A 518,793-nucleotide genomic window follows, 5' to 3' on the forward strand; every position below is an offset into this window, starting at 1 on the left:
CTGTTCCAAGGACTGGGTGAGCTAGGTCAGTTCACAGGATAAACAATGCTTCCACACAAAACTGCTTTTCGTCTCAGGATAGAAGAATCCCAAAGACAAAATCCCAGAGGCAGGTCTTGAACCAAAGTCTTCCCCTACCAGCCTCTTGTGGATTCCTCAGCCCGTTACTACCTAGAGGATTATAAAAGGATTTGTTCAAAGACTTCCACCCGCTCTACCATTCCTCCATCTAGGACTCCGCTTCTCCTCAACCCGTTATGAGATATGTAAATACCCCCCACTTTTTGGTGCAGTGGGAGAGCATCTCAAGGTCAAGGTCAAGAGCTAAGCTAAAAGACAAGGCCCTGTAATTCAGATAGCTGGACTTGGGCTTCCAGCGTTAACTGTTTCTCCTCCACATAGTCCCTATTCTGCCCCCACCCAGAGCATCACACTCTTCTGGCAACTTCTCCTTCTTCTTCTCCAGGCCTACACTTAGCTCTCTCTGCTTTTGTGGTCGGAAGGAAGGAAGGCCCTTTCTGCCCAACCATAGTCCACTTCTAGACTTTACACTCCTGCATCTCCTGCTCAGCCTCTTGAGTGCAGGCTGGACAATGTGCTCTGAGCTCTGCCGCAGAAATTCCTCCAGGGAAACTGCCAAGGAAAAGAACAACTTTTGAGCTTCCCTGAACTGCCTCCTCCTCCCAACACATGCACACATCGCTCTTTCTACCCCCTGTCCCTCTAAAGATTCTCCTTTCCAAAGTTCAGACTTTCTCAGTTTATTCCCCCAGGTATAAACCTTCACCATCCCAACCAGAAGCACCCCAAACCAACCAGGAGTCTCTGTCTATAGTACCCAATAGATATATCTAATCTCTCCAACTCATCCACACAAAGACAGACATGTATAAATGAAACCTATATCCCGGTATGTTTTCATTCCCCAAATATCCATTGATAACTATTTGTGGACAAGCAAGTTGCAGGATTTCCCTCTGAACTGATGGCATACTAAAAAGCATTAGGCCTAAGGCCTGATGATGGGCACATCAGTCACTCAATTGGGCTTTCCATGAACATTGGGATTCTATTCATTTATTCCTCTGGTTGCTATAGAAGTGAAGCCACTTCTTACTTCCCAAGGCCAATTCCTCTACTTTTCTTTTTTTAAAAAAATGTTTTCTTAATGTTTATTTATTTTCGAGAGAGAGACAGAGTGAGCAGGGGAGGAGCAGAGAAAGAGGGAGACACAGAATCGGAAGCAGGCTCCAGGCTCTGAGCTGTCAGCGCGGAGCCTGACGTGGGGCTTGAACGCACGAACTGTGAGATCATGACCTGAGCCGAAGTCGGACGCTTAACCGACTGAGCCACCCAGGTGCCCCAGAATTCCTCTACTTTTCAAACACACCTAACATGTCTTTCTCATCTTGGGGTCTATGAGCTGCACACTTCTTTCAATATCTTTCAACATTCCCCTATAAGATATGGCTGCACTAATTGTATAGACACAGAAAATGAAGGCTTTATACCCCAGGCTCAGAGCCTACATTTACTCCAGACCAAAGCCACTCAAACCCCAGTGTTAATCCTCACCCCCATAATTCTGATAAAGTGCAGATTTACGGGTTGCTGGGGATCTTCTCGTGTAACAGACCTGAGTTTTATTAAGATTTTATTTTTTCAAGTAATCTCCACACCCAACATGGGGCTCAAACTTTCAACCCCATGATCAAGAGTCGCATACTCCACCAACTGAGCCAGCCACACGACGCAACCCGTGATTTTGAAAAGGGCTCTTTGAGAAACAGTGCTATATGTGTCTTAGGTATTTTAATATGCTGTAAATCCCTTGAGGCTAGGGGTCACTCTTTGCTTTGGATCTACCATAGGCTTTACTACACTTTCCCTCCTACAACAGGCCCATGATAGATTGAGGGACACTGGAAAATGTCATTACATTGACATTTACTACTTAATATCACAAGGAGCATGTTGCACGGACCCTCCAACATTGTTGTGCCTGTTCCAAGAATGAAACACGGGGCTGTCTTAAGAAACAACAAGACTGGCGTGTCTGGAGGGGCTGTGTGTGCAGCAATGATAAATTCATCCCCCCCCCCCCCCACGCCATTGTGTCTTCTTCTAAGTAAAACTGTGTGAGTAGCTTGCTCATTAGCTTCCCTGCAGGAGGGTAGTGAAATGTTAACTTTTAGCGAGCCATTAGCTCAGAGATAGCCGATGACTTATCCACTTTCCCACTCTTTAACCTCTGTTCACAAAGATGCACCCCTCACATTCCTTTAGAATGACCTGGCTCTTTAAAGCCCAACTACCCAGCCCTAAATCCAGCCATCCAGCTGAGGGTGTTACAAATGTAAGTACAACCTCAACACCCTACAACAGTAAAAGAGCCCTTGTGAATTCTCTCTCTCCCGGTTTTTCTGGCTACTCTCGGCCATGGCATGTGAGGTGCCTGCAGACCCTTTACCCAGGAAAACCACTGTCCATCCTGGGGTCCAGATGACAAGAAGAGAGCAGACAACCCAGCCCCAGAGACATCACTGAGGCCTGGAGAAACGTGAATGTTAATGTGTCTGTTTTTGATTTGATTTGGTTCTAACTCTTCAACTTCTAGAATTCTTATTCTCCAGCAGCAGGTACATATTTTCAGGGTATCAAAATGTTTCATTTTTACTTTAAATTTCGGAAAGCACTAGGATATTTCAACTTTTTAGTACCTATAGTTGAACATTTTGCAAAAGAACTCTAATGTTTCCGTTCAACGCTTTACACCAAATTCAGGATTAAAGTTATTGTTTCGCTTGAATTAATTGTGCCAGACACTATTGTAAGCATTCTGTGTATACTGACTTATTAAAATAAAACAGCAATAAGAAAGGTGCTGTAATTATTCCCATTTTACCCATAAGGAAAAGGAAGCTTAGAGAAAGTGGTAACGGGATATGTTTCTGCAGGGCCAGATTGCTACGTGGATTATGAAGTCATCTCCCACTATGTTCTAATGAAGGAAGGCTCACCAGACTTCAAGTCTTTCTCTTGAGAGCTCACTTCCATTCAAAATTTCTAGCCTGAAAATCACAACAAGACTTTGGGAAGGCATGTGTGTTTTAAATGAGTGCAGCTTTTTCAAGAGGTACACAGAGGTATGCTGTGTAGAATATTTCTTCATTGTTCAGGAGTATCGGAATATTCGAAGATGTTCAGAATCCTTAGTCCCAACAAGAGCAAAAGAATGCAGCCTCAATGAGCAACCTTTTGAACCCAGAGAAGCCAGAGAAAGGCAATACAAGTTTGATCCACCTTTTGCACGAGTCAGGGTAATGCCTGGCGTCCGTATGGCAGGGTATTGAGGAAACAGGAGTGGGAAACTCCAAAGGACTTGGCTTGGAACCTGTCTGATAAAGGTCTGCAATTTATCAGCACAAATGAATTAACCTCTCCAAAGTCTCAACTCCTTCCTCTGTAAAGTGAGTGGCAAAACCTCTGTGATAGAGTAAAATTAAATGAAAGAGCCAAGCTAACTACAACACAGTGCTGAGCCCAGAGAAGCTCTGAATAAATCGGAATTCCCTTGCCCTCTCTCTCCCTTTGACACAGAACTAGAGGTCAAAGATGTGGCTTCCAGTCTTTGCCCTGCCATGTGGCCTTGGGCATCTCTTTTCATATCTCCAGACCTTGGGTTCCTTACCAGTAAGAAGAAATGAAATCAAACTATCTCTAAGGGAACCTACAATCTAACAGTATGGTCTGAAGGTTGAAGGGCAAGTGGAGAGACCCATGAGCCAGGACAGGAAGGCAGAGATGAGGAAGGGCTGGAGAAGCCACATGAGTAGACCCACTCTAGGGCACCTGATCTCCAAAGATAAGACAGGCCCCAGGCTCCCCGAAAATTGGCCTAACCATGGTCATGTATCACTGTAACATGAGAACAGACACATTCATAGAAAGTCCACTTCCCTGCCCCTGGATCTACTCCCGGTGCACAATCTTCTAACCCTTCCCTCCCCGCTCCCCCAGGCCTCCGTTGCCCCATGGTTTTTCCACCATCAATGCCCTTCCAGTTCAGTGAACCACTTCAAGATGGGAATAAGTGATAACACCACCAGGTGTGACCCGCTCTTTCAGCAGCTACCCCTGAACCCCAGTGGCCTGTCACAGACTCTTTCTGTTTGCAGCTCTTGGGACCAGTCAGAAGAGTTTCAGTCCATGGGGACTCCAGGGGCAAAAAGCGAGCTAATGAATCCCCTCCCTCAGAAACACCCTCCACAATCATCCCTGCTCCACCAAGCAGAAGGGGGTGCCACACTATCACTCTGGGCTCAGTGGCTCTGCTCACTCTGAAACAGCTCCTTTATCCAGATCATTTTTTGCTTTGTTCATGCAGGGCAAGTCTCAAGCACTTGGGTGGAGACGGGTGACAGTGGGGTAGCCCACGGTCACTTCAGATCCCCAGTGGTGAATGAGGGCACGGCCCTGGGACCAACGAAGCTCCCATCCTAAATACAGGTCTTAATGCTGCTGAAACAGGCTGACGGCCTGCAAGTCTGACACTGAGAAGGTGGTCCTTGTCCTCCACACCCTCACCCCACAGGAAGTTCTCAAATCAGGAGTTATTTAATTATACAAGCATGTCCCAGGTTCCCAGGGTTTGAATCCCCCGGCTCCCCTGCTGAAAGGATGCCTAAGTTTCAATATGCGCACACCTCTCATTTGCAGGAGAAGGAACAAGTCCCAGGGAGGTAGGATGACTTGCCTAGCACTCCAGAATTCCAGCAGAGTGAAGACTGGAATCAGGCCAGGGTGCCAGCCCAGTGCTCCTACCTTCATTCCCTGCCTCAGTGGGCCAGGCTAACCTCATTGGCAGAACCATAGGCAACTAGCCGGCCCTTTGGCTCCTGAGATTGCACGGAAGACCCTGAAGAAAAGCAGGCTGTGAGCCTATAGAGAAATGTTGCACATTATACATTATTTCTCTGTCTTCTTTTGGTTATCTGGTTTTCAAGGGATTTCGCCCCCCCCCCCCCCACCGCCTTGGAAAATTATGAGCACACCTAAGGCTTGTGTTAAGAACATTTGCATTCTCAATGGTCTGTTGACAAGGGACAGACCTTGTCAAGATAAGGGGGCAGATAAATGAGGGGAGAGGAGGAGGAGGAGAAAGGCTAACGCAGTGTTTCCTATGTACTTTCTATGCACCACACACTTTCCAGCCACTGACTCCTGTAATGCTCACAGCTCCATGAAGTAGACACTACCAGGATCCCCATTTTACAGAAAAGGACCAGAGAAGTCCAGGGAGCTGGGCCAAGTCCCAGAGCTGGGTTGGTTTGATGACAAATGTGAAGGGCTGCTCAGCACATCAAAGGGCACTTATAATTACTTACTGAAATCCATTTCAGAGAGTTTCAATGTTCCTATGCCTTCAACAAAAGGAAACTTCTAGAATTAGTTTTAATCCAGAAGAGGAAAACATCCATGTCAATTTTGCAACCTGTTGGAGAGACTCAATTATAGAATCCCTAAAGCTAGCTACCAGATCAGACAGTATTTCTCACTTGCAGCTCTCATAAGGATAAACACATGACCTGCTCCCCACCAGGGAAAAACCTCACTCCTCAGCCATTATTTTAGCTGAGACAAGGTCTCTGCTTTGAGCCCCTGAATTCCTTCTTGGTGTTCTTCTGACTTGTTTCTTGAATGTTTATGGAGGATGCTAAATTTCAAGAAAGAGAGGGTAATACAGAAAGCGGCTGGAAAGAAATGTGTTTTGTTTGCGATTTCTAAAAAGTCTACCGTTTACAAAAGTGGGTGATGGGTGTTTAGTCTCTTTTAAGAGGTTGGCAGGTTTACACCTTAAAAAAGACGGCAGAGAGGAATCCACACCTTAACACATACACTAGACCTCAAATTGCACTATGAAGCGAAACAGTGTGTTAATAATTATGCCAATAAATATGCTAGTGTTTTTAAATGGTGTTTAGGGTGAAGCGCCCCGCCCCCCCAGCCTCAGGCTCCCTCTCCCTCACTGTCCCCATCAGTGCCGGTGCACAGCGACCCCTTTGTTCTCCCATCAGAGGGAAACTAGCACAATAAAAGCCTTGTTTCTGATAAGAGTATCTGTCACTGACATAGAAGAAGCAATGTGTTTTTTATTGAGTCGACCCCCTTAATGAGCAATACACAAAAGATCGTTAATTATAAGCCATCCTCTGTCCCAAGCCCATATGTACATTTGCATTTCCAAAAGCCCCACTCGGCCCTTTTGAAAAGGTTTGCCTTGGTTTTTGCCAGGCTGGTTAGGAAATGGCTGCACCGGAAGATGCTGCCAACATCAACACCAAGTGCACAAGACGTACATGCAAATGGCAGACGCAAATGGTTCAGTCTCCTAGGCAGGCACCTGCTGTGCAGGGAAGGATGTTCAGAGGTAACATCGGTGCCATCCTGGGCTCTCACCCCTGGAAAAACCAATGTCAACTGGGCAGAGAAGTGAATTTCCTCCTTTCTCTGCGTCTGCGTCACAGCACGCACACCAGCAAACAGAATTTAACTGAGTTCTGGGACCATGGACAAATGAAAAGGAAAAGGAATTGGCAAGCTTGGCAGAGCTCTGTTCTCCCTGGGAAATATGGGTTAACTTGCCGAACTAAACAACTTATTGAAGCTGCTTCTTCGGAAGTGCTTTTTGGGCTCAACACACTGGGTCAAGCCTTATGTTTATACTTTACATGACCCAAGGTCTTAGAAGACCATTTGTGTTAGAGGAACAATGTGGGCAGGCCTGTTAACCAGCATGCAGGGGGTGTCAGAATATTCTAAAAGGCTAGAGAACACACTGAACAGGAATCCTAACCACACTAATGATTTGGGAAAGGGTGGGGATTGAAGCAGGTGGAAATGGATCCCACTTGGTGAGCATCTTACCAGCCTAAAAAAGTGAATGGGTGAATCGTATGTCATCAGGGAAATACGAAGGAAAAATAACACTGAGCCACCACTGCACATCTATCAGGGTGGTCAGAATCCAGAACGCTGACACCACCAAATGTTGGCAAGGATGTAGAGCAACAAGAATTCTCATTCGTTGTTCATGGAAATGGGAAATGGTTCTGCCACTTTGGAAGACAGTTTGGCAGCTTCCCGCAAAATTAAACGTACTCTTACCACACGATCCAGCAATTGTGTTCCTTGGTATTTACCCAAAGGAGGTGAAAACTTGTGTCCACATAAAAACTTGCACGTGGATGTTTCTAACAGCTTTATTCGTAATTGCCACAACTTGGAAGCAACCAAGATGCCCTTCGGTAGGTGGATGGATCAACAGTGGGGCATCTAGACATGGGATACTATACAACCCTACAAAGAAATGAGCTATCGATCCATAAAAATGCATGGAGTAACCTTAAATGCAAATTACTGCGTGAAAGAAGTCAACCTGAAAAGGCCCCATACCATATGATTCCAACTAAATGGCATTGTGGAAAAGGCAATGGAGTCGGTGAAAAGATGAGTGGCAATCGGAGGCTTGGGTGGGAGCAGGGGGAGGGATGAATCATTGTAGTGCAGAGGATTTTTAGGGCAGTGAAAATGCTCCATGTGATACCATAATGATGGATACATGTCATTGCACATTTGTCCAAACCCACAGAACGCACAACACCAATGTAAACAATGGACTTTGGGTGATTATGATGTGTTGACGTAGGTTCATCAGTTGTAGCAAATGTATCATTCTGGTGGGGCTCTGCATGTGTGGGGCCAGGGTGGGGTACATGGGAAATCTCGGTACCTTCCTCTCAATTTGCTGTGAACCGGGGCGCCTGGCTGGCTCAGTCGGTGAAGCGTCCGACTTCAGCTCAGGTCACGATCTCGCGGTCCGCGGGTTCGAGCCCCGCGTCGGGCTCTGGGCTGATGGCTCAGAGCCTGGAGCCTGCTTCCGATTCTGTGTTTCCCTCTCTCTCTGCCCCTCCCCCGTTCATGCTGTGTCTCTCTCTGTCTGAAAAATAAATAAACGTTAAAAAAAAAAAATTTGCTGTGAACCTAAAAGTGCTTTAAAAAATTAAGACTTTTTTTTTCAAAGCTTATTTATTTTGAGAGAGAAAAGGAGAGAGATTGGGGGAGGGGCAGAGAGAGGGAGAGGGAGAATCCCAAACAGGCTATGCACTGTCAGAGCAGAGCTCGATGACAGGGCTCGATCTCACGAACGGTGAGATCATCACCTGAGCCAAAATCAAGAGTCAGATGCTTAACCGACTGAGACACCCAGGTGCCCCCCAAAATTAAGTCTTAACGAAAGTTTTTTTTAAAACTTCAGGAGCTGTGTCAGGAAAACCTCTTCCCTAGGTTTAGCAGGACCATGCCCAATAGACTAAGCAGAATGAGCACTCGAATAGAATCTATATGAACCATATACACATAGCGAGAATGGGGGCACTAGGAGGCAAAAAATTATTTAAATGAGCAATATTTCAGGTCTTATAATACGGGAACAGGTTTTCATTTCAAACAGCTTCATGCAAACCATTGTTTATAATTATGATCCCAAGATGTTGCACGTACCTCAAATTTGGCTACATTAAATTTTTCCTCCAATGATTTACAATCTCTTTCAGCTCTGACGTTAACGATTCAGGTATGTGCTTTCTAAGGCGCTTGATGTTTATTGTACATCGTTTTTAAGTCTAATTTCCCTCAACATTCTGTCTTTCCCTTTTATTCTTCTGCCAAATATTTAGTCAGTAAGTATTACAGGTCAGGCACAGTTCTTAGCATTGACTTCATGTTTATTTGCCATTCTGTCCTTTTATTTACAGTCAGTGAAGATTTAGGATGACCCTGTAATAGCACACACAAAAGACAGTAAAACCCACAGTGCTGACTGTTGAAATGGACAGGATACAAAGAGATGGAGCACTTGATAAGATGGCAGGATAATGGGACAGATGGAGAAACTGATGATCCTTCTCAGTGAGGACAGGTGTATCTGGGAATACTAACCCAGTTCATCCTTGTGTTTTCCTGCCCTCTTTTTTTCTCTCACTTGTACCCCAGGGATTTTTCTGTCCTCTAGCCTATACCACAGGAGGAAAAAACTAATTCTTCAAAGGAGCAATTTCCTTTCCAAAATGTCTAATGCATCATTCAATTACATCTGAGGTTCTCAGCTAATGAGCCAAAACATTTGCAGTTTTTCTACACAAGCAAGAAAACACAGAGTCAAAAAGAAGTGAAATTGATTTAGAAGACTAGCCCTTTCACCTAAAGGAAAAGTAATGCTTCCCAGAGCGATACGTAATTGAACCGACTGCAATAGCATGGGTTAGGCCATCTTCTCAAAATGACTACAAACTCTAAAGCAAATAGTGATGCTTTTTTTTTGTTTTTTTTTTTAAGTTTTTTTTAATGTTTATTTATTTTCTTTGAGAGAGGGAGAGAGACAGAATGTGAGCAGGGGAGGAGCAAAGAGAGAGGGAGACACAGAATCCAAAGCAGGCTCCAGGCCCTGAGCTGTCAGCACAGAGCCTGATGTGGGGCTCGAACCCACAAACTGTGAGATTATGACCTGAGCTGAAGTCAGGTGCTTAACCGACTAAGCCACCCAAGCGCCCCTAAATGGTGATGCTTTGTAGGAAATGAAAGTGATGAAGTCTTCTGTGTAACAGCTCCTTTTTTAAAAAAAAAGTTTATTTATGTATTTAAATCATCTCTACACCCACCGTGGGTTCGAACTCAGGACCCCGAGAAGAAAGAGTCGCATCCTGTTCTGACTGAGCCAGCCAAGTGCCCCTAACAACTCACTCTTAATGTCATCCTTTTGTCCCTTAACTTTTAAAAACTCTATAGTATGCACTGCAATTATCAATAAATATGACTCCCATTTATGAATGGCCCTCAGCATAAAGTGGATGTGCACCGACCTGTCCTGCACAGCCCATTATAACTGCTGATGGTGTCCCCAGCCAGAATGGTGAGTTAATGTCAGGGCTATGACTACGAGTCCAAGTGCAAATCCCTCTCCGATTCACTTTTCTCTGTCCCTTAATGAGAATAACACCCCAATACAGACATAAACCTCCCCCAAGTTCTGATCACTCGACTTGTATTATTTAGGAGGTAAACTCCAAGTCTCCTAAAACTTCAAAACTCCGGCACTTTTGACCAACACCTGCTTGAGAAGAGCACTTGTTTCCCCACTAAGATGCGAGCAAAGAGTAGACAGTTCTGCTGTGGCCCCAGCAAGGTGCATGGCATGCTGTAAGTGCTCAATTAACGACGGTTGACACGAAGGAGGAGATTGGCTGTCCTCCAAAGAAAACAATATTATGTTCTTTGCATCTGATGAGATCACTTAACTCTTGGCATTTCACCTCAGGAAAATATTTCCTGTATTCCCTACAGGTCTGCCAAGAATGTAGGAGGAAAATGACAGCTGGAAATTCAGAAAATAACCTGCCCCAAAAGAAGATGAGGCTCACAAAAACGCATGCACCTCTACGTGGTCTTAAGGACCCCTGGTAAACCAGGAGGCACCGTAGCATTCTGGATAACTGAGATGTGTCAAGAAATCTCAGATTCGAATATAACAGAACACACAAAAAAAAGTGAACGTAACTTGGATTATTTGCTTTGAGCAAATCGCTGAGGGCGAGTACCTAAACCTCACTAAATCTCAGGTTCCTTACCTATAAAATGAAAATAACACAGCTGCCTCCTGAGGTTGTTGGCACAATTATGTGAGATCCTGTGCTAACATATATTCAATAAATGTAAGCTATTAACCATAATGACTTGGTGAAGTGAGATAATCCAAGAAACAAGTGAGCTCACAAAGGAATTGATTCAGATTGGACGTGATGAAGGCACCAAACATCAGAGGCTTTCTTCCTCAGCTTGCCACCACGCCTTCCCCGCCCCACCGCCAAGGCAGAGATTTTTAACCTCGGATCTAAAGACCCTTCAAACTCTCTGAAATTGAATGCGGGATGTTGTGCGCATGTGCATTCTTCTACAACGAGTCCAAAGTATTCACAAAGATTCTCAAAGCCGTCTGGCACCTCCCCCAAATTCAGAGTCACTGCCATAGAATATAGCAAACTCTTACTTCGAGTCTTGTTTTCCAGTCTAAATGGACACAAAACTCTTCTTCCTTTTTTGGTTCAGCCAATACATGGTATACTTTTCAAAAGAATTTTACGACGAATCTAAGGAGAAATTAGAAACGGAAATAAAACCCATACAAAAAAACCAAAAATGTTTGGAAAGATGAGCATCAAAGCACATAGCACAGGTCCCAATTCTGAGACCCCAGGACAGCCACACATGGGCTGGGCCTGCACGCAGGTGGGTGGACCCACATGCCTTCCTTCGTGGCTCCTCTCTTTTGTCCCTTAGATTAACTGCTTTCTTTCATTTAAAAGTGGAATTCTTTTAGACAATTTGCCGTCTGCTTGGATTTCTTCGTATGGATACAGACCATCGCTTCTCTCCTAAAATAACATAAAGGAGAATTTACTGGGGCTCCTGGATGGCTCAGTCGATTAAACGTCCAACTCTTGATATCAGCTCAGGTCATGATATCACAGTTTTGTGAGTTCAAGCCCCTCATCGGGCTCAGGGCACGGGCTGCTTGGGATTCTCTCTCTCCTCTGTCTCTGCCCCTCCCCAACTTGCTCACGCGCTTTCTCTCTCAAAATAATAAATATTAAAAAAAAAAAAAAAAAAAAAGGAGGGGCCCCTGGGTGGCATCTGACTTCAGCTCAGGTCATAGTCTCGCAGTTCTTAGGTTTGAGCCCTGCGTCGAGCTCTCTGCTGTCAGCACAGAGACTCCTTAGGATCCTCTGTCTCCCTCTGTCTCTGCCCCTCCTATGCACGTGCTCTTTCTCTCTCTTTCAAAAATAAACATTAAAATATTTTTTAAAAAAAGGAGAGCTTACTAATAACCAAAATGGCTGAAAATTATTCAATCTCTTGATGCCTGGGTGACTAGGGAGAGAGGCAGAGGAGATTAGAGAGAAAGAGAATATGGGGTGAACCAGAAAAGAAAAAAAAATTGTTAGAGCCCTATACTATCAACAAAAGGATTTGCTTATTAGCATGTACCCACTATCAGTTATTAGGTCGTTAATGTCAGTGAGTTTCAGAGGCTTTCCTGAATAATAGATTCCTTTTCAGAACGAGGGATCAGAGGTAGGTAAGGAATACAATGATGTTAGATCTATTAGAATCCTCGAATATGCTCTCCTTCTCTCCCTCTATTATTAAGTCTGAATGGGTGAGGGCCTTCCAGAAAGGAAAGGGCAGGAAAGAAATCATGAAGAATAGAGGAGTTTCTGGAAATTATTCATATCTAATTCACAAACACTGGTTGAGTTTTTATTGAATGCCACTCTCTGGACGAGACTCTAAAGAGGAGGAAAATGAATAAAACCGAGTTCATGTTTTTAAGAAGCTCTTAATCTAAGGAAAGGTATAAATGATAAATATGATTTAAAATGATAAGCATGTTAATTCTGTGACAGGGAGCCGGAAGAGAAATGTTTCTTTAAAAAAAAATTTTTTTTAACATTTATTCACTTTTGAGAGACAGAGACACAGCACAAGCGGGGGAGGGGCAGAGAGAGGGGGAGACGCAGGATGAGAAGCAGGCTCCAGGCTCTGAGCTGTCAGCACAGAGCCCGATACGGGGCTTGAACTCATGAGCTGTGAGATCATGACCTCAGCTGAAGTCGGACACCTAACCGACTGAGCCACCCAGGCGCCCCAGAAGAGAAATAAGTTTCAAGAAAACAAATCCCACTCTGAAGATCAGATTGTCCTACTTTAAAATTATCTCTGGGATCTGCCCTTTCCTGTCTACAACCACCTCCTGTTCTTCCTAGACTCAAAAGTGGATAGGACCTCCTGAGCATTTTGGCTGTAGAGACAGTAATATCTTTCCACTTCCAAGGCAATGAAAAAGAAAAGGAGAGTTGTTCTTTTTTTTTTCCACAGACAGTCCTTGGAATTGTAATCTTTCCCCCTTGCTTCCAGAATGCCTTTTTCTGTAAAAGTCACCAATCTGCAACACAGAAACTATTTTGCCAGAGTGTAAAGAAATTTCAGGGTGTGAGCTCCATTGAGGTAGACAAAATATGGGCATGCAGTCTGGTTCCTTAGACCAACTTGACACCAACTGATCCATTAGTAACTGGATGACTCCTAAGTTCTACTTCCTAGCCCTACATTTGTTCCCCAGGAGGCCAAACCCTTTTTGTGTAGACCCATCCAGTCTTAAACCAAAACCATTCTCTTCCCCATCACAGGAACCTCTCACAGCAAGTCATTGGGAGATAGAAACCTTGAGTGCCAACAGGTGTGGACAAGGGAAAGAGAGAATAAGATAGACCAACCCTGGGGGGCGCCTGGGTGGCTCAGTCGGTTGAGCTTCCGGTGTCGGCTCAGGTCATGATCTCACAGTTCGTGAGTTCGAGCCCCGCATCGGGCTCTGTGCTGACATCTCAGAGCCTGGAGCCTGCTTCCAATTCTGTGTCCCCCTCTCTCTCTGCCCCACCCCTGCTTGTGCTCTGTCTCTCTCTGTCTTTCAAAAATGAATAAACATAAAAAAATTTTTTTTTAAAAAAAGGTAGCTCAACCCTGGGATCCACCAGCGGGGTAAAGAAGAGGAATCCTAGAAAAGTGTATTACATTGGCAGGAGGTCCAGCTTCTTCCACCTGAACTTCCAGGGACTCTTACCAACCCACACTCCACTACACCCACCTCTGTCTCCAATGGGCCCCATGCCCTGCTTTTAGACCTCCACCAGACCTGCCCAGCTGGAATTTCAAACGTGGACCAAGTTAGTCAACACTGTGGTTAGCAAATGGATGTTTGCTCCCTTCTGCTGCAGCAGGAGAGAATTTTCTCGTCCAAAGTGAGCACTTAAAACCGTAACTGAGCTCTCTAACTACCACACATATACCCCTCCTACTTCCTCCTATATTCTTATCTCTGGGATAGCTCCATTATAATGGTTAATTTTTATGTGTCAGCTTAAATAATTACAGGATGCCCACCCAGGTTAAATGTTATTTCTGGGAGTGTCTGTGAGGATATTTCCAGATAAGATTAGTATTTGAATGTACGGACTCAAGAAAGTCAACTCCCCTCCCAGTGTGAGTGGGTATTATGGTCTGAATGTTTGTGTCCCCCCACCAAAATTCCTATGTTGAGATCCTAATCCTCAAGCTGATGGTATTAGAAGGTGGACTCTTGGGAGGTGATTAGTACCCTTATAGAAGAGGACCCACAAAACTCCCTTGCCCCTTTGCTCCATATGAAGACAAAGCAAGAAGTCAATAGTATGAAACCAAGAAGAGAGAGCACTCACTGGAAGTAGACCATTGCTGGCACCCTGATTTCAGACTTCTGGCCTCCAGAACTGTGAGAGATAAATGTCCTCTGTTATAGGCCACCAGATCTGTGGTGCATCATTACAGTCCAAACAGACCAAACAGTGGGCACCATCCAATCTCTTGAGGGCCTAAATAGAACAAAAGGCAGAAGAAGGAAGAATTTGTGCCCTTTCCCTCCTGCCTTGATGATTGAGATGGGACATCTCATTTCATTTTCTCCAGCCCTAGAGCTTGGATTTATACTACTGGCTCCCCTGGTTCTCAGGGCTTCAGACTCAAACTAAATTACACCACCAGCTTTCTTGGATCTCCAGCTTGCAGATGGAGATCATGGGGCCTCTCAGCCTCTAAAATCTATGGTCAATTCCTCATAATAAATCTTCCATCGATTCTGTTTCCCTGGAAAACTCTGACTTGTACTCTCCTCAAGTCCCCACGTCGGACAGTAAGACACGCACCTCTCCCTCACCTCCCACATCTGAATCAGCCAAGTCCTTAGAGACACAAACCATCATCACATCACTTCTTACCTCAATTACTGAAATCTTCTGTAACTACCCTCTCCCTGCTTCCAGTCTGTTCCTTCACCCATCCTTTTCCCAATAGTGTACCACGGAGCTGCCACAAAAATGATATAAAGCTGCTCGTGCTTACAATCAAGCCTTCCTGATGCCTCAGGCATAAAGATGAAATGCCTCTGTGTGTCATATAAGACACTTTCTGATCTACTTCTCTCTCTCTCTCTTCCCCCAAAATGGAATAGTTTAACCAGTTAAAACAAAAGGAGATTTACTGAAAGGATATGGGGGCTGAGGCTTGGGAAGAGGCAGGAACCATGGATACTAAGGAGGAAATAGAAAGGACAGCAAGAGTGTTGCAATGGGAACAATCCACTAGGCATGCCAGTATTGCAGTGAATTGCCTCCAAGTCTTCATTCCAGCCTTGGGTCAAAAGTGAAGTTCAAGGAGAGAGAATCTGAATGGCATAGCTCAGCTTGCTGTCATTGTACTATTGAGATCACGTAAGGAAGGGTGTTTAATTCAAGTCTCTAGGAGAAAGGGACCTGTGTATTCCCTCCTGTCAATAGTACAACAGTGGGCAATGGGTAAGGAGAGAGATTAAGTCCCCAGAATAAATCAGTGTGGGGTGCAGCTGCTGGTCATCCGAAAAGTAACAATTGTGTATGTCACGAAGCTGTTTTTCTTGAAACATTTCATCCCACCCTACCCACCCACCACTACCACCCCCATCCTGCCTGATGCATTCTTGTTTCTTTTGGGAAGCTTAGCTCTGCATTACCTCATCTAGGATGTCTTCCTTGAACCCCACAGTCTATGTGAGGGGCCTCTCTTCTGCATATCTTCATTATAGCTCTCATCATACCAAACTGAAATTGTTTCTTTGTCCTCTTCCACGATTATGAGTTAAATGGCCCCTTGTGAACTGCCAAGGAATCCTTAACCACCAAGTGTAACACTGAAAAAAATGCAGATGCGTTTCAAACAACTGATTTAAATATAGTGACCTGCCAAAAATGATTTTTTGGACTGCCTTACGAAACCATTTTTAATGAAAGAAATGGAGGTTTCTCTGGGAAGCCCTAAGAAATCCCTGAATAATTCATGCATCTCTACACTGCTGCAGTGATTTGCATACAGCACACCTAAGGGGATTCTAGAACCAAATCCAGTCTCACCTTTGGTTCCTCACTGATGTAATTCAGCAGCATATCATGACTTTTCTCTCCAGGCTAAAGCAAATAAGCTCATTGAACGCTTGGTTGGGATGCCTAATCTGTGGGAATTTTCTGTTTGTTTTAATATCTGCAAAGAATCTTAGTTTAATGTGTGGAAAGAGGGAAACATATTAATATATTTCTATAACCATCTTGTGTGCTTTTGAGAATGATTCATTCATTTTTAAACCATGTTCCCTACGAAATGAGTCTGGCTGTCCTCCAGATCCATTTCGTTAGAGGATGTTACAAATTTATTACAAAAGGGCTTGCTAAGTGAATCACTGATGGGATTAATAAAGTCATTTAAAGGAAAACTCAACTGTACCAACTGGGCTTTGTCAGGCACTGAGCCATATTCGGAGAGGAATGCATGTTATATGGGAAACAAAGGACATCAATCTAGCAGTAGCAATAATGGTGGATGTCTCAAAAATGGTATCATGAGAACAGTTGCTCTTCTCATTCCCAGAACCGGAGTCTGGGGATCAAGATGGCTTTGTAAAGCCATGCTTTGAAGGCGCTCTAAGCTCATGCTTTGAAGGCACTCTATCCACTCTAAACACTTAGCAATTACAGATAACCTATTTTAAAACAGTAAATTTAGGGGCACCTGCGTGACTCAGTCAGTTAAGCATCCAACTTGGGTTCAGGTCATGATCTCACGGTTTGTGGGGTCAAGCCCTGCATCGGCGCCGTGCTGACCGCTCAGAACCTGGAGGCTGCTTCAGAATCTGGGTCTCCCTCTCTCTCTCTGCCTCTGCCCCACTCATCCGTGCGCTCTCTCTCTCTCTCTCTCTCAAAAATAAACATTAAAAAAATTTTTTTTAAGTAAATTTAAAAGATAGTTGGGGGGGGTGCACCGAGGTGGCTCAGTCATTTAAGCATCCAACTCTTGATTTCGACTCAAGTCATGATCTCCGTTTGTGAGATCGAGCCCCACATCGGGCTCTGTGCTGACAGCATGGAGCCTGCTTGGGATTCTCTCTGTCTTCCTGTCTCTCTTTGCCCCTTCCCTGTTCTCTCTCTCTCTCTCTCTCTCTTTCAAAATAAATAAATAAAAATTTAAAAAAAAAAGATAGTTGTGGGGGGAGTAAGCATGCGCACACACGTACATAAAGAAGAAATAAGTATTTGTGCACTAGTAATTGAACAGAAATCTAACAAACAAGTTCCTAAAGCTGTGAGCTTGGTAGACTCTCAAGGTAAGCCAAGATATGCTAGATCTCCTCCACAATATTACGGATAAAGTGGGCACCTGGGTGGCTCAGTCCTTTAGCATGTGACTTCTGCTCAGGTCATGATTTCACAGTTTGTGAGTTCAAGTCCCACATCCGGCGAGCCCTACTTTTGGTAAAACACAAACCGTGCATTGGGTGAGCGCTGCTTCTCTCTCTCTCTCTCTCTCTCTCTCTGCCCCTCACTCGCACCCTCTCTTCCTCTCTCTCAAGCAAACAAACAAAAAAAAATACTGGGGATAAAGTATTGTCTTGCATGGATGAAGCCTGATTCCAAGTTTATTGCTTGAATTTGAATGGGGTGGGAGTGCCTGCCAGAAAAAAATATGCAGTTGAGGTGAGGGCTTAGATGAATGTGAATCTAGAAAAGCAGGAATAAACAAGCAAGACCTTGTGGCCAGGACATGGGCCAAACTGCCAGTGACTGAATCCGAAATGTCCCAGTGTCATCATAAGAAAGGAGTCCATAGCCACCAACACAAAACCAGGTTGTGGACAGGGACCCTGAGTCCTACCTGGAAGCAACTGCAAAATTGTGAGACAGGAAAGAGTAAACAGGCAGAAGAGAAAGGGATAGAAAAAGAAAATAAGAGAAAGTCTGTGTGATACCCCTCCAGATGTATGTCACGGACATTCAAATGCTAACACACTTTAAAAAAAACTAGCACTAAGAAAGGCAGCCAACAAAATCAATATTGGGAGACTTTCATGCCACATTATGTGAGAATAATAGCAGAATCTGAAAATTCATTTACTTTTTATTTACTTAGAGTATGTGCAAATGAATGGGGGATGGGCAGAGAGAGAGAGAGAGAGAGAGAGAGAGAGAGAGAGAGAGAAAGAATCCCAAGGAGACTCCCACACTGTCAGGACAGAGCCTGATGCGGGGCTTGAACTCACAAGCTGTGAGATCATGACCTAAGCTGAAATCCAGAGCCAGATGCTTAACTGACTGAGCCACCCAGGTGCCCCTGAAAGTTCATTTGAAATAAGGGTTTTTAGAGTCTTCAAAGAGAAAAAGAAAGAATATCCATTGAAATGGTCAGTAAACTGTGGAACAAAACAGGTGTGTATGAAAAAGATCAGATTGGAAATCCTGGTAATGAAAAGCATAGTACTTTAATTAAAAGTGCCATTGACAGGATTAATTCCATCTTGGAAATAGTAATAGAGACAACTGGTGAACTGGAAAATGATATCGAGGAATTTGCCCAGAATGCAACATAAAGAATTAAACAGGGGGCTGAACTGCAGCTAAGAGACAGAGAACACATACTGAGAGGTTCTAATATATGTCTAACGGGGGATTTCAAGAATAGAATAGAGGAAAATATCTGTGAATCAGTAGCCCAAGAGACACCGGCTGAGAACTTTTCATAACAAAGGAAATGACATGTGTTCTCAGAAGAAAATAATATATGAAACCTTTTACGTCTGTAAAAGGGAGCACCAGATGTCAAACAGAATACATAATAGTGAATTTAACCAAGAAACATTTGATAGTGACGTTGGTAAACATTGAAGATAAGAGAAAATCTTAAAAGCTACTGGAGAGGGAACACCTGGCTGGCTCAGTCGGAGGAACATGCAGCTCTTGGTCTCGGGGTTGTGAGTTTGAGGCCCAAGTTGGGTGTTGAGGTTCCTCAAAAAAAAATCTTAAAAAAAAAAAATTCCTACCAGCAAGAAAAGACAGATGAGCTGCAAAGAAATGACAGGTAAACTAATTCTCATGCACAGCGGATGCCAGAAGACAGCAATCTTTTCACAGCCTTGACAAAAAACAACTATTAACCAAGAATTCTATATCTATATTATTTGCAACAGAGTCAAGTAAATCTTTTTCCGACAAAAAGATTAAGTGGGTTACCACTCACATGCTAAGCCCCCAAAAATGGATAAAATATTTGGAAAAATATAATTAGCCACTGACTTTAAATAACTAATTTGTGTTCTAAAAAAATAAATAAATAAATCTAGGGGTGCCTGGGTGACTCAGCGGGTTAAGTGTCCAGCTCTAGATTTTGGCTCAGGTCATGATCCCAGGGTCATGGGATCAAAACACCAAATCAGGCTCCTCTTAAGATTCTCTCTCTCTCTCTCTCTCTCTCTCTCTCTCTGTCTCCCCACCCCTGTGCCCCTCCTCCACTTGCGCTTGGGCTCTCTCTCACTCACTCCACAAAGTAAAATAAATAAAAGTCTAAAAATCTAGGCAGAGACACTCTGCAAGAGGGGGGTGATATTCGGTGGGTAGGAAATGCTAAATTCCTTGAATCTTTCAGGAAGAAGGTACAGATATTGGGTAACTCAAGATTCTGTTAGAAATTTTGCAGTAAACACATAAAATACATATAACAAATATATATTATAGATCATAAATATAAGTCATAGATTTGAATATAATCACAGAAAGTAAAATCTAAAATATAGGAGTCAGAGTCTTCTATTTTTTTTTTAATTTTTTTTTAACGTTTATTTATTTTTGAGACAGAGAGAGACAGAGCATGAACGGGGGAGGGGCAGAGAGAGAAGGAGACACAGAATGGGAAGCAGGCTCCAGGCTCTGAGCCATCAGCCCAGAGCCCGACGCGGGGCTCGAACTCACGGACCGCGAGATCGTGCCCTGAGCCGAAGTCGGACGCTTAACCGACAGCCACCCAGGTGCCGCCAAAGTCTTCTATTGAATGGACTCGAACACTCTGCGGGGCAGAACTTAAGGTGTGGAGAAGCGGTTCACCAACGACTGCCCGGGGCCTGAGGAAACAAATTTTTGCCACATTTCTTGTTTGCTACTGAAAAGGAATTTAAGCAGTGAAAGAATCACATGCTGTGCAATTGAAGTCAGATAAAAACTAAAATTTTTGCTTCTTCAGTAACTAAAGGATTTAAGAGAAAAACTTGGTCCTCAGTTCGAAGTTGCTATTAATTATGACTCCATTCACTTAAACACTTTTTTGTCTACATTAATCATTGATTGTAAGGTGCCACCTAATTTCAGAAACATGACGCATTTTATTTTTTTTTCAGCTGAGTTATATTTGACATACAACATGGTGTAAGCTCAAAGCGTACGACACATTGATTTGATACATTCACAGTGAAGTAGGATCACCATCGTAGCATGAGCTAAAACCTCTGTTGTGTCACACAAGTATCTTCTAGTGGTGGGAACAATGGAGACGTAGTGTCTTAGTAAGTTTAATGTTTAAACTACAGGATTATGGCCTAAAATCACTGTACTGTGAATTTTTTTTTAGATTCCCCATATTACAAGAGATATCCTATAGTATTTGGCTTTCTCTGACTTACCTCACTTAGCATAATGTCCTGAAACAGAATTTCCTTTTTCTCATTCATCTTTATCCATCCATTTCCTTTATCTATTCGTCCATTGACACTTAGCTTGTTTCCTTATCTTGGCTATTGTGAATACTCCTGCAATAAACACAGGGGTGTATATATCTATCCCTTCAATAAACCATTTTCATTTCCTTTGGATACCCGAAAGTGAGATTGCCAGATTCTATGGAAGTTTCATTTTTGATTTTTTGAAGAATCTTCATATCGTTCTCCATAACAGCTGAACAAGTTCACACTCCCATCAACATGCACAAGGGTTCCCTTTCCTCCACATCCCTGCCAACACTTATGTCTCGTCTTCGTGATGGGGAGCATTCTTACAGATGTGATGTGATTTCTCATCATGGTTTTGATTTCACTTCCCTGATGATTAATGATGTGGAGCACCTTTGCATGGACCTGTTGGCCATTTGAAGGTCTTCTTTGGAAAAAAATGTCGATTTAGTTCCTCAACCCATTTTTTTTTTTTTTTTTTTTAATTTTTTTTCGACGTTTTTTTTTATTTATTTTTGGGACAGAGAGAGACAGAGCATGAACGGGGGAGGGGCAGAGAGAGAGGGAGACACAGAATCGGAAACAGGCTCCAGGCTCTGAGCTGTCAGCCCAGAGCCCGACGCGGGGCTCGAACTCACGGACCGCGAGATCGTGACCTGGCTGAAGTCGGACGCTTAACCGACTGCGCCACCCAGGCGCCCCCTCAACCCATTTTTTAATCAGCTTCTTTGAGCTCTTTTGTCATTGTTTTTGAGTTATGTGAATTGTTTGTAATTGTTGGATATTAACCCCCTATCCAATACATAGTTTGCAAAAACATTCTCCCATCCTGTCGGTTCCCTTTTCATTTTGTTTCTTTTACTGTGCAGAAGCTGTTAAGTTTGATAGAGTCCCACTTGTTGACTTTTTATTTTAAATTAGCATTTTAAATCAATAAAGTTTATTAACTTGATTTGGAGCCAGGTAAAATGGTTCTCAAATGCATAAGAGTCTTCATAAGGAAGCTCATTAAGATCCAGATTGCAGATACAGTTCTCAGATTCTGATTCTGAAAGTTGGGTAAGTCTAGGGCTCTGCATTTTTAACAGGTAATTCTTACATGGGTGGTAGAAAGACTATAATTTCTGAAATGTTGGCTCAAAGTTTAAACTAGTCAGGCAGCCCTGAGGGAATCAACACCAAACATGAAAATGTGTCATGCATTCTGGGAGAAATCTAGGTTGGAACTCTGACAATTCTAACTAATGAGCTAAATCCTACTCTAGAAGTCAAAAGACCTGGTCCTATCCCAGTTCTGCTAGTAACTAGCTTTAAGACTTTGAGCAAGGGGTGGGAAAGGATTATTTTTCCCTCTCTGGGACTCAGTTTCCTCATCTATAAAATAAGATTGTATTAATCCCCGCCAGCTCTAATGATCTTTGGCACTGAGTTTCAAAAAAAAAAAATTTTTTTAGAATAAAATGTTTTATTAAAATAAAAAACTTTGTGTAAAAGCATTATAGATCAAAACCTCTATTTATGTTTATTGATTTAATGTCCATTTAGGCACCAAACTGGGCACAGCAACAAGATGCCCATACAAAGAAAACGGGCACACACTGAGATTCCTCCTGTGCGAAAGGGGGGCTCTATGAGTTTTATGTACCTGGAGTGTGGAGCTGTAATTAATTTCATCATTATGCATTCTTTGAAAGAAGAGTTAGCCCATTTCCCTGGGAGATAGCGGTGGGAATGTGTCATGTCAGTTAATGCCCAGGACGGCTTCTGTTTGGGGACAGTTTCACTAGCATTAGGACTGCAAAGAAGCAGGCTCCGGATGTCACCAAACTGCCCCTCAGACTCCTATCTCCATCCTCCCAGTCCCAGTTACCCCCGGTTAGCAGTTTACCAAACTAATACAGCAAACAGTGAGTGAAGAAAATGCGGGCAAGTTCCTCTAATTGGAAAGTACCTTGGCAATTGTGCAGAGCAGTTTAAAATAAAAACGGTGGCCGCTGAGAACAACAAGGACTCGATTCCCAAGCTAGAATCTCATAGATTCAGCCCAAAGCCAATTGGCACACACAAGCTCCAAGTCCCGGGAGGTGCAGGCCCCTGGAGGAACTGCATGTTCGGGGGCCCTAACCAAACAGCCTTTGGAGAACAAATAGACTGTTAACCAGTTCTAAGCAAAAGAGTTTTTTCCTTGAAAAGCTGTCTTTTGTGAGGCTCAGATTCCTCCAGCAATGAATGTAGTGCCAAGCTGTTAACCCAAAGACTGAAGCCCTCCTCACCTCCGCCAGAGTTTCCCGTAGGGTTCCTTATTTGTTCTGGAAGCTCTTTCATCAGCACTTGAGTCACTCCTACGGTGTGGACTCTAAACACGGCTGTTTAAGAAACTATCTGCAAATACTGCAGGGGGTAATCCCCAAAAACAAGGTGTTAATTGGTCTCTGGGTGATTCCAGCCCCCCACACAATAACCGGTAGTGGTTTCTTTTCAACTGAAGAGGTTCTGCCCTCAGTGTTAGTCCAGGGTGCTGAGCCTTCTTACCTGGGCTTGTTTTTTCTTTTTCTTCTTTTCAGCTTATGTTTCAGGGAAGGGTAAAGGCAAAAGAAAGTAGTACGAAATACAACAAACGGACCTTTCTCTCCTCATCTAATGCTAATTGTAGGCCATTGAAACCAAAGTCAATTAGACCATACAGTATCTTCGAGAAGAACCAAAAGAGGAGGGAAGTTTGTCATTCCTGAAGTCTTCATTCACCAAGAGCACAGGAATCCTCTAAGTGATAAACACCTCTTCGTGCCTCTGGCACAGATGTCCAGTTAACTGTGGCCCAGTTTCCCTGCTGTTGGCTGAGTGGTTTCCAGAGGCAGGGTGCCAATCTGCACATTGCTGACATTAATCCTTTTTACCATCTTTCATCTCATCTCCCACCTCTGACATCTCCCACCTCAACTCCACATTGTCAGCTCAGAATGGGCCCCTTCCCTTGCCAGTAAAAATGAATCTTTCTCATAGGACCGAAGTGAAGCACCCTTACTGGAGTGGTGATACAGCAGGAGGGACCTACCCCGGCACCCACCAGGCAGGGACAGACTGCCTGCCTCTGGGCCCCACCCCCAAACTCCTTTATCTTTGGAAACACCACCCACCACTGTTATTTCAGAGCGAGTTCTTGGCTTTGGCGCGAACGGGAAACTGACCTGGGATCTTTAGTGGTTTTCTCAGTGGATAGCCCTAGAACAACAGAGTTTCAAATTTCCGGCTGCAATACTCTTCCTTTGCTTGGGAGTGGGGCCTGAGCAGTGTCAGGGGAAAGGACTGCCTGGAGGGTGGTGATCCTTCCCCCAAAGTTTCCGTGGCAGACACAGCGTTGACCTGTGCTAATGAGGGCCTCGTGGGGCTGCGTGCACTTCCTCATGGGCCTTGCTGCCCAGTTGCCTCTGGTAGGACTGGCCTGGAGCCGGCAGAGCCCGGGTCAGGAGACAGGATGCAGGGTCTAGCCACTGTCTGAAGTGGGAGCGGGGACCGAGGCAGCCCAGCGCTGGGAACCGAGCGCTCAGACATTACTTCACATCTCAGCGGAATGATGCAACAACGTCCCCGCTGAGGGTTCTGTTAAACAGCTCAACGTTTGCTTCTCTGTCCTCAGTGATATTCTTGTCACCAGGCCAATGGCTTCATCACAGGAATGAAGCCAGGATCCTGTGATAGCCATTTTTTGTTGTCGGTAATGAGAGTAATCATACTGGGCTCCCACTTCCGGTCACGGTGCAAAAGCCAGAAAGAAGAAAAGTGGTACTGCCTTTCTAACTCCTCTTCCTGAAGACTAAATCTTTCTATATGATCCGTTCAACAAATATTCACTGAGTGGTTTTTGTGCCCATGGCAATATGCTGGGTGCTGGCTTTGCTAGAGGCTGCTGAGTCCAATAGCATCCTACCCTCAAGGAACTTGTGAGATGTGACAGAGGTTGGAAGTGCCCATAAAAACTAGGTGATCCAAAATAGCATTCCAGAGACCTGGAGCTAGATGGAAAGAAAGGCTATTTCTACCTGAGGAAGAACACTCAGGGACTGTGGGCTGTGTCGAGTTGTCCTCGTATGTATGTTAGACTCAAGGGTGAGTGATTTGCCTCTACCGTTGTAACTCAGCGAGCATGTGGGCATGGGTGAGCTTTTCCTCTCTCCATCCCTAAATGTGGTAGAATCTGTATTTTACATCAAATCTCTCCTGGTCTAACCTTTATACCACTTCTACAATAGATGAAAAAAGAGAGGGTGGGGGACCTCTCAGTAATTTAGAATGACACCTGATAATAAACCCCACTGCCCATTCAAGATCCACCAGCCCCACACTGATAGTCCCCCGGGACCCACAGGAAAATTGACAAGGATTCCATTTGGAGAATTGAGAATGGCCCGTGGATGTCTTCGCTTCTTCACCATAACTCCCATTCTTCCTTCTATCAGCAATGCACTCACAACACACCCCTTCCTCTCCCAGTGCCTAAAACATCACTTTCCAGGGACCTACCTGAAGACTCTACCCAAGAGAGGTTCTCCCTTCCACCCCCCCCCACCCCACCTGCCTGTTCAATTCATGAAATACATTAACATGTGTAACGTTTATTTTCTTAGCATCTACCTCTCTGACCGGACTGCAAACTCCTTAAGGGATCCTTTCTGTCTTGCTCATGATGGTATGCCCAGTGCTTAACACAGGGCCCAACACATAGTAGATGTGTAAAACTTAGATGCATGAAGAAATTACTAAACGAATAAATGCGGTAGCCAAGACCGTGGTTGCCACACCAATAAGATGAAAGAATTCGAGCCAAGGATCCAGGTTGAATAATCTATGATTATTGGAAAACTTGGCAAACTCAAAGCTAGCTGCTCACCGGAAAGGATTGAGTATGCCTGATTTACACAGAGTTTTCCAAGGGCCACCTGGGTGGCTCAGTCTGGTAAGCGTCCGACTCTTGATTTCAGCTCAGGTCACGATCTCACTGTTCTTGAGAATGACCCCTGCCATCTGCGCTGTCAGCACAGAACCTACTTGGGATTCTCTCTCTCCTGCTCACTCTCTCAAAATAAATAAATAAACTTTAAAAAACAAGTAGAGTTTTCCTACTAGAGAGATAAAATAGGCAATCAATGGGAGAATGTTGGGCATTCTGATGTCATTTTTTTTAAGTTTATTTATTTTGAGAGAGAGAGAGAGAGAGAGAGAGAGCAAGTGGGAGAGGGGCAGAGAGAGAGAGGGAGAGAGAGAATCCCAAGCAGGGTCCACAATGTCAGGGTGGCGCCCGGGGCGGGGCTCCATCTCAGGAACGATGCATTTATGACCTGAGCCGAAATCAAGAGCCGGATGCTTAACTGACTGAGCCACCCAGGTCCCCTGATTTCATTTTTTTTTTTTTTTTGAGGCCCAGGCTTGGCCCCATCCACTGGGGACATTAATATTAAAATGGCTTCAAAATACTTTCTGACCATTAAAATTGCCTCTGCTCAAACCCACGAGCTTGCATGAAGTACCTCAGTTTCAACTTAGTTCTAGCACTGCCTTAGCGATCCTAAAAGTGGGTGGTCTGAACCTCTGCTTCTAAGCCTACTTCAGACTCAAAGAAACCACACATTAGTTCAAAACACAGAGGCCAAAGGGATTGACTGGATCAGCAATGTTGGTAAACACAGTGGCTTTTTTTTCTGTAATCAGCAGGAAACACAAGCTCCTGTTCAGGACAAGAAGGGAAAAAAGCGCCGAAAGTAATTTCTATCTGAAGCTGTTTAGCAGCCCCTGTGAAATGCATCATGGGTGTCATTCTAATTCCCACCAGACCCAGCTCCAAAACAATTTCTAATCAGTCTTTTCTGTTTCCTGTTAGCAAAGACTTAGAGTTATGAAAAAAAAAAAAATCCACTGGGTATTCCCAAGTGTTGCAAGGCTTGGAATCCTGCACATCTTACAAACAGAAGTCAAAATTAAAAGTCTTAATGAAAAGTTCTGTTCTCATAATCGAATCTTGAACATGTGCCCTGTGGCTGCCAGTTCTGACATGGTAACTCATTTCAATCTTCCTCCAAAAGATAGGTCAACGGTATACGGGATGAACCATTAACAGAAGATTATTACTTATTATTATTTCTGGTTTTGAAGGGAATAGTTTTGAAGGCTCCCAAATCTGGAGCCTATGGTTAGGGCCCGAGGCCTGTAGTCAAACTGAAGTTTTCTTTGCTATACTTGAGCCCTTTCTTCACTTCTCCCATGCACACACGTATGCATGACATCACAAAATTTCATATTAGTGGGAAGGACAAACACATTTTAGAGACCTTAAGTATTGAAAAAATCAACTGTAAAAATGGTGGATTCATCCAAGAAAACTCCTTTTATTTGAAAATAAGAGTCTTGGGGCACCTGGATGGCTCAGTCAGTTAGGCGGCCGACTTCGGCTCAGGTCATGATCTCACGGTTCCTGGGTTGGAGCCCCATGTTGGGCTCTGTGCTGACAGCTTAGAACCTGGAGCCTGCTTCCGGTTCTGTCTCCCTCTCTCTCTGCCCCTCCACTGCTCACACTCTGTCTCTGTCTCTCAAAACCAAATAAATGTTAAAAAATAATAATTAAAAAAAAGAAAAGAAGAATCATTTCTGAGAGCGTTGGAGACCTCTTAGAAATGTCTGGAAGGGAAATGATGTGAACATCCTTTCTGCTACCAAGACTGTCAGTAGTTAAAGCCTACTATATTATGAAAAGCTCAGTTTTACTTATTAATTTTTTTAACGTTTATTTATTTTTGACAGACAGAGACAGAGCATGAGCGAGGGGAGGGCAGAGAGAGAGGGAGACAGAATCCGAAGCAGGCTCCAGGCTCCGAGCTGTCAGCACAGAGCCCGACAGGGGGCTCGAACCCACAGACCACGAGATCATGACCTGAGCTGAAGTCAGACGCTCAACCGACTGAGCCACCCAGGCGCCCCTCAGTTTTACTTATTAAACTGTTCATCCATGTTTGGAAAGCTTTGGGTGGAGCTGGAAGTAGGTGGGAAGCCAACCGCTGTGCCCATGTGACAGCAGCCGTTGAGGGCCTAGGAGGAATCTGAACTGGAAGTCCCAACCACTGTCCCTGGCCTCCAGAAGACCTTTTCTTCTTGTGACCACCTTGTTAACCAAGATAAGACCTTGCCTATGGCTTATTATATCTTGATTATTCAACTGGTGGGTTCCACATGTGCCTGATGTCTCCCCCAGTGTTGACATACTTTTTGACTATTTCTGGCTGGGGGACATCCAGGAGGTGCAATTCTAACAATTCAATTGTTCCACTCTTTACAACTACAAGATTTTTTGAAGAAGAAACCTTAAAGCTGTGGCATAATCAAGCTTCTTTGGACAATCTATCCATGTAAATCATGCCTGATGGATCTATCCCCTTTGTCCCTGCATGACCGAAATGGAACCAAATTAATCAAATGTTGTTATTCCATTTTGCCGTTTTGTATTTCTTAAAAATATAAATGTGGGGGTTTTTAAGATTTTATTTTTAAGCTATCTCTGCACCCAATGTGGGACTCTAACTCACCACCCCAAGATCGAGTTGCACGCTCCACCACATGAGCCAGGCAGGCACCCCAGAAGTCCCCATATTTTGAGTGCCTGTAGGAGCCCTTTTTACCAAAGAGCAGCACCCTCTTGTAGATATTCTCCCAATGATCCAATGGCGATCCAAGTCATATCCCCTAAGTTTTCTGTAAAGGACTCTCGGGTTCTATGAAAGCCTCGGTAGCTCTGCAGCCTACCATGCAACGATGTAACGGAAAGACCATCTCACTCCAAGAAAAGGCAGCAACACGCGGGGAGTGAAAAAGGAATTTCACCTGGTGACAAGAAACACCACTGGGCTCTAGCACTGCAGCTACCACTTTCTCCTCCCCCTCCTCCTCCTCCTCCTCCTCCTCCTCCTCCACCTTCCCACTCCCCCTCCTCTTCTCTCCCTCCACCTCTTCCCCATCTGTGTGAAGACAGAGGAGCCAGCTGATCAGACCCCTTCCAGCACAGAGTTGGAGTAAGCTTTCTCCCCTCAGTGCCTCTGAATTTTGCACCTCTTTTCCTCCTCAAATTCATCTCTGAGGCTCTGTGGGGCCTGCAGGCAGGCGCATTCCAATCTTGAATATTTCCTTGTCAGGGAATCCTCATTAGCTGGCTTCTGAAGTCACTCTTTTCTCCAGCTCTCTCTGGAAAGCAGGAGTCGTGTCTTTGTCCCACGCTAATTTGCCCTCTCCACCCCTCGCACCGCAAGCCCACTGTTTCTGAAACAATAGATGGAGGAGAAAATAGTTCCGGGATTCGTCTCATAAATCTTTCACTGACTTTCCTGGAAATTCTCTACCCTTGAGCGAGTTTGGTGTGGAAGAGCCTTAGAAGATCATTCCTGACTCATTAGCCCGTTTCTACAATGTGCCAGCTGGATCATCTGAAAATTATTCAGCTACCCAGGAGGGAAGGCTTTTTGCCAAACTATAGGCTACCTCGAAGAAGTTAGCACAATCCTGTCCGAGGCAAAGCCAAGAGAAGGCCCTTCAGAGAACCATTTCCTGGCCCTCAGAGCATCAGTGCCCCCCTGGAGTGGATTTTTTCAGAGATTCAATCCCTGCCTGCAAGGCTTCCTAAAGAAGGCTTCGGGAAGTTATCCACTGTGCTGCTGCCTTTCTGTGTATCTGGGAAGAAAGAAGTCCCATAGCTTACTATTCCTGATGGGGTGGGTCCTGGGAAATATTATTACCCTGCCCTTTCAGACCCCCATGAACTCAATCAGGCTGACAACACAAGCCTTTAAATTTCCTGGGGCGCCTGGGTGGCGCAGTCGGTTAAGCGTCTGACTTCAGCCAGGTCACGATCTCGCGGTCCGTGAGTTCGAGCCCCGCTTCAGGCTCTGGGCTGATGGCTCGGAGCCTGGAGCCTGCTTCCGATTCTGTGTCTCCCTCTCTCTCTGCCCCTCCCCCATTCATGCTCTGTCTCTCTCTGTCCCAAAAATAAATAAAAAACGTTGAAAAAAAAATTTTTAAAAAAATAAAAATAAATAAATAAATAAATAAATTTCCATGTATGCACTCACCATTTATTTTCTGAATAACTTTTATCTCTACTACTTTGGCCTCTTCCACGTCTAAGATTCTATCATCACTTTCTCATCGTATTTGTGTCTGTTTTTCTATCCCTTGTTAATGCTCTACTGGGCATGCCATTTTATCAATAATGACAGATTGATAGATCAATAAGAAATTCCACCATTTATTGAACCCTTACCTGTGTCGGGCACTGTGCTGGGGATTTACATACATTAGCTCACGTAGGTCTCCACAGCACTGCTAAGTAAGTGTGTAATAGCCTATTTACAATGGAGGAAACCGAGGTTTAGGAAAATGAGGACTGTCAGTCACATCACACAGTTAGAAAGTGGCCGTCAGCATTTGAACCTTGCTCTATTTGGCTCATGAGCACTCTGGCCATAGCCGTTGCCCTAAAACACAGAGAGCCCAGGAAACGTAGAGTTTCTCTAATTACCAGCCACATCCGAGCACCTGCCATAGAGCTGGAGCAAGGTCCACCGTCACCAACTCTCTGAAGTCTGGTGGTGTAGACCCGGGCGGCCACAACAATTTCTGCAAAAAGGCACAATATAAGAGGAATTTAAGAATTGTCAGAAACCTAGAGGCCAGAAACATGTCTAGCTCCTAATACAGAGCAGGGTGCTAAATAGGTGCCTGATGAAATGCTTTTGATGATGAAAGAGAATTCCTCAGGCAAGGGAGACAGGAGATCAGTGAAGAGTATTAAATGAAGGCCCCCAGGGAACAAAAACAGGGGTGCCATCAAAGACAAAGAGACAAGTCAGACAAACATAAAACCAGCACAAGTATGAATAGAAAAGGTGAGGCTTTAGAAGTCAGAGCCATGGGAGAAGGTCAGAGAATGTACCTGAAGTCCCTCTGCTGTCGAATCCCATTCTTCAAATCTCTACATTTCCCTCCACCTCACTGCTAACGCTTCAGCAACATGGGCCAGTAAAGTGCCGAAACCTAATGAGGTTTGAGTTTAGAAAAATCATTGGTGTGAATTAGGACAGACTTGGTTTTAACATATTAGTCTCTCTGTCCTTAGCTTTCTCATCACATATATCCATTCACCCTAACATATCGAAAGCCCAGGGCAGCACTTGCGCAGGGGACTCGAAGCTGAGGTGGCCGAGCTGTCAGGAGGGGCCTGAGTGGGCGCTTCGAGGACCCAAGATTGTCTAAAGCCACAGGGGAAATGGTGGAACATTCACCATCACCATTGCCAGAAAGAGCGATGTATGGCTTTGCTCTTTTCTTAAGCTCCCAATGTGGCTTCATACTATACCTTGTATGAGCTTTTATTTCTGAATCTTGGCTAAACTCCTTAGGCTTAACCTACTGGCCTCAAAAGTATTGGGCATTTTCGTTGTCTGTCTACCTCCTCATTACTATAGTAATCGGTTACGTACTCTTGTTGGGAATAAACATGATGAGTACCTCTCAGCTCAACTCCACTCATGCCATCACAGATAACTAGGCTAAAAATCAACAGCAGAAGAAATACGAAGAAGAGTCCATCCCAACATTAAGAGATATTCCTATTAGTGAAGTAAGCCAAAAATTCTTTCTTGCAGTCAAAGAACTTTGCACCAAAAATGAAATTCTATGTAGAGTAACAACAAGCGTTTATTATAAAAGTTTTTGATGTAATGATTTCGACCATAATGATTTTGAATATCTCTTATTAAAACCCGGTATCGAAATGTAAAAAAATAAGTTGAACCTCTCTTAGATTAAGTTCCATGATGATCGTTCGAGGCTCAGCTTGTCCCCTTCCGAGGAGCCAACCTGCCCTCTCGCCCATAGGGACTTCTCTCTCCTCTAAAACACTTACCTTCTGCCCACCTCACAGAGGGGAGCCCTGTCATCCTCACCTCAGTAAAAAGCAACTCTTACCGCGAACTGCTCAAGCTGAGACCCCAACATCCTTGGTTTGTCATTTCCCATCCACGGTTACATCAATCTGTCAGCAAGCCGTGCCAACCACACCTTCAAAACATATCCCAGTGTGCACCCTTCCCCCATCCCGTGCCTTTCCCACCACCAACACTCTCTGGGACTCCTGCAGTGGCCTCGCAGCCAGCCTCCCTGCCTCCACTTGGATGTTCCTCTGCTGTTTCTCCACACAGCAGCCAGAGTGAGATTTTCAAAATAAATCGGGCCGTATCATTCTTCTGCTTCACCACATCTAAACTTAAATCTAAAACTTCCTACCTGAGGCTACAAGGCTGTATCTGATCTGGGGCTCCCATACGCCCATGGCAACCTCTCTGACTTATCTGCCTCCTCCTATATATACCCTGCAGGTAAATGGACCTTCTTTGTGTTTCTCCAGTCACTAGGCTTGTTCCATTCTTGGGGCACTGAACTTGCTAGTCTCTTCACCTAGACACTTCTGGTCCCAGATCATCCCAGGGTTAACTCTTCTGTGATTCAGATCTCAGTTTCAGTGTTCCCTCCTCAGAAAATCAACACATTCTCCATCAACTATTTTCAACCCAAAATAGCTGATGAAACACTTTCAGATCCATCGCCATTAAATTTTTGTCATAGTACTTATTACTAGGTTGTTCTTGATTGCCGACTTGTTTACATAATTGCCAACCACATCTTCCATACCTGCATAATTAGAATGTAGGCTTCATTATACACCCTATGCCACACTATTTCCCCAGTGCCTAGGAAAGCGCTCTGTAAATATTTACTGGATACATTCATGTAGTATGATGTAAGTTTTCCTAACTAGGAAATGGTGCTACTGATACATAAAGGCTAGTGTGTTTCAGAGGAGAAAGAAAGCAGTGTGCAATGGCTGTGTCACGGGGGCCACATGGAGGTGAGACAAGCTGGGCCATGCAGCGGGAGTAGAAGCTGAGCGGTGAGAGGGAACAAGTCATGCATATCTGGCCAGGGATACGGCACAAGGACAATGTCCTCAATACACAGTAAGAAGCAGTAAGGTCTGGACACAAACCTAGGCAGCCCAACTCAAATACTCCAAGCTCCAACTCCTGGTAAGCTGAGGAATTCTGTATTCATTCAGACCTGAGATGATGACCTACACAAAAGTGAGGCTGGAATGGAAATTGAGTGGAAATGGAAAGGAGGGAAAATGAGAGGGATGTTATAGAGAAGAGAGGAAGAGGCAGCAAGTTATTTTACTATAATTAAACAGAGCAGAAATAAGTTAGAAGTAGCAGAAAGAATCAGAGATGAATTTGAAAATGAAAAATAAACTTTAAAAACTGGAGAAAATGGTAGTGCTATTGATTGTAAAGAGGGAGATCCAGATTATGTGGGAAGGTGGGTCAGATTTTAATAGAATTGAGGCTGAGAAGGTGGCAGGGGCTTCTAATAGAAGTATCTAGGAAGCCATGGGAAATGTGGACTGATGTCTGGTGACATGACAGCCAGAGAAATGTGTCCCTGAGTCATCTAGACAGGAATCACAGACGATGTTGTGTTATATTCCAAGAGAGGGGAAGACTGAAGAGACTGTCCCTATGTCCCTCTGTTCAGCTGCTGTCTTCCAGTTTCAGGAAGGGGAGACCTGCCCCAAGGTAGAGGTGGAGGTGGATCCCAAGCAGCCTCCCAGAAGCACAGAGCAGCATGTTGGAGCACTAGGGAATTGGAGAGTCTATGACATGGGAAAATAGGATCCAGGTGCTGGTGCCCAAAGCAGGCAGGGCACATGTATCAGGAAGTTGAAAAGGTAGAAACCATTGGAGACTCATTGAGGAGGGAATGAGAATTTGGTCCAGAAATGGGGACAGATAGAAGAAGGGAGGGAAGCCAAGGGGGATATACATTATTTATGGTAAAAGACCCCGGGGGGTAGAGTCCAGTGGCCAAAGGATAAAGTGGCCAAATGTGACCAGAGTGTCCTGTGTTTCAAGGAGGTCAAGAAGAATAAAGTCTAAGAAAAGGTAATCAGGCTTTCCAATCGGTGAATTTACATTGACTATTTGGGAACAATTTCAGTCGAGTGTCGGGACAGAAACCAGATCACTTGGGTTTATGGGTAGGAAATAGAAATCCCAGATGCACAGAATTGGCTCAAGAGGAAGAATTGCAATAACTTTTTTTTTTTTTTTTACTCTTCTTTAGTGGATGAAGTCATGAGCTCAAAGAGAAGAAATGGAGGTGGGGGGTCAGAGGAACAGAGAAACGTTGGCATAGGTGCTATGAAGACAGTGTAGACGATAAACTTTCAGGTGTGGTGGTTATTCAAAAAGTGAAAAATGCTGAATGCAGTCATTTGTTCACTCAGTAAATACTTTCTGGGCATTGTCTTAGGCAAAGAGATAAGGCCATGAATAAGACAGTAGCCCATGCCCTTAAGTAGCTTGCGGTGGTGGGTGGTCAGGGCAGCCATGATCATGCTCACAATCGCTCTTGTGTAAGACTTCATATTTGGAAAAGTACTTTCACATTCCCTTATTTCATTCAAACCAGACATGGTTCCTTTGAGGTCAATGTAGGGAAATTCACTTTGCAAAAATAGTCAAGCTAAGGCTGAGACATTAGAAGGCATGTTAAAGGCTCCAGAGCTAGTTACTAGGAATGTAAAAATGACAGCTCTTGTTTCTGGACTTAGAAACAACAAACAGAGGACTGGATGGACAGAAATACCTATTTTGGGCATTTCTTTTCTGCACTCTCTCCTCCCTCCCCTCTTTAAGTCAGATGAAGTCTTCTTATATCTAATTTCTCCAACTGGGCTTAGCTCCAGCCTTGAAATGCAATTCAAGTCTAATACTCAACATTGGATTTGCATGTGGCCAAAGATAGCAGCCATCGTTTTTATTTTTTTATTAAAGTCTACTTATTTCTTTTGAGAGAGAGAGAGAAAGAAATTGCAGGAGGGGCAGAAAGAGAGGGAGAGAGAGAATCTCGAACAGGATCCACACTGTCAGTGCAGAGCCTGAGGCAGGACTTGAACTCACAGACTGGGAGAACATGACCTGAGTCAAAATCAAGAGTCAGATGCTCAATGGACGGAGCCACTCAGGCACTCCAGTAGCCATCAGTTTTTAGATGAACAATGCGTAGTAGACAATTTTAGGTACATTAACTCAAATCCTCAAGAATCCAGCCATCCCCTAGGATTTCCTTGTTCCTTGACCTCTAGTGAACTTGGCTTGAACCTCAATTCTAAAAACCACGGAAGTTCCAAGCCCTTCCCTCAATTTCCATGAATTCCCAGAGCATTAGTCTAATCTTTTACCTAGCTTACATCCACATGTGCTATCTCCTCTTTGATCCCAAACTGAAATCCAGCCCCATTCACGTGTTTCTAGAACCAATCTGGTTAGTTTAATCAAATTTATAGATTTGCTAGGGGGGCAAGAAAAGGGCTTGAGGAAATGTCTAACTGAACAATATAGAGCCCTCCACCATCACCCTATCTCTGCTCTCTCCTCCTTTCCCTTTCCCTTTTTCCTTATAAGCTAAGTCAAATCCTCCTCTTATTGCCTGCAATTGAGTGTATTCATGGCAACGGGTGTCTTGAGCTTGCCCTTATGGGTCTTACCCTCGCCCCAGTATTTCTTCCAGACAAATATAGTGTTCTCTACAAGAGAAGTTAAGGCAAATAAAATGTCCACATCTGGTGACATCTGTAATAACCCTCTGAAACACACGTTATTATTACTTTCATTTTGTAGAAGAAGAACTTGATGTACAATAAATCCAAAGCCTCTGCCCACATTTTCGTAGTTGGTAAGTAGTAAGTCCAGATTGCAACTGAGATCTGTCTGACTTTGAAGTCCATGTGTTTTGCAAGACACCGTGATCTGGAGGTTATCTCAGGAGGGTCTAGATGAAGGACCAAATCTTGAAGAAAGGGAAATGGGGAAAGGCCATTTTCTTCCATATTCAGGAAGAAAGTGTCAAGCAGAAAATCATGCCTGCAGAAGAATTTCCCTGCGCATACTCCAGTGAGAATAATGCCTAGAACACCCAAATTATTATTTGAGTCTGCTACAGATCCGTCTGTAACTTTAAAATCTGACAGAGGAGTTTATCTTGATGTGATGGTTATCCCAAGCACCCGAAGTACTTAGACCTTAGCATTATCCACTTTAGAAAATTGCAGTGTGACAACATGGATGGACCTTGAGGACATTACGCTAAGCGAGATGTCAGATGGAGAATGACAAATATCGCATATCACTTATATGTGGAATCTTAAAAAAAAAAAACCAACTTGTAATAACAGAGTAAAATTATGGTTACCAGGGGAGGGAGGGTGGCGGGACGGGACAGATGCCGATCAAGGGTACAAATTTGCAATGCGCTAGAGATCTAATGTACAATATAGTGAATGCAGACAACAACAGTGTATTGTAATCATCAAACTTGCTTAAGAAGCTGTCTTAATTATTCGAACCGCTAACAAGAGATGATAATTATGTGACCAGAGAGTTGCGTATAATTGCTACAGTGGCAACCATGCTGTAATATACAAAGGTATCCGATCAGCATGTTGTGCGCTTTGAGTTTACACGATGTGCTACGTCAAATACATTTCAATTATAGAAAAAAGGAAAGAAGATTACCGCGGAGACTAACCCCAAGAAAAATGAAGTCATGACTGAGAAAGCATCATTTAAAAGATCCGGAGGCTGACCACAAGGATGGTATGGATGACTGGATTTAACATGGGGAATGAATCGCCTAGCCTCGGGACTCTCTTCCTACTGATGCCGTGAACCTAATTGTTTTTTTTTTGTTTGTTTGTTTGTTTGTTTTAATTTTTTTTTTTAACATTTATTTATTTTTGAGACCGAGAGAGACAGAGCATGAACAGGGGAGGGGCAGAGAGAGAGGGAGACACAGAATCTGAAACAGGCTCCAGGCTCTGAGCTGTCAGCACAGAGCCGGACGCGGGGCTCCAACTCACAGACCGCGAGATCGTGACCTGAGCCGAAGTCGGACGCTCAACCGACCAAGCCACCCAGGCGCCCCGAACCTAATTGTTTATGAGCATCGGCCTCACCTAACTGATGTGTTTGCAATACGTTGCTGGCAGAATAGAGCCCAGAAATTAGGTCTATACAAATAGGGTGAGCTATTGCATCTGACTTCTTGGTTTAACAAAAATTGTAGAAACACATCCTAAGGGGATTCCCCCTTCTCATCACCCCCGTACGCTTTACAAAAGATCTATCATCATCACCACTGTTTAACAGAGTCCATGCGTGGGCTGGGCACTATCCATCCACCTAAGGACGAGGAAAAGCAGGGCTGTTACCTTCACAGAACTTCTAATGTAGTGGGAAAGATCTTATTTTTAAAAATCACAGAAATGAATGTGTAATTGCACTAACAAATTCTAAATACTTGCATTGATTTATTTGCTTCTCATAACCCTAAAAAGTAGGAAGTATTACCTTCATTTTATGGAAGAGTAAATTGGGGTTCAGAGAGATTAAGTGATCAGTGTAAGGTTACATGGAATTGCTATTTGATCTACATCAGTCCAAGTTCAAAGCTATCCCTCTGCATTCTTGAAACACTAAAAAAAGAAGGACCTAACTTGAGCGTTTTGACATTGAATCATGACACATTAGGTCATGTTACTCTGGGGTTTTTTTAAGTTTTTATTTTAATTTCAGTTAGCTAACATACAGTGTTATATTAGTTTCATGTGTACAATATAGTGATTCAGCACCTCCATACATCACCCAGTGATCATCACAAGTGCCCTCCTTAGTCCCCATTGCCTGTTTAACCCAACCCCCCTCCCCGCTGGTAGCGATCAGTTCTGTATAATTAAGAGTCTATTTCTTGATTCCTCTCTCTCTCTCTCTCTCTCTCTCTCTCTCTCTCTCTCTCCCTCCCCCTCCCTCTCTCCCTCTCCCCCTCTCCCCCTCTCCCCCTCTCCCCCTCTCCCCCTCTCCCCCCCTCTCTCCCTCTCCCCCTCTCCCCCTCTCTCCCTCTCTCCCTCTCTTTCTCTCTCTGTTAAGTAATTTCTACACCCAACATGGGTCTTGAACTCATAACCCCAAGATCAAGAGTTGCATGTTCCAATGACTGATCCAGATAGCCACCCCTGTTTTGTTTCTTAAATTCCACATGTGAGCAGTATACTCTCTAGCTCCATAAAGAAAATGTGGTACAGGGACGCCTGGGTGGCTCAGTCGGTTAAGCATCTGACTTCGGCTCAGGTCATGATCTCACGGTCTGTGAGTTCGAGCCCAGCGTTAGGCTCTGTGCTGACAGCTCAGAACCTGAACCTGCTTCGAATTCTGTGTCTCCCTCTCTCTCTGCTCCTCCCCTGCTCATGCTTGCGTGCTCTCTCTCTCTCTCCTTCAAAAATAAGTAAGAACATTAAAAAAAATTTTTTTTTAAAGAAAATGTGGTACATATATACAGTAAAATATTACTCAGCCATGAAAAAGAATGAAATCTTGCCATTTGCAGGCCATGTTACTCTGTTAAAGTGATAATATGAGGCAGGGGGGATGATTACCTCTTGAGCTTTGTGGAACCTTCCTGGGGACGTCCTTACAGTTTCGGCTGTCACATTCCACGAGATTATGGATATGAACAAGTCCTTGGATTTTTCTTATCCTGAGCTCTCAGAGATGATTTTAGCACCTGACTGGCTCAGTCAGCAGAGCATGCAACTCTTGATCTTGGGGTTATGGGTTTGAGCCCCACATTGAGTGTAGAGATTACTTAAAAATAAAATCTTTTCTTAAAAAGGGGAGTGGGATGCTTTTAGAACCTACTTTTGATTATTCCTTTGTTTGTTCATCATGTGATTGTTATCCTAGTTTATTTGATTATTTAGTAATTGTCCTTGATTATTCTCAACCAGAAAATGACCAAAATTCTTAGCATGATAGGTCCCTATGACCTCACCCCTTTCATTCCCTCTCTAGCTCCCAAGCTGGAGCATTCCACTCTTTTTAAGATCCTATCTTCTCATTTAATTGCTTTAGAAACTTTTTTTTGTCCTGCATAATACCTGCATAAACATATTGCAGGTATTTCCTCCTTTGCAATCTCACCTTTGTTAAAGCTCTTAAGGTGTTTGTGCCTCGGCAGGTGAACCTTGAGTTTCTCTAGGTAAGAACCATGTCATATCCATCAAGACAATTCTAGCGGTTAAGAACAGGCATACAGTATGACCTTGATAAATGCTCGGTGGATGAAAGTATGGATGAGTAAATGTGTGACTGAACATCCCGTAACTTAGGGCTCTAACAGTCCAGGAGAGACATAATTTCAAATTCCTCACAAGCCGTTTCATTTAAGTAGCTCAATAATTAGCATCACAGACTATCAGCTCTGGAAGGTTCCTGAAGTAACCTCTTCCAACACTTGTATTTTATAGATGAGGAGCTGGGTTTTGCAGAGAAGGCTTGCCCAAGGTCGTGTCTTCATTACTCTCCACCTGCCCCACAATCACTCTTGGTTGCAGGGGCTTCATTCTTCTTGTGAGCTCAAACGCAATCCCAAGACTTTTTTTTTTTTTTAATTAAAATTAATGGCTGATCTACAAAGGAGGCTGTTAGTGTCACAATCACCCAGGGACCTTGAGAGACACTCTGGCGGGTGGAAGGGGGCAGAGGCAATGAGGTCATCCGGTGTCTGTATTTATCAATAGGGATCTTAGTTCCTTCCTTCCATGAGGACTCTCTGCATTTAATGGGGAATTTTAAAAGCTTGTGGTTTGCAATAAGATCCATCACTGTGGCTTCAGTCAGGTCTATTGTTCCTTGCTGCTCACTACACGTACAAAGTGGGACTCAAACAAATGTGGGTTGATATTGAATAAATATACATACGGCATCGGTAACATACAATTAGCTCAATCATAGATAGTGCAACTAATACTCAACCATGAGTTGTAGCCAAGAACCTGGCAGTCTCACCCCTAAAATTATGATCGCGTTGAATTCTTTACCAAGAGGTTTTACCTTTAAAGAAACATGCAAAAAATGTAATTCTCCTGCTTATCGCTCAAGAAGCACCCAGACCTCCCTGGCCTGCCCGTGGTTCTTTGTCTGTTGGTTCTTCCCTTTAGAAAGCAACACCACATTTTGTTCATCCATGCATGTCAGTAGACATTTGGGTTGTTTCCCCTTTTTGGCTGCGGTGAATAGCACTCCTTAGGAGCTCAGGTATGAAGTCCCAACCAACTCCCACTTATTTTTACTGGCCACCCTTAACTGCAAGGGAGATTGGTGAGCACATTTTGTCTGAAATTTCCTCCAAGATAGTTTATCTGGAGGCTAAAGGACTGTATCCCCAGAAAGCCCATTCTTCTACAGGAATGGGCTTCCTTCTTCCTGTAGAAGATGGACGTGTTCGGGCCTGAACTTACATTTTTCTGAGCATTTTCACGTATCTACCCTCTCATCTCCAGAGCTACATTTGCAATGACCTGTTTAACATCCCCACTCGGAAAGTCGCTGGCATTTTCACTCAACAGATCAGAAAAGGTAATTACCCTCTAACTCCTCCCCACCCACCAAAGAGCTCTTCCTTGTTTCAAGTCAAATAGGCTTTCTTTAAGTAACCTTAAAGTATCAGGTACAAATATGATCATTCGTATTGTGAAGCTCCAAAAACGAGATATGGATGAGAATACTTTTCAAAAGTATTTGTCCGTGGACCCCTTTTTTTCTTTTAGGGGACGCTTCTTGGGATAAGTGTGCTGAGCAATGTATTTCCCAGAATACATTTCTGGGAAATAGCCATCAAGTGTGGGAATTCATAAACGTCAAGGCTCTCTTACCTTTGGTGCTTTTCGAGTCACCTCGACTCTGTCTCCCAAAGTCTCTCATCTCTGCTTTCCTTCCCTTCTCTCCTGCTAAATTAGTTAATCAAGGTGGTCATTAGACTGAAGTGGTCCTAATAGCTTAGCAACCACCAACATCAACAAACCAAAACTGAAGCCTGTAAAGCCTCAAGGTTACTCAGTGGGAACCTAAGGACAACCAATCACAAATGGCTACCTAGGCTTTTCCAAGTAAGGCAATAAGTAAGCTAATCAATAACTTCGTTGCTTTGCATTCGCCTTTGGTCTATGAGAGTCTCTTTGTGCTCTGGTCAGAAGAGCGCCCTTAACCCCTTCTGTTTCCTGCTGCCCTCTTCAAATCAATCTTAAAAAATTTTTTTTTAATGTTTATTTCTTTTTGGCAGAGAGAGAGAGAGAGAGAGACCAAGCATGAGTGGGGGAGGGGCAGAGAGTGAGGGAGACACAGAATCTGAAGCAGGCTCCAGGCTCCGAGCCGTCAGCACAGAGCCCAATGCAGGGCTCGAACTCACGGACCGCGAGATCATGACCTGAACCGAAGTCGGACACTGAACCGCCTGAGCCGCCAAAGCACCCCCAGATCAATTTCTGTTCAAACAAGCTCTTAAAAGTTTTAATGTACCTCAGTTTATCTTTTAGCACTGCCTTTCATTTCTAAGGCTACCAGACCACCTTTCCCAATGTGACTTGTCTCCCTGACCTAGGACATTTGTCTTGTTCGTTCGTTCCACACCAGTGGTTGTGCTGGGCACTAGCAATGCAACAGTGAATAAAGGAGCCGTGGTCCCTGTCTTCTTCACGGATCATGTTGCTTATGGTCCAAAAGGCATGGAGAGACAGACCTACATCAAGTAATCACACAGCAAGAGGAAGATGATAACTGTGAGGGGCACTGCAGAGAAGAACATGATGCTATGTGGCTCTCTGGGAAAGTCCCTAAGGAGAGATGTTTGAGCCTAGAGCTCCTGGCTGCTTGGGAACTCATTAGGCAAATGGAAGGAAGAGTTTATCAAGGAGAGCTGGGGCAGGAGGAAGTCTCATGAGGACAGGACCTGCAGGTCACGGCAGTGAGGGAGATGAGCCAAAGGGGGCAAAGGAGATGGTTGGGGGGGGCAGGGGGGCCTTGAAGGCCTTGTTAAGAATTTGTACCTTTAGCCTTCAAGCCGAGGGGTGATTTATCGTTGTGTCTGTTTTGAAAAGTTGGTTTCATGTGCTGTGTGGATTGACATGGGACTGTAGAGAGGCAAAGGTGGATGCACAAAGACCAGATAGAAGTCCCTGCAAGCAGCCACGCAGATGATGGTGGTGGTGGTGGCAGTGGCTTGGGCCAGATGGCCATGGAGAAATGTTGACAGATTCGATGGTATTTCAGAGGGTGGGTCAACAGGACATTGGTTTGTATTGGATGAGGCTACCTGGGGGTAGATCTTTCTTCCCTGAGGACAAAAATCTGTATCTCCAGTATTTCTTGCTTCCCTGAGCCTAACTCCAGACCCTGCATTTAGTAGGAGAGGGCCAGTAGGTTTGCTGAACTGATTGGCTTTGGATATTTGCATAAAAGAGCAAAGGTTTGAGGAAAGCCAGTCTAACAGGTGCAGTTGTGATGCAAAAAGGAAGGGACAAATCCCACCCTCCTTTACCTTCCCAGAGTGAGTTAATAGGATTGCAGGGAGGAACACGCGGCGTGGGAACTCAAAAGGCAACTGTAACTCTCCCCTGTCTCTACCTGAGGGCACAGGCACAGAACCTTTCCGTGGCCGAAATGGAACTGTATAATCAACACTGTCCTCATGCACTGGAGAGCTGGACGGGCCTCTGTCGAGCCATGTGGCTCTACCAGGAAGAGAAAGGTTTGAAGGCCTATTCCAAATGAACATTTTGCAACGAAAAGCCCTTGCTGGGCCACTTCAATTAACTCGATGAATTGGTGCTCTTAGATGTGAGTGGCTGTGCCTGCAAATTGGAAAAAATTACCAAACCCAAAACACAGTGATCCAAAGAGCTTTTAGATTCATTGTAGTTCAAAACGCTCAACGTGAGACCGCCAGACAATATTCGTCGTGATCCACAACTCTTGAGAAGACTGGGAGTAAAGATCATCTCACCACAGTCATAAACAGAGTGACATTCTGTCAGAGATGCTGAAGAAAGTTCCAGACTCAGAGGTCAAGGATTGCCATTTTTGTCAATGCTAAAGCAATTATATGCCAGAAACAGAGGGCGCCTTGTCCTCAGTGGTCCCCTTCTTCGCTCTAAGGAGCCCTGGTGTTTTCCCCAAATCTTTGTCCCTGACCCCACACCATAATTACAGCTAACCTGACAGTTTTCCAAAGTTCAATGGCTCTCGCCTCAGTGACAGACTTAGAAATAGAAAAGTATTTTCTCGGAAACACAACAATGTTACCAACATCTATGATGCTCTGTAAGTGATTAGATAATACAAGAATGGGGGTGGTTTGGGGAAATTACAAAATGGTAACTGGTTGTGGGATAACAACCAGGAGGAAAAGAGAGCGCCTGAGGGGAATTGCTAAATCAGAGATTTTTTTTTTTTTTTTTTTTTTCCTTTAGCTGTTGCCCTGCATTTTCGTTAGTGGCTGCCTGGGGCTGAGAAGGCCACAGGCCTAATTATACCTGTGGACATCACACCACATAATAGAAGCATTAACATGGTGCCCAGTGACCTGCCTGAGAGCCCCTTCCCACCAGCCGGAAGGTTCTCAAACCAATCAAACGCAAAAGGTCATGAAATTTGGATGACATTAAAGAATTATTGTTAGGATTTTTTAGGTGTGATAATGATATTGCGGTTACGTTTAAGAAAGAGAGGAAGAGTCCATAGCTCTCAGAGATAAGGTTCGAAGTAGTTACCAGTGAAAAAATATGACGCCTGGGATCTTGGTCAAGAAAGTCCTGTTGGGGGCAGGGGAAAGGGTGGAGAATTAAGGAAGCACACTCAGGCTTGAATTGATAATTGCTGATGCCTCGTGATGGGAGGATGGGGCCAGTAGACAATGCTCTCTTTATGTGTGTATGTTTTTGGAACTTTCCATGATAAAAGTTTCAAAACACCACAAGCATTTTCTCTTTGTTGGTTTTGTTTTTTTTTTCAGAGACCCCTAAGAAAGCCAAGCTCTTGATAGCAAGAAACCCTTTTCTCGAAGCCAAGAAATCAATATAAACATGCGAGTGTTATCACATGTTCTTTGTGCTTCTAAAACATGAAACATTGAACTCTTTGCCTACAGAGGAAGGGAAAGCTAGGAATGAGGTTGAGACCCTCTCTTCACTCCACAAAACCATGAGTCACATCAACACATTTTCCTCACTTCTAGTCACATGTGCCCATGACCTGCCAGATGTTAGCCAACTGATTCGTTTCAGAAGAATTTTTAAAATTCTATTGTCATCATCAGACACAAGGCCCTGTGGGTAATATACTCCAAACAGGAACAAAACTGAGATCTGGTTATAAATTCTGTGTTCAGGGGTGCCTGGATGGCTCAGTCGGTTAAGCGGCCAACTTTGGCTCAGGTCATGATCTCATGGTTGAATAGGCTGCTATTCTGTCAGCACAGAGCCTGCTTTGGACTCTATGTCTCCCTCTCTCTCTGTCCCTCCCCTGCTCATGCTCTGCCTTTCTCTCAAAAGTAAGCAAACATTAAGAAATTTTTTTAATAAATTCTGTGTTCAAAAATAGCTTCTCCTCAGAGGCCATGTCCATAATTTCCCTTCAAAACTTCCCATTTGGGGCGTAAGGACTTCTCTGCCCAGGAATCTGGCTTTTGAGGTTCCCCTTTGATAGCTCATTTCTCAGCGGGTTTTGTCTCCCTCCACTCATGGCAAGAAGCTAAGATTGTTCTTTGGGAATTTTCCTCCCACCCTCTGGTTTCTTCTTCTTGTGCAGAGAACACAGGGTAACATCCTTTAGAGCCTCCTGCTATAGCTACTATTCAAGTAGGGCACTCGTCCCCTGTTGACTCTGGTGTTCTCAACCATCGAACCAACCAAGATCACAAAGTATCCATGTCATAACTTCTGTGAGCCCAGAACTATCTTAAGTCCTGAAATAGAAGAATGAGAGAGACAGAGACAAAGGGGGGAGGGAGAGAGGAAGGAAGGAAGGAGGGAGGGAGAAAGGAAGGAAGGAGAGAAGGGAGGGTAGAAGGGAAGGAGAGAGGAAGGAAGGAAGGAGAGAAGGGAGGGGAGGAGGGGAGGGAGGGAGAAGAAAGGGAGGGAAGGAAGGAGGGAGGGAAAGGGGAAAAGAGAGAACAAAGGGAAGGGGAGGAGGGAGAAAAGGAAAGAAAGAGTGAAAGAAAGAAAAGCAATGACTTCCTGATTAACTATCTTCCATGACTTTCAGACATGAGAATATGTTTCTCCAGAACATACTCTCCTTGGATTGACTAATGGAGAACTTCAAGAGAGAAAGAACTGAGGCTGAGTTTCAAAGTTTGTCTTTTCTTTTTCTCTTTTCATCTTCAATCGCCTTGGGTTCAGAAGGCTATAAGCTGCATCATCTGGACCTGGACCATCTGGTGGAGGCAGCATCCATGCTTGATGATTCAATTTGCTCAGTGGGTGACTAGATAGTCTTAAAAGCCCTCTGTGTCAGCACAGGTCGTTTGTCTATATCAGATGCAGAAGGAAGCCCTGCAGCCTCCCCGAATCACCCTAGAATGCTCTCCCAGATGGACTGGATGCTGTGATTTGTCATGAGAAATTGAACATTACCTGGTAAAGTTCTTCCTGAACAATGGGTCCAGATGTCAGCTTGAAAAATGTCCCTTGTGCTTGTTTCATTTTAAAGCATGTGGTTAAAAGACCTTGGCGTGATTTATTTGTTGGTTGGGGGCACAGCAGAGTAGAGAGAAGGGGCAAAAATTATAGGACAATTTAAAACATAACCGATTTTGTTTGGCACTCCTTGGTGGGAACTTGAAATCAAACACAGTAGCAGAGTCATCTGTCAAGGGCAACTTGCTCTGATGTCCAAGAGAACCTCCTTAAAAACCCATAAGTCATCAATGTAAGAAATACATGACATTTTTGTTCTTTCCGTTCTTCACGTCTTGGGGATAGAAGAGGCAAGGAATGGTACCTTGGATTGTAAATCGTGGCAAATGGCTGTTAAATCTGAGACAAGGGGCATAGGTCCCTCACGTGTTCAGCATTGTTCATTTCCAGCTCTCTCTCCTCCCAGCCCTCACCTCCCAGACTACTCACCCCATAGGCTTGTTTTCACCTTCATTTATCTTGGTAAAGATGAGTTAATGGAAAATTGTTACGGCTTAAAAGAATTGCAAAGAAATGGTCAACTGAAAGATCAAATGTGGCCCTGCCCCCCCCCCCTACCTTTTTGGTTTCGTGATAAAACTAAGTCATAAATGAGAGAGAAGGAAAGGAATTAAATCAGACCAGCACATTTTTGGTCTCATACGGAAAAAAAAAAAATACATAATTTCTGTGAACGTGACTTGACATAGGCATCTGTTAGGGAGATCTTTAATAACTCAATAGCTCAGCTAAGAAGATGAACTCCAGCCTATGTCTATTCCCTGAACCTAGAAGGAGTCAGGATTATAAAAGCTTAGCTAGGTTATAGAAGGGAAATTGCAAAGTTGCTTTATTTTGTAAGACACCAGCCTAAATGTGGGCTTGAGTCCTATTTCGAGAAGAGTGTGTGTGTGAGTTTGTGTGTGTGTGTGTGTGTGTGTGTGTGTGTGTGTTTGCATGTTAGGGGAATGTATGGAGTGTGGTATAAGGAGTTGGATCACCCAGGGCGCCTGGGGTGGCTCAGTGAGTGAAGTGTCCGACTTCAGCTCAAGTCATGATCTCATGGTCTGTGAGTTCAAGCCCTGCATCAGGCTCTGTGCTGACAGCTCAGAGCCTGGAGCCTGCTTTGGATTCTGTGTCTCCCTCTCTCTCTGCACCTCCCCCATTCGCGCGCACTCTCTCTCTCTCTCAAAAATAAAATAAACATTAAAAAATTTTTGAAAAAGAAGTTGGATCACTCTTGGGGCACCTCGGTGGCTCAGTTAGTTAAGCACCCAACTCTTGGTATCGACTCAGGTTGTGACCTCTCAGGCTCAGGCTCTACACAGAGCATGGAATCTGCTTGGGATTCTCTCTCCCTCTCTCTCTGCCCCTCTCACACTTGTTCTCTATCTCAAAAATAAATGAATAAAATAAAATAAAAAAGGAAGCTGGATCACCCTGGCCAGGCCCTGGCCTTTTCCACTATGTGTAGCTGGAGCCCTTCTACCTGGATGCAAAGTTTCCACGCACTTCTGGAAAGTGTGCTCCCAGAGGCTGTCAGCTCTGGCTACCTGGGTCCCTGCTGCACTCAGTCCTGGACCCGGTGAAGCCTGGAATCCAGGAGGAGCTGTGGCTGGGTGCAGGAGCACACTCTTTCTGCAGTGTCAGAGGGCACAGAGCTATTACACCTCCCCAGGGGCACAGTGAGGGTCAGGCTAACTCTATCTGAAAACCTGTTTTTGCAGAGGGGAAAAAAGTTATTTTAGTCAAGAAACTGACACATTGATTTACATCAGTTCTGGCAGGAAACTGGCAGGAGAGTAAGTTTTTACAAATGAACAGTGGATGCCGTGGCCCTTAAAATGGCCTATAGCCATCCGTCATTCACAGCCTCCGCGTCTAAATGTGGCGTCCCCATGGGCAGGAACCTTGCAGAGATTTTATTTTTACATGTGATTATTCAGGTTCTCTGAGAATGGCAAGAGGTCAAAGGGAGTCAAAATGGTGGGTGGAAAGGAATGGAAATAAATTCAAAAAACAGAAGAAACTAGAGCACGAGCTGGTGGATGAATGCAGGGTCGCCCTCCGAGTCCAGGGCGTAGAATCACAGTGGCCAGCAGCCCTCCCGGGAGCAGAGCAGCCAGCAGCCCCACTGATGGCCTAGTCTTCTCCTCAAGACCAGGAAGACTCCAGTCATGGAGTCTTCTATGCTTGAGGTCAAGGAGAAAAGCACAGTCGTCTAAAACGTATTCTTCCTCCCCTCCTTTGCTCTGGATGCTCTCCATGTCCTATTTAGCAAGATCCCAAGAGATTAGCCAGAAATCCAAAATTCTGGTCTCTTCATTTAGGGATAAATAGAACGGTCAAGATGACCAGACTTCACATGTCAACCTCTTAGAACCTTTTGTCCTCATCAGGGAAAACAAAATAATAGCAGATGCTTACTTGGTAAGCATAATCATAGCCAAGAGAGTTGGACTGGAGGAATATTTTATCAAGATATTATAGCGCATGAAGCAGGGGGTGGCTCAATTGGTTGAGCATCCGACTCTTAATTTCAGCTCAGGTCATGATCTCACAGTTGGTGAGTTCAAGCCCCATGTCAGGCTCTGTGCTGACCGTGTGGAGTCTGCTTGGGATCCTCTGTTTCTGCCCTTACCCCACTTACGTGCTCTCTCTGTCTCCGTCGTTCTCCCTCTCTCTCAAAATAAATAAACTTAAAAAAAAAAAGAGAGAGAGAGATATTATAGCTCAAAAAAATCACCTTTTTTCTCCAAAGGAATTCATCTGCTACTTGGACCAGAATTAGTCTCTCCTTCCCTTGAGTTTATAGCATGGAGACCTTCAGGTTTTCCTAGGGTTAATACACCCCAGATCATCATGCTAAAGAAAGAGTCGGGGATTTGGGGCAGATATTCTATGCGGGCAAAAAAAAATTCTCTCTCAGAAGACCAAGTGAGGCAAGAGTGTACAGGAGTATAATTATGATCAATGTTAAGAGTTCATGAGCGTTAAGGAGGGCACTTGCTGGGATGAGCACTGGCTGTTGCATGTAAGTGATGAATCACTGAATTCCACTCCTGAAACGAATACTACACTGTATGTTAACTAACTTGAATTTAAAACAAACAAACAAACAAAAACCAGTTCACACTCTGAGTGTAAATCCAGATTTCTCTCTGTTATGTAGTGATCCCTCTATTTAAAAAGATGGATGGGGCTGAGCCTGAGCGGCTCAGTCAGTTGAGAACCCAACTCTTGATTTCAGCTCAGGTCATGATCCCAGGGTTGTGGGATGGAGCCCTGCGTCAGGCTCTGTGCTGAGTCTGGAGCCTGTTAAGAATTCTCCCTCTTTCTCTGTCTCTGTCACTGTCTCTCTCTCTCTTCCTGTGCCCCTTTCTGCCACTTACCCACGCTCTCTTTCTCTCTAAAAACAAAAAAACAAAAATGCCCTGACCTACGATATTATCCAAAATGTTCTTATCAGAAGTACAAATAAGTTCAGGAGTCAATTGGAAAGGGGAGGAGGAGGAACATTCCTTAGCATAGGATTCCTTTCTTCCTAGAGAGGATGCCTGTGACCGTGTTGCCCACCGCTTGGCTGTTGCTCAGGAGACTTGGGTGTCATTCCCACTGGCACACAGGCCATTGAAAAGGTCCTCTCTCACTTACATGTGGAATCTTAAAAAACGAACAAACAAACAAACCATAAACTGCACTCATGGATGTAGAGAACGGATCGGTAGTCGCCCATCTGGGGATGGGGAGAGGACAAAAGGGGTGAAGAGGGTCAAAAGGTACAAGCTTCCAGTTATTAAAATAAACAAGCCTTAGGGATGTAATCACAGCATGGTGGCCCTAGTTAATAAATCTCTATTGCAATTTTGAAAGTTGCTACGACAGTAGATCTTAAAAGTTCCCGTCGAGAGAATAAAGGAAGTTTGTTAACTATGTGTGGTGTTGGATGTGGACTAAACTACACTTACCGTGATCATTTCACAGTATGTACAAATATCGAATCCTTATGGTGCACACCTGAAACTCATATAATGTTACATGTCGATTATAACTTAATTTAAAAAGAAAAAAACAAAGAACTGTGCTCTGAGTAGAGTCTCCATGCCTCCCAGGAGCCAGGAAGTACAGCCCTGCCTGCCATCACTTAGGCCTCATTGGCTCCTGGGAGGAATAACCCCTGACCTGGTCCCACCCCTGCCTTGGCCCCAGCCACCTCTGCCAACTCAGAACAGAGAGAGCAAAGCACTCTCCAAGCTGTTCCTTTGGTAGCTCTGTTGTTGGGTGTCTTTACTGTTAAGGGTGTCCAAGCTCCTATAACCCATATTCTCCTGGAATTGACTTTGAGTAGTGACCTATCCTTCAGGGGCAGATGAACACAAGTATAGCCCCAAAGGGGCTGCAGAAGGAGAGGATTATGAAAACAGAAACGAAAGCAGAATCTCTGGCATCAGAAACAAAATAAATAGACAGTCACCAGCCCAGCAAACATGTAACTTACTACTACCTTTCCCTTGGTCTCTTTATATCCTTCATATCCTTCTATCCAAAAATTCCACTTCTAAATTTGGCATGTATTAGAATATTCACTGTAGCATTGTGGGTTTTTTCCCAAGTTTTTATTTAAATGCGTGTTAGCTAGCGTACGACGTACTCTTAGTTTCAGGCATAGAACTTAGTGATTCAACACTTCCAATACCACACCAGGTCCTTCTCAAAAGTGCCCTCCTTAATCCCCATCGTCTCTGTAACCCATTCCCCTACCCACCTTCCCTCCACTAACCATCAGTTTGTTTTCTGCAGTTAAGAGTCTGTTTCTTGGTTTGCCTCCCTTTTTTTTTATCTTTCCCCTACGTTTATTTGTTTTGTTTCTTAAATTCCACATATGAGTGAAATCGTATGGTGTTTGTCTTCTCTGATTGTTTCGCTTAGCATAATACCTTCCAGCTTCATCCGTGTCCTCGCAAATGGCAAGATGTAGTATTGTTTCTAATGTTTGAAAAATCGCAAGTAGTCTAATTACAATAAACTGTTATACACCCATATTTTAGAATACTATCCAGTAGTTTAAAAGAACAATGTAGATTTTCATGTAGTGACTTGGGACGATGTCTAAAACATATTAAGGGGGTGGGGGGAGCAAGTTACTGAACAAATGTAACCCCATTTGTGTATGTACACACATATACCAAACAAAAACAAAATGATTTTCCTATGGGAACATGTAAATGTAACTGTGGAGAGAAAAAGGGGAAAAGCAGTCTGGCTCATTGGAGAGAGGGCAATGGCACAATCTGGCCGGAGGGTTTGATTTTCCTGTATCATTTGGGGGTTTTGCAACTAGAGTGTATTTACAACTAGAGTGTATTCGTGCATCATGGGTATATTTAAATATGAATTTATTTTAAGGGGTTATTAGGAAATTTAATGAAATATATAACCTCAATTGGAATATATATACATATATATGCATATATATGTATATATATGTATATATATATGCATATATATGTATATATATTCCAATTCCAATATATATGTATATATATTCCAATATGTATATATAATTCCAATTCCAATATATATTCCAATATCCCTGTTCCATATATATGCATATGTATATATATATGGCCGCAATGTCATTTACATCATTTACCAGCCCTTTCAACAACAAAGGGACTATTTTGTTTGGCATAGGAGGGAAGTCCGAGGCAAAGAGTTAAGGGAATCCAAGGATCCCGTTCTGTAATGAAATCAGGTTTAACCATCTGATCAAATTAAAGATAACCCATCACCTGTTGAGAGCCACAAATCATTGACTAAATTTGAACCTACCTACCACGCAGGCCAGGATTCATTTGCCAAGCCCAGCAGTGATTCAAGTCAAATCACCGCTCTGCCACTCACAGTGTCCTTGCTGAATAATTTTCCGGTGCTGTTATGTTTATAAAATGGAAGCGAGGAGCGTAAGTCACATCCCGCACAGCAGGACAGCCAGGATGCGGTAAGGAAGATGAACAATTCACCTCAGGTTTTCATAAAATCTCAACTGTTCATTCCATATCCTGTCGTGGAATACAATAAAGGGTGATCGAAGCTGTAAACACAGAGCTAACTGCTGTTAGATTATAACGTTTACACTGATGCGCTTATTTTTCGGTCATTCAGCTGCACACTCTCCTACATTTTCAAAGGTAACGGTTCTCGGTAAATAAAAGTTTAAAGAGACGTTCTGTATCGAGTGCATACTTAAGTTTGAAAGACACAAGCTTAAACCCTGCCACGTCTCCTCCAAAAAAAAGCAAGCAGGGGTGAAGAGGCACCCGTTCTATGGTGAGTGGCCTTCCTTTGAGACTCATTTCCCCAGGATGTCGACAAGAAAAATTTGAATAAATTCTAAGGCCATGACAGGCACAATTGCTTTTGTTATTTCCAAGGCATTTCACATCTATTGTTGGTACAACAACCCTATGGAATAGACACGCAGATGCCAGCAGGTGATAGTGTTCCCATTGCACAGGTTCAGAAATTGTGACAGAAATTTCAGAGTGCAAGATCAGACAGCTGATCTGATCTACCGACGGGGCCTGGGCTAGAATTCAGGAATGTTGACTCCCAATCAAGTTCTTGGAAATTGCTAACGTAGAATATCAACTTCTTGATTGCAAAAGGATACGAACTCTCTAGAAATGACATGACCGGTCATTTTAGTCAAGTCTGCTAGAAATGACCTCCCACTTACGATAGGCCTTCAGTGGCCCAGTCCCCCAGCTCTGGGCCATATTGTTGCTTTACAGGCCAGACCTGTGCTGAAGCTTCCAGTTGTTGCAAATATTTCATACAATCTCAACCAACCGTCGTAGCCCCTGAGGTTTCCATCCAAATACTTTCAAGGTCCAAACACATGGGCATCAGAAGCACATGTGAACATGGGTACCGCCTGCTTTATTTCAAGACCCATTTTACCCACAGGTTCTTCAGCAAGCGTCAGAGTAAGCAGCAACGCCCCATATCGATTAGTCTTTCAAACTTCTCCGCCATGAGAACAGTCCACATCCCTGTTCCTAATGCTTATCCGAGTCTCCCTGACCTTAGAAATGACAGCTTCCTGGCTTTGGGGAGGACTACAGCTGTCTAATGACATCATCCTCCCCCTGTCGAGCAGGCGCTGCCCTCCCCTCGAGGAAGGATTGGCACAAATGACTTGAGGCTGTTATTCCAGGATCAATGACCTGAGCAGACGGGGTAAACTCCCCTAGAGAATTGGATTCAAGAGACTTGAAGCTTCCCAGGAACCTGAAAGAAATGGCATTTAGGTTTTCATGGCCCACTAGCGCTGGTTAAAAGGTCAGAAATAAAAGGTTATTGACCTGGGAGATTTTCTTGCGAGAAGGAGGGCAGCGTGACTGCAGCCCCCGGGGTCCCTCCAACTCAGAGATCAGAAAGGCACTTGCCGGTCGCTGACTGTGGAAAAAATTAAAGTAGGGAAATGATGGGAAAATGTACTCTACGTTTTATTTGATTTGTACTGAAGTAAGTTAGGAGGTGATGCTCTGCTTTCAGAAAGGCTATGCTAACTCTGGAATAAGTTGTGTTGGTTTGTCTTGGGTTTTATGTTCAAATTCATATTCCTTTAATAATTTCCACATTGGGACCTCCTGAGGTCCACAGAGTTCGGTTCCTGATCTCCAAGTAAGGAAAGACTTGTATTTCTGGCCACTTCTCTATTATCTCCTAAGAAATTACCCCATTGACTTGCAACCAGGAAACAGCAAACATAAAATTCTCCTTAGCTTTGATCAAGACAAAATGCCAGTCATCTGAAACTGCTTTTGACAGCGTGGATGTACAATAGGAAGTGAACTAGTAAACTGGGTCGTGAAATTGGAGAAAAGGAAACAGAAAAAGTTCACTGATCAAAAAGCCATCACAGCAGCTAAGATTAAACGTCTCCAGACATGACACTGGACACCCTTCTGGAAAGGTTAGCCTTGCGGAAAGTGCAGTTGTATATTTCCTTAGCATGTTTGAAAAGTTCTCCAGCTCAGAATAACCAGGAGCCTATGAAAATGCCACTTTCCCTCAGAATCGACAACAACCTGGCAAGGCCCCAGTCATGGCAATTTATTACACTCAGCCTGAGCCATTAACATGCAGCTTCACACACTTGTTGGAGTTTGACACTGGCTGAGCTTGTTTTTCTGGTCCCCTGGGGCAAAAAACAAGCGATAGCCAACAGTAATTTCACCTTTCAAAATGTCCTTTCCTCTCCCAAACTTCTCCCCCGCCCCGACCCCAACACCCTGTAATACCTGAGCTCATATTCAGAAGAGGAATACAAAAGGAGATCTGACACAGCTCAACAGACAGCACTTCCCGGTCAAACAATGGGGCCGTTGGTCATGGACAGCTGGCCACCAATGACTAGATTGAGACCAACAAACAACCATGCACAGGCCTCGGAGCAATCATTAAGTGGGAATGACTTGAGGATGAGCTAGGCTTGAATCAAATGACTTGTTAAGGCATCTCAGTCTACCATCCGTCTCAAACCTTATACTTCCCCGGGTCTTTTGATGGTTTCTGATCAGTAGTACGAGATACCCAAACTGGAGCTCTCCCCTCGGGTATGAGACAAGTGCCAGGGGGCAGAAGGTAACTATATTGTTTGCATAGCACTATATCAAATATAATAGGCCCTTAGGTGTCATTCTGATAGCAGCACACCTAGGAAGCCTTATGAGACAAAGCCATTTATGTGTATGTTCACAGCATTTCCTCCTTCCCTCTAGGCTTAAGAGGAAGTGGTCTTTGCTCATCCAGCTCTGTGCATTTGTGATGCAGAAAGAGGGACATGAATAGAGGACGGGAGAGAAGTCATGGAAAAGCCAGGAAACAAACGGAGAAGAAAAGGGCTGGACCAGCTGGGTGGGCAAGAGTTTTTGCTTCCTGGTGATAAGGGCTTTGTTTTGTTTTGTTTTGTTTTGTTTTGTTTTGTTTCTTTTTGGTTAGGAGTAAGAGTGAGGAGAGACAGAGAGAGAGATGAAGGAACCGTCCCTGTCTGCAAAGCACCCAGGTGACTGAAATGAGAGCATTAGACTTTGAAGAGCATTTGGCCTACATACAGCGTGTGTTTTCTTCTGTCCTTTTGTAGTTTCTCCAGGCATCCGTTCAAAAGGAACGCGTTGTTAGGTTTCTCTGTCTGTGAAACAACTATTTCTTTAAACCACCCCAAGACTGGGCCACATGGGGCACCAGTTATAACCAAGTCACCCTTGAAACCACACAGTAGTGGCAAAACAAAATGGAAATAGGATGCTGTGGTCATGGCAGATGAGAGGCCCATTCAGTGCAGAGACTCATTTTTGCCAACAATGCCTAGCCATATCCACCAATGACCATGACACCTGCCTGACTGCTGCCCCGGATAGATTTGAAAGATGAAAGTGTCCCGTGCTGACGGTGACCATGTCATTACACTGATAAAAGTGTTCAATCAACCAGACGCCTGCCTTCAAGGAAACAAAAGATCTGGATGATTAACTGGAATTTTCTTTTCACCTGGACGTTTGCTACAAGGGAGATGCGGTCGTCTGATGTTTCAGGTGTCAAAACCCTGGTGGGTCTGATGCAAGGCGTGCTGGTATCTCAGCAGAGACACAAACTAGGAATAGAAAGACCAAGTAAGATAGAGGACAGGAGGGGTCCTCTGGGTGGAAAGGATGGCCTATAATTCAAATCATAGTGTCCAAGAAGCACAGTGAACTCAGACTCCATGCTCTAGGTAGAGTATGTGACACAGCGAGGAGATCATTTTTAACACCCTTGCTCCCCTCAACACCAAAAAATTATTTTTATTAATTTTTATTTTTTTAATGTTTATTTATTTTTGAGAGAGAGCCCGAGCAGGGGAGGGGCAGAGAGAGAAGGAGACCCTGAATCCAAAGCAAGTTCCATGTCGTCATGGCAGAGTTCGATGTGGGGCTCAAACTCATGAAACTCGAGATGATGACCCGAGCCAAAATCAAGAGTTGAACGCTTAACCAGCCCAGGCACCCCTAAAAAGCTATTTTTAGTAGTAATCACGAAATTAACCTAAAAATAACAATGGCCAGAAAAGGAATAAAGATAGTGAAAGTGTTCTTTTATTGAACTTCCTGTGTATAATTGTGCCTGTAAAAAGTCATCATAATAAAATACGCTAAAGTATATAAAAGGGAAACAAGAATATTAATACTTTCTAATTTACATTAGCATATTTTCTGGAAACAGAGTAACTCATAAGTACATATTGGTCTATTACAGTCTATTACAGTAATGAATCTCACAGTTTGCACTCGGCTTCGCTGTTTAAAATTATAAACACAGAGGGGGGCCTGGGTGGCTCAGTCGGTTAAGCGGCCGACTTCGACTCAGGTCATGATCTCGCGGTCTGTGAGTTCAAGCCCCGCATTGGGCTCTGTGCTGACAGCTCAGAGCCTGGAGCCTGTTTCAGATTCTGTGTCTCCCTCTCTCTCTGACCTTCCCCCATTCATGCTCTGTCTCTCTCTGTCTCAAAAATGAATAAACATTTAAAAAAAAAGTTTTTTTTAAACATTTTAAAATTATAAACACAGAAGCTCCACGTGATCTTGTTCTTTCACGTTTGCAATAATTATGCCATCATTTTTTATTTTGAATCTACTGTTTAAATGCAGCGACATCTGAAAAATAAATAAATAAATGCAGCAATAGCTGGTATCACAGGGGTTGGACCCTCTAACTTATGCCCTACACCCAGCTCAAATGATTTTGAATTGTTATGAATTTAGGAAACAAACATCTGTTTCCACCTGGGTTGAGGTCCAACTGTATAATGAGGGGTGTCCACAGAACTAAAGTCCATGTTTTTGTGAAATGTGTAATTAAAAGACAATAATATTAGGGGCGCCTGGGTGGCTCAGTCGGTTGAGCGTCTGACTTCAGCTCAGGTCATGATCTCATGGCTCGTGGGTTCAAGCCCCACATGGGGCTCTGTGCTGAGAGCTCAGAGCCTGGAGCCTGCTTCGGATTCTGTGTCTCCCTCTCTCTCTGCCCCTAGCCCTCTCTCTCAAAGATAAATAAACATTAAAAAAAAATTTTTTTCAAGACAGTAATATTAAAATGTGTATTACACAACTGTATCAAACCATGTGTATTAAAGGACAATAATAAACATATGCTCATCTGACATAAATTACTAAAAAATCAATTGTTTAGAACTTGGAAAAGGCACCCCTTATTTTTTGTACCCTTGGGGGAGTGGTCCCACTGACCTGCACTTAAAATGCAACTGTGCCGATCATTGTCTACTCTGATGAAAAAGGTACAGCTACAGGAATCTCCAGGTAGTGACAGGATGCAGGAAACTGGACACACACAGTGGGAGTTGGAAGCTTCCAGCTTATTAGGCACTCAAGACTGACTCCACTCCTTAACCTGCACATAGGAATCAGATGTTTGACTTTCTGTCAAGTTTGGTCCTGATGGCTTAGGACCAAGAGGGCGGAGCAGGTCTCTGGGGAATGTTCTCTGACCTGAAGTTGAGAGGAGCTAAAGTGAGCAGAGCCATCTGGAATGGTCAAAACGATGGTATGGCAAAGCATTGGTTTGACTGCTTTTCCTTGGATTTCTCATGTAGCCACTTTGGAAACACTTACCAGATTTCCCAAGTTCTGTGACCGTCGGGCTTCAAAAATCACCCACTCAGCAGGTTCCTGGGAAAACCTTGATTTTTTTCATTATCATAACCACCATGTATTGGGCGCTATGTCCCAGGTACTGCGTTAAGCTACATTTATAAAAGTGATAATAATTATTGGTCTTTTTGGTACAGATTTACAAAGAGATAGTTCCCCATTACAAATAAGAACAAGCAGACAGAAAATAGCTCAGAGGAATTAGTCATCATCCCAGCTGATAGATATAATCACACCAAGAATGTCAGAGTTAGGAAATACCACAAGGTTAAGAAGATTACAAAGGACAAAGATGACTATAATTACTGATGTTTAACTGAATAGTATAATTGAATCACCTAATTCACTTCCATTATTCAAGTTCCTGGCTTAAGAGTGCGATGTTACTATGAATCGAGAACTACTTCTACTCCAATTTTGCTAGCCAAAGATTACTGGGGAGTGGGTGGTGGGGGACGGGGGGGTGTGGTGGGGGACGGAGGGGCAGGCGGTGATTAGCATTCAATGTGGCAAATAAAGCTCTCCTGCTCAGCCATCACCCCCCCCAACCGAAAATTCTATGACAAAAGAAGCCTCTGACACTGTAAACTACAATAGGACAGGTCTTTGACTTCTCTGGGGTGTAAAGAATTTTAGGAAGCAGCTAGAAAAACACCACCTGTACGACAGTGCGCTTCATCAAGGCTCTATGTAGGGAAGATCAGGCTACTACAGCAATGGATCTGAATTTGAGGCTCCATTTACAGGTTTTGGACCCTAGTAAGGTCACAGCCTCTGAGATTTCTGTCTGTGAAATGGTGATCATAGTGAACGATAGCCTGTGGAATAGTGATGAGTCCTACCTACCTCACAGGTCACTTGTGAGGATTACATGAGACGATGCATGGGAACACACTCATTAGGTCATAGAGTCTACAAAAGGAAGAGATCATCATCCTTAAATGTGTTTCACCTTCTCTCCCAAGTGCATACTCATAACTGCAGTTTTTCCGAGCAACAGTCAATACTAAATTCAAAATACACTTTAAAGTAACAATTATTTCAAGCAATGCACTCTTCATTTTTTTTTTTTGAAATTGTCCTTTGTGAAAAATGGTTTCGTCATTTTGCTGTCACACAATCTGCTTCTAATCTTGCTATGGTATTCTACTGGGAGTGAAGGGAAGTGAGGAAGAGTTGGGGGCAGGGGGGACAGGAGGTGGGGGGAAGCGGGGGGTGGAGTTGGTTTCCGGCTCTGTGGAAATATCCCTGGCCAGGATCAAAAGTCTCAGAACTTCCCTCGGATTCCAGAAAAACATCAAGTCAGTGTCAGCCTGAGTCCCCCACCAATTCCGTCCTCAGCTCTACTGTGCTTTGACAAGAGTCCAGTTGGAAAGCCCACCCTTTGGGCCATAGGGCTTGGTGCATTCTGCTGCCACTCGCCACCTGGAGAGCCATATCAACGTCAGAAGAGCAGGCTTATTTAGGTTGTGGCAAGGTTGGCTTCGCCACAGGGTGGGCATTTGCTTAAGCCTCAAAGCTTATTAGGTAGATTAATGGGGGATTTGGGCTAGCTCCTTGTTTCAGTGTCCATGTGCTTTCATGTCTGTTGTGCTCCTTTGTTTGTGTGGAAAAGGGTGGGTTGTCAGCATGGGTACGGGAGGAGTCTTTCCATAAATCGTATCAAATAATGTTTCATCTCAGGTAATCTATTTTTAATAGAAAATGAAATTCCAATTCTACCAAATTTTGCTTGTCAGACTTTGACCACATTCACATTTTCTGATTTCCATTTTGCCTTCATACCATAAACATCATCTTGCCCTGGGAATATTCCTTATAGGACAAGGGAAAATAAATCAGATCACTAGACATTGATTCTCTGTCCTTACTCATCCAACACTAGGTGCCCAACACAGATGCCCTAGGATTTAAATAGAGGCATGCACACATTGGGAAGAAGACCCTGGTTTCTCTCCACTCTCCTCATTTGCTCATCAGGATACAAAAGAGAGCCCACTCATCTAACAGTGACAGAACTGACCAAGACCAAAATCGTCGTTACAACATTCTAGAGAGTCTTATTGGAAGGCTGAATACTTTGAAGAAAAACACAGCATGAGTAAGGCAACTGATTGCCTGTGTTTGAATCCTAGCTTTGCTCCTTACTAGCTGTTACCTCAGGCAAGATCTTAATTTCTTGGCTCCTCAGTTTCTCCATCTGTAAATCGGGGATAATCACGATATTTTTTTAAGTGGTGGTGAGGAGTCACTGATTTTATAAATGTAAAGCAATTAAAACAGTACCAAAGTTATAATAAATGTTCAATAACCATTTCTTAATCTTCTTATTATTAGAAAAATATGCTACTCAATAATTATACCAGAAAAAAAAAATTCCTCCCTCCTATCTCTGTAACCAAAAGGACTAAAACTCAAAGAGGTAGTAATAGAGAAAAATAAGATTTGAGCTCACCGAAACATTCAACACAATAGCCATGATCTCAAAACTCTGGGCTAACTCTGCATTAGCCCACATTAGCCACATTATGGCTAATTAGCCACATTAGCCCAATGTGAATTCTGATGTTGGTTTTCCTCATCCTGGAAGATCGACCAAATCAGACACAAGGTAATATTACCTCAGAGGTCTTTATTAACTCAGGACTTTAGGAGGACAACCAAATATTTTGCTGGGAACAAAAGAACCCACTCTCTATGAGAATTATGTATAGTTTGGGTACGGTAGATTTGGGTGTATTTGATATAAACGAAAAGGAGATGCAATGGCTCGGTTTTAGGATTTCTGTTTTAATTTCTCTTTAGTGCAAAACCAGTAGCAAACTCCTTCCTCGTGTTAACCAGGGTGGTTTCCCTAGTGTTAAACAGTGCTAAATAGGAACGGTCCAATGTGGAGCCCCTTCTGTATTTCCCAAGTTGACCGTGACAGTGACGCCTGGTGCACACCACCTGCTTAGGGGCTCTAGTTTCCACTCACATGCATTTCTTAGTTTTTGGTGCTTGTTAACCCCAGGAGTGGCTGCATAATGTTATAGTTCCTGCTCCCCAACTAAGCACTTTCTGTCTTAATGTGTTATGCAGCAAAGGGAAAAGGGGGCGGCAGCTCAATCCCTCTTCAGCAAGAAAGGATTTCTGGCTCAAAGTGGAAGTTAAAAGCAGATCTCTCATTGTGCAAAGATAGGGTGCTGTGAAATCTAGAGAACTCTGTTTAAGAGCCTTCCGGCCACAGGATTGGGATGTTACTATCTAATTTTTCTGGGCCTACTATTGTATGAGTTGCTTGCCTTTCAGGCAAGGTTTCTCCCAGCTTTTTCTTTTCCAGGCTTACTTCAAGGAGAAAAGCTTTCCTAGATCTTTGTTCCAAATTCACTGCTGGAACCAGACAGTGCCCAAGTTCTTGAAACCCCAGGGCTTCCAGTTTGAAAGACGCTTAACCTTAAGTCAGGCTTCCTACGCTGTTTACCTAATGTGGGGGTGGGAGACAAAATGATGAAGTAGATTCATCATCATTATTCATCTTGCATAGTGTTGCGACCTCAACTCCATGCAAGAACAAGTATGCCACTAAAAAGATCAAAAGTATAAACAATAAAATGGAGAAAAAATAGGAACAACTAGACATCTACATGCAAAAAATATGAATCAGATACAGACCTTATATCCTTCACAAAAATCAACTCAAAATGGATCATAGACATAGACGTTAAATGCAAAACTATAAAACTCCTAGAAAATAACATAGGAGAAAATAGAGACAACCTTGAGTTTGTTGGTGACATTTTAGGTATGTCACCAAAAGCATGATCTATGAGAGAGCTGCTAATCTGAACTTCATTAAAATTAACAATTTCTGCTCTGAGAAAGACATGATCAAGAGAACGAAAAGGCAAGCCACAGACTGGGAGAAATTGCTTCCAAAAGGTCCATCTGATAAAGATCTGCTAGGGGAGACTGGGTGGCTCGGTCAGTTAAGCGTCCAACTTCGGCTCAGGTCATGATCTCATGGTCTGTGAGTTCGAGCCCCGCGTCGTCGGGCTCTGTGCTGACAGCTCAGAGCCTGGAGCCTGTTTCAGATTCTGTGTCTCCCTCTCTCTCTGCCCCTCCCCTGTTCACGCTCTGTCTCTCTCTGTCTCAAAAATAAATAAACGTCAAAAAAAAAAAAAAGATCTGCTACACAACATATACAAGGAACACTTAGGATTCAACAATAAGAAAACAAACAACCTGATTTAAAAATGGGCCAAAGACCTTAACAGACACCTCACCAAAGAACATACACAGATGGCGAGTAAGCACATAAAAAGATGGTCTCCATCACATGTCATCAGAGAAATGCAAATAAAAATGACAATGAGCTGCCACTACACATGTATTAGAATGACCAAAATGCAGAACACTGACAACACCAAATGCTGGTGAGGGTGTGGAGCCACAGGAACTCTCGTTCATCGCCGGCGGGAATGCAAAATGGTACAGCCACCCTGGCACACCATTTGGCAGTTTCTTACAAAACTAAAAATTCTCTTATCCTATGATGCAGCAATCACGATCTTTGGTTTCTATACAAAGGAATCAAAAGCTTATGGCTGCGTGGAAAACTGGCATAGACATTTGTGGCAGTTTGGTTCATAATTGTCAAAACTTGGAAGCAACTAAGCTCTCCTTTGGTGGGTGAAGTGATAAATAAACAGCAGTATAAACGGACAATGGAATATTATTCAGTGATAAAAAGAAATGAGCTACCTGGCCATGGAAAGATATGTAAAGGAAACTTAAATGCCTATTACCAGGTGAAAGAGGGCAATCTGAAAATGCTGCAAACAGTATGACCCCAACCGGAATCATTCTGGAAAAGGAAAAACAAAACAAAACAAAAACTTGGAGACAGTAAAGAGATGAACAGTTGCCAGGAATTAATGGAAAGGGGGGTGAATAGGCAGAGCACAAAGGACATTTAGGGCAGTGAAAATACTCTGTATGGTACCAGAGTGGGGGACACATACATTTGTCCAAACCCATAGAATGTACAACTCTAAGGATGAACCCTAATGTACTATGGACTTTGGGTGATAATGATGTGTCACTGTAGGTTCATCATGTCTAACAAATGCACCACTCTGGTGAGGGGTGTTGATAATGGGAGAGGTTATGCATGTGTGCAGGAGCAGGAGAATCTCTGTACCTTCCTCTCACTTTTGCTGTGAACCTAAAACTGCTCTTTAAAAAAAATTAAGTCTTTTTGTTTTAAATCAAAGTTTGACCTCCCCTTTTGAGCCTCAGGCCCTAGGCCAAATGGCCTGCTTACCCCCACCCTCTCTTGTAAGATCTGTGCATGTTCCCATACAAATCATCCCCCAGAAAGCCTGTGTAGCAGAAATGTGGATAAAGTACTATTTCTCAGTAATTTCAAGAACATAAAGCAATGGGCTCATTCTCCAGGAAAATTACACATCACTCATTTGCATGACATTTTGGAAAGCTAGGCTTCCATTACTCCTGTGGCCATCCTTGGACCCAAGAGTTTACAGGACCTGAACCAAGAGGTAGGAATCAGTGTTGGGGACACGAAGTATTTGCTGCCCTGGGAGAATGGGAAGCTAGCCTCCACTAGTACTCCAAAGAAAGTCTGTCATCATCTTCTGTCCTTGGTTTATTCTTCATGGAAACCAACCACGAAAGACCTCAGTTCACTGTGGCAATGGATTTGGTGGTCCACAAGTTTTGGGAAAAGCTACACTGTGATCACCTAACTCTAGCACCCCAGTTATCTGTAAGAATTTCCTCAGGGACCTGTACTGAGGAGAGAGGGCCTTGAGCATTCCTTGCCCTCCCAGCACAGAAGGCTTAAGTTAAAATCCTTGGAAACTTTCACACAATCAATCAAGTTCTTTTGAAGCCCATACTGTGTCTCTAACATGGGCTAGGTACTAGGAGAGAAGGGGCATTTCCCAAAAATGTGTAAGACATGGTCCCTAACCTCAAATACATTGGGCGTTACAAACCAAATACATATCATTTTATGAAACAGGTGATGGGGGAAGAGAAAGGGAAGGAGAGAGAGGGGGAGGGAGGAGAGAGAGAGAAACCATTATGTCAGAGGTTCTTCACAGTCTAAGTGCAGAGTATTTTGTAAAGGCCTGTGTGCTACTTAAGCTGAAGGTTCGTAGAGTATAAAAACTCTTCCAGGAAAAAGTGGGGCTTAAGCCAGATTTATTTTTGTGTCCCTGTAGCCACCGTTCTCCTCAAAATATACTTTCTTCTACCCACCTCCACATTAATCCGGTAGAATCTACCTCTCAAATATTGTCTTAGCAACCCGCTTCCTGATTAACAAGCCAAACAGGCAGCATGTGAATACTGAGGCCGAGACTCAGACTCAGACCTTTGGCTCTGGGCTGTTTTTATACCACCACAGAGTTTCAAGGTCAAAAGGGGCTGTAGATCTCACCTAGTCCAAACTCTCTTCCGCTGCTCAGGAAAGAGACATCTGAAGACACGTTCTCCAAACTTCCTACAATGGTAAACCCAGTAGCTGTGGAAGTCCGGCCAATAAAATCAGCCTTGTGCCCATGAAGAAGCAGGAAATGTTAGGACACAATGCACACCTGAACAATCTCACTGACATGAGCAGAAGACAATCACCTCAAAGACTCAGGCCGCCATAGCTCCAAATTGTGTAACACGGGGCCACATAGTGAATTATCCCTTCAACCAACCTTCAAAGGTCACCAAACCAGCCATATTGCAGTCATCAAGGCTAAATTTCCAAGTCAGTTTGGAGTTTAGGTAGTTCATACCCAAACTAGCTCCAGCCCAACTAAGAAATCCTTGAGGCTAAGGATTGAGCCTCACTCATTTGTGCATCTCGAGGCCTGGTACGATGCCTCACGCTCAGTGGACAGCTCAGCGTGGTTTTGCTGAATCGAACTGAAATGCCCACATTCAATTATTATACTGAATAATACAGAATGAGTTATCATGAGTGAGAGCAATGTCTGGTACAGAAAATGTGACCATAGCTGGAAAGGAATGATGAGTAAACCAGCTGCCCACCTCAACTCCCCAGCCACCTTGGGAATCCCTCAGTCCCGAGACAAATAGCCATTCATAAATACAATGAGATAAAATACTGATTCCATCTGGAAATAATATTATCATAATATTAACATAGAATAATAGTAATATTAGAACAATTAAGTTACGATCACTAAGTATAGAAATGGGATTTGGTTTTTTTGGAGTAAGTAGAAATTGAGCTGGGTTTCAAAGAATGGGTAAGATTTTGTATCAATATTTAGAGAGGGTGAAAAAGGGAGGAAATGTGAGAAGATACTGTCCAAAGGGCAGGAAGAGAACAAGGACAGAGTGATGTCACAGCGGCCAAGAGGAGGTAGGGCTTCAGAGAGTGAATTGAAAGAGTTTTGATGGCAACAGATGCAGTAAAATTGATAAGGGCCAAACTTCCCATTGAATTTAGCCAACAGGAGGTCAGAGTTGACTTTAGCAGGAGTCGTATGAATAGCTAGGACAGCAGCCAGACTGCAGTGGCCAGAACAGGAATGATATGCAGAGGCCCCAAGAGAAGACCTGCTCTTAGGTCACTTAGTGAAAATAGCCCGAGTGCGTGCAGAGCAGAATTAAGGAGGGTTCTGTACAACAAGAGAACTTTGAACTTCTGCAGAGGGGACGTGGCAGGAGCAACGTCTTGCACTGGGGATGCAAGAGAAAGAGAAACAGTGTGGAGGGAGAGGGGTTTGCCTGAGGAAGAGGAAAGAACATACACACAAAACATCCTGCACACTGGCAACCATCGTCTTCCCGTAGCCTATGCACAGATTTTCAAGAAAAAAAATTAGTTTCATATTTTTTGCCTTTTAAAAAATGGCAAGACAACAGAACTCACAGCGAGGACATACTCTGTATCAGGCTTTGTACTAGATGATTTGACACTTACTCGATCATTATAAAAAAGGTCTCAGATGCTCAGCTGACTATGGAGGTGAGATGCCAGCCAGGTGATATCTGGTCACGGTTCTGAGACTGGAGTTCAGGGCATCAAATATGCCCATGTGGAAGGGCCCTGGCTGACCTGACGGGCCACTGCCATCTGCACACTGACCATTCCGGGATGGCAAAGAAGAGAACGACTAAGCCCCTGGTATTTCCCCAGTGACCTCCTTCTCCATTAGTGAGCTTCTAAGGGAGGCAACTCAGTCACAAAATATTATCTTCTTTCATCTTGTAGAGGAAAATAAAATACCCTCAGGTAGGCATTCATAACCGGCTTATTCACTGAACCTTTGTGAAGCACCTGTTATGTGCTAGGCTGTACCACTTTGCTTTTGCTGCATGACAGTTCACCCCAAAACAGAAAGCACGTATTACTTCTCATGATATTCACGCCCAGGGAAAAATCAGGGATTTTGATGAAAGAATGAGTACTGCTACAAAGGTAAGAGTGGCCATTTCTGCTTGGGGAGCTCCGGGAAGGCTCTGCAAAAAGAAGCATTTGATGGAGGTCTCAGACCTCAGATCTGGGGTATGAGCTCATCGGGCAAAGAAGGAAAGGGGGTGGCATGTTTGAAGAAACAGCAACAGCAGGCAAAGTGCAGAGCAATGGAAACCACAGGGGGAGTTTGGGTAACTGTCCAGGAACATGTGAGGAGGACGCAGGGTCATAGAGGACACAGGAGAAGTTGGAAAAGTCCCATCTTGAGGGATGGTAAGCAATGCCAGGGTCATCTTTGCTGAACTAAGGGACAGATGGTGGAGAAGAGGCAACATTTTTGAGAACTATTTTGAAGTTGATTGACATTTGGATGCAGAAAGTCAGTGGGTGGGATGCGGGGGGACAAATCCCAGGTTTCGTTCCGTGTTAGTAGACGGACAGTAGGGCTGTTCATCAGGAGAGAAATACAGGAAGAGGCGAACAGGAATAACAGTGAATTTGTGGTGTCTCTGGGACATCCTAGAATGGCTGCTCACTGGCTGGTTGTAGAGATTGGTTGGGAGTTCAGAAAAGAAAGTTCTGGGCTGAGACTTTGATTTGCAAGCTGTCAGCGTATGTAGTGCTTTAGGGCTATTCAAAAGAATGGAGATCTTAATCATGGATCATCCCAGCTGGCCAAAAAAAAAAAGAAGAAAAAGAGGAAGAGGAAGAAAGTAATTTCTTCTTTAAAAAACGAACAATCATTTTCAAATTCATTCTCTCCCAACAAAGGAATTAGCCAAGGGTCTGTTTCGAGACCAAACAAAAAGGGGGAAGGGATCATCTTTCTACATGAATGCAATGGGTAATTCATGAGGCTCTGAAAAATACAGCTGCAGTTTTGCCAATAATTTCCTGTGCCTGTGTAAACAGTGCCATGTTCTCTGAAGCTTTCTCCTTCTTCAAAAAGGTAAACTTTGCTTTGCCAATAATAGAGGCAGAACAATGTACTCAGTCTCCAAGCTCTTTTAGAAGAGTCTTCAGATATTAAACGCTGTCGTCCTTTGGTTACTTCTTCACTGGAGAGCTGGATTAGGAACACCTTAAGTTCAAGTGGCCAGATACGGTTAGCTGTCATTACTGTGTAGCCAGTTAAGAGTGAGAAGGGGGAGGAAAATGAATCCCCCGCAGCAGATTCTCCCCCATCCCGCCCCCAAGCATTTCCCTGCATTGTAGTAACTGTTTGCTACTGTTGAGGAATATTTCGCCACTGCACCAAAAAAGAAAAACAGAAGCAGTTAAGTTTGCCATCAAGTCCATTTGGGGGACACTGGACACTAAATCCTCTCTTAGAAAATCACAAGAGTGGAGAAACTTGTTGAGGTAAGTGGGTGCTTCCCCAGTTCTTTTTGGCCAAGGAAACTTCATTTCGCGGAGCTCTAATTAGGATCTTAGGGTCTTACCCAACACCTAAACGCATTTTGGGAAACACTGTCTCTGGGGCATTCAGCCCCTGGCTCTACAGAACCACCTGGGCTTCCCTCCTGGCATCTCTGTCAGGGCTAACTTGGGTTTGTAAAACCAGGCGGCACATTTTCCCATCTCCGCAGACCTGGGGACAGGATCTCAGCGCTGGGCAGTCTCTCCCAATTTAAATTCTGAATTTGAGTGGTCAAAACAGCTGCCTCCCCTCCCCCAAACCTGCCGGGCTCTGGGAGGGATTCCTATTGAAGAGGAAATCCACCATTTCCTGCCCTAGCAGCGCCTCTGCTCAAGTGGGCCTTTGACCTGCTGAATTGGGGGTCTGTCTCTGGGATTTTTCCAGGACACAGGGAAAAACTCCTCTTAGAAAAGTCTCTTTGTCCTTAAGCAGCGCACCTCTAGGGGAAAATAAAAAATGAACACAGTCAGATTTTTGTAGCCTTATTTTCCATTTTATTCCATATATCGAGTCAATGAGAAGCGCTCTTAAAAAAAAAAAAAAAAAAGGCAAAATCCAGCTCAGGAAAAGTAAAAATGTTTATGACAGCTTTTTTTTTTTTTAGATATTATATCCTCTTCCACATCAGGAAATGCAACATCTGCGTGTGCTCTTAAGCGTTCTCTTTTTATTTCCTCATCGCCACAGATTTTCATTTCTGGCTAAAATGTCAGACACTATAAACTTGCACGTACCTCTGAACTAACTTTGTGTAAGATGAGACCCGGGGAGCTGAGGGGAAGCGCTTTTCAAAAACGGAAAGGTGGGTGGAATTGAGAAGGGGATGTAGACTAGTATCAAAGTTTAGCCATGACAAATAAACACGGAGATAAATAAGCAAATATGGCAAGGCTCTGACTTCCTGAGAAGATTCCAGGTGCTGGGGAAGGTCGTGGGAAGAGAGAAATGCAGCGAATCAGTGAATGAGGGTGGGGGGGTTGGGGGGCACCTGCAAATGCTTGTATGGAGTTCTGACTTTTCATCTCACTTACATCGTGCAAAATCATTAGACGGCAACATTTGCTTTCATCATTTCCTCATGTGCAAAGTGGAAACTGGGGAATCATTTCTCGTCTTTCTTCTTGGGTCTTTGACTTCTTCCTTCAACCCACACTATATCATTGGCTCTGTGCTCAGGCCTGGATGCTACCTTCCAGGCTCACCTAGACATCCCAAGCCATTGGAGGCCCCAGTGGAGGAGGGAAGGTTGGCAGAGTCACTCAGCTTAGGAAGACCTTTCTCAAGGCACATGCAAGTATGTAGGATTTATATTGACGGCACTCAGCTTCAAGTCATCAACAAAGTGGATTAAATGCAAAGAAATCTAGAGGGAAGCGGCTGCTGGTTTTGGTTTTGTGTCTTGACAAAATCTGTTTGATGTCTGCAATGTTTATAGACTTCTTCTTATGGTCGTAAAATGATCGCCTCTACTGTAAACATCGCGTCTGCATTCAGTCTTTCTTTTTGGGTCTAAGAAAGAGGAGGCGGTAGGTCTGATCTATCTTTCCCTTTTACCAGGAAAGCAATATTTCCCAGAAGCCCCCAACAAGTTTTGACTTATAATTCATTGGCCAAATCCATGTGACATAGACATTCCTAGCTTCAAGGGCGCTGGAAAAGAGGGTGTTAAGATTTCCCAACCTCCAAAATGGGCCACAAGAAGACTGAGTAGGTCTATTGACTTAGCCAATTATCCATTAATTTTATTATTGCTGGATGTTCCTTCCGAAAATTCGATCAAGGGGCCCATCATGAAACTAGTAAGACCACATTCGGCACATCACTTCACATGACCACTGGTAGTTGAGCTGTGGTATGAGTGAGCTAATAACTTTATTCCCATTTAAAATAAAAGCTTTTAAAGTGGTTTAATTTTTTTCAGGACCACTCATGTCTTCCCAAAACCCTCAAGTGTCTTTGGTTTACATCAAAGTCCTATCTAATTTTCTCCCAAGAGGAAACCTACCACAATAGTAAAGTTGTATATTTCCACAGGGATTTTCCCTAAACTGTTAATGAGTTGTGACTTCCTTATATGTACATGCAGACGAGACTGGTGCACTCCAAGCAGGTAGACAGAATTTGAACCAGATGGTTCAAGGAAAGGAAACTGGATTAGCAGATCATTTCAAACACCTCCATGTGTTGACTGAAATCCATAAGGGGAATGACAAAACATGTACCTTATTTTCTCAACAAACTGTGCACCATATTGAATGTTAAACATTATATTGAGGGAGGTGTCGAGCAAGCTCTGGTTTTTCTTGCCTTGTCACTAGAACCATAAGCCTCGTTTTGCCTAATTAATGTATACAGAGGAAAAAAAGCAAGCAAGCAAGCAAGAAACACGGGGCTGCTTCATAAACTCATACCACTGAGGGACCCCATGGTAATCCTCTAGCGATGGCATTTGAATAAATTGGAGGTGGCAAGGGTGTGTCTAATTTCCATGAGTTCCTGTATGGAAAGCAAATCCCATTTTGCCTGATTTTCCAGTTTAAACAATAAACAGTAAGAGTCTCTCATCCCCACCCTTAAACCAACTTCATTGAAACTAGGGCTGATGCAAATTAAGGCACTTCCCAGTACTCAGGCCCCCAAGCCCCTACCCCCAGTTTAATTAAAGCCTAATTTGGTTGAGGAGTAAACTGGTATTTACAAATCAGGAGAAAATCTGGTTCCAGTAATTAAAGGGATTTTCTAAATCTTGTCCTCCGTGTTAGAACACCCGTTTTAATAGTTAATTAAAGACTCCTTAACCATCCTTTGAAGGAAATTTGAAAAAGAAAGATTAGGGACCTGCCACAAAGACATTTCTGACAATAGGGACTGAAATTCTTTGTTAGGCCCTTTAGGGAAAACTAAGGTCTTCATTTACCTAAAACACTTTGGGTATGCAAACTTTTTTTTTTTTCTTTTAAGAAAAGGAGATACTTATTTGCCTTTGCAAATAAGTATAATTTGTGGGTAGCCTTGCAAATTTTACAGCTGTTCCACAAATCTAAGCCCGCTTGCAATCACCAGCATACCGCCGCCATTACAGTTAAGGTGGATTGGGGGCACGGCCATCTTGTTCCTCTGGTCTCTCAGGCTACAGCTGGTATGTCAAAATATCCAACTCCTGAGGCCAGGGGGCTCCCCAGGTACAAGGAAGAGCAACATTCCTTCTTGGAGATTCCATGCCCTTCTCATATTCGAAATGGGGTTAAACCATTTAAATTGACCAATTGACCAACATTTAACCAGCCTTGTGCTAGGTGCTAGGAGGAATACAGTTGAATACAGTTGAATACAGTCATGGCTGCTCAGGGACTTGACTGTAATTCAGAAGACAAACACTTGTCCAGATATTGCTAATGGGAGACACAGAAGATATGTGGGAGGTACAAAGGACAACATGAGAATGGGAGAAGGGAGAGAGACTGAATGAGCAGCCCTTCTAAAGGTGGGAGTCAAGCGCTTTCTTAATAGGTAGGGAGAAGCAGATGTCTGGAAAATAACAGTGCCTAACAAAGAGAACAAGGACACGGAGGCAGGAAAGGGCAATGCACATTCCAGAAAGAGCCTGGAGATCCCTTAGGCTGGAGTTCAGGGTTCTTAGGGCCTGGGGCTGGGAGCAGGAAAAGAAAGTGTGAGGTCAGCAAAGACCATATTGTGGAGAAGCTTCCTGCCTGGTCAAGATATTTGTTCCATTCCATGGAGAAAAAGGTTTTGTGGGGATGGAAGTAACTGGTTAGGGGACAAAAAGAGACTTGTAAGAGACCAGTTCAGGTGTTACTGCCAAACGCTGTGGTAACAGCACCCAAAATTGTGCTCTAAGGCAAGAGGCCTACAAAGCAACACTTACACCCCTAGGGACCCACAGACTTTCCAGGGGGTATAGATGCTAAATAAACCATCTGAAGGGAATCAGTTTCTAGATCTTCATCTCCTCTATGTCCTCTATGCTTTTTTTTTTTTTCGGTGTCCTATATGTTCTATACGTCCTTTTCTGAAACTGCCTGATAGCCCAAATCACACTTGAAAAAGAAAGATATACCCTTCTCTTAAGCCAGATCTTTTATGGTGAGCTAATCATTCAAGTCACCTTAAACATAGGGGCTTCTTGTCATCTCAGTTCCTTCTGTTAAGAATGAAATGTGTGGGAATGCAAGCTGGTGCAGCCACTCCGGAAAACAGTATGGAGGTTCCTCAAGAAACTAAAAATAGAACTACCCTATGACGCAGTAATTGCACTACTAGGCATTTATCCAAGGGATACAGGTGTGCTGTTTTCAAGGGACACATGCACCCCCATGTTTATAGCATCACTACCCACAATAGCCAAAGTATGGAAAGAGCCCAAATGTCTATCGATGGATGAATGGATAAAGAAGATGTGGTATGTATATACAATGGAGTATTACTCGGCAATCAAAAAGAAGGAAATCTTGCCATTTGCAACTACATGGATGGAACTGGAGGGTATGATGCTAAGTGAAATTAGTCAGAGACAAAAATCATATGACTTCACTCATATGAGGACTTTAAGAGGCAAAACAGATGAACATAAGGGAAGGGAAAAATAATGTAAAAACAGGGAGGGGGACAAAGCAGAAGAGACTCATAAATATGGAGAACAAACTGAGGGTTACTGGAGGGGTTGTGGGAGGGGAGATGGGCTAAATGGGTAAGGGGCATTAAGGAATCTACTCCTGAAATCATTGTTGCACTATATGCTAACTAATTTGGATGTAAATTTTAAAAAATAAAAAATAAAATTAAAAAAAATAGAATGAAATTTGACCTGTGTGGGAGGTTCTGACTTCAGAATAATCAATGCAGTATAGATTAATGACATTGATCACGCAAATGTTCTTGGAACGTTTCCTAGAATTATCAACTTTTTAAAGATGAAACCCACAAGCAGGGATTCTTTTCAAATTCTTTCTGATTCAAGCAGCATTTCAGGAAGTCCCCTAAAATCTATTTTCTCAAACCACTCATAAAATATTCCTTTTAATTACAGTCAGTTCTCATCTTATTTCAAATCATAACATATTTAATGTTTTCTACCTCCTGGTTACAAAGAATGTACTTCTTTTTTTTTTTTTTTTTTACTTTTTTTTTTAACGTTTTTTTAATTTTTTTGAGACAAGGAGAGACAGAGCATGAACAGGGGAGGGTCAGAGAGAGGGAGACACAGAATCCGAAACAGGCTCCAGGCTCTGAGCTGTCAGCACAGAGCCCGACGCAGGGCTCGAACTCATGGACCGCGAGATCATGACCTGAGCTGAAGTCGGCCGCTTAACCGACTAAGCCACCCAGGCGCCCCTTTACTTTTTTTTTTAAGTTTATTTATTTATTTTGAGAGTGAGAGAGAATTCGGGGGAGGGGCAGAGAGGGAGAGAGAATCCCAAGCAGGCTCTGCAATGTCAGCATAGAGCCTGACACGAGGCTTGATCCCAAAAACCAGCTCGATCCCACAAACCATGAGATCCCAACATGAACCAAAACCAAGAGTTGGATGCTTAACCAACTGAGCCATCCAGGCTGCCCCAAGAATGTACTTCTGTAAATCCAGGATGAAAATTTTAGATGTTAACTCTACCAGAGAGTACGTAGTTTTGGAAAAATCATTTGGGAGTGCCCAAGCAAACAAATGAGTTTTTAGAAACCCCGTTTCTTTGGGATGTCGTCCTGAGTTGGGAAGGCAGACAAAGTCGAGGGAAGGTTGGTTTCTGTGGTCAAGTTAAGTTTCAGAAATGCTGAGTTGAGATGGAGCAGGCCTCAGCTACTTTTAATATGCAAATGGTGTTAAGATTCTCTGCGAGCTGTAGCACTCAGTTTCTCCCAAGTGTTGGCCAGAGGAGAGGTGCAGTGCCATGGGGTAACCTGAGAGCACTTCAAACCTCCCCCTCCATAATCTCCATCACTACAACCTCCCTTAGCCACCACCCCTAAAAATGTAAACTGAGTAAAAACAGTATCAGTGCTATAAACATGAGCTTCGGGTAATGTTCTGGAGCCTGTCCAGATGCGCCCCCGCTAGCGATTTGGGCATAAGTGGCAAACAAAATGTTCTCTGAGAATAAGCAAATGTGAAGCACATGTGAAGAAAATGACAGACCCCAAGCAGGCTCTGTGACGCGGGGTTCGATCCCATGAACCATGAGCCGAAATCAAGAGTCGGACGCTCAACCAACTGAGCCACCCAGGCACCCTCCCCCCACTCTGTATCTCCCTTATAATACCCAGATGTGCCAATTGGATATTTTTCCTATTGAATTATCCGGAAGTTTGCTTCAGTTCTTAACATCCTTTTGTAGGCATTCCTGCAACCTCTGTTCATAGAATATTTAGATCATTTTTGGTTTGGGCCTTATGGGTGACATATTCTTCATACCACAAAGTGTGTAGATAAAAGCCAGTTAGCTAGAGGCATGGACTAGAAGAGACAAACCCCATGATAACACATTCCTTCATGTATCGTCAGTTTATACTATAGATCAGATCCTATCACTTACATCTATTTCACGTGGTATGGCTTTCCAACATAATCCAGAATTCTTGCAAGTCCTGTCTTTGCCCCTCTTGAACAAGATTCTAAAAGTGTACTTTGTTGTCTGCTCAATGCCCCCTAACACCTCCAACTTAATTTAATGCTCTGAATATAAAGATGTCTTTCCAATTCCTAAATTAATAAAATTTCTTGTTTGATATCAATTTAACAAGATAACCTATTGATTGACCAAACGAATCTCTGCCTTTTCAACTGAGTATTCACCTTTGTGTCTGATAATGATATATGTCATTGTGCAAAACAGAAAAGCCATCTGGCAGGAGCTGCTCTGCTAGATAAGGAAGAATATCAGTATTCCTACAGCAGTGATGCTCAATACTGAACTATGATGAATGCTGTAAAAATGAATGGTTCCCCCAACGAAAACTCTCCTTCAGATGCGAGCTTCATATCTCCCTTTGCACATCTGTGCTGTCTCTGCACGATGACAAGTGATTCTGACATAGCCTTCCCTTGCCTCAGAGTCCCAAAGAGCACCGTAAAGGATTTGGATAATTCTCTGATGCAGAGTAAGCAACATATAATTTCCAAAATGAAATGGAAGCTCCTTTTCAAAAGACAGTGTGATTGCCTATGAACTTTCTTTTCTTATAACACATCATTACGTTATTTTGTAAATACATATTTTCCAAGCCATCTGTTTTGTCTGCTTCACCGCGAGCTGCTCAAGGACAAGGGCTGTGTGGGCCTTATTTAGCTTCATACCCTGAACAGCCAACACAGAGAATGACCCAAAGTGGACGCTCCATAAATATTTGTTAAATGAATGAATGGAAAAGGGAAGGAAGGAATTACGAAGGGAGGAAGGAACTCAAGATTTGAGGGTCTATCTTTTTATTTTAAGTTTATTTATTTATTTTGAGACAGAGGGAGAGCAAGGGAGGGGCAGAGAGAGAGAGAGAGAGAGAGCAAGGGAGAGAAACAGAATCCCAAGCAGGTTCCACACGGCCAGCATGAAGCCCAACACAAGGCTCAAACTCACAAACGGTGAGATCATGACCTGAGCCAAAATCAAGATTCAGCTCCTTAACTGACTGAGCCACACAGGCGCCTCTGAGTCTCTTTCTTCTTCTGGATGAAGCAGTCTGATAAATCTAAGAACCATGTATTATCGTGACCTGTCCGCACCACAGTGTGACAGGCAACAACTGACATTTCTGGGTCTTAGAAATTTGTTCTGCCCCATATTCTCTGAGCAGTCGGACTAAAATTTGTAGCCCATTCAATACCGAGCTCTCCTAAGCTTAGTTGAACTTTTTGTACTTTGATATTTAACCTCACATTTTCCCCAAACACTATTGTATCTCTGATGATGATGATCCTTCCTTAAATCTGCATTTCTCCCCAACTCATCTTCTCGGTCACTTTTAACACACACCGATGTTTTCTGTCTTTACTGCCTGTATGTACTATATGTTCTACTTTAGAACAAAATATGTCTTTTTTCTTTCCTTTTTTTTTTTTTTTTTTTTGTCTTTTCTGTAATTTGTTCCCAGGTCATCGGGTCTAAAAGCTGAGCCCTCAATTTTTACTGAATTCCCATACCACTTCCTCAACTGGTCTGCCTAGTGCTATCTCTAAAACATTCCTAGAATTGCTCCTTGCTGAGATCGAAGCCCATGTGCACACCTTAATCTCAATTTCTCTAGACAGTTCCAATTTTTCCTTTTATGGTCCACATACCTCCCTATTGTCTGAAGGTCTACAGATGAAAATCCTGTGTCTGTTCTCCATCCAAGAGGTGCATATATCACTTCCTTGGTTGTTCTTGTCGTCTCTGATATCTTGGGACTTTTCTAGGCTGGTTTCCATATTCAGACCTGATACCACTCTTCATGCTGGTTCGTTAGAGCCAGTGATCAGAGGTGGGGACATGTGTTTTGTTTTGTTTTGTTTTTCCCGGTTCTGCTACTGACACGATAAAAAGCTGGAGACGAGGTATTGAATTTGACTCTCTCAGTGAGTATAAAGCAGGGATCTAAAAACACTTGGCAATCATCCTACTTTGGAGTGTAGCTCTAAGGCTGAGTGAGTCTATAACCATCGTAAAGAATTTATTATTATGGATCTCTATTAGCGGTACTATAATTTGACTGCTGATTGTAATGGAGCTCATAATGATATAGAGAAATATATCAGCAGGCACAGAAGCTCAGAAAAGCTCTGTTATCATTGTCTCGAAGAATTATCTACCCACGGCGCACCCTGCCTTCTCTCAACCCTACTGGAATCTTTTTAACAAGCATAAAACTGCCCAGCAGTTAATTTTTATCTTACCGTATTCTGTGGGTTAGCTTTGTCCTAAAGAGATTATAAAACCTTTGGAAATGAGGCTTATGTTTGATCCTTGTCCTGAAACTCTGCAGTATGAGGTCTAGGACAGGTCATGTAAGTTCTCATTAGCACTTTTTGAATAGCAAAAATGATTCCCTTTATCATATAAGTGAATACATGCATAAAGGTGGCTTCTGACTTCATTAGATTGAAAAGTTGAAAAAATACCAAGTTCAATGCCTTTCATTTTTATGTCTCTGGAAAAGAAACTGCTCCAAACCCTCCCAAAGCCCTGAATTCAGTCCCAACGCTCCCTGTGTACTTAATAAATTCCCCCAAGATCTCTCTGCTCCCCACTCCTGCTCTCAGGGGTTGATGCTGAGCGCGATCTGCCTCTTTTCAACTCACCCACGTTTTCCTGGCCATGTTCCCCTCCAGCCTCCTCACTCTCATAGATCAACCTCTGAAAAATGCCACATGTATCACAGCCAGTAGACCCAACTGGCATGATGTCCTCCACACACGCATCTCCATGTGCTGCCATACTGGCTCTGTGGTCTCACTCCTCTTGTCTGTTGCTAAAGGGAGGGAGGTATTTGAATTTACTGGACATCTGCTCTAGGTCAGGGACTTTTCTACTGGTTGCCTTACAATGTCTGTGTGTGTGTGTGTGTGTGTGTGTGTGTGTGTGTGTGTGTGTATTTCTTCCCAAATCTTTCTCCCTCCCTCTCTTCCTTGCCCATCCCTCCTCTCTCCTAGAGGTAGGCTTGGGAAAGCGATATACTGGTAAATGTGTACCAGCCAGTCTGGTGGATGGAGCCCTGGTTTGCACATTGGCAATTGTCATGGTGTAATGAGTACCCCTATGGCTGACTGCAAGTTATGAATGTGGCATCACTGAATGTGGAGGTGGGAACACATGTACACAATCTGCTCCAGAGAGCAGGTTGGAGCAGGCTCTGGTTTGGGGTTTGGGGTAAGAAGAGGTAGCTCTGTAGCTCAAAACTCTCTTTCCCAAATTTGGTGTGAAACCAGCTCGTAAAGACTAAGCACAAGCTTTTTTTTTTTTTTTTTTTTTTTTTTTTTGGCATTCCTGTTCTAACATCTGACTCGGTTCCCTTGTTACACGCGAACGTCTAAGTATTCACCCCGGAGGGCAGCAGAATATGCCTCTACAAAATATGCCATCCTCCGCTCAAGTTTTGTTATCGAGCAAGGGCTACCTTCCCTTGCAAAAAGGATTTTTCTCCAGTTTCTTCAATACAGAGCATGCACGGCAGTTTTAATGCAAGGCACTTAATAAAAAATAAATAATACCTTAAGACCATTCATGCATATGACTTCCTGACATTGCTAGAGGTGCCAACTAGCCCATGAGCTAATGATCCTGTAAATTTCCTTTCCTCTCCCAGTGTGGAGGTGAGATCTAATTTGAAAGATTAAAATCTTTGCATGATTACAGTATATGGTAATTGTTAAGCTCTGTAGTTACATGCTCAATAGCTACTAAGTGCAAAGAATTACAGGTGATTTGCGCTTGTAAGATAAATTCCAAGAATTTTGCTTTTACAAAAAGGCAAGGAAGTAGAGGCTGCAAACAACAGATATGCTAAGTGGAGCGATTTATCTTGAACTCCAGGAAAGAGGGACTTAGGGGGTCTCTGGATTCACAACTCGCCTTGCCACACTGCATTTCTCCAGTTGTGCTAAACTTTATTTACATAAAAGTCGTGCTCAAGTGGGTAAAGGTATCTAAGGAGTAGATAGCCTAAATTTTGGAGGAGTACCAAATGCCTGCTCCTCTCACAGTGGAGGAACCAGACAAACTGTGTTCATCGCTTTCAGAGACAGAAGCCAAAGCCAATCTTCTTGAATTCAATACTAGAGCAATGATAGGATATTATTTATGTATATGTTTATACTTGTTTAAAAAAAATAGTAAGGCTTTTAGTATTTATGCCTCCAACTCCACCACTGTTTGGTTCTGTGCCAACCATTCTTTCTCTACCTTAGTAGACCACACCGGAAAATACATTCATTAAACTAATATTTATTCAGCACCCAGTGCATACCAGGCTCCTGTTCTTGGCATTGGGGACATGACGATAAACAGAATAGATAAGGTTCCTGCTCTCATGGACTCAGAGTCCAGCAGGAAAGAAGGATTAACTAATACTTACAAGTACTCCTTGTAAGTTCTAGGAAAGGGAGGGTGGTGCGCTATGAAGCCTACAGTGTCTCTCCCAGGTTTTGGCGCCAAGGAAGGCATCTATGAAGAAGCGATGCTAAATTTGAGACCTTAAAGACGAGGAGTATGATCAGCTCAGAAAAGGGGGAAAGAGCAAAGCCAGTCTTTTCTACAGCAAACAATGCAAAAGGAGTTTCCAGAGCTATTAATGCCTTTCTTTGAAGCGCCCCTCTCCCTCCAAGCCATCAAGATCCCCAGCCCCGTTTGCTTGTTGTAGCTAAGACATTTTTAGTTTTCTAGTTATAACTCCTGATGTTACTGGGGGCTGCAGGCATAATTCTAAAAGAACAAGAAATATCAGACCTGGTGACCCTGGGCCTTTCTGTAGACAGGCAATAGTGAGTCACTAGAAACTAAAACGCAGAATGGCTTAGGAGTGGCTTGTTCTAGCATTCATTCTGCGGAAGTATCCAGGAGTCTGGCTTCCCCAGTAAAGAGAAGGGGACGCGCGGACAGGCCAGAGAAGGGGGGCGGGGTGTGCGGACAGGACAGAGTCAGACTGAGCTCACACAGCACAGGTTCATAGAATGGTGGTTTCCCAGAACCGTTTCAGCTAGTCCCGTCCTTGGAAGTTCATGTATGCAGATAATAGCTAGATAATTGGCACTTTTATGTCTCACGTTTTAGAGTCATGACACAGCTTAAACCATGTCGCCATCCAGAATTTTTTGAAAACTCACCTGGTAAGATTTGCCATCTGACACCAGGATAGGAGCCTCCCTAACTACTTCTCTTAGCGTATAATTGTAACACGTTATTAAGTTTTTAAATTTATGATTTTTGAAATAGGGGTTTTTTTTAATGTTTATTTTTGAGACAGAGACAGAGACAGACCGAATGAGCATGAGCAGGGGAGAGGCAGAGACAGAGGGAGACACAGAATCCGAAGCAGGCTCCAGGCTCCGAGCTGTCAGCACAGAGCCTGACATGGGGCCTGAACTCACGAACCACGACATCATGACCCGAGCGGAAGTCAGACGCTTAACCAACTGAGCCACCCAGACGCCCCAGTTTTGTTCTTGTTGTTGTTATTTTCAAAAGACGCTTGGAAAAGTAGGAAAAAAGGAAACACATGATACATGGGCTACATCATCATCCAAATAAAACCAGAGTTTCTATTTGGATTTATTTATTTTCAGCCATTTGTCTTATCCGTCATCTTTGAGTTTCGCTTCTTCTTCTTAATGTAACTAACACTCCATGTATGACTCTGAGAACTGTTTTCTTTTTATTTCTTTACTGAAGTACTATTGACACACAATGTTACATTACTGTCAGGTGCACAACCCAGTGATTCGACGTCTCTGTACATCGTGCTCTGCTCTCCCCCAGTAGAGCTACTGTCTGTCGTCACCCATGATCACAGTCCTGCTGACTGTATCCCCTACGATATACCCTTCATCCCCGTGAGAGCTGTTTTATTTTTACTTAACATCCTACCATAAACATCTTCTTCTTTATGACGTATCTTTTGTAAACGTTCCATTTAATGGCTCTGCAGCATTCCATCAAGTTGATAGGCCCTTGTTCACTGTCCACCAGTCTGTCACTGGACAATCGGGGCTTGGGGAGCGTTCGTTGTAACCTGAATCTTTCTCACTAAGTCCTTCCACAGTAAGGACACTTGGATGTGGCATAACTGGGTCCAAGGTATCAGCCTTTTTTTCTTTTTTTTTTTTAACGTTTATTTATTTTTGAGACAGGGAGAGACAGAGCATGAACAGGGAAGGGTCAGAGAGAGGGAGACACAGAATCTGAAACAGGCTCCAGGCTCTGAGCTGTCAGCACAGAGCCCGACGCGGGGCTCGAACTCACGGACCACGAGATCATGACCTGAGCTGAAGTCGGCCGCTTAACCGACTGAGCCACCCAGGCGCCCCCTTTGTTTTTTTAAGTAGGCTTCACGCCCAGCACAGAGCCCAGTACAGCGCTTGAGGTCACAACACTGAGATCAAGACGTGAGCTGGGTGCAGAGTCGGACCCTTAACCGACTCAGCCACCCAAGCACCCCAAAGGCGTCAGCCTTTTAAGGATCCTGAAATAGATAGTCTAGATTGTGTCTTGAAATATTGTGTCTAATTATGCTGCCATTGACAATGTATGAAAGTACTTGTTCTATCATAGTTTTGTCAGTTCTCTCTCTTTCTCTCTGTCTTAACTTTTACTAATTTGTTAGGCAAAAAAAAAAATTAGGTTTATTTATTTATTTTGATTGTGAGAGAGAGAGAAGGAGAAAGCAAGGGAGGGGCAGAGAGAGAGGGAGAGAATCCCAATCAGGCTCTGTGCTGTCAGCGCAGAGCCCCGTATGGGGCTTGAACCCAGACTGTGAGATCATGACCTGAGCTGAAATTGAGAGTCAGATGCTTAACTGACTGAGCCACCCAGGCGCCCTCCCATGTTTTTTATTAGTTTTATTTTCTCTTTGATAGACTGTCTATTCATGTTCTTTGTCCATTTTCAATTATCTCTGTTTTATGCTTTTGAGGAAAAAAATCACTCAGTGTTTGCCTTAAAAATCTAAGCATAATAATCTTTTCTATTTTTTCTTTTTTTTTTTTTTGCTGTTAATTCTGAACCATAATACATAATATGATTTCATTTGAGACACTATTTAAACACAGCTCCTTTTTATTTCAGATTAACTCAACTACTCTGAGACAGACTATACAATGTACATTTTACTAGGCTTATGCCTTTTCTTATATTCTTACAGCTTGCCTTCTCACCTTTAAAAAATACATGTATGTGTATAAGTGAATATATATTTTTATACTCATGTACAATGTACAGGCAGAAAAATGGATAAAATTTAATTCACTCTTTTGTTTTAGTCACCAGTTCAGTAAAATATTTAAGTTACAGGTACCAATTATGCATGATATCCTTATCCTTAGAAACAGAGAAAATTGAGAATTGAATGTCAAATAAAAATACTAGGTAATGAGAAACTTTTATTTTTAAAAAAAAAAGCAAGCATGTAATTTTTAAAAAATAACAATTTGGAAGGTTGTGTATTGATTTCATGGAGAATATCTTTTTAGAAATCTTCACTTGTAATTGCCTTTGGAATTAGTTTCTGAGTCTCCTTCATTTTACCATCAATGAGATCACCCCGGTTGATTATAACTCTTATTGACCTATTTTGATTTAATCTACTTTGAGAGGGTTCCAATGGTAAAGTTTCACTCATCTCAAGGACTACAGGATTGCCATGATGCATCTGTCTGTTTCAGTCCATATTCCCAAGAATCTAAGAACTTGAGATCCAAATACTCAGAATTGCTTGTATTACTTAAAAAAAAAAAAAACTAAGATAAGTTGCATAAAACCAGAATAAAACTGAAATTAGTCTGCATCATATCAGAGTTAACAAGGATTTGCTACAGTTAACTGCATGCACACAATTTTCAGCACTACTTTTTCTAATGAAATGTGAACTATTCAAGTCCACGAAGGTGTAATACCACGATTTAGGAAATTATCACACTGTAGTCCTTTGAGTGTAGAACGGCACTTATGTCAATATGCATTTGTTCAGAAATTCCTAAGATACCCACATTTTGAGGTAGAATCAGCAGCATGATTGATTATTCATTTAAAAAACACTCCTGGACCTCTCGGCAGCAATGAACTAATGTCTCGGGAAGATCAATAATTTCTTCTCTCACGAGAAGAAACCCAGTGCATCAGAAAAGTCATCAGCAAAATTATCAAAAGATATGTGCCAGCTGTTTCCAACAGCCCACCAAAGAGGGGACAGAAGGAAATAATAAATGTTTGCCACATGTTGAGAGAGGAGTGGTAATGGAAAATATTCATAAACAAATGACTAACACTTGTCTGTATGTTATTCAGGTGCACGGATAAAACACGTCCATCTCCTTAGCATGGACTCCTATGGATGCAAATTACTCTAAGTCTTGGGCAGTCATTTCCAGACTCTTGTAATTCTTCATACAGACTGAACCATCACTAGCGTCAGCAGTTTTGCTGCTTTACAATTAAATCCTAACATCTGAATTAGCATAAAACATCCCTTGCAAGATAATTCATATCCAAGACTTTCCTTTTCGATTTCCCGGTTGGTGTGGCTGCCTCTTCTATTTCAAATCAGCTGGGAAATCTTTCTCCTTATCTCAAATTCCATTTCCTTGGTCCTCGTCCTACCATTCTTCTCAATTTCCCTTGGGCGGGCTACTCTTGTTGTGTTTGCTGGGGCCAACTATTTGATGTAGGAGGAAAGGAGTACAGAGTCTGCCCCACTAAGGGTGAAATCAAGCTTGTGAGAAAACAACCATTTCCCTGGCTTGTATGTAAGCAGGTATGATAGATTACATCCCGCTCACCCCACCCCCCCCCCCCGCCCATGAATCTGCGGTCTTCTCCTAAAATTCAGCTTTGCCAAAGCAAGAAGCCACTGAGGAAACTCAGTGGGCAGTGAAAGTCTGACTAAGTAAAGAAAACCCAGGATGCCCACAACCCTTCCCGGATGCTGATCAGTCAGTTCTAGATAAACTAGATTGTGGCTTTGACAATCAAACACTGGAGGGTGACCTCCCAGGATTTATGGGAGAGCCAGAGGACCAGCACTCAAGGCTGTGGGATCCCACGTGTGACTTCGTTCTTGACCATGTGTGCGCATAGCTGTGCAGTCTCTTTAATTTGGACTGCTTTGTTGAAATTGGGACCTAACAGAGCTTGCCAGAGCTCTTGCTTTAAGACATCTTTAAAACACCTAAACAGAAGGGAAGACCATTCTGTTTAGGCTAGAAGCAGAGGAGTAACTAACTGAGTTCTCAAAGGAAGGGATATTACTCCTTAGAGAAATAGGGAAATTTGTGAGATTATTTTTATTTTATTTTATTTTATTTTTGAGACAGGGAGAGACAGAGCATGAACAGGGGAGGGTCAGAGAGAGGGAGACACAGAATCGGAAGCAGGCTCCAGGCTCCGAGCTGTCAGCACAGAGCCCGACGCGGGGCTCGAACTCACGGACCGCGAGATCATGACCTGAGCTGAAGTCGGCCGCTTAACCGACTGAGCCACCCAGGCGCCCCTGTGAGACTATTTTTGATTGTCACATGAGTTGGGAGGCACCATTAGCATTTAGTGTGTGTGGCTAGAGGTGGTAAACACCACCAAGTGTGGGATCTGGTCCCCATGGCGAGGAATCTTCCCGTATCCATCCCAAACTTCAAATAATATCTGCTTATGTAAGTGGAAAACGTGATAAAATTAGCTGAGCCTCATATCTAACTCCATTTAACATCTATAACAAAATATTTTTTCACAGATTTAATATACATTGAATTTTCCAAGAATGCAACCTCTGTGTGCAGATACTTGCTCTGTGTGGAATTTTACCAAGAACTGATCATCTTTTCAGTAAACGTCTGACATTTACATCCAATGACAATGTATCAGTTTGCAGATGTAACTGTCACATTCGAGTATAGATGCACATACGCTTACCTAGCCCTTATTTCAAAATGCTCAATACAAAGTGTTGACAACATTCAGTTGAGTATTATTACCTTCTCTTAAGCCCCGACTACTTGGTTACAAATAGTTGTAAGTATCAAACCACTTCATAATATCTTTCAGTTTTGTCCTGCCGGAAATACACATGCTTTTATTATGAATTACTTTCCTATTATATTTCCTTTCTTTTTTTTTTTTAATTTTTTTTTTTTAATGTTTATTTATTTTTGAGACAGAGAGAGACAGAGAATGAACAGGGGAGGGTCAGAGACAGAGGGAGACACAGAATCCGAAACAGGCTCCGGGCTCCGAGCTGTCAGCACAGAGCCTGATGCGGGGCTTGAACCCACGGACCGCGAGATCATGACCTGGGCCGAAGTCGGACGCTCAACCGACTGAGCCACCCAGGTGCCCCCCTTTCTATTACAGTTTGTGCTGGGCCCTGGGGCCCCTTCCTAGGTCCCCGCATCAGGGCTCCCACAGCTGCTCCAGCTGTGACCTCTGGCAGCCCATAGCTGAGTGCCACCGCCCTTCCCAGCCACCGCTCTGGTCTCCGGTTTGCTGACTGCTCTCTGGGAGCCGCCCGCACCCATTGACTGTCACTGAAGGGAGGTGGGTGGTGGGAAGGCACTGGCTGGGAACAATTCTTCAGAATCACCCCAGCTCCAGAGATCCCTGTGAGATCTGCTGAGTCACTTGGGAGACTGCCTCAAAGCACAGCCCAACCTCTGCCTCAGCCCGGTCCTGCTTCCCTCCCTCTCCTTCTCGCATTGGTCCTGAGAGTACGTCTGATATACTTCTTGCCTCCTAATGCCGTCTCAGTTTCTGTTTCCCCCCGGGGGAACCTGACACAGAACACTGTAACGGTTATTGGCCCCTGGGCGGTAGGTCATCTGGCAATTTAAATTTAGGAGAGTAAAGAGGAAAATGATACAATATTTATAATTTTTTTAAAAAGGGTGGGGGGCACTGCCTGTGGTTGGACTCTCGCCTGGAGGGCAGAGACACTGCTTGCTCAAGGGCTCCCAGTACCGAAGACTCAGAATGACACCTCGTGTGACTGTTTCTCACACGTGTGAATAAAATTCTGGTCCTGTATACAGCATCCCTGCTCATCAGTCCTTTCTGCCACATTGTCCTCCCGCCACACCATGCCATACCAGGTGTCCCTCGGTAAATACTCGCGAAATGTGAGACACAGACAGAACCCCGCTGTCCTGATGCCTCACCTCCAAATGGCTATGTGCATCTTTAGCTCTGAGATGCACCAGCTGCCCAGAAAGACAACAATCTGGGTCCATAGCCCCGGGCATTTTCTCCTTTGAGATTTTTTTTTTTTAGAGGAAATATGGTTTTAATTCTTAATATCATGATATCGTAGTTCTCCTTAACTGTCAACTGAAAAAGATTCACACAGCCAGAATAGAGCTGGAGGGTGCAGGGGGCGGGTGGGGGTGGTGGTGGTGAGAGAGAGTGAGAGAGACATAGGGAGAGAGAGAGAGAGCGCGCACACGCGCTTTTGTTGCCCTGAAGGACTACAGAAGAGGACAATCCGAAGGCAAGACCAGTGAGCATTACTTTGTCCCTCAGATCTAACTGTCTGGCCAGGCTGCCCCGAACTAGTGATTCAAAATCCTCTGAAGGTACTTAGTCCTCCCATATGCCTGGAAAGTGGTGTTTTTTTACACTCAGTAAAGCCAGCATGAGGATTAGCTACCTGGTTCTTGACGCCATTCAAATCCATTGCTGATATACCACTTCAGCGTGCCTCAGGGTCATCACCTATCTCAGTCAATGGACACTGGTCATTACAGACCAGCGTAATGACCTGTGAGTTTGAACTCAGCGCCTCGGTGCCGGTATGCTTGCCGCCCCCAGGCCTTCAAGGCTGTCTGTCTAGCCATTCAGCAGCCCTTCCTTCACTCCTTCACCTGTAATACCGGGATGCTGGTCAGAGTTTCCACCTATGGTTCCTCCTAGGGGTGTGGTGATAATTAAAGCAATGATGTTTTCCAAGCATGGAGACATTCCAGATTAAAGACACCACATAATTGAACACATTCTGCAGCTAGTGACATGGGTTGGTGTCATTGCAAGCTAGGAAAATAAGATTAAGTCAGGTGTCCCTGCTATGGCATCCATGATACTTTTCCTACTCTCATGATTTAGGGACGCCCTGCTGCAATTAAAATTTAAAAACAAAACAAAACAAAACAAAAAGCTCTAGTCCCCAAGAAAGAAGACATCAGTTTAAGAAAGAAAGGGGTTTTGTTTTTGTTTTTGTTTTTGTTTTTGTTTTTGTTTTTGTTTTGATAAAGAAAGAGACGGCACATGAGCAGGGAGGGGCAGAGAGAGAAGAAGACACAGAATTTGAAGCAGGCTCCAGACTCTGAGCTGTCAGCCCAGAGCCTGATGCAGGGCTCGAACCCACAAGCCGCAAGATCATGACCTGAGCTGAGGTCAGACGCTTAACCGACTGAGCCACCCAGGCGCCCCAAGAAAGAAAGGTTTTTATTCATTCAACTTCCATTTCCTCAGTAAACAAAGGTGTACATTTTTATTGCAGTCACTTCATTCAAAGCTAAAAATAGAGTTAAAAAATCAATGGCACCTCTGTGTGTTCATCACGTCACTGTTTTTAATAAAAAAAATTCATGTTGCTGTTAAAGGCAGGAAGATAGGTAAGGTCTACCGGTTAACCTGGGCAAATGTTTTGCACGTCCATTTTCTTCTCTCCCACGTATCATCGCCATACTGTTCTGCTGTGCACCTGCTCCGCTGCTCAATGCATCAGTTCTTGACTGAACATCTTACAGCCGTGGCAGCGGCGATGGACAGAGGTCCTGGCACATCACTGTGAGAGGCTGAACAGCGCCAAGGCCACCAACCACAACGGCGGTATCACATGTATCGCAAAGGCATCAACTAAAGCGGTTTGGAGGTCTGAGCACTTTGCCAACAGACTGCGCTTCTGAAAAATAAACTTTATGACAGTTAGCGTTAGGAAGTTCTATCCATAGCCAAGCCACTGAGAATATGTTTGCTGATTGCATCCATTCAAATATGTTTGGAACTCAGATCCAAACTGGCAAAGGACCCAAAAAAGGCAGTTAGACGTCAAGTACAAGTGTTTACTGGGCAGCTTGGATTGAGGAGGCCAATGGAATGTGAAATAGGAAAAAACGAAGACTGTTTCCGGTTGGATATGTCTGCGGAGCGAGTAAGACAGGGTAGGCCAGAGGGCCTGCTTATTCCTAATGTCCAGATATCCAACCCCCTTCCAGAGGAAAAGAGAACAAGATTCAGAGAATATTTGCATAGGAAAAACTGAATGGTATACGAAGAGAAAAAATACAAGTTGCAGATTAATAAGGATAGTATGATTGCTCCTGCCTGCTCTGTCCCTACGCCAGATTCATCAGAAACCAGGCACGTGTGGTATTAGGGATCAACTATATCTGGGCCACCCCATTTTAGGGGCCAGAGTAAAACTGCACCCATCCAGGTTAACACCCTCTCCGTGGAAAGCCGGGTCTCAAATTTAAACAATTCTTGCTCATCAGCTTTTAAACATATGTCATTCTTACAGGCTTTCAAAAATTTGTTACATAATAATTGGCTTCACTGAGAATCTATCTTGACACTTACTTTCCAAAATCTGGGCGGTTACTTCTGACAAGCACCTACCTTTTCCTTTGGGCCTTTGGCGCATTTCTGGGGACTCTGCCATCACAGGTGCCACATAAAGCCCCAAACCTCACCTCAAAAAATATTTCTTCAAATTCCCCGGAAAATTATTCCCATCTGGAATTATGATTATCAAGTTAAATAACAACTGGCTGTTTATTGCTATTTAAATCGATCTGGTTTTATGCACTGCAGTATAAAGGGACTAGCCCGAGTTATTCAGATATTTTAATTCTGGTAAAAAAAAAAAAAAAAAGAAGTTTGAAATTATTTTTATCAAGCTGAAACATGAAAGCTCTCCAGTCAACTTCTTCCGCATTTAAAACACTTCTTCATCATCTGTCATTCCTCCTTCAGCTAAATTCTAAGGATGAATTTGCAGCAAGGCGTGTGACTGTCTGTGATTCTATTTTAGTTCTTCAGTAACACTTCAAGTGGGTGAAGGACAGCGTTCCGGGTAGGTTTAACTTGTCTCCTGCTGTTAACATTTCAACAGAAGGGGCTCTTAGTGGGATCAGTTAATAACTCTCCAATTACAAATAACTTTATGACATAAAAAAGGAGGCCCCAAATGTTTCTTTCTTTCTTTCTTTTTTTTTCCTGTGACTAATTTGGTTTCTTCTCCTTCCTTAAGACATTGAAGTGAATCACAGAGATGAGCTCAAGGCTGAAAACAATGTGTCAGCTTTTTAATGAGCTTTCATTGCCACTGCAGAGAATTAAGCACAGGCCCAGAGTCCAGATTCAAGGTCAGCTTCTAGCCCTGGACTGATGATCCGCTCTGAGCCCATGATATCCTGAGAGCTTCGTCTCTGGGGTAAAGCACAGGTGCAGAGGAAACGTGCATGGAGCACTAAAAAGGAACTTTCAAGTTTTTGGTTAGGCCCCAGCTCAGATGACTTTTGGTCATTTCCTTTTTTTTTTTTTTTTTTAATTAAAAAAAATTTGTAGTGTGTATTTATTTTTGAGAGAGAGAGACAGAGTGTGTGCAGGGGTGGGGCAGAGACACACACACACACATACACACACACACAGAATCCGAAGCAGGCTCCAAGCTGTAAGCTGTCAGTACAGACCCCGATGCAGGGCTCATACCCACAAACCCCGAGATCATGACCTGAGCCAAAGTCAGATGTTCAGCCCACTGAGCCACCCAGGCGCCCAACTCTCAATGATTTCCTGCCGTCTCCAGTTTGGCCAAAGGACCCAGAAGCAGGATGGGGACTGCAGCCTGCAATGGCGGCTGATAGGCTCTTTTCTGGCCGTGGTTGACGGCCCCAAGAGCCTGGCATCAATTGCAGTCTTCTCCAGGGCTCTGTACTCTGGTCATCCTCTAAAACCGCACACCAGCAACAGAAAGCCGACCTTGAAGAAAGACACTTGCCGTGTGGCCAGGTTATGTAATAAACTGAAGATGACCAATGTGGGCTTCCTGCTCCTTCCAAAGCAGCAAGGTCCTTGCAAACGCATTCAATCGATACACTTCTCTTGAGTGACATTATAGCCATCTGGGGTGGGGGGGGGCAGGGGGGAGGTGGGGGTGGTGGCAAATGGGAGAAGAAATAACTATGGAGCTCCGTGCACTTGGCATCTATTTAATAACAATACTCAAAGACCCCCCCCCTTTGGAAAATCTCAAATAGATGCAGTAGTCATACTTTAAAAAATGATCAGAAAGTATGAGGCTATAGTGTTAGTATAGCACCGCATTATTTTAAAATGAGCATTAGGGGCACCTGGGTGGCTCAGTTAGTTGAGCGTCCAGCTCTTGATTTTCAGCTCAGGTCATGATCCCGGGGTTGTGGGATTGGGCTCCGTGCTAGGCATGGAGACTGCTTGGGATCCCCCCTCCCTCATCCCCCCCGCCCTTTGCCCTTCTTCCCTGCTCGTGTTCTCTCTCTCTCACTCTAAAAAATAAAAATAAATAAAATAAAACAAAATGCCCATTAAATGGATCCCAAATCCATTTGCTCAAAATTCACAGATAAAAGGAGTAGTTTGTACTCAAAGAAACCAAGACTGCTCCCTCCTCAGAGAATAAGCTTTTAGAACTAGTAAGACATTAGCAAATAGCCCATCTGAGCTACAAAGAAAAATAATGGTTTTGTTTTGTTAACACAGAGAAGTGCCATTACCTTTAAGGCTTCGTTATACATGGCTCAGGGAAGATTGCTACTGCTATTAACCAGAATGTTCTAACTGGATATTAGCTCATTTACAGACCAGAGTGAGGAAGTTTTTGCCCAGGTGACTTGTAACAAAATGAAATGAGCAGATGTTATGTGTCCCGAAATTACTGTCAAGCTTTCGTGAGTTGTTAGATGCTGAGATGCTCTGAAAATTCTGCCTAAAATTGCAGCTTAGTTGTGAACAGAGCAATCATATCACTATGCTCAGGCAGATTATTGCCAAATGCTAAGAAATTTTCAAAAACATTTAGTCATCTCCCCAAATATAAAAAAGAAAGTGAAGAAACTGGCCCTTTTTAAGTAAGATGCTAAAAGCTGGGCCACTGGGGTGATGGCATCCCTTGTAAAAACAACTTCTGTCACCTTCCTACACATGCCCTGCCCACATGAAATCATAGGGCCAGAGGACAAGATGATGGGGGTTGGGGGGGGGGCGGATTCGATCTTAGTCTTCAATTAGAACCCTCTTGAGTTCATTTGGATCTTCAAGGGCAGATGTCAAGACAGGAATAGACCAGCAAGAGATGTCTAGAGAGAAAGAACTTGCAGAATAAGGAGAAAGGACCAGGGAGAGCATTCAGACCACAGTGCAGGGGGACCCCTGGGACCTGACGGAAGAAGGATGCAGAGCATTCTTGTAAACACTCATGTTTCCCCATGGGTGGGGGGGGCCTTCTGTGTCGGGCAGGAGCTGCTCCACCTGTCATCTCTCTTACCTTATTCTGGCAGGTTCTGTTCAGTGCCGCAGATTACAGAGTCTAGGGCTGTGCACGTCATAGACTCTCTCATGCCTTTCCACACCCACCCGCGAACAAGAGCTGTTGGTGCGTAAGCCAACCTGGAGAGAGGAGAGATGCCCAGATCTCTGTCTCAGATTCTCCCCTCTCTGCTCCCCACTAAGAGCCAATGCCTGGCGCCGGCTTCCAGGTGCAATTATGGCAACACCTTCCCACCTCATGGTTCTTTCCTCTCTGGTTCTGAGAGCTCCTACGCTCTCAGTGATGTGTAGGAAGGAGTCATGCCCATCCCTTGTTGTCAGAGGCTAGACAAGATCTACTAATGACACCTATCACCTTGAGTGACACACTCAACGTTGCATGTCAGAGCACAAGCAGAGCCAACCAAGAGACGTCAAGATATCATGGTTCTCTGCCTTTCTCATGATTCTTGAAGGTCAGAAGAAGCGGTGAGTGCCATTTAGAGACTGTATAGGCAGTCACTGCCCTACAAAATTCCTCCCCACAAACTTCTCCACCCTTAGGGATACCAAGGCTGACAGGTGCCTCTTCATAGAAAGCTCAAGGAGTTCTGCCCTAACACTGGCCATCAAGGCCAAGCTCCTGTCATCCAAGAGAAACACTCTGTTCCCCTCCCAGACATCTTTAATCAACTCTAGTAAAACTTTTTGAAACACCCATTGTTCTGCCCAAATAGTTTAGTCTATCTCTTTGAACATTTCTACACTTCCAGTAAATGGCATTAATTTTCTTTTCCCCAGCAAATAAAGCAACAAATGAAGAAATGAATTTCTAGCCACACATGGGCATTTGCACACCCACTCAGCCGTTTTACAAAATTAGTCTTCTGCTCCAGAGAAATACCTGAAAAGGAAAATGAAAATATATTATAGTAATTAAATTTTGACTGCCAAGTATTGCAGAGAGAAACCCTTGCAGAAATAAAATCCCTGAATCAGCATTTACACAGTGAGTGCAGATATTCATATACAGGTATTTGCCAAAATATAGGCTGTCGTTAAGTTATGGGTGAGTCGGTTCTGATAGTGTGAGTTGTAAGTTGCCAATTCAGAAGGTGGGACACATAGCCTATCGGCCATGAAATCATTTGGGGTTGGGTCATGATTAGCCATCGTGATGCCATTTCCTGGGCCTCTACTAGTGTCGGCCTGGTTCCGGGTCCTGGGAAAACAGACACAGGAATGGGAAGAAGAGTTTTTTTCTTGTTCCAGTACTTGGAATCCATTCACAATGACATTTTTAAAAATATATATTGTATGCTTGATGAAACAATGTACTGCACACCCCAGAAAGACTCCTTTGCTTCTAAGGTAATTTTTTTTTTTGGCATTTAATAAACATTTTTTAGAACAGGTTTAGGTTCACAGCAAAGTTGAGAGGAAAGGGTAGAGCGACCCCCTCAGGCACACACACAACCTCCCCCCTACCAACATCTGGCACCGCCCAAAACACCTCTACTTACACATCCTTACCACCCGACATCCATAGTTTGCGTTAGGATTCACTCCTGGCGATGCACATTCTATGGGTTTTGACAAATGTGTAATGGCAAGCAGTCACCTTTGTAGTCTCATACAGAGTAGTTCCATGGCCCTAAAAATCTTCTGGGTCCTACATAGTCATCCGCCCTTCCTCTCTAACCATAATATTTGGAAGTAAAATTTTGCCTTTCTCATTCTTCTCCCACCTGCTACTACTACACCTCCAGGCTTCCTACCTCCTGGTGTTCCCCCTGGGGGTGCCATAGTGTCTGAATCCCACTCAGGCAAGCGCCCTGCTAGGGTATCCGGAAGCCGCCTGTCAGCACTCCCAAGCTGTACCCACCCTTCCAACTGGCCTGATTTATATAAACGTGTGAATGACTAACAGCCCCCTCAGAAGGGGCCTGGGCACGTTGGTGGACCCCCATCCATCTCCTCAGCAAGTGCACTCTCAGGAAGTGCCGGAAAGGGATGTAAAGTGGGCCACGACCCACCAGACGCCTATCCCTCAGTGTCCTTCACCTTTTTCCTCTTTCTCCCTTCCTTTCCTCCCGAGAATATAAATGATGTCAAAATTCCAAGATTCATTCTCTCAGAATGGTTCTCCTGGCATCAGTGCTTGGCCAGAAGGTATGTGGGTAGCTGAGTGAGACCAGAGAGAGAGAGATTTTTCTAAAATAATCTCTATGCCTAACGTGGGCCTTGAACTCACAACCCCGGGATCAAGAGTTGGAGCTCCATGGATGGCCAGACAGGCACCCCAAGAGACATTCAGTTCTCACTTTGCGGGTGCCTAGTTGTGTCCCCCAAGAGGCTGATTTCATCTTCTTTGTGGGTACAGCTTTACATGGACACATTCTCTCAGGCTTTACAGGATATCCAATAAACACCTCCCAGTACTATCTACAAAGTGGGTGTAAAATAACTTTTTGTAACAAAACAAATCATTTGATAACACACCAGAAGGATTAGTGAGTGACTTTGCTGAAATTCCAACTGCCTTTCCTCCGCACAGACCTCCATCTTTCTTCAGATAAAGATTAGGTTGCCAAGGAAACAGGACCAGGGAGAGAAAGACAGAAACTTTGTCTCGTTTGGTTCCTCGGGAATCACAAAGCAAGCTGGGCTATAAACAGAGCTGGACAAGATTATGGTAGATTTATAATTCACTTTGGCAAATTACTTTTAATTCACAGTCATGCCTCAGCATACATTTTTTTTTCCTCTGAAATTTAGGTCTTAAACTTTGTGGCCCAATGTCTGACAAATAACAGAGCTTTAAAATTCATTGTCTACGATTAAACTCAAATGCGGGACAGATGGCTTGTCTGAGTATGTGTCAGACAGGCAAAGCACTTAAGATTTGTGACAGGCACGACCAGGAATTAACTGCTAAATTTTTGCATTTATTCATACATTCATGTGCACCACGAATATGGCCATAAAAACTTACTTAAGTGTTCTCACTTTTTTTCAAAATATTCCCAAACAAAGCAATTGCTCTCCTTTTGGCCAACCAGATGCCCTAATCTCAACCCCATTAACTCAAAATCCATTTTTCTCATATGTATGGTGCACATTTCATTTTATTCTGTCAGGACGAAAACAGGATCCTTCTGCAAACCCGGTTTGCCCAGAACTCACAGTGTTGATCCCCACTTCATTTTTGTGAACCTTTTTATTGAAATATTTAATTATTTTATTGAACAAACATTTGTCTGCGAGAGTAAACAAAGGCCCGCCAAATGAGAGCAGGCAAAGGTTATTTATTCAGAGCTTGCTACGGCAAGAGAGTCAGCCGCTGTCAGTTGCATTCTGGCAGAGTCTCAAAGGCTGGCTGAGAAGTGAGAAAGCTCTAGAGTGGAGGAGGAGAGGGAAGGCTTCGGATCTGCCCTGATCAGAGGCAGGTGGCCTGGGGAAGCTGTAGGTGGGCTGATTAAAAGTGGGTGATGATCAGGGGTGCCTGTTTGACTTTGGCTGGTCCTAAATCAGAAGCAAGGACACAAATTAGGGAATGTATCCATTATCAACCAGAATCCTCACCATTTTGAGGCAGTTGTTACACGGGGTGTTTGGCTTCCTGAACCAGTTGCTAGAGATAGTGGTCTGACTTTCCCACAAGTCTGGCTTCAACTGCAGGCTGGCTGCTAGAGATTACGGTTTCCTGAGCTGCTTGTTGCAGTTTGTGGGTCAGAGTTCTCTTCCTATTATGGTCTGGCTATTGTCCATTGTATATTCAACCTCTCAGTCAATAAAAGTTGTACAAATAGAAAAGTACACCCGGCATAAGCGTACAGCTCCATAAATTCTCAAATGTTAACAGCCACCCAGGGCGGGGGGGGGGGGGCATTTATTTTTAAATTCTCCACAATCTTGTCTTCAGAACATGTTGTCAAGGGGCATTTCGAACCACCACATAGAGTCCTCCCACGTGCTTCTTCAGTTCTCGTGTCTTAGGGCCGGACTCTCCAGCTGCAGCTCCCTTGGATATTCTTGTGAACTGAAGTCTTGCTGGAAGTGCGGGACACAAGGAGCCCTGAGTTTCCTACAGTCGGGCTCAGCCCTGTGAATCCCTTCTCCACATTCCTGGAGGGAGAGGAGCAGGTCGGAGAGCAGGCCTTGAAACCCAGGCTCCACCACTCCCTTGGGCAAGTTAGATAATCTCTCCAAGCCTGTTTCTTCATCTACAAAGTGAGGGTAATGATAGTGCCTGGCTATCAGGGTTGCTGTGAGGACAGAGTTAGGTGGTGGGTCCGCACCCCTTCACGCAATCTCTTGCATGAAATAGGCACTAGCATTTAGATTTAGCAGGTGTATTTCTCCTAGCAGTGTTTCAAAATGATGACGGAGGGGTGCCTGGCTGGCTCAGTCGGAGGAGCGTGTGACTTTTGATCCTCAGGGTTGTGAGTTTGAGCCCCACATTGGGAGTAGAGATTACTTAAAAAAATAAAATCTTGGGGCGCCTGGGTGGCTCAGTCGGTTAAGCGGCCGACTTCGGCTCAGGTCACGATCTCGCGGTCCGTGAGTTCAAGCCCCGCGTCGGGCTCTGTGCTGACTGCTCAGAGCCTGGAGCGTGTTTCGGATTCTGTGTGTGTCTCTCTCTCTGACCCTCCCCCATTTATGCTCTGTCTCTCTCTGTCTCAAAAATAAATAAACGTTAAAAATAAATAAATAAATAAAATCTTTGGGACAGCTGGGTGGCTCAGTCAGTTAAGCGTCCAACTCTTGACATTGGCTCAGGTCATGAGCTCACACTTTGCGAGTTCGAGCCCCACGTTGGGCCCTGTCCTGACAGCACAGAGGCTGCTCGGGATTCTCTCTCTCTCGCTCTCTCTCTGCTCCTTCTCTGCTCAGGCTCTCTTTTTCTCCAAAACAAACAAAACCAAAAACCAAAACAACTTTAAAAATAAAATAAAATCTTTAAAAATAAAAATTAAAACGATGGCTGAAAATCATCAAGAACCTACTATATGCCAGGCACTAAGTATAGTGCTTTGTCTTAAATTTGTGAAGTATTGGGGGCCTGGGTGGCTCAGTTGGTAAAGTGTCTGACTCCGGCTCAGGTCACGATCTCACAACTCATGAGTTCAAGCCCCGCATTGGGCTCTGTGCTGACAGCTCAGAGCCTGGAGCCTGTTCCAGATTCTGTGTCTCCCTCTCTCTCTGCCCCTCTCTCTCAAAACTAACATTAGATTTTTTTTAATTTAAATTTGTGAATTATTAACTCTTCCTATTAGAGAGTATTAATCCTTATTTTATAAATGAAGGAGCTGAGGTTCAGAGATGTTAAGAAAGTTCTGGATTTACCTACATTTTTGTGAGGATTAAGAGAGAACCTGAAGCACATCCTTCGTGTCGTCTGAGTACAACGTAATCAATCAACGAGGCTACAGTTTAAAGTGACTCTTTGGGTGGTTGCCAATCCATTCATTCTTCCTTTCATCCTCACTAACAAAATCACATTTTTGTGTGGGCTGACAATGTGTTCCAATGAAAGCACGCCTCTCTTCGGTCTCCCTTATTTCTCAGAAGTTCACGTGACCTGGTTCTGGCCAACAAGAGAGAACTGTAAGTTTCCTAGGTGGGTCCTTTGTTAAACCATTACTGTCCCCAGAAAAGAGAAGAACTTCATCTGGCCCATGCTTCTCTCCCTTAGCCTGTCCCCATCTTTGCTGACTGGAAAGCCCATGTGACGCCATGAGCTACAGCTGCTATCCTGAGGCCCACAGGTCCATGCCCAAGATGGCAAAGCAGAAGGAGCAGCCCCAGACCTCCGTGGGCTTGTGCACGGCACCGTTACAGCCCTGGGCTGCCAGCTGCCGAACAGTTTCACCACTGCGGTTAAGCCACCATCATCGCCAGATTCCTATTTTCCTATTACACGCAACCGAAGGCGATCCAAACCAGTACATCCACTGTTTTGGGCGACCTGAACGTCTGAATGAAATGAAATGTCCAAATTAACAAAAATTAAGTATTTGAAGTATCTCCTCTACTCCACTCTCCCTACATGTCCTCACTGAGATGATCAAGAAAAAGAACTGCTGGGTATGAAGGGTTGATTTCCAATCATCTCCCTAGGAGTCATTCTCAACCTTTCTGAGGATTAACATCAAGACTCTTGCTGAACATCCAAGTCCCACGTGTCGACTCCCAGCTGCTAAATTTTCCCTCTTCCCTGTCATATGGTGTTGTATATTGTGTCATCAACAGGGTTTCCATGGGTCATCAGCACCCTGCCCATGGGATCTGAGGCCTCCAAAACTTGGCACTAGACCAGCCTCACCCAGCACAGCACTGGATGATCCTTCTGTAAAGCCCAAGGCATCTGCTCTGGCATTTTGGTCAAAGTCCAAAGGCTATAATTGCATTCTGTCTACTCGTGAGCTCTCCTAGAGTTCTAATTAGGTAGCATTTATTGCCTATCCGAAAAAGATTATGCCCAACATTGCTCTGCACACTAAAACAGCAAGGAGCCCAGCCCAAGTGATAAAGGAGCATCTTGTGACAGGAAGTGATCGTGAGGTGGGGGTGAAAGTCTTCCTCAGTCTTTATACTGAGCCAGCTGGGACACTGGCTTTCAAACTTGGGGGAAGCTAAGTGTATCAGAGGGATTAAACTTGTGTTTTTCTGTGCCAATCCAGGGAAATAATAGGCATATATTCCCACTTTACTTTAAATGATTTCTAAGGCACATCAGATGGAAAGGGGATTGAACTCCAGCCCCTTCTCTCTGTTTTCCAACCAAAATATAACCCACATGAGCTGGATTTAAAAAATCACTTCTTCTATATATTACACACGCTGTCTTAACATTGCATGGTATGTGACTTTTTATATTCTAAGCTACCAATAACCCAGAATTGAGGTGTTGTGTGCTTCGCTTAAAGAAATATCCGAAAAGGCCAACATTTTTAATGATTCAATGCGCAAAACTGCTTTCCTGATTGTACGTGACTAGATGGCGCAAGAAAGGCCTTCAGAAAATACACGCAACGATCCTCATCTTGATTAAGCCAGAAAGGACACAAGATTTTCGCAGATTAAGTTCTGCTGTATTAAAATAAAGACTCCCACACACAATGAAGAGAAAAACTCTAATAATTTATTTGACCTTCAGTTTCACATTGTGAAAAACAAAAATAACAAGTTTTACGAAACCTCAAAAACGTAGTAGTGGCAACCAAGCACATACGAACACGAACACTTCGCTTCAACTTACATGGAGTTTTGTACGTGAACCACATATTCAACAGCCAAGAGAGGGATATTATTCAGCTCTAATCACTCTTATTCAGACAGGTGTCAAGCCCAGAGAAAAGGGGGCTACACAATTATACCAGAAGTGGAAGGCTGCCCTTTGTTATCTGTTTCCACAGCAACCAGTCCACAGAATAAGAAGAACCTTCTCTGTCTTCTGCCAAGGTTTTTGTGTGCACTGTGCTGTGAATTGTGTTTGCTTCAAAGTGGGGGACGTTTCACAGGGTGAGAATGGTCAAGTAGTGAGCCCAAATGCCTACATCAATTCAAAGAGCGGGAGTCCAGAAAGTTCCCTGCAGGCTGGGGGCCCACCCTGACCACGGCTCCCTCTGGCTCACACACAGTAATTAATAGAGGATTCAAGGACAGACCACAACTTTGAAACAGCTGCAGAAAATTCATCCCTCTTTCAGAAGTCACGCGGTGACACACACACATCTCGGCAGATTTGCATCATAAACCGGAGAGCTGTAAGAGCTACAGTATAAACGCCACCCCTCTGCTGCCAGGGTGCAATTAGACATTTGCATGGCTTGCAACACATCTAGGAGCGAGGGGCTGACTGCTGGAAAAGTACTGGGATGCTTTTATTCCAACGGCTCATTGCCTTTGGTCCAGCGATAGCCCACTTACTCGTGGCACGAACAGACAGGGACAGTTAGTCTAAAGCATCCAGGTAAAGAGAAATGCGAAGGGTTGATCTGTCACTAGACAATGCAAACACACTCACGATGTAAAAGGTTGTTATCGGTCCTAAGCTCTATTTTCTAAACTACGGTAACGTGAGCAACACGGATGAAAGCGGTGCTGGCTGGCAACCCCTGGCCTTCCCCCGACGCCCCTGAGGAAGCGCCTCGCCGGGTCCGGCACTAATACCTATCACGGCACACGGTTAGTAAACAAACACTCGAACTAGCAAAGAATGTATTCACAACAGATTCCCGCCTATCCCGGAAAAAACCTCTCAATGGGGGCCACTGCTCGTCATTCTTTGGTGTCTCCCTGCCAGATGTTCTCTTTTACACACCAAAGAGTTCTTTTAGAGACCTCGCGAAGGGTGAGCGCTGAAGTCTACCCCGTGCCATCGTGAACGCGGTCTTGAAGAACTTCTAACGCTTGCGACGTCGTAAGGCGAGAAGCGAGAACAATGCATCCAGGTCGAGCGAATCTGGCGAGCGAATTCACGGACGTCTGTTGACAATTCAGCCTTTTCCTGGTAACTGTGGTTATGGCAAAGCATTTTCACAGGGTAATAAATAGAGAAATAAATAAACTCGGGGGCAATGCCTTTACCTGTGCCCTATATACAAAACTATGCCATAGCATTTTCCAGGATTTCAGGATACGACACAAAGAAAAAAAAACCGCGAGGCGACTTGGTCCTTTCCAAATTTCAGTAGCTGAGATTGAAGTGGGTGAACCGGATGGGAAGGAGCAGGGCAGAAGGAAGCCTTCCCTCTCACCCCATGAGCCATCAGCATGAGTAGGGCCCACGAAACACCATTAAAAGTGAGTGAGTCTAAGAAAAGCGACCTCCATGCCTCCTCTACCTCTACGATGTGATTTGTTTTTGTTTTGTACTCCTTCCCTGTCTTGACATTTACAAACCCCCCCCCTTCCCAACCCACCCTCCAGTTATACTCCAAACAGTAACTCCCAAGTTTTCATTTTTGTGCAGCAAAGCGCTTCACCAACAGCCACAAAATTGTGCAAAACATACAACCATCCACACACATCCATACACGTGAAGACCATTTTAAGCACTGTTTCAGCATGCAGGCTCAAACAATAAATAGCTCAATCTATAACAAACTTCTTAACAGCCAAGGGAAAGTTTAAAGTCACTTATAAATAGAAAAGAACATCCACCAAATGCCTACCAACAATGGCCCCATTGTTCAGAACCTTCCTGGGGAGCACAACCCCTCAGAGATTAGTGGAGAGTCCAGGGGTCCTCACTCTGCGGCCAGCCAAGCCAGCTCCCCTCCTGGCCCCACAGTTGGGCTTTCAATCTCCAGCAGCAGCTGGTGTGGAGGCTTCAAGCTTGCTCCTCGGAGAGAGGTGACAACCATTTCAAATTTTACACATAAATGGTGGAGCCCATGGAAATCAAATGCTGAATATGGTACAGCAAGGGAAAAGGCCCGGCTTTTCTCTCCCTTTGAGGGGCTGATTAACGCTGACATTAATCCACAATTACAAGACAAGGACTAGATCACAGGTTCATCCATTCATATTTAAACCATGTGCTACTTGCACTGAAAATCCCACCCCCTCCCCCACCCCCTCCTTCATGTCCAGTTAGAGCATTTACAAGGTGCAGTGGATTGTAATCGAGTCTTGTAGCAACTTCTTTTCCTTTTTCTTTTCTTCCTCCTCATTAAGTTTGGCCTCTCCAAAGTCGAAATCTTGGTTTTGTCTCGCCAAGTGATGGAGTGAGCTAAAACAGAGGGAACGAAAGGATTCTTGTTAGTAGCCTCGAAATCTACAAAAAAGGTAAAATCAGGACAGAGCCGGTCAATATTGCTTCTAAAGGTCTTAAGTACTTGTTCAGTAGCAAGTGTGCAAAGATAAAGCGCTTGCCTTCGATGCACATGCATGGGGTGTGCACGGATACGGAAGACTAGCTGTGCCCAAAGACACAACGGTGCCCAAAGAAAAATCTTCATTTCTCTACTAAACCTTAAACCTGCGTATGTTCAAATACAAACTTATATATATCCAGGTGCTGTTATGAGTTGCCACCTTCCGCTTCGAACATTCATAATTCATCTCCATGGTTAAGCAGAGCCACTGTGAAGCGATCGGCCGAGGGTCAAAAAAGATTCTTGGGCAAACCCTCCTTGGCCCATTTCCCACAAAGGATCCCCAAATCAATTTATTCACCATATAGAAGGCAGACATATTAATCCTCTTATTTAAATGCATCTCTGCTATTCATTACGGCAGAAATCAGTCTCGCTTCCTTTCACACGACTAACACACCAGGCCTCCACAGCCCAAGGCTGGGAGTTTATTCTCCACGTTCATCAGTCCGCACTTGGGAGACGCCAGCTATGGTATGCACTTATGATCTACAGACTACCGACGTCGAGCGTGAATATAAATTCAGGGTGCCATAACCACAGAGGCCGCACATTGCACGGGAGCCGCTCTCTCCTCACACAAGCCACCATCCCCACCCGCTGTATCCAATTTTATAGATACGGGGAAAATTCTGCACAGGGTTTTTGTCTCTCAAACACTCGCCCTATCTGTTCAGAGAGCACATTTCCAGCACCAGTGGAGGAATCTCATTCCTGCTGCTAGAACTCAAAGTGGACACAAAGGGAACGCAGGAGGGGCTGCTCATTACTTGCCCTGAATTCTTCTCGCTTTTGTGTGCTCAGAAGTCTGATTCATTTCGTTAGTTGTTTCTTTTGGCAGTTTCATAACCGTGATTCAAGCTCTCAAGGCATTCCTTAGACTACAGAGTCATCCTTCTACCCCACCTCCCAGTAACCTATAGATCAACATTCGGCCAAAAGAATGTATCTTGTAATAACACGACACTTCACGATGCTGCATACTCAAATAGGGAAGGGGAAGGGGAAGGGGAAGGGAAAGGGAAGGGAAAGGAAATATCTCAACAAGGAAGAAATAAATCAAAATCCAAAAGCTGTCACGTGTCAGGCTGGAGCCACACAGCACCATGAAAACGGGAGAGTAATCAAAAGTAATTTCCTGGGGCGCCCGGGTGGCTCAGTCGGTTGAGCATCCGACTTCGGCTCAGGTCATGATCTCACAGCTCATGAGTTCGAGCCCCGCGTCGGGCTCTGTGCTGACAACTCAGAGCCTGGAGCCTGCTTCGGATTCTGTGTCTCCCTCTCTCTGTGCTCCTAACCCACTCGCATTCTGTCTCTGTCTCTCTCAAAAATAAATAAACATTAAAAGAAAAAAAAAATTTTTTTAAGTAATTTCCTTTTTGTCCTTCCCACCCACTGACAGCAGCAGGAGAGTAAAATCCCCTTGGTGAATGAGCTTTTAGACCTGGGGAAACTTCTTGTTAACACTGTATTAATTCGGTTAGCACCTACACTTGGAGATCAAAGAGATGTCCCGGAAGTTTTGGCAGTTTAGGGCTGATACCTACACAGCACCTCTTTTAAGTCACTCCATGGAGCTTAAGTGTTTTAACACTATCTTGTGTGTAGAAAACTCGAGAAATTTAAGCCAACATTCTCCCTATCGGAAACCGCAAGGGTGGCTTTGAGCAGGCTCACGCCGCCCTTTAAAAAGGCAAACCGGGCCCTGTCAGATTTCGTTGTTCTGGGTTGGACTCCGGCTGGGAGCACCAAAGGCGGGTAGGTGTTTCACATATGACCTAACACTTTATTTGCTCGTTTCCCAGGGACCGGAAGTATGTGCTTAGGTTCAAATACCCAGGATAGGGTGAATTCAAGTGTTTGCCAACATACTCTGGGCTGAGAAAGGAGGCACCAAAAATGAAGTACAAACATTCCAATCAGATAATGGTCAAACTCCACACACAAAGCTAATTCCATGACAAGTTAAGGTCTAAATTGAAGGAAGAAACAAAGCTAAGAGTATTGAACACCTAATATATGCCAGGCACTGGGCAAGGTATTTTTCCTCTCCCTTCCCCCACCCCTAATCAATTCACCCAAGTCTGGGGACAGAGCTAGGAGAAGCCTCATTCAAATCACTCATTTGACAAAGGAGGGATCCGAAGTACAGAAAGGTCTAGACACCACAGCTTAGAGCCAGAGCCAGAATGCACATGTGGCCTCTTCCTGCCTCAGTTTCCTTACCTTGCTCCAAGGATGCCAGCCAATCGACCAGTCATCATTTTGATGTGCCACCACCATCACTGGCAATTTTTATGGCTCTCCCATGCAAACTTAGTCGGTTCTGGACTAACACCGAACTTAGCATGCTGTTAATTGATGCTTTTGCCTAGAAGGTTCTTGAAACCTGCTTTAGACTTGAGTCATGCGCTCATATCGCAGAGGAAATAACCACATTCAGAGCATTTGTTTACTTAGGATTACTGAGATGCCAGCAAGGCTGCAAAAACCAGTTTGGTGTGGGACGCTGTCAACCCAGCTCCCCACAGGAGGTTTCTGACTGTTCCAGCTCCTTTGAACGAACTTCACTCCAAGGTTACACTATATTATAAGAATTCTACTAACTGTAATGGGCTGGAGAGATAACTGAAGAGATGAAAAAGAAAGAAAGAGTAATTGTAAAAGTGAGGCCAACTTTAGTGGTGTCTTAAAACAAGCTGTACGAAATGTGGAAAGAAAAGACAAATGAGTCAAAATCCCTCTTTGCTTTGCTCGCAAAGACTCCTTGATTTCCTTTTTTTCCCTTTGAAAGTCCCCTTCAAAAATGTGAAACATACTAGGGAAAACAGAGCCAAAAGTTTTCAAGGAATGAGTCAGTTTTCACTGTACTTCCTCCAAAGCAAAGTTTTGATTTTATTCTCTTACTATTAGGAACAAGCCCATGAATTAGCAAAACAAATCAACAAAGTCCACGTACTCTGTGCTACACTTAGACATGCCTAAGTGGTTCCTGGGGCCAACACTAAGGATGCTTAACGGCAGCAAAGCGGCCATTAGCTTCACGAACGCTGAACTGTGTAGACCTATTAATTATTTGAGCCAAGGGTATTATATACTCTTAAGTACACAAGACGACCATTATGGACTCAGATATATGACACGGAAAGACAACTTTTGTTAGCCCTGACAATAGGCTCAGCCTGTCTGATTAACTCTGAAAGGCTGCAGTATAAGGCGGTCTAGATGCTTCAGTGTATCCACCCCGCAGACAAATTTATACAATGCGGGTGCAACTTTTTTACAAGGATAGACCTTGACTTCCCTCTAAAGCTAATAAATGCCTAAAGGGGGCTATTTTTTTTTTTTTTTTTTTTGAGGAAAAGACGTTTTAAATAAGCAAACAAATAATATTGGAGAGAATGAACTACGAATAAATTTAAGCATTCAGTTTTTTACACCCTACTTCATTCCAGAAAAGGGTTTGAGGAATCTAAGTTTGGACGTCACCAAATATCTCCTGGAGTGATACCAATGTGAAGCTCAAGTTTATTAAGCAGTTGAGCATGATGCTCACATGCTTCCACCCTGGAGCCAGAGTGCCTGGGTTGTTTTCTTGACCAACTCCTCCACAGACTAAGCTCTATGACCTTGGGCAACTTACTTATTTAACCTCTGTGTGCATCAGTTGTTTTCATCTATAAAACACTCTAGTAATAGTATCTCGCGAGGTTGTTGTCAGGATCAAATGAAATGATCCATGTGAAACACACAGCCCGGCTCCAGGCATACAGGGAGGGCTCACTGAGCATGGGTTGGCATCATTAACGTAGGTCAGGGGTTCTCAACCTGGCTGTGTATTAGAATCACTAGAAAACGTTCTAAAGGTGCTGAGGCCTGGGACCTACCCAGACCAAATGAAATCCAGTCTCTGGGACGGGAAGCTCTTGAAAAGCTCTCTGGGAGGTTCCTAGGCTCAGTCAAGGCTGAGAACCACTGACTTAACGTCTTACCTCACGCTCGCTTCCTTCACGATGTCCCGCGCCTAAGAAGGCAGATGTTTCCAGGTGCTGACAAACGCAGTAGGAATCAGCGAGTACGGGACCGTGGTGATGCTGTTCCACACATCTAACGTTGGATCATAGCAGTCCAAAGTCTTGCATCGCTGAATGCCAAAGTAGCCTCCAACCACGTAGAGTTTGTTTCCGGAGGCCACGGCGTGGCAGCTCATGCGCTTTGCCGTCACGTCTCCCACCTTGGTCCACTGGTAAGTCTCGCTGTTGAATTTGTAAGCAGAGCAGGCGGAGAACTCTGTGTCTCCCCCCATAATGAAAATCTGGTTACCCAGCACAGCGGCCGCTGTGTAACGCCAGGGCTGGGGACAGGTGGCGGGTACCGTCCACCTGTTTTCACACTGATCGTAACACTGAACCTTAGGGAGCTTGTCATGACTGACGCTGGTACCTCCGAAAGCAAACAACTTGAGTTTGGCACTCACTACCGCGGCGTTGCTAACGCCTTCTCGGAGTGGGGCCACCATGGTCCATTTGTTGGTTGTGGGGTCATAGTGTTCTACCTGCTTTAGGGAGACTGAGGGCGAGGCCGGGAGACAGCCAGTCGCAGCCGTGTGCCCCCCAACCACATACAGGCAGTGCTTCAGTTCAGCAGAGCCGTGGCCAAACCTGGCCACCAGCATGGGGGCAGCTTTGGACCACTCTTCATGCAGGGTATCATAAACCCAGACATCTTTCGAGACCCCGTTTTCAGACCCCCGCCCCCCAGTAATGTACACTTTGCAGCCAATTGCACATGCACTGAACTCTTTTCTTGGGCTGGGGATATCAGCCTTGGGAATTATTTCTTTGGCCTTCTGGTCTACCAGGTACAGCTTGTCACACATGAAGGTCTGGCCCCCCAAGAGGAAGAGGGCATGGCCAGTTTTCCGAGGCCGGGCACAGAGACTGGTTACCACGCCGTCGTTCTGCAGGATTTTCAGTTTGCACCTGATGGCCTCTTCCACAATCTCCTTGCTCTTTCTCTGCTTGGTGATGAGTTCCTCCATGGCCACATTCTCCATGAGATAAATGGCTGGCAGGAGAGCCAGCCTCACTGTCTGCAACAGCTCTGGGAGGTAGCAATAGCGTTTCTTCAGGTCATAGCTGATCCAGTTAATTGCAGACTCGTACACAAGCCTTTCATCTTCTGTCTCCAGCTCTTCGCTGGACAAGAGCTGCACCACCATGTCCTGGGGCAGCTGGAGGAAGTCTTCGTTCTTCCTGATGGTTTGGAAATTGCTGAGACACATTCTCCAGGAGAGTTCGTACAGCTTAGTGCACTGGTGCGCATCGGAGAGCAGCAGCATGCCCAGGCAGTTGGTGGGGTGCAGATTCTTTTCTAGGAACTCTGCGCATGCATCCCGGATGTCCTGAAACTCCAGCATGTCACCGGCTTCCAGGAGCGATTCCGCATTTTCTTCATTGATGATGACCCGGGAGGAGTACGCGTAGTCAAGCAGCAGCTCCAAAACCTCAGGGTGGATGGAGTTGTCGAAGTTGACCTCACTGTCCTGGCTCTCTTTCAGGCCGCCACTGAACATGGCTTCAAAGTAGCGGCTGCACGCGGCCAGCACGGCCCGGTGACAAGGGAAGGTCCTATTTCCAGCATGGAGAAGGACATCCGTGAAGAGGCGCTGCTGGCGTAAAAGGTTCAAGTGTGTGAGGACACTGTCCGCGTAGGAAGACTTGTGAAACAGATAGATGTTGATGGAGCCGCTGCTGGCCCTAGACTTGCGGTTCTCATGCACGCTGACTGACATTTTGTTTCCACTCCTAAAAACAAAACAAAACAAAACAAAACAGACCATTGAACAGCGATGCTCCTGAGGCTCAGAACAGCAGAACAAAGCAAAACAAGGAGTCATGAACAGAGAAAACAGGACACTTCGCCACTGGTCTTACTGCCCACTGTTCTGAATATGGACAGTCACTCCTGTCCAGCGTCAGAGACGGCCACCTAGAAGGAAAGGCATTCACTGGAACACTGTTGAGCTACTGGAACACTGTTTAAAAAAAAAAAAAAAAAAGAGCCACTGCTTGAAAGCAGGTTCGTCTTGGAAAACCTGACTGCCCACTTTCAGGATACTGAAGTCCTCGAGAATGTAAGTCAGCAAAACCCAGGCCTCACTCTCACACCTTCCTGTCCCTTGTCCAGCTGATTCACGCAGGCCACGTAAAATGCTGGGCCTCCAGCTCTCGTAACGCCAGGATGGGCACCAGCTTTTATGCCCTATGCAACATAAAGCCATGTGTAAAACAAAATACCTATTAATTAATCCCATTAAGAACTCCTTTAGTAAGATCCAGTCTCTCTCTGAATCACAGTCAATGGGAAACGTGACATTAAAATCATAGGCCTAGGCCAACTTCTACTATGATTGGATCTTTCTTTAAGTGTCACAAGTAATTTCCAACCAGACAATTCTACCACTGCAGGGTCCTCAAAGAACACCAATATAAACATGACCAAGTACCGATGAGCAGGCTTTTGTGAAAACACAGAACAGATCCTGGCCACAATCACCACCCATCTTTCTTGCTCTGGACAGCTTCCAAAATGAGGATTTGCACACATAAAAGGAAGAATATTTTGAGTAGCATACCCATGACTGCTGTTTTTCTATTCTTCCTGCTTTATATCAATTCTTAGAAAACAAGATGCAAGAACAAAGGATCTATCCATCCCTCTCTTTTCAATTAGACAGTGCATCACCAGAATCATCCTTATGTACCTGCAAACACGGGCACGTGCATAGGAGTTCAAAATGCAAACACTGCCTTATCTAAATCAAAAGCCCTTGTGCACGTGTGTGTGTGTGTGTGTGTGTGCGTTGCCAGCCGTTGTTAATTGAGGGCCACCCTAGAATTTATTTGCTGACATGCTTTCCTCCATATTAGTGAAATTACTGCAAAATCTAATGCTCTCTTTGGCTTTTTTTCAGGAGGTAAACTGTAGGTTAAAGACATAGTAAATACCTATCACCTACCTTCAAAAGCAGAACCACATGCTTTTTTTTTTTTTTCAAACTGTATCCTTCTGTTATTTCAAAGCAATAAAGCCTTCAAGAACCTGCCTGTCCAAGGATTCTTAAGGAAGTTGTTTATCCCAAGAGCGTTAACTGTGTGAGTTACAGTATCTGTTACAAACCCAGAACAGCTAGTTCTCACAGCATAGAGCTGAAACCTACCGCCTCCTTGTTTCCTTCAACCGCTGGATATCTACTGTTTTGGTTTATATTGCAGTAATTATTAATACATGCAAATGCATGATGTATCACAGATGCACGGGCTAGATACCAAGCTGGATTTCCTGAGCAGCTGTGGCCACAGCACAGCAAACAGCAAAGGCACCACCAGATTTGCCCTTGACACACGGGTGGCCGTTAGGTGAGGCAACTTGTTTTCCTTCATTTTGGGATTGTAACTTTTCATCAAGAGTAAACAGCTTAGCGGAAGAAAGTTAGTAACAAAGTCCTAGGGTTCTGTTGTTCGGAAGACAACACTAGTGTCCATGGTGACTTAGGCTAGGACTCAGGAGCCACACATCACTCTTACCTCAAGGAAAGCCTCTACAGTCTGGTCCCTTTTAACCAACGCCCAGTGCTCCGGAGAGCCTAACATCTCTGATGCTCTACCATTACAGTTGTGAATTCGTACATCCAGTCCCAAGTACTTGGAGCACGATTTTAAGCTTAAACCTCAAAAGATAATATGAGGGAAAAAAAAAAAACAACATAGTATGAATATTCCTATGCCTTACATAGAAACTTACAAACATGCCAAATCAAATCAGTAGTTCTTTTTTTAAGCTAATGCTTCGAAAGCACCCTCAAAAGCTGCCTTCTCTCAAGCTAAGAGCGAATACAGCCGTAACTGGAGAATGAGACTGCCTGCACAAGGTATGTAAGCACCACAGTGCCATCACACCGAGTGGAGATCACACCCGGACCCAGAACGTGTTTCCCTGAGCATTAGATTTCAGAGAGTGTAAAACAACATTCAGGAGGCTTACACTTAAGAAAACAGTTTGTTTAGAAGGCCTTAGGATATAGGATCTGCATCCCTATGCATTCTATGTTTATGCTCCTGCATTTTCCAAGTTGGCCCACAAAACCAGAAGGAAGAGGCTAGCCTGTCATACCATCCAGATGGAGAAGCATGTCACAGTCAAAATCCAACACTCTTACAGCAATATTTGCTTAAAATAAAAGGTAAACTTAAAGACCCAAGGGAAACGACCTGCTTTCTGGTTGAAAATTATGCAAACATCAAAATATCAGCAGAAGCCATTTATGCAGTCACTAAACATACCTTCAACAGAAAATGAATCATCCTTCTGGCATTTTTAAGCCCCCAGAGAAATAATATTTGCATGCCAAGTAAGTAGCCAAAAAAAAAACAACAACAAAAAAACAAAAAACTGCACACATATACTTAACCTGCATCTACAAAGGAGAGAGAGAAAAGGGCTGCTATTACCGTGAACATCAAAAGGACTCCTAGTTACAGTAAGTTCAGTTCACTTAATGCTCTTTACCCAAGCCCTCTGCTTCCAACACTTTGCATCCCGTCACATCTCCTAAGATTTTGAACCTGTTCCCAACGCACTCAAAGGAGAAACTAGGCAGATTTTCTCGGGCATTTACCTTACTGATACAATGGAACTTTAGAAAGACACTGTCAACGAGAAAAACAATCGACCATACAGCCGCCTAGAACACTTGCAACGCTCTTTAACGCGCTGGCCACACCTGAGAGGGCAACACGAAATTGCATCCTGAACAAGTTTCATGGTTCGTCCCCACCACGCCCACCAATTCCTATCCTTCGAAACTCAGAATATTACACTGAAGGCCAAATACCTGCATGAGAGGAAATTAATTGTTCAGGAAGTTTTCATTCATTCCCTACAGACATTCCGCCGCAGTGAACATGCCCTGACGAAGGGTGCGTGCGTGTGGCCCCAGCGCTCCCCTGTGCCGGGTAGGGTGCAACTTGCTCGGCCCTAGGGGCTGCGCGGTGCCAGGCAGAGCGACACCCACCCCGAGGGAAGCGCCGCTTCGGGCGGAGGAAGGAGACAGATACTACCCTGGCCGAGCTCTCGGATCCCCAGCAGCTCGTCCCGGGGGGCCGCGGACGAGAGGAGGCCCCTCCGGCGATGGCCAGCGTCTGCACGCTATGGAAGGGCAGCAGCGGCTCCCGAGGTCTCCTCCCCAAGAACAGTTCCCCCACCTCCTCCCAAGTCGGAGTTCCGGGCTCCGGGGCGAACGCACCCCCGCAGGCCGAGCAGCCCCGCAAAGCCGCGGCGCCCGCAACAGGTCCGGGGCAGCGGAGGAAACTTACAGCAGAGGCGACCGGCGTCGGCGCACAACCAGATGGGTTCTCGCCTAAGTCACCAGGCAGGAGGCGACGAGGCGGACGTCTCAGCCCCGGGGAGCGGCGGCGACAGCCCGGGCGAAAGGAGCGCGCATGGGGCGCCAGCCGGGAAGAGGGCAGCGCCTCGCGACTCCCACGCCGCGGCCTCTGCCCGCGACCCGCGGAGCGTCTCCGGGAGCGCGTCTCGGGAAGGGGGAGCGAGCCTGCGGCTGCCGGCGCCGCGCGAGGAGGCGGGCAGTGCACTCCGGGGAGGGAGCGAGGGAGCGAGGGAGCGAGGAAGCGCTGTGCGCGCCGGCGGCCGCCTGGCGTCTGGACCCGGTCTCCGCAGCGCCACCGCCGCGCCGCCTCCACTCTGGCTGCCCAAGCAGTCTGCGCCCAGCAGCCGCGCGCCGGGCTATAAGCGGCGCGGCGCGGCGGGGCGGGGAGGAGAAGGGAGGGGAGGGAGGAGAGGGCGCGGGTGCGGAGTGACACCAGGGGAAGGAGGGAGGAAGCGCGTGAAGGCCGCCCGCCGTGGAGGAGGAGGAGGAGGAGGAAGGGGAGGAGGAGGCGACGGCGAGGAGCTGGAGAAGAGCGTGTCGGGGGAGTTAATCGAGAGAGGAAGCGGGGGAGGGGGGGCCTGCGGAGAGTAGAGAGAAACAAAGCGGACACGGTGCCTGAGCCACTAGCAGCTGCAACCCTCAGGGACCGAGAGTAGCAGAAGTTTGGCCGGGTCGGAGTGCCTGCGCCTCTCTGGCCCAGCCCGGTGAATGGATAGCCCCGGAGCTGAGGGACCCTGGGCAGGGGAGGCACCCGGCTGTGCGCTCCGCGAAGCCGGAGCCCGCGAGATGCTCAGGAAAGGTGGCGAGGGGCAGGCAAGGTGCCCGGCGCACGCGCGCTGCGTGGGACACCTGGAGCGAGGGCAGTGGCGAGGGCAGGGGCACAAGTTTGGCCAGTCCGGGGACACTGCAGGTCGGCCAAAGGCGGCCCGTGGGGTTTCTCGCTGGCAAGGGGCAGCCAGACTCGAGCCCCTGGCGTTTCCCCTGTGCCCCACCGCCCCACCCCGGCGGGTGCGGCACCCGCGGCCGGACTCTGCCCCACGCTGCGGGGAGCAGCAGCCGCAGTCGGGCGCTGTCCCGCGGGGCGCGCACCACGTGCTCCGCAGCCAATCGCCGCCGCCGCTTGATTCAAAGCGAGCTGCTCAAAGGAGCGGCCACGCCGCCCCCTCTCCCTGGCGATAGAGCCGAAATCGCCCTTTCGGGCTGGGCCCTTCCTGTCTTTTATCGCTCCGTTGTGTTTAGCTTGGAGCTCAGCAAAGAAATGGCCCAGCGCGCCTGTTTGAAGCGCCGCGTGCCAGGAGGAAGGAAGGCGGTTCGAAAACTCATCTCGCGTGGCGATCGCCCTTTGCGAAATCCACTTCTGATGGTTTTCCAGCGGGGGCTAAAGCGCGTGTTTGGATTTTATTAGGTATTTGGAATACAATCTATGAATGAACTGTAGCGATTACCTGTCCAGCCACCTCGTTTTGCACGTTGGGAAAGTGGGGCCCAGGGTGATGTGAATTGTCCAGCTCGAGGTCCCACGGCCACTTAGCAGTGGCCTCGCTCTGCAGCTCGAGTAAGGATCCACCGAACAAGGGTTTTCTCCCCTCTCTGCCACACACCCCCCGCCACCCCCCCACCCCCCCCCCACCCCCCGCCGCCTCCTAGCTTTCCTATAAACACTAGACGCAGAAATGGTTTACACAGGCTGAGGAGGCCCCACCTAGAGCTCCCGGTGTCCAGAGACAGCCTGAACCAAGACTCTGTGGGTTCTTTATTCTAATCCCACTTTTCTGTACCCCGGTCCCTGCCGGTCTGCGCTGAGAAATTTTGCTCCTTGCATGCAAGGAAAGACAGTGCCCTCTGAAGTCCTTTGTTAGCATTAACTCGCCAGCCTCACCAGGAGCCTTAACGAGTCTGTTTCATAGTTTAATTCTTTATGCGGGGCCTCAGCTCCAGACTGCTTCACAAAGCCAGGGACAGCTGGATCAGCTCATGGTAAGAGCCACGTGCAGCGACTCTGGGGTTGGCCAGGTGAAGAGCTGACCCTGTTCCTGAAGGAGAGGTGGATAAAATCAGGCCGGACAGAGAGAGTGTAGACACACCAGACGCAGGTGCTGAAAAGAGGTGAAGTGGCTATGTGCAGCTCCAGCACCCCCCCACCCCACCCCCACCCCCACCCCCGCTTTTAAAAACACGTTTCTGTAGCCTGTGGAGAGGTGTGGAGGAAGTCCATCAGGGCAGCTGCAAAGGCACCTTCTAGAAGCGCTTTGTCTGTCTGGGTCGTGGGCTCAAAGTAGGCACGCTGGTTTGAAGAGCCGGATGCAACGTCTTCCTTTGGGGGAATCGTTCTGTTTAAACTGGGAGGTTAATACTTTTTCTCATTAAGGAGAAGATCTGTTTCTTACTTCAGTTACTTACCCAATCTATGCCTAGCTGATCTTGCCTAGAAATGTAAAACATGTGCATAGCTCAGTTGGTTGGCTGGGGATTTTGTCCCAGGAAGCCACTGAGTTGGGAACAGCCAATCTGTTTCTGTTGTATCTTCACCACCTGGAAACTGCAGTGTCCTTACCCGACGGGACAGCAGCATTTATCTCTCTTTGCACAAAACTCTGCTAAGCAGGCAGGGATGCTGTGGACATCGTGTCATCGTCCACCGATGCCATTTTCCTGGTCTCTTCAACCTAATGTTGCCGTCCTTCTAGGCTGCAAGAAAAGAGAAGGAAAAAAATGTTGAAGCTTCAGGAAATCTTGAAATGTGTTCAGTGACCATCGACATTTGCTTCATCTGCCTCAGGGAGATAAGCAACATGAGGCAGGGGAAAGAAATGAGCTTACGGAGGGCATAAAAGTGAAAGACATGTTCCTGCTGAGAGATAGAGGAACTAAACTTGCATCTGGGGGAAAATGTGTGTGCCTTCAGTGACCTCCTACAAACTGCACTGGTTTGCTTGCACCACTGTATCAAAAGTTTTCAGGCCTGTGTGCGGTTTCTAGTGTTTATTTCACAGCTGAAAGCGATTTGCAAGTTAGCACATTTCTGATCATAGCAGCTCAAATTGTCATTACTCCAGCCGGTCCTAGAGGTAATCCTTATCACTTCCCTCACAGGACAAGAAGGTGAGCAAATCTTGTATCTGTACCGGAAGAACTCTCTAGACAGGCCTGTGATCAAACTGGACAACCACAAGCATGGTAGGTATCTGAGGCATAAACAACTCAGGAAATGCTATGGATCCGTGTCGTAAAATGGCCACCACCTGACTCAAGATGTTAGGCCAGTCCCAAAGGCCCCCGGGAGCTGGTCTTTGCCTCTGCCTTGTGACACCAGACCAAGGCCTCATTTTTAATGCTATTAAGAAGCTGTGCCCAAGGCTTTGGCCTTGTTATCTCCCTTAACAACGTTATTCTGTTAGGCTGCAAAATAAGCAGCATGGGGTTAAATGTATTAGCTGCCTTCAAACCCAATTTATCTTCATTCCTTCCTAATTTACACTCGGGCTGAATTAATGAGAATGATTTAATTAACACAGTGAGACCACGGTACCAGGGACAGGACAGCTCAGGGGATTAGACCAAACAGTGGGCGATGCAGCTGCCATCCTGCCTCCTGTGGTCCCCCAAAGCCCCGCCCGAATTTCAGACGTGTCCCCTGCCAGGCTTCCCAAAGTGTCTTCTTTGTTCTTCGGTTCACTTCCTGAATCTGTGTGTGGAAAATGGCACTGCTTTCCTTCCTCGTGTAATTTCCAAGACGGGCTCCAGGGCTGTGGCCCGTAGAATCAGTGTGGCAGAGGGGCCAGCTGCTCACCAAAGCCTTGTGTTCTTCCTCCCTAGCCCACCCCCCCCCCCCCACCGTGTTGGGTTTGTGCTGGGACATGGACCCAGAGCCAGGGACAGCATCCCCCGTCTGCGCTTGCCTTGGGATCAATACCTGTGGAAGGAAAGGGAGGGAAGTGGGACGGGCAGGCAGAGTTCGGCTGGGATAAATGCGGTCTCAGCAGAGGCCTTGGGTGGCCCTGTGGGCAGGTCTGGAGTGGACATGACCCTGCAGAGCTGCCCCCATAAAAGCCAGAAGGCCAGGGCTTAAAGGGCCGCATCCACCGGTTGCTGAGCGCGGGCTACCCAGGAAAGGGCCCAAGGCCTTGGCCAAGGTGGCACTCGTCCACAGAGTCCCCAGTTCTGTAGAGGGCAGGTGGCTGAGGACCTTCTGCCAGCGCCCCAAGAGCAGGGGGAGGGAGTCCTCTCTCGTTTGAGGATTTGAGGGACTCAGCTCTGTGCCCATTTCAACGCTTCCCCTTAACACAGATACTCAAACCTAGAAAAGTGAGACCTCGGTTCCTCCCAGCACTCCTCTTACTTTCAAAAAGATGGGGATTTTTTTTTTTAGTCTGGTTATTTATTAAAAATTACGAGGAAAATTATAAAGTAAGTTGGTCAATATGAGAAGTTATCAGCATTGTAGAAGTCAGTTATTTTCCTCTGGGAACAAACAAGAACTCTGAACTGATAGTTTTCTAAATTTTGGTTTCCCACCTTCTGCATGTATGTCTTTTCAACTGTATTTGTGCCAAATATTTGTTAGGATAGACCTTGAGAATATTCTTAAAATTGTATCCAAATGGACACGGTCGTATTCTAAAATTTCAGTTGCTTCCTGCATCCATTATGTGTGCTACCACCTTCCGTGTATTTTGTGAATTAAATTGGGCTATAGTATCACTTTTTAATTTCAAATTCCAGTTGTTCATGGCTGATCTATACGAATACAATGGACTTTTGTATTAGGACTTTTTTTAAAAGTTTATTTATTTACCTTGAGAAAATAGAGACAGGGAGAGCAGGGGAGGGGCAGAGAGAGGGAGAGAGAGAATCCCAAGCGGGCTCGCAACTGTCAGTGCAGAGCCCAACGCGGGGCTCGAACTCACGAACTATGCGCCCATGACCCGAACCAAAACCAAGAGTCGGATGCTTAACTGCGCCACCCAGGCGCCACTGTTTTATGACTTTTCATAGAAAGTTTTGTGTGAAAGTGTATTTGTGTCCTTTTGGTGCCGAGCCCACCATTCAGAGTTATTGTAGCTGGGAAATTCACTCTTACTTTGAGGCTGATCATCACATCCTACAGCCCCAGGTAACATTGCAAGGGGTAGACTGTTTACTGGCTGCTTACAGGACTGCAGAGGGGGATACATCTGAGCCACTTGTCCTTGGTGTCAGTCTATAAAGTCTGGTCTTTAGTAAATCAAGCAATCTAGGCTGCCTGTGTTCTTTCTTCTCCAAAGCCCTTCAATGCAATGATCTTCACAGTCTGCTGTAGGTTATGGATTTTAGGGTCAGGATTTTAAAGCCGCATTTATTATTTTTGCTCTGATTATAAAAGCAACACATGGTAGACATTTGGGGGGAAAAACAAAAAAGTAAAAGAAAAAAACCGTGAAACCGCCATTTGGAGTTAATGACATTTAGCACTTCAGTTCCATCTTTCTATTTCCATAAAGTGTCTTATTTTTAGCAGTTAAGCGGTTAAGGACAGAGCCTAGAATCAACCTGGACTTCCTGTACTAGTTGGGTGTTTGAGGGGCAAGCTTCCTAGTATCCTGGTGCCTTAGTTTCCTGGTTCTTTGCAATGGGAGGTCATATGAGCACCTGGCTCCGAGCATTGTTTTGCTGATTAAATAAACTAGCATATGGAAAGCACAGAGGGCAGTGCCTGGCTTGCGGTGAGCCCTGGATAATGCCTGCTTTATGCCTGGATAATGCCTTAGTAAGCTGTTTAAGAAGAATGGTATTCCTACAGCTATTTCCTCCCAAACCTTCCCAAGTAAAAGTAACTTGAATCATTATCAAAGTTCCTATTTCCACAATTGCCCAGTAGCATTGGGTTAAAGGACACTTCCTGTCTTGAGTGAAATTAGAGGTTCTCTTGGAGTCTGTATGTAAGGGTCTGCTTTTCTCCCACACCCAGGAACCCGACAGCGTGTGCAATAAAAGCTCAAATTCACGGGGTTTGCCTTTGCCCCCTCCTATCACCTATCTATACTGTCTTCATGTTTTACACTGGGGCCACCCGTCTTCAGCTGAAGACAGAGAAACAACATTTTTACTCTCCACTTCCTTTAGCAAACTGAGCTGCTGGAAAGGGAAACGTATTTAAGAAGTCACACAGTTAAAAAAGCAGCCGCTAGCTATTTTTAGAAGGTGGCCTGGCAAAGACAGAGCACGCATGGACCGTAAGCTCCTACTTTTTCCTGCCCTGCAGATCTTCAGGGTGTGCTCAGTAAAAGCTCACACCTATCTATCAGAATCACACCCGGCCTCTGAGGGGTGTGGCTTTTTACAGCCCAGGGGCATCTGAAACCATTCCCCACCCCACTATTTTCCATAATCTTTGAGTGCCCCAAGGCTCCCGGATCTAAACTCTTAATTTGTTCTAAGTAATTACATTAAAGAATTGATCATTGTTCCAAGCAGTGAAAATGAGCGTTTTGTTGGGCCTATATGCCTTGCGTCCAGGGCAAGATGCCAAGTCCCTGAGCATGTCTGGGCATGAAAAAGGGACCAGGAGAAGGGACCTTTGTGGTCCAAGAGCTTGTACCTTCAAATGAATATTAAAAGGATTTTATGGCCCTCTATGAGCACAGACTTTACTCACTGCACGGAGTTCAGCTCAGACAGGAGTCTGGGAAAAAACCAACCAACCAACCAAACAAGCTGCAAGTTACCATTACCAGAATGAAAAAAGAATAAAAAAGGAGAAATGTGAAACGTTGACAAACGCGATGTCTTCAAGTTCCCACCCTTGTCTCTCCTCGTGATTTTGAAATAATAGCGTGAGTGAGGACATAAATGCACGTAGACACGCATTCACCAATTTCCGTTGGCCTCATGGGAAATCTTTGGAAAGCATTTGGTATAAAATCCCAAATAATTAATGGTAATATTTTTTAAACGTCACGTCTATTCAAATAGTTACGAATCAGTTTTCACACCCACAATTATCTTGAGAAGTGCACTCACTTGGTTTCCTTCACTCACCCAATCAATCAGTCGTTCATCCAGCAAATATTTATTTACAGGCATCGTATATGAGTACTTGGTGCTGGGGATATTCTCCAGTACCGCGAGGTTTTTCAGCCCTACACTGTGATGTTACACTGTGTAGGCTCGGCTTGCCATCAGCATATTTGTATTTTGCATTTTGAATATCTCAGTCCAACTCTGAAGCCATGGACAGAAATCACAAATAGGGAAACTTGAGAGGGAATGGCGGGGCCAAAAAGGAGCTCAGCTTCTGCCACCCTTATTAGACCGCTGGTTTGGAAGAGAACCACGAGAATGCAGACCTCCTGGATTGTGAAACGGTACTCTTCAAGTGCTATTTTTCACCCAAAGATTATAAATAAAGCCATTATTGCCTCATTAAAAAAGGGCCTGTTAAAAATGGCAACGTGGCTTGTCACGGCTGGTAATGGCATCGGCCAAGAAAGAAACAGGCGAACCACGGAGGCAGAAGTAGGGGGTGAGTGGCAACATTGCACCCTCCTTGCTCTTAACAAAGGCTTCTGTTTTCTGGAGGTTATGAGTGTTGCCACAGGAGAAGGAAACATCCCAGAGTTCCCTAAAACTGCGTATCAGCCTCTTCTACGTCTTTTCCCTGTCACTTTGATGCCAAAAATGAGAAGGAACACCAGCTTTAGACTCTAATTTTTCAGACAGTGGTTTCAGAAAGATCCTTGATCAGTTTCAAAGAATTGCCTCTGTTGCACGTGTGTGTTTTTAAAAACTTCTACACACAATTTTATGGTCTAAAATTTTTGTTTTCATTTGTCAAGTCTCAAGTTTTTGTGTTTGTCCTGCTACAGACAAAAGGTTGTTTTGTCTTGTTTTGTTTTGTTTTGTTTTGTTTTGTTTTGTTTTGTTTCGTTTCCCTGTTGGGTACCTAAGAAATGTAACTGCCACACCCAACAAAGCCAGAAAATGAGACACTGTAACTCAAGACGCACAGCTGGTAGACCACCGTGCAGAATTTGGATGAGGCAACAGTGCCCTCTCCTGGCTCCAACGAAGAACTAATTACAGAAGAAACAAAATTCGAGACCAATCCTAGAGGTGCGGTTCGCATTGCGGCCACAGTTAACAACACTGTATTGTGTTGTGACGAGAGGGTAGGTCTTACGTTAAATGCTATTATCACAATAATAAGAAAGAAAGAAGGTGGGAGAAAACTTTTGGAGGTGACAGATGCGTTTATGGCCTAGATGTGGTGATGGTTTCATGGGTGTATAATTATCCCCAAACTCATCAAGTCATATGCATTGAACACATACAGCTTTTTGTAGGTCGATCATACTTCAATATAGTGGGTGGGTTTGTTTGGTTTTTTGTTTAGTTTATTTTTATTTATTTTGAGAGAGAACAAAGGGGGAGGGGCAGAGAGAGAGAGGGAGAGAGAGAATCCCAAATAGGCTCTGTGCTAACAGATGCAGGGCTCAAACTCAGGAATGGTGAGACCATGACCTGAGCCGAAGTCAAGAGTCAGACACTTAACCGACGGAGGCACCCAGCTCCCACAGTGGGTGTTTTTTTGTTTTTTTTTTTTTTAAGGCCCATATTGAAAAAGAAAAGGTGAACATAGTGTTGAAACTCCTTGTGGAAACTCTTGAGCAGCTTCATAGCGATAAAGGCCACACTTCAAATTTGCAATGCCAAGTGTAATCCAAGGTCTGGCCAGTCTGCAACAATGCCCTGCTACTCCTGTGCTCTATAAACCGGCAAGCAGAGGGCACCACCGAGTCATGTCTCTCCTCAGCACAGGCTGGGCAGTTCCCAACTGGTCAGCCTAGTGCCATTGCCCCCTCCTGCGTACAATACTAATATAAGTTGTCCTCAAGGCTGCTGGACAGGGACCCATATGTCCACTGGGATGGTCTTGGAAGTAATAAGAATGACTAGCAACACTAACATTTATGTACATACGCTAAGCACTATGTACCCATCTCATATCATAATCCCCACAACAATCCTAAAAGATTAAAGATCTCACCGACTGAAGCCAGAACCCAAAGTGGTTTGTATCCTGTTAGAGGTGAGTTTCTAACCACTGACATACACTGCCTCCTCCATTTTCCTGATCAACTAGGGCTTCTGCTTTTCTGTCCCAGGGAATGTCAGCTTTAGCCACCCAGCACATATGCAGCAAATTTACCAGAGAAGAAGAAATGAATTGCTTGGTTTGCTTTGCTTTGTGTTGACAGGTCTGATGAAGGTATGACAAAGGAGAAGCTGCCATCAACTGGTTAAAATTATGTGTGTGTGTGTTTTAACGTTGATATATTTTTGAAAGAGAGAGACAGAGCATGAGCGGGAAAGGGGCAGAGAGAGAGGGAGACACAGAATCGGAAACAGGCTCCAGGCTCTGAGCCTGATGCGGGGCTTGAACTCACAAACCGTGAGATCATGACCTGAGCTGAAGTCGGATGCTTGACCGACTGAGCCACCCAGGGGCCCTCCTCTACTGAACTTTTAGAAGAAAGATACCAAACACAAGAAACGATGTCCCTGTTGGAGATTTCTTATAAAAGTAAATGATATCTACCTAAACGACAAATCAATAAGTAGCATCTCAAATTGTTTAAAAAAGCAATAGAGGGGTGATTTGACAGATGGAGGGTGTAGCTGAAGAGCAGAAAACAGCCACTGCTCCCCCTGGCGGCCCTCTGCAGGGAGGGCAGGTTGGGAGAGGTTACTGAACAGGGCAGGGCTGCTCTGTCCTCTCATCCTTCTGTACCATTTGCATATCCATCTGCATTTAAAAGATATTTTTAAAAGTCAATGACAAAAAGAAAAAAGAAAATCTTAAAGCAATACCTATGTCGTACCTCGGTGGGTCAGAAGTCCTAGCAGAGAGCCCTCAACTGGGTCCCCTGTTCAGGGCTTCCCAAGGCCGAAGTCTGGGTTCCACCAGCCTGGTGTCTTCCCTAGAGGTTCGGAGGGAGTTTCCACTTCCAAACTCATTTCAGTTATTGACAGAATTCAGTTGCTTGAGGTTGTAGCACTGGGATCCCCATTTTCCCATCACATAACCCCCTTCATCTTCAAGCCAACAGTGGTACAACCCCTCACAGGCTTGGCATCTCCAACTTTCCCTTTTGCTATGTCTATCTGATTTCCTCTTCGGGCTTCCTTTTTGGTTTTTAAGAGCTCCTGTGATTAATCTAGGCCTACCTGGATAATACAGGATAATCTCCCTCTCTTAAGGCCAGCTGTTTAGTGACCTTGATTATATCTGCCACGTCCCTTCTCCTCCTAATATAACCATGGGCATGACATGGGAGGGCAGAGACAGTGGAGGCCAGAATTATGCCTGCCACACAGGTTTAAGTAGAAAGATAAGGGGCGCCTGGGTGGCTCAGTCGGTTAAGCCGCCGACTTCGGCTCAGGTCATGATCTCTCGGTCCGTGAGTTCAAGGCCCACGTCGGGCTCTGTGCTGACAGCTCAGAGCCTGGAGCCTGTTTCAGATTCTGTGTCTCCCTCTCTCTGACCCTCCCCCGTTCATGCTCTGTCTCTTTCTGTCTCAAAAATAAATAAACGTTAAAAAAAAAAAAAAAAAGAAAGATAAAACCGGGGGTGGGGTAAATGGGTGATGGGCATTAAGGACGGCACTTGTTTTGGGATGATTACTGGGTGTTATAGTGTTAGTGTTATTACTGGGTGTTATAGTGTTAGTGATGAATCACGGGTTTCTACTCCTGAAGCCAATACTACGCTGTATATTAACTAGAGAAGAAAGAAAGAAGAAAGAAAGAAAGAAAGAAAGAAAGAAAGAAAGAAAGAAAGAAAAGAGAAAGATAAAATCAACGGTTCTTGGAAATGGATTGAACGGACAATAATTCTATTCTTCCTCAAAAACAGATTCAAGTGGAGAGAAGTTACAGCCCAGTATCGGGGTACAGGCTACTGTTATTTGTGAGTTAGTATCATCCTACGTTTTGTGGGTCTGTTACTCAGTCTGAGTAATGAACCCGGTCGGAGGAACAGGACTGAGCTCTAGCCCCAGCTCTGTGCGATGTTAAAAACAAGACACCGGGTCCCGAATGAAGTTGCTTGTGCTGAACCCCATGTCACCAAACCAAGACTGAACTTGATTAGGGTTTCAACTCTTCCAGAAATGGAATGTTCAACCAGTCAGTCAGGAATCTGATCAGCACCAGTTAGGTAATCTGCCTGACAGACCCCTGCCCTCCCCTAAAGGAAAGTAACCTTGCAATAACCAGCTGGCTCTTAATATAATTTCCTCGTTCCTCCTCCCTTCTGTCTAGAAAAGTCGTTCACTTTTTGCACAGCATCTTACAGCTGGCTTTTTCCTCTCAGCTAGATCTGACACTGTCCAATTTGAGCCAACTTTTGCCCAAATAAACTCTTAAAATTTTGAATGTGCCTCAGTTTATCTGTTAACAGAATCCTTGGGCTGGTCAGTCCACCTCTTGGGGCCTGGGTTTTCTAATTAGTCAAAAAGGAATTGAACCAGATAGTTTCTTCCCCCCTGCCCCCAAATGTTACTTTTTTATACAATACGGAGTCTACATAGACATCCCTTAAAATGATATAATGGTTTGGGCCTTTTAGAACGATTTTCACAATGCAAGGCAAGGTTCGCAGTCATCAAATAATATGCCCATTCATAGACAACTGCAGTTTGTAGAGTGTTTTTTGCTTTATAATCCTCAAACGCCCTTGGCAAGGTGAATATTAGAGTTATTGGGCCCCATTTCCCTGATAAGAAACTGGGTCAGAGAGAATAAAGAACTTGCCTGGGATCACATGGTTGCTAAGTGGCGATGGTTGTGGTCTGAACACAGGTTCTGCAGAGGATCAGACCACCTTTGTCTTTTTACCACCCTGTGGCCAGCCCCTCTCCCAGAACTCAGCAGTAATACAATAGATATTTGTGGAATGAATACATGAATGGTGTCACAAATGAACGAACACCTCTTCCAACTACCTCACAAAGAAATATCCAAAATGCATTCATTACTCTGTACTTGCTAAGGCAAGAAGGTCTAGCAAAGCATTCAGAATACATTTTCAACTTGGGCTCAGCCTAGATGATCCCCTTACCTTATCGGGGAAAACCCCATTTCCACAGTATTTTGCTTAATCAGGGTTCCACTGGATGCCTCAAGAAATAGGACCACATTCAGAGCCATGAATGAGAAGAAATTTTCCCCCAACCCCCAAACAAGAACCATGATCAGCAGATGATGAATGCCTCTTCGCAATAACTTGGGCCTTTGTGGAAGCGTGGACCCCTCCCACTGTGGACCAACCGGCATCACTGTGCTTTTCCTCTCGAGATAAGAAGTGCCGAGTCACCCAAAGAGCAGGTCACCCAAAGGTGAAGTAATTTATTTCTGTTCCCTGGTGATCAATTGGTCTGTATTCTTTGGTGCTAGAAAGGATAAGACTCAGGTAATGGAAAACCAGAACGCATCTCCCTGTTGGGAAAGCTTCACACTGAGTAGCCGGTTGTTAATTCTAACATGCCAGCACGAATCTTGTGGTTTGGTAAGTAGTCTGTTCACCGGCTCTGTGTAAAGCTCCCCTCATGCCCGACAGACTAGGAATTCCCTAAAAAGTCTAACCCTAAATTATTTTCACTTGATTTAATACCTAACTCTGGAGGAATGAGTCTAACACAGAAATTAAATTAATGCTCACTTTTATGTCTGTAGGCAATACGTATACATGCAGCATCTATAAACAACAATTCGTGTCCATTTATAATCACACTATGGCTCACGGAGTGGGCTGGATTGTCTCAATCATCCTGGGAGGTAGGTATTCTCATTATCCCCATTTTGTTAATGAGGAAACAGGAGAAACAATGCAATTTAACTTACCCATAGCCCACAGTTAGTAAATAGCAAACTCTGGGCCCAAACTTTCTTATTCAGAACCTTTGCTCTTGGGGCACTTGGGTGGCTCAGTCGGTTAAGCCTCCAACTCTTTTTTTTTTTAATGAAAAGCTAGTTCAAAATTATTTTAATACAGCATTTTAATCATTATTCATATATTTAGCCAATCTCTATCAAGTTAAATAAAGTCAATCATCAACATAGGAGCATGAAATCTGAGTTGCAAGGTGCATAAGGAGCTTATAATCATGTATAATAAGTAAAAAAAATTACTCCCAAACAGCCAGAGCCCTATTTAGAAAAAGAAGGGGAGTGTCCTAGAAAACCTTTTTATAACACCATTCATTTAACAAATTTGATAGTTAAAGTTGTCCATGTTTTCTTGTCGCCATTACTAAAGGCGCCCTTCCGAATACTGGGTCAGTACTTAAAAATTATTGACAATTCCAAAACTTTTCATTTATGTAGACTATGTCAATCAATATTTACCTTATTTCAAAATAGAATAGTAATGAAAGGAGTACATGTTAACATAAACAATATATGCCTCCAACTCTAGATTTAAGTTCCCATCACGATCTCCCTGTTTGTGAGTTCGAGCCCCACATCAGGCTCTGTGCTGACAGCGCGGAGCCAGCTTGGGATTTTCTGTCTGCTTCTCCTTCTCTGCTGCTCATTCTCTCTCTCTCAAAAATAAGTAAGTAAACATTAAATGGGGCGGGGGTGTTCTTCCTAGCTTGTGAGCCTACTGATCTGCAAATCTAATTGTGCAAGAAGCAAGCGCCTCCTGAATACAGGGCAGCGTTTTGCCTTCATGTCTTTTCTCAATCAACAGATGTTAAATCACAGCAGCTCTCATGCTTGGAACATTCTGCAATTTTTTTTTACACTGAAAAGAGCTTGGGTAGTAATTACGAATCTTAAGGCACAAACTTAAAAGTATATGAAATGTCATGTTTTTTTCCTAGAACGGAACTTAATTTTTATTGTTCACTGCTCCTTTGGCAGAAAATTGTTCTCAGTCACTGAAGGGATTCCCTCCCTCAGCCCCCTTCCCTTTCTCCCCGGGGTTTTGTCCACGTTCCAAAGTGCTTTTGAGGAGCCACAAGGTCAAGGATGGAGGCACACCTGCCCCACCCCCACCCCCAGGACGACCACCACCCCTTCTGATCTTCATCTGGTGGTTACCCATGAACTTGCCAGCCCCTCTCAGTTGCCCTCCATCATTTTGCTGCCCTGTTCCTTTTTGGAAACTCTGTGAGGTTGTATAGCACCCTTTCTGCCTGAACTCACCACACAGCCTTCTCCCTCCATGGAAAAGTGTAATAAAATCATACGTGCTTAAATATGTAAATACCCTAACATGACCACAGTAACAGACATTAGAAAGGAGTTAGGTAGTCTCCTACGAATGCAGGATCACTGTGAACACACATCTCCAAATATAGAATGACCTTGGCCACTCAAGGACCAGGACTCACATTACATCAGCAACATGGCTTAGCAAAATGATTATCTTGCCAAAATCCCAAACCAGACAGAGAAGAGTTGTCCCTCACTTCTCATAGTGGTCCTAACCCTGGATAATTCAGTTGGTATTAAGACACCACAAAATACATGAATAGGCGCACCTGGGTGGCTCAGTCAGTTGAATGTCTGACTCTTGATTTCGGCTCAGGTCATGATCCCAGGGTTGTGGGATCGAGCCCCACATCAGTCTACACACTCAGCATGAGATTCTCTCTCTCTTTCCTTCTGCCCATCGCCCACACTTGCACACGTTCTCTCACTCTCTCTCTCTCTTTCAAAAAAAAAAAAAAGTAGGTAAATGAAGTGGGCAATTTCCACTTCTGGCCAAAATGGAGTAATGGAGACCAGATTTACCTTCCATCTGAAACAACGAAAACTAGACAAAGTGTATGAAACAAGGACCCTTAAAACACTGGGTCGTCAGGCAACCAAAGCCAACCTCACAGGCCACAGTCCAAACTTACAGGCAGACCTATTCCCCCAGCACCTCTGCTTTAGAACATTAAATCCATCCCCTCTCTTTGCTTGAAGGCACAAATAGATTTGCACTTAACTAAGTGAGGTTTAGCTCTTGAGATGTTGAGTTTGATGCTGTTGTAGATAATTGTGGCCAAAAAGGATAACATTAAGCCCTGATGAAGCTCCCGGACTTCTGTGGTGACTGAATGATTTCTGTTAGAACTGGGGGGATTGTACACAGAACGCTGACCTGAGAGGTGTGAGCAGGCACAATGCACATCACTATAAGCCCAAATCCAACCATAAACATTTGCTGAGCACCCACCACAGGTCAGCTTTGCAGAGGCCAATAGGACACGTTCGGGGAACTCAGAGCCCGGTAGGGGGCGCTCTAGTCTCTAAATTCTTAATCAGCGATTAGGCCACCTCCTATATGCCAATTTCCTATGCAACAAAAGATAAAGATATCCCGTGGGCACCAGCTTGGGTGATGCAGGGAGAGATGGGGAGCCCTCCCAGCTCCCCCTAGTGAAGCTGTCTTTGCTCCCTTTGTCCTACCCAGGCGTCACATTAATGCCCAGGACTGAGTAATGGGGAGCCAACCCGTCCCGAATCTAGCCCAGCTCTAAAATTGCTTGCCAGGAATCAGCAGGTATTTTACATTTTCTACTTAAACTCTTGACATTAACATCCCCTATGCCAGTGCTTCTCAAACTTTAATGTGCATACAAATTACGTGGGGATCTTGTTCAGTCGCAGAGTCTTATGCAGAAGGTGTGGAGTAGGAACAGAGATTCTGTGATTCTAACAAGCTCTCGGGTGCCTGCCCATGCTACTGGGCTGCAGGCCACACCTGAGAGGCAATATCTTGCAAGATACAGTATTAAGGAAGCCATCTGTAACCACAGAATCTCCTGGAGACATTCCCGTGAGTGATATGAACCGCTCTTCAGCCTCGTGATACGATGGCTCCTTAGAGGCGAGGTTAGCTTTCATTGCTTAGTTAAGGGGATCTGACATGTAAATAAATATAGTGCATAGAACGTAAGAGAAAGACGGACTCCCTGTGGAGGTCGGGGAAGGCTTCCGGAAGGAGGTGATTTCTGAGCTAGGTGTGTAAAAATAGGAGTTCAGTGGATGGAGAGGAAGAACAGGCACAGAGGGTTAAGTCCCTACAAGGGACTCAAAGGTTAAACCGGGGAACATGTGGTTTTTTTTTTTAACTTTAAATTTTTTAATGTTTATTTATTTTAGAGAGACAGACAGAGCATAAGCGGGGGAGGGGTGAGAGAGAGGGAGACACAGAATCCAAAGCAGGCTCCAAGCTCTGAGCTGTCAGCACAGAGCCCTACGCGAGGCTTAATTAAACTCAGGAACTGAATGAAATCATGACCTGAGCCAAGTCAGATGCTTAACCAACTGAGCCACCCAGGTGCCCCTGGAGAATATGTATTTTAATGTATTTTATTGTGTTATAATTGAACATGTATTCTAGAGCATCCTGACTGCTGGGTATGCAGTCAGGTAGGGAAAGTCAGGCCAGACCCAGGAAGATAGCTCTAATGTAACAGATAGTGAGGGTCTAGACCACACTGAAGACAGCAGGGAAGCAGGATCCCCACAACCTGCAGATGTGGTTCAGATGTGGTTCCTGGTGCCTTTGTCACGGAAGTGGCAGTTGGGGGAGTGGGAAGACAGTGGGTGTGGCTGTGCAGATACTGAAGTTGGGTGGGGCTCAAAGTTCAGGAGATGGATACCAGCAATCTGAAGCTGGTGTCTGACCTCGAGGATGGACCCTGATTCCCACATGCATATGAAAAGGGGGTTGGGAATTAGGGGGATGCGTCTTCCCAGGGAGGGTAGAGGTGATGTGAGGCCCTGGCAAAGCCACCACCAGCACTAACAGCATCTGGTTGTTGTTTTTTTTATTTTTATTTTTTTAAGTTTATTTATTTTTGAGACAGAGAGAGACAGAGCATGAATGGGGGAGGGTCAGAGAGAGAGGGAGACACAGAATCTGAAACAGGCTCCAGGCTCTGAGCGGTCAGCACAGAGCCCAACGCGGGGCTCGAACTCACGGACCGCGAGATAGTGACCTGAGCTGAAGTCAGACGCTTAACCGACTGAGCCACCCAGGCGCCCCAACAGCATCTGTTAAGATAAGGGTAAAAACGATATAGTTGTTTATGTCAGGTGCTAAGAAGGGCTGTGATAAGAACATCAAGCTTTTAAGAATGTTGTAGCCAACATTCAGATAAGCATGGAGATTGTAACTGTTAAAGTGTTGAACTTTTTTTTTAACTTGGAAAAGAGTCTCAGACTATTGACCATTGATCTCTCAGAGTCTATTAAAACCTGTGTTCATTATGGTGTGGCAAAGCCAGTTAGAACTGGTCAGCAATCAGTCTTTATGCTAATTCACACGATTAGGTACTCCACTATTATTAAATGCAGATGACTTGAAGCAATGAAAAAAAAATCAGTTTACTGTTTTTTTATTATTTTACTAATTAAAAAATTTTTTTTAATGTTTATTTAATTTTGAGAGACAGAGCACGAGCTGGGGAGGGCAGAGAGAGATGGAGACACAGAATCCAAAGCTGGCTCCAGGCTCCAAGCTGTCAGCACAGAGCCCGATGCAGGGCTCGAACTCACAGACTGTGAGATCATGACCTGAGCCGAAGTCGGATGCTTAACCGACTGAGCCACCCACCACCCCAGAGTTTACTTTTTTTAAAGGAGCCAAATCTCCTTTTCACAGCAAAGCCAGTCTTGTACAAATGATTATTCTTGCTGTTTTCTGTGTTATTTTCCAGAAATTCTACATACTAGGTTGTTCTCATATATGTGTGTGTGTGTGTATATATATATATACATATATACTTATATATATAGCTGGTGTTTATTTCTGAGTTATAATTTCAGTAATCATCATGTGACTTCTGACACAAGTTAGAGTTTGGGAGAATTTATTTTTATTATTAATAAGGGAAATTTATTCTCAAGATTGCGTACTCTGAAATATAAAAGAGAAGCAACATTTCATATGTCTTTCTTGAGTCATGTAGGCTAAGAAAGAGATGCCAACAATTCGATATAATTGACTGCACTCTGAGGCATACATTTTGTCTCTTCTGGTCAAATGAATCTACATTTGTGATATTTATGCACAACTAAGTTGACATCGTATACGTTTCTTTTAATTGTTAAATTTATTGCACATATATTTCATGAGCACGTGTTAGCATCCAAATGGTAATTTAAAAACAACAATCAGTTAAAACACTGTCGTTTGCATTCTTTCTTACGTGCAGAGTATCATTTCATTCTTGAGATTCTGTGTAGAAATTTTTTAAGGATTATCTCCAGTTACAGATAAGACTCCTGGAGTTTAAAAAGGTCAGGTGACCGACCTGAGTGAGATAACATGGCTGGTGACAGTAAATCTGAGACTCCAAATGAGGTTACCTGTTGCATAATGGCAATTGCATAAATATCCTAAAGTGAAACAGAGGGGTTTTTTTTTTAATTGTTCAAAGAAAAAGAAAATATTTAGAGCTGGCTAGAAAAGGCTATAAAACAGCTAGTTCATCGATCACTTCCTGGGCACTATGGATAGAAATGAAACCTGGGCCACCTTGGAGCTGGTCTCAGCAGCGTGTTGCATTCAAAAGAAACACAAACCCAACTCCAAAAAAGCCTTGCAGCTTAATGTGCGAAATCTCTTCGAGAGGCAGCAAACAGGGAACCATACTGGAGGACACACAGAATATTCTAAAATTTTTCATTTCCTTTATCTCAGTAGCTGCTCCCCTTAAAATTGTTCTTCCCCAAAAGACTGCTCTCAGTACCTTCTCCCTGCCCCCTTGCTGCCCCTTCACTGGCCACCGCACCCGTAGTGACTTCCAGAGTTCATTCCTTCCCGTGGTCACTCCAGCTCCTTTCCAGTATGAAATCAGTTTAGCCTCTCAGCTGTGTCCAAGACTCTTCCACAGTTACCCCCCTGGTCAAGATCATGATGGAAGCAGGAAGCTGTCAGATCCTCCCAGACTAAGAACGGTGAGGTGGGTGTGTGTGTGCATACACAATCTTCTGTTGTCCCCGTCACATAAACTTAGAGCTGACATCCTCCAGTGGCTTCCACCCCCTTTCTACAACCACAGGGTGCTGTTTATCTTCACTCCAGCCACACTGGCTGCCTCATTCATCCCCATTCCACACCAAGCGTTCCCCAACCTCAGGACCTTTGCACTTATGGACCTGCCTAGAAAACTTTTCCGTAGATATCACATGACCAGGTCCCTCCCTTCATTCACATCCCTGCTCAGATGTCTCCTGATAAGTGAGGCTGTCTCTGAGCTCCTGGCCTGAGACAACAAGGTCCTTTCCCTCTCCATCCCTTCCTCCTGCTTAATTTTCCTTCAGCTTACTTCTCACTGCCTCCTACTGTGAGGAGAGGGAGTTTGTCAGTTGTGCTCTCTGCTAAAACCTTCGCACCTAGAATGTTGCATGACACCTGGTAAATCCTCAATAAATAGTTGTTAAATAGATAGCATTTGTTCTTCAAAATTTTATTAGAAGGCTAATAAATCCTTCACTGAGTGAAGAATGTATTTTCCTTGAGAAACTTGACACTGATTATTGGCAGTCTCATGTTTTCAAATGAACCTCCGCATCCTGTCTGCTCCTTGGCTGATTGGCTATTGGGTCTGCATGTCACATGTTGTGTCTTACCTCTCTTACCTCAGCTTACCTCTCTTATTGTTAGCATGTAAGGGCCAGGTTTTCCTGCCCAGTCTCCAGCTCCAGCTGAATCCACTAACAGAGCTGAATCACAGACTCTGACCCAGGCTGATGGCAGGTCAGTAACTTTCAAAAGCGTCAGCTGTCTGTGAGCCCCCAGGGCATCAGCATCTTGAAACAGGGAAGATTCCAGGGGCCCTGCCTCTCCGGCATCTCTGAGGCCTGAGCTGTGGGGAGTGGCAGCCTGAGACCTTTGGTACCTGTGTCTCCCAGCATCAAGAGGGCATTTCTGGTGAGAAAGAAAACGGGCCCCAAAGGGGTGGGGATTGAACACCAGCACCCGCTAACAAATTGCTGCCTCCAAATGGTGCCAGATGCCTCTCTCACTTTGCACTTACCTGGAGGCACACGCGAGGTCCATAGTGAATCAGAAGCAAAGCATCCTGCACAGAGAAGGCTTTGCCCAGAAAGAGTCCTGGCCCTTGAGCTTGGCTCCTGGGATGTAATCTGTGTCATTCCTGATAGAAAGGAAGGGCTCCTGGGTGGCTCAGTTGGTTAAGCGTCCGACTCTTGATTTCGGCTCAGGTCACGATCTCACGGTTCATGAGTTTGAGCCCCAACATCAGGCTCCTCGCGCTGACCATACAGAACCTGCTTGGAATTCTCTCTCTCCCTCTCTCTCTGCCCCTCCTGTACACGCTATCTCTTTCTCAAAACAAATAAATAAACTAAAAAACAAAAAAAGACATTTTAGAAGTGTCTGTTTAGGGCAGGGTCTGGATACACCAGATCTTAGGGTGGGGTTAGCCACACCTGACAGTTTCAGGGTGAGAGCTGGCCATGCCAGAAAGACCAACCATGTGATTTAGGTGGCGGCCTTTGGCTGGAGGCTGAGATCAATCCCTGGAAAGTCAATCATGCCAAGGTAAAAAGAGCCCCAACATCTTCTGAACACCACAGCTCAGGTGAGCGTCCCTGATGGGTGATGTCCCATGTATCTGTCACACGGTGATGCCAAGGTGGTCGGAAGCTTTGCCCTGGCACCCTCCCCCACCTGCTCTATATTCTCTTCCTTTGGTTGATTTCAACCTGTATCCTTGTCCTGTGATGTAGTATAACTGTGGGCACAATAGCTTCCAGCGGCTTCTATAAGTCTTCCTTCTAGTGAATTATCAAAATAGGGTTTTATAAACTGCCTTCCCACAACCTTGGACTTGGTGTCAGAAGTGAGGGCGGCTTGGGGACCGTGCCTTCAAACCTCACAGTCTGGCGACACTGGTGACGTCCCCAAAGCACGAGGAGACGGGGGCCACGGATCTGAGGTGTTTCAGTCCAATACCGTATGTATGCTCCTTCCTCCATGTCACTTTATCTTTTATTTTCACATTTCTTTACATTTAAAAGCTTTCATAGAGGAAACAGACTTTCCAAACAGGGGAATAACATGTCATTGGTACTTATGTAATATTTGTGTCACTAAGTCCCAAGAGACTTTAAAAATATTGAATTTGAAAATAATGTCCCAGCACAGCATGAATTTTGCAGCATAATGAAGTCACCTGCCTGAGGCCTCACAATGCTCAGAGCCAAACTGAGAAAAGAACATGCAGGGCCTGACCCCTCGCTGCCTCACAGCCCATGGTCAGGGCTGAGACACATTAACCTTAGAACACATTAGGAAGCCCATGATAATCAGGAAGCAGCAGGTGAAGGCGCTGAGCCAGGAGGAAACAGGGGAGTTTATCTGCCTCAGGAAAAGTGCAGAAATGATGAAGGGGGGACCACAGGCAATCCTGACCTTGAAGGGATCACAAGGTGAAAGATGAGTCCCAACCAACAGGGAGGGGTAAAGGAGGTGTAAGGAAAGACGCAGAGGCACTTAGTAGTTGTGAACAAAGTGGGATGTCCTAGAGAAGGTGTGGAAGCATGGAGAGCTAGGGAACAAGCCCAGCTCATTCCTCTGGGGGGCAGGGGGTGGTGGATGGGGAACCAAGAGCTGTGCTAAATCCCTTCTCTCTTAACTTTTCAGTTAGCTACACTTGACTCCAGGTCCTTGAGCAGAAACTAGCGTTGCTTTGCTATCAGCTGAGCACGCGTGTTCTTCCTCAACCCGGGAAGTTGCACTTTGATGACGACAAATAGAATTCCAACCTTGAAAATGTGATAAATACCTGGGAGTTCATATCAGAGCTCTGAAGTCAAAGGGGCTCTTAACTTCGATGTAATGACCTTTCCCACCCCGATGGTGAAGGACTGGGGACTGACGGGCGATACTCTGTCCATAACTGGACAGAGTGGATGGAGTGGAGGAGGCGGGGAGGAGCCCAAAGGCAGGAGGAAGTCACCATGGTAACAGAGCAAGAAGCCAAGGGCGAGGAGACAAGGGAACAAAGGGGAAGGAGGCCAGAGGGAAGGGCACGTGTGCTGCATGGCCCACGCCGCATGCCCAACAGCCACCTCAAACCTTGATCTGACCCTCAATGCTGGGTGCAGCCCCAAGTCTCGAATAGTGATTCGTCTAAGCCGATTGTAGCAACCCCACCCCTTTTATCAAGGAGCGGATCTCGAGGCTTCCCTCTTAGCCAGGGGAGCTGTGTGACTCGGTTGGTGCCCCTGAGTGAAAGGAAGCCGGCTGGAAGGTTTCCGGAAAATGTTTTGCTTTTCCGTTAAAAGAGATCCGTGAGGCTGATGCCTCCCCTTTCCCTCTTCATCCAGCCTCCATCGGAGATCACGATGCCTGAAGCTGCAGCAACCGACTTGCAGCTCTGAGGGGCAAGGCAGGAGAATCACAGTGACACCAGCCGTGACGTCATTAAACCACTGAACTGAGCCAGCAGCTGCCCACTGCCAGGCATGTCGGTAGGTGAGGAAAATGAGAACTTTTTTGCTGAAACCATCCTTGGCGTATCTGTCTTCCTAGCAGCAGCTGAATGCAGCCCCAATACAAAGGTCTTATGCTAAGACAATGTCCTTCGGGGCACTTAGGTGGCTCAGTCGGTTAAGCGTCCAACTTCAGCTCCGGTCATGATCTCGCAGTTCGTGGGTTCAAGCCCCGCGTCGGGCTCTGTGCTGACAGCTCAGAGCCTGGAGCCTGCTTTGGATTCTGTGTCTCCCTCTCTCTCTTTGCCTCTCCCCTGCTCATTCACACTCTTTCTCTCTCTCAAAAATAAGTAAACATTAAACAAAAAAATTTTTTTTGATAATCAAAAAAAGAAAATATCTTTCAATTTTGGATTATTACCTTTATAACTGGTAAAATCATATTTTAGATTATCACTAGAGAAATCTCAGTAATTTTTTTAATTGTCTTAGAGGGCACCTGGATGGGTCAGTCAGTTAAATGTGCAACTCTCAATCTCAGCTCAGGGTTGTGAGTTCAAGCCCTGCGTTGGACTCTGTGCTGGGCATGAAGCCTACTTTAAAAAAAGATTGCCTTAGAACTCATGCATCCCATCAAAGAGGCCTCTGATCCTCCTGCTCCATAAACTGCACTTGAGAGCTGAACCAGGCAAGAGAAGCAATTATGGCAAGAGTAAGACAGACAAGACATTGACTAGAAGAAAAGGGGCAACTCAAGAAAGTAAGAGGGGCACCTGGGTGGCTCAGTCCGTTAAGTGTCTGACTTCAACTCAGGTCCTGATCTCGCGGTCCGTGAGTTTGAGCCCCGCATCAGGCTCTGTGCTGACAGCTCAGAGCCTGGAGCCTGTTTCAGATTCTGTGTCTCCCTCTCTCTCTGCCCCTCCCCTGCTCACGCTCTGTCTCTCTCTCTCTCTCTCTAAAATAAATAAACATTTAAAAAACTAATTAAAAAAAAAAAAGTAAGTAAGAATGTGGGAGCTGGAACCTGGGCACACCTGGCATCCCTCTGGCAGAGAGAGAATGGTGGCAAGAAATCCATTTCTGCTCGGCCTATCCGCCCTTCACGCCAGACTGTAGCAGGCTGAACCACAGGGAGCCGTGTCTGTTGGTGTTGGTGAGGGCGTCGTGCAACAATTGGTCCCCTCCCTGGCTCCCAGCATGACAAGCCCAGAGCTTTCGCACGGGCCAATTGCACTTGTAACAGGCACTCATTAGATTCCCAGAGCGTTATGGAAGCTGAATACAAATTGAAGTCCACAGTCATTGACCCCGAGAGTTATCCTCTGCATGGGAATAGGAGAAAATCACTAGGAGGCCAAGAGGTGGAAAAGCAAAGCCAGAGGGGGAAAGGAGCCCATGCTAGACAAACCAGTCAGGTCTTCCGCTACCTCAAGAAGTCTTGCCTCTTTTAGTTCCGTATTTTGAAATGGAGTTCTACCTAAAGGAAATCCAACACATAAAAAAATCCAAACCTGCAAAACAAACTGGAAGATTGTGCACATTCTGGATGGAGAGTTCATTTTGCATAGTGCAGGGTTTCTTCATGACATGAGCCTATGCTTCAGGAATCGAACTCATCAGAATTCTTTAGCAGTGTGTCCATGTGTAATCAAAATACCCTTCATGCGTGCAAAGTGCTTCGTCCTTCGCAAAACACGTCCACAACATGCTTGCCCTCATGACCACTCTATTTAATCCTCATGGCAGCGCTGTCTTTGTGAAAAGAATAGATGTTACTTTCAAAATCGTATGTTTTTGTTCAAAGAGCCAATCTTCATTTGAAAAATAGATTTGTTTCCAGCTGATTGTAAAATTTGTATGTGCTCATTGCAGAAAATTGGAAAATACGGAAAGGTGGAAAAAAGAAAAAAAACCCTCCACACTCCAAAGAAAACCACCACGATTTTAAGGGTTTTTTTAAAAATAATCCTTTAAATTGAAACACAGTTGGCATACAACATTATGGTAGTTTCCAGAATACAGCAGGATTTGGTGTTTGTATATGTTGCAAAATGGTCACCATGGTAAGTCTAGTCACCACACATAGTACACAGTTTTTTTCTTGTGATGCGCACTTTTAAGATCTACTCTTAGCCACTTTCCAGTATGCAGTAGAGTATTATTAACTATGGTCCCCATGCCATACATTGTGCACCTTGCATTCTCATAAGGTTTTCTTTGTCTTTGCACCCTGCATGTTAGTTCCGCTTGGGCGTAATACTGGTTAGACCATTTTATTTTCTGCTTTTTTTTTTTTCCACCCAACATAACGTGCATATTATTTCAGGATGTTCTTCCTCTTAGTGTCATTTTTTTCACAACTGCACACTATAATTTGCTTCATTCTTGCCAGTAATGAAATACTTTGCCCATTTTGTTTCGGATCACCCTGCCCGTGTCATGCAAACAAAAATCTAAAACAACTTTGCCATTTTAAAATCTACCAGGCTAATCACTCTTCCTACTATTGAGTCTTTCCTCCTGTCATTCATTCTTTCATGGACCTCCGTCTATACAAATCTTTGTCTAAAACTATGGCAAACTTTTTCAGGCTCAGTGATCAGAGACGGACCTGGTTCTCCAAAAGAAATGAGTGTTTAAGGTGCTCAACTGCCAAAGTGCCTCTCCAAGCCTCATACCAATCTGCACTCCCCAAGTCCCCACTCACCAGCACTGAGTGGGTGTTTTTTTTTTAAATTTTTTTTTAACGTTTATTTATTTTTGAGACAGAGAGAGACAGAGCATGAACAGGGGAGGGGCAGAGAGAGGGAGACACAGAATCGGAAACAGGTTCCAAGCTCTGAGCCGTCAGCCCAGAGCCCGACGCGGGGCTCGAACTCACGGACCGCGAGATCGTGACCTGAGCTGAAGTCGGACACTTAACTGACTGAGCCACCCAGGCGCCCCTGAGTGGGTGTTTTAAAAATATTTATTTATTGGTGAAACACCATATCTCATTATGAGGTTAATTTGCATATCTTTGATCACCCCTCAGGTTGGTGCGTCTCTTCAGCAATTTATTCACCAGCTATATTTCATCTGTTATGAAGATTTGGTCCTAGGTCAGAGGCAAACCTCATTTTACTGCGAAGGGGGAAAAAAAAAAATGCTGGCAGAAGTTGAACTATTTCCCCAAGGCTACACAGTCATTAAAAGGGTTAAGTTGGGGGGGAATCCAGTGCAGGGTTTTTGAGGCCTGCTTAAGTAATCTCCCATCCCCACCACCACCGTGGTTGTTTTGGGTTCTTTTAACTCCTCAGTCTTACCTGCAATATCTAACAAAACAAGTGCTGTTGAAAGGACACGTTCCAAGTTCATTGCTTCTCTGCCACTTTACAAATGAGTGAAGGGAGGCCCACAGACTCACATGGGTGTCTGTTGCACCCTTAGAATCAACTGTTCAACTAAAATGGTAACCTGGTTCCGGGGGCCGGAGTGGCTCAGTCAGGCATCCCAGTCTTGATTTTGGCTCAGGTCATGATCCCAGGGTCGTGGGATTGAGCCCCGCATGGGGCTCCAGGCATGGAGCCTGCTTGGGATTCTCTCTCTCCTTCTCTCTGCCCTTCCCCTGCTCCCTCTCCCTCAGAAAGTAACATAAATAAATAAAAATTTTTAAAAAGGAAATGGGGGCCCCTGGGTGGCTCGGTCGGTTAAGCATCCGACTTCGACTCAGGTCACCACTTCGAGGTTCATGAGTGGTTGGTGACTTCGAGCCCCGTGCTGGGCTCTGTGCTGACAGCTCAGAGCCTGGAGCCTGCTTCAGATTCTGTGTGTGTGTGTGTCTCTCTCTCTCTGCTCCTCCCCCACTCACTGTCTATGTCTCTCTCTCTCTCTCTCTCTAAAATAAATAAATATTTAAGAATTTAAAAAAATAAAATAATGACCTCTTTCTGATTGTGTGCCGACTTCTCTTAGGCTTAAGACTTTAGATGCTCACAGCACAGAGATATTTTGTGTTGGAACTTACTGGGCAAGCTAGGAGCAAAACTGAGAAGACTCACGTCCAAGGAAAACCTGTTGGAAGTCAAGGGTTTCAAAGTCAGGAGTGGGGGTGGTTTACCACGAGGGACAACAGATAAATCCCACTCTCAGGTGAGGCACATTGACAGGGGAAAACAAATATCAGTAAATTATCTGTGAGAGCAAGCCCATTTCTAAAAGATCCAGATAGAGAAAGAACACAACCTCTGCTTTTTAAAGACGGATTCTTTTACAAAGGAGTGCTGAAGAAATGATGCTGATACAAGTTGTTGACCATGTGGCAAAGAATAAATTAGGTTCGGTCCTTCAGGCAACAGGCCAAAATCTGTTCTGGTTAGATTTGTGTTCAATATAGAAATGAAACCATTGGGGCGCCTGGGTGGCTCAGTCCGTTAAGCATCTGACTCCGGCTCAGTTCATGATCTCGCAGTTGGTGAGTTCGAGCCCCACGTCAGGCTCTGTGCTGACAGCTCAGAGCCTGGAGCTGGGTTCAGAATCTGTGTGCCTGTCTCTCTCTCTGTGCCCCTCCCCTGCTCATGCTCTGTCTCTGTCTCTCAAAAAATAAATAAATGTTAAAAAAAAATTTTTTTTTTAATGAAACCATTAAAAACACACAGTTAAGAAAAGCCTAAATCTGGAATCTGATTTCAAGGTGGCAAAGCCTCAAAGCCAAAGAAGGAAGACTCCATAAAGGAAAAGATTGAGGGAAAAGTTGAAAGCCTCTAAACAGGAGAGGGGAGAGGGAAGAAAACCTGACAAAACAAATAAAATGTTCCAGCTCATCATCCAAGTTAAAAGGCAAGTATCAAACCAGGAAAACACTGGCAACTCAAAGAGCAGACAGAGATTACCATCGTCACTGCAGGACCGTCACTAATGTGAGGACACCGCGTGCGTGCTAACAGAATGCTCGCATCCCATTAGGGGCAGACGGGGAGCTACACCCCTGAGCACTTTCTGCGGAACAGTTGGGACAGCACTTATTGAAATAAAGTCTTAAAGGTAAAAGCTCATACACTTTACTCCAGTAACTCTACTTCCCAGAAAGATTCAGAGAGCTGTAAAAACATTTTTGCATGAAGGTATCTGTCATAGATTATTTCTGGTAGTGAAGATCTCTGAAAAGTTTAAATGCCCGGTAAGGAACTAGTTCAGTAAAAATGGTCTAGCCTTGGGGAGCCTGGGTGGCTCAGTCGGTTGAGCGGCCGACTTTGGCTCAGGTCATGATCTCGTGGTCCGTGGGTTCAAGCCCCGCGTCGGGCTCTGTGCTGACAGCTCAGAGCCTGGAGCCTGTTTCGGATTCTGTGTCTCCCTCTCTCTGACCCTCCCCCGTTCATGCTCTGTCTCTCTCTGTCTCAAAAATAAATAAACGTTAAAAAAAAATTTAAAAAAAAATGGTCTAGCCTCCCAGACTCCTATTTTAAAAGGATACTTAATTAAAGAAAAAAAGTTCGTGGTGTGTGAAGTGACAAAACAGCATAGAGAGCATGATTATAATCTTATAAAAAGAAACATACGCAGGGGCACCTGGGTGGCTTAGTCAGTTGGGTGTCCACCTTCGGCTCAGGTCACGTTCACGTTGTTTGTGAGTTCCAGCCCCGCGTCCGGCTCTGTGCTGACAGCTCAGAGCGTGGAGCCTGCTTCGGATTCTGTGTCTCCCTCTCTCTCTCTGCCCCTCTCCTGCTCATGCTCTCTCTCTTGCTCTCTCAAAAAAAATAAATAAATAAACATTAAAACAAAATTAAAAAAGAAAAATACGTATATGAATGGTGAGTGGTAACAACTAGGTATAGTTACAATTTTTCGATTTTCGTCTCGTAATTTTCTGTGTTTTGCAGACTTCCTAACCTAAATAAGTAACATGCATGTGTTTGGTGGTGTCGGTTCCGGTTCCGGGAGAACCATCCCCCTCCCCCACCATACACATGTTTAAAACATCTTGTTGGAACCCCACAAAGGACTATAAAATCGAGACTACGCAGGTGGGTTCCCAGCTAAGCTTTCTTAATGAGAAATTGGGAAGGGTGCATAGCAAGTTTGATGAAATCATTTCTTCATAAAGCTGTAAATATTACAGAAGACACATAAGAACATAAACGGCTGCGTGATCAAAGACCCTGTGGAACAAATCCACTAGGAGTGAAGGGAAATTTATAGGCCGAATTCTTCTTCTTCAGCCAGCTCCCTGTGAGTGTCCAGTTTAATGACTGTTTAAGTTATATCCGCAATTTTCTGAGCCATTCACTTACTTTTCAAGTTTGTAAACCAACACATCAACAATTCCCAATCAATGGGATAGCATTTCTCCAGGGAGCTATGAACATATACCTTGCATTTTAAATGTAATAAAAAGCATGACTAAACATGCCTCTGTTCTTTATAACATAGAAGTACAACATCTGGTCATAAAAAAAAAATGCATTATACAGAGTTGTAAGGATGCCAGATACTTATTACAGAGAACTGTTTTATCCATTTAGCCCAATTTTCCAGATGTTTTATTACTTGGAGACAGGAGAATTGTTGAAGCTAGTGATTGAAGCCCATTTATTTCAGGGGGCTCGTCTGCAAGCCATAGGAAGCATTTCAGGGACAAGTAATTTATGACATGCTACAAGGCAATGCTTGAGGAGGGCTGTCATCTCTTCTGGTCACAAAAAATCCCAACAAAGGGCAAAATACCCTATTTTAAAAACACCCAGCTTCATTTGCAAAAAAAAAAAAAAAATGCCTCTTAGGCAAGCACTTAGTTGTCATTTCACATGCAAATGTTATGCACGTAATTGCAGCAATTTCCATAATAGTAGGTCAAGTTGACAGTGACAATGAAAATGGCCCAGGTTGGCTGTGATCAGAGGCCTGGTTCTCATTGTCTACATGCAGCAAAAGTCTCACTCAGACCAGTTGGAAGTCTTGTCCTCCTAAAGACAATGGGATCAGGTTCACCAGGAGCAGGTGTCACTTCCCCTGTCTTTTTTACCAACAAGTCCCCATCCTTACACACACACACACACACACACACACACACACACAACATACAAGGCTTGCAGAGCACTAGCCCTGGAGCATGCGTGGAGCTAGCCCTACCTGTCAATCAAAGTAGGATTTTGAGTGGGGAGGGGAATCTTTTTTAGCTTCCCCTCTCTCAAGTTAGCATCCCTGCCTTTGTTTCGCACTCAGGTAGGAAAAGGCTGTCAGGCATCTCAGAGATGTGTTCTCAGGCTAAAAGGGCCACATTGCAGACTGATCTGTGTCAATGTGTCTACAAGCGTTAGGCAATTTATTTGTTGTTTTTGTTATTCTTGTAAATGCTGGTAGCCTCTGGTATGACATACAGTGAGGTCTGTGTACCCTGTCCTGGACAACTTTGCCACCGTGTGTTTTATGACAATGAAAGGGAGTCTGAGACCAAATTCTGCTACATGTGCCAGTGTTTATTGACCTACTGGCATAAAAATGATCAGACGGTCCATTCTGGTGAGTTGGGGAAAGGTCCCATCTCTCTTCAGGTGTTCCAACTAGCTGTTTGCTTGAGAGGTTCTCTCTAAGGAGGAACAATAAATATTTTTACATCAGGATTAGCCAAATCTCTAATTGGGTCAGGAAACAGGCCTTGGGGACCAGGCAGAACACAGGGGCATGTCAACATCTGGGAGTCAAGCGCTGCTTCAGAGCTTTGGGACTGGGCTTGCTGGATTCTCAGGTGAGGGCACTAGGGCAGGTACGGTCTTTCTAGTCAGCCACAGCTTTCATTCTGTATGTCACCAGTGGGAAATCATTCCAATTGTTCCTTATGCTAGTCAACTAGAATTCTCTCATTACATTTCAAACAACAATATTCAAATCTGTAGTAGTTCTGGGGTATATCTTCCTGATTAGGGTACTTCAGGGACTCACTTATCATCCCTAAGGTGTTGCTTTCTGATTAGGGGCCCTCAAATGCTACCTGTTTCCACATGCATCACACTGTTATATACTGGATCATATTAAGCTAAATTATCCCCAGTTATTTGACGTCCGCTATCCACAAAGGGCAGAATGAGAAGGGACAAAGGTTCTCAAAGGACAGACTCCTGTCCTATTGCCCCACAAAGGGGCGGAGCCTGGCGCTTTGATATCCAGCCATAAAATGTCTTGACTGTGACCCGCACAGGCAGGGTTACCTCAAGGCGACAGGGATCAGTTACCCGGGGGGGGGGGCGGCAAGTGGTCTCAAGAGTGGCTGCAAAGTGTCTCTTCCAGCAGCTACTCTTGTTTTTCCTCTTTTGCACACTTTGTTCTTTGATTTTGAATTCTGCTTGGCACTTCTCAGTCCTCATTCTGTTTTCTTCTTTACAGCTCCTTTATAACTTCTTATTCAACTTCCTTCTAGATTGCGGGCTGTGGGGGGAGGGACGCAGCTCTTCCAGATTCAGGCTTCAGCAGCAGAGGCTGCCACTTTCGTCACCAACTAAGAGCGTTTCTTTCTTTTCTTTTTTAAGTTTGAGCCAGCCAGGCGCTCCTAGCGGCTAAGAGCATTTCAGAGAGACAGCCTACCTCAGTGGGAAGAGACCGGAGACCGAGAACATGTGGTTAGGCCAAATGGAGTTCAAATCCCACCCCTCAAACTTCCTCATCTGTAAAATGAGCCTAAATTTCTGTACCTTGTCATAAGGATTTCAGAGACTGTGTGTAAAGATTCTGATAAAAGCAGGGCTTTTAAAACGATAGTTCTTAGGCCCCAGGAGCCTCTTGCTGTGAGCAGAGCACCCATAGGGACACATGCACACAAAAGTCAGGATCAGGCAGAGGTAACTAAACTGTAATTCATTAAGTATTCTAATTATCTTTAATCTTGAGTAATTTAATCTATAAAGGATTGAATCTCATCTCATTCTTTTTTTAATTGTACACATTTTTGAGTGCAGCAAATAAGGTTGAACAGTTGTCCATATGTTCAGTAACTGAGTGCGTTTCCTTATTTGGACACATGGCCTCTGGCAATTTTTCTTTAGAATGTTTATTGCTCTGCATGATGCCATTAGTGGCTGTATTTGCCACAATGTTTTTTAAAGTTCAAAGAGCACCTTTTGTTTTGGATTACTTTTCTGACATGCAAAAGTTTAATACGTTTTTTTTTAAACTACTGATTTGCTTCCTTTATGAGCATCACCCAAATCTAAGCTAAAAAGGAGACAGTCCTCCGTCTCCAAAGATTTAATCAATATTCACTCTCAATTTCTTCTAGGCTTTTATTTTTTTAAATGTTTTTTAATGTTTATTTATTTTTGAGGCAAAGAGACAGAGCAAAGCGGGGAAGAGGTAGAAAGAGAGGGAGACACAGAATCCAAAGCAGGCTTCAGGCTCTGAGCTGTCAGCACAGAGCCCGGCATGGGGCTCAAACCCACGAACCATGAGATCATGACCTGAGCTGAAGTCGGATGCTGAACCGACTGAGTCACCTAGGCACCCCTCAATTTTTTCTAGGTTTTTAAAACTAACTTCATCAATACATCTGGAATTGATTTTGGGAAGGCTGAGATAAAGACCTGAATTGATTTTTCCTCCAAGCTTATCAATTATTCCTATACCATTTATTGACAATACTTTTCTGCCTTAATCTGTGATACCTTCTTGACAGCATATATTAAATTCTTACATCTAATAAGGTCCACATCGGGGCCATCAATTCTGTGATATCAACCTGTTTGCCTCTTCCTAGAGCGACAACCCACTAACTGCAGAATGTTAAAAAAAAATTTTTTTTAACGTTTATTTATTTATTTTTGAGACAGAGAGAGACAGAGCATGAACGGGGGAGGGTCAGAGAGAGGGAGACACAGAATCCGAAACAGGCTCCAGGCTCTGAGCTGTCAGCACAGAGCCCGACGCGGGGCTCGAACTCACAGACCATGAGATCATGACCTGAGCCGAAGTTGGACGCTTAACCGACTGAGCCGCCCAGGCGCCCCAGACTGCAGAATGTTAATAAGCAGAGTTGGGGGTTGGGGGCGATGAATAGGGTCAAGGAGGCTGGCAGAGAAGAGAGGGAAGGACTTCCGGGGCAGACAGTGGCATTGGAGCATAAATAGGGCAAAGGGGAAGGTCGAGGCCTCATAAAAGGGTGAACAGTAGATACCTCAGTTTGGCTGGAGATGAGGGAAATAAGGGACTGGGGAGAAGAATACATGGGAACGTAGAAAGGGATGCAAAGTGTGACGGGCTGGGGCCCCAGGTCAACAAGAAACTGCCCTGTGTAGTGCTATAGGGATATGTAATTCGGGAACGCATCTTATTGCTGTCCTTAAGAGCTAAGGAGGTGCACAGAAACACTGAAGATAAAATGCCAGCTGTAAGAAGGGGTGACAATGCCACAAGAGCATCCTCAACAAAGCTCCAGGGCCATGAGACTCATCCTACCCAGATGTGACCTCACTTCTGCCAAATCTCCGGAGGACTAGAAACAATCCTACATGTTTACCACCCAATGAAGGGTAAAACCAATTGTGGTATATCCATACAATGGAGTATGACTCCACAATACATAGGAATCAACCACTGATACATGCTACAATATGCATGAATCTCAAAATAATTATGCTGAGTTTAAAAAAAAGATCAAAGAAGACAACATACGGTATGATTTCTTTAAAATTCTGGACCATTCAAACTAATCTATGGTGATAGAAAGCTGATCAGTTGTTTGGATGGAAGATGAGGTGAAGGGGGGCCAGAGTGGGGAGGACAGGGCAGGAGGAAGGGGTTGCAAAAGGGCCAAAGGAAACATTTTGGGGTGGTAGATATGTCCATTATCTTGATTGTGGTGATGGCTCCACTGTTACATAAAAATTACCAAATTGCACAAAGTGTGTGTGTGTGTGTGTGTGTGTTTATAATGTCAGTTATATATATATATATACATATACAATTATATATAATTACATATATATATTATATGTCACTTATACATTCAATAAAGTTGTAAAAAAATTCCTAAACTCCCAAGATGAGCTTGGTACACAATGAGGCTGTGAACCCCTAGATATTTGAGCTGCTTCCTGGTTCTCAGACTCTGTCTGTTCATGATGGGAGGGTTCGTGGTGGATATTAGGGAAGTATTTTCTTGTCGTGGAGTCCAGCGCCTTCGAAAGTCCAGGTAGTGGCCACTCCTTTACTGTAGGTCATCCCTGACTCTCTCCTGGGACTCAGGGCTGATGAGGTCTGTGCGGTTTGCTCTTGTGAGTTTCCCATCTGATCTGTTTCTGGTGTTGCAGAGGATGCAATGTTTGTTCTCAGGGCATACCCCCACCCTAACCCTCTCTGGCCTCGTGACGGGTTAACCCATCAGAGGGGGTGGCCATGCATTCCTCACCTCCCTGCCTGTGGTATACCTGTGGGCCAATTAGGCTACATGCCCCTCTGCTCAGATGGGGCAGCCCTCCAGGGCAGCCCATGGCTCCCTTATCTAACAGGCACGTCTGCAACAAAAGGAAACAGTTCCTGTTCAGTGCCCTCCTGGAGGCTCCTGACTGAGCTTTCTGGTCCTTCACACAGCACAGCACACAGTGCTTCATGCCAACACTGCCCACAGCACTTCTGCGAGCTCCAGCTGCCTTCGAGTCCCAGTGAGAAGTGAACCCTCATTCCACGCCCTCACGTTTTCTCGGTGTCAACCTCACGTTTTCTCGGTGATTCTTTCGGGGTCTCCCAGCCTCTGAAGTAACAGACGACTGAATGCCAGCCTCCAACCCCCAAGAACTTGGCTCTCCCCGGGAAGACAAACTGTCCCACCTCTCTCTAGACCTCGTCATGTGGGAGGGCAGGGCAGGCGGACATGTAGACCCGGCAGTGATGCCCTCCCAGGAGAGCCTGCACCTGTTCACCTGTTTAGCTAGTGCCAAGTCTTCTTACCTAAAGGACTGTCCTCTTGGTCTGCCTGACTCACTGACATACATCAAATTAAGCCCCTTTGCCATTACAGTTCCCAGTCCCACCCGGTTCAGATTGCTGCATCGTGACGTCTCACATACCAAGACAAATTGTGGAGGGTGAGAGGAGGGTAAAGCAGGGATGTTTTGGGGAAGAGTGGGAGACAGGCAGTTGCCAACATGACCTTTACCCTCAATATGGAGAACTGGTTTTAGAAGTCTTCTGTTACCTTCTTGTGGATCTTGGTCTTTTGTGGCATGGCAGCAGCCTTTGGTCACCAAATGCTTCCAGATGGATTTGGGATTTTGTTTGTTTAGCATCTTGGTAGTTGGTCTGCATGAGCAGATTAAATGAACAGCCAAGTTGTGTAAATACTGCTCATCAGTGGAGGAAGGCGAAGGTGGAGTGTTGGAGGAGAGAGTGAGCCTAGTTTCCCACCGGGCGGCATTGTTAATAGATCAGGGAGTGAGAGATTGTTTCTACAGCTCATCTTAGCAAAACAGGAGGAAATACTTGCCAGTTGCCAGAGCAGATTTAACTCAAACCCTCTGGCCCTTCTGGAAGAGCCCAGTTTAGTACTCGCATGCCAAACGGAGCTCAGCCTCCGTTTTCAGGACTGCGGTGACAGAATACACAAATATTTCAGGATTGTTTATGGATATGCCTTGAGAGCAGAGAAATGTGGTCAGAGGGAAGCTCTCCATCCAATATCAGGAGCTTCCTCCTTGCCACAGGCTACTCATGCTTTTTCAGGAGTTAGGCTGCTTTGCCCACCTGTCTGCCCAGGTCCTGGGCTGTCTGTCCTCAACCAATTGTATCACCTTTCTGAGGGCGCTAAATTTGCTCACTCAGCACCCATCCATTTCAACCTCCTTCTAGTATGTCATCCTACAGAGGTTTTTCTTGCTCTCTGAAAGTAGAGCATTCCTATGAAAACTTTCATAAGTCCAAATGGCGTAAAGTGAAGAAGCAATTAGCATTAACTTACGTGGAAAAATTGGGGGGCATTCCCAGACCCAAAAAAAAAAAAAACCTGTCTCTTGGCTTTTCTGATACCTTTCGAGAAAAAACACGGACCTCACAGACACGTCAACCCTATGTGGGCTTAATGCTGAGATGCTGAGTGTAGTTCCCTGGGAAGGAGCTTGGTGGCGCCATTCTCGCTGCTGCTGGGGGTGAGCTCAGCCTCCATGAAACGCTCGCTGCAAAACAAACGCCGAATGCTGTTTTTGCTTTTCGCCTTTTTTCATAAAAGAGAAAATCCTCTTTGAATTTCTTTCTGTTAGTGACAATAGGTCCTAATGTAGGTCTCTCATAACAGCAAGTTGTCCGAAATGTGAACTTTCAAAAAGTGGGGACACCTGTATTACACAGCCTAGAAACTATCCTTGCTCTGGGATTCCATGTTCTTTAGTGTCTGCCCATTCACTGTGGTACCTTGAGAGCTGAACTCAGAAGTGAGTTAAGTGAAGACAGGGGGGCCTGGGTGGCTCAGTCAGTGAAGTCTCCGACTTTGGCTCAGGTCAATCTCCTAGTTGGTGGGTTTGAGCCCCGTGTCAAGCTCTGTGCTGACAGCTCTGAGCCTGGAGCCTGCTTTGGATTCTGTATGATCCCTCTCTTTCTGCCCCTCTCCCACTTGCTCTCTCTCTCTCTGTCACTCAAAAGTAAATAAATGTTTAAAAAAAATTTTTTTTTTTAAAGTGGAGACAGAGACAGTGCATGAGGTATCCCTTTTACTGGTAAAGATTGGAGCTGAACTGGAGGGCTTCTAGAATTACAGCTGTAGTAAAGTCTTCTCCATCAGGTATTTGGCTCTCTAGTCACAAAGGAGCAGTTGCTGGAGGAAATTTGGCCAAGAGTCAAGTTATTCAGCTCTCACAAGATTCTATGAGCCTCTGTACCTGCGGTTAATATCCTGTACTCTGATACCCTGGAGTTAATTGATTTCTGCTAAAGCTAGCTGGAGTGGATTCTGTGCCCTACAACTAAACCTTGAATGACTAATAAATAGTCCGCCCACAAGCCTCGGTTAGAACTATAAATTTCCTGAATGCCTCTTCCCCCCTCACTCCCCATGGCTAATTGATCCACAAATATCATCTAAATAAGTTGTTTTATTTATTTTATATTTTTTAACGTTTATTTATTTTTGAGACAGAGAGAGAGAGAGAGAGAGAGCATGAACGGGGGAGGGTCAGAGAGAGGGAGCCACAGAATCTGAAACAGGCTCCAGGCTCTGAGCTGTCAGCACAGAGCCCGACGCGGGGCTCAAACTCACGGACCGCGAGATCATGACCTGAGCTGAAGTCGGACACCTAACCGACCAAGCCACCCAGGCGCCCCTAAATAAGTTGTTTTAAAGAAAGAATTATTATGACACTTGCTAAAATGGTAAGGAAGACTTTATTCAAGACGATTGCGATAGGTGTCAAAACTACCAAGAGAGATTGGGATCAACTCTGAATACAACAAAGACAGCTATGGGTTTATGGGTTTATAGCCAACAAGCAAAATTGGGGTGGGGGCATCACTGGATGGAAAATTACTAAAAGGAAACATCAGGAGTAGTAGAGATTCTTGCTAAACCAACCTAGCAGGGTTCTTGTCGAAGGAGGCCCGGGTGATGAGATATCAAGTGCGGGGGGGATTCTTGATGAATGGACTTACCAGGATTCTTGCTAGAAGTGGGCTCTGCTAGGCAAGAAGGGGGCTCGAAAAGGCCTGACCAAAGTTCAAAGAGAGTCTCTCTGTCAGTTGATAGATGAAAATGTGCTCAGCACGGGACAACAAGAGGCTGTACCAATTCTCTTTCTCTTCCCCATTTTGCTAACATCTTAGGTCGGGCTGGGAGGGAGGCCAAAGCTCAGTGATTGAAGTAACTGAAGGTCAGGGTGCCCGGGACAGGGCCATACCAAGGAGGAAGTGATGTGGTCAGAGACCTGGGTGGTGACAGATTCTGTGCCATCGTGTGCATCGTGTTAGGGAACTTGTATTTTCTTCTAGGGGCAGTGGGAAACAAGCCACTGAAGTGTCGTGAGGAAGGAAGTGACATGACTTCATTTACATTTTACAAAGAAGATTTTGGCAGCTGTTTCCACTCGGTTGAGGTAGGGGTGAGGCTGGTGGGATGAACAGCCAGTGGAAAGATCTTTCCAGGCCAATCTACCTCATTCTTTTGTCATTTCTGGGGAGAAATTACAGGGGTGGAGAGGGAGAGGGATTCTATTAACATAAGCAATGAAAGATTGAAAGGCCTAGGAACATGCCTAAGAAATAAGAAAGTCCATGAAAAGTAGTCTATGAGACTCTGGAGACAAGCATAAAACAACTTCAAAAATTAAGAGAAATTATTTCCAAGCTGGAAGACTCAGTGATGTCAGTTCTCTCCCAACTGACCTACAGAATCAGTGCCATTCCAATTATATTCAACAACTTTCCTGAACCTTGGCAATCAAGCCTTTAAGTTTATGTGGAAGGAAATATGATTAGAAATACCCAGAAGTCTTAGAAATAAGAACAATGTATACGTATGCCCTTCAAGATATCAAAGCATAATTCAAAATTACAGCGATTTAAACTTTTTTTTTAAGGTTTATTTATTTTTGAGAGAGAGACAGAGCACGAGTCGGGGAGGGGCAGAGAGGGAGACAGAATCCAAAGCAGGCTCCAGGCTCTGAGCTGTCAGCACAGAGCCTGATGTGGGGCTCAAACTCATGAACTGTGAGATCATGACCTGAGCCGAAGTCGGACACTTAACCGACCGAGCCACCCAGGCACTCAAAACTACATTGATTTAAATAGCATAATACTTTAGCATAATACATAATACATGCATAATAGCATAATACAATGATTTAAATAGCATAGCACTTGGCACAGGGAAAGATACGTAGGCCCACAGAACAGAGACCCCCAAACAGAATGAACACATCTTGGTGCAAATTGTTTTAAAATTACAGGATGTATCTTAAATCCGTGAAGAAAGAATGGCCTGTTCAATAAATGGCCTTTTGACAATTGACTATCCATTTGGGTGGAAAAAAAGCTACAGCCTTACTATGCACAAAGATAAACATCAGCTGGAGTGTAGTAACCTCCTTAAAAACAAAACTATAAAAGCATTAGAAGAAAATAGGAGAATTTTTATCATCTTTGAATTCTAATCAAGTTTTGAAGCTGTAAAATGAAAACTGACAAATTAAACAAAACAAAACAAAAAAAGGTAAAACCAATTTAAGACAAAATACCACACGAGATAAAAGACAATGGAGGGATGGGAAAAGATGTGTGCAATATACAGGAGAGATTATTATCTATAATTTAACAACCACGCATACAAATCACTAAAGAAAGAAAACAACCCTAAGGATAGGAAATAGCTCTTACTACAAGAATATGCAAAATGGCCATGTTTTTTTTCAACCTCGCAAGTAATAAAGGAACTACAGACTAAAACCATTGATAAAATTGAAAACGATTAATAGTATTGTGATATGAACACTCTCCTACACTGTCACCTGTTTTGGAGAGAAATTTGGCACCATCTATCAAAATTTTATTTGTATGCATCTTTTAAGGTGTTGTTACTTTCTCACATGACAGTAGATTAAAAAAAAAATCATTTTGATCCCTGGAAGTAAGGCGTGGCCATGACGAACACCTAAAATGTGGGAGTGACTTTGGACTCAGGCAGTGGACAGAAGCTGGAGTGATTTTGGAGACAGGGTTTGTGAAAGCATGATGGGCCTGGAAAAGACCGTTAGTGGAAGGACATAGACCAGAGGAGGCTCACTTATGGGAGAGCAAGGAAAACCTTACTGGAAACTGGAGGAAATGTGATCCTTGTGACACTGGCAGAAAGATCACGATGGCCTTCCATGATGCAGAGAGTGGAAGATGCGCCTGCTAATGAATATGGGGTCTAACTAAGGAGATTTCCAGCTAGAATATTCAAGGTGCCGTCCAGGTGTATCTTTCCACTATACTAAAGTATGAGAGGAGCAAGGTAAAGGAAGGAAGGACTGTGAAACATAAAGCAGTCAAGGCTTAATTGGGTTTTTTTTAAACAATTTTAAACCACATTTTCTAGGCAAGGCAGCCAGGGGAAATGAAGACTTGGCTTTCAGGCAGAGATGGATCCCAGGTTCTCTCAGGAAAACATGGTCTAAACACGAAACCAGGGGCGCCCGGGTGGCTCAGTCGGTTAACGTCTGACTCTTGATTTTGGCTCAGGTCATGATATCACAGTCCGTGTGTTCGAGCCCTGGGTTGGGCTCTGCACTGGCAGTGCAGAGCCTGCTTGGGATTTTCTCTGTACCTCTCTCTGCCCCTCCCCACTTGTGTTCTCACGTGCTTTCTCTCAAAATAAATAAATAGACTGGGGCACCTGGGTGGCTCAGTCGGTTAAGTGTCCACCTTCGGCTCATGTCATGATCTCGTGGCACGTGAGTTCGAGCGCCACATCAGGCTTTGTGCTGACAGCTCAGAGCCTGGAACCTGCTTCAGATGCTGTGTCTCCCACTCTCTCTACCCCTCCCCTGCTCACGGTCTGTGTACGTCTCTCTCTCTCAAAAATAAATAAACATTTAAAAAAATAAAAAAATAAGGCAAATCTTAAGAGACTTAAAAACTGAAAATAAACTGAGGGTTGATGGGGGGGTGGGAGGGAGGGGAAAGTGGGTGATGGGCACTGAGGAGGGCACCTGTTGGGATGAGCGCTGGGTGTTGTAGGGAAACCAATTTGACAGTAAATTTCATATTTAAAAAAATAATAAATAAGTAAATAGACTTAAAAAAATAAACATGAAATCTAGGTTGTGAATATAAAATCCCTTAAGACCTCAGAAAGATCTATTGTGGTGTCTCAGAGTATCTGACAATGAGACAAAAGGTCATTTAAATATTTTAACACTTTGTCGGACAGATCCTCTCAAACAATAGGGTTTCTAAGAATCCTGTTCCCAGCAGCTGCCCACAGTAGCGAAAGGCACATATTGAAGATTTGGTGCATATAGCTTTTGTCTAATGGCATGAACCTCAGTGAGATTCACAGAGAATCAACAATTAAAAAAATTTTTTTAATGTTTAATTTTGAGAGAGAGACAGACAGAGACAGAGCATGAGCAGGGAAGGGGCAGAGAGAGAGAATGAGACACAGAATCTGAAGCAGGCTCCAGGCTCTCAGCTGTCAGCACAGAGCCCAACATAAGGCTCGAACGCACAAACCGCGAGATCATGACCTGACCCGAAGTCGGACGCTCAACCGACTGAGCCACCCAGGCGCCCCAGAGTTAACAATTTTTAACAGAAATGTATCAGCAGAAATGCTACCAGTTTGAACTGAGAAACAGTTGGAAAAGTGACAGATGAAATGACATCTTTGGACCTGCAAATTTCTACAAGAAATCTACTCAGGTGCAACCACATACTACTTTCCAAGAACAAGGAAAAATGACTCAAGGCAGAACCCAAAGCCAGACACTGGAGTCAAGAGTCATAGAGAATTACTTTGAATCTTTGACTCCTTATCAATTTGCTTGGCGGGCTTTGGGAATTGCTATAAACCCCTCAGTGCTTCTCATTTTCCCTCTTTTGAACAGAACCGTCTCTGTTGGTTATTCTAAGTCTGTCCCACCATCGTATTTTACATGTGTGGGGGTACAGATAACTTGTCTCTAGATTAAGAGACTCTCTTGTCTATAGATTCACAGAAACTGTACTTGAGGATATTTACGAATACATTTAGGAGCCTCATCCATGCTTAGTACTAATTTAGATGCCAACATTCTGAATTTCATGGAAATGTTCTAAAAGGATGAGACTTTGGGGGTTCTTTGGAGGAAGGGGATACGTTTTGTATGTGGGAGGAATATAAACAATTTGTGGTCAGAGGGTAGACTCCTCCCTTGAAAAAGTGTAGCCTTGGGGCTCCTGGGTGGCTCAGTCGGTTAAGTGTCCGACTTCGGCTCAGGTCACGATCTCACGGTCTGTGAGCTCGAGCCCCGCGTGAGCCCCGCGTTGGGGTCTGTGCTGACAGCTCAGAGCCTGGAGCCTGTTTCAGATTCTGTGTTTCCCTCTCTCTCTGCCCCTCCCCCATTCATGCTCTGTCTCTCTCTGTCTCGAAAATAAATAAACGTTTAAAAAAAAAATTAAAAAAAAAAAAAGAAAAAGTGTAGCCTAATTTCTCTCCCCTTGAACATGGCTGTGGTTACTAACTGACTTCTAAGGGATTGAATATGGTGGAAGCATCCTGACAAGAGGAAGCCAAAGAAAGGTGTTGTGGCTTCCTTATTGTTCTTTTTATTTTATTTTATTTTTTTATTTTTTATTTTTTATTATATGAAAACCTTATTGTTCTTGTTCTCGCTCGGTTCACTTGGCCTTGGGGAAGCCAGCGGCCATGTTGTAAATATGCACAATAAACCTTATGGACTCACGTGACAAGTAACTGAGGACTTCAGCCAACAGCCAGTAAGTAACTCCTGTCTCTTGCCAATAGCCATGTCGGCTAGCTTAGAATCACTTAGCCTCCAGCATTAGCCAAGCTTTTAGAAAAATGGCTTCAGATGATCGCAACCTCATGAGAGACTCAGCCAGCCTCACTCAGCGAAGATTCCTGAATTCCTGATCCACAGAAATTGTGAGGTATCTGTTATCTTATCATGTATTATTTGTTGTTTTAAGCTATGTTTTGCAGTAATTTGTTGCACAGCAATAGATAGCTAATACACAAGGCGAAGTTGCCATTGAAGAAATGGCAATTGCAACAATATGAATTGGAGATTGAACCTTGGAGAAATTATGCTGTTAGCCTTCAATTAACGGTAAGAAGTGGCAGTGAAGATGAATATTGCAAATTAAGTTTGTATAAATTATAAGAAGAGGGACTAATAAGGTGGCACTGGTGCTTCCTGTAATGGAATAACTATATTTTAAGCATGCCCCACAAATCCTCTTTGAAGTCTTTTCTTATAGGTAGGTCTTCGCCAAAATTTTCAGAATTCTTACTATAGCACATATGTGGTTTGGGCTTGCCTAGTATCCTTTTCTCTTCCTTCGGGTAACAGATCACTTTGTTAAAAAACAAAACTCAACAGAGTAAATTTTAAGATCTAATTGTCTTTATTAAGTGATTCATGAATTGGGCAGCATTCCCATGTAGCAAAGTAGTGGGGAGCTCCACTGAGCTAAATAAGAGAAACGTTTTTTAAGGCAAGAGGCAGGGGGAGGGTGGCGCACCTGGGTGGCTTAGTTGGTTAAGAGTCCGACTCTTGGTTTCGGCTCAGATCATGATCTTAATGGTTCGTGGGTTCGAGCCCGCACTGGGCTCTGTGCTGAGATTCTCTCCCTCTCTCTCCCCTCTCTGTCTCTGCCCTTACCCAGCTTGTTCTCTCTCTCAAAATAAATAAACAAAAATTAAAGCAAGAGAGGGCATTAAAAAGAAGAAAAGAATTTGTTAGCAAGGAATACTCTGTTTAGGCAAGGTTGTGCTCCTTAGGAGAGTATATGGGGTCTACCAGTAAATTTCCTAGTATTGACCATAAAATTCCATGTTGATTGGTTAAAGGTTACATTCCTGGGGAGTTGAAATTGTATTTAGGTTAGGTATTAAGTTTTGGTTTACTGACTTGGGGCTTTAACCTAAGTGATGCCATTTTGGGACTGCAGTTTGTTTGTTTTTGTTTTAATTTATTTTTTGAGAGAGAGGGAGAGAGAATCCCAAGCAGGCTCCGTAGAGTCAGCGAAGAGCCAGGTGGGGGGCTTGAACTCATGAACCTGAGCAGAAGTCAAGAGTTGGACACCCAACCAACTCAGCCACCCACATGCCCCCGTAGTTTTCTCTTCAATAACCTCTTCTTTGGGGAACATCAGCACCCTCCATCCCATGTTGGGTCATATAACTTAACTCCTTTGCCTTAGGTGTGCTATCAAACTTGTCAGTTGGGATCCTTTTTCAGGACTGACGGGGATGAGTAAGGGGCATAAGCTTCCCTGAGGGGTTGTCCTTGCCACCCAAGAAGAGGGCTATCATGAAGAGCCGGTCTGACAATGAAGCCAATATGGAGAAAAAATGAGTTGAAAAATAGAGGAATATAAGCAGGGGAGAGGGGAAAGGGGAAGGAAAGAGGGAGAGAGATGTCATTTGAACCCTTGCCACACTGGACCTAATGACATTGTTTCTGCTTGCTTCTAGATCTGCTGTTTTATCTCCAAAGATGCAGAGAGGCCTGCCACAATAAACATTGAGGCTGCTCTCAGGAATTCTCTATAAACGGAATTACTTTTTTTTCTTGAATGGGGATGGGAGTTTCCAGGCTGTCAGATACTTAGGGCTGAGTCACCGTAGCATGCTACCCAATTTCCTATTTAGCAATCTTATTCTAACATTGTTTTATTCATTAACCTTTTGAACCTGACTTATTTAATAGTTGAATAAAATATTTGACACATTTTTGTTCTATTTTGTAACTGTCACGGTTATAATTTCTTCGAAAATGGCAGTGTGGCAATATGAATCGCTCATTATAATACACTGCCTGTTTGTATCATCTGCCTAATTAACTGGGCCCCCGGCGTCCCCGTGAAGTCTCGCGAAGTCCTCCGCCAAGATCCACTGAGGAAACCTTTTGCCTAATTTTGAACCCCCCACCTGCTGACAAGTCTGCCCCCGGGGGTTCCGACGGGAGGCTACGGTTCAAGCTGAACGGCGGTCAGGGGCGGTCTGGGCTGGGGCGCAAGCCTCCGGAGCCCCCGCCGCAGGAGCCCCCGCCGGCCCAGCCCCGCGCCGCGTTTCCCGGGGCCTCCCCTCCGGTCGGGTCGGGTCGGGTCGGGCGGGGCGGGGCGCGGAGGGCGGCGGGGCGGTCCCACAGGCCGGGAGGCGGGCCTGGGCGGGGCGCGCCGTCAGCTGACTCCGCCGCCCCCGCGCTCGGCGCTTCCTTCTCGGGGTCCGGGCGGAGGTCAGGTGCGCGGGCTGAAGCTCCCGTAGACCTGGGCCGACCGGCCATGCGGCACCGCGGGTTGGGGCTGGCGGCGCTGCTGGCGCTGTTGGCGGCGCTGGCTCCGCGCTCCTCCGCCGCGCCGGAGCCGGCCCTGTGGCCTATGCCGCTCTCGGTGAAGACGTCTCCGCGCCTGCTGCACCTCTCCCGCGACAACTTCTCCATCGGCTACGGCCCCTCGTCCACCGCCGGCCCCACCTGCTCCCTCCTGCAAGAAGCTTTTCGGCGGTGAGCGCTCCCTGCGCGCTGCGGGGCGGAGGCGGGGCCAACCCCCTGGGGCGCTGGGCCGGCGCGGGGGGCGAGGGGAGGGGAGCGCTGCGCGCCTCTTGTCACCCTCGCGACCGTACGCGTGCGTTTTTCCCCGTTCAGCAGATAAGGAACCAGTGCCGAGCTGGCCCGTGACCTCGCCAAAGGGACAGGTCTAGAAGGTGGGAGAGCCGGCTCAGACAGCCGCTGAAACCCAAGCTCTTCCCCTCCCCATCCTGCCTGCTAAGGGACTTCCCGGGCATTCTGGAACCCTGGTTTGCGTGCGGGATACTGAGGGGGGAGGAGTAGGCTGCTCAGAATCTGTGCCCAGCTTCGCCTTGGAGGGGAGAGTAGGGCGGATGGAGGGGCTGGAGAGTGGCAGCTTCTTACGTGAAGAGAATTCTAGGAGGAAAATGAGTGCTTAATGCTTGACACCAGAACTCCCAAGTTGGTTGCCGTCTGCAGTCTCCCCACCCCACTGGCCAAATCAGGTAACAGTTCAGAAGGCAGAAAGTCCTCAGGTTGGAGCATTGCCCAAAACTCCCCAAGTCTGTTTCTTAGGAAATGTTCCATGCTTTCATCTAATTACTTCCATGTAATAGGTTCATCGCAGTCTCTGCTTGTCTTTTCCCAGCAAGTCATGTGCTGGCTCTCCCCGCTTCCTGTTCTGGAGCTCACCACATTTCCACGTCTGCCACCTCTTTGGCTACAGACGGGGTGAATCAGGGGATGAGGAGGCAGCCGACAGCCTGGCTTTGCTGGCCACACCACACAGAAGGCTGATTGCACTTGGGGAGGTGTTTCAGCAGCCTTTCTTTGGTGTCCCCTCACCGTGAGACCTGTGTAGGCTGGAGTCTCCTGAAGGCCTGGAGTTCAGGAAAGGAATGTAATTTGGTGCTGGCTAGGAAATATTTTAAAAAAACAAACACGCTTACCATGTTTGCTTTGGGACTCAGTGTCTAAAATTGTATTTTCCTTCTGTGCCATACTGTTAGTAAAACGAGGACTGGGTGATAGGCTTGAAATGACGAGGATTATGGCAAGAGAGCAAGGAAGTCAAGTTGACAGTGGTTGGATAACAAGGGCTTGAGTCAGTGGTGAGATGGTTTGAAAACAAGGCTTGTCATTTCGAGGCAGTGCAGGTGATTATCTGGAGTTGGCCTAACTAACCATGGCTGGTGTGTGAAGCAGCTGTTAATTATACCCTACGCTGTTAGGAAGCAGGATATAAAACATTAGCCCTTATGGCTAAGACTTGAAAGCATTCAGGGGAGCATTCTAGGAATTCAGGAAGGTCACTTGTCTATTTCAGAGTATAAGCGCAGTGTGGGTGGAAGAACGTAGAGATTATGGAAATGTTCCAAAGGCTCTAGGTGGACACACGGTCTACACCCTAGGCAGTTCGGAGCCAGAGGCTCCTGTCTTTGGGGGGCCCAACTTCTATCACAAACCCTGCTTTCGAACTGTGTTTTTTGCAAGGAGAGAGTTGGGTCTGGTGCATGGCAGCTTCCTCAACTTGTAGAACAAGGTCCGTCGCATGCTAGTTACTCATTTTTTAATTAAAAAGAATTTTTTTTCATGTTCATTTCTGAGAGAGAGAGACTGAGCGCAAGCGGGGGAGAGGCAGAGAGAGAGAGGCAGACACAGAATCCGAAGCGGGCTCCAGGCTCTGAGCGATCAGTACAGAGCCTGACATGGGGCTCGAACTCACAAACTGTGAGATCATGACCTGAGCCGAAGTCGGACGCTCAATTGACTGAGCCGCCCAGGTGCCCTGAGTCACTCATTTTTTTTACATGAATGAATAGCTGCATTCCCTCAGTTCCTGAAAGGGAAAATTAACCCAAATACCTTGGACACCATTGGTTTAGAACCCTTTGAGTTTTCTGTTAGTTTTAATATCTAGGACCAAAGTTCTCTTTATTTGGGCCAAGCCAGCACCTAGCTCAAAATTCAGAGCTGCTGGTAATTTTAATTGCCTTTTTTAAAAAATTTATTTAACTGTGATAAAATACATATAAGATAGAATTTGCCATCTTAACCATTTCTTTTTAAATTTTTTTTAAGTTCATTTAAGAGAGCAGACAAGCACACACGAGAGCAGGGGAAGGGGCAGAGAGAGAGAGAGAGAGAGAGGGACAGGGAGAATCCCAAGCAGGCTCTGCATTGTCAGTGCTGAGCCCCACGCAGGGCTCGAATTGAAGAACTGTGAGATCATGACCTGAGCAGAAACCAAGAGTTGGACGCTTACCCTGCTGAGCCACCCAGGCACCCCACATCTTAACCATTTCTAACTCTACAGTTCAGCGATCTTAATTTCCTTTTTTTTTAATTTTTTTTTAATGTTTGTTTATTTTTGAGACAGAGACAGAGCATGAACAGGGGAGGGGCAGAGAGAGAGGGAGACACAGAATCTGAAACAGGCTCCAGGCTCTGAGCTGTCAGCACACAGTCCAACGTGGGGGCTTGAACCCATGAGCTATGGGATCATGACCTGAGCCGAAGTCAGACACTTAACCGATTGAGCCACCCAGGTGCCCCTCTTAATTTCCTTCTGATTCTGTCAAGGTTTTCCCTTGGAAAGGGCCCCCAGCATCATCGTCCATTCTGTTCTGTCACTGGTTAACTTCCATACGCTTCCAGACTCATTGGAACTTTCCTACCTCTCCTTACTTTTCTGGAAAAACACAAGGTGTTCTTACACTTAAGTAGCATACACAGCCTCTGGCTTATCAAAATCTATAAAGTGTTATTTAAATGATTGCTTTGAAGCCTGTCAGGTCTTTAGCACCTTTAAATGCTGTTTTAGGGGCGCCTGGGTGGCTCAGTTGGTTAAGCATCCGACTTCGGCTCAGGTCACGATCTCGCGGTCCGTGAGTTCGAGCCCCGCGTCAGGCTCTGGGCTGATGGCTCAGAGCCTGGAGCCTGCTTACGATTCTGTGTCTCCCTCTCTCTCTGCCCCTCCCCCGTTCATGCTCTGTCTCTCTCTGTCCCAAAAATAAATAAACGTTAAAAAAAAAAAAAAATTAAAAAAAAAAATAAATAAATGCTGTTTTAATATCCCCTTTCTCTGGTATTTGGGTACCGGCAGAAGGTAAATTTTCAAGACCCTGGTGAGAATTCTGTAGGCTAGTGACCTTCTTTGGTGGGGGGGGGGGGGGGGGGGGTTCTGTATTAGCTAGGTTTTTTTTTTTTTGTTTTTTTTTTTTTTGGAAGGTAATAGGAACTCTGTTTTAGTCAAGCTTAAGCAATAAGAAAACCTATTATCTCACATTTTAGGAAGTCCAAAACAGGATTCCACAGCTACTTGACTAAGTGGCTCAACAGTATCATTAGGGAATCCGTGTTCTTTCCATCTCTGCCATCTTTAGATTGGCTCTGCCAATTCGAGCCCTACAGCCGGTCCAGGTGTCACATACAGAGAAATGTGGCTTTTGTGGCTCACTTAGTGTAGGCAACTTTCTGCCACCATTACCCCTAATGCACCACCTTCATCACTGGGTGCAATTGGCTTGCCTACCCAAGAGTGATGGGATTCCCATTATTGGTTTGATTACTGGTCTTCATATGAGGCACTTGGAAGTGTGGGTGTACCTTCTCAAATTCCCGTGCCTATATCCCACCCTCAGAGATTCTGATTCCGGAGGTCTGGACCTCAGTATTTTCAAAAAGCTCCCCCGGAAGTTCTGATGTGCAGCTTGGGGTGAGAGCCTCTAATTGGACCAGTACGGGGTGGCCGGGATTGGAGGAGCCCCACTGGGATGTCCACTGCCACATATGTATGTAAAATTTGGCTGCGGTGCTTTAAAACTTTATTTGAATTTATTTCTCACACAGATATCATGAATACATTTTTGGTTTCGACAAGAGGCAGCGTCGCCCTGCTAAACCTAATGGTGCGATAGAGTTACAGCAACTTCTCGTCACAGTTGTCCTGGACTCGGAGTGTGATCTTTTCCCCAACATCACTTCAGACGAGTCCTGTGAGTACCTACGCTGACGTGAGCGTGTCGTGTCCTGTGCTGCTCGTTGGGAACTTAAGTGCCAGAAACAGCTTCCATGCCATGAACTGTTGTGAGTTCTTGGCCAGTGAGTTTATGATTTTTATTTTTCAACTTAACATTAAAGTCATGCACAGTCATTGTAGAACATCTTTAAGCACAGGAAGTGAAGAGGAGAAAATACATCATTCATAACCCCAGCACTCACTTGACCACCGTTATTTCAGATGTGGTTTTTTTGTAGAGTGATACATTGAAATATTACACGTTGATAGAAGTATAAACGTATGAGAAACAGTTATGTGAAAGTGGGGTTTTTGTATTTGGCTTTTTTTTTTTTTTTTTTTGTCTAGCAAAACGAACATGTAATGAAATATTTTTCTATGACATCATTTTTAGTGCAGTAACTTACTTGGCTAATAACTCATTTTTGGACATCAGGCAGTTTCTTCGCTTTTATTTTGAAGATAAATCTGTGTGTACCTCCATGATCTCTGTTTGTAATCTTATTTGACACAAAAATGATACAGAACTGGGGGTGGGGCTGGAGCTCTTTCATTTCAGGATATAAACAAAACTTAGCTGTAAGATATTTTTGTTGCCTAAAAAGTTTCTGTAGGGGCTACTGACTGGGGAAAACATGGAATATACACCAAGGAACCAACGGGAGCAGTGTGAGGTTGTAGGTGATAAAGTGCAGAGAGAGCAGACTGGTGAGCTGGGTGTAAGGATTGAAGGGATACCCCAGATCTCAGAGAAAAGAGTGACTCCTTTGTCCTCAGACTGCGTTACAGACAGTTCAGTATGTCTCTTCATCCTCTTAGTATAGATCACATTTCTTAATAATACACCTCGGAAAAATAAGTTAATTTCTCAATTCTGTAGCTGTTCTTAGAAGAGAAACAAGATTCTTGGGCAACATCAGATATGTGATTTCAGTTGACCGCACTCAGACCCTTCATGAATTATGTTTTACAATCTGAATTGAGATAGAAAGGGTCATTGACTTGCCAAGGAGTCTTTGCGGTCCGTTAGCAACAGTAATGACATACTGTAAATTCCAGAAAATACAGTGTTTTGAGACGGGGGAGTTAGAGCTTGTTATCCATTCAGCTTTGCAAACCTTTATTCTGAAAGAGAAGCTCCTTGGGCCAAGCTGATTGTGTTTTTCTGGTCGAAGGATAAACTAGTTTTAAGTTTTAAACGAGTTGATGAAGATGCTGAGAAAGTTAACACAGATGGAAGTGACACCAGCTGCTGCGGAGTGTGGGAAAATGGTGGAGGGAGTGACAAGTGTTGCAGCATTATGTATTAGAAATGTGTATTCCCTGTGAACCAGGAATGACCTAGTTTCTCCTGTAGAGCATTAATTACATATAACAGGGATGTTCGACGCAGCTTGTGTGTACCAGTGAAGAGTTATAAACAAAAGTACATGTTCGTCCCCGCAAGAATGACTAAATATGCCTTGTCAGTCCACACTAAAGAACACAGCAGTGAAGAATAAAGAGGCAGAGTGAAAGAACAGACTTGGAGAGCCTGCCAAGATGAACTGCTGGGTTGAACAAAGGACATTGTATACTAATGCAGGATACTGTTTGTATTTCAGCACACACACAGGAACGCACATATGAAGCCATGCTACATTTGTTAACACGTGTGTGTGTGTGTGTGTGTGTGTGTGTGTGTGTCAATACCCAGGAAAAGGTGTGATGCGTATTTCTTCTGAGGAAAGTAGAGGGACTTGAGTGGGCATCTCAAAGGCGATTTTAGCCTTACCTATTTTATTTTTAAACAATAGCATATTGATGTTATTTGTATGCACAGTCTTGAAAACAAAGTAATTACGGCGCAGAAAGCAAGCACAGAAGTGGATAACTGAAAAGTCAAAGGTCCCATCCCACATCAGGGAGGTAATCACTGTGAACACTCATAATTTGGTTTTGAAATAAAAATTAAAATTCTCCAGCTTCTAAGAAAACAAAATCTCGTTTTAACTGCTTTCTCGTTGTGGGTTTTGTGTTGAGTTGAATCAGAACCCTTGTTGCATCCTTAGCTATTGGAAAATAATAAGCATCAAGTACATGCAACATGTTAATGTGTTTAGGTGATTCTTTGTGTTACAACTATTTCTGGGAGATCTCAAAACGATGTTGCAGCAAAAAAATGTTTTTAAACAGCATCCCATGAGTCTGGTGGCTAAGAACTTGATAGAGGTGGAGAGGAAACATGATTACATTGTACTCAAAATAGCAATCCCTCTCTTAGCCCGGCCTTTAGCTAACTCAGCACTGCTGTCTTCTGATGGAAACAGCTGCCTTGTCACAAGACTGTCACCTGAGAGAGTCACCTGATTATTGGCTGTTGACCGCTCTTTTCCTTACCTGTGGCCTGCTCCTGTAGGACAGTGTGGGTGGTGGTGGTGGAGGGTGATGATGCAGGCCAGATATGATACTAAGTCATTAACCTGCAGCCCTCGAGTGTCTTTACTGTGGCAGAGTCCCCATCTTTCCACACCCTTCAGCTTTCAGTCTCTCTGTACTGTCTGGTGCTTTACTTTATCTGTGTTTGACTCCAAACCTCTCCAAAAGTCTCAAATGACTATTGGGACAGCCTTACACAGAGTGGGATTTAAAAGATTGAGAGATTAGCACACCCCCCCCCCACCTTTGTCCAGAAGCATCCAACTGGAACCTGCCCTACCTGGGTGTGAACCTATTGTTGATTGGGACAAAGCTGAATTTAGCTCAAGTGACTTAGGAAGTGAACCTTAAGGCATATTTAGGCTAATAGCTGGGAAGGTGGGTGCAAGGCAAGTAGGGAAGCACAGAAGGAGAAGAGAAAGAGTGGAGGTAAGTCTCTGGCCTTTGGTGGAGTGGAAGATTGGAGTGATACTTGAGGCTTTCACAAGGAACTAAGGAACTGAGGAACGTTTTGCACTTTTGATTTAAAGTCATAGCTGAATGAGGAACCTAGTCTGTTGAGGGGCAGTGGAGAGAATAACTCTCCTGGAGGGGAAAAGAAGGAATTGTGGAGATGTCACCCAGATTTCTGACTAGAAAAGTTCACCTTGGTAGGAGGGCACTGTGGTGCCTCACGGAGATGAAGGCACTAGGGACAGGCAGGGGCAGCACGGAGCAGGAAAGAGTGGGGGAGCTCAGCTTTGGGCATGCAGAGTTCAAGGAATCCGCAGGATATCTCTGAAGAATGTACGGAGGCAGTTGGAGAAACAGGCCTGGAGCTAGGGAGAAAAGAATGGTCCAGAAATATTAATTACATGTTTAGGAAATTCACTGTGTGTCACTGAGGGATTAACAGAGAGAAACTTTTTCCCCCCCACTGCAGATGCTTTACTTGTGAAAGAACCAGTGGCTTTCCTCAAGGCCAACAGAGTTTGGGGAGTATTACGAGGTAAGTTATTTCCTAGTCGAAGAAACATTTCCATTTGGTGCTTTGGGAGATCGGGCACAGCAAAATTTTGCTTCCTTAGACCCTTTACAGATGGTTCGTCGGTTGTTTGCAAAATAATTTCCATCAAACGCAAACACTTAGAGCACAGAAGAAAGATCGTCTGACCTTTTAAAAAATGTCTGAGGGTTATTATAATTATTCATGAGTGGAAGTCTTCCATGCTCTGGGGACTGTAATGTTGACAGAGCTAGAAGTGGCTCAACCTGCTGAGTTGGGGATTTTGTTTCACTTTGTTTCATTGTTCCTTTCTTGCTGCCTTTGGTAGCAAGTCTCTCTCTCCCTCCACTTAAAAAATTTCTTTATTTACAAACAAAAGGTTTCAGATTTATTAGGGAACCTACTCATGCAGAAGCACCGGAGCAAAGAGAAAAAGAATCTACCTGATAAGACACATTCTCCTGTCAGTCCAAGTAGTGGGGATACTTTCAGCTTGGTAAAGTGAGATGCTAGTGACCTCGACACAGCATAAACGTGTGCCGTCTCCTGTGCAGTTCCTTACACAGTCCGCTTGGTTCTTCTCCAGTGTCTCTTCTTGGGGTTGCTCCTGATCTTATTACCAGTTTTCACTGAGGAACAGGGGGTGGTTCTGTTTTTGTTTCTTTGCCAGGAATCACTTGATCTTGAGTCTTGTGAGAAGCCGTGGGGAGGAACCTTCAGCCACACACACCACAGGGGTGGGAGAAGGGAGAGAGCCCCCCCCCCCCCCCCCCCCGTTTTAAATCCCTGTGGAGTTAGAAACAGCGCCAAGTTGATAGGGACAGTGTGAAAGATACACATACCTACAGAGGTGGGAGGCAGTGGGTGGAGAGAAACCTTAAAAGCTTTTTCTGAATTTCAGCCAGAGTCGGAATTTCAAAGTGAGGGTAATGGAACATTTACTTGCACTGTGCAAAAGCTTCTTTTACTCTTACTCCTCTAATTTGAGATGTTGTTGTAGTGACTTCCAAATAGTAGGGTTTTAAAAATAATTTTTTTTAAATGTGAGCTAACCACACTTACAGTAATTAAAAATAAAAGTAGCCTTGGGTTTGATTCAGGTTGAATGTTATCTGAAATAAAATAATCATTGTGATGCTGTATGTAATAATAGTATGATTTCAATCTTATTTCAAAATAGAACATGAAAATATTTATAGGTGTTTACTACAAATGTAACTGTAATCATTATCATCTAGATCATTTATATATAATGTTATGTGGTTTTAAGTTTTTTAGTCTGGTCTGCCTTTGTCTGAAGTTTGTTAGGGAAAACAAAGCCTTATTGTTACTTGCTATGAGTCACATCAAAATGAAGCACTTCTGAGAATGTTCAGTGATTAGGTTCCAGTTCAAGAAGTGATGTTCTCTCAGGGTGCCTGGAGGGCCCGGTTGAGTGTCTGACGTAGGCTCAGGTCATGATCTCACAGTTCATGGGTTAGAGTCCTGTGTCAGGCTCTGTGCTAACAACTTGGAGCCTGGAGCCTGCTTCCAATTCTGTGTCTCCCTCTCTCTCTCAAAAATAAACGTTAAAAATTAAAAAAAAAAATTAAGAAAAAACCTGATTTTTCTCTTAAATGTCAGATGCTCAAAGCAATGCTCTAAATAGTAAATGTATTGAGTGTATTGCACTTAACAGAAAATTCCAAAGTTACTCTTCCCAGCTGGGGCTTGTATTTGGAGGGAGGGAGAAGATACAACAAAAATGACTTTGAATTCTTTTTTTCTTTTCTATTTCCTGTCTTTATTTTTTTGAGGTATAATTGACATTATTAGTTCCAGGTGCACAACATAATGATTCAGTATTTGTATATACTGCAAAACATTCACCACAATAAGTCTAGCTAATATCCATCACCATACATAGTTGCAATTTTTTTTTTCCTTGGGGTGTCTGGGTTAAACATCTGACTTGATTTTGGCTCAGATCATGATCTCACGATTTGTGAGTTTGAGCCCAGCATCAGGCTCTATGCTGACAGGGTAGAGCCTGCTTGGGATTCTCTCCCTGCCTCTTTTCTCTGTCCCTCACCCCCTGCCCCCCCCCCAAATAAATAAATTAATTAAAAACATTTTTTTCTTGTGAGAAGAACTTTAATGATGTACTGTCTTAGCAACTTTCAAATATGCAACACAGTACTATGAAATGAAGCCAGTATACTGTTCATTACATCCCCAGGATTTATTTATTTTACAACTGAAAGTTTGTACCTTTTGACCCCCTCACTCATTTTGCCCACTCCCACTCCACACCTCTGGCAACCACCAATCTGTTGTTTGTATCTATGAGCTTTTTTTTTTTTTTTTTTTTTGAGATTCCACATATAAATGAGATCATATGATCATATGGTATATGTCTTTGACTTTATTTAGCAGAATGTCCTCACAGTCCATCCATGTTGTCAAAATGGCAGCACTCACATCTTTTCAAGTTATTTTTTCATTTTCTTCAGATAAATACCCAGAAGTGCAATTACTGGATCGTAAGTAATTCTATTTTTAATTTTTGTCTTTTTAAATTTGAGAGAGAGCAAGCGAGGGGCGGGGGAGAGAGAGAATGAGAGAATATGCGAGAGAATCTTAAGAGGCTCCAGGCTCAGCACAGAGCCTGATGCAGGGCTCGATCCCAATACCCTGTGATTGCGACCTGACCTGGAATCAAGAGTTGGTTGCTCAACCTGCCCCTCTATTTTTAATTTTTTGAGGGCCCTCCATACCATTTTTCACAGTGGCTGCACCAACTTATATTGCTACCATTAGTGCACAGGGGTTCCCTTTTCTCTGCTTCCTCACCAACACTTTTTGTCTTTTTGATAATAGTTTTTCTTTCAGGTTTGAGATGGTATCTTGTGGTTTTAATTTGCATTTCCCTGATGATTATTGATGTTGAGCAAGCTCCTTTTCATGTACCTGTTGACCATCTGTATGTCGTCTTTGAAAGAAACGTCTTTTCAGATCCACTGCCCATTTAAAATTTTTTTTTTAATGTTTATTTTTATTTTTGATTCAGAGAGAGACAGAGCATGAACGGGGGAGGAGCAGAGAGAGAGGGAGACACAGAATGTGAAGCAGGCTCCAGGCTCTGAGCTGTCAGCACAGAGCCTGACTTGGGGCTCGAACTCACGGACCGTGAGATCATGACCTGAGCCGAAGTCGGACGCTCAACCAATGGAGCCACCCAGGCGACCACTGCCCATTTTAAAATCAGAGTATTTTTTGCTGTGGAGTTATTTGAATTCTTCCTATATTTTGGATATTAACCCCTCATCAGATGTACAATTTGCAAATATTTTCTGCCATAGAGTAGGTTGCCTTCTCATTTTGTTTCAAGTCATTTGTGGAAGTCTTTTAGTAAATGTCCCATTTATCTATTTTTGCTTTTGTTGCCTTTGCTTTTGGTGTCAAGTACAAAAAGTCATTGCCAAGACCTATGTCAAGGACCTTACCACCCTGTGTTTTCTTCTAGGAAGGTCTTACATTCAAGTCTGTAATCAATTTTGAGCTAATTTTTGTGTATAGTTTATGATAGTGGTCCAGTGTTAACTCTTTTTCACGTGGCTGCAGTTTTCCCAACATTTATTGAAGAGACTGTCTTTTCCTTGTTGTTTTTTTGTTGTTGTGGTAAATTAATCGACCATATATGTATGGGTTTATTTCTGGGTTTTCTGTTTCATTATGTTGATTAGTATATCTGATTGTATGTCAGTACTATACTATTTTGATGACAGCAGCTTTGTAATATAGTTTAAAATCAGGGAGCGTGATACCTCCAGCTTCATTCGTCTTTCTCAAACTTGCTTTGGTGATTTGAGGTCTTTTATGGTGCCATACAGATTTTAGGATTGTTTGTTGTGTTCGTGTGAAAAATGCTATTGGAATTTTGATAGGGATTGCATTGAATATGTACATTGCTTTGAGTGGTATGGATATTTTAATGGTATTCTTCCAATCCACGAGCATTGACTATCTTAGCATTCATTTGTGTCTTCAGTTTCTTTCATCTGTGCCTTAGAGTTTTCAGGGTAGAGGTCTTGCTTAAACCTACTCCTATAGGGGCGCCTGGGTGGCTCAGTCAGTTGAGAGTCCTCCTTCAGCTCAGGTCACGATCTCATGGTTCATGAGCTTGGGCCCCATGTTGGACTCTGCTGACAGCTCACAGCCTGGAGCTTGCTTCGGATTCTGTGTCTCCCTCTCTCTTTGCCGCTCACCCACTCATGCGTGCGCATGCACGTGCTCTCTGAAAAATAAATAAACATTAAAAAAATTTAAAAAAATCTACTCCTTTGTATTTTATTCTTTTTGATACCATTGTAAATAGGATTGTTTTCTTAATTTCTAGTTCTGGTAATATAGAAACACAACAGATTTTTTTGGTATTTTGATTATCATTTAAGTTTAGTGAATTCATTGATTAATTCTAACACTTTTTTTGCGGAATCTTAAGGTTTTCTATATATGTCACCTGCAAATAGTGACCATTTTACTTCTTCCTTTCTGATTTGGATGCCTTTTATTTTTTTTCTTTTCTTGCTTAAATGCTCTGACTAGGTCTTCTAATACTAAGTTGAATAAAAGTGGTGAGAGTGAGCATCCTTGTCTTATTGCTGCTCTTTTTATCATTGAGTCTGAGGTGAGCTGTGGGCTTACCATACATGGCCTTTATTATGTTGAGGTACGTTCCCTCTGTTTGGAGTGTTTGTCGTAAGTGGATAGTGAATGTTGTCAAATGCTTTTTCTGCATCTGTTAAGATCTTAGGATTTTAGGGGCACCTGGGTGGCTCAGTCATTTGAGTGTCCGACTCTTGATTTCGATTCGGGTCATGGTATCATGGTGGGTTCGAGCCCCGCATCAGGCTCTGCATTGATAGTGTGGAACCTGCTTGGAATTCTCGCTCTCCCTGTCTCTCTGCCCCTCCTCTGCTCGCTCTCTCTCTCAGAAAATAAAATAGACTAAAAAATTTTTAAAAAAAGATCTTATGACTTTGTCCTTCATTTTGTTAATATGGTGTATCACATTGATTTGCAGGTGTTGAACCATCCCTGCACTTGTGGAATTAATTCCATTTGATCATGGTGTATGGCTCTTTTTATGTATTATTGAATTCAGTTTGCTACTGTTTTGTTGAGGATTTTTGTATTAATGTTCATCAGGGATATTGGCCAGTAATTTTTTTTTCCTTACCTGGTTTTGGTGTCAGGGTAATGCTGGCCCTGGAAAATGAGTTTTGAAGTGTTGTCTCCTCTTCTGTTTTTTGTTTGTTTGTTTGTTTGTTTGTTTTTTGGAAAAGTTTGAGAAGAATTGGTGTTAATTCTTCTTTAAATGGTAGAATTCACTTCTGAAGCCTGGTCCTGAACTTTGGTTTGTCAAGAGGTTTTGGATTAATGATTCAATCTCCTTACTAGTAAGTGGTCTTTTCAGTTTTTCTATTCCAAGATTCAGGTTTTTTAGTATGTATGTTTCCAGGAATGTATCCATTTCTTAGAAGAAATGGATAGTAAAATACTTAGGTTGTCTAATTTGTTAGCTTATAATTGTTCATAGTAGTCTCTTAGCCTTTTTATTTCTGTAGTATCAGTTATGTCTCCTGATTCATTTCTGACTTTGAACTGTTCTTAGGTTAAAATTTTCCCTGGCTTCATACTTGTCAGCTAGAATGATGAATTATGGTACAGTTGGGGGTACCTGGCTGGCTCAGTCAATGGAGTATGCAACTTTTTTTTTTTTATTTTTTAAAATATATTTATTTTAGAGAGAGAGAGAGGCAGAGCATGAGCAGGGGCGGGACAGAGAGAGAGGGAGACACAGAATCCAAAGCAGGCTCCAGGCCCTGAGCTGTCAGCACAGAGCCTGACACGGGGCTCAAACCCACAAACTGTGAGATCATGACCTGAGCTCAAGTCAGACCCTTAACCGACTGAGCCACCCAGGCACCCCAGGAATGTGCAACTCTTGATCTCACGGTTGTGGGTTAAAGCACCACGTTTGATGTAGAGATCGCTTCAAAATATTTAAAGAAAAAATATATATAGTAAAGTCAAGGGCAGTTAGAGGAAATGGCCTGTAATAGAGTTTACTAAGGAAACAATCCACTTGAGTGAAAAATGTTCAGGAGATATTCTTTGTAGCTGTGAGTAAAACATTGTTGAGTTTTAAGTTGGGCTCTCATTTATATTTTCATGGTGCTTTTGATCCTTTTTCCCTTCTGTTTATGTACCTTCTAATACTTTTTTTTTTAAGGTTTATTTATTATTTCTGAGAGAGAGAGGGCGCGCACACATGGGGGAGGGGCAGAGAGAGGGAGACAGAGGATCTGAAGTGGGCTCTGTCCTGACAGCAGAGAGCACAATGTGGGGTTTGACCCATGAAATCCACAAGATCATGACCTGAGTGGAAGTCGAATGTTTAACCTACTGAGCCACCCAGGCACCCCAAGTGTATTATCTTTTAAAGTGACTATATTTTAGCATAGAAATTATTTTTTATAATACTATATATTTATTAAGTAACTAGTATTTTGTTGTATTAAGTCACTATTCATTTTTAAGTTTATCATTCCAACAAAACCCAGGGTATGGGTACAATGAAGTAAAACATTTTAATTAGATGGCAACAGGGATTTTTTTTTTAAACTGAGCTTTGATCTTAGAAAATATGTTAGAGGTATAGAGGTAACATTATAGTTAGTTTTATTTGCCTTATCTGGTTATGGGTCTACGTTTGGATAATACAACTTTTACTGACTTAATCTGTTATAAAAGTAATGCATTAAATTATGAATTTTACTCTCCCTAGGTTTAGAGACCTTTAGCCAGTTAATTTATCAAGATTCTTATGGGACTGTAAGTATGATTATTATATGTTACTAAAAATTATTGGCTATCCCTTCTACTATAAGAAAAATGTAAAGTTTTTAGCTGTTTATTGCTTCTTGAGTGTTTTTTTCTCTCCAAATGTTTATCTTTTTTGGTAAATGTAAACTTGACACTTTCTTCTAATCTTTCATCCAGTGCTTGCATAGATACGGTCTTTGCTGAGCTCAAGTCCAGAGAATATTCTAAAAATAAATCAAAATTTTATTTTGTTTTATAGTTCACTGTCAATGAATCCGACATTATTGATTCTCCAAGGTTTCCACATAGAGGAATTTTAATTGATACAGCCAGACACTTTCTGCCAGTTAAGAGCATTCTCAAAACTCTGGTAGGTGATTATTATTTTTTTTATCCATTTTCTGTTCCAAAGATGTGTGCTTTTATGGTGTTCCTTAATATGGGTTATTTACGCTGTTGTGTAGGTTGAAAGAGGGGGATGGTTTGTCATATACTGAAGCACTGAGCTTTCTTCCTTCCCTCCCCTGGAAAGTATATTTCCTCAGCTGAGAAAGCCAGTGTCCTCCACTGAACTTTATTTAAAGTGTCATAGAAAGTTGGCTAGAAGCTGCCAGGGAAATGTTCCAAAGAAATATGGACTTCAGATGGTGAGAGTTGGGGGTGAGGTTGACGGTAGCTATTTTCTCCTGTCTACTTTTTATTGGTTCATCTGCACGATCATCAATTTGTAAAGGTAGGAAGGTTTTCCTCCCATGTTTTTCTATACCTTTATTTGATCACTTCTGAACAGACCATATTATTAAAAAGGGATTTTTACATTCACACTACTGTCCTGAATGTTATTCTCCAAAAGACATTATTGTCACTCTTATGAAAGAAATAAATACTTAGTATAAAAAATTCAAACATAGATATGCATAAAATAGATAGTAACCCCATAATTGCATTACCAAAGGTTGACATAAATTTTTGTGCCCCATTTATCTCCTCTTGCCCTTAAAAATGAATATTAATACACATGACATGACTTTTTTTTTAAATTTTTTTTTTAAATTTTTTTTTCTTAATGTTTTTTATTTATTTTTGAGACAGAGAGAGACAGAGCATGAGCGGGGAAGGGGCAGAGAGAGAGGGAGACACAGAATCCGAAGCAGGCTCCAGGCTCTGAGCCGTCAGCACAGAGCCCGATGCGGGGCTCGAACTCACAGACTGTGAGATCATGACCTGAGCCGAAGTTGGACGCTCAACCGACTGAGCCACCCAGGCGCCCCTTTTTTAAAGTTTTTTCTTTTTAATGTTTATCTATTTTTGAGAGAAAGAGAGTGAGCAGGGGAGGGGCAGAGAGAGAGGGGGAGACACAGAATTTGAAGCAGGCTCCAGGCTCTGAGCTGTGACATGACTTTTTAAAAAACTTAACTGGAATTGCACTTCTACTACCTTGAAAAAGATGTTATGGACATCTTTTTATGAAAGAATATATAAGGTCTGTACCATCTTTTTAAACCGTTGACTATTCCGTTTTTTATACCATGATGTGAGTTTAACCATTCTCATGCTGACGAACATCCAGGTTAATTTATCATAAACAGTACTGTAGAATAAGCATTCTTAAATTTGCACACTTGTCAGGGTTTTCCTCTAAGATCAGGAACAAGACAGGGTGTCCACTCTCACCACTTCCATTCAACATAGTACAGGAAGTTCCAGCTGCAGCACTTGGACAAGACGAAATAAAAGGCATCCAAACCAGTAAGGAAGTAAAACTGCCACAATTTGCAGATGACATCCTACTATATATAGAAAACTCTAAAGGCTCCACCAAAAACCAATAACTTCAGTAAAGTTGTAGTATAGGAAATTAACATACAGAAATCCATTGCATTTCTATACGCTAATAATGAAGTAGCAGAAAGGGAAGACAACAATCCTCTTACAGTAGCATCAAAAAATAAAATACCTAGAAGTAAACTTAACCAAGGAGGTGAAAGACCTGTATTCTGAAAACCATAAAATGTTGATGAAAGAAACTGAAGACAATGCAAACAAATGGAAAGATACTTCATTCTCATGGATTGTAGGAATTAATATAATTAAAATGTCCATACTACCCAAAGCAATTGACAGATTGATTTCAATCCCTATCAAAATTACCCAAAGCATTTTTCACAGAACTATAATGAATAATCCTATAATTTGTGTGGGACCACAAAAGACCCTGAAAAGCCAAAACAATCTTTAAAAAGAACAAAGCTGAGAATATAAAAATCCCAGATTCCAAGATATAATAACAAAGCTGCCATGATCACAACAGTATGGTAATGGCACAAAAACAGACACACAAATCCAAGGAACATAAGAGAGCCCAGAAATAGGTCAGTTAATCTATAACAAAGAAGGCACAAGGCAAGAATGTACAATGGGGAAGAGGCAGTCTTCAAATGGTGCTGGGACAGCTGGACAGCTACGTGCAAAAAATGAAATCGGATCGCTGTCTTACACCATACACAAAAAATAAACTCAAAATGTCATTCTTTTTTTGTGTCTGATACTCCATTGCATGTATGTATGTGCATATACACACAGACTCACAGACACACCACCTTTTCTTTATCCACTCATCTATCAGTGAACACTTGGTTCCTTCCACAGTTTGGCTATTGTAAATAATGCTGGAGTAAACATAGGGGCACATATATATTTTCAAATTAGTGTTTTTGTTTTCTTTGGTTAAATAGCCTTTAGTGGAATTACTGGATCATATAGTAAATCTACTTTTAATTTTTTCAAGGAACCTCCATACTCCACAGTGACTGTACCAGTTTGCATTACCAGTAACAGTGCACAAGGGTTTTTTTCACATTCTCCATATCCAACACTTATTATTTCTTGTCTTACTTTGGCCATTGTGACAAGTGTAGAGAGAGAACTCATTGTGGTTTTGACTTGCATTTCTCTGATGATGAGTGATGTTGAGCACATTTTAATGTATCTGTTGGCCGTCTGTATATCTTCTTTGGAAAAATATTCAGGGCCTTTGCTCGTTTTTAATTGGATTATATAGGGGTTTTTTGGTCTTGTATAAGTTGTTATATATTTTGGATATTAACCCCTCCTGGGGTATATTATTTGCAAATGTCTTCTACCATTCAGTAGGTTGCCTTTTTGTTTTGTGGACAGTTTCCTTCACTGTGCAAAAGTTTTATTTTGTTTTTGTTGCCCTTGCCCAAGGAGAACTATCCATTAAAATGTTGCTAAGGCAGGTCACAAAGAGATTACTGCCTAAGTTTTCTTCTAACAGTTTCTTTCATTTTTTTTTAATGTTTATTTTTGAGAGACCGTGAGTGGGGCAGGGGCAGAGAGAGGGAGGCACAGAATCTGAAGCAGGCTCCAGGCTTTGAGCTGTCAGCACAGAGCCCTACGTGGGGCTCGAACTCTCGAGCTATGAGATCATGACCTGAGCTGAAGTCGGATGCTTAACCGACTGAGCCACCCAGGTGCCCTTCTTCTAACAGTTTTATGGCTTCAGGTCTCCCATTTAGATTTTTATGGTATGTTGTATGGTATGTTTTTCCAGCCCTTCATTTTCAGTCTGTGTGTTTTTTTAGGTGTGAAGTGAGTCTCTTGTAGACAGGATATAGGTGGGTCTTATTTTAGGTTTGTTTTTTGGGGTTTTTTTTTTGTATTTTTTTCCATTTAGTCATCCTTTGTCTTTTGACTGGAGCATTTAGTCAATTTACATTTAAAGTAATTATAGGTATGTATTTATTGCCAGTTTATTCTTTTCTGGTTATTTTTGTTTTTCTCTGTTCCTTTCTTCTTTTGCACTCTTTGTGGTTTGATGCCTTTCTTTAGTGTTAGGCTTGGACTCCTTTCTCTTTATTTTTTTTTTCTGTGTCTGTTGATGGTTGCTTAAGTTCAAACATTCTAAAAGCACTACAGTTTAACCCCCCCCCCTCTGTATTTTATGTATATGATGTCATATTTTACATCTTCTGCATGTGTGTATCCTTTCACTGATTTTTATAGATAGGATTTTACATCTTTTGTATTTTAACCTCAATACTGGCTTTATTTTTTTTTTTAATTTTTTTTTTTTTAAACATTTATTTATTTTTGAGACAGAGACAGAGCATGAATGGGGGAGGGTCAGAGAGAGAGGGAGACACAGAATCCAAAACAGGCTCCAGGCTCTGAGTGGCCAGCACAGAGCCCGATGCAGGGCTCGAACTCACAGACTATGAGATCATGACCTGAGCCGAAGTCGGCCGCCCAACCGACTGAGCCACCCAGGCGCCCCCATACTGGCTTTATAAATGACTAATCTACCTTTATTATATGTTTGCTTTTACCCGTGAAACTTTTTCCTTTCATAATTATCTTCTGTTTACGGCCTTACCTTTCTACTTAAAATAGTCCCTTTAACATTTCTTTTAAGGCCAGTTTAATGGTAGTGAGCTCCTTTAACTTTTGTTTGCCTTAGAAACTATTTTTCTGAATGAGAACCTTGCTGGGTAGAATGTTCTTGTTTGCAGGTTTTTTCCTCCCAGCACTTGGAATATATCAGGTCACTCCCTTCTGGCCTGCAAAGTTTCTGCTGAAAAATCAGCTAACAGCCTTATAGGGTTTGCCTTGTATGTTACTGTTTTCTCTGTAGCTTTAAGATTCGCTATCATTATGTTTGCTGCTTCAATTATTACATGTATCGATCTGGACCTACTTGGGTTAATCTTGGTAGGAACTTTCTGTGCTTCCTGGATATGGGTGTCTGTTTACTCCCCCAGATTAAGTTTTCAGCTGTTATTTCTTCAGGTAAGTTTTTACTCCCTTCTCTCTTCTCCTGGGATTCCTCTAATTCAAATGTTATTACATGTGATGTCATCTGGGTCCCCTTAAGCTGTTCTCATTTTATATTAGAATTTTTTTCTTTTTGCTGATGATCTTGGTTGCTTTCCATTACTGTGTCTTGTAGATTACTGATGTGTTCTTTTGCATCCTCTAACCTGTTCTAGTTTTTTTTTTAATTTCAGTTACTAAATTCTTTATCTGTTCTTTCATTATTTTCTATCTCTTTGTTGACATTCTGAGTTCATCCACTCTTTTCTCAAGTCTGAGTATCTTTATGACCATTACTTTGTTTTGTTTGTTTATTTAAATTCCAGGAGGTTACTGTATAGTGGAATATTAGTTTCAGGTATGACCATTACTCCCAATTCTGTATCAGGTGTATTGCTTTTCTGTTTCATTGAACTCTGTTGCTAGGATTTTTGTCCTTTTCATTTGGGACCTGCTCTTCTGTCTTCTCATCTTGTCTCTCTGTTTTTATGAATTATGGAGGTCTGCTGTGTCTCCTGGTCTTGGAAGTAGTGACCTTATGTAGAAGAGGTGTTTTGGTGCCCTGTAGCAGTGTTCCTGGTCGCTAGAATCTGGTGTTCCAGGGATGTCTCCTGTGTAGGTTGCATGTGCCTTGTTGCGGTTGAGCTTTGTTTGCCTTTAGCCCATTTGACTCTAATGACCCATGTTGCCTGCTTTGAGTACAGCACGCAGGGTTTGGTCCCTGCACTGTTGAAGGGCCTGAGTCCACTGTGGGCTCAGAGGGGGTGGGGGGGTGGGCAGCAGTCAAACTAGTCTGGACTTAGCCTCTTTGCTGCAGTTGTGGGAGCACCTCCCAGCAGGACTTGTTCTTGAGAAGCCAGCTAAAAGGCTCAGCTGCTGGAACTGCAGGCATGTTGGTATATGGGGTTATTCTCCTCCTCTCCACGGGGCAGGAGGCACTTTGAATGAGGCGGGGCCCATGGTGTTAGCAAAGCAGGTGAGGTGTTTGGTGTTAGCTATCTAGGTATGGGGAGAAGAGAAATGACTGGTGCCTGCCACCACTTTGATTCTTAGAGAAGCTCTCCTCAAGATCCCTGCCCTTCCGGTGCATGTTCTGAGATTAGTAAATAAATCTCCTTTACCATACCCCAGGCATTTTACGAACTGCTGCTTCTGTGCTGTGTGGGTGGTTATTTATTATGTGTGCTGTTTAAGGGGCAGAGACTTTGTTTCCTGTTGCCCTCTGGCTCTTGGAGGTAGGTGCACTGATTTTAAAAGTCCCACTGGTTTTCAAAGCCAGATGTCATGGAGATACATCTTCTCAGTCCAAGTCCCCAGTATCTTGGGTGTCTGGTGTGGGGGCTCGTGTCTCTGTGCATCTGATGTCCCTCTTGGTTGTGGTCAGTCTCACCAGGGTTTTGGTTCCCAACCATATCTCCATTCCTCTGTTTCAGTGTGGCCCTTCGCTCTTTGATTAACTATGGAAGGTCTGTTCTGCCAGTCTTTAGTATTAGTTGTCCAGATATAACTGTTAAGATATCTTGTTATGTCAATGGGACAAGGTGAACTTGGGATCTTCCTACTGTATCTTCTACCTGACCTCTACATTTTTATCTGATTCTATTTCTTATCTATATCAGGGGTTGGCAAACTAGAGCCCAAGGGCCAAATCCAGTTTGTATTTGTTTCTGCTAATGAAGTTTTACTGGAACGCAGCCACATCCATTTGTTTACATTTTATCTTGCTCTACAGCTGCAGGATCAGTGGTGACAGAAACATGTGGCTCATAAAACCAAGGTACTTACTGTCTGGCCCTTCATGAAAAAAGTTTGCAAGCCCCTGGTCTTTATTGAGGCACTCCTTCCTCTGATGGTAAAAATCTTGCCATTATGCACTAGAAAATTTTTACTCTTTTGTCTAATTGCCTGTAGGTAAGCTATTTCCCATATGCATCAGCAAATCCTTTCAGTCTTGATGGAGAAAAGAGGCTTTAAGTTTTAATTAGCTGGTAGGGCAAACAAATCTACCCTTTTACTATTTTTATCTTTTTTCAATAGTCTGTTTATATTTTATATAAATAAAACATTGTTTATTCCTCTAGAACATCAATAAAATTGATAGCAATTTCCCCAAAAATTCCTGAGAATTTTGCATTTTTATACCAAGTTTCTTTGATTGCTGAAGAAGGGATAGCACTCAAATGTCAGAATTGTGATGAATTCTGTAAATGACTTTTTCTGCGGGAATTGTAAGTCCTGATGCTTAAATACTCCATTTTCCCCCTGCTCTGTTCCCAAAAATGAACATTTTCTGTTCTAGGCCAATGCCTAAATTCACAAGAATTGAATTGGAATTTACAAGATGACTACCTTTTCCTAGAACAAAGTTAGAGCTCCCTGTTTAGAATAAATACAGATGCTGAATAGGCTTTTTAAAAAGTGACATACCAGGGGCGCCTGGGTGGCTCAGTCAGTTAAGCGTCCGACTTCGGCTCAGGTCATGATCTCATAGTCTGTGAGTTCGAGCCCTGCATCGGGCTCTGTGCTGACAGCTCAGAGCCTGGAGCCTGTTTTGGATTCTGTGTCTCCCTCTCTCTCTGACCCTCCCCCGTTCATGCTCTGTCTCTCCCGGTCTCAAAAATAAGTAAACCTTAAAAAAAATAAAAGTGACATACCATATAATTTATACTTCTTTCTCGTTCTTGCTTTGCTGAAAAAGTAACTTATTTTTAAATTTTTATTTATTTATTTTTGAGATACAGTGTGCAGGAGGAGCAGGGAGAGAGAATCCCAAGCAGACTCTGTGCTGTCAGCACAGAGCCCCACACAAGACTTGAACTCACGAACTGTGAGATCATGACCTGAGTGGAAACAAAGAGATGGATGCCTAACCAACTGAGCCACCCAGGCGCTCCTGAAAAAGAACTTTTTTTGATGGTTTATTTATTTTTGAGAGAGAGTGAGCAAGCGAGGGGAGGGCAGAGAGAAGGGGACAGGATCTGAAGCAGGCTCTACACTGACAGCAGAGACCCCAGTGCAGGGCTCAAACTCAAAAACCATGAGATCATGACCTGAGCTGAAGTCAGACACTTAACCGACTGAGCCACTCAGGTGCCCCTAAAACGAAGTAGACACATTGGAAACAATACTGAATGTAGATAAGTAAGTTGGGTTGTGTGCGTATTATATCTGTGGTATGTTAATTTTTTAAACATGTTTGCTTGCAGGATGCCATGGCTTTTAATAAATTTAATGTTCTCCACTGGCACATAGTTGATGACCAGTCTTTCCCTTATCAGAGTGTCACTTTTCCTGAGTTAAGCAACAAAGTGAGTAATTCATGTTATTGTAGTCTGTCTTCAAAAATGTTTGTATGATTTCATTAGAACTTTTGAGCTTAAATGTTTTTTCTTATGGATGGAATTAAAATATAAAAGTTACATGTTTGTGGTTTAAAAACTTCTTTAATAGGCCGTGGCTTAGCAATTTAGATCCATAAAACTTTTTATAATGGTTAAGTTACTGTAAATAAGTGATGTCTAATAGTTATATAAATAAAATTTTAAAAACTTAAATGAATATAGGAGACCTGAAGTATTCATAACTAATAGAAGGTTAAGTATTTTTATCACCTAATGTGGAGTTGTTACCGGATACTGTAAATGATTTTTTTCTTTCTGAAAAACTACATCGAGAATTTTAGAGATGAGATCTTCTTAGCAAATAATCGCTGTCTCAGAAGTGTTCAAATTAGTTGTATTATAAATCAGTGGAGGTGGGAGCAAGCCCGTGTCATCTTGTTTAATCTCCCTGTAATACAGAGAGACTGACATCCTTATCTGTAGTCGCAATTAGGAAGGGACAAAACCAGGACTCTGAATGTCCTCTATCCACAGTACCCAAGCTCTCTCCAATGTTATGATGTAGTATAGGTTGAAATGTTACTGGCACTCCGTTTTTGTTTGCTTTTGTTTTACTTTTTATTACAGAAAATTTCACACATACACAGAAGTAAACATAGAAGACAGAGATTTCCAGGTCTTTGTCACCCAGCTTCAGTAATCAGAACTTGGCCAATCTTGTATCACTTACACTCACCCTCCCTTCCTACCATATTTTAAAGAAAATCCCAGACACCACATCACATTTGTAAAAAGGTCTTTCTTTAAAAACAACAACAACAAACCCATAATATACTATTGCAGCTGAAAAGTTAACAGTAATCCAGCTAATCAATCATTATTTATATTTCCCCAAGTGTTTACCTTGTTTTAATGAACAAAATCTTATTTGTAATGGCATGCAAATGAGTTCCATACATTGTGGTCAGTTAGTGTGTCCATTGTCTTGGTGTTATAGGTATCTCCCTGCCCATCTATTTTTTTTGTAATTTGCCATTTTTGTTAAACTAAATCATTTGTCTAGTTCCCAAAGTCTGGGTTTTGCTGATTGCATTCTCATATTGTCAATTATTCTCCTGTCCTGTATTTACTATGAGTAGTTAGATCTGATCTTGATTAGATACAAATTTGGGGGGGGTGAGACAGGATTACTTTTTAGGAGTTGAGCATTTACATTTATGTATAAATTTAGATATAGCTTATAATTTATATGTAATATTTACATATTTATGCCTTGAGAAATGTGCTTTACGCTAACACCTTTAATCAACTTTTAGTTACAACCCAAGTGTAACCTATAAAGGGATTGAGGGTAATCTTAAAAAAAAAAAAATCAAGTCACTTATCAGAATATGTCTGGGGGAATTTTTAAAGCTGATAGTAATTAAAATGACTTCGAAAGGCAACAGCTCAGCTTTGTAATAGTGTGTGAATTTTTATTCTAAAACTAACAAGGGGAGTGTATTTTCCATTTTCACAAGTTTGACTTTGGAGTCAAACATTTTATTTGTATTTTGTTGTATGGTTACATGAGGTTGAAATAGCATGAGGATAGATGTTCCTGAACCAAGAGGAACTAGAAGAGATAGTTCTATTAGTAAATCTGGAATTAACCCACAGTGTGCTGAGAGCTGATAAGATACGGTAAATAATTTAAATGGCTGGCTCAGTCGGTAGACCATGCAGCTCTTGATCTTGGGGTAGTGAGTTCAAGCCCCACACTGGGCGTAGAGCTTCCTTGTGAATGAATGAATGAATAAAAGTGGGGATTAAAGAAAAAAAAAATGAGTCCTCCACCACCACACTGGACTGTTTAATACATTGTTACACAAGAAAAATCACCTATCACTATGCAAACAGAACTGTTAACAGTATCCTGGACAAACCCATTTCATACATTTTAATAAATACGGCTTTACAGGGCAGCTATTCTCTGTCTCATGTTTATACACCAAACGATGTGCATACGGTGATTGAATATGCCAGATTACGAGGGATTCGAGTCCTACCAGAATTTGATAGCCCTGGACATACACAGTCTTGGGGAAAAGGTAAGGAGTGTCATTTTTAAGTTGCAAAGAGTGAATACCTGAGGTCCTTCCTGCATTTTTTTTTTAACGTTGATATTTTTGAGAGAGTGCACGTGGGGGACGGGCAGAGAGAGAGGAAGAAAATCCCAAGCAGGCTCCATGCTATCAGCACAGAGCCTGACTTGAGGCTCGAACTCACAAACCATAAGATCATGACATGAGCTGAAATCAAGAGTTGGACACTTAACTGAGCCACCCAGGCATCCCTGTTCATTTTGTTCTTAATACCTTGTGGTTTGCACAAGGGTAGCACTATTGACAGATGGAATTCAGTTATTATGTGTCTGTTGTGAGCAAGTCACTGCCTAAAGTATGGAAAAAAAAAAAAAGTCTAAAGGAAAAATTACAAGTAGAACATGCTAAGTGAATGTTAAGAAATAGTTTCCTGGATAACACTAAAAATGCTTTTGAGAGATCAAAGAATATATTCATGTTTCTGGTAAAGGGAATAACATGAGGAAGGGCATTGGTTGGAGTGTAGTGCAGCAAAGACTAGGAAGCATTATAGGGTGGTTAAGAACTGAGTCTTGAGCCACACTGTCTGGGTTTGAATCCTACTTCTGCCTTTTATAAACTGAGTGACCTTGATCAAGTTGTAGAATGTCTCATCCTCAGTTTCCCCATCTCTAAAATGTAGTAACTATCATATAATTTTTTGAGGGTTAAATAACATGTAACACAGCACCTGGCATTTACAATTGTTCAGTACTATTAGGGTAGATACGGAGAATATTGAGAAAGTCTGGTGAAGTACAGTGTGGAGGGCCTTGGGTGAGGAATGTGGGCTCCAGCAGGACTCATGGGAACCACACTTCAGGAAAACCTATGTGAGGAAGTGGTCGACTGGAAGGGGAAGGAGATGAAGTCCTAGACCAGAATGGTGTTAATGGAAATGGAAAATAATGTACAGAACTGAGAGACATCCCTAGAACTTGGCAACTGATCAACCCTGAGAGAAGAAGGAAAACTTAAAGAGGAGGAAGATGGTAAACGCTTACCAGAACACAGTAATCAGGAGCAGCTACTGAAGGAGCTTACAGAACAGAGAATCTCGCTTTTGTTAGATGGTATTTGAAGTGCAGCCGGGATATCTAATTGTGTTGAGCAGGGAATCTGAAATATGGATTGAAACTTAGGAAAAAGGGTTTGGGTGAGGTCAAGATTTGTTAGTGCCAAATAAACGAGATATCTGAAATGGATAAAATAGGGTGAGGAAAGGGGAAACAGGTACAGAGGACAGGATTCAAGAGACAATTGCTCATAAGGTTATCTTTTTCTGTATAAATTCTCTTACAGCTTCAACAAAATAGAGTAGTATAATCACATGCAAAGTGATGTCTTTGTGATTAAAATACTTCTTCTTCCAGGTCAGAAAGACCTCCTGACTCCATGTTACAATGAACATAAGCAGTCTGGGACCTTTGGACCTATAAACCCTATTCTGAATTCAACTTATAACTTCCTGTCTCAGTTTTTCAAAGAAGTTAGTATGGTGTTTCCAGATCACTTCGTTCACTTGGGAGGAGATGAAGTGGAATTTACATGTTGGTATGACAATTCTTTAAAAGCCTTACTTTTTTAACCATTGCATTCGAAGTAGACATTAGAGGTTTCCACGTGAAAAAGGAAGATTTGGGAAAGATCTCTGCTTGCTAGGTTTTAAGTTAGCAACATAACTTGAGAATAAAAGCTTTTAGGAAGGAGAATTGAGACGTGAAAGACCGTGGGGACTGGAAACAGACTGCAGTGAACAAGAACAGCTTTAGTGAAAAGGCAGTGATTAGGTGGGGGAGATTTTTCTCAAATAAAAATCCTTTGCGGGGCGCCTGCGTGGCTCAGTCAGTTGAGTATCTGACTTGGTTTTGGCTCAGGTCATGAGCTCTGTGCTGACAGCATGGAGCCTGCTTGGGATTCTCTCTCTCTGCCCCTCCCCTGCTCACACACACACTGTCAAAATTAAATAAAACATTTAAACAAAAATCCTCTTTGCAAATAGCCTTAGTTGGAGGAGAGAGGTGGGGAAAGCTATTTTCACAAGTAACCAGCTTCTGGAAAAAATTATTTGTAGTGAAAAATCTGGGTAACTCATAATAAAGTTTTTAGGCTTATTTTCTGTCTACCAACTTTAATAGAGATCTATGCTGCTTTAAATAGATTGGGTTTATCAAACTTTTAATGTGGTTTTAATCACTGTTTTTTGTTAAAGGGAGTCTAATCCAGAAATCCAGGGTTTCATGAAGCAGAAAGGTTTTGGCAAAGATTTTAGAAGACTAGAATCTTTCTACCTTCAAAAGTAAGTTACTTATAAGCCTCCTCTATTTTTATTTCATCTGTGATTTTTGTAAAAGTTTTAGCTATTTAGTACTCTTTTTTCATTTTCTCTCTACCCCTTGTGAAAGTATAGATATTATATATAGAGACATATAGATATTATCCCTTGTCAAAGACCTATATAATAATATAGATATTATATATATATATATAGATATCTATATAGATAGATATTATACCTTGTTGGATAAAGTGAAAAATCAAGAAGGAAGCAGTATGCACTGCTTTCTTTAAATCACTGACATTAAGACTTTTGCATTAAATGATGAAATAATGTTGAGCAGTCTTCTGTTCAAAGAATTCAGTTCAAAGCCCTGCTTTGCCTGTGAAGTCTTCATCACCATCCAGCCTGTGGAATTCATTCCCTTTGGTTAACTCCAGGAGCATTCTTCTACTTTAGATCTCTTATGTCCAGTATGATAGCACAGCCACATGTGGCTGTTTATACTTACACTGGAGAAAATTTAAAGGAGCAGGTAGTAAATATTTTAGGCTTCATGGGCCACACAGTTGCATAGTATTCTTGTTTTAAAACAATATTTACAAGTGTAAAAACCATCCTTAGCTCATGAGCCATACAAAAACAGGCCATAGGCTGTAGTTTGCCAACTCTTATATTAGACAAGCCTTTTCCTATTTTGCTTTTTGTGTAGTACATTCTAATTTTCTAATCCTGCACAATACCTGGAATTGTCTAGAGACTAGGAAATATTTGTGGACTAACTGCCAGCAATTTTATAGTTTATTCTAAGATACTCAAGAAATAACCAGAGATGGTGGTTTGTATATTACCTTGAATTGCCATGTCTTCCCCACCTGGAGATGTACGTAGCACATTCATTCAGCAGATGACTTTTAAACCCCTCTGCTGTGTGATGTCCCCAGCCATGTGCTGGAAAGCAGGAACCACATTGGGTCACGATCCAACTTGCGCAGGTTCTGCTTTAAAGCTGTGCTATAGTGCAAGGCACCTCTCAACATGGTAGTCCTTCATAGAAACCCTGCATGCTTTAAATATACTGTTAAGCTTGTGATCTGAATTTTTTTTTTTTTCCCAATGGTAGGCTTTTGGGTATTGTTTCAACTGTAAAGAAGGGATCCATAGTCTGGCAAGAGGTTTTTGATGATCACGTGAAGGTGAGAAGTATGAAGACTGCATTTGATTCTGATAATACGAGAGACTTACTATTTTAACATCTTGGAAGGAAGGAACCCTAATGAAGTTGTCCCCAACATTATGGGGAAAGTAGCTTACCTTTCAGTTTAAACTTTTGTTAGGCAATAGCTGTAAACCAAGGCTAGTGCCTCCCTTTCATGTCTCCCATCTTCCTCCCCCCACTATTCTCATTATTTGTCACAAGTTGAAGCACATGAAGTTTTGTTTTGTTTTGTTTTACAAGGGCAGAACATGGGCACCTAGGTGGCTCAGGAGGTTGATCATCCAACTGTTGATTTCAGCCCAGATCATAATCCTGTGGGATTGAGTCCCATGTGGGGTAAAAGTAAAACAACAAAAACAAGGGTAGAACAAACAAGAACAGATGAATCTTTATTGCTACGAAGGTAGCAATAATTGTCAACATATACACTTTTTATTTTCCTTTGGGTAACTGAGAATTTCAAATCCAGCTACTACTATTATCTTTCCAGAAGAGTTAGTGACATCCCCACAGTTCCAAAGTAAGAATAATGGTAGTGTGGGACAAATGGGAGTGAAGCCTTAGTTGATTATACCTATACAGTGTCATATATAGGCAGAAGTTAAATATCCAACCTTAAGGTTGATACTTTTTTTTTTTTTTTTGAGAGAAAGAACAAGAACAGGGGAAGGGCAGAGAGAGAATCCTAAGCTGGCTGCACAGAGCCCGACTTGGGGCTTGAACTCATGAAGCCATGAAATAATGACCTGAGCCAAAACCAAGAGTTGGACGCTTAACCAACTGAGCCACCCAGGTGCCCCAAGACTGATGAAACTTCTAATTTTAAGGCCCTATAGCCAGTAACGTTTGGTATTATGTTTTTCCAGAAGCTTAGGAAGTTATTTTCCTAGCAACATGGGCTGGGACTTTTAATTTCATCTGTAATTGTTGGACCTGATCAATACATATTGCTTATAACTTTAATAGCTTCTGCCAGGTACAATTGTTCAAGTGTGGAAAAATCAAGTATATAGTGAGGAACTACGTGAAGTCACAGCAGCTGGCTTCCCTGTGATCCTTTCTGCTCCTTGGTACTTAGATTGGATTAGTTATGGACAAGATTGGAGAAATTACTATAAAGTGGACCCTCTTCATTTTGATGGTGAGTGAAGCACTTATGATTACCTTGGGTTGTTAGTTTTCTTCCCTTAATCTTCCACTGGGAAATTTTCATCCAGATATTACCTACTCACTATCTGCCCTTTTATGTTTGGTCCTGATATTGTTTACTTGAAAAAAAAAAGGCCCCCAATACATCTTAAAATTTGTGAAAGAAACCATATCCTTGCCTGAATAAAAGAACTTCAAAAGTAGGTTCCTTTATCTCCATTTCCACTGCCGAGCATTGTTACCTTACATTTTAAAGACGCTTGTCCACATTAACCTTGTATCTCTGCTTTTGACTGGCCTTTCCAGTTGTTAAGACACTTAAGGAAGGCTGTAGTCTAGTTCCCTGTATTTCAGGCTGTGTAGTCTTAGGTATACTTAAGGAAGGGGGTCTGAGAGCCTAAAGCTCCACCCCTCTATTCGTCCTACCACCCCCCCCTTCCTAAGAACACTTCTACTTTGTCCAGTTTTTAAAATTTCCTTAAAGAAAAAGAATGGTAGTGTTAAAAAAAAAAAAAAATGTTTCAAATCAGTATGTAAGTCTGTTAGGAATTGACATAATGTAATATCAATTGGGTAGTCTTTTTTAACGAGGTAGATATTGAAGGCAGGAGTGAGCAGTAGTTATTAGTATTCCAACTTGAATTCCTGGCACACTCTTCTTAGGCAACCAAGGGAATAATGGTTCTTGAACCCAAAGCAGCTTGCACAAAACCAAAATAAAGCGATGTGCTAGTATTAAAGATACCAATTTGTAGAAATATGCTAACAAGCATTGTGGGAATTAAGTTTGCTACCTCTTTTTGTGCCAAAACCATGAACTGACCAGGGGACCAGTAATTGCCTGTCACAGGTGGGAGCTGCAACTACTTCATTTACAGCCATTCAATGATTTTAATGTAGGTTCTCAAGAACAGAAAAAACTTGTCATTGGTGGAGAAGCTTGTCTGTGGGGAGAATTTGTGGATGCAACTAACCTTACTCCAAGATTGTGGTAAGGAATTTTAAGTGATAAATTTGAATTCAAGTGCCTTATTTTTCCTTCTCCATCCAAGTAGGGAAGTACTAGAAATTTCAGAACACATAAATTTAAACTGCTTTGGGGGACATGTGATTTAACTTACAGGCCTCGGGCAAGTGCCGTTGGTGAAAGACTCTGGAGTCCAGAAAACATCACAAGTGTAGGGGATGCCTACAACAGACTGACAGTTCACCGCTGCAGAATGGTCAGGTACAGCATTTTGAAAGTTAGGACATTACCAAGTCCAGGATGGTTAACTTTGTTTTCTATAAAAAGAACTGTATGTCATCTAACAAGTAGTGATTTACTTAGAAACTGGGAATTGATTTTTGTACAGAATTATGCCCAAAAGGAGAAAAGATTATTTGAACTTTTTCTTTAAGAGGCACCTGGGTGGCTCAGTTGGTTAAGCACACCGACTTCACAGTCTCACGGTGCATGAGTTCGAGCCCAACGCTGGGCTTTCTGCTGTCAGCACAAAGCCAGCTTCAGATCCTCGGTCTCCCTTTGCCCCTCCCCCACTCAGGCTCTCAAAGAACTTAGTTTATTATTAAGATGCATTATGTCAATCTAAAACCTAATTCATACTTTGTTCTATAGACGGGGAATATCGGCAGAACCTCTTTTTACTGGATATTGTGACTATGAATACAAAACATAAAAATGAGCCTGGACAAAACCTACAGCAATCTGTACTACAATCAACTTGATTTTGAAATCATGGAAATTAAGATTTGGTGCATTGTTTTAAATAAAAGATGTATCTTTTTTTAAAATGGGACCTCTGATTATAGAATGGGCAACTCCAGTACCACTGTCAGTTTAGTTAGTTCAGTAAAGCAATAAAAATTCTTCTTACTGAAACTGCAGTTGATAGGGGCTCCGGAGTCTCAAAGTACTTGGGTCAAGCCACTTCACCGGCCGAGCAGTACAGTTTGGTCTTGAGGATTCATGGCTTCATAATTAGATAGTTCTAAGGCAAAAGTAGCTGAGCCTGATGTTAGCGTTCGAAGCACAGTTGAGTAACCCTAGTCAAAATAATTGAAGTCAGTTGTCAAATTTAAGCCTCAAGTATCTCTTCCTGCTGCTAATCTTTTCATCATTATCAGGAAAGGTGAAAATGAGACTCACGTGAGTTCTCATTGAACCATTTTGTCAGGAAATACTAGACAAATATTGTGGAGGTTAAGTAAATAATGTGGGTACGTTTCACAAGTATTCCCTAGTCTCAGCATTTAGGAAGAGAAGCGTGGAGAATGGTAATGACCCCACCTACCTGTGGTAATTCCTTAGATTCCCATAACAGTTCAAAGTCCTGATTGTCTACTTTTGTTCAGCATAAATATCCCCAGTATTCTTTTCAGTAACTAAGTACCTACCATAATTTCTGCTAGGGGAACAAATCCAGTAATAATTTTGTTTTCCTGACGAGTCTGGATTTCCTGAATGGTCCCTCTTCTTTGTGCCAGATCTGCCAGGACAAGGCTGAGGTAATCTCTAGTGACTGTAACCTCGAGCTTCATCAGGGGCTCTAAAACTTGCTTATCAGCCTTCTTCAGAGCCTAAAGAAATTCAAGAATGTTAACTCCCCTTTCCTTATTGGAAATCAAATTTCTGTTAAAAAAGATTCGTAAATTCTGCCCATCCTTGTAAGCCTGGAGCTCTTTTTATAAGCTATCAGGTACATGGCAAGGGGCTGCTTAATAAAGCTTAATTACACAATCTAAGAACACGTGGCCAGAGACAGTGCAAAGAAAAAAAATGGTTTTCCCCTTTCAATCAAAGACTTACATCTTATTTGTTGAAACCACGTGTTTAGTTCCTGATGCCTATTACAGTTACAGTCCATAGCAGGACTAATCCAGAAATGTACTACAGTAAGGTTAACAGAAACACAGTCAACAAGGCAAGAAGAATAAGCACATAAGTAAAACGCAAACCGAACAGAAGCCAACACATAGGGCAAGTACTGGAAGAAAACGGAGGAAGTAGCAGCAACATAAGCTGTATTGGGGTCCCAGTCTTTCAGGGTATCACTACGTCAGACAAACTGGTACGGCAAATGCAAGCACTATAAGTACTGGTGGGTCAGATTTAAAACGCTATCCTACTGGGCTGCCTGGGTGGCTCAGCCCGTTAAGTGTCTGGAACTTGGTTTTCCCCTCAGGTCATGATCTCGTGGTTGGTGGGGTCGGGCTCCACACTGACAGCACGGGGCCTGTGTGGGATTCTCTCTCTCAAAAATAAATAAACCTCAAAAAATAATCAAAAAGCTATCCTGCTAGAGCCTGCTAGAATTCAAAAGTAATAAAAGTCTGATTTAGTCTAAGCCTCTCGTTACTAGGTGGGATGTAACAGAGATCTACAGCGGAAACTTTGCACGAGGGGGCTCTGGAATGTGCCCTCACCTTTACCCAGGTGCAGCGGGTCATCACTCTGTTCGATGCTCCACCACCACCCACTGATTCTTATTACTTAAGGCCTTAGAGGGGACATTAACACTGGCTGTATTGTCAAGTAAGGGCTCTGGGCCTCGAATTCTTTTGTTCCTGATACGTCACCACCTTCCCATCCTCTCCTGCCCTTTACCTGCACAATCATGAAAAATGGCCAGATAAGTAAAACCAAGAGTATATGCCCATTATCATCGAAATTTCAAAACACACAGCACACCTCTCTTTTTGCAATTCTTACCAAGAGCTTTGTACCACTTCACATAATGTCTTACAGAACAAAATAACAGAGTGGGAGAAGGTAAAAATGAAAACACTAAAAGCAAGCAAAGAATTGAATAATTTGGATTGAGGGTACAGACTATAGTCTCTATGTGCTTGAGCCTTGTACCCACTGCCCCCCCCCCCCCCTCACTCTGGAACAGTTTCTAAATATCCCACAGCAATCCAAGATAACCTTATCATTTCCTTTTGCAAACATTCTTGGGTGCTCTTTCCTATTTCTGTTGAGGACATCATAATATTCATTTCACCTGGACATGCATCTCTAACTTCCATTTCTCCAAGTAGCTTTAAGATTTCCATTCCTATTGTCAGTATCCTAATTCAGACCCAGTCCATTCCCTGTCCTGGATTATCTGTTGCCTACTTCTAGTTCCTCCTGTATTCCAGTGATTATAATGCCCTCCTCAAAAACTTTAAATTTTTCACCACTGTTCTCAAAACAAACCTCAAACTCCTCAGGGTAGTTTTTAAAGGTTTCTCTATAGTCTGATTCCATTTTTCTAACACTGTCTTTCACTACTACTCTGCCTTCATCTGAGAGTACAGCTAAAGGGACTTCAATCTTCCCCTGTCTGGAATGCCCCTGTGTCCAACTACCAAAATCCACAGCTCAGATATTCCTTCCAATAATACTAATTCCCCACTTCTCCATTTTTATGACCCCCAGTCTGCTCTAATATTTTGGCTATTTGGCCATATTTAATTACCTTGTAAAATCATAACCTCCTTTAGGTGAGGACAAACATCCATATTCCATTTATGTCCATCGCAGTGCACAGTAAGCTCAACAAAGAAGGCTCAATAAATACAGGAGGCATCATTAACTTACCAGATAATACTTCTAACTATATGCTTAGGCAAACTATATAAAAAAAATTTTATTTTTGAGAGCTAGACAGAGCATGAGCAGGGGAAGGCAGAAGAGAGGGAGATACAGAATCCGAAACAGGTTCCAGGCTCCGAGCTGTTAGCACAGAGCCCGACGTGCGGCTTCAACTCACGAACCATGAGATCATGACCTGAGCTGAAGTCAGACACTAAACCAACTGACCCACCCAGGCACCCCAGCAAACAATATTTAAATAATACTTTTTGAATGTATAAATTTTTTTTAATAAAAATTAAATGAAATCATATGAAAGGACCATTAAGTTGTACCTTCTTAAGTCAGCGACTTCGGGTATTCACATTAACTTTGTAATTCTAGATTCAGTTAAGACCACAGAAAATCAAGTTTCAGACACAGTCCAAAATTTCAGAAAATGGTTTTTAAAAGCAAGTGTTTTACTGCAAATCAGTCACTTATAAAACTGTAGTAGTCCAATGCTGAGAAGAATGCATGGAATCAACATTTGGCACACTAAGATCCTGTGAGTTAAATCAGCTCTGGTAGATTACTGAGGCAAGACACTCAAAGAAATAATGGGAGGTAAGTAACAGTTCCAAGACTAGACTGCTTGATGCGTTGATAAAGTTAGGTGCTTATCTGGATTATTAGTTAGTCTTACCTGATTTTTTTTTTTTTTTTGAGAGAGAGAGAGAGCATAAGCAGGTGAAGTTCAGGCAGAGAGAGGGGGAGAGAGAATCTTAAGAAGCAGTTTCCATGTTCAGCCAGTAGCCCAATGCGGGAGGGGCTTAATCTCATGACCCTGAGATCATGACCTGAGCCAAAATCAAGAGTAGGACCCTTAACAGACTGAGCCAACCAGGCTCCCTGCGACTTAATCTGATTTCAATGATCTTTGATTACGGTAATCTTATTCAAAAAAACATGAACTCAAAACTGAAACTAGTATTACATCTTCAATGTCCTTTACAGTCCATCTTGGGCCAGGATACCCCCAAAATGTCCCCTAATTAAACAACAAAGCTCACCTCTAACAGCTGTGTATCTGAGATGGGGAAACCAAAAATGCCAGTTAAGGAAACCTGCCTCTTTGCTAAAATCAGAGAATATTTCCCGGCAGTCTGTATTAAGCAGTAACTTCCTAGGTCCTCTAACAGATATAACCCTGGTGATCAAGAAATCAGAGACTGTCCAGGGTAAAAACTCTTGCTGACTCTAAGGCACAGATGGCATCAATACAAGTGTGAGGCACGGCAAAGCACAGATGTCTGTGGAGCAATGGCACACTGCTATCAGGACAGTCACCCTAAAGCAAAAAGGAGAACTACAGGATATTCTCTACCTTTTGTATGCATCTGGAGACACAGGCAGAAATCATAGTTGTGGAGGTACCAGGATGAATTATCAGTGAATGTACAGCAACTGCCACATCTTGGACTGGGGATCCAAGCAATGGTCCTAGGTAGGGGAAAAAACTTAGGTTAGCACTCAATATGCAGTGAGGAGTAACGACAGGGAGAGGACTTCCAGTTTCTACTTCCTTTAGGCAGCTTAGAAGTCACCACTCTGTCCCAACAAGTATAAAGTAGAACAGACTGAATAATAAGCAACCCCTCCTAGAGCCATAAGAGAGAAGACAAAGGACAAACCACTGCCCCCAAAACCAGAGAGGCAGGCGAACAAAGGAAGTCACAGCTTCCTGGAGCAGAGGCTCACTAGCCCAGGAACCAGTGCCACAGCAGGAAAACCTCAACTATAGAGAAGTCTGGGAGTTATAAACTTCAGGGGGACACAGTCATAAATCATAAGGGGGCCCCCATAATTTTTTGAGATGTACCTCCCGGAGCTCGAGCAGGTTCTTCCTGTAAGTATCAGAGAAAAATCTCTCTGTACTTCTGACAGAGGGGAAAAGAAACCATTCTGAAATACTCCAGAGCACTCTGTTCTTACAAAGGCCTGCTCTCAGGGGAAACTAGTTAACTAGAGCCTAAGAAGCAGGGGCATTAGCAGGACCTGACTTGGGTGAAATACCTAACTCCAGGCCACCCTAGCCATCCTGTCCAACCTGAGGCTAGTGAAAAAAAACAAAAAAACACTTGTGTGGTTCCCCGTCCAGAGGCATGGGCTCACTATAAGCCCATGGATTAGAATGCTTCCTTTCCCCCAACACGTGACTTCCACATTACTACACACCATGTTTACAGCAGTTCCTTTTACCCAGTACATCATGTTACGCCATCAAGAAGAAATTACAAGGCATATTAAAAAGCAAAAGCACAATATGAATACAGAACAAGCATCAGAACCAGACATGGTAAGTATGTTGGAATGATCATATCACATGACTGATATATGCTAAAGACTCTGATAAAGTAAACCACATGCAAGAACAGACGGAAGTCCTAAGAAGAACCAAAAAGAAATGCTTGAAATAAAAAATAACAGTGAAATAAATGAATTATCTCTGATAGGCTTACAAGTAGACTGGACACAGCTGAAGAAAGTGTATCTGAGTTAGAAACTATTCATAGAAACCCCAAAACAGAAGAACAAAGTGAAGACTGGTAAAAAAACAAAAACAAAAACAAAAACAAAAACCCCACCAGAATATCTAAGGATCATGGGACAATGGAAACAGGTCTAACATACACATAATGGGAAGAGTAGTGAGAAAACATTACCTAGTTAGAAATAATGTATAATATTAGGAGTGACTAAGTGGTTGATTATACTAAGCTTACCTTTACTTGAGTACCTTACCTTGGAGGCATGCACTGTGAATCCCATTTTCAATGGCCTCTTGGGAAGCCGTCGGAAGGTCTTCACTGACACTTCCAGCATACTCGATAACTGGCATAACAGAGGCTGTTTCAACTGGTTTTACTTCCAGTTCTACAGTCACAAGATGCCGTTTGTCTCCTAATGTTCTATCTAAGGTATCTGTAAACAAATAGAATATAATACCTTAGAGATTTGCTCTGGAAAGGTATTAAGGTACCACAACTGGAAAAACTGCAGTCAACAAACTCAAAGTCTCATAGAAGATAAAGTGGGAAAAAATATTACGTGGTACTAAATACAGCATAAAGATGTGGGAGTAAAAAGTTCTATCACGAAAGCATTTGCTTCTGTGTTTATCAATGTAAAAACCAGCTCTCAATCACTTAATATTACTGCAAGGTTAAGATGTGTTGAGGCAGATGATCCCACAAGTTTTGACATGTAGATCACACATTTAAATTTTTTCAAATATCTTATGTGACTGAAATTCTTTTAATTATAAAATTTTTATTTAACAGTAAAACAGTACAAAGGGTTATCTAATGAAATTAAAAAGCTATTTTAACTCTACTAACCAACAAATTGTTAAATTTCATATTCTTCCAATGTTTTATGCATTTATGATTTCTCAAAATAGTGACTTTTTAAAGATTGAAAGCAGTATCTCTCATTTGCTAACAACCAACAGCAGTCACCAATCTCCATCATTACTAAAACAAAACTATGTTGTATTTTTGTTAGTGACCATGTAATAGAGTGATGTATCACCTAAATTAAAACTTAAGAATTATAGTCTACAATTTCTCTTTATAATCTAAAAATAAAGAACTTATGAAACCTAAAAACTACTCAGAAATAGACCATTACCAGTAGTAACCTACAAGCCTTCCAAAGCCATCACTATCATGATATAATCACTCATTCCTATGAGTTTCCTTAGTTATGTTACATATGCATGTATTCCTAAACAATATAGTTCACTCTGTGTTTTGAATTTGTTATTATGTATTCTGCAACATGCTTCTTTTGCTTATCTGTGGGTCCTCTGGGCTGATGCATATGGATGTAATTCATTCTTTTTCACAGCTGTTTAATATTCTGTTGTATGAACACAATACCGTTTACACACTCTCTGTCCATAAATATTTGGGGTGGTTTTTTCTATTCAGAAGTGGTTATTATTATTATGTTATTCTGAACATTCTTATATCCATCTCTCAGTGCACATGTATAAGAGTTTCTCTAGGGCATGTGAGAAGTGCTAAGTAGTAAAGTCTGCACACAGTTGGCTTCACAAGGAAGTTGCCAAATTGTTTTCATAGTGGTTACATAATTTACACTCCCACCCTAAGTTTTTAGGAGTTTCCATTGCTCAACATCTCACCAACACTTGATGCTGTCTGATTTAATCCCTGCCAATTTTGTTGGTGTAAAATATCTCATAACTTGCATGACCCTAATCATTACTGGTATGAAGAATCTTTTAATATGTTCATGAGCCCTCTGGATATCCTTTTTGTGAAATATCTCTACACGAAGGGCTTATTGTACCCCATGACCACCACTGAAAAGTACGTTTGTTTGATGAGGGCTCATCATTTATTTGATGTATTGAGTGGTACAGGAATAGGGCTGGGTTTAAAACAAAATAGAACAAAATCCTAAAGAGACACAAAAATACACACAAAACCTATGCCCACTGATGGAAGACGCTAGTGAGTATGAACCTTGCTTTATGCAACTACATTGAAAGATTTGGAAAAGAGATCCTGGAGAGAGAGAAAAGCACAGCAAATTCTAAATGTTTTATTTTACCTGTGGCACGAACTGCATTTAGAATAGTCTCTCGGTATGCCACCTGGAGAGGCCCTAGATAGGTTTCCAATCCATATTCTCTCTTGATTCGGTCATGAATAATCTCAATATGTAACTCCCCCATACCACATAAGACAGTCTGGTTAAAACAGGAAGAAAATAAAACCAAGATCAAAGAAAAAATGTTTATCACAAAATACTATATAAAGGCATTATATCAATATATGTTATTTTTCATTAATTACAAACTTGTAATTTGTAATTACAAATTACAAATTACAAAATTACAAACAAAAAAAATATGCAACTTTTTTTTTTTGGTTCTTCCTCAAAACATTTTTGTTTTTTTCTGAGTGGAATAATAGGTCGATTAAAAGTAAATTTCTAGGCTATTCTGTCTTTATTACATGACAGTTTAATTAGGTAAGTAGCATCTAGCCAGGACTATATTCCCAACCATATAGCTTAGTTCTGGCCAATGAAACATGAGTGTAACTGATGTTGGCAACTTCTGGGTTATACCTTTAAAGAAAGGATAAAGCCCTTGTCTTAATGAAAATGTAAGCAACTGTCTTAAGGATGAAAGTGACATCTTGGCAACTTCTGGGTTATACCTTTAAAGAAAGGATAAAGCCCTTGTCTTAATGAAAATGTAAGCAACTGTCTTAAGGATGAAAGTGACATCTTGTTATTTGGGGGGTGAAGAGGATAATCTTTTCCCCAAATATTCCCAACCACATTGGCATTTATTTCCCAATCATCCTGGGCCCCTTACAGTATTGTGACTAGTTAAATTTTTCAGACTAGCTTGGACCTTTATTTGGCAGTGAAATTATCTTTTATCTTTGATCTTTCATTGTTACTTAGGGCCCTTGTTAGAACAAGCCAAATTTTTATCAAAACCAATCAAGACATGCTTTAAAAAAATTTTTTTTTTACAACACTAGTTATTCCTTAAGGTGTTTGTGTATGAAAGAGTATAGTGCAAGGAATCCATATTTGCTCAGTCTTATTCATATGCCATCTAGGTAGTAAAGAATTAACTGCACCCAAAAAGAGGTATGGCCCTTACCCTCAGCTACTAGTAGGTAATCTCTAGGCCAGAATGCTGCCTGATGGAAGTGTCTTTACTCGTCTGGGGGATTTTGTCCACCAGACAGTGTAACAATGTGATTTATGATGTGCGCTTCAGAATAGCCTTATCTGTTCCGACCTGGAAAGTCAAGGTAACAGCCTCAACTTATAGGAGGTCCTGGAAACTAAAGGTCAACCACATTAGCAGTATGTAATCAAGCCTTAATAAAAACTCTGGAGGGGTGGGGTGAGCCTCCCTGACTGGCAATACCCTTTACCAAAAGGGTTAATACATCCCTGAAGATGAAGGAAGATAATGCATTTAGAACTCTCCCAGATTTTGCCCTATTTGTTTCTTCCTTTGGCTGGTTCTAATTTTATCCTTCCGCTGTAATAGAGCTGTAATTATAAGGAACAAACAAAAGGATTATTTTGTTTCAATTGCTGTACTTTAAAGTTAAAGTAGTGAATTTGGAAAAAGCAAGTTGTAGAATAATACAAAAAGAAAGACTTGTTATATATCTGTATATATCTCTGGAAAAAATAAACTGTGGTTTATAACATAGCACAGCGTAAGACATTTGGGAAAGTGTGAAAGTCTATTCACATTTTCACAGTTGTTTACCTGCGTAAATTAAGATGGAAAAAAGGGACACCTTAATTCTGTACTCTGAACCCGTGTGTGTTATTTGCCATTTTTTAAAAAAAGTATGTATTGGCATTTTTAAATGAAAGTTTTTCAAAATAAAAAAAAAAGTTTAAGTGCTTGTTCCTGTCTCCTTCAGTATTAAACTAAATTACTACCTCATTTAGCTGGCATTTGGGAAATAAAATACTTCATAGTTTTCAGATTAACTAAATCCTTAGTTTATCCTTAAATTTATAATCTAATCTTCTAAAGGAACTTGTTCTAAAATCTTACACAAACTTTACCCTGCCTTCCTAAAAAGACACAATTAACATGTGTTCTTCTGCTGTAATGTAATATCCACAAACTTCTTACCACCTACTTTACAGCTCTACTTCCTCCCACAGTGTTAGGTTGTTAGCCATCACTTCTCCCCCCACCTTATATGTAACTGACAAGAAAAGCACCTTTGCATCCTCCCTTTAGTATGCCGTGTTTATAAGCCTTAGGAGCATAAGAAGCTCAAGGCTTTGTCTTGGGGTTGAACTTTATTTCAAAGTTTCACAAAAGGCTGTCTTCTGGAAAACTGAAATGACAGTGGTCTTTATGTGCTCACTTTGGCAGCCCATATACTAAAACTGGGACGATACAGAGATCAGCATGGCCCCTGTGTGAGGGTGACACGCAAATTTGCAAAGCTTCCATGTTAAAAAAAACTAAAAAGTGGTTTAAAGAAGTGAGGCGTAATTAATTATATTGAGGAAGTAAGGAAAATTTTTCTGTCTGTCTAGTTTGACAGTCAACCTGATAATCAGAAATTTGTATTATCGGAGAACCAAAAGAGAAGGTTTTTTCTTTCGGGGGCATAGACCAATCTGTTTTAGATATATGCATTTAAATACAGAAACACATACACACACAAATACTACTACTGAAAGATTTCTGGAAGTAAAGTTGTAATAAAATGTGAACCTGTCCAGAATCAGCATCTAGCTTCACTTTCAAACTGGGATCTTCACGTTGAAGGCATTTCAATGCATAATCCAAATCTAGGGGATAAACAGTAAATGTTATCTTTACATTTCATCTTTTAGATAATGTAACATATGTTCTAGTGGGGGAAAAAATGAGCAAGCAAATTTTCAAAAAGAACGTTTCAAACAGCATCAATGCTTTGTAGTGAATGAAACGAGGTGATAAGATAGTGATGGGAAGTTATTTAAGATTGAATGATCTGGAAGGGTCTCCCCAAGGTAAGTTAGATCAAGACACAAATAAAGAATGGCCATATATGCAAAATCCTGAAGAAACAGAATACCAGAGAAAATGCCTGTGCAAGAAATGGTTTGCTGTTAGAAAAATAACAAGATGGTAGCTGGCTATTAGCAGGTAATCACATCATGTAAGGGCTTGTAGGCCAGGCTGCAGAATTTGAATTTGCACTGGGAAGCCACTAACATCATCTGATTGTGTTTCACAAAGATCTAGGAGAAGACAAGAAAGCAAAATGCCTTCAGAAAGAGAAGCAATGAGAAACTGGCAAAGGAAACTAAATTACACCATGAATAAAGAGATGCTAATGTGATCACTCTGTGATGAATTATCACACCCAATGAGGAAACAAGAATATATTATTTGAAATAAATATGGCCTCTAAAGTCAAGTGATACTTTAATACAACCAATTAGCTGTTAACTGTATTCTCCCCCTCTACAAAAGATGTTCGAAGTTTCTCAGACATGAAGTGCGGCTAAAGAAAAGAGCTGAGCAACAGATTCATGAACCAACCTTACCACACATTTAAAGTGGTCTTATATTCCAGGGACCCTGGTTTATATTCCAGGGACATACGCTTCTAGATATACACTGTCCAAGTAGTAGCCACTAGCCATCTAATTAGTATATTAGGAGTCTAAACAGACATATACTCTAAGTATAAAATACATACCAGGTTTCAAAGACTAAATATGGAAAAAAAGAAAGTCAAATAGCTCATTAATTTTTTATATTGATTAGATGTTGAAATACTGTTTTTGATATACTGGGTTAAATATATTATTAAAATTAATTTTGCCAGTTTATTATTTTTTTATGTAGCTCTAAGAAAATTTTAGATTACAGCTGATGTTATATTTCTATTGAACAGTATTCTTCTGGACTCTTGACATCCCAAAGTCAGGTCCAAGAACCAGCAACACTGGCATGATATAGAGCCTGTGAGAAAGACAAAATATCAGGTTCCAGTACTGAATCAGAGGCTGCACTTAACAAGAATTTCAAGAAATATATTATGCCCATTAAGGTTAAGTAAGAGGCATTATTTTACACAGTATCTTATTTTTAAGCACCTATTCAAAGAAAGTAATAATGCTTATGACACTGTAGCTTTTGAAATGAAAACACAGTAACTTTATTGTAAAATGCAAACTCATTCAAAAATATTTATGACGAATCTACCCTTCAGGAGTTTACTGGGATGAAGAGGGCATTATAAGACAGAGTGTCAATATAATAGGAACATGGGGTAAATACAATGGAGAGCCAGAATAAAGAAAAGGTAGATTTGCTTGAAAGAAGTTTAAGGGAGACTCTATAAAGTCCCATCCCCTGTGGGACTTCGGACCTCTAAGCTAATACCCATTAACTAGACTTACTTTGGACCCCAGACTTTTCTTCCTCAAGTAGTTACAAGCTGAAGCGCTAGATTTAAAATGAGCTGGTGCAACTTAACTGCAATGTCACAATTTGAATTTATGTACTCACAATGTTTAAAATATGAAATTACTTTCAAATATTTTTATTTTTTATTTTTTAAATGTTTATTGTATTTCTGAGAGAGAGAGAGAGAGAGAGAGAGAGCGTGAGCACAAGCGGGAGAGGAGCAGAGAGAGAGAGGAAGACACAGAATCCAAAACAGGCTCCAAGCTCTGAGCTGTCAGCAGAGAGCCCAACGCAGGGCTTGAACTCACTAACTGCGAGATCATGACATGAGCCAAAATCGGCATTTTACTGACTGGGTCATTCAAGCGCCCCTCAAATATATTTTTTTTTAAAAGTCAGATTATTTTGTGTGGGCAGCCCCTGCTCTTAAGTGCCTGGCTACCCCTGATATAACTAGTTTGGTCAACTTTGATACACATCAACCTGGGTAGCCAGATTCACATCACCTGATCCTCCTTCCTTAGGGTCAAGACTATACCCTTAGTTGGTCTCAGGGCATTTTAAGGTGACAAGAAAACTTGCTGCTATACCTGTTTTATTTCATTGCTGTACCTTTACCAACTGGGCAAGAACAGACCCAGTTTCCTTCAGTATTTGGGGGCTGTCTTAAACCAGTATTCACACTTCTTTCATGTGAACTCCAGCTCGAACGGTGAGGAACTGGAACCCCTACTTGTCTAGGGATCTTCCTGTTTCTTTTCCCCTTGGTACTCAAGACATGGGAGGCAGTAAATGGGTGCTTTTGTTTTTCCATCATCTGTGAGCCCAACTTGTTTAAGGGGAAAAAATAGCTTCTAATGCCACCTCTAGAACTAGGTTTGTCCTTCAACAACTTAATATAGGAATTCAGTGAGGGCCTCAAAAAGAAGTGATGCCTGAGATGAGATTTTCTAATTACAGAGTAAACATCTTCCAGGTAGACAAACTGCATTATGCCATTATAATGCAAGACAGAACAAATGAAAAGAAATAGTAATGCAAAAAGAGCATGGTATCTTCAGAAAACTGGAACTAGTTTATTACAGAAGTGTAAGGTGTGAGTCGTTATTCTGTCTTACTTTTTTTTGGTGAAAGAAGAGGGTTCACAATGAAGGAGGAAGTTTCAAACAATGAGGCCAGGCAAGAAGGCTGGTGTCGGCGATTGCTAGTGGTCTTCCTCTCTATTCTGCTGCCGCCTGCCTAAAAGACTGCATTTACCAAACTCCTTGCAACTGAGCGGCCAGATGTCTAAGTAATAGCCAGTGACACAGAAGAAATCTTTAAGGGGAAAAGGACACATCTTCTTCCTCCTTACTCCATGTCTCTGTCAGGAACTTGGCCGTGATGCCAGAGGTGCTAGCAGCCATCCTGTGATAACTAAGGATAGGAGCTACAGACTCAGAGAGGCAGGGCAGAAAAACGAGAGCCCGGGGGCCTGATGATGGTGTAGAGCCACCCTCTAACCCCTGGGCTCCCAACCCAAGGCACATTTTACAAGGGAGAGAAATAAACTTTTGTCATTAAAGCAACTGTTACTTGGGGGTTTTCTATAATATGCAACCAAATCCAATTGGAAATGATACAGCTGAAATCATGAGATTTATATACCACAGAAAGGAGTCTGGGTTTGTGCTATATATAAGTAATGAGAAGCCACTGAGAACTTAAAACAGGCTAAAGCACGAGTACACAACACTCAAAAAGGTCAAATAACATTAACCATAGTATATAAATATCTTCACTGAGTTCTAAAGCTTGAGCCAAAAAACAAGGAAAGGAGCATTTTGTAAATGGTGATGAGAAAATGAATCCTTCTGAACTGTTAACTGTCTAATCTATTATAACTGGAAGGGGAATCCTGACGCCAGTTACTTCGGATGCCAATGACAGCACCACAAGAACCAGAGCAAGGAAGATGATGATAGTCGAAAATGGCCAACATGTGGGAAAAGAATAAATAAAAGGAGCTTGTAAAAATCAAAACATCTTAAACAGAAAACAAGACTAATCCCAAGTAATACCCATGACTTCTGATAAAACTGAACTCAATCATGTGAGAAATCTTTTGAGGGCATAACATAACTATCTGTATCTAAATTATTAACTGTATCTAATTACTAGTTAATTGATACACCAAAACTATTTGTACCTGGCTGCTTAGCCACCGAAGGGGGTTCTATGGTACAGAAGAAAACAGGTTCTGGAATCTCCACCCCAGCCAGAAGAAGTCTTTCGGCTTCATTGTTCCGTCTATGTTTTTTTCCTCCTTCTGTTTCGGCTCGACGAGCTGCAGCTAATGCACTGGACTTGGATGAGGCAATGGTGTCTCCTGTGGCGGTCTGTAAGCAAACATCGCGCTTGGAACAAGACAGGCTCAGTGAGCACTCAGCTTACACCGAGAATCACGAAATGTGAAAACTTCCAATGTGACACTTTCATCAGAACTTAAAACAGGAACAAATTCACAAAGCTCACTGCAACTTTGCATAGGTAAAGCTAATTTAACTTGTGTAAGAATTCTATCCAAGATACTGCTGTAATAAATTCTAACCACACACACACACACACACACACACACACACACACACACTCTCTCTCTCTCTCTCTCTCTCTCTCTCACATACACTCACTACACACTCAAAATTCATTTGGTAAAACAAATGTACCTTCCTAAATTTTCAATCATATCAAAATAGGTCAATTTTAGTAGAAGTCCATTTTAAGAGTTTTACCACCAGTAAAAATGTCTGTAACTGTTTTACAGAAAATCTTCCATTAACTAAAATAAGCAATTAACCAGAATTCTCTAGACCATGCAGAATTGATAGCATCCTTACAGACTCATTATTTTTTAAAACTATAATTTCACTTTTAAACTTTAATATTACAACATTCCATGCCAATTTCCTTCTCTGTAAAGATATTCCTAATGAAGCAATAGTTCAAACGTCTCTGTGTAACTCCTTCAAATATGTACATGGAGCTCCTGCCTTCGGGTGGACAGAGGACATTTCAAGGCTACAAGTCCTATATCTGGACTGTGGACATTTTATACTAAAGGATCTTGAATCCTGCAATTAACCATAAAGAGGTTAAAAAATGTTCAAAGTAACCATGGCTATCCTAAATGCCAAATACACCAAAGTTTAATGAGAAAATGTATTCAATTTAATCCATATATAAATGAAATGTCCTTAGTTTTACCTTACCAAAAACATACACAGCATCAACTTATTTTCATCCATTCATCTGACAAGTCATGGACTGCCTCCTATATGTGATGCACTGATCTAGGGACTAAGGACAGAGAACAAAAGAAACCCAAGTCCTTGCCCTCACAAAGCCTTCATTGGCAATATATCTTCAGTTATTACCCAGATCAGTTACAAGGTTAGATTAAATTGTCAGCAATGATCAAGTAAAATACCCAATGAGAATAACAAAATATTTATTAAATTTAAAACACAGGTATGTATCTACAGTGTATTTTCACTTGGATTTGAATTTTACATGAATATAATCCACAGTTTACACTCTTCTATAATTTTCTTTCTTTCTGAGATTCAACCATGTTGATGAATATGCTACAATATTCATTACCCCACTATTGATGACTATTTGGATCGTTCGTGGGTTTTTGCTACCGCAAAATGCCTGGTTTTAATTTAACATTTAAGCTAATAGTTCCTAGAGAAACCATCTGGTCGCTTACGTGTTTAAGGCCAACAGTCAAAGCAATGTTACCAGCAGTCAGTGAAGGGATTTCTATATGTTGGTCAGCAAATGGCAAAAGAAGACGACTTATTCTCTCCCTGTAAAAACCATGATTTATTTCAGTAAAAGAATTTTTAAAGAAATGACTGCAGTTTTAGAAAATAAACTAAGCTTCTGGAGTGCTTGAGTGGCTCAGTTGGTTAAGCATCCAACTCTTGGTTTCGGCTCCAGTCACGATTGCACGGTTCATGAGTTTGAGCCCTGCATCAGGCTCTGCACTGACCGTGCAGAGCCTGCTTAGGATTCTCTCTCCATCTCTCTGCCCCACTCCCACTTGCTCTCACTCTCTCTCAAAACAATAAACATTAAAAAAAAGAACAGAACCTATAAGCTTCTACTTACGTGCAGTTTCCATTAATATTATAGATGGCCAATTGGGGTTTTATCATGCCTGAGTAAATGCGCATAAACACCAGTGGTCCTCGCTGCTTGTCATGAAGAACTTTAAATGCCAGTGCACATAAGTCACCCTTATACCATGGCCTACAAAATTGAGACATTCCAGAAAGGCCTTTAAAATACACTTCCCATATATCTATGCAGATCAAATCAGAATCACTGTGCAAACTTAACCCTAATGTCCTCCCTCATATCTTCTAGTTTAGCTACTCTGGCTGATTACATTATGTCAGTACTAACTACCTCTCTTCCTCCACAAAACTAAATTATTTAACGGAGATCATTAATTGCTCAAAATTAAAAATAATGGATTCTCTCCCAGATATTACCTCTACTTGCAAATAATTTCACTGCCTAGAGTTCACTCCTCAAAAAATGTACCTAGGATAGGTATACCTTCCTATTTTGTGAGAATATACCTTCTCACAAAAACCTGTACAGGGTAAATGTATAGGTTCTTTCTAACTACTACTTACACTCTGCCCTCCCACCTTCTCTCCAGTTGCATGATCATAGAAATCTACAATTCTTACAGATTGATGTCCTTAAACTGGTGCGTACTACGTTACAGAAAGCCTGAATCCCTCTGAAATTGCCAAATTTTGTTCACAAGCACATTTTTCTGAGGAAAAGCTCCATGTTCTCATTAGTTTCAAAGGAGCCCATGACTCAAAGTAGGTGAGACACTCCTATTATAGAACTTCTCCATCTCATCCCTAATTCCCTCCAATTTTTAACTTTAGCAAATACTCATATAGAGTTTACCATATACTAGGTAGGCACTATTCCATTTGCTTTATAAGTATTAACTCGTTTGATTCCTGTAACAATCCAATAGGATAGGTCCTGGTCTCTGTATTTTACAGGTAGAAGGTTAAACAACTTGGGAGAGCTCAGATTTAAATCCAAGGAGTACACAGTCCATGCCCATAATCACTTTACCATTAATGCTTCTCCAATTGAGAGATATGAAAAGTGATTAATGTCCTAGTTAAAGGATTAAACAAAGTCCATTCCTGCCTGAAGAGTCACTCGGATTTTAGAGGATTTATTACCAAGTACAAAGCTGTTAGTGACAACAGAAGTAAAACAATACCCTTAAACCACAAAATATTTTGAGCTTTTTAAAAATCTTCAAATCTAGTATAAATTTATCTACAGAATATTTATCAAACAACTCCACTCTACTGTTTGTTTTTTTTAACTAAGATGACAGCCACACACTCTAGCTCCATTTGTAAATATAGCAGGTTATAAGACATGCGAACAAATGTCCCTTTCAAGTAAAAATTTATATAGCTCTATATCATTTATAATGATATTCTTCACCAATGTTATTCAAAAATGGTGATTCAAATGCTCTTTGTGAAACAAGACCTACTTTCCCGCTTTTGCGAGGCTATAAGATTTTAATCTGTACTGCATACTTACAGAAATTCATAGTTGCGCTCTTCGGGTGAAGGCAAGTACACAGTAACAGCATCCAACAAGGGCTGGACACCTTTGTTTTTCAGGGCACTTCCACAAAGCACAGGCACTGCTGTCTGAGCCAGTGTTACTCTGCGAATTGCAGTCTGGAGCTATAAAGCAGAGACAGAAGTACTGTATTCTGTGTGCAGTATACTGGCTCCAACTAAAGTATCTCAGAATTAGACACCCTCGCCAACCAACCATGTAAAACAGAACCACTCAGCACACTTCCATCATTCTTCATGGCCTTATTCTTCTGTATTTTTCTTTATAATGTTAATTACTATTTGGTATACTGGATATATATTTAATGGTTTATTGTCTGTGTCCTTATACCCCAGAATATAAAATCTACATGAGCATTACAATAAGTCCCATCAAACATTGCTAAATCCCCAGAAACTACAGAAGTACCTAAAATAAGCAGGTATTTAAAAATATTTCTCAAATAAATGAATTAAACGTACTTCTGATTTAACCTTGATTGTCTAAAAGAGGACCTGTACAGAAATTAAGAACATATATATGAATTACAACTTCCTCAAAGGAATTAGACCAACATTAAATCAAACTGAGGAGCGGCTGGGTGGCTCAGTCAGTTAATCGTCTGATTCCTGATTTCGGCTCAGGTCATGATCTCACAGTTCATGAGTTCGAGCCCCGCAACGGGCTCTGCATTTGTGCAGGGCTTGGGATTCATTCATTCTCTCTCTCTCTCTCTCTCTCTCTCTCTCTTCCTTCCCCCCTGTGCTCTCTCTTTCTCAAAATAAATAAACTTAAAAAAAAAAAAAACCAAATCCAAAGAAAAATGAGAAATCAGGGTAGAAATCAAATTTGAAAGACCTCAAAAACGAAGAAAAGCATGGGTGTGTTTGCAACCTACTGGAAGGAGAAAGGTATATCAATTCCTCCTCAGATCATAAGCTCTTTGAAAAGAGAAACCATGGTATGTGACTACAGGGCACAACAAACATCACATCTAAGCGCTCAAATACTAAACGATAACATATTTCAATAATTATGGCACTTCGTTCAAAAGAAAAGTACTTTTTTCCATTCCTAACTTCAAAGGTCTCAAACTTAATCTTGAGACTCATGTTTTTCTTTAATTCTTTTTGTGAAAAATAACTAAGTACATTTTCTGGGCTCAGTCTGGACCCCATTACATACATATATATAATCCCCCTAAAATACTTGGGAGGCGCCTGGCTGGCTGAGCTGGTGGGGCATGCAACTCTTGACCCTGGGTGCGTGAGTTCAGGCTCTGTGTTGGGCAGAGTTTACTTAAAAACAAACAAACAAGCAAACAAAAAACAACTTTACCTGGTAACTCGTTTCATAAAGAAAAATAAAGATTGTTTGCCAAATTCATAGGGGAAGGTCCCTAGCAGAAAATAACAGAAATGCCTTGAAGAAATCTGTCCTAATTCAATTATTACTACTATTTTATATGCCTATTCTCTGGTTTAATGTATTTCAAAAGGAAACAAAATAAATAAGTAAAGACCTGTAACGAGCTTCTAGTAAGAATTAAAACGGTGTCAGAGAAAATAAGAAAAATCATTGCAGTAGTCTACAAAACCAGTAAATTTTCAATATAAAATTTCCACCTATAATTTCCCTACTAAAGAAATGATCACAAGGAAAGCACTGCAAAGAAGGAATGAGTAACTTGTACTGACTCAATAGGAGTAAAAAAAATTCAATTTCTGATTTTGTAAAGCATATCTGAAAACAGTAAATCACTACCATTATTTAAGCACTTGTATTAATAGTGACTTTATCTTAATGTTCTCCTAATTAAGTCAGCATTTTCTAATGCTATGCAAAGTTGAAAAAAACTAAACACCTGAGACAGAGAAATCAAACCACATCCAATTAGTAAAACTTCATTAAAGTAAATGAATAATAAAATTTACCTTTTCAGCTGGTAGCAAATCAAAATTTTCACTAAATTCTCCTAAAACCAAGTCAGCAAATTCATCATCCAAATCTGCAACCTACAAAGAAAGGTTTTAGTTCTATAACTTGCTTTTATTGTCACAACTATTAAGTCCAAATAAATGTACATTATCCAAATATTTCAAGACAGCTACATGACCTACCTTATCCAGGCCACAGAACTCTCCTCAACATCTCAAGAGATAAACAGTATTTCTTTCATAGGAAAGGAGACTGAAAACTGAAGATGTGCTATTATAAGTTCCCTACATACATGAGAAGCAATAGCCAGATGAAGTATCTCAATAAAGTGCTATCCACTCGGAGTGCTCAAAAGAAATAAAATACCACAATTCGCAGTCAGTGATAACATATCTAATGGATTGCTGTTTTTAGATAGATTTAGAAGTCTTAGTTCATTGAAAAGTTTCCTGTGGGGAAAGTTTCCTGCCTGGGTGGCTCAGTCGATTAAGCATCTGACTTCGGCTCAAGTCATGATCTGATAGTTGGTGAGTTTGAACCCCGCATCAGGCTCTCTGCTGCCAGCAAGGAGCCCACTTCCTATCCTCTGTCCACCCCTCCCCTGCTAATGTGCACATGTTCTCTCTCCCCAAAATAAGTAAAACATAAAAAAAAAAAGTTTCATCTGGTATTTGTTTAACATTATGAATATTCACCAGATGTCCTAAGACAGTCCAACTAAAATAACTCATGTTATTCTAATCCGGCACTGCAGGAACAGATATAAGTTGAGGGTCATAGGCATCATTTCAGCAATACAAATGCAATTATCTAATTCATGTTCTTTTCTTAGTTATCTGCCTGTATGAAATAGGAGAATTCAGCTGACAATAAATTTAATAAAAGTTTCAAAAGTTTGTAATAGTACAAAAGAGCAAAACATTCAAACTTGGAGACAAAAACACACTTTTAACAGCTAAGTATTGTAGAAACATACCTAACCATTCTCCGTAGTGGGGAGCATATATGATGGATAAGCACAGCTTCTGGAATTAAACTGCCTTGAAATGGCTCCACTACTTGCTGATTTATTCAAAAACTTAAGTTACATCACCCCCCTCTCTCTCTCTCTTTTTAAAGTTTACTTATTTATTTTTGAAAGAGAGAGATAGAAAGGATGAGCAGGGGAGGGGCAGAGTGAGGGAAGAGAGAGAATCCAAAGCAGGTCCCATGCTGTCAGTGCAAAGCCCGATGCAGGGCTCAATCTCATGAACCACAAGATCATGACCTGAGCCGAAACCAAGAGTCGGATGCTTAACTGACTGACCCACCCAGGCGCCCCCACATCACCTCTCTTTACCTTGGTTAATCATGGAGATAATACTAGTACCTACTTCAGAGGGCAAGGATTGAATAACCAAGTGAAATCATGCTTCCAGAACGTATAGTAAGAATACAGTAAGTGTAACTTATTATCACTATTCACCTCTAGAACACAGGAAGTTGCTTCTAGTCCACACTAATCTTATTCTCTAAAAAAAAAAATTAATCGTGGTAAAATTTAACATAAACAGAACATAAAATTTACCATCTTAACCATTTCTCACTGAACAGTTGAGTAGTAGTGTTAAGTATATTCACATTGTTGTAAAACTAATCTCCAGAACTTTCTCAATCTCACAAAACCCAAATTCTATACCACGAGACAACTCTTCCTCATTCTCCTATCCCCTATCCCCTGGCAACTATGATTCTACTTTTTGTCTCTACAAATCTGACTACTCTAAATACCTCATATAAGTGGAATCATTACAGTATTTGTCTTTTTTCCTGGACTGGCTTATTCCAATTAGCATAACGTCCTCGAGGTTCATCTGTATCGTAGCATGTGTCAGAATGTCATTCCTTTTTAAGGCTGAATAATATTCTATTGTATGTTTATACCATATTTTATCTACTCGTCTTGTTGATGAACGCTTGGTTGCTCCCACGTTGTGGCCATTAGGAATAATGGTGCTATGAACAAGGAAATGCAAATATCTCTTTGAGACCCTGCTTTCAATTCTTTTGGATATACAGCCAGAAGCAGAAATGCTAGACCATTTGGTAATTCTATTTTCAATCTTCCGAGGAAACACCATGCTATTTCCCACAGTGGCTGCATCATCTTCATTCCTACCAGCAGTGCACAAAGGTTACAGTTTCTCCATATTTTGCCAACACTTATCTTCCGGTTGAGGGGTTTTGTGGGGGTTTTTTGATTATAGCTATCCTAACAGGTGTGATGTGGTCTTATTCTCCAATTCTATAAATACACATGTATTCCTTGTAATTAGCACTTTAATATCATCTACAGAGAGTCTCAAATCTAATTTTTGTTATATACTATCCTAAGACATGCATTAGACATGCCTAAGATAAAACAAAGAAAAATCTAGGAGATTTTTGAGTTTGAGTTTACATTTGCATATTTAGAAAATTTAAAAATATTTTATATATTATGAAATTTATGAAGTAAATATATACTTTATGTATATTTAAAGTGTAATATAAAGTGTAATGAAGAATACGATGAACACCAATGTTTCCACCACCCAGCTTAGTTCTAGGAGAACTAATTATGCACCCAATTACTGACGAATAAATGTCAATTTCAGGCACCTGGGTAGCTCAGTTGGTTAAGATGCCAACTCTTGATTTCTGCTCAGGTCAAAATCCATGTCAGGCTGTGCTGACAGCACGGAGCCTGCTTTGGATCCTCTCTCAAAATAAATAAACTTATATAAAAAAATACACACATACATACATAAATGTCAATTCTACTTTTATTCTGTTTATGGCTCCCCAAATTAGAGAAGCAGTAAAGCAAAGTGGGTAAGAGCTCCAGCTCTAAATGGAATCAGACCTGGGTTCAGGTTCCAGCACTGCTCCTTATTAGCTATATGACAAATTCGTTAAGGATTCTAAGTTTCTGTTTCCCCACCAGTAAAACGAGGATAATATAGGCTGCTATGAGGATTAAATGTATTACATGTAAAGCACTTAAGCTAGTTCACAGTAAGTCCTTAGTAACAGTTACCTAGTAATAAAAAGAACAATGACCATATTCTGTTAATGATAAAGTTGATGATTACTGTATGTTATAAAGGGAAATAATTACTTCAAGAACAACTTCATACAAAAGATTAATGAAAACAATTAATGATGACAGGATCTACTCTGACCAATTTAATTCAGAAATAAAAAAAAAAAAAATCAAACAGTTCAGATTCAAATGTCTTTCACTACCATAAGATTCAGAGAGTTTATGGAACGTGCCATTCACTCTCTGAATCTTATGGTAGTGAAATGTATGTATGTATTTTTTTATGTAAGTTTATTTATTTTGAGAGAGACAGAATCCAAAGAGAATTAGTGCCACTGCACTTAAACTTATCGCATAAATAAACCACGTTTATTAGTATATATGCCAACAATACCATATAAAATATCATAAATATTAACAATCTTACTACTTTCTATTAAAATTTTGAGGGTGGATGAGGTCCAGAGTTATCTATTACCTATAAAATTAATGGCTTTAAAATTTTCTAAGTTAATGTGACATTTGATAAAAGACGGACACACTCTCTGATATTCCTAGGTTTAACCCTAAACAAATTGTCACAAGTGTGTACAAGGAGATACATACAAAGATGTTCACAGCAACACTGTTTGTAACAGCAAAACAGACAACATAACCTCAAAGTCCACCCACAGATGAACGGACAAATGTGGTATAATCATATTGGAACATGACGTAAGACTGAAAATGAAGCATAACCACACATAACAACAAAGATGAATCTGCAATGTACTGTTATAAAATACAAACAATATCACTCCACTTAAGGAAAGTTCAAAACCATGGAAAACTAAGTCCTTCACAAATATATACATTTGTAGTGAACTAGAAAACAAAGCAAATGAAAGAAAAAGGCTACAACCAAAATAGTGGTGGGGGGAGTAAATGATAAGTGGAAAGGAGAGAGATTTAAACAGAAGTGTTACACAAAGATTCAAGGGTATTGCTAATATTCTATTTCTTAAGCTGGGTGGTGGAAACATTGGTGTTCATCGTATTCTTCATTACACTTTATATTACACTTTAAATATACATAAAGTATATATTTACTTCATAAATTTCATAATATATAAAATATTTTTAAATTTTCTAAATATGCAAATGTAAACTCAAAGTATTTACTTTTACCTGTTCAATTAAGGCATTCCTTGCTTCAGTTGTCTCCTTAAGCAACTCAGGATCACTCATTTCCAAAAGGGGATTCCTCACAAAGTCTTTTCCATCATCTGAATTAGGATTCCAAAGAAGTTTTTCTTTATTTACTACATCCACAACTCCTTTGAAAGCTTTGCCTTCACCAAGTGGTAACTGCAAATCAAAGCGAGATTAACTTTATTAAATGATAACTAAATTAGAACTGCATTGATGAGAAAATGTTACCTTTCTCCACTTTCCCCCAAATGGCTATTAACATTATTACCATAATCTATATCTTTTATTTACATGCCAACTTCTTCCAAAAAACATCTGAGATAGTTTCAGATATATATGTCACAATAAAATGATGAGGAAATTTGCAGCTGCTGCTATTAATAAACCAAATATTAATCAACCAACCTGTAAAAGTAATGGCTTTGCCTTCAACTTCTCTCTGATGCTTTCAACCGCATATTTAAAACTGCAGGAAGCAAAATAACTATAATTAAAAATGTTAAGATTCTTGGGCCGCCTGGGTGGCTCGGTCAGTTAAACATCCAACTCTTGCTCAGGTCATGATCTTGTGGTTCATTAGTTAGGGCCCCACACTGGGCTCTGTGCTGACAGTACGGAGCCTGCTTGGGATTTTCTCTCTGACCCTCCCCTGCTGATTTGCTCCCTCCCTCTCTCTCTCAAAAATACATAAGTAAACTTAAAAAATGTTAAGATTTTTTTTTTAATGTTTATTTATTTATTTTGGGAGAGGGAAAGAGATCCCAAGCAAGCTCATTGCTGTCAGAAGGAGTTCAATGCAGGCTTTGTCTCATGAACTGTGAGATCATGACTTGAGCGGAAATCAAGAATTGGATGCTCAACCAACTGAGCCACTCAGGCACCCCTTAAATGTTAAGATTCTTAAAACAGATTTAAGAATGGTCTCTAAAATCACAACCATTTTCACTGTCCCTAATGTTCACCAGTGAACAGTTTTCCACACGACAATATCTTGAGTAAACTTTCAATGTAAACTTCAAAAAACAGTGCTTGAGTATCTACCATAATCCTGCCACAGAGATATCTAGGGTATTATTATTTATAAGCTTCACTTATTATAGTTTGAAACTAAGATTAAATAAACTGATCAAAGTCACCAATAATTAGTTAGACATTCAAATGCATGATCTGTCATTATAACTCAAGGATTCTTCTAACAGCTACATTTGCTATCACACACAGCTATCCCCTTTCTTCCAAAAGCCAGCCCAATTTTGCTATAACTTTACCTTAGGCGTTCTTGGTATCATGTTATCAGCTCAGAATTAGGATAGAAAATTACATAAACACAAAGCATACTGTGTGGTTTGAGGAGAGGGACAGTTGGTGTTTTGTATTTGCCACTTACACACTGACCAGGATCTCTCCTTATCACATTTCTACCTGTTTTGAAACTCCTTTTTTAATGGGACTGAATTGAGATCCCACGGAATATTTATACTCTAGAGCGAACAGCTATTTATAAATTTAAGTTATAGTCCATTAAAAACTCAAAATTGTATTCCTACTTTTTTTTTTAATGTTTATTTATTCTTGAGAGAGAGGGGGAGAGAGAGGAGAGAGACAGAGTGTAAGCAGGGGAGGGGCAGAGAGACACAGAATCCGAAGCAGGCTCCAGGCTCTGAGCTGTCAGCACAGAGCCCAACGTGGGGCTTGAACTCCCAAACCGTTAGATCATGACCTGAGTCGAAGTTGGATGCTTAACCGACTGAGCCACCCAGGCACCCCTGTATTTCTACTTTTAACAAATGGGGGGTGGCGGGGGGAAGCCTTGAAATACCTTGCTCCAGTTTTGTCCATTTTGTTTAAAAAACAGATTCGAGGTATCTTGTGTTTATCAGCTTGCCTCCATACTGTGAGAGTCTGGGCCTGGAGCAAAGAGAAAGGGAAAAAAAACCACATATGGGACAAAAATAACTCCACTACACATGGAACAAATAGATCTAAGAATCTATTATAACATGGAACTGGGCCCTGTTCCAACACAGAATTAGTGCCATTGCTCTAGTTACTCTTCTGCTAGTGGGTAAGAGAACAAAGAACATGATGAAGTGTGATACAGAATGTGCTTCAAACTGAGAATACTCCTTTGGGTGGTCTAGGTTGCCACACAAGGAGAACAAACACCTGGGAGGTATTAAGACTCATGGAAAGAGGACTTGAAATCAAGAACCAGAAGATGTCATTTTTGTCTGGCTTCACCTTACCCAGTACAGGTCACATAATACTGAACTCATCAGTTTGCTGACCAGCAAAATAGGGACTTTTGACTTAATTCTTTTGTTGTCGTAATGTAAAAAGAATAGGACTGTACTATAAAAAATGATATTGTGATAAAAATATGCATTTTTACTCCTGAAACCAATATTGCACTATGTGTTAATTAAAATTTAAATGGGGCACCTGGGTGGCTCAGTTGGTTGGGCGTCCGACTTCGGCTCAGGTCATGATCTCACGGTCCGTGAGTTCGAGCCCTGCGTCAGGCTCTGTGCTGACAGCTCAGAGCCTGGAGCATGCTTCAGATTCTGTGTCTCCCTCTCTCTCTGACCCTCCCCTGTTCATACTCTGTCTCTCTCTGTCTCAAAAATAAATAAACATTAAAAAAAAAAATGTAAATTTAAATAAAACTTTTTAAAAGTATATGCATTTTTATTGTGAATGTTTAAATGTTGAGTTAAACTGAAGAGTAAGGGAGAAAAAAGCCAATAACTGTATTTCTTAGTAGCAATTCTCACGTATTTTTTTTTTAATTATTTATTTTGAGAGAGACAGAAAGCACGCATGCATGCATGAGAGGGGGCAGAGAGACAGAGAGAGAAGGAGAAAGAGACTCCCAGGCAGGTTCCAGGCTGTCAGCACGGAGCCCCGATACGGAGCTTGATCCCACAAACCATGAGATTATGACCTGAACCGAAATCAAGAGTCAGATGTTTAACCAAATGAGCCACCCAGGCACCCCTCTCATATGCTTTTCTTTTCTTTTTTTTTTTTTTTTTAATTTTTTTTTTTTTTAACGTTTATTTATTTTTGAGACAGAGAGAGACAGAGCATGAACGGGGGAGGGTCAGAGAGAGAGGGAGACACAGAATCTGAAACAGGCTCCAGGCTCTGAGCGGTTAGCACAGAGCCCGACGTGGGGCTCGAACTCACGGACCGTGAGATCGTGACCTGAGCCGAAGTCGGCCGCTTAACCGACTGAGCCACCCAGGCGCCCCTCATATGCTTTTCTATTTGACTTCTTTTAATTCTAATTTTTACACATTTTAAATATAAATAGTTTGAGTCTGTTACAATATCTCTGCCTAGTGGAGTCTCAAAGCCCTAGAACAGAGCATACAAAGCCTAATGTGCTGACATTACCTGATACAGAAGCCACTTTATATAATTTGTTTAGGTAAAATTTAGATAGAATAAAAAAACACTCATCTTAAGTGTATAGTGCGTTCTGATAAATGTATAGATTCGTATAGCTACTATCCCAACCAAGATATAGAACCTAAGAAATTTTTCTTATGTCCCATCCCCCATAAACAACCTGTCCTCACATTTGTCACCACAGATTCATTCTATTTCTGAATCTCATATAAATAACACGGCTTCTTTCACTAAACATAAAGTTTTTGACATTCATTCATGTTGTTAGGTATGATGGCTGTTATTTTTGTTGTTGTTGTTGTTTTGTTTGTTTTTGGCTAAACCCCTTCGTATAAATGTGCCAGCTTGTTTGTCCACCTGTGGATGAGCACCCAGATTACTTCTAGTTTTGGGCTATTATGAATTTAGCTGCTGTAAATATTTTGAAAAAGTCTTTAGGAGACAAATGTTCTCATTCCCTTGGATAAAGATACAGGAGTAGAAGTGCTGGGTGAGAGGTTATGTGCAGACTTCATTTTATAAGAAACTGCCAAATAGTCTTCCAAAGTATAATATTTTACAGTTCCACCGACAGTGTATAAGAGTTCCAGTTGTTCCACAACTTCAGCCAGTATTTGCCATCATTTTTTTCAATTTTAGCCATTCTCGTGGGTGTCAAATAGTTTTTCTTTGTAACTTTAATTTGCATTTCTCAATAATCAATGAGACTGAGCATCTTTTCATGTGCTCACTGGGCCATTCATGTCTCTGGTGAAAAATCCACTCAAGTCTTTTGTCCATTTATTTACTGAGTTGTAACTTTTTATTACTGATTTGTAGTTATTCATATATTCTGGATACAAGTCCTTGATCACACCCATGTACCGTGTACTATGAAAATTTCAGCACATACTTCCTAAAACAATGATATTTTCCTACGTAATCAATAGCGTTATCGCATTCTGGAAATTTAACATTCATATACTATATCTAACATGAGAAATTTTTTCATAGCCTACAGCTTCCCTTTTTATTTTTTAATTTTTTTAGTTTTAATGAGAAGATGTAATTTTGATAAAGTCCAATGAATCAACTTTTCTTCTTCTAGTATGCTTTGTATCCTAAGATACTGTTACCTACCCCCAAGGTAACTAATTTCTGCATATGGTGAGGTGGGGCTGGGGGTATATTATAAATTTTCCAAGAAAAAAGCATATTAAAAAATATAGAAAGACTTCCATTATCCCACCTGCTAGCTAAAAGTCCATTTATTGTTTTAGCACATAAAAGGCTTCTGTGTCACAAATTCAGAAATTTCCTATTCCAATATATTTCAATTTTGTAAATAATGCCATCTGTCAAATGTACATATACAAGTCATAATGACAGAAAGAATGCAACCATTAGGACGTGAAGTGATCAGAAAGAAATGGGAATAATGTATAACCAACCTCAGACCTCAAGGTCAGGCTGTATTTAGATCAAAAAACCATCACTGCCTGTTAGCAGTCCTCAGGTCGGGCTTTCCATCACTGTATTAATTCCCCCCAACAACTTTTCATTCTGAAAAATCTCAAACCTATAAAAAAGGTAAAAAAAACAGTACAATATATACCCATGTACCCTTCACCTAGATTCACCAAGTATGAACACTTTGCCACACTTGCCTTTTTTTCCCCAAATGTGCATATGAACACATTAGAATGTGTGCACTGTGTATGGGAATGTGCCACTTGGATCTACTACACAGAGCATAATTAAATGATAGCTCCAAGTGCTAGTCATCTTGACTACTAACTACCAAGGTCTCTCAAGGACCAGCTAATGGCCAAGCAGAGCAGAAGTACTAATGTAGGTTATTCCTACAAAACATTCCGCCTTCTCCAACAGGCGACTTTGCCTTGAGGACTTCCATCAGCCTAGCCAAACCCCTTTTGGAAATGTGCTATAGTCTGAAACTCTTCCTACCCAATCGTCCGGTCACCAAGAGCTCCTTGATCTGCCCTCTGGTCTGAAAGCTCTCTTCCACTTCTCTCTTTTCTCCTTTACTCTTCACAGGGATATCCACCAATAAATCTCTTATGCATCTAATCCCAACTTGGCATCTAATGCTCAAAGTACCCAAACTAACAACATACGTGTATGTGTGCGTGGGAGGTGAACCACTAGAGCAAGATGCATATATCATGACACTTTAATCCTAAATACTTCAGTATGTATTTTCTAAAAATAAGGATATTCTCCTACATAACCATTTATAAAGATCATATTCAAAGAATTTAAGCTGATACAATACTTTTTTCTTTTTTTTCCTTTTAATGTTTATTTATTTTTGAGACAGAGAGAGACAGAGTGTGAGCAGGGGAGGGGCAGAGAAAGAGGGAGACACAGAATCGGAAACAGGCTCCAGGCTCTGAGCGGTCAGCACAGAGCCCGACGCGGGGCTCGAACTCACAGACCGTGAGATCATGACCTGAGCTGAAGTCGGACGCCTAACCAACTGAGCCACCCGGGTGCCCCTACAATACTTTTTTCTAATAACATATCATCTATATTAAAATTATTCTGGTTTTCCTACTGATGCTCTTTGTAACTTTTTGTTTTTGAATCCAGGATCCTTCCAAAGATGATATTACATTTAGTTTTCTTGTTTGTTTAGAATCCTTTCAACTACAGGGGTGCCTGCGTGGCTCAGTCAGTTAAGCATCCAACTTCAGTTCAGGTCGTGATCTCATGGTTCAGGAGTTCAAGTCCCGCATGGGGCTCTGTGTTGACAGCTCAAAGCCTGGAGCCTACTTCGGATTCTGTGTCTCCCTCTCTCTCTGCCCCTCTCCTGCTCGCACTCTCTCTCTTTCAAAAATAAACAAACATTAAAAAAAACTTTTAAGAAATTTCATTTGATTGCCTTCTCATGATTAGATTTGGGCCAAACATTCTGCCAAGAATACAACATAATGTTGTGCCCTTCTTAGTGCATCCTATGAGGAAGCCCATGGTGTCGATTTGTATTATTTGGGAAATGTTAATATCGATCATTTAGCGTATCACTTTTAGTAATTTTAAGATTAGAAGAAGTGAAGAGGATTCTATATTTAATAAAAAGCCAATCTTGAAATTGTAAGACATATAGCGATATGCTAAAGAGTACATAACTGACCCCAGTATAATTTATTATAAATCCACTTTTAAGATTTATTCAAAAAACTCAGTAACTGTTAGGACACAATTCTTCATGTGTATTTCACCTTTCTACATAGTTTGTTAGGAAAGGCACTAACTGCCTTTGTTCTGGACTATGTCTTCAAAGATGTCTTCAAATATAGTAAACGGCTTAGAAAGAGAAGTGTCTTCCTCTGAGTCAAAAGGTAGGTTTGTTTATAAGCCTGGAAGATAACATCTCTCTCCAGAGCAAACAGCAGGCATGCTTACTGCCCATTATAAAACATGTGCATTTTCTAAGCACAGGGATCCATGGCATGTGCAACTCTTGACTCTCTTGACTCTCTTTAGGTCACCCTGTGGGAATTGGGGCTTGGGTAACTAAGACAAGAAATTATCGACACTCTGGCTATTGCTATTCCTGTGACTAATAGTCCTTTGTCTCTGACTCAAAAGTCTTATGTCTTATGCCAGCATGCCATAAAACTGTGGCAGGTTAACTAGTTAGCTTAAAAAAACAGGTAAGAATCTCAAGCCCTTCACAGTTTTCAGCACTAACTTTCATATTTTCTACAGAAAAGCAACTATTTCCCTTTTACTACAAAATATCTGAGATCACATATAGACCTGTATATGTGATTGCAGTATTAAATTCCAATTTCACCATAATTTGATTAATATGAACTTAACAAACACAGGGCTATTGTAACTAAATCTGATACATTCTACTTTAAGAAAAAATCATGTTGTTGGTATCTTCACTTTACTTTGAGAATATTTTTTACCTCTACACCAGCAGAGGCATCAAACACAGCTACTGCACCATCCAACACTCTAAGGCAGCGCTCAACCTCCAAGGTAAAGTCTACATGACCTAAAAAAAAGATGAGAAACATAACACTTAAAAATCTTTTATTCATTTTTCTATGTTTATTTATTTTTGAGAGAGAGAGAGAGAGAGAGACAGAGCATGAGCAGGGGAGGGGCTGAGAGAGAAGGAGACACAGAATCTGAGCAGGCTCCAGGCTCTGAGCTGTCAGCACAGAGCCCGACACGGGGCTCGAACTCATGGACTGTGAGATCATGACCTGAGCTAAACCTGGACACTCAACCTACTGAACCACCCAGGAGCCCCAACACTTAAAATCTTTTAAAAACTGAAAAAAAAAAAACATGATCCAGCAATCCCACTTTGGGGTATATATCCAAAAAAACTGAAGGGAGAGTCTGAAAGACATATCTGCACACCACACTAATAGTAAAACTATTCACAATGGCCAAGAGGTGGAAACAACCCAAACGTCCATCAATGTATGAATGATGTATATTTACATACAAATTATGTTATATATGTACAATGGAATATTATGCAGCCTTAAAAATAAAGGAAATCCTCTCACATATTATAAGACAGATAAACCTTGAAAGATTTCATGCTAAGCAAAGTCAACCACAAAAGGACAAAAACTGTATGATTCTCCTCATATGAGGTATCTAAAGTAATCTCCTAGATTACAAAGTAGAAGAGTAATTACCAGCAATGGGAGCAGATGACAAAGAGTAGTAGTTATATAATGGATATATAGTTTCAGTTGTGCAAGACTAAGTACTCCTGGACATCAGTTTCACAACAATGTAAATATACTTACCTACTGAGCTGTACACTTAAAAATGGTTAGGGTGGTAAATTTTATGATATATTTTTGACCACAATTTAAAAGGGAACACAAACATGAATAAAAACCTCAAACGATGCAGCACCTCTGCATGGCTCCAACAGCACCATACCTGGTGTATCAATTAAATTGACTCTATATCCCTTCCAATCAAACGTAACAGCAGCAGACTGAATAGTAATGCCCCTTTCTCGCTCTTGAGCCATGAAATCTGTCACTGTATCTCCATCATCAACATCTGACAAGGAAAAAGATGACACTGTTAGGCTTCATACCAAGTATATTTCATTGAGATAAGATATCTACATGACAGTTTAATTTGTTTTAAGACTGTTTATAAAATATTTGGCTTAATATCTAGAGGCCTTAATCTTACTCTACGTAAGTCCTTGTTCTAGAAAAAGCTTTTCCAGCAAAATGAGTAATTTTTCCATAAAAAATATTTTTTCTCTAAGATTAAATTCTATTTTAATTTTTCTAAACTTTTTATTTTTTCATTTTTTTCCCCTAGTTTATCTTTCAGTATCCCTTTTTATGTTTCTCATATCTGATCCCTTGACAGGAGGGAGGGTAGTGCAATGAAAAGAGCACAGACAGATCTAGATTTAAATCCCAACTTTACCATTACTACCGTATGAACCTGAGCAAGCTACTTAACCCAATTTGTACTACAAGGTTAACAAAGGCAACCTCACTGGGTTGCCGTAAGAATAAAATGAGACTACATAAAGTACCTAGCCCAGTAAATGGTAAGTAAATGGTAGCTACAGGGAACAAGGTAAAGAAAAAACTCCTCCCAAGTAAAATTCTCCTTTACAAACCCTTCTGATTACTAAATCCACCCCCCCCCCCGCCCCACCCCCCAGCCAAAGACACTTACGTGTACAAATGAAAATAGTCTTGGTGGAACTTCTATAGTAAAAAGTTACGGATAAAGTTCATCTTGACTACTAAGTTATTCTGCATTAAAATTCTTGTACTCTCATTAAATTTATACAGTAAAAGAAGTAAAAATGAGTTTATCGTTACCATTCAAAATTCAAAACCACAAGTGATCATGGCCTTATACTACCACTACTTATGTCAGCATTAAACCTCTAAAAATGCTAACCACTTTCCCTCACTGTTTGTGTATGTATAGATGTATATAAACATATGTACACATATGTGCCAACTGGGGGAGGAAAAGAAAAATTTATTTTTCAGGAACCCCAAATATCTATGTTAAAAATTAGTGTTGCCAGTTACTCACAAAATAACAAACCAAGAAAATAAACATCATTAATGAGACAAAGACCAAATACCTAGCCAAAAGCGCTAAGTTTTTATTTACTTATCTTTTTGACGTTTATTTGTTTTTGAGACAGAGAGGGAGACAGAGCGTGAGCAGGGGAGGGGCAGAGAGAAAGGGAGACCCAGAATTCGAAGCAAGCTCCAGGCCCTGAGCTGTCAGCAAAGAGTCCGATGCAGGGCTCGAACCCCACGAACCACTAGATCATGACCTGAGCCGAAGCTGAACAACTAACCGACTGAGCCACCCAGGTGCCCAAAAGCTCTAAACTTGTAAAACATTTGTAGGAGGAGGGGATGCAAGATGGTGGAGTAAGAGGACCCCTAAGCTCATCCCATCCTACTTTTACAGCTACATATCACTCACATCTGAGTCAATAAACTGGAGAGTGATCTGAAGACTGGCAGAACAAACTCCACAGCCAAATACAGGAAGCCAGCCCTGGAGAGGTTAGACAGGGCAGAAAGGCAGCCAGGAGCACTGCCCACAGGAGAAAGGAAGCTGTGGTCACAGAGAAGGCAAAGCACCGGGGAGTCTACATAGGAAAAAAGAATGCCCATAACTTCCAGCCTTGAAAACCGGAGGCACTGAACTCCATGACTCTGTATAACTAGGGGAGTTGGGAGTCTAGAGCTCTGAAGGTCAGGTGACTCAGCACTGGGTAGCCAGGAGTGCACGTGATAGCCAGGTCCCCACCTTTAAAGAGACAAGGACCTTTAGAAGAGTCAACACAGACGTGACAGCTTGCACAAAGGCAAAGAGATCTGTTTATAGAGATTTCAGAGCACACTGAGGAACTCCTATGAGAACAAAGGAACTGGCAGGTGCCATTTTTTCTCCCACCCCTCAGCATAAACAGACACAGGCGGGAGGCAGTGCTGCACAGACACCCGTGAGGTAGCGCCAGCAGTGCGCTGTGCCTTGAGTTCTCCTGAGGAATCACCCACTCTAAGTATGCTGGCCTAGGCCCTGGGCTCAGGGCAAATTTTATTAACACTGCGTGCGCCCCACCCAATCACTGCCTCCGCGTGCTGTGGCCCTGTGGCCACCGCACTCTGGCAGATCTAGCCAGGTCTAGCAGCTCAGTGCAGATTTTGCTAAAGTTGAATGTCCCCAGCCACCACGCACAGACCCGTACGCTTCTTGTCACTACCTCAGCCGTGTGCTTTGTGTCCGGCCGCTAACACATGCCATGCCGCTGGCCACCACCGTGATTTAGGGGATCTGGCCTGGGACTACTGACTCGGTGCAAATTTTGGTTAACACTGCTGCCTGGCCCCTGAGCCCTCCTATGGTCATGCCCTCTCAAGCCGGCCTGCCTGGGTCTAATACCACAGAAAGCAAGCACAGCCCACAACAAGTAGATAGTCAGTGCACAAGTCTGGACTGAAAGAGAAAGCACAATAGTAGGACGCAAGCAACGTAATGCAAACAACGCAATGCAAGCAAAGCAACGCAAGCAACATACAGAAGACTCCTCTGAAGTGTCACCTTCTGGTGAATAGGGAACAGTGCACTGCGGGGCACTACAAGACCTCTTCTTCATAAAGCCACTACTTTTAACAGCAGGAGATATGGCTGACTTTCCTAATACACAGAAACAGACAGAGAGGTAGACAAAATGAGGAGACAGGGGAATATGTCCCAAATGAAAGAACATGACAAAATCACAACAGATTTAAGTGAAACAGAAATTACTAAGCCTGATAGAGAATTTAGAATAATGATCACAAAGATACTCACTAAACTTGAGAAAAGAGTGGAGGATATTGTTGAGACCCTTAGCAAAGAGAGAAAAAAATAACATCAGACATGAAGACTCAATAAATGAAACAAAAAAATATAATAAATGGAATAAAAAGTAGGCTACAGGAAGCAAAGGAATGTTATCAGTGACCCGGAGGATAGAGAAATGGGAAGCAATCAAGATGAACAGATGAGAGACAAATACTGCATAGTAAGAACTGACTTACAGAACTCTCACTCAATCAAGCATAGTAACATTCACGTTACACGGATCCCAGAAGAGAGAGAAAGGGTGGCAGAAAATGTATCTAAAGAAAAAATAGCTGAATACTTCCCAAATGTGAGGAGGGAAACAGAGATCCAGATTCAGGAGGCACAACAAATTGCCCCAACAAATTCAACCCCCAACAAACAAATTGCCACAACAAATTCAAACTCCCCAACAAATGCAACTCAAGGGATTCCACACAAAGACACACATTAATTAAAATGGAAAAGGGGGCGCCTGCGTGGCTCAGTCAGTTAAGCGTCCGACTTCGGCTCAGGTCATGATCTCGCGGTCTGTGATTTCGAGCCCCGCATCAGGCTCTGTGCTGACAGCTCAGACCCTGGAGCCTGCTTCAGATTCTGTGGCTCCCTCTCTCTGACCCTCCCCCGTTCATGCTCTCTCTCTCTCTGTCTCAAAAATAAATAAACGTTAAAAAAATAATAAAATAAAATGGAAAAAAAATTATGATAAAGAATTTTAAAGGTTGCAAGAGAAAAGACAGTTACATACAAAGAAATCCCATAAGGCTATCAGTGGTTTTTTCAGACAGAAACTGCAGGCCAGACAGGAGTGGCATGATATATTCAAAGTGCTGAAAGGATTTTCTGCAGCCATGAATACTCTATCCAGCAAGGCTATCATTTTGAATTGAAAGATAGACTTTCTCACACTAACAAAAACTAAAGGAGTTTAAGACCACTAAACCAGTCCTACAAGAAATATTAAAGGGGACTCTTTGAGTGGGAAGCAAAGACCATAAGTAAAAGTGTAAAAAAGTAAAAAACACAAAAAAACATTAAAAGTAAATACTTTCAGGGGCACCTGGGTGGCTTAGTCGGTTAAGTGTCTGACTTTGTCTCAGGTCATGATTTCACAGCTTGTGAGTTCAAGCCCCAGGGTGAACTGGAGCCTGCTTCAGACTCTCTGCCCCAATACTACTCATGCTCTGTCTGTCTCTCTCAAAAATAAATAAACATCACAAAAAAATTTTTTAAAGAAAGTAAATGCTTCTGTAAAAACCAGTTAAAATATTCAGAAAATAAAAGGATGTAAAAATGACATCCTATACCAAAAGCATAGGGGGTGGGATTACAGAGGGGTTTAAAGTTCTGCAACCATCAACTTAATATAGACTACTGTGTGCAGAAGAGGTTCTACACAAACCTAATGGTAATCACAAAATAAAAACCAGTAATAGATATGCAAAGAATGGAGAAAAAGGAATCCAAGTATATCACTGAAGAAAGCCAACAAACCATGAAAGAAAGGGTCAGAAAAAAGGTGCAAAAACAACCACAAAACAAGTAACAAAATGGCAAAAATATATACTGATCAGTAATTACTTTGAATGTAAATGGACTAAACACTCCAATCAAAAGACACAGGGTGACAGAATGAATAAAAACAAGACCCATCTAAATGCTACCTACAAGAAACTCATTTCAAACAGAAAGACACTTGCCGATTGGGTACGAGGGACAGAAAAACATTTATCATGCAAATGGATGTCAAAAGAAAGCCAGGATAGCCATACTTATATCAGACAAAATAGACTTTAAAACAAAGTCTGTAACAAGAGACAAAAACCACTGAATAATAAAGGGTACAATCCAACAGCAGAATAACAATTGTAAATATTTATGCACCCAACATGAAAGCACCCAATTCCATAAAACAGTTAGCAACAAACATAAAGGAACTAATCAAAAGTAACACAACAATAGTAAAGTGACTTGAATACCCCACTTAGATCAACGGACAGATCATCAAACCAGAAAATAAACAAGGAAATAGTGGCTATGAATGACACACTGGACCAGATGGATATAACAGGAGTATCAGAACATTCCATCTAAAACAGGAGAAAACACATTCTTTTCAAACACACACAGAACATTCTCCAGAACAGATCACATATTTAGGCCACAGAACAAGTCTTAACAAATTATAAAAATCAAAGTCATACCATGCATCTTTCCTGACTACAACGCTATGAAACTAGAAAGCAACTACATGAAAGGCTCTGCAAAGACCACAGATACATGGAAGTTAAATGACATGCTAGTAAACAATGAATGGGTCAACCAAGAAATCAAAGAATAAAAAAATTACATGGAAACAAAAATGAAAATTACAATGATTCAAAAACTTCGGGATGCAGCAAAAGTGGTTCTAAGAGATAAGTGTATTATTGCAATAGAGGTTTACTTCAAGAAGCAAGAAAAATCTCAAACAACATAACCTCACACCTAAAGGGATTAGAAAAAGAAGAACACATAAAACCCAAACCCAGCAAAAGAAGAAAATACAGATTAGAACAGAAATAAATGACACAGAAAGTAAAAAAACAAACAAAAAACCCAATAGGATGGATCAACGAAAGCAAGAGAGAATTCTCTGAAAGGATCAACAAAATTGAAAAACCCGTAGCAAGATTCATTAAAAAAAAAAAAAAAAAGCAGAGAAAGAGGGGTTGGGGGTACCCAAATAAACAAAATCACCAATGAAAGAGGGGAAATAACAATCAACACCAAATAAATACAAATAATTGTTACAGAATATTATGAAAACCTAAATGCCAACACATTGGACAACTTAAAAGAAATGGATAAATTCCTAGAAACATATAACCTACCCAACCTATGGTGAAAGAAATGGAAAAATTGAACAGACCAATTACCTGCAATGAAATCAGTCATCAAAAAACTCAGAAAAAAAGCAATGCCTGAGGGCTCAGTCAGTTAAGTGTCTGACTTCAGCTCAGGTCATGATCTCACAGTTGGTGAGTTTAAGCCCCACGTGGGACTCTGTGCTGACAGCTCAGAGCCTGAAGCCTGCTTTGGAGTCCATGTCTCCCTCTCTCTCTGCCCCTTCCCCACTCTGTGTCTCTCTCTCTCTCACTCTCTTCCCTCTCTCTCTCAAAAATAAACATTAAAAAAAATTTTTTTTTAACTCTCAAAAAACAAAAGTCCAGGACCAGACGGCTTCACAGGAATACTACAAAACATTTAATAAAGTGTTAATACCTATTCTCCTCAGACTATTCTGAAAAACACAAGAAGAAGGAAAACTTCCAAATTCATTCAACGAGGCCAATATCACCCCGATACCAAAACCAAACAGAAACCACACACACAAAAAAAGAGAGAACTATAGGCCAATATTTCTCTTGAATATAGATGCAAAAAAACCTCAACAAAATATCAGCAAACCAAATCCAACAATACATTAAAAAAAACCATATACCACAATCAAGTGGGACTTATTCCAGGGATGCAAGGGCGACCCAGTATTTGCAAACAATCAATGCGATAAGAGAAAGGATAAAAACTGTATAATCATTTTAGCAGATGCATAAAAAGCACTTGACAAAGTACATCCATTCGTGATAAAAATCCTGTGCAAAATAGGTCAAGAAGGAAACGTACCTCATATGACAAAGGCCTTCTATGAAAAACTCACAGCCAACATCACACTCTATCATGAAAAACTGAAAACTTTTCCCTTAAGGTAAAGAACAGGACACAGATATCCACTCTCACTTTAATTCAACATAGTACTGGCAGTCCTAGCCATAGTAATCAGATAAGAAAAAGAAATAATAGGGATCCAAATTGGTAAGAAAGAAGTAAAACTTGCACTATTTCCATCTGACACAATACTACATACAGAAAACCCTAAAGATTCCACCAAAAAACTGCTAAAACTGATAAATGAATTCAATAAAGTTGCAGGATACAAAATCAATGTGCAGAAATTTGTTGCATTCTTACACACTAATAGCAAAGTAGCAGAAAGTGAAAATAAGAAAACAAGCCTATTTACAAGGGTACCCAAAACAATAAAATACCTTGGAAAAAATTTAACCAAAGAGGTGAAAGACCTATACTCTGAAAACTATGAAACACTGATGAAAGAAATTCAAGACAACACAAAGGAATGAAACACATTCACAGACTGGAAGCACAAATACTGGTGAAATGTTCAGATTACCTCAAACAATCTATAGATTTAATGTAATCCCTACCAAAATATCAACAGCATTTTTCACAGAACTAGAACCATCCTAAAATTTGTATGAAACCACAAAAGATATAGAATAGCCAAAGCAATCTTGAAAAAGAACAACAAAACAGGAGGTATAACAATTCCAGATTTCAAGTTATATTACAAAGCAGTAGTAATTAAACAGTATGGTACTGGCATAAAAACAGACATAGAGGTCAGTGTAATAGAACAGAAAACTAAGAAATAAACCCACAATATATGGTCAATTAATCTTTGACAAAGGAAGAATGAATAACCAGTGGGAAAAAAGACAGTCTCTTCAACAAACAGTGCTGGGAAAGCTAGACAGCTATAAACAAAAGAATGAAACTGGACACTTTCTTACGCTATACACAAAAATGAACTCAAAATGGATTAAAGACCTAAATGTTGAGACCTGAAACCATAAAAACCTTCGAAAAGAGCACAGAAAGTCATCTATCTGACATCAGCCATAGCAACATTTTTCTAGGTATGTCTCCTGAGGCAAGGGAAATAAAAGCAAAAATAAATTATTGGGACTACATCAAAATAATAAGCTTCCGCACAGTGAAGGGAATGATCAACAAAACTCAAAGGCAACCAACCTATTGAATGGGAGAAGATATAGGCAAATGACATAACTGATTAGTACCCAAAACATATAAAGAACTGATACAACTCAACACCCAAAAAAACACATAATCCAATTAAAACATGGGCAGAAGATGTGAACAGACATACCTGCAAAGAAGACATACAGATGGCTAACACACACACGAAGATGCTCAACATCACTCATTATCAGAGAAACACAAATCGAAATCACAATGAGGTATCACCTCACACCTACCAGAATGGCTAAAATCAAAAACACAAGAAATAACAAAAACTGATGAGAATGTGGAGAAAAAAGAACCCTCTTTTACTGTTGGTGGGAATGCAAACTGGTGCAGCCACTCTGGAAAACAGTGGAGCTTTCTCAAAAAGTTAAAAATAGAACTACCCTAGGACCCAGGAATCACACTCCTGGGTATCTACCCCCCAAAATACAAAAAGCCTAATTTAAAGGGATATATGGACCCCTATGTTTACTAAAGCATTATTTACAATAGCTAAGATACGGAAGCAGCTCAAACGTCCATCAATAGATGAATGGATAAAGATGTAGGATACACACACACACACAGAATACTATTCAGCCATAAAAAAGTAAAATCTTGACATTTGCAACAACATGGATAGAGCTGAAAGTGTAATGCTAAGCGAAATAAGTCAGAGAAAGACGAATATCATATGATCTCACTTATCTGTGGAATTTAAGAAACAAAATAATGAAAAACAAAGACACAAAACAAAGAGAAAAAAAGAAATCAAGAAACAGACTCAACTATAGAGAACTGATGGTTAACAGAGTGGGTGGGGGATGGGGGAAACAGGGCATGAGAATTAAAGAGTATAATTATGATAAAACAAATAAAATGATAAAAAAGAAAAAACAAAACAAAGATATCTGTACCCCCAAATTCACTGTAGCATTAACAATAGCAAAGATAACGGAAGCAACCTAAGTGTCCAACAATGCATAAGATGTGAGATATACATATATGTGTGTGTGTGTTTACGTGTGTATGTATATATATATACACGTGTACATGTGTATATATATGTGTGTGTGTACGTGTGTGTGTGTATATACATACGTACACACACACATATATATATACACATGTACACACACACACACACACACACACACACTGGAATATTACGTATTACACAGTCACAAAGAAGAATGAGATCCTGCCATCCGAAAAACAGAGGGTATCGTGCTAAGTGAAATAAGTCATATCCAGAAAGACAAGTACCACGTGATTTCACTAAGTGCAATCTAAAACAAACAAAAAGCAAAAGCAGACCTGTGAATACAGAGAACGGATGGTAGCCAGACGGAAGGGAAGCAGGGGGATGGGCAAATGGGTATAAGGGAGGGGGAGGCTTCTAGTTATGGAATGAATAAGAGCTGGGGATGAAAGGTACAGCACAGGGAATGCAGTCAATGGCACTGTAATAGTGTTGTACGGTAGGAGATGGTAGTTATACTTGTGGTGAGCATAACAATGTATAAAGTTGTCGTAAAGACAGAGTTGTCATAGAGACAAATCTTTTTTTTTTCCTTAAAGTTTATTTATTTATTCTCAGAGAGAGCAGGGGAGGGGTAGATAGAGAGAAAGAATCCCAAGCAGGTTGCGCACTGTCCACACAGAGACTTACAAAACGTGATGAGATCATGACTTGAGCAGAAACCAAAAACTGGGACACCTAGCAGACTGTGTCACCCAAGTGCTCCCGTTGGGACAAATCTTGTGGACACAGGCTAAGTATTAAATAAGCCAGTCACAAAAAGACCAATACTGTATGATTCTTTCCACTTATATGAGTTATCGAGAGTAGTGAAATTCATAGAAAGATAAAGTGGAATGATAGTTTCCAGGGGCTGAGCAGGGGGAAAAACATGGAGTTATTTAATGGGTAAAGCGTCTGGGTTTTACAAGATTAAAACGTTCTCAACATTGCCAACAGTACTTAACACTACTTAAATGTACACTCAGAAATGCTTAATATGGTAAATGTTTTCTTATATGTATGTATTCTTTACCACAATTAAAAAAAGGTTGCCTTGAAAATTGCCCACCTAATCTGGATCCTCACTTCAGGAATACAAACTGGGGGTGTGAGAAAAGAATTATCATCATACCTGTGATACAACAGAAGAAGCCTAATAATGTTCCACGTTTTGCTGTTATATCCCCACTTACACAGCAGTAATTCTATGAGAAATGCATGTGTTCATACATTTCAGAAACTATCATCATGAATATTCTAATCCTGGGTGTTCTTTTCTTCTATAAATACTATGCTAGGTCCTCAACCAATTTCAAGGTCTAGAGAAATGGTTCTCAATATAATGCACTTCAAAACCTCTGTGGAGCTTTTGAAAAAGATTTCCACTTCTGGTATTATGGACACGATGACCCCCACCTCAAATTTCAGAACAAAATGTTTTACCAGAGATAAAGAATGGTACTTTATAATGATAAAAAAGTTGATTCGTCAGAGAAACACAACAATCATAAATGTGTATATGATAAATACAGAGTTTTAAAATACATAACACAAAAATACAGACACCAAGGAGATACCACATACTTGCTGAATCTTAATTTCCAGCGTGGTGCTAAGGCACTGTTATTTAAAAACAAAATAAAACAAAAAAATTACACGGGGATTCAAATGTGCAAGACTGGTCAAGAACTACCGTTTTTGACATCTTATAATTAAAAAATGAAATCAAAACTTAAGTAAACACTACTACTACTGCTACTACTTCTACTGTGGATTGGATTAACAAAATCCTTTCTTCTTCTGCAAGAGAATTTGATTCAATTAACTTTCTAGTTCTTTTCTTCTAGAAACCAGAGAACACAAGTATGTCAACTATGTTGCTAGGCAAAATCTCTCTTTTTTTTTTAAATATTTATTTTGAGAGGGAGCATGCGTGCACATACGTGTGAGTATAGGAGAGACAGAGAAAGAGGGAAAGAGAGAATCCCAAGCTGGCTCCAGGCTGTCAGCACAGAGCTCGACCCAGGGCTCGAGCCCACAAATCGTAAAATCATAACCTGAGCCGAAATCAAGAGTCGGACATTCCACTGAATGAGCCACCCAGGCGCCGCAGCAACATATCTTACAGAAAAAATAATTTGTGATTGGTAAGGTACATCTGAATTGGGAAGAGCTATACATGAATTGTAAATACTTGATGGAGATACACAACCTTAAGCTCCCCTGAGTGGGATATGGCACGGCCTTTCTAGTAAATCTGGAAGAGAGCCCACGGAGCTGTAACAAGAGGTTTTGGGTCCTAAGGGGCCTGAAGCTTGTAAGCCAGGGTAGCTCCTGTGAATTCTGTTGCCTTAAACTGTACTGTCACTTTTAAATATTTTTAAGTTCATTTATTCTTGAGATAGAGAGAGACAGAGCATAAGCAGGGGAGGGGGAGAGAGAGGGGGAGACACAGAATCCGAAGCAGGCTCCAGGCTCTGAGCTGTCAGCACAGAGCCCAACGCAGGGCTTGAACTCACGAACCGCGAGATCATGACCTTAGCTGAAGCCGGACGCTTAACTGACTGAGCCACCCAGGTGTCCCTGTACTGTCACTTTTGAGTGGCCAAAGAAGTTAGTTCCCAGATAGCTATGTGCACTGCGTTAAGGACTCCTGCAGAAAGAAACACCTATTGCTAATATGCTGGGAAGCTATGGTTCCTGTCCTATAGCATTCTGAGTAGATGAGGGCGAATTGTTGTCCAAGATAGTCCTGTGAGTCTGAATGTTGAGTTGAACCTAAGAAAACTCTTTGGTGGGTGTTGCAACTACCTTATCTTTATGTTGTGGTTTAGACATCAGTACTTCCATGCCATACTCAAGATCTCTAGGTTGACTTCTTACAATATTTTCCAGTGATGTTTTTGCTAATGGGGTTGGGGTGAGGAGGAATCCATTCTAACCTCCCAGCGATCTTGTGTATCCAGAATAGTACAATATTCTTTCTGTGGTGGTAGTTTTGCCTGCATCAATATGAGCCATAATTCCAATATTTCGGATTCTGTTTGAAAGGTGGAGAAAAAAAAAAGCATGTGTTACACAGTGGTCATTACTAAAACCACACAACCAAAATATGTATTCTATATGCTGTGCAAATTTCAAAGCTAGTTACTATTTCATAAAAACGACAAAACCAGAAAATATATCCCTACCACATTATTCTGATAAAACAGCTAAATAACAAACAGCTAACTACGATCTTGTGAATTTTACTTTTAGTTCTAGGAAAATTGTGCTGCTGCTACATTAAAAATATTTAGCACTGAAATGGAAAAAAAAATAGCTTTAAAGATATATACCAACATCTATTTATAGTTAGCGAGGGCAGAAAGCTAAATTAACAATGCTAAATTAAGCCCATGACAGAAACCTTTACCTTTTCACACAGTGAATGAAAAAGACAGTATCAATGATAGTACTTACTTAGTTATGGGAGGATTGATGACAGAATGAAGGGATTTGATATCATTTCCTATCAAACCTAATGGAAAGAGGGTTATAATTGAAAAGTTTAAGAAATTTTCCTTTAATTGACAAAGAAGTTAAAATAATTTTAAGCAAATACAGTAATTCCAAGTACAGTAAAATCCAAGATAAATAAAACTTTCTTTTACCTAAAGGTTATATCTCTAAAGAAAAGGCAATGGATGATGATAAGGTAAATTTTCAAACATAAATTTCTAGAAGACATCCTTAGAAAAATATAAATTTACCCCAATCTTTCCCACTTTTTTTTAATGTTTATTTATTTTTGACAGAGCATAAGCAGGAGGGGGGCAGAAAGAGGGGATGAGAGAGGGGGCTAGAAAATCAAAGCAGCCTCTGTGCTGACAGCAGTGAGCCCGATGTGGGGCTCGAACTCACGAACCGCAAGATCATAACCTGAACCAACTGACTGAGGTCAACCGACTTAGCTACCCAGGTGCCCCTAATCTTTGCCACTTTCTACAATTCTACAATAGACATAAAAAATATAGTAGAATGTTCATAGCAATGATCTTAAGGCAACAGCTCCTGAACCAAAGAAAAATAAAATGCACAGTCCTGTGAACCTGCAATGTCAAGGCCTAAAGAGTTAAGAGTGATCCTCATATCAGATGACGATGAATTTCTGTACAATTTGAAACCCATCTTCCCTCAGTACTTCCAAGCATACAATATCTTTAACGATGGCCTGGGAAGTATCAGTGAATTGGAGTTATAACAATCTAAGACTTCTAAAAGGCCAAGTAGTATTTCTCGAATACAAAAAGCCCATAATAATTTACTCCATACTTATATATTTTATTAATTTTAAAGCAAAAATGCAGTTACATTTATAAATTTAATCTACACCTATTTAAATCAGTTTTGCAAAACTTCTACAATAAATTAAGAATAGTTCTATTGTATTTTGAAAACCTCCTAGCAGTTCGAAGACTGAAGGATGGCCTGTATGGCTGCAGATAAATTTGATGAGCAAAATATAGAAACGTAGATACAAGCCAATACTGCAGACCATTAAATTCACATGTCCTTAACAGTCACACAATCAGTATCATTACTCCATTACTCTCACATGACAAAGATGGTAATTCGAACAGCAACAGAATGCAACTAGTTTCAATGAGTCTCCCATATGCTTGCTTGCTTCAAACACAGAAGACCATTCAGAATTAGTTGCTCAGGCTACCAGCTTTCAATAGCCACACTACCTAACGTAAACTATCCCAGATAAGTATTTAACCAACTACTCTTAAGAACCTTTAAAATAAATTATTTGGGCAAACCTCAAATGACAGAAAATACTTATGTATAAAAACCAGAAAAGGACTAGAAAATAAGTATTTTACAGCAAGAGCACTCTACAAATAGACAACCCGCTAAACTTTTGAGCCAGCGACTAAAGCCACCAACCTTTCTCTTTGTTTAGCTCATGTGGATGGGGAGCAGATAAGGAGCACAGGCCTACTACCCCTGGCATCTATCAGACCACATCCAACTCATAATAATTTTAAGGAAATAGCCAAGAAGTAAAAAGGAAGCAGTATTCTGAATGGAATGCTTGCCAACAAGAGAGAGAGAAAGCAAACAAGCAGTAAAATGAGAATCAAATTTTGTACCTGGTAGAGAACTGTAGTTTCTTCCAAGAGGCACATGTGGCTTTAGTCTTTGTAAACTTGATCTCATTTTAGAGCAACACATATTCTAGTAAGGAAAAAAAGAACCCTGACATTAATTTTATTTTAGCATTTCTGATTACAGTACTTTTAACATCATAACTATGCTTTGTGAGAAGATGAAATACTTTGAATCTCCTTAAAGTAGTCTGAATTTATTAACTCTAGCTCCTTTAAAAAGTGACAACCCAAAATTATACTACAGGAAAGAACAAAAATAAAACTAAAACTGACTTGCTATTTTGAGCTGATCTTAGATGATGGTTCTCTAACATCTGCAGCATTAACATCACAAGGAACACAAATTCTACAGATCTACTCCAGACAAGAAAATAACAAACTCTGGGGACAGAGGCAAACAATCTGTGGGAATTTTCATTTAACTGAAGTATAATGAACACAGTGTTGTATTACTTTCAGGTGTACTGAACAATCTGCATTTCTACAAGCCCTCCAGGTGATTCTGATAGCTACAGTTTGAGAACCAGAGCCCTGAAGTTTCCAGAGAGCCAGAAAAGTTAATCAGGTCTCTCACCCTGGCTACTTCTTGATTCTCCTCTACAGCTGCTAAGAGCTGGTGAGGGTCATGAACTCTAAAACCATTAGCTGTTCTGGGGATTTATAAAAGCGGTTACAAATTAGAATCACCTGGAAAACTTTAAAAAACATTTGGCGAGATGGGGGGTAGTTGGGAGAACTAGGGACTGGCATTTTTTAAAAGTTTCTTTAGTATCTTCTCCCAGTGTTTCCACACAGAGGTTGATTATTACCCATCCCAATTTATCCCCAAACAACGAGATACACATTTAATGGCTGCTAATACATTTGGAATTGTTATAGTTAGTATAATAATTTGGGGTTGTCACAATCTGCCTTTTAATGCTATCTTGGAATGCATGCCTGTCTTCTATATCACTTCTACGTCAGTTAGCAAGTTTTTGTCAATAAAACACTGTTATCCTAAGAAATATTTCAAAAGTATGGACTCAAAAATATTTAAATTTCCACTGCATACTGACCTGGGTAAGAGAGTAGCTACCTGTCACAGGTATGTAGTCTGAAAGCATCAGCAATGAACACACTAAAGAAAACGTGTGTAAGTCTTTGGGACACTAATGACTTCAAAATGGAATATACAAATGGATATTCTTTAAAACGCTGCACAGTGAATTTTCAAGTAGCCAAATGAATTTACATACTAGTGATAAGGTCTGCTGCTTCTTTGTTACAGTTTCTCCCACACTCCCTGTTAAGAAAAACTGCTGAAAATAAAGATACACTAGTCTAAGAGTATACTAGGCCTTTGGGGAAGTAAAGGAACTGAACGTGCTGAAGTACATTTAATTTTGCAAGAAAAACTTACATTAACGTGCAGGATGGGTATTTTCTTATGACTGACTACAAATTTCCTCAAGTTGGACAACATGTTGATCCTCTGTTATTCTCTGGAAAAGAAATATACAAAAATTTTAAACTAAGTTTGCATATTATATGCCAGGAAGACATACCTAAAGCATATGCAACATATATGGTAACAATGTATTATGTTGAAACAATAGGTGCAATACGTTTAGCTATCAAAAACTCCATGCATCATTCAGAAAATAAAAATTCTGACAAAAATGAGAAATATGGTTCTCAAGCTAAAATATTCTTTATTTTTTCAACGTTTTAATTCTTCAAGATATGTACATACCATAAAAAAGATTGGAATTATAAAGATGTAACCAAAATGCATTTATGTATTTACATAAAATTTAGTATAAAAAGGTAAGCTTCTACATGTTAATTTGTTAATTTCTCATTGGTAATGTAACTTATTGGTTTACTTATATATTCTGATTTTATTCATTCATACCATAAATATGTAAAAAAATACACAAGAGCAAGTTGTCTTCTGTGACTATAAAAACTAAGTGTGTTTATTTTTTTTTAATTGAAACCCAAGTTAGTTAACATATACTGTAAAAATTGTTTCAGGAGTAGAATTTAGTGATTCATCACTTACATGTATCACCCAGTGCTCATCCCAACAAGTGCCCTCCTTAATGCCCATCACCCATTTAGCTCCTCCCCCCACCCTACACACAGCCAACAACCCTCAGTTTGTTCTCTGTATTTAAGAGTCTCTTATGGTTTGTTTCCCTCTCTGTTTTTTATTATTTTTGCTTCCCTTCCCCTATGGTCATCTGTTTGGTTTCTTAAATTCCACATATGACTGAAATCACCTTTCTCTGATTTATTTCATTTAGCATAATACACTGTAGTTCCATCCACATTGTTGTAAATGGGAAGATTTCATTATTTTGATCACCAAGTAATATTCCATGGAATATATATACCACATCTCCTTTATCCATTCATCAGTCGATAGTTATTTGGGCTTTCCATACTTTGGCTATTGTTGATAGGTCTGCTATAAACATTGGGGTGCACGTGCCCCTTCAAATCAGCACTCCTGTATCCTTTGGATAAATACCTAGTAATCCAATTACTGGGTCATAAGGTAGTTCTATTTTTAATTTTTTGAAGAACCTCCATACTGTTTTCCAAAGTGGCTGAAGCAGTTTTTGCATTCCCATCTCCACATCCTCGCCAACATCTGTTGTTGCTAGGAGTTTTTAATTTTAGCAATTCTGACAGGTGTGAGGTGGTATTTCATTGTGGGTTTCATTTATATTTCTCTGATGAGTGATGTTGAGCATCTTTTCAGGTGTCTGTTGGCCATCTGGATGTCTTCTTTGGGAAAGTGTCTATTCATGTCTTTTGCCCATGTCTTTACTGGATTATTTGGGTTTTGGGTGTGGAGTTTGGTAAGTTCTTTATAGATTTTGGATACTAACCCTTTATTTGACACGTCATCTGCAAATATCTTCTCCCATTCCGCTGGATGCCTTTTAGTTTTGCTGATTGTTTCCTTTGCTGTGCAGAAGTTTTTTATCTTGACGAGGTCACAATAGTTCATTTTTGCTTTTGTTTCCCTTGCCTTTGGAGACTTGTCAAGTAAGAAGTTGCTGTGGCTGAAGTCAAAGAGGTTGCTGCCTGTTTTCTCCTTTAGTATTTTGATGACCTCCTGTCTTAGGTTTAGGTCTTTCATCCATTTTGAGTTTATTTTTGTATATGGTGTACGAAAAGTGGTCCAAGTTCATTCTTCTGCACCGATCAGTTTTCCCAACACTATTTTTTTTAATGTTTATTTTTGAGAGACAGAATGTGAACGGGGGAGGGACAGAGAGAGAGGGAGACACAGAATCCGAAGCAGGCTCCAGATCTGAGCTGTCAGCACAGAGTCTGATGCGTGGCTCGAACTCACAGACTGCCAAGATCATGACCTGGGCCAAAGTCGGACGCCCAACTGACTGAGCCACCCAGGCGCCCCTGTAGTTCTCCTTTTTAGTGGGATCTTTGGTTTTGAAATCAAAGTAATACTGGCCTCGCAGAATCAGTCTGGAAGTTTTCCTTCCATTTCTATTCTTTGGAATCGCTTCAAAAGAATAGGTGTTAACTCTTCTTTAAATGTTTGGTAGAATTCCCCCAGAAAGCCATCTGGCCCTGAACTCTTCTTTATTGGGACATTTTTGGTCTGTGATCCAATTTCTTTACTGTTAATGGCTCTGTTCAAATTTTCTATTTCTTCCTGTTTCGGTTTTGGTAGTTTATATGTTTCTAGGAATGTGTCCACTTCTTCCAGACTGCCCAATTTGTTTGCATATAATTGCTCCTCATATTCTCTTAGTATTGCTTGTACTTCTGCAGTGTTGGTTGTGATCTCTCCTCTTTCATTCGTGATTTTATTTACTTGGGTCCTTTCCCTTTTCTTTTTGATCAATCTGGCTAGGGAATATTCTACTTTTCTTAATTCTTTCAAAGAACCATCACCTGATTTCATTGATCTGTTCTGTTTTGTTTTTTATATTTTAAGATCATTGACTTGTTCTCTAATCTTTATTTTTTCCCTTTTTCTGCTGGCTTTGGGTTTTATTTGCTGTTATTTTTCCAGCTCTTTTAGGTGTAAGGTTAGGTTGCGTATTTGAGACTTTTCTTCCTTCTTTAGGAAGGTGTGAATTGCTATATGCTTCTCTCTTATGACTGCCTTTGCTACATCTCAGAGGTTTTGGGCTGTCATGTTTTCATTTTTAATTTCAGCCTGACTAGATTTTATTTCTTCTATCTCCACAAAAAAGGATTCTTTGCTGTCTTCTATGCTTTTTTCAACCCCAGCTAGTATTCTTTTTTTTTTTTTTTTTTTTTAACATTTTATTTAGTTTTGAGACAGGGAGAGACAGAGCAGGAACAGGGGAGGGGAAGAGAGAGAGGGAGACACAGAATCTGAAACAGGCTCCAGGCTCTGAGCTGTCAGCCCAGAGCCCGACGCGGGGCTCGAACTCATGGACCGCGAGATCATGACCTGAGCCGAAGTCTGCCGCTTAACCGACCGAGCCACCCAGGCGCCCCCCAGCTAGTATTCTTAACATGGTTCTAAATTCTGGTTCAGATATCTTATTTATATCTGTGTTAAGTCCCTTGCTGTTATTTCTTCCTGTTCTTTCTGTTGCGGTGAATTCCTTCATTTTGTCATTTTGGAGGAAGAAAAAATTAATAAAATAAAAAATATTAAAAAATTAGTAACAAAACAAAAAAATCAAACAAAGGAAGAAGCTAGATCCTAGGTGTGTTTCTGCTTGCTTAAAGAAGCTTGATAGAATACAGAAAAAAGGTAAAGAAAAAATGTTAAAGTTAAAAAAATTAAATAGAATAAAGTAAATAAAATGAAATAGAATAAAAAAATTTTTTAAATAAAAATCAAAGTAAAAAAATTTAAAAAAATTTTCTCTCTGTATCCATGAAAGAAAAAAAAAGAAAACAATTTAAGCAAAAACAGAAGCAAAGAAAATGAACAAATGAACCAGCAAACAGAATGAAACCCGAATGAAGTTATATGCAGTCTCCCCTAGAAATGAAACTATGAAGCACTCTGCGTTCTGTACATTAAGCCGGTGGAGTGACTTGTGCTGATCTTCTGGGGGATGTGCTTGATGGGCGCAGTTGGGTGGGGCTCTGTTCTCCACTAGGTGGTGCTGCTTACCTTACTGGGGTGGCACATGTGTGCAAGCCCGGGAGAAGTGGAAATGGCTTCACCCAGCTCCCTCCTCTCTGTTACAGGACATTTGCGCTCTCACCCACCCGTGATCAAGCACCCCTCCTCCATCTCAGGCCTCTGTCCACCCCGTCTCTACCCTGTAAGCTGTCCGCCCGCCTTCCAGGTGCCACCTCCCTCCAGAGTTTTATCTCACATGGGGTTGTGTTTCAAAACTCCACACTTGAGAGGACCCTGCAGCATGGACCCACACCAACCCTCTGGAGGAGGGTCTCACTGAGCGATGGCCGGGTGCCGGCTTGCCTCAGAAAACATTCACGCAATAGTGCAGCAGCAGAGTTTCAGAAATTATCGCAAACCACAACACACAGCCAGCATCAGGTTTTACTGCACTCTGGTATCTTTGTCCCAATACCAGCAAACGTGGCTGCTCTCCAGGGTCCACTAGGACCGTGGTCCAGGAGAGGCCATATGGCCTTTACCAAATGTACTCCAAGCAGGGGAACCACTTCTCCACATGTGACACAGGGACCCCTCAGACCCTGCTGCCTACTCCTGGGGATTCACCCTAATTCCTCCCTAGAGCACCGCCAGTCACTGAGCTCTGAAACTTCAGACTCTGCTCTCCACTGTTAATAGAATCCTGGTGGTACTAAAACCCTCTACTTTCACCCTGTCAGTAGTTTTGGAGAACAGATTTCTTGTTCAGTCCCCTGCAAGTGTTTTCACTCTTCCTCTTTCTCTCCAGCTACTTTCAGAGAGTGCTTTTCTTGCACAATCCTGATGCACTGCACTATCCCCTTTTTTTCTGTGCTCTCTCCATGAAAATGGCTCCCCACCCTCCATGGCTTTTCTCTCCACCAGTTCACCTCTCTGTACCGAGTACCTGCCAAGTTTTGTGGCTCAAGTTATGCAGATTGTTGCATTAATCCTCAGATCAATTTCCCAGGTGTTCAAAATGGTCTGGTGGTGATCTAGCTGCATTTCAGGGATGAGACAACCTCAGGGTCTCCGTGCTGCTCTGCCATCTTAACTCCTCCCCTCCAAAACTAAGGAACTTTAGTTTAAAAATATTTACTGAATTGATGGGGTGTTTGGGTGGCTCAGTCGGTTAAGCATCTGACTCTTGGTTTCGACCTGAGTCAAGATCTCACAGTTTCTGAGTTGGAGCCCTACATTGGTCTCTGTGCTGACAGCATGGAGCTTGCTTGGGATTCTCTCTCTTCCTCTCTCTCTGCCCCACCCCTGCTCGCACTCTCTCTCTTTCTCTCAAAATAAATAAACTTAAAAATTAAAAACAAAACTATTTACTGAACTGAATATTCACTATGTTTCAAGTACACTATCAAGGCTATAAAAATTCATGGAAGTATCTGACACTGGGTGGGGAGCAGGGAGATAGACTGTGTGCTATGTTATACAAGAATCCATGTCAAAATTCATTATTCTTCCTCCTAAATCTGTTCCTGTGTCTTGGAACAGACATATTCACTAGCCCTCATTTAGGAAGTCATCAAATCCTTTTGATTTTATTTCCTAAATATACCTTGAATCCAATCCCTCTTCATTTCCAGTACCAAAGAATGTTTGCAGTATCATGCATGTTAGATCCATTCTAAAAGAGAACAGATTTTAACACAATAAAATACGAAAAAACTCACTAACAGGGTTTGACTTCACATTGCACTAAGAAACTACCACTTGTCAAAAGCCTGGTAAAGTCATGCACAATTTTCTGAAAAGACTATTAAAATACTCTTCCTTTTCTCAACCACCTATATGTATGAGGCTGGACTTACTTCAGAAGTTCAATCAAAAATAAAAAACATACATATATAGTAACAAATACAGAAGGTGATATGAGATGTCAGCTGTATTCTGTTATGCCCAAAATTAAAGAGATTTGTAAAACTAAGGCAGTGTAAAAGATTCCTCAAATGAAATTATTTTTGTTTTGGAAAATAATAGGTTATTTCTCATAAAACTGTATAACTTACATCAACAGTTAGTTGATTTACTATGTTTAAGTGAATTACTAAAATATTTTAAAGTTTTGTTTTAATATCTAAAGATTGAATATGAATTATAACACACATAAACAAAACTCTTTGGAGTTCTGAATCATTTTTAGGAGTGTGAAGAGCTCCTTTAGCTACATTTTTAAAACTTATTCCAACACCCTGTTTCCCCAAGTGAATGCCCATGATTATTTTAGGTTCTAAGAAAAAAAAATGATTTACCAAATATCAGAAAAACTAGCCAAGAGAATCCATTTTGTAGATAGTAATGCTTAAGAAGTTAAAATAATTTGCTTTAAAAGGTGAATTTAAGGAAAAATATTAAGGAAATAATAACATAGCTGACATTCAGATATGACCAGTCTCAAAAAGTAGTACTCAAATCACTGAAGTGGGAAATAATCCATTCTTTACACATATCCTTCAAATAAACAACATCCTCTTGTCACTTCCCTACTCAAAACATTTAAAGGTTCTTAATACAACAAAACCTGTCCCAAACTACCTTCATGACTTGTACTCTCCTATTCCCTACTCTAAACCAGGGAGCTGTAGCCAAAATTCCCCAGGAACACCATGCTATGGCATCTTTGTATGTAATGTCGCCACAGCCTGAAAGCAGTCCTAGAATCCCCAAGACCCCACACCTGGTAAATTTCCATTCAATCTTCAAGTCCCAGCTTGGAACCTTTTCCTAATTTCCTAGGAAGTTTTAATACCACCTTCTTTATGTTTTTATAACACTCAGAACTTATATTTACTCACGACATATAAAATATTTATAAGCTATCTCCACTACTGTGAGCTCTCCAAAAGGAAGGATCTTCCACTAACACTGCCCAGCAAAATGCTATACTTTTTGATTTATTAAGTTGATTAGGGCCCTCCAGTGATTTTCTTCTTCCCTGTGGATCAATGATCTTCAACGAAAATGGATGCCTACTACTGGTGCTATAAAGTGAGTTATTCTATAAGGCCCAGACCTCCTTAGGCCTTGGAGAATAAAGAACTCACTAAATGTTTTAACACCTGATGGTACAAAAGCAATAATAAAGGGAAAAAAGGGGAACTACCCATTCTACATTACTAGCAACAAGTTACACTATGAACAAATACAAAGAACTCATGGTTTGTTTTTTAAAACATCAGTAGAGAATCATGCCTGTAAAACTTAATATACAAAAACAGAAATCATGGACCACTAAAGAACAACCACAAAATACATCAGTATGCAAGCAAAATGAAGATGATGTTGCTAAGAATCAAGTAATATATGAAAAAAGATGCTACAGCATCAAGTTCAAATGGTCTGTTTGCAGATGATATTTGTCACTGTACTTAGTAATTTCTCCTCAATTAGAAACTTCATTTCAGATTTGTGTCATATTCAATGTTTTTTAGAAAAATATCAAGTATGAATTAGCCCAATATGTTTATTATTGATTAATGTCAACCCCTAATATCTTTGCTTTTTCTCTTTATGTTGACTAGGTCATCTCATGCTATCAATCTAAACACTCGTTTTTATTTATTTCTAGCAGAAGTTCTAAAACAAATCATCTAAAGTGAGGTACATTTTATCTAAATTTTAAAAATCAGTTCTAGACTTTAACTTCATTCAAGAAAAAAGTTTGCCCAATTAACTTTTACTCGCTAAAGGAAAAAAAAAAAGCTCAGGTAAAGATACTCTTAAATTTATATCAACTGGACTGATAAAGCACTTCACAATTCCCCGGTTCATCTACATTTACTGCAGCAACACAGGGAGTTGGTTATCAGAAATAAAAAAAGTAAGTAACACATGATCCCCAACCTCAAGAAAAAGGTTAGCTTTAAAAATTCTATTCTGTCTCATGCATGTCACAGTAGTAACTATTTCATTCATGGCAATTTTTACAAAGGTCTTACCATACCTATTCTTTAATGTAAAGAAGCTTGACTTTTTTAACCACACACAATCAATTTATAAATCAGCTTTCACAACCTCCGGACGTTTCACTTATAATCTCATCTATATCAATAAAATTCTACCTAAAGTTTCATCCAGATCAGAAGAATGCACTTTTATGCTTCTAACTGCCAGCATGCAAACAACAGATAGCTACTATAGACTTTAATAGGTAAAAAGAAGTGATGATAGCCAATTTGGCTACTACCATATATATAGGAAGTAAGTTTTTCTAAAAGAGTTTTGCTGACATTAATCTGCTTAAGCAACCATTTTTAACCTGCAATCACAGCTGAAAATAAAAACAAATGATAAACAACATAGCCAACCACTTTGCCTCCTCTATTTTACACAAATCAAAATGTGACAACTGCTTAACCTTTAGAACTTCATTTATTTTCTGTTCTTAATTCAAAAGGCAAAGAGTGCATGAGTGGCTTTGACAATCAGAAATGAAAAAACATACTGATGATCTCACAACTTAAACGTACTAAAAGTTTCCATAAGCTGAAAGAACTACAACAGGAAACAATAAGGATAAATTTCACAATGTTAACCAAACAAAACCAACACAAAAGGGTTCATACTGTATGATTCCTATTATGTAAAGTATAAAATGGGCAAAGCTAATCCATTCTGCTACAAGTCTGGATAGTTCTTCTACTTGGGAGTCCAGTGACTGGAAAGAGGCATGAGGAGGACTTCTAAGGTGCAGGCTAATATAATTTCTTGATTCAGGTGTGAATTACAGGGTGTGGTCAGAGTCTGAAAACTCACTGAAGCATATGTCTATAGTATGCATTTTTCTGCGTGTATGTTACAATGCAATGAAAGTCTTTTAAAAACTTTTCATAAACTTCTAATTATAATACAAACTTCAAGTGGACCCTTCCCTTGTGGTGCAAAGATCCTACTAGTTTAGAGGACTTGCTGGAGTCCCAATTCTGTGATCTGTAATATATCAGTTAAAATCTCTGAGCCTATCTTTCCATCTATAACACTACGGGATCAGTATGAGAATTAAGTTCATTTATTCAACAAGAATTTACTGTTGTTGTATCTACCACTGCCTTCTAAGTAAAGGGATTAAAATTTCTGATGCATAGGGGCACTTGTACCCCAATGTTTATAGCAGCACTCTCAACAATAGCCAAATTATGGAAAGAGCCTAAATGTCCATCAAATGATGAATGGATAAAGAAATTGTGGTTTATATACACAATGGAGTACTACGTGGCAATGAGAAAGAACGAAATATGGCCCTTTGTAGCAATGTGGATGGAACTGGAGAGTGTGATGCTAAGTGAAATAAGCCATACAGAGAAAGACAGATACCATATGGTTTCACTCTTATGTGGATCCTGAGAAACTTAACAGGAACCCATGGGGGAGGGGAAGGAAAAAAAAAAAAAAAAAGAGAGAGGTTAGAGTGGGAGAGAACCAAAGCATAAGAGACTCTTAAAAAATGAGAACAAACTGAGGGCTGATGGGGGGGGGAAGGGAAGGGAGGGGAGGGGGGGTGATGGGTACTGAAGAGGGCATCTTTTGGGATGAGCACTGGGTGTTGTATGGAAACAAATTTGACAATAAATTTCATATATTTAAAAAAAATTAATACAATAAAATAAAATAAAATAAAATAAAATAAAATAAAATAAAATAAAATTAGTGTACAAAAGACATCCTTAGGCTCATACTGTCTCTATCTTTTTTGGTGGAAATAGACAAAGGGAATAAATAAAATACATAGCATCTCATATGGTAATACGTGCTACAGAGAATTAGGAAAGAAAAATTGGGCAGTAACTGTAACCAAGGTCACTTACTCAAGTGACATTTAAATGACATTTAAGCTGAGAGAAGACATTTGCAAACGACATATCAGATAAACGGTTAGTATCCAAAATCTGTAAAGAACTTATCAAACTCAACACCCAAAAAACAAATAATCCAGTGAAGAAATGGGCAAAAGACATGAATAGACACTTCTCCAAGGAAGACATCCAGATGACCAACCAACACATGAAAAAATGCTCAACATCAGTCATCATCAGGGCAATACAAATCAACACCACAATGAGATACCACCTTACACCTGTCAGAATGGCTACCATTAACTCAGGCAACAACAGATGTTGGCGAGGATGCGGAGAAAGAGGATCTCTTTTGCATTGTTGGTGGCAATGCAAGCTGGTGCAGCCACTCTGGAAAACAGTATGGAGGTTCCTCAAAAAACTAAAAACAGAACTACCGCAGGACCCAGCAATAGCACTACTAGGCATTTATCCAAGGGATACAGGTGTGCTGTTTTGAAAGGACACATGCACTCCAATGTTTACAGCAGCACTATCAACAATAGCCAAAGTATGGAAAGAGCCCAAATGTCTATCGATGGACGAATGAAGACGTGGTGTATATACATATATATATATATATATATATATATATATATATATATGTATATACACATATATATACATACATACACATATATACACATACACACACACATACATACATACAATGGAGTATCACTTGGCAATCAAAAAGAATGAAATCTTGCCATTTGCAACTATGTGGATGGAACTGGAGGGTATTATGCTAAGCGAAATTAGTCAGAGAGACAAATATATGATTTCAATCATATGAGGACTTTAAGACAGAACAGATAAACACAAGGGAAGGGAAGCGAAAATAATATAAAAACAGGGAGGGTGACAAAACAGAAGAGACTCTTAAATATGGAGAACAAACAGAGGGTTCCTGGAGGGGCTGCGGGAAGGGGATGGGCTAAATGGGTAAGGGGCACTAAGGAGTCTACTCCTGAAATCACTGTTGCACTATATGCTAACTTGGATGTAAATTTAAAAAATAAAGTAAAATAAAATAAATTAAAAAACAAAACAAAAATAAATGACATTTAAGCAAAAAACTCAAGTGTGTGAAGCAATACCTGGGGGAAGTGTATTCTAGGAAGAAAGATTACGTAATGTATTGCACCTGAAAATGCACAAATGTCAGAATTAGGGTTTTAAAGAAAATAAATCACATTAGAAGATACAGCCATGAAAAACTGCCTCGAATCCATACACTGAGATTGAGGGGGAGGATGAAGGCCCTCGGGGCGGGGGTGGGGTGGGGTGGGGAATCCTTTCCTCCCCCTCCTTGGCTGGCTGTTGTATCGCACAAGGCGGCACGGTGGCCAAGGGGGCAGGGTCATAGGCACGCGGGAGTCGCACCGCGCGGTCCTCGACCCACCTGGCACTGGAGTGCATACCGGAGGTCGGCTTTTTCCCGCCAGGTGCTGAGAGTCGCCGGTGCAGACCGCGCCGAAGTCCGCAAAGGCCTCACCGTCACGATACAATACTTCGGCGAAAGCCCTAGTACCACCAGAAAGGAACTTCGAGCTTCCTCACCCACGTCCTCCGGCCGCCGCACTCCACCACTTCCGGCGGTGCACCACCCAAATGCCTCCGGTCGGCAACTTCCGCCCTTCTATCTAAACGTCAAAACCCCAGGTTCGGAACTGATGTGTCGCGCTTTCTCGGCACTCGGTCTTTTTAGAACTCTTTCCCGTCGGGGTGCGTGGAGTGAACTCGCGGGTCTGTGAGACCCGAAAATTGAGAGCTTCTTTGCGCCCCGGCAACTGCACCCGGCGGCTCTGCGGCTGTCACCATGGTGAGGGGGGTAGTTTCGGGCGCTCGGGTCGTAGGGCTACAGAGCTGGTGGAAGGCAGGGGCCCTGGGGCGGGGGCCCTGGGGTGAGGGGTGGTAGGCGGAAGGGAGGTACTGCTGAAGGGAAGGGTGGGCTCGGTTGAGTGAAAAAAAACTTGTTTGGGGGACACAGAGTCTGTTAAATTGCCGGCTTCGCCACGTGTTGTGTGTCGTCAGTGCCAGAGCCTAGGGATATCCTTGTGCTATAGACAGATCTTAATCCCTCTGCCGCCTCGTTTTATTGCTGAGGAAACGGAGCCAGGCATACAGCACAGATCTGCCACACCTGCCCTCTTTCTACTGAATCTTTAGTGTTTCTCTGCAAAGGTGTATTCCCACGTACCTTCCTGGTGGTTGCCGCAACGTTTATGTGATAGCGGTTGAAAACACCGCAGCTGATACGTAGTACCTGGTTGACTGTCACTCGGCATTATTCTCTGTGCTGGAGTTGACTGCGTCATTATTTTATTTTTGCAGTCTTAAAATACAAATGGACTGTGGCCACATGTTTAAAATAAAAGTGGCCATGTAAAATAAAACTGCCCCTTAAAAAGCAAAAGGGGATCCGAGGCGTTGCTGGTGACAGCAAAAGAGTACAACCACTTTTGAAAGCAGTTTGGCATATGACCACACAAAAGACTTATGGGCGCGTGTTAATTCGCTAAAAACTGGGAACAACCCAAATACCCATCAGCTGGTCAGTATATCCGTACATGGGACTCAAGGCAGTAACAAGAATTGAGGTACTGATGAATGTAACAACGTGGGGGATCTCAAAAGCCTTAAGTGAAAAGCTACACGCAAAAGGCTACAAATTGTTAATATGTAAGTTTCTATGCTCTGCAAAAGGCAAAACTAGAGTAATATACTACACACAGATTGGAGGTGGAAAAAAGGATTGCTTTCAAAGATATACAAGGAAGTTTTCTGAGGTAATGGAAAGACTCTCTTACTCTGATTGTGGTGGTTACAAAACTGTTATAGTTTGTTAAAACTTAAAACTGTACACCTGCACCTTAAAAGGGCACATTTCATTATATGTAAATTGTATGTAAATAAAACTAACTTATTAATTTTTTAAATAAAAAGGATAATGATGACGATATCGAAAAACCAGATTACTGATGTTAAGAAAAAAAAAAAAAAAGAGAGAGAGATCCTGGAATCAGGTCATCCTTTTTGTGGGGCCAGTGGATTTTGGAAGTTCCTTTCAATGAACAGAAACTTTCACTGAGATTATTACAGATGTGAATCCTGATGCCTTATATCATCCAGGATCAAACATTTTTTAACTCACTTGACTAGGCTTAATAGCACAAGAGTTACTTAACCAAGTGAACATTTGGATGACATAAGGCCTTCTATACTTCATATGGTGCTCAGAAAGTTTTTTAACATAATTCTGTCATTAATTTTTAAAATCAATGTTTCTTGCATTGTTACAGCCACAAAACGAATATATTGAGTTACACCGGAAGCGCTATGGCTATCGTTTGGATTACCATGAGAAAAAGAGAAAGAAGGAAGGTCGAGAGGCTCATGAACGTTCAAAGAAGGCAAAAAAGATGATTGGTCTGAAAGCTAAGCTCTACCATAAACAGCGCCATGCTGAGAAAATACAAATGAAAAAGACGTAAGTGATCATTTCTTTAACAAGTTAATGTCTTTTTAGTAATAGGTTTTAAAATGGATAATCTTGAATCTTTTTCTTTCTTGATAGTATCAAGATGCATGAAAAGAGAAACACCAAGCAAAAGAATGATGAAAAGACTCCACAAGGAGCAATACCTGCGTATCTGCTGGACAGGGAGGGACAGTCCCGAGCTAAAGTACTTTCCAATATGATTAAACAAAAACGAAAAGAGAAAGCAGTAAGTAATGAAAATTGAAGCATTTATTTCTTTTTTGTTCAGGAGAGAATTACTTAAATTTAATCTTAGTTTTTTTCCTTCAGTTTAATTGGATACATGAAATCCAGCTACTATTCCCATTATTCAGGTATCAAAGTCTTTGTAAATTTCATTTTGTATTATTTAATAAAATATTTACTTTCTCATCACCAGAACACGTTAGTGTTTAACAGCTTTTTAAAAATGTATTAGAATACCACACATCTTTAGTGTAAAAAAAAGTACTTAAAAAGTTAGCAGTGCATCTCAAATTCAGAGTTTTAACAACTTCCTACATTTGACACCTCCTAGTGTTGTGCTCTTGCAGAGAAAGATACGACTGCTGTTTTTTTGCTGCCCTGCTGTGCTAAAATTTGTTCAGAAGTAGAATAGTGAAAAACCCTCTAATTGATTTGACTTAAATAAAAATTCAGAATTTTTAAAAACATTACTGAATTGCGCTTGTGTCAAATTAGGTTAAATTCTGCTAAAAACAGGAAAAGATATAGGTACTGTTTTTAAACACCTATAAAATGTTGGATGTCAATGTGGATAAATTGACAGAAATCTAGGTAGCGACAGAATATGTGGTATCTATATTTAAAGAATTTTCAGTCTCCAAATTTGATTTTAAAAACCACAGTTTTTTGGTGTGTAAGAATCTACATTTAGAATGGTATAACTTGAGCACCAAAACAAACTTTAGAGGTTATCTACTTAACCTCTACTCATTTTACAAATAAAAAGACTGAAGTCCAGGAGGTTGTAAATCATTCTTCATGCTCACAGATCTATGAAATGGTAGAACTGCTTCTAGAACCTATGTGTTAGTAATAAGTCAACAAAAATTTTTAGTATTTTTTTAAAAGTTACTAAATACTTATTTTCCAGTGTTTATTTTGAGAGAGAGCAGGGGAGGGGCAGAGACAGAGAATCCCAAGCAGCCTCCTCACTGTCAGCACAGAGATCATGTGAGATCATGACCTAAGCCAAAACCAAGAGTTGGACATTTAATTGACTGAGCCACCCAGATGCCCCAAAGTCAGATTCTTCATACTGCCTTTCACTTTTTTCAAACAATTTGCATTCTAGGGAGGTTCAAAGTATGTGGTGATGATTTTGCCTTACTAGTAATAAAATCTAACCGTTCACTTGAGGTAAAAATAGATATATTAAGAGGTGGAAACAGTCTTCTAATTTTACATATGAACTATTTGGTAGTCAGCACATATAGTTTCAAGAAGTCACTGCCTTATTACAGGTGGCATTTTTCATCCATAACAAGCCATTAAGATTTTTAGCTTAAGCAAACCATTTTATTTAATGTGTTCATAATATGAAACTTCCTTAGTTCCAATTAATTCGGGGCTTGTGAGGAGACAGTACAGACCTCTAGAAACAGTTGAGCCAAAATCTTGTTGGTTTAGGAAAAAAATTTGATTTTTCATTCTCATTGCCGTTTACTAACAAATTTAAATGATGGTCTGTTTTTAGGGAAAATGGGAAGTCCCTTTGCCCAAAGTTCGTGCCCAGGGAGAAACAGAAGTATTAAAAGTTATTCGAACAGGAAAGAGAAAGAAGAAAGCATGGAAGAGGATGGTTACAAAAGTCTGCTTTGTTGGAGATGGCTTTACTCGAAAACCACCTAAATATGAAAGATTCATTAGGCCAATGGTAAGTCCCTTGAAGAGTGGGATGGACTAAATATTGGTTGCTGTGTTAAATTGGGTAAAGTAGAATTTCCTGAAATTGATATGAAAAGAGATTGAAAGACATTTTTTAGGCTGTTTTTGCTATTTTAAGTTATTGACAGGGATGGCTTAGGAATTTTCCTGTACTGTCAAGAATCTTGTCTTCATAAGAAACGAGATGAAAAGTAGTTTTCATTACAGTGTCAGTGGATCCTGATTTTTAAATAAATGGCATATTAGAATCTTCATTTTCCACATGAAGTCATTTTACTCATTCAGCAAGTAATCTATATACCTGACACTTGTTATATTTAAGAACAGTTCAAAAACTTCAGTAGGGACAGTTTTTTTCAAGAAGCAAATCCTATTTATTAGGGCAATTAATGCTTTTGAAAACAGTATGTAATCACTGGAAAAAGAATTTAATATAAGAGTGGGACTTTAATTTCCTTTGACACCAATGGTCAAAACCAGTCTCGTCCCCTTTCCCAAGATGTAATTGAACATATGGTTGACCCTTGAACAACTTGGGTTAGGGATGCCCACCACCTGCACAGCTGAAAATCCACATATAACTTTTGACTCCTCAAAAACTAAACTAATAGACTGTTGCTGGAAGCCTTACTGATGGCATCAACTGTCGATTAACACATATTTTGTATGTTAAGTGTATCATATACTGTATTTTTTTTTTTTTTTTTTTAATTTTTTTTTTTCAACGTTTTTTATTTATTTTTGGGACAGAGAGAGACAGAGCATGAACGGGGGAGGGGCAGAGAGAGAGGGAGACACAGAATCGGAAACAGGCTCCAGGCTCGGAGCCATCAACCCAGAGCCTGACGCGGGGCTCGAACTCACGGACCGCGAGATCGTGACCTGGCTGAAGTCGGACGCTTAACCGACTGCGCCACCCAGGCGCCCCAACTGTATTCTTAAAGCTAAAGAAAAAGGGGCACCAGAAAAAAAGGGGCACTTGGGTGGTTCAGTCAATTATGCATCTGACTCTTGATCACAGCTCAGGTCTTGATCTCAGGGTTGAGTTCAAGCCCCACGTTGGACTCTGCGCTAGGCATGAAGGCTACTTAAAGAAAAAAAAAAATGTTAATATCATTAAGGAAAAATAAATATCAAAAAAAAGTCTTCATGTAAGTGGACTTGTGCAATTCAAACCTGTTTTTGTGGGTCAGCTGTGTATTTTTGCAAAATCCCTTTAAACAGACTAAATTACTCTCCCCACTGGATATCTAACCTGCTTAGAAAAACAATCAGAGGAAGGTTGGCAGTGTTCCCGTTTCTCAACCTGAATAATTTTTAACAGATTAAAATGTTGTCAAACAGTCTGTTTCTGTAAATTTCTGTCGAAACACAGCTGTGCCCTTTCATTTACATAATGTCTATGGCTGTGTTTTCCTGAAGACTTTTGAGTAGTTGCAGGAGAGACCATATGGCCTGCAAAACCTAAAATGTTCACTATCCCTTTACAGAAAACCTTGACCCGTCCCTGGATTGTATCATGGATGCCTCTTATTTTGATTTCATATTCATAATCTCTTAAATCTAGTTTGGTAACTTTATCAGTTCTGTAGGGAGAGAATATACTGGTCATGTTGTTCTAGGCTTTCTGTAGCTTGACAGGTAAGTAAGTCTCTTATGGTGCATTAGTCAAAGGGCATTCCCAACTGTGTAAGTTTATTACAAGCTTCATTAAAGAGTCCATTACTAAGTACTTGATGTACCCTTACCCCATACGTGGAAAAATCAAATTTAAGAGACTGCAGAGTGTTGTGGCTTCTGAAGTGCTACACCCCAAGAGGCCATATCTAGGTGACTGAGTGACTGTGGTCTCTGTAAAAGATGTCTGGGCTTTCTCCAGTCTTTGACCAGTATTACCATCAATGAAAAGCTGACAGTCCACCCCACCTTTTTCATCATGTAAAATAGCTAAGGTATATAGAGACATGCCATTTAACCTGGGGAACAAGTCATCTCACATGTCAATCCTTATGTTATTGAAAAAAAAAAAAAAAAGGGGCGCCTGGGTGGCTCAGTCGGTTGGGCGGCCGACTTCAGCTCAGGTCATGATCTCGCGGTCTGTGAGTTCGAGCCCCGCGTCAGGCTCTGTGCTGACAGCTCAGAGCCTGGAGCCTGTTTCGGATTCTGTGTCTCCCTCTCTCTGACCCTCCCCCATTCATGCTCTGTCTCTATCTCAAAAATAAATAAACGTCAAAAAAAAAAATTAAAAAAAAAAAAATGGGAGTTGTAAGGTTATAATGCTTAAATGAGCCATTTGTACACTTCAGCACAGTGCCTGGCATATAGCAAGTTCTCAGTAAATGTACGTAACTACAGAGGAAAATCTGAGTATGATGCTAGGTAAAGCTCCATGGTAACAACTCCAGGAGTATGTGTTTGGAGTTTTTCCCCCATGTATTTATCAGGTTTGTAGTCTGTAGAATTTATAAATATTTAATTGATGCCTTAAGATTTGACATTGTTCAATCCATGAGGATTTTTGTTGGGGAAGACCATTGGAAAAGCAGATGATTGCTCATCGTTAACATTTTAGACTCGTAACGTTTTTGTGTTTGACTTATTAGGGCTTACGTTTCAAAAAGGCCCATGTAACACATCCTGAATTGAAAGCCACCTTTTGCCTGCCAATACTTGGTGTAAAAAAGAATCCCTCATCCCCACTATATACGTCTTTGGGTGTTATTACCAAAGGTACTGTCATTGAAGTGAACGTGAGTGAGTTGGGCCTTGTGACACAAGGAGGCAAGGTTATTTGGGGTAAGTAAAGTTGTGAATATGGGGCTGCTGCTATTATAACCCTAAAATTGAAATTTTTAAGTTGGTAGGAAGTATGTAAGCAAATTTTAATGCAGAATTGCTGGATAAGTAAAAATGATGTAAATCAGACTTAAACTTATGAAAAATACTTCTGTAGACACAATAGTTATGAATGTGATTCTTTTTAGTTTGGATTATTGATATCAGTTTATAAAGTGTACTAGATTTTTAGATTTATGGCTGTTTTAAGAGAAACTATGAAAGAAGCAGATGGAAAGTTACAATTATAAGTAACATATTGGAAGGAATTACAATTCCCCCAGGAATGGGGGAAGGGAGACCTACATCAAACACATAGCCACACTATTTCAATAATAATTAAAAAACAGAAAGACGCCATGCCTCGTTTTCTTGGTTTTCTGCTTTTAGTGTCCAGGTAACCTTTAATGTTCTTCAAAATTGAAGAGTACACTCTGACTTCTTGATTGAGTCTTTATATGAGTCATTAACTCTTACTTCATATTGGCAGACATCAGTTTTAAAATTGGTTGCTAGATTAACTTGAAACTTAATGAAAACTTACTGCATTTTCTAGTAAGAAAAGTGTGTGGAAAAGCAACAATGCTCAGGTAAATCCACAAGGGCTTGTTAATACAACGTACTAACAGAATGGAGCTGACTACTATTTGTAGAAGTGTAACAACAGTATGTAAAAATTGCCTCCAGAACTTGTTTGATTTTGAGTGATTTTGTAAAATCTCATTGATCCTACTATCGTTTATTTTTTTCTTTCTTAAAAGTGTCCATTAGAAATATTTTGGGCAAAGTTAATTTTTATTAGCTAAATCTCTCCTTTTTCCCACGTTGTTTTCTTCAGGAAAATATGCCCAGGTTACCAACAATCCTGAAAACGATGGATGCATAAATGCAGTCTTGCTGGTTTGACAGCACTTTCAGACAAGTAACTCTTGACAATTACTGAAGACTACTCACCCGTTAAGAAGACACCGTTTCTGTGGTGGTTCTCCAAATACTGCCCAACAGCCTTACATATCTGCAGCCTTCAAGAGAACTATTTATTCTATTGTAAGAAACATTAAAATAGGCTTATTTACAAATTGGTCTTTATTTTTTAGTCTGTTGAGCATTTAGGCGTTCATAAATCTGAATAATGTTTTACAAAGCAATTATAGAGGAGCTGGGTAGCTTACTCAGCACTCTGTGCTGACAGTGCAGAGCCTGCTTGGGATCCTATGTCTTTTCTCTGCCCCTCTCCCTCTCTCTCTCTCTCTCAAAATAAAGATTTAAAAATACATTTAAAAAAGATTTAAAAAAGCAATTGTAGAAGTATCTTGGTCTGTATCTGCATTAAGAAGTGGATACTCAGCAATGCAGATTTTTTGTTACTGGAAAAATTAATATAGTTGAAAACACCTTTTATCATAAAGGTTCGTGCACACTTAAAACTAAAGCCTATGTTAGGAAACTGTCATTTCTGAGACCTTACCTGAAGTCTTTTTTCTTCATTAATCCTAAGAAAGGTAGTGTTAACCCCTGGTAACCTTTGTTTATAAGGTATTTAAAGTACAGGAGAGAAGGCACACTACAGTAAATAGAGTTCAGAAAAATCTTTTCACCTCTAGTTTTGTATTTTACACATTTTTTCTTCCTCTCAGTCATGTATACTTCTATCTACTAGGAACTGTATTTTCTACTCAAAATATATGGAAAAAAATACACTAAAATGTTTATACTTTCATATATTTAACAGGGTTAAAAATGTAAGTAATTCCAGGTAAAAGTTTTAAAAACACTGCACTGATGCTCTTTATGAGCAATTTGTTTGCAGTTAACTTGAATAATATAAAAAAGATAATGTTTCAGGTTTTGTAACTTAGTCAAAGTGCTCTTGTGATGTGAATGTTTGTAGCTCTGAGCTTTTAAGGTGTAATAGCACATTAATCTATAATCACGTTAATGGTTTTAAATTGTTTATTTTTAAAGTCTGTCTTGAAAGTACAACCAATGTGATTAATTGTGCCTTTAACAAAATTATTTTATGTCTAAACAAATTCAGTTATCAAAACACAGGCCAGGAAACGATCACAAAACATACTACTATTAAAACTTAAAAAACAAAACAAAAAAAACTACCAAGAAAACAAACATGAGTACCTCAGTAAGACTTGCTCTTCTAAATAACGTAACATCTTTCCTAAATACTGTAAACATAGAAGTTTTAGAACACATACACACTTAGGAAAAGAAAGCCTATTTCCTTGGGAATGACTATCCAGTATGATACAATTACTTTAGGATGACAGAAGCTGAACTTTTCTTAACAATTAAGATTTTAACGACTGATTTTTGCCACTAATAGAAATGGGGAATGTGTGAATGACTATGTTTTGGAAGGTGGGGGGAAAAAAAGGTTAAAGGTAAGCACAATACTACAGAACTAAGGTCCGCTTATCTTTTAGAACCCCAAATAAGCAAATTAACTATCATGTACAAAGAAAGCTTGATATTAAATATACCAACAGAAGCCTAACATTTGTAACTAATAACACTCATGAAAGACTGGCTAACACCCTAACATCAGATTAGCCACTAGTGGACATACAAGGCAGAAATTTCTAAAATGCTATTACACAGATGGGTAATGTTAGTATAAATTCTTTATTTACATTAAGATCTGTATCAGTTTGCTGGTGTGACCAAACCTTAGAAGGTAATCCCTAACGGTAAAGCAGTACTTAATAGCAGGTATTCAGATACTACGTTAAGACTCAGTTTGATGTAATCATAAACCTTCAAGATAATTTTCTAAAGTCACTGAAACAATTTTAGGTAGTGTCCTGGTGGTCAGCTAAAAGTGAACCATTGATCACCAGTAATTGTTACCTTGCCATGTTCATTCTGCAGTGAATGGAAACACCATGAATATAGACATTTTAAGTAGAAGACTGACATTCTGTCATGCTATTTGATTTTATAAAAAATCATAATAGATCCTCTCACCTTTAAAAGTTGTAGAGGAGCTTTATAATAAATTCTTAAATATATTTCTGTGATGTCTAGCAACTGGAGAATTTAAACTTGAAAGCAGAACTAAAATTTTGCTAATATATATGTTTTATATTACATAAGGAAATATATAAGTATTTACACAAACTGAAGTGAAATCTTTTCCAGAAATAAAACTTCTAAACAGAAAAAAGCAGTCCACAAAGGACTATAGCATGTGACTAGACACTCAACAACTAGACTGGCTGGCTGAAATCAGATTTCAGTCCTCTCTAATTCTGAAGTTTTTCCAATGCCTTGGCAAAAACTAGGTATCTGATTCGTTTTATTCAGATTCCTTATTGAGGACAAATTTTGTTATCAATTCTATACTCACTGAGTACAGAACTCATTTACTGGACACGAACATGTTACCATGACAGTAAGGTTTTTCTACGTGACCTCACTTTCTCTACCATCTACAAACCCCCAAAATAACATTCTCTGTCAGAGATAATATGTATCAAAAGTTTTCTGGTATGCTAAGCAAAAAGTTCTGCAGTTGCTGAAAATGCTCTTACTGTTTAAGAATAAACCAAACAAGTTTAACAAGGTGAGTGTATACTGTTAGTCCTCACTTACACACGAATAACTGATTATGTTGTAAACTCAGCAACTATATATTCACCTATCAAGAGTTGTCAGCTCAAATTTCTTAAACTATACCCGAGAATAATGAATAGTCCAAGTAAAAAAGTAAAATATCTAAGTGTTAGGTTTTTAAATCTATTGTAAGAAATTAAAAATGGAAAGGTTAAGAATTTACTAAATCTTCCTATCTTTATTTCCCTAATTGTGGTAGTAAAGTTTCTCACAAAATCTATAAAACGGCATCAACATGATAGATACACTAGTACTAGTACCAGTCATACTTATTTTTTCGACTAATCAGCATTTGTTTAGAAAACAAATGGCCAAAGTGCTTTAATTTTTCATCTGGAGTAAAGTCATCTGGCTTGCCTCTGACCAGTAACAAAGGAAAATGTAGGGGATACAAGCATTCAAAATTTACTGTCATTTTACCTGCTTAAACAATTAGCTTATTAGATCTAAAATATCAGTATCTCAAAATAAAATTTAATGACCTCACCTGACCATAGACTAGGATAAAGCATTCAACATCAATCCTTAGCACCTCAGATAACGGCAGAAAGACTTAACGTTTTGTTTTTTTCCATGTAAAGACCAATTCTGTTTTAAAAACAATCTAAATGGTCTCAAAGCATTCTCCACAAGAAGCGCAAATCTGAGCACACCTAATACTTAATGAGAATTTTTTTTTTTAATTTTCCTAGGCAAAAGCCTTTGCTACAGTAACAATGTATATATACAGGCTAGCTTGTAACCTGTCCTCAAGAACAAATTTAAGAGTGAGCAAGACCAGAGCAACACCCAAAGCCTCCAATCTGATATAAGCTTTTAACTGTAGCTCCCTAGGCAGATTTATTCTTGTCATCTGGATCTAAGGTGGTGGGGTCCAAATCTACCCAGGTGTGGATGCCAAGGATATAAGCTGGCAGGCAGGCAGACCTTTTGGTAGGAATCACTCTCTTGAGTTACGGAAGTGGACAAAAGCTGAGGAGAATATACAACTCTAGAGTAAAGGCAGTGGCAGAATCAAGGAGAAGCCTTAGGAAGGGTTCTCACACTTCTGAAGTATACATGTTAATTGGATGAGGACAAAAGTATAGTCCCCAGCTTCAAATGAAATGTATATAATCATGAGTGCCGACATGCCGAAGTTGAGTCCCTAGCAGTATTGTTAGTATAAGATGTTGTAAAGATGGAATTGGAAACATTTTGTACCTTTCCTCAGACACAAGTCAAAGGAGGAAACAGCATCTACACAGCTACGAATCAGGAGGCCAAAATACCACCTTCATAAACCCTTCACCATAAACTTCTGTATTTGTGCTGTCATTTAGTTGAAGTATATTTTCACGTACTGACATTTTTGACATGCCTACATTTTAAAAAATGATTAGTTTTGATTTTTTAAGATAAAACTTCCGGAACCTTCACCAAGTTTACTATTAAAATCCATAGTATAAAAGATTTCTGTGATCCTTACAAGTAATGGAAAGCCTACTACTTTCAGCTTAATTTATATTTTCTGAAATACTAACGGTCAGGTGTCCCAATTGTTAAAGAAAATATAGTATGATCTGGTTTCCCCAAATCGAAACATGGTTAATAAAAATAAAAAATTGTACTTACACCAAACAGCCTGAAAAATTAAAAAGAATGGTGACTCCTAGGTCCTAAGGGGGAGGGAAAACTGGCATCATAAATAAGTTCAAAGTAAAATTTTAGAATTTTTGCCCTGTGCCCCATGCCATTTATTACCATATTTTAAAAACAACAATTATGTTACAAAGAAGAGGGTTCTAGCATCTGCATTTCTTCTTGACTCATGTCAGCTTCGCTTTCTTCTTAGCAGGTCCTTTATGCCCTTTGGCCTTCCTTCTTAAATTCCGCCTGTCGACCACAGGCACCTCCACCTCTATCTCCTCTGAGCTGCTATCCACAGTTTTCTCTGCTGACTGTGTAAACTGATCCAGTTGCTCCGAAGATGCTTCAGACTGTTCCTCTGACTGGTTCTTCTGTCCCGCGTTCTGTGCAAATGGCACATCTTCAAGTTCAACCTCTATCAAAGAACTCTGGGGAAGAGCTGTAGATGTTTCTTGGGGCTCAGGTACCCCCTCCTCACCCTGGTCTTCCAATGAAGAAGTAGTATTGGGCGATAAATTTTCAGAGATGGACTCCTCAGAAAATTCAGCTATCACAGAGTTTGGAAAACCACTGTCAGATCGTTCTTCATTTGGGACAGTACCAACATTGTCTGAACTCCCAAAATGGGCTTTCTTTCTGGAAACTAGTGGTAGTTTCTCTTCAGTGTGCCCTTTTTCATCAGATGGGCCTTCGTCTAGCAACATTTCTGAGTCAGTTATATGTGAGGTCTAAAAATAAAACACCTGGTGAACAAACCTTTGCAGTACAGTTCTTACATAAATTATTCTCAGACACTAATATTCAGTGACAATGAACTGCATTTTAAAGAATTCAGTACTCAGTCACTTTCATTAATCAGGTGTGCATACTCTGAACACAAGTCAATTTTTTCAAAACTGATGTGATCATTTGACTCCTCCTTTAAAGACATAATAAAGGTACTTCGGACATTTTAAACTTCCTATGAAGTTTCTTTAAAACCATCAATGAACTAAAACTTCTTGGTGTCTTGCTCTTACTTGAGCCACAAGCAAGAGTCCTCTGGAGTGTGACACTGGGCCATCCCACTAAGTTTGACTATGACTTCACTAGATGAAAGGGAAGGGCAATGGAAATTTTATTCATTTATATAGTGAAACACTAATAAAATAATGCCATACAATAGTTGTTCAGCCTTAAAGTGGAACATTCAAAAGTAAAAATGAAACTCCTTTTAAAATATTCCATCAGGTTTTCCCCACTCATCTAATCTCTCTCCCCAGTTAAAACGTGTTAAAATGGTCATAGACTATGGTCATAGACTGTTGGTCATAGACTACGTAAGCAACAGGTATTCGAGTATTTGGTAAACTATGTTTTATCTGTTTTTCTAAGCATTTCTCTAAATCTACAAACAAAACTCATTTCAGGGCACCTGGGTGCCTCAGTTGGTTAAGTGTCCGACTCTTGATTTCGACTCCGGTCACGATCTCACGGTTTAGTTCCTGAGAATGAGTCCCATGTCGGGACTGCTCTGACAGCACAGAGCCCGCTTGGGATTCTTTCTCCCTCTCCCTCTGCCCCTACTCTGCTCATTCTCTCTCTCTCAAAATAAATTTACTTAAAATAAGTAAAATATAAAATAAAAAATTCATTTTGTTAACGTAAGTCACATATGTATGAATAAGGTTACAAAGATTAGAATTTATGGAACGTTACGGATTGCATTATTTTAAAATACCTAATGTAGTGTGATAATATATAATTAATTTTCCTGAAGGACTATATATATTAAGTGGAGGAAAATATATCCACTGCAATGCCCCTTCCACGTCACCAACACTGGAACAGGTGGACTGTAAGAAATTATCTCCCTCTTACCTTATCCTGTGCAACAGTCTCAGGAGGTTTTGAAGATTCTGCCACCACTGGAACAAGAGTTGCAGAGTCTTCACTGGAATTAAAAGACTGCAATTTTGTTTCTTCATCTAAAACTTCACTAGCGGAGTCCTCCTCTTCAGTCGTAAGTGAGGCCTTCAGAGTATCATCCATTATCTCACCATTCAGAGGCTCCAATTCAGATTCCTACATGAATGGGGGGAAAAAGTAAGTCAGGATACAATTTTAAGGTAACTTATTATTTGTCATGCAAGGAGAGTCCGTTCCCAGTCTCCACCTGTCATGCACCAGGACTCAAGATAAAGTTTTACCACATTATAGGACATGAGTTAAGGAATTAGTCTGAGGAAAAGACAAACTTCTCAGGCAGGGTCGGTAAAAATGCACAAGTAACCCAAACTCCCCCTGTTCTCATGGAGACAGCAGACAGACCAGGATGCTATGCAGACACAGCGCAGGTCTGAGATGCAGTGAAGAAACCCTGTTCCCTTCTTGTTCTTCCTTTTTATAGGGCCAGCCTGATGGGCACCTTTTCAGTAAAAAGGCACCAGAGACTAGAGCTGATGCCAGCTCTTTACACAACACTTGGTCAGCACTTGACATCTTTGGGGCCTGTGGGAAGTTACGGTTTACCCTACCAAGGGGAGAAAGCACTGCCAGTCTTGGAGGAAGCTCAGTTTGGACACAGCTTCTTGCTGGAAGAAAATAGTCCTCGATCTGAGTTCATTTTCCAGTCAACTTTCCAGTCAACTCTGGCTCACTTTTTGAACAATCCTGCTCCTTACATCACATTAAATACGGAAATATCAGTGAGCTGATGACACAAGCCCTCCAATTATGAAATTCTTCCAATGTTTATCAACACAAAATATTTCTATGTAATGTTTAGTAGTTCTAATGAATCTTAGTGAGATTCTAATACAGGACGTTTGATTACCATTTTAAAACTTAGAAAGCTGATGCACTCAAGTGTTCAGAAATAGATCTGTCTGAATTATGTAGGATCCCTACAATCATAGGGATACTGAAATCAGGACTTAGAAAAATTTTATCTGACCAGACAATATATGGAAAATAGACTGCACACAGAAGGTATTTACAATAAAGTTCATAAAATGATCAACTAAGATAGGAAAAAATGTTGAAAGAAAAAAATGAGAAAAACATAGCAAACGCTTAAAAAAAAACAGAATGTTGGTAACTAAAAGTGAGAAGCAGCAGAAGAGAGAAATCTGTCCCTCAAGTTTTCGGTTTGGGAACAGAATGGAAGATAAAAAAAAAAATTACAGGAAAAAAGGCCCAATACAGAAATAATAAGAAAGGATAAAGATTATGTTGAATTTAAGAAGATAAAAGACATCTGTCTACATAAAAATATTCAGGAGACAAGCAATATTGAAGCATTACAGTCTGAATCAATATTCAAAGTCTAGAGTTACTAGTCATCCCCACAGAGATGAGAGTTCAACCACTGGATTGGATGCATTTTCAAAGGAGAGAACATGAACCAAAGAGCAACAAGTCAAGAACTGAATCTTCCAGAATGTCCACAAATAAAGGGGAAAAAAGGAAGCAGAATAGCTAAGTAATAAATAAAGCAAAACAAAACTTCAGAGATAGGAAAAACCAAGAAACCAAAATACAGTAGTGTTATAAGGCCTACATTACACGGGACTAGAGAATATTGAAGAAGTCACAGTAATCGATCTAGGTACAGAAAGTCACTAAGTGTCACTGGTGACCTACAAGACTATGTGTGCACAGTGTATTGCTGGACAAATGAAACTGGTTACATGAAGTACGTACAGTATAATCTTAAGGATATTTTTTTTTTAAGAGAAAGAGAGTGAGAGCAATCACGAGTGGGGGGAGGGGCAGAGAACAAGAGCGAGAGAATCCCAAGCAGGCTCCATGCTCAGCACAGAGCCCAACATGGCGCTTGATTCCATCATCCTGGGATTATATGACCTGTGCTGAAATCAAGAGTTGGAAGCTCAACCAAGTGAGCCACCCAGGCGCCCCTAATCGTTAAGTTTTTAAGAGAACAAGACCACAAATATATATTCTCATAAACGTCTGGATGTGCATAAATCCCCTTTTTAAACATGTGCTTTACTGTCCAAATGTCCTACAACACAAGAAGAAAATGTCATTTAAAAACAAAGTTTCAAAAAAAAAAAAAATAAAAAAAATAAAAAAAAATAAAAACAAAGTTTCACTGGGGCTCCTGGGTGGCTAAGTTGGTTAAGCAACTGATTTCAGCTCAGGTCATGATCTTACAGTTCGTGGGTTCAAGCCCCGCACTGGGCTTTGCATTGTGCTCCAAGCCCCGCACAGAGCCTGCTTGGTATTCACTATCTCCTCCTCTCTATCCCTCCCCCAATCAATCTCTCTCAAATAAACTTTTTTTTTTTAATAAAAAATAAAAATATAGTTTCATGAAATAGAGGAGGCAGGAGCTAAAGTGGAGTAAGTTAAGAAAATAAAATTGGTGGGGGTGCCTGGGTGGCTAAGTTGGTTGAGTGTCCAACTTAGGCTCAGGTCATGATCTCAAGGCTGCTAAGTTGGAGCCCCGCATCGGGCTCTGTGCTGACAAGCTCAGAGCCTGGAGCCTGCTTCAGATTGTGTCTCCCTCTCTCTCTGCCTCTCCCTGCTCACACTATATTTCTCTCAAAAATAAGTATTTTTAAATTAAAATAAAAATAAAAATGGTAATGTAGTTTCACTTATTAAGGTGCTGGCTAGACTTGGCAAACAGGTAAAAGATTTGTAAAGAAACTTAAGCATGTATGAAAGAAGAAATAAGGAATCTCTAGAGAACCAAAAGTTGAAAATACTGAAAAAAAAGAAAAGGGGGTGCCTGGGTGTCTCAGTCGGTTAAGTGTCCGACTTTTGGTTTTGGCTCAGATCATGATCTCATGGTTTTGGGGGTTTGGGTCTCACGTCAGGCTCTGTGCAGACAGCGGGGAGTCTGCTTGGGATTCTGTCTCCCTCTCTCTCTGTTCCTACCCCACTCGCACAGTCTCTGTTTCTCTCAAAATAAATAAAACTTAAAAAAAAAAAAAAGAAAGAAAGAAAAAAACAAGAACAGGAAGAAACGGAAGAATCAAAAAGATAAGGATAAACACTTGAGGAACTATAGAAATCAGGCCAGATAAAGTTTTCTCATGTTTAAAAAAATGAAGTTATTTATCCAGGAATATGTAATAAATTATAGTCAAAATATATAAATATATACACACACATATATATATGTATATGTATGTATATATATATATATAAATATATACACACATATAGATACTATATATATACACATATATATATACGTATATATCTATCTATAATTTTTGGTTTTGATGATGAATCTTATCCTTCTAGCCAAAATACAGGTACAACTGAGGGCTGTGGACCTTAAGGCACTGTAACTGGTTCTACAAGGTAGACCTTACAGTCCTATGATTTGTGTCACTTCTTAAATATGTTTAATTTCTCAAATTTTGTATTTTAAAAATACTGAGGCATCTTATTACCTAAACATCCTCTATTTTATCTTTGTTGTAAGTCAAACTTTTAAAAATTCACTTTGAAATACAAAATGATATTTGCAACTTTATCCTCTTCCCAACTCTAGTACTGGACCTTGTTTAGTATAGGTAGATGCTTTTTAGCATTAAATACAATTTCTACTACCACTCTAAAATGTATCATCATATTTTTCTAACGATATATGATTAAGAAAGTTAAAATTTAGTTTACTTTCATTCACTTTATTTGATAAGCAGGATCTCATACCTTTTCACCATCTTGCTTTTCCAGACGTGCCTGGGTTTCTGGTGCAGGCCGAGCATCCTTATCACTACTTTCGTCCTCAAATTCAATCACGCTTTGTTCGGGTTCTTCTTCCAGGAATTCTTCTGAGCTCTCTGATGTGCGTACAGTAGACTCCAATCTAGAAAAGAAAAAAATTCTTACTTGTTTTATTAAGGATGAATATAAACTTTCAGGAGTCTGTTAATCAAGTAACACTTTAAAGAATCAACTAAGTGTTGTTCAGTCAACAACTTCTGGTCCAAAGGCAGTCTCCTCTTCTTACAAACTTAGGTTCTTTCCTACCTTGTTCTCCAGTTTGAGTGGTAACGTCACCATCTCCTCAAGCATGTAAGCTAAATCCTTCTCTTACTCTCTACCCATTTATAAAAAGCAAAGTTTGGCCCAGGAAGAAGTAGTTGTAAGGGAAACAAGCTCGCAGCTCTCCAGCTTCTGAGGTTTCAGGTCTGTAGGAAAGAGGAGGCAGCTAGTGAGTAGTATCCACTGCAGCTGGTCCTCGGCGACTCTCCTGTCGACCTCCACACGTCGTACCTGCCACCACTGTTGGTTGGAGCATTTGACATGGTGCAGCCAAGAAATGGTTACGGAGAAGCCCAGTCTGCTGCTCATAGGGTGGGAGTTTGTGAGGTAGGATTATACTTTGCAGCATAAAGCTCCAGAATATTTATGCAGGTTTTACGGAAGGAATTCTTCCTATGTTCATGCTGGAGTACATGCTAGCAGAAACCCCAGGAGGCTGCTTATGGCCAAAATGATACACAACACAAAGTATTATCTCTGAACTTCAGTGAGTATCATACTAAAATTCATCACGTGGATGCTCATGCAACCTTGAGATCGAGTAGCCAGCCGTCCAGGTCACGGGTTGGCTATCTAACAGAGGACAGCCAGAGAGGAAGTTTATACAGACCTTGGATCCGGCTTCTGAAGGATCTGTTCCAAGTAAGTTTATGTTCACAATGATGTGTTTCGTTATACAGATGAACTATTTGGTGATTCTGAATCAGAACTCAATGAAGGATCAGGAGATGAGGTAAAAAGAGAAACAAGAAGAAAGGCAACCATCCCCAGAACCTGTACAAGAAAATGCTGATAGCGGTTACTATGAAGCTCAGCCCGTGGCTAATGGCAGAGAGGAGCCTTTGGAAGAGTCCTCTCATGAACTTGAGCCAGAATCTGAAACAAAAACTGAAGAACTAAAGCCACAAGTGCAAGAGAAGAACTTAGAAGAATTAGAGGAGAAGTCTATTTCTCCTCCTCCTTGCTGAACCTGTGTCTCTGCCACAGGAACCATCAAAGCCACGAGTTGAAGCTAAACCAGAAGTTCAGTCTCAGCCACGTTGCGTGCATGAACAACGACTCTAGAGGTACAACCCTGGTCTCCCTCCTAGAGGACCAAGACCAGGCAGAAGAGATGCTGAACAGAGTGAATCTGACAACTGTAGAATAATTTGCTATCCACATAGTCATCAAATTTCTGTTGATAACCTCCCACATGATATTGATGAAAATGAACTTAAAGTTCTTCATGAGTTTTGTAAACGCTGTGGAACTGCGCATCAATACCAAGGGTTTTGGGAGAAAGCTTCCAAACTTTGTGGGTTTTGATGACTCTGAACCAGTTCAGAGAATCGTAATTGCAAAACCAATTCTGTTTTGAGGGGAAGTACGTTTAAATGTGGAAGAGAAAAAAAACAAGAGCTGCAAGAGAGCAAGAAACCAGAGGTGGCGGTTATGATCGCAGGGATATTAGGTGCAATGATCGAGGTCCTGGTGGTCCACATGGAATAGTGGGTGGTGGAATGATGCATGACCAAGTTGGAAGAGGACCTCCTCCAAGAGGTGGCATGGCACAGAAACTAGGCTCTGGAGGAGGAACCGGGCAAATGGAAAGCTGCTTCACAGGACAACATCACAGAAGCTCCCGTTGCCAGTCTTAGCAGTGGTACGTTATGCATCATGTTTGCATTCTTGTTAATTTTTCTTTTTCTTTGGCTTTGGAATGTGACGGCCTTTTTGATCATTTTTTTGATGTGAAAAGCATCCTCTATCAGTTAAATTGAGGTGGACATTATTTCCCCAATTCCATAATAGGATTCACACTATTAATTTATAAATCTAGACTTGGAGAATTAAGGGCTGAGAAATGACCGTATCTTAAACTATCTACAACAAAATGAACTTAACAGGACATGCCCAACTGAATTCAGGTCCTCTGAGTCAAAAAAAACCCTCTGCTGCACATTTTAAGTGTTACTGTTTCTGCCTATTAATGTTGGAAACACAAACAATGCAATTTGTGCAACTGGAGAATCTTGTCTTTTTTCTTGGCTCCCCCCAAAAATACAACCGAACAGAAACTTGTTACGCACTCATCAAAAGGCACTGATGCTCACTCTGACTTCATTAACACGGACATCTGCAACAGGAGGCAACAGGGGGAAAAAAATCTTTCCTCTCTTTTTCCAGGAGAGAATAGTCTGTGAAGTGATGAGGGCATTTTATCTGCTTGCTGTGACCAGCGTGTGTACACATAAACCTTAGCAAGACTACAAGTATATTCCAGAAGGAACATAGTTATGAACCAAATAACAAAAAGAAGAACTTTAAATGCCATCGTCTTGAACACTAGACCAGATTTAGTAGCTCCATATCTAAGATTTTTCCACCTACCCCTTTTCAGTACAGGGATGGCTGGCTGCCCAACACATTACTCGTCCCCTTCCTCCTCTCTTTAAACTGTGTACAGTGAAAATGGTCTTTACTGTGTTTTTGTTCTCTGGTAATGTAATAAGCATGATGGTGCCTTCTATTAATACATCAGTCTTGCTGGTAATTCTGTACAGAATAGTGTATGAACTGCTGTGCTGCAAAGCCAAACAGCTGCAAAATGTTGAACAATCACTCAAGTATATAAAAACTGCAGTATCTTCAAAATCAGTAAAATTGACTAGCACATTAAAAAAAAAAAAAAGAAAAGCAAAATTCCACAATAATTCTGGGATGTTCAATTTAAAATGCACGGCTATGTTCCCTTCTAAAAAAAGTATTACATCTAAATACTGCTAAGAAAACTGTAATTATCTAACCTCTTACCTTTTCACAAATGACTAGCCTCAAATATTTAGTTATATATGCCTTGAACATAAATTTTTCACAAAAATAAACCATTTACATCATTACTCAACTATTCCAATTTAAAATTATTTACATAATGAAATCAGCAGAGGTACAGAATTTTCTACTCGAGTAAAATAATTTCACAGATGAAAAGGCAAAATTATGAATGGTTAACTCAGAAACAGCAGGTAGAACTAGTAAGACAAAAATCTAGTTTTACTAAAAACTTGAAATCTTGCTTTCTTTATGATTCCAAGGAAGATAAAGGATAAAGTTTTAACCTGAGGGTTCTGTTGATTCAGCTGGCTATTAAGTTCCTAGAGGGGTTGACTGAACTTAACCACTTATGGTTATCGCTAACTTGCGTTACATCCAATAACCCAGTAAAATAAATCAGTTATAAAATAAAACTTAAGGTTTTTAAAAAAACTAAACCTCAGCATTACTAAAAACTACAGCTACTGGGGCACCTGGTGGCTCAGCTGGTTAAGCTTCCTACTCTTGATCTCATCATCTTGAGTTCAAACCCCATGTTGGGCTCCACACTGGCTGTGGAGCCTACTTTAAAAACAAAACAAAACAAAACAAACAAAAAACTACAGCTACTGGCAGAGCTGGTGATAATGACTCACTTGGGGTAATATAATCACTAGAAAATTCTCTGGGATTTTCACACGTTATGTGTGGCTTATTTTACTCTCTTACTATCAACTTCTCACTGTAACATGTCAAAGTGACACCACTGGTAACTGTAATCAGTAATCCTTAGAAGAATTCAAATACAGACTCTTACACCAAGGTTATGTGTACACAAACAAGGTAATAATAGACTCCACCTTAAATACTAAATACTAATTACATGAAAATAAGAATAACCAAATAATGAGAGTAAAATAAACAGTACTTGTTTATTGAAGCTGTAGGTGAAGTCTGGGGAGTCTTTTCATCTTCCCCTTGCGAACTACTAAATTCAGAATCCTGAAATCGCTTTCCAATCTTTGGCCGCTTTAGATGACTACTTCGAGTACGAGTGGAAACTGGTGTTTTATCATGACCTGAGAAAAAAACCAGCAAAACTACAGTTAATTCATTATGTCTTGAAAGGATTACCTGTTACACTACACAGAAATTTAAGAACTATGCTAGCTTACATATATTCCCCCCCAATTACACATTTCTTTCTCTCATATCAGGCTAAGAAACAATGCCCATGTCTTTTTCTAAATTATGAAATAACTTTGCGTTATTCATTCCTCACATTTCTGTATTGCTCTGGGCTGTGCAATATATTTTGCATTTTCATTTATATTCTCTCCCAATAATCTTGGGAAATAAATAAGGTAGGTATCACTCTCCCGATTTTACTGGTAAGGAAATGAGGAAAAGGGTAGTGTGATAGCTTGCTTTGTTCACACAGCAAGACCAGTGGTAGTGGTGGCATTAGAACACAGCTCTAAGTTTAACAGATGACCATAGGGGAAGAGAAGGAAAAATAAGGTACAAACAGAAAGGGAGGCAAACCATAAGTGACTCTTAAATACAGAGAACAAACTAAGGGTTAATGGGGGGATTGGAGGAGAGGGGAAAATGGGTGAAAGGCATTGAGGAGGGCACTTGTTAGGATGATCACTGGATATTGTATGTAAGTGATGAATCATGGGAATCTACTCCTGAAGCCAAGACTACACAGTATGTTGGCTAACTGGACAATTAAAAAAAAAACAAAAAAAAAAAAACCCTCACCTCTAGATCTTAGGTAAGTCTTCATTTACTCTAAGGGACATCCCCTCCCCCTAAATTCTTGTGTCTGACATACTGGTAAATCAGCTGAATTTCTTACCTTCAGAAGTACTTGCAAAGGCATCTTTTAGAGAGTCCATCTAAAACAGAGATACAGATTAAAGGCAAAACTTTTAGATCAGTTTTTCTCCCTATGAATCTACTTCACTCCGTGTCAAAGAAAACCTTTTGAAACATTTTTCAAGTAGTACTTTTTGTACTATTCATCAATTAAGGATACCTACTTAAGAAATTAAAAGGCTACGTTATAGCCTCAGGTTATGAGGCTGAGCACTTACCAAGCCATCTAGTATGTTCCAATGCGACACACAGGGGTTTCCTAGTGTTCGGTCCTCAACTACCTTCTCTTCTCTGTCCATGTGCTCTCCCTGTGTAATTCTACCTACCACCTTTACTTCAACATCTATTTGCTGATGAAAACAAATACACAATTTAATCTCCCCAACTCTTTCCTGATTTCCAAAGCTCTCTTTCAATAAAATACGTATGTCCAACCAACTTCAGAACCAACCTGTCCCAAACTGAACTCTTATCTTTTCCCAACATTATTCTCTATCTTGGTTAATGGCAATAACAATTCAGTCAGCCATTCTAGCCAAAAACCTGAGGGGGTAATAACTTCCTAACCCTCATTCGGCGAACCACGAAGCTTGTCAATTCTGACTCTAACGAATCTCTCAAAACTGTCCCCTCCTTTGTATTACCAAAGCTTTAGTTCATGCCTTTATCATCTTGAATGAGAACTAGTCCAATAGCCTCATCTCTGGTATCCCTCGTTCTAACCACATGCTCTGTAACTCCCTCCAATCTAATGAAAGAAAAGCTTCCAAATCACAAAATGTGCCCACTCTCTTACTTTAAAAACAAACAAAAAAAATTTAATGGTTTATCACTGCCTAGAATACAAACTCTCAACCTCTTCGAAAACAAATGCCTCTTACGTACCAAATAGGCCATTTTCTTTCACACCTCTCCTTTTTACATGCTCACCTTTGGAAAGCTCTAACCTTTGGCACAAAACTCCCACCTACCCTTTCCAAGTCAGCTTGGTTGCTACTTTACCTATTCCACTCCTTGGGCAGAATTAGTCATACTCTGCTATGTACCTTCAATCATTTGCTATATGCTCTATTAAGGCAATTGTAATCCTGTAGTTTATTTCCTTATTTAACAGTTTCCAATAACGGACCATCTACTTCCTCCCATGCTTGTAAGAACCATATCTTTGTACATCCGGTACTTGCCACAGCATCTACTTTATTAGACCAACTACTGTTCATTTTTTATCACACACTTGCTGAAACCCTACAACAAAGTAGGCACAGAGACTTTAAGGCCTATTGATAGGACATAAACAAGGGTAAACTGTGACAGATGGCTAGACAAAAATCCGGTCTTCAAGAAACCTGCAGTTCAACTAGACAAAGACACAAATAAAGATCAATAAATAAAAGATACAAAAAGTCTAAGAGAAATACATGTAATGTTTTATGTCCCCAAATAGGAAAAACCAAGTAGAAATACCATCACCACTTAAAGAATAAATCATGTATTGATCACTTCAGAGTGTATATCAAAACATCAAGTGTACAACTTGTCAAAATGTGGACAATTTTTGTCAATTATACCTCCATAAAGCTAAAAAAATGTAGATCAAATAAACAAACAAGACCACTTTCCCATGTGGTTACTGATAAAAAGAGAGATTAAAAATAGTTTAATGTGAGAAATATTTTCCTTGAACTAATTAAAATCTTAATGTAATCTGAGTAAGAATTTCTAAAACCAAAGAAAATCCCATTTATGCTGCCAACCTTATGATATGGTTTAATATATATTCTCATTTACACAACCCATTTATAAGTATTTGGCTTATTATTAAAGTAAATCATTGTATAGGAAGAGATTTTTTTCTACATTCACTGACTGGTTTTATGTCTGAAAAACAGACATAAAATGTATACATACATTTATAAGTATTTGGCTTATTATTAAAGTAAATCATTGCATAGGAAGAGCTTTTTCTACATTCACTGACTGGTTTTATGTCTGAAAAACAGTACATAAATCTGAGTATATCTGAGAAATCTGGACCACAATATAATAGAACCCAGGCTTATCATGAAGTTTGAAGTTCCAAATGTAGAAAAAATTAAAACTCCTTATATGTAATTATATTATTTATGTTATCTTTAAAAATGTTTCAGGGCACCTAGGTGGCTTAGTCAGTTAAGCATCCAACTCCTGATCTCGGCTCAGGTCGTGGTCTCATGGTTTGTGAGACTGAGCCCCACGCTGACCACACGAAACGTGTTTGGGATTCTCTCCCTCTCTCTGTCCCTCCCCACTTGAGCACATGCTCTCCCTCTATCTCAAAATAAGTATAATGTTTCAAAAATGTTCAGTCAACACTCATGCTAATTAAGGCAGGAATACGGGGCACAAATAATTCCCCAAAGCACTTTTCCTAAAAAGGTTACCTAGTATTTGCAAAGTGCACTACATTCCACAAAGACGTAGCATATATAGCCTCAAACTTCCCACAATAACTTCACAACTTTTAACCTACAACTAATATCACTTCTAAAAATTCATCCATGCCTCAAACTTCCCAAAGTAACTTCATAACCTTTGACCTACAACTAGTATCACTTCTAAAAATTTATCCCTGTAAGGAAAGCATTACATAGGCAAAAAGATACATGTATAAATGTGTTCACTGCTGGGCCACTTATGTATGTAAAAAACTTAAGTATATAATACGTTAAAGAAATAAACAATAATATTTCCATATACTAGAATAGTATGCTTCTACTGAACAATCATGTTTTAAACAGTAATGCCATGGGAAATACTTGCAATACCATGTTAATGGAGAAAAACAGAAGCAGCACAACAGAAAACAAAAATGTACACAAATACATGTAATATATATGAAATACAAATGCAAAAGTGTTCACAGTTGCTGTATCTAGGGTAGTGGAATTACAAATTTTTATTTTACTTTGTATTAGTGTGTGTGTATTCCAAATTATTCTTCAAGGAAAATTAAGTCCTTAGTAACCAATTAACAGGAAATACCAAGAAAATGAGCACAGTAAAAATTACGTAAGTTTGGTGAATGAACTGTAACATTTACAAAATCAAATATGAGCTGCATCTAGTTTAAAGAAACAGAAAAATCATTTCCTACAATAAACATACAGTGTACCTACAGTTAGCTGCATCTCACTAGACTGATTGTCTTCAGTTTCTGCTTCATATTCTGGAACAGATGCAAGACCATATTCTCCAGACATGGGTCTTTTGGCTTCATTTTGAGAAACTGCTGTGTATAGAAGAAATTTAAAAATTGTAACCTAATCAGTATTTGGTTTTAACTGTAGCACTGTTTGTACTGATTTTCACAAAAGCCCTGAAGAGCATCCTGAACAGAGTGTGTTGAAAATCTAGGTGTGGAACATCTCCTTCATCAGTAACTTACAATGAAACCTTGAACTCACAAAAAGTATTAGTTACCTGTATTTAGTGACTATGAGATCGGGAATTACCCTTTGATCCCTTGATGCCTATTCTATGCTGATATCTGGGTTTACTTCTTACCTACCAATACCTGCCAGAATGTTAGATTCTTATGGGCTATTATTCTAGGTTCCCTTATTATTAGTAACTCAAATGTTAATACATAACAAAAATTCAAACTTTAGAAAAGAGGGTCTGTTACTAGAAAGGTCGCATTACAATATACCATAACTCTGGACTGTAAGACACAACCATCAATAGGCACTTTTTTAAGCTGGACACGTGTTCAAACTGAAAACCTGTAATTCTTACCAGTAATTTTAAGCGTTTCTCTCTGTAATGCTCTGGTGACTGGTATTCGCTGGTACCAGTGTCCAACACCTTCAACTTCCCAGAGGAGTTCATGATCTCCTGGATACTTTTCAAAGTACTGCTTGCAAGCTGAAAAATACATTTAGAATTTTCTAGAAATCCCTGATATCAATTGTTTTGGAAAACAGAAAGAAGAGAAAGCTGCTACACTCACTTAAAAATGCTAAGGCAACTCAAGAAAATCACACAGCAGTCTCATTTACGAAAACTTTAACATGATCAAAAAATAAAAATCCTGATAAAAGATACGTTTCTAAAAAAAAAAAAAAAAAAAAAAAAGATGCGTTTCTAGTAAGAAGTTGCTACAGCCAAGGTCAAAGAGGTTTTTGCCTGCTTTCTCCAATAGTATTTTGATGGCTTCCTGTCTTACATTTAGGTCTTTCATTCATTTTGAGTTTATTTTTGTGTATGCTGTGAGAGAGTGGTTCAAGTTCATTCTTCTGTATGTCACTGTCCAGTTTTCCCAACTGGGAAAGTTGCTAAAGAAACTCTTGCTAAAGAAACTCTTTTTTCCCATTGGATATTCTTTCCTGCTTCATCAAAGATTAGTTGGTCATAGGTTTGTGAGTCCATTTCTGGGTTCTCAATTCTGTTCCATTGATCTGTGTGCCTGTTTTTGTAGCAGTACCATACGGCAGCTTTGTAATACATCTTGAAGTCCAGAATTATGATGCCTCCAGCTTTGGTTTTGTTTTTCAACATTACTTTGGCTGTTTGGGTCTTTTCTGGTTTTAGAATGGTTTGTTCTAGCTCTGTGAAGAATGCTGGCGTTATTTTGATAGGAAGTGCATTGAATGTGTAGATTGCTTTGGGTAGTATGGACACTTTAACAATATTTGTTCTTCCAAATCCATGAGTATGGAATGTTTTTCCATTTCTTTCGGTCTTCTATTTCTTTCATGAGCTTTCTATAGTTTTCAGCATAAAGATCTTGTACCTCTTTGGTTAGGTTCATTCCTAGGTATCTCATGGTTTTTCGTGCAATTGTAACTGGGATGGATTCCTTGATTTCTCTTTCTGATGCTTTCATTATTGGTGTATAGAAATGCAACTAATTTCTGTACATTGATTTTATATCCTGCAACTTTGCTGAATTCACGTATCAGTTCTAGCAGTCTTTTGATGGGGTCTTTCATGTTCTCCATATAGAGTATCATGTCATCTAGAAGAGTGAAAGTTTTGACTTCTTCCTTGCTGATCTGGATGCCTTTTATTTCTTTTTGTTGCCTGATTGCTAAGGCTAGGATTTCCAACACTATGCTGAAAAACAATGGTGAGAGTGGACATCCCTGTCATGTTCCTGGCCTTAGAGGGAAAGTTCTCAGTTTTTCCCTATTGAGGATATTAGCTGTGGGTCTTTTGTCTATGGCCTTTATGATTTCGAGGTATGTTCCTTCTGTCCCTAGTTTGATGGCTTTTATCAAAAAAGGATGCTATAATTTGTCAAATGCTTTTTCTGAATCTATGGAGAGGATCATCTGGTACTTATCAGATTTTTTCATTAATGTGATATATCACATTGGTTGATGTGCAGATATTGAACCAGCCCTGCAGCCCAAGAATAAATTCCACTGGATTGTGGTGAGTCATTCTTTTAATGTATTGTTGAATTTGATTTGCTAGTATCTTGTTGAGAATTTTTGCATGCATTTTCATCAGGGAAATTGGTCTGTAATTCTCCTTTTTAGTGGGGTCTTTGGTTTTGGAATTAAGAGAATGCTGGCCTCATAGAATGAGTTTGGAAGTTTTCCTTTCCATTTCTATTTTTTGGAACAGCTTCAAAACAATAGGTATTAACTCTTCTTTGAATGTTTGGTAGAACTCCCTTGGGAAGCCATCCAGCTCTAGACTCTGGCTTGTTGGGAGAGTTTTGATTAATGATTCCAATTCTTTACTGCTTATGGGTCTGTTAAAATTTTCTACTTCCTCCTGTTTCAGTTTTGGTAGTTTGTAAGTTTCTAGGAATTTGTTCGTTTCTTCCAGACTGCCCGAATTGTTGGCATATAATTGCTTATAATATTCTCTTATTATTGTATTTATTTCTGCAGTGTTGGTTGTGATCTCTCCTCTTTCATTCGTCCACAGAAACTTCTTACTAGACATGTCTCCAGAAGTAAGGGAAACAAAAGCAAAAATGAACTATTGGGACCTCATCAAGATAAAAAGCTTCTGCACAGCCAAGGAAACAATCAACAGAAATAAAAGGCAGCCTATGGAATGGGAGAAGATATCTGCAAATGGCTTATCAGATACAAGGCTAGTATCCAAAATCTGTAACGAACTTATCAAACTCCACACCCAAAAAAAACAAATAATCCAGTGAAGAAATGGGCAAAAGACATCAACAGACACTTCTCCAAAGAAGACATCCAGATGACTAAGAGACACAGGAAAAAATGCTCAACATCATCAGAGAAAATACCTATCAAAACCACAATGAGCTACCATGTCACACCTGTTAAATGGCTTAATATTAACAACTCAGGAAACAAGAGATGTTGGCGAGGATGTGGCAGAAGGGGAATCCTTTTGCACTGCTGGTGGGAATGCAAAGTGGGGCAGCCACTCTGGAAAACAGCATGGGGGTTCTTCAAAAAATTAAAAATAAAACTACCCTATGACCCACCAAGTGCACTACTAGGTATTTAGCCAAGGATACAGAAATGCTGACTCAAAGGAGCACATACACCTTTCAAATGCACCCCAATGTTTACAGCAGCACTATCAACAATAGCCAAATGATGGAAAGAGCCCAAATGCCCACTGACTGATGAATGGATAAAGAAGGTGTACACACACACACACACACACACACACACACACACACACAAAATGGAATACTACTCAGCAATGAAAAGAATGAAATCTTGCCATTTACAACAACGTAGATGGAACCAGAGTTTATTATGCTAAGCAAAATAAGTCAGATAAAGATAAATATCACATGGTATCACTCATATGTGGAATTTAAGAGACAAAACAGATGAACATGGGGAAGGGAAGCAAAAATAAGATAAAAACAGAGGGAGAGACAAATGATAAGAGACTCTCAAATACAGAGAACTGAGGACTGGTGGAGGGGTGCTGGGAGGGGGGAATGGGCCAAATGGGGGATGGGCATTAAGGAAGGCACTCGTTGGGATGACCCCTGGGTATTATATGTAACGGATGAATCACTAAATTCTACTCCTGAAACCATTGTTATACCATATGTTAACTAGGATTTAAATAAAATTTAAAAATAAAAATAAACCCCCCCCAAAATAAGATGCACATCACTTAAAGAGAAAATTACTAAATGTTACTAGAGGGCATAAAATTAAAACAAAAGGATTATTAAACTCAACAGTGTAAAACCACCAATTATTCAGTAAATTCTATGCAATTTAAAACAAATTCCCAACAAGTTTATTTTTTAGGAAAACTTTTCAACAACTCGATCCCAAATTCAAAATGAAAGAACAAAGGGTTAAGAAAGGATATGGAAGAAAAGGAGGGGGAAAAAATTAAAATACTAGGGGGAAACATCCACCAGGAAACAACCACACATACTTTAAAAACTTGGCAAATGATAGAGAAGGTATTACATCTCAGGGGGGAACAGATAAACTATCAAAATAGTAATGCTAGAACAAAAATCCATACAGAAGAAAATAAAAGTCAGATCTTGACCTCACATCAACACCATTCATATCATTAAATTCTAGATGGATTCTTAGACCTATTAAGAAAAGCAAAATGTTTAAAAGAAGACCTAACAGGAGGGCCCCTGCTGGCTCAGTCAGAAGAGCATGTGACTCTTGATCTTGGGATCACCAGTTTGAGTCCTACGCTGGGTGCAGAGATTAAATAAAACTTTTAAAAAATACAAAAGAAAAACAAATACAAAAGAAAACATAAGAGAATACCTCTGGGACATTACAGTGCTAAACAATTTCTCATGAAAGATTTAAAAAAAGTCACAATCCATAATGAAATATTATGATAAAGTTTAAAACTTTCATCAGCAACAATGCAACAGAACTTTCTACAATAATGGAAACGCCTTGGGGGCACCTGGGTGGCTCAGCTGGTTGAGTGTCTGACTTGGGCTCAGGTCATGATCTCGTGGTTTGTGAGCTCGAGCCCTGCATCGAGCTCTGTACTGACAGCTCAAAGCCTGGAGCCTGCTTTGGATTCTGTGTCTCCCTCTCTCTCTGCCCCTCCCCGACTTGTACTCTGTCTCTCTCAAAAATAAATAAAAATAAACATTAAAAATGTTTTAAAAAAGTAATAATGGAAACGTCTTATGTCATCACCGTGAATACAGTAGCCACTACTAGTCCCATGAGGCTACTGAGGAACTGAATGTATAATCCCATTTAACTTTAACTAAATTGAAACTATATTTAATTTATATTAGTGACTGCTTTACTGGACATCATAGTTTTATATTAAAAACATAACATAAAGACAAAGATTAGGAGATCTTCAGAATAAAACAAAGGGTTAGTATTCTAAGCATATTTTAAATAAATCCTAAAATCGAATTAGAAAGATAAAATGATCCCAGAGAGAAATTGGTAGAGGCTATGAAAAGGTTATTCACACATAATGCAAACTGAAAGATCACTTAACCAAAGAAGGTAAACCTCACTAGCTGCCAAGGAAATGCAAGATGAAACAGTAAGACACCATTTTCACACCCATCAGATAATAACAAGCATCCAAAGAATAAGGAAAATGGAAACTCCCACACTCTGCTGGTGTGAGAACAATTTTGCAATAGTTAGTAAAGTTGGAAAGATGTGTTTTATGCTCCAACTCTACTTCTGGATATGCACCCTAAAGACTTACACATATGCACAAGAAGTCATTTATAATATTCACTACAGGACTGTTTTTAAACAGGGGTGGGAGGTACAACCTAAGTGCCCATCACTAAGGGATACATGAATAAAATAGTATGTATACAGTAAAATACTATGCAGCAACTACAACAAACTACAGCTATATGGATCAACATTGATAAATGTATAAAAAAGATCAGTAAAAAAGCAAGTGAGTATAGGTGCAAAATGATGTCATTTATATGAAGTTTTAAAAACATACTGGAGCACCTGGGTGGCTCAGTCAGTTAAGCGTCCGATTTCGGTTCAGGTCATTGTATCACAGTTCGTCAGTTTGAGCCCCACGTTGGGCTCTGTGCTGACAGCTCGGAGCCTGGAGCCTGCTTCAGATTCTGTGTCTCCCTCTCTCTCTGCCCCTCGCCCGCTTGTACTCTGTCTCTCTCTCTCTCTCAAGAATAAACTCAAAAAAAAAAAAAAAAAAAACACCGATTAAACAAAATGATACAGCCTCTGTGGGAAACAATTTGGCAAATCCTCAAAAAGTTAAACACAGAATTACCATATAACCCAACAATTCCACTCTCAGCTACATACCCAAAGAATAAAAAGCAGGGACTCAAACACATATCTATCTGTACACCAATGTGTATGGAGAGCATTATTCATAGCAGCCAAAAGGTAAAACAATCCAAGTGTCATCAAAAGACGAATGGATGAATAAATGAAATGTGACATATTCACACAATAAAAATATACTCCGCCATATAAAAGGAATGAAATTTTGATATATGCTACGAGGATGGCCCTTAAACACTATGCTAAGGGAAATAACACAGACATAGAACATATACCGTATGATTCCACTTCTATGCAGTAACTAGAATAGGCAAATTGAGAGAGTGAATGTGACTAATGCCACTGAATTGTATATACACAAATTGTTCAAATGACAAATATTATGTTATATATATTTTAGCCCCAAAAAACTTAAAATTTTTTTTAAATAAAAAAGCAAGGGGCTCCTAGGTGGCTCAGTTGGTTATGCATTGAAATTCAGCTCAGGTCATGATCCCACAGTTTGTGAGTTCAAGCCTTGCTTCGGATGAGCCCTGCTTCTCTCTCTCTCTCCCCCTTCTCTGCCCCTTGTGGGATTCCCTCTCCTTCCCTCCCTCTCTACCCCTCACTCCCTTGAGCGCGCTCTCTCTCAAAAATAAAAAAATAAATAGGGGCACCTGGGTGGCTCATTCGGTTAAGGGTCTGACTTGAGCTCAGGTCATGATCTCACGGGTTTTGAGTTTCAGCCCGTGTCAGGCTCTGTGCTGACAGCTCAGAGCCTGGAGGCTGCTTAGGATTCTGAGTCTTCCTCTCCCTCTCTCTCTCTCTCTCTCTCTCTCTCTCTCTCTCTCCTGCTCCTCCCATCTTGATCGCTCTCACGCGCGCTCTCTCTCTCTCAAAAATAAATAACACATTTAAAAAAAAAAAAAATCTCAGCTGCATATATTTTTTAAATAAATAAAATAAAATGGCAAACTAAATGATGCCTTATGGTGTTTATGGTCACAGATCTAAGTATGAAACTTAGAACAGAAAGGATATACACCAACTTCAGGAACACTATTATCACTGGGGAGAAAAGGAGAAAGGGGAATGGGATTACGGAGGAGTCCAAAGAGACCATCAACTGTATCTACAAGATTTTATTTACTTCTCCCTACAAGTTAATAAAAACAACAAGGCAAAACCTTACCAACTGTTAATCTGGATAAGGATACACTGACACTAGGATACTATTGTCTCATTTTTTTTTCCTGTATATTTGAAAATGTTTCTCACATTTTCTGGTTTCAGTTTCTTCTATACCTATGAGAAAGAAGAGGCCAGAGAAAACAAGCACAAGAGGCCACACTGATCATCTGTCTGAATTTAAATGACTAAAACAGTAGAGAATGCCTTACACAGTATGAGGTCCAAAAGGAGTACTTTACAAAGGGTGACTAGACTTGAAGGTCCCAGTTCAGATTTGTCTGGCCAGAGTCAGAAAGAGAACTCTCACACTAATGTCATTCAGCTAAATAATACAGAAGGTATGTGCCCACAAGAAAGAACATCTACCAACTAAGCAGCATTAGCTATTCCTTAACAAGTTTTGAAGACTTCTTCCTCTTACTGACATTCTAATTCATTCATTACTGACAGCACTAATTAATTCATTCAGCCTTGCAATAACATTCTTTTAAAGCATAAGCTTTATAATATGGACCCTACAATTCCCCACAGATATTCCCCAATGCTAAATGTCTCCCAACTATTTTAACCTTCTTTGCCTCACAGAATCTTTTCACAGCCATTTATTCAGCACATTCATTCCATGCAAAGAACTAGACCAAGTGGTGTTACAAAAGACCTATCCGTGGACTTTATGCACAATGAACTCAGCACCTAAACTGTTGTTAAAATAAAAACTTAGAAGAAATAGAAGATAAGGTACTTAGAAGGTACTTAAGAAGTATAAGAACACTACATGTAAAGCATCACAAGACTTAGAGGAGGAAAGATACATTTTTGTTGGGCAGCGATCAGGCAAGGCTTTCAGCCTGGGCCCTAACAAAGAGGCAGATTCTAGAAAACTCAAGATAATTAACTCTAGAGTTATTACGAATTTACTGATGTGGATGGGTACAAAATTAATACAAATCAGTATCTTTCATATTTATAACGACTAGTGAGAAGAAATAATGTAAGAAAACACAACATCTATAATAGCAACAAAAAAGATAAAATTCCTAAACATATACATTTTTTTCCTATATTAGTTCTAAGAACTGTATGGAGAATATACATGCTAACTGGTTTGAACAAAATCCTACAGTTGTACATATTACACAATTATAATATGTTGGATAGAAGAAAACAGTCAATTCTCCATAAGCTAACATGTAAAGGTTTTGTTTTGTTTTGACATTTTTAAAAATTCTAATTCCAGGGTAGTGAACATACAGTGTTAAATCAGTTTCAGGCGTACGCCAGTTGAATGTATAGATTCACTTGGGCTGCTTATCCATAATTTTGCTATTGTAAATAATGCTGCAATAAACACAGGGGTGCATATATTGCTTCCAATTAGTGTTTTAATAGCCTCTGGGTAAATACCCAGTAGTGTGATTACTAGATCATAAGGTAGTTCTATTTTTAATTTTTTGAATAACTCCATTCTGTTTCCACAGTTTGCATCAGTTTGCATTCCCACCAACAGTGCAAGAGAGTTCCCCTTTCTTCACATCCTTGCCAAAATTGGTTGTTTCTGGATTTTAGCCACTCTGACAGGTATGAGGTGGTACCTCATTGTGGTTTTGATTTGCATTTCCCTAATGATGACTGATGTTGAGCATCTTTTTCTGCGTCTGTTGTCCATCTGGACATCTTCTTTGGAGAAATGTCTGTTCATGTCTTCTGCCCACTGTAAATTGGATCATTTGTTTTTTCCGTGTTGAGTTGTATCAGTTCTTTATATATTTTATATACTACAACCCTTCACCAAATATGTCATTTGGAAATATCTTCTCCCATTCTGCAGGCTGTCTTTTCATTCTCCTGTGTTATTTCCTTTGCTGTGCTGGGCAGCAACTTTTCACTTTGATGTAGCCCCAAAAGTTTATTTTTGCTTTTGTTTCCCCTGCCTCAGGAGACCTATCTTGAAGGATGTTGCTAAGATTGATGTCTGAGAAATTATTGCCTGTGTCCTTTTCTGGGATATTTATGGTTTCAGTTCTCACATTTAGGTCCTTGATCCATTTTGGGAGTATGGTGTATAAAGGGTCCAGTTCCATTCTTTTGCATGATGCTGTCCAGTTTTCCTAACACCACTTGTTGAAGAGAGTTTTTTCCCCATTGCACATTCTTGCCTCCTTTGTCAAAGATTAACTGACCATATAATTATGTGTTTATTTTTGGGCTTTCTATTTGATCTACAGGTCTGTTTTTGTGGCAGTACCATACTGTATTGGTTACTACAGCTTTATAGTATATTTTGATATCTGGGACTGTGATACCTCCAGCTTTACTTTTCCGTTTTAAGGTTGCTGTGACTATCGGACGACTTTCATGGTTCCATACAAATTTTACAATTGCCTGTTTTAGTCATGTGAAAAATGCTATTGGTATTTTGATAAGGATTGTATTTAAATCTATAGATTGCAAAAAAAAAATAAAAATAAAAATAAATAAATCAATCTGTAGATTGCTTTAGGTAGTATGGACATTTTAACAATATTTCTTCTTCCTGTCCATGAGCATGGAATGTCTTTCCATTTCTTTGTGTTGTCTTCGATTTCTTTCATCAGTGTTTTATAGTTTTCAGAGTGCAGATATTTCACCTCTTTGGTTAGGTTTATTCCTAGGTATTTTATTATTTTTGGTGCCAATGTAAATGGGATTATTTTCTTAATTTCTCTTTCTGCTGCTTCCTTATTAGTGTATAGAATTGCAACAGACTTCTGCAAACTGATTTTGTATCCTGCAACTTTACTGAATTCATTTATTAGTTCTAATAGTTTTGGTGTTTGTTTTTGGTTTTTTTGTTTTTTTTTTAAGATTTTACTTTTAAGTAATCTCTACACCCATCATGAAGCCCAAACTTACAACCCCTGAGATCAAAAGTCACAGGCTCCATTGACTGAGCAGGCAGGCACCCCTATCAATTCTAACAGTTTTTTGGGGAGTCTTTAGGGGCTTATCTGTAAATATAAAAGTAATCCCAATAACATCCCAACAGAATTTTGTTTTTCATCTAGTAAATAGATTCTCAAGTCCACACAGGGAAACAAATAAGCAAGGTCAGACATATTAAATGGGGGAGACTAGTCTTTTTAGATGTTCAAAAGCTAAAATAAATATAACAGTGAGGTAATGGAACTTAAAAGATAACAGAAATGAATAAGCAAATAAGAAATCTACACAAATATATATACACACAAAAATTTAACATATGCTATACATGAAAACTTAGTGAACTTTTTGTTAAAGGGACAGGTAATAAATATTTTAAGCTTACAGGCAATATGGGCACTGTCATATTGTCAATATGGGCACTAACCAATTCTGATGTTTTAGTGCAAAAGAAGCCATAGACATTATGTAAATGAAAGAACATGGCTGTGTTCCAATAAAACTTTATTTCTAAAGACAATTAGCAGGTCAATGGACCACTGTCTGCTAACCTGATACAGACATAAATGCCAAACACTGCAAAAAAATACATTATTCAATAAATGAGACTAGAACAACCACATACCTGTCACGTAAAATAAAGTCGGATCTATACCTCAAACGGTACCCAGGATAAATTCCAAGTGAATAAAAGATACAGGAGACTTTATTTAATCCATGTCTTTAGGAATGGGTACATGCTATAGTATTGTGTAAATCAGCTCCTCATAGTTAGCTAATCATCTACTCTAGCTTGCCCATCCATACTTGGCACTCATTACCTATATGCAGAATGAAAATTATCTTTCTAAAGCTTACAGTGTCAAACACTATAATATTTCCTATATCATTAAAAATATTCATGGGGGCGCCTGGGTGGCTCAGTCGGTTAAGCGGCCGACTTCGGCTCAGGTCATGATCTCGCGGGTCCGTGAGTTCGAGCCCCGCGTCGGGCTCTGTGCTGACAGCTCAGAGCCTGGAGCCTGTTTCAGATTCTGTGTCTCCCTCTCTCTGACCCTCCCCCGTTCATGCTTTGTCTCTCTCTGTCTCAAAAATAAACGTTAAAAAAAAAATTAAAAAAAAATATTCATGGAAACAAGTGAAGATCATCAAAAATATTGGACACGGAGCATCATGAAGGAACTACTAATTACATTGAAAGAGAAAACCAAATGGAAATCCAAGTTCTTCAAATTTAATAAGCATGCTACAAGATAGACAGGAAGACCAAGAAATAGACAATGGAGATGCCACTTAGTCTAAAATTTTCTATTTTCAATGTACTCCTTTATTTTCACATTTCAAAGAGTCTTATTCACAAAATTATACAAACGACATCAACAAAATATTATTAGGCAATTTCTGCCTAAAGTGAAGGATAACTAAAGCTCCCTAAGACTTTTTGCAAAAATAGACATGCACCTATAATTCATTTGGTATTCAATTTATCATAATCAAGGCATTATTCATAACGATGAAAAAGTGGAAACAACCCAAAAGCCCATCAACGGATGATGGATAAACAAAATGTGGCATATCCATAAAATGGACTATTATTCATCCATAAAAACAAATTAACCACTGACTCATGCTACGCCATGGATGAACCTTAAAAAATTTTAAGCACAATAAGCCAGACACAAAGGGCTTATAATATAATCATATCCCATGATTACATTTGTATGAAATGTCCAGAATAGGTAAATCCATAGAGAACGAAAATGGATTAGTGGTTGCTAGGGATGAAGGAATGGAGGAATGAAGAGTGACCACTAACTGGTGCAGGGGTTTTTTTTTGGAATAATGAGAATGTTCTGGAATTAGATAGTGGCTATGGTTGTACAGCTATGACTATAATAAAAACCACTGAATTGTACATTTTAAGAGGATGAATTTTATGGTATGTGAATTATATTTCAACTTTTTAAAAAAGCTCCCACACTTCCAAAAAGCCATTACATGAAATAAGGACATATTTGTAAAATGAAGCCCTACGGAGCCAAAGAATCCAAATTTACTTAATACTTACTCATATATGCACATTTACAATATCTGCAGAAACAACTCAGAAGTGACACTGAGACAAGCTTAACATTTTTTAACTTAATTTACCTGTGTACATTAGAGAGGAGAGTGGATACCGCAAGCCAAGTGCATCTTCTGTAAAGGAATCAACAAAGTCCTCCAGCATTTGAAGACCAAAATCTTTGCCTCGATACTTCTTTCTTACAAACATTGTATCAAGGACTGGCAGTTGGTAGCTTTGGGTAAGAAATGAGGCACATACACTTCCTGTAGTCATAAAACAGAAACCCAACAATTTTTCACATTAAAAGGCCAAATATGTACATACATTTAAAGAACATGAGTCAACAGTCTTTCTAGAAATGGTTAGTTTACTACATCAAGAAGAATGTTAAATAAATGGATCAATTTCATAATATAAAATCCTTTCCAGCTGCTATTACACATCAAAAAGTATATATGTGATAATGAGAAGAGCTATGTATTTTGTTTGCCAACAGTATCACCTAACACAAGTAACTATTCTTTCTCATTTTATGAGCTATATACTAGAATATGCATCTCTGTAGACTTGCACAACTTTAAAACTCATCAATTGGGGCGCCTGGGTGGCTCAGTTGGTTGAGCGTCCGACTTCGGCTCAGGTCATGATCTCAGGGTTTGTGATTTTGAGCCCCGCGTTGGGCTCTGTGCTGACAGCTCGGAGCCTGGAGCCTGCTTCGGATTCTGTGTCTCCCTCTCTCTGGCCCTTCCCCGTTCATGCTCTGTCTCTCTCTCTCTCTCTCTCTCTCTCTCAAAAATAAACACTCAAAAAAATTAAAAAAAAAAAAACTCATCAATTACTACATTTTAGAACTGAAAGAGTATTTGATGGCTGCATATAGGTTATAATACACAAAGTATCTCATTCCAGCTATGGTCCCTGAACACCCATCTTTTCCCTTTTTCTCTAGTGAGTACAGTCTCATTTTTGTCTACTTCATGATGGCAAAGAAGCAAATTAGTTCTCCAGATTTTTAAAGACTATAGATTAGGACTAAATGGAAACACTGGTCTTAGAAATGGCTATGTTAGCAATCTTTTTGCTGGGAGTCTATTTTTTAAAATACCCTGTATGTTTAAGGTTAAACAGGATAAATAATTTATAGTAACTAAATATGCGTCTTATTACACAGGTATACTGGTTTGTCTTTTAAGAACCCTGATTTGTGTTCTGACCCTCTAATTAGATGTGTTAGCACCTTAACACATTTTAAGACAGTACATAAGTTGTGGGCATCATGGTAGGGTATCCCACACTTATCTATATTAATTTTAGAATTAGTTCATATTTATCAGTCAATATTCTACTCTTTTTGTGCCATAAATAAAATAACTTACTGTTCTCAGATTATTCATATTATTTGAGATAAATTCCAATAATGCAGTTCAAGGAGGAAACAAAATTTCAGGTAACAAACAACTTACAAATTGACTTTCACCAATCTTATTTGATGAACTGGTCAATATAACAAGATTTTTTATTAGTTGAACCAAATAATTTGAATTACTTATGATTAAATTGGAGAATTTCAGTAACAGTCTCCAAGACTATCAACTAATTTAAGTTTACAATAGGAAATTCACATTACTTGGATCTTAACTGCCAACATTTGGTTAGGGTATATCTATGGGTTAAAAGGTCTTAAATAATGACTATAGTTAATAATACTGTGTACTTGAAATTTGCTATGAAGAAGTTAAATGTTATCACTGTACAAAAAAAAAGAGAAATGGTAACTATGTGCAGCAATATATGTTAATTAGCTTGATTTTGGTGACTCACAATGTATACATATATCATCAAGTCGTACACCTTAAGTATGTACCACTTTTAATTGTCAATTTTACTCACAAAGCTGAAATATACAAATTACCTGTAAAAGTCTAACAGGTAGTCTCAGCAACAAGCTATTTTGACCATAATCAACTTATATATAATACCTTGAAATCAGAGGTTTTTTATAATATAACTGCTAATAGTGATTCTGAAATCAAAAGAGACATTACTTCATAAGCACTAGTAGTTCAAAGGACAAAGAAAAAATGAGAAGTAAAAGCACTATCTGGTTCTAATTCTCAATATGGAGCCTGAGGATTTATGGCCATTCACTACTGTACAAGTTTCAGGTTCCTTACAGAAAAATCCTAATTTCATGACAGAAATTTTCCACAAATTGATTTTTTTTGTTTCACACAAACATTTCTTCGAGTAGAGAAGAGGTAAATTCCAGCATCTTCAAGTGTTAAAGTTTATGGAATTAGTGTCCATAAAGTTTAAAATTCTTCTATTTATTTACCACATAGATGCTCCTTGCAAAAAAAAAAACAAAAAACAAAAAAAAACAACAACAAACAAACAAAAAAAACATGCAGATTCTCTTCCTTTATTTAAATATTTATACAGTTGACCCTTGAACAACTTGGGAGTCAGGGGCACTGACCCCTGAGCAGCTGAAAATCCACCTGCCACTAATAGCCTACTATTGACTGGAAGCCTTACTAATACCAAACAGTCCATTCACATCCATTTTGTATGTTATATGTATTACATACTATATTTTTCCAATACAGGAATCTAGAGAAAAGAAAATGTTATTAAGAAAGTCACAAGAAGGAGAAAATACATTTACAGTACTGTACTGTATTTATTGAAAAAAATACATATATAGTGAAGTCATACGGTTCAAACCTATGTTGTTCAAGGGTCAACTGTACTTTGTATACAAGTTCTACTCGATTATCTAGTAAAGCAAAACCACAACCTGCTAACTTAGATGAAAGATGAAGTTTCATTAAATTTACTAACTGAAATTAAATTAAATTTAGCATTGCACATGGGAGACTGAATACTTATAATCCTCAAAGTTCCAACTTGACCACCTTCTTCCATATATTCTCTGGGAAATCTCACCTACTCCCAAGGCTTCTACCATCTATCCAAATGAGGATGATCACCCATCTTTAATTTCTTTAATACATGAGACTTTTCCAACGTTAAGAATGGAAGTGCTCACATAAATTTAAATATAACAAAAATCATATGATTAGTTCAATAAACAGGAAAAAGAAAAACATCTGACAAAACCCAACACCTTTCATGATAAAAATACTTAATCTCCTAAACCTCATAAACCTCATAAACCTCATAAAGGGACTATGAAAAACCCACAGCTAACATCACACTTAATGATGAAAGACTGGACGGTTTCTCCTAAGATCAGGAATAAAACAAAACTTCATTCTCACTGCTTCTATTCAACACTGTACTAGAGGTTCGAATTAAGCAAGAAAAGCAAACAAAAGACAGCTGGCCTGAAAAGAAAGAAGTAGAGCTACATTTTCAGATGACATGATTTTGTATATAGAAAATCTTAAGGAATCCACAAAAAAATTATTAAAACTGATAAAAGGCACATCAGCAACGATGCAGGAAACAAGGTCAATATACATTCAATTATATTTCTATATACCAGCAATGAACAATTTGAAAATGAAATTAAATAAAACAATTTACCACAGCATTAACAAATAATAAAATTCTTACAAATAAACTTAACAAAAAAACTGCAAAGCTTAATATGCTTACTGAAAACTGCAAACATTGTTAAAAGAAATTAAAGAACATCTAAATAAATGAAAAGACATCCATGTTCTTGGGTCAGAGGACTTATAATTATTAAATGTCAATATATTCCCCCAAATTGACCTAAAAATTGACAATTCTCAGCTACATTTTTTTGCAGAAATTGTCATGGTCTGGGGCACCTGGAGGGCTCAGTCGGTTAAGCATGGATTCCTGATTTCAGCTCAGGTCATGATCTCACAAACAGAGCACAGAGTAGCACAGAGCCTGCTGGGGAATCTCTCCCTTTCTCTCTCTCTGCCCCTCCCCACTTGCTCATGCTGTTTCTCTAAATAAATAAATAAATAAATAAACAAACAAACAAACAAACTTAAAAAAAAAGAAAAGAAACTGACAAGGTGATCCTAAATTCATATGAATTGAAAAGGACCTCAAAAAGCAAAAACAATCTTAATGAAAAACAAAGTTGGAGGATTCACACTTGCCATTTTCAATCTTATAAAGCTGCAGTAATCAAGACAGTATGGTACTGGCACATGAACAGATACAGAGATCAGTTGGAATAGAACTGAGGGTCCAGAAACAAGACTTTATATTTATAGTCAAATCATTTTTGACAGGGGCTCCAGCTCAACTCTATGGAAAAAGAATAGCCTTTCCAATGAATAGTCCTGGGATGACAAGATATTCACCTATGCAAAAAAAAAAAGCAAAAAAAAAAAAACAAAACCATGTTGGACTCCTTTCCTCACAACTTATGAGCAAATTAAATGCAAAAGGATTATCAACCTAAATATAAGAGCTAAAACTATAAAGCTTTAGAGGAAAAGATAGCAATATATCTTTATCACCTTGGATTACACAAAGCTTTCTTAGATAAATACCAAAAGCAAAAGTGACAAAGAAAAAGAAGATAAATTGTATTTCATCAAAATTTAAAAATTCTGTGCTTGAAAGGACACCATCAAGAAAGTGAAAGACAACCCCAAAATAGGAAAAAATATTTCCGTATTATATATCCCAGAAAAGAATTGTATATCAAATTGATAAAGAATGCTTATTAACTCAATAATAAAAAGACAAACAAAATTGTATTTTAAAATGGGCTAAGGACTGGAGCACGCCTTGGCCTCAGTCAGTTAAGTATGTGACATCGGCTCAGGTCATGATCTTGAAGTTCGTGGGTTTGAGCCCTGCATCGGGCTCTGTGCTGACAGCTCAGAGCCTGGAGCCTGCTTTGGATTCTGTGTCTCCCTCTCTCTCTGCCCCTCCCCTGGCTCATGTTCTCCCTCCTCCCTCCCTCCCTCTATCTCTCCCTCTCTCAAAAATAAATAAACATTTAAAAAAATCTTTTCAAATAGGCTAAGGATTTAAATACACACTTCTCCAAAGAAGACATACAATTGGCTGACAGGTATATGAAAAAACATTCAAGGTCACTCATCATTGGGGATACTCACATCAAAACAATAAAGAAGTATCACTTCACACCTGTCAGAATGACTATTACCAAAACAAAACAAAACAAAACAAAAAGACATCAAGTGTTGGTGACGGAAAACTGGAACCCTGTACACTGTTGATCATAATACAAAATGGTGCAGCCGCAATGGAAACAATATAGAAGTTCTTCAAAAAATCAAAAATATAACTACCATATCATCCAGCAATGGCACTTCTGAGTATTTATCTAAAAGAATTGAAATCAGGATCTCAAAGAGATATCAGTAATCCCATGTTCATTTCAGCACTATTCAAAATAGCCAAGATGGTATGACAACCTGAATGTCCACTAGTGATGGGTGAGTCAATAAAGAAAATGCGATATACACATATAATGGAATAATATTCAGCCTTTTAAATAATAAATCTTATAGAGCACCTGGGTGGCTCAATCAGTTAAGCGTCTGACTTCAGCTCAGGTCATGATCTTGCTGTTCCTGAGTTAGAGCCCCACATCAGGATCCTCTATTCCACTTCAGATCCTCTGTTTCCTTCTCTGTTTACCCCTCCCCTGATGGTGTGCACACGCACACACACGCTCTCTCACTCTCTCAAAAATAAATAATGTAAAAAAATAAAAAATAAATCTTGTGATATATGACAACATGAATGAACCTTGAGGACATCATGCTAAATGAAATAAGCCAGCCACAGAAGTAAAAATACTGTGTGACTCCAACCATAAGAGGTATCTAAAAGAGTCAAACTCTTAAAGCAGAAAACAGTAGTCACCAAGGCAGGAGAGATGGAAATGGCGAGTTGCCAAACAATGGGTTGAAAGCTTCATTAATATAAGATCAGTAAATTCTATGGATCCTCTGTATAACATTATTCCTATAGCTAATAATATATCCTACACTTAAAAATCTGTTAAGAGTAAATCTTGTGTTCTTAAGCCAATAAAGTAAGGATTTAAAAAAGCTTTTTCAAGATAAATAATGCACATAGAGAGTAGATTAGTGGTTTCCAGGGACTGTTGGGTGAAGAAAATGAGTGACTGCTAATGATCACAGGCATTCATTTTGAAGTGATGAAAATGTTTTGGAATTAGATAATGGTGATGGTTGCACAACTTTGTGAATACATAAAAATCATTTTAAAAAGAGTAAATTCCTTGGGGAGCCTGGGTAGCTCAGTCGGCTGAGCATCTCACTTGGGCTTAGATCATGATCTTGTGGTTTCTGAGTTCAAGCTTCACATCAGGCTCACTGCTGTGGTGCAAAGCCTGCTTAGGAACCTCCGTCCCCCTCTCTCTGCCCCTCTCCCCCCTTGAACTCCCCCAAAAATAAATATCTAAAAAAGTTTTTCTAAAGAGTGAATTTCATATGTGAATCTCTAAATTAACTAATGTGAAAGAAACCTGACTAAAACAAAAATGTACATAATGTAATGATTCCATTTTATGAAATTCCAGAAAAAGCAAGCTAATCTATACTAATAGATAGTTTGCTTGGGGATTCATAGTGGGCAGAGGGATGGTTACCAAGAAACACAAACAAACTTTTGGGGATAATGGATATGGTTGTTATTTTGATTGTGGTTAATAGTTTCACAGCTTGTATACATATATCAAAACACAATAAATTATCAATTTTAAATACTAGCAATTTTTGCATGTTATACCACAATAAAGCTGAAGGGGGAAAAAAACACACACACACACACACACACACACACACACACACACAAAACAAAAACAAAAACAAAAAAGACAACCCAATCTACAAATGGTTGCGTAAAGGATCTAAAAAGACATTTTTCCAGAGAAGACATATATACATGAAATGGCCAATAAACACATGAAAAGACACTCAAAATTCTTAGCCATTAAGGAAATACAATTCAGAATTATAATGCCATGCCACTTCATACCTATTAAACTAACTAAAATGAGAAAGATAGATAAAAATAAGTATTGGTGAGGATGTGGAGAAACGTGGTATATTGTTGGTGGGAATGTAAAATGGTACAATCGCTTTGGAAAACCGTTTGGCAGCTCCTCAAAAGGCTAACCTTAGAGTTACCATATGATCCTGCAATTCTGCTCCTAGGTATATACCCAGGAGAAATAAAAACACATCCACACAAAAACCTACACACAAATCTTCACAACAGCATTATTTATAATAACCAAAAAGTGGCAACAACTCAAAAGTCCATCAAATGATGAAAGACGATATTGGTACATCCATACAAGGGCACAGTATTTGTCCCTAAAAAGGAATGAAGTGGTGATAACATTAACACGCTGCAACATGGACAAAACTTGAATAGTACTCTAATCCAAAGAAGTCAGACACAAAAAACTACTGTGTCTGATTATATTATTGTAGGACTCCATTTATATGTCCAAAATAGACAAATTTAGAGAGACAGAAATCTAGAGACAGACTAGTGGGTGACTAAGGCCAGACGCTGAGGGAGTTTAAAGTGACTGCCAATGAGTACAAGGTTTCCTTTTGGAGATGACCCAAGTGATCTAAATTTGGTTAGGGTGATACTTGTACAGTTTGGTGAACCTACTGAAAAAGAAACTGAATTGCATAATTTACATAGGTGAATTGTATGAAATGTGAATACTACCTCAATAAAGCTATTAAAATTTAAACAAAACAGAATAATAATTTATACCTGTGATTCCAATAAATGATTTTTAATCAGATTTTTCATGGAAACTCCCCAAAGCTGATCTTCCCTTACCAACTTTTCAGTAAGCCTCATCACCACCCACCCAGCTACTCATAGCAAAAAGTCTATAATTCATCCTTAACTCATTTCCTTCATAGCCCATGTACAATCCATCAGAAATCCTGCAGCAGTAACTTCATAATTTATCTCAAATATGATGACTTCTACCCCATCTCCCCTGTCCAAGCCACCATCAGCTCTCACCAGGGCCTCTGTGCAACAGCCTCTTAACGAACTAAACTCAACCCCGGCATCTCCTCTCCTGGTTTTTCATACAATTGAGTTAATTATTTATTCTAAACAAAACTCAGATCGCATTGCACCCATGTTCAAAACCCTTCAATGGACTCTCATTACCAGAAGAAATTCAAACTCTTTCCTTGGCCTACAAGACAATTTAAGATATGGACCTGCCTCTCTCTATCCCCATATCACTCACTCCCTCTACTATAGCGACTGGCCTTCTTGCTCTATCTGAAACACCCTGAACTTGCTTCTGCCTCAGGGCTTCTACGTTTCAGTTCTTTGCCTGAAAACCTCTTCACCTGAAACATCACGTATCTAATCATCCCTTACTTCCTTCAGAGATGCGTATGTGGACCTTTCTATTTAAAACACTACCTCCCACACACACTCCATTCTTTTGTCTACTTTAGTTTTCTTCGCAGCATTGTCCACTTGTCTCTGTTCATTGCTAACTCCTCTAAAATCTAAGTTTCACAAGGAGAATTTTTACAATTTTTACTCTATCTCCTTCTTCCTCTTTCTCCTATTCACCTTCTTCCTCCTTTCCTTCCTCCCCTATCTATATAACACTTAGAAATAATTTTTAAAAGATGAATAACATTTGACAATATCATTCAGGGTCTATGCGTCAAATTCAAGAACAGATATTCTGCCCCAACTGAGTGGCTTTCTGTTCTCATGGAATCACCATTTCTTCTTTGTCCACCAGGAATATGTCTTCCCTCACCTTCATAAAAACTGGTTTAATGTCTCATGAAGGCATCAGTGTGTGACTGTCTCCAGAGAATGCATGCATAAAGTGAATTCTTTTTTTATTAAAAAATGTTTTTAATGTTTATTTCTGCAAGAGAGAGACAGAGCACAAGCAGGGGAGGGGCAGAGAGAGAGGGAGACACAGAATCCGAAGCAGGCACCAGGCTCTGACTGTCAGCAAAGAGCCCAACGCAGGGCTCGAACTCATGAACTAGGAGATCGTGACCTGAGCTGAAGTTGGACGCGCAACCAAATGAGCCACCCAGGCGCCCCTAAAGTGAATTCTAAACAAACAATGTGATTATATCTACATGAGAGATCTTGTCATACACCACTAGTCAAGTATCCTTATCACAGTCTCATCACAGCATAAATGCTCTATAAATCAGTTTTAGTAACATTAGCTGTTTTAACAAACCAATATGGAAAGCTTAACGTAAGACTTATTTTTGCTTAAGCAGCAGTCCCACATAGGTATTAATGCAAAGTGGTTAGTTTTCTGATGCACAACCATCTAAGAAATGTTTCAGTCACCTATTGCTGCCCGACAAACCATCCCAAAATGTACTGGCTTATAACAAAAACTTGCTTCATTTATCACAACTCTCACATGGTATCAGATGGGGCAATGAAACAGCTCAAAGTCCAAATGGCTTCACTCCCACAAGATACAGTGTATTAGCTTCTGAACTACAAGCGCAGCTGGGCTTACCAGCTGGGAGCCTCATTTCTCCTCAACGCAGCTGTTTGGACTTCCTCACCACATGGCAGTCTCAAAGCAGTCATATTTCTGACATAGTGACTTAGCTTCTAACAGTACAAACTTCCAGGCTTTAAGGTTTAGCACAGCGTCACTTGTGCTGCCTTCTACTGGTAAACCATGTCACAAGGCCAGCTCAGATTCAAGCAAGCTACACAAGCACATAAATACAGGAAACTGGGTAAACTGGACTACCACAGGAACTCAAGTTCTTTCTATCTTGTGGCTTCCCCACAGATGGAGAAAAGCAGTGCATCTTAACCACTTTGCTCTGTCACACATACCATTTTTCATCACTTTGGGAACAACTAGTCACACAGCCCCACCTAGCTTAGCCTCAAAAGTGAGTGGAAAATATAATTCCTGACTGTGCAGCTATTAGCCAATGACTAGAATAAAGAAGATGAAGCACAAATATTTAGTGGACAGTTGGCAGCTTCCGCTAACTTTCCCCTTTCTCTTATCTCCCACTAGATTAACATTTCCTTTTTAACTGTCAGGAAATCAGTGAGCACATCTCAACAGATACTACCTTCCCCAGGCAGATTCCCTCCACAGTTATGTTTGTTTACTTCACGCTGCTTCCAGTAACTTATATCCTCACACCAATATTCATAAACACACACTCACTTTACACAAGCATTTTGACTGATCTCATCTTTGTTTTAAAATGACACTGATTTCTGGGGCACCTGGCTGGCTCATTCACTGGAGCATGCGACTCCTGATCTCAGGGTTGAGTTTGAGCCCCACAATGGAGGCAGAGATTACTTACCACAAAATCATAAAATCATGCATCTACAAATACACTCATGCATAGATAATAAGCAGAATTGCACTGCCTTCTGTCAAAATCCACACCTCCCCCATGCGATCAAACTTCTATTTCTAACTATCTCTTAGATGTCCCATTGGATCATTGAACTTTACATGTCAAAAGTGAACTCAAGTATTACCAAATCCACTCCTCCTTCCGTACTCCCATCTTAACATCTTCCCACCCGGGCACCCAAGCCAAAACCCACGGAAGTCATCACTGGTTCCTCCCCTCCCCTTCGACATACAGACTGGAGTCATCATACTCTGTCCACCCAAAAATCTCCCTCAAATCTGTTTCCTTCTCTATTCCTATTCCCGCATCCCTAATGTCAGTCCTTCTTACGCCTGGACCACTAAAATAGCTCCCAATTAACTGACTTCCCTGATTTGAGAATACAATTTCCCTACCCAATCACCAAGTCCTACAAAAATTATCTCACTAAAATATTTAATCATGTTACCCTTACATAAAATCAATAGCTTCTTTGCCAATAAAATTCCAAACTTTAGTATGGCATTTAAGACCTTTCACAAGGGGACCTCCATCTTTACCTCTCACCCACTCAACCCTCCCTACCCTTTAGTCCCACCAGCTTATCCAGGATGGCGTCCCAAATACACCTTCAATTTTCATGACTCTGTGCCTTCTTTCATGTATTTATGTCCCATTTATAAGTTTACTAAGAAGTTCTTGCCCTTTGCCCCTTCTCTGCCTACTAAAAGCCACTTTTAATTATTACTTCCTCAGTGACACCTTCCTCTAGGCAAAATTTGCTGCTCCACTCTTCAGTGACTCCTGTTTGATAACTCGAATACAGTACTTACCAAACTAAATTATAAGTAGCTGTTTAATGACTATAGTTTTCTGTCTCATCCACTAGATTTTTGGTGCTTTGAAGGCAGAGGAACCCAAGACCAGCCATCTTTGTGTCTATATTGACAATGAAAGCACCCCTATATCTCCCTAATAAACAGAGCCCTTATTGGAAAGCATGTGGCTTTTTAGATGGCTAGAAATTCACCTGAAAACAAAGTAGCCACTTCATTTCCCAATGACACACTTCGGGTAGCCAACAGTGGTTGAGACTTCCCCGTGCCTTTGTTCATTTCCTTTAAAAAAAAATTATACCTAGACAGACTCAAGGCCCTACAATATAATCTCACTCCTCCAACACAAATTTCTGCTACGTTTTGCCTTTACCTATACTACCAATCTTTACCATTTTATATCACAGTTTGATGTTCCTTTAAAAACAGAAGGGCCAGAGATAGGAATTTCAGTGAACAGGAGGTGAGTGATTTGCCCACAAAAGGAGGGAAGACAACAGATCATCTCAACTAAAAGATCTAAAAATCATAAAGAAAGCTGACTAGCAAATAATGAGAGAGAAAAAAACGCTTCCATTATGAATTATTACAGATGAGGGTTACAAAAACCAAACATATGTCCCTTAGTACTGATCATAAGTCCCTTTGGTAGTGACTCAACAAAATGATAGCTGTTGATTAGATTGTGCCTCCCTGATATGGTTAATTATACTTTCCAAAAATGTGGATCTTCATTTTTTTCCCCAAAAATATGGGTCTTCAAATTAGATCAAGGTGGTTCACAGCTGAAACCAAATAATAATGGACATTTCCCAAACAGCAACCAATGACAGTGTCTTCCATTTTGTTTTTTTCTCTCAGCTTATATACGCTAAAATGTGATATGTGATTTACACAAATTTACATCTTTTCTGTATCTTGACAAAGGGCAACGTTATAAAATTTCCACTGAATTAACCACTGAATTAACAAACAGGTTTCTTGTTTTGTTTTTCACAACTACATGAGATATTTTTCATTAAGTAGTTTTCTAGTTAGCACAATGCTTTTATCGTTACAGATGCTGTGAGGACTTACAAAGCTCAGGTAGAGGGCTACCTGGGTGGCTGAGTCAGTTAAGCATCTAACTTAGATTTTGAGTCAGGCCATGATCTCACAGTAGTGAGATCAAGCCCTGCATCAGGCTCCCCGCTGAGCAAGAGCCTGCTTGGGATTCCTTCATATTCTCTCTCTCTCTCTCTCTCTCTCTCTCTCTCTCTCTCTCAAAAAAAAAAAAAAAAAGAAAAAAAAAGTTCAGCTAGGTTTTGTGGTAGACACTGATTAGATTCTGGAAATATAGTAAAACCCCGCATCACAAGTAACTTGGTCTGTGAATATTTCACAAGACAAGCACCCATTTCTAATATATTTTAACTTGATAAATGAGAGCGATGTCTTGCAATACAAGTAGTATGCGACACCGAATGCCACATGATCAGAACTGAACCAATGTTTCTTGAAATTTGCTTTGATATAGGAGTGCTCTGGATTACAAGCAAGTTTCCAGAACAAATTATGTTTGCAAACCAAGGTTTTACTGTAGTTCCATTTTTTAAATGTTCACTTTTATTTCGGTTTTGTTTTTTTTTTTTTTAACATTTATTCATTTTTGAAAGACAGAGAGAGAGCGCAAACGGGGGAGGGCTAGAGAGGGAGGGAGGGAGACACAGAATCTGAAGCAGGCTCCAGGCTCCAAGCTGTCAGCACAGAGCCTGATGCGGGGCTCGAACTCATGGACTGCGAGATCATAACCTGAACCAAAGTCAGCCACTTAACCGACTGAGCCACCCAGGTGCCCCTCACTTTTGTTTTTAATCAAACTTTTACATGCATACTGTTTAGAGCACAACAGTCCTTTGAGACTCAAAGGAAAAAAAAGCAGTCCCATGACGGCCTCTGTGATCCATAAATATTTTCTGCTCCCCAGGAATGACCACTCTGAAACTGTTTAACTGATCTTTCTGGTATTTACTTCCATCTCTAATTAACTTACTACTTTTCTTGATGTTTCCATTCCAGGCACCATCAACAGACTTCCCAGTAAGGAAGGGGAGAGTTTACCTCTTCCACACATTTATACACCCAGTCCCAACTGCACCATAACCACACTTCTTCAGTGCCTTAAGGGCACTATTTCACTTCTTGTGCTCAGCAGTGATGAGAAATCTAATCCTTCTGATTCTTGATCCTTTGTACATATGCTTCTCTCATTCTCTGGAGATGTACAAAATTCTTTTATCCCGGATTTCTGAAATTTCACACTAAACTAGCTCAGTATGAGTCTATTTTCATTCACTGTGATGGATTCTCAATGGGTCCTTTTAATGTGGAAATGCATGTTCTATAGTTCTGAGAAATTTTCTCGAATTATTTCATTGGTCATTTCTTCCCCTCCAGTTTCTCTGTTCTCTCTTGAAACACCTATTTTTCAGACCATTCCTGTAATTTTCTTTCCTCTTTTCCATCATTTAGGGTTCATGTTGTAGTTGTTCTACTTTCTGAGCTATTTCCTCAACTTTATCTTTCATACATTGTAATTCTGAATTTCCAAGAGCTCTGTTCACATTCTTTTAATATATCTTGTCCTCACTTCATCAGTGTAAGGACTATATTAACAGTTGTTTTGCTTCTGCATTGTCTGTCTCTTCCAAATTGCTTTAATTATTTTTTGGTCTCTATATTTCCTATCAGTGGCTTTCCCTAACTAAGCAATTTCTTCATAGTTAGGAATGAGACATTAAAAAGCTGACTAGATGTTCTGTGTACACAGTGGTGACGGCTGACAATGAGCTTCACAGAAGGATGATCTGACTGGGACCTTTCCAAGACGAACCACTTACATTGGTATTTGTAAAATTTTTTTTTTCTCGGGGCACCTGGGTGGCTCAGTAGGTTAAGCATCTGACTTCAGCTCAGGTCATGATCTCCTAGTTCGTGGGTTTGAGCCCTGCATCAGGTTCTGTGCTGACAGCTCAGAACCTGAAGCCTGCTTCAGCTTGTGTGTCTCCCTCTCTTTCTGACCCTTCCCTGCTCACACTCTCATTCTCTCTCTCTAAAACCAACACTAACATTTTTTAAAAAAAGAAAACAAACAATTTTTTTCTCTTGGCCACTTCAAATTCCTCAAACATTTTTGCTTATGTTGTAACCTTAAAAACTTTTTGAAATACCACGTATTCACATCTCTTGGTAACATCTAAAATTTTCTTAAGTTTCTATAATTTCAAGGATAGAATTTCTATCATATTACCAATATCAACTTCTAAGAAACTATTATAAAAGTTTTAAACTTACAAAATCTTGCAAAAATACAGAGTCCAAGATACCCTTCATCCAGCTTCCCCTAATGCTAACTTCTTACAGTATCAAAGTACTATTATCAAAACCAAGAGATGAATATTGATAAAATACTATTAACTAGAACCTTATTCAAATTTCACCACTTTTTCCACTACTGCCTCTTTTCTGTTTCCAAATCCAATCTAGGATTCCATACTGGATTTCGTTTAATATGTCTTTAGTTCTCATCTTTGATAATTCCTCCACCTTTGTCTTTCATGATCTTGACACTTCTAGAGATTACTGATCAGTTGGTTTGTAGAATAACCTTCAATTTGGCTTTGCAAATGTCTTCTCATTATAAAATTAAGGTTATGTGTTTTGGGCAAAAATACCAAAAATCATGTTATGCCCTTCTCAGTACATCAGAGATCAGGAGTCCATGATATTGACAGGTGTTACTCCTGGTGATATTAACCATGATTTATTAGTTAACAGAGTGTCTGCCATGATTCTCTATGTAAATGTACTATTTTTTCCCTTTACAATTAATAATATTAAAGATAAACAAAAATTATATCACTTTAATAAATCTAACAGACCCTAGAAATTATTATCAATTTGATAACCGTTATCATCCCCTTAACTGTTCCTTTACTATTGAACTAACCATTCCTTAACACTCAAAAATGTTATGATGTTCCTTTTTCTCCTTGAATTTCTATTTCTCTTATATGTATTCTACAGAATGTTATCATCATGTAATGTACTTTTATTCTTGGATTATATACTTGATTATTCAACTGTTTTTCAGTGCAAAAACATACCTGTACACAAATATAGATTTTTAAAATTTCTTGTGACCATACAGTTCTAATTATGAAACCAAAATAAATTTTGGGTTATTATCATCATTAATAATAGTACACAATGGATCAAAACATAAATGTATTCTACAAATGGAAAATTACTTATTAGGTGAAAAATAAAATTTTACTCAAAATGTATCTTGAATGAAATAGATGTATCTCACTTTTTTTTTTTTTTTTTGGTTTATAAGTCCATTAATGAATATTACTTACTACCAGAATGAGACAAGGTTCAGCACTAATCCTATTCCTTTTTTAATAGATAAAAATACTCAATAACTATAGAAGGGACCAGAAAATCTTTTGTTATAATGATGTTATTAAATTCTGTGAATTCCCTTTGAGTTATGTTCCAGATTTCACACAAGCTACTGTAAAAACCTACTTTTAATAATGACATCTCCATAACCCCAAAACCATACAAACTCTAAGTCTCCCACAGTGATCTCTGTACTTGAGACAAAAAAAAAAATTATACAGTTTCTTAAATTTCATTACACTGTAATAGGATTTGACTTCATAAACAGTCAAATCCTATTATATATATAAAACCTTTCATATACACATATAAATATATATATAAGCATATATAAATATATATCCTTATAAATATATATATAAATCATTATATATATATAAATATATATGTGAATCCTTTTTATATATAAATATATATGTAAATCCTTTTATATATAAATATATATGTAAATCCTTATATATATAAATACATGTAAATCCTTATATATATAAATATATATGTAAATCCTTTTAAATGTATATATATATATACTTTTATATATATATATATAAATATATATATAAATCCTTTTATATATCAAAACTAATTTTACATCCCAACAAATATCCCAATATACCAATATGCTATTTAACTTAAAAATCATAAAGAGTAATATCATAAGGCTTTCATTCAATACATATTTGTTTAATAAAGATTTTATCTTTTTGTTACTGGGAGTTTTTTTCCTGATACATAGATTATGAATACTTCTATCAGAAAGTGTTTTAGTGGGAATGCAAGCTGGTGCAGCCACTCTGGAAAACAGTATGCAGGTTCCTTAAAACACTAAAAATAGAACTATCCTACGACCCAGCAATTGCACTACTAGGCATTTGTCCAAGGGCTACAGGTGTGCTATTTCAAAGGGACACATGCACCCCCATGTTTATAGCAGCACTATCAACAATAGCCAAAGTATGTAAGGATCCCAAATGTCCAACGATGGATGAATGGGTAAAGAAGATGTGGTATATATATACAACAGACTATTACTCGGCAATCAAAACAAATGAAATCTTGTCATTTGCAACTACGTGGATGGAACTGGAGGGTATTATGCTAAGTGAAATTAGTCAGAGAAAGACAAAAATCATATGACTTCACTCATATGAGGACTTTAAGAGACAAAACAGATGAACATAAGGGAAGGGAAGCAAAAATAATATAAAAACAGGAGGGGGACAAAACAGAAGAGACTCATAAATATGGAGAACTGAGGGTTACTGGAGGGGTTGTGGGAGGGGGGATGGGCTAAATGGGTAAGGGGCATTGAGGAAGATACTCCTGAAATCATTGCTTCACTATATACTAACTAATCTGGATGTAAACTTTAAAAAATAAAAAATAAAGTTAAATTACAAAAAAAATAAATAATAAGAAAATTAAAAAATAAAATAGAAAGTGCTTTAGTATTTGTTTTGAGCAATTTTTCCAAAATATTTTACACTTGGGTTTCCTTTAAAAAAAAAATAATAGTTTCAGATTGAATTAAATGATTATTAATTCAAAGTCTGGTATAAGCACACCTAATTGCATTGTTATCTGGTGGATGAGAGCCAAAACTTAAAAGTGGGAAAGAACTAAAATAAATAGTAAGGAGGTAATGCAATTAGTAGAAAATTGCGGAAGGTGCTAAAAGTGGTAGACAAGCGGCACTTGAAAACTCCAGGATATAATATTTAGTTAACTACCAGAACAAGCAAAACTAGAGGCCAGGTCACCGAGGAGAGAAGGAGCCCAAATGAGCATGAAAAAGGAAGAGAAGCACGCTGCTGGAATCAGGTACTGATCAGAAACACTCAAAGAGCAATGTTATGCCCTTTAACTGTGTGCCTTTCATCTAAAGCAAAGTTCCAAATAAATAAGTATAAACTAATATGTGCTCCAAATGTCTATGAGCTAGTTCCAAACTTGATCAGACCAAAAAAAAAAAAAAAAAAGCTAAATCTGGAAGGTGTGAAATGTAAAAAAGACCAAAAATTAATCTGAGTGTTCTCTACGAAAGGTCTTCCGGTCAAGGTACAGAGCAGGCCGACTTTGCTATGTGGTGGGTATATATGTATACACAGATCAAGCAAGTTAGAGCTTTGTGGCTTCAGTACCTCCAGGGAACTGAAACAGCAGGAAAATAGGTAAAGCAAAATGAAGTGGCACCCATCTTTTAGGAATAGGGTATAGCTAAGTCTTAGGATCAAAAATCCAAACTTCAGGGGTGTCTCGGGGGCTCAGTCTTGATTAAGTGTCCAACTCTCAATTTCGGCTCAGGTGATGATCTTGCAGTTTGTGAGTTCGGGCCCCACACTGGGCTCCAAAATGACAGTGCAGAGCCTGCTTCGGTTCTCTCTCTCTCTGCCCCTCCCCTGCTTGTGCACTCGAGTGCTCTCTCTCTCTCAAAATAAATAAACTTTTAAAAAAATCCAAACTTCAGAAGATTAACAATTTCAAAGTTGTCTAAATTCTCGAAATAAATTGTTTTTCATGGTAATTAGCAAAGCTGCCTTTAATAAATCAGGCTTAATCACTTGTGTGAGGCAGACAGAGGCCATGCATTTGGTCCACAGGTAGAGAGTAGTTTTAAAAGGAGCCTGTAATGGTGACAGCAGCAGGAATCAAACAACCACTTTAAATTAAGGGAAGGATGATAGGTAGTAAGGAAGGCACTTGTGATGAGCACTGGGTGTTGTATAAGTGAGGAATCACTGAACTCTGCTCCTGAAACCAATATTGCACTGTGTGTTAACTAACTAAAATTTAAAGGGGGGGGGGGGGGGGGGGGGGGGGGGGGGAGAGGGAGAGAGAGAAGGGCATGGTAAGAAGTCAAGACAGCCAAATCAGAGGCTCAAAGTACACCTCTCTTTACACATATGTGTACAAATCTTACCCTCTGTCAAATGTTTATTTTTGTTTTTTTTTCAAAAGACTTTCCTAACAATCCTCTTTTACATAGAAAGGTAGAATCAAAGTACTCCTAAGAAATACTAAGTAAAATCACGTCAATTTAAACTCTACAGAGTAATTTAAAAGGATACAGATACAGTTGGGGTCTAAAAAGGAAGCTTCCATAATATGTAGTTTAAATAACTTTTAAAGACTTACCTGTAGGCTTAACTGAATAAAACCCAACGGCCTCTCCTTTCTTCCACAGAATCTTAGCGTAATCAGTACTGCTATGGCACAGGAATGGTATCTCATTTCTCTCCATTTCCTGTTTTCTATAAATAATTCGATTCAGAACATACAGTACCACTCTCTCCCCAAGAGTTCTCACCTGGAAAGAGAGTCAGACACAGGCACAACAGTTATGATATGCATTCAGAGATGCTATCCACCTTGCTCCCTGCTTCCACACCTCATACTGGCATGCACAAAGCACTTTAAATACACTAATAATGATTTCTTAAACTTATCATCACAGTAAAAGTGATGAGTAACCACTCATGCCAACAACAATCCATTTCTATAGACACATAGGCATGGAAATAGTGCCTCTCAGCAAAATTCTAAAACAGGAAAAACTAATTTCCAATGTACCAATGATCTAGCCATCTCTTCCTTAGCGCTCAAGTGTTTTGTTTCTGCTACCAGCTGCCCAGACCCAGGCTACCTCTACTGTTTCAGTTCTTTTCACCCCATTCCAGTCTCAATATTAAATAAAAAAGAAAAAAGAAAAAAAAAAGAAAAAAAGAAAGCTTCCTGTTATCCTCTAGATCTTTAAGAACCATTACCTTACTTGATGAGGAAATCCATAATTATGTTCCTAGGAAAGGAATCTCTCTCATTTTTTCCAGGTAAAATGTTCGTTTAACAGTCATGTCTATAGTTAGACAACTATAAGAAACACCCACCTCACCCCACATACATACCCACAGACCCTTCTGCCAGATCAGATGAGTGATGACAGTGGTACCAGGCAAGTCTGATAAAAAACAAACTTGGGGCAGTCACAGAACAGAAACAGAGCCTCACTTCCTACATGCAGGGTTACATGGTCACAGGGACCACTCACCAACTTTCTGACATCAAACAATGGGGTTTTCCTCCCACAGACATCTTTCACTACTAAAAACAAGAGTACTTACTACCCATAAGGTATTTCTCCTCAAGCCTCCTTGAAGAAAAACAAGAGTGCCCTATAATTAGGTGAGTGGAGAAAAAAAGCATTAACCCATATACCAACACTCCTCTCAAAACTAAACAAAAACCCTTAACTATACTACACACTAGGAGATGTCAGATACCAAACAACACATGAAATGACAAAGCTCACTTGCTTTCCAGGCAACCCATTCCTTCCTTGAACAGCTCTGACCAGTATATAATTCTTCTTTATACTGAGTTGACTACAGCCAAAGACTGTACTTTGATACTCTGGAGCCATACAGTCTAAAAATAATTGAAGAGAGCCATGACATTCCCCTAAATTCCTACCACAGGAACATAGGAACGAATGAAAGAAAGGACTGATCTAATGCAATTTTGGGTACTTTTGCCATTCCAGTTCTCACTCATGAAATGCTCCAGATCCTTATCATCTCTCTTCCCATTGGGGCTTGAAGATACTACAGACAAAAACACTGAAGATAACTGCTAAAACAATGGGGCTTTGCTATATAAACTTCAGTTCTTGTATTAGCTTTTTTGTTTACCTTCATTTTACTTCTAATTAACTAAAGCCCCCAATCGTTTTCATATGCGCTGTTTTAGCTTATTCTTCACGATGTACATGTGCAGTTATTTTTTTGAACCTATGGGTAACTACTTTTCATCACGTTAGATCCTCTTTGTTTCTTAATTCTGCCTTTCACAGCCTGGTTCTTCCATTCAGCACTGAGGCATGCAGAATTCAGGTCATCTATGTCTTCCTCGAAGGAAATGAGAAGATGGTGACGAGGACAGAAAAAAAGGGACAAAGCCTGGAAGTATGCTAGTGAGGATCTCCCTTCTATTCCACTGTGTAGAGCACTTGAATAGACCACCTGAAATGGGCCTGATAGGCAAGGTTCCTGGTCAGTCTCTCCTAGAGACAGAGAACCTAAGCAAACACACGGAGGGAACTAGGTTTTTGTCTACCCTATACGGAAATCAGAAGCTGAAGCCAATACAGGTAACTACCATTCAAGTAACCCATAGAGACTCACTCTTCATCACTTAATTCTCAGATACATTCAGAGCCACATAAAACTGAGGAAGCCCAATCAGAGTACCAGCTTCATCAAAACAATGAAACTTTAATCATCTAATACAACCTGGTCATACTAAAATGGAGAAGTGCTCAATAACTTTAAGAACTATCAATGTTTAATGGGAAACAAACTGTGAAATGGCCTCATAAGAAACACTTTTAAATACAGGATCTTGTTACCTGCTTAAGCCCTTCTCTAGAAGGGACAGATGTTTTCACAATATCATCAATAGCCCACCACTGATCAGCAAGGTAAAGTGCCACAGCTAAAAATAGAATAAATGATTATTAACATTTAAGTCTTATAGCATACAATATTACTATTTGATAAGGTTTATATAGATAAATATATCTACACTTTATAATACAATGTGCCCCATTTATTAAGCAAAAAAAAAAAAAAAAAAAAAAAAAAAAAAGGTACCTGTGAGTGAGTCCTCAGGTGCAAAGAGAGCAAGAATTTTCTCAGTCTGATCTCCACCATAAAGAGGTACAAAGCCTACATTGGACAGGCTAATAGGAATCTGAAATGACAAGTGAGTAAAGATTAGTGAAAAGTCTATTAAGAAAATATAGGACAAAAACAACATGCTTCTACCAAAATATTAAACTTTTCCTACATTAATGCTAATTATGTAATTTCATAGAAGGTATTTCTCGTGTCAAAAAATTGTATCAGACTTCCCTTTTGCAAGAATTTTATTATCTTCGGGGACAAAAAACTGAAGTTTATTTCAATAAATATTATTATTGTACTCTAGCCACAAATACAAATAAAAACAAAGGCATGATATGGTACATATAAACTCATTAAAAAAGACACTAGTTTATTATCTGTTACACAATTTCACGGGAAAAAAACTCCATTTTATAGCAAAAGACAACAGACAGGTAAATCGGTTTTTCCAGTGAGATACATGAAACTCTAAGGTTTGCCTACCTTCATTAATCTGACCATAATTCCCCACTTACAGATGATACTACAATTCAGATAATTATAAAATACCGGTGCTTTACAAGAAGAGACTTTAAAGAATCTCTTAAACATCACTTACTAGAAGAAAACTACAAGGCCTATAAAGGTTAGAGAATTTGCCTACCATCTAGTTCACAGGGAAATTCTAACAATTCCAAGTCTAATTATCTTTCTTTCACAATATATCATGCTTACTAATTAGAAAGCTTGATTCTAGTACTTCAGGAAAAGGAAGATCTGTGGTACAAAAATGTGCAATTTAGTGTTCTGATTTTTCTTTCTTAAAAACCTTCTAAAATCACAAATTCTCAATCTAAATTTAGTCAGCTCAAATCCCGTAACCAGTCTCAGCAAACTGTTACCCAACTTACATATAATTTTAAAGGCATAATATAAATATTAAGCAATAACCTGTAGAGTGTGTTTTTTTAAAACTTGATCATACTGCTATAGTAACAAATCAATATTTATTCACTTTACTGAATAGTCTTTTGATAAAAATTTCAAAAGTGAGTAGTTAACATTTTAAAAAGTAAGCAGATACGATTTCACATATAAACTCAACTGAAAAGACTGATTACAATCACCTTAGCACACCTTACCGTGATATTGAGAAGAGAAAAACGTTCAGGGTTTTCAGGGTCGCCACACCTTAGATCTGACATGTAATCTTCAGCAGAATTTTCCAATTCTTCATGACTGCAAGTATCCAGCATATCCACAGGGAATGCCATCCTCTTCAACAAACAACATGGAACAAATGTTTCAGAATATGAAATGTTACCTTTCTTTACTCATAGAAAAAAAAAATTTTATTGTAACACCACACTTCAAGGAAACTTCATTTTCACTATGCCAAGACAGACAACAATTTGAGCCCGCTGATTGAAAATGTTTATCAAACAATAAAACTTTTAAACGTTCATTTGTAGTAAAGCAAGCAATGAAATATAAATTAATCAGGGCACCTGGGTGGCTCAGTCGGTTGAGCGTCTGACTTAGGCTCAGGTCATGAACTTGCGGTTCACGAGTTCAAGCCCCATGTCTGGCTCTGTGCTGACAGCTCAGAGCCTGGAGCCTGTTTCAGATTCTGTGTCTCCCTCTCTCCCTGCCCCACCCCCACTCACACTCTGTCCCTCAAAAATAAATAAACATTAAAAAAAATTTAATATGGGGCGCCTGGGTGGCTCAGTCAGTTGAGCATCCGACTTCGGCTCAGGTCATGATCTCGCAGTCTGTGAGTTCGAGCCCGCATCAGGCTCTGTGCTGACAGCTCAGAGCCTGGAGCCTACTTTGGTTTCCGTGTCTCCCTCTCTCTCTCTCTGCCCCTTCCCCATTCATGTTGTCTCTCTCTCTCTGTCAAAAATAAAGAGTAAAAAATTTTTTTTAATTTAATACAAATAGAAATTAATGAATAATTCCTTAAAATGATAAAAATATATTTATACACGCATAGGATATACATATTTACATATAAATACACACGCATATATCATCCTATACCTGCCAACATTTAAGCCACTGTAAAAGGACAAACACATAGGAACTTTTGGGAATAACAAAACTGTTCTACAAGTGGATTATAGTAATGGTACAACCCTACAAATTTATTTCAAAAATCACTGAATTGTACAGTTGCAATAGGTAAACGTTACAGCATGTAAATTACATCTCTCATATATATAGATATTAAAAAAAAAACAAAACAACACCTTAGTGGGGAAACACTAAAGCCAAGAAAAATAAGGACACTACTACTATATAAAATTATATAGGTATCTGTCAATGCAATTAGATGAGAGAAAGCAATTAAGGCATAACAATTCGGGATAGGTGTGAGGGTTGCAGCAGAAGACTATCTCCAGCTCAATTTGCAAATAATTTATTTAATTGAAAAATCCCAAAGAATTAATGGAAAAATTATTCCAAATAATACGAAATTATAGTCAAATAGCAAGATATAAAATTAAACATATAAATCAAGCCTTCATATTTACAATAACCACTGGTAAAAAAAAAATAATAATGAATGGAAAAAAATGAGTAAAAATAGAAAATAAGATCCCATTTAAACACCAAAAATTAAAACAGGCTTAAATTTAACAATAAACAATAGGAAACCTAGTTAAGTCTAAAACATTACTATAAGAAACAAAGTGAACAAACAGGAAACACAAACCATATTCTTAGAAAGGATGCTTCACCACCAAAAAGGTATTAGTCCTCCCTAAGATAATCTATTAATTTAATGGAATCCTAATGAAAATACCTTCAGGGTTTTATTGTTTCCTGAGGGAAAACAAATTATAAAGTTAATTAGAAGGAATAAATAAGCAAGAGTAGCTAGAAAAATCCTGAAAAGGCAGAGCAATGATTGGAGAAAAGTATGAACCCTGTCAGATACTAAAACACATAATTATCAACAATAACCAAACTATGGAGAGAGCCCAAATGTCCACTGACTGATAAAGAAGATGTGGGGTGGGTGGGCAGGTGGCACGCCCGCATAGAATGGCATATTACTCAGCCATCAAAAAGAATGAAATCTTGCCATTTGCAATGACATAGATGGAGCTAGAACATATTATGTCAACCAAAATCAGACAGAGAAAGACAAACACCATATGATTTCACTCCTACATGGAATTTAAGCAACAAAACAGATGAACATATGGGAAGGGAGTAAAAAAAAAAAAAAGGAAACAAACCACAAGAGATTCTTTAACAATAGAGAACAAACTGAAGGTGGATGGAGGGAGGTGGGTGGGAGATGGACTAGATGGATAATGGGTACGAAGGAGGGCACTTGTGATGAGCAGTAGGTGTTGTGTGTAAGTGAGGAACCACTGAATTCTACTCCTGAAACCGATATTGCACTGTATGTTAACTAACCAAAATTTAAATACAAATTTAAAAAAACAAAAAAGTTATCATAAAACTTTTTAGGGGCACCTGGCTGGCTCAGTCAGTAGAGCACACAACTCTTGATCTTGAAGTTGTAAGTTCAAGCCCCACACTGAGCAGAGTCTACTTCTAAAAACTAAAATAAAATAAATAACAAAAAGGGGTGTCACCTAGCTGGCGCAGTAGATAGAGCCTGTGACTCTTGATCTCAAGGTTGTAAGTTTGAGCTCCAACTTGGCTGTAGAGATTACTTAAAAATAAAATCTAGGGGCAACTGGGGGGCTCAGTCAATTAGGCATCTTTTTTTTAACGTTTATGTATTTGGGGGGTGGTGCAGAGAGAGGGACAGAAGATCCAAAGTGGGCTCTGCACTCACAGCAGAGAGCCTGACATAGGGCTCGAATTCACAAACCATGAATTCATGACCTGAGCTGAAGTCGGATGCTTAACTGAGCAACTCAAGTGCCCCAGCCATCTGACTCTTGATTTCGGCACAGGTAAAGATCAGGCCTGCTTAGGATTCTCTATCTCCTTCTCTGACTCTCCCCTGCTCATGCTCTGTTTCTCTTTCTCTCACAATAAGTAACCAAACATGAAAAAAATAAAATCTAAAAAAAAAAAAACAACAGAAAAAAAGCACCGTACTATCAAAACATTAAACAATGTGATGACAAGCATATGAATAGACAAATCAATGTAATAAGATATGGAAATATATCCTAATACCTATGGAAACTGAGTATATGATTAAGGGGAGCTATTTCAATCAGAAGGGGGCAAAGTTTTTAATAAGGTAGTATTATTTCATTGGTCTTAGAGTACGTTTAAAACAGACAATTTTGCCCATCTTAGAACTTCTTATATCTGAAATCATACAGCAGGCTCTTTGTTGCATTAACTCTCTTCATTCAACATTACTTCTGTATGAAACATCAATATTGTTGGTTAGACCAGTTAATTTGTCCCTTTTATTACTATGTAGTGTTCCATCATACCAAATACAGTTTGTTTACCTATTCTACTACTGATGGACAGTTGAGCTCCTATGAATATTTGGGTATGATTATTTTGGTAGGGATACATGCACTCATTAGTGTTAGGTCTGTATACCTACAGTGACCAATCTTACTAAAATTAAGATGAGCAGACATATGCATTCTCACATGATATGACAAGAACACTGGACCCAAATCTAACCAAGCCATTAGACAAGCATGAAATGAAACCATAAGTATGCAGCCATCCATATTTAGAACTCAGCTTCTTTAACAGAGAATGGAGTTTAAAAAAAAAAGAGTGGAAATTGATGTAAATTAAAAGAAATTTAAGAGCAGCACCTGGGTGGCTCACTTGGTTAAGTGTCCGACTCTTGATTTGGGCTCAGGTCATGATCTGCCCCTCATCAGGCGCCACAATGAGCGTGGAGCCTGCTTAAGTTTCTCTCTCTCCCTTTCCCTCTGCCTTTTTCCCCCACTCATAAAAAAAAATAAATACAACTCCATTATAAATAAATAAATAAATAAGAGAGAGAGAGAGAGAGAGAGAGAGAGAGAGAGAGAGATAAATGAAATAAAAAGAAAACTTAAGAGACCTGTCAGATGCATTGTGGAGAGGATGCTTATTTGTGTACTCTTTAAAATCTCCATGATAAAAAGTTAAATAAAAACAATCTACGTCAAATACTGAGCTACCAGTTCTTCTGTTTTTATTTTTTTTTTAATGTTTTCCTTTTTGAGAGAAAGACAGAGTGTAAGTGGGGAGGATCAGAGAGTGAGGGAGACACAGAACCTGTAACAGGTTCCAGGCTCTGAGCTATCAGCACAGAGCCTGACGCAGGGCTCGAAGCCCCGAGTGGTGAAGTCAATGCTTAACTGACTGAGCCACCCAGGCACCCCTGGAGCTACCAGTTTTTAAAGGAAGTATAAAGTTAGTACAGATAATTTTGTTTTAAAATTTTCCTATTTTATATTTACCCAAAATAAAAACTGAAGAGCAGAACTGCTCTATTTGTCAATAAATTCTTCAGTTTTGATAAAGGAAAATTTAAAAGGGGAAAGGCAGAAGAAAATCAACTGAGAAAATAGAAGTTACTTTTCCCTGAAGTGACCTTCAGATACGTTTTATCACAACAAAAATATTAGTAACCAAGAACTGAATATCTAATGGAAATATGAGATAAACACATGAAAGACAGGACACATACAGTAACAATTATATACAATTAAATATATTTTTCTGAAGTTTGAAGATATGAGGATAATGAGAACTTTTTTTTTTTTACCATAATCTGAAATCTTGATCCTAAGAACTTTAAAACTTGGTGCACATATGACTGGGAACCTAATTTTATTCAAATAATTTATTATTTTATTCAAATAATGCTGTATATTTATATATTTAATCAAACTGATTTTTAAAATCAAAACCTAGAAATAGAACACACCAATTCAGCCCATCTGTCAGTAAATGTAAAAGTCTAAATAAAGGGAGAAAGCAAGATACATTTGTCAAACTATTGACGAAAGCAATGCCACAAGATTTCCAGCCAATTTATAAAAAGGAAAAATAAACCTAAAGATTTTAAGAGAGCCCAACCAGGAGCCTATATATAACTAAGATGGTGGAGTCTGAAAAGGATCATAAAATAAAACAGCAATACTTAAGCAAGCTTATTTGTTAGTTTGAGACTATCTTTTTATCTCTGTCAAAGTCAGTATGTAAAAACAAACTAAGGAAATACATCATTACATTCTATAGTCCGATCTAACTATTCTAATGAAGATTAAAATTTTAGGTCAAGCTAAAAACACAAAACAAATGGTCAATAGTAGATGAAAGACACATAATTAGGACACTAGTTAAGAGAATGTATAACTGTTTTTACTTGTAGACAAGATTCCAGCTTTATATCCATGTAAAGCATTAAGAGATTTTTGTTTAAGTTTATTTATTTATTTTTGAGAGAGAGAGAGCGAGGGAGAGAGAAAGAGAGAGAGAGCGAGCGAGCAGGGCAGGGGCAGAGAGAAAGAGGGGCAGAAGATCCGAAGGTGGCTCCGAACCTACAGCAGAGCCCAAAGTGGGGCTCAAACTCACAAACTGTGAGATCATGACCTGGGCTGAAGGCAGACACTTAGCCAACTGAACTACCAGGCACCCTAAGAGACCTTTAATGGTCCATACCACTGACTAGACAATGCTCAAGAAAGATTACTATTATACCATTTCCCTTAAACCAAAAGACTCTGTTGAAAATTAGCTACCAGAACAAGCTATGTATGAATGAAACACATTTAAAAATTTCATTTGCTGGGGGCACCTGGCTGGCTCAGTAGGTGGAGCCTGTGACTCTGGATCTCAGGGTTTTGAGTTTGAGCCCCTTGTTGGGTGTAGGGGTTACTTAAAAATAAAATCTTAAAAAAAAATTTTTTTTTAAGAATAAAAATAAAAATTTAACTTGCTAACAGTAATTAGAATCTGAAGAATCAAACAGGGGCATCTGGGTGGCTCAGGTGATTGAGCATCCAACTGTGGCTCAGGTCATGATCTCATGACTCGTGGGTTTAAGCCCCACATCGGGCTCACTGCTGACAGCTCGGAGCCTGGAGCCTGCTTCGGATTCTATGTCTCCCTCTCTCTCTGGCCCTCCCCTGCACACGCTCTGTCTCTATCTCTGTCTCTCTCTCTCAAAAATAAACATTAAAAAAATTTTTTTTAATACGGAGTGAAACAGAAGTTAATGTTTGAAGCCTGCTACCAAAAACTTAATTTACAAGTTTAGATTTAGATTTAAAGTCAAGGCAAAGAATACAAAATGGACACAGAATGAAAAGTAGTCTTGACGGGACAGCAAGTTTATAGGTGATTTTCATCTGTTACTATGCTATGGTTTTTAAAAGATTTTAAATGCTAATGTCGTGTTTTAAATGCAGTTTTTTGGTTTCATTATTAAAAAGACAACAATTCTATCAAATAGGCAAAGGAGGTGATCTGAATAAAGAACCCAAGATTATAGCCCGGAATAAGACAATTTGAGGGCAATAACCAGTCTTAGAGAGGGCTTAGTTTCTCATCTAATACGGTTCAGGTAAAAGTCATGTGTCTGCCCACCCACTAGTCCACAGCTCACTGAGACTGAGACTCACATGTGCCACTCTCTGTAAGCCACTGAACTTTCCTCTCGTGTTGCCCAACCTTCAATAATTTGCATACCACCACGAACATTTCCCCCAATGTGTTAAGTGCCTACATCACTATTCAATACATTTCTCAAGTGACTTCTTTTTTTCTTCAGTTTTCTTTTTTATTAGGTAAGCTCTACACCCAATGCGGGGGCTTGGACTCTTGACCCTGAGAGCAAAAGTCACATGCTCTACCAACTGAGCCAGTTAGGCACCCCCCAATTTGCTTCTTTAAAAATACACACACCTCTCATCCTATTTCCTCCCCTCTGCTTTTTTTTAATTTAGTATAACATGCATATAAAACGCAGCATTTTAACCATTTCTAGATTTACAATTCTGCAGCAGTAAGCACTGCAGTAAGCATACACTGTTGTATAAACATCACCACTGTTCATCTCCACAACTTTTTCATTATCCCAAAGAGAAACTATGTACCCATTAAACAATAATTTCCCATTTCTTCTTTCCCCAGCTGCTAATAACCACCATTCTGTTACCTGTCTCTATGAATTTGCCTATTCTAGGCAATGCAATAACTGTCTCTTAGCATTTGGCTTATTTCACTTAGCACAATGGTTTTAAGGCTGCATGTTACAGCATACATCAGAATCTCAAGCCACTTTTTTAAGAAATATTTTATTCACCCGTAACTATAAAACCACCAATGTGATACATCGGATTACACGTTTTCCTATTCAGCATTAAAATTTTTAACTACCATCATTTAAACACTCATCTTAAAACCACTTAAGAGCATCTCCTAAATCACCAGTAATACATCAGTGCATTTTAGAAAACACTGCACTATAGGTATATGACTAAAGACAAGAACAACGTGACTAAATTAATTTAAGTGTAAAAACAAATTTATTACCCTTCATTCTTAAACCTTTGTAGACTACAGTCTTTATTTTTTTTTTTTTTTTTTTTTTTTTTCAACGTTTTTTATTTATTTTTGGGACAGAGAGAGACAGAGCATGAACGGGGGAGGGGCAGAGAGAGAGGGAGACACAGAATCGGAAACAGGCTCCAGGCTCCGAGCCATCAGCCCAGAGCCTGACGCGGGGCTCGAACTCACAGACCGCGAGATCGTGACCTGGCTGAAGTCGGATGCTTAACCGACTGCGCCACCCAGGCGCCCCTAGACTACAGTCTTTAAACAGAAAAACATTGCTTCTGGGCTTATTATTATTAGCCAAAGATTATTCATACACACACACACACACACACAAACACAAAATGGAACAATCATGTGTTCCTGTAGTCCTACAAGTTAAATACTCTGAAATTTGCATAAAGAGCATTACTGGGGAGAGAAATTTTACTTACAAGTTGTGATTTCTGAATAGAGTTTAAAAACAACCATAGTTTCATAGTTTTTAATATGAAAAGAATTAGAAAGTATTTCTCTAATTCCAATGTGCATATACATACATACACACACACATACACCTCTTCTAAAATGTTTTTGTGTTGCAAATCTCTCCTTAGATCCATTACTTTTATTACTGCTTGCTTCAGTGTTCAATTTTATTGGCTAAATAATCACCTGATAGTATTTAAATGAAGACAGAAACTATTATACATCAGTTGGTTAATAGCAACAGGTAATACTTACTGAGAAGGGACCATATACAAGACTTTAAAGAGAAAGCCACAGCCACATTGGATATATAGTGAGATATTTCTATCAGCTTCAATCTATACATGAAGAAACAGAACATCATACCACTAGTAGGGCTAGAAGAATAGGTACAATGAGACATGCCTCCCAATACAATTATTTTTACTCAATATGCAAAATCATATTTGTCATGGTTATAAGAAAGCTCCTTTTGAAAAATACTGCAACAATTATCTTGTTATTAAGTATTCTATTCACCCATTACACCAGAAAGAGCAATTGGAATTGGAATTCTATGACCCTGGTTCCTGGGTCAGCTCTGCCACTAGCTAAGTCAGTGACCCTGGGCAAGTTACTTACCCTCTTCAAGCTTCTGTATTCTCATTAGTAATGTGATGCAACTGGACAGGATAATCCTAAGGACCTTTTCACCTCTAAATGTTTGTAATTATTTAGAAAAAATACTGGTTAAGACTTTAAATTACTAGCCTTATGGCGGTTCTGCTACAGTTTAGAGGCAAGAAAAAAGTGGTAAAGCTCTAGACAGAAATATAGGTTGCTATGATAAATCACTCACTTCTCCCTCTTTTTTGTTGTTAAGCTTCTGTTCTATGTTACATAACTGTAAAGCTGTCAGATCAAATTTTGTCAAGCACTTTATGCTCTGCCCATGAGATAAACCAAAAGGGCTAAATAGGTTCTACATGAATGAGAAAGCTTAGTGTTGCCTTAAGCAAACTAACTCATCAAAAAATTTACGCAGAATGGATAATGAAGTGTAAAAAGTGTCCAAATTAATTTATAAATTAAGCAAATGTTATGCTCATTAATCCTGGCTAACTTGTATAAAAACACAATACTAATACCTCTTACGTAAGAATTCTAAGATGCCCATCAGCTACTTCACATCCATCTTTTAATAATTCTACCCCTTTTCCCTAAATTATTACATAACTATTTAAACGAATGAATGTTCTAAGGAAGAAAATATGAAAAAGAAAAAACAAATTGCTACAATTGTGATGGTTTTCCCTATTTAAGGTTAATCACCAGATGTCAAATATACACTTTAAAAGGGGGAATGTATTTTCTAAATTCAGTTCCTAAATTCTTTCAAAATTCTTATAATTATTTTTACTTGGGGGCTTTAGGGCGAACGGAATATCAAAAAAATATGGACATTTTAGAGCTGAAAGAGTTCTTAGAAAAAAAAATAATTATCGCAACCAATCCAAGTCATGATCCTGTTTCCCCAACATTGAAAATAGGTTAGGTATCCAAGCAACATAATCTGTAATGCTCTCAACGTTTTACACAAAAAGCCTGTTCCTGAACCTTATTATGATTCTTCTCTTGATTCTTCCCTTTTTTCTAACATCCTTTTCTTCCCTAACTCACCTAGCTGCTGTACATTAGCTCAACAATCTCTCTCTTTTTATTCTTCTCTCCATCCTGCCCTACACAAGGCTCTAAATCCTAAATCCTTCTCCAGTGTTAGAGCTAAGGTTCTGAACATGACAAAAAATGAAACCAGTGAGCAAAGTGCTCCAGCTATCAAATCTCAGATAGGCTCAACACGGTGCACAAATCCATTTCTGTCCTCTGAGAAAGGAAAAAGATTTGATTACCTATGGGTGAGGACTGTCCGCAAGTTTATGGTTAACGGGGCACAAAGTTAAAAAGCATTCATACCTGTTGTTTGTTTTTATTTTAAGTAGGAAGCAAAATCATCTTCTGAAGTAATCATCACTGAGCCAACAACGGACTGTGTGCCTATTCTATTCAAAACACTTCCCATGTATTCCCAGAAATAGTTGTTATCACAAACCGATGAAGTGAGGAATTTAATTACCTTCACTTGCCAGATGAGGAAACTAAGCTGAGTAGCCTGTTCAAGGGCACACCCTAGTTAAGTGGCAGAACTAGTATTTTAATCCAGGCAGTCTAGCTCTGAGGCCTGTTCTTTTTATCACAACGCTGTGTCTAAAAGTAGAGCCTTTTAGGAGTCCTACCGTAGTTAAAGATTGATTGCATATATCAGGAGAAATATTACTAGTTTTCTTTTTAAGAATTAGTTCTCTCTTCATATCTAGGAAGATTGTCCTAGATCTAAGAAATCATTTAAACATGAAAACGTAATCTCTCTTGGATGCATCTAAGTGACAAGATTTGGTTTACGTGCCTGCATCCAAACTACAAGGGAGAGAGAACGTGACTGGAGGGGGGGGGGGCCATATTCTATCCTGGGGAGGCAAAACAGACTCTTGGGCTGAAATAAGATTCATAAGCAAAGATAAGTCAGAACACAAAATACTAAATTTTACCACACCCAAGAATGGATACTCAATTCTTAACTATCAATACATTTTGAGCAAGATATAGAGAGAGCTGGGGCACCTGGGAGTCTCAGTCGGTTTAGCATCCCACTCTGGGTTTTGGCTCAGGTCTGATCTCACGTTAGTAGTTCGAGCCCATCGGGCTCTGTGCTGACAGTGCAGAAGCCTGCTTGACATTCTCTCTCCCTCTGTCTCTCTCTCTCTCTCTCTCTCTCTCTCTCTCTCTCCCCCCCCTCCCCTGCTTGCTAGCTCCCTCTCTCTCTTAAAATAAATACTTAAAAAAAGTAAAACTACTTATAAAGTAAAACTACTTATACTGCTCAGATACATATGCAAAGAAACAGAAATCACCTGTAACTGAAGCTTCCACTTGAATGACTACATATTGTACCGCAAAAAGAATAGATTTGCCTCTAGAAGATGCCAGCAGCTACTCCAGTACCTCATTACCTGGATTCTGTTTCTATCTCACAGAAGCAGTTTACAAAACTCTGGGAAGGGCGCCTGGGTGGCTCAGTCGGATGAGCGTCCGACTTCAGCTCAGGTCATGATCTTACAGCTAGTGAGTTCGAGCCCCATGTGAGGCGCTGTGCTGACAGCTCAGAACCTGGAGCCTGCTTCAGATTCTGTGTCTCCCTCTCAAAAATAAATAAGTAAATATATAAATAAACAAGTAAAAATCTCAGGGGGAAAAAGCACAATGAGAAGGATTTAAATAAATGCACCATAAAATTTTGCTTTCATTTCAACGTGAGAGAAACTAAAATCCTTTGACCCAGCTTCTTTACCATGTAACAAATCTAATTTTATAACGTTTCATTCAAGTTAACAGGAGTTTGGCACAGCAAAACTCAAGGACACGAGCACTTGTTAAAAACAGGAGTCTCAACAAAATGCACAATGTTGTAGGTATCTTTGACATAAAGTATCACAGAGGCTTATCTCATTTAAAACCATAAAGAAGACTGATGTTTTCACTTCAAAGAAAATACACCTAGCCCAAAGAGAAAGCAATAGCCAAACCAAACCTGGTGTTTAATACTGGCAAACAATTTATGAAATATGCTGCCAAGTCACAATCACCACCCCAGCCCCTCATACTTTCACTACACAACTAAGAAATGTAACCAACGGTTGCCACTATGGGCAGAGGAGCATACCAACTTGGAAAAACAGCAGATTCGGGACCACAGGCTACCCACACCTCTCTCCCTCCAGGCCTCTCCAACTCGGCACTTCCATCCGTGGCTCCATGCACCTGTTCTCCCACGCCTCCTGCAACCTCAGGTGGGTTTGCTTACCCAGATGAAGTAAATTGTTTTCTTGCCTCTCGTGGGCAGCACACCCAGGAGAAAAAGAGGTAAGTGATAGTAGGAGCCTTCCTGTCTGACTTCGATCCATGTTTACTAAATAAATGAATAAATGAAGGACTGAACAAAAGTTTGTGGAAACAAATCACACAGTGGTGCCAGGAGGAAGAAACGCTACAGCTGAGACATGTACGGCTCTGAGGCTAGGTGAAAAGCTATCCATGGACCTTCAACAGTGATAGAGGGGAAAACCCTCTAAAAAGACGGAGCATACTACGTGGAAGCCAGAAAGCATGTTGAAAATGGCGCGTTGGATTTACCAAGAGAATTGAGGTATATTAGAAGTAGTGGTAGAAACACAAGGAAAATAAACTCTGTACAGAACATTAAAGGCTAAGAATACCAGACTAAAGAGTCTGAACTGTATTTGGGATGCAGGAGGCAATTTAAGGCTCTTGAGCAGGAAAAAGACATTTAAGTCAGACAGTTGTTCCCACAGCTTTAGGTAGGATAGATTAATAAATAGAACTAAAGGAGACAAGTAGAGAAACTCCGGTAAGTACCTCACGCGTACTTCTTTTAGTATACTTACCACAGGTTAATGTGATTTTTCTTCATCTGTGCTACCAACCTCAGAACCCCAGGGAAGCAAAATCCACTTTATCGACACATGAAAAGTGGGATGGGTAAAATTATCTACTGCCTCTTCTGACCAATAACTTGTGTCTATACCTGATTACTTGGAGAAAAAAGACAGGAAAAAATGTCTTAATTTACAAAAGGGTAGTAACATCAAAAATTCATTTATAATTATTTTTTAAAACTGAAATGTGCTTCCCAATGATGACAGAACTACCATTTATTGTTTGTTTGCCTTTCACTAGGCGTGAGCTTAACACTCTACACATCTTATCTCACTCATTCCTCCAAAAGACCCTCTAAGGCAGATATTCTTAAGTCTCCCAATTAGGAGCCTCAGGTGTGGGGAAGTTAAGTAAGTTGTCCAAAATCATACAGCTACTAAGTGGCAGTCAGGCTCTAAACCTAGGCAATCGGTCTCCAAGGGATTTAACCTGGGGGCCAGGTTCCCAGGTCAAGACAGAAGGCCAGTATGATCCAGGATGTATCTGATCGCACAAATATCACAGAGTACATCAAACATATTGTTTAGTCACTCTGTAGGAGGAAGATTTTTTAAATCTTGCAATATTCTCTCTTCAGATGTTAGATGCACCGTCTCCAGCATTTTTAAATGGTTACTACACAATACGAAGCCAACCGTTGTTTTGTGTTTTTTCTGTTTAATAAACACATATAAAGAGAGTCTCTGCTTTATTCATAATCAGGAAAACGCAAATTGGGACCACAATTAAATACCATTTTGTACCATTTTAGATTCTCTGTCTCCCTTTCTCTCTGCCCCTTCCCTGCTCATGCTCTCTCTCTCTCTTTGAACAGTAAACACTAAAAAAGTGGTACCATTTTGTACCCACTAAATGAGCAAAAATTAAGAAATCTATTCATATTTTTTTAAGATATCTATTCAGATTAAGTGTTGGGACAGGTAGTGAATCAACAGGACCACTTAAGATACACTGGTAAGAGTGTAAACGAGTTCAAATACTTGAGAAATAATATGGTATCATGTATTATGTTGCACAAGTATACAACCAGCCTAGAGACAGCAAAGTGTTCCAGGAAGCATGCATGAAAATGTTCTGAGCAACTCTCTTTGCAACAGTATAAGAGAATAATCTGAGAAAAATCTTGAGAATAATCTGTTAGGACAGTGGATAAGTCATGTAGTCAGTGCAGCCACATCTCACAATGGGCACAGAGTTAATGGTGAGTAAAAAAAATTCAGGCCTCAGAGAATATAAATCCTACGAAATATCTTTTAGAAATTCAAAAATAAGAAAGCCAACTGTTTGAAAAGTTAAAAACTAAATGGGAAACACAAAAACTGACAAAGTAAAATGCCTACTAAATATTTATTTAATTACTATACAATAGAGCTAAAGAAAAAATGAAATTCACTAAGTGGCATTATAGTTCTTAAATTATTCGTTGCTGAAGGCCAGAGACAAGTAAGACCTTGAAATTTACATGACAGTAGACTCAAAATGAACCATGAGCAAGTTTTTCTTAAGTTAAAGCCAAAAAACCTTAGAATGGTGCTTCTTTATTAAGGTTATGACGATCCAGATCCACAGACGGAAAAGTATCCCTGCACTTTTCATGGGTCAGACAGCATCCACTGTTTTTGATTCCACTCGGATGATCACATTTTAAGAAAAATCACACTGAAACACTGGAATGCCTGCAATGGAAAACCACCAGGATGGCAAAGGATCTAGACACCATGGTACAATGGATGAGGAACAGGAATGAGGAGAAATTAGTGAAGGGAAGTCTTGGGGAAGGGAGGCCAAGAATGCTGCCCTTCAAATATCTGAAGAGTCAATACCCAGATGAAAAGAGAAGAGTTATTTGCCTGTATCTAAAGGGTAAAAAGAATGGGCCATGCTAACAATAAACGCTAGCCACAAATGAATTATACCACATGAAAACACAGCCAACTAGCTAATCAAAGACTACTGTTAGTTATAGCTGGCACGTTCCAACACAGGACAGGGGAAACTTTTCTCGGCCCTTCTGCAGGTACAGGTACAAGAACATCCCTGTCTCCATCCAAGCCAGTGTCAAAGTTCTGGAAAGGAGGGCCAAGAGCCCACAGACTTCAGCTGAGTGGTCATTTGTACATGAAACTGTAAAACCATATGAATCATTTCATAAAACTATGCTTTTTTTGGCCATTCTGAGAAGATACTCAGATATAAAAAGTTTGTATTCTCCAAACAAAATTTATTCAGAATCACATCAATTTCTTTTTTATGGTTTACAAAATATTATCGATAAATCTCAGTCTTAAAATTAATTTCAAGTACTTTTATTTTTTTTAATATTTTTTTAATGTTTACTTTTCAAAGAGAGAGAGAGAGAGAGCATGAGCAGGGAAGGGGCAGAGATAAAGGGAGACAGAGAATCTAAAGCAGGATCCAGGCTCCAAGCTGTCAGCACAGAGTCCAATGCAGGGCTCGAACTCAGGAACTGCAAAATCATGACCTGAGCCAAAGTCAGACACTTTACCTACAGAGCCACCCAGACACCCCTCAAGTAGTTTTAGATATGCATTATATTCTAAGGCCAAATGTCAAGACTTCAAACATGTGCTTGCTTTTTGGTAAATTTAGCTATATTTTCCATCATGAGCATAAATAATTAATAGAAAACAGGGCCACATTTAAAATTAGAAGACAGGTTCTGGGATGCCTGGATGGCTCAATCTGAAGAGCATTCAACTCTTCATCTCAGAATCATGAGTCTGAGCCCCAGGTTGGGTGTAGAGATAACTGAAAAAAGTATATACTTGAAAAAAAAAAAGATACGTTCTTCATCTGGAATCCACAAAAACTACAAAAGGTTTAAAAGGCTTATACTTTATCCCATGCAGTACAAAATCTCCGACTAACAAGTGGTAGATCACAATTTTGAAAATGACAATTGTTGCCTTGAAACATACCTTAACAAAGTGTTGTATTGAACACAGGGTAAAAAAAGATAATAAAAGAGAGGAAGATGAGAAACACTGAAATTGGTACTAAAAATTATCCTAATTTCATTGATAATATTAATAGCTCACCTTTAGATACATTATCACATTTAATTCTACCAACAACATTTTAAGACAGGCTCTCTTATAACTACCTTTTAGAAGAGGAAACTGAGGCCCATGTATCTTAAAAGGCAGCTAGAAACAGCAAATCCAGGTTTCAAACCTACGTCTATTTGGCTTGAATTGCGGATTATTATACTGCCTCTGGATAATAACTACTGGTAAGTGAAGAATCAGAGTTAGGTCCTCAGGTATTATCAAACTTGAAAGCACTAGTATGTACTGGTATATGTGTAAAATATTTTAAACTATAAAATTAATAATACGGGGGAGTTCCTATTTTTTCAATTAAACTTTTTTTTAATTTTTTATTTTTACATTTATGTATTTTTGAGAGACAGAGTGAGACAAAGCATGAGCGGAGGAGGGGCAGAGAGAGAAGCAGACACAGAATCCGAAGGAGGCTGCAGGCTCTGAGCAAGCATTCAGCACGAGCCCGACGCGGGGCCCAAACCCATGAAACATGAGATCATGACCCAAGCTGAAGTTGGACACTTAATCGACGGAGCCACCCAGGCACCCCTATTAAACAGTTTTTTTTTAAGTTTATTTATTTGTTTATTTGAGGGTGAGAAAGAGAGTGTGAGCAGGGGAGGGGCAGAGAGAGAGAGGGAAAGAATCCCAGGCAGGCTCCTTGCTGTGGGCCCACACCCAACACCAGGTTCAATTCCCACCAACCATGAGATCATGACCTGAGCTGAAATCAAAAGTCGTACGTGCAACCAACTGAGCCACCCAGCCCACCCTGATATTACTCCTCTTAAGGCCTCCAATAACCTCTCAACTCCCAAATTCAGTGAATTAGTTTCATTCTCACCTGACCTTGATTCAGACCAAACCCAACTGACCATTCTACTGCTTATAAGTCCACTCCCCACCATCCCTGTCCCTGGACAACACTCCAGACAATTCCATTCCTTAGTATTCTTCCCTCCTCAGTTTCTTTCGGCAACTGAACCCTCTCCACTGTACAACCCATAAATGCAGGGGGTTTCCCCTCACACATACATGCAATCTGGCACTTCTTTTATTATTTTTTGGCACTTCTTTTTTAAAAATATAATTTACTGGGGACGCCTGGGTGGCTCAGTCGGTTCAGCATCCAACTTCAGCTCAGGTCACGATCTTGCGTTCGTGGGTTCAAGCCCTGCGTCGGGCTCTGTGCTGACAGCTCAGAACCTGGAGCCCGCTTTGGATTCTGTGTCTCCCTCTCTCTATGCCCCTCCCCTGCTCATGCTCTGTCTCTCTCTCTCTCTCGAAAATAAATAAGCATTAAAAAAAAATTTAAGATAAAAATAATAAAAAATAAAGATTAAAAATGTAATTTATTAAATTGACTTGTTCCCGATTCATAGTTGCAAAACTCTGTGTGCAGTTAGATTTTAAGGAAATCTTTAACATTTTAATACACAATACTTCACTATAAACTCCATGAAGGTGAGGTCTACTTGTTTTTGTGTCCTTTTTTTTTTTTAACTTTTTTCATGTTTATTTGAGTGAGAGGCAAAGCACGAACGGGGAGGGGCAGAAAGAGAAGGAGACACAGAATATGAAGCAGGCTCCAGGCTCTGAGTTGTCAGCACAGAGCCTGACGCTGGGCTCAAACACTTAACCAACCCAGCCACCCAGGCACCCCTTGTGCCCCTTAAGGTACAACAGACACTCTGTTGAATAAATGAAAACACCCTTTGGTGTAGCCTAAAATTAACACCTCACTGGAGCAGGTAGTAGCTAAAAATGATACATATTTTTAAAAACATGTGATGAGTCACAAACTTTCTGGACAAAGAATAGGTGGGACTAAATGAGTAGTTCCCTCCTACAAAGCAGATAAGATCTCATACCAGCCCTGAAACCGAATGAGTCTATTTAGGTTATCTTTAGTAAATTATCAGCTTTTTCCTGATTATTTTTAAACCATGACACCTTTTTCTTAATAAATTCAACCTCCAGTAATTTTGTTGTTGTTGTTGTTGTTGTTGTTGTAAAGAATTGTGAAATGCCCTACTACCAGTGAAGCATGCCAAATTTAGAACTTTAATTTCAGGGTTAAATATACAACGGATCAGAAGCCTAATGATGTGTGAAGAGAAAATCATCTCAAACACAATAACCATGCAATTCCTTTTTCATTTCAGATTCACAACATCTTAGAAATGGGAAGAAACATGATGGTTTTGTTTCACTTCCTAGTCAACTTACAATCCTTTCTACAGAACCCTTGACACATTTTTGCCTGAATACTCTGCCTGAATACTCAATCCTCTTAAATTCTAATTACCTTTAAAAAGAAAATCTCTGCATTTTTAGGCATATTACTGAACATAACACATGTAAGGGTTTGAAAGGGTTAGATAAAAGCTAATGGAGAAAAATATTGAAAGGCCTTTTTCCTTTTCAATTTCTCAAATATTGGTAACATGATGCCCAAAATCTCCAACTACGTTAATTCAAACTGGAGTTAATAAGGCCAGTAGCACCAAATCAGTGAACCTCTGTAACCTGTGCATTTACAGAATTTAAAGGTGCAGGAACTGTGTCTGGCTCAGAGCTGAACGTGCTGGGAGGAACAATCTCGTTCCCCACGGACCTAAGACACATCCAATCAGGGCACCTGTAACCCCTAGAAAACAATCGGTGCTTCCTTAAGTTTCCTAAAAAAACAAGACTCATCTCTCCATGTCCGAGGTCCCTGTCACTTCCATAATTCTCCTCCTGGAACACGTCATTTAGGAGAGGCATGACATTTCTGCTAGGAAAGGCCCATGATATGGAATCACTTGTTTATAAAGAATTAATGGAAGTCTTCAACTATTCAAAAAAAGTTGAGAGTAATTTCATAAGGAGGGTGGCAATGACATTTTACTCTCAAGAGCATCTAATTATAAAACACTTTGTTTTCTCCAATTCAAGAGTTAAGTCCTTTGACATATACTATACCTTTATTAGGAAATGATACCGTTTGTAATGAGTCTAATACTGTTTTGGACGAATCTCAGGTGAGACTAATTTGAAACTTTTCAGAACCTTAAATCCACAGGTAAGGCACCTCTGGTTACTATAATCACTCGTGCAGCAGGCTAGTATCACCAGTCATAACCTATTTCTAAATTCCCTAAGCCAATCCTCATCATAAATTCAAAAAGAGGAGGCTACTATGACACCTACAAGCTTTCCTTCAAAGACTCTTCATCTTTGTACTGTAAGTCTTACCACACATAGATGTTTCCCAGGTTCCTCTCACTATTTCATTCCCTGTCCAAAGCCCCACCACCCTCAACAGGAAAACTCAGTCCGGTCCGCAGACCAGAAAAACCTTTTCTCCTGTAGGAGAAAAAGAAGCTATAGTTTGCAAAGATATCCGGTACAACTTACATGCTATCAATCTGCCAATGCAAGCATATAATAATAATACATGGTACAGATCTATTTTGGTGATTTCCCTCCGAGGCCCAAACGTGTGTATTATGCAACAGCCACCATGCCAGGTTTTAATCCCTGTCTGTGATGCACTGATAAAATACAAACGGCACAAGTATAATCCACTAGGTACTCAAGCACATTTGCCAGAAGATAAATCAAAACAAAAATTACCAAATTCTGAGGAACCTTGAAAATCACAAAGTGCCTAACAGTTCTGAATACAATTACAACTTTTCCTTCCGGTAGTCTCTGAGTAACCTGCTCGCTCAGCCCCAACCCCCTCAAAAATCCTCACACTTGAGCATTTTAATTGATGTTTCCAAAGGATCTCTCCAAGGGGGAAGGGGGCCTGCATCAGGTGGTTATTTTAGAATCTACTCTAATAATCTAAAATAACCTAAGATACCCACACCAGTTTCCAGAATCGAGTCAGAGGTTTCATCATTTCTTCCAAAGGACAATAATAGGAGTAAATGCAATCCAGATCCCCGAGGCATAAACAACCCAGGGCTCGATGCTTCACCCACCGATCTCCTGGGGCACAGGCCTCGAAAAACTGCACAATGGGCGGCTAAGAATTAGAACAAAATTGCGATGCCCTTCATTCTAGAAGAGAATCTATACAGTTATCTATTCCAGAGGTTAAATGCAAGGGAGGTGGGCAGAGCATCTCCGGAGGCCACCTGCGTGGCTGAACCCGAGCCTAAACGCCTCGGCGCGCCGCCTCACCAGGTCCGCTTTCCACCGAGCCAGGGCAACGGGCGAGCGCGGCCAGGCTCCAGGTGGGGCGCAGTGGGAGGGGAGGGGGCTCGGCACGCAGCAGCCGGGGAGCCAAAGCCGATCCCAGGCCAGCCAAGGAAGAAGGCGGCATTCCCTCACACAAAATGGTGGCTCTGACGCGGAGGCCCGCGCACCTGGGGACGCGCCACACGCCCCTCGGGGGACGCGGCCGGCCGCCGGCAGCTGGACGCGCGCCCAGGGCCCGGGAGGCCGGCGTGGGCCTGCGTCGCGGCCGAGTCCACAAGGCGGCCCGCAGCCGGCGGCCCGCGTCGCCGCCCGCGGGGGCGCTGGGCCGGAGCCGGCGGGGCGCGGGGTCGGGCGCGGCAGCCTCGGCCTCAGCCCGCGGCCCCCGCCCGGGACGGACAGCGCACTCACCTCGGACGCGCCTCCGGAGCCACCGGAGCCCGGGAAAGGAGGCGGAGCCGCGGGAATGAATGGAGCCGGCGGCTCGCTGGCGACCCCCGGCCGGTCCCGGGCCGCGTCGCTCGCGGCTGCCAGGGCGGGTACGGCCGCCTCCCCCTCGCCCCGGACGCCCGGCTCCTAGTCGGCGGGTCGGCCGCAGCCCACCGTGCCCTCCGCCGGCGTGACGCACTGGCGCCGCAGCGCCTCCAGCCTTTGCTGCCGCGCAGCGCCCGCGCCCACCGCGAATCCCCCCGCCCGCGCCGCGCGGCCCCTCCTCGGCGCCGGGGACGCCGCCCTGCCTCCCTCCGGACCCGGCCTTCAGACGGCCTCCGGGCAGGTGCCGGCCGGGCCAGCCGGGGGGCGCCGCGCGGCCCCCGCCTCGCCCCTGGCGCCCGCTCGGCCCGCCTGGGCCGCCGTCACAAGGCAGGGCGCGACGCCCCAGCTCAGGCTGTGGCCCGGTATTAAAGAGTGACCTTGGCTTAGATATAAAAATAGGTGCGGGTAAGCTGCGGGGACTACGACGCTGAATTTGCGTATTCCTTTAATGTCAACATTCGCAGAATCCCGTTTGCACACGCCAGCGGAGATCTCCTCCAGTCTGGCAATGGCGCGGGCCCTCCCAGAATGTATACTGGGTGAACCAAGACATCCTGGCCTCTGGACTCGGATGCAGGGAGCGCGGGCGAGGACCGTGGGCCTGCGCCCCGCCACCTCCTTCCTAAACCCACCGCTACCTAGGAGGATGCAAGGGAAAAGGAACTCTCCATGCACAGTCTGGACGAGTCCAAGAGCCATGACTTCCATCTTAAGATAATAAGGAATCACTAAATTTCCTGCGTTGACCTTTTCTCTTTCAGAATGTAGAACAAGCAAACTAGCCCAGACCCAGAAGGATGACGGCCCCATCCTCCTTTCTTCCTCTTCCCGCTCCTAACTCACTTCAGGGCCCTTTTGCTAATTACACTCCCACGAAAGAAAGATATGCTCTCAAGTATTTAAAGCGTGGTAGATTTCTTAAAAGTAATGCATTGCATAGTTTAAATATGTTTAAGAAATGTATTGAGGATCAGTATTCTATGTAATTTTAAGACCTCTTTTTATACACAAACTCTGGAAAATAAACATCCAAGATCTGTGGCATTGTTTTCAGCTCATCCAGTGAATTTCAGATTGTTTCTTTCACTCCTCAAAAATACTTAGCAATCACAATACCAGTCTTTCACAAATTTAATAGTGATCAACAAGGTCAATAAATACTTCAGAGAAGACTTGTTGATAGAGACATACTGGATTCAGATTTTTTTTTAATTGGATAGGCTTTTCTGCCTCGAGTTGCTCTTAAAAAATAAGGTCACATCTACTATGTTTAATTTGTAACATTTAGCAGAAATCTTAAATGTTACATGCCAAAGATTTACCATTTTTAGTGGACCTTAACAAACTAGACCTAATTGAGCAGGAATTTTGAATAGTTCGGTTTTTATGCACAGCAAATGTTAAATGAATGAAGTTATAAAACCTTTGAATTTCTATTTTTAGAGCTGTACGGAAGTAGGAGTCTCCAGGGTAATCCCAAACAATTGCCACTTTGGGAAAATATTCTTCTTTTTGCTACCAGAGGCTGCAGTTGTTGAAGCTGTAAGCCCCAGTACAAAGCTAGACAGAACAACTTGTTCCGAATGTTTGAAATCATGGGCGTGATTGAGTTTTAGCTATAAGTTTTGTGGGTGAGTACTTGTGCTTGAGAGGCTTGTCTCCCAAATGTCTGGCCACTCTGGTGGGCATCAGAACCATACCCACCCAGCCCGACCCCATCCAGGCAGCTAAACCCAGCTGTCTTCCTATGGCAAGGATCCTACCTTCAGAGAACCACTGAAGAAGTTCTGTCTCCTACTTATGTGAGGAGTGTTCTGTGAGGACACTCTGACTTCATTCTCTTCTCTACTTGCAACATTATGTGGCCTTGGGTGTTTAAGAAAAAAAAATCATTTACTTACTTCTTTGGCCACGATTCATTAAATCTTGCTTGTCTGTTACCCCATAGTCTTGGGGATCCATGAGCAATTAGTGGGCAAAGAACTAAAAAGTGAGCCTTTATCAGATTAATACATGCTGGAATGACTACCAAAACATTTTGAAATATATTTGAGGCTTTGGTCTAAAAAGTTTTGTAAAGGGGCCCCTGGGTGGCTCAGTCAGTTGAGCGTCTGTCTGACTTGGGCTCAGGTCATGATCTCATGGTTCCTGGGTGCGAGCCCCACATTGGGCTCTGTGCTGTCAGCACAGAGCCTGCTTTGGATCCTCTGTTCCCCTCTCTCTGTCCATCCCCCACTTGCGGTCTCCCCAAAGTAAGTAAATATTTAGAAATAAGAAATACATACATACATACATACCATACATACATACATACATAAATAGTTTTGTAGAGAATAAAAGGACTATTGCTTTGGTTTTTGTTGTTGCATATGCTTGCTCTGATTATTATTTTGTTAAGTTACAAGCATAAGGAAACATGCTAAGAGTTTCCATTGCATTTTTAGTACATGTTCAAAGGGGAATGGAACCTTTTTTTTTTTTTTTAAGTAATGTCTACACCCAATGTGGGGCTTGAACTCATGACCCAGAGATCAAGAGTCACAGACTCTTCTGACTCAGCCAGCCAGGCGACCCAAGGGTGGAACTATATTAAGAGAAGATTGCCACAACTGGATTTTGGAGGTTGCTTACAAGAGAAGAGTCCTAGCACTGGAAAAGAGGAGTTCCTAATGGCTAAAATAACGGCTAATGTTTTTGACTGCTAACAAATGCCCAGGTACTCATTCTACTAACTTCTTTGTGGAAATTAACTCATTTATTTCTCACACTCATCCTTTGAAGTACATACTAATATTGTCCCCATTTAACCTACAAAAGACTGAGGCGCACACGGAGAAGCTAAGTAATTAGCCCGTGGTCACACAGCTAATAATTCTAGCACTATGGCTCAGTAGTACACTTCCTTAACCAGTATTCCATACCACCTTTTATGTGCACAAAATCCTATGCCATATGATTGGATTTTGCTTTTGAAGCCCTAAAACATACCAAATTCTCATTGCTTTCATGTTTAAATTATTTCTTAGATCTAGTGGTATTTTCCTGGACATGAAGAGAAAATTAAACCCTTAGAAAACTTGTAAGACTTCCTCATATGTGTTAAACAAAACTGTATCCTCTGTTAGTTTTTGAAAGGCAAAAATATTTTTTAAAAACCGTTCTGGGGGCGCCTGGGTGGCTCAGTCGGTTAAGCATCCGACTTCGGCTCAGGTCATGATCTCGCAGTCCGTGGGTTCAAGCCCCGCGTCTGGCTCTGTGCTGACAGCTCAGAGCCTGGACCCTGTTTCAGATTCTGTGTCTCCCTCTTTCTCTGACCCTCCCCTGTTCATGCTCTCTCTCTCTCTCTCTGTCTCAAAAATAAATAAATGTTAAAAAAAAAATTTTTTTTAAACCGTTTTGCATCTTTCAAGGGTAATTGCTCTCCAAGTTGTTTTTTTTTTTTAATTTTTATTTTTTTACATTTTTATTTTATTTTTGACAGAGTAAGACAAAGCATGAACAGGGGAGGGGCAGAGAGAGAAGGAGACACAGAATCTGAAGTAGGCTCCAGGCTCTGAGCAAGCGGTCAGCACAGAGCCTGATGCAGGGCTTGAACCCACGAACTGTGAGATCATGACCTGAGCTGAAGTCAGACGCCCAACCGACTGAGCCACCCAGGCGCCCCCCAAGTTTTTATTTTTTTTAGGTTCCAGAGACTAATTATAAGTTTTATTTATATTTATATTTACTTAGTCTATGGAAGAAATACGATTCCCCAGAAGAGATTTACTACCATCACTGACCCTCCATTAGACTAAAATGTGTAGAACCAGGATCTAATATATAGAGTATATACGTTTTAAATTCCTAAAATCAGAGTAGGAAAGTTTTAATGAATGAAGCAGCCCAGGGACTTCCAGATCTAAAATGTTAGCCAATGGATTAACTAGTTGGCTGATAATGTCAGCCATGGCAAAGGCGAAATGAGGAAGCAATCCTTCCTCCTTGGACTAGAAGAAAATAGGACTCCATACCGTAGAATGCTTTGTTTCTTTCTCTGGTTTATGAAATATGTCACAGGAATGCTTTCGGGATTAAATGCAGCACTTTGATGGGGTTTTCTTTGTCAGGCACTACTACTGTCTGCAGATGTCAAATTCCTGAGTGATACTATGCGCAGGGTTGAGGGAGGCAGGTGGAAAGAACCTGAAGAACAAGAGAAATGACAGGTTTGAGAAGTCCAGTTACACTTGTTTTTTTCTAGTTTGCTTTGGTCTAATGTGAAACAGAAGTTTAATCACAGAGTATTTGGTAAGTTCAATTTGGGTTTAAGGGAAATAACACGTGGTATTTTTCATATTACTAATGAAAAATTATATACATATTTACATCGATGGCCGATACTGCCAATTTGCCTAGTTAATATCCATTCCCCCCGCTTTTCTGTCACAGCCCCTATGTTGTTCAGGGTGGCAATGTGTCCAACTAAAACTATTTTCCTCCCCAGATTCCTCTTGCAACTGGGATAGTTATACAGTTACTGTGGCCAATGGAATGTAAACAAAAGATTGTTCAGTATAGCTTTCAAGAAAGCTTTATTTTTCTGATAAAAAAAAAAAAAGATTCAGATATCCCTTTGCCTTTTGCCATTTGTGCTTTTTTCTTCTTCCTGCTTGGGAGGAAGACTTATGTCTGGGATCAGAGCAGCCATCTTGAAGCCATGAGCTGACCAAGGGAATGAAATCCGTGTGTAACTATACCCCAGCCAAGAGATAGGAACCTGGGACAATGATGACATTCTGGAGCTGCCACACCAATTCCACACAACCTACCTCCAATCTTCCGTTACTTGCCAACAAATGCAACCCTAACCAAAAGTCAAAGTTAAACCTAAACCAAAGTCCTTGATATAGCTGGAAAAAAAAATAAAGGAACATTCTTCTATAGTATATATGCTATACTATAGAGATATTATTCTTTGATTTTGCTGCTCTATTAAGTAACTGCATTCTGGAGAAATCAGTGACTTACCTACCATAGTACTTGGCGAAAAAAAAAACCACATCAGTTTTGACTATGAAAAGAATATCATATTTAACCAGGTAGTACATTTTATTTTTAACACATTTCACACATGACCTCAGTAAGTCTCTAATATCACTATGAGAAAGGATGACAAATGGCTGTCTAGAAACGATAAGAGTCATCTAGAAACAAGTTACTGGTCAAAGTGATCACCGTGCCGTATACATAAAGGATATACAGAAAAGTATAATTATGTTTTCATTTTTAATGAAAAACAAGCGGAAGAATCAGGATTTAGGGAGGGATCATAAAATTAGAACTTGTCTGTACTTTACAGAAAGCAACCTGGTGATACATATCAAAACTTCTGAAAATGTGAATGTGTTACCGTAATACTACTCTTGGAAATCTATCTGAAGGAACCTTTTAGGAAGAAAAAAAAAGTTATGTTCACAAAGAGGTCATTGAAGCATTTTTTACCCTTTTTAAAAAATTTATTTTTTTGGGGCGCCTGGGTGGCGCAGTCGGTTAAGCGTCCGACTTCAGCCAGGTCACGATCTCGTGGTCCGTGAGTTCGAGCCCTGCGTCAGGCTCTGGGCTGATGGCTCAGAGCCTGGAGCCTGTTTCTGATTCTGTGTCTCCCTCTCTCTCTGCCCCTCCCCCGTTCATGCTCTGTCTCTCTCTGTCCCAAAAATAAATAAAACACGTTGAAAAAAAAAAATTTTTTTTTTAAATTATTTTTTTAAAGTTTATTTATTTATTTTGAAAGAGAGAGAGAGAGAGAGACTGTGTGTGTGTATCTGTGTGTGTGTGTGTGTGTGTGTGTGTGTGTGTGTATGCAAGCAGGGAAGGGGCAGAGAGAGGGAAAGTGAATCTCAAGCAGACTTTGTGCTCTCAGCACAGAGCCCGATGCAGGGCTCGATGTCACGAACTGTGAGATCAAGAGTGGGAGCTTAATGGACTGAGCCACCCGGGTGTCCCAGCCTTTTTTTTTTTAATTTATTAATTTTTTTTTTTTTTTAGTAATCTCTATATCCTACATGGGGTTCAAACTCACAATACGAAGATCAAGAGTTACATGCTCCCCCAGGTGAGCCAGGCAGGCACCCCTGAAGCATTTCTTTTCTTAAGAAAGCCAAAATGTATAAATACCATGAATGTCTAATAATAGGTATACTGTTGCTAATCACAGAAATGCAAAATGTTTGCCTTTCTTATTGCAGGCAATAAGAGGGATTATTTTTAATTGTTAATAGGAACTGGGAAGGCTTATTGAAACAGCTAAATCATGTAATAGGTTGGCGTGCAAAAGGGAACACCCATCTGGAGGCAATGTATCATAATCTCCATTGTCATTATTGTTGGATTACGTTTATTAAGCACTTCTATGCCAGATATTGTACTGATGGGATTCAGAGCAGTCCACCCCAGAATGTGCCACTTTGGCATGAAGATTATTTGGAGCTAAAGACAATCAAGTCTGTTGAGCCCAACAGACTCAGAAAGAGCTTTTTACCTTCCCTTTAACTGCTCTAAAATTTTAGATAGAAAGCCTATACCAGGAAGAGCGCTATTACCAAAATTAACCTTTTTTTTTTTTTTTTAACATAAGACTCCTCCTCATGGCATGGCATACATTTGTTTACCAAATATTGGCTCTTCCCATCTCCCTATGAATGATCTTTCTCCCGTGTGAAATGCCGGACTTCTATCCTCTTCTCTGTAGCTCAGGATGGCATATGAACCTCAGTTCCCTGTCAAAGAGCCTCTCATGTGTTAGTGGGGCCCCTGTAAGTATGTAATTAAGTATTTCTCCTTTTAATCTGTTTTATGTCAATTTAATTATTAGAGCAACCAAAGACTTAAAGGGAAGAAAGGAAAAGTTTTCCTCCCTTGCAGTACTAAACATTTTACCTTAGTTGTCTTGCTTAATCCTCACACTATCTATTTGAGGTAGATACTATATCTTCATTTCAAAGATGAGGAAACAGGTTTAGAGAGGTATGGAATTTTTTTTTAATGTTTACTTAATTTTGAGAGAGAGAGACAGAGAGAGACAGAGCACAAATGGGTGAGAGGCAGAGAGAGAGGGAGACACAGAATCCTAAGCAGGTTCCAGGCTCTGAGATGCCAGCACAGAGCCCGATGCGGGGCTCGAACTCACAAACCATGAGATCATGACCTGAGCCCAAGTCCCATGCTTAACTGACTGAGCCACCCAGGTGCCCCAAGAGATATGGAAATTGACCCAAGGTGCTGAAGCAGGAAATTGACCATTGTTCTCAATTACTCTAGACTTAGACATTAGACTACAGACTTAACTATACCTCTTCTCAATTAGCATATATCCAGCTTCCAGAATATATTTGCATTAACATCCTCTCACCCAATATTTATACATTTATTGACTCAACACATGTGTTTTAAAATGTCTATTATGTCAGGCACTGCTCTAGATGGACTCTGTGATGTGGTAGTGCAATGAATGGGACAGGCAGAGCCAATTAGAAACGTGAATATGGCCTGTAGAACAATGGCTTACTGGCTGAACTGAGAAGACAGCCAAGGCTTTTAGCAGAGTGTAGAGTGTCAAGAAATGAGGCTGGAGAAACAGGCAGGACCAGTTATTCTTTTAAAAAGTCCTGGCCAGCCACGATAAAGAGCATGGACTCAATCCCAAAGGCAATGGAGAGACATTTGAAGAGTTTAAATTTCAGACTGACATGACCACACTTGCATGTTAGCAAATTTTCTTAGGCAGCAATGTGAAAAATGAGTCGAAGAGAAGACTGGAGGCAAAGAGCCACTTATGGAACTGATACAGACTGATGACAGTCTGGTCTAGAGCCCACAGTGAGGATGAAGAGAAGTAAATGAATTCTAAAGCCTAAAGGTGAGAAGTAGAGTCAACATGACTTGGCAAAATGTGCCATGTAATAGAGAAGACAAGATCACCAGGTTTTCGGCTTGAACCATTGGGTGGATGCTGGTGCTGCTCACCAAAATAGGAATCACTGGAGAATAAGGATTTGGGAGGTAAAAATCATTATGTCCATTTTGGCTATGTTGAGTTTTTTTTGTTTTGTTTCGTTTTTGTTTGCTTCTTTGTTTTAGAAACAGAGCACTTGAGCAGGGGAGAGAGGCAAAGGAAGAAAGAAAGAGAATCATAAGCAGGCTCCATCCTCAGCATGAAGCCTGACACGGGACTTGATTCCAGACTCTGGGATCATGATTCAAGCCAAAATCAAGAGTCAGACACTCAACAGACTGAGCCACCCAGGCGCCCCTTGGCTATGTTTGTTATGTGCTGTGAGATATCCAAGTGGAGACGTATGAAATAGATCTTTAGGAACTACAGCTCAGAGGACATATCTAGACTGAAGTTATAAATGGAAAGCCATCAGCACAGGAAGGGTTATGGAAACCATGGAATGAATGGGCTTGCTGAGGAAGAATGGGAGAAAAAAACACATGCCCAGTCAAAATCTAATAGGATTTAGACGATCTAAATCTTCATAAGAAGATCCTACATGGGAAGCAGAGCTGTGACGAGAGGAAAGGGAAATTGTGGTGTTATAGAAGCCAAAAGAAAAAGGAGCTGATCTTCAGTGGAGTTAAATGCTCCCTTCAGAATTTATCCAAAGGAACTAATTAAGGATGAGCACAAAGATTTGCTTATAGGACTATTTCAATATTGTTTGTAATAGGGAAATACTGGTGGTGGAGAAAGGGCAGGAAAGTCCACCAAGAAGTTGCGAAATAAATGTTGGCACATCCAATGTACCAAAGATACAATGTTGTGTCATTTTTTAATTACATTTCTGAAAATAAAATAAAATAAAATAAATTGCATTTATGAACAATATTTAATAACATCAGGAAATATTACGTAGAAAACACATCCGTTTAAAAAGATCCCACTTTTGCTTTTAATATTATGCTTAATCATATGGATATATTCAGAGAATATATAGGTCATAAAGACATATATTGAAATGTTAACAGCAAAAGTTGGAAAATGGATTAGAAAGAGGCAAAACAGGGTAGTAGGATTACTGGAGAGGAGATTTATATTTTGTTTATAGTAGTTTTTTCATTTTCCATGATGAACACATAGTCCTTTTATAATAAAAAATCCATTGGGTTTTTGGTTAAGAAATTTATAGCACATAACCCATACTGTGCAGTGATTAAGTATTATATTTATGGGCGGCACCTGCCCAGCTCAGTCAGAAGAGAATGCAACTCTTGATCTCCAGGTTGTGAATTCCAGCACCGCGTTGGGTGTGGAGATTACTTAAATAAATAAAACTTTTCAAAAAAACAAGAAGTACTATATTTATGGAAACTAGATAGCAACATGGAAAAATATGAGTGCTAGAATATTAAGTTACAGCAAGTTATATTACTTTCATAGAAAGAACCGGATAAGGGCCAGTTAAAGAACTATCAAAGATAAAACCACACACTGGTTAAAGTGAGTAAAGACAAATGTTATTCAGTAACCATCGTGGTCGGGACGGGGTGGGGGGGAAAGAGCTGACTTCAATTCTGATTTGTGCAGAGGTGACTGAACCTTTTGAAAAGAGAACTGTAAGCAGAAAGAGTTAGTGGCCCCAGAAAAAGAAAGACCAGACATAGATTTTGTAACCCTTGACAAATCATCTTAGGCCGCCAGCTATTTTCCAAGATCTGTGTCTCACCCACTCTACGTGCCCAAGAACACTACTTGTGGAACTTCCTAGGAGGTATCAGAACTACAAAGAAATGCAAAAACCTCGCTAGTTAGGATTTTAAGGGAACAAAGGGAATGCAAAAACGGGCTCTATGAGGCCAGGAAATAGCCCACCCATATTAGAGACAGTAAATCAATGGTAAAACTCGAAGTGCGTTTCAGAAGTAAGCAGGGCCCTCCATTCCTAACTGTAGATAAGGAGCCCAAGACCCCATCCAGTTTATACCATAGCCCATAGCCCCTTCCCTTTGTCTGACAGTTACCTTGCTTCGCTAGAACATTAAATTCTCTGACCTAGGAGGAGCACGAGCTTCATTAACATAACAGAGGATGCACAAAGCTCCCCTTTCTGAATATTCATCCTAAACTGTAAATTAAAGGAACCCATCCATCCCTGCTCAGGGAGTCATGGCTTTCAAAGTTATTCCCCATGATCTCAGTTCCTGCAAATAAAGTTTCCTTTGGTTTACAACTCCACTTGGCGTAGTCTCCATCTGTAACTCACCAAGAAACCAACTCACCGTGGTTCAATTACAGAATGAGGGAGGAGGGTGGAGGAGCAAGGGGATGTTGATCAGAGCCGGAGAAGTGAAAAGTTACAAAAAGTGGGCAAGAATATTGGTTAGTGTCACTGTGATTCAGTCATCTGTGTCTGTGAACTGGAATTTATCCAAGCTAGGCTTCTACTTCCCACAGAGCCTGGAAGACAGAGGTCCTATTAACTGGATTATTACATTTCAAAGAAATGGCTTTCAAGTTTTTGGAAAAGGCACTCTGGGGGTTGTAGGAGATACATGCACAACTCAAAGGGACAGAGGAAGAATTTACAACTGGAAGTTGTTTGTTTTGTTTTGTTTTGTTTTGTTTTGTTAATGCTCTAAGAAAGGGAGGTCAAGGGCATTTGATCAGGTGTTGGCTGGAACAAACAGTAACTCTCTTGGCAGCTGTGAGCTTTTCCAGACAGGAACTGAAGCAGGGCCAGATCATCCCAGGGCCTGGGACTGCTGGAAGCCATGCTGGAGTTCAGTCAGCTCTCCTAGTGCAGGGGTTTAGATGGAGTTGTAGGTGCCCAGAGTTTCCGCAGTTCTCAGGGCCAACGTGTCCACAATCAGAAAAGAGGGACAACTCCAAAAGAGACTGAGAATGTTCTCTTCCTGCGTAACAGGGTAAAGGTCTCTGCCCCATCAGTCTCACAATAAATGAGTCCCTATACTTCAATCGTTGCCCACTGCCCTAGCAGAATCAATATGTGGATAAAGAGAGGTTCTGGGAGGAGCACCTGGGTGGCTCAGTAGGTTGAGGGTCCAACTTTGGCTCAGGTCATGATCTCATAGTTCGTGGGTTCCAGCCCCGTGTCAGGCTCTGTGCTGACAGCTCAGAGCCTGGAGCCTGCTTTGGATTCTGTGTCTCCCTCTTCTCTGTGCCCCTCCCCTGCTCGCACTCTGTCTCTGTCTCTCTCTCTCTCAAAAATAAACTTCAAAAAATTTAAAAAAAAAGAGAGAGAGAAAGAGAGAGAGAGTTTCTGGGAATGCATGCAATACTGTCATTGTTTCACTGGCTCCATACACAGCTGGGCCCTGTACAAGGCCACACACCACAGACGGCCCAAGAAAAGGCTGAAACCCTGCTGGGGTTCTGTGTGCCAAGCCAAGCCTCCTAACTCTAGGCTTCATCAGCCAGAAGGAGGCGTGCCTTTTTCTAACTTGTCTATCCTGAAGGAGAACCTTTTTTGAACGAAACAAAGTGTTTTTCGACACTGAGGTGATCTTAACTCTATTAGGTGAAGGATCATGAACACTGGCAAGCAGATCCAGGATAATTTGGGATCGCCCTTTATGGAGCTCCATAAGAAGACATAACTCATTTTAAATGAAAATCAATTTCCAGCCCATTATTTTGGGTTTTGGTGGCATGGTCCACACTCTGAGAACATTGTTATGCAAACACCCTACTAACTAAAACGTATACAATGCTTACACTTGTGTTTACTAAAGATAGAGGCATTATAATCTCACCCCCACCCCCATTCACTTTCCTACACACCTATTCAACACCCCCACCACGAGCTTCTTTTACTGATTTCGAAAAATATTAGAAAGTAGGAGGTGGCAACATTACTGACCAGCTTTCTTCACGTCAGGGACTGCACAAGGGACTCGATTCACAGCTAAATTCTGTCCTACAGATAATGGTGGAACATAAAATGCTGTCCAAGTAAAGATTTGCATATGGAAGCCTTAGATACTGTAATTAAGAAAAGCACAAAGCTAGGGGCGCCTGGGTGGCTCAGTGGGTTAAGCATCCCACTTTGGCTCAGTTCATGATCTTAAGGTTTGTGAGTTCGAGCCCCTTGTCAGGCTCTGTACCAACAGCTCAGAGCCTGGAGCCTACTTTGGATTCTGTGTCTCCCTCTCTCTCTGCCTTTTCCCCACTCATGCTGTCAATCTGTCTCTCAAAAATAAACATTTAAAAAAAATTTTTTTAAAAAAGGAAAAGAAAAACATAAAAGGAAGACTCCTTTACTCCAACTTCAAAACCCCAAAATCAAAACAAACAAACAAAAACCTCTGAAACTCTGAATACTCCAGCTGAACCAGGATGATTAGGGAGGAAAAAAGGAATTCAGCAAATCACTTGAATTCCTTTATATTGCAAAGGACAAAAACGGGATGGAACTTTGAACCCAAACAAAAACACATCGGACAGCAGCAAAAGGCATGTCCTGCCAAGGCTTAGGGGACAGACAGTCAGTCTTCTGCTTCCCCCCACATCAAGGCAGAAACAATACACAATGTCTCTCAATTTTTCTGCCTGGCCTTGGTTTGAAAATGCTACAGAGGAACTGATTAGAGACGGGGTGGGGGATGGGGTGGACCCAGGCCTTCCGTGTGGTGCAGACTCCCTCATGCTTTCCCTATTGCAGTGCCTCTCCAGCTTCTCTGCTAAAAATGCATTGTCCCAAGTCTCTCCCCTACAGATTTCAATCCAGGAGATCTAGAATGGGGCCAAAGAATCCACATTTTAAATAAGCACCATAGCTACGATCTTTATCAAAACTCTTTATAGATGGTGAGATTAACTAACACAATAGAGAAACTGGGATGAGACAAAGAGCGTCATACATGTATGGCAGAGTGAAGGGATTTAAAGAATTTATTTTTAGGTATTCTCTTGCACCCAAGGCGGGGCTCGAACTCAAAACCTTGAGATCAAGAGTCACATGCTCCACCAACTGAGCCAACCAGGTGTCACACAAAGTGAAGGGATTTAAACTTCTGATTTTTCTATGTTATTTTAAGATCTAACACTTACAGGAAGGTGCATAAGGTCTCTAATATTAAGGGTATAGTTCAATTATTATTTTTTTTAAGTTTACTTATTTATTTTGAGAGAGAGAAAGTACAAGTGGGGAAGGGCAGAGAGAGAGGAAGAAAGAGAGAATCCCAAGCCAGCTCGGAGCCGTCGGCATAGAGCCCGAAGTGGGGCTCCAACTCACCAACCGTGAGATCACGACCTGAGCAGAAATCGAGGGTCAGGCGCTTAACCGACTGAGCCACCCAGGCGCCCCTCAATGAATTTTTAATATGTAGACAACCAGATAACTACCACCCAAATCAATCACCACTACCAACACATCAGCACACTGCTTCATTCCCCCTACCAGTCAATACCACTCCCTAATGGTAACCCGTCTTTTGACATCTGACATCACAGTTTTGCCTGTTTGTGAATTTCATGCCAATAGAACTTAGTATACTTATATTTGAACTTTTTTGTGTCTGGCTTCTTTGGCTCAGCCTTACATGTGTGACAGTCAACTATGTTGCTGAGTGTTGAAGTAGCTTTTTTTTATTTCCGTATACTATCCCATTGTATAAAAATGCCAAGATTTATTTTCCCCTTCTCTTGTAGATGGACACCAACCATTTCAGAATCGTTTGGCACATCTGTATGAATTTTAGGAACAGCTTGTCCGTTTCTGCACAAAAGGCAGTTGGATTCTTGTACAGATCGCATCGAATCTACAGAATCTAATTCGCACATTGTTGCCATCTTAACAATATCATGTCTTCCAATATGTAAACACCGCATGTCTTTTCATTCCTTAGATCCTCTTTGCTTTTTGTTCAAGAATGCATTGTTGTCACAGTCTGGAAGTCTGGTGCTTCCTCAGTTAAATTTATTCCCGTTTTGTTCTTTCTGATGCTGCTACACATGAAATTGGTTTCTTAATTTTCAGACTGTTTATTGCTAATGTATAGAAATTCCATTGGTTTTCATATAGTAATCTTGTATCTTGCTCCTTGAAATAATTTATCAGCTTTAATAGATTTTTGGTGGATTCGTTAGGGTTTGCTCTGTACAAAATCATGTCATCTGCAAATAGAAGTGTTAAATGCATTCCAACTGGCCTCGAGGATTAACTTGCTTCAGGCTAACACGCTCCTTAGGTGCTTACCTAAGTCCCTGGATCCACGGCAGACAGACCACAGGACTTGGGGAGTGAAGGACTGGAAGGTTCCAAGGCTGCAGAGGCCAGCAAGCTGGTCTGAAGCCACCTCAGCTTTCTGATTAGCCTAGCAAATTTTTAGCAAAATGCTTTGCTGTTTTGGGTCACACAAATAATTTCACCTTTGTGTATCTGTAGACCTTGCCCTCCTTTGAGGAAAGAACAGAGCACATCACAAAACAGGAACTGGACCCCTTGGCACAACCCCTGAGCCGTGAGATAACGTTTGTAGCTGGCATCACGGAGGCTGCACATGATCAGGACATGTCGCAGGCCACTGCACTCCCTTTGCCAATTAACTACCCCAAATCCCTTTAAAACTTCCTGGGCCAGGCAGAAACCCTGGAGCTGGTTTTTGGACAAGAGTCTGCCTTCTCCCCAGGTGGCTGGCCTCCTGAATAAAGTTCAAATTACTTTCCAATCAAAACTTGTCTCTTGAGTATTGGTCTTTTGAGTGGCAGGGCAAACTTGGGGTTCGATAATAGAAGGCGTTTCACTTCCCCTTTTCCTGTCTTGATTCTTTTTTTGTTTGCTTGTTTTTGCGTAATTGCTTGGCCAGAACCTCCAGTACAATGTTATAAAGAAGTGATGAGAACACACATCTTTGTCTTTGTTTCTGATCTTAGGGAAAAAGTTTTCAGTCTTTTACCAGTAAGTATGATTTTAGCAATGGGTTTTTCACGGATGATCTTTATCAGGCTGAGGAAGTTTCCTTCTTTCCTATTTTGTTGAGCGTTTTTACCATGAAAATGTGTTGGATTTTGTCAAGTGTTGTTTCTCTATTTAGAGGATCCTGTGGTTTTCCTTTACTCTAGTAATATGATGTATTACATTCATTGATTTCATATGTTGAACCAACCTTGCATTCTCAGGGATAAATCCCGTTTGGTCATGGTGTATAATCCTTTTTATATGATATAGGATTCAGTTTTCCAGTATTTGCAGAGGATTTTTGCACCCATGTTCATTAAGTGACATTGGTCTATGGTTTTCTTTTCTTGTGATGTCTGTCTTTATTATCAGATTATACTGAACTTATAGAATGAGTTAGGAGATACTGTCTCTCCTGTTTTTTGGTAGACTTTGAGAAGGATTTATACTAATTCATTCATTCTTCCTTTCTTTTCTTCCTTCCTTCCTCTTTTCCTCCCTTCCTCTCTCTCTTTCTCTTTCCTTTTTTCTTTCTTTCTTTCTTTCTTTCTTTCTTTCTTTCTTTCTTTCTCCTTCCTTCCTTCCTTCCTTCCTTCCTTCCTTCCTTCCTTCCTTCCTTCCTTCCTCATCTCTATACCCAACATGGGGCTTGAACTCACAACCCCAAGATAAAGAGTCACATGCTCCACCAACTGAGCCAGGCTGAGCCAACTGAGCCAAGCACCCCTGTACTAATTCTTTAAATGTTTGGTAGAATTTAGCAGTGAAGCTATTTGTACCTGGGCTTTTTTTTGGTGGGTAGTTTTTGTTTACTAATTCAATCTCTACTTCTTAGTGTATATATTATCTATTTTTTTTTCCTGAATCAGTTTTGAGTGTTTGTGTGTTTTTAGGAATTTGTCTTTTTCATCTAGATTATCTGATTTATTGACAGGCATTTGTTCCTAGTATGCCCTTATACTCTTATGATTTCTGTAAGGTCAATAGTAATGACCCCTTTTTACCCCTGATTTTGGTAACTTTAGTCTTTTCTTTTTGTCTTGGTCAGTCTATTTAAAAGCTTTTCAATTTTGTTGGTCTTTTCAAGGAAACAATTTGGGGTTTTGTTTAACTTCTCTATTGTTTTTCTCTTCTCTGCTTCATTTGTTTTCACTCTAATATTTATTATTTGCTTCATTAGTCCATGCTTTGGATTTAGTGCACTCTTCTTTTTCTAATCTCTTTAAGTGGGGGGTTAGGTAATGGATTTGAGGTCATTCTTCTTTGTTAATATAGCTGTTTACAGGTATAGATTTCCCTCTCGGCACTATTTTTGGTGTTTCCCATAAGTTTTGCTATGTTGTATTTTTGTTTGCATTCACTTCAAAGCACTTTTTAAATTCTGTTGGGATTTCTTCTTGGACTCATTGGTTATTTAGGAGCATGTTGCTTAATTTTCACATGCATGTAAAATTTCCAAATCTTTTTCTTACTAATTTCTAATTTCATTCCACTGTTATCAGCAAACACATTCCTTGTATGACTTCAGTCTTTTAAACTTTGTTGTGATTTGTTTTATGGCCTCCAATTAAATTCCATCCTCAAGAATGTTTCATGTGTACTTAAGAAAATGCATGTTCTGGGGGCGCCTGGGTGGCTCAGTCGGTTAAGCGTCTGACTTCAGCTCAGGTCACGATCTCGCGGTCCGTGAGTTCGAGCCCCGCGTCGGGCTCTGGGCTGATGGCTCAGAGCCTGGAGCCTGCTTCCGATTCTGTGTCTTCCTCTCTCTCTGCCCCTCCCCTGTTCATGCTCTATCTCTCTCTGTCTCAAAAATAAATAAACATTAAAAAAAAAGAAAAGAAAAGAAAATGTATGTTCTGCTGTTGTGCAGCAAACTGTTCTATATACGTCCATGAGGTCTAGTTGGTAAATAGTGTTGTTAAAGTATTCTACTTCCTTGCTGCCTTTCTTTCTAGTTGCTCTATCCATTATAGCAAGTTGAGCGTTCAAGTACAACTATTATCACTGAATTATCTATTTCTCCATTCAATTCTGTTAAGTTTTGCTTCATGTCTTTTGGGGCTCAGTTTTAGGTAAATATATCTCTATAAACTATATAATTATTACATCTTCCTGACCCTTTTATTATTACAGAATGTCCCTGTTTATCTCTACAAACTTTTATATTAAAGTCTGCTTTGATAGGAGTTTAGCCCCTCCAGTTCTCTTTTTCTGTTTGTATGGTAGGTCTTTTTCCATCCTTTCAACCTATTTATGAACAATATCTTTTTATATGCTTATTGGTCTTTTGAATACCCTCTTTTGTGACTATTCAGATCTTGGTCTATTTTTAATTTTAAGTTTTTGTCTTTTTCTTATTGATTTGTAGGAGTTCTTTATATGTTCTGAATACAAGTCCTTTGTAGACTATTTCCCAGTCTGTAGATTCCCTTTTCACCCTTTTAATAGTGCTAACGAGGAGTTGATGGAGGTTTTTTTTGTTTTTTGTTTTTGTTTTTAAATTTTTTTTTAATGTTTATTTTTTTTTTGAGACAGAGAGAGACAGAGCATGAACGGGGGAGGGTCAGAGAGAGAGGGAGACACAGAATCTGAAACAGGCTCCAGGCTCTGAGCTGTCATCACAGAGGCCGACTCAGGGCTCGAATTCACAGACCGCGAGACCGTGACCTGAGCCGAAGTTGGCCACCTAACCGACTGAGCCACCCAGAGGCCCCTGGAGTTTTTTTAATCAGTTTTCTTTCATTTCTTTTTCTTTTCCGTCCTATTTAAGAAATCTTTGCTGACTTGAAGAGTTCTTTTGGTGTATCTGTTTTGTTTTGTTTTTACACAGCATTATTATGGCAATAGCTGACTAATACATTTGATCCTACCAACTTATTCTCCAAAGTAGTTGTACTAACTTACCCTCAAATCAGCAGTATTTTGGTATTCCATTGCTTCACAACTCCCCTTGTCACACTTTTAAAGTTTAAGGCTGACTGATGTAAAATTCATTTTTACTCTCATTTGAATGTGCATTTTTCCTAATTACAATGAGATTGAGAATATTTTCATATATTTATTGGCCACTTGAATATACACTACTGTTTATTAACTGTTCATTTCTTTTTTTTTTTTTTTAACGTTTATTTATTTTTGAGACAGAGAGAGACAGGGAGGAGGGAGGGTCAGAGAGAGGGAGACACAGCATCTGAAACAGGCTCCAGGCTCTGAGCTGTCAGCACAGAGCCCGACGCGGGGCTCGAACTCACGGACCGCGAGATCGTGACCTGAGCCGAAGTCGGCCGCTTCACCGACTGAGCCACCCAGGCGCCCCAACTGTTCATTTCTTATATGCTCATCTTTATGTTTGAAAGATCCCAGAACAAGTTTAAAAAACAAAAGCAAGGAGCGGAACAACACAGGGAGAGACACATTCACCTATGTGTCTATGTGGGCTTGCATATATGCAATACACATGTACCTATGTGTTTTAATATGCCTAGGATGTTTTTGAAAAAATATGAAACAGGGGTGCCTGGGTGGCTCAGTCTGTTAAGCGTCCGACTTCAGCTCCGGTCACAATCTCACAGTCTGTGAGTTTGAGCCCCGCCTCAGGCTCTGTGCTGACAGCTCAGAGCCTGGAGCTTGCTTCGGATTCTGTGTCTCCCTCTCTCTCTGCCCCTCCCCTGCTCATGCTCTGTCTCTCTCTGTCTCAAAACAAATAAAAACCTTTAAAAATTTTTTTAAAAAGAAAAAATATGAAACAATAAAGTTGGAAGAATTATTTAAAAGGCATTTATAGTGAACTATAAATACAAAAAGAAAATTCATTATAATATGTTGAATTATCAGGGAGTTTGAAAAAAAGTGGGGAAAAGTGAAGAATAAAGCTACTGAGCTATGTGTGTGGTGTGGGGGCAGTGAAAGGAAGTTAAAATATTTCTAGAATTTTGATGGAAATAAGGAGGACCCAGGGAGTCAGCCAGATGGCAGAGAATGATCTCAAGTGAATCTATGTGAAGTCTTTGATCTCTCTCTGGTAGAGAAATGTCACAAGAAATGACCCTGGGGCATTAGTCAATCAACTAAAGCAGTAAAACTCCAACCTGGCTACAAGCGGACATCACCTACTGTTTAAAATAAGGGCCATCTCACGTCCGACTTCAGCTCTGGTCACCATCTTGCGGTCCGTGAGTTCGAGCCCCGCGTCGGGCTCTGGGCTGATGGCTCAGAGCCTGGAGCCTGCTTCCGATTCTGTGTCTCCCTCTTTCTCTGCCCCTCCCCCGTTCATGCTTTGTCTCTGTCTCAAAAATAAGTAAACATTAAAAAAAAAAAATTTGAAATAAGGGCCACCTCAGACCAGTTGAATCAAAATTACCTGGAAAATTTCAACCTGTCTACAAGCTAATATCTCCAACTTTTAAAATAAGGGCCACCTCAGACCAACTGAACCAAAATACTGGGAAGTGGCTCTGGGGAATTGAGTCTTTTTTTTTTTTTTTTTTTTTTTATACTCTCTAGGTGATTCTCATGGACCAAGAGGTTGAAATCCCATGAAGCAGATGCTGATATGTAAAACATTAAATTACACTTCTGGAGAAGTGTAATAAAAGAAAATAACCTTTTATTCAGAGGCATGGTTATTATGATCTTTTTTTTAATTTAAGTGTAATAAAATTAGAAGAAAAGGATTTATGGTAAGTGACATAAACAGAGAAAAAAAAGAAATTATAGCTTTCAAAACGTTTCTATCTCAATATATATTTTTAAATTTTTTTTTTTAATGTTTATTTGTTTTTGAGACAGGGAGAGACAGAGCATGAACAGGGGAGGGTCAGAGAGAAAGGGAGACACAGAATCCAGAACAGGCTCCAGGCTCTGAGCTGTCAGCACAGAGCCCGACGCGGGGCTAGAACTCACGGCCTGCGAGATCATGACCTGAGCCGAAGTCAGGCGCTTAACTGACTGAGCCACCCAGGAGCCCCTCAATATATATTTTCTAAATGATGTTCATTCTATGAGCATTTATTGAGAATCTCTGACATGCAAAGCCTTGCACTGTTAGGTGGTTTTTGTTTCTTTGTTTATTTTAATGATAGGAAATGGCTCTTATCCTCAAAGTTGTTACAGTCTAGGGGCGCCTGGGTGATTCAGTCAGTTAAGCGGGCCAACTTCGGCTCAGGTCATGATCTCACAGTTTGTGGGTTTGAGCCCCGCATCAGGCTGTGTGCTGACAGCTCAGAGTCTGGAGCCTGCTTTGGTTTCTGTGTCTCCCTCTTTCTCTGACCCTCCCCAGCTCACACTCAGTGTGCGTGTCTCTCTCTCAAAAATAAATAAACATTAAGAAAAAAAGTTGTTACACTCTGTTTAGGATATATAAATAACCTAGGGCTAGAACAAGGCAGAAAGAAATGCCATACTTGAAGAAACAGTGCCACGGAAACACTAAGGAGGTAACTCTACCAAGGGCTGGGAATGCAGAAGCTTTACAGAGAAACTAGGATTTTAACTCAGCTTTGAAGGATGAACAGAATCTCAGTAGGTGGAGAAGTGGGGTAAGGGAGCAAGTTCCCCATTTGGAGAAGAGTAGGAGCAAAACCTCAGCAATGAAAGAGTGTGTATAATTTATACCTCATTTTCTCCTGGGTCTACTGCAATGGGTCCTGACTGATCTCCAGCCTGTCCCCACCTCCACCCTCCTGCAGCCCAGGACTCTGGCCAGCCAAGAGGGCCACAGCTCTTGTATTTCCATAGAACAATGGGCAAGTCATTAAAAAAAATATTCATTATTAGCCTCTATCTACATACTGTTCCCTAAATATTTATGCTTTTGAGATTTTTGTATTACCAAATCAATGTATGCTCTTGTATCAAATTCAAATAATATCAACTAGGATATCAGGATATCAAATAGGAAGTGGAAGCCCCCTTACAATTCAGCCCCCAGTGGTAAGCACTATTAATAGTTAGGGTAGGTATCCATCCAGTATCTCTGTTTATCTGTCTCTGTTTGCCTGTCTTTCTTTGTTTCTCTTTCTCTCTCTGTATACACACACACACACACACACACACACACACACAAGCGCATGCATATATAATATTCTTTATATGTACATACTAAACTGTGTATATATACATATATACATATATATGAATGTGTATAGACACACTATATGTGCATACGAGTATAATAACTGAGCAATTGTTGTAAATATATATATATATATATATATATATATATATATATATATATATACTTGATACATTTACAGAGAATCTAATGTCTCTAAATACAGTGTGTCTATCTATACATACACATACATGTTTACGTGTGAGGGGAAGTATGTATTACTCTCAGACTCTGACACCTTTTGCTGACTGCCCATCTCTTACCGGTTAAGGTACAAACCCTTAGCATGTTGTCTTAAGCCCTAGCAGTCAGGCTGCTGCCTACCTCTGTCTCCGGCTTCCTCTTCAGCCATTCTGGCTACTTTTGAGAAAGACTACAGTTGGAGAGAAATGAAATCATGTTCCTTTTGAGTTCATTCTTCAAAGCTGGGGTCCTTTCAGCAAGTGTCTTCAGGATTGGTAAGTTGACATGACTTGTTATGGCAATAAGAAAAGACCTTGCGGGAAGCAGTATGAAAGCAAGACCAGGGACCTGCAGACAGGAAGTCAAATGCCTGTGTTATGTGCTCCCTCCCCCACTCCCAAGGACAAAGCCCTCCCTATTCCAGACTGACACCCCCACCCCCACAGTAGGACTTAACCTTGACATTGCTTCAGTCACACTGAGGGCTTTGTGAACTGTGAGCAGTTCGGGGGAATAAGCAGCTGTTTCACTTCTCTGTGCTTTTACATATTTTCATTCCTCAAGTTGAAATGCCCTTACCTGCCACCGCACCCTGGGCAAATGTGAATCCTGCACATTGTGCAGGGGCTTTTTTTCCAGGATGGAGGCCACGATGAGACATCCCCCACCCGGTGATTTAGAAATAAGGCTGCCACGGAATAAAACAAACAAACCATGTCCACTGGGGATGTGATTAACCCCCTGGAGGAGAAAAACAACCAATTGTGTATAAATATGTGACTGAAGAATTTTAAAACTCTTGAATTTCAAAAAAAGTGAAATAAAATAAAAAGGAGAAAGTGGTGCTGGGAAATCTCAGGGAGGAAATATGGGAAAAGGCTGTAATTTAACAAACACTTAATTGTGTTTGCCTTGCTCACAGTAAGACCATGCTAAGAGAAGGGTCTGGTAAACCTAGCAAGCAGTGGAGAGAGGGCAGTGGGGAGGTACACAGAGACACGGGAGACCAGGTGTGTGTAATTTTCACTGCTGTATATTTGGCTAGCATATGAATCAATTACAATTTATCTCCTATTGGTAGAAATTAAGATGGTTCTCACTAGTTAGCCATTATTAACTGCTCAACAGAAATTCTCATCCATGTGTCTCCACTCAGGATTTTCTTTTAATGTTTTATTTATTTTTGAGACAGAGAGACCGAGCATGAGTGGGGGAGGGGCAGAGAGAGGGAGACACAGAATCCGAAGCAGGCTCCAGGCTCTGAGCCGTCATCCCAGAGCCCCATGTGGAGCTTGAACGCACAAACCGTGAGATCATGACCTGCGCCGAAGTTAGACGCTTAACCGACTGAGCCACCCAGGCGCCCCAAGAGCTTGTATTTTCTAGAGTACATGTTTAGGAGTGAGATCACTGTGTCATAAGAGGTGAGCCCGTTCAACTTTATACCATATAAGGTTAGATTTTCTTCAACATGTCTGGGCAGTCCATGCTGCTGCCAGTAACGTACTAATGTTCCAACTGTTCTACATTCTTACCAACACTTGGTATTGTTAGTCTTAAACGTTTATGGGGTAGATACAGTGGAAATACTACCTCATTATTGTCTATGCATTTCTCCAGTTACTATTGAGATTACACATCTTTTACATTTTAAGAGAAGACTTGGATCTCCTTTCCTGTTCGTGTCCTTTGTCCAGTTTTCTGCTAAGTTATTTTTATTCTATCTATTGTTTCACAGGAATTTGGTGTGTGTCTGCATGTGCATGGTTTGGATATACTCTTCTGGTCCATGGCTTGCTTTTCACTTAAAGTCAGATCTCTGTGCCTCAGTTTCCTCATGTGCAAAATGAGGAGACTATTATTAAACAAGTTAATATATGCAAGATACTTAGAACAGTGCCTAGCATATAGGAAGCATGGTGTAAATATTTATCACTATTATTACTAGTGTGCTTTGATAAAAAGATTTAGTTATTTTCTATAGTATCTCTCAATGAATGAAAAATTTTTGTTTTAATGCCTAAATTTATTACTCTTTTTCTCCATGGATTGCGCTTTTTGTGTCTAGCACCAGCTTTTTATAACTTGTATGCTTTGCCAAATCTATGAGTGTTTTTTTTACAGTCGAAAAGTTTTCCATCAAGCACTCGGGAACCCATTATAATTGGGAGAATAAGGAGGACACTTAAATCATTGCTTCCGTCTTTTCATTCTTGTTTTTTGCAAAGAACACACGAGTTAGTAAAGACAACTTGCCAACAGCAGCATTGATTCAAGGAAAAACACTGATGAAAAAACAAAGCAGACTCCCATTCTGACCCTGGAGTGAGACCTGCTGGATTTATATAGCCCAGTCTGTAAGTGTCCAAAGTCCTGGGGCAGTTTCCCAAGCAGGAAGCCTCGGCCAATCTGGCTCTCAGAGAACCTCCCTTGAGAGTCTGGGGAGAAGGAATCACCAAGGGCCGCTTCTTTCCTCATGCAGCATCTCACTGGGGAGCTCAGCCTAATCTGGACATGGTCCCTGTGCTCTTGACCCTCATCCCAATGTCCAGGAGAGGGCACTGGACCCAAGCCTTCAACTGAAGCAATTAGATTCCGTGATTCAAGTAGTGTGGCCCCAGGAGAGAAGGCGGGGGATGGGCAAGAAGGAATGCATCAGGTGTCCTGGGCAGGGTCCACTGGGGCCCAAGCTGTGGCCCAACCTCAGGCTATGAAGGGGTCAAAGTTGAGACTGAACCTCCAGCTGACAAGTTCTGGGAAGAGGCTGAGCCAGGCTGATGAGAAGCAGTGTATCTCTGAGCCCACTGGTTCTTAGAGTCTGGCAAGGATACCAGCCTTCTTGTCTCCCTTACACTCAATTCCATTAAGAGCTCAAAGGGCAGCCAGCAAGGACCTGCTGGAAAACCAGGATGGCCCCAGAGGCAGGGGGAGAGAATGCTGACTCTGACCTTAGAAGGTCAGGAAGACTGTGTCTCCAACTGCTTTATATCTTCCCATCCCCATCCTTCATTCCCAAACCTAGCAGTTACCAGTCTATAATAAATAGCCAGGAGTCTGAATAAATAGTAAACCATCTCCTAAATAGAGCATGTTGGGAGAGGAGGATCATTGCCTTTGTGTTTTAAAGGATGATGGCTGCTTTTCTAGACATTATCATGAATCCCAAAAATATGCTTTAGGTCACTTAATTTTCTCTATAAAGCAAGACTTTTCATCATGGTGTCATACTGAACATATACTCATACTCTTGTATGGTATTAAATTTAAAATTTTTATTTTTTTTGTTACTTTCCCCCCATTTTCTTTCAAGTGGTTGCTTTTTCCCCCAAATGCTGATAGTATGTGTGTATGTATGTGTGTGTGTATGTGTGTGTGTATATATATATATATATACACACACACATACCAGAATTTTTCTTCTGCTGCTTTCGTAAAACTTACTAGATCCAAAAGATCTCTGAATGTTTTACCAGAGACCGTGTCTGTTCAGTGAACTGAGTTAATCTGCTGCTCTGTGAAATAAAACCTTACACATCACCTCAAGTATTGTAGTCATCTTGCAATGTCATTCTCAGTGATTAAAATCATTTCCAGTCCCCTCTGTGGCCGATTACTCCCTCCTGCTCTATTGAAGACATTATAATACTTGTGGGGAAAGTTTCATGGCTACAAAAGCAGGGGCAGTTACTATTCAATGGAGATTCTGCCTGACACAGAGCAGCACTGTCCAAACTCGTGGAGATCAAGATGGGCTGGATGCCACGGAACTGCACTTCATAGGACAACTCAGCTGGAGAGAATGCTGGGAAAGTTCCAAAGCTTTTTCCTAGAGAAAAGTCCACTTTGCTTAGATTCCCTCAGGACTCTCTTCTCTTTGGGATTCCTCAGGGAGTATATATTGAATTTTCTGCCATTCAATTTGTATCAGAAATCTAGCCCAAAGATTTGATACTCAGGGGAGATCACCTATACTTTTCCAAATTTCCCTGGTCACGAAATTCTTACTCTAAGACAGCATTATTCAGAAGCTTCCCTGGTTGAAGTGAGAAGGAGACATTCAGAACTTTAGTTTCTTGAAGGAGCTGATATACTTATTTCTTTCCAACAGTGAAAGCCATGTACTGGAATATGTGTCCCTTGTTTCTCAGGCTGGGGAAGGTCAATGCCCAATTTAAATTTCTTTCTTTTTTTTTTATGTTTATTTTTGAGAGAGAGAGTGCACATAAGCCGGGGAGGGACAGTGAGAGAGGGAGACAGAGGATCGGAAGGAAGCAGGCTTTGCACTGATAGCAGAGAACGCAATGAGGGGCTCAGACTCACGAATGGTGAAATCATTACCTGAGCCAAAACTGAAAGCTTTAACCAAATGAGCCACCTAGGCGCCTCAGTTTAAATTTCAATCATAGCATGTTTGTTAATGTTTGTCATTAGTACAGAGGCATTCTCTTTTTCCCTTCGTCTTGATTTTCCATTCCTATTTTCCTCATTTGCAACTTATATCCCAAGCGTCTGCCTCCAGCCTAGATCATCCTCCAGAGATTTAGAATCAACTGTCCTCTCAACATTTCAATTTGGATTATCTCAAGAATCCCAAACTCAGAACATCTAAAACTGCACTTAATTCCCCACCAAAAAAAAAAAAAAAAAAAAAAAAGCCAAACCAAAACAAAACAAAAAAACAAAGAAATTTCTCTTTGCTTTTCCCAGTCCCAAAGAATGTTAACCCCATCCATTCAATAGCCCAGTCATCCTTAATTCTTTTCTTTTCCTCACTCCTCTGTATCTGTCAAGATATGCTAGGTCATGTTGCTGTATATTGAACACCTCCCACCTCTCAGTGGCTTAACCCAAAGAAAGTTGATTTCTGGCTCTGACTAATGAGTCAGAAGTGGGGCTCTGCTCCCCTTTGTCACACTGCCTCTGGGTCCTAGGCTGACAGAGTAGCCACTGTCTGGAACATTTCTGGTCACCACAACAGAGGGAAGAGAACTCTCAGAGGCTTCATTCATTCGTATGATGCTGAGCTCAGAAGCAACACACATCTTTCTGCTAGAGCTGATAACTCAGCTCCATCACCCAACTATGGGAGGCCAGGAAGCAGAGCTCCACTGTGAAAAATTAATAAGAGCGTTAATGACTACCACACTGTGTTAGGATGGACTCCCCAGAAGCAGACCTTGAGATGCCAATTCATGTGAAAATGATTGGTCAGGAAGTACTGTCTGGAAAAAAAAAAAACAGTATGGGAGTGGGAAAGAGAGACATGGAAGAGAAGGAAGTGAAGCAAATATCTGACATCAAACAAAATCCCATGAAGGGCAATTTAGGCTCCACTCCATGAGAATTCTGGAGACCGTCATACCTCAGAGCAATCTGGACAAGGGGCAAGGAATCTGGAGCAGTTCTACTTCTGCACCAGGAGTCATTTGCCAGGGCTCTGTAAATCCCAGGTGCTTCTGGATCTCCTTGCCAGTATTGCTGTTGGAAGTGAAAGCCCAACAGGAAAATGGCAAAGGGATCTGAAAGCATACAGGTGGAACACAGACATTCTCTACCACCGCCCCACCTCCCCATGCCAACAAATCACAGCATCCTACTGGTTCTATCTCCCATGTATTTCCTAAATTGTCCCATTTCTCTCTACCCTGAGCGGCCTCATCCCTCAAGTACCCCTTGAGGCTATCATCCTTGATCTTCTACAGTACTGCAGTCAGGATAGTGATTGGCATTCTTCACATCTCGGATCTAGACTTCCAACTATAGTGAGATTGTTCTTTCTGATTCATGTGGCCTTTCCCTAGTAACATCTCAGATTTGTCACGTCTGCTTTCTAATCAAGATATAATCCCCATTTTGCAGATGAAAAAACCGAGCCTCAGAGAAGTTTTTACCAATAGTCATTCAGTTAGTATTTAGTAGAGCCAGAATATGAATCTACTGTATGTCAATTCTAAGATCTTACCCACTGTATTTCACTGTTTCTGGGTCATGATTAATCTGTCCACTCTACTCTGATTACTACTCAATTCGACAAACTTCAAATTCAATTTGTTTAAAGCCAAATTTATCATATTCTTTACCTCCCTTACCAAATGTCCTGCTCTTGAGTTCCCGATGTCAGTAATAGCTCTGCCATCTTTTGGGGTCACCCTTGACTCTTCTTTCTCTTTCTTTCCTTGTTTCTAGTGATTTCCACAGTGATAATACTTCTGATTTCTAAAGCCCATCACTGCAGGTAGGGCTGGCTTCTGTGCCCCACCCTGTGGTGTACAGAGTACCTGACAAGTACCCCTATGTGGGAGGTCCTGGAACTGGGCCCAACAAGGGCTCATCAGTAGTGGATATCATTCCAACAATATTCTATGCCAAGAAATGAAATCAGAATCCAGGGAAAGAAGCCAAAGCTGGCCAGTCAGTCTGCCAAGCTGGAAGTCTTGGACACAGTTATAAACAGAGGGAAAGAAGCCAATGGAGAGGGAGAGACTGACTGATGATGGAAATGAATAAAGCAGTAATGGATGGAATAGGGTCTTGGGGAGAGGCAATGAAAAGTCTTGCCATGTGACTCTTTGGGAGATGGCTGACTCTGATGACTGGGGTCTTGAGGGGAAGGAGGTATATGCCTGGCATATAATAGATGCTCAAAATAGTATTGAAAGATCTTAAGGAAAATCTCTGTCCCTTATTCCCTGGAGGCACCTAATTTAAATTAATCTAGTTTTCCCCCCTTTAATCTAGCATTTATCTTCATATATCTTTTTTTAAATATTTATTTATTTATTTTTGAGAGAGAGAGAGCATGGGGGAGGGGCAGAGGGAGAGAGAAAGAATCCCATGTAGAAAGAATCCCCACTCAGGATGGAGCCCAACGTGCACAGCTCGATCCTGCAACAGTGAGATCATGACCTGAGCAGAAATCAAGAGTTGGACACTTAACCGACTGAGACGCCCAGGCACAGGTACCCCTCTTTGTATTTCTAAGTAATATATTTATACTGCTATTTCTTTTTTTCTTTTTCCTTAATATTTATTCTTTTTTTTTTTTTTACTTTTTAAAATTTTTTTTTATTTTTTAATATATGAAATTTACTGTCAAATTGGTTTCCATACAACACCCAGTGCTCATCCCAAAAGGTGCCCTCCTCAATACCCATCACCCACCCTGCCCTCCCTCCCACCCCCCATCAACCCTCAGTTTGTTCTCAGTTTTTAACAGTCTCTTATGCTTTGGCTCTCTCCCACTCTAACCTCTTTTTTTTTTTTTTCCTTCCCCTCCCCCATGGGTTTTTGTTACGTTTCTCAGGATCCACATAAGAGTGAAACCATATGGTATCTGTCTTTCTCTGTATGGCTTATTTCACTTAACATCACACTCTCCAGTTCCATCCACGTTGCTACAAAAGGCAATATTTCATTTTTTCTCATTGCCACGTAGTATTCCATTGTGTATATAAACCACAATTTCTTTATCCATTCATCAGTTGATGGACATTTAGGCTCTTTCCATAATTTGGCTATTGTTGAGAGTGCTGCTATAAACATTGGGGTACAGGTGCCCCTATGCATCAATACTCCTGTATCCCTTGGATAAATTCCTAGCAGTGCTATTGCTGGGTCATAGGGTAGGTCTATTTTTAATTTTCTGAGGAACCTCCACACTGCTTTCCAGAGCGGCTGCACCAATTTGCATTCCCACCAACAGTGCAAGAGGGTTCCCGTTTCTCCACATCCTCTCCAGCATCTATAGTCTCCTGATTTGTTCATTTTGGCCACTCTGACTGGCGTGAGGTGATATCTGAGTGTGGTTTTGGTTTGTATTTCCCTGATAAGGAGCGACGTTGAACATCTTTTCATGTGCCTGTTGGCCATCCGGATGTCTTCTTTAGAGAAGTGTCTATTCATGTTTTCTGCCCATTTCTTCACTGGGTTATTTGTTTTGTTTTTCGGGTGTGGAGTTTGATGAGTTTTTTTTTGTTTTTTTGTTTTTTTGTTTTTTTGTTTTGAGAGAGAATGAGCAGGGGAGGGGCAGAAAGAGAGGTGGACAGAGGATCTAAATTTTTTTTTTTTTAACGTTTTTTTATTTATTTTTGAGACAGAGACAGAGCATGAACGGGGGAGGGGCAGAGAGAGAGGGAGACACAGAATCGGAAGCAGGCTCCAGGCTCTGAGCCATCAGCCCAGAGCCCAGAGCCGACGCGGATGTGGGGCTCGAACTCACAGACCGCGAGATGGTGACCTGAGCTGAAGTCGGACGCTTAACCGACTGAGCCACCCAGGCGCCCCTGGAAAGAGGATCTAAAACAGACTCTGTGCTGACAACAGAGAGCCTGACATGGGGCTCAAACCCACAATCTGGGAGATCATGACCTGAGATGAAGTTGGATGCTTAACTGACTGAGCCACCCAGGCGTCCCGCGGCTATTTCTTGATTTATCACTTTGAAACTATTAACTTCCTATTAGGTAGATGATGATTTAGTCTTTTACATTATCACTTCCTACTTCGCTTCTCCAGGATAAAAAATTCTAGATAAATTAATAGTCACTGTATTGGGTCTCCTGCCGGCTCAGTTGGGGGAGCGTGAGACTCTTGGTCTCCGGGTTGTGAGTTCGAGCCCCATGCTGGGTGTATTAACTTTAAAAAAAACAGCCAATGTATTATTATGGCTGCACAAATATGGATTAGTGATGAACCTATTAATTACATACTGTATCTTTACAAATTTTTATGTTTCCAGGAATTAATAATTTTTAAAATTCTGTTTTTTACAAGCCTATCTTTAATGTTTTCCCAAGTGGTCCATCTGCTCTTCAAATACTCTCTCAGTAAAACTTTATTCTTCCCCACAGTGCACCAGCATATTAGATAATCTATTCCCATTTTTTTCTTGGAGCCCCCTCGCCCCCCCCAGTCATAGCACTCCTCCCCTTATTGTAGTCTGTATAGGTTGCTTGCTGTAAAGCCCTACTGCTCCACTATCATCCTGAGAATTCCCCTCTCTATCAAAGTATTTCTTCTGCTGTGTTTCCTTTTCCTGGATTCTTTTCCTTGGTCTGCTCTCCATATTTGCTGAAACACAGCTTACGGCAGGCTTTACACAAGGAAAGTGTCTCAATCTATCCCTATGCTCGATTCATGGCTTGGCTAGGTAATTTTGAAGGCATTACCCTATTATCTTCAACTATTTTGAGCACTTAATATATGCTAGGTGGCTTATGAACAACAGCAATTGGTTTTTCAGCGTTCTGGAGGCTGGAAATCACATAGCAATCTGCTAGCATGGTTAGGGTTTGGTGGGGTCCCTCTTCCCAGCTGCAGACCAATGCCTTCTACTCATTCATATCTTCACATGGCAAAGAAAGGGCAAGAGAGCTCTCTGGGCTTCCAATAATCCCATTCGTGAGAGCTCATGACCTGATTATCTCCTAATATTATCATATTGCAAGTTAGTATTCAACATAGGAATATTGGGGGTGACAAAAACATTCAGTCCACTGCAGGCTTGTCCAACACGGCTGTTTACTTCATCAAGCCTAAGAAAATTCTCTCATTCCAGTCTGCTAAAACAGAGTCTTTTATAAAATAATATCACTATGGGAGTGAGGTCCCAGCATCTTTTCCATATACTTCAACCTAATTAAAGGACTGATATCCTACCACCTTTGCCGTATTCTATCGGTTAGAAGGAAGTCACAGGTCTTGCCCACACCAAAGTGATGGGGATTAAACAAAAGAATGCACACCAGGAGATGGGAAAATATTGGGGCTCACTTTTGGGTCTGTCTGCCACAAGGTACACTCTGTATATGTTTGGTATATATATATATATATATATATATATATATATATATATATATATTTTTTTTTTTTTTTTTTTTTTTTTTTTTTGAGAGAGAGAGAGAGAGAGAGAGGGTGTAAGTGAGCAAGGGGAAGAAAGACAGAAAGAATTCCAGGAGAGGCAGAGAGAGAGAAGCGGGGCTCACTCGAAGCAGGACTCATGTTTTTGCACAAAGTGGGGCTTGTGCTCACATGATGTGGGTCTCCAGATCACCCGAAGTGGGGCTCATGCTCACCTGAAGTGGGACTTAAACTCATGAACCATGAGATCATGACCTGAGCTGAAAGTCAGATGTTTACGGACTGAGCTACCCAGGCACCCCTGTATATGTTTGGTATTTAAAGTCTTTGTAACATTAAGAAAATTTGGCAAACTAGAGCATCGAACGGGTTAGCTTTTTGATTCCAATTTAAAATGAGTGGATAGTTGACTTAGATTAGAAATTTTGAGTTAAGAGGTATAAGAAAGAAAATTATATTGGACTATTTAAAAATAACATCCACCATACTCATATGTTTCATTTATTACAAATATCAGGATTATTGAAGTACACGAAAGGGGAGTGGCCAAGTCTCCAAAGAGAGCCACAATAAATTTGTGTCAATTTTGCTCTTCATAACAAGAAGAGGGGCTTATTCTCTTCCCCTTCAATCTGGGCTGCCTTGTAACTAACTCTGACCAGGTGAATGAGGCAGAAAGGACATTCTGGGACTTAAACCCAGACCACACAAGGACTGGTAGCTTGTACTTTGTATGTCTTGGAATGTTCTTTCTTGGAACCCAGCGGCCATGCTGTGAGGAAGCGAGTCATGTATCTGATTGTAGAATATATAAAGAACTCTTAAAACTGTATAATAAAGAGCTAAAAACACCAATGTAAAAATGGGCAAATTTTCAAATAGATATTTGAAAAAGAAGAAGATATAGAAACGGCCAATGAACACATGAAAGATGCTCAACATTATTAGTTATTCAAGAAACACAAATTAAAACCATAACAAGATACCACTTCATACCTGCTCGAATGGCTATAATAAAAAAGACAGATAATGATTACTGTTGGTGAAAATGTAGAGCAAATGGAACGTTTGTACATTGCTGAGGTGAATGTAAAATGGTGTAGCCACTTTGGATAACGGTTTGGCAGTTTCTTAAAGAGTTAAACATATGTGTATTTTTTTCATTTTTTAAAATGTGTATTTATTTTTGAGAGAGAAAGAACACGTATGAGAATAGGGGCAGGGCAGAGAGAGAGGAAGAGAGAGAGACAAAGAGGATCCGAAGCAGGCTCTGTGCTGACAGCAGAGAGTTCTATGCAAGGCTTGAACTCATAAACTCTGAGATCATGACCTGAGCCGAAGTCAAACCTCCAACTGACTGAGCCACCCGGGTGCCCCTAAACATAAAGTGTATTAAGCACGTTTTTTTCTTCTAATAGTTCTGACATCCGGGGCTTTACAGACCCTGGGGAGGCTGCCCCTCTCAGGTCTAGCTAATTTCTAGAGATGGTAAACAACTTGTCCAGGAAGGCACCTTTCACATGTAAACCAACCAATCCAAAGCTGGTACCCCAACTACTTCCTTTCCAGAGCACTTAGGTATAAAAGCCATTATTTCCCCACCGTAATCACCTCAAGGCTAAGTAACTGAGAATGTGAGACAACTCTGATGCCCTAGAGCTCGCTAAAAATTACTCAAACTAGCCAATCCCAAACTTGTTTACCATGTGTCACTTGTTCCTTCCTGCAGATACCATAATACATGCTTTTGCCCACGTTTTCCCCTTTCTGCCTCCTAACTGATGTGGTGCTTCCCCATATGGCCCTGCATGACATAGAGTGACCCTCCTCAACTTGGGAACTGTGAGTAACCGAATATTTTTTTCAGTGAAAATCATCTCTTGATCTGCTGGGCTCACCATATGTGAATAAAACTAAAACCAACATTTTAAAACAATATGTTTACCATTTGATCCAGCAACTCCATTCCTAGGTATTTACCCAAGTGACATGAAACTGTATTTCTGATGTGGGGAACAAAGGCAATATGGAAAAGTTCGGTTTTCTTATAATTTACAGCCCATTGACAAGTCCTTGAGACAGGCAGAGTGACCTTCTTCTAGGAACTTAACTGCCTCAATGTTAATACTTTGCTAAGGGCAAAAGGCAATGTTAGCTTAACATTATCCCAACCTCCAGGATCCTGTAAGTCTACTTTAACATATACAAGTTTCTTAGAAAACTTCCTTTATCTCTACCCCCATATATGTGTTAGCAATCATCCTTCAAGCATATGCCACCTGAGATACATCTGAATGGTCTCATGACTGAGTTTTTACTCAACAGTAATAAATGACCTTTTCCTATCAGCAGCTGGCCCCCCAAGGTCCTGGAAACCTTGCTTCCAAATTCCTTAAGAGACTTGGGCTATCCCTAAACCCATCCCAACTTGAAGGTATATAATCAGTCACCAGTCACAACCCAGTACAGCTCTTTCTGCCCATGGATCCTGTCCCCGTGCTTTAATAAGACCACCTTTTTGCACTGAAAACGTCTCAAGAATTCTTTCTTGACTGTTTGTTCTGAACTCCAACATTTCCACACAAAGATTAGCACGTGAATATTCATAGAATCATTATTCATCATAGTCAAAAAGTGGAAATAACCCCCAAATCCATCAACTGATTTATATTATGTATTATAAATACATAATATATACATATTATATAATAATATAAATAATAATAAATACAATGTATTATATCCATACAATGGAATATATTTTATATGTTTTTTATTCAGAAATAAAAACCTTGAACTACTGAAAGATGCTAAAACATGACAAAACTAAAAATAATTATACTAAGTGAAAGAAGCTAAGGCACGAAAGACCACACACTGTATAATTCCTTTTATAAAAATGTCCAGAAAAGCCAAATTTATAAAGAGAAAACATATTTGTGATTGGCTGGGACTGGGATGGGAACAGAGACTGCAAATGGGCACGGAAGTTCTCTTTGGGCTCATGAAAATATTCTGAAACTGGATTGTGGAGATACATGTGCAGCCATGTTAACGTACTAACCGTCATTGAATTGTGTCCTTAAAATAGGTGAATTTTACAGTATGTAAATTATTCCTCAACAAAGTTGTTCTTATTTATTTATTTATTTTAAAATTTTTATTTAATGTTTATTCATTTTTGAGAGATGGAGAGAGACAGAGCATGAGCAGGGGAGGGGCAGAGAGAGAGGGAGACACAGAATCCGAAGCAGGCTCCAGGCTCTGAGCTGTCAGCACAGAGTCTGACGTGGGGCTCGAACTTGTGAACTGCAAGATCACGACCTGAGCCGAAGTCAGATGCTTAACCGACTGAACCACCCAGGTGCCCACAAAGTTGTTTTGAAAAATAAGAAAGTCTGGAACAAGGAAGTCAATGCCTGGGGGATGAATATAATGTTCCAGCAATGTCAGCTTGCCATTCGGTTTTCCTACATCTACCAGTACCTATCAGATGGAAGTTCTGTGGGGTACCCAAGAAGTCATCCTGACTGGACTAAACAAAATCTGTGTAGACACGCTGGATTCCCCTCCAGGTAAGGCCACATCACATTAATGCTTTGTGTGTGTATCTATGTATGTATAGGGAGAATGTGTGCTTCAATGGCAAACTACACAATACACCCTTTCTCTTTACAGATGGTGATTCCGTAGAAGCCATTTTATTTATTTATTTATTTATTTTTAAAGTCTACTTATTTTTGAGAGAGTCCATGTGTGCAAGCGGGGGAGGGGCAGTGGGGAGGTGGGGGAGAGACAGAGAATCCCAAGCAGGCTCTGCACTGATGCTTAATCTACTGAGCCACCCAGGTGCCCTCATGGGAGCTATTTTGTAACTCTTTACCTTGTAGATAACAGAAATGTAAAATGATTCTTGTCTAGAGGCATGCAAATTCTGCCCTGTTCAACAGAGGCTCAATTGACTTCCCTCCCCCATACGGAGGAAGCTCATTTTGCCTCCATTTGCACATTCATTGAACCAATTCCTGCTTTATAATTGTGTCCGTTCTTTGACTTCTCCAGTCATAACATCTGTCAGATTCCCTAATTCTGAAAAAAAAAACCAAAAAAAACCCAAAACCCATAATCTTTAACATGTTCATTTTATTTCTGAATGAGAATCATGATTTTATCTTTATTTATTTATTTATTTATTTATGTATTTATTTTTTAAACGTTTATTTATTTTTGAGAGAGACAGAGTGTGAGCAGGGACGGGCAGAGAGGGAGGGAGACACAGAATCCCAAGCAAGCTCCAGGCTCTGAGCTGTCAGCACAGAGCCCAATGTGGGGCTCAAACTCGTGAACCGCAAGATCATGACCTGAGCCGAAGTTGGACACTTAACCAACTAAGCCATCCTGATCCCCATGATTTTATCTTTTTGTGTAAGCTATCTTTCACATATTGTCTTTAATAGACTTATTTTTATTTACTTTTTATTTAAAAAAACTTTTTTAATGTTTATTTTTATTTTTGACAGAGAGAGAGAGAGAGACAGAGCATGAGTGGGGGGAGGGGCAGAGAGAGAGGGAGACACAGAATCCGCAGCAGGCTCCAGGCTCCGAGCTGTCAGCACAGAGCCCGATGCGGGGTTCGAACTCACAAGCTGTGAGATCATGACCTGAGCTGAAGTCGGACGCCCAACCGACCGAGCCACCCAGGCGCCCCAAGACTTATTTTTTTCTAAGAGCAGTTCTAGGTTCACAGCAAAATTGATCACAAAGTACAGAGTTTCCATATACCCCTGTCCTCACATACACAGCATCCCCAGCTGTCAACATCAGGCACCAGTGACTCATTTACCACATCAAGAACGTACAGTGACACACCATTATCCCCCAAAGTCTATATAACATGTTTTTAAGGTATCAATAAGTTTTTGTCATCTTTATAAAATCTCAAGATAACCTTGCAATGCATCATACTACCTAGATGCAGTCCAGATAGGTCTCCTAAATGAGCCACCTCAGCGTGTCTTTCAGAATTCTGCTTCAACACAGTTTATTTCTGCCTAAGGGTGCTACCTGTTATAAGAGGATGACAGATGTCATCCACAGAGAAGCCTGTGGGATCCTTAGAGAGCCAGAGAATGAACCTCTTCCAAATCTCTATCATGCATGCACATACCCTCATGCTTTATTTCATAAAGAATTAAACTGAATTAAGCTGAACTGAATTTCACAATTCACCTACTTGCTTGTGCCAGAAACCTGATGGTTACCCATAGAGTCCCTCTTTACCTTCCTTTATTTTTTGTATTCAACAAATAACTGTCAAATGTCCGATCTGAGCAGACACACTACTAGACCTTGGAGAGACAATGAGCGTGGGTGCAGTCCCTACTTCTGTGGAACTTATGATGCCTAGATAATCATACAAATATATACTGAAAACATGCTATGAAAAAAACCCATGACTTAAAATCAGGGCCCCTGATTTTTAGCTGGGCAGCAAGGTGGGGCCAGGGGAAGCTTCTCTGAAGAAATGACATTTGGACTGAAATCTGAAGTTGAATGGAAGTTAGGCATGGATGAAGTGGAATGGAAGTGTGGTGTGTGTGTTCACGTGTGTGTGTTTGTGTGTGTGTGTAGGCAGTACGGTAGTTAAGCAGTCCCTACCAGGCAGCAGAAAAAGCTAAGACAAAATTTTTTTTTAAAAAAAATGTTTTTATTATTTATTTATTTTACAAAAGGGAGAGAGTGAGAGAATAAGCAGGGAAGGAGCAGAGAGAGGGAGGGAGAGAGTCCCAAGCAAGCTCTGCCTTTTCAGCCCAGAGCCCATCACAGGGCTGTATCTCATGAACCATGAGATCATGACCTGAGCTGAAATCAAGAGTCAGCTGCTTAACTGACCGAGCCACCTGGTTGCCCCCCACCATAAAATTCTTGAGGAGAGAAAGAGCATTCTAGTTGCTGTCAGGCCACCATGGTGGGAGTGTGGGCAGACAGTGGAGGATGGAGATACGAGTCTGGTGATCTAGAGAGGTCAGTCTTTGGAGGACATGGGAAGAAATTTTATTTATTTTAAGAGCAGAGGGAAGATGTTAAAATATTTGTATCCCAGGGCACCTGGCTGGCTCAGTCAGTAGAGCATGTAATTCTTGATGTGGGGGTTTTGAGTTCGAGCCCCATGTTGGGTGTAGAGATTACTTAAAAATAAAATCTTTAAAAATATATTTGAATCCTTTGTGAAATACTCTATATTGGAAAAGATCATTTTATAGAATATGGTGAGGGGACACAATGGATTTTGCAACAGTCCAGGGTGGAAAAGAGTATTTGTTTGTTTGGACTAGAACTGTGGCAGTGGAGTTGAAAAGAAACGGAGGTGTAAGCAGGAAGAGTTAGAGCTCCCTGGAAAAAGAAAGACAAGACATAGCTTTCCTTGACATGAGAAAAGTCATTTTAGGCACCTGGCAATCTTGTGACCTGGGCACTACTTGCCCAAAGCACATTTCTTGCAGAACTTCTTGGAAGATGTTGAAACTGCAGAAGGATAGACTCTATCATTAATGACTTTAAGGGAACAAAAGAATGTAGGCACAAAGGGCCACTATCAGGCCAGGAAATAGCCTAATCGTATCAGGGACAATAAATCAGTGGTAAAACTCCCAGTGCTGGTTCCAAAGTAAAGGTTGACCTGAAGCACATTCTTAACTTATCTTTGCAGGATCTAAACTCCTTTGAGTGCTCAAATACTGGACCAACTGGAGCCAGAGAATTGATGACATCTGACCCTTGCTGGCCCTCATGACTCAGATCAACCAAGACCTGGACACTGTCGCCTTAAGAGGACTTTTGCCTCAGTTCCATGCTGAGTTCCCCATTGTGCAAACCTCTTCATGAATACGTATGCACCGCGTCACCAGTTTTGTTGTTTGAGGAGATACTGCTTTGGGAAATATCATCTGTGTTCTTCTTTACTTATTGCAAGTAAAACCCTTCCTTTTCCTTTTCTTTGGCTTGGTTGTGTCTTTTGGCTTGACACCCACAAAGAGGCAAACTCAGTTCCGGGTAGCAGAGGGACACAGGTGATATTTAGAAAATAAATTATAAAGGACTAGTTGATGGACCAAAAGTGAGAGATGATGCAGGAGATGAGTCAAAGATGAGTTTTAGGAGAAAGCAGGAAAAGACCTCTCTGACCTCAGCCGTAGCAATCTCTTACTCGACACATCCCCAAAGGCAAGGGAATTAAAAGCAAAAATGAATTACTGGGACCTTATGAAGATAAAAACTTCTGCACAGCAAAGGAAACAACCCACAAAACGAAAAGGCAACCAACAGAATGGGAAAAGATACTTGCAAATGACATATCGGACAAAGGGCTAGTATCCAAAATCTATAAAGAGCTCACCAAACTCCACACCCGAAAAACAAATAACCCAGGGAAGAAATGGGCAGAAAACATGAATAGACACTTCTCTAAAGAAGACATCCAGATGGCCAACAGGCACATGAAAAGATGTTCAGCGTCGCTCCTTATCAGGGAAATACAAATCAAAACCACACTGAGATATCACCTCACGCCAGTCAGAGTGGCCAAAATGAACAAATCAGGAGACTATAGATCCTGGCGAGGATGTGGAGAAACGGGAACCCTCTGGCACTGTTGGTGGGAATGCAAACTGGTGCAGCCACTCTGGAAAGCAGTGTGGAGGTTCCTCAGAAAATTAAAAATAGACCTACCCTATGACCCAGCAATAGCACTGCTAGGAATTTACCCAAGGGATACAGGAGTACTGATGCACAGGGGCACTTGTACCCCAATGTTTATAGCAGCACTCTCAACAATAGCCAAATTATGGAAAGAGCCTAAATGTCCATCAACTGATGAATGGATAAAGAAATTGTGGTTTATATACACAATGGAATACTACGTGGCAATGAGAAAGAACGAAATATGGCCTTTTGTAGCAACATGGATGGAACTGGAGAGTGTGATGCTAAGTGAAATAAGCCATACAGAGAAAGACAGATACCATATGGTTTCACTCTTATGTGGATCCTGAGAAACTTAACAGAAACCCATGGGGGAGGGGAAGGAAAAAAAAAAAAGAGGTTAGAGTGGGAGAGAGCCAAAGCATAAGAGACTGTTAAAAACTGAGAACAAACTGAGGGTTGATGGGGGGTGGGAGGGAGGGGAGGGTGGGTGATGGGTATTGAGGAGGGCACCTTTTGGGATGAGCACTGGGTGTTGTATGGAAACCAATTTGACAATAAATTTCATATATTGGGGAGAAAAAAAAAGATGAATTTTAGGTCACCTACTGGGTGAGGTCCTTCCCTGAGGCAGGGAACACCAGAGGAGACCACACTCCCCCATCCCCTGTTTTTGTCTCAGGAAATCTCTCCAGCTGCTCCCAAGGGTTTGGTTTCTTACACAGAAGGGCATGAGTGGTCAGTCTCCTTTTCCTGGAAAATGACCAGCATAAACCCAAAATGAACATAGATTTTTCTAAACAAAAGCCAGTAAAGGGGCTGTCTAATGCAACATCTCTGTTAGGTCCAACTACACAAATGCTCAAGAACAAGGATACATAAAAGCCTGCTCAGCTGCTTCTTCTTCTTCTTCTTCTTCTTCTTCTTCTTCTTCTTTTAATGTTTATTTTTGAGAGAGACAGAGACAGAACGTGAGCAGGGGAGGGGCAGAGAGAGAGGGAGACACAGAATCCCAAGCAGGCTCCAGGCTCTGAGCTGTCAGCACAGAGCCCCATGTGGGGCTCAAACCCACGAACTGTGAGATCATGTCCAGAGCCCGAGTTGAGTGCTTAACTGACTCAGCTACCCAGGCACCATAAGCCTAGTCAACTTCTTGAAGTAGGGAAGGGAAAATGTTGGGAGAGAAAAAAACAGCAGGTAGGGGGGAAAAAGTAGGAGGACAGTGACCTACATGATCCTGGAACTCACAGGGAGAAAAAGTTATCTCACTGATGGTAATTCCCAATAGGCACATCCAGTTAATCAGAGTCCTATTGAATCGGCTTCTGTAATAGCCTGTGAGTTAACCCTCTAGCTTCATTTCACTGCCTCCGTTGAAAGTAGGTGATCAGGTTCTCGTGACTTCTTTACCTGAACTGCTAAAATAACAATTGTATCAGGACCGTATTTGGCTGCATGGAACAGAAACCCAAATATAGTGGTCTCACCAAATAGAAATGAACAGTACAGAGCTGGTAGCAGCTCAAGAAGTTATCAAGGACTGACCTCCAGATTCATAATCACATTCCAGGCGGGAAGGCAGCACCTTAATCAGAAAAGTAAAACTTTTGGGGCTCCTGGGTGGCTCCGTCGGTTAAGCGGCCAACTTCAGCTCAGGTCATGATCTCACCAGTTTGTGAGCTCGAGCCCCGCGATGGTCTCTGTGCTGACAGCTCAGAGCCTGGAGCCTGCTTCAAATTCTGTGTCTCGTCCTCTCTCTGCCCCTTCTCATGCTCTGTCTCTGCCTCTCAATAGTAAATAAGTGTTTAAAACAATTTTTTTTAAAGAAAAGTAAAACTTTTTTTTTTTTTTAACGTAGGCTTTCAGCCCAGCACAAAGCCCAACACTGGGCCCAATGCAGGGCTTGAACTTAAGGCTTGAGATGAAGCCCTGAGATGACACCAAGAGTCAGACATTTAACCAACGGAGCCACCCAGGTGCCCCTCTTTTTCTTTTTCTTTCTCTACTGAGAAGGTATGGAGGATGGATAAAGACTAGGTCATGGATAGTATCTGCCTCAGCTACTCACCTTAGTTCACTGTGGCTAATCCCGCCCCTTTTTCCAAAGCCTTCTCTATGCGCTCTCTAGAGGCATCATTCTAAGATCAGATCGTGTCACTCTGTTGCTTCAAGTATTTTAGTGGTAACCAAGGCTTTCAGGATAAAATTCCAATTCCTAGCTAGCGCACGAGGGCCTTCGGGATCCGGGTTCACCTCTCCCTCCTCCCATCTCCCCTCTCCTGTAGGGTCCCAGGGCACAGCTGCCCCTGCACATCCCAAAGCTGACAGTGTTACAAGTCCGTGCACCCTCACTCGTTGCCTTCCCCAAATTGCCAGTCCCCTCTCATCCCAAGCTCAATTCTAGCTTTTGCCAGATTTCAGTGGGGACACAATTTCTTCTCAAGTCTTTCTGGGTGTTCTTTCTCTCCCCTGGCTTTTTGGCTTTCCCTCTGCTGTCGATGGCACTTCTCACACAACAGGCCTGTTATTGGTTCACTGGACCCAAGAGCCCCTCAAGGGGAGAGACCGTATTTTAGCGTGAGCCATCAGGAGATAGGCTCTGAATGAATGAATCCAGCCCCATTTGGAATGATCATGTCTTTGCATAGGAGACCGACGTAGAGAACAGCCCATGTATTATATATTTAGCAACCTTGCCCTTTGAGGAAAGGCGGAAAATGGGAGACGAAGTTGTGGCAAATGCTTCAGGGTGGTCTTCCCTTACTGATCTGTGGAGTAGCTAAGAGCCTTCAACCTCCTTTCCTAGAGAATGCTTTCCAGATCAAGAAGGAAATAAAATTTTCTTGAGTCTCATTTTGAGTCTCATTTTCCCTCTCCTTACCTCATAAATCCAGATGTAATGGAAGTTCCAAAAGATGACAAAGTAAACAAAACACGAAGAGGAAGAAACACAGGGTTTATGCCATTACCTCCAACATGAGTGAGACATGGGCAAAGATTGTGCCTTCCTATTCACCTGTAGAGGCTTCACAGCCTGTTATAGGGGAATGTTTGCATAATATCCACTGTCCCCTCTCCCAAATATGTATGTTGAAGCCCTTCCCCCTCAGTGTGGCTGTATTTGGAGTAAGGAAGGAATTAAGGTTAAATGAAGTTGTACAGATGGGGCCCTCATCCAATAGGATTAGCGTCCTTATAAGAAGAGACAACAGAGACCTCTACCCACACCCTGCATCCACACTGAGGAAAGTCCGTGTGAGGGCACAGCAAAAGGGTAGCCACTTGTAAGCCAGGAAGAGAGCTCTCACAAGACACCAAATCTATTGGACTTCCAGCCTCCAGAACTGTGATAAAATTAACTTCTATTGTTGAAACCACCCAGTCTGTAATATTTTGTTATGGCAGCCCAAGCAGACTGTGACACAGCCCTTGGAATGTGCTTCCTACCTAGTGAGTAGTCAAGTATTTGCCAAATTATGTATGTGTATAATGATATATCTATAAAAGGGTATAAAATAGCTGTGAAGATTGTGATTATGGGTGATTTTCATTTTTGTTACTCCTGTTTCTGTATAATTTGAACTCTTTAGGGTGTTTGTATATTATTCTGTGTAGTTTTTTTTAAGGTCTAAGTAAATTTTTAGGGGCGCCTGGATGGCTCAGTCAGTTAAGCATCCAACTTTGGCTCATGTCATGATCTCATGGTTTGGGAGTTCGAGCCCCACGTCGGGCTCTGTGCTGACAGCTCAGATCCTGGAGCCTGCTTCGGATTCTGTCTCCTTCTCTCTCTGCCCAGCCCTTGCTTGTGCTCTGTCTCTTTCTCTTTCAAAAATAAATAAACATTTAAAAAATTTTTTAAAAAGATTAAAAAAAATTAAGTAAAATCTACCTCACAACACGGGGCTCAAACTCATGACCCCCAAATCAAGAGTCACATGCTCTTCCCACTGAGGAGCCAGGTGCCCCTATACTAAGTTTTAAAGAAGCAATTTATTTAGTTATTTATTAAAAAAATTTTTTTTTAACATTTATTTCTTTTTTGAGACAGAGAGACAAAGAGCATGAATGGGGGAGGGTCAGAGAGAAGGAGACACAGAATCTGAAACAGGCTCCAGGCTCTGAGCGGTCAGCACAGAGCCCGATGCCGGGCTCGAACTCACGGACCGTGAGATCATGACCTGAGCCAAAGTCGGCCGCTTAACCAACTGAGCCACCCAGGCGCCCCTTAAAGAAGCAATTTAAATCATACACCATACAAAGCTAGATGGTTTATACTCAGAACAGACCAGGATATAATCATGGGTCATAGAGGCAACGTTCTGGATCTTAGAGCAGAAGACATCTCTTGTGTGGTCTGTACACAATGTCTCTTATCAAGGTTAAAGCATCTGGAGGTAAATTTCTTGAGAGTCTGCTTAGAGGTGTTAGGATTGAGGTTGCAGGTGTGAGCTCTGATAGGCTAGGGATAGTGTCAGGCTTTGCTCATTATTATATTTTCAGTACCTAGGATGGTGGGACAGAGTTGCCAATAGTTCGTTGAGTTAAAAAAAAAAAAAAAAAAAAAAAAAAGACATCATTCTTTTGGTTAAACACAAAGAGATTTGCCAAACAATCAAACGAATGACCAAGGGGGATCTCAGATGTAAAGTGATTCTATTTCTTTTGAAATTTGAGAGCAACCATATCTAAGCAGGAAAATCAATTTGTAGGAGACGGGTGGGTGATGGAATGCAGAGAAATTCAACCGTGCAGCACTTAGCTTCCTGAATCACTAACCTCTTGCTCCTGGCTCTCTCTTGCTCTGTTCAGGAAGTTTTGTCTATGTGAGAGGCTTGTTCTTAGCAGGCCAGAGTAATTTCTAAAATCAGAATTAGTGAACCAATCCACTCATGAAGATCCTGATTGTTGGGACTTAAACCCAACAGGCTTTAGATTTTAATATAATTTGTGTGATAGGGACCTCTTGTGGTAAGTCTGTGTACTTGATCTCATAGCACCTAGAAAATACACACAAACATACTCAGAGGTGAAAGGACTATTATTTTTTGGGACATAAATACAAATGTTGAACATTAACAATATAGAAATACAAATGGCCAGTAAATAACTAAAAGATTTTCAATGTCTAGTATTTAAGGAAATTTAAAGGGTGATGTGTGTGTATGTGCATGTGTGTTTAGTACAGCATTTCATTTCATTTCATGTCATTATTTTTTAAGATTAAAAAAATTTTTTAATGTTTGTTTATTCTTGAGAGAGAGCGACAGAAGATGAGTGGGGGAGGGGCAGAGAGAGAGGGAGACACAGAATCCGAAGCAGGCTCCAGACTCCAGGCTCGGAGCTGTCAGCACAGAGCCGGTCACAGGGCTTGAACCCTCCAATCATGATGAGATGGTGACCTAAGCCGAAGCTGGAGGCCCAACCAACTGAGCCACCCATGTGCCCCTAGGATTTTATTTTCAAGTAACTTCTCCACCTAACATGGGGCTCAAACTCAGAACCCTGAGATCAAGAGTTGCATATTCCACCAACTGAGCTGACCAGGTGCCCTAGTACAGAATTATAAAGGGAGTTATGGCCAGTGTTGAGAGAAGGGAAATAGAAGGGAAGTAGACACCAGGCACACCTACAGAATTGCCAGGAGGGTACATTGACAAAACAACTACTACATTCCCTTTCTGGAAAGAAACAAGGTGTTAAAGTTGCTTTAAAATGTTCGTATTTCCTAACCTAGTAATTCTGCTTCTAGAAAATTTTCCTGTAGAAATGATTAAAGACACTGACAAGTTTTGTGTATCAGGCTTTTCTTCAACTTACAGAACAGAAAAAAAGGAAATGTATGAAAATAGGAAGATAGCTAATTAAATGATGCTATTTCCACATAAAGGAATACTACTTAGCATTTAAAATTCCATTTTATTTTTATTTTTTTATTTTTAACTAATCTTTGCACCCAACATGGGGTTTGAACTTACAGCCCCGAGACCATGAGTCACATGCTCCACTGACCAAGCCAGCCAGGTGTCACTAAAATTGTGTTTTCAAGTAATATTTTTTATTATGGAAAAATGCTTATAATATAATGCTAACTGAGTAAAGCAGAATTACAATTGTAATATCTATGTCTATATCCCATATACACATATATGACAGATGCAAGAAAGAGAGAGAGAGAAGCTGTAAGGAAATCTATCGATACGATAATAGGAATTATTCTGTGGGGAAGTATTATAGTTTATTTGCCATTTCTTTTCCTAAACTTTTCTGTTTTTACCACAGTGTAGATGATGAACATTGTATTATAAATTATACGAGTCAGAGAAAATAAAGAAAAAAAAAACATACAAGTGGGTTGCACCTGGCTGGCTCAGTCAGGAGAGCGTGCGACTCTTGATCTTGGAGTTGTGAGTTCGAGCCCCACGTTGGGTGTAGAGATTACTTAAATAAAACTTTAAAAAATTATACAAGTCATACAGATAATATTCTTATTATAAAACATTAACTTGGACTTTAAATTTTTTAACTTATGGCCATATTATATATAATTGTGTTAAAACTAGCTTTTTTCGTTGGAAATATTTCTATGCTAGTAATTATAGCTCAAACTCAAACTCAAATGGATACTAATTTTTATTTTGAGAAAAAAAGTCATTATTAAAACAATTAAAAAAAAAATTTTTTTTTAACGTTTATTTATTTTTGAGACAGAGAGAGACAAAGCATGAATGGGGGAGGGTCAGAGAGAGGGAGATACAGAATCCAAAACAGGCTCCAGGCTCTGAGCTGTCAGCACAGAGCCCGACGCGGGGCCTGAACTCACAGACCGCGAGATCATGACCTGAGCCGAAGTCGGCTGCTTAACCACTGAGCCATCCAGGCGCCCCTAAAACAATTTTTTTAATGTTTATTTATTTTTGAGAGAGAGAGAGTGGCAGATTGCAAGCGGGGGAGGGGCAGAGAGGGCAAGATGGAATCTGAAGCAGGCTCCAGGCTCTGAGCTGTGAACACAGAGCTCGTCATGGGGCTTGAAACCATGAACCATGAGATCATGACCTGAGCCGACATTGGAAGCTTAACCCACTGAGCCACCCAGGAACCCCAAAAAGGTCATTATTTTAAACTGATATGTATTTGTTGCTATAGTTCAGTTTCAAAATATATCCTTTCAGGGGAAGTATCTCGTTCCACCAAAGAGGATATGAGAAGTTTGATGAGGTTAGCTGTTTCCTCTCTAATGAGAATTTGAGGTTATATCTTAAAAAGAGCTGCACTGCCTGGAGAGCAGATAGAGAACTAGAAAGCAGAGTGCGTCTCTTATCCCTGCAGGGACTTTGGTCAATGCTCACACCTTCATGAAGCCGGAAAGTCTGAGCTGAGCAGGTATAGGAGTTTCTTCAATGGGAAGTTTGTATAAAACTCAAGCAGTGTGATTGCAACTTGTAACAGAAGATATATTATTTGATGCATTTTCAGTGGAAACTAGGAGTTCCTCTTAAAAAATTCAGGTAGATTTAAAAACTTCTCTCTCTCTCTCTCTCTCTCTCTCTCTCTCTCTCTCTCACACACACACACAGTAAAATATTCAAGCAATATAAAATGTCCTCCTACTTCAGATCCCCAGTTCTCTAGTTTCTTTCTTTAGAGGAAACTGTTAGTAGTTACTGATGGATTATCCCAGGAGTGTTTTCTTTGTATGAGAGTAGTGAATACAAACACATCTCTGTCCCTCTTCACTAAAACACAAGTGGACGCATGATATAAACATACTTTTCAGCACCATGTAATTAAAAAAAAATTTTTTTAGGGGAACCTGACAACCTCAGTTGGTAGAGCATGTGACTCTCGATCTTAGGGTCATGAATTCAAACCACACATTGGGGGTGGAGCCTACTTAAAAAAATATTGTTGAAAAAAAATTTTTTTAGTTTGAGTATAGTCGACAATGTTACATGAGTTTCAAGTGTACAACACAGTGATTTGACAATTCTATACATTATGCTATGCTCACCACAACTTGCTACCCTTTGTCACCATATAACTCTATTATAGTGTCACTGACTATACTCCTTATGCTGTACCTTTTATTCCTGTGACTTATTCTATTTTTTTAAGTTTATTAATTTATTTTGAAAGAGAGAGAGCGAGTAGGGAAGGGGCAGAGAGCAGAGAGGGAGAGAGAGAATCCCACAGCCTGATGAGGGGTTCAAACCACAAACTGTAAGATCATGACCGGAGCTGAAATCAAGAGTCAGATGCTTAACGGAATGAACCACCCAGACCCCCCAACTTACTCATTCTATAACCAGAATCCCATATCTCCCACTCCCCTTCATCCATTTTGCCCATCCGCTCTCCACCTCTGGCAACCACAAGCTTGTTCTTTGAATTTATAGGTCTGATTCTGTTTTTTATTTATTCGTTTGTTTTGTTTTTTAGATTCAACATGTAAGGGAAACCATATGGTATTTGTCTTTATCTTATTTCACTTAGCACAATACTCTCTGGGTCTGTATATGTTGTGGCAAATGGTAAGATCTCAATCTTTTTTATGGATGAGTAATATTTCATTATCTATCTACATCTATATCTATATCTCACATCTTTTTTATCCATCCATTTATCCATGGACAGTTAGGTTGCTTCCATGTCTCGGCTATTGTAAACAATGCTACAGAAATACAGGGGTGCATATATCTTTTCAAATTAGTGTTTTCATTTTCTTTGGGCAAACACCCAGTAGTGAAATTAGTAGATCATAATATCTTTCCATTTTTAATTTTTTTGAGGAACCTCCATACTGTTGTCCACAGTGACTGCACCAGTTTGCATTCCCACCAACAGTGCACAAGGGTTCCTTCTTCTCCACATCCTCACCCACACTTGTTGCTTCTTGTCTTTTTGATTTTAGCCATTGTGGCAGGTATGAGGTGGTATCTTACTGTGGTTTTGATTTGCATTTCCCTGATGATGAGTGATACTGAGCATTTTCTCATGTATCTCTTAGCCATCTGGATGTCTTCTTTGGAAAAATGTCTTCAGATCCTCTGCCCATTTTTAGTTGGATTATTTTTTGTATGTGTGTGTTAAGTTGCATTAGGTTCTTTAAAAATTTTGGATATTAACTCCATATCAGATGTATTATTTGCAAATATCTTCTCTCATTCAGTGGCTTGCATTTTTGTTTTGCTGATGGCTTCCTTCAACTTGCAAAAGCTTTTTATTTTGATGTATTCCCAATAGTTTAATTTGCTTTTGTGTCACATGCCAGAGGAGACATATCTAGAAAAATGTTGCTACAGCAGATGTTTAAGAAATTACTGCCTATGTTTGGCACCATGTGATTTTTAAAAACTCGAACAGAATATTTAGTGCATATTTTATATATTTGTAAACATATGTGTGTGTATATATTTATATATCTATAGATATACAGATATTTTTAAAAAATATATGCGACTTCGGTATTAAAAGAGATAAGTTAGGAAATTTACATTTCTGACAATATGATAGATATCCTGAAAAACACTTCTGCTATAGAACACCTATGAATATGAATAAAATAAAAAAATTAAATGCATGGCTTAGCAGTTAAAAAGTGATAAAATTTGTCTTTTTAAAAAAATGTTTATTTATTTATTTTTGAGAGAGAGAGAGCAAGCGAGCACAAGCAGGGCAGGGGTAGAGAGAGAGAGAGAGGGAGACACAGAATCTGAAACAGGCTCCAGGCTCTGAGCTGCCAGCACAGAGCCTAACACGGGGCTCAAATCCATGAACCATGAGATCATGACCTGAGCCAAAGTTGGATGCTTAAAGGACTGGGCCACCCAGGTGCCCCAAAATTTCATCATTTTTAAGTGTGTAATTCAGTAGCATTAAGTTCACAATGTTGTATAACTAACACTACTGCCACCCAAACTTTATCACCCCAAACATAAACTCTAACCGCTAAGAAATAGATCCCCATTTCTCTCTCTTCCAGCCCCTGGCAACCACCATTCTACGTCCTGCTTCTATGAATTTGCCCACTCTAGATACCTCATATAAGTGGGATCATATAATCTTTGTCTTTCTGTGTCTGGCTTTTTCCCTTAGCATGTTTATGCTTGTTGTAGCGTGTATCAGAACTTCAGTATTTTTGTGGCAAAATAATAGTCCATTGCAGGGACATACTACATTTTGTTTATCCATTCATCTGTTGACGGACACTTTGGCTGTTCATATTGTGGCTATTATGAAAAACGCTGTTATGAACACTGGCATACAAGTATCTGTTTGAGTCCCTGTTACCAGATCTTTGGGGGATGTACCTGGGAGTAGAACTGCTGAATCCAATGAGAATTCTATGTTTAAATTCTTGAGGAACTGCCAAACTTTTTGAGTGACTGCACCATTGTACCTTCCTATCAATAATGCCCAGGGTTTCAATTTCTCCACACCTATCAAAATTTATGCTCTATTTTTTCTTTTCTTTTCTTTTTTCTTTTCTTTTCTTTTCTTTTCTTTTCTTTTCATTTCTTTTCTTTTCTTTTCTTTTCTTTTCTTTTCTCTTCTCTCTTCTTTTCTTTTTTCTTTTCTTTTTAAGTAATAGCCATCCTAGTGGCTGTGAAGCAATATCTCATTGTGACTTAATTAGCATTGCCCCAACGATTAATGATGTTAAGTATCTTGTTGGCCATCTGTATATTTTCTTTGGAGAAATTCAAATCCTTTGACTATTTTTTATTTGGGTTGTTCATTTTTGCTGTTGCTGAGTTTTAGGAATGCTAGATATTAACCTCTTATCAGATAAATGATTTGCAAATATTTTCTCTCATTCTATGGGTTGTCTTTTCACTCTCTTAATAGTGCCTTTGGATGAAAGTTTTCAATTTTGACGAAGTCCAAATTATTTGTTTTTTCTTTTGTTGCCTGTGTCATATCCAAGAAATCATTGCCAAATAGGTCATAGAAATTTTCCCTTTTATGGGGCGCCTGGTGGCTCGGTCAGTTAAGCGTCCGACTTCGGCTCAGTTCATGATCTCATGGTCGGTGAGTTCGAGCCCTGCGTCGGGCTCTGTGCTGACAGCTCAGAGCCTGGAGCCTGTTTCACATTCTGTGTCTCCCTCTCTCTCTGCCCCTCCCCTGTTCATGCTCTGTCTCTGTCTCAAAAATAAATAAACGTTAAAACAAAAATTAAAAAAAAAAAAGAAATTTTCCCTTTTATTTTCTTTTAAGAGTTTTATAATTTTAAGTCTTATATTTATGTCTTTGATTCATTTTGACTTAATTTTTGTATATGGTATGAGTTTAACTTCATTCTTTTGCATATGGGTATACAGTTTTCCTAGCACCATTTGTTGAGAAGACTGTCCTTTCATTGAATGGTTTTGGCATCCTTGTCAAAAATCACTTGACTATATGGATGACGGTTTATTTCTGGGCTCTCTATTCTAGTCCATTGGTCTATATGTCTGTCTTTACGCCTGTACCACACTGTTGGATTACTGTAGCTTTGCAGGAAGTTTTGGAATCAGGAAGGGTGAGCCCTCCAACTTTGTTCTTGAGTTCCTGTTTTATTTATTTATTTGTTTGTTTGTTTATTTATTTTATTTATTTTAAATACGAAATTTATTGTCAAATTGGTTTCCATACAACACCCAGTGCTCATTCCAACAGGTGCCCTCCTCAATACCCATCACCCACCCTCCCCACCCTCCCACCCCTCATCAACCCTCAGTTTGTTCTCAGTTTTTAAGAGTCTCTTATGTTTTGGCTCCCTCCCTCTCTAACCTTTTTTTTTTTTCTTTCCCTCCCCCATGGTCTTCTGTTAAGTTTCTCAGGATCCACATAAGAGTGAAAACATATGGTATCCGTCTTTCTCTCTATGACTTATTTCACTTAGCATAACACTCTCCAGTTCCATCCACGTTGCTACAAAAGGCCATATTTCATTCTTTCTCATTGCCACATAGTATTCCATTGTGTATATAAACCACAATTTCTTTATCCATTCATCAGTTGATGGACATTTAGGCTCTTTCCATAATTTGGCTATTGTTGAGAGTGCTGCTATAAACATTGGGGTACAAGTGCCCCTATGCCTCAGTATTCCTGTATCCCTTAGGTAAATTCTTAGCAGTGCTACTCTGCTGGGTCATAGGGTAGGTCTATTTTTAATTTTTGAGGAACCTCCACACTGTTTTCCAGAGCAGTTGCACCAGTTTGCATTCCCACCAACAGTGCAAGAGGGTTCCCGTTTCTCCACATCCTCTCCAGCATCTATAGTCTCCTGATTTGCTCATTTTGGCCACTCTGACTGGTGTGAGGTGGTATCTGAGTGTGGTTTTGATTTGTATTTCCCTCATGAGGAGCTATGTTGAGCATCTTTTCATGTGCCTGTTGGCCATCCGGATGTCTTCTTTAGAGAAGTGTCTATTCATGTTTTCTGCCCATTTCTTCACTGGATTATTTGTTTTTCGGGTGTGGAGTTTGGTGAGCTCTTTATAGATTTTGGATACTAGCCCTTTGTCCGATATGTCATTTGCAAATATCTTTTCCCATTCCGTTGGTTGCCTTTTAGTTTTGTTGATTGTTTCCTTGGCAGTGCAGAAGCTTTTTATCTTCATGAGGTCCCAATAGTTCATTTTTGCTTTTAATTCCCCTGCCTTTGGGGATGTGTCAAGTAAGAGATTGCTACGGCTGAGGTCAGAGAGGTTTTTCCCTGCTTTCTCCTCTAGGATTTTGATGGTTTCGTGTCTCACATTCAGGTCCTTTATCCATTTTGAGTTTATTTTTGTGAATGGTGTGAGAAAGTGGTCTAGTTTCATCCTTCTGCATGTTGCTGTCCAGTTCTCCCAGCACCATTTGTTAAAGAGACTGTCTTTTTTCCATTGGATGTTCTTTCCTGCTTTGTCAAAGATTAGTTGGCCATACTTTTGTGGGTCTAATTCTGGGGTTTCTGTTCTATTCCATTGGTCTATGTGTCTGTTTTTGTGCCATTGAGTTCCTGTTTTAATAGCTGTGTAGATGACAGGACACGAAGTCTAGTATCCTCAGGGTATAAAGCAGTGAAAGGCTAAACTAGAACAACATACAGCCCACAAAAAAAACAATAAGAAAACTCAGGTTTGTAGAGGAGGAATGCCATCCATGAAAAATGTTTCATAACCACTTTTAAAGAATCACTGCCATAAATAACGTTCCTGACAACTTACATGCCAAAGTCCCACCCTGTCTTCACCACACTCAACCCTTCCTAGACAAATGTCACAACAGGTCCTATACACACGCCCTTCAGATGGTCTGTCTTTAAGGTCAATGTAAGGCTGTTTTGAATGTTCCTTAAATACCTTAAGAAAATTCACTGCCACAAAGCAGAATCTCTACTCCTCAAAACTCTTGAAGCTCTCTCCTATCGGGTTCTATTAGATTATCACCAGGCTTGATGTAATTGCAAGTGTGGTTGTTGCTGGCCATGGTCCAAAAAAGCTGAGCTGAGAACCAGAACTGCTGCTGTGGGTGTAGGTACTGAGGAGCCTGACACAATGATTCTGGATTTGTGCACACCTACTAACATGACTTAAAATACACATAAAGCTAAAATTGACAGCAATAAAAGGATTGACAAAGTCACACCACAGTGGAGGATTTTAATATACCTCTCAATCACTTATTTTTCTTTTCAAGATTTCATTTAAAATCAAGTGAGTTAACATACAGTGTAGTCTTGGCTTCAGGAGTAGAGCCCAGTGATTCATCACTTACATGTAACATCCAGAGCTCATCATAACAAGTGCCTCCCTTACTGCCCATCACCCATTTAGTCCATCCCCCTACCCACCTCCCCTCCAGCAACCCCCAATTTGTTTTTTGTAATTAAGAGTCTCTTATGGTTTGCCTCTCTCTGTTTTTATCTTATTTTATTTTTCCTTTAATTTTTTTCCCATTTATTTATTTTGAGAGAAAGCAGGAGCAGGGGAGAGGCAGAGAGAGAGGGAGAGAGAGAGAATCCCAAGCAGGTCTCACACTGCCAACACAGAACCCAATGTGGGGCTCAAACCCACGAAGTGCAATATCATGACCTGAGCTGAAACCAAGAGTTGGGCGCTTAACAGACTGAGCCACCCAGGTACCCCTCATCTGTTTTGTTTCTTAAATTCTGCATATGAGTGAAATCATATGGTATTTAACTTTCTCTGACTGACTTATTTCACTTAACATAATACATCAAGTTCCATCCACACCATTGCAGATGACAAAATATCATACATTTTGATGGCTGAGTAATATTCCACTGTGTGTGTGTGTGTGTGTGTGTGTGTGTGTGTGTGTACGCACGTGCTTGTGTGTGTGTGACATCTTCTTTATACATTCATCAGTTGATGGATATTTGGGCAAGGAATAAGTCTAACTTTTACTCTTCAGAGATGACATGATACTCTACATGGAAAACCCAAAAGACTCCACCAAAAAACTGTTAGAACTTATACATGAATTCAGCAAAGTTGCAGGATAAAAAAATCAACATACAGAAATTAGTTGCATTTCTATACACCCATAATGAAGCAGCTCCCTTTTACAATTGCACCAAAAACTATAAAATCTCTAGGGATAAACCTAACCAAAGATGTAAAATCTCTGTACACTGAAAACTACAGAAAGCTTATGAAAAAAATTGGAGGTGAGAAAAAGAAATGGAAAAACATTTCATGCTCATGGATTGGAAGAACAAATATTGTTAAAATGTTTATGCTTTACCCAAAGCAATCTACATTAATGCAATCCCTGTCAAAATAACATTAGCATTTTTCACAGAGCTGGAACAAATAATTATAAAATTTGTATGGAACCAGAAAAGACCCCAGATAGTCAAAATAACGTTGAAAAAGAAAAGCAAAGTGGGAGGCATCACAATTCTGGACCTCAAGCTAAAGTTATAATTATCAAGACAGTATGGTACTGGCACAAAAACAGACACTTAGATCAATGGAACAGAACAGAGAACCCAGAAATGGACCCCAACTATATGATCAACTAATCTTCAACAAAGCAGGAAAAAATATCCAATGGAAAAAAGACAGTCTCTTCAACAAATGGTGCTGGGAAAACTGGATGGTGACATACAGAAAAATGAAACTGGACCAATTTAAAATGGATAGAAGACTTAAATGTGAGATAGGAAACCATCAAGATCCTAGAGGAGAACACAGGCAGCAACATCTTTGACCGTGGCCACAGCAACTTCTTACTAGACATATCTCCAGGGGCAAAGGAAACAAAAACAAACATGAACTATTGGGACTTCATCAAAATAAAAGCTTCTGCACTGCAAAGGAAACAGTCAGCAAAACTAAAAGCCAACCTACGAAATAGGAGAAGATATTTGCATATGACATATCAGATAAAGGGCTAGTATCTAAAATCTATAAAGAACTTATCAAACTCAACACCCCAAAAACAAAGACTCCAGTGAAGAAATGGGCAGAAGACATGAACAGATACTTCTCCAAAGAACGCATACAAATGGGTAACAGACACTTGAAAAAATGCTCAACATCACTCATCATCAGGGAAATACAAATCAAAACCATAATGAGATACCACCTCACACCTGTCAGAAGGGCTAACATTAACAACTCAGGAAACAACAGAAGTTGGGGAGGATGTGGGGAAAGGGGAACCCTCTTACACTATTGGTGGGAATGCAAACTGGTGCAGTCAGTCTGGAAAACAGTGTGGAGGTTCCTCAGAAAGTTAGAGATACAATGACTCTAAGACCCAGCAATTGCACTACTAGGTATTTATCTAAAGGATACAAAAATACTGATTCAAAAGGGCACATGCATTCCAATGTTTACAGTGGCACTACCAACACTAGCCAAATTATGGAAATAACTCTTAAATCAAGTAGATAAAAAAAATCAATGAATGTACAGGGATATGAAGAAAATCATCAAGTTCATGTAAATATGAATTCAGTGCCTATGAATCAGAGAATATGAATTTAATGGCACAAATGAAGCAGTTATGTTCTAGATCAGGATTTGGTAAACCTTTTCTGTAAAGAGATAGTAAATGTTTTAGGCTTTGAGGACCGTATGGTCTCTCTCACAAATACTCAACTCTTGCTTTGTTGACACAGACATTATATAAACAAATGAGTAGGACTGCATATCAATAAAACCTAACAAGCCACAAGCCATTTTGGCCCATGGGCTGCAATTTGCCCACTCCAAATCTAAACCTTATAACAAGTCTCAACCTACTTTAAAGACTTAGCCTCATAAAAACTATGTTCTTTGACTATAGTGAAATAAAATTTGAACTTAATTACAAATAGGTGTCTCAAAACAACGTGTTTTGTTTTTTTTTTTTAACATTTTAAAGCAGAGTTCTAAATTCAATGTTTTCTATTGCTGTATAACTCCAGCCCCAAAACTCAGTGCTTCTGTGATCAGCTGGGGTGGCCGTAGGGGACAGTTATCCTCGTCTTCCCTCCTATTATTTGGATTGTACCTGCATCTCTGGTCAGGCAGGCATATTAGCTGGGAGCGGTTTGAAATAGCCTCCCTCAGAGTGTCTGGATGTCTGTTGGCTAGGGTACTGAGGGTGACTAGACCACATGTTAGTAAATTTGAACCTGGGTAGAAGACCCTGAAATTCCACCCCAAGGTATTTATCCTAGGGAAAACATTGCATATATGTAACAGAAGGAAGCTAGAAGAATGTTCAGGGAAGTATTACTTATGCGAGCAAAAAAATATTTACATCAACAAGAGAATGAATGAATTTTGCAATATTTACACAATGGGAATGCTATATGGCAGTTAAAAAATGAGTGAACCACAGTTATACACAGTAACGCAGAATAGCCTGAAATGAAAAAGCAAAACACACTCCAATATAAAACTATTTATATGAAGCTTTAAATAATTCTAAGCCAAAATATACTGCTTAGGTCATAAACATATGAAATAAACCATAAAGAAAATGAGAGAATCACAAACACAAGGTATTTATATAGAAAGATCAAATAGAGAAAGGTATACAGAGGACTGCAAAAACATTGGTAATTTTTAAATGTTTGTTTATTTTTGAGAGAGAGACAGAGACAGAGAACGAGTGTATGTGTGTGTGGTGGGGGGGGGGGGAGGGGGCAGAGAGAGAGAGAGAGAGAGAGAGAGAGAGACAGGCAGACACAGAATCTGAAACAGGCTCCAGGCCCTGAGCTGTCAGCACAGAGCCCGAGGTGGGGCTCGAACCCATGAACCATGAGATCATGACCTGAGCCAAAGTCAGACACTTAACTAACTGAGGCACCCAGGTGCCTGAAAACATTGGTAATTTTAATTTCTTAAATGATTGGTGAGTATAATGCTTACTTATTACAACTTACACAGTACATATTAAATATGGCATAATGAAAAATAAAAAATAACTTATAAGGAAACAAAAATGAAAGCAGAGTTGTTGCAGTATTCCAGGTGAGAAGGGATGGTATATTAGAAAAAGAATAGTAATAATAATAATAGTTTAGCAAAAGGAGTTTAAAATTAAGTACTACATATACACGTACTTTTTTAATGTTTATTTTTGAGAGAGAGAAAGAGAGCACATGTGCGTGCAAGCAGGGTAGGAGCAGAGAGAGGGGGGGACAGTTTCTGAAGCTGGCTTTGCACTGAGAGCAGAGAGCTGGATGTGGGGCTCGAACTCATCAACCATGAGATCATGACCTGAGCTGAAGTCGGCCACTTAACTCACTGATCCACCCAGGTGCCCCTACACATATTTTTCAAACATATAAATGGGTATTGAAGTCAGCAAATACCTTTACAAAGTTACTATGTTTTTCCAGCCTGGAAATAAATAAATGTAGTAGATGTTACAAAACATTTTTTCTGATGTTATAGTTGTATGAATATGTAATCTAGACCAATAAACCAAGATTAAAATAAATGGTTGGGTTCAAACTCATTCTCTAGAGAATAAAAGAAAATGGGAACAGTCTAATTCCCTTTAAAAATGATTATGTTTACCTATCAAAAAATTATACTCTAAGTTGTTCGAATAAAGTTACCAGTTTACTGACTAAAGATCTAAATTCTTCGTATTTGATGAACGGTAGGTGTTAGGTTTTGCTCTCTTTCATGCTGATGCATGCTGTGCTACCATATTCTTGATATTTATTCCTGGTATTGAAAGTGCTTATAGCCTAAGAGATTCTGCTGTCCTAGCACTTCCTCTGTCTCTCTCTCTCTCAATGAGACTATTTAAATTAAATCAGTCAGGGCAAGTGTGCAATTTCCCTTTGTGCGGTTTTCGAACCACTCTCCAGTAGTCAAATATATTTGTGATTTTGAGAGGTTTACATGGTGCTTCCTGTTTTCAAAAGCAATCCTTTTAAAACAAAAATAATTCTTCACTATATCTTTAGAGGAATTGGTAAAAGCAACAATAGTGGGTTTCTTATGAAGCTTTTTCGAAACTGTTACGATAATTCAGTGAAGCTGAAGCATTTTCAAGGGTTTAAATAGTTTCCCAGATTTCCCCATGGCAGTCACTGGAACTGAGTTTTTAAAAAGACAAATATTGTCCCTGGAGAAGAGGGGTCAAATGGGACACACAGTGGTTATGGGGATGGGGGGAGGATACTTTAGAGATTTAGGTGTTTGCTAGAACCAGATAGTAAACAACGTGGGAAGTCAAAGAATAATACAACTCGTATGACACATTTTGGAATTAACAGCAATGTAAAAAACACTTTGCTTTTCTGTTGTACAACATAAGGGATCAGCTTAAAACAATAAAATTATGCTGAGTGTTTAAAAAATTCTCTTTTGGTAGCTGATGAAAACTTACAAAGGATTATAAGGCTAGTCCATACAAATGGGTGATTTATTTAATTTTATAATTGATTATCTTATTTGCACAGAGATTTTTTTAAAGAAAAATATTAGATTCCAGTACAAAATAACTTAGAGAATGCATATATAGATTATTATAAAAATTCTACCAGGAAGCCTTTATGTACATTGTGGGTGCTTTTTTTTTTTTTTTAATTTTTTTTAACGTTTATTTATTTTTGAGACAGAGAGAGACAGAGCATGAACGGGGGAGGGTCAGAGAAAGAGGGAGACACAGAATCGGAAACAGGCTCCAGGCTCTGAGCTGTCAGCACAGAGCCTGACGCGGGGCTCGAACTCACAGACTGCGAGATCATGACCTGAGCCGAAGTCGGCCACTCAACCGACTGAGCCAGCCAGGCGCCCCGTGGGTGCTTTTTAAGATTAGAGAAGAACATTCAACATGTATACGGCAGGATGTTTAAAACATAACACTCTTCAATTTTTTCATAGTCAGCCCACAGGAGGCATTCAGGAAAGAAAAAACAAGTTCATTTTGTTTGAACATCACATAAGAAAGTAATGACTAATAATATCACAAGCATTCGAATCTAAGTGCCAAGAGGACCATGCCTAGAAAAATCCTTCTATTAAGAAGTTCGTTTTGATGAGGTGGGTAGCCATTGATTTGTTGCCATTGAGCACCACTCTTCCCCCACCCCTTCTTTACAGATACACGCAGACCTCAAAAGACCAATGCAGTGCACTGCCTTTCTACTCTGGTAAGGTACATGGGAAATTATATTTTTCACCTCTAGATGGTGCAAGCTTAAAGTAATTTCTCTTTTTCAAGGTTTACTATATGAGGTGATTCATAGCATCTTCAGGTGTGCTGTTTCTGCATAACGATGTGAAAGGGATTTCTGACCTTATTCATTACAGTTTGCTTAGTTTATTTCTTAATACACTCATTGATGATGTATGGAAGCCAATAAATATGGAGAAATTTTACTAAATGTTCCTAATAAACATTTTCTATCAGATTCAACTGAATTAAATTTCTTTTTTTTTAATTTTTTTTTTTTCAACGTTTTTTATTTATTTTTGGGACAGAGAGAGACAGAGCATGAACGGGGGAGGGGCAGAGAGAGAGGGAGACACAGAATCGGAAACAGGCTCCAGGCTCTGAGCCATCAGCCCAGAGCCTGACGCGGGGCTCGAACTTACGGACCGCGAGATCGTGACCTGGCTGAAGTCGGACGCTTAACCGACTGCGCCACCCAGGCGCCCCTGAATTAAATTTCTAATGCAAAACAATTATATTAAATGTTCTAACAACATATTCTGCCAAAAAATGTTTTTTTAAAAATTTTTTTTTATTTAATTTTTTTTTAACGTTTATTTATTTTTGAGACAGAGAGAGACAGAGCATGAACGGGAGAGGGGCAGAGAGAGAGGGAGACACAGAATCGGAAGCAGGCTCCAGGCTCTGAGCCATCAGCCCAGAGCCCGACGCAGGGCTTGAACTCACAGACCGCAAGAACGTGACCTGAGCTGAAATCAGATGCTTAACCGACTGAGCCACCCAGGCACCCCAAAATGTTGTTGTTTAAAGTAATTTGACATTAAAACCTGGCAGAACCCTCTTAGAACATAATTCAACACAGCAGATTCACATCAGCTAAAGGTCAAAATATTATCATGGGTTGGTGAACTTGTAAAGGGCCAGATAGCAAATATTTTTAAGCTCCCTTGTAGCACAAAAGCAGACACAGATAACATGTAAATAAATGGATGTGGCCGTGTTCCTATCAAACCTTATTTATAGAAACATGACAGGTTGGGGTGCCTGGGTGGCTCAACTGGTTAAGCATCGACTCTTAGTTTCGGCTCAGGTTGTGATCTCACAAGGTTCGTGATATGGAGCCCTCTGGGATGAGAGCTTGGGATTCTCTCTCTTTCACTCTGCCTCTCTCTCTCTCAAAATAAACACACCAAAAAGAAACATGACAGGCTGGATTCCTCCAAGCTGTAGTTTGCCTATTCCTTACCAGCACCGCCCCCCCCCAAACTGGTTACCCAAGTCTGTTACAAGTTATAGGCATGTTTGATTATGGCAATACGTTGTACAGTTCACATGAAAATCCAGATTTCTATCTTTGCTTGAGAAAATAAAAAACTGAAGACCTGGGCACATTCAGCTCAAATAATGATCTGGGGTTGAACACTCTGATCCCTCCCTAGAGGGGTCAGGTCCTCTCCAGCTGCACCCTTCCCACAGGCTAACCTGTGCACTTACCTCTCACTGTGACAGGCAGTGGAACTGAGACCTCTTAGCATCGAAAACCTACATTAATGCTGTTCCCCAATGGTGTTCCTTAATTGTCCTCTCACTGACTATCCATTCATCTGCTCATCTTTTGGCCTACATTTTTCTGTATTTCAACTCTCACTGTTTTCATTTCAATGCATCAAAAATACCTAATTATAACATGACAGCAATGCTTGATTTTCTATGACACGCTTTGCCACAAGTATGAAAACAAGAGCTCTCATAGGTAAACATCTTCATTTTGGTTAACTATCCCCATATACAACGTAAGAATGAAATAGTATCACTATGTTTCATACACCCACCATGAAACGTTCCAATCTTTAAAACTTCTTATTTAAAAAAAGAACAATTGTTAATAACGAATAAAAAGTTACATTTTATAGTAGTCGATGGCTTTAAAAAAAAAAAAAGCTTTTCTATGCATCAATGCCAGCATCCATGGATGTCTGGAAAAGTGGATTTGAAAAATAAATCTGAATAATTTATGAAACTAGTCAGATTGTATTGTTACCACATTCATAGACGGTGCTTTGTATTTATCAAGACATGTCTGAATCAATCTGAAAAATTATTTCCGGATCAATGCCCTCAGAAGAAAGACACTTATTGACTCCTGTGCTTTCCTCTTTTTTGTATTTCTTTCCTCATTCCATACTGATGGGGAAATAACAAATATTTGCCCTTCCCCATGAAAGGGCGGGCCTATGCCGGCCGACTCCATCTTGTTCTGTGTCCTTCACCTTGACCACACCTCCTCCCCTTGAGTAACCCCCCCCCTCACCTGTCTAACAGGACTCGGACCCTTCCCCAGCCAATCGGCTGAGGCCACAGCCGTTACCTCACCAACTGCCCCTGGGCCCCAATAAAACCTTTGTCCTTTTGAAACTCGCTCTCTCTCCCTGGTATCTCACCGCTGCGTCGGTGCAGGTAGGGGATTGAGCTCGAGCTAGCTCGAATAAAGGTTCTTTTGCTTTTGCATCGGACTCGGCTCCCTAGTGGTCTTTGGGGATCACGAATTCTGGGCATAACATTTGGGGGCTCGGCCCGGGATCCCCAAGACCCCTGAGGGACCCCCGACCCGGAGAGCCTGACTGGCCACGGTTAGTGTCTGTTTGTTTGTTCTGTCTTTTCTGTGTGAGCTCACTTCTGGAGTTCTGGTAGTGCCCGACGCGGTCTAAGTGGACGCACTGGAGGACCACGGGCCGGGAGTTTCGGAAGACGTTCCGATTCTCCCTTCTGGAGGGACGTGGAATCCCCTCAAAGGTCTGAGACGAGGCGGGTCGCTCCCGCTGGTCGGTGTGAGGCCGTCGTCTTTGGAGGGACGTGGAATCCCCTCATCGGTTTTGGAGGGACGTGGAATCCCCTCAAATGTCTAAGCTAGCTTTCAGTGTTGCTTCCATGGAGTTGGAAGATTTTCTAGGGGCCCTCTGTTTGTCTGTTTTTGTGTTTCTCTGTTTTGTTCTGTGGACTTACTGGACGGACGTTATGGGACAGACTCAGACTACTCCTCTAAGTATTATGATTGATCACTTTAAGGATGTGAGGGGAAGAGCTAACAACCTCAGTGTGGAAGTCCGAAAGGGTCGGTGGCAGTTTTTTTGTTCTAGCGAGTGGCCAACTTTCAATGTCGGATGGCCACCAGAGGGGACCTTCGACCTCCCTACCATCCACCGAGTCAGGAGTATCATCTCTCAGCCTAAGACGGGCCATCTTGATCAGCTCCCTTACATTATCACTTGGCAGGACCTTGTGGAAGACCCACCCTCTTGGCTTAAACCCTTCCTAGCCCCGCTCCCTCCGGAGCCAAAACCCATTCTTGCTTTGCAGGGGACAAAGAAGAAGAAAAGTCTTATCCAGCCTTCAGCACCCCTCTACCCTGTCTTACAGGGGGGTACTGAAGAAGAATTAATTTTTCCTCCCTCGTATAACCCCTCTAGGATGCTGGAAGAACACCATCCTCCCCCTCCGGGGGAGGCAGATGCTGTTCCGAGAGCGGGAGGCGGAAACGCTCCAGTGGGAAGCCCGCCCTTCACCAGACAAAGGGCTCAGAGGGAGCAATCCGCCTCCGCCGCCGACTCCACTATTCTGCCCCTGCGAGCCACCGGACCCCCAGACGCGGAGGGGAACCAGCCCCATCACTATTGGCCTTTCGCCACTAGTGACCTCTACAATTGGAAAGCTCAGAATCCTAAGTTTTCCGAGAAACCGGCAGGGCTTATTGATTTATTAGACTCTGTTCTTTTTACCCATCAGCCCACGTGGGACGATTGCCAGCAGCTTTTGCAGGTCCTGTTCACGACTGAAGAAAGAGAAAGAATCGTCAACGAGGCCCGAAAACTAGTTCCGGGCACAGACGGGAATCCCACCACCAACCAGGCTCAGATAGATGCCTCCTTCCCCTTAACTCGGCCCCAGTGGGATTTCAACACGGCAGAAGGTAAGGAGAGGCTCCGGGTCTACCGCCAGACTCTAATGGGGGGTCTCCGAATGGCTGCTAGAAAGCCAACCAATTTGGCCAAGGTAGGAAATGTACAACAGGGAAAAGATGAATCTCCGGCTGCCTTTTTAGAACGGATCATGGAGGCATTCCGTACCTATACCCCCATGGATCCAGAGGCTCCGGAAAGCAAGGCAGCTGTTATCATGGCCTTTGTAAACCAATCGGCCATAGACATTAGGAGAAAATTACAGAAAATAGATAGACTAGGAGAAAAAAGTCTGCAGGACTTACTGGTGGTAGCCGAAAAGGTATATAATAACCGGGAGCTTCCTGAGGACAAGCAGGCCCGCGCCATGGCGACTGCCAGCAGTAAGCAGACTCGAGACCTGGCCAGAATACTACTAGCTACCACTGCTGACTCCCCTGAGGAACGAGACCGCCATCTCCGGCAGCTGGCAGACGACACAAGAAAAGGTAAAAGAACCACCAAGGGGGGGAAGCAGAGGCTGCAGAAGGATCAGTGCGCATACTGCAAGGAGATAGGGCATTGGGCCCGAGATTGTCTGAAAAGGGCCGGCGGGAAAGGAAGCAAGACTGATCGAGTAAAAGTCCTAGAGCTAGATGAACTAAGTGATTAGGGGAGTCGGGGTTCGGACCCTCTCCCCGAACCCAGGGTAACTCTTAAAGTGGAGGGGACCCCTGTTGACTTCCTTGTCGACACCGGAGCACAACATTCGGTCCTCCGCACCCCACAAGGAAAACTAGCCAGCAAGAAGTCCTGGGTACAAGGGGCAACTGGTATGAGCCAGTATTCATGGACTACCCGAAGAACAGTAGATTTGGGAACGGGCCGGGTATCCCACTCCTTTATGGTAATACCAGAATGCCCCTACCCGCTGTTAGGACGGGACTTACTGACCAAGATTGGAGCTCAGATAACTTTCAGACAAGGGGGGCCTCAGGTCACCGATGGCAAGGGCCACCCCATCCAGGTCCTGACCATGAAACTGGAGGATGAATACCTCCTCCACCAGGAGGCGCTCCCGAGAGAGGATAATATAGACAGATGGCTACAAGAATTCCCCTCGGTTTGGGCAGAGACTGGGGGGGGGATGGGACTAGCCGCTCATAGGACCCCAGTCCTGGTAGAGCTCAAGCCAGGAGAGAGTCCGGTAAGGATCAAACAATACCCCATGTCACAGGAGGCCCGGAAGGGGATCCAGCCACACATCCGGAGACTACGAAGCCTAGGGGTACTAGTTCCTTGCCAGTCTGCCTGGAACACCCCCTTACTGCCGGTCAAAAAGCCTCACACAAATGACTACCGACCGGTACAAGACCTCCGGGAAGTAAATAAGAGGGTCGCGGACATACACCCAACTGTTCCCAACCCATATACTCTCTTGAGCTCCTTGGCGCCCTCCAGGGTCTGGTATACTGTACTAGATTTAAAGGACGCCTTCTTCAGTCTGCCGCTGGCACCCCAGAGCCAACCCCTGTTCGCCTTCGAGTGGCATGATCCGGAGGAGGGCTACAGTGGGCAACTCACCTGGACACGGCTACCTCAGGGATTCAAAAATTCACCCACCATCTTCGACGAGGCACTACACGAGGACCTGGGTGAGTACAGAAGGGAGCACCCTGGCCTCACCCTCCTACAGTACGTAGATGACATCCTGATTGCTGCTGACACGGCCAAAGACTGTGAGCGAGGGACCCAGGACCTGCTGGCTACCCTGGGAGCTTTAGGGTACCGGGCATCCGCGAAGAAGGCTCAGATATGCAGGGAGAGGGTAAGTTACCTGGGATATATCCTGGAGGGCGGACAGCGGCGGTTATCAGATGCCAGAAAAGAAACTGTCCTAAAGATCCCTACTCCCACCTCCCGAAGAGAAGTGAGGGAATTCCTAGGATCAGCCGGCTACTGCCGCCTCTGGGTTCCAGGTTTTGCTGAGATCGCCAGGCCCCTATATGAAGCTACCAAAGAAGGGAAAACATTTAAATGGACTGAAAAAGAAGAAATTGCCTTTAATCAGTTAAAAAAGGCCCTTCTAAGTGCCCCAGCCCTGGGCCTACCAGACATTATGAAACCCTTCCACCTCTTTGTAGACGAACATAAGGGAATAGCAAAAGGGGTTCTAACTCAAGCCTTAGGCCCCTGGAACCGCCCAGTGGCTTACCTGTCTAAGAAACTAGACCCAGTGGCTGCCGGCTGGCCGCCATGCCTAAGAATTATTGCGGCGACAGCACTCCTAGTCAAGGATGCAGACAAACTGACCCTAGGACAGGAGATCTGGATCACAACCCCACACGCCATTGAAGGGGTCCTGAAACAGCCTCCTGATAGATGGATGAGCAATACACGTGTGACTCATTACCAGAGCCTCCTACTCAACCCTCCACGAGTGCGGTTCCACCCCAGTGCAGCCCTCAATCCTGCAACCCTGCTGCCCGACCCTGACCTAGGTGCTCCACTACATGACTGTGCGGGAATCCTGGAACAAGTACATGGATTCCGGATGGACCTGACCGACCAGCCCCTCCCCGATGCCGAGGCTACTTGGTTCACTGATGGCAGCAGCTTTGTGCGAGATGGACACAGGTATGCGGGTGCAGCGGTGGTCACCGAAATGGACACCGTATGGGCGGAGGCTCTACCCTCCGGAACGTCAGCCCAGCGAGCGGAGCTCATAGCCCTCACCAAGGCGCTGATGCTGGGAGCTGGAAAACGGCTTAACATCTACACAGACAGCCGTTATGCATTTGCCACAGCTCATATTCATGGGGCAATTTATCAGGAGAGGGGGTTACTGACGGCAGAAGGACGGACTATAAAAAATAAGCAGGAGATACTTAACCTGCTTACGGCCTTATGGCTTCCTGCCAACCTAGCCATTATCCACTGCCAAGGGCACCAAAAAGCTGATAACCCAGTAGCTAGAGGTAATCGAAAGGCTGACCAGGCAGCCAAGGCAGTAGCCCTTACTCCAGTCCCCACCATGACCATACAACTACCAGACCCGGGAGACCCAGTTTTACCAGACCAGCCCAAATACTCCCAGGAGGAGTTACAGCGGATCAAGAAACTCCCCATGGCCCAGGAGATAAAGGGATGGTGGTATACACCTAACAAGGAGCTCGTGCTGCCAGACCGGCTCGGAGTCTCAATATTAGAGCACATGCATCGGTCTACTCACATGGGGGCCCGAAAATTAAAAGACTTAATCCGACATGCCGGAATCAAGATTCACCAACAGGACACCAAAATAGAGCAAGTTGTATCTGCCTGCAAGACCTGCCAACTCACCAACGCGAAAGCCACATCAAATAAAAAAGGAACCAGGCTCAGAGGCACCAGACCGGGAGCCCAATGGGAAGTCGACTTCACTGAAGTCAAACCAGGAAAGTATGGTTATAAATATCTTTTAGTATTTACAGACACCTTCTCTGGCTGGGTGGAGGCATACCCAACCAAGCATGAAACGGCTCAGACGGTGGCTAAGAAGCTACTAGAAGACATCTTACCCAGGTATGGTTTTCCTGCCATGGTAGGATCAGACAATGGACCAGCTTTTATCTCTCAGGTAACACAGGCAGTAGCCAAGGCGGTGGGGGCAAACTGGAAATTACATTGTGCTTATAGGCCCCAGAGCTCAGGACAGGTAGAAAGAATGAATAGAACCCTAAAAGAGACCCTTACCAAATTAACCATGGAGACTGGCGGGGACTGGGTGACTCTCCTACCGTACGCCCTTTACCGGGTTAGAAACACTCCTTACACTCTGGGTTTTACTCCCTACGAGATCATGTTTGGCAGGCCACCCCCTGTTATTCCCAGCCTTCGAGCTGAACTTCTTGCAGAGTTTAAAGATCAAGAACTTTTTCTTTCCTTGAGAGGGCTCCAGAGGGCGCACGAGGATATTTGGCCGCGCCTCCGTGCCATCTACGAGGCTGGCCCGACCCCGACACCTCATCAGTACAAGCCGGGAGACTGGGTCTATGTCAAGAGGCACCACCGAGAGACTCTCGAGCCGCGCTGGAAGGGACCCTACATTGTAGTGCTGACAACCCCCACCGCTCTCAAAGTAGACGGCATCGCGACCTGGGTCCATCACACCCACGTTCAGCCAGCGGACCCCTCCTCGATCCGGAAGGACTTCGTCACGCGATGGGCCATCAGTCGGGACCAACACAACCCGCTCAAGCTCAAGCTCAAGCTACAGCACATTCGACCCACCTAATATTGGTAACTCTGTTAACTCTGCTTGTCATTGCTCATGCTACCGGGAGTCCCCACACCCCCCAAAACATCACCTGGCAGATCATAGATACCAGCTCAGGGACAATACTTAATTAGACCTCCCAGAGCCACCCCAGGGACACATGCTTCCCAGAACTTTGCGTAAACCTCTAAACTCTGTTCCCCTTGTCACCATAAATGCAGCCGGTCCCATGATTGGGTCCCTAAGCTACATGACAAGGGAGGAATGAAAGGGCGGGCCTATGCCGGCCGACTCCATCTTGTTCTGTGTCCTTCACCTTGACCACACCTCCTCCCCTTGAGTAACCCCCCCCCTCACCTGTCTAACAGGACTCGGACCCTTCCCCAGCCAATCGGCTGAGGCCACAGCCGTTACCTCACCAACTGCCCCTGGGCCCCAATAAAACCTTTGTCCTTTTGAAACTCGCTCTCTCTCCCTGGTATCTCACCGCTGCGTCGGTGCAGGTAGGGGATTGAGCTCGAGCTAGCTCGAATAAAGGTTCTTTTGCTTTTGCATCGGACTCGGCTCCCTAGTGGTCTTTGGGGATCACGAATTCTGGGCATAACACCCCACAGCATTTTCCCTGAGCTGATGTCGGTTTACACATCAGTGCAAGTTTCCCGAGTGCCTCCTATCATTCGTCCTCCTTTACTTTCAAAATAAGATGCAGTTCAAAAAATCCTTTGATTTTTAAACCTTTTGGTTTTGTTATGAGTGGATTATTATTGAGCCTTTTGTCAGGTGTGACTGTCTTGTCCGGGTCAATGTCAGCTTGTGAATGGTTTCCCTTTGGAATTCTGTGCTATTCACTTCTGCTCTTGGGAAAAGTGGGTCAACTTTTATCACATTTTAAATCTGCTTGAGAAGGTAAGACATGCACATGAAGATCAAAGCACATATAAAGGAGGGTATACCTTGAGGGGTTTTTTTCTCACCACCCCCCCCCCCCCACCCCCACAAGACTGTCTCTACTTCAGACACCAATTGTAGGTCCTGGGTTGTCACCTGTACTTCTGACTGATGGGCTATAAATCGGAGTTCTGGGGTACCTGGGTGGCTGAGTCGGTTAAGTGTCCTACTCTTGATTTTGACTCAGGTCATGATCCCAGGGTGTGGGATCAAGCCCTGTGTTGGGCTCTGTGCTGAGCGTGGAGCCTGCTTGGGATTCTCTCTGTCCTTCTCTCTTTTCCCTCTGCCCCTCTCCCTCACTAGCACTCTTTCTCTCTAAAAATAAAAATAAAAATTTAAACAAACAAATAAATAAATAAGAGTTCTAAAAACCTCCTCTTCAGGTTTGATCATTTGCTAGAAAAGCCCATAGAACTTAGGGAAGCACGCTTACCAGTTTATTAAAGGATATGATAAAGGGTACAGATGAACAGTCAGATAGAGAGACCCAGAGGGTGAGACTCTGAAGAGTCCCAAGCACAGGAGCTTCTGTCCCTGTGGAGACGGGGTGCACGACCCTCCGGGCGTGTGGATGTGTTCGCCAGCCTGGAAGCTCTCGAAACCTCACAGTTCAGGGATTTTTACGGAAGTTTCATCACATTGACACAATCGGTTATTGACTCAACTCTAGCCCCTCTCCCTTCCCCCAAAGGATGGGACACAGGGCTGAATGTTTCAAGCTTCTAATCAGGGCTTCATCTTACTGGTGACTAGCCCCCTCCTGAAGATATCCGGGAGCCCACCAAGAGTCCTCTTATTGGAACAAAAGACACTCCTATCACTCAAGAAATTCCAAGGTATTTGGGAGCTCTGTACCAGGAACCAGGGTCAAAGACCAAATATTAAAACAAAAATGCTGCTAGCACGTTTATTATTAGGAAATTACAAAGACGTTAGGAGCTCTAGCCAGGAGCCAGGGACAAAGACCAAATTTATATTTCTTATTTTATCAAAATATCATACTACCTTAATAAGTTTATCATATGTTTGTACCATCTGAACCATTACTTAAATTTTTAATTGATTTAGGAAACAAAAGCCCAGTATTGCTGACCATAAATAGAAGATAATGATACAAATGAGACTATAAAAATTGATATTCTTTAAATATACCACCAATACACTTAATCAAATATACCACTGATATATCTGGGAAATGCGCTGTGGGCTCATCAGCTTCTAAACCAGAGTGAGAAGACTTCCAAGGGCTACTCAGGGACAGATAGTTCGATGGGAAGAGTTTCCATCAATTCTTTCTAAAATACATCAGCATGAGAATGCGCCCATGAGAGAGAGTTGGGTTCTCCATTCTGTCTCCCTGTTTTGAAATCCCCTTACTACTTTATAAAATAAAATGAATCATTCTGTGGTGCATCACATGGGTGACGTGGGTGGCAATGGGCCAGAAAACAGAAAAATAGTTTGAAATATTTGTATCAGTTTTGAAGAAATGAATGAATCTAATAACCAGGTTAAAAAAAAAAAAATCCCTTTGCTGGCCCGGTGGTTTTCAGTTCTTTGGTTTCAACAAAACGGACAGATATAGTTTAAAATAACTGTCAATGATAGCTCACGATATAAATTTTGGCATAAAACTCAGGAGTTCACAGAATTGAGTGATTGCTCTAAAATCCATCTTTTTTGTCATGTTTAACACATTTGTGTGAATAAGATTTCTTATTGCTTATAAGTATTAAAAAACACATATAAGAATAGAATTAAACACTATGTTATTCTAATAATAAGTAATATTTCTCCACAAAGACATGAATGGGGGAAATAAAAAGCAATCTCAGCCATTTCTTCAAGAGATGCATTTCCAGTATTTTACTTTTTATCAAAATCTCACTGAAATTTATAATATATTTACTTGTTTTAGTCAGCTATAAATTGACTAATTGTAATGATAAAACCCAGGATACATTTTTATTTTTAATTTTTTAAAATGTGTATTTATTTATTTACGGAGGGGGGGAGAAAGAGAGAGAGGGAGAGAGAGAATGCGGGGGGAGAGGGGCAGAGAGAGAGAAGGAGAGAGAATCCTAAGCAGGCTCTGCACTGTCAGCATGGAGCCAGATGTGGACTCCATCCCACAAACTGTGGTATCATGACCTGAGCTGAGATCAAGAGTCGGACGCTTAACTAACTGGGCCACCCATCCAGGTGTCCCAGGATACATTTTAAAAACTGTTTAGAGCCTTATGGTTACAGCAATTTTTTTTTGTTTTCATTTCTTTTTTTTTATTATGAAATTTATTGTCAAATTGGTTTCCATACAACACCCAGTGCTCATTCCAACAGGTGCCCTCAATACCCATCACCCACCCTCCCCTCCCTCCCACCCCCATCAGCCCTCAGTTTGATCTCAGTTTTTAGGAGTCTCTTATGTTTTGGCTCCCTCCCTCTCTAATCATTTCTTCTTCTTCCCCTTCCCCATGGTCTTCTGTTAAATTTCTCAGGATCCATATAGGAGTGAAAACATATGGAATCTGTCCTTCTCTGTGTGACTTATTTCACTTAGCATAACACTCTCCAGTTCCATCCACGTTGCTACAAAAGGCCGTATTTCATTCTTTCTCATTGCCACGTAGTATTCCATTGTGTATATAAACCACAGTTTCTTTATCCATTCATCAGTTGATGGACATTTAGGCTCTTTCCATAATTTGGCTATTGTTGAGAGTATACAGCAATTTGTTTTTATAATTCCAACCTATACATGTATTTTTATCATAGTGAAATAAAGATAAAATGACTAATAATAGACTTTCTAGCACAAAACATATTAGGATCAAATTCTGTGGGAGAATGGAAATATGAAGTCAGACACAAAAGGAAGATGTAAAGTTTCTGATTGTCAAAGAGCTTGCTCATGCGTTTGGTAAATGGTAATAAAGAATATCAAATTGCTATGGTATTGAGAATCCACTGGCTACTTTAAAAATAGGAAAGGGACAGTTTTATTTTAAAGACTCAATACATACCATATCCTAGAAAGTGTATCTTTTATAATTATATAAACATGATAGAAACTCATCTGCCAATTTAAAAATGTGTAAGAGGGACACTCTTCTATAAAATTCTTTTTGAGATTATTTAAGCAAATTAATTTGAAAACCATTGCAGAAGAAATCTCAAGTATGCGAGTTTTAAAAATCTATTCATGGGGGCATCTGGGTGGCTCAGTTGATTGAGCGTCCAACACTTGATTTCACCTCAAGTCATGATCCCGGGGTCATGGGATCCACCGTGAGCATAGAGCCTGCTTAAGATTCTCTCTCTCTCTTTGCTCCTCTCCCACTCACATTCTCTCTGTAAATTTTTTTTTTTAAATTCCTTTTAAAAATCTATTATTCATGCATCCTTGCTGAAAAAATTACTCAAATATGCATTCCAACTATGAGAGCAATGACTCAAAATCAAGAACCCAAGATTGGAAAAGTCAGAAGAAGACAAAACAAATGGAACATAGAACTCCATTCCATTCATAAAACTGAATATAAATAGCTATATTAAAATTTTCAAATGTAAAAATTTTCAAAAATAATCTCCAAATGAATGCAAACACCAAGGCAGTTCTTGAAAAGGATTTAGATGGTGAAAAGAAAATGCCACCAGCTAGACCCCAAGATGTGACTTTTACTGCCCACCTGCTTGAACTCATGACATTTCCCTTAACTTCATCTTTTTCTGCTTATCTCTTAACTCAGATATAAGACTGGAGGGGCATGGCATCCTGATGGACACCAAAACGACCCCTCAAACAAAAATGACTGCCCGGAGGAAGAGCTTCAGAGGCCCAGACCCTTCAGTCAAGTTTAAGCTCAACCCCCAACTCACACCTGCACAGATGGACCACAGGGAATGCCCCATGGAGTGACTGACAGTTACCTTTACCTCATTAGAATTATGAAATTTCCACCCAAGGGAGAGCACAATCTCCATTTACATAACATACAGCGTATGCATAGGCGTGTTTCCTTAGGGCACACCCCATGACCTTATGCCCGCCTCTACCTGCAATGACAAAACTCCCCCTTCCAAGTCTTCATTCTAATCCTCAATAAAAGGAACCCATCCACCCTTACTCAGGGAGTCATGGCTTTGGAATCTCCCCGTGATCTCTGATGAGGGAGCATAAGGCAAAGTGAGAGCAAAGGACAAACTAACAACACCTCCTTATTCCGAGGTGGGATGTGTGATATTCCTCAGGCACTACGGGCTGCCCAAGAACAAAGGAAAGGAAAGCAAACAGGTGGTTAAGTGATAGAGATCACAGTCATGCAGGACACGAGTCTCCATCAGTTTGCAAATGTCTTAGTAAATTATAAGAAAAAGGCAATCTTATCAAAAGCCAAATCTCCAGAAACCTGTAGAGTCAGTTTCCTGGAGCTCCAACATCACCCTCCCCTCCATACAGGTAAAATGAAATTTCTTTATAACCTGCAGCCATTGATAAATACTTGAGGCAAATACGGAGTATAACAGTTCTCCAGGAACACCCTACTGCCGTAGGGTTAATGCCTAACTAGAGGGAAAACAACCTTAGCTTGACAATAGCAAGTCCCCTGGCATCTTATAAGTCTTCTTTAGCATATCAAAGTCTTTCTGGAGGCCTCCGTTTTGCCTTTACCTCCTCCAACTCCAGGGTATTTAAGCAGTCACTCTTCACACCCCCCAGAGCAGCTCTTTCTGCCCACGGGTCCACACTTTAATAAAATCACCTTTTTTGCACCTAAGACATCTCAAGAATTCTTTTCTTGGTCATCAGTTTTGGTCCCCCACCACTCCAAAACCCCATCAATCTCCTTTTGGACTGCAAATGAAGTTTTCTTTGTGTGACAACTCCACCTTGTGACCCACCAAGGAGCAAACTCAGGTTCAGTTAAAAACTCCCGTGGTTCTACAACACCAGATTAAATCAACAACTGGAGTAATGGAAAGTAAATGCTGGACAACTTCCCTAAATGCATTATATGCTGGCAGAATATGATTCTTGAGTGCCAACTATGTGCCAAGCACTGTCGAAGAGGCTCAGGCTGTATCACTCAACAAAGTGTTCAAAGATCCGAGCAGAATTTAGAATTCTCTGCATGGAAATATAGTGTATGTTTGGGGAGAGAGGGAGATAAAAATTGTTTAGGTTTTTGATGATCCTTATTAGGGACGTAGAATTTTAAGTTGGTATTTAGTACATGAACTTAACTTTCAACTTGAGAAATAATCAAAAAAAGAACACCAAGGAATATAGAGAAAAGGAAGTGCTAAAAGAAAAGTCATATGAATATATAAATATTATTACTCTATGAAATGAAGGATGTCTGAATGCATGCAGAATAGTCCTCACTGTCCATTTGTTTGAGGCATTTGCTCTCCAAACCCAGATACTTAGGGTTTAGATGAATGTTCCACCAGGCAGGCACAGTTGATTAAGTCACTTAATCTTGGATTAACCACACTGGTGATTTACTCAGTCCCCAGCCCCTCTCCCCTTACTGGTGGTCAGAAGGTAGGGCTGAAAGTTCCAAATCTTTAATTACAAGGTTGGTGCCTCTGGCACGAGCCCCCATCCGCCCCATGAATCACTCATTAGCATAAACTCAGGTACAGGTTTACTATGAATAACAAAAGATGTTCCTCTCACCCCTGCCACTCCGGAAGTTTCAAGTGTTTTAGAACTTCTGGGCCAGGAACTAGGGGCGAAGACCTCATACATGTTTCTCATTATATTATAACATCAAAGTGCATGTATGTGTTCGGGTGCAGAGGAGGACAGGGAGAGAAGGTGGGGAGACAACACTGTTCCCCTGTTCCCCTTCTACTCACACTGAAGAGATGGTAGGGGCTCCTGTGAAAGAGGGCCCTCCCCCTCTTCCCAGCCCTGGCCAGGTCAGAACTTTGCACTACCTGAAGGGGTCAAGAAGGCCCAAGAGTCACCTGTCTTGAAGAAGCATGGATGTAAACCACCCAAGTGGGTCCAGGGGGAGATTCATGTCCTAGAAGGCATCCCTCCCCTCCAATAATCTTCCTCTGGTAACAAGGGAAGAACCAAGTAAGGCTCTGGAACTTACTCTAACAACTAAGAGTGGGGTCTTGTTTTTGGGAAGCCCTACCTGTGATCAGAGCTGCTCTGGGCAGCCCCAAACTCCAGGCCTGAAAATGAAAATATCTTCTCTGCATGAACTAGGGACCGCTGGGAAAAGCAGAAAGGGTTTTTCTCTTTTGTGAAGGGAAGAACTCATCAAGTCGTTGATATGTGCTAGTTCTGACTTGACCCAGAGGAAATATAGGAAGTCATCAAATTTACATTTATATGAGTTTATAGGGAAAGGCAGACACTCATTCCCACTCACTGACACGGCTTTGCATGTAGGAAATGTTAACTCACGGAAATCACCACTCTGTTTAGCAGTGAGGCTTGAAGGCTTTATAAACAAAATGTGATGGCATCTTCCTGAACCACAATAACGGAGTTGCTTTACTATGAATACAAATTTGTGAGGAATTGATGAAACACAGTGTAGGTGCTGCTGGAGTATGCTCCTATTTAAAAAAACAAAACTTTAATGCATTTTGAAAAAGTAGACTTATGACAACGTCCAAGATTGACTGTCATTGTTAGTTCCATAGAAATTGTCTTCCTTCCTTGGGAAAGTGTAGAAGATGAGAAAATGCATTTTAAGCTATTAGGTGATGTTTTCTAGTCAAATCACTTTTTTTGTGTGTGGCTGGACAGCCCTGTTGGTAATGTATCAATTCCATCTGTAGCTATCAAAGTTCCTCTCACCTAAGCTAACTGATAACATTCCTGCTAAACCACAGTGGTGCTTTGTGGCTGGTTCTTATTATCAGATTGTTTTCCTAAAACGATGCCGGGAACATTTGTCTGGCATGTGGCATGAGGTCAGGCAGGAGCTATTTCCTTACCTGTCCTCTTCCATTGTTGATTTTCTTTCTTTTCTGGATAGGCTGTTTGCTTTTGATCATTTCTCTGCTTCACGCAGGCTCTTTTTGTTTAGGAAGTCTCTAGAGTTGTGGCATCTTCTTGATGTTGAGTTTTTTAATGCTGTTTGCTTGCTTTTTGTTTGTTTCTGGGTCTAGACATTAAACGCTAGATGGATCTTGGCTCTCAGTTGTCTTGGGGCTGATGGGTTCACTGACAAAAAAACCAGACATGCATAGACTCCAATCACAAGAAATCAGAATAATTTTATTGTTATTTTTACTGTTTGAGTTTTCATCTTTTTTTTTTTTTTCTTAAGAGCCTGATTAAAACTTTCTTTCTTGGGGCACCTGGATGGCTCAATCAGTTAAGTGTCTGACTTTGACTTAGATCATGATCTCATGGTTTGTGGGTTCAAGCCTCACATGGGGCTCTGTGCTGACAGCTCAGAGCTTGGAGCCTGCTTCCCATTCTGTGTCGCCCTCTTTTTCTGCCACTCCTCTGCTTGCACTCTGTCTCTCTCTTTCTCTCTCAAAAATAAAAATGAACATTAAAAACAATTTTTAAAAAACCTTTCTTTATTACAGCTATAAAGAATTTAAAATAAAAGTTGAATTAGCATGCCATCAGTGGAGAAAGAGATTTTTTTAAAAAACAGAAACAGCTTCCCCTACCCCATCTCCAGTCAATATTGATCAAAACATACTATGGTCATTTAGTCAAAATGATTAAAAATCCAAAAACAAATGCAGTATTCTTGTACGCAGACCCATAGAGGAATGGGAAAAGGCAGAATGAAAGATTAGAGAAAAGTAAACTTCATAGCAGCTAGGATATGGTGGGACCAAATTACAGTTTTCTAACTGAGGGTGTACCCTTGCCTATAGAAGCAAGTTGTGGGGTCAAGTAGCAGGTGTTCTTTTCAGTAAACGCTTCACTCTTGCTGCCCAACACATCGATTTTGTTTTCTGTCTCCATTCCACCTACACAGCGATCTGCCTCATTGATTGGCTTCTCATGAAACAGGGTGTGACCTGCCTAACTGACAAGCCCTGTCATTCACAACACGCTCCAGCAATGGAAGCTCTGATTGAGCCTAGGATCTAGGAACAGCTTCACAAGTGGCTCGTGCCAAAGCCTGGCAAGTGACCACTGGGTGCTGGCAAGAGGCCTCAGGTCCTCACCTTCAGGACCTCTCCAGAGGGCTGCTTGAGAAGTGACTGACTCTGGCTGCACCCAAAGCAAGTGATCCAGGCCTCAGGTTTTGATGCAGAGAAAGGAATCCCTTCTAGGGTAATTTTCCTGGCCTGTTTCTCACTCATTCTTATGCAAGGGAAGAGGAGGGGCTTCTGATTGGTGAATTTGCTAGAAGACACCAATCATGGTCAATCAGCTCCTTTGGGGGTTATTTTATTTCGGAGCAAGCAAGTCCCCAGGATGCAGGCATTCTAATCTGTTTTGGGCGAAACCAGAGAAAGGACCAGCTGTTGGGGAGTCCTTGACTTGTCCAGCTATGCCAGTAACTGCTGGGTAAGTCCATCTTATTGGGGTGAATTGGTGGTAAACCCACATAGCTGTAGGTCTAAAGTCATGATCTCTCATCAGCATTGCCAGTGATGTTCTGGTTGCCAGTGAACAACTAGTTCTGAACACTAGGAGGGAAGATGGGGCCTCTTCAAAACTCAAAATTTGCTGGAAGAGAATAAAACTGGAGTGATTCAGCCAGAAATCTGAACATTTATTTTTTTAATTATTATTATTTTTAATGTTTTTATTTACTTTTGAGACAGAGAGAGACAGAGCATGAGCGGGGAAGGGGCAGAGTGAGAGAGAGACCCAGAATCTGAAGCAGGCTCCAGGCTCCGAGCTGCCAGCACAGAGCCCGACGCGGGCCTCGACCTCACAGACTGTGAGATTGTGACCTGAGCTGAAGCCGGACGCTCAACCACTGAGCCACTCAGGCGCCCCTGGAAATCTGAACATTTAAATAGCTTTTCCACTAGCCAAACTTTAACATCTTCAAAACTGAGGGTATTTCTCTGTTCAGTTGTTTTCTGTGGAGCCTAAGAAGGTATTTGCAAAACGTTTTCCAGAGGGACGTCTGGGTAGGGAGGGCTAGGGAGTGGGAGAGTTGTCTTTCTTTATCGTTCTTGCCTTCAAGTATTCTCACCTGGTTTGGTCAAATGTCTGGTGGTTGTAACTATGTGAGAAATACCAACCAGTTAACATTTTCCTGGAAGACCTGTTGATTCCAATCTCTACTTCCTGTTCTAACAACAACAACAATAACAACAACAACAACAACAACAACAACAAGGGCACTTACTGTTTTTGAGCGCCTCCTATGAGCCAACCAGTTTACTATGAACTTTACATACATTGTTTCTGATATTTTTTTAAAAAGTTTATTTATTTATTTAAATAATCTCTACACCCAGCCTGGGGCTCAAACTCATAATCCGGAGATCAAGAGTTGTGTGCTTTTCCAACTGGGTCAGCCAGGTGCCTCAGGTTGTTTCTGATCTTTACATCAGCTCTGTGATATAGATATTACTTTCTTGCAGATGAAGACAATAAGGCTCAGATAAATTAGGAAACGTGCCCCGGGTCATGCAGAATGGAGATTGGAACCCCACTGCAACTCCAAAGCTCAGGCTCCAGTCACTTTTGCCCCATCTGTCTGATGCCCCACCCCATCTCAGCTTTGCAGCCTGGGAAGACCAGTACGAGGATGTTCTTGTTTTTCAAGGCTGGCTGACTTTTTCCCAGTGGGGTTTTCCAAATAGCCTAGAAACCCAGGAGCCATTAAGGCCAAGAATTCTACTTGGAGACTATCTTACCCTTCCAGTACCCCCACCTCTTACCCGACGCAGAACTCCCAGCATGCACCCTGCTTTCTGCTATGAAACTGTTGTTGTACTTATCCCAGAGTTTGCCAAGAGGCCATCTGTGCAAACAGGAGGTGCCATTATCTTTACAGTCTTTTAAAACGGCCAATGCCTGAGTAATGTAAATTGCATTTGACAATGGAAGATGGGATTCTGGGTCCCTGAGGGACCATATCTACACTGTTACTTTGTCTTCCCACGACAAAAAAAAAAAATTGAAACAACTCTAATATTGAGAGAGAAAAGCAGCAATTCCCTTAGTAGGTGTGGTAGGCAAAATGATCGTTCCCCAAAGATGTCTACGTCCTTTTCCCCTGGAACCTGTGAATATATTACCTTACATGGCAAAGAGACTTTGCAGGTATAATTAAATTAAGGGTCTTGCAACACACATAAGCCTGGATTACCTGGTGGGCCCAATGTAATCGCAAGGGTCCTTACAAGTGAAAGAAGTAGGCAGGAGAGTCTGAGAGGGAGATGTGGCAACAGAAGGAGAGGTTGGGGTGAAGGCACCGCTGGCTGGGGGCCATGTGCCCACGATGGCAGGAAGTCTAGAAGGTGGGAAACACAAGGAAACAGATGCTCCTGTAGAGCCCCCAGAAACAACCAAGCCCTGCTGACACGTTAATTGTAGCCCCAGTGAGACCCATTTTCGAATTGGGACCGCCAGAACTGGAACATAATAAATTGTGTTGCTTTACAGTACGAAGTTTGAAGTAACTGGTTACAGTAGCAACAGGAAATGAACACAATAGAACACTCTCTGCTCCTTTCTCCCCTTAATCATTTATGCCATTGGCCATTAAACGTCCCGGTCAGAAACTGTGCCAGCTAGTGACCCTGCCATTTAAACTTTTCTCGCACAAGAAACATCACAGCATATCATGTCTGGTGTACTATTTTACTGCTGCCCTTTTTCGTAATAGCCTTTTGGAAAGATGAGGTTAACACAAATCCTGTTTCATATCGATAAGACAAATCTTTATAGATCAGAACTCTTCCCGGAGACCACCAGAGGCCCCTGCATATCCTCTTGGTCTGAGGTATGAGAAATATCAATCAACAACAATGTGACTAATAGCTGTCACATGTCCATTTGCTGCCTGTGCTCCTGGAAAACAAGGCATGCCCTCTCACCACTAGGAAACTCCCCTGGGTTTCCTGAGTTAGCTATTATCAACAGAGCTCTTTCAGGCCTACAGGAATCGAGGTGAAAGAAGTCAATGACTCCCAATCAGGCTCTGAAGGAAATTGTACAGCCAACGTAAGTTCCTCTGAAGCTAACCCAGTCTGTGGGTGTGGAAGGTTAATGGCCCTGGGCTGGGGTACCATTAAAGAGTAGAGCAAAGAGCCTCTTAACTCTGTGTTCAGCTGAACACTTTGGACACTGCCTTGTTGATTAAAGGCATCCACTGTCTAAATGCCAGCCAGCAGGATAATGATTTAATTAACCCTCTTATTGGTGGGAAGCTGGTGGGAACCCAGAGCAGTGATTTCCCGGCAGAAACTTTTACCACAAAACAAATTCAATTGATTTCTGCCCACTCCTCCCATTGTCTATGGAAATCTGAACCAGCAAACCAGTTCTAGCTGATTAAGCCAAAGATCCCTCGAGCAGGGCTTTGATTTGCCAACCCTTCGGGGGTCCGGAAGGTGCCAGGTGCCAATAAATTCTATGTGGCTACAGCACGAGGTGTCAGGCTATTCTAGATTCTTGTACCCCACTGTGCTCCAGTCTGCTTTCTCCGTGCACACTAGACGGAGGCTCTCATTCACTGATTAAAGGCTTCATTTTCCATAATGTGTGCCTAGGCAATGACCACATTATTGCTATATCTCTCATTAGTCATTCCTGCTTCAAGCACTGGCAATCATCCTAGTGATTTGCTAATGCTTGTCATTTGCTAATGCTTGTCGTAATTTCAGAATTTAGCATCCAATTAGTCAGTCAATTACCAGGAGAAAAAAAATTTTGGTGTTTGCATTTTACTGACAGGGCTAAAATCGGTGTTCCTTTCAACATATTCTCTGGGCCCCTCTGATGTGCTGACATACTTAGAGAAAGCTAGCTAACCTAACATGAATGTGTGCAGTTAGGATCCTCAACCTACATCTCGCTAGTTTCCCAGATTATTCACTCCTTGGGATTATTTACATTTCTATTGTTTTGTCGGTAGGAAGATGGCAAGATGGACTTTAATGAAAACTGAATTCTGGGGTAAGCACTTAGCCAGATATCTTTTTTTTTTTTTTTTAAGTTTATTTATTTATTTATTTATTTATTTAATTTCTTTATTTTTTAACGTTTATTTATTTTTGAGACAGAGAGAGACAGAACATGAACGGGGGAGGGCCAGAGAGAGGGAGACACAGAATCTGAAACAGGCTCCAGGCTCTGAGCTGTCAGCACAGAGCCCGACGCGGGGCTCGAACTCACGGACCACGAGATCATGACCTGAACCGAAGTCGGCCGCCCAACCGACTGAGCCACCCAGGTGCCCCTGAAGGTTTTTATTTTTGAAAGAGGGGAGAGAGACGGAGCGAGCAGAGAGAACAGAAGACAGAGAATCCCAAGCAGGCTCCAGGCTATCAGTGGAGAGCCCAATATGGGGCTTAAACTCACAAACCCTGAGATCATCACCTGAGCTGATATCAAGACTCAGGGCGTCCCTTTGCTTTTTTTTTTTTTTTTTTTTTTTAAGTGCTACATGTCTTTTTTTAATTTACAGAATAACTGTGTCCTTTTGAGTCTTCTGATAAGCAGATGCCGGTTTATTGGGGAGTAACACCTGTGAACTATAAAAAGCATGAACCGAAACAGAGAGGCTCAGGCCACAGTACACAGCTGATACATTCCAGGTCAACCCAGCAGGGGCTGGTGATGGGTGGTGTGGGCTCAAGAGAGTTCCATATTGGACAGAAAGGGCCACGGTCTAGTACTCCCCTGTGCTCCGTCATTGGCTGGGCTCCAGGCAGGAAGAGGCTGGCCTCATCTCAAATGATGTGGCAAGTTCCAAAGGCACTGGAACTGGAGGGTGCCAGCTTTCTATGCTCCTCACAGCTGCAGGACAAGTCCTTTCTGGACAGGAGATCTGAGCGGCACACCTCCAAAGTGCCAGGACAACTCTGAGGGAGGCACTGCTATTGCAGGTGGGGGAGGAAAAATGTTGCCTCTACCCTCTTAGAGCTTTTTGTCTGGGCCGGAAAATTAAACTCACATCAGTGAGACTAACAGGAGAAAAGCATACACGTTTACTTAAGTTTCATGTGACTTGGGAGCCCTCATAAGGAAATGAAGACCCAAGGAAATAGCAAAGCCTACTTGTCTTTATATCAGGCTGCTCCAAGAAGGGCAGTTAGAGAGAAGCATCTACATGGGGAGGCTGATGGAAGAGAAGAATTATTTTTACAAGGTCTGTTTGTGGAGAATTCTCTCCATCCCAGCTTCCCATCCTTGACGACACGAATGCTACTTTACTTCTGGTACAGGGAGGGCATCATTCACACAGGAATTATGATCTCTTGTTTATAGGAGGAAAAGGAGTGATCAGAATGCCTTTCTTGCAACTGCTGGTTTTTGGGGTGCATTTGGCTCAAAATAATCCTTGTGCTACATATTTTGGAGTGGTATGTTTTGCTGCCCTTCATGTGACCATTTCATGGGAAACTCGTGTATAGAGACCTTAACATCATACAGCAGGACTCCTAATAGAGGAGACAGAACAGCTGAGAATCATTCCGGGCACATGAGAGGTACTTGGGGAAAAAAAGTGCTTAATCACATCAGTTCAAGTACATAACGTGTTTTATTAACCAGGGCAGTGGAGTTAGAGAAGTTCCAATGCTGGGCACCCGGGTGGCTCAAACGGTTAAGTGTCTGAACCTTCATTTTGGCTCAGATTATGATATGGTTCATGAGATCAAGCCCCATGTTGGACTCAGTGCTGGGCATGGAGCCTCCTTAAGATTCTCTCCCCCATCTCCCTCTCTGCTCCCCCCTCAAAAAGAAGAAGAAGAAGAAGAAGAAGAAGAAGAAGAAGAAGAAGAAGAAGAAGGAGAAGAAGCAGCAGCTCCAATGCTGTATTATTAGAGGGAGATCCTTATTCTAAAAGCAGTTTTCTGCTGGCCTTTAGGGTACTTGAAATGTTACCACTCACTCTCTTTAAATTTTTTTTTTTAACGTTTACTTATTTTTGAGACAGACAGAGACAGAGCATGAACGGGGGAGGGTCAGAGAGAGAGAGGGAGACACAGAATCGGAAGCAGGCTCCAGGCTCTGAGCCATCAGCCCAGAGCCCGACGCGGGGCTCGAACTCACAGATCGTGAGATCGTGACCTGAGCTGAAGTCGGAGGCTTAACCGACTGAGCCACCCAGGCGCCCCACCACTCACTCTCTTTAAAGCATAGTCCATTATGTTGCCAAAACCTGAGTGGGGCGACACATTAAGGTTTTCTTTGTTGCTATTAGCTTAGTTTTCAAAATATTTTCTGTATGATGCTTTTTTTTTTCTTTTTGACATTTGTGCTTCTCTGTGGTGCAAAATTTATTTATTTATTTATTAATTCAACAGATATTATTGAGTGCCCTGTGGCAGTGTTCAAGATACTTGGGACAGTAGAGACTAAAATAAAAATTCTTTTTTTAAAAAAGGTTATTTATTTATTTTGACAGAGAGAGAGAGAGAGTGCATAAGCAGGAGAGAGGAGAGAGAGGAAAAGAGAGAATCCCAAGCAGGCTCCACACCATCAACACAGAACCTGATGAGGGGCTCAATCTCACTGATCATGACATTATGACCTGAGCTGAACTCAAGAGTTGGACTCTTAACTGACTGAGCCACCTAGGTGCTCCCTAAAATAAAAATTCTTGCTTTCTTAGGTCTTATATTTCAGTGTGGAAGACAGATAAAGAATGTAAAAAATAAGTAAATTAGGGTGAATTGTGCCAAAGTGGGGGGGGGGGAGGAAGTAAAGGGGGATATTAAATATTGAATAATAGGGTCTGGAAGGTGGATTGTGTGAAATTTAAGTAGGATGGCTAAGAAGTTCTCACCGAGATGGTGACTTTTGAGCAGAGACCTTAAGGAAGCAAGAAGTGAGCCATATAATGATTTGGAGGAGAACAGGCAGAGGGAACGGCAAGAGCAAAGGTCCTGAGGTAAGAGCATGAATTGTATATTCGAGGAACAGAAAGGTGGCCAGCGTAGCTGGAGTAGAGAGGAAGAGGTGGAGAGGAAGTGGGGCGGGGGCGGGGGGGCGTGTAGAGCAGCAGAGGAATTCAGATAAGTCACAGTCATGGCAAGTCACATTAATTATGGTCTTACAGGTCACGGTCAGGACTTTGGCCAGCACATGTGCCCAAAATAATCAGGAGAGCAATTACAGTGCCTGCCAAATTCTGAAGGCTTCCTTTCTGTCTGTTTCCTAAATCCTTCAAATCACTCCGTATCTTGAACTTTCCACATTTTGAGTCTTTCTGCAAGGCCACCAGAGCCCTTCTCTTCTCCCTTAAGACATCACATCAGGAATTATTTCTCCTGTATTATCAGTTTTTTTCCTTCTCTATGGAACAATTTTCATTAACATAGAAACAGGCTATCCTATCTCCCATATTTTAGAAGCTGTGCCTTAAAAAAACCCAGGTTTGACGGTCAAATCACAGTGTAGTTATGAGGAGGACCACATAGCATCAGTAATTTGTACATGGGGAGTACAGCCATATAGGAGCCGGGCCTGGTATATTCCTGCAGACTTTTATAGCTGCCAACATCACACTCAAAGCTCCTAGGTGTGTGGTTGATTCAGATCCCAAGATCTGCTTCACATAAACTGAGTATTGAGAGAGTGGACATAGGACAGGTAAACATAGAGGAAAGAGGTTAGTAGCACTGAAAGCTTGAGAATGAGAGGAGAGAAAAATACAGTGATGAGGCATAGGAAACAGCATGATGGTGTTCGAGCCTAGCCACACTGGGGAGCGGTGCTAAAGACAGAGAGGGTCTAAGAAAGGGCAGAACGCTGCCTATTTTAAAATTCTAGTTGGGGAATCTTCATTCATGTCATGCTTCCATCCCTAAATTTAGTTTAAAATGAGTTCAATAAATTGAATTTAGTTTATTATTTAGTTTAATATTTCCATTGATAAATTCCGATGTAGGCAAAGATGGGGCCTATGATGATTTTGGTTGGCCAGCTCTCTGCAGGCTCAGTGAACTGCCTTGGCAAGTAGGACTTTGAGTATACAGAGCCTCAAAGGGGTGAAAGGGCAAGAAGAATGTGCTCGGCATGAAAAGGGAGTGACTAACGGAAGACTTGGCACACTGGATCTGCAAGGTGACCGCCCTGTGTCACCTGTTCCTTCCTTTCCTTGCTCCATATGCTTGCTCCCCTCGGAGGTCGCCAAGGCAGGGTCAGAAATGCTGTAAAGTGGGCATGTTTGCAGGTCAGCAATTTACCTTGATATGATAGTTCTCCAGGGGTTGTAGCTCGCACCTTTATTTTGACAAAGGCCCCGAGACAATAGAACTTCCTCAAACCATAAAGAAATATACACATAGTAACCAGCTGTTCTCTAAAACTTGAAATGAGTAACAGTTAAGGGGAGTACAAAGTCCACATAAGTCGTCGTACCCAATTAAAAAAAAAATTACTGCTAATGTCAAACTAATAATCAGCAAAGTAGACTAGACCTGACGAAGAAAAAACACAAACACGTTTAATATTTTTCAGGCTTGGGGCGCCTGGGTGGCTCATTCAGTTAAGCGTCTGACTTCGGCTCAGGTCATGATCTCGTGGTTCATGAGTTCAAGCCCCGCGTCGGGCTCTGTGCTAACAGCTTGGAGCCTGGAGCCTGTTTCAGATTCTGTGTCTCCCTCTCTCTGACCCTCCCCCGTTCATGCTCTGTCTCTCTCTGTCTCAAAAATAAATGAACGTTAAAAAAAAATATTTTTCAGGCTTGACAGCATTGTTGAATTATGAATCTCTAGGGAAAACAGAAATGATCTCTTACCTAAATATAAGACTTATGAGCAATAGTTTGCTACCATTTGCCAGCCAGCTGAAGAACTGATTCTCAGTGATTAACACCAGCAAACTGATAAAAAATATATTTCCATAAATATTCTAAGAAAATTAAAGGAAAAAAGAGTAGAAGAAAAGGATAGTAAAGGAAACAAATACAAAACAATGATATCGTTTGAAAGCTGTTAATTGGATTCTGTTTGCAAACTTCTTTTTGAGTGGCTTAAAAGAAAAATAAAAAAATTAATAAGATCCTGAGAAGCGTCTACCAGCATCTAAAAGCTCTAGCAGCTAATCTCTTAATTAAACATGGCAATGATCATTTTAAATACTTGCACTATTTTTATACAAATAATATGTAGGTATTAGAGAATGCAGACTTAAAAAATTACTTATAATTTCACCATCCAGAGAACGGTGAAATTCACCTAACAGAAAATCCATTAGGATTTGGATGCATATCTTTTCAGAGTGCTTCAAGGAGGAGGAGGAGAAATAGAATGAAATTGGAAGTATCAAGATGCAGTTTGATATTTTTAGTGTGTGTGTGTGTGTGTGTGTGTGTGTGTGCGTGCTGAGTTGCCATGAATAATGCACTTCCTACTCTGAGTTGTGGGAAAAAGTGTATACATGTCAAGGTAGTAGAATTAAATCTTACAGAACAAAGATTAAGTGGAGAGGGGATCCCACCTCCAGATAATAATACTCTCCAGTCTAAAGGGGAATAAGAAAGGGGAAAAGCATCGCATCCAATCAAAACCTAGCACATGATCTGACACTATGCTTAGACTGCCTGGCTAATAGAGATGCATTGACCTGCTGGATACATCATTAACACTTTAGAGGCTCATCACATGTCCTCCTCATAAAAGAGTTGTACTCCTTTAAAATGCTTCTGATGCTTCCCTGCATGGTCCAGTAGTAGTTGAAAGAATATACTTCTTCTGGCTGGTTTGTCTATGCCTTACAGCCTTGACTACAAACTTCCCCAGGTTTAAGGGGTTGGTTGGATGAACTACCGCATTGGGCCAAACTTGGAGCCAGTGGTTCTGGGTTAAATTAAATCATAGCAAGATCTACAATGCTGTGGAGGAAGAAGACTGCCAGTGGTTTGGGAGAAAACCCAGTGTGCTATTGAAATGCACAGGGCAATGGTACGATGTGCTGTCTGGTTGGGCTGTAGAATCACTACCATCAAACACCAAAACAGGCATGCTAGAGGGGAGAGGGCAGGGTGAGTATGAGCCAGTCATTGAGTGAAAGCCAGCCATGTGTCAGCCACCGAATCCTGGGAGGATCACATGTTGCAAGCACTGAAAGCCTAGGCCCATGTGAGAAGAACAAGATGGCAGAGTTCTCACACACACACAACTGTGAAATCCATCACTGTCCTGTAGGGGAGTTCAAGTCTGGTCTTTAAGTTATTCATTGAAAAAAAAAATGGCAGAGATCTGTTGGTTGAATTACTCCTTTCTGCCCATGGATGCCGCAGAGGAAGCATCATTAAAGTTTCCCCTCCCACCGCCGTCATGTCTAAGTCAGAGTCTCCCAAAGAGGCTGAACACATGCAGAAGCTTTTCATCGGAGTTTGAGCTTTGAAACAATGGATGGAGTCTGAGAGCCATTCTGAGCAATGGGGAACGCTCACGGACTATGTGAGGGATCCAAATGCCGAGTGCTCCAGAGGCTTTGGGTTTGTCATTTAAGCCACTGTGGAGGAGGTGGGGGCAGTGTGAATGCAAGGCCACGCAAGGTGGATGGAAGAGTTGTGGCACCAAAGGGGGCTGTCTCGAGAGAAGAGTCTCAAAGACCTGGTGCCCACTTAACTGTGAAAAAGATCTTTGTTGGTGGCATTAAAGAAGGCGCTGAAGAACATTACCTAAGGGATTATTTTATTTATTTATTTATTTATTTATTTATTTATTTATTTATTTATTTTTTAACGTTTATTTATTTTTGAGACAGAGAGAGAGAGAGCATGAACAGGGGAGGGTCAGAGAAAGAGGGAGACACAGAATCTGAAACAGGCTCCAGGCTCTGAGCTGTCAGCACAGAGCCCGACGCGGGGCTTGAACCCACGGACCGTGAGATCATGACCTGAGCCGAAGTCGGACGCTTAACAAACTGAGCCACCCAGGCGCCCCCCTAAGGGATTATTTTATTTATTTATTTATTTATTTATTTATTTATTTATTTATTTTTAATTTTTTTTTGACATTTATTTATTTTTGAGACAGAGACAGAGCATGAACAGGGGAGGGTCAGAGAGAGGGAGACACAGAATCCGAAACAGGCTCCAGGCTCCGAGCTGTCAGCGCAGAGCCCGACGCGGGGCTCGAACCCACAGACCGTGAGATCATGACCTGAGCCGAAGTCGGACGCTTAACCGACTGAGCCACCCAGGTGCCCCCTAAGGGATTATTTTAAACAGTATGGGAAAACTGAAGTGACTGAAGTCATGACTGTTTGAGGCAGTGGCAAAAAGACAGGCTTTGGTTTTGAAACTTTTGATGATCGTGACTCTGTAGACCAGCGTGTCATTCAGAAGTACCATACTGTGAATGGCCACAACTGTGAGGTGAGGAAAGCCCTCGCTGAGCAAGAGATGGCTGGTGCTTCATCCAGCCAAAGAGGTCGAAGTGGTTCTGGAAACTTTGGTGGTGGATACGGTGGCAGTGGGGATGGCTATGATGGGTAATGATGGGAACAACCTTGGGGGTGGCGGGATTTACAGTGATTTTGGCAATTACCACAATCAATCTTCAAATTCTGGACCCACGAAAGGAGGAGATTTGGAGGCAAAAGCCCTGGCCCCTATGGTGGTGGAGGCCAATACTTTGCTAAACCACAAAACCAAGGTGGCTATAATGGTTCCAGCAGTAACAGTAGCTATGGCAGTGACAGAAGGTTTTAATTACTGCCAGGAAACAAAGCTTAGCAGGAGAGGAGGGCAAGAGAAGCGACAAGGACACTACAGGTTACAACAGATTTGTGAACTCAGCCAAGCACGGTGGTGGCAGGGCCTAGCTGCCACAAAGAAGACATGTTTTAGACAATACTCATGTGCATGGGCATAAATCTCGAGGACTGTATTTGTGACTAATTATGCTTCTTTTTTTTTTAATGTTTAGTTTTGAGAGAGAGAGCAGGGGAGATACAGGGACAGAGGGGGACAGACGATCTGAAGTGGACTCTGTGCAGACAGCAGAGAGCCCGATGCGGGGCTCAAACTCATAGAGCCGTGAGATCATGACCTGAGCTGAAGTTGGACGCTTAACTGACTGAGCCACCCAGGCTCTCCTGTATTTGTGACTAATTATAACAGGTTATTTTAGTTTCTGTTCTGTGGAAAGTGTAAAGCATTCCAACAAAGGTTTTTTAAATTAAAAAAATGTTTTATGTTAGAGAGAGAGAGCGTGAGTCGGGGAGAGGGATAGAGGGAGAAGAGAGAGAGAGAGAGAGAGAGGGAGAGAGAATCTCAAGCAGCCTCCAGGCTCAGTGTGGAGCCCAATGTGGGGCTTGATCCTACAACACTGGGATCATGACCTGGTCTGAAATCGAGTCAGACGCTCAATCGACTGAGCCACCCAGGTGTCCCTCCAAGGAAGGGTTTTAATGTTTTTTTTTTGTTTGTTTTTTTTTTTTTTTTTGCACCCATGCTGTTGATTGTTAAATAGTCTAATCATTACACTGGATAAATTGTGTCTTTTTAAAAATGTGCTGCGTAAAGTTAGTCTATTCTGAAGTCATCTTGGTAAACTACCCCAGTAAAGTTAGAATTCCTTCAGGGTGATGCCAGGGTCCATTCAAGATTTATTTGCAAACTTCTTGGGCACAGAAGCCATTGTCCCCACAAACCTTGGTGTAGTTGAACTGACAGTTAATGTGTCATGACCTGGAGTTCACCGTTAAAAGGGTCACCCAAGCTAAGTCCTGGAATTTATTTGGTTATTAATATAATCATTGGCACATCCTATGCAATATCTCTAAATTACAACATCAGATAGAAGTATAGATGAGATTAAAGTTTGTGTATCGTCCATTATCACGTGTAATCCATAAACGATTTAATATTCTCTTGAAAAAAAGAAAAGAAATGGCAAATACAAAGCCCCTTTTGGTTAATGGTTTCCACAAGCGAGGTTAGGACAGCTGCCTGTCACTCCACTAAGCCTTCTCCCTGGGTGGGGACACGGGTCTCGGTTCTCCAATTCCGGGAGTAATCTGGAATGGCAGAAGCAGCTAGCTCTTTCTTTCCCTTGGATCAAAGGCAGTGAAGAGAATCTGAGTATAGAGAGGCCAGGAATCCTGTGAGGGAATCATTGTAGATGGTTCCTTCACATTTTTACGGAATGTCGTTCTTTCCATTCCTCTCCCTGGCTCTCTCATGTGTTTATCCATTCTGACCTTCCGCAAAAGCACTGTCAGAAAAGGGCCAGACATTTGCTGCTGATTGTTTTCTAATTCTGGTTGGATCCCTAGTTGGCACTCAATGGGTTAGGGAATTTGAAAGATCAGGGAAATTCCCAAACTGGACAGAGTCTAGATGCTTACAAGACCCCCTTGGTCTTAGAGTGACAATGACATATATTCAGTAAATACTGATCAAATCTCTGTGTTGTTGCAAGGCTTTGCGTGTAGGGGATATAAACCTTTTCTGTTTTAGTGATGATTTTAGTCATATCATAATCAAACCCCTACATCTTCTAAGACAATATCTCTTTTCTTCTGTTTCTTGGTGACATGGTCTATTCTTGGCTTCCTGTAAGCCCCTTATCCAAAGCTGGGCTGAGAAGCTTTAGGGACATCTAAGTAGCCACCCCACTGCGGCATCTCTCACTTATCACATGGATGTAAGAACACAGAACTGGACACCCTGGGGGTCCCCGCCCCTGTCAAGGTGAATGCTGGGCCCTAGGAGATGGGTGGTGACAGATAAAAAGCACACACAGCATCTTGCCTGCAAGGGCTTCTGAGTGTCCTGAAAACACTTGGGTCTCATGATGCCCTTATTCTGTAAAAGGATCATTGCTGTGGTCAAATGACTTGGCCCGTTATCACTCAGCAACTCAGCAGCTACACCAGAAATAGAATGCTGCCCAGTGCTCTGGATTGCCCAGCAGATGCTTAAAACACGGTCAACTCCCAGGGCAGGAGAATGAAGTCATCCATGGAGTCCTTGCCCCCAGGGTAATACAAAAGCTCACCGGGCCCCTGAGGTCACAGTAGTTCTTGCAGCTTGGGCTGTGGCACCATTCCCCGCCGCTCCCCGCCCCCAACCCCACCTCAACTCAAAAAGTAACCCAAGAAAGCTGCTCGTAAGCAGCTAGCAGAGCAGGTGTGCATTTGCTCTGTCAGAGAGCAGAGTCTGTTCCGAGAGAGTGATCTAAACCGCAGCAGTGGGGGTGGGTGCTGGGCTCCCCAAAGCAAGCACTCGAGCTGCAGGGAGAAAACTGGAGATGCCCGCCTCACAGTCTCGCCTACTCACTGAATGAGGAGGGAGCAGGGCCGCTGGCCTCACAGGGCACTTGGCCAGTTGCTGGCTGCAGCAGAGGCACAAAGCTGCAGAAGAGGGTGGGAGCTGAGATGCTCCCGCAGAAAAGGGTGGGATTAAGACTACCTGAGTTCAAATCCCAGGTCCGGTGCTTGCTACCATCTACACTACAGGTGGGACACTGGGCAATTTATGTTAGCACTTTCTGCCTCAGGTCCATCTGTGAAATGTGGGTCATAAGAACACCAACCTCATACGGTCCATTGTTAGGATTAACTGAGCTAATATGAGTAAAGTACTTAGTACCTGCATGTAATAGGCACCATGTAACTGTTTGCTGTCACGTATTTACCAAAGGGCTATTAGGTGCCCATTAAAGATGATGGTTATAAACAATGATGTGAAGGCAAATGTCTAGCAACCTGCTCTTTGAGGAAACAAAGCTCCCATTTGTAATGTTTGCTGATGTTCATGGCTTACGTAATCTCATAATGACTGACTTCAAGAACACAGAGCTAAGAAGAAGCGTTTTTAAGGCTTAAGAAGAGCTGTGAGCTCACGTGTCACAAGAGTTGCCACACCACTGGTTATGAAGCCCGAATAATGACATGAAAGATGCTATGATATTTTATGGAAAGATAAGAATAAAATTTGAAATGGACAATGATTGCCAACTCTGTAAAAATCAAGTGTGTGCAGAGAAAAAAAAAATGCAAGGAAATACATTAAATACTGGCAGGGATTGTTTTTAGAGTAGTGGGAAATAGTTAATTCTTTTATATATACATATATATATATATACATATATATATATATATATAACAAAAAATATATAAATAAACAAAATATATATATTTTGTTTGTTTTTCTTAAAGTGTTTATGCTAAAAACATTAAAAAAGCAAGCAGAATTAGCTAGCACACACATTTTTTTATTATGGGAAATTTCAAACATATAGAACAACAGTACAATTTACTCTAGGTTCTCGTTAACCAACAGTGATCAGTAACTTGTCAATTGTGTTTTATTTTAATTGAATAAAATTTCTTTCATTTATCCCAGAGATTATGTGACATATCCAATATATAATACAGGGCATTAAAAATATATGTGAACACAACACCATTATCGCATCTAGCAAAATGACTAATTCCTCAGTATCATCCCCAAATGGGAAAGATGTCTTTTACAGTGTGTTTCCTTGAATTGTGGCTCAAGCATGACATTGGGTTGTTATTCTTTTAGCTCTCTTTCATTCATACCAATTATCTTTTCTTTTCATCTCTTTCGTGTCACGAGTTTATCGAAGACGCTGATAATTCCTGTAGAATGTCCTGCATTCTAGATCTGGCTGAAGGCTTCCTTATGGTTACTTGTATGTCTAATTCCTGTATATCCCAAAAACTGTTGGTTACATCTAGAGAGTGATTCAGACAGGAATCTGTCCTGGGTCGTGCAATGGACTTCTGAATTTATCATGTTAGCACACATGTAATGTCTGCTTGTGCCATTGTTAGTGAGGCTAAGATTGATCTGTGGATTTACAAGGGTAACACATTTTAAAAACTAAATTAAATCAGAAAATTGGGGTGCCTAGGTGGCTCTGTCGGTTGAACATCCGACTTCAGCTCAGGTCATGATCTCACTGTTCATGGGTTCGAGCCCTGGGTCGGACTCTGTGCTGACAGCTCAGAGCCTGGAGCCTGCTTCAGATTCTGTGGCTCCCTCTCTCTCTTCCCCTCCCCTGCTTGTCTCTGTCTCTGTCTCTGTCAAAAATAAACAAGCATTTTTTTTTTTTAAATAGGAGAATATAATCGCAAGAATTCATTTACAGGATAAGGATAAGTAAGTACAAGGTCTCGATCACTCACGAGAAGGTGCCCTGTTATTTTCATGTCAAAATTTGCTGACAGAAGAGAGATACAGGCCCTTGACCCTGAGTTTCTCAGAAAGTTGGGAGGATATGACAATTTTAATATAGGCTTGGTGAATTCTTTGCAAATACACTAATTCATTTTCTGGTTTGAGGCCATCAAAGAAACGCCAGGCACAGAATAAACCGATTAAAGCAAAACATTAGACAGGGTCCATCCTAAACCCCTTCAGCCCCACTGAGAGCTTCACTTCCCTCTTCTTGCCACTACAAGAGCCTTCTTGCCTTCCGACGTGGACTCCCTCTTCTAATTCAGCCCTTGAGCTGTTACTATCAGAGGGCTAAGGTGCACATCAGACCAGTTCAGTGTCCTGGTTAGACTTTTCCAGTAGCTTTCTGTGGCCTGCTAGAAAAACTGGAAACTCTGACTTGTCACTTAGGGACCTTCATGATCTGGCCTGGCCCACCCTGCCCACCTTCCCACCCAAACCTCTTTTTCTTGCTTCATCCAACTCACCTAACATAGTCATCTCCATGTTGTTCTCCAGATACCATGCTCCTTCACAACTCTGGGTCTTGGCTGTGATTAACCCCCTGCCTAAAATACCTTTCCTTTTGTCTGCCTGGCAGTTTTCCACCCATCCTTGAGACTCCTGTGCCAAGCCAATTTGACCTCCTTGGTCAAGCCAATTTGACCTCCTTGGTCTGGTCTGAATATGTTCTCTGTTTCCTTGGAGGTCCTCACGAGTACCTCAGCTTATCATCATTCTGTACCCATGGACTCTCCTGGGCCTGGCACACTGCAGATGCTTAGCAAACATTTGTCGAATGAATTAATTTAAAATGAAGCACTGTTGAAAGAATGAGGAAAGTGCAGGGTGAATTTGCCATTGGCCAAACAGGTGCACCCAGAAGACTGCTGAGTCCTGAGTGACCACATTTGCAGCTAGGTTTGTCCTTATTGCTGTTTCCTCAACCTTAAAAAAATTTTTTTTTCAAATGTTTATTTATTTATTTTGAGAGAGAGTGCATGTGGGGGAGAGTCAGAGAGAGAGAGAGAGAGAGAGGGATACAGAGAATCGGAAGCAGGCTCCAGGCTCTGAGGTGACAGCCCCAAGCCCAACACGGGGCTCGAACTCACAAACTGTGAGATCATGACCTGACCCAAAGTCGGACGCTTAAAGGACTGAACCACCCAGGCACCCCTCTCCTCAACATTTTTGTCCCTTTAAGAGCTCAGGTTCAAATACAAGCTTCAGACCTCTGCAGCTGTGTGGCCTCAGGTACTTAGTGTTATCGTTTATTAAATGGAGATGATCATAGTATCAACCACCAAGTTTGTCTTGATGATTAAATGAGTTAATATACTTAAAGTGCATGGTAAGTTCTATTTAAATGCTTATTTTAAGGGGCGCCTGGGTGGCTCAGTCGGGTAAGCGCCCGACTTCGGCTCAGGTCATGATCTCGCAGTCCGTGAGTTTGAGCCCCGCGTCGGGCTCTGTGCTGACCACTCAGAGCCTGGAGCCTGTTTCGGATTCTGTGTTTCCCTCTCTCTCTGACCCTCCCTTGTTCATGCTCTGTCTCTCTCTGTCTCAAAAATAAATAAACATTAAAAAAAAAATAAATAAATGCTTATTTTAAGATTCCACGTTGGTCTCAACAGCTCTGCTTGGTGATTGGCTCTTCAAAGGCATAATTTGTGTCTGACTGAGTTTCCTTTTCCCCATAGCATTTGGCATAAACTGCTGGAAGATGAACAAACATTATAGAAGCAAGTGGGGAAACTGTTCAGAGTGGTAGTAAAGAGGATGGACTTTGAGGCCAGGCTGCCTGGTTCCACCCTCAGCACACATATTTAAGCCCTTGGAGCCTCTCTATCTCTTTATCTGCAAAGTGATGATAGTCAGGGATCTGTTGACAGGGTTATATGAGATCATTTGTGTAAAGCTCTTGACACAGGGCCTGGCACATGGGAACCACTCAGCAAATATCAGTTGTTATTATTAAGTATTTTCCTTTCTGGGAGTATTTGCATTTTTGCGTGAACTAAATAGGGGACATATTTGGGGGCAAGTCAGCAATTTGGATCTACCCCAGTAATGAGTCTTCTTTGGTTATTTTTTTCATGCTAGAGTATTTGGCTCTCACACCAATTCTGCTTGTACTTGCATAGATGAGGCAGTTGGAATCCTGCCTGTTCACCAGAATGAATGACTTCTATGTCTGTCGTTGGCTGTATTCAGTACAGCCCCTCCTACTAACTCAAAGTAAAAAATTTAGCAGTCAAACCATTTGGGTCCAAAAATGAAACCAATCCAGAGATCTCAGGATAAAAGTAGGTTTCCAGCAGCCCACTTTTGTCAGCCAGGATGTCAGAGTGGATGAGAACCCCCAAACGTGTATGACTCCACAGCCAGGGCAGCTTGGGTGAAAAACCAGGCCCAAATGGACATTGACTCAAATTCAGGGATTGCATTAACAACTCAGCACTGCCCTTGAGCTGAACTGACTGTCCCTCTGGGAGTGCTTCTTAATGGGTTGCAAGAGCCATTTAGCAAACCAGAAGTGGGTACGTGGCCTGTGTTTCCACTTCCTCACGGGCTAAGGCCCTCAGGGAAATGGACAGTAGAGGGAGCTGAGTAGGGGTCAACCCACAATGGTTGTTGTATCCTACACATGCCATGTTTTCCTCCTGAAAGTTGATCTTGGAGATGTGAACATATCTTCCTTGCTTTTTAACCCAAGTTCAAATGTCCTTTTCATGTGACTTGTTAAAAGTACTTTTCTTTCTTGTATCTCACTCCTTACTAACTCCCATTGAATTATTAGTGCCCCAAAAAAGCCCTTATGATAAGCTATCAGACCACTCTAAAATATCTTCAGGCTGCCAAGTGAAGTTTCCTATACCTACACAATGTGTAGTGATTAAGGAGGAGCGGGGTTTTTGAGGAGGTGAGGTCTTTGCTATCATAAATAACAGCAGCTAGCATTGACTGAGCACTTACTATGTGCCAAAGATGTTCCTGCATTATCTCATGTAGTCTTACAGGACAGGGCTAGGTACCAGAATCAGCCCCATTTTCCACATGAGAAAACTGAGGAAGCAGAGTCAAAGCAATTGCCCAAGTTTGTAACTAACTAGCGAGTGACAAAACTACGTTTCAAACCAAGGGTGTCTGCCCCAAGGGCAGAGCTTCTAATCTGTAGTGTGTCCCACTCTTCTCTGTTCTCCACTTCCATAATTACCATATGCTGTGGTCCGAATGTTTGCGTTCCCCACAAATTCATATGTTGAAATCCTAACTCGCGAGGAGATGGTATTAGGAGGTTGGGCATTTAAGAGATGATGAGGTCATGACAAGGGGAGTTGCCATGACTGGGAACAGGGTCCTTATAAAAGAGACCCCACAAATCTCCCTAGCCCCTTCTGCCACGTGAGGACACAGCAAGAAGTCAGCAGTCTCACCCCAGCAGGGTCCCCCACCAGAACCTGACCATGCTGCATCCTGATCTCGGACTTCCAGCCTTCAGAACGGGGAGCAACACATTTCAGCTGTTTATAAGCCACCCAGTCTACGGTATATGGCTATTGCCGCCTGAACAGACTAAGACAGTACATATGTTTAGGATAAGATCGCAGGGTCTGGAGCTCACGATGAACATACACTGCCTCAGTTCCTTGAGGTCACAACCTTCTCCCCACTTGCCATTCATCCATTCAGTCATCCATTCAACAAATATTTGTAATGGAACACCAACAACGCGCCACACCCCGAGGACACAGAGGTGATCAAAACCAGGAGAGGCCCTGCACTTACAAAGCCCACAATTTACATGGGACACCAGCCCAGGTGGAGTGATTACACACACATGTGAAACTGTAGCTGGGGACCAGAGCTACAGTCAGAGGGACGAGATACTGTGAGAATGTGCCAGGGGAAAATCGCCCTGGTTGAAGTGGTCGGGGAAGGCTCAAGATGTCTAAAGCAAACGGAGAAGGGAAAGCATCCTGATGGGATGAGGAACATAGGAGGAAGCCCTGTGACCCACATCCTGGGTCTGAGAGTTGACCGGTGGCTGTAGGGGGCCCAGCCATGGTTTTTATCTTAATGACCATGGAAGGCCCTTGAACCACCAACTCTAGACTCCATTTTTGAAAAGTTGCTCAGTGCCAGCAGCGCCCCTACAGCCAGGCTCTGTGCGTGTCTGGTACCCATGGAATATCCAGGAGGCAGATCTTTACAGCATCAATCAGCATCCTTCCCCCTGCCCCAAATTTGACTCAAGTCATGGTGTTGGCTGGCTTGGAAATAGAGAGAACCCGGTTCTCGCAGCTTCCTGCCCTGTCTGTAGGCTCATTCTCTATGGTTGGTGGGGGACTGACAGTTCTACAGAGATGAAGGATCACATAGTGGAGACAGGAATGACAGAGTTTGTCTTGAACTAAGGTTACCTTTACTTCTCTGCAGACAAATCATAATAGTAAGTAAGTTGGTGCACTCAGCAGAATTCCACAGATAGTACTCTCTATCTCTGCCTTTTCTGCAGATAATGCTGTAAATTCTCTGCTTGAAAAAAGCAATTATGCAGTTTTCTGGTACAAAGCTCACTGCTTGCATTCCACAATCATAAAAGAATAAAGACATGATGACTCATTTATTACTCTTGTTACTTACATATTACTCACCAAACTTTGTTAACAATAGTTACTAGAAAATAACTTCTCTGCCTCACTACATAGAATTTTCCTTTTGGTTTTAGATGCCATTTCTGGTGCCGTCTAAGAGAACTCACTTCTCTGAAATGTGTGTGTGTGTGTGTGTGTGTGTGTGTGTGTGTGTGTGTGTGTGTTGGGGGGTGTTATTTACTTATAATTTAATTTAAGAGACAAAACTCAAGTTGGGGAGAGGGGCATAGGGAGAGGGAGAGGGGGGAGAGAGAGAGAGAGAGAGAGAGAGAGAGAGAGAGAGAGAGAGAGAGAAAGAATACCAAGCAGGCTCCGTGCTCAGCACAGAGCCCGACACAGGGCTCAGTCCTAGAACTGTAAGATTATGACCTGAGCTGAAATCAAGAGTCAGATGCTCAACAGACTGAGCCACCCAGGTGCTCCTATTTATTGTTTATTTATACTTTTATTTCAATCTGTCTTTTAAGGAACCCCCAGTAAATGATTCCAATGTGAACATGCACAGTCCCTTTCCACAGACTCAAAGATCCTTATGATGACACAAAGTGAGCCTCCTCCAAAGGATTTCCAAAAGACTGACACTTTTCCTCCAGAAGTATAAATGTTTAGATTTCAAAGCTGGAGGAGTCATCTGGATGTCTTCTAGATAATGCCTTTAACTCTAAAAAAGTGAAAACAAAATCATCCTTGATTTGTATTTGTACAAGGTTGGGGCGGAGGGCAGCCCAATCCACAGCCTGTGCCAAGTGAGGGCTGCTCCAAGTGAAATCTACTATCTCAGCCCGGGACGAGGGATGGGAGAGTCAGTCAGGGAGATCCTTGGGAGAAAGCGGGAGAGATGGTGAATTTTACATGTCAATTTGGCTCTGCCAACCAGGGCACAGATATCTGGCCAAACATTATTTTGGGTGTTTCTGGATGAGTTGAACATTTAAATTCATTGAGCGAGTAAAGCAGGTTGCCTACCTTGGCCTAAAGGGCATCATCCAACCCTCTGAAGGCTTGAATACAACAAAAGGCCCATCTTTCCCTGAATAACTGGGAACTCCTCTTGCCTGATTGCCTTTGACATGGGACATGGGTGAAGGTTTTTGTTGTTGTTGTTGTTCTTGTTTACCTGTCCTCATGCTCACTGAAACATTGATTCTTCCTGGGTCTCCAGCCTGCCAACCTACATCACTGGGTCTCCAGCTCGATGACTGCACATCTTGAGATTTGTCACCTGCCATAAACATGTGAGCCAATTTCTTATAATAGGTTTCTTTCTCTCTGTATATATAAATACACACATTGCATTGGTCCTGTTTCTCTGGAGAGCCCTGACCACTGTGGTATGAGAGGAGGCTCATCACCTCCCAAGACATGGGTCAGAGCTGCTGGAAGTCTTGCCTGATGAAGCACCTCTCTGTGCAGATCCCCTCTAGATCGCCTCCATTCTCTCCTTCTAAGTCCCAAATTTCTCTGTGAGGTTTATTTTCTCCATTTCACTATGAGAAACTGCAACAGGAGATAAGGAAAGGGAAACTGTAGTTTGGGCTTGGCAAGTCCAGACTCTTGATTAGGTGGAAGGTAGGCTGGAGCCTGGAGGTCATCTAATCCATCTGCTTCCTACTCAAGGCAGAAGAGCTTCCCACACTGAGCTGAGCATGCTGACGCATGCAGTCCTTCCATTGAGAAAGACACTGTGTTGGTTCAGAGCAGGGCTCTGGAATCTGACAGCTGGGGCCCCACCTGGCCTCCACTTCTCAATAGCTATGTGACCTTGGGCACTACTAGGTCCCACTTGACTCATTTCTATAATGGGGATAATTATAACATACGTTTCATGGGTCACTGAAACGATCCCTTGAAAATACAGAAGCACATAGTCTAGCATCTGTGTTGGCTGTTACTAATAGTCCTGCCTATTCTATACCAACTTTAATTTAGGGTATAAATGTCTAGATTTGGCAATTCTACATCAGCATTTGCTTTAAACTTTGGGGAAAAAACCCAAAAACCAAAAAACAAACAAACAAAAAAAAAACTTTGGGACCTCTGCAGATTTAAGAACCACAACTTGTATGTATTCAAGTTCCCACTGCTCAAAGTACAGGCTATGCCCCTGCCCCCTAGAAGCCTACCAGAAATGCACAACCCAGGCTCCGGGTAAAGTGCAGCTACATTAAGGTTTGATTTAAGGCTCTGACAGAAATGACAAGGAGCATAGGGCTAGTGACAAATTCTTATGACCATACTCTGGAGACAACTCTCAAATTTAATATTGATTAATGTTCAATTCTGACCAACATAATGAAAAACAGATTTACACAGGAAGGATTCTGAATGGTAGAGCAGAACCCAGAGGAAGGCAGGACCAGAGCAGCAGCAGGAGCTCCTGGACCCCTCTGGGGTATGGCTTTAGACGCCTCAACTCCACCTGCCTGTGTATTCCATTCAAATTTTCTCTTACTGGTCCAGTCTGGGTCAGTGTCTTCTACTCTTAGACCAATCAGCACTGGCCAGTCTTGAGTGGGCAGCCAGGAAGGTGCTAAGCCAGAAGCTAACCTACTTTGTATCCACTACAAAACCATGTTCCTGAAAGATGAGTCCACATTCCTGCTCTGAATAGCTTTTACACGTGTCCATTTAAATACTAGGGGCGCCTGGGTGGCTCAGTCGGTTAAGCGTCCGACTTCAGCTCAGGTCATGATCTCGTGGTCCATGAGTTCGAGCCCCGCGTCGGGCTCTGGGCTGATGGCTCAGAGCCTGGAGCCTGCTTCCGATTCTGTGTCTCCCTCTCTCTCTCTCCCTCTCTCTCTGCCCCTCCCCTGTTCATGCTCGGTCTCTCTCTGTCTCAAAAATAAATAAACGTTAAAAATAAATAAATAAATAAATAAATAAATAAATAAATAAATAAGCTATACTAGTTGTCTACAATGGATCCTAAACAAAGTTAATGCCTAAAGTTAGGCATCCAAACTTACCTCAAAAAAAAAAAAAAAAAAAAAATGGAGAGGGGTGCCTGGGTGGCTCAGTTAGTTAAGCGTCCTACTTTGGCTTTGGCCCTGATCTCCTGGTTCTTGAGTTTGAGCCCCACATTGGGCTTTGTGCTGACAGCTCAGGGCCTAGAGCTGCTTTGGCTTCTGTGTGTGTCTTTCTGTCTGCCCCTCCTCTGCTCACGCACTCTCTCTCTCTCAAAAATAAATAAACGTTTAAAAAAATTTTTTTAATCAAAAAAAGAAAGAAATGGAGATAGGAGGCTGACTTTGAGAGATGCTATTTTTGAAGGATAACAATATATTTACCTTATTAAATTATTAAAAACAACAGCTAGCACATTTGATGTTTGTTCTTAGCAAAGCTTTCATTTGGAGAGTTTAATCGGTCAGAAGATTCTTCTGGAATTTTAGCTTCCTCCAAAAGCACTAGATCTAGAGGAACAGATTGTGCTGGGTCTGGAAAATAAAGCTCAAATTTCCCAGTAGGCCATATTTGAGAACTGATGTTAGAATAGGGGCTATGGTAACCTGAGGGAGAAGAATGAACTCTATACCTTCATCTGACCCATTGTTTAATCTGTGACAAAAACATGCATGTTGATAAAATCTCAACCATCTGGAACTAAGGTCAGGAAAAGGAGAGGCACATTTCTGGTTCCCAGTCAGCTAATGTATTAAAGGAATATTGCAGCCAATATTTTGAAAGCAATAATCCCACTGTTCTTTGGAGCAGCTAAGCTTTACCTGGAGTGTATTCAGGCATGTGTGCTACAGCCGAGGAAGGGCATTGGAAGCTAGATGGATTCCAGGCAAAGGGCATCAGGAGAACGGGTAGCATGGTTTCCAGAACTTTTTTCCAAAGAACCATATAAAATAGAACCAGGAATTGGGAACCATGGAATTTAGCTGGAAGAAGCATCTTCGGCCAGGGAGGCCATGTGAGAGATACCTCAGATGAACTAAGTGGCAAACTAAGGCCACTGAGTGGCAGTTTTGAAGAGAGGGTTTTTAGTGAATCCAAACATCATTTCTTTATCTCTGGCACAGAATTTATTTCATGGAGAAAACTGTCTATGATGGGGGAAATGTCTTAATAAGTCTAATTTGGAAAAGAAAACCAAAGCTGGAGGCATCACAATCCCAGATTTAAAGCTGTATTACAAAGCTGTAATCATCAAGATGCTATGATACTGGCAAAAGAACAGACACTCAGATCAATGGAACAGAATAGAGAACCCAGAAATGGACCCACAAATGTATCGCCAACTAATCTTTGACAAAGCAGGAAAGAATATCCAATGGAATAAAAACAGTCTCTTTAGCAAATGGTGGTGGGAAAATTGGACAGCAACATGCAGAAGAATGACCCTGGACCACTTTCTTACACCATACACAAAAATAAACTCAAAATGGATGAAAGAGCTAAACATAAGACAGGAAGCCATCAAAGTCTTCAAGGAGAAAGCAGGCAAAAACCTCTTTGACCTTGGCTGCAACAAGTTCTTACTCAACATGTCTCCGGAGGCAAGGGATATAAAAGCAAAAATGATCTACTGGGACCTCATCAAGATAAAAAGCTTATGCACAGCAAAGGAAACAATCGGCAAAACTAAAAGGCAACCTACAGAATAGGAGAAGATATTTGCAAATGACATATCAGATAAAGGGTTAGTATCCAAAATCTATAAAGAACTTATCAAACCCAACACCCAAAAAACAAATAATCCAGTGAAGAAATAGGCAAAAGGCATGAAGAGACACTTTTCCAAAGAAGACATCCAGATGGCTAACAGACACATGAAAAGATGCTCAACATCACTCATCATCAGGGAAATACAAATCAAAATCACCATGAGATACCACCTTACACCTGTCAGAATGGCTAACATTAACAACTCAGGCAACAACAGATGTTGGCGAGGATGCGGAGAAAGAGGATCTCTTTTGCATTGTTGGTGGCAATGCAAGCTGGTGCAGCCACTCTGGAAAACAGTATGGAGGTTCCTCAAAAACTAAAAAGAGAACTACCGTAGGACCCAGCAATTGCACTACTAGGCATTTATCCACGGGATACAGGTGTGCTGTTTCGAAGGGACACATGCACCCCAATGTTTATAGCAGCACTATCAACAATAGCCAAAATATGGAAAGAGTCCAAATGTCCATCGATGGATGAATGGATAAAGAAGATGTGGTATATATATATACAATGGAGTATTACTCGGCAATCAAAAAGAATGCAATCTTGCCATTTGCAACTACGTGGATGGAACTGGAGGGTATTATGCTAAGTGAAATTAGTCAGAGAAAGACAAACATCATATGACTTCACTCATATGAGGACTTTAAGAGACAAAACAGATGAACGTAAGGGAAGGGACACAAAAATAATATAAAAACAGGGAGGGGGACAAAACAAAAGAGACTCACAAATATAGAGAACAAACTGAGGGTTACGGGAGGGGTTGTGGGAGGAAGGGATGGGCTAAATGGGTAAGGGGCACTAAGGAATCTACTCCTGGAATCATTGTTGCACTATATGCTAACTAATTTGAATGTAAATTAAAAAATAATAATAATAAAATAAAAAAATACTTTATTGCCAAAAAAACAAAAAGACGTTTCCCTATGGTTTCTGATGCAATTAGAAAACAAACTTAATTTTGGAAACCACAACATTAAATGACTTTTAAGGTTTCCTTCAATTCTAAACATTTTTTAAAATTCTTTTGTTTATTTTTGAGAGACAGAGCACAAGTAGTGGAGGGGCAGAGAGAGATAGAGGGAAACACAGAATCTGAAGCAGGCTCCAGGCTCTGAGCTGTAAGCACAGAGCCCAACGTGGGGCTTGAAACCACAAGTTGTGAGATCGTGACCTGAGCTGAAGTGGGACGCTTAACCTGACTGAGCCGCTCAGGCACCCCTAGTACTAAACATTTTGAATGGCATGAAATGTCAGCTCTTACACGAGGTTATCTCATGCACATATATACATGGATATGATAAAACCATTAATCCTCTGATTTACAAAAATATGGTAATAATTACTGCAATTTGCTCTGTACACTTGATAATATGTGTTAAGGATCTTTCTATGTTAGTACATACACAGCCACCTCATTCTTCTAATGACTGCCTCGTGTTCCATTGTAAGGCTGTATCATAACATAATAGACATTTAAGCTGTTTCCAATGTGTTACTATTACAGCCAATGCTGAAATAAACATCACTGTAGTATACTGATGTTTATTACAAGCATGTATTTGGCACACATTTCTAGAATTGGAATTTTGAAGACATTCCATAAGACCCTACCAGTTTATTCTCATACCAACAGCTGAATAAAGATTCTGTTTCCCCGTCCTTCTACCCTTCAATGATACTATCAATCTTTTAAATTTAAGATAATCAGATGCATGAAAAAATCTTATTGTTTCAATTTGCATCTGTTTGGTTGCCATTTCTGGCACACAGCTCCTAAAACCTTTGGAATTTCCTGAGTGACTTTCGCTATTCATAACAAGCCCCTTCCAGCCACACCTGAGTTTGTGTTAACGAGGTGACTTTTGGAAAGCACCCAGGGATAGGGGCCGGTTGCCAGCGGAACCAACTTTATGGTTAGAGGGATGGAACTTTCAGTCCCATCCCCTGATCTCTGGGGATGGAAGAAGTGTTAGAGAGTGACTGAGTCACTAATGGCAAAGATCTAATCAATCGTGTGTACATAAATGAATCCTTCACAAAACCCCCAAATGAGGAGCTCAGAGAACTTCCGGGTTGGCTTGCAGGAACACTTTAAAGTGCCTGAAGGTGGTGCACCTCAAATTCAAAGGAACAGAAGCTCTGGAACTTGAAAGATGTACTTCTTCATCTGGTTATTCATTCGTATCCTTTAATATCCTTTGTAACAAGCCAGTAATCTAGAAAGTACTGTTTTCCTGAGTTCTGTGAGTGGCTCTAGCAAATGAGCTGAGCCTGAGAAGGGGGTCATGGGAACTTCTGATTTATAGCCAGTTGGTCACGAGTTCAGGTAACAACCTGGACTTGTGATTAGCATCTGAAGTTGAAGGAAAGGGCGGTCTTCTCGGATTGACTTTGACTTTGTGGGATCTGAAACTATCTTCAGACAGAGTGTCAGGATTGAGTTAAATTATATAACAGCCTGCTGGGGTTGCAGGATTGCTTGGTGTGGAAGAATTACCACACATTTGGTGATCAGAAATAGCAGAAGTGAAGTAGAATGCTGGGACTAGAGAAGACACATAGGAGTGTGTTTTTTCACCAGAATCTTCTTTGTTCATTTTTCTATTAGATTGAAACTTCTTATTGATTTATGAAGGCTTTTTATTTATGATGGCCTGTCTTAGTTCAAGCTGCTGTAAGACTGGGTGGCTTAAACAACAAATATTTCTTACAGTTCTGCAGGCTGGGAAGTCCAAAATCAAGGTGCTGGCAGATCCTGTGTCTGGTGAAGGCTGACTTCCTGGTTTGCAGATGGCTGTGTTTTCATTGCAAAGAGAGAGGAGAGAAGAGAGAGAAGGAGAGAGAGAGAGAGAGAGAGAGAGAGAGAGAGAGAAGGACCTCTAGTATGTCCTCTTATAAGGGCACTAATTCCATCACGAGGGCTCCACACTCATAACCTAATTACCTCCCAAAGACCCCCATCTCAAAATACCATCACTTTGGGGGGTTAGGACTTCTTTCTTTCTTTCTTTCTTTCTTTCTTTCTTTCTTTCTTTCTTTCTTTCTTTTTAACATTTATTTATTTTTTGAGAGAAAACAGAGCACAAGGTGGGTGGGGCAGAGAGAGAGGAAGAGACAGAATCTGAAGCAGGCTTCAGGCTCTGAGCTGTCCACACAGAGTCTGATGCGGGGCTTGAACTCACAAACCACAAGATCATGACCTGAGCCAGAATTGGAAGCTTAACCAAATGAGCTAGGATTTCAACGTATAAATTTGGTGGTGGTGGGGGGGGGGGGGGGGGGAGGAGGGGTCACAGACATACATTCCACAACATTCCATGACAAACATTCAGTCTATAAGATGGCTGTTAGTCTTGTATGTAGTTTCTCTAGAATGTCATTTAACTTTTGTATTTACATTTTTAAAATAGTTATCTTACAAGATTCAAAAGTCAAAACTATACAGAAAGATAAACAGAGAGCAGTCTCATTTCCACCTTTATCCCTTCACCTTGTCCCTCCCTATCCCCTGTATACAATCATTTTTCCTGTTCTTCATTTTGTAAACATAAGCAACAATGTCTATATAGTCTTTCCCCTCATTTTCTTAATAAACTGTATCAAACAGTAGACAATGTTCTGACCTCTATGAAGTGTTTTCACTTAATATACATTGTAGATATTCTAATAACCACTCCGCATCTTCCTCATTCTGTTTCTCTGCTTCTTCAGACTCCATTGTGTGGATGTACCTGTAGTTTATCCTGGACACTTGGGCCGTTTCCAACTATTTTACCATTATAAACAACAATGAAATAAATAACTTTTTGGATATTCTATTTTGTATCCGGAAGTGTATTTGTAGGAGACAGATTCCTAGGAATGAAATTGCCAGGTCAAGGAGCTATCACTTGCTTTTTAACTTTGCTATGACATCTTTCATTATGGAGATGTTTTAAGTTTTTATGTTGATTTTTTCTATTTAAAACTGGAAGTGGGGGCTGGGTGGCTCAGTTGGTTGAGCATCTGACTTCAGCTCAGGCTTTGTGGTGGGTTTGCACCCTGTCTCTGTCTCTCTCAAAAATAAAATAAACACAAAAGAAAATTTTAAAAAATATGTTGAAGTTGCTACCTACCGTTTAAAAGAAAATGTCATCTTTGTATTATTCTTTGATTCACCCTTAATCTTCTTTATATCCTTCCTAAGTATTTTTAATCTTATAAGCATTCTTTTACATTATGTTTAATATATTTTTGAAGTCATTGTTACCAAGGCACAATTTATATTTATGTTAAAGTTTCACTTTTTCAAGTGTATGGTTCAATGAATTTTGACAAACGGATGTGGTTGTGTTACCACGGCTTTAATCAAGATGTAGAACGTTCCCATCGCCCCAGAAAGTTCCCTCCTGCCCTTGTCAAATGTTGAATTGATGAACTGAATTATCTGTTGGTAGACTGGGCTCCTGCAGTCTCTCTTCTGTATTTTATTTACAGACCGCCTCTTCTAGGTGTGAGGACAAAGGTCTGGCAGAGACAGAAGTGGTGGGGACCTTCACAGCACCCAGAAGATCTGGGAAGTTTATCTGGATCAACTAGTGGGTGTTCAGTTGGGCTGGGATCAGCCAGTCTGCGCGGGGAACCCACTAACGTCAAACCCACCTGGGAATGTTTCTTCTCAACCAGAGTGTTCAGACCTTCGCGATTTATCTCCCTTTTAGTTTGCACCCACTCTCTTTGCCCAGATACTTCTTATCTTAGCCTCCTGAAGCCTTGAGCTTTCTCTGAAGCCTTGAACTGTTTTGGTCTGAAATTCATGGTTTGTGGATGTCTGTGTGGGCTGGACACATATGCTCCAAGTGTGACCTTCATTTGAAGGGTCTGAACATAGAAAGAGAAAGAGGACTCTAGCAATGAAAACCTCTGCAGAAAGAGGTTTAGGGATGTGTGCTCTGATTCACAGGGAAGTGTAACAAGTAACAAAGCTCGTGATTCACATGTGGATTCAGCAGCTGTGCAGAGGAGGCAATGAGACACTAGTCAAAGTTTGATCTCCTTGCTGACTGTAAATGGACAAAGAATAAATATTGCCAAGCAGTCATAGTCTATATCACCAGGCTTTCAAAGGAATACCATACACTGGTATTCTTTTCTGGTCTTCAGGATTTATAGCCACCATGCAGACTGTTTATTTTGACAAACAATGTATGCAAGTAAATCAAAGTGGCAGTAATGTCTAAAGAAAGTCTTACTAATATAGGCAGCATTAGATAATCAATATATCAATAAGAACATATTAATGGATTTTTAATCAATTTATTGGTTATCTAATACTACATCTATTGCTGTAGAGAAGTAATTCCCAAATGTGACAGACTCTTAGAACTACCTTTAGAGGTTGTTGAAAATACAGACGTCCTGGAGAGTCTAATGTAGTCATCAGGGAAGGTTTCTAGAAATCTGCATGCTGATCAAACTTCCTAGTTGGTTCTCATGTTGCTTTCTAGGGTCTATCCTTTAAGGGCATTACACTTGAAACTGGAAGGCTTGGGTTCCAGAGTTCTGGATTCTAGGCTTCCATTTACTGTCTGTGCAGACTTGATTTTAGCATGCCATTGCTCTGGGCCTCAGTGGCCTCATTTGGGAAATGAATCACAAGCAGTTTTTTGAGCAGGGCAGACACATGGTAAGAGGTATGCTTTTGAGAGGTTAAGCTGGTGAGTCCCTGTGGATAGGGTAAGGGCTAAGACATGGGGGCAGGAGGCTAGTCAGGAGGAAGTCACCACAGTATAGGAAGACCTGTAATGAGAAATGACGGGAGGAAAAGCAATGAGGGGTCAGAAGTGACAGAGGACACAGAGTGGGAGTCACAGGACTTGGTGACTGATTGGATATGCAGCGTTAAGCAGAGGAAGGGGAAAAGGGGGCTCCAGTGTTTCTGCCTGGGTGACTAGGTCAATAGAGGCTGCATTTCTAGAAATAAGGACAGATGGATGAAACATTCAACAGCCCCCTCAGAGGATACTCCCTAATGGTACCGTGTTCCATTCCAGAACTTTCTTCCCCATCCTGACTGAAGAAGGATATGGGAATGTGCTGTGGAAGACGCAGATACCAGCTGGACTCCTTCCATCACCTTGAGCAAATCATCTCACCTCCCTCCTCCCTGGAACTTAGTTTCCTCATTTGTAAATGAAAGAAGGTGGAACAGAACTTCTTTTGGGATCCATGGACGATCTGCAGGGATTCTAAGGATCTGCTGAAACTGTGCACAGGACTTTCATACATGGGTCTATCTAAATTTTTCTTTTTCTTTTTTTAAGTTTATTTATTTATTTTGAGAGAGAGAGAGAGCGAGCACAAAAGCAAGCATGAGCAGGGGAGGAGCAGAGAGAGAGGGAGACAGAGAATCCCAAGCAGGCTCTGCACTGTCAGCACAGAGCTCAATGCACGTCTCAGTCTCATGAACCATGAGATCGTGACCTGGGCCGAGATCAAGAGTCAGATGCTGAACTGACTGAGCCTCCCAGGTGTCCCCGATTTAAATTTTCTATGGAAAGGCCCTAGGCTGTCATCAAATTCTCATCAGTTAGTGACCCAGGAGGAAGTAACAGCTATTATTATAATAGATAACTTCTTAAAAAAAAACTTTTTATCATGGAAAACTTAAAATACACATACACACAGGTTAAATGAGAATTGTGTCCTTGTTATTCAAGTTTTAATAATCAATATGGTCTCTCAAGTCCTTTTTGAAGTGTTAGTATTTCATTGAATGCAGGTACCATTACTTCTGTTGGACTTTTTTTTCATGTATTACCTCTAAATGGGTTTTATTCTTTAAAAATTGGAGTTGGGGCACCTGGGTGGCTCTGTGGGGTAAGCCTCTGACTCTTGATTGTGGCTCAGGTTATGCGGGTTCATGGGCTTGAGCCCTGTGTGCTCATGCACTTGCTCTCTCAAAATAAATAAATACATACACATTTAATTTTTTTGTGTTTTTAAAAATATTTTTATTTGTGGGAGAGTGCAAGTGGAGGAGGGACACAGAGAGGGGGACAGAGGAGCCCTAATGGGCTCTGCACTGACATCTGACAGCAGGGAGCCCGACGTGGGGCTCGAACTCACAAACTGCGAGATCATGACCCGAACCGAAGTTGGACTCTCAACCGACTGAGCCACCCAGGGGCCCCAAATAAATAAACACCTTTCAAAATAACAAATAAAGAAGTAAATAGTGGGTCTTTAAAAGAGGGAATGGTAAAATTCACAGACCTCCACTTCAGCCACTCATTCACCACTAGGGATTCTCTGTACAACATGGTGGTGAATGTGCTTGCTTCTTTCCACCCAGGTGAGGTGTTGTGTTTTTTGTTTTTGTTTTTGTTTTACTCCTGTCAATTTCACTGTGTGTTTTTTTTATTAAAAAAATTTTTTTTAACGTTTATTTATTTTTGAGACACAGAGAGAGCATGAACAGGGGTCAGAGAGAGAGGGAGACACAGAATCTGAAACAGGCTCCAGGCTCTGAGCTGTCAGCACAGAGCCCTACGCGGGGCTCAAACCCACAGACCGTGAGATCATGACCTGAACTGAAGTCGGCCGCTTAACTGACTGAGCCACCCAGGCGCCCCTCACTGTGCGTTTATACCAAGAGTCAGTTGTATCTGTTTCCAAAACTGTGCCAGTTGTGGTAAGTATTAAAAACATGTAATTTCCTTCAATGTGTACCTAAAGTATTTAGTAAGAGGTCAGAGCATATAAACTGAAAAAAAACAAACCAATCCACAACTTTACTCTTTGTCACGTATGCTGGTTTGAATTCTCTGTCTGCCGCTGGCCAGTCTCTCCCCCAACATTTCTACTCGCTTTCAGCTCTTGGTGAGCAATCTCACATCTAGTCATTCACAAGTGCAGACCAGCTAGCTCTCTATCAGAGCTTTACCTCCTCCTCCACGGTGGCCTCGCGGATTGCCACTGAGGGAGGAGCTGGTTCTCAGCCTTCCATCTTCCTCTGCCGCGGCTCCTCCCTCCCTCTCTGCACCCGCATCTGAACAAGCAGGCTTGAAATCAGGCAGGGAAGGACAAAGGACGCATTTGAGACCAATGACTCTGCAATCTGGCACCAGGGCTCCTGAGTGACAGACGCCTAGATATTTGCCCGTTCTCTATGGGGCACTTTTGGGGGTTCCCGCCTCACCACGGACCTCCCGCTTCACCACACCCTGGTACAGGTGCTGCTTCTCCATTTATGACTTTCCACTCAGCTCCTAACTCCTGAGGACTATGCTGGGTTCGCAGGCGGAGGTCTTGGACAGGGCTGTTGCATGATGATCAAGTTCAGCTACCTTCAGGGAGGTCCCCTCTCACCACTGGGGAGCATACCTTCCTGCCCGCCATTGGGGAAGCCTGATGATAGGAGTGCCCTTGTTCCCCCTGTGCACTCTCTCCTTCTGCAGCCAGGGGCAGCTTCCCGCTTTAAACTTTTCTAGGCACAAGTCCAGCTTCAGGTCGTAGTGACCTTCCTCTCCAGGGTTCCACATCATGCTCTGCTAGCTGTTCACTTGAAGGTCACTTTCTGACCTTATCTTCAAAGAAATTCCTTCTATCAACCTCCCTTTCTCGTGTAGCCTGGAAGTTGGTGATAAGCTAAATTGTGGTGGAAAATTTTGGCCATACCCCTTAGCAAATCGGGCAAAGATGATGTGCGTCCTCTCTTAAGACGTGTGTACTCATAACCTTTATTCTCAGTTGTTGGGCCTCAGGCAAAATTGAGATAAGGGAAGTGTGCCATTTAAACATCCACTGTAGAAATACCACTTAAAATGGGAAACGGGGAAAATGTGAGTGTGAAAGGGAGTTACTTCCATGAAAGCTGTTAAACATTTGGGAAAGGCAAAAAAACAAAAGAGAAAACCCAAACCCAAATCATTACAAAGATCCTATAGAAATAGGTGCAGGTGAGATGCCTACTGATTTAAAGAATCATAAAAATCAGTAAGATTATGTCCATAGTGTTCAAGAACTTTAAGCTCCTGCTTCTCCTTTTTTTCCCAAGAGAAAAATTTATTATTTGCTGCCACACAAAGAATAATATATTACTTAAATGCACATTGTATCTAGGGGGACAAAGGCAAGCCAGGCAGTTACGTTTTTAAAGCAAAGAAACAACAGAATATTCATGTACTTTCATTTCTGAGTGTCTACAAATTTAACTCTATTATCTGAAAAATTCACACGTTTCTGAATTTGTACTTATAAATCTTCAAACACTTGCAAGTTCACATTAGACAATAGATGAAAATCTATAACCAGATTCCAAAAATTCAGGTATGTGAATGGAGAGTTCATACATGGCTCAGACGTGTCACTAGCGGATTTCAGAAAAATCCCGTCATCCCTCTTCTGAACTTCACAACCCATGGTTTAAAGTAAGACAGCATCTGCCAAGCCCCGTTCCTCTGTCTTTGTGGTCAAATCTTGGTTTTGGCTGCTGTCTTCCTTCAGGATTCAGAGAGCATGCACCACCCACTGGGTCAGGAAGGGGTTATTGTCATCGGTGCCGCAGCTGTCTAGAACCAAGAGAGTGCCACCCAGCTCATTTGCCTTGCCTTGGATACCTTTATTCTCATAATGCAGATTCCCAATCAGACAAATGAAATGGGACTTCAACCCCTTGGCCACATCGGAGATGTCACCTGCAGCTTTTATCCAACCAGAGGTGCTGAACATGTTCGTGCGGTCTTTTCCGGCTCCATGAATCAGTCATAAAAAGATTAGATTACTAGGTTATTGTAAAAGGATATAACTCAGGAACAGCTAGAGGGAGGAGAGGTATAGGGCAAGGAATGGGGAAAGGGCATGGAGCTGCCAAGCTCTTTTGGAGGATGCCACTCTCCCTCCATCTCCACGTGTTCAACCAACCCAGAAGCTCCCTGCTTCTCTCTAAAAAGGGTGTGGTGATCTCCACTGAGAGGATCCAAGACTAACTGCAATCATCTGCCTTGTACTCAGGGAAAGTGAAGAATGACATACTTTGTTGTGTTAGAAGTTAAAAGCAGCATTTAAGGGGTGCGTGGGTGGCTCTGTCGGTTGAGCGAAGACTTCGGCTCAGGTCATGATCTCACGGTTCGTGGGTTCGAGCCCTGCGTCCGGCTCTGTGCTGACAGCTCGGAGCTTGGAGCCTGCTTTGGATTCTGTGTCTCCCTCTCTCTCTCTGCCCCCCTCCCACGTGCACTCTCTCTCTCTCTCTCCCTCAAAAATAAATAAAGATTAAAAAAAAAAAATTTTAAGCAACATATAAGGTAAATATCATTGATATGTAAATATCTTCTTTGTAATTCCTCCCTTTAACTAACTTTTTAATTATCAAACACCTACCAGTTTTAATAGAGTTGGCTAAAAGTTTTGCAGAGAATGCTGTTTTCCCTTCTCTGTACATTCTTCCCTTCTTCCATATTAATAGAGTTTCATTTTTATTTCACTGGGCTCTAGCTTCCCAGAATAAAAATATTTCTCTTTGTCTCTTGCAGCTTAGCATAACAACATGACTTAATCGTGGTCAAGAAATATATGTTGAAATATCTTTTGGTAGCTTCTGGGAATGTTCTTTAAGCAAAAGCTACCATATGCCCTTGCCCATGTCTTTTATGCCCATCTTCCAACCTACTACCTGGCATACAGATATGATAGCTGGAGCTCTAGCCACCATATTGGGTCATGAGGAAAAAAAAAAAAAAAGGAAGGCGGCTGGGTCTCTGAGGACTTTGTGGAACCAAAGTGCCAGAACAACATGGAAGTAAATGTCTGCCTTCTTTAAACTGCTACTGTTTTTGGTCTCTGTGATTATGGTCAAGCTTAACCATAACTGAAATACAGGGCTTGGGACTAATTTTTTTCTGAGCAGAAATGCAATCCACTCTGCATATTCTCTTAAGAAACTTATAGGCAACCACTATCTATGTAGATTTTTTTTTTTTTTTTTTTTTTACAATACTCAGGAGCTTTATAGAGGGGCTACCTGAATTAGGAAGAGAACCCTCTTCAGGTCTTTTGGACTCAAAGATTCCATAGTGCATCATTTTACTTAAAGAACATTCAGTTTTAAATCATTGCAAAGTCCATACTTTGCCCAGAGATAATTCTTTTAAAATCAGTGATTTGGCTTACTGTTTCTGGTAAATGTTTTCATGTTCTGCAAAATTTCCTCAGGCCATATTGATTTATTTTCCCAAGTCTAACTCCAGAGCTGGGAACACACCATTTTAGAGCCAGCACCAATGTGCTAACATATTGTACCTTGGGGGCAGAAGGACCTCATTCCCTCAATTCTGAGATGTCATCACTAGAAGGTGCACCAAGGGTGTCCTGACAGCTTTTGAGAAAAGAGGAAAACACGTTAAAGGACCCATCTTTTTCTCGGCAAATGCTAATAGCATACGTATATATGCTCATTCACTCCTTTTTTATTTTTTTCATTCATTACGTTTTTTACCTCCAACTTTGAATTCCAATCATTTTCACATTCAGTCTAAAGATTCTTTTGAATTACTTTTTGTTTCACGGCACCCCGACTCTTTGCTTTATTTAACCAGTTCTTGCATTTTGGAGTCTTTTGCCCCTTCGTTACAACACAAGGAATGATTAATGCTGTGTGCTCACATGTAACTGTGTTGAAGTATGGTTCTTCTCATCCCTTCCTCTATCTTTGCCCATCAAATCAGTCTTTAGGCCTGACTCTTGCTTTGAGAGTTAACTAATAAAATTCCAGACCATGGCTCTAAGTTGCAACGCTTCACTATGAGCAAGATGGCGTCGTCTCTCCCCAGTGAAGCCCCAGAGGGAGAGGATCACTATGTCGTTGCTCAGTTAAAAGAGTCATCTTGGCAAGGTGGTAGACTGAGAGCCCTCACAAGCACATTGGTCTTGTTTTCCTGTGCCACGCAGAGGCCTGTGTGAAGGTATATAATTAGCAACCAACTGTCCTTGGAGGTACAATTTGAAACTAGGAGTTTTGGAAGACGCTAAAGACTTTAGAAACATCTTGCCACGTCCTGTGAAAAATAATTTCCAAAAGAGATCTACAATTCTGACTGGCTGATTGCTTTCCTTAAAAAAGTTGCTGCCTTGGTCCTAATGTTGAATTAACATCTCCATGTCTTTAACCGTATAAATATTTGCGAGATGGTTCTGTCAGATGAGAAAAGGATTATTAGCTCTTTCCCTGTCATGTACGTGATAGAAATAATAAATGCTTACCACTCATTTTAACAATGGGATGAAGAGTCCTATCTCATTTAAATTTATATTATAATTTCAGAGCACATTAAAAAAACATCAGGGCACTGGATATCCTGGTAAGATTTTTTTTTTTTTTACATCAGTTGTGAGACAGCAGTTGGATTTCAGAGATGCAGCTATTTTCAGAAATACAGATTTTTAAAGGCATCTTCACATCAAAAAAACTTTGTATTTTTATAATGTAATTCTTGTCATTGTGTGTGTGATATTTAATTATCAGTCACATTTCTGTAATTGTGAGGCCATTCTTAACAGAGTATAACATTTAAGAGAAATTACAGCGAGTGTCCTTCTCTCTTATCTGTTAACATTTCATGCTGGGGCAATCTGTTTAAAATCACTATCCAGAACAACTTAAAAGGTCGATGACAGTGCAGTATCTCAAGGAGGCAGTGCCTGGCATTTTGAATGGTGTGTGTGGAAGTTCCTGGGAAGCCTTGATGCTTCCTGGCCATCCATCAGGTGACCGATGAGACACAGATTATTCTGTCTACCTTTATATGGACACTCGAGGCTTTTAGCACAACCCTGGGTGGCACCATTTCTGCTTCCATCGGCAGGCTGCTGCCTTCTCAAATCCTTGGCACAGCACTGGGCATCTTATCTAAGTGGTGTGGGACCCAGATTGTTCCCTTTTGCTCTGCCCGAGGGCAGTGTTGCCCTAACTTCAGTCATTCAGGTCCCACCTCTATGGTTTCAGCTATATCTATATTATTTATTCAGTAGGGGTGCCTGGGTGGCTTAGTCGGTTAGCACCTGACTTTGGCTCAGGTCATGATCTCCTGGTTCGTGAGTCTGAGCCCCACATTTGGCTCTGTGCCGACAGCTCAGAGCCTGGAGCCTGCTTCAGATTCTGTGTCTCCCTCTCTCTCTGCCCCTCCCCTGCTCACACTATGTCTATGTGTCTCAAAAATAAGTAAACGTTGAAAAAAAATTATTTATTCAGTATTTTTATACTTGTACTCTGTTTCCTTAAATGCATTTGCTTTAAAAGAAAACTTTCTATTCTCTTAAATGGCAAAATCGAGTATCACACTATAAATGGAAGGCAACTGTAGGTCAGAGATGGGACCATATCAGAAAAACCCAGAATTTAATCATGTTCTCCCCACTTAACACAACCAATTTCTTCTGAACACCTCTCCCAGATGACAAAGTTCTGTGGAACCTGATCTCCCAAATACTACTCTTCGCTTTGCCCTCTAGAGTCCTGGCCCATGATCTTCTCCCTAGACCTTAGACCTACCAAGCTCACTCTTCCTCTGTATTTGGCATGGCCAGATTTCTCTTCCCTCCAGGGGCAGCCTAAGTGACCTGACTCCAGGAGGGGAGTGGTCACTGTTGGTGTCCTGCCCAGAAATGCTTGAATACGATTTACTAGTTCCATTTCACCACTTTCTTTCTCCAAAATTCCCCAAAGCACCAACAGAATACTTTACTTACATATACATATATACATATGTATATATGTGTATATATGTACATATATACACATATATACATATATATACACATATATACGTATATATGTGTATATATACATATATATATACATATATACATATACATATAAACACATATATACATATATACATATAATACATTTATTTAACTTATATATAAATACATATATAAATACATATAATAAAATACATATTATACACATACACATATGTATATAACAATACATATTATAATACATAATATAATACATGTTACATATATACATGTATGTACATATATATAAATATACATACATATTTTAGAATTTATTGAATAGCAGGGGGAACAATGGTAAATGGATGGATCAATACATTTGAAGTTCTGAAATTAATTAGTTGATGTGAATAATTCATTAATTGAAAAGGCAGAAAACATGTTAACTATTATGCATTTGTAGAATCATTTTCAGAACAGCAGAGAATCAACTAAGGGAATGGTGCTAATACAGGAACATCTAAGGAGGATTTATCAAGAGGAGGCATCATAACCAGAGAGGGCCATCCTGGGTGAGTCAGCACTGAGGAGGAGGGAAGATCTGCTTATCTGGGGACTGGCACAAAGGGAAAACCAAGGACAAATTTATTTTCTCTTCGCTTCCGTGAGGCAAATGCATAAAATATCTCAGTTTGGGGTGCAAGGCAGACTGAGCCTTCAGGAGACACAAAGCTCACCGCCAGTATCTGGACACCGTACTCGGCGGGCTGGAAAATGGCTGAGGATGCCATCCGAAGGGGCCAAACATGGCTGTTTCGGATAAAACTCCTGCTGTCCCTGGACCCATTGGGATTTGATTTCTGAATCCCCAGACTGATAAGAACCTCCCAGTGTGGAGAGCCTGTGAATCATCTGGCTGCACGTCTTCCTGTCTGCCTTCCTCCCAGCTCATCGATTGGGTTGAGCGCTAAGCAGTCTGATTCCTGCTGAGACAACCGTGTAAGTACTACTCTTTGCTCTCCTGCTCTCCCGGATGCACGGACACGCTCCTAAGAGGAGATGAGCTCTCAGAGTTAGAGCAATAATCTAATCTATTGATCGGGCTCTTCCGGTTGCCTGTTCTGAGAAGACACATTACCGTGAGGGCAGGTGTGGCACTGCTGATGTTTGCAGGAAAAAGAGCTTGCCACAAGGTATCGGCACAGACTGAGGAACCATGATATGGGGAGCCAGTGTCTCAGGAGTACTGCCACTGATCCCCCAGGCCTCCCTGCCCTTGGTGGCCCATTGGTGGCCTGCCCATTTGGCACTTCAGCTGATACCAAATGTGCACATGCTCACCGCATCACACATGAAGCTCAGACACTGTAAGCAACAAGACAGGGGAGAGGGAGAAAGGTGGCACTGGGACACTTTCCTCACTCAGAACCTCCATCCACATCCTCCAAAGCTGCCAGAAAAAAAAATCCATATAATGATTGTTTCTTCCTAGGCAGTTTTAAAACAAGTAACTTAATACCTCTTCTAACCATGAAGCTGCCCATGAACCCCTTCTGGAAGAAAATTCTGAACCTGCAAACTTGGCAAAGAATTCTTCCCTAAGAGAAGTTTTATGAGTTAGAGTAGTATGTTTATCATTATTGTGTTGACCAATATCTGCTTCTTTTCCTATTTTAGGCATATGAAAGTCTGCCCTCCTTAGTCTCTGCAGTCCTTGCAGTAGGACAGGGCCACATGACTAGTTGTGATGGCCAATGTAATGGCATATATCATTTCCAGGCTGAGACAGTGAAATGCCCATGTGTGATCCTCTAGGCTCTTTCTGTTACACGAAGGAAATCACAGAGAAGGCTTTTTGCTGAGATAGAGGGCCCAAAAGTTTGAAGCAGCCAGAAGAACTAAGTCTTTATGCAGAGGATAACTGCCCTGGAGAGCTGCCTGGGCCCACAGAGGATTTTGCATGAGAGAGAAATAAACCTTTGTTGCATTAAGCCTTTGAGATTTGGAAATTGTTTGTTACTGCAGCATAACTTAGCCCACCCTTACTAATATAGAATTAATGTTCCATAGCGTGCCTGTTGTTTCTCCTCTGATCCCATCCTTCTCCTCTAGCCGGTATTCTTTTCTAAGCTAGACTTCTCTCCTTCAATTTTCTGCTTGGCCAGATACTCCTCTCATGTCTTTCTTCCCCCCGTCAAACCATCCTCAGGCCCTGCTCAGTTATAGAGTTCATGCTTCAACTGCTCAAACCTTACCATCCTGAAATCTTTCTCAGCCACAATGGCCTAAGTAAGCAGGAAATTCTGCTGAAGACTCATCCAATTGTTTCATGAAACTGAAACTGTCAAGCCCCATGGAGAATTAGTTTAAGCACTGAGGGAGGAGAAAATATTTGACTTTCTTTACTTAATAAGCATTTTTACCTAACTAAATTGTGGAGCAAGTCAAGATAACACTACTTTCCTTTCATCCTGACACCTATATGTCACCCTTAGGACTTAAAATGTTGCTGTAAAAATCGTTGTTTTTCTGTGAAGTTAACAGCTACGTGTCTGGGAGGCTGTGCTACTGACCCAAACTTGAGACACCAAGCATTTGTATGGAAAGATGCCTCCCTGGCCAAAGACAGTGCCTCCTTTGCCTGCAAGTCAGCAAGTCAAGTTCGTAAAGGGCTCCAGTGATCTGAAACTTCTCACTCTTACACCGTGACTGCTGGAAGGAACGTTGGTGACTGACAGGATCATCATTCTCTCTGATCACCTGTGAGCTGAGCCAAGCAGTGTAAACAAAACGAGGGGCCCGTAGATGTGCTTTAAGAAATCTACTGAGATGCACTGTGGAGTTAGGAAAGTAGACACCACTTGGATGAAATGCCTATTTGCCATTATGACTTAGTTAGAAGCAAATAACAGAAAATCTCATTATAGAGCCTTAAACAACTGGCAGTTTCATTGACCATTTCTCCTGGTTTGATACTTTAGAGCTTCAAAGAACTCTCTGAAGTTGAGAAGTAGACCTCCGGGAGTCCCAGAATGTTATTCTGGCCCTCATGATACAGGACTCTGTCAGCTATGGAGAGGTCAGAAAGCAGTTAAGTGTGGGGCGCCTGGGTGGCGCAGTCGGTTAAGCGTCCGACTTCAGCCAGGTCACGATCTCGCGGTCCGTGAGTTCGAGCCCCGCGTCAGGCTCTGGGCTGATGGCTCGGAGCCTGGAGCCTGTTTCCGATTCTGTGTCTCCCTCTCTCTCTGCCCCTCCCCCGTTCATGCTCTGTCTCTCTCTGTCCCAAAGATAAATAAATTAAAAAAAAAAGTTGAAAAAAAAAAGAAAGCAGTTAAGTGTGAGAAAAAGCCTCTGTGGACCATGAGCAGGACAAAGAGGCTCCAGGACAGAGACAAAACTGATCTGCTTTCTGTACAGGATGTTATCGGTTGCTTCAGGGGTAAACCCTGTTAATTAATTATCCACCCCAAATCTTATGTCCCCTTCCCCTTCCTTCTACAATTCTTCTGGGGTAGCAGGCAACACATCTGATGATAAATCATTCCTAAATATAAACCAATCATGACAACACTATTTCCTGCTTCCTCAGACTCATTTGCAGATAAGAATGGCAGGGGACCTCATCTGAACCAATGGGTAAGTTTGCTAGGGGACTTCTGGGAAAAATATGTTGCATTTAAAATGAAATGGACAAGCATGGCTGGCAAGAAATCCTCGGTTAAATGTAATGACAATGCTCAGTGATACAGTAACCATTTGTGATCATTACTAGGCCCCATGCATGAGGGAAAGCTTCCAGAGAAAGATTAAGATTGTAGATACCCCCTTGCCCCTCAGGGATTTCTGTTTCTGGCTGAGATGGTATAACAGGGATCAGATTGACCCTTCTACCTGAAGTGAACATAAAAGAGGACAAAATATATGAAATGACAGATTTCAAGACCCAGGGACATCAGGCAATGAAAAACATGGATGCATAAGAGGCCAGAAAAAAAGAATGTGAGCCCTATAGTTACCCCAGAATACTGCCTTGAAAGAGTTTCCAGGCTGTGGAGCAGGGAGGGGAAAACCAGGTAGAGCCCAGCAGACTCCTTGAGTGGAGGTGATAGGGACAGAGTTGGAGGAGACCACAGCAGCTAGAGTTTGCAGGACAGAGAACCAGAGAAGAAAGAGCTGTATAAAGAGAAAAATCCAGAGATCTGCAGAGGGCCCTCCTTGAGTTTTAGCCAATTATTGATTAGGACAGGCATGTAAGAAAATTACCTAAGGCTGTGAAAAAGAACCACCTGAATGGATTATGGTATGTTGCCTGAGCATAGGGAATTAAATTAGAAATGAGTAACAGAAAGTTCTCCGGAAAATCCCAAAATATTTGGAAACTAAACACCTTTCTAAAAAATATATGATCAAAGAAATCAAAAGGAAAATTAGAAAGTAGTTTGAACCGGAAAAAAAAAAAGAATACAACATATCGCATTTTATGGGATGCCACTAAAGCAGTACCTGGGGGAGGGGGGATATCATAACATTAAACATTTATATTAGCAAAGAAGAAACATCTTAAAATCAGTGGTCTCAAATCAGCGGTCCAAGTTTCCCTCTTAAAGAACTAGAAAAAGAATCAATGAAACCCAAAGTAAACAGAAGAGTGGAAATAATTAATACCAAGGTAGAAAACACTGAATTAGAGGAGACAGAGAGGGATAAGGATAGGGATAGGGAGAGGGAGAGGGAGAGGGAGAGGGAGAGGGAGAGGGAGAAGAGGGGGAGGAGGAGGGGACGATGGGGAGGAGGAGGAGGGGAGGGGGAAGGGAGGGGGAAGGGAAGAGGCAGGGGTGATGGAGGAGGAGGAAGACCAATGAAACCAAAAGCCAGTTCTTTGGGAAGGTCAGTATAATTGATAAATCTTATTAGCGGGGGAAAAAAAAGACACAAATTACCAATGTTAGAAATGACCGAAGTATTATCACTATAGATTCTATCGATATTAAAAAGATAGGGGCGCCTGGGTGGCTCAGTCGGTTAAGCGGCCGACTTTGGCTCAGGTCATGATCTTGCGGTCAGTGAGTTCGAGCCCCGCGTAGGGCTCTGTGCTGACAGCTCAGAGCCTGGAGCCTGTTTCAGATTCTGTGTCTCCCTCTCTCTGACCCTCCCCCATTCATGCTCTGTCTCTCTCTGTCTCAAAAATGAATAAACGTTAAAAAAAAATTAAAAAAAAAAGATAGTAATAGGCTATAATGAATGCTTTTATGCCAATAAAATTGATAGCTTAGGTGAAATGGAAAAATTCTTTGAAAGACAAATTATTAAACTCACACACACAAAGATAACCTGACTAGCCCTATTGAAGAAATTGAACTTGTAGGTAAACAGTTTCCCATAAATAAGACTCTAGATCCAGAAGGCTTCAATCGTAAATTCTACCAAACACTTAAGAAAGAAATAATACTAATCCTACAAAATATCTCCCCCCAAAATTAAACATGAGGAAAATATGTCCCAACTTATTCTATGAAGCCATCATTACCATTAGACTAAAACCAAAGACATTACAAGAAAACTAGAGCCAGAAATGAAAGACTGGTTTAGCATTTGAAAAAAAAAAAAAAATCCATCAGCAACAATCTATCAATAATTCACTATATAAACAAACTAACAACTTAATAAAACAACTCTACATGATGATCTCAATAAATGAGGAAAAAAGTTAACAAAATTCAGCATTCCCTCCTGACATAAACTCTTAGCAAACTAGGAATAGAAGGAATTTTCCTAAACCCAATAAGAGACATTTGCAAAAATACACAGTTAATATCATTTTTAATAATGAAAGACTAAGAATAAGAACAAGACAAGGACGACTCAATACTTCTGTTCAACAATGCCCTTGAGGTCCCAGCCAGTGAAATCAGTCAAGAAAAAGAAATAAAAAGCACTCAGATTGGAAAGAAAGAAACAAAACTGTCCATTCACAGACAACATAATCTGTAGAAAAAAAAGCTACAAGAATGAGAGTTTGACAAGTTAGCAGGATACATGCATAACGTATAAAGATCAATTGTATCATTGTATACTTGCAGTGGACAATCAGATATTTGAAATTTAAAAAAAATTAGCAGTTATTCATTTTTGAGAGACAGAGAGAGACAGAGTGCAAGCAGGGGAGGGGCAGAGAGAGAGGGAGACACAGAATCCGAAGTAGGCTCCAGGCTCTGAGCTGTCAGCACAGACCCCAACACGGGGCTCAAACCCACGAACCATGAGGTCATGACCTGAGCCAAAGTCGGATGCTTAACCAACTCAACCAACCAGGCGCCCTGAGATATTTAAACATTTTAAAGGAATACTAATTACCATACATAAAATATATGAAAAACTTAAGTAAAAATCTAACAAAAAGGTACAACATCTGTATACTGAAAACATTACTGAAAGAAAATTTCCAATACACAAATAAATGGACAGATAAACTGGCTCATGGGTCTGAAGACTCAATACAACAACAATACCATTCCTCCTCAATTTATATGTTCCATGAATCCCAGGGCACCTGGGTGGCTCCGTCAGTTAAGCGTCCAACTTCGGCTCAGGTCATGATCTCACGATTCGTGAGTTTAAGCCCTGCATTAGGCTCTGTGCTGACAGCTCAGGGCCTGGAGCCTGCTTCAGATTCTGTTATCTCCCTCTCTCTCTGCCCATCTCCCACTCACACTCTTCTCTGTCTCTCTCAAAAATAAATAAAACATTAAAATTTTTTTTTATAGCTTCCACGAATCCCAATCAAAATCCCGGGAGGCTTTCTGGTAGAAATTTGAAAATTCATATTATGATGCAAAAGACAAAAACTAGCCAGCCATCTTTGAAAAAAAATTATAGGACTTACATTACGAATTTCAAAACTTCTTTATTATTAAGCTATAATAATTGAGACAGGGTGATACTGACACAAAACTAAACAAATAGATGAAGGGAGTAGAATGGAGAGATCAGAAATAAGCCCAAACAACTTTTCACGAAATTACAAAAGCAATTCAGTAGAGGACAGTCTTTTCGTCAAATGATGTTGTAACAACTGAATGTCCATCAGCAAAAAGAAAAAAAGTGAAGGCTGATCTAAACCTCAACTGCATATAAAATTTAACTCACTTGGCCTAAGTGTAAAATCTAAAACTTGTTCTTAAAAAGCTTCTAGAAGAAAATGTAATCTTTGTGACTGGATTACACACAGATTTCTTAGATACACCACTAAAAGCATAATTCATAAAATAATTTAGCAATTGAATTTTGTCAAAATAAACAACTTCTGCTTTTCAAAGACACAGGCAGAAGAATGAATAGATAAACTGCACACTGGGAGAAAATATTTGCAAATCATATATCTGATAAAAGACTTATTTCCAGAATAAAGAATCTTCAAAACTTGAAAAGAGGAAAACAAACAACCCAATAAAGAAAAGGACAAATTTTTGGACAGACACTTCACCAGGAAAATGTTCAGAAAGAAACACACACAGGGGATACTTAACATCATTAGGGAAATGTAAATTAAAACCACAATGTGATACCATTATATGCTTATCAGAATGGCTATGGTGAAAAAAAATGACCATACCTGGTGTTGCCAAGGATAGAGAAGAACTGGAACTTTCTTACACTGCTGGTAGTAATGTAAAATGGTGGAATCATGTTGGAAACAGTTTGGCACTTTCTTTAAAAAGAAAAAAAGAAAAACAAATCTACTTATCAAATGATCCAGCCATTCTGCTCCTAGATATTTACTCAAGAGAAAAGGAAATACATATCCGGACAGAGATTTTTACACAAATGTTCATGGCGACTTCATTTGTAATAGTCAAATTCTGGAACCAATTGAAGAAAAAAAAAAAAAAGTCTGGAAACAATGTCAATACCCTTCAATGGATAAACAATCTGTGATATATCCATACAGTAGAACACCACTCACTTTGTAATTAAAAGGGATAAATTACTGATACATGGCACAACATGAATAATCTCAAAATAATTATACACAGTAAAAAAGTCAGGCAAAGAAGGGTATATACTATTGATTGCATTTATAAAAGTTTCTAGAAAATGCAAACTAATTTATAGTGACAGGATGTAGATCAGTGGTCACTTGTGGGGTGTGAGAAGAGACAAGAGGGAGGGACTAAAAAAGAGAATGAGGAAACTTTTGAGGGTAATGGGCATGTTCACTATCTTGAGTGTTGTGATGATTTCATGGGTATATACATGTGTCAAAAGGCATTAAATGGTACAGTTTCATTAGTGGAGTTTATTGTAGGTCGACTAAACTTCTACAAAGCTATAAAAAAGAAAAAAGAAGATGCTGTCCCTGACACTGTTGAGCCATTTGACCAATGATAGATAGCTATCTGTCTCCAAATGTTTGATTATGAAAAACAATGTAAAGAATTAAGCCATGGCAAGCCATTTTCCCCATATTTGCAGCTGGAAACAAAATTTGCTGCTACATCAACCCCAAACCGTGGCATACATAAAAAGATTACAGAAAACTAAAGCTTGAAGGGACATTGCAGATTAGCAATGCAAAGCCTTCCCATGCTCCCCCATTAAAAACAAAAACAAAAACAAAAACAAAAACAAAAACAAAAACAAAAACAAAAAGGAAACAGAAAACTAGAGGGACTTGCCCAGATCTGTTGGAAGATCCAGAAGAGACTCACACTGTCTTGACTCCCAAAGTGGGGATCTTTCTAAGTACAACATACTGCGGTGTGCCATTTCAATCATTATTTTCTAAATTGTATTTTCTTAAAACAGCAAAGACAAGAAAATGCAGAGTGAAATTGAATGCGTACAAGCGGAATTAGCAAGAAGAATGGTCGTATGTTTTATAAATGAGGTAACGGAGCCTTGAGGTATGGGAAAGAAAGGTGATATTTTCTCCTAGACTCACAAGGCAAACATTAACACTGGTCTCTTGAGGTAAGTAAAGGAAAATGACACCGCGTGCCCTAAACAATCTCAAATGTAGAATTACCTCCAGGAGTCAACATCTGTCTCTGTTAGGTGTCCCTCTGAGCGTATGTGTGTGCCTGGAATAGCATCAGACATTTCAATCCTGATGTTTCCGAGGGTGTTCACATGTTAGAAGTGTAAAAATTCAGTCGTTCTGTGTTAGCTGACATTTTTTAAATGGCATATCTTTTTTGGTAATTTCACACTAAATTTGCTTCAGATTAGGCTTACTCATGAAGGGCTGAAAGTTTGTTTTATTCCTTAAACGGTCTCATCTTTGAGCCAAGGCCAAAACAATGAAAATTCTAGCTGAGGTAGAATAAGGAAATGAATATTTTGCCAAGTTATGGGTGATGGAAAACCTTCCTGGCTCCATATGCTATCAATATCTTATGTGTCAAACCAAAGTTAGGAACACGGCTTTCATCTGTGCGGTTAACTTTATTTTTCTGGGCCACAGCACCAACGCACATACTTTATAGAACTGCCCAGCTGAGAAAGGCTGATCTCTACTATTCTTCCTTTGTAGGAAGAGTAACTCCAAATCCTGGCTCACCAGGGATGTTGGAAAGTCAAAGGGACTTGGGGAAAAGTTACCGAAATGACTGAATTCTGAAAAATACAAACGAACTGTGAAGGAAGATGAAAGGAATTGAAATCACTCAGCCTCAGTGACAAGTTAAGAGGATATTGAATCTCCACTGGGTATTATCTTCCAGCCTTCCTGTCCAAATTCTGCTGGAATTCTTCATGACGTTAATGACACCATAGGGTAGACACTGCTATTTGCCTACCCAATATCCATTCCGGTCTCATCCCCATACACAGAATCAAGGTCTTGTTTAGGAGTGGCAGTGTGCCCACCCAGACTACCCTCCCACATTCCCTTGCAGCAAGGGGTACCCATGTGACACTCATCTGACCAATGAGAAACAAGCTAAGAGTTTCTGGCCGGCTTCTCCCCCTGTTCTCCTGCACCCCTCCCTCCAAGCCTTTTCTGTCACAGAGGCAGGAAGACTCGAGGTACAGCAGCCATCTGGAGATAAAGGTAATGAGCATGAAGATGACGTACCAGGTAGCCAAGTGACTTTGTGAAATTCTCTGCCAGGAAGAATGCTCCTCAGGCATCTCAGTCACAGCATGCCCAAAAGGGAACCCAGTACCTGCTCTTAGAATTTTCCTGTTTTGGTAAATGCCATCACCAGGCATGCTGTCACTATCATCAAAAACTTGGAAGTCACCCTCGACCTACTCCCCTCACTCCCAAGTCCCTACAATTCTGCCAGCCAAACATTGCCCAACAGGCTCCTTGTGCTCTCTTATTGTGGTGAAATACACATAACACAATTTACCATTTTAATTATCGATTTGGTGGCATTTACTACATTGACAATGTTGTACAAACATCGCTTCTATCTTGTTCTGGAATATCATCATCATGCCCTAAGAAAACCCCATGCCCTGTAAGCAGCACTTCCTATTCTCCCCTACCCCTGCCTCCTGGTAACCGCTAATTTGCTTTCTGTGTCTATAAATTTGTCTATTCTGGATAGTTCATGTAATTGAAATCACACCACATGTGGCTTTTTGTGTCTCGCTTCTCTCACTCTGAGTAATGTTTTCGAGGTTTATCTGTGTTGCATTATACATTAGTATTTCATTCTCATGGCCAGAGTACCCACCATGTAGCTGTATCACATTTTGTTTATCCACTCATGAGTTGAGCGGTGTCTGCTTTTTTCTACCTTTTGGCTATTGTGAATCGGGTTGCTATGCACATTTGGGTATGTTTTTGTCTGAGTACCTGTTTCCATTTTGTTGGGATACCTGCAGGTGGAAATGCCAGGTCATATAATAAACTACATCGAACTTACTGAGGAACGGCCCCTATTTTTTAACAGTGGCTGGAAAATATTACGTTCCCACCAGAAACTGGAGGGTTTCAATTTCTCCACATCTTCGCAACACTTGTTATTTTCTGTTTTGTTTTCCTCATAGTCATCCTAATAAGCATGAAGTGATAATCTCACTGTGGTTTTGATTTATACCTCCCTAATGACTAATGACATTGAACATCATTAGTGCTTGTTGGGCGTTTGTGTACCTTCCTTGGAGAGGTAATTGGCTTGTTTGGTGTACAACTGCTGAGGTAGAGTTCTTTATACATTAGATATTAGATCCCTAGCAGATATATGATTTCTGAATTTTTCCATTCTGTGGCTTGTCTTTTCATTCTTTTGGTAGTGCCCTTTGATGCACAAAATTTTTAAATTTTGATGAAGTCCAATTTATCTATTTTTTCCTTTCATTGTTTGTACTTTTGGTGTCTTACATCCACCTTTGAGTCATTTAATACATTCACAGAGTAGGATGATATTTTACATACTTAAATCTGATTATCACTCCCCTCCTTAACACCTTCTATAGTCTTCCATTGCACTTAGGATAAAGCCCCAAATCCTCCCCATGGACTACAAGGCTTTGTATATATAATTTGGTCCCTGTCTTTCTCTTTATTTTTTTTTTCAACATGTGAAATTTATTGTCAAATTGGTTTCCATACAACACCCAGTGCTCATCCCAAAAGGTGCCCTCCTCAATACCCATCACCCACCCTCCCCTCCCTCCCCCCCTCCCCGGGCTTTCTCTTTAGTCTCATTGTTCCACATTTCCCACCATCTTCTTTGCCCTCAGTTTCTCAGGTATGCCAGGCTCTCTTTAATCCCAGGACTTTATTTTTTTTTTTTTAATGTTTATTTATTTTTCAGAGAGAGAGAGAACATGAGCGGGGAGGGGAATGGGGGGGAGACATAGAATTCGAAGTAGGCTCTGTGTTGACAGCAGAGAGGCCAACATTGGGGCTCAAACTCACAAGCCACGAGATCATGAGCCAAAGTCAGAGGCTTAACCAAGTGAGCACTCCAGGTGCCCCTAATCCCAGGACTTTCTCCTGTCGGGAATGGTCTTCCTCACCTCCTCTGTATTTAGCTAATTCTAATTCAGCCTTCAGGTTAAGGATGTCACCTCCCTAGTGTCACCTCCCTTAAGTGTCAACGCCCTAGGCGTCTTGCTTAACCCCCAGCCTCAAACTTGTTCCAGCTTGTGAGAGGTGCAGGTTTGCATCTAGATGTTAAGCAGGATCATTAGAAATTAAATTATAGGGGCGCCTGGGTGGCTCAGTCGGTTAAGCATCCGACTTCGGCTCAGGTCACAATCTCGCGGTCCGCGAGTTCGAGCCCCGCGTCGGGCTCTGGGCTGATGGCTCAGAGCCTGGTGCCTGCTTCCGATTCTGTGTCTCCCTCTCTCTCTGCCCCTCCCCCGTTCATGCTCTGTCTCTCTCTGTCTCAAAAATAAATAAAAAACATTAAAAAAAATTAAAAAAAAAGAAATTATATAAACACAGTCAAATGCATTATATTAAGAACAAACATGTGAAACATTACATCCTGATTATGTTGTACTATTTAAAAAAAATTTTTTTTTATCGTTTATTTATTTTTGAGACAGAGACAGAGCGTGAACAGGGGAGGGGCAGAGAGAGAGGGAGACACAGAATCGGAAGCAGGCTCCAGGCTCTGAGCCATCAGCCCAGAGCCCGACGCGGGGCTCGAACTCGCGGACCGCGAGATCGTGACCTGAGCCGAAGTCGGACGCTTAACCGACTGAGCCACCCAGGCGCCCCTATTATGTTGTACTATTATCCCCGCTCCTGAGGCCATCTACACCTGGCAGTACAATGTACTGGTCTCCTACCGTGTATCTCATCCCAACTCTGCCTTTGGTGGCAGGGACAGCCTGAAATCAGTCACGGTGGCAGCATTTACACAAAGGACACAAAGCAGGGTATTTTGGGGGTGGAGTAGGGGTAAGATTTACCAGCACAGCACCATCAGATCTCCCTCAGGTGCTGACATGGCATCCCAGACTTTGGTCTTTTTCACTCCTGTGATCTCTTAATTTATTATTGAAATAGTGGGTTTCCTGTTGGTGCTTCTCATAAGGATGCCAACTCCATGAGGGAGGCAAAGCTGTACATGCCACCCCCTGTTGATCGCTGCACTCTCAGCACCCAGCACAGTCAATAGCATATGATAAACACTTAATGATTTTGTTGACAGGTTGTCAACAAGGCCCAAGAAGCAAGCTCTAACCTTTTAAACACAGAGGGGTTGACAGCAGGGATTCATCTAGAAGAGTATGAAATTTTCCATTTCACGGACTGGGCTATCTTGAGGATGTACACACTGGTGATCACTTAATTATGTTCTGAACTTGACCAGGCTTGAACATGGCCTTGAGGATTTTTTCATTAGAAGATAGTCAGTGATGGCCAACGATGCTTTTCACCTTGGTTCTCTATACAGACGTGCTGGTTTTCCCACCCTGTCTGTTGGTTTCCAGCTGCCTACCTCTGGCCTCTGCTCCATTCCACATGGCATTCTTCCTCATATGTTTTCAACATTTTCTTACAAGGACATCAGTTGTACTGGATTAAGTAAGGGCCTACCCTTGTCCAGTGTGACCTTATCTAAACTAACTGCATCTGCACAGACTCTATTTTCAATGTCACATTCTGAGGTACTGGGGCTTAGGTTTAACTGTTACTAGTAAAATACAACCATCTTGGCAAACAATTCTTTTTTTTTTGTTTACTAAATTTTTTTAAAAAAATTTTATTTATTTTTGAGACAGAGAAAGACAGAGCATGAACGGGGGAGGGTCAGAGAGAGGGAGACACAGAATCGGAAGCAGGCTCCAGGCTGTGAGCTGTCAGCACAAAGCCTGATGCGGGGCTCAAACTCACAGAGTGTGAGATCATGACCTGAGCCGAAGTTGGACGCTTAACCGACTGAGCCACCCAGGCGCCCGTTGGCAAACAATTCTGAAGGCACTGGGTCTGGAGCTTTGCAATCTAGGTTCATTTTATTTAGAGACTTAAGAAGAATCACACATCGTCAGGTCTGATCAGAAAAACCAGTATCATATGCCAGGCTAGCACTCTTACTTCCGAGAGGCCTATGTGGCTCTCACTGTATGTTCCTGGGAAGCTAGCTGAATTAAAAGTGATTGTCAGAGTTATATATTGATGTTTCTGAAAGGCTCTGGAAAGTCTCTGGTTAAATGTGGCAGACTAAACACTTGCTTTTATCTCCACCATCTCCTGAAATCCCCCCCCAAAATGAGAGGGAAAAAAAGTGGGGGAGGAATAGCCATAAATCATAATTTCTAAGAAAATGGAATGGAGGTAACTAAGATATAACAACAACAACAACAACAACAACAACAAAAGGTGTGGGGAGTTGGAAAGAGAAATAACTGTCACCTGACTTATCAGACCAAAGGACACAGAAACCTAAGGCTGCAGTTGGGGAAGCCAGCAGGAAGGGAGTTAATCTCCCCCCGAAGAACCCTGAAAAGCCTTGGGAATCTGAGAGCGAGAGGCACAGAATACGCTGAGAACTGGAAGATTGGTCGCAGTGAGGCAGGAGGGTCTCTCCTTGACCTGGCAGGAAACTGGAGATGGACTCTGTGAAGAAACTGAGTCACAGAGGGTGTGGTCTAGGGGACCCAAGACAGGGCTGGCAAATGTGTGTGGGGCGGGGTGGGGGCCTGTGTCTCACAACAAAAACTGGAGTCTGATCTCTCAACGGTGGCTTCCAACTTGGCCGCACATTGGAATCACCTGAGGAGCAAGGTAGGCTCCACTTCCAGAGCCGGTGAAATTGCTCTGAGGTGCAGCCCAGCATCAGGAATTTTCAACGTTCCCCAAGTGATTGTAATGTACAGCCAAGCCACAGAAATTCCACTTTAATGTAACCTACAGGCAACAGCTTCTTGTGTGTCATTCCTGATCTTTTCAAAGAACCAACTTTTAGTTCTACTGATATTCTCTATTCTTTGTCCATTTCCTACTTCACTCATTGGTCATCTTATTTCCTTTCCTCTCCTTTGCTTATTTTGGGTTTAATTTGCCCTTCTTCTTCTAGTTTCTTAAAGTGGAAACACGAAGCATGGGCTTTATGAAGACTTTTTTTTTTTTTTTTTTTCTAAAAGTAGCATTTAATGCTATAAATTTCCCTTAAAGCACTGCTGTAGCCATGTCTCACAAATGTTACGTTGGGTTTTCTTTTTGATTGTGTTCCAAATATTTCTTAATCTCTCTTGTGATTTCTTCTTGGGCTTATGAATTATTGAGGCGTATCCTTAGTTTCCAAGAATTTAGGTGTTTTTTTTTTTTTTTTTGTGGACATCTTTCTGTTATTATGTTTAATTCTATTGTATAGAGAAGAATTTTGATCCTTTTAAATTCACTGAGACTTGTTTCATGGCCCAGAATATGTGACACCCTGGGGCATCCTATGTTCATTTGAAAAGAATGTGTCCTCAGTTGGGTGAAATGTTCTATAAAGGTCAATTAGGTCAAATCAGTTGTGAGTGTTATAAAACTGTCTATAGGCTGATTCATTTTTTGGTCTGTTTCATCTGTTCATTCTTGAGAAATGAATATTAAATCTTCAACAATAACTTTAGCTTTGCCTAGAAATTTCTCCTTTCAATTCTAAAAGTTTTTGTTTCAAGTATTTTAAAGCTATGTTATTGTGTGCCTACACACTTGGAATTATTACGTCTTCTCGATGAATTGTCCCCTTTACCATTATGAAAAAGCTCTTTTTATCCCTGCTAATATTATTTGTTCCAAAGTATACTTTATCTGAATACAATTCAATATAGCCTCTCTCTAGCTTTCTTATGATTAGTAATTGCACAGCATGTCTTTTTCAATTATTTTGCTTTTAGTCTATTTGCTTTTATACTTTAAGTCAGTTTCTTGTAGATAGGGTATAGATGGGTTGTTTTATAAGATCGTGAGATTCTTTTGATGGGAGGTCACAACAGAATGATGCTAGGATAACAGAAAGGCAGAACTGTGTTATTTACAGCTCCAAAGGGGAGCAGGCTGTCAGGCAGGGCCACACAGGGCTCTGCCCATAGGGGACAGGAAGACTGAGCTGCAGGCAACAGTTTTTGTTTTTTTAAAAATTTTTTTAATGTTTATTTATTTTTGAGAGAGAGAGAGAGAGAGAGAGAGAGAGAGAGAGAGAGAGGGCACAAGCAGGGGAGGAGCAGAGAGGAAGACACAGAATCCAAAGCAGGATTCAGCTGTCAGCACAGAGCCCGCCGCTGGGCTCGAACTCACAAACCGTGAGATCATGACCTGAGCTGAAGCCGGACGCTCAACCGACTGGGCCACTAGGCGCCCTTGCAGGCAACATTTTAGATATGGTAAGTGGGGTAAGGTTAGCTAGGTTTTGTGGGGCCCCTTAAATAATATCAAGGGCTCCAGGGGCAGGGGGGCTGTACCTAGCTGTTTGGTACCTGACCCTGGTTAGTTAGGGCTGGTGCACAGTGGTGTGGGGTGTGACAGCCCTAATAGAGGAAGTTGTGGGAGTGCAGACTCCATCAGTGCTCAAGAAGAGGAACTCGCTGGCTTCCAGCCAGGGACAAGATTGGATTAAGACAGCAGTTAAAAAAAAAAAAAAAAGTTGTTTTTTAAATCAAGTGTAATAATGTCTACTTTTAATTGGAGGGGTTAGATAATTTACATTTAATGTGATTATTATTTTGGTTAGGCTTAAGCCTATTACCTTGCCTTTTGTCTTCTATATTGCTCTTTGTTCCTTTCCTCCCTTTTCCTGCCTCTTTTTATTTATTTATTTTTAAATGTTTATTTATTTGTGAGAGAGAGAAAGAGCACTCACAAGCGGGGGGAGGGGCAAAGAGAATGGATCTCAGAGGATTAGAAGCCTGCTCTGTGCTGGCAGCAAAGAGACCAATGAGGGGCTTGAACCCACGAAGAGATCATGACCTGAGCTGAAGTTGGGTGCTTAACTTAACCGAATAAGCCACCAGGCGCCCCGCCCTGCCTGCCTCTTTTTAAATTTAGTATATTTTATGATTCCACTTGATCTCTACCATTAATTTATTAGCTATATACCTCTTTGCTGCTTTTCATTTCCCCCCCCCCACATACTATAGTTTATATTTTTTGTTATTGCTTTTCACTTTTAAATATTTGCCCTAGGGTTTCAGTCTATACCTTTAACTTACCACAGCCTCCATCCAAATAAAAGTATGTCTTAAGGACCTTGTAACAGAGAACTTCCATTCCCTGAAAACCACCCATTCTTTGTGCTGTTTTTGTGATAAATTCTGCTTTACAGATGTTTTAAACCCTGTAACACATTTCAATGTTTACAAACTTAAACAATTATCTTCTAGTTTTTAAATAAGGAACAATGTTTTTTATGATTATCTACATATTTATAATTTCCAGCCTGCTTCATTTTTTATGTGAATCCAAATTTCCATGTGGTGTAAATTTGCTTCTGCTTGAAGATTTTCCTTTAAGGTTTTGTGTGTGTGTGTGTGTGTGTGTGTGTGTGTGTGTGTGTGTGTGTGTTGCAGGTCTGCTGGCAGTTAATTCTCCCGGCTTTTTGATCGTTTGAAAAGCCTCTATTTTGCCTTCATTTTAAAAAGATTTTTTTGATAGATGTAAAATTCTAGATGGGCCTTTGTGTCTTTGTTTTTGTTCAGGGCTTTCAAGATGTCACTTTAGTGTCTTGTGGATTGAAGTTTCTAAGGAGAAGTCTACTTTAATTTTTAACTGTGTCCTGTAATTTGCTTTTCCCTCTGGCCGTTTTGAAGATTTTCTCCTCATTATGGATTTCTGGCAATTTGACTGTCATTTTCTGTCTGGTTTTTCTACTTGGATTTCCTCAAGTTTCTTAGCTCAGTGTGCTTATAGTTTAATCAAATTTTGGACTTTTTGAGACACTGTGCTCAAAGATTTCTCCTGCTCCCTCTCCCTCCACTGCACGTATGTTATGCACCTTGAGGTTGTCCCAAACTTCACGGAGGCTCTGTTCAGGGGTTTCTTTTGTCTTTCAGTTCAGGTGGCTTGTACTGCTACATCCTTAAGTTCATTGATCTTTTCCTCTGCACTAAATAGTTAATCTCACCCAGTACCTATTTCATTTCAGATATTTTTCACCTCTAAAAAGCTCCATTTGATTCTGTTAACCATTCATCTTTCTTCTCGTCACATCCATGTTTCCTCTTACATCCTTGAACATAAGAAGCACACTTATAATAGCTGTTTAACGTCCTTGCTGCTAATTTCATTTTCTCAATCATTTCTTAGTTTGCTTTTAAAGGCTGCGTTTTCTCCTTCTTATGGGTCCCATTTTCCTGCTTCTTTATAGGGCTAGTGGTTTTTGACTGGATGCGAAACATTGTGAATTTGTTATTACCAAATGCTGGGTTTATATTCCCTTAAAGAGTATCAAACTTTCGGGGCGCCTGGGTGGCTCAGTTGGTTGGGCGGCCGACTTCGGCTCAGGTCATGATCTCGCGGTCCGTGAGTTCAAGCCCTGCGTCGGGCTCTGTTGTCTCTGAGCTGACAGCTCAGAGCCTGGAGCCTGTTTCAGATTCTGTGTCTCCCTCTCTCTGACCCTCCCCCGTTCATGCTCTGTCTCTCTCTGTCTCAAAAATAAATAAACGTTAAAAAAAAAAAATTAAAAAAAAAAAAAGAGTATCAAACTTTTTCTGGCAGGCAATTTAAGTTGCTTGCGGATTAGTTCGATCCATTTGAAGTTTGTTTTGCAGCTCTTTTAAGGGAGGTCTAGAGAACCCACTAGCCTAAAGCCAATAGAATCCCACCTTTAAGGCACGGCCCTTCTGGTCTCTACTGAATGCCCAGGTATTCCATGAGACCTTTCCACCCTGACTGGCGGGAACTTAAGTGGTTTTCAGACCTATGTGAGATTTAAAATCTATTTATGTCATGGCTCCCCGTCAGTTATTCTTTTCTCGAAAAACGTTGTTGTCCACACTAGTGAAACTCTACCATGGGCATAAGCAGATTAGTATTTAGCCTAAACCTCAAGAGAGACCATATGCAGATTTCTGGAGGTCTAACTTCTGCCTTTTAAGTACTCTGCCCTGAAAAGTTTAGCCACCTTGCCCTCTCTAAATTCCATTCTCTAGTTAGGCTTCTTTTTTTGTACCATGGTCTGAGCATTTCTTCCCGGCAGAAGGCCTAGGTGATAGTAAGGCTCACCTCATTTTTCTCCTTTTCTCAGTTTTGCGCTGCGTGTTGTCCAAGTCTGAAAACTGTTTTTTCCTATATGGTTTCCAGTTTTCTAGCTGTTTATGGTGGGAAGATACTTCCGGATTATCTTATCAATAGGAGCACAAGTAAGTATCCCGCTCTTTTTCTATTCTTTTCTTTTCTTTCCTTTCTTTTTTTTCTTTTCTTTTCTTTTCTTTTCTTTCCTTTTCTTTTTTCTTTTCTTTTCTTTTAGCACTAGGGTTTATTAAGCTGTGCCTTAGTACAGACACTAGGGCTTGCCCGTGGTGTCCTTCATGTATAAAGCCTGGACATCCTGCCAATTCTTCTTGAGAAATTACATGAGGAGAGGACAGCTAAGTGGATGCTGTACACACCTTCATTATCTGTCATCTTTACACGGTCAACGGCCACTACCAGACAGAGCACCTTCTTCATCTGGACTGTGATTACAGACTCCACTTCATCCACTGTGGCCACCATATTCTTAATGTGGGTCAGTCAGAAAGGGAACTTGCCCGCCTTTTAAAGGCCTGGGCCCAGGGTTCATGAGAGCTGCTTCAAGAGAGATGCTGAAGCAAAAAATAAGGCATCATATTTCTTGGCTAGCTTCTTGATCAATTTCTTATTTTTGTTGAGTTTCTTTAGTGCCTCAGTGTCCATGTGGGGAATATCCACCCCCTTGGCCTCATCACAATGCTGCTGGTTCCCTCAAAATACGTATGGAGAATTTGGGGTGGGGAGTGGACCCAAGCCGGATGGTGCCCCCGAAGTGTTCGTCCTTCTGAGTGTCACAGCTCTTCAGGCTGACCTGCAGCTCTGCCATCTCCCGACAATTCAGCGCTCACAGCAGTTCCCACGCAGGACCCCCAGCACCACCTCCCACAGGGTGTCTTGGGAGACTTTGCTGCTCGTGGTGTGGAAAGCCACAATAACCAGAAAAGAGAGCAAATGCCCCACTCTTATATTTCAGTTTCTGGCAGCAGATTACCTGATTGAGGGAGTCCTCAGTAAGAAACACCGACACTAAAAGAGGAAGAGGGACCAAAGAAAACAGATAATGCCAAGATCAAAGTATTTTTTTAATGTTTATTTTATTTTTTGGGGGGGGGAGGGGCAGAGACAGAAGGAGACACAGAATCCAAAGCAGGCTCCAGGCTCTCAGCTGTCAGCACAGAGCCCGACGCGACACTCAAACTTACAAACCCGTGAGATCATGACCTGAGCCGAAGTCAGATGCTTAACTGACTGGGCCACGCTAAAGAACAAAGTATTTTAAGAATTTATAATTAAAACCCTAAAAGGGACCCAGGAAGATACTACATCACTGAAATCAGAGAATGCTGTGAAAATTTTTTCTAATTCAGGGAATAAGAAAGTTTTGGAATTAAAAATATGCTAGCAGGAGCTAACATTTCAGCAGAAAGTATGAAAGGTACATCTGAGGAAGTTTTTTAGGCAGTTGAACAAAACGACAAGGAGAAAGAAAATACAAGAGAAGAGACAAAATCATTACAGGACTGATCAAGAGATTCCAAATTGTCAATTGAAAGGATCTTTAGAAAAAGACCATAGAAAAAAATGGAGGACAGGAAATTACAGAAAAAAGAACAGAAAATTTCCCAAATAGCAGTGTGAACCTCTAGATTTAAAAGAACCAGTGACTGACCAGCTCAATGGATTAAAAAAAAGAAAAAGGATTCTTACCAGGTAAATGTGACAAAATCTCAGGACGCCTCAACAAATGAGATGCTCTCAAAAGCAGACAAGTGGTCAGAAATTAGAGTGGCACAGAGATAAAGAGATGAGAGGGTAATGGGCTAGTGCCTACGACTTCTAAGAGGACGTGACGGCCATCCGGAGATTCATACCCTGACCAATTATCAAGTGAATTTAAGGGCCTAATAAAAATATTTTCAAACAGGCAAGGCAACAGAAATTTGACTTTCTATACATTCATTCTCACGAAGGAACAGAAGGATGTACTCCATCAATCACAGTGAAAACCCAGGGGAAGATACAGGGTCCAGAAAATGAAGCATTTCCAACAAGAGATTGTGGGAAGCCCCTGGAAAGTTCTGGAGGGAAATTCCAGGGTTACAGCTGTGTAGCCAGCCCAGAGGACAAATAGCATAGGCCTGAGCAGGACAACGGCAAGGGCATATGCAGAAAAGCAGACAAGGGGACCTGACTATTGACTTGATGTGACTGTATTGCTAAGACTTTTTGTTTAGTGTGTTATTTAGAATTACGAAGGCAAATACAAAACACTGCAAAGATTTAAAAATGGTTGCTCTACAACGTGGATGGAACTAGATAGAGAGTGTTATGCTGAGTGAAGTAAGTCATACAGAGAAACACAGATACCATATGTTTTCACTCTTAAGTGGATCATGAGAAACTTAACAGAAGACCATGGGGGAGGGGAAGGAAAAAAAAAAGTTAGAGAGGGAGAGAGCCAAACCATAAGAGAGTCTTAAACACTGAGAATAAACTGAGGGTTGATGGGGGATGGGAGGGAGGGGAGGGTGGGTGATGGGCATTGAGGAGGGCACCTGTTGGGATGAGCACTGGGTGTTGTATGGAAACCAATTTGACAATAAATTTCATATTAAAAAAATAAATAAAAAATAAAAATGGTTGCTCTGCGTAGTAAATATTGGAGATCCCAAGGGCCTCGGGGAGTGACTGTCAGTTTTTGTTTTAACCCAGTACTTCTGTTTAATTTTTAAAAACTTTTCATTTATTACTTTGATAAGTAAAAATAATAATAAAAGGGTAAGAGGCCTAGAAACAAAAATACACAAACACTAGACCCATTCCTGGCACAACTTCTTGGCTGCTCCCCCAAGGACGTGTGACTGTGGCAGGTGGTCAGGTCACCCCAGTGGGGTGGGGTCAGCTCAGGGCCAGAGTGTGGTCTTCCAGCCCTGGAGACGCAGCCCTAATATCCAGCCAGGAAAGCTAGAGCCCTGGACAACTGGAGTTCCCACTGTGAATTTATTTTTAATTTATTTTTTTTAGTTTATTTATTTATTTATTTATTAATGTTTATTTATTTTTGAGACAGAGAGAGACAGAGCATGAACGGGGGAGGGTCAGAGAGAGAGGGAGACACAGAATCGGAAGCAGGCTCCAGGCTCTGAGCCATCAGCCCAGAGCCCTACGCGGGGCTTGAACTCACGGACCGTGAGATAGTGATCTGAGCTGAAGTCGGACGCTTAACCGACTGAGCCACCCAGGCGCCCCTAGTTTATTTATTTTTGAGAGAGACAAAGACACCATGAGTGGGAAAGAGGCGGGGGTGGGGGGGAGAGAGGGAGAGAGGGGGAGAGAGGGGGAGAGGGAGAGAGGGGGAGAGAGAGAGAGAGAAAGAGAGAGAGAGAGAAAGAGAGAGAGAGAGAGAGAGAGAGAGAGAGAAAGAGAGAGAGAGAGAGAGAGAGAGAGAGAAAGAGAGAGAGAGAGAGAGAGAGAGAGAGAGAAAGAGAGAGAGAGAGAGAGAGAGAGAGAGAGAGAGAGAGAGAGAAAGAGAAAAATCTCAAGCAAGTTCCTCACTGTCAGGACAAAGCCTGACACAGGGCTCAAACCCACAAAACCGTGGGATCGTGATCTGAGCGGAAACCAAGAGTCAGACACTTAACTGATCGAGTCACCCAGGTGCCCCCACCCAGTGTAAATTTATAAGGGACTGCACCAGAGGGCCAATTTAGTGAGAAACAGAATCATGAAGGCTGATTGGAAATTCACATGAACAAGTCTACACATTCTCTCCTTAATAGAGAAACAAACTCAAGAAGTCTACATTCAGAAGGTGGCTTGATAAAGAGGGAATCAAAGTGTAGGGAGTCATATAGTTCTCAGAAATAGTGTAAATACTTAAATAAGATATACGATTAAAATAGCCTGGTGAGTCACCTGCTCCTTTAATAGTTATCAAAGATCAACAAACTTTCTCTGTAAAGGGCTAGATATTCAAAGTTTCCACTTCACAGGCTGTCTCTGTCATAACTGGTCAACTCAGCTGTTACAGCTGGTCCTAAGTTTTATCTGACCTGGTGTTATAGATAGCGTGTTCTGCCTTTTCATTCAAGTCCTATTTTTGTTTCTGTTCCAAGAAAAATAATAGCAGAATTTACACCAGTGGATTTTCTAGAACAAGTTGGTTAATGGCTAAGATGTCTGGAAGCATCTATGCATTTTGGCTTGTCATTAAGATTTCATTTCATGAAAGGGTGTTTCATGAGATTCTTACATACAAGGACAATTTAAGGTTGATTCTCTGAACTTACAGATGCTCTTAAAAAAATTGAAGAGGTTTTCTTACAGCTTGGCTATCTGACCAGCTCTGCTTTTTGTGTTCATTTGTTTTCACCACAATTAAAAACCACAGCAATTACTCAAATGCAAAGAACTGAAACAGCAAGAATTATCGTTTGACTCTTAGAAAGTGAACATTTTGCTTTCCAGTTGCTACATTCTGGTTTATTTAGTCTGCTGAGAGCAAAAGGGCAAAATAAGCACTGTTTTCCAAGAGTTACGTCAGTTCAGATGACAAACAGCAATTGTAGGTTCAGCCACAGAAAACTCAGAATTTTAGTCATTCAGCACCTATTTACTGGGTGTTTACTGTGTACCTGGTACACACACAGAACAGAGTGCTGAATGAAACACCTTGGTCCCTGGCCTTTTGGAACTTAAGTCTAGTGGGGGAAGACATAGGTTTAAAAAAGAAAAACACTTGGCATAACATCCTCCAGATCCATCCACATAGTTGCAAATGGCCAGATTTCATTCTTTTTCATTGCCGAGTAGTATCCATTGTAGATATATACCACATCCTTTTTATCCATTCGTCAGTTGATGGACATTTGGGCTCTTTCTGTAATTTGGCTATTGTTGATAGTGCTGCTATAAACATTGGGGTGCATGTGCCCCTTCAAATCAGCATACCTATATTCTTTGGATAAATTCCTAGTAGTGCAATTGCTGGGTCACAGGGTAGTTCTATTTTTAATTTTTTTTTTTTATTATTAAAAAAAAAATTTTTTTTTAACGTTTATTTATTTTTGAGACAGAGAGAGACAGAGCATGAATGGGGGAGGGTCAGAGAGAGGGAGACACAGAATCGGAAACAGGCTCCAGGCTCTGAGCTGTCAGCACAGAGCCCGACGCGGGGCTCGAACTCACGGACCGCGAGATCATGACCTGAGCCGAAGTTGGCGGCTTAACCGACTGAGCCACCCAGGCGCCCCTATTTTTAATTTTTTGAGGAACCTGCACACTGAAGAAAGACAGCACATGATTTCACTCATATGTGGAAACTGAGAAACTTAACAGATGATCATAGGGGAAGGGAATGAAAAATCGGATGAAAACAGAGAGGGCGGTAAACCATAAGAGACTCAAATACAGAGAACAAATTGAGGGTTGATGGTTGTGGGGAAAATGGGTGATGGGCATTAAGGAGGACTCTTGGGATGAGCACTGGGTGTTGTATTTAAGTGATGAATCACTGGGTTCTTCTCCTGAAGCGAAGACTACACTGTATGTTAACAAACTTGAGAATAAATAAATAAATAAATGAATAAAATACAAAAGAAAAACACTTGTAATTAAAAATTGTGATAATTGCCATACAGGAAAAGTAAATAGAGGAGAATATCATTTAGACTGTGGTATCTAAGGAGATTCTCTCTTTAGTATCTGAGGTATCTAAGGAGGACTCTTTGGAGAGATATTATTTGATCTGGGACTTACAAGTTATGAATAGGAATTTCCAGGTATCTGTACCTGCATGACAAACCGCCCCATACCTAGTGGCACAGAAGATTCTTTTGTGCTCAAAAATAGGTTACGATTTCAAACAGGGCATGGTGGTAACAGCTTATTTCTGCTCAACTTGTAGGGTCTTAACTGGGAAAATGGGAATGCCTGGGAGCAATTCCAATAGCCAGGGACTAGCATCATCTCTGGGCTGCCTCACGCACATGGCTGGTGCCGCACTGGGCTGGATGGTGGTGCCAAAGACATAGATGCCCAAGTTCTAGTGTCACTACCTGTGAATAGGACCTGATTTGGAAAATGGATCTTTGTAGGTGTGATCAAGTTGGGGATCTCAAGATGAGATCACTCTGGCTTTGGGGTGGGCCCTAAAGCCAATAACCAGGGTCCTCCTAAGAGACAGCAGAGAGAGAGTGGAGAATAGCAGGAGCACAGGGGAGAAGGGAAAATGAAGGAGGAGGCAGAGACTACAGGGAGGCATGTACAAGCCCACGAGTGGCAAGGATGGCTGGCTACCACCAGAAACTTGGAGAGAGGAGCGGGTCAGATCCTCCCTCTGAGACCCCAGAATAGGGGGGCAACACCAGCTGACCCCTTGCTTTCAGACTTGTGGCAGATTTCAGAATTGCCAGACAATGACTTTCTGTTGCTTCAAACCAAGTCTGTGGTCATGTTATTACGACGGCCACAGGAAACGAGGACAGGTGCCTAGGCTGGGATGACCCAAGGATGCAGCAGCCACAGGTGGCCTCTTTATGTGGCCTTGGCTTCTCACAGTGTGGCAGCAAGGTTCTGAGACAGAGCTTCCTGAAAGCAAGGGACCCAAGAACACAACCTTCAAGAGACCAGGGCAGAGGCTTTCCTTGCCTGGCCTGGGAAGTCACACTGCAATCACCCAGATTCAAGGAGAGGCGACACAGTCTCCACGTCTCAATTGTAGAATTTGTGACATCCCCTAAAATCGCCTCGAGGACTCAGCCATTTCTAGTAGGGAGCAGAGTGAACAAGATCCGTACTGTCCAGGCCGGCAGCTGCAGGCCCCACGCGGCTATTTACACGTGAACTAACCGCCTCTGAAGTACTCCTTTGCCACACGTGGCTAGAGATGACCAAGTTTGACAGTGCAGACAGAGAACATTCCCATCACCGGACAAAGGTCTAGTGGACAGTACTGCTCCAGACTGAGGTAACACTATGGGCCAAGTCTAGGAGCTAGAAAATAAATGGCCTGGAAAGTGGAATGGAGAAAACTGGCTTTAAGGACAGGTGTTTGGGCTGGTTTTTGTTGCTGTATGCCCAGCATCTGGGGCAATTTTGTTTTGTGGAATGAAAGGATGCATACATAAGGCTTAAGTATACCATGTGTCACGCTAGAGGAAAATGCCTCAGAGTAGACTGGAGAAGCAGACAGGGGTCAAATCACACAGGGCTTTTCTGAACACTTTATGGAGTATTTTAAGTAAAATAGAACTTGCAAAATATGTTGTTTCTTATTTTGAATATTTATGACAGGCCTAAAAAGAAATACATTTATTGTGGCTAGTTGGTTTATTTGTTAGTAAAAAAGGCAAGAGACAGAAATCCAGAAATAACAAAGGTTTAACCAAATTAGAAATCTATTTATCTCCGTTTATAGAAATGTAGGCTGCTATGGCAACTCCAGAATCATCAGGAACCCAGGCTCGCGGTGGAAATTTCCCCCTTATTCTCTAGGATGTCTACTTTGGTCCAGACAGGAGAAAGAGAAAAGGGGAGAGGGAGAGCTTCTGGCCTTCATATCCCGGATCATCTCACCTCCAGATCCTTAACTTCATTATGTCTGCAAAAACCCTCCCTCCAAATAAGGTCATATATACAGTTACGGGGTAGAGGTCTTGGACATCTGCTCAATTCAAGGACACTTGTCAGGAAGTTGCTTGTAAAACTTTCACTATATCCCTTTGACCAGTACTTTATTGTATGACCGCACGTACCTTGCAAGGGAGGCCAGGAAGCATAATATTTATCCTGGGAAACATGTACTGAGCTAGCAAGGAGAGTTCTATTACTACAGAAGAAGCAGAGATAAGACATGAGAGGCACCAACTATCAATCTCTGGCATAAATGTATGCACATGTGCATTTCCACTAGACCATGAACTCCTGGAGAATGAGTTGGTCTAATTCAACCCCGATCCCCAGCACAAAGCACCGTGCTCACCATGCAGTAACTCATCACTGATGGTGTGCTGAACTGCATGCTTTTCAATTTCAAGGTTCTTAAATTCCAACATCTTTTTCAGAAAGATTTATTTCCTAGAAGCCACGTTCCCCACCCCCCACCCTTACTTGCTGAAGCGTGAGGGGACTTTTCTCCAGGTTTCACCCTGAGAATCTGATAAGGCTCCCGGACATTAACAGAAGTGTAGGGTTCCCCTAAAATTCCTCCCCACCCCTATCTCAGGACTTTGAACTCTCACCCCTAGCAATGTGCCACTTACAGTTGAAGTAATCCCTCTGGTGCTGGCTCCAGCTGTGAGCTTGTGCTCCTGGTCAGGAAGTTGCCTGTCTCTCCAAGTCTCAGGGTGATGGTGGGCCCTGGGAAATCCCTTCTCTGAGGGATCCAAAAATAGTTGTTCATTTTCAGTTTGTTCATCTTTTTTTTTTTTTTTTTTTTTTTTAACTGCAATGGTTTGGAAGAGGAGAGGTTGGTAGGGGAACAACACGAGAGAAGGAAAAGGTGAGGGTCAGTGAGGAGAGGCAGGAAGCACAGGAAATAAAGACGCTCACGAGCCAGGAGCTCCACCTTCCCGTAGCCCCCGCCCCCTTCTTCCATCCGGCCAGGTGTGCCACCCACTGGCCACCCAATTCCTGCTGCCACTTCAGCCTCCGAACACTTTTCAACTCTGATTGGTCATTAGAATCCCCTGGAGGGCTTTCATAGCACCCTGCACCTCGGTCTCCCCTAATTAGAAACACTTCGGCGGCTTCTAATGTGTAACTGGTGTTGAGAACCAGCGGTCTAGATTCTTGCTCTTCTGAGTATGGCCCACGGACAAGCACCATCGGCATCAATTGGGAGCTTGTCAGAAAGGCAGCGTTTCAGGCCCTACCCCAGACCTACCGAGTCAGAGTCTGCCTTTTAACAAGATCCACAGGTGATTTCTATGCACATTCAAGTCCGAGGAGCTTTGAGGAGGTGACCCTCCTATAACCCCAATTATGGCTGTCTTTATGAAGAGGACAGCTCTCTGAGAAGTGCTATGTGAGCCGGGTGTCCTACGGAACACATGGTCCATGGAAAAGTCTGACGCTGCCAGTGTAGACGGCATGTCTGCTGTCATTCCCCAAGCATAATATATTTGAAATGAAGAGAATTACAACCTCCAAAGGGAAAGGGGCTTGGGCCCTTTAGTCTGAAACACCAATACGGGGTTCATCAACTTCAGGGTTCACCAGAGGAAACATCGCTCTAATTCACTTAATTGAATAGGTTATAATTGAAGAATTGGGGTTAACTTGGAGGCTGGGGTTGGAAGCAGGCATAAGAGACTTTGGCGTAAAAACAGGGTCAGGCATGAGGCCAAGAGAATGACATTGAGATTAAGGAGGTAAGAGCAGGAAGATCACAGGTCAAGTCAGCTCGGGGGTGAGGGGAGCACCACAGAGAGGGCTGGTGGCCTCCACCAGAGTGACTAGACACAAGAAAGGCAACGATGACCCTCAGGACCCAGGGTCTCCAAGCCCCACGGATGTGTCCCTCAACCCTGGCTTCCTGTTTACATCCATAAGCTCTGGTTGCCTCCTTCCCTACAAGATCTCAGCACCGTGTGGAGTAAAATAACCACAGGCATGTGTCTGGTACTTTCCTGCTCACCGGGACTGGTGCATAAAGCGCAGGTGTTATCAAGTGGCTAAGAGCGTGGCCTCAGCAGCCACAAAGCCTCAATTCCAGCCTCAGCTCTACCATTTACCACCTGGTGACCTTGGACAAGTCAGCTGACCTCCTCGGGGTACTTCGTCATCTACAAAATAAAGATGAAATAGGCAACCACTCATAATGGTAAAAGCAGAAGGTTTGGAAGCAAAGAGTATCATGCTTGGCACAGTAATATACACACACATATGATATATTATTTACACTGAGACCTGATTCTTTTGGCTTTTTTTGTCTGAAGATAGTTCACCATTCCATGTTACCTGTTAGGTTCCTTTGAGAGTACTAAATGAGAATTACAACACTTAAAAAGTTCTTTGCTTTCTTTCTCTCTTTCTTTTCTTCCTTCCTTCCTTCCTTCCTTCCTTATTTTAGAGAGAGAGAGAGAGAGAACTCTAGCAGGGGAGAGGAGCAGAGGGAGAGAGAGAATCCTAAGCAGTCTCCACACTCAGTGCTGAGTCCAAAGCAGGGCTCGATCCTACGACCGTGAGATCCTGACCTGAGCTGAAATCAAGAGTTCGATGACTGAGCCACCCGGGTGCCTCAAAAAGTTATTTTATGTATTTATTTTTTTTCTGTGAAAAAAATTTGGTGTTTCGCAGTCCTCCCTCACCCAAGAATCCCTATTAAATTCGAACTGTAACTCCATTACATTTATAAATTGATTTTGTATCCTCATTTTAAGGGTGGGAAACTGAAGTTCAGTGGGGTAAGTTCTTCCCCCAACAAAATTCACTTGGTCCAAAGAGGCAGTTCTGGGACTAGAACACAGATTTTCTGGTTCTTAAATCAGTGTCCTCTCCACCAAAACAGATTCTCAAATTTTAATATGCATAAAATCACCTGGGACTCTCATTAAATGCAGATTCTGATTCAGTAAGTCTGGGGTAAGGCGCAAATTCAGCATTTCTTCTTTTTTAAAAAAATATTTATTTATTTATTTTTGGGAGAGCGCAAGCCGGGGAGGCGCAGAGAGAGGGGGACAGAGGATCTGAACTGGGCTCTGAGCTGTCAGCACAGAGCCCAACGTGGGGTTGGAACTCATGAGCTGTGAGATCATGACCTGAGCAGAAGTCAGATGCTCAACCAACTGAGCCACCCAGGCACCCCCAAATTCAGCATTTCTAATAAACACCTAAGGGATGCTAATGCTTCCATCTAAAGATGAGATTGAGTAGCAAGGGCATTGTATCTTTCAATCCATATAGTTCTGACATGGCTGCTACATATTAGTTGTTAGGTCTTGGGTGCCCCTGCTTAGAAGAAACAGTCACTGAAAAGAAAACTTCTTTCTTAGTTTGGGCTGCCTTGCACCCACCAAGCCTAGCTTCTGTCTTTCCTAAGGATATCAGAGCAACTGCCTTGTTCCTGAAGTCCCCAACTGTGTCATTCATCACAAGAGGATTCACAAAGCTGATCTTGTGGTGCCGGCCCATTCTTTGCTCTTGGGAAGAAACCTTGGTGGTGGTGATGTCTAGGCCTTCATAAACCTGCACGGAATCGGCACTGACGATTTCGCCACCGAGGGGTTGGCCTAGCTACAACGTCAGGGGGTTTCCTGGTACCCGTGGCCCCAAGAATCACTACAAGATGCAGTGTCCTTGGCAGGCCTTCTAAGCCCAGAGCCCACGGAAATAGCCACCACCGCCCCCATCTTGAAGATCTCTCCAAAGAATTATTTTTAACAAATTAATGTGCAGACCTTGTCTGGATCTGGATTGCAACATGGTGGCTACAAAGACGTAGCTGGTAAATTTTGAAAATGGACTCAGTGTTACATATTAAAGAATTGTTAATTTTGTTAGGTGGGGTAATGACCTGGTAGTTATGTTAAAAAAAAAAAAAAAAAAAAAAAAAAAGAGTCCTTAACACTTAGATTCATATGGAAGTATCAGGTAAGACCATCAAACATTGCCAGTATTTGCCCGCCTTTGACCTATAAAAGCAGCAATTGCAAATACCTCAAACATGGACAGAACAGGAGTGTGTCCGGCACTTTCCTGCTCACAAGGACCAGAGCGTAAAGCACAGGCAGACTGCATATCTCTAAGGGAAGTGTTATGATGTCTGGGATTTTCTTTTAAAAATATTTCTGGGGAAAACAGGGTGGAGGGATAGGCAGATGGAACAAGATGGTCGCAATGTTAGTAAACGTGAGGCTGGGTAATGAGGATTTATCATGCCATTCTCTCTACTTTTGTGTTTGTTCGAAATTTCCCATAGTAAAATTATTTTACAGTTTTGTTTGGTGGCATTCAACTGTATATTCTTATTCTTTACGCCTACAGCTGAAAGAAACTCAAACCGGTCTTGTTTAAACAAACAAAAGGAAGGCTTTAATTGGGCTAACTGACCAGAGGGCAGGCTGCAGCTGGTCTCAAGAAAGATGGGATTTAGCACCTTCGATACTTTGAGGATCCTTTCTCTCCTTCTCTATTTCTTCTCTGTTCCTTGTGGCATATTGACTTCATTGGCTGATACAAACTTGTCCAGGTGGGGTTCGGAGCTGCCCATGGCTCATGTGCCTATATCCTTGGGTTTTTACGATTAGAGACAAACAAGAGGTCTGTCTATCATCTATCTATCTCTTTTTCTTTTGGAAATATGGGTCAGCCTCTCTGCTTTCTTTTCAGGTATAAGAGGTTCTAATCCCCTGACAGGAATTTGGAAAGTCCCAGGAACCCCAATTAGCCTAATTGGTCCACGCAGTAGACAATCACTATGGCTATGGTGGGGGGGGGGGGGCAGGGGGCTGTGCCGGCTCGTTCAGTAGCCAGGAGGACTGTTTTCTGAAGATTCGGGGAGGGAGGAGGGCTGCACAGACAGATGTGATAGCCACTCTTATGAGGTCTCTGGTTATTTGCACTAGCTATTAGATTATAAGAAAAGTTGCTTACAGATCATGTCTTTTTCCTTCCTGGTTGCTTAATTGGCTTTTTTCCAGTTTTTATTTGAAAGTTTATACAGGTGGTCGCAAACTTTGTTGCAAAAAAGCGTAGCAGTTTCCATTTCTTCCCCCATTTCCCTTCCCCAGTGGCAACTAGTTTCACCTCTCTGCATTGGTTCTTTCGGTTTTATTTCGACCTATCTAAATGGCATTTTTGTATTGCTAGGCTTGATTTTTCAGTTTTAGGCATTATCTCTTGATTCCTAGCATGGGAGATAAAACCTTTCACACACACACCCACACTTCCCACTCCACATATTCATCCTTTCTATCCCCCCAAATTCATAATAAATTCTCTCAGACCCTATTGATGAGATCAATATTTAAAATTCACACATTAAATATTACATGATTAACATTATCTGGTCATGACTGTGTAAACAGTATGTCCAACTGAGTCACAGTCACAGCTACTCAACTTTCTGTTCTTCTTCTTTCTTCTTATAAATGTTTCCCATAGACATTCAGTCCCTCATTCTCCACTTGGTCTAATTTGCCTCTAAACAAATACATTCAGACTTATGAGGTCTCTATATCTTCATCTTCCTGAAGAAATATCTGAAGCTTTCTGGCCTACTCCAGCGTGAACGGGATGCCACCCTTCCTGGCACCTAGCTCCCATCCTGGGATAGCCCTTCATCATCGCTCCAAGGATCCACTTCCCTTCTTTCCATGCGGGATCCCCGGTTTCCTGTGAAGGTGGCCTTCCCAATGACAACTGGGGAAACTACCTATAAAGCTGGATCGAAGATTACCCTGAATAAAAAAGAATTAATAGCCAGTAAGAGTAAATGAAATCATGGGCCACACTTACTGCCATGAAAATTACCTGTTCCACGTTGCTGTTTAAAACAGTGGGAAATACTCTTTTTTTTTTTTTTTAAACGTTTATTTATTTTTGAGACAGAGAGAGACAGAGCATGAACGGGGGAGGGTCAGAGAGAGGGAGACACAGAATCTGAAACAGGCTCCAGGCTCTGAGCTGTCAGCACAGAGCCCAACGCGGGGCTCGAACTCACGGACCACGAGATCATGACCCGAGCTGAAGTCGGCTGCTTAACCGACTGAGCCACCCAGGCGCCCCAGTGGGAAATACTCTTAAATAAAAGTAGGAGCTAGTTTCCCTTAGACGGATACATTTTTCTGAGTTTTCTCTGGCCAATTTTTTTTTTTTTTTTTTGAGTTTCCACCCATGGCTAAAGTAAAAACTTAGAAACATTTATAGGATGACATATACCTCTGAATCTATTTTGCTTTGGCATTCCTATAGTAGCTTGAAACAGTGAAGAGTTAGAATAATATGGCTGTTTCAATATTTTTAAATTTTTTAAGACGGTTACATTGAAATGCTCATGAAATAGTCCATCTGGGTAGTCTGCCTCAGCAGCACACATTGTTAAGAGAGTTAACACACAACTCTGAATTTGAGACTTCACCACAATAATTTCAGGTTGGGGTTCCCGGGTGGCTCGGTTGGTTAAGTGTCTGTCCGACTCTTGATTTCAGCTCAGGTCATGATCTTGCATCTCATGGGTTTGAGCCCCACATCAGGCTCTGTGCTGACAGCACGTAGCCTGCTTGGGATTCTCTGTCTCTCCCTCTATTTCTGCCTCTACCCCCCTGACTTGTTCTCTCTCAAAAATAAATAAACATTAACAAAATTTTCAGGTTACCTACACCCCCAAAGTTCATTTGTTTTTTTGTTACATTTTATAAAATAGTCACAAATAAGGCAGCAATGTGGTTGAAAATAATTTTAGGAGGACCTGTAGTTATGGAAATATATCAACTTTGGTCATAATTAAAAATAGGTAGAGTGGGTTTCTGCATGGAGCCTGGATCCTACTTAGGATTCTCTTTCTCTCTCTCTCTCCCCTTCCCCACTCACACACTCCCCCCCCACCTTTAACAATAGATAGATATAGATGTAGATAGATATAGATGATATAGGTATAGAATATAAATAGATAACCACCTCTTCAACAAGGTGATGTAGAGACAGCATATAGGGCAGAGCATATAATCTATTTCTGAACTTCTGATCACAGCTTTTTAGGATCTTGAGGTACGTGTGCTTATCGTAATATTTGGTGCTTTCTATATGCTAACTTGGCCAAATGTTTCTCATGTAAAGAAATAATTTCAGGAAAGATATCCTACAAGTGGTTCTCAAAGTGGGGGTTAGAACAGCATCAGCAAATTCTCCTCTCCATCCACCACTCCACTTCATGAAAGAGTGAAGAGGGCAGAGGGGGAGCAATTTGTATTTTAACAAGCCTCTAAATGATTCTGCTACAGACTAAAGTTTGAAAACCATTGTCCTCGGAAACACCGTAAGTTAGGGATCATGCTCCACTGTTAGGAATGGAGAGCTGAGGTCACAGTAGCTCAGAGTATGTATCACCCATAAAAGAAGACGAGATAGGTGGTCTTGGATGGTTCAAATGTTGTATTATTTTTCTCTCCTTGCTATAGAACTTGCATCCGCATGGTTTTAAAATGGCTGCTGAGATTCCAGCTATTACAAACACATTCTAGACAGTAGGAAAAGCAAGGGAGGTGGAGGGAAGGCAAACTAAGTAAGGCATCTTTAAAGTGTATTCTCAGATGCCCCACCCAATAACTTTTGCTTTTTCTTATCTGCCATCCCTAGTTGAAAGGGATGGGAAATAACGGTTATGTTGTTGCTCAGAATAAAACAAAATAAAACACAAAAAACACAGGAGCCAAGGAGAACGAGTACTAGAAGGAACTGGCACCCTTGAGAGCCGTCCTGGAACAGAGTTCATCATCAAAGGCAAAGTTTTGAGAATATTATTCTGAACGAGCACTTCACTAACCATACATTAAAACACCTTCTTTGATCTGTTAGAGGAACGGCTGCCTCCTTGCTTTAGATAAAGGTCTTTGCTACTTTGAAAATCACAATAGTCATTTATCAGAATAAATAAATACAATTGACTTCTTTTTAAAAAAAATTTTTTTAATGTTTATTTATTCTTGAGAGAGAAAGAGAGAGGGTGTGAGCAGGGGTGGGACAGAGAGAGAGGGAGACACAGAATCCAAAGCAAGCTCCAGGTTCTGAGCTGTCAGCACAGAGCCCAACACGGGTCTCAAACTCCTGAACCATGAGATCATGACCTGAACTGAAGTTGAATGCTCAACCAACTGAGCCACCCAGGCACCCCAAATACAGTTTATTTCACATAGGTTGAGGCTATGTTTGATATATACCAACCAAATGTCCTATGCAATTCTTTGACAGGGTGATTTATAACATATGAAAAGCAATCAGAAAAAAAATATCCATTCTCTTCAGAACTGTAATTCTTTTTCAGAAAGTAATTCAAGGAAAGGAGAAGCTATATGTATAAAGCACAGCACTGTTATCTATGACAGCAAAGGGAAAAAAAAAAAGTAATTTACAATCCAAATGTCCTGTAACAAAGGAAGGGCTGAGTGAATTATGGTATGACCATTAGACAGCCATAATGATCATGCAGCAGCATGGGAAAGTGGTTGCAAATACATTGGTGGGAAGAGAGACAAAAAGCGTATATGTATATGGATAAGGTAGGAGAGGTATTCCGAGAACTATAATGGTTTGGTCAGGATGTTAGAATTATGAATACAAAGGGTTTCTGTTTAAATTTCCTTTATTCTATAAGGAGCAATGGCAGCAATGACAACAAAAAAAGTAAGATAAATTCACCCAATCACTGACCATAATTTTTCGTCAAATTCTCTTCTGTCTGTCTTCTCCATGATTCAGTGCCAGGGGTTCCCAGGAAGGGCTCTGCTGCTCTATCGTGAAGGCTACACCTGAGGCCAGGCAGATAGTCTTCCTGTGGTTTTTACACACCCATACGATTTGACACACTGATTATCTGTCTCCAAAGCAAAGCTCAAGCTGTTCATTACACATCCTCGTAGGAATATTTTTCCAGTAGTGAGAATAAATTTGCAATCATCTGCTCTCTCTCCTGCCAGGGTATCCCCATAATCAGTTTCATGAAATGAGAAGCCAGTTGTCCTAGGTTATATGTAGATTTGTAGACCCCAAAGGGAATAAAAAAATATGGAACTAATTATGGAACCACTACTGAAAGAAGTCCAAATCCTTCCATGACATTGCTATGGATTTGTATGGTTGTCCAGCTTGGCAAGACAAAGAATTAACCATAGGTTAAGAGTAGATTTAATTTTTATTATGTAGAAAATTCCCAAAATGGCCTTACTCCTTGAGCTAGATTGTAATTTGTGACAATGACATTTATACTCCTTGCCAGCTAGGGAGGTTGGTGACAGTTACAGCTTTAGAAAGGGTGACAGAGGAAAACTGGCCACTGGGATTTTCAGAGTGGTTGGAAGGCATAGCAATCAGCAACAACAAGTAGTCCTTAGCTTAGTAGGGTTAGGAATGGCATTATCCAGAACAGAGGGGCAGTTCATCAGGAATAGGCAGCCAACCAAGCCTGAGGGCCTGGTGGGACCACAGTCAAGGGGACTCACACCAAGGCAGGAGTCCTGGTAAAGAAAGAAAAAGCGTCTTGATTTTCCAGGAACTGAAGAACCTGAGATGAAGAACCTCAACCTACTGTATTAAAAACTAACTTCCAAGAGCTCCTAGGTGGCTCAGTTGGTTAACCGTTCGACTTTGGCTCAGGTCATGATCTCACGGTTTGTGGGTTTGAGCCCCGCATCGGGCTCTGTGCTGACCGCTCGGAGCCTGGAGCCTGCTTGGGATTCTGTGTCTCCCTCTCTCTCTGCCCCTCCCCCACTCATGCTCTGTCTCTCTCTCTCTCTCTCTCTCAAAAAATGAATAAACATTTAAAAAAATTTTAAAAAGAACTAAAATCCATAAAGTCATCAAGCAAACACGAATACTTGTCTAGATCATTAATCTTGGAGGAGAAGTCAGTCTGAAGGAGAATGAAGACAGAGATCCTGGAAAACAACTCAAGTTTGTGTGCCCGTATTTTGTGTATAATCCACACGCTGAATTCTTTTACTCTGAGTGAAATTAACTTGCTCTTCAAATACTGGGCAAGTGTCATAAACTGAAAGAGTCTTTGTGAGGAGCCAGCACAGGCAGAGAAAGGAAATATAAATTCCAGGGACTTGGGGGCACCTGGGTGGCTAGGCGGTTAAGCATCTGACTTTGGCTCAGGTCATGATCTTGTGGTTTGTGAGTTAGAGTTCGGCATTGGGCTCTCTGTGGTCGGCACAGATGCTGCTTGAGATCCTCTGTCTCCTTCTCTCTCTGCCCATCTTCCGCTCTCTCTCTCTCAAAAATAAATAAACATTAAAATAATAAATTCCAGGGATTCGGCTTTTGGAGCACATTTTTATTTTATAATACCAGAGAATTAACATCTACCAGCCGCACAATACCAAAATGCAATACCAATCTATTTAAAACTCACAGAATGGGAAATATGCTTTTCAAAATGGTAAAAAACAATAACACAAACAGCTGTAACATACACATAGGACATTCACTTTACATTCACAAAGAAGACTGTCTTTTTGTTTTCAGGAAATATGTCAAAAATATATATATATGTATGTATAACATTCACATTCTGGAAGGCAAGAGAAATCTTCATATTTAACTCTGCAAATTTAAACATATATATATATATATATACATATATATATGTATATATATATATTTTTTTACTTAGAATAGCCAAAACATTAAAAATAGCAGCAACATTGATCTTTAAATATTATAATGTTAGAGTAGATTATTCACATAATGTAGATATATTTTGGTAGCTCTTTCTAATATCTAATACAACTTACAAACTTCAAGTCCTGGTCTCATTGCCAAACAACTTAGAATCTAGATTCAATAAATACTATGCAAAGAATGATTATAAAACACAGACTGTAGAACATTCTCTAGAGCAGGAAAAATCATACCAAAAGGTTTTAGGGGAGAGTCAGGTCTGAAGGAGGTTTGAAGGCCTATAAGGAAACTGTAGGATTCCCAAGGCAAAAGAGATGACCAGACAAGCCCCCTGAAATGTTGAACTGAATCATGGGAAATGTGTCACTGGGGAAAACAAGGTGCTGTCATCTCTTTGTGGTGGCATGTTTCATGTGGATATGGTGTGAAAGTGATTAACAACTGGAAAATTTCCCAATAAACAGGGGATAGAATCATTTGTCACCAAGAGGCAAGACACGGGACAAGGAGATCGAGTTTTCAGCCTTTACATTTATTCTGATGACCAAAGCCATAAAAACCAAGCTGTCTGTTGAGAACTTGTGTATTTAAGACTAGAAGGTAGGAAAAACATTTCTACCCCTAACCTCCATCCAAGACACGGGATCAATCTGCTAATCATATTGGCTTAAAAAGAACCCCAGATGTGGTGACAGGGGTTTCTTTGTACCTGGATTCATTTACAGAAGTTGCTCCTGCAAATGTGGCTTCTTTTATATTTCAGAGGTTTTCCAGAAAAGGTAAAGCGTTAACTTTCACAATGGGGTTGGATCTCTGTTTTGCCTTGTAATAAGACTACTCTCTGATATTTATTGTCAATAGTTTGTCTCCATTTTCAAACCAGTTCACATATTTCAGTTGATTCACACACACACACACACACACACACACACACACACACACGTGTGAGGAAGCCAGGGTAAGCATCCAAGTGTTCACTTTAAAGATCAGGAAACCTGAGGCTCATAGAAAGTGACTTAGCTTGTCACAGTCACACATGCTAACAAATGGTTAAGTATCTTCTGCAGAACTTAGCTCTGTCCAAGGGTAACTTATTTTTAAGAACAGGGGCTTGGTCACAGTTTTCTGAAGAATGAAGTAATTTGGAGTGGGGGGAGGGGGAGGAAGAACAATGAGTTCCAGAGAAGAAGAAAGGGAGAATAGTGATCCCGCTTGGCAGTCAGTATCATATACTTGAAAACAAGGAAAGTGCATTTCACATGGAGAACACAGACATTTTAGAAAATATTAAAATACATAGATTCTGCGGCCGACATTGAAACATAAGATCAAAAAAAAAAAAAAAAAAGAAACATAAGATCAGGAAAAAATTTTTACATGAGCTCCATGATTTTCCAAGAGACGTAAAAATATTACAGCCTGTTCTCACGACTCTGCTCCTGTCCCATTTCAACTCAAGCACAACATAGCTACATTGAGATAGATGTATATTTGATTCGTTGTGGTAGTTTTCTAAGGAGTATGTTTTACAAAATACCACTAGTGAAAATTCTTGCTATGTCCTTAAGAAAATTAACTTTTTCTCTCTCTGTATCTAAGCTGAGAAGACTTCAGTGAACTTAGAGGTTTTATCATTTAAGTCTAGATTCTATTTGGATAGTTATTGGAGATGTAAGCAAGAATTTTAAATGACCATAATAGTTAATATAGAAAGCTGTCATATTTTATACACTCTTTTTGAGAAAATTCAGTGGCTCTTAGCTTAATGGTTCCATAAAAGAAAATTATAACAATTCCACTGTAAAAAAAAAAAACAAACCCTACTTTTAATGATAATCTATGAACTAGAAGACTTAGGTTTAACGTTCAGGAGTGTGACATTTAGAACTACTAACCAAGTTCTTATTTTTCATCAATAAATGTGTTTTAAAGAAATAATTGAACTAAAAAAAGGAGACCATTCATGAAATCGCTGTGTACAATGATGCAAAAATCCTGCAAATCCCCTTGTTTCTCTTCAGGCACCACCTGTCCCAATCCCCTCCCCCGCACCCAACCTCCCCAACATTCATACACTATAAATGCCCCACTGACAGAGTCTTGTGACTCCAAATTGAAAGAGTGAGGCACTAATAGGTAAATTATGCTTTGGCAAACAGGAAACTGGACATTCTTTGAGCTTTCCTGAGGTAGTGGTTTCTCCTTCTAATATTCTTTTTTTTTTTTTAATTTTAATTTTTTTATTTTTGAGAGAGAGAGCATGAGCTGGGCAGGGGGCAGAGAGACAGGGAGACAGAGGGAGGGAGAGAGAGAATCCCAAGCAGGCTCTGCACTGACAGAGGGGTTCGAACCCATGAACCAACCATGAGATCTTGACCTGAGCCAAAGTCAGACGCTCAACCAACTGAGCTACCCAGGTGCCCCTCTCCGTGTAATATTCTAAAGGCTAAAAAAAGTCTAGGGAGCTGAATTAAGAGACAAGAGGAGAGTTGGTCACTATACTTAAACAGTCCTCTGAAACTGGGGGTTTAAAAAGTTATGTGATTATCGCACACGCCAACACCTTTTCGGTAGAATCCTGATGGCTATGTGGAAAACTTAAAGTATTAAGTGTGGTTAGGGTAAGCCTTGAGGGCATCATATAACTCGATCTCTGATGTAGCTCCATAAGATTACAAGGAAAAACAAACATAAAAATCACCCGACCAAGTGCAGTCTTACTGTCATCAAAGCCTAGGTCATTTTGCCTTATGTGTGGCATTTTGGACACCTCTCCAACTATGAGAAGGTTAAGCTCACATGGTAGTGGGCATAGTATAGCACACAGTTCCATATTGGCTGCATTTATCAGATAGCTTCTTTCTGTTATGATTTTATCATGATGTGATTATGGGACTTTTAGCCACGAATAACTTTTTTGAAGACAAAGTAATCCATTCTCTCTGCTGTTCTTCAAGCTTTTCTGCCAGGCATTTAATCAAGACAGGGTCCACCTTAGAATCAAATTTATTAGCAAACCAATGTCCGTCATTTATAAGCCACCTTAATTCCGCTGCTCCGTAGATACACACACTTCGAAGGTGGGAGCCAGTACAACGGGGATACAAAAGGCCTTCATGATAATTCCATTTGACAAGGCGGGTCTTACTCTGTAAGTCAGACACATCCTGGGCTGACCTAGAAATCTCCCCAGGTATTCCTGGTATCCGAATTAAGGTAGCCCAAAAATGTTCATCAGGTGAGTACGTATCTTTAGACCAGGCAAAAAAGTCCTTAACGAGGGAGTTGTTGAAAATATATTTAACAAACGCTCGACTTAAAACAAAATAAGCACTTCCAACAAATATCTCAATGTTATGAGGGGGGGCTTCCTTGGAGATGTTTGTCCTTATTGGTAGCTTCACATATTCATAAGGCACCTGTCTTAGTTCATGGTGGTAAGTGAATCTTTCCATTTTACTGTTAGGGGGTTTTACCGTTTCTAACATATTTGCCCCATTGAGTTTCTTCAGCTCTGACACTAATTCGAAGTTTGACTTCAAAGGAAAATCTTGCCCACACAGATTGATAACATATTTCCACTGAACCGAAGACTTCAGGAGGTCTGACAAGCAATTTAAATCAGCTTGGAGTCTGGAAATGTGTGCATATTGTACTGTCTCTATTTTGGAGGCAATGAAAACATTGGAGAAGCACTTAGCTAAATTGTTCATGGCAACTTTGAAGGTATCAGGTGACTTATAGTCATAATGGATGCAGTAAATATTGTGCTCGTTGTATATAGCATGGATTAGTCTTTCAACCATAATTGCGTCTTTATGAACAACCAAAGAATAGGCTATCGGGAAGCTTTTCTCCTCCCTTGAAACAGGCTTTTGATGGTACCTTCTTAGGGTCTGATAAATGTCACAATCACTGGTTATTGCCACGACATCCTCATCATCCAAGTCGATGATTTCTCTCCTTCTTATTTCCAGACTCTTGCCAATTTCCAAAGGTGCCTGTTCATAGACACCTGAACAGTTAACTTCGTACCTGATTTCATTCTTAACATTGGTGTATCTGTTTCTTACAAAAGGTGAGGTACTCAGGGAGTATTCAACCAAGTAAATGCCTCTTTGAGGGAAGAGGAGTCTCCTCACATTTAGAAGCTTCAACAGGGAGAACAGCCATAGAGTTAAAAATAAGACGAAAACTTTCTGCTGTGCTGGGTATTTAAAACAGCATTTGAATGTCTTCATTCTGTAAGAAGGAAAAGGAATAATTCAGGTGGAGTAAGAGAAAGACAACTAAGAGGCCATTAGTTCAGTTCAATCGACATTCACTGGGTACCTTCCACATGCCAGGCAGAAGGCTGGGCCCAGAGGTAAATAAAACAAGGTTCTCACCCTTATAAGAGGATCCAGAAATCAGGAAGTGAGAACACACAGAATGGTGGTATTTTGTGGTATGCTGTGTTAACTATACCTAAATTGAGAGACATTGGTTACCAAATAAAGGCAAATAATGTAAGCACCTAAAATATAGGTACTATGTAACTTTCACTGTCTGCATTTCTACTTAGAGTATTTGGGGAGAGAGTACTCTGGTTTGGGCGGAGGTCTACAGAGTTAGAGGTCATCAAGGGGTCATCAGAGATGCAAATGGCCCACTGAGCCTAAAAGTAACATCCATCTTGATTCTACCTTCAGATCCTTATTAGATATAGATCTGAAGTCAGACGGGAAGAACCCAGTGAACCCCACTGCTATAGACTGAATGTTTATGTCCCTCCCCAAATTCATAGGTTGAAAGCTAAGCCCCAGGGTAATGACATTAGGAGGCGGGGCTTTGGGAGGTAATTAGAACACGAGGGTGGGTCCCTCATGAATGGATTAGTGCCCTTATAAGAAGAGACCCCCTCCCTTATCCCCTCTGCCACCTGAGGTATGGATTAATTACATCCATACTATGTGAAAAAGCTGGAGACAAAACCTGCATGTGCCCATGTGGAACAATTTCCAGGATATACTGTGAAATGGAAATAAGGAAAATGCATAACTGTGTTTAGTGCACTCACATGTGTGTCAAAAAAAAGATGATACAAACCGTATCTACAGAAAAAGAGCACACGTTGGCAAACTTTTCTTTCCCTGTCACAAGTACTCGACTCTGCCACTGGAGTGGGAAAGCAGCCACAGATAACACATCAATGAGAGGGCATGGTTGTGTTCTAATAAAACTTTATTTATGAAAAGGCAGCTGGCTGGCTATTTCCTGAAGGATACTATGGAGACTCAACATGGGGAATGGGAGCTGCTTTGCAGGGTGGGGTGGGAGAGGGTGGAGGGTTAGGGGCCCGGGTAGGAGGGAGATGTACTTATCCGTGAATATCCTTTTGTATTTGAATTAAAAAAAATGATTATACCACTTTTTTTTTTTTTTTTTCAGATAAAAACAGGCTAATCAAGTGAGGGCACAGATGAGTTTATTTTGGGAGCAGCAGGAAGGGGGGGGGTGCTATTGCAAGGCTTGAGGACAGGAGGGCCAGCTGAGTTCACAGAGCTGCTTCAAAGAGGTTCAAATCCTGAGAACTGGGAGGTCTGAGGGCCCCAAGTGCAATTTCCTAACACATCTCAATAAATCTTAGATGAGGACATAATCATTGTTCCCAAGTGTCTTAGAATTAACAAGCAATCTGAACCTCATTTATTTTTGTAGTTCAGATGAATTGAACTAGCTCTCCTGGGAAGGTCATGCCCTCACTCACTTTGTTTGAATCACTCTTGTTACAGAACAACACCTTATGGACAACAGACTGTCCTGCAGAACCTGGTCCTCCCCAGCCACCTCGCAGCCTCTCCTCGGGTTTCCCCAGCGCCCTACTTCAGCTCACTGCTCTTCTCGTGCACACTCTCCCTAGCCCTCTGGATGCTGATGTCCACACACACATTGCCAACACCTTTATCTCCAGTCCTCACCTGCTGCCCAAGCTTCTGACATGAACATCCAGTTGCTTGACGGTCATATCCACATCTCCACTAGATATCCCACAGGCACCCAGCTGAGTCCAAAACTGAATCTGACATCTTCACCTCGCCTGTGTTTTCTGTGTCAGTTTATGGTGACACCACCCATTCAATGACCCAGGCTTGAAACTGGAGGGTCATATGACTCTTTCCTTTCCCTCACGTCCACATTAACAAGACATCTCATAAATACGCCCAATTCCATCCCTTCTTCTCCATTCTCATTAGCTGAATCAGCCCCCAGGTCACGGAATCCCCGTTAGGCTCATGGCTCTGGGTCCCTTTGTTAGGTCTCAGGCTTCTCCTCTGAAGCAAAACAAGTAGGGTTCCATCCACACCGGCTCAAGGCCAATGTTCCTGCCAGTTCTTACAGAGCGTGGGAAAACTGACTCCCCATGCACAGGGCAACAAGTTTCTTCAGAAGTTGGAGCACATGTTTAGAAGCAGGTGTTGTGATAAAGTTGGATTCCGAAGATTCATCAATCCCAAATCAATCTATCTCATCATGGTCCTAGTTCATGGCAATTACTCATACATAGGAAGGAGCGTACATAAATGGCTAGAATTAGAATGAATCTTACCCAAAGTAAAATTTTGCTTTGTCTTTTCCGGTCCACGGGATCCCTACTTAGCATCAGTTAATAGTTCCCCCTGATACCATAGTGGTAAAATGAAAAAATCTCCTTACATTTCTAAAGAGTCTTCAAAGTCTTCCAGAGTTGTCATGGCATTTATGATGTACCATTTAACTATCATCTTCACACTTACATAAAAAGGCAAAGGCTGGCTCCCTGTCCTGTCACCCGTTTTCAAGGGCTCCTCTGTACCCACGCTTCCCCTGTCCTTCCTGAGAACACCTGGAGCACACACTTCCTGATTCCAGCCTGGTGCCTAGTCGGTTCGATTTGGGCTAGCGGGCGTGGCTGCCTGCCCACAGAGGGCAGGTGGCAGGGCATGTGTGGAAGGGAGACGTGGCAGGCTTGCTGTGAGAAGTCCTGTGGGAACTGGTTCTAGTTCCACGTCTGAGCTTCGCCAGCCGGGATGAGAGTTAATTTTAAAGGAACGAGGGGAGGGAAGTGGGACAGCCCAGGCATCTGGCTGTCTGATTCTCCTTTCCTCCTCTGGGCATCTTTAAGGAGGAGAGCTCATACGTCTACGGGTCAGCCCTAGATGTCAAGGGATCTCAGCAGCCCTCCAATACCACCTTGTCTCAGGTCAAAGTAAAACCCCTCCCCTTGCTTACCATGGCCAGAAATTCCTTTGACTGAAAGGAGATGTGGTATATACATACGATGGAATACTGCTCGGCGATCAAAAAGAATGAAATCTTGCCATTTGCAACAAGGTGGATGGCGCTAGAGTGTATTATGCTAAGTGAAATTAGTCAGAGAAAGATAAATACCACATGATTTCACTCGTATGAGGAATTTAGGAAACAAAACAGATGAACATAAGAGAAGGAAAAATAAGATAAGAACAGAGAGGGATGCAAACCATAAGAGGCTCTTGAGGACAGAGAACAAGCCGAGGATTGCTGTAGGGCTGTTGGGCGGGGGGATGGGCTAAATGGGTGATGGGCATTAAGGAGGGCACTTGTTATGATGAGCACCGGGTGTTATATGGAAGTGATGAATCACTAAATTCTACTCCCGAAACCAATACCACACTCTATGTTAACCAACTGGAATTTAAATAAAATCTTGGAAGAAAAAAAACATGCATTCCTTTCCCCACGTGAGAAGTCCGAAAGGGGGAAGTGAATAAGCTTCTGTCAAATCCTGAAAAGGGCTGTGGGCCTCTTCCCAGCTTTGGTGAGAAGTCAGCAGGACATCTGTGGGCACAAAAGCCTGCAGGAGGTTAGAGACCTCTGCTCTGCTGTTTCCTGGACAGAACCTGTGTGTGACATCCACGGTCAGGAGCTGCGGAGGACAGAGGCGGGCAAGGGGTGGAGTGTCAGGCACCTGCCTGTTGTGGCACTTCCTCCCCTCCCTGCCACCGGCAGCCCAAACTCGTGAGTCCCCACGAGCCTCAGGTTTGGAGGATGGAAACGAGCTCCTGATGGCTCACGAGAGCTGACGGGTGCCAGGCTGCCAGTTCTACCGGCCATATGGTTCCTAGGAGACTAGGGCAGCAGGGCCACCTTCTGCAAACACCCCACCCTGGCTCCTTCCCTGTTACAGGCCCTGAGCAGGAAGCAGGCTGGGGTTTTGCTGCCAGGAAGTGGTCTTACAATTACAATACAAATGAGCGCCCACCCACCTGCCAGGCAAATAAGGAAGCCCGGCCCACTGCCAAGTTCACTGCCACATAGGTACGAGTTCCTAGCAATGAAGACAGGGCTGGAAAGGACATGGTATCGCTATAGTGAAGCGGAAACAAGCTGTTTGGATAATTCAATAAAAGCCCAACAAAGATGCTGAATGAAGCCTTTCCCCCAAACCATCTTCTATTCCCAGTCCTTCCAGGGGCTGATTACAGTCTTAAAAGAAACAGCAGGCACACACAAAGTGTACTCAGCTAAGTGGTTAGAACTGTAGTCAGGGCTAAGTGGCCACAGCCATTAGCAGCTCGTCCACGGACTCTCCTTAAGTCAGCAGTTTCAAAACCCAGGACTGTCCAAGAGCGGGGCACTTGGGAGAGAAGAAAAAGTATGCGGGCTTCACGATGCCCCAGACCCGGGCTTGAATCCCTGGAGGGACACCAAATCCAACGAATTCACCTCTGAAGCCCAGTTTTCTTATCTCAAAACGGGAACGACAAATCCCCTCCTGAATTGCGGGGAGCAGCTGCGAGGGGTCAGGAGACCCAGCATGTGAACGGGGTCACCCCGCAGAGGTGCACAGCTTGCCTGACTCCAAACTTTTTCCTAGTTTTCTAGGTTTTCTAGTACGTTACACAGAATGCGCGGAAATGAAGACAGTGTTGACCTTCTCTTTTCTGGCCAAAGTAGGAGTTGGAAACATCGTTAAGGGAGCAGCCGACAGCTAAGCCCTTGCTCAGGGGCTGAGCTGGAAAAAGCAGAAGCCACGCAGGGTCCTGCGACACACGTTTCACCCTCCGGCCACACAGCCAGGACTTCAGCTCAGAGGAGACCCTCTTTCAGCTCAGGAACAGCCTACCGACTGCCTGGACCCTTGACAAGTTGCTCAACGTCTCCACATCTCTGTGTCCACATCAGTAGAAGTACGTTAATGCTAGCAACTACCTGTGGGATTTTGAGGTAAGTGGGGTAACGCATGCAAAGCCCTTTAACACAGTCCTGATGGTGACTTGGCCAATGCGGGGTTTTGGCTTCATCTTCATCAACATCTTCACCTGGCCTAAGCTACCCTCCTCCTCCTGACTTCTTTAAAGATCCTGCCCAAGACCTATGGCTTACTGTCCTATTTTTTCAAATCTATTTTCTATTTCCCCCCGAAGTTCTGACACAAATGCAATGTTTTCGAATTAATGCCTGAATGCCTCCATGTAGTGCCCCTTACTAATTTAATACCATCATTATTATTAATGAAGAGTCACCGAACAAAGAGGTGTTACCTGGGGCCATGTTCTGAGCCCTCTGCATGTACGCAATCCCCTCACTGGGTCAGTGAGGTAGGGACTACTTTTATGGTTCTTTACAAGACAGGAGACTGAAACATGTGGTAATTAAGAAAGTCCCCCAAGGTGAGCTAGGATCCCCGTCACGTGGAACTTGAACCCAGAGACTCTTGCTCCAGAGATGTACTCTTAACCTTCTAGGTAATACCGTCTTTTACAACATAAAGGTTTCCACAATGGTTTTAGTCCTTGACTGAAATTTCTCATTACTATGTCTTACCGATCCGTCCTAAAACTGAAACAGGGATGAACATAAAATCGCCAAGTCCTGAGACCTTCCGCCCAGTTTAAGGGATTATATACCTGGAGAATCAGCCTGCAAGAACACTGGGGGAGGAGCTCATTCTATTCCTACAGGCAGAGGCAGCGGCAAGCCAGGTGCTACTGATGAGAGTAGTCAGTCTTCCAGCCATGGAATCCATCGAAGGAAAAGAAAGCCAGCTCATCCTATGGAACTCTGACGGCAGTTATTCTTGTCTCATATCCCGTCACTGACTACTTACTGATTTACTTGTTCTCGTAGTGACCAGTCAGTCACTGAGAGTTCAGGCTCTCTGAGAATTAGTACCTAGTTTAAAAAGCTTTCTCTCCACATGAAGAATATTCTCTCTGTGGGCCACCTTCGAATTCTTAAACATAATATCCATACATGTTAGTATGAAAAATAGGATTTGAAGACTTTATTGATTTAGAAATATCAGGATTTTGTTTCTTCCTAAAGTTTTCCAAAGAAGAATCGTCACTTAAGAACACTGATATAAAGATGAATTCATTAAAAAAAGAAAAAAAAAGTCCTGATGTAGTTGAATAAGCTAAGGTCCTTCTACCGCAGCTCCTTGATTTCAATAAGGTCATTGATTCTCCCTTTGATGACATGCTCATCACCAAACCGAGAGAAAGTTTTCAAGTAAGACCATTCGTGGGAGGATGACTCAGCCGGGATGCATTTCCTCAACACCCCCACAGCACCCTACGAGTTCCTAAAGAAGCAGAAAGGCCACAACTTCTTACTCAACATGTCTCCAGAGGCAAGGGAAACAAAGGCAAAAATTAACTACTGAGACCTCATCAGAATCAAAAGCTTCTGTACAGCAAAGGAAACAATCAGCAAAACGAAAAGGCAACTGACAGAATGGGAGAAGATGTTTGCAAATGACATATCAGATAAAGGGTTAGTACCCAAAATCTATAAAGAACTTATCAAACATAACACCCAAAAAACAAATAATCCAGGGAAGAAATGGGCAAAAGACATGAACAGACAGTTCTCCAAAGAAGACATCCAGATGGCCAACCGACACATGAAAAAATGCTCAACATCACTCATCATCAGAGAAATACAAATTAAAGCCACAATGAGAGACTATCTCATACCAGTCAGAATGGCTAAAATAAACAACTCAGGCAACAGCAGATGTTGGTGAGGATGCGGAGAAAGAGGCTCTCTTTTGCATTGTTGGTGGCAATGCAAGCTGGCGCAGCCACTCTGGAAAACAGTATGGAGGTTCCTCAAAAAACTAAAAATAGAACTCCCCTATGACCCAGCAATTGCCCTACTAGGCATTTATCCAAGGGATACAGGTGTGCTGTTTCAAAGGGACACATGCACCCCCATGTTTATAGCAGCACTATCTACAATAGCCAAACTATGGAAAGAGCCCAAATGTCCATCGATGGATGAATGCATAAAGAAAATGTGGTATATATATATACAATGGAGTATTACTCGGCAATTAGAAAGAATGCAGTCTTGCCATTTGCAACTACGTGGATGCAACTACGTGGAGGGTATTATGCTAAGTGAAATTAGAGAAAGACAAACATCATATAACTTCACTCATATGACGACTTTAAGAGACAAAACAGATGAACATAAGGGAAGGGAAACAAAAATAATACAAAAACAGGGAGGGGGACAAAACAGAAGAGACTCACAAATATGGAGAACAAACTGAGGGTTACTGGAGAGGTTGTGGGAGGGGGGGATGGGCTAAATGGGTAAGGGGCACTAAGGAATCTACTCCTGAAATCATTGTTGCACTATATGCTAACTAATTTGGATGTAAATTTAAAAAAATAAAAAATAAAACAAGTTAAAAAAAAAAAAAGCAGAAAGGCCAGTTTCTTGCCCAGATGACCTTACATTCTCATTGTTCTAGAAGACGGCAAAGCAAATAATGATCTGACTGTGAGTAGATAAACAGTGAGCATACAAAACATAAGAATGGCCTGATTGGTCCACAAAGACAATACAAACGGAGGACAATTCCTCCACTAATAACAGGTTATAATCTCAAAAAGGAAAAAGAAACGCTTTTCCTTTCTCCGTTTACAAAAGTAAACACTTCCATTAAAAAAAAAAAATGAACAAGTCCATAAAGTGTAAGGAGGGAACTAAGGCTCACCAGTAACCCATCACCCGGCAAAAGCATTCTGTGGACCTTCTGTCCTTCCAGACCATTTTCAATAACGACACCTTTGTGGACTTGCTTTTGTTTAACAAGAAGTTTCACTACACAGATACTGTCTTATCTGTTTTTTTTCATTTCACAATATACTGTGATTAAGTCCTATCCTGAACTGTGTCTATAAATTGTTCGAAAGTAAACAATTTCTAACTGAGGTCAACATACTTTTCTGTAGGGAAAAAAAAAATTCAATAATAGAATTTACTTTTCTGGGCCTTCTTCACCAAAGCTTAATTAATTATCCCATAATTCCTGAAGAAGCCTAGAAGCAAAATCCTAAAACTGACAAAGGACTTTAATGGTAATTGAGTCCAAAGTCTTCCTTCTCTAGATGAGAAAACAGAGTTCTAGCTGTTACTTAACAGTTTCACTCTTGGGATGCCAAGAATATGTTTCCTCCATTACATACATGTTTTGTTTTTTTTTATGTTTTTATTTATTTTTGAGACAGAGAGAGACAGAGCATGAGCAGGGGAGGGGCAGAGAGAGAGGAAGACACAGAATCCAAAGCAGGCTCCAGGCTCTGAGCTGTCAGCACAGAGCTCGACGCGGGGCTCGAACTCACAGAGTGTGAGATCATGACCTGAGCTGAAGTCGGACACTCAACCGACTGAGCCACCCAGGCGCCCCACATACATGTTTACACATCCAACTGCTCTCCCTCAAAGGACTGGACAGAGCGGGGACTTCTGTTCCCCAGTATCCAGATCCCTCATGGTGGTACTCAGTCCAGCCTGGCTCCACTGCCCCCTCGACTGAGTCTGTTGGTCAAAGTCAACAAAAATTGTCATGCTACCAGATTCGGTGGACACATACCTGTCATTTCCTAATGGGCTACACTGAGCACTAATACTATTTGTGTTCTTTATTCCCTTCAATAAGCCTATGAGGTTTATTATCCCTATTACTCATTCTTTATCCCCCCTGTCAATATCCTCATTTTTCAGATTAGGAAACTGAGTCACAGAGGATAAATAGCTAGTATGTAGAGGAGCCAGGACTTTCAACTCTGGCCCAATTTCCGAGCTTACACTATCAACCACAAGGCCAGCCACCTCTCCAATCTCTTGGAGGAGAACCCTGTTGGTTCTAAACGTGTTTTGAATCCATGCACACCTTTCCACTCCACCGTAGGCCAAGTTACCATCCACTCTTGCCTCTAAAGGAAATAACTTCCTCACTAGCCTCCCTTGAAAGTCCCTCTAATCCATCCTCTGTACTGTTGCCAAAATGAGCATTTAAATACATAAATCAGACCACTCCTGCTCCCTAGTCCCACTCCCTACACTTAAAACCCTTCACTAGGATTTCTGTTGCACTTAGAATAAAATCAGAAATCCTTTCCATGGCCCCAAGGCCTAGCCAGTTCCTGTCCCTACCTTCCTCTCCAACTTCATCCTATTCTGCTTTTCTTGCTCATTCTACTCTAAGCAACATTTGCCTTCTAAGTTTTGGTTAGCAAAACAGAGCCCTGCTTCCAGCTCGGCACCAACAGTGTGGAGCCTGCTTGGGATTCTTTCTCCCTTTGCCCCTCCCCCACATGCATGTACTGTCTCTCTCAAACTAAATAAATAAACTTAAAAAAAAAAAGTTTCTAGAACACTAGTCTCCTGCCTCAGGACCCCTGCACTTGCTGTCCCCATGTTCAGACAATTTTTCTCTGGATCCTGGGGTTATTGGCCCCCTTCTGTCCTTCAAGCTATTTTTTAAAAATGTTTATTTATTTTTGAGAGAGAAAGAGAGTGAGCAGGGGGAGGGCAGAGTGAGAGGGGGAAACACAGAATCCAAAGCAGGCTCCAGGCTCCAAGCTCTGAACTGTCAGCACAGAGCCTGATGCAGGGCTTGAACCCACAAACCACGAGGTCACAACCTGAGCCGAAGTTGAATGCTTAACCAACTAAGCCACCCAGGCACCTCTGGCCTTCAAGCTAGAATAGAAATGTCCTTTTCTTGGGTTGTCTCCAATCACCCTTCTCCAGTCTTTCTCCTGACTATTGCACTCCTTGTTTTCTTCCAAGCACTTACCACAGCAGCAGTTAACTTTGTTTGATTGTTTATGCCTGTCTCCCAGACAGACCTTGTTCCCGCTCTACCTCCAGCCCCTGGAACATACCTAACTGGCACAGAATAGTTGCTCAGTGGGACAAAGTCAGAAGACCCAAGTTCTAGTCTGGGCTGTGCCATCAAAAACTCAAGTCACCCTGGCAAGTCATTTAATCTTGGGTAAGTCTTTACTTCCCATGTGTTAAATGGAATAATGGTTTTCTATGCAGCAATGGGATCATGAAGGTCCTATGACACAGGCAAGTCAAAGGCCTACAGAAAGCAACTTTGGTATGCAAATGTTGGTTACCAGGACCTCTACAAGAGGAATGGTTTCTTGGGAAAACCAGGAATGAGTCTGTATGCTGTGGTTTAGTTTTGTTTTTCTAAAATTTTTTTTTAATGTTTATTTATTTCTGAGAGAGAGAGAGAGAGAGAGAGAGAGAGAGAGAAAGCATGAGCAGGGGAGGGGCGGAGAGAGGGAGACACAGAATCCCATGCAGACTCCAGGCTCAGAGCTGTCAGCATGGAGCCTGACGTGGGGCTTGGATTCACAGACCGTGAGATCAAGATCTGAGCCAAAGTTGGGCACTTAACCGACTGAACCACCCTAGGGCCCCTAGTTTTATTTTTCTAAAACAGCACATGCATTGCTTCCTTCATTCTGACATTCTAATTATTTTTTGTTTTTCACTCCCTGACAATGGTCTTTTTTGTCAATGTCTGGTATATATATTGTTCCTAAAGACATACACCTGTCTTGGATCTTGAAAGACAGGAACATAGTTACTGTAGTTAATCGTTAGAGGTTTTTATTTTTTTTCCCCTCCGCCTGCTCATTATCTTTCGAAAGACTGATAACCAAAGAATTCCTTATCTTTTAGATGGTATTATGTCATTTTTGTGCTTTTCCACTAGGATTTTTGGCAAATATTCAAACGTTGCTGTTATTACATGCCTTCTGAAAAGTTTAGATTTCTGCATTAAAAATGTATGCAATTATTATTCATAAAAAAAAAAAAAGATACCTAGGGAGACACATGTAGCCAGTTCTGCTCAGTCACGTTCAGCTAACCAGCTTCTGTAACTACAGGTGGCAGATGCTATACAATTTTCCCCTCCATTCAGTATGTTTAGGGGCAATGCTTCTCCAGACAGTACAAAGCTGCAGTGACCCGTTTGGGCGTCCCTGCTTGGCAAAACCATCCCTAAGGACCATATCACAAGCAGAGCAGCACCGAGGACTCTACAGCAGTGGAGCGCACAACAGCCTCAACAAGGGCCTCTACCAGTGCTCAGGGGCTCAGAGGGTTAACACGGTCTCGTAGCAGGAAAGCGGGACGCCCCTCATCCAAAGGGGATGTGGTGGGGGTGCCGGCAGAACGTGGCACAACTGACAGCTTCCTCCACAGGCCCAGCGCTTGGCCTGCGAGTGCAAACACTGTGGTCACCACCTTTGAGAGTAAAGGTCTGAATGAAAATGCTGGGTGTGAACATCAGTTTGTCAACCACCTCTTGATAATCCTTCTAACCAGTAACTTAAGCGGAGCCCCTTATTTTCGGGGGGAAAGAACGAGCAACCCACATCAGGATGTATTTACTGGATGATGGTCCCTCAAGGTCATCTGAAATCTGGACTGCGGCAATGGAGCAAAAGAAGTGGCCGAATTCAGCCAGGTTTTTTATAGTCACAAAAACTGGGAGGTGGCCAACTTTGCTCTGGCTTCGTTGCCTTTGGTTCACAGGACAAACATCAAAAGCTGGTTGTATATGGGTTTTTTTGCTTTGCTGTTGTTGTTGTTGTTGTTTGAGGGAGAGACAGTGAAAGGAGGGTAGGGGCAGAGGGAGAGGGAGAGAGAGAATCCTGAGCAGGCTCCACACTGTCAGCACAGAGCCCTGTTGGGCTCTATACCAAGAATCCGTGAAATCATGACCTGAGCTGTAATCAAGAGTTGGACACTTAACTGAAGAAGCCACCCAGGCACCCATTTTTGTTTTTTTTTTTAATGTTTATTTATTTATTTATTTATTTATTTATTTAACGTTTATTTATTTTTGAGACAGAGAGAGACACAGCATGAACGGGGGAGGGGCCGAGAGAGAGGGAGACACAGAATCAGAAGCAGGCTCCAGGCTCTGAGCCGTCAGCCCAGAGCCCGACGCGGGGCTCGAACTCGCGGAGCGCGAGATCGTGACCTGAGCTGAAGTCGGACACTTAACCGACTGAGCCACCCAGGCGCCCCTGTTTATTTATTTTTGAGAGAGAGAGAGAGCACAAGCAGGGGAGGGGCAGAGAGAAGAGAGGGAGACACAGAAGCTGCAGCAGGCTCCAGGCTGTCAGGACAGAGCCTGATGCAGGGCTTAAACCCCCAAACCGTGAGCTCACGAACTGAGCCCAAGTTGGACGCTTAACTGACTGAACCACCCAAGTGCCCCCCATGTACCCCTATTTGTGTATCTTATTGGGCAAAACCACAGGGCTAAGTCTTTAGCAGGAAATCTAAAGGGCCATAAATGATACTACTGAATGAAGTGTTTATTTTTTAATGGTTCGTGACCCTCATTATGTTGCAAAACATTAAGAGCTTTTTCCTACAGGAAAACAAAAACAAAAAAGGAAAGGTGGATTTCAAAAATATCTATGCTCTTAAATTTTAGCTTGGATGGAAACAGCTTAAATGAAATGTTACCTCCTTTGCAGATACAAAAGATAACAAAAAAAGAGGTTAATTGATGTACTTGAACTTTGCCTCTCAAGCTTTATAAACACCAATCTTACATTCTTTCTTAGATTCTCCTTCTCTTCTCTGCCTTCCACACTTAGCTGGACACCATACAAAACAAAAATATATTTAATATTCTAGATGTAAAATGTGGATTGAGTATATCTCGGCTTCTTTTTCTTTTTTTCTTTTTTTTTTTTTTAATTTTTTTTTTTTAACGTTTATTTATTTTTGAGACAGAGAGAGACAGAGCATGAACAGGGGAGGGGCAGAGAGAGAGGGAGACACAGAATCCGAAACAGGCTCCAGGCTCTGAGCTGTCAGCACAGAGCCCGACGTGGGGCTCGAACTCACAGACCGTGAGATCATGACCTGAGCCGAAGTCGGACGCTCAACCGACCAAGCCACCCAGGCGCCCCTCGGCTTCTTTTTCTACAAAGAAGAAGAACTGAATTGAAAGACACCGGTGTCTTTTTTTTAACTGTATGTTTAGTGTGCTAGAAAGAGAAAAAAACTCTTTCCCCCCCCCAAGGTCTGCATGGTATATAATTCACCGCCCACCCTGAAATTTCTAGAAGCACTTATTTGCTATTGTACGGCTAACTTCATATTTTATACTGGCCAAAATGAATTCCTCAGAGGTAGCAGCAGAAGAGATACAGCTACCCTGATTTCCATGTGTGCACTTGAAGTAGAACCTTTAATGTCCGTCACCACATCACAGAGGCAGCGTGGGGATAAACAGATGTGAATGAAGAATATGGATGGCAGGGATGGCTTAAGGCCAGGCCACACTCTCTACGAATGGATTGGACACACTCAATTTTACATCTTCAGAAGAGCGCCTTTGTTTGCTGGGTTTTGTCGACGCAGTGGGGGGCTGAGCTGGGGACTTCAGTACACTTCTCTACTTCCACTAAAAAATTCAAGCCCAGCTACTCTGGCCTGACTCTACCATTCCGTAAGATCTGTGTTCTTGGTTTACAATGTACATATTGCCCTGAGAGCTTGTGTGCCTATAGATGCCACAAAGTTAAGGCCCAGGAATTTAAAATTAAGATAAACAGGTGGAACAAAGACAATCAGCAGTGCTCGAAAAACTTCTGCCCAAATAGGAATTTTCAAAGCAGGATTTCGTGGAAAGTGTCTCCAGAAAGTCAAATCTAGAAATTACTCCAGGAAGCTCTCCAGTTGGCATCTGCTACAAGGATGTATTCTAGCAATGGCTTTAATGAAGATAACAGGTCTCTCAATATGAAGGTTTAGATTTTGGATTAATGTAATAAGGAAGTCAAAGACTTTGGTGAAAAACCACCTAAGCAAACTTACATGCCAACGGTACAGAATGCAAAACTAAGAACCAGCCTCTTCAGATGTTCACGCGGATTATAATGTTACGATCATTAGAACAGTCGGGTGCTGGTACCAGAACAGACACTGATCAGTGAGCTGAAAGTCAGCAACAGACGCGGTACGTAAAGACTTCATCTATGGCTCTGATAGAGATGGCCGGTTGCTTTCCAACATCCATCCTCCCTTCCTTCTTTACCAAGCGAACCCCTACATTGTTGGCGGCAGAGATATGCCCCTCTAAAAGCTTTTTTCTTCAGCCTCCACTGAAGAGGAACAGTCAATAACAGTATATTATACCGTGGGGTATCTGGGCAAGTTCTCTAAAGGAAACTGATTCAGGGGGAGGTACGCCATTTTGTCCTTTTTTTTTTTTTTTTTTTTTTTTTTTTAAATAAACAAAGAATGCTCTTTTCTGCCTGGAAGTCCGACATGATGGCTAGAGTTATAGTAGCCATGCTGGGACCATGAAGAGCAGGCTGAGAGAATATCAGCAACTGCAGCCCTGAAAGCCTCAAACCCCTGACCCAGCAGCAGCAAACATCCACGCTGTATTCTTGTCATGTGAGAAAAATAAGCCCTCACATGTTTAAGCAACTTTGCAAAGATGCACTTTGGAAGATGAGCATTTGAAAAGGGGAATGTTTCATGCATATCAAGCAAGCTTCACACACAAGCAAGATCAAGCTTAAATGGAAATGAGGTTACAATATAGGGGCGCCTGGGTGGCTCATTTGGTTAGGCATCCAACTCTTGGTTTCAGCTCAGGTCATGATCTCACGGTTTGTGAGTTCGAGCCCCGCGTAGGGCTCTGCGCTGATGGCACGGAGCCTGGAGACTGCTTGGAATTCTCTCTCTCCCTCTCTCTCTCTCTCTCTCTGCCCCTCTGCCATTCTCTTATCAAAAATAAGTAAGTAAATACTAAAAAAATAAAAATATATAAACTAGGTTACAACAACTAGGTACAACTACTTGTCCAACAGTACAATCTGTATGTGGTCAAGCGTGAAATTCTAGGTCTCAGGCGGAGCAAACTAGAAGCAGGTGGAGGCTTTAGGTAAACATCTGAAGGAAAGTAGTCTCCACGATTGACCAAATTGCCTCTGATACTGGCACAAACCGTGCAGTCTGCACACCATGCTTCAGGTACAACACAACACAGCTCTCGGCAAACCTCTACTTTGTATGGTTCTGGTCACCAGCAGGGGGAAGGCCACATAATCTCTGAAAGTCAATTTGGGCAGGCTGCCTTCTTGTGAGTTTATCTGTAACAAGCTTCTTACCTGTCAAGAAGATAACAGCGCCACTTAGGGTGAAACATGCTGAGTAGTTCCGATCGCCCCCTCCCTCCCTGACCTGCCTGACCCCATTCCTCTCTTCCCTGCCACACTTGACCCCTCTGCATCATACCCTCCTGCTCTACCCCTCTATTTACAGCATAGCCGGTTTGGAACTTAAAGCCAGCGGTTCTGAATTTAAGTCCTGACTTCACTAAGAAGCTGTCACCATTCTTGTCAGTCCCCTGCCTCCTTACCTGTGAAAGAGGCCAAGGTGCTAACTCCCATGGGTACTGTGATGACTGACTGAGCTCCTGCGTGGGGTACATTCTGGCAGGAAAAGCAGACGGGCACATAGGTTGCATGACAGTAAGGGGTCAAAAGCATTTAAGCAAGAGGAGCAGCCAGTACCATAGTCCAGGGGCCATTCTGCAGGCAGGGACTGGGCTCATCCTCAACGTGCCACACCGGCTCCTGCACCCAGACACCACCTCCAGGGGACGACAGCCAGGGCTCTCCATTGGGCAGGATGGTGCAGAAGCCATAGCAAAGCCTTCCACATTCACCTGCTCCAGGGGAAATGAGGCCGTGCCCACTGTCGTAGGCCTAAAACTTTTCTGTAGGCTTGAGATTTTTTTCAAAGTAAAATTTTTTTTTTCTTTTTTTAAAGCGGGAATCAAAGGGGTAAACGGGACTGCGCAGGACTGCAAGGCTTCCAAAGTCTCCGCTTCATACGGAGATGCAGGCAACGCATTTTTAGTAGCATGGTCTTAAACATCTCAGTAAGTCTGGGGTCACTGCTGTCGTCCTTCTGTAAGTATGTGTTCCAAGTATGACCTGGTTCACTACTTTGTTATGAAAATATCTTCTCTCTTGTTCCGTATTTATGAACTAGTCGATGATCATAAAAATATTCTTTCTTCTATTATTTATTGTGGTTAAAATATACTTGATATAAATTTTACCATTTTAATCATCAGTGCTAAGAAGTCTCTGCTTCCTAGTTTATCCTAGAAAAGCCATTCCATAAATGATGGAGACATCATGAGTGGATGAGTGTGTGGACAAATGGTGGATGGATGGGTGGATGGATGGATGGAGAGGTAGAGGGACATGGATGGATCAATGGTTACAATTTTAACCATTTTTAAGTTCTGTAGCATCAAATATATTCACATGGTTGTATAACCATCACCACCTGCATCCACAGAATTTTTTCCTCTTCCCCAGTGGAAACTCTGTTAAACACTAACTCCTGATTCCCACCCCACCCCTTCTGCAGTTCCTGGAAGCTACCCCCCTACTTTCTCTTTTTATGAATTTGATTCCTCTGGGAACCTCGTAAGAAAGGAATCACAGCCTCTGTCCTTATTTTACTTATCATCATGTCTTCCAAGTTCATTTGTACTGCAGCATCCATCTAAAATTCCTTCCTTTGAAGGCTGAATGATATTCTATTGTACGTATACACCATGCTTTGTTTAGCTATTTGTTGGTGGATGCTTGCATCGCTTCAATCTTTTGACTGTTATGAATAATGCTGCTACAGACGTGGGTGTACAAATATCTGTTCATGTCCCTGCTTTCACCTCTTTTGTACACACCTTCATGCTTGTATATCCTACTTCTATCCCCCTTCAACTGCTTGCCTGTCCATCCAGCAAACGTCTACTGTGTGCCCACCATGTGCCAGGGAGGCGCTATGTTAGATTCTGGAGAGATAATAGAAATTGTCCTGCCTGGAGGGATCCAGAGAGAAATAAATAGCGAGGTCCCAAGAAATCCCAAGTTACTTCGGTACCTCTGAATTTTATTGTATAATCTCTCAGAATTATAATCACCAGGTAGTATGTAGAAATGATTTTTATTCAGGGATTTTCCTGGCACAGTGTTAATTATATGTCCTTCCTTTTAAGGATCTCTTCTCTGGTTCCACATCCCCTTCCTTCAGCTCCACGATCTCCGTGTTATTCCATTAGTACTTTTTCACGATCTAGTCTTTGGAACTTAATTTGTGTTTGCCTTGAGTGTCACTCCACTTCCGTCTCCTGACCCCTCGGATACTATATCCAACTCCGTCTGCCCGAGAGTATGGCAGGGTGCTTGCTGGGATGGCTACAGGAAGAAAGAACCTGGTGGAAGAGGGTGGCTGGGCAGAGAAAGCCCCTCCTTGCTGCACCCAGGCATTACGTGGGGGTGTGGAGAAAGGACACGACAATGCAAATATTCCAAATATGCTACCATGATGCAGAGGAGCAGAAGGAAGAGAGAAGGAAGGCTGGCCGGCACAGGAGCTACGTTAGGCTTTGCTCTTCCTGGTCCTGGGCACAAGTGGCCACCCTCTGCTGCAGTCTGAATGAGCTGCTGTCACTGGCTGTCTGGATCTGGAAAACGACCAGGAGAAATACCACGGTTTGCAGAACTTTTAGAAACAGGTCCAACCTATCCAAGAGCAGACAGGCTGACTGCCTGAGCCTGAACACAGACAGGAAACTGTCCTCCAAATGGACCACCTCATCTGTTTGCCCCTTAACTAGATGAGGAAAGCAACAGAAGGGACTGGGGAAGGAAGAAAAGCAATCAAAGAGCTAGAAGTCCAGAGTATTCATAGAGATTACCTTGAGGTTACAAAGAGCTCCCTTATCACCAGGCACTTTTGTTTTGCTTGCCATGGCAAGAGAGCACATCACATCAAAAGGCGTTTGGTAGCATCTTGGATGGGAAAGCAGGCTTGAATTTTATGGACATCTTTGCAGTTTGGTTTAAAGCTAGTCTTTCAGTGCCCGGGGAAAGTACGTGGGAGAGGGCTTGGGTAGGACTGGATACGGATCATGAATGATAGCACCATGTTGGATTCCAGGCACTCTTTCATGCTCTAGCAACCATGGCTAAAAGCATTCTTGCCATAAAGCTGTTCTGCTTTCTACATTCTTTTTTTTAAATTGTTTTTTAATGTTTATATTATTTATTTTTGAGAGAGAGAGAGAGAGAGAGAGCGAGAGCAGGGGAGGGGCAGAGAGAGAGGGAGACACAGAATCTGAAGCAGGCTCCAGGCTCTAAACTGCCAGCACAGAGCCCAACGTGGGGCTCAAACTCATGAACGGCAAGATCGTGACCTGAGCCGAAGTCAGACGCCCAACTGACTGAGCCACCCGGGGGCACCTGCTTTTTACATTCTTAAACTTTGTGCAATTAAAGTATCTAATTATATTCCTTTAAAAGCCATATACGGACAAAATTCTACATTAAAAAAATTTTAAATAACCTGAATCTCTTCGCTAAAATGTAAGCTTTAGCACAAAACCCTCTTAAAGTCTAGAGCTTAGTGGTGGTTGTGAGGGGTGGGGTGAAGGAGAGGGAAATGACAAGGCACAATTATTGCTTCCTATTATTTTGAAATACCTGAATCCATCCTAATCTGACTATAAAGAAGCTGAAATTTACCTCTGTGTCACTTACAGAAAACCCCCTAAGCTGACAGTATAAACAAATCAGGACAACAATAACAGTCATGGAGCTCCTGACCATAAGCTGCCAGTGACTATAAGGGGTGCGGGGTAGGGGGACATGGAGGCTGGAGTCAGAGAAGATGGTCCTCTCGTCCTCTCCCTCTCTCGGAGCAACTGCATGGGGACGCTTCAGAGCAGCTGTAATTTAAACCAAACAACGATGAGCTGATGACAATTCTTCTGATGTCAGCCCCACAAAGACTGCAAAAGATGCCAAGTTTTTAAGCCTCATTAACCGTGAGGAAGGCCTCTACCAAAGCTACTCACATTGTTATTAATTCCTCTGGCCAGGACATCAGCAGCCAGATCAGCAGAGGACATGAAGGTTTATACGAAAGAGGACAGAAGGAGGATCCAAACAGATTTGGACAGACTTGAATCCAGTAAGATGCAATCTAACGTCAGTACAAAGACCAGCGCTTAGGTCCAAGAAATTAACTGCACTCACAGCAGATGGAGAAATGGGGTTTAACAGGAGCATCTGGAGAGAACAGTTCAGGGTTTGGCGGACTGTATGTCTGGGGGGAGTAACAGTTTGTTGGGGATGAGACTGCCAAAAGATTTTTTTTTTAAAGGCAGCAGATGCAAACCAAAACCCAAATCAGTGTGGTTCTGGGAAGCATGAGAACCACAGGGCTGTACAACCTGAGAGCTTAGAGGGCCCTCAGGAAGCATCTTCCCCGGGGTTAGACCCTGGGGCAGAGGAAGGGATGGGTTTGTGTCTGGGTACAACCCCCCACAAGGACACTGACCAGCAGAAGTTAAGCAGAACAGTGAGAAGCTTGTGAACACAAGAGGGAAACGGAAGGTCGAGACTGAAGAAACAAAAATTCAAGAAGAATGAAAGCTGGCTCCAAATATTGAAACACAGGGTGCTGGGCCCCATCCCCAGAGGTTCCCATTCAGCAGATCCGGGTGGTCTCGGAATTTGCATTTCTAAGTTCCCAGGGGAGGCTGACGTGGCTGGTCCAGGGACCATACTCTGAGAAACAAAATTGTAATTCAGAAAAAAACATGTATGTATTTCTGAGATTTTACTAAGACACAATGGCCATTCCCCAGCAAGTCCAAATTAGGGATAATTTATTGGTTTTAAAACCCCACATATTGGGGCACCTGCGTGGCTCAGTCAGATAAGTGTCTGACTTCAGCTCAGGTCATGATCTCAAGGTTCATGAGTTCGAGCCCCATGTTGGGCTCTGTGCTGACAGCTCAGAGCCTGGAGCCTGCTTCAGACTCTGTGTCTCCCTCTCTCTCTGCCCCTCCCCTGCTCACCATCTGTTTCTCTCTCAAAAATAAATAAACATTTAAAAAAACACATTTATTTTTACGATTGTGTTCTTTTTAAAATTTTATGTTGCTGAACAGAAGTTTCACCTTTACTTCTGACCCTTAGCATTTCTTATTAGTTCAGCTTCATAGAGCAAAATTCTCTCTCTCTGCTTCATTTCTTGCATTTTACGTAGTGGGCAGTCTCCTTCTGGTATTCTTCCATGCATCCTGTCCTGATGCATTATATTCGGCAGGTCAAGCCTCATTACATATTAAAATGTGACCTGCTTTCATCAAATGGTATCTGGCTTCCCACATCTGCTAAAATAGTAAATACTGATCCAGTCCTTTCCCCCAAAAGGCCCACACCGAACCCACTGTGCCCAGGGGCCCATTAGATTTCAAACCAGCTGCATTCAATTCCTGATTAATTTTTATTTGATCTTATATACTTGAAGCTTTAGCCTTTCGATCCCAGTAGGAAAATTACCAGCATATGGAATGCATATACAATGACATGCAAAGCAATGAAAATTAATACAAAACATACACTTCTAAATTGCTTGGGAAAAGTCTGTAAGCTTTGACATTGATATTATCTGCTTTGCTTCTCTACAGTCTGGCGAGCAGTGACCAGATTCTTTTATTACAGTTAATTTTATATGGCACCTACCACCTGACACTGGTTAGCCTGTTAAATGGAAGGCGCCCCTGTCCGGGAGTCAGGCAAACGGGATCCTAGCCTGAACTTGGCCACTGTTCGGTTCTATAGCCTTGTACAAGTTCTCCCAATTCTCTGGTTCTCAGATCCTACATCTGGAAGTAATGAGGTGACATCATCCTAAAACCGCCAGCACTAAGGCTTACAGGCCGGCACAATGCACACATCGTGTACACGTTGTGCGTGCGGGATGCACACGTGCAATCCTCACCACAGCCCATGAGAAGGTACGATCAAGCGTGCGCCCCGTCCATGTGGTGGCATTTCAGAGGCCAGGAAACTCTCATGGGTAAGCGAGGGAGCGGCACAGCCAGAACTGGCCTCAGCAGTATTGCTCCAGGGGCCAGTCAGTGGAGCTGCTGCTCGGTTGCCCCATTTCCAGCTGTGTTACTATGAAACATTAAGTTTGCATGATTCACGAAGTCAAAGTTCACATCTCACAGTCATATGTGCTTCAAAGTACTGTTTCTGTGAGATGCTGAGAGTTACGGGAGTTCGATGTCAAAATGCCAGCTCAATCAGACTGTATTCACCTGAAGGGACTCCGGTATCTTCGTTCCATCCCTTTCACGTATTGTGTGTGAAGCTCCGTCATCTCACAAAAGCCATCCCCCTTTCCCTCCTCTCACCTGAGGAGTGGCTTCCAGGGGGGCAAGCGTGGAGGCCACTGCCAGTCCTCAGCCCGCAGCGCGCCCCGCGGACTGGGCAGGTGCTCGCTCCCATGTGTGAGACGCGCCCCCCTGGCTCTCACCTCTCCCCATGAAGGCAGGGGCCCTGTCCCAGGTCCACACCCCTGCCCCGGCCACCCCAAGCGTTAAATAGTGCCCCAGCACAGGTGACGCCTACTCCACTGGAGCATCAGCCAGGGTCTCAGACTCAACCAACCGAACATATCTTTCCTCCAAAACCTGCCCCTCCTCTAATGTTCCGTTTTTTATGAATGGCAGCAACATCTGCCACAACCTGGAGAGAGTCGCCCTGCCCTCTCCACACAAAAGTCATCACCAAGTCGCTCCAGAGTCTGCCTTGAATGCAAGCACTTGCTGCCATGGCCTCAGCCCAGCCCAGACCCCCAGGCCTCTCAGACCCTTGGAACAGCCCTGTTTACCTTCCGGGTACCTCAGATCCATTCTCACACAGCAAACCTAGTCTTGTTTTGTTTTGAATGCAACTCTCACCAGGACACTCTCAGGTGTGAAACTGTCCAGAGGATTAATTCCACAAAAGGGCCCCAAGGCCTGGTATCATGTAGCCCTGGCACCTGCTCACCTCACCTGTGCCACTCTCCCTTCACATCAAACTGGACCTCTCCATTCCACAAACTCTCTGCTAGTCCTTCTGTCTCAGGGCACGCTGCTCCCTGGGCGGGGAGAATGCTCCTTTCCCCCTTCTCTTCCGTGCACTTAGTGGACACCACTCCCACTCATCCATGAGGCCCACCTTAAATCTCCCCCAGAAGGCCACCTGCCTTTTTCCCAGACTCAGCACATCTGCCCCTCCCCCTACCCCCCCCCCCCCCCCAGCACACGGCACTGGCCAGACCCACAGTAAGGTCTCAACAAATTTGGATTGATGAATTGACTTTTCAACCCGGCATCACATAATCCCATTCTCGTGCTGCTTTCTTCCACTTCCCAGACTAAGAAGGAAATCCTTTCTTTGAAGGAGACACAGTTTACTTCTGGTAGGGGCCCTAAGATAAGCCCCAGGTTACCAACCAAACTAGCAGCTGCAGTATTCAGTGATTTTCAAGGGAGAAAACAGAAGCTGGGCACAGTCATGTACATTCCCTACTTCCTCACCCCCCACCTCCACCCCCCACCCCCCACCCCCCACGCAGCCATGATCTGCATTCATTCAAAGTCACACTGATAACTATTTACTGCCTGCCTATCTTGAGGGTACTTACTTGTCATGGTGCTATCAAGTGCCGACTTTGACTTATTCCCCAATTATGCCATTCACTCCTACCTACCACCGTGCTGATAACTGTGGCATTTAGCAAATTACTTTGGAATGAGTAAACTCTGGAATGAGTACAAGCAATAAACAGGAAGGAACCCTGCTCCTCATCTCCCCCTCCCCCAAATTCTTCTATCAGTTTTCTGAACTCGGGACCACACAACCAAATTCTTTGGCTATTGTTTCTCTGCTAATAAAAGAGGTAATTCAACAGCATCTTAATTGGTCATTTCTCAGACAGTATTGGATCCTTGCAAAGTGCAGCACAGAAATGTTCCCTGCCATCATTCATTTACTTTTAAAGATTTTACTTCCTCAAGACACTATCAACGAAGGCTGTCAAAAGGGACAGTTAGGTTCTAAAATGCCTTAGGCTGATAAGTGGTTTGATAAGGGCACGCTTCATGCATATAAGATCAAGAAGGGTGACTTCCATGTCTACCAACTCTCACGGGATACTTAATATTAGCCCTAATTCCCTTAATATTCTGGGTTGTTCCTCTTCAACTGTAGGGACGAGAAGAGAGAAGGGTAAGGGTCTGAGGGCTAACACCACCTCTTCGTGTGCCCAGGTAAGGGGGCAAATCACAAGCTTCCCGTGCGACAACAACCCGGAAAACCTCCCCAAGACCGAGAACTTGGTTCTAAAACTACCAGGCAATACCAGCTCACTCACGCCGTCAGTCTAAGTAAAGATGGTAAACTGACTCGAGACTCCAGACCTCTTGGCTTGGATCCCCGGAGGCTCCACGCCTGCCCGAGCGGCGCGGCCACCTCGCAGGGGGGACGTCCTGGTCAGCTCTGCGGCATGAAAACTTGACCTTAAAAAGCAACGAAGCTCGTCCCTGCGGAGGGCACCGCCAGGAGGTCCGCCCCACAGCTTGCGATCTCCAAACTGGTAAGACCTCACCCCACCCCAGCCCACCCCTCCCCTCCGCCCCAGAGCGCCCAGTGCTAATGGACAAGCCACTGGTGCAGCCCATCCCCGAGCGCCTCGTCCCTCTCCCGCCCACGCGCTTCCCGCCTACCAGGGACGAGGACGCCAGGGACCCGAGTCTCGGGCAGCGTCGCTGCCAGCGGCGCTGGGGCTGCGGTGAGGCTGGAGCGCTGGGTTGGGGGGGGAGGTGGGAATAGCCGGCGTCGCGCCCCCTCCTCCTTGGCGCCCCTCACCAGAGCGGCCCTTGTGCCGCGGGACGGAAACTGCGGGCTCCCCGCCTCGGAAAGGGCGCGTGCCGGAGCCGCGTTCTCACCGCTCGGGGAGAGTCCGGGGAAACCCTGGTGCGGACACGCCGCGCGGGTTCCCGAAGTTGCGGCGTCCGCGAGTGCCGAGGCGGAGTCACCCGCAATAGCCCCCGACTCCCATCTCCGCCCGCCGGGTGCCCGCGCCCTTCCTCCCGGCACCCGCTAGGCGCGCAGCCAGGCCGGGGCTCAGCCCGGGATCCCGCTGCGGCACCCCGCGGTCGGCGTCCCTGCCCCCACCCCCCCCCGAGAGCAACGCGGCGCCCAAGTTTTCCCTAGCGGGAAAGTCAAAGTCTCGAGGAGGAGAGGGTCCGGCCGTCCTGGCCACTCCGTGGCTGGGATCGGAGCCCTGCACCCCGGCCCCGGCCGTTCCTCGCTGGCCTGCGTGGCCAAGTCGACTTACGAAAGGGAGCAGGGGAGCCCCGAACGCGGGGTCCCCGCGGCTGCAGAGGCCGTCCGGGAGGGGGCCGCGAGCTGCGCTCCGGGCTCCCAGCCCCTCTGCGGCGGCGGCGGCGGCGGCTCGCTCCCGCCTCCTCCCCTTTCGCCAACTCGGCGGCGCGCCCTGCTAGGGAGTTGCTTTCCCTCGGCCGGGGGTGGGAGAGCGCCGAGCGGCCCCCGTGACGTGGAGGAGAAAGGAGGAGCGCCGTCGCCGCGCTCCCGCAGCGGGAGCTCCCCGCCCCTGCACTCCGGGGTCCCCGCTCCAAGCTTGGGACAAAGTTGCGAGGCGCGCGCGGCGCGCTCCGCTCCGGCCGAGCCGCGCGGCTCTGCGCCGCTGCCCTGAGCGTCATCCAGGTTCGGGTGCCTCCCCGCGTTAAACAGACAAGAAATCCGAGGTCCGGGGAGCCAAGAGACTTGCCCAAAGTCGCTCAGAGGGCGGTGACAAAGCAAACTTACATCTGCGACTCCTTGCTTTCCCCCAAGGCTGTGCTCTGTGAAGCTCGGGCCCTGCAGAATTTGCCTTGCTCTCATTGGTGAGACTGGGACAGTGTCCCACGCAGCCGGGAGAAATATCTAGGAACAGCGTGGGAAGGTGGAGCTTTATGGCCAATAAATAGGGTACAAAGTTGTTTTCCGTCAGTGCCTACATGCCAAATAGACACTCGAAGGCTTCCTTTTTACCCGAGAAAGCGGGGCGGGGTGGGGGTGGGGGGTCGGTGAGGGCGTCAGGCCTTGAGGGCGTGGGATCCGGTACCAGTCCTGATCCCGGAATAATTGAATGAAAGCAAGCTCAGACCTACTTAACCAACTAAGAAATATCTACAGCTTGAAATATACTAATTTTTGGAAGTGGATGTGATGCAGGCAGGCCAGTCTGAGGACACGGGAGGGGGGTCCCAAAGGACGAGCCAAAAGGATCCTTGGCTTCGGGCAGGATAGAAATCACATGTGGAAAGTTTATGGAATAGCGGGAGTGACCGAGAATAGCAGAGGGAGTGTCTAGGAGACTCCAAAGGGGGAATGAGTCTAGTGGTTGCTTTGGGTTAGGGATTTATATTGGAAAGGTGTCCAGGGTATGTGTTCCTTGAGGATTCCAGGAGAGGGGCCAAAGGCACAATGACAGGTGAATATTAGGCGTTATTTTAGAAGGTCCGCGGTGTTGATGCCAGCCTCAGCCCAGATTTGATCGAAGCTAATGTCCTGGAATGAATTTTGGATCTGGCTCTTCTTAGATGTTATCAGGTGTCTGAGAACTTAGGACAGAACTCAGAGAATAACTTTCTTATTTCCCCCTTGGAGTGGGAACATAGCTCCTCTGGTTTATGCAAACGCAAAAAATAGAACATGAGTAAATGGGGCCTAGCAGAAGAACAGCAGAGATGGAGCCTTTCTAAAAATGGAGTCCCTTCCGTTTCCCTATCTCAGATGCTTTATCTGTGCTGGCAGTTGTCTACTTCCAGAAGTCTCCTGCAGCACTCCTGTTCCTTTTAGGGCCAGAGGCTCCTAGGGCCTGACTTTTAGAACAGGAGGCCCACGAGGCAAGTCAGTCACAGCTGGTTTGCTGCTTCCTTCAGTGTCAGTCCGTGTTGACTAAGGGCTTGCCGTATGCCTGGTTGGTGGGTGGAGAGCCAGATAAGACCAGACTCTGACACCCAGTGAATCCCAACTAGGGAGCACTGCATAAGACTCCGTATCCTTTACTCCCAGGATCTAGAGTCTGTCCACAGTAGGAGAGACTCTGAGACTACTCTGCCTCTTAAAAACTTCTCTGTGCCAGGGGAGCAAATACTTCAAGATCCGTTTTGCAGACACTTTCAAGTAAATGGCCAGCTTTACACTCATCTCCTTTTCCCCAGTGGGACCTCCTTTTTCTGCAAGAGTCACTAAAGATCAGGTAATTCACTCTGCTTGTCTCCCCCGTCTGCACACGAAGAAGATGATGATAAAAACAAGTAAGGCTTCTATCATCCATCTTGGGCGCTATTCTAAGATGTCTATACAGACTCCTTTAATCATCACAAAGTTACAAAAGAGGTGCCATTTCTATTCTGATTTTATAGATGACAAGAGGGAAGCAGGTGAAGTGAAATAAGTTGCCAATAAATGGAAGAGCCAGAACTCAGACCCTGATGGGCTGCCCCAAGTATCCATGCTGTTAATAGCTGAGGAGACTGAGGCCTCTGAGACTGGGATTTGAATGGCCCACCGGCCCACACCAGCCCCCACTCGCACCACCGAAGCTTCTGGTTATCTCAAGCAAGGGGCGTTACGAAAGCCACACTCACAGAATTCCTCCCAAAGAGACCAGTTTTCTTATTCTGAATATATCCAATCAAAAGTGGTTATCCAGGGGCATCTGGGTGGCTAGGTCGGTAAAGAGTCCAACTTCTGCTCAGGTCATGATCTTGCAGTTTGTGAGTTAGAGCCCCACATCAGGCTCTGTGCTGACCTCTCAGAACCTGGATCCTGCTTCAGATTCTGTGTCTCCCCCTCTTTCTGCCCCTCCCATGCTCATGCTCTCTGTCTCTCAATAATAAATAAATGTTAAAAAAATTTTTTTAAAAAGTGGGTATCCATTCACTCACTTGCTCCCCTGTCTCCAACTCCCAGATCAACCTACTAGTCATAAAGCAAACTGTTTCTATGATGGGACCTTAAAAAACACCTTTAGCATAAAGTTTGGGCACGTTGTTTTCGATTGTTCTATATTCAGACCATGCCCATTCTCTCCCTGCCCTCTCTATTCACTGCCATCAATTAGTCCCTTTCCTTAAAACAGTGCCCCAAGTCTTCCAAAAGCTGATTGTCCAAGGCTGGATGGTGGCCACGGAAGGTCTCTGCTACGCTGTGCAGCACGCTCAGTATTCCTGTTAGTTTCCCAGAGCTGCCGTAACAAATTACCACGAACTAGGTGACTTAAAACAGTAGAAATGTATTCTTTCACAGTCTGGACCCAGAAGCCTGAAATTAAGGGGTTGGCAGGGCCATGCTCCCTCTGAAAGCTCTAGGGAAGAATACTCCTCTGTCTCTTCCTCGCTTGCGGTGGTCAAGGGCACCCCTTGGCGCTCCTCGGCTTGCAGAAACATCACTTCAGACTTTGTTTCCTTTACTACGTTAGCCTTCTTTTGTGTGTGTGTGTCTTCTCTGTGTCCAAATTTCTGGCTTCTTTAGGGTTATCAGACACTGGATTTAGGACCACCCTAATCCAGTATGACCTCATCTTAACTTGATTACATCTGCAAAGACCCTATTTCCAAATAAGGTCAGGTCCACAGGTTCTGGGTGGACATGAATTTTGGGAGGACACTATTCCACCAAGTACCAGCCCTAAAAGTCACTGTTAATGAAAATGTTTGCTTGAGCTAAGGATGCAAAGAGTTATAAATCACAGGGCCTCTCCTCCAAGTAAGACATTGTACTTACAGACATAGTCCCTGTACCCAGAACATCAATAACCAACAGGACAGGAGATGCCAAGCTCCAAATGATGGGCCAAATGACAGCCATGCTCAGGAAGTCAGCCAAGGGGACACAGTCACTGAGGACACCACTAAAGCACATCACTCCGAGCAGAGGGCAATCTAAGCACACCCTTGTAGGAAAGCAAAGATAAGTAAGGATAGCTTATCAAAAGCACAGCTGTGAGTGGGGAAGGCGTGCCTGGCAGAATTTTACTTCTGAAGTTTTACTGCAGAAATGAGAGGCTAAAAGGACACCTACCATATGGAGTATAAAAACATGGTAGATTATTTGGCCACAATAATGGTATGTTGCAATGCCATTGCAATTAGCATGCTTTAAAGTGCTCTTTCCTTTCATTAATTTCATTCGGTCTTTTTTTTTTTTTAATGTTCTATTTATTTTTGAGAGAGCACAAGTGGGAGAGGGGCAGAGAGAGAGAGGGATGAAGGATCTGTAGGGAGCTCTGAGCTGCCAGCACAGAGCTGGATGCTGGGCTTGAACTCACGAAACACAAGATCATGACTTGGGCCGAAGTTGGATGCCCAACTGACTGAGCCACCCAGACGCCCCTCATTTGGTCTTTATAACAATCAGAGTGTCATCAGAGAAAAGGACATTATATCTTACACCTAAGGATCCTGGGGCTCCAAGGGGGCAAGTAATTTCCTCAGGTCAAACAGCAAATCAGTTGTAGAATTGGTATGAAACACACTGGCCTCAATAGTCCTTGTTCAGGAATTTCCTTACCAAATGATGTTTTCCCCTGGGTGAGCCTTCCAGTACTGGCTGTGTTGTCCTTGGCCCAAGGAAAGCATCTGAAGAACAGGGTAATCCTGTAAGAAATGAAAAGCCTTCCTAAAGCCATGTGAATTCCAAATTGGAATTGTGATAAACCTCCCCCAGACATCTGAATTGGTTTCACTAAACCTTCTGAGTATTTTTGGCTGTATTAAAGAATCTCCTTTGGCCTTCTAGAAACATAATAGGATACAGTGGCCTTCTGAGAAGCTCAGCTGATTACCTCATGAAAATAGAGGTTGGAGAAGTTGAGATGTTGGATACAAAAGGCAACAAATTACATCACAAAATGGTAAGCTGACAAAAACTGATAATCACAATTTCGTGTTGGATCTCACCAGTGTGGAGTCGTGCGCAGATGACCAGATCTTGGCATGTTTGAAAGATTTTCCACTAAGTATCTGTAACTGTGGCAAGCAGCTGGAAGTAAGCAGAAAGTCTAACCTTGGGCTGAGTATCTGATGATTGATGTGTATTTTCCTGGATTTTCCTTTACTTAGTAATCCGGGAACTTGCTGTATCCTCTGCTGGCTGTGTTTAATGGTATGTTTAAGGATGAAATGCTTTTGAATCTAGTGTGATTCACTGAGTTCTTACCTGTGCAAAGTGCTACACTGGTTGCTACAAGAGAATACAAAAATATAAGAGACAGTCCCTGACCTTGAAGAAAAGCCCATATCATTTAGGAGAGATGAGACGTAGAAATTAAAAATGGTATAAGTGGGGCTGCAATGATATTCTCAGCAGCTTCTCATCAATCAGTTGTCTGTTCAGATGCAACTTCTCTTGCCACCCTTTTTACAACAATGGCTTCCTGTACCTCCATATCACCTTCTAGCCCTTTATCTTGCTCTCTGGCCTTTATGACATTTGTCACTATCTGAAATTAACTTCTTTGCTTGTTTACTCTGCTCCTAGACAGAGGACATGGAATTGTCTCGTTTTTTGGTGTATTCCTAGCAGCTAAAAACAATGCTGGGCACATATTTGGTGCTCATTAAAATTTTCCAAACAAATGAATGCAGTACATATTAATCAACTGAAAATGGGCCAAGATAAGTTAAATTAATGTAGTGTTTCCCACATTTGACTGATAAAACTTATATGGGCACTATCAAAAAATTTTTTGTGAAGGTTTTGATTCAGTAAACCTGGAATGGGGCCCAGGAATCTGTATTTTTAAGAAGCATCCCAAATGATTCTTTTAATGGGACAAGTTTGAGAAACAGAGGATTAATGCAGTGATTGATGCATTGATGGTGGTTGGAAAAAAAAAACAAAACTGAAGTTACAAGATCAGTTTCCAAAGATCAGTGGCTGCTCACTGGAATCACCTGGGAGAGATTTAAAAAACCCTGTGTGTGCCTGGGTGGCTCATTTGGTTAAGCAGCCTGCTCTTGATTTCAGCTCAGGTCAGGTACTCCTGGTTAGTGAGTCAGCTGCGCTGAAAGCACAGAGCCTGCTTGGGATTCTGTCTCCCCCTCTTTGCCCCTCCCCCCCACATGGGTACGCGTGCTTGCTCTCTCTCTCTCTCTCTCTCTCTCAATAAATAAATAAACTTACAAAAAAAAATTCCGACAGCACAGACACTACTCCAGATCAATGAAACTAGAATCTCTTGGGATGAGGCCTAGATTTGGTCTGGGTTTTAACATTCATCAGGTGTTCCTAATAAATAGCCAAGACTGACAATCCCCTGAGATCTGCAGAAATATTTTATAAGTACTCCATGTATATTGCTAGGTTGTGGTCCAGTGGCTTCCAGCTTCTTGTCTCCCACAGCTAGAATCCTTGATCTCCTAGTTTGGAAGAAACACATGCAGACACTTACACAATAACCCAATTTGGGGAGAACTATAGTCACTTTTTGCTATTGTAAAACATGTTATTGGGGCGCCTGGGTGGCTCAGTTGGTTAAGTGTCTGACTTCGGCTCAGATCATGAGCTCGTGGTTGGTGGGTTCGAGCTGTGTGCTGACAGCTCAGAGCCTGGAGCCTGCTTCCAATTCTGTGTCTCCCTCTCTCACTGCCCCTTCCTCGCTTGCATTCTGTCTGTCTCTCTCTCTTAAAAATAAACAAACATTAAAAAAATTTAACAAAAAAGGTTATTTAAAGCAACAACTGAATAAAATCTCATGTACTTCATGGCCAGAGAAAAAAACACATACAATATTTTGAAGGTGAAAAAGCCAACGCCCCTTGAGCATAGCCTAGATGGTTAGAATGAGTCATAGAGAGTAAAAATGCTACGCTTATAATAAAATGGGAGAAAACAGGGGCACCTGGATAGCTTAGTCAGTTAAGTGTCCGACTTTGGCTCAGGTCATGATCTTACAGTGTGTGGGTTCAAGCCCCGTGTTGGGCTCTGTGCTGACAGCTCAGAGCCTGGAGCCTGCTTCGGATTCTGTGTCTCCTTCTCTCCCTCTGCCCCTCCCACACTCACAATCTGTCTGTTTCTCTCTCTCTCTCTCTCTCTCTCTCAATAAATAAAAAAAAAAAAAAAAAAAAAAAAAAAAGGGAGGAAACAGGAGAATCCTGAGTTTCTCTTGGAGGCCTACAGAAAGGTGAGAGGTGGCCCAGGAAAGAGAGAAAGGGGAAGATGTGGAAAGAGTCTATAATAGTGGTTCTCAATCTGGCTGCATATTAAAATCACCTAAGGTGCTTGAGAAATTACCAATCCCAGACTCATTCTCAAAGATTTTCTGTATTAAGTATAGGGATGTAGTGTGTGTGTGTGAGAGAGAGAGAGAGAGAGAGAGAGGGAGAGAGAGATGCAGCAAGGTTGTTAATCACAGGTTCAGAGAGGGGAGCCCGGGCAACTTACCCCTCATAACAACAACAGCTATCATTTATTTTTTTATTTTTTTTAATGTTTTTTATTTTTATTTTTGAGAGAGTCAGCACAGACCCTGACTCTGGGCTTGAACCCACAAACGTGAGATCATGACCTGAACTGAAGTCCGTTGCTCAACTGACTGAGCCACCCAGGCGCCCTGACAGCTATCATTTATTGAGCAACCCCTCTGTGCTAGCCACAGTGGCTGATGCCTGCTTTATGCAGCTTACCTCATTGAATCCTCACATACATCTGAGGAGGAAGGTACGTTGGTAGCTCCATTTACAGACATGGAAACCCAGAGAGGGTCACAAGGTTCCCTAATTAGAGAGTGGCAGAGCTAGGATGTCGGCCCAGAGCCTGCTCTTATATCCACTGTCTTGTCCTGCTTCAACCAAGGCAGGGTCTGATGAGGACGTCCTTAAGGAGAAACTCCCTGTGGCAGAGGCCATGTCCAGTCATTAAGTTTTGTGCTGTACTGTGCTGGAACTCCTTCCCCTTTATCAACAAGCCTTCCGGGAAGCCCCTGCTCCACAACAGCTGGGGTGGGTGGTGCTTTGGGGAAAGGACCAGGTGGGGTGAGATCAGCATGAGGCAGAGGGATATGGGAGGTGGTGAGAGCATTAGTGGCTGAGAGCAGTGTCCAAGGACCAAGCTGACCAGTAGGCTGATGGAGTTTCACAGAAAAATAGCTACAGTAGAGAATGTAGAGAAACAGCAGCAGAGGGACCAAAAATGGGGCAGTGGCGGACTTTGCCCTGTGTGTTGACTGAGCGGCTCAAGTCTGTCCCCTTGGCTTCTATAGGAAAGGGACCTCCACCATTTTAGAGAGGGGCTCTCTGGGCTTGCGTTACAACACATAAAATAATTTGTGACAGAGAGCCAGGTTCTTCCACATTTGACTGTCTACTTATTTATTTATCCTGGATACCTTTTTTTTTTTTTTTTGGTTAAGTATCAAAATTTTCTTAAACCTCTCCATATCTACCACTAGCATTTCTGTTTCGGGGACATTTTTTACACGAGGAAACCTAATTTTTGTTTTGTTCTGTTTAGTCATTTTGTAACAGTTAATGTGTAGGCATAATGAGCAGAGAACAAAAATGCTGTGCCGAGGTGAAGATGTTGGGTGATTGGCAAGTCTCACCCACCAGCTGGGTAACTTGTCTCACCACTTCCTGGCCTCCGGCTTTGAAGGACATGACCCAACTTCATATCTCAGCCAACCTGCCAGACGTCATGGAACTTTAAGGTGTCTTGTGAAAATCTAAAAACAGAAATGTTAACTGCTTTTACTTTTAGAAATACCACTATTTACATTACAGCTTCAAATGTTTGCATCTGCCGTTCCTACTTTAAAGTCCCTGGCAAAGTAGCCTAAATGAAAGAATGTGAAGTAACAAATATGTCCAAGGAATTTAAGGTTAACCATGCAGCCTGTACTCAGGGCTTAAACAGAGACCGAGGCAAGCTGATCTGACATGGCCTCAAATTCTGTGCCTCTTATTTAGGTCCATAAAAGAATTATGGATGTGAGAACATTATGATTAAGTTTAAGCAGAAGCTTACTGTATTTCTTGGCTTTAACAAGTTTAAGAATGATATAGCCCTGGTATCCTTCTGTGAAATAGGCTTCAACATAAATGTGCTGAGGAGAAATAGGAGAGGGTGTCCAAAGAAATACACATGGTGGGTATGTGCTGTTACCCCTCATGGAACTGGGAATCCAAAGGGACTTAAAAGTCCAGGTCCTCTGGGCACATGCATTCCTTTAAAAACAACAGGACAGTTTCCCATGAAAATTGAGTTTGGGCAATATTTCAGATGAATAAGCTTTACTCATTCTTTGTACCGGAACTCCCTAGATTGAGAAAGAGAGAGCCCAAGAACAGATACCAATGTGTTCATATTGCAACTCATCCAGTAAGACTGCTGCATTCCATTTGCCACTTATGTCTCCATCTGCCATGACTACCTGTCATTCACTGAAGTGGGCAAATACTGACTCCCTCAGAGTGTGTAGGAGGAAGGAGTCGATACGGTCGTCATCACTCAAAATGATGTCAATACTCTTGTAATCATTTTGTATATATATAATCAGGCAAATACTTTTGGTTGAGAGAGAGGAAATATATGGTAGCTGACAGCATGAGTTCTGAAGCCAGATTATTAGGTTTGAATCCCAGCTTTACCACTTGGTAGCTGTGTGACTTTGGGCCAAGTTACTTCATTCTGTCCCTCAGTTTCCTTATTTGTAAAACGGGAATAATATCTCTGCCTCATAGGGTGTGGTGAGGATTAAATGAGTTATTACATTGAAAGTGGTTAACAATGACTGGTACATATTAAGTGTTCAATAAATATTGCTCTTAGCCCAACTCTTCCCCCTCACACATGTGTTTGGTGTTTTTGTTTGTTTGTTTGTTTTACTGACAGATTCTGGAATCCGTACAACTGACTACTCTCCTGCACATGGGCAAATCCTTTTTCCTCTCAACCAATCAAGTTAATCCTACTTCCCAGGCCAGTGACTAGTTTACAAACGGGCAGATGGCATAATTCTAGCCAATGAGACACAATGTCCCGGTGTGGTCGTGGTGCTCGGAAAAGATGTGCATTGGAAGAAAGTTATTTCTGTTCTTCGTCTAATGAGGCTGTTTCTACATGTACACCTCCTGTAACAGCCCAGCCATCTTGGCACTGTGAAGGGAGCTGGAAGAAAGATGGAAACAACAGTGACAATGTTGAGTTGAAGAATTAATGAAGTCTAAAGTTTCTACCTCTGGACTCGTTATAGGAAATAAATTTTCCTTATTGTTTAAGCCATTTTTGAGTAGAGTTTTCTATTGTTGTACCTGAAATCTTCTAACTGGTTGATATTTCTTGAGCATCTAGTATGTTTGAGATATTTTATGGAAATAAGGTATAAATCTCTAAGCCTGATCTCAACAAGTTTTCCAGCTATTTGCAGGGAGATGAACCATGAGGACGAATAACACCAGGCTGTAAATATTCGGTGCTTGGATCAGGGTGGTCTGAGAAAGCAATATGTGAGGTCATATATGAGGAGAGGGCTCAAAGAGTAAAGAACACATAGATGGGCAGAAAAGAGAGGGAATATTCTAGGTAGTATAAACAAATGTATGGGAGAGTTAGGGATTGCATTAACTTGCTCAGAGCGCCATTACAGAATACCACAAACTGGGTGGCTTAAACAACAGTTACTTCTCATAGTTCTGGAGTGTAGAGATCCAAGATCAAGGATTCAGCAGTGTTGATTTCATCCTGAGCCCTCTGTCCTTGGTTTGCAGATGGCTGCCTTCTTGCTGTGACTCACATAGTCTTTAAAAAAAATTTATTTTTAATGTTTGAGAGAGAAAGAGACAATGAGCAGGAGAGTGGCAGAGGGAGAGGGAGATACAGAATCCGAAGCAGGCTCCAGGATCTGTGCCGTCAGCACAGAGCCTGATGCGGGGCTCAAACCCATGCACAGCAAGACCATGACCTGAGCCAAAGTTGGGCGCCCAACTGACTGAGCCACCCAGGCGCCCCTCACATCATCTTTTATTTGTACATGTGCATCTCTGTTATCCCTCAATGTGTCCACATTTCTTCATATAAGTACAAGAGACTGTATGAAGACCTACCTTACTGGCCATATTTTAATTTAATCACCTCTTTAAAGGCCCTATTTCCACATAGGGGTTAGGACTTCAACATATGAATTTTGAGGAGACACAATCCAGCCTATAATAGGGACAAAGAAAGAATGACTTGCTTTTAAGAGTGAGTCAAGGACTGGAGATTATTGGCAGATGAAGCTCAAAGGTTATGTTAGGACCAGAGAATGGGGGGACTGGAATGTTGGGCCTAGATTTTACTCTTGCAGCAGCAGGGAAGGAAAAGAGATCTTTAAGAATAATTTGGCACACTGTGCATGTTTTATAAAGAACTGGGTGAGGGAAATGGGGTAGGATTGCTGTTGCACATAGTCTAGATATGCACTGATAAAATTACTGAACTCAGGGAAGTAAGGTGGAGGGAAATGAACGAAAGAGAAATTGAGAAAAGAACAAGATGTATGCTTGGACATTCCCAGCAATCAGACCCGTGGTCTGTGCCATAGTAATTCAACTCATAAAAAGAAGTATGATTTTATCATAATAGGATTGTGAGGTCTGGGACATTGTGGTTCCAGCTTCCTAACAGGACTACCTGTCTGAAAGGGAATAGGCTTCTTGGTTGAGTATGGAGTATCCTAGAGGTGGTCAAGAAGTTAATGTTATAGAAAGGATACAAATATCAGGTAGAAGACTGGATTGTTAGCTATTCTTGGAGGTCCCATACATGGCTTAAGGCCAGAAGCTTGAGGGTTTCATTTAGAACTCAAAATAGCCAAAACATGTAGCAAACACTCCACACTGTTGTTTTCTCACGGGGATGATCTGGGGTATCTATAGCTCTCTGAACTCCAGACCCTTTTGTTGTTTAGTTTGGACAAGACTCAGCATGCCTCAAGGGCACTGGGGATTATGTTAGTTACCAGTTGGTAGATACATTCTTAATGGGCTTAGAAAATTAAGTTTAAGAATTTGACCATTAAGATGAAAACTCAGAATTTTAAGTTCTTGTACTATCAACTTAGAATGTATGACTTTTGTAAATTGTAATCACTAAACAAAATACCTGCTTAAGTTATTCTTTAAAACCTATTTTTTTAAGTTTCAAAAGAAGAATGTGTTGGTTTTTTTTAAGTTGAATCTACACTGCAAAAGCATCCTTCCACCCTTCCCAGTCCAACTCTCTTAAGGGCAGACACTACAAATTGTTTTCTTTCTGGCATTCCAGAGCTTTTACTCGACATACCTGCACCCCACCCCCCATGCTCATTATCTACAAGTACACATTTCATGACTCATCAAGTATATGTCACACACATAATATAAATACATGCATATTTATTGGCTATAAAAATTATATACACACTCAAAGGCACATTTTTTATTCAACACAATCAGGACTTGCATTAACCACTACCTATCAACGTGAATTTTTTCATTTATATATATAATTTCTCATGTTAGTACATATATTTGCAAATGAGTCATGTTTTAAACATTTCCTTAAATAACAAAAGCCAAATAGGCCACCTCATGTACATTATTCAAGATTTAGGGGCACCTGGGTGGCTCAGTTCATTAAGCGTCTCTTGGTTTCAGCTCCAGTCATGATCTTATGGTTTCATTAGTTTGAGCCCCACATTGAGTTTGGGATTCTCTCTCTCCTTCTCTGTCCCTCCCCCACTCACTCTGTCTCTCTCTCAAAATAAATGAATAAACTTAAAAAAAAAAAAAGATTTACAAAAATAGGGAGGCCTGGGTAGCTCAGTCGGTTAAGCATCTGGCTCTTGATTTCAGCTCAGGTCATGATCTCACAGTTTGTGACATCGAGCCCTGTGTTGGGCTCAGCGCTGAGTGTGGAGCCTGCTTGGGATTTTCTCTCTCCACTGCCCCTCCCCCCTCCCCACCATTCCCCTGCTTGTATGATCTCTCTTAAAATAAATAAATAAATAAATAAATAAATAAATAAATAAATAAACATTAACAAAATTCTATAATGTTAAAAAAAAGAATTAGAAAAATATGGTAATCTGAAGAAATGATAATAGCGTAAGAAACTTGTTAGTTCTCAAATATTACGACATGTAGGGGTATTCTAACCTGAACATTTTCAATGGACTCTCACAAGAAGAAAAATGATCCAAGATGTCTTTACACTTTTATTAATATGCAAACCTTTCCAGGTGCTTCCTTTTCAGATATTTAAAATTTTTACTTGAACAAGAACACATGCATAGTACGCATTTCAAAAGGTGCCAAAGAGCACATGTGGTTCAGAGTCCCCCTTTCTTCTCAGTTCACTAGCCCCACGATTTTTCTTCCCACAGACAACTGTTAACCAGTTTCCCATGTATTCTAAAGATATTTAAGACTCTATACATTTAAAATAAGAAAATATCAAAAAAGCAAGATTGTATCTCCCAAAGTCTAACACTTATGAGAGTAATTTTTATCACAGTTTGGTTCCTCTACCCAGATGACCCAAGCCACGGAGTCAAAAAGCTTCTTTGGGTGCCTAGGTTAATGATAGATAGGCAAAGAATAAGATGGCAATCACAGGATTAAGATAGACCCTTGAGGGGTGCCTCGATGGCTTACTGGTTGAGTTGGACTCTTGATTTTGGCTCAGGTCATGATCCCAGGGTCAGGAGACTGAGCCCTGTGTTGGGCTCTGCACTGGTGTGGAGCCTGCCTAAGATTCTCTCTCATTCTGTCTCCTTTGTCCTTCCCTCATGCACACATGCATCCTCTCTCAAAAAGACAGACAGACCCTTGAGAACTCTTGCCAAGTTTCCTTTTTTAAATTTATTCAGGGGAGGGGGGGACAGAGAA

General features: G+C 41.7%; 7 protein-coding genes, 1 non-coding gene and 3 pseudogenes across 31 annotated transcripts; 6 read left to right on the plus strand and 5 right to left on the minus strand.

Annotated features, from left to right (window-relative positions):
* Positions 1-23,602: 23,602 nt before the first annotated feature.
* LOC122230163 lies at positions 23,603-33,480 on the plus strand (annotated as a pseudogene).
* Positions 33,481-97,259: 63,779 nt separating this feature from the next.
* On the minus strand, positions 97,260-109,546 carry ENC1 (ectodermal-neural cortex 1). 4 transcript variants are annotated; one of them, XM_042940932.1, is made up of 3 exons: positions 109,399-109,546; positions 104,014-105,828; positions 97,260-99,876 (listed from the first exon to the last, which is right to left on the minus strand). In XM_042940932.1, exon 2 carries the CDS (start codon positions 105,813-105,815, stop codon positions 104,046-104,048), a length of 1,770 nt encoding a protein of 589 aa, XP_042796866.1. In that variant the 5' UTR covers positions 105,816-105,828; positions 109,399-109,546; the 3' UTR covers positions 97,260-99,876; positions 104,014-104,045. The 4 variants fall into 4 exon arrangements, with proteins under 4 accessions (XP_042796866.1, XP_042796869.1, XP_042796887.1 ...); XM_042940935.1 differs by lacking the exon at positions 109,399-109,546 and adding an exon at positions 108,918-108,950; XM_042940953.1 differs by lacking the exon at positions 109,399-109,546 and adding an exon at positions 108,702-108,725.
* A 1,181-nt stretch (positions 109,547-110,727) lies between these two features.
* HEXB (hexosaminidase subunit beta) lies at positions 110,728-185,129 on the plus strand. Its single transcript, XM_042955878.1, has 16 exons — positions 110,728-110,854; positions 112,563-112,646; positions 153,433-154,069; positions 157,925-158,070; positions 161,434-161,499; positions 168,329-168,375; positions 168,626-168,736; positions 176,406-176,507; positions 178,501-178,630; positions 180,037-180,217; positions 180,876-180,962; positions 182,065-182,137; positions 183,127-183,301; positions 184,210-184,300; positions 184,433-184,537; positions 184,928-185,129. The coding sequence occupies exons 1-16, from the start codon at positions 110,728-110,730 to the stop codon at positions 184,986-184,988; spliced, it is 2,223 nt and encodes a 740-aa protein (XP_042811812.1). The 3' UTR covers positions 184,989-185,129.
* GFM2 (GTP dependent ribosome recycling factor mitochondrial 2) lies at positions 165,698-244,629 on the minus strand. Of its 9 annotated transcripts, none has more exons than XR_006203326.1 (22): positions 243,437-243,641; positions 232,478-232,559; positions 231,058-231,142; positions 229,379-229,436; positions 228,859-228,956; positions 217,072-217,197; positions 216,069-216,157; positions 210,551-210,639; positions 209,137-209,197; positions 208,708-208,887; positions 204,473-204,553; positions 202,515-202,663; positions 201,027-201,167; positions 200,623-200,722; positions 199,060-199,249; positions 195,183-195,259; positions 192,509-192,647; positions 190,673-190,852; positions 189,255-189,370; positions 185,707-185,889; positions 185,187-185,355; positions 165,698-165,772 (listed from the first exon to the last, which is right to left on the minus strand). XR_006203326.1 is itself a non-coding variant. In XM_042940992.1 (22 exons), the coding sequence occupies exons 3-22, from the start codon at positions 232,538-232,540 to the stop codon at positions 185,242-185,244; spliced, it is 2,319 nt and encodes a 772-aa protein (XP_042796926.1). In that variant the 5' UTR covers positions 232,541-232,559; positions 237,759-237,827; positions 243,437-243,641; the 3' UTR covers positions 185,070-185,241. The 9 variants fall into 9 exon arrangements, 5 of the variants coding, with proteins under 5 accessions (XP_042796926.1, XP_042796946.1, XP_042796936.1 ...); XR_006203324.1 differs by lacking the exon at positions 165,698-165,772 and adding an exon at positions 168,381-168,590; XR_006203320.1 differs by lacking the exon at positions 165,698-165,772 and adding an exon at positions 169,721-170,081.
* On the plus strand, positions 194,819-194,922 carry LOC122202730. The gene has a single exon (XR_006194851.1). It is a non-coding gene; the product is annotated as a U6 spliceosomal RNA (small nuclear RNA).
* Positions 243,748-251,426, plus strand: NSA2 (NSA2 ribosome biogenesis factor). Its single transcript, XM_042941095.1, has 6 exons — positions 243,748-243,856; positions 245,337-245,524; positions 245,612-245,762; positions 247,275-247,454; positions 250,069-250,261; positions 251,139-251,426. Exons 1-6 carry the CDS (start codon positions 243,854-243,856, stop codon positions 251,204-251,206), a joined length of 783 nt encoding a protein of 260 aa, XP_042797029.1. The 5' UTR covers positions 243,748-243,853; the 3' UTR covers positions 251,207-251,426.
* An 809-nt stretch (positions 251,427-252,235) lies between these two features.
* Positions 252,236-345,940, minus strand: FAM169A (family with sequence similarity 169 member A). Of its 9 annotated transcripts, XM_042941042.1 has the most exons (15): positions 323,430-323,512; positions 316,453-316,599; positions 312,209-312,291; positions 304,108-304,242; positions 302,954-303,053; positions 302,710-302,795; positions 300,444-300,615; positions 281,728-281,907; positions 270,023-270,151; positions 269,404-269,516; positions 266,229-266,268; positions 265,293-265,443; positions 261,233-261,389; positions 257,420-257,623; positions 252,236-256,287 (listed from the first exon to the last, which is right to left on the minus strand). In XM_042941042.1, the coding sequence occupies exons 4-15, from the start codon at positions 304,237-304,239 to the stop codon at positions 255,739-255,741; spliced, it is 2,013 nt and encodes a 670-aa protein (XP_042796976.1). In that variant the 5' UTR covers positions 304,240-304,242; positions 312,209-312,291; positions 316,453-316,599; positions 323,430-323,512; the 3' UTR covers positions 252,236-255,738. The 9 variants fall into 9 exon arrangements, with proteins under 9 accessions (XP_042796976.1, XP_042796992.1, XP_042796984.1 ...); XM_042941058.1 differs by lacking the exons at positions 312,209-312,291; positions 323,430-323,512 and adding an exon at positions 324,175-324,374; XM_042941050.1 differs by lacking the exon at positions 312,209-312,291 and having other exon boundaries at positions 323,432-323,449.
* LOC122226548 lies at positions 261,846-263,305 on the plus strand (annotated as a pseudogene).
* Positions 345,941-385,692: 39,752 nt separating the features above from the next.
* On the plus strand, positions 385,693-390,774 carry LOC122200813 (the record flags this gene model as incomplete). The annotated part of the gene is given in 1 exon segment (XM_042906578.1): positions 385,693-390,774. A coding segment is annotated over 1 exon segment (5,082 nt), but the record flags the coding sequence as incomplete, so codon positions are not given.
* A 67,740-nt stretch (positions 390,775-458,514) lies between these two features.
* LOC122230180 lies at positions 458,515-467,123 on the minus strand (annotated as a pseudogene).
* Positions 467,124-478,998: 11,875 nt separating this feature from the next.
* GCNT4 (glucosaminyl (N-acetyl) transferase 4) lies at positions 478,999-505,751 on the minus strand. Of its 5 annotated transcripts, none has more exons than XM_042941126.1 (2): positions 505,703-505,751; positions 478,999-480,878 (listed from the first exon to the last, which is right to left on the minus strand). In XM_042941126.1, exon 2 carries the CDS (start codon positions 480,875-480,877, stop codon positions 479,513-479,515), a length of 1,365 nt encoding a protein of 454 aa, XP_042797060.1. In that variant the 5' UTR covers position 480,878; positions 505,703-505,751; the 3' UTR covers positions 478,999-479,512. The 5 variants fall into 5 exon arrangements, with proteins under 5 accessions (XP_042797060.1, XP_042797034.1, XP_042797068.1 ...); XM_042941100.1 differs by lacking the exon at positions 505,703-505,751 and adding an exon at positions 505,212-505,410; XM_042941134.1 differs by lacking the exon at positions 505,703-505,751 and adding an exon at positions 504,246-504,459.
* Positions 505,752-518,793: the final 13,042 nt, after the last annotated feature.

Source organism: Panthera leo, chromosome A1, assembly GCF_018350215.1.
Source record: "Panthera leo isolate Ple1 chromosome A1, P.leo_Ple1_pat1.1, whole genome shotgun sequence".
NCBI lineage: Eukaryota > Metazoa > Chordata > Mammalia > Carnivora > Felidae > Panthera > Panthera leo.

What these genes read in the sequence shown, in the direction of transcription:
- ENC1 (XM_042940932.1), bottom strand. Translation starts at nt 105,815, where the DNA reads ATGTCAGTCAGCGTGCATGAGAACCGCAAGTCTAGGGCCAGCAGCGGC.
- HEXB (XM_042955878.1), top strand. Translation starts at nt 110,728, where the DNA reads ATGGCCCAGCGCGCCTGTTTGAAGCGCCGCGTGCCAGGAGGAAGGAAG. An exon ending in TTTTTGATGATCACGTGAAG is followed by an intron (nt 182,138 to 183,126) that starts GTGAGAAGTATG and finishes TAACTTTAATAG; the next exon opens with CTTCTGCCAGGTACAATTGT. An exon ending in GGACCCTCTTCATTTTGATG is followed by an intron (nt 183,302 to 184,209) that starts GTGAGTGAAGCA and finishes ATTTTAATGTAG; the next exon opens with GTTCTCAAGAACAGAAAAAA.
- GFM2 (XM_042941012.1), bottom strand. Translation starts at nt 232,540, where the DNA reads ATGTTGTCCAACTTGAGGAAATTTGTAGTCAGTCATAAGAAAATACCC. An exon ending in CAAAGCCATTACTTTTACAG is followed by an intron (nt 208,888 to 209,136) that starts GTTGGTTGATTA and finishes TTTGATTTGCAG; the next exon opens with TTACCACTTGGTGAAGGCAA. An exon ending in TCTCCAGATGCATACAAAAG is followed by an intron (nt 185,890 to 189,254) that starts GTAGAGAATATC and finishes GAATTTCTTTAG; the next exon opens with GCTCTGAAGAAGGCTGATAA.
- NSA2 (XM_042941095.1), top strand. An exon ending in AAAAACGAAAAGAGAAAGCA is followed by an intron (nt 245,763 to 247,274) that starts GTAAGTAATGAA and finishes GTCTGTTTTTAG; the next exon opens with GGAAAATGGGAAGTCCCTTT. An exon ending in AAAGATTCATTAGGCCAATG is followed by an intron (nt 247,455 to 250,068) that starts GTAAGTCCCTTG and finishes TTGACTTATTAG; the next exon opens with GGCTTACGTTTCAAAAAGGC.
- FAM169A (XM_042941033.1), bottom strand. Translation starts at nt 323,464, where the DNA reads ATGATGAAACCTCTGACTCGATTCTGGAAACTG. An exon ending in ACCTGAGGACTCACTCACAG is followed by an intron (nt 302,796 to 302,953) that starts GTACCTTTTTTT and finishes TTCTATTTTTAG; the next exon opens with CTGTGGCACTTTACCTTGCT. An exon ending in AGAAACGCTTAAAATTACTG is followed by an intron (nt 269,517 to 270,022) that starts GTAAGAATTACA and finishes TTCTATACACAG; the next exon opens with CAGTTTCTCAAAATGAAGCC.
- GCNT4 (XM_042941126.1), bottom strand. Translation starts at nt 480,877, where the DNA reads ATGAAGACATTCAAATGCTGTTTTAAATACCCAGCACAGCAGAAAGTT.